Consider the following 576,716-nt stretch of genomic DNA (forward strand, 5'->3'; position numbering starts at 1 on the left):
GTTTTGCCTAATTTCTGATAACTTTGTCTTTCCCTCCCTTTTTAAATTGCTGGAGTGCCATTTTGCTCCCACTTCATTTTGTGAGCTTAACTTGTCTGGAATTTAAGAGAAGTGGTGTGGTGTATTTATTATTGTGATTTTGACCTTGCTTAGAATAGTGAAATGTTATACAACTGTTAAGTAAATAAATATATATTCTTTTACTTAGAAACCTTGAGTCAGTGTTTGCCTGAATCATAGTAATTGCTGTCCTTTGTGTAACTATTTGTACTGCTCACTTACTCTTGAGATAAGTCTGGCTGCTCCACTACTGCTACCACAATAACTGTGTAGTACAGGCTTGTACCAAAGGTGAAATTGCACTGTCACTTGTAGTCTTTATTGTGTATAGTGTTCCCAAAGGGCACTGCATATAATTCTGCCTAACTGTCATGGATGAAGTGATAGGAGTTTGCTGAGGCAGAAAGTGACCTTCTAATTTCCTCAACCTCTGAGAACCTTGGACTGGGCTTCTCTCAAGGTTTAGCACATAATTGCCGTAAAGGTGCAAATACAGAGCTGCCAAGGGGGGCGGGGGGGTGCACTAATCAGTTGCAGGGATGATGGGTAAGGGGAGGGGACATCCCTAAAGGGGGGAACATCATTCACAGTTGCACCATGCACCTTATGTACCGTGTGCGCATGCACAACTTGAGGAGTTTGCAGGATAAGGTTGGGGTGGGGGCACCCATGGGGAGCTGGGGGATAGAGACCCTGGCACAGGGGTAACGGCAGCAGGGGTAGTATAGTATAATGTGAACCATATAACAGCCATAATGACATATAGGCTGCAGGTAAATTAGTCTCTTATATTTTCACACTGACGGACCCTGAATCTTGGGGCAGACATGATCTTCTCGAGCACTCAGCCAGAGCAGTGCGCTAGAGAAATGTTGCAAACCGACCAGATGGGTGCAGACAATACTTTCAAGGTCAGTGAGCCAGGCTCCGGAGCACTTGCTGGGAAAGGAAGAGCTTTTTAATTAATAAACACTGGTAAATGGAAGGAGCATCATGGAGGGGTTAGCAGTTTCAAATCGCCCTTTGGCAGATGGGCCTGGGAAGGGGGCTGTGGAGCTCGGGGGTGAGCCAGGAGGGGACCAATCAGGTGGAGAATTCCGGTCTCCCGAGGGTGCAACAGTGTTTTGTGTCCTTGCCGATGTTAGCAGGGCACCTCATTGGCTAGATGCTGTGTGAATCTCTCTTCATAGCCAACCCCAGGTTGAATCGTGTTTCTCATGAGAACTGGCCACTGGCAGACAAGTAAAGTTATGGTGGTCAGCACAATTTTGTCATGAAGTGTTTGTCATTGTGGGGTAGTGTGGGAAGGTTTGTGACGTCACGTGGGAGGTGTTGGTCAGAGGGGATTAAGATTGCTTGCACCTATCGTGAACTAGTAACGTATAGAGAACCATAAGGGACTGACGCATTCCCGCAAATGAGCTTCATAGGATGACTTAACATTGTCTTAAGCTAGTAATGTTTAACCTGAAGCTAGTAATGTTTAAATGCATAAAAAGATTGGCCATGGTAGTCGGCACCGACTGCTCCCTTCTCTCAGTCCTATTCCACTGTGCTGATTGAATTGTGCTCTCCCAGCTGCGTCTAGACCTGCAATAAACTGTGTTACTTCTTGCTTTGTGTATGCTCCTTTTTAGACTACTTTGGTATTTTTGACATTACCTGCCTTGAGAGGACCCCTGATACAGAGTCATACCCAAGTCCTGCCGCAGGCATTACATTTATTCACTCCCACTGCTCACTCTTACAGGCAGATCGCAGCAGAAAGTAGGACCTGATCAGCACCACCTATGACCCCTGATACAGAGTCATACCCATGACCTGCCGCAGGCATTCATTGCATGTATTCACTCCCACTGCTCACTCTTACAGGCAGATTGCAGTAGAAAGTAGGACCTGATCACCACCACCTATGACCCCTGATACAAAGCCGCACCCAAGACCTGCCACAGGCATTGCATTTCTTCACGCCCACTGCTCACTCTTAAGGGCAGATCGCAGTAGAAAGTAGGACCTGATCAGCACCACCTATGACCCCTAATACAGAGTCATACCCAAGACCTGCCACAGGCATTGCATTTATTCACTCCCACTGCTCACTCTTACAGGCAGATCGCAACAGAAAGTAGGACCTGATCAGCACCACCTACGATCCCTGATACAGAGTAATACCCAAGACCTGCCACAGGTATTGCATTTATTCACTCCCACTGTTCACTCTTACAGGCAGATCGCAGCAGAAAGTAGGACCTGATCAGCACCACCTATGCAGTAAAAACATGTAGGACATATTATACAAGTTTCCGCAGAACCCACAAACAGAGCTTTAAAGTGAATAATGGAGCCCAGAATACAAAATGCTAAAATAAATGATTGATTACTGTAGTAGTTAAAGGTCATAACATGTTATTTTGTCAGTTTACTGTTGCTTTCATGTGTATTGATTTACTTAACATATTTGTCAGCTTTCAAAAGAGATGGCTCCCACTTTTCATGACCATCTGAAGCTCATCGTTGTGACACATATTCCTTGGTGTTCATGTCTGGCCTGAGAAGAATCACATAGCATTTGGGTAGGAATATACATCCCAGGAGCCCCGCACCGGAGGCCAGGATGGCAAAGACCTCCACGGCCACCATGTACTTGCCCTTGGAGCTCAGGTAGGTTGGGATGAAGGCGACCCACACACTGCAGAACACCAGCATGCTGAACGTGATGAACTTGGCCTCGTTGAAACTGTCCGGTAAGTTCCTTGCTAGGAAGGCAATGATGAAGCAGAAGCAGGCCAGGAATGCCAGGTACCCAAGAACACAGTAGAATGCAATGTTTGACCCCTCGTTACATTCCAGTATTATCTGACCAATCACAGACTGTGTGTCATATGATGGGAAAGGGGGAGCTAGCCCCAGCCAGACGATACAGATAACGACTTGGATACCGGAACACAAAGTGACTAGATAGTTGGAGAACCCAAATCTCATCCAGCGTCTCATCCCACTTCCTGGTTTGGTGGCTTGGAATGCCATAACTACAGTCAGGGTTTTACCTAATATCGAAGACACCGAAAGAGTAAAAGTGACACCAAACACAGCCTGTCGGAGAAGACAGGTGACCATCTGAGGTTGACCAATGAAAATCAAGGAACAGAGGAAGCAGAGCGTCAGTGAGAGCAGGAGGACATAGCTGAGGTTACGGTTATTGGCCTTCACTATCGGAGTGTCTCTGAAATGTATAAAGATCCCCAGAACTAGAGTTGCGATTAAAGAGAAGGCCACAGCAATGACAGCCAACATGGCACCCAACGGCTCCTCGTAGGACAGAAATGCAAACTCCTTTGGGATGCATCCATCTCTTCTTGTATTTGGCCACATATTTTCCGGGCACATAACACAATGATCAGCATCTGAGAGAGAGAGAGAGCGCGGTGTCATTAGCTCAGAAGGTCAATGTGTGGAAGAGAATACCTTTTATTTAAGAGATTCAACCTAGTGCCTAATATGTCAGGTGTGAAAGTGGAAAATTGCATTCACAGTATTTTTATTTGAAAGTATGTTTCTGGAAAAACACTATCACAACTGCTTATCGTCAAATCATTGGAGTGCTAAGAATCAGGTTCCACCCTAATCCACTAGTAATCCATTCTATGTTAAAAGCAAGACATTTACATCTGAGAATTAATATGTTATCAAAAGTGATACTTTTTATTTATCAACCAGCTCACTCATTGAGCTCATCAAACTCCCACCCCCGTATTACTAATCTTTTTTTTCTAAAATCGAGAGGTTAAGGGCAGTTTCGCTTGTAAAACCAATAATGTTGGGGCAAACGTCTTTGGACTGTGAGCAGTCTCGAGAGGCAGCTGCTGAGAAAGTAAGATACCAAAGAGATTGTATTGCCCTTATTGCATGAGCCATCAGCAATCTGCCCCATGTGTCCAAACACAAGTTATATCACTTCATGCAGGCACCTGAACCGTGTGGCTTACTAAGCACTCGCTAGAGGCATGTGATAAGACAGCAAGCTCCCCAAAGACATGATATTGCCCTCCATACACTAGCCATGGGAGGCCAGGTTAGGGTGACCCAACACAAGTTATATTACTTCATGCTTCACACAGATAATAATGTGGGACAGAACATGATACATGTATCTGTTACATTGACTTTCACACAATGGAAGTTGGCCTAAAAACTGTTATGATCCAGTGGATGGAAATGGCATTCGCCTCATTGGCCAACTTCTGGGCCATATGTTGTTATTGTGATTTCTACTGTACACTGCTGCCATGTTCATGGTCTCCGGGTGCCCAGCAGGATCTGAAAAGGAAGGGGATTGGGATGGGTTAGTTAGAGGGCTTGAGATGGAAAGGTGCAAGAGAGCTTTGATGTGTTCGGCGGCTTCAGTTTGGAAAAACCGCTCACTGTGTCCTGGTTTGTTTTAGTTGATAGACGTTGTGTGTTGTTTGGTGGGTGATTGAATATGGTGGGTTGTGTGTGTCTTGGGTGTTGTGGAGTGCAGGTAGCGTGCTTGTAGTTTGCAGTATTTTTGTTTTTTGTGGCTGAGATACGTGTCTGGTTTCTTCAGTGTTGGAGGGTGGCTATGAAGAGTACTAGAGTGTTCTAGCAGGGTTAGTCGGCTGTCGTACCAGTCTTTCTTTTTCTGTGTGTTGGATTGATCTGTTGGGTTAATCTTATTCTGTGGTGTTTGGGTTGAGTGCTTTATTTCTCTGGGTGATCCAGTTCCAGAGTTTCTTATTGTGTTGTATTGGCAGTGTTCCTTCGTCAGTGTTCCCTCTTTAGTTTCCCAAAGTCTCACTGCTATGCAGGAGAATGCTGATCCTCCGAATTTGTGTTTTGCGTATTGTTCTGGTTCGAAGCAAATGTCGTTGCTGGAGGTTAGTGTTTGTTTGTAGATGGAGATTTTTCCCTGTATGAATTCCGCTCCTTGGCCGTGTATTGCTCTCTGTATTATGCAGAGCATTTTGAAGAAGATACATTTTTTGATTGGTAGCCAATGTAGTGTTCTGAATGCTTGTGTAATGTGTTCTCTCTTGTTGAGTCTAAGGAGTAGTCTTGCTAATGCGTTCTGTATTTGTTGTTGTTTTCTCATAAGGTATTCTGGCATTCTGCGATAGATGCTGTTGGCATAGTCTATTCTTGACATGACGAGAGAGATGACAGCGAGTGTTCTGTCTGGGAAGGTGAAGAAGGGGCATATCCTCTTGATTCTGTGTGAGTGGAAGAAGCATTTATTAACTACTGTGTTGACTTGTGGTTCTAGTGTTAGTTTGTTGTCCATTAGTATTCTGTGATTTCTGACCTCTTTGGATGGTTCTGTTGTTTTTCCCAGTTCGGCAGGGCATGGAATGTCACGATTGTTCGGTGGGTCGTTGAGTATAATCATGATTTCTGTTTTGTCCGGTTTGAGTTTAAGGCTGTTGGTTCTCATCCACTGGTTTAATTCATTGAGGCAGTTGGTAAGGGTTGTGTTTAGCTCTTTGCTGCCATTGATTTTGTAGATGATTTGAGTGTCATCTGCATAGTTGTAGCAGGTGGGCCCATGTTTTTTAATGAGGTTAATCAGGGGGTCATGAAAATGTTGAAGAGTAGTGGTGATAGCGATGAGCACTGTTGGACTCCACATGTTGTTTTACGGTGTGCTGACTTGAGTGGTGCTATCCAAGTTGTTTCCGTTCTTTCAGTCAGTAAGGATTTTAACCAGAGGAGTGCTGTTCTGAGGATTCCAGGCCTTTGAGTCATTTGATGAACTGATTTGGTTAGCAAATCACATAAAAAGCCTGGAAATTAGCCAATAAGGGGAGGCCTTGTGAGTACCGTGGTGTCCGCCGCATGGCAGGGCTCTTAGCGTGGTGTTCCCTCCCATCACAGGAAAGCTGCTGGAGAGCTTGATAGACACAGCCCCAGCACTCCGAATTGCTGACCTTCTCCCCCGCTCCTTACTTCAAACCTGGGTCGCTTCTGGTAAATGTGACCCGGGTTCATGGCTCTGCATCGAGCCACTGCAGGCAATCCATGCCAGATAGCACCCGGCAAATGCGGCCCTGCTCGGTTTACCAAGCCCTGCTCCTACCTCCTCCATAATCACGTTTCTACAGCTCTATGTGAAAGTGTCGCCAGCAAAATGTAGTCATGTGAAAAACTAGTCAGGAGAAATAGGTTTTCAAAATATAGTCATTCGATACAAGCAATATAATGTGTGAAAATGTTGCTAGTGATAAGGTCGCCAACAAAGCTGTTTTTAAAAGTACAAAGCTGTAACCCTAATAATGACCCCTACATCTAAGAAAACTGGCCAATCACCAACCCTCCCAAACATCCTATCCCTAATTCGTCCCCTAAGTGCAGACTTTCTTCTAACCCTTAGGCTTTCCTTAACCTTAACACTTCAACCGCACAAAGCATCTAATTTGCATGTGATGTGATGCAAAACACCAAATAAACAAATGTAAACACTAACCGCAACCTCATCACTAGCCTTACACAAATTCCATAGCCCTTACCTTAGACCATACACTTCCTGTAACGCTAACCATGGCCTTATCCCAACCCAAACTATTACTCTAACCCTAACCCTTACTCTACTGTAACTCCTAGGTTTATCCTAACCCCTGTCCCACCACAACAGTGCCAGCCCTCACCACCTCGCTAGCCCTTTCTTTAACTCTAACCCAACCTCTTACTTTGTTAACGCTAGCATTACCTTAACCCCTACCCTAGCACTCACCCTGACCCTTACTCTACCCCACCAAATCCCAACAGCATCTGGATTCAACAACCACCCTCAACCTAACCCTTACCCTAATTCTAACCAAAATCTTTAATCCTAACACCTATACTAGCCATGAACAAAGCAATAACAAGTCCTCCACAAACTCCATTAACCCTAATGCATCCCCTAACAGCACTACAGTTTTGGCTACTTTCCATCTGCATGCCTCACTCACCCCTATGTTGCCAAGTTAAATCACAACATTTTTCTTGGTCACTTTTTCACTGAAAAGGTATTTTCAGATATTAATCAATGACTTCTTTTTATTTGGCAACATTACTTGTATTGTCATAATCATTAGGGTATTTATTGAGCGAGTACCTAATGTGAACGTACAGAGTTATGACTCGGACGCAAGGATTGTGTACTGACTGATAAAGACTTGTATTAAGTTTGGGAGAAAAAGGCCTAACTTTCCCTAACCTAGGAGGGGTTTCCCTGCCTCAACAAAACAAATTAGTGCCTCTGTCAGAAAGTCCAAATAAAAGTTCTCTGTCATGTGTCCAAAACCTAATCTATCGCTCACACTCTAAACTCTACAAAAAGTGCAAAAGGGGAAACATTTCTCCTGGCTGGCCCTCTGCTGCCTTATAATTCCAAATAAAAGTTCCAAAAGAAAGTTCCCACGAAAACCACAGTGTTCCAACGAAACAGTTCAATGAACAATTTGTGTGTTGCACAATTACTCTTTCATACGGTTCTAAGGGGGTAACAACCTCATGGGTATTGGCTCTTCCTTTTACGTAGCTTTAGGCTAGTTTTACAGTCTTGGTTTCCTCTCCTGCAAGCTCCGTCTGAACCTATTATTTGCATAGGTTTGTTTGTCTACCTGGGTTCTTTCTGATTCACAGCCTTGGTATACTCTCCTGCCAAGGTATGCATTTCTTTTTCATCAGTCAATTGGACTTGTTTTACTAGCCTACCAAGTATGTTTGGCTGTTGTAATGTAAGTCTAGTCTTGTCCTGCCCTGCTGGCCATGAATGCATGCTAGTAGAATGTTGTTGGGGAGTGTTATGATTGGCAGCTCAGGAGAATGTTGAGTGAGTGTTGTAACTGAGTGTTCCATGTGTGTCAGTTGGGGGCCTGAGCTTGTGATGTCAGGATGACCGGCGGGTGTCTGCGTGACTACATGTCCTGTAATATACTTACAAGTAACTGTACACGTGTCCCCTTTTGGTACCTTATAGCATTACTCCACAACACTATTTGCCACCACGCTGCTTATTGCTCTTTCAGTGTGTTTTCTGAGATGTTGTTGCTCTCTCCTCCGCTCGGCGCTGTCGACACCAGCCACCAAAGTCCTGGTTCTCCGTGTTCTTTAGCCAAGCTTGGAAGAGACTGCGGATTGCCTGCAGCATGCGGGCTGTTAGGTCTTCCCTGCTGCAGGTACTTTGTCTCCTCTGTTGCTGCAGAGGGTGCCTCGGTAAGATAATGACAGTGCCTGCAGCACCCGGCAAAGCCCTCCCTGTGACTGTCTCTTGGGTGCTCGTTCTGGACTTCCTTTGCCTTTGTCTGTCGTGCGTCAGTCTTCACTCTATCTCATCTGCCTACTTCCACCACATTCTCGACTTCCACTACTACTCCCACAACAACCAATGTCTTGTCCTTCTTCCTTTTCATGGTTCCAATTGTTTTTAGCGATTGGAAAACAACTAGAGCATTCACCACAGTTCTCATGTTTGACTTTTGCATTTCCAGGGCGCTGTCTCGTCTCAGTGTTTCACATATACAAAAACTGATTTTACTTTGCACAAGTACATTGATTTAGATAAGGTATAAGGGTTTAGAATGGGTAGTGTAGTGGAACTTTTAAGGAAACTTCTAGGTTTCCGTATAGGTGTTGGATTCCCTCCCCTAACAGAAATGAAGAGAGGTTGTGATTCGTATCACTTGCTTTGGAAAGCAACAGAGCACTTTACAATCATAGGGGGAAGAACAAGGTTAGGGAGCAGAAAAACAAGGGAGTGGGGATCTAACAACAGGGGAGGGATGGCAATTGTCAGAAATTGATCTTCAGGTCACAAGGGGAGGAACGAGTGGTGATCAAATCACCCAGTCTCAGGTATGGTGGAGAATGGACTGTGTATGGAGCTAGGTGTTGGGGAAGAGCCATTCCTTGAATAGGAGGGTCTTGAGCTCCTTCCTGAACTTAGAGGAGAGGGTTCGAATCGGATGTTGATGGGGAGGAGGATCCAGAGTGTTAGGGCATATACAGATAAGGCCTGTCTTCTGGTTTTTTCCTTCCTGCACCGGCGGAGTTCAATTCTGCAGATGTCCTTACTGCTGGTGGATCGTAGGCCTCCGGAGATGCATTCCATAATAGCTTTCTAGAAGCTCCAGACGCCCCACCATGAGTTATAGGCCCTAAATTGTCAGATTTCTGCGCAGTGGCACGGTCCAATCTTCTAAAGTAAACTGTAGTGTTAGGATATTTACATGTAGCCTTTGCCACAGGTGCATACCTGCCCAAGACACAACCACCTTAGACCCGCATTCTGGGGCATGACTGCAGCGAGCTTGGGGAACAGAACAATAGTCCTTCGATTTGATCCAAGCAAGGATTTAATGTTTCCCTGCGAGTGATGTGGGGACTCAAATGAATGTATATTCACATATTCAGACATATGACATGTCACCATACGTGATGCACTATTCATGGGGGATGTGATATTGTACATTTGGAAGCCTGCCTAGATGGCGTGTGAACAGTGATATTGGGATGTGAGCTGCAGGTGGATTATTGGGTTGCTTGCAGTTTGGTGGCAGAAAGTGTATGAGCACTTATAATTACATGAATGGCACAGGGATATCAAGGTAGAACTCCCTAAAATAATTATGTCTTCTCCCTCATAGATCCTGTGAGTGGCAACACAGAATGTGAAACTTGAGTAAAATTGAACATTAACATAAAGATAAATAACTGAAATGGATTTCGGCCGACCGGATACCGTGTACGGTCAGCAGGCTCTTTTGTTCTGTCTTGTTTGGTCGTAATAGCATCAATTTCCATTTCATTAGGAAGGGGAGTGCGATGAGGATGTCATGTTCGATGTTGTTTGCTTCTACTTTGACTAAGGGGCTATGCTGTCAAAGATATATTGGCAACTGCTCATTGGCTGGTTCGAGGTTTTGAATGATTGTGAATTGCTCTGTATTCTACCAAGAATTGAGTACACCCGAAGAGAAGATGTTTGGTAAATTTACCTCCCTATCAATTTTCGTGATTTGATCCGTCTTTTGTCCCGAACTAATAAGGAAGCCTTTCTTGAAAGCTGTTGTCTTTGCAAATACATCCCACTAATTTGCAATTTAAGTGAGGTGTCATATATTTACACAGATTCAATTATTTATTTGGTGGCATTTCAAATGTTTAGAAATCAAGGAACTAATTGTTTTAAAGATAAGGAAAGAGGTTGACATTGGTTATCAAATCTACAACAAAACATCAGATTGACTGATGTCCTGATGAAAGCTGTGATAAACTGAATTAATTAGCTGCACGCATAAAAAAGCTTGCTGTTACAATAAGAATATGTTGTTTTCCTGTTGTTTTACGTACACATATTTATATATAGAAATGTTTCTCCTTGTTTGCCCATAGGGATATTTAGCAAAGTTCAAGTGCACTCTTTGGTTATAAGGTTTACGATTTGAAATAGTTTGAATTGGTTTGAATGATTGTGGAAGGTGTGTGAGAATGTTTCTTTTTGATGAATGAGTTTGGGTATTTTAGAAACACATGCATATTGCGAAACATTTGCTATATTTTGTGTGAAATTATGTATTTGTATTTATAACCACTAAACAATGTTATATTTGTTGTATCTGTAGGGGCATATATTCGTTTGAATAGTTTCCCAGTAGGAACTATTATTGGAAGATGAAAGCATGTCATTAGGGCATGCCAAGGGCTGCACAGAGCCATATGAAGCAGCCATGCCTGGTGCCACGTTGCCCACAGCCACGCCTTCGACCCTGCCTCGTACACCCCAGTGGCCTTGGTGGGACTGCAAACTACTACTACGTGGGGTTTAAACATACCAGCCTCCATTCCCTGTGCCAAACTCAGAACATGGCAGCCTCCATTACCTGTCTGATGGGACACCTCACCCTCTGGGCACGGGATACAGCCGTAGCAGCAGACCTGTTTACCTGGTAACATTAGTTTCTGATATCCAGGCAGGCACGGCTCACTGCACCTGGACTGCGGTGGTGTCTGTCAGGTAAGAGATGAAACAGTTAAATAAAGCTATGAAAAGCAACTTTTCTGGAAATAAGCAGTATAAAATACCACTTTATAAACATCAGCAACATCTTTCTCAATCACTTTGGAAAGGTATGGTAAGACAATCCAATTTATCATCGTGATGCTGTTCTAAGCATCATGATGGTGACTTCATTTAGAAGTATCTGGATCTTTATTTAATATGGGGCCATTGTGGTTCATTGAATTATAATGAGCATTGTTTTATGCTTACCCCTTCTAGAATCTAACAGCACGTGATTTTGAGTCTGCAAGTGCCTAGACGTTTTGACTGGAACACTGGTGTCATCCAATTATGACGAGTCGAATTATCTTTGCCAATTAGTTGGGAGTTACTGTATGTTCAACAGATACTTTACTGAGTTAAGGGTGGTCCATAGCGAGATATCGATACGCTCATTTAGATTAATTTCATCACTAACTGTGAGTGTTTACATTCAGTTAGGACTTCTGCCAGCCTTAGGATACTTAGATTATATCTAAAACGAAGATTGTACAACCTGGTTGTTTTTCCAACTTAAGTTTCATTGGGAATTATTCTCTATCTTCCAAACCTTTGGGTAAGTACTTGGGTCTTTATTTATTTATTTATTTTTGATTTACACATCTTTGGTTGACGATTAGTTGAATCAGAACTTGATGTTCGGATTTTTTGATTAGTGAGTATGACCTCCTGTCTAAATTAGATATCCTTGATGGATTCCCCATAGATTAGAGACAGCTGTGGATATTCTTGACTTACATAATATTCATTCAGTGTGGTAGACTACACATAAAGACACAGTAGAGGTAACTTTTTACACTATTGCTTTTTTAGTCCTTTTCTTTTGGAGTCATACCGGTGTTAGAATTATGGTTCACCTGCGAAAACAGAAATAAAATATCGAGGCTAAGTACCCCAAAAGGAAATACACTGAACACGGGTTACAAAGGAACATACAAAGTATTTTATTTTATACTGAATCCAGTTACAAAAACACAGCAAAATCAGATAGCTATCGGCCCTCAGTACAACACAACGAACTCCAGCGTGGTTCAGTGTGTTCAGTGAGAGACCCTGTACATTAGAATGCATTCACTTTTTATACATTTGGTGGGCGCGATGTCCAGCCCCACTTCGGGTTAATATTCCTTTTAATACATCACCGATCTAGGGTTCGTGCCAAGTCTCAAATAACCGCATATAACTGGTTTGCCTTTAATACATGTATCAACAAGCGTATGCATTAACTGTATATTCTAAAGGTTTCCATGCAGGCCTTCTTAAACCTTAATACAATGTAGTTAAACAGATGTTCTTCGTTCAGTATTTGAATACATTGTCTCAACATATGCTCGTGGATTAGTTTCATTGCACGAATAATCCTTGTACACATAGGACAACGAAGGACAAGGTCTCAGTTCACGACCTCAACAAGTGGCCTGCAGGCAAATTACACATTAGCTATGTACAGAGGTCAAGACGGCCATGTTGTATTCTGCAATGACATCGTCCACCATTTTAGCTCACAGGGTGAGTTTTACACAACGAATCCTAAAATGGCGGTTTGACCTAAAATGGCGGCTTACATGGATTTAAGGTCAGGACTTTGCAACACAGATTTCTTTCGCAAGAGACTTTCGAGCAGCTTGGCGTAGGCCAATATTAATATATTTATTACAATAGGAGGCACGATATACTTTCTATTTTGACAAACCCTCCTTTTGGCCTATGCCAAGTGCCAAAAACTACTTTGGATCTCCTTGCAAATAACTCCATGCATCATTGTCCATGCACCCTGAATCACTATCGGAAATATCTATTGCCATTAGGTCTTTTGCTAAAATTTCCTTCAATACTTATTCTTTGGAAGTCTTATCTGGGGCATACACTTTGGGCCTCATTACAACCCTGGCGTTAAGGGTTAACGGCGCCGTAAAAGGCTGCGGTGCCGTTAAACCCTTAACGCCAGATTCCCACTTTAACGCCTGCTTTTTTTAGATTGTTGCATCGTTCCATTTCAATTAAATCAAAGTGAATAACTTCGAAGGGGACAGAAGGTGGCCCAAAACATCCCCTTGCAGTTGATGTCCCCTTTCCCACATTGTGTTGTAGGCAAATCATGCAGTTCTGGACATAGCACTGGGCAATTTTCAAAATCTTGTCATTTGCCCAAACTTTTTCTAACATTTTCATAACCTGCTGGGCACAAACATGTGTAGGGCTGTGTGCCATGACAACCATCATCATGACATAGGCGTCAGGTAACAGCAATTTCCCTTCGACCATGTCCACCCAACACCCATCATCATCAAGTTTCCCCAAGCCTTCAGCCCACCTCTTAGACTCTTCCATTGTGGCATCAGCGTGGATATCCCGTACAGACCCAACACCCTCATCCATTACATAAGCATCTACAGTCTCCCTTGAAACATACATCTCTGTGACGAGATCTGTGGCAGTTTGTCTAGCTATCTGATCAGCGAAAGTATTCCCTTTTCCAATATCATCTGCAATCTTTCGATGTGCTGCACATTTCATAACTGCTAACTGAGTAGGGAGCGCAAGTGCTGAGAGTAGTTGTATTATTAGGGAGCCATGTTGAATTTTGGTGCAATGCGAAGTTAGGAACCCTCTCTCTGACCAAATTCTCCCAAAGTTGTGAACCACCCCAAAGGCATACTGACTATCAGTATATAGCTTTACTGCAAGCCCTTCGGAAAGTTCACAAGCTCGGGTCAATGCTATAATCTCTGCGGCCTGCGCAGAATTATGCGTGATTCTCTTAGTTTCCACAACCGTGCTCAATGTAGTGATTGCATAAGCGGCTGTGGATGTACCATCCGGAAGTTTAAAGCAGGAGCCGTCACAAAACAGCTCTCCTTGCAGATTATCCAAAGGAGTATCTTTCAAATCAATTCTACCCTTTGTTTCTTGTTCTGTCGTATACAAACAATCATGTGGTACTTCATCGCCGCAAGTAGTATCTTGCAGAAAAGGTAGGAGTTCAGCCGGATTAAGGACACAACACCTCTTAATTTGAATGTGAGGAGCAAACAAGATCAATTCATATCTTGTCAACCGTGCAGAAGTGAGGTGTTGCGTTTGAGTTCGGTTCAATAGAACATCTACAGAATGAGGCACCATCAGGGTTAGATCATGGCCTAGGACCATTCCCTCACTCTGTTTTACAGACGCGGCAGCAGCAGCGACAGCGCGCAAACATCTTGGCAAAGCGCATGATACAGGATCAAGGGCGGAAGAATAGTAACCGCACGGCCTATTCTTCCCTCCATGTTCCTGCATTAATACAGCCAAAGCACATCCATCACATTCATGCACAAACAACACAAAGGCCTTTTCATAGTTTGGTGTGCCCAAAACTGGTGCAGAGCATAATGCAGACTTAAGCAAGTCAAATGACTGCTGGTGTACCGCGTTCCATGTCAATGCGAAGAAATGCCCTTCTTCGTCAAAGCCAACATCGGTTTGATTACTAATGAAAAATTCGGGATCCACAACCTACAGTAAGAAGCCATACCTATCAAGGCCCTAACTTCCTTCTGTGTATTTGGGACAGACATGCCAGAAATGTGTTTTATTCTTTCAGGTGTCAATCTTGTTCCCTCCTTTGATAGGAGATAGCCTAAATAGGCGACCTCCTGACAACAATATTGACATTTTTTAAGCGAAGCTTTGTGACCATGCTTAGCTAGATGAATAAGTAATAACACAGTGCCCTCCTAACAGGCACTGACTGCACTCTCAGAGTCAGCAGCTAGAAGCAAATCGTCAACGTACTGAAGCAAAGTACAGGTAGAGGGCAATTCAAGGGTATCAAGTTGTTCTTTCAAAGCCCTACTATAAATACTAGGACTCTCTGTGTACACTTGAGGTGCACGAGTAAATGTAAACGAGCGGCCCCCTAAGGTGAACGCGAACAAATATCTACTATCCTTGTGTATAGGAATACTAAAGAACGCATTCTTTAAGTCCACAACACTAAAGTAAGTAGCTGGAATCATGGTTAGGATTGTCATTACATCAGGCACAATTAGAAATTGTGGTGCCACAACTTTATTAATGGCACGTAAATCAATTATAAAATGGAATGCAATTACATTATCACCTTTCATGTACACAGGTAAAATCCGGCTATTACACAAACTTCCTGAAATTTCCTCAATCACCCCGCGATGCACAAAATCAGAAACAATACATTTCAAAGCTTGCTCGCCCCCCACCGAAATCTTATACTCCGCAATCCGAAGTCAACAGAAATGGACACTGGTCCGTAAAGGGACCCAAAGAAGTTGGCAACGGCATAGAAACCGGACAAACAACTGGTGTACCAGAAAACCCTACAGAAACATTGGTTTGCCCTGACAGTGGAATGTTTGGAACCCGCGAATGATCAATGGAACACTTCTGTGCTCCAGTGTCTATCAAAAACGGATGTTTCCTATTTCCCACCACCATTTCAACGTAGGGACCTTTCTGATTGATGGGAATAGGTGTAGGTTCCAATCCCTGCTTCGGGCAATCCTAACGAAACAGAATATCATCAAAAGGAAGCTCTTCAGATAAATATGCAGCGGAAGGATGATCAAATATGTTCCTGGTGTCCACACTCAGAGTCTGATTGTCCTGCGAAAAAGGTTGCTGAGGGTCCTGTGTAAACTGACCTCTAGCAGGGCCCCCTACGCCCGCGCGACCTCTGGATCGCCTACCCATATTACCAAATGTATTATTCGACCTTTGTTGAAGGACGGGGCATTGTGCTCGCCAATGACCATCTCAACCACAATAAGCGCACTGGTCAATGTTCACAGGACCTAAGGGCACATTCCCCTGCGGGACATACTGACCTCTAACCTGAGCACTACCTCCTCTGGGGCCCCTAACAATTTGCTGCAATAGCACTTTAGTTTTTAAATCGCCTTTCCGTTTTTCAATCCTATCTTTTTCATTATTGACACGGTTCTCATAGTACTGAGCCATGTGCAGTACGTCTGATTGTGATTTCGCCTGCCAAGTGCTCTCAGAAGACATAATTTGTGACTGCATGTCAGGCAGCAATCCACGTTTAAATTTGTCCACAAATAATTTTTTCCCAGACTCTGTGCCTAAGTCTTGTCCACTGAAATCCGAGATTATGTGTTCGAACCGATTAAAGAACTCGGTAGCACCTTCAGACTTTCCTTGGACACAGGCCGTAAGCTTGTCCCAAATAATTATCTTTTCGGGAATTATGGTTTTTAATTCAGCAACGATTCTATCAGGCAGAGTTAATATCATCTGTTGTGGTCTTTCGCCAGCTGGCCTTTCCCCATCGAGTCTAGTTATATTCGCCCATGTATCTCCCAACCCCGGTACATCGTCAATAGTTCTAACTTGTTTCCATAAATCTACGGGCAGGAGTACAGGAAACAACAAATCAATGTCACCTAAGGTGAACACTGAGGATTGCAAAACGGATTCTATCTCTTTATAGAACCCTGTTGGATTTTTCCTAATATCAGGAATAGATTGCCTAATAGTATTCCCTTCCTGTCTTGAGAACGGGACGTGAGCGAACTGCGTTACATAATGAGCAGGAATGTTCACAGCGACTATGTTATTTACAGCATCGGCCGCAACCTCAACCTTCGGGACAAATGTCGGAGGAACCTCTCTCATAGGCAACTGAGAACTAGGTGACTCCAAACGCTTACTAAGCAACAGAGCCAAGTCGAGCGCTAAAGCAGTCAAAGAAGTGTCAAGTGAAAAAGCTCTCTTATAAATGCTCAATAACTCTGTGGGACAACTAATCTTTCTTTTTACACATTCATCCTGCAGGTATTCTACCATTACCTGTATCACTTTCCTCTGCATTTCTAACGTATATTGACTATATGTGTCATATACCTTAACTGGAGTTATCGATATGTCTGAAATCCATCTAATCGCGTCTTTCTTACAAATTCGCATTTTCTCCGATATCGGTTTACGACACGGAAGGAACCGTTTCTGTACATACATATTTTCCTCTTCATCATCCTCATTCTGTACATTTTCTAACTCCTTTCTATACCCAAATAACCTCTCGACATGCTCATTTACCTTCTCCACAGTGTCTCTAGAAAGCGCTAGAGTGTTTAGATCCCTCAACCCTTGCGGAACATCTGCATTATTTAATCTTCCCCACATTATATATAACTGAATCCCTAAACCATCAATAAAAACATTTTTCTCAGGAAAATTATCCGTATTACAAAGTGTGACAAAAAAGCTAGCTTGATCATCCTTCTCCATGCAATGCTTAGCCCAGGCAATTAACTCACGTTTCTTCTCCGGCGGTACAGTATTGCGAGTGACAACTTTTGTTCCTGTACCTCGATCGATTACAAGCGGTTCAGGACCACTTGGAAGAGAGGGAGCAGGCAAATTCGATGGAGGTACTATAACTGGTGCGATAAAAAGAGGCGGAGGAGCAGGTGGAGGGACAAAAACCAGAGGAATAGGAACAGCAGGTTGAGCAGGAAGAGCAGGAATAACAGCAGGAAGAGGTACAGCAGTGGGAAGAGGAACACACGGAGGTGGCGCAGAGGCACCAGGCCTTCGTTCATTTAATATTTTGTCAATAAACTCATCAGAAATATGAAGATCTTTAGAAGGATAGATTTTCTGGATTCCAAGTGAGAAAGCCCTTCCCATATTTTTAGTCGCCTCAGACTGTTTGTCTTGGTCATATAATAACGCTTTTTCAGAGTTCGTTTTATGACGACGTGCATGTTTCTCTCTACCTTTAAGTTGTTGCAACGCTTCTTTTTTGCAATTGTGCAAAACATCAAATGCTGCAGGTCTAGCCTTTTTCTTTAACAAGACTGACTCCAAATATTCAATACGAGGGATCTCAAAACTACCATTGATTGGCCACTGAAGTTCGGAGGCATGTCTGGTTTGTCCGTGCCAAATATCATTAAATACTATACTTCCAATGCCATGCTTACAGTACATAGTACATGCCGGCGACCCCTCCTGTGGTGCGGGACGGCTAAATTCCAAAGATTGTCTATCACTGCGGAATAATGCCCTAAAGCAGGTAGACAATTTCCCAGGCATATCTCAAATTCTTGGTGTTACCTAGTCCATAATTGTGTCTGCAGATACAATACGCCAAAATTCAAATTGTTAGGGTTAAATTAAGAATCGGGATCGGTACTTCTAAGAATCTTACCTAACTAATCTTACCTCGTGTATGGTGATTTCGACAAATCTGCCCGCCTCGATAAGTGGACCCTCGTCAAGATGCCGTCTCGGACCACACGCTTATCGTCCAAGGATCGGGTCGTGAAGCGCTGCTGAGGTGTCGTGTCTCGTTCAGGGGGCCCCTTACGTCACACCGTCCGATCCCGGTCCGATAGCGTGCGTCAACCTTCAACAATCCGGCATCAATCTTGAGGGTCCCTATTCGGGCGCCAACTGTGAAAACAGAAATAAAATATCGAGGCTAAGTACCCCAAAAGGAAATACACCGAGCACGGGTTACACAGGAACATACAAAGTACTTTATTTTATACTGAATCCAGTTACAAAAACAGAGCAAAATCAGATAGCTATTGGCCCTCAGTACAACACAACGAACTCCAGCGTGGTTCAGTGTGTTCAGTGAGAGACCCTGTACATTAGAATGCATTCGCTTTTTATACATTTGGTGGGCGCGACGTCCAGCCCCACTTCGGGTTAATATTCCTTTTAATACATCACCGATCTAGGATTTGTGCAAAGTCTCAAATAACCGCATATAACTGGTTTGCCTTTAATACATGTATCAACAAGTGTATGCATTAACTGTATATTCTAAAGGCTTCCATGCAGGCCTTCTTAAACCTTAATACAATGTAGTTAAACGGATGTTCTTCGTTCAGTATTTGATTACATTGTCTCAACATATGCTCGTGGATTAGTTTCATTGCACGAGTAATCCTTCTGCACATAGGTCAACGAAGGACAAGGTCTCAGTTCACGACCTCAACAAGTAGCCTGCAGGCAAATTACACATTAGCTATGTACAGAGGTCAAGACGGCCATGTTGTATTCTGCAATGACATCGTCCACCATTTTAGCTCACAGGGTGAGTTTTACACAACGAATCCTAAAATGACGGTTTGACCTAAAATGGCGGCTTACATGGATTTAAGGTCAGGACCTTGCAACACAGATTTTTTTCGCAAGAGACTTTCGAGCAGCTTGGCGTAGGCCAATATTAATATATTTATTACAATAGGAGGCACGATATACTTTCTATTTCGACACACCAACCATCAAGTAAAACATATAGGGAATGAGCTATTTCTCTTTCTGCATTTAGTTAGAAATGAATAATGTGAATGCTTTGTCTAATGGATTTTGAGGTTTCATTTATTGAGAAGGTGATTAATAATTGTATGTATATATGTAATTGCAGATTTCTATTGCTCCTGAAGAAGGGGACGTAGAGTTGGAAATCACACCTGAACATAAGAACATATTGTTTGGTTTTTTCCTTTGCATTTTATGATGGCCTTATGTGTAAATTACTATTGTTTGTACGAATTAATTTGCTAAACCAAAGGTATATATATTTTTACCTTGAGTTGATTTCTCTGAATTACATATTTTTGAAAATATAAATACTGTATTGACTGATTTATTTCAGCTTTAATAGTGTGCAGGGGATGGGAGTGTCTTTAAATTTAGACACTTTTTATTAGTTCATGTTTTACACAGGCTCCAGTGTCAGGGTCTGTATTCCTCCCCAGCACCAGGAATTCTGTAAAATGTTTATCTAACTACTCTTCACAGTGACAGATAATTAGGTGTGCACCTATTGATAACCATTTTTTTTTCAATTTATCAACTTGCCCTGATAGAATTTGTCACGGCCAGCACTGTTTCAGGTTCTTGAACATATGCAGACCTTTCAATGTAATGAAAGCAGACAATGATCATTCATGTGGGTCTTGCTGTTCAGAGTTGGTGGAATTTTGCTGGTTTGGTTGATGATTGGTGGCATGAACTGAATATGCGCCTTGGCATTTAGAGTTCCTGCCGGACCCACCAGCTACCAATATGGGGTCCAAACTCGTCCCATCGGTTCTAATAGATGGTGTCCGTTTGGCCTATCTGAATCCCTGAATCGTCTGGCAAGATGCGGTATGCTCTCAGAGGCTCACAATGCCTGTAAAAGCACCACATCACTTTAGCTTCCTCTTAGACTGGAGGAGATGGTGCTTACATTGCAAGCCCACAATTTGTGTTTATGGGGCATTTTGCTCAATTTTAGAGGAGTTTAGCAATCTTTCTTGACGGTGCAATAGATGCTTGTGTTCTCAATTTGCCCCTTTTGCCTGTGTGCTTATTCTACCCCATGTGTCATCCTTCCTTTTTACCAATTCCAGCCATTTCCCCTGTTCCTTTTCCACTTTTTTACCCCAAAAGTTCAAAAGATAACAAGCAACTTCCCCTTTCATATTCCTAATTCCATTTGTATTTGTGTTTGTCCTATTAAACCTTGTGTGACCTGTATTACTATTTGTTTTCCTTACCTAGACTTCAACCCCCACCCCAAAATATATATAACAAAATAATAAACAACTGTTCTTTTATTTGTTTGTGAAACCTAAAACGTTCCCATTTGTGTGTGAACAGATTTTACTTCTTGTCTGAGTACCCTTCTTTGCCCTACTCTGTCACTTGTCTTTGTTGTTATTTTATTTGTGTTATTATTATTACTTGTGTCAACTGTGTTAAAATGTTTACAAGTCACTTTCATCAAATCAAGGTTAAAGGAAGAGTATCCCATCTCTTGCTTTAGCCTCCTAACATGCTGAGCAAAAAGGAATAGACGAAGGAAGATGAGGCAGGTAAGAAGAAAGAAAAGAAAGAGGAAGAGAAGTCTGTAGGACTTTAACTTCGTTGCTATTTCCTTTATTACTCCTACGTCCCGTCCCCTTTCCTCCATACTTATGGGACATTCTTCCGTCTTGTGGACGGGACCGGAGCGCTTTGCAAAAAGTATCCCAAAAAAAAAATGTTTTTGGTCCTTACTCTCTTTCTTCGTGGGCCCGGCACGCGGCCGTAACCCCGCCCATCTCGGCTCCGCCCCGCGCATCGCCCATCAGTCCTTTTCTCTGCACGTTCGGGACTGGATGCGCTTGCATCTGTGAACGTTTTTATTCCTTTTTCCTCCTCTCTGGCTCTCGCTAGCGATCGCATAGTAGTCTGTCTATGTCGTTCAAACTAGACTTTCCAGATTGTAACTCGTGTAAGCGACGCTTTGCGAGGGCGGACCCCCATCCTCTTTGTTTAGAGTGCTTGGGTCCCGATCACCGTTGGGACTCCTATTTCTATTGTGATTCCCTTTCGGTCCGGGCACTTCAACGTCGGTTAGAACGGTGGGAGGAGATTTTCCAGCGCACTCCTCCTACGCATTGTTAGGCAGAATCCTGTGCAGTTCCCTTAGGGAGCACTACACAAGATTAGGACTGCAGGTGAGAGAAATAAATCCCCTTTGGTATCAGTCTGTACCACAAAGTTTTAGTTGGTAGCTGTGGCTGAGCAGTCAGACTTATCTCAAGAGGGAGCTGAGCAGTATTCAGGGTTTACACATTAAGCACACTAGACTATGGAACAAGAAAACACTGACCAAAGCTATGTAGTTAAAAAGTAAATATATATTTATTTTATACACCTCTAATCAAAACACATATATCACAAGTATCAAGCAAGTTAATTTAAGTCAAGGAAAAATATACACACTCCCTATATGAATTGTAGACCAAGTGAACCAGAGTGAAAACTGAGCAAAACGGCACAGTGACAACTACACACAAGGGATCCTCTAACAATTCCTCACAAGGGAGGGAAAGCACAAATTATTTAGAAATAGGTCATTATACACCCTAGCAACACTCCCCAACAGTCGTGAACAAGTTCGGTAAGCCAGTGAATCAATATAAGCAATTCTTAGAATGAAAACGGAGCAAAATGGCACTTCACAATGATTACACAGTGGGAAGGAAGAGTAGTTATAAGAAAGGAGTGCACCACACAGTTCGAATGGAGAATCAATCTCGAGAAAGCAGGTCTAACAAATGTGACGAGAGTCAATAGGCCTGTGCCAAAGTTAGTGGTACAGGGCAAGGGCCCAGGAGCAAAAATGTTCTCGTAGCTGCAGTCAAGTCTTTGGTTAACGATATTTGAAATGGTTGTTGCAAAAGTTTGAACAGATAGCGTTAAGAGAGGAGGCGGCCAACCCAACAGGTAGGTAAAGGATTTAAAACACCTTTAGAGCTACTGCGAAGAAAGGGCGGCCTGGCGGAACAGTGTACCTTAAACGTGAAGAAGTGGCTCCTGCGGTGGCGGTTCTTCCTGGTAGTTCCTGCAGTTTGAGGGGTCCAGCAGAGGAAGAGAGGCTCTCGTTGTGGAGGAAAATTCGAGATACTTCACTACCCAGGGATGAAACCAGCCACGGTGCTGCCAAAGGAAGTTTAAAAGGTACGCTCCTTTTAATCGCGGTCCGGTTCGATAGCTGCCTGGCTATCCGGTCTCCAAGTGCAGGGCACTGGCGATTCGACCACAGCAGGTTTGGGAAGGCGATTGACAAACTGGTTGGCCCCACCATCTCAACGGAAGAAGGCTCTTTCAGGGGAAGACCTCCTCTCGTCGTGTGGAGAAAAGTGGTGAGGCGCTGCAGCAGGGCTTCACCAGTGGTTCAGTCATTGCAGATATCTTTGGCTTCTCTCCTCTTTGGCTTCTTAGTTCCAGTGGCGACGTCTTGCTCTTCCAGTCCTCAGGACCCTGCTTTTATGCAAAAAGAACCCCATTCATACAGCCTAGCTGTCACTCACACAGTGGAGTGGTCATTTTGGCGGGAGACCCTCCGACCTATCAGGATAGAGTGTGACATGGGTTTGCGGAGGCAACCCTGCCAGGGGTCCTACTCCCCCTCCCACACAATGGACCCACCCCAGACTCAGTGGCGCCGGAAGGAGGGCTTCTGGGCAGAAGCCTGTCAAACGGACGAACAAAGGATCCCCGACCTGGGTTAGGATTGTAGAGAAAGACACGAGAAAGAAGTTATATTAAAGTTCTGGCAAAAATAACCCACCGGAGCAAAGTTAATATTAAAGTGCACCGGCGGCATGTTAGAGGCTGTCAGAAAAAGTGGTAGCCTCGAACAATGGGAAAATCCCATAGAGAAATATTTGCGATCGAATATTTATGATAGTAACCACTGCCACCAGCCAGAAACTTTTGAGAGTGGTACTGTACGGTACCCTCTCGAAAATGAACATAGGGGAAAAACTATTAACCCCTTCCAGTACCTCCATAGTAAGATGGGTTGTACTGGTTTAGTTCATAGAAATTGACTAGTAAAGTCAATGCCCTGGGAGACAGTAGTCAGTCCCAGGGTATGGAGTCTATGTTTGGGGGTCGCTGCAACAGCCCTGTGTCACTGCACTGAGGGTGCTGTGTAACACATGTGAATAAAGATGGTTCCTATGGGGGAGAGAAGATCCCATAGGCATTAAACACAAAAATAGCCTAGAACACACATAGCAAAAATGCCTAAGAGTGGGAAAAAAGAGTGTCACTCTTAGCAGGTAAAAAGAAACAAACCCTTCAAATCCAGCAAAGCTGCTGGGGGACTCAATAGATAAGGGAAATTAGCCATGAAATGAGAATTCTCCCTTACACACATTTTCAATCCTTTATCGACGAAAAGAAGAAACGCCTGGTAAGTTCTTTACTTTTTAGAGCACCCCGGCTGGGAGACTCTTTCCCGGGGTCTTCCCGGTCCGGGAGGAGCGTCGACCGCTCTGTCACCAGGGCTTGCCCTGAGGTGCCTTCTGGGCCTAAAAAATCTACTGCCGTTTTCTCCGAGGGTCTCCGTAAGGGGCCTGTGGACACCGGAGTACATTCCGAGGCCCCTCCTGTGGGGGCTACTTGTGGTACCGGAGCTTGCTCCGAGGCCTCTTTATCAGCTTTCCTCAAAAGTACTGGGGTGCGCCCCGAGGCCTCAGCTGGGTGTGGTAACACTGAACGCATGTTCGAGGCCCGCTGCGGAAAGGCTTCTACCGGACTCGGGTCCGAGGTCCCTCTTTCAGAGGCTAATGCAACCAACAGTTCTGAGAGGCCTGAGGAGGCCTTATCGGTGAAAGGTCTTCACCGTTCCAGCTCTTGTGGCGATGCCAGAACCGTTGAGGGGGCAAGGAGTAAATCCTCCTTTACCAGCAGTGCTGAGGTCCTTCCTGTGAAGGCTAGTTTGGCTAGTGGTATGTCGCAGAAACGTCCCAGGCCGCATAGTACCGGCTCGGCCGAGGTTCCTTGTATAAAGGCTAAAATGAAGACCCCTGATCCATCGGGGGGGACCCCTGCCTCAATTCCACACGTGCCGCAGTTCCCCTCAGGTGATGACAAAATGGCGCCCGTTCCCACCACAACCACGGCGGCCATTTTGGGTGCTTCCCCTACAACTACGCCATCGGCCTCAGGTGTAGGGATGGGTTTTTTGGATAAGGTTCCCTATGCGCATCCCTTTCGTCTGGTTTACGATGGAATGCTCAGATGCCTCTTCCTCACAACGTTCCGCTGCCTGTCGGTTCGGCACCCTTGATCTATGTGGACCTCTGGGGATGGGCCTGTTTGGCAACCCTCCCCTCTGCGTCCCTGGAATGATCCTCCTCATGAGAGGCCTCCTCCACCTGTCGGAATAAAAAGTATATTGTGCCTCCTATTGTAATAAATATATTAATATTGGCCTACGCCAAGCTGCTCGAAAGTCACTTGCGAGATCTCTGTTACAAGGTCCTGACCTTTAAATCCGTGTAGACCACTATATTTAGGTCAAACCGCCATTTTAGGATTTATGTGGAAAAGTCACCCTGTGAGCTAAAATGGTGGACGATGTCATTGCAAAATACAACATGGCCGTCTTGACCTCTGTACATCGCTAATGTATAATTTGCCTGCGGGCTACTTGTTGAGGTCATGAACTGAGACCTCGTCCTACGTTGACCCATGTGTAAAAGGATTACTCGCGCAATGAAACCAATCCACGAGTATATATAATGATAATGTATTCTGTATTGAACAAAGAACATCTGTTTTACTACATTGTATTAATGTTTAAGAAGACCTGCAATACGAAACTTATAATACACAGTCAATGCATGTAATAAAGAACAAACCAGTTAGATGCGGTTATTTGAGACTCGGCAACGAACCCTAGAATTAGTGATGTATAAAGTAGAATATTAACCCGAAGAGGGGTTGCCCATAAGCGCTCACAAAATGTATAAAAAGCAAATGCATTCTAATGTACAGTCTCTCACTGAACACACTGAACCACGCTGGAGTTCGTGGTGTTGTACTGAGGGCCGATAGCTATCTGACTTTGCACTGTTTGTAATTGTATTCGATAGAGAATAAAGTACTTTGTATGTTCCTTTGTAACCTGCGTTTGGTGTATTTCCTTTTGGGGTACTCAGCCTCGATATTTTGTTTCTGTTTTCACAGTTGGCGCCCGAATAGGGACCTTCCAGATTGATGCTGGATTGTTGAAGGTTGACACTTGCTATCGGACCGGGATCGGACGGTGTAAAAAGTAAGGGGCCCCTGGATGAGACGCGACACCTCAGCAGCGCTGCACGATCTGTTCCCTGGACGACTAGCCTGTGGTCTGAGACGGCATCTTGACGAGGGTCCACTTATCGAGGCGGGCAGATTTGCCGAAATCACCATACACGAAGTAAGATTAGTTAGGTAAGATTCTTAGAAGTACCGATCAGTCCTCCTTAGGTTTGGCCAGGTGAGTCGTGACCCGATTCTTAATTTAACCCTGGCAATTTGAATTTTGGCGCATTGTATCTGCAGACACAATTATTGAGCAGGTAACACCAAGAATTTGAGATATGCCTGGGAAATTGTCTACCTGCTTTAGGGCATTATTCAGCAGTTATAGACAATCTTTGGAATTTAGCCGTCCCGCACCACAGGAGGGGTTGCCGGCATGTACTATGTACTGTAAGCATGGCATTGGAATTATAGTATTTAATGATATTTGGCACAGACAAACGAGACATGCCTCCGAACTTCAGTGGCCAATCAATGGTAGTTTCGAGATCCCTCGCATTGAATATTTGGAGTCAGTATTGTTAAAGAAAAAGACTAGACCTGCAGCATTTGATGTTTTACAGAATTGGAAAAAAGAAGTGTTACAACAGCTTAAGAGTAGAGAGAAACATGCGCGCCGTCATAAGACGGTTGCCTAAAAAACGTTATTATATGATCAGGATAAACAGGCTGAGTCGGCTAAAAATATGGAAAGGGCTTTTTCACTTGGTATTCAGAAAATCTATCCTTCCAAAGATCTTCAAGATTCTGATGAGTTTTTTGAGAAAATATTAAATGAACGAAGGCCTGGTGTCTCTGCGCCACCTCCGTATGTTCCTCTTCCCACTGCTGTACCTTTTCCTGCTGTTATTCCTACTCTTCCTGCTGAACCTGTTGTTCCTATTCCTCCGACTGTTGTCCCTCCACCTGCTCCTCCGCCTCTTCCTGTCGCACCAGTTATAGCTCCTCCATCGAATTTGCCTATCCCCTCTCTTCCAAGTGGTCTTGGGCCGCTTGTAATCGATCATGGTGCAGGCTCGAAGGTTGTCACTCGCAGTACTGTACCACCGGAGAAGAAACGTGAGTTAGTTGCATGGGCTAAACATTGTATGGAGAAGGATGATCAGGCTAGTGTTTTTTCCACACTTTTTAATACGGATATTTTTTCTGAGAAAAAATGTTTTTATTGAAGGTTTTAGAATAATAACATGGGTAGGCGATCTAGAGGTCGCCCGGGCGTAGGGGGCCCTGGTAGAGGTCAGTTTACACAGGGCCCTCAACAGCCTTTTTCACAGGACAATCAGACTCCGAGTGTAGACACTAGGAACATATTCGATCATCCTTCCGCTGCATATTTATCCGAAGAGCTTCCTTTTGACAATATTCTGTTCTGTTAGGATTGCCCGAAGCAGGGTTTGGAACCTACACCTATTCCCGTCAATCAGAAAGGTCCCTACGTTGAAATGATAGTGGGAAATAGGAAACATCAGTTTTTGATAGACACTGGAGCGCAAAAGTGTTCCATTGATCGTTCACGGGTTCCAAACGTTCCACTGTCAGGGCCAACCAATGTTTCTGTAGGGTTTTCCGGTACTCCAGTTATTTGTCCAGTCTCTATACCAGTACCTATTTCTTTGGGTCCCTTTACGGACCAGTGTCCTTTTCTATTGACCTCGGATTGCGGGGAAAACTTGCTGGGATTTAACTTGTTAAAAGAATTAAATGCAGTGATTTATTGTTCTTCTGATGGAGTACGCTTGACAATTTCACCGCAGCAATCTTCCGCCTCGCAATTTCTGACTAGACCTTTGCCTCCAGAATTCATTGATGTAGCAGAGACCTTACGGGCTGTTGACGACAATGATGTCCAAGTTTTGCAGATTGAGCCTGTTACGATAGTTTGGAAACATGGAATTGAGCTGCCACGCATTCCCCAATATAAGATTTCGGTTGAGGGCGAGCGAGCTTTGAAATGTATTGTTTCCGATTTTGTGCACCGTGGTGTGATTGAAGAGATTTCAGGATGTTTGTGTAATAGTCCGATTTTACCCGTGCACAAGAAAGGCGATAATGTAATTCCGTTACGTTTTATAATTGATTTACGCGCCATTAATAAAGTTGTGGCACCGCAATTTCCAATTGTGCCTGATGTGACAACGATTTCAACCATGATTCCAGCTACAGCTACTTACTTTAGTGTTGTGGACCTATAGAATGCGTTCTTTAGTATTCCTATACACAAGGATAGTAGATATTTGTTTGCGTTCACCTTAGGGGGACGCTCGTTTATATTTACTCATGCACCTCGAGGGTACACAGAGAGCCCTAGTATTTATAGTAGGGCTTTGAAAGAACAACTCAATGCCCTTGAATTGCCCTCTACTTGCACTTTGCTTCAGTACGTTGACAATTTGCTTCTGGCTGCAAACTCTGAGAGTGCCTGTAAGGAGGGCACTGTGTTACTACTTATTCATCTAGCTAAGCATGGTCACAAAGCTTCGCTTAAGAAATGTCAATATTGTTGCCAGGAGGTCACCTATTTAGGCTATCTCCTGTCAAAGGAGGGAAGAAGATTGACACCTGAAAGAAAAAAACACATTTCTGGCATGTCTGTCACAAATACGCAGAAGGAAGTTAGGGCCTTGATAGGTATGGCTTCTTACTGTAGGTTGTGGATCCCAAACTTTTCACTAGTGATAAAACCGATGTTGGCCTTGACGAAGAAGGGCATTTCTTTGCTGTTGCCATGGACTTCGGAACACCAGCAATCGTTTGACTTGCTTAAGACTGCATTATGCTCTGTACCAGTTTTGGGCACACCAAACTATGAAAAGGCCTTCGTATTGTTTGTGCATGAATGTGATGGATGTGTTTTGGCTGTATTAACGCAGGAGCATGGAGGGAAGAATAGGCCGTGCGGTTACTATTCCTCCGCCCTTGATCCTGTAGCATGCGCTTTGCCAAGATGTTTGCACGCTGTCACTGCTGCTGCTGCGTCTGTAAAGCAGAGTGAGGGAATGGTCCTAGGCCATGATTTGACCCTGATGGTGCCTCACTCTGTAGATGTTTTATTGAACCGAACTCAAACGCAACACCTCACTTCTGCACGGTTGACGAGATATGAATTGATCTTGTTTGCCCCTCACATTCAAATTAAGAGGTGTTGTGTTCTTAATCCGGCTGAACTCCTACCTTTCCCGCAAGAGATTACTTGCGGCGATGAAGACTCACATGATTGTTTGTATACGACCGAGCAAGAAACAAAGGGCAGGATTGATTTGAAAGATACCCCTTTGCATAATCCACAAGGAGAGCTGTTTTGTGATGGCTCTTGCTTTAAACTTCCGGATGGTACATCCACAGCCGCTTATGCAATCACTACCTTGAGCACGGTTGTGGAAACTAAGAGAATTACGCATAATTCTGCGCAGGCCGCAGAGATTACAGCACTAACCCGAGCTTGTGAACTTTCCAAAGGGCTAGCAGTAAATATATATACTGATAGTCAGTATGCCTTTGGGGTGGTTCACAACTTTGGGAGACTTTGGTCAGAGAGAGGATTCCTAACCTCGCATGGTACCAAGATCCAACATGGCACCCTAATAGTGCAACTACTCTCAGCACTTGCGCTCCCTACCCAGTTAGCAGTTGTAAAATTTGCAGCACATCGCAAGATTGTAGATAACATTGGAAAAGGGAATGCTTTCGCTGATCAAATAGCTAGACAAACTGCCACTGATCTCTTTACGGAGATATATGTTTCCAGGGAGACTGAAAATGCTAATGTGATGGATGAGGGAGTGGGGTCTGTATGGGATATCCAAGCCGATGCCACAGTAGAAGAAGCCAAGAGGTGGGCTGAAGGCTTGTGAAAACTTGTTTACGACGGGTGTTTGGTGGACACGGCGGATGGGAAATGGTTACTCCCCGATGCGTACGTGACAATGATGGTTGTAATGGCACACGGTCCTACGCATGTGTGTGCTCAACAGATGACGAAAATATTAGAAAGAGTATGGGTAAACAACAACATTTCAAAAATTGCTCATACCTATGTCCAGAATTGTATGATTTGCCTACAACATATGTGGGAAAGGGGACAGCAACCCTGAGGGGAAGTTTTGGGCCACCATTTGTCCCATTTGAAGTAATTCACTTTGATTTCAATGAAATGGAGCGATGCAATACTTTAAAATATGTATTGGTAGTCATTTGTGCCATTAGTAAGTGGGTTGAGGCTTTCCCTGTTAAAGATGCCACAGCTATGACCACTGCGAAAACTATGTTAAAAGAGTACTTTCCCCAGTTCGGTTTGCCGAGAGTTGTCTGGTCGGACAATGGTCCACACTTTGTCACTGCTGTAATCTGACAGATATGTACAGTGTTACAAATTGACAAACGGTTCCATTCGGCCAGACATCCTCAGAGCGCCGGACTAGTAGAAAGACACAACGGTATCATCAAGAACAAACTCGCTAAGACGTGTGCCAGCACCAAACTAAAATGGCCGGACGCCTTACCGATCGTGTTACTAGCCATGCATACAACCCCTCAAACTAAGACTGGGCTCTCTCCATTTGAGGTGGTAATGGGGAGACCTGCCAATATCTGGAATTTGCCAAAATGTCGAAAGTTGAGAGATATCGAAAATGTATTACTTTCAGACTATTGTAGCCAATTGACTAAAAACCTGTATTTGATTTACCACCAGGTACGAGAGGCCTTACCTGTGCGGTACGAAGGCCCGGGCCACGGCATACGACCTGAAAGCTGGGTGCTCACTAAGTCATTTGAGCGCACCTCCTGCCTCGTGCCTCGCTGGCGTGGGCCGTTCCAGGTCTTGTTGGTCACCCAAACAGCGGTGCGGGTAGCTGGCCGAAAGAATTGGATCCACGCGTCACACATCAAGAAACTTCCTCACCCTGTACCACACATTACAGAAGAAGCAGAAACCCTTGCTGATACTGTAACCGACGATCCTAAGGCAGTAAACAGCACCCAGAGTGTGTCGGAGAATATCTCTAAGCCCGAGAGGCTTGGGGAAGCTGCCATTTTGTTTCCACACTCTCCACCAATTTTGCACCGGGGAACGGCTGTTTCAAACGCAGCCCCTTCGTTTGTCCCGGATACGTTGCTTCCAACGGGAAGTGACGACACATTGCTTCTGGATCAATCAGTGCCAGGAACAACCAGATATCACTTGAGTCCAAGGAAATAGACATACGGCACGGTTCGACTGTGCATTCAAGGAAGGAAAAGAATCACCGAGGGCTTACTTTTGCCCAAATTTGAGAAAGGGGATTCTGTTGGCTAGGGTTTTGGAAAGGACACAGAAATCGCGCGACTGGGGTCGCCAGCAACGAACATTGGGGTTTCCATTTGAAGACTGCAATGCCTGCTACTGCCGCCGCTCGTACTGGACTTGTAAATAAGGGGGTGACCAACTGGGACAATGGACAAAATGCCTGGGCCCCGAAAACGTACTGCTGTATTTTTGTAATTATATTTGGTTTTATAATAGGCACTGGTATTTAGAAGAAGCTTATCCTTTAGAGTTTTCGCTACCGACTGTAAATGTACCCACTGTTCATACACCTTTTGTGCATTTGCATACTTTGTCCCCTAGAGATTCCCAGCACCGACAATACTCTGTTACTTATTATGAACGCTACGCATGCCATATTTAATAGGTCCAATTGCTGGGTCTGTTCACATTTACCGCAACACGGGGACAAGGGGTTAGGTTGGTATATTCATCCTTTACCGTTGACAACTGCTTGCTATGCTTCTCTTAGAGCACTGTTCTTTGGCCGATGGAATGATAGCGTCTCAGGGAACTTTGATGGCACCAATTTGAATAGTTTTGAGAAACGTGTTTTGACTCCCATGGGATGCTCTCTTTTTGCAAATAGGAGTAGACCGAATGTTGCTTCTATTAGTCCTTCTGATAGACTGTCTCGTACCTTTCAATCTTTGATTTCCTTTAAAATGGCTCCGACAGGCAATAAGGATGCCATGCCTCCTTCTTACACTGTTAACCATAGCCCCGATTCAGTTTCTTTCTGCATACAGAGGAATGGCACTCAGTCAATGGGAGATTTTAAAGGTTGTGCCAACGTTGCAAATTTGACTGGGGAAGACAGACCTTTGTATGTAGGCGAACCTGTCTATTTTGTTTGCGGTAATATAGCGTTTCCATGGTTGCCCAGGGTTTGGCAGGGAACCTGTTATTTAGGGATCCTGTTACCTGGGGTGTTCATAGCGAGTACTAAAGAAGTTTCGAAGGCTCGTCCACGGCGGGATGAGAATGGTGATACCCCGGCACAAGTATTGGGAGACATAGCAAAATCAGTTGTGCCATTTTGGGGGCAGATAGCGAATTCAGAAGATATTAGAAAACTAGCGAGAGTACTGGAGAGAACCATCAACCGGACCACAGATATACTCTACAATATGACATTAGAGCAGAAACAATAAGATTAGTAGCACTCCAGAATCGAATGGCATTAGATGTCATTCTAGCTGAGAGCGGTGGAGTATGCAAATTAGTGGGGTCCGCTTGCTGTGTTTTCGTACCAGATTCCTCCCCAACTATCTTCAAGGCAATACAACATGTGCACGTCCTTGGTTCTGAAGTGCATGTTCCCGAGGGAAACTGGGATCTAAGCGCTTGGTTCTGGGACTTCTTGCGATCTTGGGGTTGGAAGGTACTTTCAGTCTTATTAACTATTTTAGGAGTTCTGTTGTTCCTTTGTTGCTGTATTCAATGTCTGCCTGGTATTTGTTTGATGCTAAGGGGATGTTGTGCACAAGCGATAGATTCGATGGGACATGAGGTGTATGCCTCAGATAAAACTTCCACAGAATATGTGTTAAAAGATATATAGGTAAAAGACCTAATGGCAATAGATATTTCAGATAGGGATTCAGGGTACATGGATATTGATGCATGGAGTTATTCGTAAGGAGACCCAAAATAGTTTTTAGCACTTGGCATAGGCCAAAAGCAGGGTTTGTCGGAATAAAAGTATATCGTGCCTCCTATTGTAATAAATATATTAATATTGGCCTACGCCAAGCTGCTCGAAAGTCACTTGCGAGATCTGTGTTACAAGGTCCTGACCTTTAAATCCATGTAGGCCGCCATCTTTAGGTCAAACCGCCATTTTAGGATTTATGTGGAAAAGTCACCCTGTGAGCTAAAATGGTGGATGATGTCATTGCAAAATACAACATGGCCGTCTTGACCTCTATACATCGCTAATGTATAATTTGCCTGCAGGCTACTTGTTGAGGTCATGAACTGAGACCTCGTCCTACGTTGACCCATGTGTAAAAGGATTACTTGTGCAATGAAACCAATCCACGAGTATATATAATGATAATGTATTCTATATTGAACAAAGAACATCTGTTTTACTACATTGTATTAATGTTTAAGAAGGCCTGCAATACGAAACTTATAATACACAGTTAATGCATACGCTTATTGTTACATGTAATAAAGAACAAACCAGTTAGATGCGGTTATATGAGACTCGCCAACGAACCCTAGAATTAGTGATGTATAAAGTAGAATATTAACCCGAAGAGGGGTTGGCCATAAGCGCTCACAAAATGTATAAAAAGCGAATGCATTCTAATGTACAGTCTCTCACTGAACACACTGAACCACGCTGGAGTTCGTTGTGTTGTACTGAGGGCCGATAGCTATCTGACTTTGCACTGTTTGTAATTGTATTCGATAGAGAATAAAGTACTTTGTATGTTCCTTTGTAACCTGTGTTTGGTGTATTTCCTTTTGGGGTACTCAGCCTTGATATTTTGTTTCTGTTTTCACACGCCAGCTCCAAAACCTTCTTCGGAGGACGCCTTTTTCGGCAAGTTTCAAGCGCTCATGCGTTCCGACCCCATGAGAGAGTATTTCAAGGGTCTGTTTAGGGAAATATGCCCGCGTGTGCCTCCGGCTCCACCCGCGCCTCCGGTGGTTCTGCCGGTGCCGCTTTTGCGTGCACTGCCTTCCCCTACCCTTCCGCCCTTGCCCCCATTGTCCCCGGTGGACAAGTCGGTGCCCGGCGTAGTTCATCAAGATCCTGCATTGTCGGATGATGCGCAGGGCGATCAGGACAGCGAAGACCAGCCCCGCTCTATTCGAGCTTTTCACTACCGGGTGCTGGACATGATGAGTCTATTGGACGTTCCAGTGCCCGAGGCACCAGCTCCGCAGGAGGGTGTGCTTTCGGGGGCGTTGATCTTATCTCCTTCAGAGCGTACCGGCCTGTTCTTGCAGAAGCCACACTCTGGACTTTCCGTCAATAAGAAAATTGTTACATCCAGGCTGCATCCTTCGGAAGAGGTGGCCTTAGCTTCTTGCCCGCCCCCCTCCTCCACGGTGGTGGCTGCGGCCACGTTAGAGTCCAGGCCTGCAGCGTCCTCTTCTACGACAGCTTCTCAGGGCCTGGGGAAAGAGGACAAGCTCCTCAACTCCCTTGGGAGGAAGGTTTTCGTTAACTCAGCCCTGCAGCTCTGGCAGGCTAATGCAGAACTGGTGTTAGCGGGGGCGAATATGAAATTATGGAAAGGTCTGTCAGAATTCGAGGAATACATTCCAGTCGAGAAGCTGGAGGACTTTAAGGCGGGATTGTCCGATGCCAGGGTCTTGTCCCAGGATCTACTGGAGGCTGCGTCCCATCACGTCGACACTTCGGCTCGGGGCCTTATGCTGGGTGTTGATACCTCTCGACAAATATGGTTGCATGCCACCAAGTTTTCAAAGGAGGTGCAGGAAAAGGTGTTGGATCTGCCGTTTGACGGTAAGGAGCTTTTCCATTCCACAATGGACGTGGAACTGACCAAGACGAAGGACAGCACCCAGACAGCTAAATCCTTGTCCGTCCTGGTTAAACCTCCTTTTAGATCCCAGAGACCGTTGTCGCAGAGTCGGCCCGCCGCTGGCTTCAGAGGTTTTCTAGACCGGAAAAACCGCAGAACGGATACCCCTTCGGGTAATAACCGCCGGAGGCAACAACGGACTCGGTTTTTCTCCCGCTCCTCAGCCTCCCCCTCAGGTTCAGGTGGTAACACCACTGAAAAGCCTGCCAAATGAGGGTTCTCCGCGCTCGCACGAGACCCCAGTGGGAGGATGCATTGCGTCTCATTGGGAGGCGTGGCAGACCATCACCGAGGACCGGTGGGTCTTGTCAGTCGCTCGGATGGGCTTCCGCTTACACCCTACCCCGCCCGTCAATCCTGCCTTCCAGCAGTCGGGGTCATCCTCCCTAAAAGCCGAGGTTCAGAAACTGTTGGACCTCAGAGCTGTGGAACCCGTTCCCCTTGGGGAACGAGGGGAGGGCTTCTACTCCCGGCTGTTTACAGTGCCCAAACCCAACCAGGCTGGCCTGCACAGCATCCTAGACTTTTCCCAGTTAAATCTGTGTTTACCCCAAGAGAAATTCAAGATGATCACGCCTGGCCAGATACAGTCCTCTTTGCAGATGAACGAATGGCTCAGCGTGGTGGATCTTCAGGATGCGTACATGCACATTCTGATCTGGAATCCACACAGGAGGTATCTCTGTTTCTCTATGGGGGAGGAGCACTTCCAGTTTGGAGTGCTTCCTTTTGGCCTCAGCTCGGCGCCACGTGTTTTCACGAAGATGATGGCAGTGATTGCGGCCTATCTTCGTCTGCAGGTTATCCATGTGTATCCGTATTTGGACGACTGGCTCTTACGCAGCCCTTGCCCGCTGAAAGTCGCTTGCAATCTTCAGTCCCTCCTTCAGCTCCTGTTCCATCTTGGGCTGACGGTGAACTGGCGGAAATCTTCCATGACGGTCTCTCAGGACTTGATTTTCCTGGGTTTCCGCTGGAACACGATCGACTGTAGAGTGTACCTGACCGGGGACAGAATGGCGGATCTGTTGGCCACGTGTTAGATGTTTGCGCAGTCGGAGAGCATGTCGGCCTGGTGGTTCTAGAGGCTTCTGGGCCTCATGGCCTCGTGCGTGTTGGCTCTTCCTCTTGCTCGTCTCAAGTTGAGGCGCACTCAGATGGCTCTTCGGAGTTCTTGGTGTCAGGCTGTGGATCCGGATTCCAAGGCGATATTGATTCCGGCTTCCATGAGAGCGGACCTGGACTGGTGGTCATCTCTCGGCACCCTGTCAGTGGGAGCGGGTTTTCAGGATCCAACCCCGATGGTAACGGTCACGACGGACTCCTCCCTTCTGGGGTGGGGTGTGACGTTGGATCTTCTTCAGGTCTCGGATCTTTGGTCGCTTCAGGACAAGTTCCTCCACATAAATCATCTGGAGCTTGGGGCGATTTTCCTAGTGCTCAAGGCGTTCAGACCGATCATTGCAAACAAAGTAGTCCGGATCCGCACGGACAATGCGGTGTCAATGTACATCAACAAGCAACGGGGTACAAAGTCTCCCCCTCTTGTGGACCTATCCATCCGGATCTGGGAGTGGGCGGTTCTTCATGGTGTTTGGCTTGTGGCAGTACACATTCCTGGCCAGCTGAATGTCATTGCAGATGCCCTCAGTCGGCGGACGATGGTCAGTTACGAGTGGGAATTGAAGGCGGAGATCCTCTCAGGGATTTTCCTGCATTGGGGCACTCCAGAAGTGGACCTCTTTGCGACAGCTGCAAACAAGAAACTTCCTCTGTATGCCTCCAGAAACGGGCTGGGGGCCTCCTCTCTGGCGGATGCTCTGGAGATTCCATGGCACAACATGAGAGCCTATGCTTTCCCGCCTCTGCCTCTGATTCATCGGACGATTTGCAAACTGATGAACACGGTGAACTGTTCCCTTCTGCTCATAGCCCTGTGGTGGCCGGCCAGGTTTTGGTTCTCAGAACTCCAACACCTGTCGGTGTATCCACCGATCAGGCTTCCGGTGAGGCACGACCTGCTTCACCAGGATCAGCAGCTGTGGCATCCCTCCCCACAATCTTTCAGCTTGGCGGCATGGTGCCTGAGTTCAAGTCTTTAGAACATCTCAACCTTTTTGCTGATAACATGCGCATTATTAAGGCAGCAGGAAACCCTCTACAAGGTCTCAGTACAGAAGCAAATGGCTTAGGTTCTGTCATTGGTGCTTAGACAAACAGCTGGATCCAAGGGTGGCTACGATTGACACTGTTCTATCCTTCATATCCTACCTAGCTGAGTCAGGAATTCATGTTCTGTCATGCAGAACATATCTTTCGGCGGTCTCTGCCTACTTATCTACAGATCAATGATCTTACTCCCTGTCTAATCCAGTGATTAAGAGACATTTCGCAGGTTTGATACGCCTTTATCCCCCGGTTCGCAAGCCGCACCTGGCATGGGATTTGAATATAGTCCTTACGGCATTGTGCCATAAACTGTTCAAACCAATGGCCACGGTGGACCTTAAGTAAATTTCGTGGAAAGTGTCTTTTTTGATTGGTGTTACTTCAGCAAGGCGGGTGAGTGAGCTCCAGGCCTTGTCGGTGGAGCATCCCTTCTTGGTTTTCCACAAGGATAAGGTGGTCCTACAGACAAATCCTTCTTTCCTACCAAAGGTGGTGTCTGATTTCCATCGGATCCAGTCAATCTCCCTGCCGGTCTTTTTTCCAAACCCTGCTTCAGAAGCAGAAAGGGTTCTGCATTGTTTGGATGTTAGAAGGGCTCTTAAGTTCTATCTAGATAGAACATCCGAATTTAGGAGCTCTTCTCAACTGTTGGTAACCTTTGATAATCCACAAGGTAAACAGGCCTCTAAGGTGACTATTTCCAGATGGATCGCTGCCTGCATTACAGAGTCTTACACAGTTCAAGGACTGCAGCCTCCTAAAGGTATTCATGCACACCTGGTGCGGGGCAAGGCAGCCTCAGTTGCCTTTCAAAAATATGTCCCCTGGGAGACCATCGCAAAAGCAGCTACTTGGGCCTCCCCTTCAGCTTTTTGTAAACATTATTGTCTAGACTTGAGCTCCAGATCTGATGCTCAGTTTGGCTAGGCTGTGCTGAATAACCTTTTTCAATAGGAGTTTTTTCCATCCACCCGTAATTCCTGTAAGGAGTGCTTGGGAATCTCCAATAAGTATGGAGGAAAGGGGACGGGACGTAGGAGTATAACCAGGTTACTCACCGTAGTGAACACCTTACTCCTAGTCCATAGTCCCCTTTCCTCCATACGCACGCCCGCCGTCCCCTCTAATAAGGTTCCTCTGTTATTGCTAAGAGGTCTTTGACCTGGCGATAGAAAAGGACTGATGGGCGATTCGCAGGGCGGAGCCGAGATGGGCGGGGTTACGGCCACGTGCCGGGCCAGCGCAGAAAGAGAGGAAGGACCAAAGAATGTTTGGGGTTTTTTGGATGCTTTTTGCAAAGCGCTCGGTCCCGTCCACAGGACGGAGGAATGTCCCATAAGTATGGAGGAAAGGGGACTATGGACTAGGAGTAAGGTGATCACTACAGTGAGTAACCTGGTTAAATTCTTCCATCCTCCCGTTCGTTCAGACCCTTTAGTTCATTATTTATGTCTCTCTTTCATTTTGTTTCTCTAGTGCAATATTCTTAAAAAATTGCGCTATTGCAATCACGAAAGAGGTTTTTTCCCCACTTATTAGGCGCGTCCACCATTCCTCCTCTTTGTAAACTCGCAAATTTAGGAGGAGGTGACGCAAATAAGTAATCCTGGCTTTGTTCAGTCCTATGCAGGATAGTAGCAGGTGTCTTGTTGTTTCCACCTGCTCAGCGTTTCCGCAGTACCGGCACTTATTTGAGGTTGACATTCCTCTTATGGCCCTGATTTCGTTGTTTGGGAGTAGATTCAGACGTATCCTTAAGAAAGTATTTCGTAGGATTTTGTTTGGACATGTCTCTATATATGCCGGGAGTTGATTTAACCTCTTCACATTCGTCAGTAGATTGGACGTCAGTTTGTTTCTAGATGCAGATTCAATCGCCTGCATCCAGTCCCAGTTTTCCAACTTGTTCTTTATCTTTGCTGGATTTTGCTTGAGGTCTTCTTCCGTGCAGCATAACTCCTCTAATTTGCGTTTGTTTTTTTCTGACCATTCTGTCAACGTTTTGTTTCCCATTCTTTCAATTTCATTGTTAATGATGTTGAAGATTTTTGGGCGTATTGGTAGGATAATTTTTCTGTACAGCATCAGACTGTTACAATATATCATTGCCTGTAATGAGAATAGGCTCAACTCTCGACTTATTGACGCCATTGGGGTAGATGTTGGAAGCCCCAACACTCGTCGCCAGAAATAACTTTCAAATCTCAGCCACATTTTTTGCGGGATCTTTGGTATTGCCTCCGATCCGTATGTCAATACAGGGACGACCTTAGCCTTATAGAAATGTATAGTTGGTATCACGGAGAAGAGTCCACATTTATTATCAATCGCATTTGCATGGGCTGCCAATTTCTTTGTCCTCCTCACTGTGCTCAGAGAGGCACAGCCTCACCTCACTGATGAGGCCCAACAAAGCTGAAACACGTGTATGGGGTTGTTGTTGGTACTCTTGTTCAGAGAGGAATTGCCATAGCATTTCAGTGCTGGACTGCCCATGTGGCAGGACAAAGACTGATATGCAAATGGATATTTCACATCTGTGAAAGGTACAGTGAGCAAAAAGCGTGTGCTGCAAACTCTCATCTGAGAACCGGTTATAATGCCATGTTCTTTCTGGAGAGGAGCGCCTAACCGTTTTTTGAAATATTGCAAGGAACTTGGGGTTGGTCACCCTAGGTTACCTGGGGGCAACCAGACATGGACCCCCTGCTCACTGTGCTCAGAGAGGCACAGCTTCACCTCACTGATGAGGCCCAACAAGGCTGAAACACGTGTATGGCGTTGCTGTTGATACTCTTGTTCAGAGAGGAATTGCCATAGCATTTCGGTGCTGGACTGCCCATGTGGCAGGACAAAGACTGATATGCAAATGGATATTTCCCATCTGTGAAAGGTACAGTGAGCAAAAAGCGTGTGCTGCAAACTCTCATCTCAGAACAGGTTATCATGCCATGTTCTTTCTGGAGAGGAGCGCCTGCTACCTTTTTTTGCTATTTCTTTGTCTTCTCAAAAAGGAACACTTGCATCTGAAGTTCGACTGAGCTGTTATTCAATGTTATTCCTAGGTATTTAAATTCTCTAACTTGCTCAATTTTTGATCCCTCCAAATACCATTGCTGTTTTTCGGTTTTTCTGACAGATTTTTCAAACGTCATAATTTGTGTTTTATTTTTGTTGATCTCCAAGTTGTTTTGTGCGATTTATTTTGCCAGGTTGTCTAGTTGTCTCTGGAGACCAACTGGTGTTTAATCTAATACGATCAAATCATCTGCATACAGGAGGCATGTAACTTTCCTGCCTCCTATTGCCGGAGGGAAAGATCTTATATCATCTTCAGAATACTGGAAATCTCCTAAGTACGAGTTGAAAAGGTCTGGGGCAAGCGGGCATCCCTGCTTTACCCCTCTTGAAGTTTGAATTTCTTTAGATAGTAACCCAGCTTGGTTTAGCTGCACTCTCATGGTTGTATTTCTATGGAGGGCTTGTATCGGTTCCAGGATTTCCGATGGGCACTTCCAATCTCACAGTTTTTTCCACAGGATTTCTCTTTTGACCTAGTTGAAAGCCTGGACCAGGACCAGGTCAACGAAAGCCACACAAATTCTTGGGCTGCCTTCCATTGATTCTTCCCTTCAGGGCACTCAAAAGGAGGATGTTTGCCATTGTTCCTATATCTTTTACAAAGCCTGTTTGGAAAGGATCAGCACGTCCAGCTGATCTAACCCATGATTGGAAGCGGTCTAATACCAACAAACCAAAGACCTTGCTGATGACATCTAATAAGGCGATTGGGCTGTAGTTTCTTGTATTTTCTTTTGGGCCGTTTTTGTAAATTGGTACCACCGTTGAAGTCCTCCATGATGCTGGGATTGTTCTTGTTGAGTTAAATCTTTTAATAACCTCATGACTAAAGATGGCCATTCACTTGGGTACTCTTTAAGGTCTGCATTGGTGATCCCATCTGGACCTGGCGCCCTTAAGGTATTTAATTTAGATATTTTCTCTCTGATTGATTCTACATCATAAGGTACGTCCCAAGTTGTTAGAGTCGTATCTCATTGATGATATTGTTCTAAGGCTGGCTTTTGGAAGAGAGCAGGAAACTGGCTATCTACACTTTTTCTCCTACGTTGTTCTGTAGTGGGTCGTTTGTGTCTTTCGTTGTTGTTTTTATTAAGGACCAGAATTCCCTCGACTTCCTGCTGCAGACCACTCGCAGCATTTCTTCCGAGTCTGCTTGGTACATTTTTAGTCGATGGGCTTGTAGCCAAGTTTTGTATGATTTCATGACTCCCTTGGCACTGTCTATATATTCAGCCTCCTTGGTTTTTTTTGCCAGGTGATTGGCCGCTCTTAGGATTCTTTTTTTAGCTACCAATACTTTGTCGTATGTGTGATGGTTTCGTTTTTATGTATCTTTATTTCCTTTTTTTTCTTCATATGGTAGGCAATTAAGAGCGGCTGGTACTTAATGATTGCAGCATCTATTTCATCTTTGTTAAAGCTAGTAACTGTCGTATAACTTTTTGGAGTTTGCAGTTAGTCTTAAACGGGTGCCGCCATTACAACCCTCTACTTCTGTCGCCATGTTAATTATTTTCTCTTGCCTGCTCTTCCACTTCATCATTAGCAGATTTTGGTTGCTTTGTTTTGTACAAATTATTTCGAAAGTTGTAATGAAGGGTAGGAAATCTCTAGACACAAAGACGTGGTCTACAGCTGCTCTTTGACCATCTCTCTCCCAAGTTGGAACTTGTTTTGAGTCTTGCTCCGACATCATATGTAAATTGCATAGATCTCGGGAATCCATCAATGATGACAATAGGATACCCCTCTCTTCTCTTAGCGTTTTATTTTTACGTTGGATTTTTTCTCTAGATGTTTTTGGACAGATCGCATTCATGTCATCACATATGATGATGTACGTCACACTGTATTCTGTGTATATCTCATCTATTAAGCTCTCTGTCATTTCCAGGTATTTTTTGTCGCTCATGGCCAGAGGGTTCCAGTATATATCAATCACTATCATACTGTCACCCAAATCGACGTCTTCTCGTTTTTCCACATCTCTCCAATTTAACAATAGTGCTTGGAAAAACAAGTTTGAGGTTAATGTCTTGATGAAATGGAATTCACTCCCTGATCGTATCGCAGTAATTAGTCCAGAAGTAGGTCACCCTTTAGGGCCCTTTAGAGCTGGTGAAATGAAGATTTCATAGCCATCCAAGTTAGGTTTTTCTGTTAACCATGTCTCTTGAAGACATAGAATGTCGAAATCCCCTAAATTGACATTGCTGGGCTCTAGACGATGGCTAAAGCCTATCGTGTTCCATGATCCCATGGTTGCTGAGCGTGATTCGAGAGAAAGGTCGTCCAAGTCCACCCTTTGTGCCCAGTGGTTTTTGTAGTCCAAGGGTGGCTATCTTCGAGTTTGGATCAGTAAGGCGTCAGGTATCCACAACCATTTTTGATGGTCTTGGAATTTTTGCTCTTTTTCAGGGCTGTTACTTTGTTCTTGTTGGTGAGTGGTTGGTAAATCTGGTTTAAAGGTCACTGTTAAATTCGGTTGAGGTCCTCTTGGTTCATGACCTATGTTCAGCAGATCTTCATAGGCCACTAGCCCTCCTCTCTTTGGACACCAAGGTTCATCCTTGGGTTTCCCCTGGTTTTTATTGCTAGGGGTTGCGACTTTCTCTTCAGACACCTTTCCATTAGATCTAATTTCCTACTGGGAAGAAAGGAATTAACATCAGGAAGAGGGGCAAAGGTTTGGAGGAGGGTAGTTGGAGGATGAACAGTTGTGGAGTGTGTTGTTAATTGCCAGGAGGTGGACTTGGAGTTTGTACCCACCATGGGATTTATTTGGGATTGGATCAGGATGAGGAGAGGATTTAGGAGTGACAGAGCCTTTGCACGGGCACAAGGAAGAGGGAGGGGTGATGGAGGAGGAGACAGGTCTGACAACACCGGAGGGTTTTCAACTTCCACAGGAGGAGAAATCAGAGAGGAAAGTGGAAGCGGCAGGGCCAGAGGGGGCACTGCTTATGCCAGAGGTATTGATTATGACTGGGGAGGACTGGCAGGCAATACTTGAGTTCATATGGATGAGGGGCATTGTAGTCCCATATTTATTTGACTGGTTGGGGGTGTCATGGCCGGGGGATAAACAGGCAAATTAAAGTCAAGGTTGTCAGGTTCAAGAGTCTTTATTTTTAACAACAAAAATGCTAAGAGATTAGGGAGACCAGGATTATGTCTGATAAAGTGATAAAGCAAAATAAAGAGGTGATAGCTGGAAGTTTAGAATTCATCTCTGATATTGCTCTGGGCAACTCTCCAGAACATCATTCTTTACCTGCCAAGCCATTACAAAAAGGGGGAAGACCATATGCAAATCATGCTTGGTCCCACCCCAAAAGGGCAGTCCATCCCGAACTGCTTGTTCACATCCCTTCTGCATGAGACCTGACATGTTTCGGCCTAATTGTGCATCATCAGTGAGGAGTAGCTTGGGTCTCTAGTCCCAGCGACCCACATCTGGGCATACCCGTCCCACTCGAGGTGACAAAGCAAAACAAGGAGGTGATTGCTGGAAGGTTTAGCATGAATTCATCTTAACCTCTGGAAATTGTGCTGGGCAACCCTTCAGACCATCGCTCTTCGCCTGCCAAGCCATTACAGAAATGGGAAAGACCATATGCAAAACTGGTGTGGTCCCACCCTCAAAGGGGCAGTCCATTCCCAATGACTAGGTCACATCCCTTCTGCATGAGGCTACAAGCATCCCCAGACATGTTTCGGCCTCATTGGGAAGCAACAGTGAGGAGTAGTTAAGGTCTCTAGACCCAGCAGGCACGGGACCCATGTCTGGGCATAACCGTCTCACTCGGGGTGATTATAGCACAACAAAAGAGGTGATGGCTGGAAGGTTTAGACAGAATCCTAACCTCTGACATTGCTTTAGGCAACCCTCCAGACATGTCACAAATCATCTTTCACACTACAAACCTTTAATTGCCCTGACATTGAGGGATATGACGGACTAAGTGTCAAATTGAGCTACCTTTAGTCTATTGTCCTCATCAGAAATCCAAAGTTCTGAACAACACCATTCTTGATTTTATATTGCCCTTTTTAAGGCCAAAAAACCAAATGCACTGCTTGGAGATTTTACCTCGGACTATAATGACCCACTCGTTCAGGTTTATTCCTGTGCCTAAGTGATCTTGGGTTTGCACACCATGTCACTTTTCCTGCCCATATTAGGGGTTCCACGATCGACTGGATTTTAGACCATAACATGACCATAACTGAGGTCAGAGATAAAACCATTGATTGGTCAGATCATCTCTGTATCTCATTGAACACATCCAGTAAAACTACTTCACCTGAACTACCCACGGTTCCACTTCCTATTAGCTATCAAAGGAAATCAGATATGTGCTCCTGTCTAGACTTTAGATAGATAAAAGCGTAGCTGACATCAGTAGTCCTATGCACATGGAGGACCTAGTCAAGAGCGTGTTCTCCTCTATTACGACAGTTCTGAAATCTAGGTATCACATATGAACAAGGAATGTATAATAAATGTGCAGTAAGACCATAGACCCATGGTTCCACTTCCTATTAGCTATCAAAGGAAATCAGATATGTGCTCCTGTCTAGACTTTAGATAGATAAAAGCGTAGCTGACATCAGTAGTCCTATGCACATGGAGGACCTAGTCAAGAGCGTGTTCTCCTCTATTACGACAGTTCTGAAATCTAGGTATCACATATGAACAAGGACAGGTGCAGGTCATTTTTTTAAAATCAAATCACAAAGCAATCAATGTGTTCCCTAGCACTTTCCCTAACCAGAAGCACACCCTATCCCTATATGGCGTGCTATCCCTAGAAGCGGGGTGGTGTACCACCTATCTAAAAGGATAGGAGAGAGGAAAACTATCCCTACAACTACAATGAGTGTTTCTAGATCACTAAAACCAACCAGGGAACCAGTCCCATAGTTCAGCACACGGTTGGACAGTTTGTGTGGGAATATTCAATGATTGGTACTTAGCCATCATTTATTCCCCCTCCGCGAGGTGTGTTCAACCTGAGCGTGAGAACATGTTCCTCTAAAAGAATGTATAATAAATGTGCAGTAAAACCATAGACCCATGGTTCCACTTCCTATTAGCTATCAAAGGAAATCAGATATGTGCTCCTGTCTAGATTTTAGATAGCTGAAAGCGTAGCTGACATCAGTAGTCCTATGCACATGGAGGACATAGTCAAGAGCGTGTTCTCCAGTGTTGAACACTCTGGCTCAGCTGAAATGCATCCATACACCTCGCCATGAACAAAATAAGGCGTGGTTCACATCAGAGAGATCCGCTCACAAAACCAAAGTTCCAGCTGCAGAGAGGAAATGTTATAAAGATCGCCATATTTATGTGAAAGACATTTTTAAAGCAAAGCAAACTTAATTTAACTCGAAAATTGAGACAGCTGCTAGCTCCTCGAGAATGCAATTCAAGATAGTCTCGCAATTAAGCACTCCCAGTCGTGCCTATCAAATAACTTGTGTCATTATTTACAAACATACTTTATTGACAAACTGACTGACATTGAAAAAAATATCTATAGCCAAAAAGCCACCACAGCTTTCAACAGATCCTGAGGTTACTGAATCCACCGTTTGGGGTACTCATTCAGAAAGGTTTCCATTGCAACCTGTCGCAAAGAACGACCCTTGTGACATTGTTAAAACCCTTACACACACATCTGATCCAGGTGATCTTTGCCCTGCAGAGTTAATTAAACATCTTCTTAAAAGCTGGACACCAATTTTGACTACCATTGTCAATGTTTCCTTTTTAGAAGGTTCCATTCCTACTTCTTTAAAAAGAAGTTGTATTACGCTGCTGCTCAAAAAGTCCTTCTTAGATCCGTTCACCTGCACATATTATCGACCTATTGCAAATAGTAATTTTCTGCTTAAAATCCTGGACAGGTTTGCTTACGTTTAGCTACGAGATTTCTTAGAGAAGTAGATGCTTTTGGGTAAGTACCAGTCAGGTTTTAGAACTGGAGATAGTAACGAAAAGGCCCTAATACAGTGATGAACAACTTTTGTTGGAGGGTCTGACCCCGGAAGAGGGGGACCCAGAGGTGAGATGCCATCACCCCACCGACACGTGAAGTAAAACAGAGAAATCTTTTGAATACTAGCTAGTGTGAACATGACGCAGGGAGGCTGAAATTCAAGAGTGGTCTGAGCCCGGAAGAGAGGGATCCAGGGGTGAAGGTTATCAGTGGAAAGGAACATTTTGTTTATTATTTTGAAGACATCAGGTCCTCGGAGGCAAGAGACTTTTTGTAGAAAAGAGACTTAACCACCGAAGGCCCTGGTAGCTGAGAGTGGAACTGTTAGCTTGTGCTGGGGAAGCTCGAGCGTGTGCTGTGCTCAGTAAGCCCGCCTTGTCCCGTGCTCAAAACGTGGGGAAGGGAGACCCCAACTACCGCATCATAACTTATTTTTTGTGAACATTTCTTTCTTATGAACCTTATCCCACACTCTTTGTTTGTATTTAACGTAAGGATTGGCAATAGGTTTTTCTTAATATAGGTCCTCTTATTTCACAAGACGGCACTAGGACTGCCTTTTTATTATTTGATGGTTGTAGTTTGCTCGCATCTTAGATTTAGGTTTAGATTAGGCATTTTTCCACCCTTCCTGTACAGTTTAATAAACACACTTGAACTGTGTTCACTTGTGTCTGTCTTTACTGTTGCCACCATGAGTTCCTTACATTTGCCCCACATGTATTACGTGTTCAATTCTGCTCTACAGTACATCTCATACATTGAATGCATTTCACCCATCACTGCTCTGTCCTAGACAATCTATCATATCCTCCATTCGCTACATGCAGTTCACCTGCCACCACTGTTCACCGTATTTATTGCATACATTCCATCCTACACTGATGAATGCAGCATTAATGTCATGCATTACATGCTTCACAGCTGTGCTACACATTTATTGTTTGCATACCATCTATCACTGCTGTTTGCCATATCCATTATGTGCATTCCATCCTACAAGGAAGTACACAACATTGTATGCATTCCATCCTTTACTGCTCCACTTCACATTCACAGTAGGTGTTCCTTCTATCACTCCTGTCCACCACATTTAATACATACATTCCACACCTCACAGTGGTGCACCATATCCATTTCCTGCATTCCACCCCTCAGGCGGTGCACCATATTCATTGCCTGTATTCGACACCTCAGGGCGATGCACCATATCCATTGCCTGCATTCCACACCTAAGGGCTGTCCACCAAACTATTGCCTGCATTCCACACCTCATGGTGGGGCACTATATCCATTTCCTGCATTCCACACTTAAGGGCAGTCCACCAAACCATTGCCTGCATTCCACACCTGAAGGTGGTACACCGTATCCATTTCCTGCATTCCACACCTCAGGACGGTGAACCATATCCATTGCCTGCATTCGACACCTAAGGGCAGTCCACCAAACCATTGCCTGCATTCCATACCTGAAGGTGGTGCACCATATCCATTTCCTGCATTCCACACCTCAGGATGGCGCACCATATCCATTGGATGCATTCCACATCTCAGGGTGGAGCACCACATTCACTGCCTACATCCATACTGTCGACCCTGATCACAACATCCATTGCGTTAATGTCACTCTTCAGTTTTACTTCCTATTTGCTGCATGTATAATATCTGACCCTCCTGCACCCATTCATTTAGTGCATTTCATGCTTCATAGCTATGTACACACACATCAAATCGAATCAATTACTTTAATAATGCTCACTTTCTACTGATACAAATCAAAAATATCCCCTTAACTCACAGTGTTGAAGGCGCTGTTCCATACGATTTGGCTCTCGTTGATGGACAGTTGCTCTCCAGCATTCCCCAGTGGGTTAAACTGCCCAACATGAACGGCCCTGTGGCTCTTGCGTCCAGAAGACACCCAGTTAAGAATGTCGAACCCGGGCATGGAGTCGCCGTTCTCGTCAAAGAACACTTCCTCACCAGCAGTGTTCCTGAAATGGACTTTCTTCAGATAATAATGAAGCTAAGAGAGGGATGACAGTATGGTTCATTAGCACTTTTACTGCTTTGCCAAATTAAAGGGAACCAAAAATGGGAGGGAATTCCCTGATGCTAATTTTGCCAGAGGGATTAGTGTGGAATTGCCAGAGCTAATTTTGCTGGCGGAATTAGTTGCCGAGAATGATCGACTGGTAGACAACAGACACTTGTACTAGGTAAGTAGAAACACTACCTAACAGCTCATACATGGGCCACAAGGGAGAAGGATAGAAATGACTGGGAGGCGGGTACACCTGTATAGTGACTCCAGCTATTTCCAGGTACTGTGGCTGATGACACCTGTTCGGAACCCACAGATGGAACAGGATGTGGCATAAAATGAGGCACACATTAGGATCAGCTCTGTATTGAGCGTACCTTTGACCTGCTGAAGGGCTATTTCATCAAAGAGGGGGCGCACTAATTTGCAGGCCACACAAGGTGGGGTAAATATTTGTAGCGTGTGCCATGTTTGCGCAATATGTGCATTAGGAAACATGTTTCCAAGTCAAGGAGGATGGAGACACATATGCCAGGGACCGCTGTCCTCCATGTATCAATCAATGTATCCATCAATGTATCCATCAAAATTCCAGTATCTGAGTCAGTGAAAACCCTAGGCGTCTACCTGGACTCAAGTCTGTCCATGACCAGACAGGTGAACGCCATTGCCTCTTCGGCTGCCTACCAATGCAGTCAGACCCTACCTCTCCAGCGACACCTGCACAAACATAGCTAGGGCTATCACGGGATCACGGCTGGACTACTTCAATGTCATCTTCCTAGGGACCTCCACAAAAAACCTCGAGAAACTGCAAGTTACTCAAAACAACGCTCTGCGCACAGCACAAGGCATTTCCAAACGAGAGCACATTTCTTCTGCTAGAAGAGCCTATAAAAGAGAGGATCATCTTCAAAACCCTGACCCTCACACACAAATGTATTCACTCCGCAGCACCAGCCTACCTATCGCAAAGGACCCACCCCGCCCTGTCCTCAAGACCAACTAGGACCCCCTGTGCCAACCTAATCACCGTACCCGTGGTAAAAAGAGCAAGAGCAGGTGGTGCCAGCTTCCCCTACCTAGCTGCCCTGCACTGGAATGCCCTCCCCACTACCCTGCGAGCTGAACCTTTACTCACTGCCTTCCGTAAAACCTTGAAAACCACCCTATTTGCCTGATTTTCTACCCCGTTCATTACGTTCATCCCCTATATGAATATTTGAACTGTGTACGTTTCTATGCATAACATGTATTACATCTATGCACCCAATGCTGTAACTTATGCAAAATGTAACTAAGCCTGCTGCAAGTAACAGCGCTACAATGCCCCTGGGCTGTCTGTGCGCTATACAAATGTAAAAAATAAAATGAAATAAATGTACTGACCATAAAGAAGGTAAGGACGGACGTCTAGGGAATCAGGAACTGATCAGTAGATGACACAAGGAAAAACTGGTGTACAGGCGCGTTATAAATGCCACATCATATCACATACCTCACACGGTTGCATATAGACACATAGTAAATCTTCAACTCAAAGATGACGTCACACTCCCCATTTCATGGCCATATGTGACTTTATTTACAGACCATACTACCCCCTTGCCCTCCCTCGACCCTTATCCGCAACACTGTTGTCCTCAGTCCACGCCTAAATGCAACATGTGAGTCTTATGAACTGAGGTCTTATTTAAGTGATTTCTCAGTTTCTGTGTGTTCAGAAGAGTGTTGGGAATGGAGACAGGAGCTCCCTGCCAGCCAGCCTTCTGTGGGGGTGGCAGAAGTGGAACTTCCTGACTCCTGCGCTTGGATATGCTACAATGTCAGGAGCAGTATCCTCTGCCTGTTCTCCGCACCTGATGATATAGCCTGGCCTGCTCGCTTAGCCCCTGGACTGCCAAAGCATTGGATGCTGTCACTACTGTAGAGGAAATTGAACTCAGGCCTTGAATCTTTGGGGAAGTTAGTTTGGTAAAGATTTACTCCTTCCAAAAACATTTGGGGACAGATGAGCCGTGGTCTTCCAGGGTCACTCCTGCTGTCTTTAAGGGATACCAATTCAGATGTGTGTGCATTAGCCAATTAAGAATCACATTGCCTAATGGACACTTCATTTGAAGGAAGGACAACTAGTACCTGAAAAAGCGTTCAGTGTGTGTGAGGTTACAGGTGTGTGTGTGTCGAAGCAGTGATAAGCTACTGTGCAAGTAAAACACTGCTTCTGTGAGCCCCATTTTGAAGCCCCATTCTATCAACAAGCACATATGTAATTTAAAACAGAGTCTCTCTCATTATATCAGGCAGGTGCAGTGAATATAAGGCATAGGTCTCTTAAATCAGTACACTTTCTCTTTTCCATTTGAAATATCTTAAAATTGTATTTCAGTCTCCTGTCTTTTAAACCTGCGTCACATACAACTGCACCTTTCCTCTTCGCTACTGTGAGGTGGCCTCGCTGCCTGTTCATCACTCTAGCAAAACAAAAGGAGTGATGAGTGGAAGGTTTAGAATTAATCTTAACCTACAGTATTGCTCTTGGCAACCTTCCACTTCTTCAGCCTGCCAAGCGATTACAGTTAGAACAATGGTCTTTGAGGGTTGTCCCAAGAGCAATGCCAGTGGTTACGTTTAATTCTTAACCTTACAGCCATCACCTCTTTTGTTTAATGCAACCCGAGTAGAATGTGTATTCCGAGACGTGGGTCCTGAGCCAGCTGGGCCTCTAGACCCAAGCTACAGCTCATTGATGACGCCCAATAAGGCTGAAACATGTCTGGAGTTGCTTGTGGTCTTGTACAGAAGGGATGTGCCAAGCAGTTTGGGCTGGACTCCCCCTTTTGAAGTGGGACAAGTCTGACTTGCATATGGTCTTTCCCCTTAATGTGATCTAAACTTTCCAGACATCACCTCTTTGGTATGTTTAAGTCACACAGACTAGGAACGGGTATGCCCAGACGTGGGCCCCAAGTCTGCTGGGCATGCAGACCCAAGCTACAACCTCACTGGTGATGCCCAATGAGGTCAAAACATGTCTGGGGTAACTTGTGGTCTCATGCAGAAAGGATGAGACCAAGCAGTTCAGGCTGGACTACCTTTTTGGTGCCCTTTTTGGAGTGGGATGAAGCCTGATATGCATATTGACTTTCCCCTTTCTGTAATAGCTTGGCAGGTGAAACACAATGGTCTGGAGGTTTGCCTAGAGTAATGCCAGTGGTTAAGCTTAATTCTAAATTACCAGCCATGTATGATTATGTCCAGCAGCCTAAGCATGAGTTGGGATATGATAGGTTATTTATAACACGCTTAATACCCAGAGGTTTCTAAGCGCGGACCCGGGGATCGAACCTGCATTGCTCCGTGTCATCTTGCTTCCAAGGAGAGCATGCTGCCACTGAGCTATCCTCCCGAGGGATGAGGCCTGCACAGCTCCCATACTGGACTGCAGGTATTTCAGCTGCTGCTCCGCTTGTTTTCAGTGCAATCCTGGTTTTGCCCAGTGTTGCTCAGTAAGCTATAGGTCCCTTCAAGTTTGTACTAGAGCAAACTGTCACAGGTGCGGACAGGGCCGGGGGTGTCACACAGGTACGTGTCTTCCAACCCATTAGCATCATCAGCTCCTGTCTCAGTGTCCTGATGTTGCTTTCACTGTATGCATCCTTTGTATGTAACCTAAGCTCAAGTATTCTTGTAACTGCTGCGCCCGGCTACCCCTGGGTTGGGAGCGCAATATCAAATAATAAACTAAACTAAACTAAACTAAACTGAATCAGTCAAACTGGTTTGAAGAGGGAAGGAGGGGCCTGCAGACCTTTTGGCAGAGTAAGCGATGGGTGGCAGCTGGAGTGTCCTACAGGTCACTGGTCTCCATGGGGACCTGCAGGGTGGTAGTGCAGGTGGCAAGTAGAGCTGCTGTATCAGGAGTGCCATCGGTAGGGGTGGGGTCTGTAGCCACAACTGATGGGATAGAGGAAGTCTGGCTGGTGCAGTGTAATCACTGGTGGCAGATGTGTTCTTGGCAGAGGTCTCCGGGGGGGGGGGGCCTGGGTGGTGGCCAGGTCCCGGGTGTCGGTTGATTTGACGCTGGAGTACTGGACTCATGCTTCTCTGTCTGGGTGGCCTGTGAACCTGTTGTGGGATGAATGGAATACGGCCCCTCATAAAGCTGACAGCTATATTGCAAATCAAGAAGTTCATGCATTTTGGAGACTGATGACCAAAGACAAAGGGAAAGGTGTGGGTTCACGTGCCGTCGAATGTCAACTCAACCATTTATATGTGTAACCTCTGATGTTCACACGCCTTGCTGCGTGTGACAATGGAATTTTGAGTGTCATGGTTTTTGTTGTCGTGCACCTTGTGGTTCACGCAGAGGAGTCAGCATGGGACTGTACCATCATGGACAGGGAATTTTTCAAACACACCTCACCACTTGCACTAATATTGTTTCTTTAGAATCTGGACCATCCTTTCCACATGAATTTTAAACAGTGTTCATCCCAATTTGAGCCAGAGTGAACTCTGGCTCAAATTGGGTTGAACCAAACTGCACGGAATCAAACATTTACGGACTCAGCTCAATTCGTTCTTGAGCCGATTCAGACCTTTCCTTCAAAGTATAGAACCACCATTCATGCTGGGCACATAAGACATACCGATCCGATCCGTACTCTGCACCAATGAATGGACTTGCCCAGAGCAGGATTCAAGGTCAGGAGCTGGCATGGACCTGCTCTTTCCTCTCTAAATGGTATCCAGTCAATATATCTAAAACATTACAGAGTGGTACATTTCAGAGTGGACCATAACACCGAAAAACACAGCAAACATTAATTAAATAAATAAAGAGTAATGGGGTAAAAGGGTTAAAATGGGCCGGGATGGCGTTATAAGGGTAGAAAAACGGGGGGCTTGGGAGGCACCCCCAAATTAAAAGAATTTAAAATAATTTGTTGTTTTTGTCCGCGATGAAATTTACCACTCTGTAATTGTGGTCTGTAAGATCAAATATAACCCTTTAAATATGGACAATGTCATCTGGCTACCTCATTTTCTTTCCACCCCAGAACTATCACCTCAGGGGTCTACAGGGTTTCCAGGGCCCTACACTATCTCCGCTTCTGTGCACCCTTGGCCTCCATTATACATCTATGCTTACAGCACAACAATCATCCGCAAACTTCATAACGCACTGTTGCTGTAATAGGTTAATTTACGAGGCTTCCATAAAACGAAGCTACCTCATAAAACTGTCTCAATACTCCAGTTAAAATGAACACGCAATTAACTAATTAATTAACTAATTCGAGATCGTCACTGTAGGTTCTTGAAGCAATAATAAAAGACCAATTCACATTGCAATCCTGGAAAAACAATACATGAAATAGTGCTGGTCTGCACGAGACAACACCACTCTGATTTATATTTGTATATATATAGAAACTAGAAGGTTTTGGCTTCTTTGGAATACATGCTATCAGTAATCCAGTAAGGGGTGGAAATCAGGAACTCTTATTGAGACAAACAGAAACCAGATATATTTTGGACTACGAAACAAAAAAACCATATGGCCATAATCTGGATGAAGAATTATATACATTCCTTGGCACTTGACTGATGTAATGAAATTTGTAATAACTTAGATGCATGATAAGATTTTAACAAACCCCTGACTCTAATATGGTTGACCTAGGCCTTACATTCTCAAATAGACATGGTCTTTAGTATTAATCTCATGTTCATTTCAACTAATAACCTCATGACATTGCAAATGTGGATTGTATTAGGTTGCTTGCATCTTATCTGGTAATTATGCAGTTCACAAGTTCAAGGGTGCTATGGTCTCTCAACAGATTATGTTTTACATCATTTGATAATCTTATACATAATGAATTTTCTGAGACCTAGACACCCTTTATTTTAAAGTATTTTAACAATTATCTTCACATTATTCTTTCTCTTTCTTTATCAGGGCTAGCATTTTATTCTTTTGTTTAAACTTGTATGGACATAGGAATTTTACCATATACACGCTCATTTCTCTTATCAAAAGGACAAATTAGAAACTCTATATTTATGTAGTAAAATATGACACATGTAACACATGTAACCTTTAATGTACCAAAGGGAAGCTTCGTTTGCACTAAGCACTTTATCCCATATTGAAATGAAAGGAGAGGGAAAAAAAATTTCTTAATGAAAGTTTTTTAGATGCACTAAGCACTTTACTATCCGGAGCTATATTCCGTGGAGGCTGCTAGCACATAGCACTTTACTATCCGGAGCTATATTCCGTGGAGGCTGCTAGCACATTGCACTTTAAAAGCATTAAGCTGTATAGAGCATATTTTGCACAACAACCCCATAAAGGTACTACAGCATACGAACTTGTAAATTAAAATATACTTGTGTCTCAAAAATGTAGAGTTTGTGTGCACTATGCACTTTAGTGCTCTCTTGCTGTTATCAAACGGGTAAAATTACCGTATTGATTTAACTACGTTAAAAACTAAAAAATGAACAAGTTTTTAACTTCCTTACCGTTTTTTCGAACCCAATGCAAAATGGTGGAAATGTGAAATGAACGAATGGAGAATGAGCGGGACTTTCTACATTGTAATCATAGAGTTTCAACGTGGATAAATTGTCCTTCCTTAGTGTTCATTGCCTTGAACGTGAGCAAGCGGCCAGTTGCCGCGAAACGCGTCGTTTTCTGTGTGTTTTCTTTTTTCTGTCCTGGACATATGTCCTAATAAAGTACAATTTTTTGACTGAACTCAATGGATTGCTGCCTCAATGTTTTGCTGTAACTGCTACAAGCAGAACTCGCTTCCTGGAGTGCCTTCCGCTTTCCCTGCACTCGCGTACAGGGTTGATTACATTTATATATATATATATATATATATATATATATATATATATATATATATATATATATATATATATATATATATAAGACATACAACCCACTAACCAACACCTCAAATTTCTGCTTACTTAATTCACACAAAACCCACACAACCACCTCTCTCACAGCAAACCACACAGACTTCACCGCAACAACAAACAACCAACACATAGATCGCAACAACAGCACGCAAGGACCCACTTCGATCCTATTTACACACCCACGCTCAGCACACGGTGAAAACTGAACTGAAGCTGCCAACAGTACACCACCTCTAACTTTCCTACGCCCTCTTCACACACTAACCCACTCGCCCACCTTTTGTTTACAGATCTGCCTGTGCGCCTGGAGACCAACTCCGTTGGTGACGGATATACTTAACATAAGATAAGATAAGATAATACCTTTAACATTAGCATATATATATATTTGTATATCAGGGCACGGGTCTGCAACACTTGGCTCTCCAGATGCTTTACACTAAAACTCCCATCAGCACCAAGAAGGATAGCTCAGGGGCAACACGTTTGTCTTGGAAGCAAGACAACGTATCGCAACACAGGTTCAAATCCCAATCCCACACTGAGGGAGTTGGAGTCCAAAAGATCTGGCAGAGCCCCAGGTTGCAAAATCTTTATATGATGCATAGGCCATCAGCCGGTCATTCTCAGGGTAATTGGTTAAAGGGTAATGGCCTCAAAACAGATGTAAGGGGTCACTTTTATATCAAGACTTGATAGTCCTCTTATTTGGTAGCTGATGTAATGTTGTGGGGAAGATTCATTATTTTTTGCTCATGTGACAAGGTCAGTTTACTTACCTTGTCAAGAAGCGATTGTGACCCCTCTCAGCCTGAGGTGGGAGGGCTACGAGGATGGAAACTAGACAATTCCTATTCCAGGGGGGAAGGTGGCAGAGGGCTGAAGATCTTATTGTCTCCCTAAGAGCTAATATGTGCATGGGCAGTACCCACTCGTTATCACCCCCTGCCTCTGTACGGAGATTGTGGCCAGTCACTTTGTTCTAAGCATTCTCGGTAGATCACACGCCACATGGCAGCCCACCAACGCCTCCCGCCAGAAATTTCCTGTCAAGCAACCACGACCGGGGAGAGGGAGAACATCTATGCAGCATGGCACGGGCTCGAGGAACACTATGTTCTGCCAGCAGACATCAATGGCGACTATAGCTGTGATGCAGCGACCTGACATGGACTCAAGCAGGACTCAATCACTTACCAATAATTCAGCCACGGCGCAGCTCCTTAACATGAACTGGAACATTACTGAACGCGGGCCACCATTGACCCAGCTCGGCGGACCCGTGAGGAATAAAGGGGCTTGGCATAGGCGCATTATCTGTTCTCCTATCTGTAATATCTACTGAGTGGAAAGGAGCAGGAAAGAGTGGGAGAGAACCATTGGAAGAAGTAGGCAGGAAGATAAAGCCAGGGACAGGAAACAGGAAGGTGTGGGTTGTTCTGTTGAGGTCAGAGGAGGAAGTGTCAGACAAAGAAACCAAGAAGGAAGAAGGATAGTGTGCAGGTGTGTGCGGGTGATTTTCAGAAAAGGCGAGGTATATGTTTGGGACAGAGAGTGGCGCTGTGTTGTTGGTGTGTGGGTGTGAGGTGTTTTAGTGAAAGTAGTGGTGAAAGAGTAGGGAGTGAGTGGAAGGTGACTGAGTGAATGAAAGGAGTGTGACTGAGAAGGAGGTGAGGTGGAGTAGTAGTGGAGAGGGCAGTGTCACAGATTCAGTAGAATTACAGGCCTAGGCTAAACATTCTGTCCCTAATGGGGAGAAAGCACCCCCCCCACCCCACCTCTGCTGGCAATAAGGGCCTTGCACTCTTTTCTCGCGACACAGTAGTAAAAAGGTCGCTGGACCAGAGCTCAGAAAACATCTTTTCTCGTCCGATTACGACACCATATTGTGCTCCGCTACAATGGAAGAAGCATGAGTTGGTGTAGGTTAATGTGTTCACCTCATAGGAACTCAAAGCCTGTGTCCACCCCCAACCCTCATGCATAAGCGTCACACAGGGTATAATTCATACTTCTATCAAACCGCATTCATGAGCAGGGTAGGCAAAACCAACCCTAAAAACTGCTCAGATCATTCCCACATTGGAATGTCACAATTCTCATGTAGAAAAGCCAAAATCTAAAAGCAAAAAGCTTCAACACCAACCAAACTCAAAGAAACATGTTCAGCTCCACTTTTTAAAATACAAGCCTGTATCATAGAAACCACATGTAATGAAATGCAAGAATAAAAACACATTCTCTGGTGCATTCATTCGTTCTCATCTCTACCAGAGAAAGACTAGCATTTTAGCATCATTGCAAGAATGACCAGTGTATTAAACACCTAGAAAAACTTACATTTTAGCATCATTGAAAGGAAATACAGCAATGAAAATGGAAACACATTATATAATTTTATTAAGCACCTATCTGAAAAGAAATACATAAATGACCAATAGTTAGCACAGTCCCAATTCACTTATACCCAGCAAATAAGATGCACACTTCAAAAGAAAGCAACCACCTTCTGTCATGTGTCTGTCGTGACAGTTCTGACTGACAGCCATCCTCAGCTTTCCCCATCTGATTGTGCCAGCCCTCCCCTGTTGTTCCAAAGCACTACATTCTACTAACAGACCTTGTTTTAGTCTAAGCTAGGTTACATATATGTGGGAAATTCTACATGTCATGGTATCTTATATGTAGCTTTTCTACCCCATGGGGAAAGAATGTGTGCCTACACAAGGCAAATCAAACAAGGGCAAACAAAATATACCCCTAATATTCACTATCTCTACCTTTAGGGAGTATCACAATATATTTAAACAAAGAGATAGGACACAACACTACTAAAGTACAGGTGTAATACTGAGACCCTACCAGTATTCCAGAGTGGAACACGAGTACTTATATCTTGAAAGAATAGATAAAGTACAACTAAGTACAAAAATATATGAATGTATTTTTTTTTATTTTTATTTATTTGTCATAGCTGGAAAACCAACTTTTCAAATGTTTTGTATACACTGTTATACATACATTATTCCTCATCTTGAAAAGAATAAAAGAAGAATAATTAAAACAATATTTACAACCCATCAAAGTCAGGACAAATGTGAAACACATGAAAGAGTTAAATAACACATTTTTAAACACTATAACTAAACAAAATGCCACAAAGTAATTAAATTGCCAACGGATAAGATCCTCCATGTTCTTATTTTTGAGTCAACACTCACCGTTCACTTTAAATTAGTGTGAGCAGTGTTTGAGGTTGAATTCGGATCGGGGAAGATTAGATTTAGAAATTGCACAATTGCAAGCTGTATAGTCAGTCTTGGATTAGAAAACAAACAATTCCATATTTGCGCAGAACTGGTGCCATTTTGTACCAACAATATATCCCCAAAGCATTTCACTCTAATATCATTTAATATTGGGCATTCAATTATAAGGTGTTGTAGTGATTCACATTGTCCATCAACTTTACAGTAACGGCAATAATTCTGCTCCTTTGATATTACCTTTCTTCTGAACAAGATCTCGTTTGTTTCATATTGGTTAAATCTAAATTTTAAATATTTCCGTCTGCATGCATGCGACGGGAATTTAAGCAGATATTCTGCTATTACCCCATACCTTTTGTGGCCAAAAGCCTCAGGATTGAAGTCTTTGAGATTGTTACAAAGTTCCAGGTTTGAGATCCAATCTGCCTGATGAATTTTATTTTTAGCATGATCAGGGTTATTCAACAGAAGCTCTATTGACACAGAAGCATCAGCAGCTGCATTCAATGTATGATTTTTCCACAACCTTGACATACCAGTTTTAGCAGTTAATAGGTTTTGAGCTAATGCATTTATAAAGGTCGGTTTCCCTAGGCCATCTAGCATTTTCTGTAGAAGGGCACACTGCTTCCATACTACATGGGCATATAGGGAAACCAAACCTAATTCAAATCTCAGCATCGCAAGTGGAGTTCCTGGGGAAAGTGATAGAACTTTTTTCCAAAACCTAGCTTCTATGCTATCCCAGAATTTGCGATTTTGTGGCACCAAGGCCTCAACTCCATAGAGCAAAATTGGGATTACTTTGGTCTTGTAGAATAGCACTATATGTTTAACTGTAAACTTCCCATACCTTCTTAACATAATTTTGGATTGAGATATCAGGGAGCTTAGTTTCACCCGAATTTCAGATGTCAGAGTACTCAAGGTTTTCTTATGCTCAATATAAACTCCAAGATATTTATATCTAGGAACTCTGTTTAGTATACAGTTTTGCAAAGACCATTCCAAGTGATATTTTTTAGTGAACTTATTGTGACAAACCAAAATTTGAGATTTGGTCGTATTGATCACAAGGTTATTTGATGTTGCATATGACCCTAATTGAATTAGCATGTTCTGTAGACCTATGGGAGTGCGGGACAATAGTACCAAATCATCTGCGTATAATAAATAAGCAACCTTTTGAGATCCTATGCGAGGCGCATCTACTACGCAGTTCATTAGTACAGGGCCCAGATCGAAGATAAAGAAGTTAAATAAAAATGAAGCCAGAGCACAACCCTGCTTCACTCCTCTATATGTATGAATGGCTGGTGATAATTTGCCATTCATATTTAGTTTTACACGCATCGTAGTAGTGGAGTGTAGCAGTGACACTAGATTTACAAGGGATACCGGGCACCGATGTAATCTAAGCTTAGTTATAAGCATATGTCTATCAATGTAATCAAAGGCAGATTTAAAATCAATGAACCCCAAATATAAGGGGAGTCCACCATCAACCTGCTCTGATTGTATCATTGAGAGTGCTAAGATGTTTGGTATTGTGCCCATGCCCTTTACAAATCCTGACTGGAATCGATCTCTTAGACCCTTTTGGTCTACCCACTCATTGAGCTCCTTTAATATTATTCTACAAAATATTTTCGCAGGGGCATCCAACAAAGAAATTGGGCGATAGCTCGTTGGTGATTGGCGATCACCCTTTTTGTAAATTGGAACTGTAATAGCTTCCGTCCATGTTTTAGGTAGTCTTTGATGTTTGTTTATTGCAGAAAATATTTTGTAGAGAATTGAGCTCCAAACTTCAGGGTGTTTTTTCATTAAAGAGTTCGATATCCCATCCGGGCCCACTGCACATGAATTACTTGAGGTCATAATTAGATGTTTTATTTCCTTGTGATCAGTGTGTAGCCAAAACCTCAGTGCCTCACGTGTCTCTAATATCGAAATCGCATTTGGCGGTAAAGCATATACAGATTGGAAGTAATCTACCCATTGATGTGCCTCGACTATCGATGTCTGGAGATCTAATTGTTGGGCATTATTGGTTTGATTAATTATCGCCCACATTTTTGTGATGTTTTTATTCGCTAGAGTCGACAGCATAATTGCTGCGTCTTTTTGATAGAGACTGGCTCTATAGCTTTTAACCCAGTTATTATAATGTAGGCAAACTTTTTTAATAAGGGGCAATCTAATGGGCAGAGGAAGTTTTGCCAAACTTCGTACTTCTGCACAATAAGTTCTCTTCTGAGTAAATACGGTGGTATCAAAGACATGGATATGCCTTTCTTTTTTGGTATTCGCAGTGTTTTGTTGACTATACAATTGCATTGCATTGCTATATGTGAGGCCTATGTCTGAAGCTTGCCAGTTGGATGAGGCATTAGAATCATATAAAATTTGATTAAAATGCCACAAGGCATTCTCGGACCATCATAGGCGGTTTTTACGGCTATTTACCACAAGGCAACCACCTTCCAATGACCTGTGTTTCACATCAATAGCATTTACCATGGTTTGCCAAGTGGCACACAACATATTATGATCACTTGTTACAGATGGAGACACACAAAAGGAGCACATTGATGACCATAAAGCACCGTTCACATAGATGAAGTCAATTATTGATGTAGAGTTTCCTCTTTTCCATGTTGGTGCAGGTGGAATGTCTTCTTTAAAGGCTCCATTCAACATATGCAAATTTCTGTAGGAAATCATTGTGTTCCATTGTTGTAGCTTTCTACTCTTTTGCGCCCCATTTGTTGCAAGACAATTCATATTCAGATCACCCGCCAGGATAAAATACAAAATCTTGTCATCTGCAGCTACTATGTCGAATAGTTTGTTCAGATCATTAAAGAAGGACTCAGTTGTGACTGCTACTGGATTCCAGTAAATGTTAAGGATGGCATAGATGTCATCATTGATTACTGCCCTTACAAGCAGCATATGTGCATTTGGCATAGCCCACAGCCTTGACGATGATCCCGGTTCATCTTTTAACGCCACCAATAGTCCGGCAGAAGGTCTGCCTATTATGGGCTTCCGTGCCGGATTCAGGTGTATTTGATAGCCTGCCCAGACAATGGGACTTAGCAACCAGGTCTCTTGCAACAGAATGATGTGAAATTTACCTAGGCCACTCGTATCGTTGTTTAGCAAATGTTTAAAACCCCTTGAGTTCCAGCTGACCAAGGTAGTGGGAAGCAGTTTTTTCATCTTGGTCAGCTAATTCGAATTACTACTGCAATTGCAAGAACACAGAGATCTATCCTTCGAAGGATATTTTAAATCTTGGCCATTCGCTGTAACAATATTCTCTCTCGGCATAGATACCAGGTTGCTTGCCATCTCCGGCTCAGATTCATTGTCCATTTCTAATTCGAGCAGAAAATCTAAATCAAATAGTGAGTTTTTTGCTTGCCAAACCAGATTACGAATTACTCTGGATTGCATCCATACCCGTACTGTGTTTAGGTTGTGATTGGATGTAAATTCCACTAGAGTCAGATCAGCTGAAGTTATGTCTTCCAGCAATGGTATGTCCGAGAAGATCGCTAAAATAGCACTTCGATTCAGGTTGTATTGTATGCAGGGGGTAGGTCGACATTTCAAAATCATGGAGCACAGTGCAACTCGGGGGGTAACCTTCCCCGTGCCCAGGCTTCCTTGTGTTTTGTTGTCCTTAATGGAGGTCACGTTATTTCTTTTCTCTTTTAGATTGGGGACTAAATCCCCTAAGGCATCTTGGATCAAGGCCAATACGCCTTTTGTAAAGTCACTGGGTAAGCTCAATTGTGATGGTGCGACTAATTTATTTATTTATTTATTTATTTATTTATTAAATTTATATAGCGCGCAGGCAGCCCAGGGGCATTGTGGCACTGTTACTTGCAAGGAAGACTTAGTTACAATGTGTGCAGGTTGTGCCTTGGGTTACAGTGAGGCAGTGACCTGTGATCAGATATACCACATAATACATCATACAATACAATTATGAGGGCTAGGCCATGTAATTGTTAGATGAACAGGGTCGTTTTCAGGGTTTTCCGAAAGGCGGTCAGTGAGGGTTCAGAGCGCAGGGAGCTAGGGAGGGTGTTCCAGTGTACGGCAGCGAGGTACGGGAAACTGGAGCCCCCTGCTCTGGTCCTTTTTACCCTGGGTACTGAGAGCATGCTGGCATAGGGTGATCTAGTGGGTCTTGTGGAGGAGACCAGGTGGATCCTCTGGGAAAGGTACATTGGGGCGGCAAGATGGACACATTTGTGGGTGATGCTTAGAGCCTTGAATAAGATCCTCTCCTTTATGGGGAGCCAGTGGGAAGCTTTTCTGGCAGCGGTGATGTGCTCTCTCTTGGCAATGCCTTGTGCAGCGCGTAGGGCACTGTTCTGTATTACTTGGAGCTTCTCAAGATTTTTGTTGGAGGTCCCAAGGAAAAGAATATTGCAGTAATCAAGTCGCGAGACGGTTATGGCCCTGGCTATGTTAGTGCAATTGTCTTTTGACAGATAAGGTCTGATTGCGTTAAGGAGTTTTGCATGGTAAGCGGCCGAGGAGGCAATGGCGTTTACTTGTCTGGTCATGGATAGATTGGAGTCTAAATAGACGCCTAGTGTTTTTACCGTGTCAAGTACTGGGATCGTGATTGAGTCAATGGTGAAATGGCTGAACTGAGCGTCAAGTTTCTTGATGGTGTCAGGGGAGCCTACGAGTAGGAGCTCAGTTTTGTCGGAGTTAAGGCAGAGGCCGTTGATAGCCATCCACTTTTGAATTGTGTTGTAGATGTTGTTGAGGGTAGCAGAGTCCGTGTCATAGTCGCCTGTCAGAGTGAGAAGGATCTGTGTGTCGTCGGCGTAGTTGGTGTAAGAGATGCCCATGGCGTCAAGGATGAGGAAGAGGGGGCGGGTGAAGATGTTGTAGAGGGTGGGGGAGAGGAAGGAGCCTTGGGGCACCCCACATAGCATGATAGAGGGTGATGCAGTGGCTAGGTCAGAGAAGACCTGCATGGTCCTGCCTTGGAGGAAGGAGGTGATCCATGTAATGGCGTCTTGAGAGAAGTTGGCTGTGGAGGAGAGGTGGTGGCAGAGGATGTCGTGGTCTACAAGATCAAAAGCTGCCGACAGATCCAGGAGAAGGAGCAAGACAGGTTTGCCTTGGTCCCTTGCGTCGTCCATTTGGTTTTTTAGGTCGAGTAGGGCGGTCTCTGTCCCATGTCTAGGGCGGAAGCCGGATTTTCTCAGTCAAAGGAGGTTCTGTTCTTCGAGGAAGTGCTGGACCTGCAGGTAGGCTGCTTTGTCTAGAATCTTGAGGAGGAAAGGGACAGTGGTGATGGGGCGGTAGTTATTAGGAGAGGTGGGGTCAAGTGTGGGTTTCTTTATGAGGGGTCGGACCCATGCTTCCTTTAGGCAGGCGGGGACTCTCCCTGTGGTGAAAGAGGCGTTGGCGAAGGCTGTTAGAAAAGGGGCCAAGGTGTCTGCGCAGTCTTTGATGATGGAGGCAGGACAGGGGTCGCCTTTGCAATTGGAGGGTTTTATGTTTTTCATAATGTTGATCATGTCGTTTTCTTGGATGGTTTTAAACGAGAAGGTGGGTGGGGCTTCAGTGGGTGATGGGGGCAGTGGTGGTGGGGAGGGTGTAGTGTGGGTGGAGAGTGTTAGTTTGGTGTTCAAGATTTTGGCTTTGAGAGAGCTGATCTTATTGCGCATGGCTGTTTGGATGTTGTCACACCATTCTTTGTCCTTAGTGAAGTTTTGGGGGGTGGGTGTGGGGTTCTCAAGTTCCCTGAGAATGGCGAACATTTCCTTGGTGTTCGACTTGGCCTCAGTAATTCTCTCTTCGAAGGATTTAGCTTTGGCTTTAATGATGGCTTTCTTGTAATTAATTGCAAGGGATTTGAAGTTGAGTTTGTCTTTCTCATCCCGTGATGTTTGCCAAAGAGCTAATGCTGCCCGTTTGTCAGAGCGTAGTTTTAGAAGGTCTTGGGTGAACCACGCATTAGCGTGTCTAGTGGGTTTGGTTTTCCGAGTGGGGCGATGGTATTGATTGCTGCTGTGATGGCCGTATCATCATTTTTTGCCAGAGTTTCTGGGTCGTTGGAGAATGGTGCTGTGAAGGAAGGTCCCTGTAAGAAGGGTAGGAGTCTTTCTTTGGTTAGTTGACGGGCACTCCTTGTAAGGGCAGGAGGCAAGGGAGGAGGGGGGTGGGATGTGGTTGTAGTGGTGGGGATGTTAAAGGTGATGGTGTGGTGGTCGGCCCATGGGGTGGGGGTGTTGCCCGTGACTGTGATGGGGCAATTGTGGTGGGCGATCCAGTCTAGTGATCTGCCTAGGGCGTGTGTAGGGTTATTGATGGTGTTGACGAATCCTAGGGTGGCTAGAGCTGTGTCAAGTGCTTTGGCTGTAGGGTCTTTGGCGTCATTCAGGCCAAGGTTGATGTCTCCAAGGAGAATGGCTTTGGATGACTTTTTGAGGTTGTCCGCCAGGAGGTGGGTGATGGAGGCCTGGAAGTCTCCTAGGGGGCCTGGTGGTCGATAGATGAGGTGTAGGGTGATGGTGCATTGGTGCGAGATGGTAAGTTTTAATTGAAGGTAGTCGCTGTTATAGTTGATAGTTTTGTCAGCCTTTCTGATGGTGATTGAGTCTTTGGCTATGAGTGCGACACCGCCTCCAGTGGTCATGCGATCTTGTCTCGTGATGGCATAGCCAGGTGGGAGAGCGAGGGATAGGGCGGGGCCTGAGGCTTCATGTAACCAAGTTTCGGTGACCATTAGAAGATCTAGATCTAGGGTGGTAATAAGGTTGTGGATGTCTAGTGCATGCGCATTGATGGAGCGGGCGTTGATGAGGGCACATTTGAGGTGCGGTTCAGGGGTGACATTGATGGTTGAGGGTGGCATATCCGAACGGGTGGGAGGCATGTTTTCTGGGGTCATAGACACTGATAAAGTGGCATTTGCATCATTAGGTAGCAAGGCAGTGGTAGAAGAATTGCAAATAGCGGTAATTTCATTCAAACCAGTGGGGGGCATGTTTTCTGGGGTCATAGACACAGATAAAGTGGCATTTGCATCATTAGGTAGCAAGGCAGGGGTAGAAGAATTGCAAATAGCGGTAATTTCATTCAAACCAGTGGGGGGCATGTTTTCTGGGGTCATAGACACAGATAAAGTGGCATTTGCATCATTAGGTAGCAAGGCAGTGGTAGAAGAATTGCAAATAGCGGTAATTTCATTCAAACCAGTGGGAGGCATGTTTTCTGGGGTCATAGACACAGATAAAGTGGCATTTGCATCATTAGGTAGCAAGGCAGTGGTAGAAGAATTGCAAATAGCGGTAATTTCATTCAAACCAATGGGGAGCATGTTTTCTGGGGTCATAGACACAGATAAAGTGGCATTTGCATCATTAGGTAGCAAGGCAGTGGTAGAAGAATTGCAGATTGCGGTAATTTCATTCATACGTGTGAGTGACACATTGACAAGAGTCTTAGACATTGTATCCAATGCAAATGGCTCACGGTGGTGCTTGATAAGTGGGGTCAGCTTCGTTGTGTGGCTTAGTTTGTGGTATAGATGCAGTACTGGGGAGGTGGCCTTTCGGTTAGTTGTAGCTAAGGTTCTCGACTGTAGTCGTGCATTGGGTGCACTTGTGGGGATGGGCAGAGTGACCAATACGCTAGGTAGAGTACGTGTGCGTAGACGGTCTCGCCTATTTGCGAGTGTGAGGGTTAGTTCCGGAGTGCAGGACTCCTTACCTTGTGATTCCAGCAAGTGTCCGCGGTAAACGGCAGACTTCGGCAGACTAAATCAGAGTGAGCCACAGAGGAGGACACCCTTTGGGTATTTGCATCAACATCTGCGGCGGGAACCAATGGTGCTGCTAATCCTTGGATTACGGGGAGAGACCCTCCAATATTGGGCTTCTTCTGGGCTTGTTTTACATTCTCCGCAGCCTTATCACACCATCAAGTGTATTATAGATGGCGGATGCGGGCGCCGAGGCTATGAGTGGAGGAATTACAAGGCCTTGCATATAAGCATCTACTGCACTCCTAATTTCAGATCTCTGGGCTTTTACATCTTCCCCACTGTTCCGGTTCACATCAATGGTTCCAGAAATGTTGCTTTTTTAGGAGGCAAATTTGTTCCCAAACACTGTGATTTCTGTAGCTCACTATGTGAGATTTCTTTTATCAGTGCATCCAATGGTGAATGTGGGTGGACTCTAATTCGCTTGTTTGTATTTGTGCTATCAATTGACTCATGATCGCTGGGTGCCACGAAGTGCTGTTGGGCACTACTTGACTTTTTCAAGAAGATAGGCGCGATCTTCAAATTAGAGTTCCTCGCCACTTTGGAAACACCATCATCTAGCAATACATTGAATTTCTTCTTTTGTTTACCTATCAGAAAGATGGGGGCCAGAGGGATGGACTTCCTTGGTCTAGACGAAGCTTGGGCCATCTGCGAACTCTCAAAAAGCATTTCAGTTTGTGATGCCTTTGTGTGCATGCTTTGTTCGACCATCTTTTTATTGGTGCCAGCTTTTTTAATGCATTCATCAATAGGTTGAATGGCTTTGGCCTGCTTGCAATTCATTTGTGGATCCCCCTTCTTAACTGGTGTGCTAATGGGGGTCATTACTTCCACAATCTCATTGACATCCTCCTTCAGTGCCAATTGCTTATTTCCAACTTTCTTTATGAATAAGTTAGTGGCTGAATTATTTTGTTTTGTTCTACTCTGATTTTTTGTCTTTTTTTCCAAATTTGCCCTTTTCCTTTGAGATTTAATTTCTTTAATTCTTTTTGCCCGTCTTGCTGCTCTCTTTCTCAATTTCTTCCTGCTTTGTTGGGGGCTTATGGTTCCCACATCTTCTACTGCAGCCTCTTGTGAGTCCAGCTGGCTGCTAATGTTTTTTGCTGCGGACTTCTCCATTACGCTTCCAGGGAAAAGCTCCACATTCACATTTGCCAATCTCATGAATTCTTCCAGAATTGAGGCTGAAAAAGATGATTCACAGTCAATTGTAGGATCAGCCTCTTCAGGCTCTTTTTTCTTCTGTTCCTGTACGTTTTGATTGTACAGTTGCAATTGAGTAAGAAGATCCTGTTTAAGGGATCTATCAGCCTGTTCAGAATTGTGAATGTCCGCCATGGCTCTCTGTATTGCAGAGATGTCTAAACCTTGTTTTGTGCATTCCAGTTGCATCAACTGCAATTTTGGTAACACACATGCATTAACAGCGTTGCAACAGCCTGCCACTGAGCTGTCCAACGCTGCTACTTCCTTTGTGAGTTCCATCATGGATCCAGATTGAACTTGGACTTCAGTTTTTAGTAGTTCAAAAACAGAGACCAGCGAATTCAGCACATAACTAAGTGCGGTTAGTGTGTTGACATTCAAGTCAGGCCCCTCAGCCAGAGTTTCTTCCTGTGCTGCGTTTGTGTCCATGACAGCAGATGTCTCAACCGGTTGATTGGCCTGCATTGGACTTCTCAGTTCTTGATTATCCTCCATGTTTGTAGGACTCGGATGACTCGTGGTTAGGTCACCAGTGCTCACAACTAAATGGCAGTTATCACGTTTATCTGATTGATCACCATCTTCTAAGGAGCTTGATGACATATTGCCTGGTCCATGTGTTAATTTGTCATGTAGAATTTTGTTTGCCCCAAAATGCTCCTCTATTCTCTTCTGAATTTTTATTGTTGTTGTGGTATATTCTAGTCCTTTTTTCCACCTGTCGGCTAGGGTGGGTGCTGAGTTTAGGGCCCCTCCATGTCTAACAGGCGTGGAGACGAGAGGAATACATGAGTTTATATGCACCATTGCTTGAGCATCAATCTGCAAACCCCCCACCTCCATCACTTTGCTACTATTATGCTCATCTGCAATACATGTAGAGCCACTAATCAATTGGCTACTATTCGGTTCGGAGTCCTCCCATTCAGGGGCTCTTGGATCATCCTGTAATGGGGTGCTCCTCAATTTCATAATTCCCTTGACGTGAAAGTGTAATTTGAAAAGAAGGCACTCGTGTGATGCGCTGCTTAAACGTGCCCTCAAGACTTCAACCCGTATTGCAACAGAAAGACAATTCCCAATGGGTTCAACTAGTGCAGTTGCTGCAAATTACAATAAGCTCCGTGCAACGCCCATTCAGTAGGGTGCACGAAGATGTACAGCAATATTGTAATTGAGCGGCTCAAAGGCTATGAAGCCCGCAGTCACCACTCAGTTTTCCTCTTGCATTCCACGGCGGGTTGATTTTCCAGTAGAATTAGAGCGGCTCAAACGTTACGATGCTTGCAGTTGCCGTTCTACCTTCCTCCTGCTTCCCACGCCGGGTTGACGAGTTCTCAAAGTCTGCGAAACCCACAGTCGCTGCTCCGCTCTTGTCAGCCTTGCTATGGAAGGCACAACGTTCGAAAAACTTTTTGTTCTTTACACCCGGCTATTCACTCAACAGAGGTTAGTGTGAAACGGCGGCACTAAAGTAAATAGAAAATTAAAGCCTGCTCCAACTGTTGTAAACAATGACGGCTCGCAATCGGTCTGTTACGCTTCACTTGCTCCAGTCGTAAAAGTTAATAATGCAGACACAGTTAGATTCAGAAGGGGGTTACCTGATAAGACAGCAGGGTGATATAACAGGGATCCTCGCCTTGCCTCTGCTGCCTGCGCAGACTGCAATGACTGCTCCACTTGCACACCACTTCGCTCCGCTTCGCGGTTCTGGGAGTTTTTAACCCCTGCACAGCCAGCCAGAAGTAGTAGACAGTGAAGTAGGACTCCAAACCAAATTGCTTCACAAATTCGGTCCAAAAGACTGGGGACTGCAATGACTGCTCCACTTGCACACCACTTCGCTCCGCTTTGCGGTTCTGGGAGTTTTTAACCCCTGCACAGCCAGCCAGAAGTAGTAGACAGTGAAGTAGGACTCCAAACCAAATTGCTTCACAAATTCGGTCCAAAAGACTGGGGACTGCAATGACTGCTCCACTTGCACACCACTTCACTCCGCTTCGCGGTTTTGGGGTTTTTAACCCCTGCACAGCCAGCCAGAAGTAGTAGACAGTGAAGTAGGACTCCAAACCAAATTGCTTCACAAATTCGGTCCAAAAGACTGGGGACTGCAATGACTGCTCCACTTGCACACCACTTCGCTCCGCGGTTCTGGGAGTTTTTAACCCCTGCACAGCCAGCCAGAAGTAGTAGACAGTGAAGTAGGACTCCAAACCAAATTGCTTCACAAATTCGGTCCAAAAGACTGGGGACTGCAATGACTGCTCCACTTGCACACCACTTCGCTCCGCTTTGCGGTTCTGGGAGTTTTTAACCCCTGCACAGCCAGCCAGAAGTAGTAGACAGTGAAGTAGGACTCCAAACCAAATTGCTTCACAAATTCGGTCCAAAAGACTGGGGACTGCAATGACTGCTCCACTTGCACACCACTTCCACATATGAATGTATTTATACATCACAATTCGAAAAATACGAACAATTAGAAAAATAGACCCTTTTATTTCAGCACAACAACTGATCATAAAAATACAGTTCAAATATTCAATTTGGACCATTCATCATAAAACATTTATAAAACATACGCAAACACAATCTTAGCAGCAAATCACAATATCCTAAAACAAATGTGTTCTCAACAATGTATATAATCCCAACATGTAACATGTTTCAGTTCTTGTTGCCATACAATGGCTGAACTCTCTTCAGGGGAAAACCGACACTCTTTTCTTATAGTATTAAAATTCTTTCAATGTTGTGCAATAGGGGTCCTAAGCACATCCACCAACAGATGTGGTACACACCAGCTGCAAGATAAAAGGGACACAAAGAACCTAAGGACTCAGTATTCACCAAACGTTAACTCAACACCATTCACCATCTTAATCAACAACGAGGCACAAAGGCCTTGAAAGTGTAAAGAGAGGTTGAGAAAAACAGTCACCATGACCATATTACCAAGGGCCTAAAACAATCACGCTAGGCGTGAAACCTAATTCACAGTATTCAAAAATAGGACTGCCAATAGTCACTATCCGGGCGGCAAAATATTATATATTATATTCGTTTTCCAAACCACTGTAAATGTGGTCAAATTAGCATGAGAGGTGAAAGAATCACCAAAGGTAAGCGGAGTACACCATCACCCAAAGTGTACGAGAAAGAGCGAAACCAATGTGGAACAACCTGTATGTGAAATACCAGGCATACCAGAGTGGCAAACCACAACTACACATTACCTGGCCGTGTAAACAGAGTGATCCAACAATGGGATACACCCAAAAGAAACAACACGACGAGTTGTCATTCACTGTCCCAAAAATGTGTAAGGATGCAGTCCAATCATTTAACTCATAGATTTTAAAGGTCTTTCATATAAATCTGTAAACACAGAAAAAAAGAGAAACACAGAAAAAACCCTGTTAGTCTAGTATCCCCCACAGTGGGGACCTAAAAACATTCATTATATGCTGACACAATTAGAACACCCCAGCGTGCTTAGGCAAACCAGGACACCAAGTCTATCCGACTGCAGATAAAAATAAAATATCACCAATGTCGCCCGTGCGTGAATGAAAATGTAAACAGGAGTTTAACACATGGCAGCGTATACTCGCTACATCAGTGAAAGCCGGGGAATAAGCCGGCGGACAGAAAAGTAACATGCTGCAAAGCTCCACTCTTACTCAAAACGCCTATGTCCATGTCCGACGTACGACCACCAAACAGCCGCTTCCTCGTATCAGCGAAGCCGTGGCAACTCTTTCCGAATTCTACACGGGAAACAAGGAAAGTGAAGAGGGACTTAAACTAGACGCCCTATATATGCTCATTTGCATGAGTGGCGCCATTTTAGAGTGATACAGAGAGGAATAGACTCCCTATGGGGCACAAGATTGAATGAATGTAACAAAGCAAGGTAGTTTACACACAGCAAAAAATCATGTGTAAAACTTGACTGCACAAAACCAGAATTAGTACAATGGCACAAAATTATTAAACCACAGTAAATATTTGAATGCAGTTGAAACTTCCGTGTGGAGGCACATATGATTATAAAATGCAGTGGGTGCACAACAACTGCATTCAATGACTTGCATGATTCCTCTAGAATTATACATGTTTTCATGGAAACTTGCCGTACCTCAATATTGATTCACAGACACTATAGTCAGCACATTTGTTTTTCCTAATAGATCAACAGATATCTCATAGATGAACTTGGTGCCAATCCACATTATCATTTAAACCCACCACATGGCTTTGCAATTTAAATATTATTTTTTGTTCAAAATTCAGTAGTTTTTGGTCAATTACCTCTTTGTTAATGCCTTCAATTTTTTTCAAAATCACCCATTCAAAATTGGTATAATCATGTTTCATGTCTACAAAGTGCTTGACCATAGGAGCTGTGAGGACTTTGTTTTTAATACAACTGCGATGTTCAATAAGTCTTGTGCGGCATTTCCTATTAGTTTTACCGATATAATGAAGGCCACAAGGACATGTAATCATATAAATCACATTGTGTTTATTGCAATTTGTCATGCTACTCATTGTCCAAAGTAGATCTGGATTAATCTGGACAGATTTGGTAGTTCTGGTGAACTTTCACATGACACAATGACCACAGGAAAAATGGCCCAAAACAGGGGGAAGGCCCCACAGAGTAGTTTGTTTCACAGGCATGAAAGGTTTGATGGTAACATCATTCCTAATTGGTATATTTCTCAAGTTCTGGCTCTTTTTGTAAGATACTAAAGACGGGGGTGATTCTTTATTATTGTAGACTTTTTTCCATGTTTTGCCAATGACATTTTTTATCTTATACGACAGATTAGAGAAGGTGTTGACAAATACAGGGCCCACTTCTCTCCGTTCTTTATTAGTTTTTTCCAAAATTGCCTCTCTGTTGTTGTTATAAGCCCTTTTAGAGGAGGTCTTAACCAATTTAGCCAGGTACCCTTTATCCAACAATTTGCGAGACAAAGTGTTCGCACTCGCAACAAAGTCTTCTTTCAGGCTACTGTTACGTTTAACCCTAAGAAATTGTCCGTAAGGCAAATTGGATTTCAAATGATTTGCATGATGGCTATTGTAATGCAACAGTGCATTCTTATCAGTCTCTTTGCTGTAGGGTCTCACTTTGAGGACCCCCAAATGGCTAAAAATGGTAATGTCCAAAAAATCCATTTGATGTTCCTGTATGGTACCAGTAAATTTCAAAAACCTATTTTGTCGGTTAATCCAGATGATAAATTCATTAGCTAAGCTCATGGAACCATCCCAGACAATACAAATTTTGTCTATATACCTCAGCCACCTTCTCACAAACCGTAGATACGGGTTGTTGTTGGCATAGATCACACTCTTCTCGAAAAACTCAACATACAGGTTGGCTAAATTTGGGGCCATAGCTGCACCCATTGCCGTGCCCTCTGTTTGTTGATAAAAGGAGCCTTGGAACTGGAAAAAATTCTTTGTTAAGTCAAATTCTGTGCACCACATGATGAAACTGTTACTAACTGGATGACCATCCTCTCTATTCAAAAGGATTTCCTCAATCACTTCCAGAGTTGCTAACTGTGGAATCATGGTGTACAGAGACTGAATGTCTAAACAAATAAGAAGTGTCTTACCAGTTTCAAAGGGCAGATTTTTTATCTTGTTTATGGCATCTGTGGTATCTTTCAAATAGCTCGCCATTTTAATTACAGACGGTCTAAGGTAGAAGTCTGCAAATTTAGACAATGGTTCAAGAATCAAATTTACCCCCGAAACAATGGGTCTACCCGGAGGCATGGTAGGGTGTTTATGAACTTTGGGAAGTATATAAAACACTGGTACTCGACCAGTGTCACAAATCAAAAAATCACATTCTTGTTTGGAAATCATTTCTGTTTCAAAGGCTCTTGTGACCTTTTCTCTGATGATAGAAGACAACTCTGGGGAAGAATCACACGTAAGGCGAGTATAACTTTTGCCATCAGACAATAGTCTCTCACATTCGTTCACATAATCAGTACGATTCAACAGGACGATGTCTCCCCCCTTATCAGCTTGTCTGATAATCACATCTTTGTCTTGAGCCAATTTGGAAATTAAAGTGCATTGGGATTTGCTAAAGTTAGAATTGAAAGACTTCTCTTTACTTTCTAGGTTCAATACCTCCCTCAGTACCTGTCTTTCAAAAACTAAAGATTCAGGGCTGTAAGAATGAGTAGGGGCACAAAATGTGGAAGGATTGCGTAAACCACTCAGATTCTTGTTGACATATTCATTACCATCTTTGAAAAATTCATTTAGACGGACCTTACGCATAAAAGCGTAAAACTCAGTTCTGATTTTGAACGGATCATGGCCCTCATTACAACTCAGGCGTTAAGGGTTTAACAGCGCCGTCGGCGCCATTAACCCTTAACGCCTGATTACAAGTGTCCCTTTGCGGGTGGTGTTTAACGCCTGCTTTTAGCAAGCGTTAAAAATTCAACCCGCAAAGGGACTTTGGAGCTAATTACGGCACCGTAATTTACAGTGCCGTAATTAGCGCCTTCCCCATTCCCATTATGCCCTATGGGGCAAAAATGGGAATGGGGAAGGGCAAATGGTGAATGGGGAATTACTGCCCCACTCACCTTGGAATGGGGCGGTAATTCCGCCATCCACCATGGCGGAATCGTAACCTTAGCGGCATGGACCATGGTGCTAATAGCACCATGGTCCTCCGCCAAGGTTGTAATGAGGGCCCATGTCTTTTAGTAATCACATAGTTCAACCCATTGTTCAGAATCACTTCTTCTGCCGTAGTCAAAATATAGGTGGATAAATTCATTACCATAGATTTCTTGACATGCTCCGTGTCCGAACCTGGTTGTCCCAATTCCCTCGGTTCGGGCCTTGCCCTAAAAAAGGCGTTTGTCGTCTCTGACGGTTGGCACCTCTTTGGCCTCTACCTCTACCCCGAGTCATATTGGGGTGATTTTCTCCACCGTCACCTGTGGTACTTTCATCACTCAAGCTATAAGATGTGTCCCGAAATCTGACCCTTCTGGTGTTACTAGGGGTCTGGTTATATGTGTCAAATTTATGCCCCTCCACTACATATGGAAAAGCTTTTTCACGGGTAAAGTTAGATATGTCCTTCTTCATTCTCTTAACCCTTAAGAGTAGTGTCATTCTTAAAGTCTATCAAACCCTTAAGATGTTGTTCTAGTTTGGTTTTAAAGGCTTCCAAATCCATGTCTTTTTTTATTTCTTCCTGAATTTTATTGATGTCTATTTCTATTTTTTTGGAGATTTCATTGGCTGTATCTATAATTAATACGAGCCAGTCTCGCCCGCATTTGTTAGAGATTTAACTCCATTTGATTTGGAACTCTTTATTGTCAAGGAACAAACGTGGTTCGTTCCTCACAATCAAACCTTGGGGGAGTGTTTGAGTCTTGAGATATTCTAACATTATGGCACCGTGAAGCTCAGTGTGTATTAAACGCTTCCTAAACTGAACAGATTCATCCCATTGGTCACGACTAGTAGTGCTGCCTTCTATGGTAGACAAAACTGAAAGGGAATCTAAAAGTTTCTTTACATAATCTTAACTGTAAGCCAAACACTTCTCTGATGGGATGGTCATTTTATCATCACTTCAAGGACAGGTACTCTACACTTACCATATATACTTCAAAAAACAACCTTCGAGACCACACTGAGCCTCATAAACTAGTAAATCAAACAAGGGCAAACAAAATATTCCCCTAATATTCACTATCTCTACCTTTAGGGGGTATCACAATATATTTAAACAAAGAGATAGGACACAACACTACTAAAGTACAGGTGTAATACTGAGACCCTACCAGTATTCCAGAGTGGAACACGAGTACTTATATCTTGAAAGAATAGATAAAGTACAACTAAGTACAAAAATATATGAATTGATTTATACATCACAATTCGAAAAATACGAACAATTAGAAAAATAGACCCATATTTCAGCACAACAACTGATCATAAAAATACAGTTCAAATATTCAATTTGGACCATTCATCATAAAACATTTATACCACATACGCAAACACAATCTTAGCAGCAAATCACAATATCATAAAACAAATGTGTTCTCAACAATGTATATAATCCCGACATGTGACATGTTTCAGTTCTTGTTGCCATACAATGGCTGAACTCTCTTCAGGGGAAAACAAACACTCTTTTCTTGTAGTATTAAAATTCTTTCAATGTTGTGCAATAGGGGTCCTAAGCACATCCACCAACAGATGTGGTACACACCGGCTGCAAGATAAAAGGGACACAAAGAACCTAAGGACTCAGTATTCACCAAACGTTAACTCAACACCATTCACCATCTTAATCAACAACGAGGCACAAAGGCCTTGAAAGTGAAAAGAGAGGTTGAGAAAAACAGTCACCATGACCATATTACCAAGGGCCTAAAACAATCACGCTAGGCGTGAAACCTAATTCACAGTATTCAAAAATAGGACTGCCAATAGTCACTATCCGGGAGGCAAAATATTATATATTATATTAGTTTGCCAAACCACTGTAAATGTGGTCAAATTAGTATGAGAGGTGAAAGAATCACCAAAGGTAAGCGGAGTACACCATCACCCAAAGTGTACGAGAAAGAGCGAAACCAATGTGGAACAACCTGTATGTGAAATAGTAGGCATACCAGAGTGGCAAACCACAACTACACATTACCTGGCCGTGTAAACAGAGTGATCCAACAATGGGATACACCCAAAAGAAACAACACGACGAGTTGTCATTCACTGTCCCGCAAATGTGTAAGGATGCAGTCCAATCATTTAACTCATAGATTTTAAAGGTGTTTCATATAAATCTGTAAACACAGAAAAAAAGAGAAACACAGAAAAAAACCTGTTAGTCTAGTATCCCCCACAGTGGGGACCTAAAAACATTCATTATATGCTGACACAATTAGAACACCCCAGCGTGCTTAGGCAAACCAGGGCACAAAGTCTATCCGACTGCAGATAAACATAAAATATCACCAATGTCGCCCGTGCGTGAATGAAAATGCAAACGGGAGTTTAACACATGGCAGCGTATACTCGCTACATAAGTGAAAGCTGTGGAATAAGCCAGCGGACAGAAAAGTAACATGCTGCAAAGCTCCACTCTTACTTAAAACGCCTATGTCCATGTCCGATGTACGACCACCAAACAGCCGCTTCCTCGTATCAGCGAAGCCGTGGCAACTCTTTCCGAATTCTACACGGGAAACAAGGAAAGTGAAGAGGGACTTAAACCCTGCCCCCCCCTTTCCGACACAAACACTTTCTTACACCATGAGAGACAACAAACTAACACCAGAGCCGTTTACCTGACATGTCCCAACACAAAGGTCAGGCAGAGTCAGGCATTTGATAATAACCACACACACCTGACGGCCCTTTCCCTTCCCCAAAGGGATAAAAGGTGGACTATGAGAGCACACTACGAGTAAGTCAAAACGCACAAGGAGGTGGCTGTCCCAGGATGGCAGTTCAAGAGAAGGAGAAAGGCGGCGAGAATGGAGAGGACAACAAGGAAGGAAGTGTCCTTGGCCCTTTCAACCCCGGGCCGTGAAACCTCAGTGAAAGTAATCGTAAGACCGGGAACTACAGCTGGTGTGTGGTGTGACAGATGTCAAAGGTGCACAAAGTCCTCCTACACTGATAACCAAGGAGGAGAGAGGTGCTTGCTACTGTGGTACCGTCCTTGACTCCAGAGACAAGAAACGCCAAGAAGTTCAACCCAGCCGGTGAGTCGGAGTGAGAACCGATAGTGGACCGAGCTGTGTTGGGCGAAAGTTGCAAGTGGCAACCTGATATAAGATGAAAGAACCTATGAACAAAGAAATTGTGTGGTAATGAACTTTTAAAGCCAGGGAAAGACCGCTGCAGAGTGGTCCGGCACCACGTGGGTGCTTATTCGAAAGACTTTGCTTGGTCCCCTTTTGTTAAAACTACAGATACTCGAAGACCCTAGGAGAGCCTGTTGTAAGAGGTCAAAGTGGTCATACAATCGATGAGTAAAAGAACCCTTGCACAGTCGAAAGTCTTTGACCCATAACCAAGAGGAAGGCAAATGTGAACCCGACTGAGGGATGCCTACAAGGCAGTGGTGAAGCACAATAACCCTGTGAAGGAAAGCTAAGGCAAATGTGAACCCGGCTGAGGGATGTCCACAGGGAAAGGTTGTCTAAAGGGAAGTGAATCACGCATTTGTGATAAAGCAATGTGATTTGGGTAACTGGCAAAAGTTAACCCGGCTGAGGGATGCTTGCAGGGCAGGCTGAAAACCAATAACCCGTGAACATTGTGTTGACAAGAGTGAACCTGGTTGAAGGATGTCCACCGTGAAAGATTGTTTAAAAATGCATTAAGACTCCTGAATTCTACAGGTGAAAATATTAGGGGTAAAAAGGCCGTCGTGAACCCGATCGAGGGAGGCTGATAGTCAAGAAGGATCGAAGCTCGGTTGAGGGGGGTCACAGGGTGACAAGTCATCACCCAACCAACAAGATTATGAGAAGGAACTTTTTGTTTTGTTATTTTGATTCATCAGGCCATCAGGGGCAAGATACTTTGTTTAGGAGAGACTTGACCACCAAAGTTCATGATACCGCTGGGAAAAACTGTAGCCTCGTGGTGGAGAAGCCCAGTTGTGTGCTGTGATCAAGAGGCCCACCTTGTCCCCTGCTAAAACGTGGGGAAATGAGACCTTTCTATACCATCCTGACATCATTTTTGTGAACACTTCTTTCTTTTCTGGTATCCCACACAATTTTTTTTTTGTGTAACTTAGCTGTAAGGATTGGCAATCGTTCTTTTTTTAGTATATGCCCTTTTTATTTGACAAGATGCCACTAGGACTGACTTTTTATGATTTGATGGTCGTAGCTTGCTCCCATCTTAGAGGTAGGTTCAGATTAGGCGTTTCTCTCACCCATTTATACAGTTCTATTAACACCATTGAACTGTGATCACTTGTGTCTGTCTTTACTGTTGCCACCACGAGTTCCTTACATAACTCAGAAGTAGAGTAGGTCAGACCTTGGAATCTCGGAGGGAGTTAAATGGATGAGGAAGTTGCCTTTATGCCCTCTCGATCAGGCAGTTAGAACCTAGATAGTAGGGGTTACCAATCAGTAGATACCAACATGAGGAACAGGGATGCCCGATTAAGGGAGGACCTTGCTATCTCTAGATGAGAGCGAGAGCCACGTCCCTCAGAGCCGCTTTCAAGAAAATCTGTGACAGTCATCGATGTTCACTCTTGATATTACCAGTGCAGATTCTAGATCCATTTTGCAACTCCATTCCTAGATAACTACACTCCTTCTCTCAAAACCCTACTAGAGATGGAAATGCCACAATGGTCAAATGTGCAGTACTGTGGTGATTCTTTCTCAATACAGACCGCCAAACGCTGGGATTTACTACCCTTCCAGATCCGGAAGCTCAAGGATGACATTTAAGTTCAGGCAAGGCCAGAAAGTATGGATGTTTCCTTCCAATGGGACATGATAACTGCATGAATCTTATGACGGCCTGGACACCTTTTATCCATTCATGGCTGACCCACCATTCCCATTCCTCCAAATCTGCTTATCCAATATCTTTATAGACCAAGCCCGATAGCCGTACTGGGAGTTATGGGGCCTAAAGACTGTGTTAAAGGCCAGAGCGCAGCAAGGGCATGTAACAAGGTTTACTGTGCCATAACTCTTGATATGGCCGGAAGGCGTGGTCTATAGCACTATTATAAACTGTTGGGGGGACGGTTGGAACCACACTGAAGAGAAACGAGGCTCCGTCTGCCAGGTATACGCAGATGGTTGGGGGCTACACAAGCAGTCACAAGATGGCACAAAGTTTCAGTTTTACCTGGCGAGCCACAGTATCTACAATGTGATTGCGCTAGCGTTATTTGTTTCCTGGCTAATTGCACCCCTCCAGTAGCCAGTAAGTTTAAACGCACTCTCATCAACATGTCCCTGTAATGATACGAGGGAAATTGCATTAAGTAATGTGGTGGTTTGTTTAAGCCCTTTTGTTCTAATTCTAGACAAGCTCTTATCATGTCTAGGTTTCTTTTCCAAATGGTTTCGATCTAATCACTCTCTTGAATATATGTTTATAGTGTGATGAACAGACACCCCATTATTTTTGGGGGGGGGCCTTATTTTTCGCATCATGTCCTTCATTCCAAACAATCTTCTGCAAACAGACACATGCCCAAGTTTTAGAACACGTCTCTCACACAGATTGTTTTCAGACCACGTCCATGATGAAGGGAGACTACATGTCAAGTTCCAGCTGCAGGCGAAGGCTACTGTCAGGGAGAGACATGGTAACATAAGAGCTCTAATTGCCTCCAGAAAGACAGAATGCTCAAATACAACACAAGAGAAAGGAGATGAAAGACAGTGGGACTAAGTAGCAGGGCTACGATGCCACCAGCCATGATTTACATAGCACACATCCCAAGCACACACCCTTACATATCTGCACCCATGATGCACCCAGACACCTCCACCAAAGCCTGCAGGGCTCCCATGCCACTCAGCATGATTTACATAGCACACATTCCAAGCACACACCTTTACACCTCTGCACCCATGATGCAGTCAAAGAGCTCCAGCCAAGCCTGCAGGGCTCCCATGCCACTCAGCATGATTTACATAGCACACATTCCAAGCACACACCCTTACATATCTGCACCCATGATGCACCCAAACACCTCCACCCAAGCCTGCAGGGCTCCCATGCCACTCAGCATGATTTACATAGCACACATTCCAGGCACACACCCTTACATCTCTGCACCCATGGTGCATCCAAACACCTCCACCCAAGCCTGCAGGGTTCCCATGCCACCCAGCCATGATTCACATAGCACGCATTCCAAGCACACACCCTTACATCTCTGCACCCATGATGCAGAAAAACACCTACACCCAAGCCTACAGGGCTCCCATGCCACTCAGCATGATTTACATAGCACACATTCCAAGCACACACCCTTACATCTCTGCACCCATGATGCAGTCAAAGAGCTCCAGCCAAGCCTGCAGGGCTCCCATGCCACTCAGCATGATTTACATAGCACACATTCCAAGCACACACCCTTACATATCTGCACCCATGATGCAGAAAAACACCTACACCCAAGCCTGCAGGGCTCCCATGCCACTCAGCATGATTCACATAGCACACATTCCAAGCACACACCCTTACGTTTCTGCACCTATGGTGCAGTCAAAGAGCTCCAGCCAACCCTGCAGGGCTCCCATGCCACTCAGCATGATTCACATAGCACACATTCCAAACACACACCCTTATGTATCTGCACCTATGGTGCAGTCAAAGAGCTCCAGCCAAGCCTGCAGGGCTCCCATTCCACTCAGCATGATTCACATAGCACACATTCCAAGCACACACCCTTACGTTTCTGCACCTATGGTGCAGTCAAAGAGCTCCAGCCAAGCCTGCAGGGCTCCCATGCCACTCAGCATGATTCACATAGCACACATTCCAAGCACACACCCTTACGTTTCTGCACCTATGGTGCAGTCAAAGAGATCCAGCCAAGCCTGCAGGGCTCCCATGCCACCCAGCATGATTCACATAGCACACATTCCAAGCACACACCCTTACGTTTCTGCACCTATGGTGCAGTCAAAGAGCTCCAGCCAAGCCTGCAGGGCTCCCATGCCACCCAGCATGATTCACATAGCACACATTCCAAGCACGCACCCTTACGTTTCTGCACCTATGGTGCAGTCAAAGAGCTCCAGCCAAGCCTGCAGGGCTCCCATGCCACCCAGCATGATTCATATAGCACACATTCCAAGCACGCACCCTTACGTTTCTGCACCTATGGTGCAGTCAAAGAGCTCCAGCCAAGCCTGCAGGGCTCCCATGCCACCCAGCATGATTCACATAGCACACATTCCAAGCACACACCCTTACGTTTCTGCACCTATGGTGCAGTCAAAGAGCTCCAGCCAAGCCTGCAGGGCTCCCATGCCACTCAGCATGATTCACATAGCACACATTCCAAGCACACACCCTTACGTTTCTGCACCTATGGTGCAGTCAAAGAGCTCCAGCCAAGCCTGCAGGGCTCCCATGCCACCCAGCATGATTCACATAGCACACATTCCAAGCACACACCCTTACGTTTCTGCACCTATGGTGCAGTCAAAGAGCTCCAGCCAAGCCTGCAGGGCTCCCATGCCACTCAGCATGATTTACATAGCACACATTCCAGGCACACACCCTTACATCTCTGCACCCATGGTGCATCCAAACACCTCCACCCAAGCCTGCAGGGTTCCCATGCCACCCAGCCATGATTCACATAGCACGCATTCCAAGCACACACCCTTACATCTCTGCACCCATGATGCAGAAAAACACCTACACCCAAGCCTGCAGGGCTCCCATGCCACTCAGCATGATTTACATAGCACACATTCCAAGAACACACCCTTACATCTCTGCACCCATGATGCAGTCAAAGTGCTCCAGCCAAGCCTGCAGGGCTCCCATGCCACTCAGCATGATTTACATAGCACACATTCCAAGCACACACCCTTACATATCTGCACCCATGGTGCATCCAAACACCTCCACCCAAGCCTGCAGGGCTCCCATGCCACTCAGCATGATTCACATAGCACATCATTCCAAGCACACACCCTTACATATCTGCACCCATGATGCAGAAAAACACCTACACCCAAGCCTGCAGGGCTCCCATGCCACTCAGCATGATTCACATAGCACACATTCCAAGCACACACCCTTATGTTTCTGCGCCTATGGTGCAGTCAAAGAGCTCCAGCCAAGCCTGCAGGGCTCCCATGCCACTCAGCATGATTCACATAGCACACATTCCAAGCACACACCCTTACGTTTCTGCACCTATGGTGCAGTCAAAGAGCTCCAGCCAAGCCTGCAGGGCTCCCATGCCACTCAGCATGATTCACATAGCACACATTCCAAGCACACACCCTTACGTTTCTGCACCTATGGTGCAGTCAAAGAGCTCCAGCCAAGCCTGCAGGGCTCCCATGCCACTCAGCATGATTCACATAGCACACATTCCAAGCACACACCCTTACGTTTCTGCACCTATGGTGCAGTCAAAGAGCTCCAGCCAAGCCTGCAGGGCTCCCATGCTACTCAGCATGATTCACATAGCACACATTCCAAGCACACACCCTTACGTTTCTGCACCTATGGTGCAGTCAAAGAGCTCCAGCCAAGCCTGCAGGGCTCCCATGCCACCCAGCATGATTCACATAGCACACATTCCAAGCACACACCCTTAAGTTTCTGCACCTATGGTGCAGTCAAAGAGCTCCAGCCAAGCCTGCAGGGCTCCCATGCCACTCAGCATGATTCACATAGCACACATTCCAAGCACACACCCTTACGTTTCTGCACCTATGGTGCAGTCAAAGAGCTCCAGCCAAGACTGCAGGGCTCCCATGCCACACAGCATGATTCACATAGCACACATTCCAAGCACACACCCTTACGTTTCTGCACCTATGGTGCAGTCAAAGAGCTCCAGCCAAGCCTGCAGGGCTCCCATGCCACCCAGCATGATTCACATAGCACACATTCCAAGCACACACCCTTACGTTTCTGCACCTATGGTGCAGTCAAAGAGCTCCAGCCAAGCCTGCAGGGCTCCCATGCCACTCAGCATGATTTACATAGCACACATTCCAAGCACACACCCTTACATATCTGCACCCATGGTGCATCCAAACACCTCCACCCAAGCCTGCCACACATTCCAAGCACACACCCTTACGTTTCTGCACCTATGGTGCAGTCAAAGAGCTCCAGCCAAGCCTGCAGGGCTCCCATGCCACTCAGCATGATTTACATAGCACACATTCCAAGCACACACCCTTACATATCTGCACCCATGGTGCATCCAAACACCTCCACCCAAGCCTACAGGGCTCCCATGCCACTCAGCATGATTCACATAGCACACATTCCAAGCACACACCCTTACATATCTGCACCCATGATGCAGAAAAACACCTACACCCAAGCCTGCAGGGCTCCCATGCCACTCAGCATGATTCACATAGCACACATTCCAAGCACACACCCTTACGTTTCTGCACCTATGGTGCAGTCAAAGAGCTCCAGCCAAGCATGCAGGGCTCCCATGCCACTCAGCATGATTCACATAGCACACATTCCAAGCACACACCCTTACGTTTCTGCACCTATGGTGCAGTCAAAGAGCTCCAGCCAAGCCTGCAGGGCTCCCATGCCACTCAGCATTCACAGAGCACACATTCCAAGCACACACCCTTACGTTTCTGCACCTATGGTGCAGTCAAAGAGCTCCAGCCAAGCCTGCAGGGCTCCCATGCCACTCAGCATGATTCACATAGCACACATTCCTAGCACACACCCTTACGTTTCTGCACCTATGGTGCAGTCAAAGAGCTCCAGCCAAGCCTGCAGGGCTCCCATGCCACTCAGCATGATTCACAGAGCACACATTCCAAGCACACACCCTTACGTTTCTGCACCTACCACCCAGCATCATTCACATAGCACACATTCCAAGCACACACCCTTACGTTTCTGCACCTATGGTGCAGTCAAAGAGCTCCAGCCAAGCCTGCAGGGCTCCCATGCCACTCAGCATGATTCACATAGCACACATTCCAAGCACACACCCTTACGTTTCTGCACCTATGGTGCAGTCAAAGAGCTCCAGCCAAGCCTGCAGGGCTCCCATGCCACCCAGCATGATTCACATAGCACACATTCCAAGCACACACCCTTACGATTCTGCACCTATGGTGCAGTCAAAGAGCTCCAGCCAAGCCTGCAGGGCTCCCATGCCACCCAGCATGATTCACATAGCACACATTCCAAGCACACACCCTTACGTTTCTGCACCTATGGTGCAGTCAAAGAGCTCCAGCCAAGCCTGCAGGGCTCCCATGCCACTCAGCATGATTCACATAGCACACATTCCAAGCACACACCCTTACGTTTCTGCACCTATGGTGCAGTCAAAGAGCTCCAGCCAAGCCTGCAGGGCTCCCATGCCACTCAGCATGATTCACATAGCACACATTCCAAGCACACACCCTTACGTTTCTGCACCTATGGTGCAGTCAAAGAGCTCCAGCCAAGCCTGCAGGGCTCCCATGCCACTCAGCATGATTCACATAGCACACATTCCAAGCACACACATTTACCTTTCTGCACCTATGGTGCAGTCAAAGAGCTCCAGCCAAGCCTGCAGGGCTCCCATGCCACTCAGCATGATTCACATAGCACACATTCCAAGCACACACCTTTACCTTTCTGCACCTATGGTGCAGTCAAAGAGCTCCAGCCAAGCCTGCAGGGCTCCCATGCCACTCAGCATGATTCACATAGCACACTTTCCAAACACACACCCTTACGTTTCTGCACCTATGGTGCAGTCAAAGAGCTCCAGCCAAGCCTGCAGGGCTCCCATGCCACCCAGCATGATTCACATAGCACATATTCCAAGCACACACCTTTACCTTTCTGCACCTATGGTGCAGTCAAAGAGCTCCAGCCAAGCCTGCAGGGCTCCCATGCCACTCAGCATGATTCACATAGCACACATTCCAAGCACACACCCTTACGTTTCTGCACCTATGGTGCAGTCAAAGAGCTCCAGCCAAGCCTGCAGGGCTCCCATGCCACCCAGCATGATTCACATAGCACACATTCCAAGCACACACCCTTACGATTCTGCACCTATGGTGCAGTCAAAGAGCTCCAGCCAAGCCTGCAGGGCTCCCATGCCACCCAGCATGATTCACATAGCACACATTCCAAGCACAGACCCTTACGTTTCTGCACCTATGGTGCAGTCAAAGAGCTCCAGCCAAGCCTGCAGGGCTCCCATGCCACTCAGCATGATTCACATAGCACACATTCCAAGCACACACCCTTACGTTTCTGCACCTATGGTGCAGTCAAAGAGCTCCAGCCAAGCCTGCAGGGCTCCCATGCCACTCAGCATGATTCACATAGCACACATTCCAAGCACACACCTTTACCTTTCTGCACCTATGGTGCAGTCAAAGAGCTCCAGCCAAGCCTGCAGGGCTCCCATGCCACTCAGCATGATTCACATAGCACACATTCCAAGCACACACCTTTACCTTTCTGCACCTATGGTGCAGTCAAAGAGCTCCAGCCAAGCCTGCAGGGCTCCCATGCCACTCAGCATGATTCACATAGCACACATTCCAAACACACACCCTTACGTTTCTGCACCTATGGTGCAGTCAAAGAGCTCCAGCCAAGCCTGCAGGGCTCCCATGCCACCCAGCATGATTCACATAGCACACATTCCAAGCACACACCTTTACCTTTCTGCACCTATGGTGCAGTCAAAGAGCTCCAGCCAAGCCTGCAGGGCTCCCATGCCACTCAGCATGATTCACATAGCACACATTCCAAGCACACACCCTTACGTTTCTGCACCTATGGTGCAGTCAAAGAGCTCCAGCCAAGCCTGCAGGGCTCCCATGCCACTCAGCATGATTCACATAGCACACATTCCAAACACACACCCTTACGTTTCTGCACCTATGGTGCAGTCAAAGAGCTCCAGCCAAGCCTGCAGGGCTCCCATGCCACCCAGCATGATTCACATAGCACACATTCCAAGCACACACCTTTACCTTTCTGCACCTATGGTGCAGTCAAAGAGCTCCAGCCAAGCCTGCAGGGCTCCCATGCCACTCAGCATGATTCACATAGCACACATTCCAAGCACACACCTTTACGTTTCTGCACCTATGGTGCAGTTAAAGAGCTCCAGCCAAGCCTGCAGGGCTCCCATGCCACTCAGCATGATTCACATAGCACACATTCCAAGCACACACCTTTACCTTTCTGCACCTATGGTGCAGTCAAAGAGCTCCAGCCAAGCCTGCAGGGCTCCCATGCCACTCAGCATGATTCACATAGCACACATTCCAAGCACACACCCTTACGTTTCTGCACCTATGGTGCAGTCAAAGAGCTCCAGCCAAGCCTGCAGGGCTCCCATGCCACTCAGCATGATTCACAGAGCACACATTCCAAGCACACACCTTTACCTTTCTGCACCTATGGTGCAGTCAAAGAGCTCCAGCCAAGCCTGCAGGGCTCCCATGCCACTCAGCATGATTCACATAGCACACATTCCAAGCACACACCCTTACGTTTCTGCACCTATGGTGCAGTCAAAGAGCTCCAGCCAAGCCTGCAGGGCTCCCATGCCAGATTCCTCACATCACCAGTACATATTCACTCCACCTGTATATATTCCTTCCTTATCCTCATCCTTGTCTATCTGTGTTTATCACTTCCTGAACATTATTATTTGTATTTCATTCTCCATTTCATCATTACTACCTGTACATTATATTCTACTGTCATTGTATATGTATTCTACCTATAGATGTGCATTATTTTTTGTAGCATCGCCTGTATGTTATCTTCTGCAACCATGTAACCTAAGCTTCGCATATTGAATACTGCTGCACCCTTATATCCTCGGGTCTGGTGAGCATTAGAAATGAATAAAACAAACAAACAAACAAACAAACATAGCACACATTCCGAGCACACACCCTTACATCTCTGCACCCAGGATGCAGCCAGACACCTCCACCCAAGCCTGCAGGGCTACAATGCCACACAGTACATGTGTGCTATGCAAATGCCTACATAAATTACAAAACATAACTTCCTTTCATTTTTCTTGCAGAATGTGGGGCACACTCAGGGCTGCGCTAGGATGATCATTATCATTAAAGGGGGCCCTAGCCAGCGTGAGCCCCTGTACTCAAGGTGGCCATGCTGGAACCAGCACGAGTGACAAGTTAACACCAGGCTAAGGGTAAGGTGGAACACCATTGCACATTGTGACCAGCCTTGGGTCATAGGTCATGCCATAGTCATCAAGGCATTGCTTCAGCGAGCCATGGTACCATAACACATTCTGAACAGGCTGGGGGCACATGGTTGCCATGACTCATTGTAAGTAGGCAGAGGGCAAAAGGGGTGCCATTGGGCACCATGACCAGGCTCAGGGCATAACACAATGAAGCCTGGTGCCCGAGGTTGTGTGGGTAAGTGTGCTAGCTGGGGTCTTTAGCGTGTGATGTAAGTGGGATTCATTATAATAGTAATCATTTTGTGATTTACATAAACCTGTCTGACAGACTCCTCCAGCTTCTAAGCACTTTAGTAATCAATGCCATTATTGTTACCGCTCCTGGTACTCAATTTGGAAACTTGGGGGGGGGGGGCGTGAATGCCCAAGTAAGCCGGACTGGGGTATCAAACCCATGGCATCAACTTGATCGCAAGGCCAGCAACTTGCGCTTGAGCCTTCCTCCCTGCTATTATGGTGACCATGGAAACCTGGGCCTGGTGTATCAATGCGTTGCTGCCCGCATAGCATCAAACCCATGGCGTCACCTTGTTGCACTTCAGCCTCTCTTCCGGCTGTTATGGTGGCCATGGAAGCCTGGGCCTGTACTCAAATAGGCACCCAGCCTCGGAAGAAGCTCCGCGTTGAGAGGCGGCAAAGGAAGAAATTGAATTTGAGCCACAACAGAAAGGAAAGAGAAATAACTATCCATAAGTGGCAATTGAAGAGCCTATGGGGAGAATTTGGAAGAACTAACCGCAAATCCCTTGAAAAACACCAGAACTTTGACGGCTAAAAATAGAAGAAGAAAAATGCCTTCTTACCCACACAGAGGAGGAGCATGGCTATCCTTTGTATTTCATGAAGACAAAACTGAAGGTTGTGATCTGGTCCTGAAGAAAGCCGTTAGACATGACAAAATCCGCTGAAACCGGTAGACCAATACTAAGTGTTCAGGATAATCCCCTGAACCCCAGGACTCTCAGACTATTCGAGCGCGTGGGTTGTTAAAACTGATTTTTTTATCTGCACAGCAGTACTGCCTGCATCATTTCATACACTCAAGAGGGTGAGATTAAAAGAAAAAAACACTCACTCGAGTGCCTGGGTTTTAACTAGCAGCTAAGACAGGAAAGTAGTGAGTTAGGCTAGGGCCAGCCCATCTTCTAGCCCCTTTCCTAGATAGGCGTCAGATGAACAACCAAATGAGAGCTATTTAGACTTTCCGGAGATTTAGTGAGCCATAGGCACTGACACACCAGGCCCAGGCTTCCATGCTCGCCATAATAGCCGGGAGGAAGTTTTGAATAGAGGCTTCTGTTTGTTATGTGTGATAATATTGTGAGCCTCGGGTGGAAGCTGCCGCTCAAGAGCCCCCCACAGTGTTTTATCAAACTCATGGTATCACTTGATCGCAAGGCGAGCATGTTGTGCTTGAGTCTTCCTCCCGGCTATTATGGCTAGCATGGAAGCCTGGGCCTGGTGTGTCAGTGCGCTGCTGCACGCGTGGCATCACACCCATGGCATCACCTTGATCCCAAGGCGAGCATGTTGCTCTTGTGCCTTCCTCCCGCTATTATGGCGAGCATGGAAGCCTGGGCCTGGTGTGTCAGTGCGCTGCTGCACGCGTGGCATCATACCCATGCCATCACCTTGATCCGAAGGCGAGCATGTTGCTCTTCTGCCTTCCTCCCGGCTATTATGGCGAGCATGGAAGCCTGGGCCTGGTGTGTCAGTGCGTTGCTGCACGTGTGGCATGAAACCTATGACATCACCTTGATCCCAAGGTGAGCATTTTGTGCTAGAGTCTTCCTCCCGGCTATTATGGCGAGCATGGAAGCCTGGGCATGGTTTGTTAGTGTGCAGCTGCACGTGTGGCATGAAACCCATGGCATCACCTTGATCGCAAGGCGAGCATGTTGTGCTTGAGTCTTCCTCCCGGCTATTATGGCGAGCATGGAAGCCTGGGCCTGGTGTGTCAGTGCGCTGCTGCACGCGTGGCATCACACCCATGGCATCACCTTGATCCCAAGGCGAGCATGTTGCTCTTGTGCCTTCCTCCCGCTATTATGGCGAGCATGGAAGCCTGGGCCTGGTGTGTCAGTGCGCTGCTGCACGCGTGGCATCATACCCATGCCATCACCTTGATCCGAAGGCGAGCATGTTGCTCTTCTGCCTTCCTCCCGGCTATTATGGCGACCATGGAAGCCTGGGCCTGGTGTGTCAGTGCGTTGCTGCACGTGTGGCATGAAACCTATGACATCACCTTGATCCCAAGGTGAGCATTTTGTGCTAGAGTCTTCCTCCCGGCTATTATGGCGAGCATGGAAGCCTGGGCATGGTTTGTTAGTGTGCAGCTGCACGTGTGGCATGAAACCCATGGCATCACCTTGATCCCAAGGTGAGCATGTTGCGCTTGAGTCTTCCTCCCGGCTATTATGGCGAGCATGGAAGCCTGGGCCTGGTGTGTCAGTGCGTTGCTGCACGTGTGGCATGAAACCTATGACATCACCTTGATCCCAAGGTGAGCATGTTGCGCTTGAGCTTTCCTCCCAGCTATTATGGTGACCATGGATGCTTGGGCCTGGTGTGTCAGTGCATTGCATGCTATTTATTTTATTTGTTTATTGTGTTTCAGTATAAAACTTTACACATAATATCAGAAACATATATAAAAAAATTCTAAAGATATCAAATGTCATATTAAAAGTTTCATAAAATGTCATAAAATTATCTATAAATCGTACATAAAATCACAAGTAAATACCATGAGAAGCATTAAACATTGCTTATTTGATTAGTTAGTGCTTTGCCATTCTTTGCCCTCCTCGGCCTCATTGATCCATACTTCCAGCAACACTGATATACTGCTTTCATACCTATAGCATCGCACTAATTCCACTTTAACCTCATGGCTCGATGCATTCGGCAACACTAGTGCACCACTTTCGTACCTATAACATCATACTAATACAGATGCGATGCAAACCTCTCCCGGTTCCACCAGCGATTCGTTGTCTAATAGTTTGGAGGCAAACAACCACAGTCTGTATAAGTCAGTCTGCAGCTTTTTATTTTGCGTATTACAGCATCTTCTCCAGAAGTCATCCGTAGTAATGGTACGAAGCTCAGACACGTACTCACCCAAGTATTTTGTATAGTACAGGTCCATTGCCGGGCACTCGGTTAGAACATGTTGTTCTGTTTGTAAGCCGGCAGGTACGTTGGTCCCTCTGGATATTCATAGGCCTTCCCAGCATCTCCACAACAGGTAACCTATTCAGGCGGAGTAAAAGTAAGAACCTACGGAGGTGCTTAGAGGGGCAGATCGTATGATGCCTCTCAGCAATGAAACTGTAGGACCTCAGTGTAGATAAATGGGTAAAATTCCTCCCCGTGCCAAAGTTCAATTTTCCTATAAACCGCTTTAACTAGCTCGTTCAGGCCCTTTCCCCAGTCAGGAGACCATCCAAGCAACTCAAATAGTTCCAGAATGTTTTGTCTGTAATTGGACAGATCCAGGGGTGAGCCCATTTTTAGAACTGGGATAAAAATAGAGGTTTGCCTGGACATAGGGATTCGAGCTTCACATAATATTTGATCCCAAGGTGAGCATGTTGCTCTTGTGCCTTCCTCCCGGTTATTATGGCGAGCATGGAAGCCTGGGCATGGTGTGTCAGTGCGCTGATGCCCGCGTTGCTTCAAACCTATGGCATCACCTTGATCCCAAGGCGAGCATGTTGCTCTTGAGCCTTCCTGCCGGCTATTATGGTGAGCAGGAAGCCTGGCCTGGAGTGTCAGTGTGCTGCTGCCCACATGGCATGAAACCCATGGCATCACCTTGATTTCACAGCAAGCATTTTGCGCTTGAGGCTTCCTCTCGGCTATTATGGAGAGCATGGAAGCCTGGGGATGGTGTGTCAGTGCTTTGCTGCCCGCATGGCATCAAACCCATGGCATCACCTTGATCCCAAGGCGAGCATGTTGCGCTTGAGCCTTCCTCTCGGCTATTATGGTGAGCTTGTAAGCCTGGGCATGCTGTGTCAGTGTGTTGCTGTCCGCATGGTCTGCGGAGCTCTTCATGGCTCAGCTTCACAGTGTGGGGGGTTGCCATTGTCCCCCAGCTTTATTGGTTGGAGTGTGGTCTGTCCGAGACTCTTGGTGTGACGAAACTACCCGGTGATGTTGGTATTTGGGGTGTGTGTGGTGTTCCCGCTTCTCCCCTCGGAGGCGTTGGATGTTCTTCCCACAGTTCCGGGGGTACTTTCCTTAAGTGTGATATGTTTCTTGTTACTGTCTCTCCCCCTCGGGTAGCGGTGACCATGCTGTGGTTGGTGGTACTAACTGTCCATGGTTGAAGCTCGAAATTGAAGGACATTTTCTTAGGCGGTGCTCGGTTTCTGACGATGACAGTGTCCCCCGGGGTCAGTTCCCTGTGGCAAGCTCGTCTGGCAACGCTTTCCTGTTCTTTTCGCCTCAGCCGCGTGGCATCTATTGCTGGGATGTCCGGTTCTGGGGCTGTCCACTGGGGGTGTATAGGAAGTTCTGCTTGTATGGGTACCCTGAGCATGAGAGCAGCTGGGCTGATTCCCGTGTCAGAGTGCGGGGTTTGCCTGTGTGTTCTCAAAAACCGATATACCGCTTTCAACCAAGGGCGTCCTTGCTCCTTGGCGATCCTGATGACTTTATTGAGTGACCCCATGAATCGTTCAGCATCTCCATTTGCTTGGGGCCATCTTGGGGTAATTCGCTGGTGTTTGACGTTCACTTCCTTGAAATATTCGCGTAGTTCCTGACTGGTGAATGATGGTCCGTTGTCGCTCTTCACCTTTCTCGGAATTCCACGTGTGGCGAATATCTTCTCTAGCGTGAGGATAGTGGTTTCGGCGTTAGTGGATGCTACGTGTTCTACTTCTGGATATCTGCTAAACTCGTCGATCACCACGATTAGGTATCCTTCGCCGGCGATTGTGCAGTGGTCCATGCTGACTGCGTCCCAGCGTCTGCAGCTTCTAGGGACACTGCTAATCGGTTCAGGGTTTTCTGGTCTTCTGGATGCTTGACAGGCCGCGCAGGACTCCACTAGCTCCACTACCCTTTGCTGCATGTTCGGCATCCACATCCTGGACTTAAGGTACGCGGTAGTCTTGACGATGCCTTGGTGTCCACTGTGAGCTAGTCGGAGGGCTCTCTCCTCAAGAGACTCTGGTAATATGATTCAGTGTCCTTTTAGCAGTAGCCCATCCGGGGCCACCGAGAGTTCATGCCTGATCCCGAACAGAGCTCTGAGTTTGACCTGTGCCGGTGTTGTGCGTTGGGCTATCGACGTGAGGTAGTTCTTCCAATTCCCGGATTGGACAGCGGCAGTGGTGTGCTGTAGGATGGTGTCCGCCTCTGTCTCACACGCCACTTCGTGCAGGGTCAGGGCTCGCGGTCTCGCACTGGCAACTACCTGACAGACATGCTCCTCAGTTTCCTTCGCATGGCGTTGTTCATTGTCTGTAGCGGGCCTCGGGTGGCGGGACAGGTATTCCGCCGGGTTGTCTGATCCTGGGCGATATTCAACTTCGATATTGTAGGGCTGTAGTTGCAGCATCCATTTTTCTATGCGTGCAGGCGGATGAGGGGCAGAGCCTCGGAAGATCGGTATCAGAGGTTTGTGATCTGAAAAAACTTTCGCCTGCTTGCCTAGCAGGTACACTTTGAAGTGACGGCACCCCCACAAGATGGCTAGGGCTTCCTTCTCTATGTGTGCATAGTTCTGTTCGGGTTTTGTGAGTGCTCGACTGGCAAACGCGATGGGGAACACCTTCCCTTCATTGTCAGTTTGGGTTAACACTGCTCCCAGGCCAACCGGGCTGGCATCAACGAGGAGTTCAGTCTGCCTTTCTACGTTGAAGAAAGCCATGGTGGTGGAGGCGGACAGAGTGTCTTTAATTTGTTGGAACGCTTGTTGATGAGTCGCGGTCCATTCCCACTTCTGGTCTTTCTTTGTTAATTCTCTGAGTGGCAATGCTGGCAAGGTCAGGAATGAAACGTGCGCAGTAAGTCGCCATCCCCATGAAGCTCCTCACCTCTGAGGCTGATTGTGGTGCCTTGGTGTCTTTTATGTCTCGTACTTTGGACGGGTCAGGGGCCACACCTTCTGCGCTGAAAATGTAGCCAAAGAAGCATAGTTCATCTTTGTCGAATTCGCACTTTTCTGCGTTGAGGGTTAGGCCTGCTTCTTCTAGTCTCTTCAGGACTGCCGCTAGTCGTCTGTAGTGTTCTTTCTTGTTCGGTGCGTATACAAGGATATCATCACTGATGTTGGTGGTGCCTTCTAATCCTGCAATGACTTTGCGGATTTCGTGCTGGAACACCTCTGCAGCAGATGATTTCCCAAAATTGAGTCGTTTGTACCTCATTAGGCCGAGGTGAGAGGAAAAAGTAGTAATGTACCTTGATTCTCTGGATAATCTTAGCTGGTGATAGCCTGATCTGAGGTCAAGCTTACTAAAGACTGTTGCCCCGGTGAGGTCTACGATGAGCTTGTCTATTGTGGGGGTTACGTGGCGTTCTCTTCCGATGGCTACGTTAGGAAGCCTCATATCTATGCATATTCTTACCGCGTTTGGCTGTTTGGGTTTCTGGGCTACTACCATGGGCGAAACCCACGGGGTCGGTCCAGATGTTCTATCTATGATTCCTGCTTCCTCGAGCTTGGCTAGTTCTTTCTCCACAGCGCCTCTCAGGTGAAATGGAATCCATCGGTGTTGCACTGCCTTCGGTTCAATGGTGGGGTCTATGTGGAGCTTGATGGTTCTCCCCTTTAGGCCTCCAATGCTCTGGAATAGTTTTCTGTGTCGTTGTAGTAGGTTGCTGAGTTTGTTGTGTTTGAGGTCGAAAGCGAAGTGTATTAGTTTCAACTTCTCCACTGTTTTGCAGCTCAATAGCGTCTCGCATCCGGCATCCACTACGTAGATGCGTGCACGGCAGTTGATGTTCTTGTGGGTAAAGTCTGACTTGAAAGATCCTTGCACGGGCAGGGGTCTCTTACATCCGTAGGTATACAGCCTGACTTTTTTCTCGTGGAGATTGGGCTTCGGGTGAAGTCTGTTGAATGCTACTACGGGCATGACGTTCACAGTTGATCCAGTGTCGATGACTACTTTTAGCGGTTCCCCGTTGGAGAGGACTGTGCATGATGGTCTCTTCCTCCGTCGAGACCGATGTGGTTCAACAGCTGATATTAGGTGTACACGATGTACTTGTCTACTTCCTTTTTTCCGTCTTCCCTTGTCTCTCCTTTCGGGGGATGTGCTACTATCGCTGTCGTCACTGTCGCTCGTGTCTGGGGACCTTTGGGAATCATCAACGGCTCTGGCTTTCCCTTTTCGTGCTTGTTGGGAAGAAGATTCTCTGGGTGCGAACTTCTTCCGGCGCTCTTGTGTTGGTCGTGGGGCCGTGTCTTTGTCGCTCCGGTTCGGCGGGTTTAGGCAGACTGCGGCGTAGTGGTTGAGGCGATTGCATTTTCTGCACGTGGATCCCCATGCGGGGCAGGATTCGCCTCTGTGCCATGGACCTCTGCACCATTTGCAGGTCCTGTCTCTCCCCTGTGATGGGTGGGGTTTCTGACCTTGTTTCGTGCGATTGCTCTGGTGTCTGGAGATGGCTGCAACATCTTCTGTGGGTCCGGGGCTGTCCATTGGCAGTGTTTGGATCGCTGATTCCATTATCGCTACCTGGTCTTCTGTTTGTTCGCAGAGGCGCGCCATCTCGAGGATACGGGACAGGCGTATGTTTCTCTCAGATAGTATGGCCCTTCATAGTTTTTCAGAGGATATCCCATTGATGATCTGGAGACGGATCGCAAATTCTTCGTCCGGGAATTTACAGCCTACCGCCATTTCATGAAGGCGAGCGTGAAATTTGTCTACTGTTTCTTTCTCCCGTTGCCTTGCCATGCAGAAATGGAAGCGCTCGTAGTCTGGGTTGAGATCGGGTTTGAACATATTAGTGAGCATGGTTTTGGCTGCGTCATAGTTGTCGTACTTTCCGCGGTTCGGGGTAGCATTTAATAGGCGCAGGGCAGCTGCTCCGATGTTGAGTAGGAGGAAAGTGCGCTTCTTTTTCGCCACGGTAATGTCTCTGGCGTCGAGATGCATTTCGAATTGTTGAAGCCAGATTTCCCATCTGATAGCAGCTCCTGTGGTGAATGGGTCAAATGGTGGCATAAATGTTGTCTGTGTTGGGTCAGGGTGATCTGTGGTGAGACTCCTGGAGGATGAACTTGTGCTGGCCCTCACGGGGCTGGTACTTGGGCTGGACATGTTCTTAGCAGCTTCCGGGCGCAGTCTTTAGGTGGCGGTGCCAGAAGTGTCTCCTCAAGACAGTTGGGGCAATGCTAATGGCACGTGTTAGATAGGGTGCCTGCGCTGTACCTGCACTGTCTTCTCTGGGAGATGCATGCGAGGAGTTGCGGTCGATGGTTACCCTCGCGGTGTGTAGCCCCATAGAGTGAAGATTCAGACATGTGGATGTGGCTGCAATCGACGCGTGGTGGGGGTCGACACTCCGCGTAATACGCGGTTCTCCTGGACTTTTGGTCGAGGTGCCGGCGGGCCGTGGGGCTGTCACGTGGTTTTGCGGGGTTAAACGTTGGAGGCGTGTGCGGAGGAGGCGCGGTCCAGTATAGATTCTTCTACCGGCCTCGTCGCCAGTGTGATGTTGCGTGCGGCGGTTCCCCCGCTTGGCGCTGAAGCTTGGGCAGGCCTGCCCGACAACGCTGCGCAGGGGCGGGCCGCAGCACAGAAAGGACACAACTCATTCGGGGGGTGCTTAAACCCGGACTGGCGTCCTCCCGCCAGTTCCGGTGATTCCTTTATTTTTACCGCGTGTCACGTGACCTTGCCGTAACAGGGCACGTGACACCACACTGTTAACGCACAGGCCCGGGTAACAGTTGCAGGGAGGGGCAACGCGGCTACTCATATGTGCTGCGGGAGCACCCGCTTGGAAAAGATACAACCAGCACGCATTTGGTCCTGGCACTGGGCTGAGAGAGTACCTACGCCGCATTCGAGGGCGGAAAGTGCCCCACTCCCCCTCTTCAGACTAGAAAACGGGTCCGCGCCGGCCGGGAACACAGGGGTCGGCGGTTAAGGAGAGCATCCATCATCACGGGGGCTCCCCACCCGCCGTCTAACTATCAAAGGAGCGAATCCACTTTGCATTGCATCAGACCCGAAACGTTAGTGTGGAGATCACAGGCATCCCCCAATACCATAGGGGTTGCAAGGGGACACACAGGAGGTTTGAAGGCGCCTACATTGGGCCGGCCCCACATGCCAAGAACACGTGATCCTGGTGTTGGGCCTGCCTCAGAGTCACTGGACACACCTAGGTAAAGCAGGGCAGGAATCGCACCCTGAGGCCACCACCCCAGGATAAGAGCCTCTGGACCTCACCCCCCAGCAGTGGCTGGTGACAAAGGGGATTTTGGCGGGCATAAATCAGACACCACAGAATTGGGCAAGACTCGGATCCAAACTCAGGCCCAAACTTGGCGACAAGTGGGGGAGGGATTGAGGGCGCCATTAAGCCCGAACTCTAGGAAGAGAGGATATTCACCCACAATGTCAGGAATCAGGGGCAAGGCTGGCGGACACAAAAAGCCCCCATCTAATACCCCCAGAGAGGGTCCCCTGCAATGCTGCTGGTGTAAGGAAACTGACGAAGAGGACCCCCCCCCTTGACACAAGAGGAGCATACACAGCAGGAGGCCCCAACCCTGAATGCAGCCACAGAGAAGGGCCGGTATTACCCAAATTGACCTTTTACAATTGACCTTTTGCACAATTGACCTAATTATAGGGGTCCTAATTGACCTTCTGCACATTTGACCTTTATATTATTTTAGTTTGTTTATATATGTATTGGGTTCGTTTTGGATTATAAATAATATAAGGGGATTGGGTGGAGGGTTGCAGGGGGTTTTGGATTGGGTGAGGGGTTGTGGGGGGTTTCCCGCCACCGCAGCAGCCCAGGAAGCCGCCCAGGGGGCAAAACATTTAACTGTAAGCTAACAATATACAATATACCATCGCAAGGATCGAGGAAGTGTTACATTTTTGCCATGAAGGATGGAGGATGGGAGAGCACGGACCGCTCTCTTGAATATCCACCGGGGGTATAGGACACCCCCCACAAAGGCCCTGGGAATCCAGGTGGGTCTCGCCCCTTCTCAAGACGGAGGGGGGCTTGCATAGGTGCACAGACCCGCCACTGGGCACGGGGTGGTTGGGGAGGGATATGGAGAAGTTGGGTACTGTTGGGGGGAGGTGGGTTGAGGCTCAAGTTGGGGTAGAGCCCAAGGGAACACTGATCCAGGGAGCCTTGCATACACGCACAAGATCTCACATGCAGGGATGATTAAACTCCTCTTGATGAACATTAGGGGGCTAAACACCTCGGTGAAACACAAAAAGCTGAAAAGATTTGTAGCTCAACATGCACCGGACATAATCACATTGCAGGAAACGCACATCAGGAAAGCGGATGCTAACTGTCTCAGGTTGGGCGAGTTTCGTATTGTAGTCCAGGTGAATGCAGAGTCTAAAGCAAGAGGGGTACTAGTGGGGATTAGATTAGAAAGGGGCTAACAGCGCAAAATATGGCAACAAAAGCAGATAAGGAAGGCAGATGCGCTTTTGTTACGCTGACGGTAGCCAATCTCCTACTCACACTGGCCTCGGTCTCCGCCCAAAACTCCGGGCAAGATGGGTTCTTCCGAGCAGCCTTAGCAGACTTTGAGTGCTTTGCACAGGGGGAGATTATTCTGGCGGGGGATTTCAATTTGGCCTGGGACTCCAAAGGGATAGGACCAATGCCCCCCACCACCCGCAGGCACCTCCAACACTGGCCCTAAGGACGAAGATGGAACACCTACCGCTTTCAGACCAATGACTAGCACTGAAGGGGGCCGATTCAGATTACACGTTTTACTCTCACGTACACCAAAGCTTCTCCCTTATAGATTGCATATGGGGATCCACCACTCTAGTAGGTAGGACCCACTCCATTCACACATTATCGATCACTCTTTCAGATCATGCACCTCTTTTAGTGGCATTAAAGTGTAGCGCACCCCGACAGGGTCTCCGCCGGTGGACATTTGCGAGGGTCGCTCTCTCTGACGTTGCTATTCGGGCGGATGTAGAAACAAAGATCAGGGAATTCTTCGATATGAATGGGGATACGGGATTGTCGGATGCTATGGTATGGGATGCCTTCAAGGGGATCTCATTGCTCGGCACGCTCAGTGACAATACCAGAAGCACGCAGTGGAGACCCAGCTAGAAAAAGAGCTCCAAGACACTATGGGGAGGATGACTAGTTATCCCACAAGAGCTTTATGCAGAGAATTCCAGCAGGTACGCAGTAATAAAATTGCGGCAAAAAAGTCATCTGCACAAAAAATCGTGGAAAAAATACTGTGATTTGACCCGGTAAAGGTGTACCCCATTATACCATTTAAGGGGAGGAGGAGTTGCAGGGGTGTCCCCCGCTCCCCTTAAATTGTATAATGGGTCCAGTGGTTGCGGGGGTGTCCCCTGCATCCATTACATGGATTGCGGCCGCAAAACCACTGCCTTTTTGACAGATTTCTTGTGTAAACAGCAATGATTGCTGCGATTTTAACACATGGAACCCTCCAGCATATCAGGGGCAGTTGAACATGCTTCAGACAGAAAAAGTTGAATGGGGTCTCTTGGCACTCAAACATAAATACTAGGTACATGCTAACAAGGCGGACCGGGTGTTAGCTAGACAACTGAAGCAGAAAGCCACCGTTCACACAATTACAGGGATTATATCCCCCCCAAGGCGAGACACTTCACGCTACCCAAGATATTGCGGCCCAACTCGCCACATACTACGAGAACCTATATAGATCCGATGGTCCAGATGAGGGCGACCAAAAGGACTATCTCAGATCAGTCCCTCTTCCCCAAATCTCGATCATAGACAGCAAGGTCCTGGAGGCGGATATCACTCAGGAGGAAGTTCTCCTATCAGCAGATTTTAGCCCCCTAGATGACAAATCTCTTTAACACCTTTGCAGGGAAGATTACCCGACAATGGAAGAGACAGAAATCCTCTTATTCCCAAAGCCAAACAAAGATCCCTCACAATGCGGCTTGTACAGACCAATTGCATTAATCAACATAGATGCAAAAACCTATACGCGAGTTCTGGCCATTAGACTGCAGAGACTTTTACCAAAACTCATACATCCCGACCAGTCCGGGTTTATCAGGCAGCGACAGACGCACAACATCAGCAGAAGGGTCTGCCACATTTTAGAAAAGACGCAGAAAAAGGGAACCCCAGCGGTCCAACTATCCTTAGACGCTAAAAAAGTGTTTGACCAGGTGGAGTGGTCATTCTTGTTTAACACTATGCGGAAACAGGGCGTGGGGCCGAAGTTCATAGCGTTGGCTAGAGCGAATAATTGTAACCCTTAGGCCCGCATCCTTGTGAATGAGGAACTGTAGTCGCAGATAAAACTGTCTATGGCTACTAAACAGGGGTGCCCACTGTCACCCCTTCTATTTGCACTCTATTTAGAAGCACTTTTAGCAACCATACGATTAAACAAGGACATTAAGGGCATACCATTTGGGTGAGCGGAGTATAAGGTATGGGCGTACGCCGATGATATGCTGCTGACCCTGGGTACGCCGGGAACCTCACTGCCAGCGGTGATTAAAGACAAACAGAGGTTTGGGGAAGTGGCAGGATTGAAGGTGAATCTGGCCAAATCCGAGATACTGAACCCAACACTGAAGGGGGACGAGATCACACAAACCAGAGAATCCTTCCAATTTAGATGGGTGCAATCAAGCCTAAAGGTATTGGGGATCCAAATAAAACCTGCGATCAGGGGCCTCTACAATGCATTAAAATGATGGTTCTCCCAAAGATTCTCTACCCCTTTCGAGCCCTCCCATAGGCAGTCCCAGAATCATACTTCTGCACCTTATACAAATATATCAGCGCGTACATTTGGAATAAGAAACCCCAACGGGTGGCGATGAATACACTGCTCCTGCCGACCAAGAAAGGTGGGTTAGGCTTCCCAGATCTTCGGGCGTATTACAAAACGGCCCAAATCAGAGTAATGAAAGACTGGTTCGCCGCCGACTCGGGGAAGGTGTGGTGACAGATGGATCAAGCAGTGGTTGGCGCCGCACTGGGGGAAGTCCTTTGGTTACATTAGGACCGTCGGTCACCCAATATGCACAAATCCGAGATCACTGCATTAGTGGAGCAGCACTGGGATTGGCTAGCAAGGGAAAACAGTTTACCACCTTTCCCTCCACGTACGCTCCGATATGGGGAAACCCAGACTTCACTCCAGGGATCCCAGAGGGTGGGTTTAAGAAATGAAAGGAAGCAGGTTACACCAAAATACGGGACATGTTCGAAGGCCAGGACATAAAATCCTTCACTCAATGTAAGGAGGAACTGGGGTTAGCAGAAGTAGATAGAATGCAATATCTTCAACTATGTAATTGGCTCATGGACCCAAAGATAAGGGTGGGGGCAACTAGACCCTTAACACCTTTTGAGAAGTTTCTTATAACGGACCCCAGATATAAACACCACACTTCCAATATACACAAGCTCTACCAAACAGCGAACCACACCGTGACCATCGGGCGCCCCAACTACATGCGGGCCTGGGAGGAGACACTAGGGGAAACGATCCAAGAGGAAACTTGGGAGGAACTATGGCAACATATCCCGAAACTCACACAAGCTATTCAGAAAAGGGAGTTTTGGTACAAACTGATGACACAATGGCACTACACACCGTTGAAATTGAAAAAAGCTATACCCTAACACAGGGGGGAGATGTTGGAGGAATTGTGTAGGGGAGGGGGACTGGCAACATATATAATTATTATTTTTTTTCTTTTTTTTTATATATATGGCGAGGATGAGGCGAATTGCAAACCTACTGGAATCCAATTGATCACCATATGCATGAGATGTTTCGAAGCAACCCTCAGAGGGGCCTGGGGGAAGGAATCTTAGGCCTACACATACCTGGTTGGAACCAGTGGGCAAAACCCACTAAGAAAGCGCATATGATTCTATCCCTCTCCGCACTACTGGTCATCGCCCAAAAATGGAAGATGAAGGATCCGCCCACGGTGCACGACTGGTTCTCGAATATCTGGCACTTCACAGCTCCTGAATGGATGTCGTATACTTTGCAAGGTGCACAAGCGAAATTTTCAAAAGACTGGGTTTTAGTTATGGAGTTTTTGAACGAGGACTTCAGGAAAGGATTTTGTCCACACACTCTGCGCATACTGGAAATCGGGTGAATCAAGGTCTGCGGCCGCCCTGGATCGGAGGGTGCGAGGGGGGTTGACGGGAGGGACCGGGTTATTTAGTTCATTGTAATGTTGATGTGCTTGTTTATGCATAAGAAAATCAATAAAAAGAATAGAATATTTTTTTTTAAAAAAATGCGAAGAAAAGGAGACTAGAGAAAAGCTGTCAATGGAAGACAATGAAGTGTGACCAAGGAAGGGGCAATGTGTGGGTGAGGTGAGGAGGAAGTACAAAAAGCACAAGAATGGCGACAATAAAATACAGATTGCAGTGAAGCAGGAGCACAGGCAGGCACCCCGACACAAGACAACAATGGGAGTGAAGATGACAACAGGCAGGGGTCAGAGTAAGTATCTTGGCAGCCCAGGAGGTAAGAAGTGGCAGAATGTGTGACTATTGTAAACTTGGTAATGGCAGCCCGAGGAAGAGTAGAAATGTGATGAGAGGCAGCGAGAGACAAGTCAAAGGTAAAGCAGAAGAAGGGGATCCAGGATAGAAAGACATGGCAGATGGAGGAGGACAAGCATTGATAGAAGGGAAGGACAGAAGAGGATCTCAGTTTAGCAAGTGTTAAGGTAATGAGAATGTAACACACGCAAGCATTCTGTTATCCAAATCAGCTGGCTATATGTGTTCTTAATTAGATGGGTCCAGCAGGGTTAGAAGTAGACAGGTTACTGTTGCAGTGAGAAGCCCATACGTGTGAAACCAGATTGTGGCCCAGGCAGCTCCAGTAGCGATGGTGATTCTTAAGTCCTTCCCTTTCGAACAGAGGGTCACTCACGCTACTTAGGTGGCAGCTAGAGGATATCTGGGTAGAGTCCCCTTCACCAGATCAACTGTCTCTCTTCCCTACTTCTCCACTTGATTCCTCTTTTCCTCCTCCATTACCCGTCTCTCACTTCTTCTCTCCTCTTTCTGACTGTCTTTCCTCCATTCTATGTCAAGACTGGAGGTGAGAATTATGCTTCAACTTATTATTTATTCCTGTCTCCAGCAGTTTCAACAAACTCAACATTTTCCATATTGAAGCACATTTTTTTTAAACTACATTTCCCTTCAAATCTAGTCCTTTCTGTAGTCCTTTCCGAGCCCTGTCACATGCTCATAGTCCTTCCTGAGGTATCAGGTAATAATATCGCCATATATATGGTCGCCGTAAATAATATCGCCGGGAAAATGTTGTGGCGATAAAAAAAAAAAAAAAGTTTGGTGGTTGCGGGGTTGTCCCCCGCATGGTCCATGCAATAATGTCGCCACAAAAAACAGCAATTTTTCGGCGATATTTTTGCATGGTGAGATTTTTGTGGCAACATTATTACATGGAACCCTTCCTGATCCCTCCGTCCTCCTCGTTTCCTGCTCTTCAAGCAGATAAGTACCTTTACATTATAACTGCGATATGCACGAAAGATAGAGAGTTTAATTACACAGTATTCAGAGCTAGCACGCGCAGCATGTATATTTATGAGAGAGCGCTGAGGTGTTAATAGAGCTATTGCTACAGAGCAACATTCGGAGAGCGTAAGTAGAATTTTTCACAGGCGACAGATAGCTGGAGGTAGCATGGCCCTCGGGGGCTCAGCAACCTCTGCGAAATACAGAGCGAAGGCCCCCTCTGATGAGAAGGCGCAGCCTGAGGAGAGCGGCGCCCCCCACCCTTGGAGCAGCCGAGCACTCGCGTACAGAGCCCGCCAATAGGCACAGAGAACACTCCCTAGTCCCAACAGAGTTCATTGGCAGAACGAGGGAGCATAGCGGCCCCCACCCTTGAGGGGGCAGAGCCACACAATTAGCACAGTGACAAATGAACTGAATCTCTGGCGAAATTTACAGGCAACCGAAAACAGCAACTCGCACACGCCAGAACACCTTATTAACCCCCGAGAAGGTGGAGAAAGAACGCATAACATGACAGAGCTCAGGCTGGACTCCAACAAGGCAGGTCAGAGGTCGCACGTTAACCAGCAAGCTAAATTAGGTTAGCAGAGTCGCGGCCAGGCCGCCCAAGAACACAGCAGGGCAAGCTGCATCTCAATAACTCGCACAGCGAGATTACAGCTCAGCAATATGGAGCAACAGGTGCAAGCCACGTACAATTACCCACAGCGCAGAGTGGACGTGCCACATACACCTGAGAACAGGTAGCTAAGGCAAAAGCACCCCAGGAGCAATGGCAGAATTTGACTGGAGCAAAGAGGAACAGGCGGAAGACCTGGCTCACAGCTTCAGGGAGGTGCTAGGAAACTCGCTGATGGAAGCAGTGACGCAAGGGGTGAGACCCCTACAAGACAGACTGGCTACGATTGAGTCCTTTTTAAGCCAGAAAACAAGCACTGAGGAACAAAAGAGTGCGTCCACAAAGGCCACACCAGATGGCCCACAGGGGTGTAACGGGACCCGGAAGAGGAAGGCCTCTTCTGACCCCTCGGGTCAACTTGACGGGGCAGACTCAGAGGCCCCAGAGGCTCCCGTTGCTTTCAAGAATCTCAAAGACGCATTTATTTGCAGGTCGGTGGTGCCAAGCCTCACAACAACCGACCCAGAGTAAGACAGTATGGGAAATGAAGGGCGAGACTCAGAAGAAGAGCCACCAGAGTCACCACGTTCGTCCGAGGCAGAGGAAGACGGAGAGGAGGAGGATGACCCACAGCCCCCCACGAGGAAGAGATTGAGGAAAGAGAAGAACATTGAGGACTCTGATGAGATATCCCGATATGTTCGAGCCCGAATAAATTAAGAACCCCAAGTCTTCGGACTGTCAGCCATCACCAGGGGTGACCAAATGTATGACCCAGAGACTACGTAAGGCACTCGAGAAGGAAGCGAGACAACGTATGAGGATGCCCCAGACCAGTATTTCCTGGAAAGGTAGCGGAAGCGCCAGAACTGGATTTCAAGATGCTAGCCTTTGTATCGAAAACATCCAGAGATCCCAGGAAAGGTACAAATAGGTCCTGAAGAAGTTGTCAGGAGAAGGTCCTCGACCAAGCAGGGCCACTGGCCAAGATCATGGACCTGGTAGAACGGTCCCGGAATACAGGGGAAGAAGTAGACCCAGAGATATTATCGAACTGGGCGCAGAGAGCAGTGTGCCTACTATGCAACGCCAACTGCGCTATCTCCTCAGAGAGGAGAGGAGGGCTCCGTTTGAAGATTTATCTCAAGTTAGGAGACCTAGCCTCATACGAAGCAGGTGAGGCAGCCCAAGGGCTCTTATTTGGTGAAACATTTGGAAAGGAAATGGTAAAATTCATGGGGACATATACCTTAATGGAGAAAAGCCCAAGCATCCATCCGGAAAATATTCCCAGGCACGGTTTTCACCGGGACCGGGCACTATAGGGGTTGAGTGCCCGGTCGCTTTCAGGGTACAAGAAGACCTCAAACGAACAGTGCCCACTACTGGGACAATAGACAACAAGATACCGTCTTCCCCGCAAGAGGCCGATGAGGTAGAGGACCGGGAAGAGGACACAACTTCCCCACAGGTGAGGCATACTGCATACCCACCAGTAGGAGGGAGGACGTGAGAATGTTGACTAAACTGGCATGTGCTTTCCAGCAACGCCTGGGTACTACAGACAGTCAAAGGACTACAGCTGGAATTTATACAGGAGCCACACCAAGCGCGAATTCACCCGCCGATATATATGGCCCAAACGGAGAGAATAAGCCTACACAGCGATCTTCAGCGCCTAGCGCAGAAGAAGGCTATCGAGCCGTGCACCGGCACACAGAGATTCGTCAGCAACATGTTCCTGGTACACAGCAAGGAGAAGATCAGGCCCGTGATAAATTTAAGGGAATTGAACAGCTGGGTGGTTTATCACCACTTCAAGATGGAGGGGATCCAGCAGCTGCGGGACACGCTAAGTCAGGCAGATTGGCTCACACGAATAGACTTGAAAGATGCATATCTCGGGATCCCAGTTCAAGAACAATACCATCCTTTCCTAGCATTCGTTTGGGACAAACGATATTTGCAATTCACGACAATGACGTTTGGTCTAGCATCAGCCCCGTGGGCCTTCACGAAACTCATGAGACTGATAGCAGCAGCGATTAGGGAGAAAGAGATTTGTATGATTATTTACCTAGACGATATCCTACTCATGGCTGACAACAGAGAAACGCTGCTTTATCAGACGAGATGGGTGAAGAACCTCCTCTCGTCCCTAGAAGAAGTCAGACACGATCCCGACAATGCAGATAGACTTTCTCGGGCTTTGGCACAGACACCAAGACAGCTTCACTGGAACTACCAGCCAGGAAAGTTAGAGACATCAAGAGAGAGATCAGGAGTTGTCTGGACAAGAGTACCGTATCACTGAGGATGATAGCGAGGATCGTGGAGCTACTAGCAGCACCGATACAAGCGATCTTTCCAGGGCCCCTAAATTATCGGGCCTTACAAAGACCAAAGATAAAACACCTACAACAAGGATTAAAATATAAGCAGACATTACCCCTAGACGCAGAATCCAGAACAGAGTGAACCGTTTTAAGTCCTTTAAGTTTAGTTTAGTTTAGTTTATTTATTTGTAGAGCGCGCTAAACCCTGAGGTATCTAGGTGCTTTAATCTTGAGTACAAAGTTACAAAATAATTACAAACAATGGTAGAAATGAAAATTACAAAGTAGTTGACTTAGGTTACAGAACAAGTGAGGAATCCTAAAGTTACAACAGTGGCATATACAAAATTACATAGTAATTGACTTGGGTTACATACCCAGTCTGGAGAACGTTATAAGATAGTTTATGTGTAGTTTGGCAGAATGGATAATAGGTTAATTTTGCTGAGTGAATAGCCAGGTTTTTACGTTGTTTCTGAAAGCCTAGAAGGAGGGTTCTGCTCTGAGAGTGTTGGGCAAAGCTTTCCAGAGCTTGGCCACAAGGACAGGGAAGCTGGAGCTGCCTGCTTTTTGTAATTTGTAAAATGGGATGTTGAGGCGATGTCAGGTATTTGACTCATGTGGGTCTAGAAGAGTGGCTCCTATTGAATTTATCTGAAAGGTATTTTGGGGCCGAGTTGGACAGGCATTTATGGGTAATCACTAGAGTTTGCAGAGCAATTCTGTCTCGCGCTGGTAGCCAGTGTAGGTCACGCCTGAAAGCTGAGATATGGCTACATCTAGGGATATTTAGGGATGATCTGAGCGTGTTGTTCTGCAGCACTTGGAGCTTGTTTAGGTTGCGTTCATTGGTACCTAGGTAAAGAGTGTTGCAATAATCAATCTTGGATAAAATCAAAGCTCTAGCAAGCGTGATGCACCTGTTGGTGGAGAGGTACGGTTTGCAGGCATTGATCAACTTAGTATATGTAGTTGATGAGGCGGTTACATTAATTTGCCTGTAAAAAGATAGAGTGGAATCTACGTACATTTTAACCTCACTGGAGACCTTAATGCAGTTCCCATCAATGTTAAATGATTTGTAGAGCAAATCTAACTTGTTTAGTCGTGGTTGAGAGTCTATGATTAACAGCTCTGTCTTGTTGCCATTTAAGTAAATGCCGTTGGTGGCCATCCACGGAGATAGGAACTGGGTCTGCTGTAGGAGAGAAGACCCTCATGTTCCTGTTGGCTAGAAAGGATTGGATCCAGGTAGCGGCATTCATAGAGAAAGCGGCTGCAGAGGTCAAGTGTTTGGTTAGGATCTGGTGGTCGATCAGATCGAAAGCTGCTGAGAGGTCAAGCAGCCGTAGGATGGCGATATTGCCTTTATCCTTTAACTCATCCATTTGGATTTTTAAATCAAGGAGGGCAGTTTCAGTACCATGTCTAGCTCTGAATCCAGATTGATGCAAGCCTTAAAGGTTGTTGTCTTCCAAGTGCTTTTGTATCTGGAGGTAAGCCGCTCTATCAATGATTTTCAAGATGAATGGAACTATGGTAATGGGCCTATAGTTGTCGGGGTATTAGGATCTAGGTTGGGTTTTTTGAGCAGAGGCATGACCCAGGCCTCCTTAAGATTGTCCGGGACTGAGCTAGATTCAAATGAAGCATTAATCAAAGAGGTTATGAATGGCGCAAGCTCTTTTGTTCCTTCCTTTATAGCCGTGGCTGGGCATATATCCAAAGGCACCTAGAAGGTTTTAAACTGGCTATGATGTCTTCCACTTCTTGAGTAGTGACTGGTGTGAATTGGAAAGGCTGACATGGTATAGGCTGTGAGTTCTGGGGGTTGTTGATGTTAGTGATCAGATTCAGACTGTGCTTTTTAGCCTCTATTTTGGTTTGTAACAAAGCTATTTTGTCCAGTAGGGCTTTTTGGATCTTTTCACACCAAGATGCGTCTTCGGTACAAGATTCTGAAGGTGGCACTGGGGTCTCCAATTCCCTGAGGATAGTGAAGAGCTCTTTTGAGTCCAATTTGACATTTTGTATTCTTGCGTTCTAAGTCTCCCTTTTAGTATTTAGTATGGCCGTTCTGTAGTTGGCGGCGTCCAAAGTGAACTTTTATTTATTGGTGGCAAAGGACGTTTTTTTTCCAGTTGTTTTCTGAAGTTCTTATGGTTCAGCGCAGGGCTTTTAAGTCAGCAGTAAACCACTTGTTTAGATGGGCTAATGGTTTAGCTTTTCTTAATTTTAAAGGGGCAATTTTGTTTAGGGCTTCCAAGTGTGTTAGTAATTGGCTGTAATATGGGTCGGAGATTATCGGCAGTAATGTTGCAGATATTTCTCATAGAGTCATGTGGTGCTAGGACGGTTTTAGGGGTCAGGCACGGACTGACCTGCATGGTGAAGGAGATACAGTGGTGGTCAGACCACGGGCACAGAGAATTGGCAAGCAAGGTGGTGGAGCAGTTCAGATCTGCTATCTAATCCAAAGTTCTTCCTTTGTTGTGTGTTGGAACGCTAACACAGTGTTCAAAGCCTAGTTGAGTGATTGTGTTTTGTACTGCAGTTGCATTGATATCAATCACGTCATGTAGTCCTAAGTTGAAGTTACGCAGCAGTAGAATTTGGGAGCTTACTTTGGTGTTGCGTGTGAGGAGGAATGTGATGTCTTCCTCGAAGGAGGAAATAGGTCACGGGGGCCAGTAAATGAGATGAACCAGAAGAGTCCTAGAGGCTGACAGAGGGATTTTAACTGAGAGAAGTTTGCCGGAGGGGAACCATTCTTTAGAGATTCTCTGATGCCTAATTTGGTTTTTGAGATGATGGCCAGTCCGCCGCTCCTGGCAGAATCTCTATCTGCTCTAATAATGGTACAGTCTTCCGGGATTGCTAGGGGCAGGGAAGGCCCTGATGCTGAGTGTAGCCAGGTTTCGGATATGGCAAGGAAGTCAAGATGGTTAGTGGATATGAAATCCGAGATGTCGAGCGCGTGAGTGATCAAAGATCTAGAGTTTATGAGATCCCCTTTAATAGGGGGTGTGGCAGCATTGGGAAAAGCAGTAACTGGAGTACTTCTTACAAGTGCAGTGGTTTTGTGGTAGGGGTTAGTCAGCGCGTGTTAGGGAGAATTCTCTGTTTAGGCTGAATTTCCTAACCTAGTGAGTCCCCCAGCAGCTTTGCTGGATTTCTGGAGTTTGTTTTTTCCCATCCTGCCAAGAGTGTGACCCTTTTCCTCTCACTCTTGGACATGAATGTGTGTAATTCCTTTGAATGCCAATGTGTTCGATGGGCTATGGGGTCTTTTACTCCATAGGGTCTCATATGTTTTTCTATGTGTGTCACACTGCACCCTACGTGTCGTGACACGGGAGCACCCTAGCAGGTCCCCCCACCATAGACTCCATACTCGGGGACTGACTACTGTCTCCCCGGGCATGTAAAGTCACCATTGGCTTTACTAGACCTAAATTTGCTAACAGAACTAGTACCAACCATCTTATTGTGGACGTACTGGTAGGAGTAATTCGATTACTCCTGGATCTGTTACTCGAGGGGGCACTGTCCCGTCCCCCCTCGTCGAGTTTTGGCTGGTGGCAGTGGAAACTACTTGTTATGTTCGACCCCGATCATAACCCTATGGGATTCGTCCCATTGTTGGAGATTGATACTTTTTCTCGTTAATCTCCGACGTACCACCGATCTACTTATCTTAAATAAGTTTAGCGAGTGGTATTTTCTGCCAGAACTCGGTTTGTAAAATGGCGTCTGTGTTCGTCTCTGTGACTCCTAAACCAAAGGTTGAGCCCTTTGTTCCACTTTTGGCGGGCCTCTGGACAGAGACCCTCCAAAGTGGTGCCATTCTGTCTGGGTTACCTCAGGGGAGTGGGAGGGGGTTTAGACACCCTGGACCGAGTTGCCTTGCCAACTCAGGTCGCACTCTGGAGTGATTGGCCCAGGTGGTGAGCCTTCCCGCTCACCACTTAGCATGTGTTGATTGACAGCTAGGCTGAATGAATGGGGGCGTCTGCATAAAAGCAGGGCTTTTGGGACTGGATCTTCAGAAGTCGCCACAGGACCTAAAGAATCCGACGAGGGTAACGCTGAGCCGACCTGCACGACGACACCTCCGGTGGAGCCCTGCAGAATCGTCTCACAATCTCCCGACGACAGAGGAGATCTCCCTGCCAGAGAGTCTCTTCCCCTGGCTGGTGGGAACAACCAGTCTTCTTCTTCTTTGTGCTTTTTGTTCGCCCAGGACGCAGTGGTCGAATTGCCCGTGCAGAGCACCCGGCAACCGGATAGCCACTACCCCTGTCCCGCGACCAAAAGGTGGTGCCTTGTGACGGAGCACTCCGCGGCTGGTTTCTTCCCTGGTGGTGCACCGGACATCTTTCCTTCGACGACGAGATCATCTCTACTCTTGGCCAAGACCTAGCGTGCATCCACCACCAGGAACAACTGCCCCCGCCGGAGCTGCCCTCCACAACAAGGTACCGTAACCGCCTGGCTTCCCTTTTCGATCGGTTCGAGTGAGGTATCTGATTCCTCTCCGTTCCGTTGGGTTGCCTCCAAGCTTTATTCACTCTTTGTTCTGAACTGGTTCCACCTGTCGCTAACATTTTGCTAACAAAGACTTGAGCGCATCTTCAGTAGAGACTTTCCAGGACATCGTACCTTGCCTCTCACCGAGTGGGCCTGGCCGCTGAACTTTATGACCTATTGTGATTATTGCCTTCCTGCCTTGCATTTTACCCGCTTCAGTACGAACCGTGTTGACTTCATTACCTGCCTATCTCTTTTCTCCCTTTCTCACGAAAAATATTCGAATGTCATCTAGGTTGAGGTATACACCTCTGTCTGAAAATAAGTGGTGCCGTTAGAACCTAGAGTTGTCGATATTGTGTTTCAGGAGATTGAGCTTTATTCCATTCCGCAGAGTAATTGCATTTTGATTTGTTTGGCGTGATTTGCCTTAGTATTTTTCGTAGAAGTTCTGTTATAAATAAATAACTTACTATCTTTATACTAAGCCTTATTGCGTGCTTACTTGTTGTGCTGTGAAGAATTGCCCTATCTTGTATACTCCCTATACTGACCAACTTTTCTTGAGAGAAGTCTGACTGCTCAGCCACAGCTACCAATTGAATCTGTGTGGTACAGACTGCTACCAAGTGGGTTCATCGCAACACCTGTAGTCCTAAATCTTTTGCAGTGGTCCCAGAGGGAACTGCACAGGTTTCCGCCTAACAGCGCGTCTGCACCAGCGACAGTTGCGGGGAGAGGTGTGGAGAATGATACAAGCTATTTACTTGTTTGAAGCGAGAGCCCAGTCTGGTATTCCTAGCACTGAGTGTGCACGGTAAATTGGGTGAAGGGGGGGATGCGAAGCGAGCAATCCATTGTGCTGGCGTCAAGGGACTGAAGTCTGTGTTGGCTGTGGTAGTTTTAAGGATAGTCGAGGGTGTGTAAATTATGAGAGGGGGCAAGAACCTTGTGCGTGGTATAGATTTGAAGAGGGGTAGGAGAGCAGCCATAGTTAGGGTTACTTTTCTTAGTGTAGCCATGAGCGGCAACATCAAATAGGCACGGCTCAGATCTTTGATGCTAAGTCTATAAAGTGAGGTAGTGACGCTCCACAAGCTGTTCCCCAGGGAAGATCTAGGATGGATGGTGGGCAGATTAATGCTACTAGACAAAAGGTATAGGTGGACGGCTAGGGCAAGGCTGCAGGGCTAAGGAGAAGTTTGACAACGGGGTCCCTAAGAGTTTGGAAAGCTTTGAAATGAACTGTAACATAGCGTAGGGTAGGGAGAGTCAGTAGATAGCAAATGACTAAACTGAGAGACACCTACGGGTGCACGCCAAGCTCTGGAGTGGGTGGAATGAGATACAGCTAGATAAGGAAGCTGCCTATGTAAGCCGAGGGCACATTTAAAGTGGAGCAGCAGGTACAATAAGTAGAAGCAAAACGAGGCAGGCACAACAATACGTAATGCTGCTAGGTGAGGTGACTACGAGTGCATGCAAGAGGCGCAGTTAAGTTGGTGCAGCAGGTACACAAAGTAAAAGTAAAATGAGGCAGGCACAACAATTCGTAATGCAGCTATGTGAGGTGACTATGAGTGCATGCAGGAGGCACAGTTAAGGTGGTGCAACAGGTACAATACGTAAAAACAAAATGAGGCAGGTACAATAATTCGTAATGCTGCCAGGTGAGGTGACTACGTGTGCATGCAGGAGGCACAGTTAAGGTGGTGCAGCAGGTACAATAAGTAAAAACAAAATGAGGCAGACACAACAATTCGTAATACTGCTAGATGAAAAGGCTATATGTACAAGTCATGAACGAGTCATCATAATACATGACACAGTGAGTAGCATCTGCATGAAAAAGGCACAGTGACCAGTAATATGTAGCGAGGGTACAGACCTTGGCAATAGGCAATTGTATCGCTCAATAATGCAGGTTATTGGGTAAAAGTATCAAGTGGCGTTAGGTTAACAGCTTACCGCATAGAAAGAAAGTCATGTATCGGGGGTTGCCGAGCACCATCAGAATGCTCAGGGTGTCAGTATTGTTCTTGTATAGGGAATTGTCACGGCTCGTAATTCTGTTGTTGAAGTTTAAATACCAGCGTTCGCCCTGTGTAATAGCAGGTATGGCAGTGGCCAGAGATACGTGGCCCGCGGCCCTCGCAACACGGACAGGCACAGATAGGATTCTGGCCTTGTACTAGGGGCCTTAGGCGTAGGGGCCAGCTAACGCCTTCCGGCTCCCCTAATGACCTATGAGAGCATCGGAGGTTGCTAGGCAACCAAATGTAAATCAGAGTTGCACCTCGGTATGGCGGCGGCCATCTTAGGGCAGCCTTTGCAAACTCACTTGTGGAATACAGAGTTCAGGTGCCACGTGGTGCAGGTTGGCTGCAGTAGATGGGGCAAGAGTCTCTCAGTAAAGTATCCCGTTTCAGGAGACTTGCGTGCTAGATGGTGTCAACTGATTGTGGGTCATCAACGGCGTAGATAGATTCTAGCTACTCCTGCAGCTTGACGCGGCTTGTCGAAGGTATGCAAGAGCTGCTCCTGCAGCTGCTGAGTGGATGGGGCCCCAGCCCTTGGGAGAAGGTGGCATAATGAGGTAACACTCTACAGGGTGGATGGGGATGGAGAAATTACTGTAACATCAATAATAAAACCGAGTCAGGAAGTTAGCAAACAATTTGTCTGTTTTAATAGCAAGTATCTAAAACGGGGAGTACAATGGACATCATCTGATATCAGCAGTAAGGTCTCCTCGCATTTCATAAAAAACATGATTATATAGTAAGAATTTGTCATCAGTGACGTCATCCTACGTGGCAAACTAAGACACTTATGTTGAAATGCAATTGGGTAACGGAAAATATCTAGGTATACTTTTTATGAGGGTTGGTGTTGTGATTGGGTCTCTTACTGCCAGGTGGACAACTCTTCCCACCCCTAGTGCAAGTCATTGTGAGCGTCATAAAATACACGTCTCATTGGGTCTCTAAACTATAGGGCTCTTTGGTACGTGGCCCTTTATAATTGGTTGGCACGCTTGTACCCTTCTGGAATATTCCACTCGTTAGCAGCATGCATGCTGGTACCGCAGGCGCTGGTGGGTCGGACTTGACCATGCCTGCCCACCCAATTAGCCCATCATCACTCAAGCTGTCTGCCATGAAAATAGTCTTTGTACTTGGCCTTGCAAAGTATCACTGCTCCTGGGAATAAAAGGGAGTGTGAGCATGACTTTATCTTCTGGTCTCTGTGTAGCTTGCCCAAAAGTCTATTTTCATCTGACCATGTGACTAGAGAACACGTTTTGAGCTACTTCGTTATATTTAATGGTATTAAATGGATACAACTTGGCATTCATGGGCCTCATTACAAGTACACCGGTCCGGATTTAACTCTGCCGGTATAACCATACCGGCACCGTTTCCGCGTCCGCCTTATCATGACCTGCGGACCTGGAAATAGCACCACCTTCAACCGCCACCGCGGAGTTTAAGCTCCCGTAAACTCTGCCTGCACGGAAACCCCTCCGTTACCGGCAATACTAAACACCGCGAGCATCACAAGTAGCGCAGACTTGGAAACACCGCCAGAAAAATGGTGTTAAAACCGTGATCACGGTGCGCCGCCACCGCGAACATGACGTTAAACAGTGCCTGGTGACCTGAATCAGGGCACAGGTGCACCACATCAGCCCAGCTGGACCCAGGAGGCCACTGGGAGCCTACAAAAGGGCCACACCCAGGCCAACTCAAAACAGAACCATGCAGGCAGCAGCTCTAGTAGCATTGGGACTGGGCCTACTCAACCAACAGCCAGCACTGCACATGATGGCAGTAATGTTGCAGAGGATGAGGCGGAGGCGTAGGAGGCGCAGGCGGCAACCAGCTAACCCTGTACCCATGGCAAACCCCATTGTCCAGCCGGCACCACCCCGCAGGCAGCCTGCAATACCACGCATCAGGGTCTCACCCTGGAACCTTACCCCAGGACAGATCCACACATTATACCGGCTGGACCGTCCAACAATCCTGTACATCACCGCCATGATAGAGGACGACATCAGCAACCACATAGACATCCCCACTGCCATCCCCCCTCCTGAAGGTTGTGTCTGCACTGCATTTTCTTGGCACCGGTACCTATCAACACACAGTTGGTGAGCTGCACGGCCTATCACAACCCTGTTTCTCCAAAATCCTGGTACAGGTACTGGATGCCCTGTTGCACCATGTGTCTGAACAGATTGCCCTACCCCGTACCCTCCCCCAGGTAATTGCCACCAAGTTGGCCTTCCATGCCATTGCCGGTATGCCAAATTGCATAGGTGCAGTCGATTGAGCTGACAGTACCACGTGCAATCGAGATGGTGTTCCGCAATAGGAAACAGTACCACTCACTGAACGTACAGATGGTATGTGATGCCACACAATTGATAACACATTGCTGCGCATGTTTCCTGGGCTCAACACATGACTCAATGGTACTGCGGAATTCCACATTGCCACGGTACATGGAACGCTATGCTGGACAAAGCACATGGCTATTGGGTGAGTATAGCTGCCAATGCACCGGCCCTGTGGAAATGGTGTGTGTGTGCCCAGGGCAATGAGCAATGTGAGTCAACAGAATAGACAGCAGAACTCAAACATCACAAAGCAACACATGACAGGTTGCCACAGTGTCCCCGTACACACCCTGCCACATGACACGCACAGCCTGAACTGCCGCTGGCACATACACCTGGAGCCACTGCAAACCCCCACCCACAATATGCAACACTGCCCTCCCAATGCACATGATGCCTGTACATGAGACGTCCTGCATCGACTACATCATCACAGTGGACTGACTCTGCCATGTGTGCACATCACTGCACAATGGCATACTTACAAGCCAATGTCACCCGCAGGGCAGAGTACACATGCACACCAATGCATTGGTCAATGTCCAGTTGCCAACGTCCTCTACGATGACCAAAGAACAGAACCACCCACCGTTCCAACCACTGCATGCCACATATGCATGAATGAACAATAACACAAGATTGCACTGCATCTGATGAAGACATGATACTACAAACACTGACATGTCCCCCACATCTACATCCCATGTAGGTGATGCTGGATATGCACTCACGCCATGGCTGATGACGCCTGTACAGAGGCCAAGGAACAGGCATGAAGAGGCGTACAACAGGGCACATGTCCGCACACGTGGCATGATTGAGAGGACATTTGGACTGCTGAAGGCCCGGTTCCGCTGTTTGAGCAGATCTGGCAGATCACTGCTGTACAGCCCAGTGAAGACGGGTAACATTACGCTCGTTTGTGCCATGCTGCACAATCTGTGCCTGCTCAGGAACATTCCGCCCCCAGACACAGATGATGAAGATGGGGATGGAGACGGAGACGGAGATGGGGATGTGATGGCTCAACCTCCTCCTGGGGGTCCACTAGATGGATAACGAGCACGGGATGCACTGATTCGCATTTACTTTTGAGATACTGCACATTCACAGCATTGCATGGATATGGTTATGCCAGTAAATGATTTGTTGTACTGCCAATGAAATGATGGATGTCCACTCATGTATGTTTTTTTTTTCAAATGATGATATATTAATAAAATCACAACAGCGAAGGAGGTGCAATGGTTAGGTAAGCTGTACACCTGTGCCCACCCACCACCCAAACGTACCCACCCCCAACCAGGCCCCAATACACAAACCCCCTAATGGACCTCCACCACCACCACAACGTACCCACCCCCAACCAGGCCCCAATACACAAACCCCCTAATGGACCTCCCCCACCACCCAAACGTACCCACCCCCTCAGACCCTTCTAGTCCCCATGTGTCCTGCAGTGCCCGACACACATGCCATCATTTCCGTGTGCGCTTCTGCACTTGTGCATCCTTGCCGGAGAGCCCTGTTAGCCGGCTCGAGCGCCTCCGTGGACTGGCAGTGGTGGAGCTGGATGGGGTGGTAGTAGTGGATGGCACAGAATCTGGAATAGGTGGCAAATGTGCAAGATTTGCCTGTTGGCCAATCAACATGGACTCAAGAATCCTTGAAGTGTTGTCATTGCCCTCCCGCACATGGCGTGCCAGGGTCATTATAGTGCTGGCAAAGCGTCCAATGGACCTTGAGAGGTGACGTACAGGTGTGCTGTAGCACTCCCTCTGCAGCCTGGATTCCTCGAGCTGCCTTTCCACCAGTTGGGTGAGGGTAGCCTGCTGCTCTTCCATCCGCTGCATGCGTGAATTTAGCTCATTGAGGGGGTAGGTGACCTCATAGGACTGTGGAGTTATGTGGGGCTGAACTCCACTCCCCCTGTGGCCCTGTGTCAAACTGCACTGCCGGGGCACTGTTGTCGCTACATGCTGCCTCCTCTGCAGTGCAGATGCTTTCTGTGGTGGGTTGTATTGGCATGATGGGTTCCCGTGGCACCTGTGTTGCATCAGGCAGCGTGGAGATGGTGGAGATGTTGATGATGGGGCCGGCACATGTGTTTCAGATGCTACTGGGGGCAGAGATGCTGAACTGCTGGCAGCATCCTCCTGGGCAGGGGCGCTGGCTTGCACACGTGCAGAAGCTGATTGCCTGGGTTGTTGTGCAGTATCACTGTCACTTGATACGGCTGTGGGGACACAGAGGGCATGCAATTAGTTGTGTGGTGGTGCCTGATGGGTGCATCACATGTATCATACAGGTTGATCAGTTAAAAGTAGCATTTACATGCATATGCCTGTCGTCGGACATGTATTGTAGTGATATGGTTCATCATCTGGATCATGATTGTGTCCTTTGGGCCACTCATGCACTGGCTGGCGTGGGGGGTTGTTATTGGGTCCTTTGGGCCACTCATGCACTGGCTGGGGGGGGATTGTTATTGGGTCCTTTGGGCCACTCATGCACTGGCTGGGGGGGGGATTGTTATTGGGTCCTTTGGGCCACTCATGCACTGGCTGGGGGGGGTTGTTATTGGGTCCTTTGGGCCACTCATGCACTGGCTGGGGGGCGGGGGTTGTTATTGGGTCCTTTGGGCCACTCATGCACTGGCTGGGGGGATAAATGGGGATGTTAATGGGTCCTTTGGCCCACTCCTGGCCTCAACATGTCCTCATATGGCATTCATATTTGTGCGCACTTACCAGCATCTGCAGGTGGGCTCACTCCTGCCTCAGCATCCCCGATCTCATGGATGCCCTCAAGGTGGAGGACACTGCTGCAGCGCTCCTCCCATGTTTGCAGCCTCAGTGGTGAAGGGGGCCCTCCACCTGTCCCACTGCTCCGTTGGCGGTGTGTGGAGATCAGGTTCCGCACCCTCAGCCTGAGGTTGTCCCACCTCTTGTGGCAGTCTTTTACACTCCTCACAGTCACGCCCACAGCGGTGCACTTGCATGCTGCTTCCGCCCACAATTCCTTCCTGCGCTGCTGTGTAGCACGCCGTTGATCGGCACTGAACAGCATCTCAGCATGCTCCACTATGTGTTCAACCAAAACAGTTAGCTCTGCCTCACTGAAGCGCTGTTTCCGTTGCCTCTGTGCTGGAATCCTGGCAGACATGCTGGTGGTCCTTTTGGGCTTCTCACAGTGTGGATCCTGCTTGTGCTGACTCTGGATGGCAATGGATTGTGCTTTATATGATGGCCGCCTCTCTGTTTCCTGTTTTGGCGATCATGGTATTTCCGGTTCCGTGTCCGTGGCGACGGTGACGGACACGGTTTTTACGCTACTTGTGGCGTTGCTATGTCCATTTCCGTGGGTGTTTCTGTGGCGGCGGTTACACCATTTCCGCGTCCGTGTGGTGCGCACGACCGACAGCACGTAATCTGCCGTTCTTTCCGCAACCTTGCGGACGCAGAATCACCGCAGTTCGGACCGGAATAGTTGTAACAGGAGCTCGGCTCTCGCCTTCTCGTTCATTGTATCATTACATGATAATTAACTAGTTTCTTGGCTGCTTAACCCCTTGACACTGGGCCAAGCAGGCCTCTTTGTTTCTTCTTCCATCTTCAGCTGGGATCATTCTGCTGTGCCACACTTTTCCAGCCCTTCTATTCACGGGGTACCAGTTTGCTCAAATACGATGTGGAACTTCCAGATTCCTATGCATATATATACCTTTGGCGGCACCGCCTGCACTATTCACTACCTATAGCCAGCCTTATGATTACTTTGTCTACTTGCGTTACTGCATCTGTACAATTTTAAAATGGTTGTCATTTTCTTTCGTGCTTTTCACACATGCAACCTTTACTCCGCATGTAAAAGTTTGCTCAATTTTTACGTCGTCATCAGATTCTATATGGTCTACTCATCTTCTCTACGTACGTTGTAATTGAGTAAAGGCGGAGAACGGTGAGGACGGGACGATCGAGCCGGGATCAAGAGGTGTTTGGGGTGCCCTGTAGAAGTGATGAGAGATTCCTTTGCAGATCTGCACACATCTGATCCCTGATCGACGTATCCGGCTAGAGAACAAGGAGGCGAGGGTCCCGAAACGAGGCAGAAGCCAAGAAACGCAGACACAACGTCAATGGTTGCGTCAGTATTCAGACGATTTGTGTCCTGGAGGACAATTTGATTTATCAGGTGAGTCATTCCCCGATTCGAAATAACCCTGATATTGGTTGAGAATTGACTTTGCAAAATCAAACGCCCAGGGTAAGGTTGGTTAGCCAAGGGGAAGGTTAAAACATGCCTGGGGTACTGTCACTCTAGCAGGTTTTTTTCCGCTGCGGTAGACAATCTTTGGAATATGGCCAAGTTGCACCACCTGGGGGAACGCCGGCTTATGAAATGTATGCGAAATATGGTGTGGGAGCGATAATATTCTGTGAGACTTGGCATAGGCAAACTAGAAAGCAACAAGACCATCAATGGCCGATGAATGGTAGTTTTGAAATAGCGAGAATAGAGAACCTGGAAAGGGTGCTGATAAGAAAGAGAGCGCGTCCTGCAGCATTTGATATTCTTAAAGACTGGAGGAGGGAAGCAATGCTTCGATTGAGAAGTAGAGCGAAGCATGCGCGCAGACATAAATCGAAAGATGAGGTAGCGGAAGAGAAGGAGGAGGAGTGGACGGAGAGTCTAAGGAGGTCAGGTAGACGCGACCAGTTGAATATAGAAAAAATATACCCACAACGAGAGTTGCATGCAGCAGATGATTTGATAGAACACATGTTAAATAATACGAAGCGAGGCCCAAGACCAGAAATGAGCACAGACATGCCAGTAACTAATGCTCAGGCCCCTCCCGCAGTTCAAACCCTTCCTCCTGTAACCCAAGCCCCGGCCCCTGTAACTCAAGCCCTCCCACAGCCACAGACCGCGCACGTAGCACTTCCTAGTAGCCAGCCAGGCCCACAACAAACCCTCCTCCCGCAACAGACACTTCCCGGTCCTGTTGTCCCATCCGCACCTCCCGCTATAGATACAGATTCGGTACCGTCCGTCCCTCCTGGGGGTGAAGTTGAAACCGCGGGGGCGAGAGGCGGGACTGGACAAAGTGGATGCACAAGGGTAACTCGCAGCGCGATCAGCAAGGAAAGGAAGGTGGAGTTGCAGCAAGAGGCAGAGACGTATATAAACGGGATTGATGGGACGGCAGCATTGGCCTCGATGTATGGTTTCCGAAGAAATAACAAAAGACAGGTAGTGTTGGAATGCATGGGTGAATATTTGGTGGGGAAATGGAAACAGTTAATTGGGAAACTACCGCCACAGCGATTGTTAGATTTGAATGCATTAGCACGCTGTAGAGAAAAAGATGAAGAAGTAAGGGAACATGTATATGGACTTTTTGAGCTTAAAGATGAATTAGATAATGACTATGCTGAAATGTTCGCTGCACCTGGGTATAGGAGTAAGGATATCAGGAGGGATAGGAAGGAAGCGGTAGAGCCATATATACAATGACGACATTCAGGGGCCGATTCATGGAACAAACGTGCGCCGAAAATCCATGCGCAAGCAGGCGCAAGGGAGCGCAAGCGTGAGCAAATCCATGCGCAAGCGTGCGATTCAAGGAAGACGCTGCGCGTGTTTCCCGCTGTCCGTGCGCCCAATCCAGCCATGGCGCACGCAGGCATACACGGCGTGCGCTACGCGCACAGCAAAAGCGCATATAGCGCGGCGCACACAACCAAAGTGGGCGGAACAGTGGGCGTAACACGCGGAATGGGGAACAACGCGTGAAAAAGAAGGCGTAACTGGGGAAGTACTGCAGGGAACTACACGGAACGCCCACACGCACGCGAACAACCCGTATTCATGGATCCGAATACGGGAAACCCACGCACGGCAAAAGACGCACACAGGCATCAACGCGTCCGCCACACGAAGGCAGGCGGAAGCGTCCCCGCGCACAGTATAAAAGTGCGCGCAAACAACAAACGCGTATATACAGCTACGATGAATGCCCCATTTGTCGCAGCACTGATCGTGGGACACCGCAGGAGGAGGAGAATAGCCAGGGCACGCATTTTCGCACCATGGACAAGCCTTTTTGGGATGCCTGACGACCAGGTCTATGGCAGATATAGGTTTCCACCCCATATCATCCTAGACCTGGTCAGGGAGTGGGAAGATGACCTTAACCCTACATCCCCCACCCTTTGCTCCCAAGCATTGAGCCCCTTGGAGAAGCTGCTCAATGTCCTGCATTTTTTGGCCACTGGGTCATTTCAGCGGACCACTGCCATAGTGGGGGGGGGTCTCACAGGCCACGCAGTCACGCTGCCTACACCAGGTACTGGCAATCATGACAGCGCGCCCCTCAGTCCGCAGGCACATATACATGCCCAGAACACCCGCAGAAAGGCAGGCCGTTGTCCTGGATTTTTTCAGGGTGGCACACTTCCCCAAAGTGCTCGGTGCCATAGATTGCACCCATGTGGCCCTACGTCCACCTAGGGCCACTGAGCACATCTACCGAAACCGCAAGCACTGGCATTCCATCAATGTACAGGTGGTATGCGATGCAAAGTGAATCATCACCTCTGTCTATGCAAACTACCCTGGTTCCACCCATGACAGTTTCATATACAGAATGTCCGCCCTGAGCCGGGCCCTGGAAGCTGGTCCGCATGGCGACACATGGCTCCTAGGTCAGTACAAATGCCCTTGCACATGCATGCAAGTCACACACAGACAAATATCCAAACCCTAATAATCTCAACTATTATCACCCCCCCAGGTGACAGTGCCTACCCTCTAAGCAACCACATGATGACGCCAATCCGGAACCCCACCACACCACCCCAGGTAAGATACAACGCCGCCCATATTGCAACCAGGGCCATAGTGGAGCGCACATTCGGAGTGCTCAAGTCACGTTTCCGCTCCCTGGCGGGCAACTACTCTATGCACCACCAGTAGTGTGCAGGATCATTGTGGCAGCATGTGTCCTGCACAATGTTGCAACACGGCAGGGCGTTCCGGTGGACATGGTGGTGCCCCCACATCCCCAACCACAGGCACAGGCGCTGCCCATGGGAGGGGACAGGGCACGTGGCGAGGAAGCCCGGACCCAGCTTGTGGCCACATTTTTCACCTAAACTCCCACCCCTGCGGAGTGCACACAGGCCTGGCACATACCAGGTGACAATCGATGATGACAAAGAGACAGTCAACTGTCACAACCCTACCACCCTGAGATAGTTGCCATGGAAGTGCCACATCGTCTGCATTCCTAGCTACTTAAACACAAGCTATCCCGTGTGACCAAAAGGCACACATATGACATATGACATGAAATGGCCTATACACAAGTATTTCAAGGTGCCATGAGGCAGGGAGGGGGGAACAAGGGAAGACAGACAACAGTACTACTAGGCCAGGTGTCATTTAGATTGTGCAAGTGCAGGGGTAGGGGGAAGGGAAAAGTGCAAGGGAAAGGGGAGGGGGGAGTGCAGTACAGGGTAAGTTGACCCAAAAACAAATACATAGGCCAGCTGATGGCAACTGCAAAGGTAAGTGCAGACAAGTGCTGGGAAGGGGGGGCTGTAGGGATAGAGAGACAGTACCGCAGTGCAGGGGTTGCCAGGGAGGCAGTGCAAGTGGAGAGTGGCTGGGCCAGGGACCGAGGTCGGTGAGAGTGGCCCAGTTGCAGATCCAGTGCAGTTCCAGTGAAGAATTTTGCAAGGGAGAGGCAGAGAGAAAGCAGAAGCAAGGAGGAAGGTCTTGAGGTGCTTCCCGAACCGGAGATGGTTCTCCTCAAGTTCCAGTGAGGCAGGCAGGCTGTTCCAGAGGGAGGGCCCTGCCACGGAGAGAGATCTACCCCCAGCTAGTTGCTTTGAGAAGCGGATGACCCTGACATGCAAGGTGTGAATCACACACACCTGCAAAACAGGCCATGGCCATCACTGTTATGTCACTCAAACCCTCCCAAACCACAACATGACATGGCAAGCAGTACCCATACACCAACACAGTAACAATAAGGTACACATTGCCATGTCCAAAATGTACAGTGGCATCAGACAATGATGCCTGACCTGGAATCAGATGAAATGATTGACCAACAACCTCCCACCCAAAATAAGTCATTTCCAAAAGCATTACAAGAGTTGTAGACGTAACATAACAATGAATGCCTGTCTACATGCACATTGTGCATTGCAAAATCAACACTGCAGCTTCTGTGTGCTGTGTCCTACTCCTGCAACACACTGCTCAGCGCACAGCACAGTGAACAGCCATTTTGTGTGATGCACACCCTGAGCATCACATCTAAGCGACAGACCACATCAAAAAGCAAATTAGGCATGTACAGGATCCATAATTGGTCACAGAACATGTGCTGCAGGGACACAGTGGGCACCAGAAGGCAAACAGTGTACACGTGGATATGCAAGGGTGGTAGTACATGTAGTGCATCAGAGTGCTAGTTTGTGGGTCAGCAAGGACATGCACTCAACATATGCATGTGCAATCAAGTGACCATCAGTGTTCTCTACACATCACATGTGGACATTCACCATGTGTACACCCCAGCATGTCAAACCACAACTATGCCCTCGCACCTGAAAGGTAAACACAACACATGAACAGGCATTGATCAGCAGAACACAACATGTGCATAGGATACCACCATTACAATGTCAGGGTTCCCATCACACTGCAGGGCAAGGCAACTATCAACAAACCCCCCCCCTCCCTCACAAATGACCATGACCCACTGAACAACTGCACCTGAGTCATGGAGCCCTCCACCCTCAATTCCACCTGGCCACAGGATCACCTTTACCCTTCGTCACCATCTCCCACCTTGTGTGTAAAAAGGTGCCTGCACCCTCAGAATCCACACTCATTTCCAAAATCACAAAATCCAAGGCATAAAAACGAACCAGAACACCCTCCAGTAGATGACTTGACGTAGCAGTACCTCACAAAGGCCAAGTACTACCACAATGATGCAACAACCAAGGTAGCACAGTAAAACAATGTCACAACAGGATGTGAACCATGTGTGGTACATAACATAGAATGATGCACCATGAAGGGATGTGTACCGTCACAGGTCCCGTGTACAGATGCGGGAGTGTCACGAAACAACCACCCCCACCGTGTCCTGGGTGCCTGCAAGGTCAAACTCACACAGGCCCCTGAGACCCTGGTGGGGAAGGAGGTTCAGGGATATGCAGTCGGGACAGGTGTTGGCACACTGGATAACTGGAATGAGTGGCAGGAGAGGGGAGGAGGAATGACACATGAAAGTAGGGAATGCACGAAAATGTACTACCTGCATGAACACATACACAATCCAAACAAACTTGGACATCATTGTCATGGCCATCTGTAGTCCAGGCTCAGGAGTGGTACGAACCAACCACCCCCTCTAGGGTTTTGGCGCCTGCAAGTTCGGGGCTTACACAGGCATCCGCAACCCCACCGGGGAAAGAGGGTCAGGGAACGTTGCTTGGATAGGTACGGGAAGCAGGAACACCGGGTAGAGGGTACAGGGTTCAAAATTGCATAGGATTACAGGTGATTAGGGAGAAAAAACATACCAAATTGAACCACACATACATCCATGCATTAGTACACTCCCCAGCAAGCCTATGCAGAGCAGTTTGAAAGAAAAACAACAAGACACTTAGCTCTGGTTTTGAGTGCTGGCCTCCTGCCTGTGCACTCTCAGGTCCGGTTACAGGAGCACGGTATTGCTGCAAAGAGAGCCACAGCCAACAACCTGTACGTGCCAATTACACAAAAACACAACACCAAACATGCCCCATAGCAACAAACTACTCTACAAACAGACAATCTGGTGTAGATGCTTCGTACCCATATATAACATCACCCCTGTGATGGGTCATACACAGTCAATGCAGTAAGTCAGCCGCCGGTGGGTGCGTGGCAAATGGAACACCAATGTGTCACAATTCACACAACATGCAATGTTCCCTGGGTAAGCAGACAGACCCATATAGCAAGCCATGACTTCTGAGCAAGTTGCGTACCACCATGACCGAAACAAAGTTGGCAGTGCATTTATCATAAAGTACATGGAAAAGACATGCACTGCACCCGAGTATGTCCCTTGCTGTATGTCCCTGTGAGCTGCCCCTTTCCATGTCTCGGAAGGCTACATGGTTGATACAAGTGCCTCAATGGACCTTGGTGTACCGGAGGGTATGTGCCACTGCCCCTGCATGTGTCCCAGACAACCTTACAATCAACAGCCATCAGTCCACCAACACATCTGAGCTGCATTGTGTGCTTCAACACCAATATTCGTCTAAGCTCACCCTCAGTGCTGTGACTAAGCCTGCATGTGCAATTCGCCTGGTGCAAGCTTTGCTGTGTCGTGGCCCCCCTGTGCTGCTCACCTTGCCTGGAGTTCCCTGGAACATGTCAGCAGTTCTAGGATGTGGGTCTGCAATCCCTGTGCCTCTGCTTGTGCACACATGTGCATGTGGGCACCAACAAACGTGTCCAGAATTCCGTCGTCCAATGGGCCATGTCTGCTGGTAAAGGTGCTCTGGAGGCTCATCCCCCTGCAGAAAGGGCATGAAACACATGATTAATGCTTCAAAGTCATCTGTGTGTGTCTCTTCAGGCATCTCATTACTTGACCATGTCAGAGAGTCACATCACAAATCACACCATCAGTCCGTCTTTCACATCCAAAGTGTGGAACACTATCTACAGCATGAATTGCAACAAGCACGTGTACAGTAAAGATATGAAACATACTACACAATGCATAGCAATTAATGTACACATTAATCATGACACACCCCATCTAGCAAAAGCTGAACAGTGGACAATAACACCAAAATCATCCCCACTAGGGGTGTCAACACAAGTCACACAGCACCAGACATGCCACAGATATGACAGTCCAAAGCCCTTGTGTAAAATTCTGTAACACCGAACCATCCTTGCGAGCCCATGGATAAGGGAGGCAGGAGTGGCATATGTGAGTCAAGGACCCCAAGCAGCAAACACATACACAAGACAAGCCTGAAGGGCCCAGCTGGAACAGACAGTGGATGCCTTCAAAAGCCACAATGCACCGCACCGTCACATGAAAGCACAATAGACTAGCAATTTTAAACTAAATCAACTATTAACTAATTACACTAACAATGGAAAACCTACATTACCTAATTAAACTAACTATCAAACAGAAACTTAACTAACTAAACTAAAGGAAAAATCTAAAATGGCCACATACGACCCGGGGGGAGGGGAGGCACCCAGGAGGGGGGAGGTACAGGGTGCTGCTCAACATCCACATGCGATGATGCTGAGCCAAAAAAAAAACTCCATGGGCTCAACGCCTGCACAGCCGACCTATGTGGGAGATAGATGGTCGTCCCAGTCTGGCTCATCCTGTAAAGGAGGACGTGGCACAGTAGCCTGGCCACGCCTAGCCGCAGCTTGCCCCTCATCGGCAGCAAGTCTGCCGGACGGGTGAGCCTGGTTCTGTGTGGCGATGTGACGTAGGTCTGCATGCAGAACCTCACGTGATACACGTGCTTCCTCTTGCAAGGTAGCACGTGTAACACAGAGTTCCTCCTGCAAGGCCTGGCTGGACAACCGCTGCACCTCCCGGCAAGCCTGTAGCTCAGCCGAGATGGTACGCTCAAGCTGTGCAAACCTCTCCTCTGCCTGCTGCCTCTGGGACATCATAAGGACACCCAGAGTGGATCTGAGGGAAGCATACTCCTCCCTCAGGGCATCCATGTGCGCCTCTGCGTGAGCAGCAATTGCTTGATGCAGAGATGACATTTCAGCCTGGAGTGCCCTGTCTGAGGCCGCCATGCCCAGCATGAGCGAGCGGGCCGTGGACCGTGCCGCCTGCTGCTGGAGAAGCACCTGCCTAGCAGGGGGGAGCACAGATCGGGCCACACGCTCCATGCTCTCAGCGATGTTCTCCATTGCTGCCCCCTGCCGTTCGGAATTGGCAGTCATGTCTTGCTCCCACTCAGTATACTGCGGTTGCGCGCGGCGACCGCGTTGCTGGGCTTGACCCCTGCGGGACCCAAGGACCGGGGGTCCTCGCTGTGTTGGCACCGCCCGCGGCTGCACGACTACATGCCCCCGTCGACGTGATGTCCCAGGCACATCAGTGACTGGTGTGGAGGGTGACCCTGTGTCCCGATCCACCACGGGCGGAGGAACCAAGACTGTCTGATGCCTCAGTGCAGGGGTCGCAGACAGAGGAGTGTCCACATCAGAATCACTCACCCCTGACACATGGACTTGATGCTCATCCAACTCAACATGGACGTCAGAGTCGTCATCAAGGCTGGACTCATAGGCAGCCAGAGACAAGATGGACTGCAGCACTTGGGGGTTTTTGTGGCCTACCACCCCACGACCCCCACTAGTGCCGGGTTGATGTGGTGTTACCAACCCTGTGTCTGGCATGACAACACCATCCTCCGCCTCCATTGCGTCATCACCTGAAAAATAGAGAGAAAAAAGGTCACTACACATGTCAGAAGCACACAACACACACACACACACACCGACAGCAAACGCATCCGGCAGACATGTGACACACAACATATAACCTGGCATGCATGCTGGGTCAACTTTGAATAGCTTCTGTGATCAGTCCTGTTGAAAGGTGGCAGTTTCCATGGAAGTGGGTCTATGCAGTGCAGAAAATGTGTACGCCACTCACTACCTACATGTACAAGGACTCCATGGTGTGTGCCAGTAAATGTGAAGGCAGTGCAATGTCAAATTTAGACATCACGTGCATTGTGCATTCAATGTGTACCATATCTAGAAGCCAAGCACCCCTCCACCCCAGTACCAAAGCAGGGATGCCTAGCATGGTATCAAAAGGCTGACCATACACCTGTGTATTGACAGGCAGTGTTGACTGGCATCAACAGCTTAATGTGATTCAAGTGACAACACTGCAAATGATGCTGGGACAGTAGGCAGGACACATGATGAAAACTCTGGAGGCCGCCCACGTGTGAAGAAGACACAACAAGAGTTGGACAGAGTCATTGGCCATTGAACAGGCTGAGGCCTGTGAGCCACACAGATTGTCAGACCCTAAACATGTGTGCAACGCAGGACTGAGCCACAGTTGACATGGGAAGGCTGATGAGATGGCAGGCAATGTATGTAACCAAGGACTTGTATTACAGTGATCATCCAGTCAAGGACACATAGGGGCATGCGTGCAATGCACATGGAGCATGAATGGGCACTCATGTCCCTGCGGGACATCTGACCCATGCACAGTACAAGTGAGATACCCTGCATCGAGTACTAAGGCTGTACCACAGGCATATGTCTGGCAGATTCTACGCTGGAAGTTAGCATCTACACAGGACACATGAACAAGAAAGTACACATTGGCAAGATTGAAGCAGACCAGTGCAAAGGTTGAACTGGGGTGCAGAGTGGCGGAGGAGGGGCAAGGGAGCATGCCTACATGGAGTCCCGCATGCAGGCAGAGGAGACATGCATGACGGAAGCATTGCATTACTTACACATCAGAACCATGTACACGTCACATGTAGCAGCAATCATGCACAACACATCCCACAAGTGAAACACACACGTCCTCAACAAACACGCATCAACACTCACTGGACTGCGCATCAAAGTCCAGCATCTCTCCCACTCCTTCGACCAATTCAGCTGGTATGAACTCCGCAACGAGAGCCTCATGCGGAGTGAGCTCTTCCTCCTCTGGTGCAGGCCCACCGCCAGTCACCAGAGTCAAGTTGTAATTAGAGGCACGCTTAGCCTTAGTGCTGCGCTTGATGTCATTCCAACGCTTTTTGCACTCTTGCACCGTGCGCACCTCATGGCCGAATGAACTGACATGTTCCGCAACATGCTTCCAGTGGGTGTCACGTTGGGCAGCCGTAGTCTGACTATTGGCACCCACTAGCATGTCACGGCTGTGGCCCCGCACGTAGTCCACGAGGAAGTCCAGTTCCTGCTTACAGAAAGGCTTCTTCCTCGACGTGCAGGAGGTCGTGGCTGTGTGTGGGGTCCCAGCCTGTGCTGCAGGTGCAACCTTCCTCCAGTATGGCCAGTGGGTTTGGTGGATTGAGCCAAGGGAGTGGCAGGTGGAGGGATGACCAAAGGCCTGACTTGTGTCAGTGGTAGCTGGGTGCCCACTAATGGACCCTGCGCAGCAACATCAGCTGTGCCAGGGTCATTGACCGCAACGGTCCTGATTGGCAGACTCACAACCGGGGTGCTGTTGGGTGCATCTGCCCCAGCACTTGCCAACACCCGGCTGTTTGGGGCAGCAGATGACATGACTGCCCCACGGACACGTGTCTTGGTCTGAGCAGCCCGGCCTGCCCCTATGGTTTCCCCCCTGGCCTGTTGGAGATCTACCAAGGGCTCTTCAAGTGCCAACGCAGCCTGCGCTGGCAGACCCTGAGCCTGGGTGGCAGTGTCCACAGCTGCACCTGCAGCTACCACTACCCTTGGGCCCATGGCAGTCGATGGAACGGACTGCCGGGTCAAACGGGTGCCAGTGCCAGATGCAGGAGCTGCATCCCCCGGAACCACAGGGGGTGGTGGCATGACTGCACCGACACATGGCACAATATTGTGCTCAAGTGGCGCACCCCTGCCTCTTCCCCCTCTGTAGCCGCCCTGGACACCCTGGAGTCCCCCTACTCCCTGGTCACCACGGCCACGTCCCCGACCACGCCTGCCACGAGGAGGACGCCCAGCTGAGGCGCCCCTCACCTTTGGTGTCCTCCCAACCATGGCACTGATGTAGTAGTGCTGGCACAGATGGAGTGGTGCCAATGGGAGGTGTACACCACAATTGACCTGGGCAATTGCGGTGAAGGGGGTGGGAAGCAAGATGTTAACAGCCCCCCTGCACCTGCAAGGCTGTATGTGACCCCGGTGATGTGGTGATGGGTCACGCAACGCTCAGGCACCCCAAAACTGCAGTAAAACCGTGCACGCAACCCTGCAGCCTACATGCGTGGATTCAACCTCCCGCAGTACGCGGTGGCACCCAGTAACACGAATAACGCGTACACGTGGGACACGCAGGCTACTATGACATCGAAAATGGGTGCGATACACAAGTGACGCGATGCAGAAAAACACGCGTAGCCAATACCCCCGCCAAAAGAAGAGATACGTCCTTGATAGCTGTGAAGTTGTGATGGCGCGAAACAACAGGAAGTAGCAACACACGTCGGTCTCCATTAAAGGCACGTACAGCGAACTGCTGGGCCCGCTCACCTTTAACCTGTGCTGAGGGAAACGCACGCGCGCATCACGTCACTTACGCGCATGGGTCCTTTCCTTGATTTGCACGCGGACATGCAGTTTTTCACGCGGCGCTGAAATGTCCATGCACGCCTGTACACGTCACGTCACAGGGGCGCTTGCGCTTCAGGGGCCTTCTGTCCAATGAAACTGCATATGCGTGCAGACGCGCTTACGCGCTAAGGGCCTTTCCTCGAATTACACGCCGACGTGCTGAATTTTCACGTGCCAAATCACTCCGTATCAAGCTGGCCACGCGTAAGCACATGGAAGACCACGCTCCTGCCCAGAAGGCTGAACTACTGCCCCCCAGACCTCCGAGCACGCTCCCACCTGCCATCTGCTGCTGCCTGACTGCCTCCTGCCCACGTGCTCTGCCATTTGCTGCCTGCACATCAGCCAGGGGTGCTGTTGCTGTGACCACCCCTGCTGGAACCGAAGACTCCCGACTGGGATTCCATCGCTCCACAGCCCAGCCCCAGGACCCAGTTGCCCACCCACTCCTGCCTCTGGGGTTGTCATGTCGGGGCAAACACCATCTGAGACCACTGACAACCCCGGCCAGAGAGGCAGAGGGGCACCAGCTTCAGTGCCACCGAAGTTGGTGTCCTGGTGGAGCAAGTCCTGGGGCAGTATGATGCCCTCTTCGGAAGTTCCCGCGCCGACAAGGAAGGACGGACTCGGCTCTGGACTGACATCATGACTGCCATCAATGCGGAGGGGGTGGCAGTCCGCGACTTCCAACATGTCAAGAAGTGCTGGGAGGACTTCAGGTCCAGGACCGTGAAACAAGGCCCGGCGCCTCTTGAAGGCAGCAGATGCCAAGGGGCGCCAGGGCCACTTGTCGGAAGAACAGATGAGGGTCCTGGAACGCATATCCCCAGCGCTCCACGTCCAGGTCCTTAAGAGGCAGACCCGTCTGGAGTCGAGCAGTAAGTGTACATGCATCCTGATTGTGAGCGTGTGGTGATTTTTCAGTAGTGTGCAGGTTGCACATCTGTTTGTATGGGGTCGAGTATGGGTGGGGGTGTACAGGGCCGTGGGGCTAACACATGCAAGGGCTGGAATGTGTGAGACATGGATGGTGCTTGTGTATGTAGGCTTGCATGCCAAATGCAGTTGTGTGGGCACACATGTTTGGATGAATGTGTATGTAAGTAGACATGTCTGTGATGTCACGCATGTATGTTGTTTTCAGCTGCATGTATCAGCACTGTGTACATGTGCATCTGTGTGTATTTGACAAGGGTGCAACAGTGATGCAACATGGATGCATGTGACAGCGGTATGTGGAAGCCTGATTGGCAGATGTGACATGGATGCCCATCTGAACACTGCGACACTTGGCAGAGGTGTACACATGCATGCAAGTGTGGTGGTGTGTGTACATGTGTGGTGCACTTCCTGTGTTGCATGTGATGTCTGGCTCACCTTTGCCTGCTCATGCTGTTGTATGTGTATGGATGGTGCTGGCAGTTGCGATATGGCTGTGGTATGGCTCATGTGTGCGAGTTGAAATGACATGTGTGTTGGGGATTGGGATGGCATGTCTGAGGTTTGCCAATGCCACTCATGTAGAACTGTCATGTGTGTATGTGTCCATTGTACAGTGCCCTGATGCCTGTGTTTTATTTCTCCCTGTCTGCAGCGTCAACTGATGAAGAGGGCGGAGAAGGTGCTGTGGAGCAGAGCAGCGGGGATCCCACCGCCAGCCGGAGACGCAAGGCCCGGCTCCCCTCCCATGTTGTCATCTCTTCGGGGAGTGAGGAGTCCGGTGCCGCGTCCCAGGCCGCAGCTGCGGAGGGGGAGGTCGAAGAGGCGGAGGTTGGAGTTGGACTCCTCGGCAGCAGAAGGGGCAGCTGGGACCCCACAGGGCCCAATGGGGGAAGATGGCACAGAGTCATCCAGGTTGGTGGGGGTTTGGTGGAGGAGGAGGCCGTGCAAGCAACAGAGACGGGGTCTGGAGGTGGGGATCCCACTGGTGCTAGTGGTGCAGTGCAGGACCAGGGACAGGAGGCAGCACAGGCCGCCGCGGAGGTGCCTGTGTGCAATCCTGTCCCTGATCCTGTCCCTGCATCATCTTGCACCAGCAGGGATGCCTACGTCCAGACCCGTTTTCAGGCAGGGGATGAGCTCACGACAACTGGCCTTCCTCTGCCTGGTCCGGGTCCGGGTTGAGCCTGTTCTGACTGGTGTGGCTTTGCGTCAACGGGCCATGCGAGGTGACCTGCAGTTTTTTCATGAGGAGACTGCACGTCATCTCGAATGGCTCGTTGACCACGTCAGCCTGCTGGGACAGGTCACCCAGGCTGGATTCCTCCGTATGATGGGGCTTGCTACGACCCCCTCCTCAACTGAACCCCCTACACGCCAGTCGTCCTCCGTGCCATCTTCCCACCCATCAGTCACCTGGGTGCCCTGTGGAGCTGCCTCTGACGGTGCAGCCAGGCTGGTGGAGGAGGCATCCCTGCCACAGTCGGGAGTCAGACGTCCAGCAGGGGTGGCCACATCAACGACTGCACCCCAGGCGGCGGAGGATGTGCAGGTAGCAGGAGGCAGTGCACGGGCAGAGGCACAGCAGCAGCAGCAACGTGGTGGGAGCCATGAAGGCTCGGGGCCTTCAACATCGGAGGGGCAGGCATCGGCCGGAGGGCAGGAGGACCCAGGACAGAGAGTGTCTTCCGTGTGGCAGCGGTTGGGCCACGCCATAGATGCGGAGCGGCAGCGGGCGGAAGAGGCACGGCTCACAATGGTCAGGGCGGAGAACTCCATGCGGAGGGCCCTGAAGCGAGCCAAGTGCCTCGAGGCAATCCGCAGGGGTTTGGAGGTGGACACGTCGACGGCCCTGGGGACCCTCGGGGCCATGGAGGAGGACCGCCTCCGGGACATTGAGCAGGAGTTCGATGATGCCTTGGCCCGGGACATCCAAAAGTGAGCCGTCAAACTAGCCCGCTGCCCTTGTACATAGTTATGTAGGTAGTGTTAGGTTTCCTTTTTTTGGGGATTTATTTTGGACCTTTTGGACATTGGCCACATTTTTGTATATAGTTTATTTTATTAGTTAGTGTAGTTAGATAGGTTTCCTTTCTTTTGTTGGGATAATGGACCCTGGCTTGTTCGTATGTACATAGTTCACTGTTGGATTGTATTTTTCTTTCACATTTTAACCATGGAGCAATGGCTTTCAATTTTATTTCCCATTGGATTTTGTTTTTTGGACAGTGACTTTGGACACCATTACTTTGGATTATGATATTTGGTTTTGCTTTTTTTCACGGACATGCTTCTTTTCATTTTTGTACATTCCCATTTCTGTTTCTTTATTTTTGATTCTATTTATGTTTCCTTTAATACATATTTTTTTATCGAACTTCAATGTGTAGTATCTCATTGGTTTCATGCATATCATGATATGGGTTTTGAGATTCACTGACACCCATTGGGTGTATGTGAGGGAAATGTGTTTGTTTCGGAACTTGCAATTGGTGTTCGGTCATGTAATTGCCAATTATGAGTGGGTGGATGCAATACTCGGGTGGGTGTTTTGCATTTGGAGGCTGACCATAGGGACCAGGGATCTACATTGTGATGACATGTTGGCTGGGGAACATGAGTTGGGCATGGGTGGGGGCCTGCTGGCAGGTGCCCCACAGTGCTGGGGGGTGGGGGTGGTGGGAGACATGGGTGGGGGCCTGGTGGAGGCTGCCCCTGGTGGCTGGGGGGTGGGGGGGTGGGAGACATGAGTGGGGGCCTGGTGGAGGCTGCCCCTGGTGGCTGGGGGGTGGGGGTGGTGGTAGACATGGGTGGGGGCCTGGTGGAGGGTGACCCTGCACTGCTGGGGGGTGGGGGTGGTGGGAGACATGAGTGGGGGCCTGCTGGCGGGTGCCCCACAGTGCTGGGGGGTAGGGGTGGTGGGAGACATGGGTGGGGGCCTGGTGGAGGGTGACCCTGCACTGCTGGGGGGTGGGCGTGGTGGGAGACATGGGTGGGGGCCTGCTGGCAGGTGCCCCACAGTGCTGGGGGGTGGTGGCAGACATGAGTGGGGGCCTGGTGGAGGCTGCCCCTGGTGGCTGGGGGTGGTGGTAGACATGGGTGGGGGCCTGCTGGTAGGTGCCCCACAGTGCTGGGGGGTGGGGGTGCAGGGAGACATGGGTGGGGGGCTGGTGGAGGCTGCCCCTGCACTGCTGGGGGGTGGGGGTGATAGGGGACATGAGTGTGGGCCTGGTGGAGGCTGCCCCTGGTGGGTGGGGGTGGGGGTGGTGGGAAACATGGGTGGGGGCCTGGTGGAGGGTGACCCTGCACTGCTGGGGGGTGGGGGTAGTGGGAGACATGGGTGGGGGCCTGCTGGCAGGTACCCCACAGTGCTGGGGTGTGGGGGTGGTGGGAGACATGGGTGGGGGCCTGCTGGCAGGTGCCCCACAGTGCTGGGGGGTGGGCGTGGTGGGAGACATGGGTGGGACCTAGTGGAGGGTGACCCTGCACTGCTGGGGGGGTGGGGGTGGTGGGGAATATGAGTTGGACATGGGTGGGGGCCTGCTGGCAGGTGCCCCACAGTGCTGGGGGGTGGGGGTGGTGGGAGACATGGGTGGGGGCCTGCTGGCAGGTGCCCCACAGTGCTGGGGGGTGAGGGTGGTGGGAGACATGGGTGGGGGCCTGCTGGCAGGTGCCCCACAGTGCTGGGGGGTGGGGGTGGTGGGAGACATGGGTGGGGGCCTGCTGTTAGGTGCCCCACAGTGCTGGGGGGTGGGGGTGGTGGGAGACATGAGTGGGGGTCTGGTGGAGGCTGCCCCTGGTGGCTGGGGGTGGGGGTGGTGGTAGACATGGGTGGGGGCCTGGTGGAGGGTGACCCTGCACTGCTGGGGGGTGGGGGTGGTGGGAGACATGGGTGGGGGCCTGCTGGCAGGTGCCCCACAGTGCTGGGGGTGGGGGTGGTGGGAGACATTGGTGGGGGCCTGGTGGAGGGTGACCCTGCACTGCTGGGGGGTGGGGGTGGTGGGAGACATGGGTGGGGGCCTGGTGGAGGGTGACCCTGCACTGCTGGGGGGTGGGGGTGGTGGGAGACATGGGTGGGGGCCTGGTGGAGGGTGACCCTGCACTGCTGGGGGGTGGGGGTGGTGGCAGACATGGGTGGTGGCCTGCTGGCAGGTGCCCCACAGTGCTGGGGGGTGGGGGTGGTGGGAGACATGAGTGGGGTCCTGGTGGAGGCTGCCCCTGGTGGCTGGGGGTTGGGGTGGTGGTAGACATGGGTGGGGGCCTGGTGGAGGGTGACCCTGCACTGCTGGGGGGTGGGGGTGGTGGGAGACATGGGTGGGGGCCTGCTGGCAGGTGCCCCACAGTGCTGGGGGGTGGGGGTGGTGGGAGACATGAGTGGGGGCCTGGTGGAGGGTGACCCTGCACTGCTGGGGGGTGGGGGTGGTGGGAGACATGGGTGGGGGCCTGCTGGCAGGTGCCCCACAGTGCTGGGGGGTGGGGGTGGTGGGAGACATGGGTGGGGGCCTGGTGGAGGGTGACCCTGCACTGCTGGGGGGTGGGGGTGGTGGGAGACATGGGTGTTGGCCTGCTGGCAGGTGCCCCACAGTGCTGGGGGGTGGGGGTGGTGGGAGACATGGGTGGGGGCCTGGTGGAGGGTGACCCTACACTGCTGGGGGGTGGGAGTGGTGGGAGACATGGGTGGGGGCCTGGTGGAGGGTGACCCTGCACTGCTGGGGGGCAGGGGGGTGGGAGTGGTGGGAGACATGGGTGGGGGCCTGGTGGAGGGTGACCCTACACTGCTGGGGGGTGGGATTGGTGGGAGACATGGGTGGGGGCCTGGTGGAGGGTGACCCTGCACTGCTGGGGGGTGGGGGTGGTAGGAGACATGGGTGGGGGCCTGCTGGCAGGTGCCCCACAGTGCTGGGGGGTGGGGGTGGTGGGAGACATGGGCGGGGGCCTGGTGGAGGGTGACCCTGCACTGCTGGGGGGTGGGGGTGGTAGGAGACATGGGTGGGGCCTGCTGGCAGGTGTCCCCACATTGCTGGGGTGTGGGGGTGGTGGTAGACATGGGTGGGGGCCTGGTGGAGGGTGACCCTGCACTGCTGGGGGGTGGGGGTGGTGGGAGACATGGGTGGGGGCCTGCTGGCAGGTGGCCCACAGTGCTGGGGGGTGGGGGTGGTGGGAGACATGGGTGGGGGCCTGGTGGAGGGTGACCCTGCACTGCTGGGGGGTGGGGGTGGTGGGAGACAAGGGTGGGTTCCTGCTGGCAGGTGCCCCACAGTGCTGGGGGGTGGGGGTGGTGGTAGACATGGGTGGGGGCCTGGTGGAGTGTGACCCTGCACTGCTGGGGGGTGGGGTGGTGGGGAACATGAGTTGGACATGGGTGGGGGCCTGCTGGCAGGTGCCCCACAGTGCTGGGGGGTGGTGGGAGACATGGGTGGGGGCCTGGTGGAGGGTGCCCCACAGTGCTGGGGGTGGGGGTGGTGGGAGACATGGGTGGGGGCCTGCTGGCAGGTGCCCCACAGTGCTGGGGGTGGGGGTGGTGGGAGACATGGGTGGGGTCCCGCTGGCAGGTGCCCAACAGTGCTGGGGGGTGGGGGTGGTGGGAGACATGGGTGGGGGCCTGGTGGAGGGTGACCCTGCACTGCTGGGGGGTGGGGGTGGTGGGAGACATGGGTGGGGGCCTGCTGGCAGGTGCCCCACAGTGCTGGGGGGTGGGGGTGGTGGGAGACATGGGTGGGGGCCTGGTGGAGGCAGCCCCTGGTGGCTGGGGGTGCAGGGGGACATGCGTTGGTGGGCAGTAGTGCAAGTTGACATGTGGGTTGGCTGGGGGGCATGGCCATGGTGGATGGGGTGCCTGCAGGACATGTGCAGGGTAGGCCCCTGGGGTGTGAGCCACCTGCAGGGGCCGTGGAGGGTGTAGAGGGAACACCTGGGAGGACCCACACGTGCAATTCACGTGTGGTGCTCCCCGCGCACCCCTGTAATACACGTACCCTGATGGAATCGCATGTGGAACTTCCCGCGCACCCCTGGAATACACGTACCCTGCTGATGTTGCGTGTGAAACTTCCCCCGCACCCCGAAATACACGTACCCTGATGAAATCGCGTGTGGAACTTCCCACGCACCCCTGTAATACACGTACCCTGATGGAATCGCGTGTGGAATTTCCCGCGCACCCCTGAAATACACGTACCCTGCTGAAATCGCGTGTGGAACTTCCCGCGCACCCCTGAAATACACGTACCCTGCGGAAATCACGTGTGGAACTTCCTGCGCACCCCTGAAATACACGTACCCTGCTGATGTCGCGTGTGAAACTTCCCCCGCACCCCGAAATACACGTACCCTGATGAAATCGCATGTGGAACTTCCCGCGCACCCCTGTAATACACATACCCTGATGGAATCACGTGTGGAACTTCCTGCGCACCCCTTTAATACACGTACCCTGATGGACTCGCGTGTGGAACTTCCCGCGCACCCTTAAAATACAAGTACCCTGCTGAAATCGCGTGTGGAACTTCCCACGCATCCCTGAAATACATGTACCCTGCGGAAATCGCGTGTGGAACTTCCGCGCACCCCTGTAATACACGTACCCTGATGGAATCGCGTGTCGAACTTCCCGCGCACCCCTGTAATACACGTACCCTGATGGAATCGCGTGTGGAACTTCCCGCGCACCCCTGAAATACACGTACCCTGCTGAAATCACGTGTGGAACTTCCCGCGCACCCCTGAAATACACGTACCCTGCGGAAATCACGTGTGGAACTTCCCGCGTACCCCTGAAATCCACGTACCCTGCTGATGTCGCGTGTGCAACTTCCCCCGCACCCTGAAATACACGTACCCTGCTGTAATCGCGTGTGGAACTTCCCGCGTACCCTGCGGAAATCGTGTGTGGAACTTCCCAGGCACCCCTGAAATACGCATACCCTGCTCGCACGGGGCCAATCGCGTGTGGAACTTCCCGCGCACCCCTGAAATACACGTACCCTGCTGAAATCGCGTCTGGAACTTCCCACGCACCCCTGAAATACACGTACCCTGCGGAAATCGCGTGTGGAACTTCACGCGCACCCCTGAAATACACGTACCCTGCTCGCATGGTGCCAATCGCGTGAGGTACTTCCCGCGCACCCCAGTGATACACGTAGCCCGCTTGCCGTGCTGGTACAGGGTTAGCGCAGCCCTTTGCGCTGGATTGGGGATTTTGATGGCTTTTCCCTGCGCGAGAGGCGTTCTTGGGGGCGTAACTGGCGCTGCTGCAGGGTCGCTGCGCCACTGTGCGCCACGGCTGGTTTTGGTGGCTAGAATCCATGAATACGCTGTGCGCGGAAATGGATATAGCGCATGCGGCTGGTGCAGGGATTCGCACGCGCACACTGTGCGCCAGCCGCGTGCGCCACTTGTGCACTGAATTCTATGAATTACCCCCTCAATGTCATCAGTACAGAGAGGCGACAAATTGAAAGTATGTATGCGAGAGGCGTTAAAATGGATGTCGAATCCCAGTATCCCCACAATGGACATACATGAGATATTTGATGAATATTCCATGTCTATGAAAAGGAAAGCATTGCAGACGATGGCTGAACATTTAATAGATAAGGATATAAAAAACGACAAGGCTAGCCCAGCGAAATAATGGCAGTATATAGAAGAGCATTTGAGCGAGGGACAGGAGAAACAGCCCTATCGCTTGATCTGGGAATATTGTTACACATGAGAGAAGGGGGAGGGACAGTGAGTGGGGCATTTCCTATGAGAGAGGTCCCGCCTACGTTCGTACCAAAAGTAGAGATCCCTGTGACAGCCACCGCAGGGCCGCAGGTAACGCCAGCCCATTACACCGCCCAATATGTGCATGTCCCCTTTTCCAGACAGGAGGTGAACAACATAAACAGACGATTCCCGATATAAGGAAGAACTCGGCAGGGTTTTACAAAGAAGTAGAGTCCTGCCTGCAATCATCTGTGCTTACCATGGGTGATATAGATCTAATATTCCCAGTGATCCTGCCAGCAGACATATGGAAGCAAATAAGGAAGGTGGTTGACGCAGCGGCCTTTGGCGCCACATGGGCGGATTTGGTAACAGAGGACAGGAATAAAGCGGTTGGGGGGACACCGGGAGCACACATGGTAGAAATAATTCCAGAGAAAAGAATCCAGTGGGACAAATTGACTGCATGTGTGCAGGGCAAGGATGAGATAGCAACAGACTATTTTAATAGGTTCAAGGGAATTATTTACAGACTTTAGTGAGCAGGATGTGAGCTCAGAAGCGGGGAAAAGGTTATTTGTTGATAAATATGTGAGGGGGTTAATACTTCCAATTCAAAATATGATATTGACGTCAGAAAGTGCATGGCAAGCAAAAACGCTGGGCGGGGTATTACACATGGCCCAGCATTATGAGAACAGGGTGAACGTGGAGAAAGAGAAAGAGGTGAAAGATAGGGTAAATTTGAAAACAAGGGTGCTACTGCAGCAAGTGGCCGGACACAATAGAGGGAGAGGGAACCCACAAGGAAGGAGCAATTCGAATAATATGCATTGGGGGTCATTGGGACCAAATCAGTGTGCGTACTGCAAGGAGGAAGGACACTGGCGAGCACAATGTCCACATCTGCAGAATAGAAATGGATTTGGCCAGAGAAGACAGCACAGAGGGCACCAAGGATCGAATGGCCTGAATAGAAATAGTATGCAGCAGCACCATAATAATGAAGGTAATCAAAACCAAGCTCAACACCAAAGTGCTCCTAACCGGAATCAGGGCCAGCAAAACCAACAGAACAGTGATCAGGGTGGAGGAAACAGAGGGAGAAATGGGAATATTTTTGATACACAGCCAAACACGTATTACAGTAATAGCAGCGACTACACATCAGATGATGTGTTATTTCCCCAATAGGACAGCCCAGGGCAGGGGTCGGAACCAGTGTCTATTCCCGTGAATCAGAGAGGACCCTACGTAGAAATGCGAGTCGGGAATAACGAGCACCGCTTCCTTGTAGATACAGGAGCGCAAAAGTGTTCAATAGACCATCACTTGGTTCCGGAGATACCACTGTCAGGGCAAAAGAATGTTTCCGTAGGGTTTGCAGGTACATCGGTCATTAACCCCGTGTCCCAACCAGTCCCAGTTACCATAGGACCATTCACTGAGCATTGTCCATTTCTCCTGACAGAAAATTGTGGTGAGAACCTGTTGGGATTAAATTTGTTGAAAATATTAGGTGCAGTTATACATTGTACGGCAGACGGTGTGTTCCTGACGATTTGGCCACAAGATGCCCCTGTGTCAGAATGTATGTCTGAAGCGTTACCAGGAGAGTTAAGTAAAGTGCCAACCTGTATATGGGCGATGCATGATAACGATGTAGGATGCTTGAAAATAGAGCCGGTAAAGATCATTTTGAAAGAAGGTGTTACACTGCCGCGAATTCCTCAGTACAACATTTTGGCTGATGGTGAGAAAGGATTGAAGAGTATTGTTACAGATTTGGTGAAATTAGGGGTGATTGAAGAAATTACAGGCAGTACATGCAACAGCCCGATTCTTCCAATTTATAAGAAGGGAGGCAATGAAGTACCATACCGTTGTATAATTGATCTGCACGCGTTGAATAAAGTAGTAGATCCACAATTTCCTTTGGTCCCTGATGTAACTACAATATTGACAATGATACCTGCCTCTGCGGAATACTTTAGTGTAATTGATCTAAAGAATGCTTTCTTTACTATTCCGGTGGACAAGGACAGTAGATATTTGTTCGCGTTCACATTAGGAGGACGATCATTCACATTCACGCGCATTCCACAAGGATACACGGAAAGTCTGAGTATTTACAGTAGAGCATTAAAAGAGCAGCTAGACATGCTAGAATTACCAGTGGGTTCCGTACTCTTGCAATACATAGACAATCTGTTGTTAGCTGCTGACAGAGGAGATTTGCAAAGAAATCACTGTATTACTATTGTCACATTTAGCGGCACATGGCCATAAAGCTAGTTTGAAGAAATTTCAATATAATCGAAAGGAGGTGGCTTATTTGGGCTACCTACTTTCGAAAGAGGGGAGAAGGCTAACGCCAGAGCGTATAGAAAGTATTTCTTGTATGCCTATTCCAAAGACACAGAAAGGAGTTAGAGCCATAATAGGCATGGCTTTGTATTGCCGACAATGGATTGGTAATTTTGCGTTGATTGTGAAGCCAATGGTGAATTTGACCAGAAAGGATGCGGTTATGCCTTTACAGTGGGTTGAAGAATGTCAGAGAGCGTTTGAGGAATTGAAGAGTGCGCTGTGTTCTGCTCCTGTTTTAGGCACGCCAAATTATGAAAAGATTTTTAGACTGTTTGTATGCAAAAGTGAAGTATGTGCATTGGCGGTTTTGACACAGGAACAAGGTGGAAGAAATAGGCCGTGCGGCTATTTTTCTTCTGCGCTGGACCCTGTAGCGCACGCACTGCCACGATGTTTGCGATCTGTTGCAGCGGCTGCTGTGTCAGTGAAACAAACGGAAGGAATGGTATTGGGGCATACTTTAATTCTGATGGTGCCACATGCCATAGACGTTCTATTAAATAGGACACAGACGCAACACCTCACCTCTGCTAGACTGACAAGATATGAGATAATCCTATTTGCGCCCCATATTCAAATTATGAGGTGTAGTGCTTTGAATCCTGCAGAATTAATGCCACTACCCACAGAAGAAATTGGTGACAAAGATTCACCCCCCCCATGATTGTTTAATGGTTACTGAGGAAGAAACGAAGTGGAGGGTTGATTTGACAGACACCCCACAGAAAGAGCCGGATGGAGAGGTATTTTGTGACGGCTCTTGTTTCAAATTACCTGATGGCACGTCTATCACTACCCTAGAGAGCGTTGTAGAAAGCAAAAGAATCCCCTACAATTCGGCACAAGCCGCAGAAATAATAGCAGCATTGACCAGAGCCTGCGAGATTTCTGAAAATTTGAATGTGAATATATATACTGATAGTTAGTATGCTTTTGGGGTGGTTCATAACTTTGGTCGACTCTGGGCAGAGAGGGGTTTCTTGACATCATATGGGGCCAGGATTCAACATGGCCCTTTCATTGTACGATTACTGTCTGCACTTATGTTTCCGAAGCGCCTAGCAATAGTGAAATGTGAGGCACATAAAAAGATAACATGTAAAGTAGGAGAGGGAAACGCATTTGCAGACAGAATTGCAAAACAAACTGCCACTGATTTGAGTAATAAAATGATGACAGTCCAGACAGAGGAAGTACGCTTTATAATAGAGGATGGAATTGCCACTGTCAAAGAAATGCAAGCCAAAGCCACGGCCGATGAAATACAAGGGTGGGCTAAGGGCTCTGCTGAATTAGATCTGGAAGGTTGTTGGGTGGACAAGAAAACTAAAAACTGGATGTTGCCAAAATCCTATGTAAATGCGATGGTCACAATGGCCCACAGCCCTACCCACATATGTGCCAGGAAGATAGTTAAGCATCTAGCCACGGTATGGGAGAATGGAAATAATAAAAAGAACGCATAGAGGTTGATCCAGAACTGCATCACGTGCTTACAGCACAATGTGGGAAAAGGAACGGTCACTCCAACAGGAAGTTTCGGACCTCCCTCTATGCCATTCGAGGTGATTCACTTTGACTTCATAGAAATGGAAAGATGCCAAAATTTGAAATACGTTCTGGTGATCATATGTGCATTCAGCAAATGGGTGGAAGTAATGCTAAAGGAGTATTTCTCTCGCTTTGGTCTGCCCCGTGTCATATGGTCGGACAATGGTCCGCATTTTGTAGCTGCAGTAATACTACAGATTTGAGCAGGATTGCAGATCGATAAAAAATTCCACAGTTCAAGGCAGCCAAGTAAAATATGCGCGGTTAGCAAGTTGAGTTGGGTGGATGCATTACCGATAGCATTATTGTGCATGTGTACATCTGTACAGGCTAGAACTGGGCTCTCCCCGTACGAGATCGTGATGGGGAGGCCGGCAAATGTTTGGTGCGCACCTCAGCCAAAGCGACTTAGTGAGGTAGAACATCCTGTGCTTAGTACTTATTGTGCCCTTTTAATGCAGAAATTGTGTTTGATTCATCAGCAGGTGCAGGAGGCTCTACCAGTGAGATATGCTGGTCCTGGGCACGCGCTGGAGCCAGGAGACTGGGTGCTGTTGAAGAACTTTGAAAGGAAATCATCGTTAGCACCCAGGTGGCGCGGCCCCTATTAAGTACTCTTGGCAACGCAGACAGTGATACGGGTGGTTGGACGGAAGGCGAGGATCCATGCGACCCATGCCAAAAAGATCCCATCTTCGCTGAAAGACTTGCCTGATCCAGACGACCGGAAAGAGACAGCAGTCCCAGAAACGAAAGAAACTGCTGCCAGTACACTGCCACAAAATCTGCCTGAGCAAGAAGTGAAACTCAAAAACAAAGCCTGAAGAGATTGCCAAAAAAGGGAAAGGGCAAAACGGGCCCCAACGTTGTCCAGCAGAACCCACATCACTGTTGGCCGACACAAAATCTGCATCACCAAGTCTGGTAGACACGAAACCTGTACCCCTTTGGCACCCACCAGCTCTTGCAATCGCACCAGAGGCAAAGACAGAATCTGCACCATTGCCGCGGTGCTCATCGCCATCTGTCATTGCGCCTCAGGCTGACACTGAGCCTGATTCTGAAAGTGCATTGGCACTGTTTACGGATCACACGATATCAGGAGTGAGGCGGTATAATTTGCGGCCTCGAAAGACAAAGTGATCCACAGATCTTTGGTGCTTTTGCCTCTGGTTCCACTCACGGACGGAGAAGGAATCAGAGGTGTAGAGGAGAGAAGCGTGAGAGTTGTGCAAGTCGGACAATTCAAGACTCGCTGTCATGCGCAGTTGGAAGGTCAGGCACACCAGGCACACCGCCTTACAGAACACTCAGACCCACGCTGATTCTCTGACACATAACACAGCGAGAATCTCCAAGTCACAGTCAGACCTTCACATGATCACGCTACCTGTGGTGCGAGGGAAGCGTCACCAACTTCAAGGCTCTGTCAGAGGGCGATACTATTTGTTCCCTCGTTTCCGCTGGCAACTGCCATGGAGATTGCAAGAGGGCTGGAGCAAGAGTAATCGACGACAACTACTTCCTGGCTCCAGGCTGAACTCTCGGTCACGTGCCCTGAGCTCCGCTCACGTGACCAGGAGTCGGCAGGTATAAAAGCGACGCACTTTGGATCACTCGCTGCTTCACAGCTGCTTCGCGACACTGTTTGGCGTTTTCGATTCACGTTGGATTCATTTGGTTACAGATCTCAAGCTTACGGATTACGGACTGGGTTTTCTTGTTCCTTGGATTTGGCGTTTGGTTTCTGCTTGGATTTACGGACCCTTTGACTTTATCTCACGTCTCACGGATTGATTTGGATTACCCTTATCTGTTTTGTCAAGTATTCTACGCTCAAGAGTTCCTCGAACTGTTACTTTACCACAGTTTTCAGAATACTTCCAAGAATCCTCAGGTGGTAGCCAGCGCTGAGTTTCTAGCGTCTTGGCTTTGAAGGATTACCAACGCTTCCCTGCACCACAGCCTCAGAGTTACTGGCAGTTAGAACATAACCCTTGGGTAAGACCTATTTTCAATAACAGTTACTTTGTTGACAGTACTGTGTTTTTTTGTACTAATACCTAATTTATTCCACAGCTCTGGGGTCCTCGGCGGCGTCTTTTCCTGTGAAACAACAACAACCACCTGTGGCCTCAAGGCTTGCACGGGGAGCGATTTTTCTTCTCTCCGCGTGGAACTTGGGGACAGAGGCCCATATATTCTTCACAACGAGTCAAGTTACGACACTTCACGGCTCCTCAGTGCGATCATCAAGCGTACATGTGTCCTGAACCAGAGCGGACAAGCTGGGCGCACATGGTACGAAGGCAATAGATAACTGATCGAGCATAAATGATCTTGCCTAAAATGAGTAAGCAGGTTGTGAAGGGCTGGCAGACAAAACTATTACCATTCTCCTGAACAATTGACATTTCAAATGAGTGAAACATAGAGGGATATTCACGATGAACGTTGAACGGAAGAAGAAGGACGGTGAGAAAATGCCGGGACCGGTTCCAACCTCCTCCTGCACCACTGCTGAGAACAAGTTAGTTATAAAGACTGTAAAATTAGGGAAAACACTTGATAAAAAGAATTGTATGTTGATCCTGACAATAGTTATGTGCTCCATGAGTGTGCTGGCACCAAAAACAACAGGACTGATATTATGGTATATGGAGTCTGTACACCCATTGGGAATGCTCTTACCAATAGTTAATATATCCACTACTGAAAGCCTGGTTCATGTGATCACTGGTACCTTGTCCCCAATGGAAGAGAGACAAAGAGAAGGGTATGGAAACAATACGTTGTTATTAATCATGAATATGACCCATGCAATTCTAAAGAAAAAGAATTGCTGGGTATGTGCACATTTACCGCAACATGCTGGGAAAGGGATAGACTGGTATGTACAACCGTTACCATTGAGTTCTGCATGTAGTGCATCCTTAAGTGCATTGTTTTATGGGAAGTGGAACAGGAGCAGTACGGGTCAATTAGATAGGACAAACATGAATGAATTTGAGGAAATAATTATGAGACCTGTGGGTTGTTCCATATTCCATAAAGCACGGGTAATGGTCCCAGATCCCACGCCCAAAAGTACACGAAAAATAACAAGACAAAATAGGCAGGATAGTTTGTCCCCGCCAGTCAAAACATCTGTGATGACGTTTTGCATTAGGGAAGAAGGGAACAAAGATACAGTGCCCCCTTCTTACACGGTGAATTACAACCCGAGAACTGTCCCTTTCTGTCTAAAGAAAAAAGGCTCCTATTCAGTAGGAACATTTACCGGATGCATGAATACGGTGGTTCTGAAATATGAAATAGAACCAGTATATGTAGGTGACCCTGTCTATTTCATATGTGGAGAAAATGCATATCCTTGGTTGCCCAGAAACTGGGGAGGTACATGTTATCTAGGTCTACTGTTTCCGGGAGTGTTCCTCTTAGAAACAGCAGATGTAGCCAGGCGATCCAGATGGGTGGGGGCCTGGTGGAGGGTGACCCTACACTGCTGGGGGGTGGGATTGGTGGGAGACATGGGTGGGGGCCTGGTGGAGGGTGACCCTGCACTGCTGGGGGGTGGGGGTGGTAGGAGACATGGGTGGGGGCCTGCTGGCAGGTGCCCCACAGTGCTGGGGGGTGGGGGTGGTGGGAGACATGGGTGGGGGCCTGGTGGAGGGTGACCCTACACTGCCGGGGGGTGGGAGTGGTGGGAGACATGGGCGGGGGCCTGGTGGAGGGTGACCCTGCACTGCTGGGGGGTGGGGGTGGTAGGAGACATGGGTGGGGCCTGCTGGCAGGTGTCCCCACATTGCTGGGGTGTGGGGGTGGTGGTAGACATGGGTGGGGGCCTGGTGGAGGGTGACCCTGCACTGCTGGGGGGTGGGGGTGGTGGGAGACATGGGTGGGGGCCTGCTGGCAGGTGGCCCACAGTGCTGGGGGGTGGGGGTGGTGGGAGACATGGGTGGGGGCCTGGTGGAGGGTGACCCTGCACTGCTGGGGGGTGGGGGTGGTGGGAGACAAGGGTGGGTTCCTGCTGGCAGGTGCCCCACAGTGCTGGGGGGTGGGGGTGGTGGTAGACATGGGTGGGGGCCTGGTGGAGTGTGACCCTGCACTGCTGGGGGGTGGGGGTGGTGGGGAACATGAGTTGGACATGGGTGGGGGCCTGCTGGCAGGTGCCCCACAGTGCTGGGGGGTGGTGGGAGACATGGGTGGGGGCCTGGTGGAGGGTGCCCCACAGTGCTGGGGGTGGGGGTGGTGGGAGACATGGGTGGGGGCCTGCTGGCAGGTGCCCCACAGTGCTGGGGGTGGGGGTGGTGGGAGACATGGGTGGGGTCCTGCTGGCAGGTGCCCAACAGTGCTGGGGGGTGGGGGTGGTGGGAGACATGGGTGGGGGCCTGGTGGAGGGTGACCCTGCACTGCTGGGGGGTGGGGGTGGTGGGAGACATGGGTGGGGGCCTGCTGGCAGGTGCCCCACAGTGCTGGGGGGTGGGGGTGGTGGGAGACATGGGTGGGGGCCTGGTGGAGGCAGCCCCTGGTGGCTGGGGGTGCAGGGGGACATGCGTTGGTGGGCAGTAGTGCAAGTTGACATGTGGGTTGGCTGGGGGGCATGGCCATGGTGGATGGGGTGCCTGCAGGACATGTGCAGGGTAGGCCCCTGGGGTGTGAGCCACCTGCAGGGGCCGTGGAGGGTGTAGAGGGAACACCTGGGAGGACCCACACGTGCAATTCACGTGTGGTGCTCCCCGCGCACCCCTGTAATACACGTACCCTGATGGAATCGCATGTGGAACTTCCCGCGCACCCCTGGAATACACGTACCCTGCTGATGTTGCGTGTGAAACTTCCCCCGCACCCCGAAATACACGTACCCTGATGAAATCGCGTGTGGAACTTCCCACGCACCCCTGTAATACACGTACCCTGATGGAATCGCGTGTGGAATTTCCCGCGCACCCCTGAAATACACGTACCCTGCTGAAATCGCGTGTGGAACTTCCCGCGCACCCCTGAAATACACGTACCCTGCGGAAATCACGTGTGGAACTTCCTGCGCACCCCTGAAATACACGTACCCTGCTGATGTCGCGTGTGAAACTTCCCCCGCACCCCGAAATACACGTACCCTGATGAAATCGCATGTGGAACTTCCCGCGCACCCCTGTAATACACATACCCTGATGGAATCACGTGTGGAACTTCCTGCGCACCCCTTTAATACACGTACCCTGATGGACTCGCGTGTGGAACTTCCCGCGCACCCTTAAAATACAAGTACCCTGCTGAAATCGCGTGTGGAACTTCCCACGCATCCCTGAAATACATGTACCCTGCGGAAATCGCGTGTGGAACTTCCGCGCACCCCTGTAATACACGTACCCTGATGGAATCGCGTGTGGAACTTCCCGCGCACCCCTGTAATACACGTACCCTGATGGAATCGCGTGTGGAACTTCCCGCGCACCCCTGAAATACACGTACCCTGCTGAAATCACGTGTGGAACTTCCCGCGCACCCCTGAAATACACGTACCCTGCGGAAATCACGTGTGGAACTTCCCGCGTACCCCTGAAATCCACGTACCCTGCTGATGTCGCGTGTGCAACTTCCCCCGCACCCTGAAATACACGTACCCTGCTGTAATCGCGTGTGGAACTTCCCGCGTACCCTGCGGAAATCGTGTGTGGAACTTCCCAGGCACCCCTGAAATACGCATACCCTGCTCGCACGGGGCCAATCGCGTGTGGAACTTCCCGCGCACCCCTGAAATACACGTACCCTGCTGAAATCGCGTCTGGAACTTCCCACGCACCCCTGAAATACACGTACCCTGCGGAAATCGCGTGTGGAACTTCACGCGCACCCCTGAAATACACGTACCCTGCTCGCATGGTGCCAATCGCGTGAGGTACTTCCCGCGCACCCCAGTGATACACGTAGCCCGCTTGCCGTGCTGGTACAGGGTTAGCGCAGCCCTTTGCGCTGGATTGGGGATTTTGATGGCTTTTCCCTGCGCGAGAGGCGTTCTTGGGGGCGTAACTGGCGCTGCTGCAGGGTCGCTGCGCCACTGTGCGCCACGGCTGGTTTTGGTGGCTAGAATCCATGAATACGCTGTGCGCGGAAATGGATATAGCGCATGCGGCTGGTGCAGGGATTCGCACGCGCACACTGTGCGCCAGCCGCGTGCGCCACTTGTGCACTGAATTCTATGAATTACCCCCTCAATGTCATCAGTACAGAGAGGCGACAAATTGAAAGTATGTATACGAGAGGCGTTAAAATGGATGTCGAATCCCAGTATCCCCACAATGGACATACATGAGATATTTGATGAATATTCCATGTCTATGAAAAGGAAAGCATTGCAGACGATGGCTGAACATTTAATAGATAAGGATATAAAAAACGACAAGGCTAGCCCAGCGAAATAATGGCAGTATATAGAAGAGCATTTGAGCGAGGGACAGGAGAAACAGCCCTATCGCTTGATCTGGGAATATTGTTACACATGAGAGAAGGGGGAGGGACAGTGAGTGGGGCATTTCCTATGAGAGAGGTCCCGCCTACGTTCGTACCAAAAGTAGAGATCCCTGTGACAGCCACCGCAGGGCCGCAGGTAACGCCAGCCCATTACACCGCCCAATATGTGCATGTCCCCTTTTCCAGACAGGAGGTGAACAACATAAACAGACGATTCCCGATATAAGGAAGAACTCGGCAGGGTTTTACAAAGAAGTAGAGTCCTGCCTGCAATCATCTGTGCTTACCATCGGTGATATAGATCTAATATTCCCAGTGATCCTGCCAGCAGACATATGGAAGCAAATAAGGAAGGTGGTTGACGCAGCGGCCTTTGGCGCCACATGGGCGGATTTGGTAACAGAGGACAGGAATAAAGCGGTTGGGGGGACACCGGGAGCACACATGGTAGAAATAATTCCAGAGAAAAGAATCCAGTGGGACAAATTGACTGCATGTGTGCAGGGCAAGGATGAGATAGCAACAGACTATTTTAATAGGTTCAAGGGAATTATTTACAGACTTTAGTGAGCAGGATGTGAGCTCAGAAGCGGGGAAAAGGTTATTTGTTGATAAATATGTGAGGGGGTTAATACTTCCAATTCAAAATATGATATTGACGTCAGAAAGTGCATGGCAAGCAAAAACGCTGGGCGGGGTATTACACATGGCCCAGCATTATGAGAACAGGGTGAACGTGGAGAAAGAGAAAGAGGTGAAAGATAGGGTAAATTTGAAAACAAGGGTGCTACTGCAGCAAGTGGCCGGACACAATAGAGGGAGAGGGAACCCACAAGGAAGGAGCAATTCGAATAATATGCATTGGGGGTCATTGGGACCAAATCAGTGTGCGTACTGCAAGGAGGAAGGACACTGGCGAGCACAATGTCCACATCTGCAGAATAGAAATGGATTTGGCCAGAGAAGACAGCACAGAGGGCACCAAGGATCGAATGGCCTGAATAGAAATAGTATGCAGCAGCACCATAATAATGAAGGTAATCAAAACCAAGCTCAACACCAAAGTGCTCCTAACCGGAATCAGGGCCAGCAAAACCAACAGAACAGTGATCAGGGTGGAGGAAACAGAGGGAGAAATGGGAATATTTTTGATACACAGCCAAACACGTATTACAGTAATAGCAGCGACTACACATCAGATGATGTGTTATTTCCCCAATAGGACAGCCCAGGGCAGGGGTCGGAACCAGTGTCTATTCCCGTGAATCAGAGAGGACCCTACGTAGAAATGCGAGTCGGGAATAACGAGCACCGCTTCCTTGTAGATACAGGAGCGCAAAAGTGTTCAATAGACCATCACTTGGTTCCGGAGATACCACTGTCAGGGCAAAAGAATGTTTCCGTAGGGTTTGCAGGTACATCGGTCATTAACCCCGTGTCCCAACCAGTCCCAGTTACCATAGGACCATTCACTGAGCATTGTCCATTTCTCCTGACAGAAAATTGTGGTGAGAACCTGTTGGGATTAAATTTGTTGAAAATATTAGGTGCAGTTATACATTGTACGGCAGACGGTGTGTTCCTGACGATTTGGCCACAAGATGCCCCTGTGTCAGAATGTATGTCTGAAGCGTTACCAGGAGAGTTAAGTAAAGTGCCAACCTGTATATGGGCGATGCATGATAACGATGTAGGATGCTTGAAAATAGAGCCGGTAAAGATCATTTTGAAAGAAGGTGTTACACTGCCGCGAATTCCTCAGTACAACATTTTGGCTGATGGTGAGAAAGGATTGAAGAGTATTGTTACAGATTTGGTGAAATTAGGGGTGATTGAAGAAATTACAGGCAGTACATGCAACAGCCCGATTCTTCCAATTTATAAGAAGGGAGGCAATGAAGTACCATACCGTTTCATAATTGATCTGCACGCGTTGAATAAAGTAGTAGATCCACAATTTCCTTTGGTCCCTGATGTAACTACAATATTGACAATGATACCTGCCTCTGCGGAATACTTTAGTGTAATTGATCTAAAGAATGCTTTCTTTACTATTCCGGTGGACAAGGACAGTAGATATTTGTTCGCGTTCACATTAGGAGGACGATCATTCACATTCACGCGCATTCCACAAGGATACACGGAAAGTCTGAGTATTTACAGTAGAGCATTAAAAGAGCAGCTAGACATGCTAGAATTACCAGTGGGTTCCGTACTCTTGCAATACATAGACGATCTGTTGTTAGCTGCTGACAGAGGAGATTTGCAAAGAAATCACTGTATTACTATTGTCACATTTAGCGGCACATGGCCATAAAGCTAGTTTGAAGAAATTTCAATATAATCGAAAGGAGGTGGCTTATTTGGGCTACCTACTTTCGAAAGAGGGGAGAAGGCTAACGCCAGAGCGTATAGAAAGTATTTCTTGTATGCCTATTCCAAAGACACAGAAAGGAGTTAGAGCCATAATAGGCATGGCTTTGTATTGCCGACAATGGATTGGTAATTTTGCGTTGATTGTGAAGCCAATGGTGAATTTGACCAGAAAGGATGCGGTTATGCCTTTACAGTGGGTTGAAGAATGTCAGAGAGCGTTTGAGGAATTGAAGAGTGCGCTGTGTTCTGCTCCTGTTTTAGGCACGCCAAATTATGAAAAGATTTTTAGACTGTTTGTATGCAAAAGTGAAGTATGTGCATTGGCGGTTTTGACACAGGAACAAGGTGGAAGAAATAGGCCGTGCGGCTATTTTTCTTCTGCGCTGGACCCTGTAGCGCACGCACTGCCACGATGTTTGCGATCTGTTGCAGCGGCTGCTGTGTCAGTGAAACAAACGGAAGGAATGGTATTGGGGCATACTTTAATTCTGATGGTGCCACATGCCATAGACGTTCTATTAAATAGGACACAGACGCAACACCTCACCTCTGCTAGACTGACAAGATATGAGATAATCCTATTTGCGCCCCATATTCAAATTATGAGGTGTAGTGCTTTGAATCCTGCAGAATTAATGCCACTACCCACAGAAGAAATTGGTGACAACGATTCACCCCCCCCATGATTGTTTAATGGTTACTGAGGAAGAAACGAAGTGGAGGGTTGATTTGACAGACACCCCACAGAAAGAGCCGGATGGAGAGGTATTTTGTGACGGCTCTTGTTTCAAATTACCTGATGGCACGTCTATCACTACCCTAGAGAGCGTTGTAGAAAGCAAAAGAATCCCCTACAATTCGGCACAAGCCGCAGAAATAATAGCAGCATTGACCAGAGCCTGCGAGATTTCTGAAAATTTGAATGTGAATATATATACTGATAGTTAGTATGCTTTTGGGGTGGTTCATAACTTTGGTCGACTCTGGGCAGAGAGGGGTTTCTTGACATCATATGGGGCCAGGATTCAACATGGCCCTTTCATTGTACGATTACTGTCTGCACTTATGTTTCCGAAGCGCCTAGCAATAGTGAAATGTGAGGCACATAAAAAGATAACATGTAAAGTAGGAGAGGGAAACGCATTTGCAGACAGAATTGCAAAACAAACTGCCACTGATTTGAGTAATAAAATGATGACAGTCCAGACAGAGGAAGTACGCTTTATAATAGAGGATGGAATTGCCACTGTCAAAGAAATGCAAGCCAAAGCCACGGCCGATGAAATACAAGGGTGGGCTAAGGGCTCTGCTGAATTAGATCTGGAAGGTTGTTGGGTGGACAAGAAAACTAAAAACTGGATGTTGCCAAAATCCTATGTAAATGCGATGGTCACAATGGCCCACAGCCCTACCCACATATGTGCCAGGAAGATAGTTAAGCATCTAGCCACGGTATGGGAGAATGGAAATAATAAAAAGAACGCATAGAGGTTGATCCAGAACTGCATCACGTGCTTACAGCACAATGTGGGAAAAGGAACGGTCACTCCAACAGGAAGTTTCGGACCTCCCTCTATGCCATTCGAGGTGATTCACTTTGACTTCATAGAAATGGAAAGATGCCAAAATTTGAAATACGTTCTGGTGATCATATGTGCATTCAGCAAATGGGTGGAAGTAATGCTAAAGGAGTATTTCTCTCGCTTTGGTCTGCCCCGTGTCATATGGTCGGACAATGGTCCGCATTTTGTAGCTGCAGTAATACTACAGATTTGAGCAGGATTGCAGATTGATAAAAAATTCCACAGTTCAAGGCAGCCAAGTAAAATATGCGCGGTTAGCAAGTTGAGTTGGGTGGATGCATTACCGATAGCATTATTGTGCATGTGTACATCTGTACAGGCTAGAACTGGGCTCTCCCCGTACGAGATCGTGATGGGGAGGCCGGCAAATGTTTGGTGCGCACCTCAGCCAAAGCGACTTAGTGAGGTAGAACATCCTGTGCTTAGTACTTATTGTGCCCTTTTAATGCAGAAATTGTGTTTGATTCATCAGCAGGTGCAGGAGGCTCTACCAGTGAGATATGCTGGTCCTGGGCACGCGCTGGAGCCAGGAGACTGGGTGCTGTTGAAGAACTTTGAAAGGAAATCATCGTTAGCACCCAGGTGGCGCGGCCCCTATTAAGTACTCTTGGCAACGCAGACAGTGATACGGGTGGTTGGACGGAAGGCGAGGATCCATGCGACCCATGCCAAAAAGATCCCATCTTCGCTGAAAGACTTGCCTGATCCAGACGACCGGAAAGAGACAGCAGTCCCAGAAACGAAAGAAACTGCTGCCAGTACACTGCCACAAAATCTGCCTGAGCAAGAAGTGAAACTCAAAAACAAAGCCTGAAGAGATTGCCAAAAAAGGGAAAGGGCAAAACGGGCCCCAACGTTGTCCAGCAGAACCCACATCACTGTTGGCCGACACAAAATCTGCATCACCAAGTCTGGTAGACACGAAACCTGTACCCCTTTGGCACCCACCAGCTCTTGCAATCGCACCAGAGGCAAAGACAGAATCTGCACCATTGCCGCGGTGCTCATCGCCATCTGTCATTGCGCCTCAGGCTGACACTGAGCCTGATTCTGAAAGTGCATTGGCACTGTTTACGGATCACACGATATCAGGAGTGAGGCGGTATAATTTGCGGCCTCGAAAGACAAAGTGATCCACAGATCTTTGGTGCTTTTGCCTCTGGTTCCACTCACGGACGGAGAAGGAATCAGAGGTGTAGAGGAGAGAAGCGTGAGAGTTGTGCAAGTCGGACAATTCAAGACTCGCTGTCATGCGCAGTTGGAAGGTCAGGCACACCAGGCACACCGCCTTACAGAACACTCAGACCCACGCTGATTCTCTGACACATAACACAGCGAGAATCTCCAAGTCACAGTCAGACCTTCACATGATCACGCTACCTGTGGTGCGAGGGAAGCGTCACCAACTTCAAGGCTCTGTCAGAGGGCGATACTATTTGTTCCCTCGTTTCCGCTGGCAACTGCCATGGAGATTGCAAGAGGGCTGGAGCAAGAGTAATCGACGACAACTACTTCCTGGCTCCAGGCTGAACTCTCGGTCACGTGCCCTGAGCTCCGCTCACGTGACCAGGAGTCGGCAGGTATAAAAGCGACGCACTTTGGATCACTCGCTGCTTCACAGCTGCTTCGCGACACTGTTTGGCGTTTTCGATTCACGTTGGATTCATTTGGTTACAGATCTCAAGCTTACGGATTACGGACTGGGTTTTCTTGTTCCTTGGATTTGGCGTTTGGTTTCTGCTTGGATTTACGGACCCTTTGACTTTAGCTCACGTCTCACGGATTGATTTGGATTACCCTTATCTGTTTTGTCAAGTATTCTACGCTCAAGAGTTCCTCGAACTGTTACTTTACCACAGTTTTCAGAATACTTCCAAGAATCCTCAGGTGGTAGCCAGCGCTGAGTTTCTAGCGTCTTGGCTTTGAAGGATTACCAACGCTTCCCTGCACCACAGCCTCAGAGTTACTGGCAGTTAGAACATAACCCTTGGGTAAGACCTATTTTCAATAACAGTTACTTTGTTGACAGTACTGTGTTTTTTTGTACTAATACCTAATTTATTCCACAGCTCTGGGGTCCTCGGCGGCGTCTTTTCCTGTGAAACAACAACAACCACCTGTGGCCTCAAGGCTTGCACGGGGAGCGATTTTTCTTCTCTCCGCGTGGAACTTGGGGACAGAGGCCCATATATTCTTCACAACGAGTCAAGTTACGACACTTCACGGCTCCTCAGTGCGATCATCAAGCGTACATGTGTCCTGAACCAGAGCGGACAAGCTGGGCGCACATGGTACGAAGGCAATAGATAACTGATCGAGCATAAATGATCTTGCCTAAAATGAGTAAGCAGGTTGTGAAGGGCTGGCAGACAAAACTATTACCATTCTCCTGAACAATTGACATTTCAAATGAGTGAAACATAGAGGGATATTCACGATGAACGTTGAACGGAAGAAGAAGGACGGTGAGAAAATGCCGGGACCGGTTCCAGCCTCCTCCTGCACCACTGCTGAGAACAAGTTAGTTATAAAGACTGTAAAATTAGGGAAAACACTTGATAAAAAGAATTGTATGTTGATCCTGACAATAGTTATGTGCTCCATGAGTGTGCTGGCACCAAAAACAACAGGACTGATATTATGGTATATGGAGTCTGTACACCCATTGGGAATGCTCTTACCAATAGTTAATATATCCACTACTGAAAGCCTGGTTCATGTGATCACTGGTACCTTGTCCCCAATGGAAGAGAGACAAAGAGAAGGGTATGGAAACAATACGTTGTTATTAATCATGAATATGACCCATGCAATTCTAAAGAAAAAGAATTGCTGGGTATGTGCACATTTACCGCAACATGCTGGGAAAGGGATAGACTGGTATGTACAACCGTTACCATTGAGTTCTGCATGTAGTGCATCCTTAAGTGCATTGTTTTATGGGAAGTGGAACAGGAGCAGTACGGGTCAATTAGATAGGACAAACATGAATGAATTTGAGGAAATAATTATGAGACCTGTGGGTTGTTCCATATTCCATAAAGCACGGGTAATGGTCCCAGATCCCACGCCCAAAAGTACACGAAAAATAACAAGACAAAATAGGCAGGATAGTTTGTCCCTGCCAGTCAAAACATCTGTGATGACGTTTTGCATTAGGGAAGAAGGGAACAAAGATACAGTGCCCCCTTCTTACACGGTGAATTACAACCCGAGAACTGTCCCTTTCTGTCTAAAGAAAAAAGGCTCCTATTCAGTAGGAACATTTACCGGATGCATGAATACGGTGGTTCTGAAATATGAAATAGAACCAGTATATGTAGGTGACCCTGTCTATTTCATATGTGGAGAAAATGCATATCCTTGGTTGCCCAGAAACTGGGGAGGTACATGTTATCTAGGTCTACTGTTTCCGGGAGTGTTCCTCTTAGAAACAGCAGATGTAGCCAGGCGATCCAGATCTAGGACCCAAAGGAGCAGCGGAGGCGAATTTATAGCAATGGATGTAGCAAAATCTTTCGTACCATTCTTGTCCCAGATAGTAAATTCCTATAACATAAGACAACTGTCCAGAATACTAAGAAATACGATAGACACAACGACAGATATACTATTCAACATGATGTTGGAAGAAAAAGGAATTAGGTTAATGATGCTGCAAAACAGAATGGCTCTTGATATAATCTTAGTTGATCGTGGGGGAGTTTGCAAAATTGTGAGAGCAGCGTGCTGTGTATTCGTAGATGACTACTCCCCTACAATTTTTAAAGCAATAAAGAAATTGCATGTCCTAAGTTCCAAACTCTCTGCTGGAGAAGGGGGTTGGGGAATAGGGTCCTGGTTTTGGGGCCTATTGCGTTCTTGGGGATGGAAGTTAATTGCAATATTAGTAGTAGTGTTTGGAATATTCATGGCGTGCTGTTGTTGAATACAATGCCTACCGATAATTTGTACTGAGGTAACTGAGGGATGTACTAAGGGATGTATGCATATGATAACGAAAAGAAAACAAACTGATGGCCGGAATGATAGCGATACCAATGAAATGAGAACAGTGAAAGAACTGATGGCTATAGATATTACTGACGATGATGATGCATATAGTAGCATGAAAAATTCAGACTCAGGTACTTCAGACACATCATCAGAGGATGATGAATGAATGAGACGCTTGGCATACGGCCAAAAGGAGGGTTTGTCGGTCTAGAAAAATTAACACCTCTCACGATTAATGGCAAACCGTATTTTGGTGGCTGAAGACCAACCGTCTCATGTACAGAACGGTAGAACTATGGGCATCTGCGCTTGACCAATGAGCGGCCATTTTGATGTAACAAGAATCGCCATTTTGCTCTCTAACAATTTGTAACGCTCACCTGATTCCCGCAGAGGCGCCGGTCTTGACTGGGCGAATACCGTATCTTCAAAGGTGATGTGTAACACACGGTTGGCTCTTTGGGCTGGACCTCTGTGCACTGTATGTCTGACTCGAAGAGTAAGATGTCTGCAGATAGAAAATATGGGATTAATGAACTGGGGTTATTGGGTGTCTCTCTCTTCTTCCCTTTCTCTTCTCCTGTAGAACCCCAAAGGTTAACCCTCTCACCTTAGGTAAGTGAACGCCGAGCTCTCCATTTGCCTCGGGGCAGGGTGCCGTAACCAGTTTCTTCACTGGATAACGGTGCAGGCCTCTTGACCTCAGAGGACTGCTGTCCGTCGTTTACTGCACGAATGGTAAGTTCTGGGTACTTCAAATGTCTTTAAAAGTCTTTTGTAATGATGTCTCTTGTTTTGCAGGGTTCCGGCGATGGCGGATGGCAGGCTGAAGAGAGTTGAGGATCAAACTCGTGTGAGGAATAGAAGCGCCTGGAAGCACGTAAGTAAGCGCTTGTTGCCTGCTTCACGATGCGCACTAACTGTCCCTTTATCTTGCAGGTACAAGTTCGGAGCTGCTGAAGGGTGCCGGAGTACCCACTGGATTCGGCGTGGGAAGGAGTAATGGCACGTGAGTAATAAAGTTGCTCAATGTCTTTAAACGCACCTTCTTTTGTCTTTCAGATGCGGGATGCAGCGCCGAAGGCCTCCGGAGCGTGCAAAGAGTTGGTAAGCTTTTGTCTTTCAGATGCCGGAATGCCGTGCGAAGACCTCCGGAGCATGCGATGAGTAGGTAAGCCTTTGTCTTTCAGATGCCGGAATGCAGCGCGAGGCGTTGGTGACAGCCGATGGACCAGGTAAGAGATGCGCTGTCACTGAAGACCGTAGTGCTAACCTGTTCTTTCTTGTCTTTATAGGTGTTGCTGAAGACTGGATTCCAGGATGGTAAGCCTTTTTCCCAGGATCAGATGCAGAAGACACGATGAGCGTTCTGCTGCAGAGGATGCAGAATAACGCAAAGCAAGATTCATCCATCGGGTGTGGTTTAAATAGCCTCCTGTAGTGCCAAGGTGTCTCCTTCAACAGCCTCGCCTAGGTAAGAAAAGAGTTCCTGCTTTCCAGAAGAGTTCCAGTGTTCTGAACCTAGGGAGTGGCTCCTGCCCCACCCAACAGGAAAAGTAGTCCCAAACAAAAGAGGATCAGGGACTCAACTGGCAGGTAAGTAAGCAGCATGGTCTGCTGCAGGTAAGTCCACCCAAGCATTATGAGCCCGGCGCTTCCAGCGCTGGGACTGGGCATATTTATGAGCCTGGTGCCACTGGCGCCAGGACAGGGTCCAAAAGGTCCCAATTGGGACTGGTTGGCACTCGGAACCTGGGTTATGGGTCTGCTTCCAAGGGAGTTGGGTAAGTCCTGACCTTTTGGAAGCAGAGATCATGACAGCACCCCCCCTCAAGGCCCCTCCCAAACCGGGCTTCTCCGGGGGTTTGGGCTTGTCAGGAAATGTTCGATGAAATTATTTGATTAGACGAGGAGCGTGGACATATTCTGCAGGTTCCCAGGATCTTTCTTGGGGGCCGTAGCCTTTCCAGTCAATTAGGTAAAATAGTTTAGATTTGGAAATCTTGGAGTCCAGGATGCTTTTGACTTCAAACTCGAGTTCTCCATCAACTAGGATAGGTTTTGGAGATTTAGTTAGTCGGGTTTGAGGTTGCACGGGTTTTAATAGAGAGACGTGGAAGACCGGATGTATCTTCATGTGAGGGGGCAAGTCCAACTTGACCGCTACTGGGTTTACTATGGTAGTGATGGAATAGGGACCAAGGTATCTTGGGTTGAATGTGCGTGGTCCTTTTAGAGGTAGATATTTGGTGGATAACCAGACTTGATCTCCAACTTGATATTGGGGGGCTTCCTTCCGATGTTGATCTGCTCCTTTCTTGTATTGTTCTTTAGCCCTTTGAAGGTGAGAAACGGCTTCCTTAAAGGCTTGGGTGATTGTAGAATGCAGGTGGTCTACTGCTGGTGTTCCAAGATCTTGGAGTGGATCCAACTCCGAGGTTCGAGGGTGACTGTCGTATAAAAGAAAAAACGGGGTCTTCCCAGTTCCCGAGTGGACAGAGTTATTGTAGGCATATTCGGCTATCCAAAGGATATCTTTCCAAGTTTTTTCAGTTTGTTGCAGCATGCAGCGTAAATACTGTTCCAGAGTTTGATTGGTCCTCTCGGTTTGTCTGTCGGTTTGAGGGTGGTGACTGGTCGAAAGTCTCACATCAATTTGAGCCGACCGACAGCAACTTCGCCAAAAATGAGAAATAAATTGACTACCTCGATCCGAAATCAGAACTGAAGGAAACCCGTGCAGTCGGACGATGTTTTCGAGAAATTCTCGGGCCAGTGTTGTTTCTGTTGGTAAACCTTTGAGTGGAATGAAATGCGCCATCTTGGAGAATAGGTCCACGATTACTAGGATCGTATTGTATCCGGAGCATGGAGGTAGATCGGTGATGAAGTCCATAGAAAGCGTATGCCAAGGGCGAGGTGGGATGTCAATAGGGCGTAAGAGGCCGGCTGGTTTTTCCTTTTGACTCTTGTTTTGGGCGCTTTCTCCACAGGACATTATAAAGTCTCTGATATCTTTTTTGCAAGACGGCCACCAGAAGTAGCGCTTGATCTTTTCTGAGGTTTTGGCCATACCGGGATGTCCTTCCATTAAAGAATCATGATAACAAGAGATTACCTTTTTCTGTAAATCTGTGCTGGGCAGGTATAATCGTTCTTGGAAATACAATAAGTTGTCCTTCACTGCAAAGTCCTTTCCCTGCAGATGCCAATTCTGTATGTCTGCTGGAGTTACAAGTTGCCTGGCTTTATCCTTAACTTCCTCTATGGATTGTGTGGCGATTACACCCAGAATTCTTTGTTCGGGAATGATAGGTACAGGTTTAGGGTTGATCAAGTGTTCTTCCACTCCCATCCGAGAAAGGGCATCAGCTTTACCGTTTTTTGTACCAGGTCGATAGGTAATTATGAAGTCAAACTCGGCAAAGAATAGTGCCCAACGGAGTTGTCTAGAGGATTGGGCTTTTGCGGCTTTCAAATATTGCAGGTTTTGGTGATCTGTAATCACAGTAACGGTGTGTCGGGCCCCCAGAAGATAATGCCGCCAAGCCTTAAAGGCGGACTTGATAGCCAGAAGTTCCTTATCAGTAATGGTGTAATTGATTTCAGGAGGCGAGAATTTGCGGGACCAAAATGCCACGGGATGCAACTGATTGGTTACTGGGTCCTTTTGTGATAGAACTGCCCCCATGGCAAGGCTCGAAGCATCAGTTTCAACGTTGTAGGGGAGTTCTGGGCGAGGATGTTTTAAGATTGTTGCAGAGATAAATTTAGTCTTCAAATTCTGGAAAGCTTGTTCCGCCTCGGTAGTCCATTCAAAACGTTTGTTTTTCTTTAACAAGGCGGTGATGGGCTGGACTATTCGAGAGAATTCGGGGATAAACCTGCGGTAAAAGTTAGCGAAGCCTAACATGCTTTGAACACCTTTTACTGAGGATGGTGATGGCCATTTGAGAATTGCTTCGACCTTCTTTGAATCCATACGCACTCCGCTAGGTGATAATATGAATCCCAAGAATTCAACTTCAGTCACGTTGAAAACACATTTTTCCAACTTAGCGAAAAGTTTGTGTTGACGCAATCTCTCGAGGACCATTTTCACGTGTTTCCGATGTTCAGATTCCGATGAAGAATAAACGAGGATGTCGTCAATGTAAACAACAACACACACATCTATGAGCTCTCTGAGGACATCGTTCATAAAATATTGAAAGGCGGCCGGGGCATTGCAAAGTCCGAAGGGCATGACCTGATATTCAAATAGCCCATACTTGGTGCGGAAGGCCGTCTTCCATTCATCGCCCTCTTTTACTCGTACCAAGTGGTAGGCTCCTCTAAGATCCAGCTTTGTATATATGCATGCTTTTCTGACTTGGTCCAGGAGTTCAGGGATCAAAGGTAACGGATATCTATTCTTAACGGTGATCTGGTTCAGGGCGCGATAATCTATACAAGTTCTAAGGTCCCCTTCTTTTTTTGGAACGAAGAACAAAGCTGAGGAAGCAGGGGACTTGGAAGGACGAATAAACCCATTCGCTAGGTATTGATCCAGGTATTGTCGGAGGTGAAGGTTCTCAGGCTCGGTGAGGGCATAAATTCTACTACAAGGAGGAGTAGATCCAGGTATCAGGTCTATCTGGCAGTCATAAGACCTATGAGGAGGTAGAGAGTTAGCCTGATCCTTCCGGAAAACATCTTGGAATTCTAGGTATTCGGGAGGTAACTGGGGAGTCTCCGAAGAAATTGCTGCCAGTGCAACACCAGGTTGAGGGTGACAAGTAGAGACACATTCTGGAAACCGAACCGTTCTTGCTCGCCAATCGATCTGCTTCTCTAACCAAGGTATTCCTAGAATAATCTGGAACTGAGGGGCCTTGATCACATCGAACACGATCTTCTCATGGTGTCCATCTTGACTTACTAGCGTCACTTCTTGGGTGGTATGCGTTACTGGTCCGGAGGCTATCTCCGTACCATCCACCGTAGTAATGACGTCCTTTACAGCCTTGGGACAAAGAGTCAGATTCATCCTCAAAACCATTTCATGATCCACATAATTGCCGATGGCACCGCTGTCGACGTAAGCTTCAATCGCATGTAATCGATCCGGATGATCAGGGCTAATGAGGACCATAGGTATCACGAAATGCGAGGTCACGGAACTGGTTTTAACGCTCGGCAAGAGGACCTCTATTCTTGTCGGGCGAGGTTGTTTCCCTGCTCAGAGTTTGTGACCTTGGTAACTGCAGCTCCTACTGCCTTCTTGGCTGGTTTCACCGGACAGTCTCGAAGAAAGTGCCCTGAGTTTCCGCAATAGAGGCATAATTGCAGCTGTTTTCTCCTCTCCCGCTCCTTTTGTGTTAGTGGTCCTTTCAGGCCCCCTATTGGCATGGGTTCCCCGGAGTCTACCCCTTTGAAAGGAGTTGGAGGTTTGGAAAATACTCGAGCATCAAACTTGGAACGATCGGCCTTCCTGTTCTGCAGTCTGTGATCTATTTGAACGACTAAGTCTATATAGTCCGAACAGTCTTGCGGGGGATTCACTACTTGGGCTAAAACATCTTTGAGCTCTCCACGTAGACCTCTATAAAACAGCGTAATCCTTTTGTCCTCAGGCCATTGAGTTTCCACTATCAGTCTGTTGAAAGACGCAATATAAGCCAAAAGGTCTTGATTACCCTGTCGCAATGAAAGAAGCTCATTGTCCAAGGCCTGCCCCTGTGAATGTCTTGCGAACAGTTTTTCCATACTGAGCTGAAAAGCTTGAAAATCATGGAGAACCGGATCATCTTGATTAACTAGAGGGATCGACCAGTCTGCCGCATTGCCACTAAGGTACGAAAGCACGAAAGCTACTTTAGCTTGATCAGTTGGAAAGGCTGCAGGCCGGCATAAGAAATGCAACCGGCACTGATTAATAAATACTGCAAACCTCTTTGGGTCACCAGAAAATTGTACAGGCGGAGCCAGAGGTACATTCCCAGATAGGTTGATCTGCACTGGATTCATAGAGGATGTTGAAGGAAGATTTGCCCCTGATGCGGGTAACGGAGTCTGTCCGGCTTGTGACTGTAGCAATTGTCTAGCGAGATCGTCTTATCGCTCCTTGGAAATAATCGGTTCCCTTCTTAGAGCGTTCGTTTCCTGACGGGCTGCATGCACTTCTGCTCTTAGTTCCCCAAGTAACTGGGCTAGCTGGTCGGTATCCGAGGTTTCCATAGCGCCTGGGTGGGAGTTTTGCGGTAGGCTTTGCGTTCTCTAACGCTCACCTGATTCCCGCAGAGGCGCCGGTCTTGACTGGGCGAATACCGTATCTTCAAAGGTGATGTGTAACACACGGTTGGCTCTTTGGGCTGGACCTCTGTGCACTGTATGTCTGACTTGAAGAGTAAGATGTCTGCAAATAGAAAATATGGGATTAATGAACTGGGGGTATTGGGTGTCTCTCTCTTCTTCCCTTTCTCTTCTCCTGTAGAACCCCAAAGGTTAACGCTCTCACCTTAGGTAAGTGAACGCCGAGCTCTCCATCTGCCTCGGGGCAGGGTGCCGTAACCAGTTTCTTCACTGGATAAGGGTGCAGGCCTCTTGACCTCAGAGGACTGCTGTCCGTCGTTTACTGCACGAACGGTAAGTTCTGGGTACTTCAAATGTCTTTAAAAGTATTTTGTTTTGCAGGGTTCCGGCGATGGCGGATGGCGGGCTGAAGAGAGTTGAGGATCAAACCCGTGTGAGGAATAGAAGCGCCTGGAAGCACGTAAGTAAGTGCTTGTTGCCTGCTTCACGATGCGTACTAACTGTCCCTTTGTCTTGCAGGTACAAGTTCGGAGCTGCTGAAGGGTGCCGGAGTACCCACTGGATTCGGCGTGGGAAGGAGTAATGGCACGTGAGTAATAAAGTTGCCCAATGTCTTTAAACGCACCTTCTTTTGTCTTTCAGATGCGGGATGCAGCGCCGAAGGCCTCCGGAGCGTGCGAAGAGTTGGTAAGCTTTTGTCTTTCAGATGCCGGAATGCCGTGCGAAGACCTCCGGAGCATGCGATGAGTAGGTAAGCCTTTGTCCTTCAGATGCCGGAATGCAGCGCGAGGCGTTGGTGACAGCCGATGGACCAGGTAAGAGATGCGCTGTCACTGAAGACCGTAGTGCTAACCTGTTCTTTCTTGTCTTTATAGGTGTTGCTGAAGACTGGATTCCAGGATGGTAAGCCTTTTTCCCAGGATCAGATGCAGAAGACACGATGAGCGTTCTGCTGCAGAGGATGCAAAATAACGCAAAGCAAGATTCATCCATCGGGTGTGGTTTAAATAGCCTCCTGTAGTGCTTAGGTGTCTCCTTCCACAGCCTCGCCTAGGTAAGAAAAGAGTTCCTGCTTTCCAGAAGAGTTCCAGTGTTCTGAACCTAGGGAGTGGCTCCTGCCCCACCCAACAGGAAAAGAAGTCCCAAACAAAAGAGGATCAGGCACTCAACTGGCAGGTAAGTAAGCAGCATGGTCTGCTGCAGGTAAGTCCACCCAAGCATTATGAGCCTGGCGCTTCCAGCGCTGGGACTGGGCATATTTATGAGCCTGGTGCCACTGGCGCCAGGACAGGGTCCAAAAGGTCCCAATTGGGACTGGTTGGCACTCGGAACCTGGGTTATGGGTCTGCTTCCAAGGGAGTTGGGTAAGTCCTGACCTTTTGGAAGCAGAGATCATGACACAATTGCTCATTGCTTTCTGTTCAAACTGCTTCCCAGCTTCGTTTTGCAAATTTCTGCTTATTCTGCTGACTGTTAACATTGTTGTCTAAACGTGAAAGGGCAAGGCTCCCAGGACACGAATAGCAACTCAAAGATAGAAGGTCTGGAATGTGACTCTTCCCCCGTATGAAGCTCGCTTGCAAGAACAGAAGCACGATGTTCTGTTCAACAAAGAAGTCTGTCTCTACACTTGCAAAATTTCATATTGTTGCATATTGTTGCTAGAATAGATGTTTGAAGGTGCCATATTCGTCGAAATTGTCCATCATCAAACTGAGTTCAAAGAAACCCAATAAAGGGCGGTGTTAACATGTCATAGCTGATTGTAAGATGTGCAGTTTGTATATATGTAACTGATGACCATTATTTGCCCTCTTGCATCCCTCGAGGTCTAGAGATACACGTTGCGGTGCGTGAGACCAAGTTGGCCAACTGAGACTATTTTGCTTTGCAATAAACCCTAGCTTTTGGGAATTCAGCCTTGTGTCTGGTGTATCTATCGTGTGTGGTGATTTGCCTTGTTTCCATAACGCAAGGGACCTCTAGGGGCCCATTATCACATGATCCTGTGTGTGTGGTCTTGCTCTTGTTTTCAAATCTTAAACATAATCATCTTCTTCTGGTGCTGACCATTCTGTCACCCATACCAGGGATGCTGTACGACCCTGGAATTGACCTCTCGTATGGCAAAGTGCAAGGTGCGTTAAGCAATCTGCTGTCTGGACATCTATTTCTATAGCTATGAATATCTTAGAGTTCCCCAATGCATAGGGTAGGAGAGCACAAACATAGCAACTCTCCCCAGAGGTTATTTTTCCTACTTCTTTCATGTGCTGATACCACGTGTTATTCCCCAAATGTGCTTTACTGTCTACATAATTATTTAACTCATAATCATCTTCTCTTACACCTCTCTTGGGTCTCTTTTTACAATAAGAATACGTGCAAGCAACTCATGAAATACATCAGTATACATCCTTCTCATAGGGGGAACCACTGGAACACTTGTCAGAGAGATAGGTGACTTTGCACGTGTCATTGGTGTTAGGACAATCACATATGTTCTTTGCCTTCGTGTAACAGATATATCTGTAAGGGTCACTGGTGTGGGAATGATCAAGGGGGCTGCTGCTTTCTTCGGACCAGCAAGATAAGCAGCATGCATTAGTAGAAACGGGAAAACAATAATAGATGCTGTGCAGACAATTATCAGGCACCAATACATTAGTCCCCACCAGTGTTGATTCCTCATACGTCGCTGAGCTTGCTCATTCCCCACTGCTGTATCACTTTCAGGATCCCACATTATGCCTGTGTACTATTTTTTAAGGAAGGAAAATACCTTTTTAATTGGTCAATTCGTCAAGTGCTCAGGTAGTTGCAAAATTGGCTTAATGCTTGCTGAAAACAGTCTCCTTATCATTGGACCATTTTTTAGGCTTGTGCAAGAACACACAAATGTTAGTACTTCTCCCCAAAAGTGCAGGATATGTCCAAAGAATAAAAATGAAGACAATAAGCAAGAGCCGGTTAATGTCGACTTCAGACAGGACCATTTAGGTGTCCAAAGAGAAATTCAGTAAGGAAGGAATCGGGAACTGCTCCCTCTTCCAGTCACTGAACAAGAAAACCAAATTTGGCATTTTTTGCAATATTACAACACGTTCTTTTTCGTTCAGTTCAAAGATTCCTGTGGCTCAAGCAACAAGTTTGCACACCTTCTATAATATCTATTAAGAGTGTCCATGGTAAGCCACAGTCCAAATGCACACTTGCATTTATTTACTCAGCACTTTCTGCGTCCTTCTTCCTCGTCATCGATCGAGTCTGCAAGTGCTGAACAACTTCATATTGACTTGCTTCCGAATCGGGTGGGGGTGTTCCGATCTCACACAGCATACGGCTTGTTGCCACCCACCTGAATCCATGCATGTCGTACTTGGACCTTTACTGCTGAGGGAGTGATGCTTTCCTCAATGTAGGGTCAACTGAAATGGGGCTTGTGCCACTTCCTAGTGAAGTTGCGTATTAACACGGCATCTCCCTCGAAAATTCCTGGTACTGGTAAAAGTTCTTTAGATTCGGTTGCTGAATGCTCTTCATCTGTATCCTGAGACCGACACCCCTTGCGCTTGAATATCTGAAATGACAGTGATACTGGCGGTCATACATGTCAAATACGCAAGAAACACATTTCCTAACATTTCTGCTGTCTTCTGGGCATCACTTCTAATCCTCGATGGAGGAGTCAGAGGCATTCTCACCCACCTCCCCGTTACTAGTTCATGGGGTGTGAGGTGGTGGTCCGACTTGGGCTGATTCCTTAATGCATATAATGCCAAGGGTAGGCAATAGAGCCATCCCTTCTTCAATGACAACTTTAATTTAGCAATTATTTCCTTGAGAAGACTGTTGAATCTCTCACATATCCCGTTTGCTTGCTGGTGATAAGCAGATGAAAACTTGTGTTTTATATTCATTAACAATCTAATCTGTTCAAATAATGTGTTGACAAAATGTGGGCCATTGTCGGATCTCAGCACCTTACATACTTCCCATCTTGGAAATATCTCTCGTACTAAAAACTTTGCTGTGCAAGTGGCATCAGGATGTGTACATGGACCTGATTCGATCCATCTCGAAAAGGGACACACCACCACTATCATATACCTGTATCCACTACATACTTGCAGCATGTCAACATAATCTATATGTATATGCTGAAAGGAACCATTCGGTCGAGGAATCAGTCCTCTCATTGTTCGCAATGTGTGCTCAGCAGTAAACTTTTTACATACGATGCAATTTACTACATAAAATGCAACGTGTTCTAACAAATTTGGTATGAACCAATCTTCCGCAATTGCTGCTGCAAGGCTTTCCCTAGTTACATGCGTGGGGTAGTGCAGCTGTTCAAGCGCTACCCTTAATAATGCTACTGGCATTACTGGCTTCCCAGTGCTATCTTGCCGCCATAATGCTTCGAAGGGGGATAAAGAACACCCCCTGCTGCGGTGCACTGCCTTGAATTTCCATTAACTGTGTTTTTGGCAAATGATTAAAACCTTGCTGCATTATCACAGCCATAATTTCTCTCTTTCTTATATAAGGGGAATCAAAACTTGAGTTGTTTGAAGAAGTTACAACCCTTTTGGCTTCTTCGTCCGCGGCTTCGTTTCCACGTGAAATAAAATCAGTTCTCTTAGTATGTGCTGCACATTTAACTATTGCAATGATGGCTGGGAGCCTTAATAAGCATGTCCAATAATGCTGCATGTTGCACTGGAGTGCCGTCCGCTCGCAGGCAGCCACTCCTTTTCCAACATGCTAGTCTTGCGTGTACGGTTGATGTCACATAGGCAGTGTCACTGTACACCGTCACTTCCTCTCCTTTGTATTTCTCAAGCGCGATAATAAGCGCTACCAATTCTGCTGCTTGTGCCGAAATGTGAGATGGCAGTCTTATGCTTGCCACAATTACTAATTCCCCATTTTCTCTACGCCTCACTACAGCTGACGCAGTCAATCTTTCTCCATTATTTTTCATCGATTTTCAATGACCCATCAATAAACAGAATCTCGCCTCGTGATAGCATGTTTTCTTTTGCACGTGGTATGTCATCATATGACTTTTCATAACTAGCGCAGTCATGCAAATGCTCATGCTCTGCCACAGGTTCAGCTTCGAATGTGGCAGGGTTCACTATTCGGCACCTGACTATCTTAATCGCAGGATTAGATATCACAACTTCATATGCAGATGCTCTCTGAGATGACAACGTACCCTTAGGTTTTTCCAAAATGGCAAACAAAGCATGCTCAACAGATAATGTCATGGAACACTGCATTACTATGGTTGTAGACTTCTCAATGGCAAACGCGGCTGCTGCCAGCAATTGTTCGCAAGGAAAGTGTCCTCTCATAACTGGATCTAAAATCCCACTGTAATATGCCAGAGGTGTGTGGCCCAGTGTAGTCCTCTGTGTAAACACTGCTGTCATAACTGCCCCATTCTTGTGTGAAAACAGGTAGAATTCCTCAGAATAATTGGGAATTCCTAAAACTGGAACTCTACAAATTGCTTTCTTTAATTCTTCAAACCCCTCCTCCATTTCCTCAGTCCATTCTATTTTATCCTTGCTTACCTGTGCCTTTTTTACAGCCTGCAAAAGTAGTCTTGTGTGTCAGAGACGTGTTGCACACGTAGTCTAGGTGATGAATTCTTCATGCAAATGTACCCGTCTGATTGGTAAATGAATACAACCAGATCGGACAATGTTAGGGAGAATTCTGAAAATGGCTGATTTCCCTTACCTAATGAGTCCTTCAGCAGCTTTGCTGGATTTCTAGGATTTATTTTTTTCACCTGGTAAGAGTGTGAGCCTTTTTCCCACTCTTACATGTGTTTTGCTGAGTGTATTTCTACTTTTTGTGTGATCTTGGGCAATGGAGCCTCACCTACTCCATGGCACCATTTTCTTCATGTGTGTTACAAAGCACCTTCAGTGCAGTGACACAGGGTTGTCATTGAGACTTCCCACTGACTCCATTTTCTGGGGCTGACTACTGTCCCCCAGAAAAGGTAAAGTTGCCATTAACTTTACTTAGTCACTTTTAAACCACAGACCCAGTACACCCCATCTTACATGGAGTATTGGAAAGGGTTAATTCCTATCCCTTTTTGTCTGTGCCTCTTGGAGCATTGTTTCACTCCCTTTACACTAAGACTTGGCTGGTGGCAGTGGTATCTACCCTCTTTTTTATACCGCGGTAATCCTAAATAACCATGGTATTGTTTTAGGCTATTATATTAGCCTCAAACATAAACCCGCTTGACCATATATGTTTTATTAAGGTTCCGGCTGGGTTTATTCGCCATTTCTTTTTGTAAATGTCTTTCTCATGTTTTACTCTGTGCGCCAAACCAGGTTTGGTCACGTTGTTCATCGCCTTTTCGCGGACTTCTACACAGACGCCCTCCTTTAGGCACCTGAAAGTCTGGGTAGGCAGGATGTGAGGGAGGGTTTTAGGACCCCTGCCATGGGTTCCCTTGGTAACCCAAGTCGCACTCCTGTTTGATTGGCTGGGTGACTGTGTGATTGACAGCCAGGCTGTATGAATGGGGGAAAGCTGTATAAAAAGCATGTCTCTGGGGCGGGAAAGGCAGAGTCGCCACTGGAGCACAAGAACCAACGAGGAACTGACGGAAGAGGACCCCTACCATGACTGAACCGCCCGGTGAAGCCCTGCTGCAGGTCCGAATCTTCAGAATCCGACGACAGAGAAGATCCTCCAGGAAACTTCTTCCCTTGAGCTGGTGGGACCAACCAGTTCGCCCAAACTGCAAGCCAGGACCCCTCCTCTGGTCGCATTCGCCGTACAGAGCTACAGTGGGCCGGATAGCCAGGAAGGTCGGACCCTGCTTGGGTTTTAAGGAGAGCACCTTTTATTCTTTGCTTTGCTCTGCTGCTGGTTTCTTCCCTGGTTAGTGCAGGACCCTCCAGTCTTCCTACTTCTGATCAGTCCAACAGTCGCTTCAGGAACCGTGAGCCTACCAGGAACTTCTGCCTTAGCTACAGCTTCCTCTCCGTTTTAAGGTACTGTGCAAATCCGGTTGTTCGTTTCGTTCAGCCGCGGTGAAAGTGTTTGAAATCTTTCTCCAATCCGAGTGCTTGTCCTTCTCTTCTCTTTGAACTAACTTTCCTACCAACCAACCTCGTCCGGAATCCGTGGCACAAACTTTACCGCAAACTACACTGAACTGTATTATCTTGAGTAAAAGACTTTTGAACCATTGACTTTGGCTTTAAGCCTTTTCTATCTGATTTATTTCTGTTAACTTCTGTCTTTCCCTCCCTTTTAAATTGCTGGAGTGCCATTTTGCTCCCACTTCATTCTGGGAGATTAACTTGTCTGGAATTTAAGGGAAGTGGTGTGGTGTATTAAGAGTGTGATTTGTAAACTGCTTACAAGAGTGAACTGTTATATAGCTGAAGAGTTAAATAAATATATATTCTTTTACTTTTACTAAAACCTTGAGTCAGTGTTTGCCTGAATCATAGTAATTGCTGTCCTTTGTGTAACTATCTGATACTGCTCACTTACTCTTGAGATAAGTCTGGCTGCTCAACCACAGCTACCACTTTAACTGTGTAGTACACGCTTGTACCAAAGGTGAATTTGTACTGTTACTTGTAGTCTTAATTGTGTGTGGTGTTCCCAAAGGGTACTGCATATAATTCTGCCTAACAGACAATTAGCGGAAAGATAGGATGCTAGACGAGGAACCAAGAATTGCAGGAGGCAAGACAGATGCTGCAGGCGGAGACGCAGGATGCACAGGAGGATGCAGTGATGACTGCAAGGAAAGCAAGTGGTAAATACAATGCAATCCGTAGCAGAGCGTAGACCATAGGCGGACTAGCAATACCCACTAACCCGAGGTCACAGAACAAAGAAGCAATCAAGGTGGTATGTGAGATAAGATGCATGCACCTGAGGTCTTCTTTGTAACGAGAAACCCAAGAAAGTCAACAAAGTTCCTAGCAGTTCATTGTGTGCAAGAATTCAAAGGGTAGAGAGGCTTACCGTACAGGTATCCTATCAGAGGACAAGGGATGAGATCCAGGAGTTCATAGAAAGTTGGACTTCAGTTCAATCACAAGAAACAGCAGGAAAGTCCACAACAACCTACCAGACGACACGAGGACGCCTCAAACTAGTACACAACGGCAGTCTCTAGTCCGTGTACTTTCCGTAGATAAACTCCAAAAGAACCCCAACAGGTCCACGAGAGAAGTTCAGGTTCACTAGTCCAAAAACAATCCGGGTCAAAAACACAGCGAGCACAGAAGAAACAAAATGGCAGTCAATCAGATCCAAGAGCAGTCCGTGGTCGGACACGGGGCGTGTGGCGAGGTACCAAACGTAGGCAAGGCAGGTCAAAATACAGTTTGTGGTCAAATCAAGGAACGGGCGATGTGTCAGCAGAATGTAGGCAGAAGCGGGTCCAATAAACAGTCCGGGTCGCAGGCTCAATGTAACAAGAAGCAGAAAGGGTCCAGGCGAGGGCAAGGTTCAAGGAAGTGGGTAACAGGAGTTAGGAAGGACAGCAAGGATACAGAGGATTTCCAAAACGCCACTGGAATCAAAATCAGAAACACCGGTGTACTGAGGGGAAGGTGCAAGTCACATGATGGATCTGTGCATTGTTCTGCGCAGAAGGTGGGATAATAAGGTGTGCGCGGGACACCAGCGTTGCCATGCCAACTTCCAGGCACCTTGCTGCAACCAGCTTAAAGGGCCAGGAGCATGCTGTCTGCTACGAGCACCGCTAATGGGAGACAGGCGCTCGTGACGCAAGCAGCAGTTCCTGAGTCCTGGTGATGCGGGACGCCGAAATCTGACAGTATCCTCTCTCAAAGAGGCCCTCACATTCGAGAGGACCAGAAGCGAGACAAAAGAACAGGGGCATGAATGTTCCCAGCAGATTCCCAGGTGCGATCCTCATGACCATAGTCATTCCAGTCTACATAGTAGAATCGCCTGCCCCTTCTAACCTTGGTATCCAAAATTGCACCTACCTTGTATTCATCAGAACCCCAAATCTTTACGGGGGGGACGAGATTGGAGTCTGGTAGATGGATGGTAAGGCTTTACCAGAGACACGTGGAATGCCGGATGCACTTTCCAAGCAGGCGGGAGAGCCAAGAAGATAGCTGCGAGATTGATGACATTCAACACCTTGTAAGGACCCACAAACCGAGGAAGCAAGGTTTTCCGACCAGGCAAGTGCAAGCTCCGTGTTGACAACCAAACCCTCATGCCAGTGTGATAAACAGGGTCCAGCGCATTGTGTGCATCAGCGCAAGCCTTGGTCCATATTTGGGCCTCCAACAGGTGTTCTGTCACCTGGCTATGGGTTTCTGAGAGGGTCCTGATGCAAGCAAGAGTAACAGGGTTATGCAAAGGCAGGTCAGGGGAAAGAGACAAACAACGAGGGTGTTGACCATAGAGGGCATAGAATGGAGATAAACGGGTCGCAGTGTGGAGCGAGTTGTTATATGCAAATTCTGTCATGGCCAGAACCGAAATCCAAGTAACTTGACGTTGGAAGGTGAGACAATGCAGATATTGCTCCATCGTGGCGTTCAATTGCTCGGTTTGTCAGTCTGTCTGAGGATGATAGACACTGGAGTACCTACCATCGATACCTAGAGCTATGGTCAATGCCCTCCAGAAGCGGGAGGTAAATTGTGGTCCACGATCGGTGACCACGATAGAGGGAAGGCCAAATAACCTAAACACGTTCTTCAAGAACAGATCTGCCAACACAGGAGCAGTGGGGATACCTCGACACAGTATGAACATGGCCATTTTCGTGAAGTATTCTATGACGACCCTTATTGTATCAAAACCATCCACCATGGCAGCTCTACGACAAAATCCATAGATATAATCGTCCATGGACGTTCCGGTATTGGCATGGGTTGCAGCAGACCTACAGGCTAGCCATGAAGATTTTTGCACTGGGCCCAAACAGCACAGGTAGCCAAATACTATGTAACATCCATGTCCATGCAGGGCCACCAACACCACTGTTTCAAAAGGTCCACTGTTTTTCTGATACCAGGGTGTGCAGCCAGAGATGAGTCATGGCGCCATTGCATGGCTGTGCGTCGTGTGGCCGAGTCAGGTAAAAAGATTTCCCCCCGCTTACAGGGCAGCAAACTTATGACCTCCAAATCATGTTTGGTTAGATCAGAAGGTGCGGTTTTCACCCACTTCTGGATCAGTGCCTTTAGTGAAGGACGCAGGGTACAGCCACACACCACCTGGTTAGGCAACAAAGGAGCACCATGGAGGTTGGGTGAATCAGGAACCCCATGTATGCAGGAGAGAGCATCAGCCTTTGAATTCAATGAACCAGGGCCATAGGTGATGGTAAAATTAAACATTGAGAAAACTCATGCCATCGAGCATGACATGCAGTGGTACATTTCACTGCCTGAAGGGCCAATAGGTTTCTATGATCAGTGAAAACCTGGAACGGTTCTGAAGTATCCAGCAAATAGTGCCTACAAACCAAAAAAGCATCCCTGACTGCCAGCAATTCCTGTCCGGTAATCGTATAGTTTCTTTCGAAGGGGGTGAGTTTCCTTGAATGGTAGGCAACAGGATGTAACCCACTAGCATCCGGACAGTTTTGAGACAGGATCGACCCTAAGGCAACGTCAGAAGCGTTGACTTCCACAACATAGGGCAAAGCAGGATCCAGATGTTGAAGCACAATACAATACAATCCGTAGCAGAACGTAGACAATAGGCAGACTAGCAATCGCCACTAACCTGAGGTCACAGACAAAGAAGCAATCAAGGCGGTATGTGAGACAAGATGCAGGCACCTGAGGTTTTCTGTGTAACGAGAAACCCAAGAAAGTCAACAAAATTCCTAGCAGTTCACTGTATGCAAGAATTCAAAGGGTAGAGAGGCTTTCCGTACAGGTATCCTATCGGAGGACAAGGGAGGCGATACAGGAGTTCATAGAAAGTTGGACTTCAGTTCAATCCACAAGAAACAGCAGGAAAGTCCACAACAACCTACCCCGATGGCACGAGGAAGCCTCCAACTAGTACACAACGGCAGTCTCTAGTCCGTGTACTTTCCGTAGATAAGTTCCAAAAGAACCCCAACAGGTACACGAGAGAAGTTCAGGTTCACTAGTCCAAAAACAATCTGGGACAAAAACAGAGTGAGCACAGAAGAAACAAAATGGCAGGCAATCAGATCCAGGAGCAGTCCATGGTCGGAAACAGGGCGGGGGGTGAGGTACCAAACGTAGGCAAGGCAGGTCAAAATACAGTCCGTGGTGAAATCAAGGAACGGCGGTGTGTCAGCAGAACGTAGGCAGAAGCGGGTCCAATAAATAGTCCGGGTTGCAGGCTCAAGGTAACAAGAAGCAGAAAGGGGCAAGGGCAAGGATCAAGGAAGTGGGTAACAGGAGTTAGGAAGGACAGCAAGGATACAAAGGATTTTCAAAATGCCACTGGAATCAAAATCAGAAGCACCGGTGTACTGAGGGGAAGGTGCTTTTGAATGCAAGTCACATGATGGATCCGCGCATTGTTGTGTGTCGGAGGTGGGACAATAAGGTGTGCGCCGGACGCCAGCGTTGCCATGCCAACTTCCAGACACCTGGCTGCAACCACCTTAAAGGGCCAGGAGCATGCTGTCTGCTACGAGCACCGCTAATGGGAGACAGGCGCTTGTTACGCGAGCAGCAGTTCCTGAGTCCTAGTGATGCGGGCCACCAAAACGTGACAGTGTGTATGAACTATAATCAAATACCCATGCTCTAACATAGTTGCACAGTCCTAGGAACTGCTGCGTTTGCTTTATCTTGTGCGGTTTTGCTGTTTTCATAATTGCCTCAGCTATTTCAGGTGTGACCATTTTCCCCTCATGCAAAATCAATTGGCCTATGTATAACACCTCTTCTTGACAATACTGCAGCTTCTCTTTATCCACTTGTCATATCCCTTGTCTGCTAGGATAATCATTAACTGAATTGAGTCTTGCCTGCACTCATCTTCTGTCATGCTACAAATCAAAATATCATCCACATACTGCAGTACAGCACTTTTCAAATCAATGTTGCCTAGGTCCATCTGAAGGACCCTATTAAAGATCGATGGATACTCACAGTACCCCTGAGGTAAATGTGTGATTTTCAGCTTTGTCTGATGGAAAGTAAATGACGTCAGATCTTGAGAATCCTTATGCAACAGGATTGAGAAAAACACATTTTTCAAGTCAATCACCATGAAATATCATGCCTCAACAGGGATATAGTATCGTTGCAGGATTTGGAACAAGAGAAAACTCTGCCTCTACAATCTGGTTAATTGGCCTCATGTCCTGAATTAAATGTCATGAACCCCCTTCGATTTGTTTCACAGGGTACACAGCAGTGTTGCACGGTGACTCTGACGTCACTAAGATACCCTGTTCCATTAGTGCGTAAATAGTTTTAAAAATACCATCATCTGCCTCTCGAGACATGGGATATGGGCCCTCATTATGACTATGCCAGTCCGGAAACAACGGTAAGCTTACCAGCACCGTTGTTTCCAGACTGGCATATCACAGGTCTGCATGCCGGAGCCACTGTGCCCGACAGGTAGGACCCTGCCTCACACAGCGGCCACGGTAAGCAGACTGTCACGGAAGCACCGGCACCGTTACGAACGGTGCCGGTGCTTCCGTGGTCCCCACTCCCATAGAGTCCTGTGGAACTCTATGGGAATGGGCAACAACATAATTACTGGTGCCTGACTTACCGGCATCCAGGGTTGTAATACCCCGGTGTTGCTGGCAAGCCAGCTGCTGGTAATTGTTTACGGGTCCGGCGGCTGCCTGCTGGTTGTACCGGCACGGTTACCACCGGACCCGTAATGAGGGCCAATGTCTTGCTTGAGGTAAAATTGCTCTTGGCTTTAATTTAACTTCTCCTACCTCCTTCAATAGGCCTAGGTCATAGGGGCCTGTAGTCCATAACGAGGCTGGCACTTTTTCTAAGTCCTTGTCAAAATATGCTGGACGCTGTCGCACTATCATCATTCGCTGTGGGACCTCTCTTTTCTCTATTTTAATCCAATAGGTAATATTCATTTCAAATATTACTTCATCGTCTGCTGGATCGTCTTTAAACATATCAGCATCTGTGACGTCAGTCAATCTATACCCTTCCCAAATATCAATCACTGTCCTCCATGGCCTGCCTTCATCAAATCCTTCGAGCATGGCCAGTTCTCCTCGTACTATGGCTGCAACTAGTTCTACAGGAATAGTTTGTCCCCCCTCTTCGTCCAAAGGTATCTGTGGCCTCAATAAAAACTCATCAGGTATTCCCATAGTCTTTCCCACAAAACCGGGTAACCATGTTAACAGAGTGCGTATCCCATAAAGGAAGACATCAAGTTCCATTGGCACTCCCCGCAGGGCCATGTGCCCTGTAAATGCCATAATAAATGTGCACAAGTGTAAATACACACTATGCCATCATCAGTGAAAGAAATTGTCATATTCAGCTTCGTCATTAAATCTCGTCCCAGAATATTAATTGGTGTCTGCCGTGAATACAATAATGGAACAGACATGTCACATTCTCCTATTAAGACTGGTAATTCATCAGTAAAAGGAACTGTGCTAGTAGCTCCAGAGAAGCCTTGAGCATTCATGGCATTTCCCGATAACTGACATTTTCCCTCTTGTATACATGAGCGAGTTGCACCCGTGTCTACTAAAAAAAAAAAAGATTTGCCTACTATTGATACAAAAACCCTTGGTTCCTCCTGAGAGTCTGGTGTTATCGATAGTACTGAACACATCAAGTCGCCCTGTGAGCTGTCCTATTGTGGATATATGCTCATCCCTGTACACGTGAAAGGAATTCCTCCCACGACAGAGGCATCCCCTATTCTAGTAGTTAATAACTGCCCTGTGTTTGCATTCTGTTGTACCTGCATGGGAGCGTGCTGTGACTGTCCTTGCGGTGGATTCAATGGTGCTTGTTGTGGTTGTTGTATCTGTGGAGCTTGCTGCATTTGTGACGCTTGTGCTTGATACACCGTCTGATCTTGGGCAAACCCATTCCTAGCTTGTGGGCTATATGCAGGAGGATATGCTGTACCCCCTCTTGAGAATTGGACATTCTGTACATACCCTTGGCTTCCACACATGTGTGCAACGTGCCCTGCCATGCTACATGTCCAACATATAGGAGGTGCTCTTCTAACTTGCCCTCCTTGATTAAACCCTCCTTACTTATTCCGATTATCATTCTGCATAGTCTGAAAGCCACTCTGATTATTTTGAAAATTACCTCTCCCTCTAAAGCCCATTCCTCGACCTCTCGGCATGAACCCATTTCCTCCTTGGCGCATCTGGCATTAATTATTTGCCTGTGATGCACCTGCTACTTGTTGCTGCATCCCCAGCCCTTCTCCGCTTGACAATACCGCACCTTCTATAGCGTATTTTGACCGTTTTTTCTGAACTAATTTAGCTTCCTCAAGCTTCCTAGCTTTTTCCTTCTTATTTTTATCTTGCAATAGTCGACAGTGGTGCACTGTGGTCAACTGTATTTCTGCCCAAGCCCTTACTTCCATTCCCACTCATTTCTTGAGGTGTCTCTGTACTTGCTCCGGTAGTCCCTGACATAAAATGTGGTAAATATCGCCACTGATTTCCCCCAAGGCTCACGGGTTTCCAAGGTCCACTGCTCCTGAATATTGTGAATGTAAGCAAGCAGTTCTTTGCCTTATTGCATCTTACGTGCCATAATTATTCCCATATCTGACATTTTGGGATACCCAAGAGCTCTCAACATGTCTGCCCTACAATTATTGAATGGCACTCCATCATGGGCTGTATTCTGCGCCGTGACACTTGAGTAGCCTGCTCGTCTCCAAATGTCATCAGCCCTTTCCCCAAGAATGGCTGCTAGGAGACCCTCAGTGTCCCCTATGGCTAGTGTATTTCCTACTGACATTTTTTCTAGTTCATAAATCCATTTTCCCACACCCGCAGTTAAACTGGGGAGTTTACATCTTAAATTATCCTTGTCCATCTGGGGCCATGGGATATACTGTGGCCTAGCTCTTCCCTTCTCCAATAACAGGAATTGCGTAAACCCAGTTTCGCAAATCAGCTCCCATTTTTTGCCTATCTAGAGCAGGGACAATTATTCTGCATTGCCTTCCACCTGGCAATGACCTTAAGTTGCTCACATATGGTGTGGATTCTCCTCTCTCACTATGTGACCATCCTTTAGGGCATTCAGGATATGCTATGGGATCTGGCGTCCTATCCTTAGGTTGTTCCAGATCAGACCATCTTACTTCCTTGTCTGACAGCATACATCCTTCGGGACCATATACACTTTCTCCCTCCTCCCCACGGAAGGTTTCTCTGTCTTTGTCTGACATATCTATCCCCCAACTAGTATGGCTGTCGTCCCTGTCATCCTTATTTAACGTCAGCCTGTCTAACGACAAGGCTCTATGATTGAGACTGAACGGGCTTCCTTCTTTGCTTCGCAACTGGGAAATTATACATCGATCTTCTTTTTCCCGGCTTCCCAATTCACCTTGTGCCCTAATCTCTTGATAAGCTTTATGAATCCTACTCCTAATGCTTCCTATCTCAAAATTCTCATGTAGGTTTACCCTAGATGGTCCTGGCATTACTTCTTGCGACAGGAGAAACTCCTCTATATTGTCTCATGATATTGATGGACCTGGTTCCAACAACCCCTTTCGAATATGCTCAATGTCGCGTTCACTTTGTCTCATTTTTCGCTCCATTTCTACGTCTAACTCCCTTCGTTTCTTCGCTTCCCATCTAACCCTTTTCCTCTTCTTTTCTTTTCTCTTCCCTTCTTTCGTTTGCTCTACGCACTTCCTCATCTCTTCGTCTTTGCATTCTTTTATCTCGTAATTTCTGTTCTTCTTCCTCTTCTCTCTTCTTTTCTGACCTGTCTTGTTCTTCGAGTGCTCTCTGCCTGTTGTCTTACTTTCTTTGTTCTTCTGCCCTGTCTTCCTTTCTCATCTGCTCCTCCTGATACATCTGCTCTTGTCTTTGTCTATTCTTTCTCTTGTTCTCATCTTCATTCAGTCTCCTTTCTCGTTCCCTGTCTTTTTCATTTTGTTGGTCTTCCCTTTCCCTTACCTCCTCTAAACTTTTCCCATCAAGTTTAAGCAATATCTGTCCACCCATCCATTTGTTCTGTACGAGCGTAATCTCGTCAGCTTTCTCCTTTTCTCCTTTCCATCTCTTAATCTCCTGTTCTATATCTAACAATACATTTGGTCGTTAATTTTTCTCTACCTTGCGCTGCAAGACCTTAAAGATTTCTTCCTTTCTTTTAGTCTCTTCTTGACTATCGTCACTACCATAAGCAGGCGGTTCATGTATCGGGTTACTATACTGTTTCGCCAATTTCAGTTCCTTTAACGGCTATCCTGCATCTTCTGTACTATCACCATTTACTTTCGGCGGAGTAAGGGGAGCAGACGGCTCATTAACTTCCTCCCTGCTCTAAACAAGCATCCATCCCTCAGGGGGCAGATCTTCCAGCTCCTCCTTGTACATTTTCCAGAGCTCTAAAATAGCTAACCTTTTCTCAAATTTCTTTCCCGTGTACGATGCGTGCAAGTATGTGCTCATGTGTTGTAACACTGTCTTTGCCAGTGATCCCCCTTGTGGCCATGGCACGAACATTTTGTACCCATTCTGCACTATACTGTTTGATCTTGGGCATATGCTTTGGTAGTGTTTTTTACACATGTGCATCAGTGGTGTAACTTCTCCCATTATGAGAAGTCTCAATTGACTGTCTATACTTACCAGTGATTTTACACAAAATACGTTTCAGAAAAATAAATAATATGAGCGCGTCCCAACAGTGCTGCTCAAAGCCTCTACTTCTCAATTATTTAAATCTATTCTATGGTCGGCACTGCCAATAACCTAGGATAAATAATGATCTTTTGTCTCTGCTTAGCACAGCCTATCTTTGTCGCTCTTCGAAACTTCTTAAATGCAAAAAAAATAAAGACAACACAAACAAACTAGTCGACCCTTTACACGCACACCATGGTATATACTCCTCTTCTCTCAGCCCCTAAAATAATCCGATAGGAGTGTAAATCGTCTCCTCTCACAGATCTATCTGTGTGCAGCCTAGTTTGCCCACTTGGGTTTTGAGACGACTCCTTCTAAAATTCCTTGAATTTAGGACTCTGTACTCTGGGCTTCTTATTAGACGCTCCTCGTCCAGAACACTTTTAGAAGCTCCTCGTCTTATCACAACCAATCCTTTGTTTATTTATGTATGTGGTACCGCAACCCCTTTCCCACAGCTTGCGAGTTCCCTCAATCTATTCACCATTCGCCTTTCGGCTACGAATACTCGGGATCGCCCCTTCCTCCAATTGACAACCGTCAACTTTGGTCCACTCAGCACCTGTGGAAACCAGGAGGGATTTTGTCAAAGATGGGCCCGTCCCACATGTATCTTCTTTACTTGCAAGTTGTCTATATCAGCCGTCCTGCAAGGAAACTATGCGTTCTTCCGGCTGGATGACGGAAGGGTGTCCGATGTTCTGACTACTCCAAAGATCTACTTATCGATGGGCATTTCTAAGCATCACCTTTCTGCTTCCAAGATAACCGTTTTAGGTCCTTTAAGACAAGGAAACACTCTAAAGGGTGGATGGGCATGGAGAAATTACTCTAACATCAATCATAAAACTGACTCAGGAAGTTGGCAAAGACTTTGTCTATTTTAATAGCAATTATCTAAAACCGGGAGTACAACGATCACCATCCGATGTCTGGCAGTAAGGTCTCCTCGCATTTCTTAAAAAACATGATTACATAGTAAAAAGTCATCACGTCATCCTACGTGGCAAACTAAGAAACTTATGTGGAATTGCAATTGGGTAATGTCAAACATCTAGTTATACTTTCTATGAGGGTTGGTGTTGTGATTGGGTCTCTTACTGTCAGGTGAACAACTCTGCCCACCCCTAGTGCAAGTCATTGTGAGAGTCATACAGTACACAACGTCTCATTGGGTCTCTAAACTATAGGGTTCTTTGGTACATGGCCCTTTATAATTGGTTGGCACGCTTGTACCCTTCTGGAATATTCCACTTGTTAGCAGCACACATGCTGGTACCCCAGGTGCTGGTGGGTCGGACTTGACCATGCCTCCCCACACAATTAGCCCATCATCCATCATCACTCAAGCTGTCTGCCATAAGAATAATCTTTGTCCTTGGTCTTGCAAAGTATCACTGGTCCTGGGAATAAAAGGGAGTGTGAGCATGACTTTATCTTCTGGTCTCGGTTTAGCTTGCCCAAACGTCTATTTTCATTTAACCATGTGACCAGAGACCATGTTTTGAGCTCCTTCGTTATATTTAATGGTATTAAATGGATACAACTTGGCACTCATTGTCCTTCCGCCGTACCTTAACAGGAGCTTGTCTTCTCGTTCATTGTATCATTCCATGATAATTAACTAGTTTCTTGGCTGCTTCACCCCTTGACACTGGGCCAAGCAGGCCTCTTTGATTCTTCTTCCATCCTCAGCTGGGCTTATTCTGCTGCGCCACACTTTTCCAGCCCTTCTATTCACGGGTCCAGTTTGCTCAAATATGATGTGGAACTTCCAGATTCCTATGCATATATACCTTTGGCGGCACCACATGCCCTATTCAGTACGTATAGCCAGCCTTATGATGACTTTGTCTATTTGTGTTATTGCATCTGTACAATTATAAAATGGTTGTCATTTTCATCCGTACTCTTCACACATGTAACCTTTACTCTGCATGTAAACGTTTGCTCGATTCTTACTTCATCAGATTCTACATGGTCTACTCATCTTCTCTCTTGTCATCTCTTCTGAGGTGTGTCTCTTTCTTCATTTGACGTCACCAGTCTCTTCTTTCATCCTTCTTCACATGCTCTTCAGGGATCTTTCCCAAGAGGCTGTCAGTTCTTCGTAGATACATACAAAATATTCTTCTTAATGGATACTTTGCTTTGAAGGCTGCTCGTGTTATAGGCATCATTACAGGTGTCGCCGTCGTCATTATCTCTGGTTCCCGACATATAGGCAAGTTAGGGGCGTGACTTCCAGCAGAGGCTTTTGGCTCCTCCTCTACAAGAGCTTGTATGGTGGTTGCAGAATATGGACGCCTGGAACGGGAAAGCCATATTTGGAGATCGGCCCAACCTTATAATAGAGGCAGATGCCAGAAGATCAGGCTGGCTGGGGAACCTGTTGCAGGGAACTGGAAACAGGAGGCAGATTGAGTGCGGAGGAACTTCAACTTCACATAAACTGTCAAGAGCGGCTGGCGGGATCCTTCGAGATCAAGGCATCCACGAAGGACAGGGTGAACTCATGTATCTTACTGAAGATGGACCACATCTCAGCGGTCGGATATATCAACCACCTAGGTGGAACAAAGTCCAGACTCCTAGCTGAGTAGCCTACAATCAGGGACTTCAGTGACAGCAGAATATCTCCCAAGATCGTTCAATTTATTGGCGGACTGGAACTGGTGTGCAAGGTGATGCAATTAGCAGGAACAAATATGTCTAATTTTGGAGCACATTCTGTGAGAGGAGCAATGCTGCAGGACATCATGCAAGCAGCCAACTGGGCCAGCGATAATACCTTTAGAACGTTTTATTTCAAGTCTGTACAGTCAATGGAAGCAACAGTGATGAGAAGCTTTGAACAAGCATAATGCTCGCCTCCAGTCTTGACATAGAATGAAGATTACCCCTGCTAATAGTGCAGGGAGCCTTGATTCTATTAAAGACAAGGAGGCAAGCATTACTTTCCCGCCCAGCATACACGGGAGAGAGTGGAAATGTTATAAAAGTGTAATCACTTTTTATTCCAATGTCCAATAGGGCAATGTAACCCCCTCCCTAATGCATTCTTTGCATCTTGATAGATGACCAGAAGAACAATTGAGCCATCATAGCAAGGGCACAGTTTGAGGAGAGATCGACAAGGTCAACCAATAATGAACAGAGAAAAGAGGAAGAGCAGACCAGAAGGAAAGGTCGAGACTCCGTAGTTCTACGAGTTGAAAGTTCAGTTACAGATCAGAGCGCAGTTCAGAGCACTCAAAGAAGAGGAGGAACGAGGGAACAGGAAGGACTATAAGCATGTTACAGGGCTCAAAAAGGACTACAGAAAGGACTAGCTTTGAAAGGGAATGTAGTTTAAAAACAAAAGAATTTTGTTTGAATATGGAAAATGTTGAGTGTATTGAAATTGCTGGAGACAGGAATAAATGAGAAGTTGAAGCATAATGCTTGCCTCCTTGTCTTATAATAAAGGCTCCGTGCACTATTAGCAGGGGTAATCTTCATTCTCCTTGACTCTTGACTATTGAACCAATTTTTTCTTTGAACCTTTTCCTATAATCCACCCTTTTTCTCTGCACCATCTCCTTTGTGGCCTTCTGTATTTCTGGTGCATTTTATCTCTACCACCCTTCTCTTAAGGGTTGTTATGGTCACTTAGCCACTTCTGTTGTTCCTCAAGATTTTCCTCCATTTCTCAGTAATCGCTGCTTTTGTATTCCTGTCTTCTCCTTTCTTCACTTCATGTCTCTTCTTTCTTTCTCCCCCCTTTCGATAATGCCCCTTTTACCACTCATCTCCATAGTCATAGTCATTATTATTTGATGGTCGTAGCTTGCTCCAATCTTAAATTTAGTCTTAGATTAGATGCTTATCTCACCCATTTTACAGTTCAATACAACACTTGTGTCTGTCTTTTTTTAACGTGGGAGCTCAGCACATGCAATCCCCAACCTTGCCATATGCCCCAGGCTGTGCAGTTGCAGCAGGGAAATGTTGAACAGAACCCAGCGACTGAGGCTGCACAGACCTATGAGATCCCACCGACCATGCCAGCACAGGCACCAGTACAGATGTGGGAGAAAATTCATTTACCCCAAGGAACGGTCACTCATTACACTGAAGCAAGTGTTTTTGGTGGGAGTCCTTTTTCACTCCCCGGTGCTAATGTGTACCAAGAGTAGGACAGTCAACCGGGATGTGTCCAGTCCTGTCGGTTACCATGGGTGTGCAGGTAGGTGATGAAAGCAGACTAAATAAACGGTTGCTTTTACATTACTCCGTGCAAGCCGCAGAATTATTGGCACTTACAGAGGGGCTAGAAAAGAGTAAGGGGAAATCAGCCACCATTTATTCTGACTCTGCGTATGTGGCCATCACTGTGCATTCAGGTTTATCAAAGTGGCAGAGAAGAGGGTTTAGGAGATCTGACAGCACCCCTGTCCAGCATGCTGCACTGCTGTCCTGACTAATTGAAGCGTAAACCCTGTCTACAGAAGTAGGTATTGTAAAGTGCGCTCTACATACTGATCATACTAGCCCCATAGCACTTGGAAATTATGCCACATACAGGGCGGAAAAGGAAGCCACTTATATGCCTGTTACAGATTCCCAGAAAATGGAAGCCGTGTCCCAGCAGGTACAGTTGCCAGCCCCATATACTGCAGTACTGGTGCTTCCGATCATAGAAATGCAAGGAAAAGCGCCTAGAGAAGAGCAGGCTAGAGAAGAGCAGGAGCTCTGGAAAAAGAGAGGATGTGTTCTCTCACCCACGGATTTGCTGCGGATACAGAAGCTGACTGGGAGGGCAGTAATGTCCACAGAACTGCTCCTTTTAGCTCTAGAGCAACAACATTATGTTATGTTGATAGCACTTTTCGAGCATGCGTTTGCCTAAGGGCATCATGGCGCTAGAGAGAGGACGAAGCAGTATCCGGAAGCAGAGATTACCCAAACAGATGCATTTTCAGTGATTTTTCTAAAAGCAAAATTATTAGAGAGAGTTTTCAAGGCCAGCGGAAGACTGTTCCATAACTGCGCCGAAGCGATAGAAAAAGCCTGACCTCTGATACGAGCATGCCAGAAGGACGGAACTACAAGAAAATGAGCAGCTGCCGAACGTAAAGGCTGTGTAGGGCAATAGCGGCTGAACTTGGCACAGAGATAGTTGGCTCCTTGGTCATGTAGGGCGCGATGCACCGGGCAGAGGTCCTTGAAAGCAATGCGCTATTTAACAGGCAGCCAATGGAATGAGCAGAGACCCGGGGAAATATGAGCTCCATAAGGGGAGCCGGTTACCACCCGGGCAGCCATATTCTGGGGTCACAGAAGCCGCTGGACAAGGCCCTTGGATTGGGACATGTATAAGGAGTTACAGTAGTCCAGTCGACTAAGCACTACATTACCTGTTGCACACCTCTCTATGACAACTTGCAACAGAGCTCCAGAAGGAATGGTTCATACCAAACCTCCAGGAACAGGTAAGTAGGTTAATAGGAAACGGCGTAGTTTGCAAAGAATTCAATCCCGGAAACACCATTAGGTCAGTAAAGGGAGTCTTGTTTAGGCCCACTGGCTCATTTAGGAAGCTCATTATAGATTTTGTGGACATGCTCATGAGATGCAACAATTACCTGTATCTTATTGTGATTGTTTCTCCATTCTCCCAGTGGCTTGAGGTTTGTCCCTGCATACATCCTGATGCTAAGTCTGCAGAAACATTTCTGGTGAGTGAGGTATTTGTGCGGTTTTGAAATCCGGCAATAGAACCCACTTTTTTAATGCCTTGTTTGCAGAAATTCCTTCGCTTTTGGGAATCAAGCACAGGTTGTGCTCTGTGTACCCCACAGAGGCCAACAGGATCGTGGAAAGGTTAAATGGGGTCCTTCAGACCCGGCTTGCCAAGATGTGTAAAGATTTGAGAAAATCATGGCTACACTGTCTGCCTTTGGTGATGTTTCATTTGAGAAATCCGCCAGGGAAAGAGCACGACCTCAGCCCTCACAGATCATGACTGGGCATAGATTTCGCACACCTCTCTCACCTGCATGCACTGCATCAGACACACATAAAACCGCAGAGGTCCTAGGAGAGGAGTTTAGGGTGTACCTTAGAGCTTTACCAAAAGTGTTAAGATTATATCTTCACAGGTTGAGTCTTCTCACCAACAGTCTACAGGAGAAAGTGAGAAGGAAACTGATGATCAGCACAAGCAACAACTGCTCCCGGGAGACCGGATGTTGGAATGAGCAGCGTTTCCATGGGCCACAACAGGTTATTTACACAACTGTGACTGTTGTGAAGGTGGAAGGCAACAAGAGCTGGATCCATGTCAGCGATACACAAAGGGATACCGGTACTCCTATACCGGCACAGGCTCAAAGTTAAGTATGCCTAAAATCATTCCTGTTACGCTCACCTGGTCTCTGCGGAGGCGTTGGTGCATGGTTGCAGCCCTCCCTGAACTTGAATCACCCCCTTCAGGCCTCTCCCTCAGTAGAAAAGCTGTGAGTGGTGGTACGTGGTGATACTGCTCCTGCGTGGAGATAAGAGTGTGTGAGTGTGCCAATCTGTGATTGTTGTACCTCTCGAACTTTTCACCCTAAAGTACGGTTTCTGTGAGCATACGCCGGCCCATAAAGCTCACCTGTGAATTATGGAAGATAAGCTTTCCGTCCTGCTACTTCTGGCAGGGGTGCGTCGAATGGGATCTAGTTCCTTCACTGATCCCTGATAAGGATTAGTCCAGTCCAGCTGCGACTATGCTTCTCCTTATGATTGGTAAGCCTTTCTTGAGCTCTTGTGATGCTGTTCATTCTGTTTAATGTCTTTATATGTTGCTCCTATTTATGCCCGCAATAATGTATCTCTTCTGTTTTCTTCCCTTAGATGGAAATGCGGCCTCAATGCAGCTAAGAGATGCGAGACGCGGCCGGATGGAAGATGGATGCTACCGCAATGTTTGACAGCAGGTAAGTGATGGTTTAAGGAAAGCGCGAAGTATGGCGAAGCGCAACCTTAAACTGAGTGCTTTTTCGATGTCCAACCTTGTCTTCTGTTTTTCCTTGCAGGCGATGAAGATTTCGGCGTTCCGGAAAGTGTAAATATGAATACTTGATTCGCCCAAGAGATGTACAGGTAAGAACAGCTTCCCCCAGTTGGTAAGTATGCTGGCAGGAAGCAGGATGTCCAGGAAGCAGGATCTTCAAAGGTAAGTCTGACCTCAGGCGACGGTGAGCGTTACGCTGCTTGCAAGTGCAGAATACCGCAAAGCGTCTGTCTTGAGGATCGGGGCAGCTTATATAGCTGAGATCGTGGCCATGCCCATTAAGGCCGGCTTACCAGTCACAACCTGCCACTCTTAGAGAGTGAGCATGTACGAAGGCAATCCATTAGCAGCCACACCCAAGAATACACTTGGGGCTGCTTAATGGATGGAATGTTCAAGGTTAATGCATCCTGCTTAATGGATGGAATGTTCAAGGTTAATGCATCTGAAGTGCTATGTCCATAATAAAAGCTTTTTGGTGTTAAATGGATGTTCTTGTTTACTTTTGTTCATGAGCCTGGTGCCAAAGGCGCCAGGACAGTGTCCACCCAGGTCTCCTGTGCATGCGACCCCTGCATGCCTGTGCCCCTGACTTCATGACCATGACAGCACTCCCCCTCAAGGCCCCTCTCAAGGGTGGTTCTCCTCACGCTCCTAGTTTGGTGGTATTATTGCGATGGAACTGTCTGATTAAACGCAGAGCATGGACGTGTTCACTGGGTTCCCAAGTTCGGTCTTGAGGTCCGTAACCTTTCCAGTCAATTAGGTAATACAATTTTGATCGAAACACCTTGGAGTCCAGGATGGATTTGACTTCATATTCTGGTTCTTCAACTATTACTTCGGGCTCTGGCGGAGAACTAATCCGTGTGTTGGACTTCATTGGTTTGAGGAGAGAGACATGAAATACGGGGTGAATTTTCATGTGAGATGGTAACTCCAATTTCATGGCGACAGGATTGATTATGGACTTTATAGTATAGGTATCTTGGGCGGAAAGCTCTTTGCCACTTCAAGGGAATATATTTGGATGCTAACCACACCTTTTCTCCAATCTGGTAGACGGGAGCTTCCTTCCGATGTCGATCAGCAAACAGTTTTTGTCTTTCCTTAGCCTTGGTCAGATGCTCTGTCGCATCCTTAAGAACCTGAGTGATGGTTTTATGCAAGTTTTTTATGGCTGGCATTTCCAGGGTATCGGGTGGATCAAATACTGATGTCCTCGGATGTCTTCCGTGCACAGTGTAGAACTTGTGTGAACTGAGCTGTTGTATGCATACTCAGCTATCCAGAGTATATTTTTCCAAGAATCCTCGGACTGTTGCAACATACACCTGAAATATTGCTCTAAAGTTTGGTTGGTTGTTCAGTTTGCCCATCAGTTTGAGGGTGATGGCTTGTGGACAACCGGAGATCGATTTTGGCAATCGTACAACACTTTCTCCAAAAGATTGCGTTCTGCGATCAGATACTAATATTGATGGAAATCCATGCAATCGAACAATTTGCTCTAGGAACACACAAGCGAGATTTGACGCAGTTGGGAGTCCCTTCAGAGGGATGAAATGGGCCATTTTGGAGAATAAATCCACAACAACTAATATGGTGTTGTATCCATTGCAGCGTGGAAGATCCGTGATGAAGTCCATCGACAGGGTATGCCAAGTGGCTGGCGGTACTGTTAGGGGATGTAGTAAACCAGCAGGGTTCTGTTTCTGAGACTTGTGTTGTGTACAGACACCGCAGGTTTCAATAAATTGGGCAATGTCTTTTCGCCATGTTGGCCACCAGTAGTTTTGTTTTACCGTAGCCTGAGTTTTGACTATTCCTGGGTGTCCTTCCACTAATGAATCGTGGTAATTTGTGATGATTTGCTTTTGCAGTTCATGGTCTTGGACATATAATCGTCCTTGGAAATACGGTATGTCTTCGATGGTGCACTGGTCACCTTTTAACAGCCATTCCTGTTGTGTTGATTGATCCATCGGCGATTGCAAACTGGTTATTTGGTCATCCACACAGGTGGTGGCTGCTCTTCTGGTTTGAATCCTTTCCTCAGGAATTATGGCCACGGGGTTGGATGCTGTAAAAGCCTCTTTTTCTTCACTCATGTGTGATAGAGCGTCTGCTTTCCCATTGCGTACTCCATGTCTATAAGTGATAATAAAATCATATTCCTCGAAAAAGAGAGCCCAACGAAGTTGACGCGAGGATTGTGCTTTGGCGTTTTTCAAGTATTGCGAGTTACGGTGGTCCGTGATGACAGTGACCGTATGTCTCGCCCCAAGAAGGTAATGTCTCCAGACCTTGAATGCTGCTTTAATCGCCAGTAATTCCTTATCTGTGATTGCGTAGTTCAACTCGGGGGGCTGAAAATTTGCAGGACCAGAATGCGACGGGTGTAGTTGTCCTGTTTCAGGGTCTCGTTGTGACAATACTGCTCCCATGGCTATTTTTGAAGCATCTGTCTCAACTATGTAAGGTAGGTCTGGTCGTGGGTGTCGAAGGACTGGTGCTGTAGTGAATGCTAGTTTCAACTTCTGGAAGGCTTCTTCAGCTTCTTTCGACCAATGGAACTTTTGATTTTTCTTTAACAAGGAGGTAATTGGATGTACAATTTGTGAAAACCCAGGTATAAACCGACGGTAAAACCTGGCGAATCCGAGCACACTTTGCACTCCTTTCGTGGATGTTGGTGCGGGCCATTGGAGGATTGCATCCACCTTTCGTGTATCCATATGTACGCCTTGTGGTGTGAGCATGAAAGCGAGAAACTAATCTGTGTATTGGACTTCATTGGTTTGAGGAGAGAGACATGAAATACGGGGTGAATTTTCATGTGAGATGGTAACTCCAATTTCATGGCGACAGGATTGATTATGGACTTTATAGTATAGGTATCTTGGGCGGAAAGCTCTTGGCCCCTTCAGGGGAATATATTTGGATGCTAACCACACCTTTTCTCCAATCTGGTAGACGGGAGCTTCCTTCCGATGTCGATCAGCAAACAGTTTTTGTCTTTCCTTAGTCTTGGTCAGATGCTCTGTCGCCTCCTTAAGAACCTGAGTGATGGTTTTATGCAAGTTTTTTATGGCTGGCATTTCCAGGGTATCGGGTGGATCAAATACTGATGTCCTCGGATGTCTTCCGTGCACAGTGTAGAACTTGTGTGAACTGAGCTGTTGTATGCATACTCAGCTATCCAGAGTATATTTTTCCAAGAATCCTCGGACTGTTGCAACATACACCTGAAATATTGCTCTAAAGTTTGGTTGGTTGTTCAGTTTGCCCATCAGTTTGAGGGTGATGGCTTGTGGGCAACCGGAGATCGATTTTGGCAATCGTACAACACTTTCTCCAAAAGGCAGAAACAAATTGCGTTCCGCGATCAGATACTAATATTGATGGAAATCCATGCAATCGAACAATTTGCTCTAGGAACACACAAGCGAGAGTTGACGCAGTTGGGAGTCCCTTCAGAGGGATGAAATGGGCAATTTTGGAGAATAAATCCACAACAACTAATATGGTGTTGTATCCATTGCAGGGTGGAAGATCCGTGATGAAGTCCATCGACAGGGTATGCCAAGTGGCTGGTGGTACTGTTAGGGGATGTAGTAAACCAGCAGGGTTCTGTTTCTGAGACTTGTGTTGTGTACAGACACCGCAGGTTTCAATAAATTGGACGATGTCTTTTCGCCATGTTGGCCACCAGTAGTTTTGTTTTACCTTAGCCTGAGTTTTGGCTATTCCTGGGTGTCCTTCCACTAATGAATCGTGGTAATTTGTGATGATTTGCTTTTGCAGTTCTTGGTCTTGGACATATAATCGTCCTTGGAAATACGGTATGTCTTCGATGGTGTACTGGTCACCTTTTAACAGCCATTCCAGTTGTGTTGATTGATCCATCGGCGATTGCAAACTGGTTGTTTGGTCATTCACACACGTGGTGGCAGCTCTTCTGGTTTGAATCCTTTCCTCAGGAATTATGGCCACGGGGTTGGATGCTGTAAAAGCCTCTTTTTCTTCACTCATGTGTGATAGAGCGTCTGCTTTCCCATTGCGTACTCCATGTCTGTAAGTGATAATAAAATCGTATTCCGCAAAAAAGAGAGTCCAACGAAGTTGACGCGAGGATTGTGCTTTGGCGTTTTTCAAGTATTGCAAGTTACAGTGGTCCGTGATGACAGTGACCGTATGTCTCGCCCCAAGAAGGTAATGTCTCCAGGCCTTGAATGCTGCTTTAATCGCCAGTAATTCCTTATCTGTGATTGCGTAGTTCAACTCGGGGGGCTGAAAATTTGCAGGACCAGAATGCGACGGGTGTAGTTGTCCTGTTTCAGGGTCTCGTTGTGACAATACTGCTCCCATGGCTATTTTTGAAGCATCTGTCTCAACTATGTAAGGTAGGTCTGGTCATGGGTGTCGAAGGACTGGTGCTGTAGTGAATGCTAGTTTCAACTTCTGGAAGGCTTCTTCAGCTTCTGTCGACCAATGGAACTTTTGATTTTTCTTTAACAAGGAGGTACAATTTGTGAAAACCCAGGTATAAACTGACGGTAAAACTTGGCGAATCCGAGCACGCTTTGCACTCCTTTCGTGGATGTTGGTGCGGGCCATTGGAGGATTGCATCCACCTTTCGTGTATCCATATGTACGCCTTGTGGTGTGAGCATGAAACCGAGAAACTCGACCTCGGTTACATGGAAAAAACATTTTTCCAACTTGGCATACAATTGGTGTTGTCAAAGCTTCTCTAAGACTGCCCAGACATGGCCTAAATGTTCTTCCATGGAATTTGAGTAGATAAGAATGTCGTCAATGTAAACAAGAGCGCAAACATCCAGTAGTTCACAGAGTACATCATTCATAAAGAATTGGAACGCCACGGGGGCATTGCATAGCCCGAAGGGCATGACCTGGTATTCAAAGAGGCCGTACTTCGTGCGGAAGGCCATTTTCCACTCGTCTCCCTCTTTTACTCTTACAAGATGGTATGCTCCTCTTAAATCCAGTTTTGTGTAGATTTGAGCATGTTTCACTTGGGCCAGGAGCTCTGGTATAAGTGGTAAAGGCTATCGATTTTTTTATACTGTGATCTGATTGATGGCTCTATAGTCGATGCAAGTTCTTAAGTCCCCCTCCTTTTTAGGCACGAAGAATAAGGGCGAGGAGGCAGGTGACTTGGACGGGCGAATGAAACCGTTCGCCAGGTACTGATCCAGGTAAGTTCTAAGATGCTGATTTTCCTCTTCTGTCAGAGCATAAATTCGGCTGCAAGGGATTTGGGCTCCGGGTACAAGATCTATTTGACAATCGTAGGGTCTGTGCGGGGGCAGAATGTTGGCTTGCTCTTTTTTGAAGACATCCTGGTAATCTTGGTATTCCAGCGGTAAGGAGCTGATGAGGCCCAACACGATTCCTTTCTTCGTTTTCAGATTGGTGTAATCTTTTTTGTAACATGTGTCGGCACAATCATGAGCAAATGTCAGAACTCATTTTCACCAGTTGATCCTAGGATTGTGGGTCTCCAGCCAGGGCATTCCCAATATCATCTGGAACTGAGGAGCAACGATGAGATCGAAAGTAATGTCCTCTTGATGCCCGTCCTGACACAGAAGCTTGACTTTCTCGGTGTATTGTGTCACCAGGCCGGATGATAGCTGAGAACCATCCACAGCAGTGACGTTTTCCGATTTCTGCTTCTGTGGGAGAGGAAGGCCTATTCGGAGAGCCAAATCTTGGTCAATGTAGTTACCCACAACTCCACAATCAATAAATGCCTCCAAGGCATGTATTTTTGATGGTTGCTTGTGATTCACCAAAAGCACTGCAAAGACTAGATGTGAGGTCTGTACAGTTTCCTTTTTCATGCTCGACAAGCGGACCCCTACACTTGGCGGGCATTGGCGTTTCCCGAGTTCGGTTCTTCTTCTTCATCAGTTTTGTCTGTTGCCCCAACCGTTTTCTTGGGTGGTTTTACCGGGCAGTCACGGAGGAAGTGACCTGCTTGTCCACAATATAAGCAAAGCTGTTGTTGTCTTCTTTTTTCCCTTTCTGCTTTGGTAAGGGGACTAGGAAGGTAACAATTTGCATTGGCTCAGACTGTTCATGTGGTTTAGTCGGATTCTCACGAGGTTGTACGTAAACTGACCGTCCCTCTGATCTAGCTCGATCCATTTTCCGATTCTGCAACCTATGATCGAGTTGCACCGTCAGGTGTATGTAGTCCGCACACCTCTCAGGGGGATTCACCGCTTGCGCCAACACATCCTTAAGTTCTCCACGTAACCCTCAGTAAAAGAGTGTAGTCCTCTTCTCTTCTGGCCAGTTGGTCTGGGCTATGAGACGATTGAAGGTTGAAATATAGGTTAATAGATCTTGACTCCCTTGTCTGAGTGACAACAACTCGTTGTCCAGGGCTTGTCCTTGAGTATGACGGGCAGACAATTTCTCCATCTCATGTTGGAAATTCCCAAAGTTCCGGAGTAAAGGGTCATCTTGATTTACCAAAGGTATAGACCAGTCCGCTGCACTACCTCCTAAATACGAGAGTACAAACACCACTTTGGCTTGGTCATTAGGAAAGGCTCCTGGTCTGCACAAGAAATGAAGGCGACATTGGTTCATAAATACAGCAAACTTGTTTGGGTCGCCGATGAAGTGTTCAGGAGGGGCTAGAGGCACTGCTCCTGGAAGAACCACCTGAACCAGTGTTGATGGTTGTGGTGTGGAAGAATGAGAAGAATGGGTCACTCCAGGCAGTGGAACCTGTCCTGCTTGTTCTTGTAGCATTTGTCTTGCCAATTTGTCAGTTCTTTCTCAAGTTACAATAAGATCCCTCCGTAACGCATTGGTTTCCTGTCTTGAAGCATGTACTTCAGCCCGTAATTCCCCTAGTAAGAGGGCTAACTGATCTGTTTCTGAAGTTTCCATAACGCCCAGACAGAGAGTATTAGAGGCTTCACATTCTGTTATGCTCACCTGGTCTCTGCGGAGGCATTGGGGCACGGTTGCAGCCCTCCCTGAACTTGAATCACCCCCTTCAGGCCTCTCCCTCAGTAGAAAAGCTGTGAGCGGTGGTACGTGGTGATACTGCTCCTGCGTAGAGATAAGAGTGTGTGAGTGTGCCAATCTGTGATTGTTGTACCTCTCGAACCCTTCACCCCAAAGTACGGTTTCTGTGAGCATTCGCCGGCCCATAAAGCTCACCTGTGAATTATGGAAGATAAGCTCTCCGTCCTGCTACTTCTGTCAGGGGCGTGTTGAATGGGATCTAGTTCCTTCACTGATCCCTGATAAGGATTAGTCCAGTCCAGCTGCAACTATGCTTCTCCTTATGATTGGTAAGCCTTTCTTGAGCTCTTGTGATGCTGTTCGTTCTGTTTAATGTCTTTATACGTTGCTCCTATTTATGCCCGCAATAATGTCTCTCTTCTGTTTTCTTCCCTTGGATGGAAATGCAGCCTCAATGCAGCTGTGAGACGCGAGACGCGGCCGGATGGAAGATGGATGCTACCGCAATGTTCGACAGCAGGTAAGTGATGGTTTAAGGAAAAGCGCAAAGTATGGCGAAGCACAACCTTAAACTGACTGTTTTTTCGATGTCTAACCTTGTCTTCTGTTTTTCCTTGCAGGCGATGAAGATTTCGGCGTTCCGGAAAGTGTAAATATGAATACTTGGTTCTCCCAAGAGATGTACAGGTTAGAACAGCTTCCCCCAGTTGGTAATTATGCTGGCAGGAAGCAGGATGTCCAGGAAGCAGGATCTTCAAAGGTAAATCTGACCTCAGGCGACGGTGAGCGTTACGCTGCTTGCAAGTGCAGAGTAACACGAAGCGTCTGTCGTGAGGATCGGGGCAGCTTATATAGCTGAGATCGTGGCCACGCCCATTAGGGCCGGTTTACCAGCCACACCCTGCCACTCCTAGAGAGTGAGCATGTGCAAAGGCAATCCATTAGCAGCCACACCCACGAATACACTTGGGGCTGCTTAATGGATGGAATTTTCAAGGTTAATGCATCCTGCTTAATGGATGGAATGTTGAAGGTTAATGGATCTGAAGTGCTATGTCCATAATAAAAGCTTTTTGGTGTTAAATGGATGTTCTTGTTTACTTTTGTTCATGAGCCTGGTGCCAAAGGCGCCAGGACAGTGTCCACCCAGGCATCCTGTGCATGCGACCCCTGCATGCCTGTGCCCCTGACTTCATGACCATGACATTCCAGTGGAAAGGCGGGGTGCGAATGGAAATCTGGGAATTGAATCTCTTTTTTCAGAAAAGGTAGACAATATTCGAGTAATATATATTGAGTTGAGTGTTCATATGTTCTTTGTGTTTCTTTGTTATCATGTTCGAAGATGGCAATGAGTGTAAATGTAAATTGTTTAAATGTATCTAGTTTTACAGAATCTCAGGATATATTGCTATGGTCCAGAAGAAATATTGATGTTGATTTTTTTTAACAATGAGCATGATGAAATAGATCCAACAGTAGATGCACATGGTTTCGCAAAAGATAATGGGCCTCATTACGAGCATGGCAGTAGCCATGACTGTATGGCAGGCACAGCTACCGCCATGCTCGCTACCGGACCCGCCACCCGTGATTGGGCAATAACCGGCCCATTACGAGTTTAATGGCCGGTAATTGCCCATTCGCGGGTGGCAGTAATGCCGGGCTCCCAATCCCCATTCTGCCCCTGGCGGGCTGTCAGGAACTGACGACCAGAACTCGTGAAGCGGCGGGACGGTATGAAATGTGCCGGTGCCTTACCGGCACCCTTCATACCGTCACCGCCAGGGTCCTAATGAGGCCCAATGTGTGGTACAACCATATGAGGAAAGTTGGGAGGGAGATCTGTAGGATTTTGCTACATTTGCTCTCTCGTCCCCCATGCTTCTGGTGTCCCTAGGGTGTTAATCCCTAGTGAAGTAGAGGTAGCAGACACATAGGGCCTGATTCACAGAATAGTTTTATAATGGCGCAATCCCATAGGAAAACGTTCTGTGAATCAGGCCAATTGTGTCTAGTGCACCTTACATTGTACAGGGTCTGAGGGCAGTTCAAAGGGCAGTTCAAAGGGCAATCAGTCACAGCATCTATTTCACTTGTTGACGAAGAATGTTCAGCTACAGATCGTAAAGAGCAGAAGAATGTTCGGTGTACACAAATAGTCTGAGTCGTAAAGGGCTGTTAACATCAATAAACGTTTAGAGCAAGGGGTGGAGAGTTGTAGAGCTGGAGGAATGAGGAGATTTTCAGAAGAAAGGTTGAAGCGGGTGAATCAAGAATGTGGGAATGTGTGGCAAAGTTACCTGCAACATCTGACGTGGCTGAAGGAGCCAGATAAACCTGTTAAGATACAGATACTTAACTATTTTTCTCTATACTTTAAGGGTGATGGCACAGTGTCTGTTGGCACAAATTGAAACTGCAGCTGCACACTTTGCATCGCTGACCTGGCTGGAGCAACAGCTGTGCTTTAGGAGATTTTTTGGACATGTGGATCATACGCCTACAGCCAGCTGCCTCCAGCCTGGTGAGGTGTGTGCTGCTTCACCACATTGCACGTGCCCCTCCTTGTTATTCTAGAGGAACATTTAGTTGTGGCCCGCCCGATGCCCAACTTCGCACAAATGTTGTGGGCCTGCTTGGTTAAGGTGATTAGGGGCCCATCCATACACTACATTTCCCTTCTCTTCCCCCACCCTCCCACGCTACACCTCCTGCATATGTTCCCCTTTGTGCTCTTAGTTCATACCACTGAGGGCTTCATGTCTTGATAATGCACTTCTCTGGCAGTATTTCCATACGTTGATGTAATGGCATCGTGTAAAGCGTGTGCCAGGGCATAGACTGCGTTGTAAAGGTTGTACCCACTGGAGGGCCCTCTAAAATTGGATTGGAAATGATTGTCATCATTCAGACTCTCTTTCCCAGAACAGTTAGGGCCATGATAAGGTGATTTCACTTCACAAACAAAAGTATCTTCCCAAAGGTCTGGCAGAAAGGGGTCATCTGGATACCTTTCCAGGGTCAGCATTGACAAAAATTCTCTGAATCCTGGAATGTGTGCTCTGTGGTTCACAAAAGCCAGGCTGCCCTGGAGACGAAATGTGGGGAACTCGTACAATTCCCTCAGATCAAGTTCTCCTGTGAGGATCCACACCTTCCCCGGTAGCCAGATTCCACCTTGGTTTAACATTCTACTGAGGTCTACATGGTCCTGTGTGCTGCCATAAAAAACAATCACGTTGGCCGTGCTTTTCCTTACAGCAGCCTGCACAATAAGTCTCTTTGTAAAGATATATGTCCATGAGGGCATCGTGAAAAGGAACTCAACGCACCCGCCGTTTCTCTCAATCTCATCTTTTAGACTCCGAATGATCTTTTCACTGTTTCCCTCCTGAAAGGTCATTATCCCAATCCAGTTCCATCCAAAGTGCTTCAGTAGCCTGCCGATGGCCACCTGGAGGTAGGCTTCCCTTGTGACAGTGCGGTACACGGAAGGAAACTGGGCTTTGTCACTCAGAAGGTCATCTTGTGACTCAGCGCTGATCTGTGGGCAAAAAAAGAGTGCTATTTTTAAAGAGCAAGTCCAATAATCATGTTTTACTGTCAGTATTCATTGTGAGGTCCATGCATTATCACAACATACAACATGAAGATCATAATACAAAGTGATGCAGCACCATCCAATCGGATGCTTGGAACCTTCTTTTACCCAATGGCACAGTCCTGGTGGGGCTAAAGCTCACAGTTGTCACCCCTTTGCTGAATAAGTCTACTTTGAACCTAGCTGGTCCATCTAAATTTAGTCCAAGTTTAAACGTGCCATAAATTCAAAAACTTTGAGGAAAGCATTACTGTTTGTAATCTTGTCTTGTTCTCCTTGTATAATAGTAATATTGCTGAAAGGAGGGCGTGCAGAGTGCCAAACTCACTGAAAACTTCCCACAGTTTTGTGTGTGGTGCCGTTTCAAACGCTGTACGTAACTCAACAAAAAGCACAAATACATTAATGTTTCTTAGCTTGACATATTTCTCAATCAAGCCAAAAACACTGGTCTATGGTGCTTACTCCTTCTCTAAAACCTGCCTGTTGATGAGTGATCAAAGCAGATTTGTCAACCCAAATATTCAGGTGCCCAAGTACCGTTCTAGCGAAGATTTTCCCTCCTGAGTTAAGAAGTGAAATAGGGCTGTAGTTACTCTGGGACTCTTGTCCTCCCTTTTTATACAAGGGGACAATTACCGCAGATGACCATGACTTGGGTGTCATATTAGAGCTAGTTATAGCATTAAAGAGGCGATGTAGGTAAGAGGCCCATATTTTTACTTCAGACTTAAATAGGTCACCCAGGATCCTGTCAGGCCCTGGAGCTTTGCTCAATTTTTTGTGCCATTATGTCCTCCAAAATCTCATTGAGTGTAAATACCAAGGGATTAATGGCTGGTGATTCAACCTAAGGAGTGTAGTCAGGGGTCCACCAATTAGAGCATAATAAAAAAAAAACATACTCAAAAGGTGGAGCAAACATCAGGCAAGAAGCAACACTGTTTATTACAGCTGGGTGAGCACAAACCAAACAGAACAGTGGAAGGGATCTGATTGAAAGGCTGACATCTGAATGGAATGCGAACAGTAGTTTTAAAGCAAGAAATACAATGGTTGGAAATATCGAAACACTTGCAAGTTGTATTGAATATGCTATTTTAATAGATTTTTAAGTTGTTTAGTGTATTTGTTATTCTGTTATGTTTGCTAACCTATATATTTGCAATGATTGCATGGGCTTGATTAAGTGATATTATTTGTATATGTAAAGTGTGATATGACATGTTTATGTATATTGTATTATTGTAAATGTATAATGAATGTACTTTTATTATTTAAAACATGTTTTCAGTTTTTAATTTTTTGTAATTTCACCTTTTGGAGGAATTATGTTCCTATTTATTATTATAAAGTCATTTTGGTTGTATAAAAAACATTTTACACTTTGTTTTTAAATGCATTGTAAGTGTACGTGTAATCTATTTTTTTTATAGTTTTAGATTTTATACAATTACTTGTTTTTATGCTAGCTTCTCAGTTCTGGCAGCCAAACTGTGGAACACTGTGCCTCTTACTATCAGACATTTTCCCTACTTGAACCTATTCAAACACAAAGCCAAGCTTTGGCTAGTCACCTCTGACGTCCAATCGACACTCTCAAAACCTGATTACTGACGTATTGTTTGATTACTTACATATTGTCTGTCTAACCTGTAATGTGATTGTATTCCTCTGTCAATTTAAATGTTCCTTGCAAATGTCATACAGTTATGTAACCACTTCCCTAAGATATGCGCCCGGTAGCCTCCAGACCTGGTTTGCGCTATACAAATAAAACAAATACAAATACAAATATAATTTTGATAATGTTATGATAATATTGTATGCTTTTAAATTTTTGGGCGAGTTAAGGTTGTCATGGTTTTTGATTTTAATATAATATATTTTTAATGTATTTGTAAACATATAAAGGCTGAAACAGGGACTGAATGGAGTGCTGGCCGCGAGGCTATGCAGAACGCCGGCCGTGAGAAAGATGCCGCTGAACCTGGGGCTGAATGGAGTGCTGGCAGCAGCCGCGAGGCTGTGCGGAACGCCGGCTGTGAGGACGGTGCGGCGTCCAGTAACAGCCGCGAGGCCGCCCGCAAGGCCGACAGCAACGGTCATGAGCTGAATGCAAAAATAGATGCCAGCCACGAGCCGGAGCCCAAATTTCGTGTTGACAGCCCGGACAAGGCTGACAGCCCGGACAAGGCTAAAACAAATAGCAGCAATGTGAAAAGACAGGCCCCGACCACAAATCAAGCAGAACACCCAGGGGTCAAACGCAGTAGGGAGGGGGTTGGAAAGGCAGCATCTGGGAAACAATACCACGTGGAAAACAACCTGCGTTTATGGCGTCCGTTTATTACCAACACTGAAGAGATAGGAACGGATTCAGAGAAAACACGGACTTAATACCCGCTCCCCGCTTATACATGCAAACATTAAACTTACCTGAGATTCGGGACGCTAAAGTGGTCGGAGCAGGGAAGGAGACATCTTTGCAGTCTTCGTTCGGAGAGGAAGGGGGCGGGGCTTATGGGGATATTTATAGACTTAACTTCCATGTCCCTTCTGTTTGGTCAAGAACCTTTTGCCCCTTATTTAAGGAAGAAACTGACAAGGGACTAAGTGTGTTACATCTGATTTCTGTCAGAACACCCAAGCTGAGAGAGAGAGAACCACACTGGGAAGTCTCTGAGCCTATGAGGATTAAAGCAAGGAGGCTGCCAGAGCATCCCTACAGAGGAAATACAAAAAGACTGAACTGAAGACCTGTTATTTTTTTTTACTTCCTGAATAAAGGCTATTTTTATTTCTGAATTCCTCCTCCTGCCTCATCCTTACAAATTTGGTGGCAGCGGTGGGATAAGGCAGCACACAAATGGAGGCCATCATAAAAGCCCTGGCTGAAGGACAACAGCAGCTTCAACAAGCAATACAGGTGCAGTCTCACCAGGCTCAGACGGATTGCCAAACCCTGAACAGGCCTTACAATTGCAGGCCGCCGGTCAAGATGCTTTGAAGAAAGTGACTCAGGCTGTGGTAACTGGCTCCAACGGCAGTCCTACAGAAATTCCAACCCGGAGAGGATCCATGCTATTTTTTTACCAATTTTGAAAGAGTAGCACAAACCGCCCAGTGGCCAGTGGAAAAATGGGGCCACTTCATAGCCCCACTATTAACAGGAAGCATGCAGGGGGCTGGTGATACAGCGTATGCAGACATTAAACGGACCATACTAGAACGTATGGGTATGGATGAGGAAGCTTACAGAATAAGACTTCGAGAGACCAAGTTAAAGCCAGGGGAAACAACCTGACAGTTGTATTATCGCATCCGGGACATTACAGACAAGTGGTTAAAACCAGCCAATAGTACCGTTCAAGATGTGGTAGATAAAATCAAACTGGAGCAATTCACTCAGGCCCTAACCCCACCCATGCAAAGGTGGCTAAGACAGCACCACCGACCTACCTTGGCAGAAGCCATAGACATTGCTTCAGCCTACCAGAAGGCGGGTTCTGTATGGGGTACTACCACCGAGTTACCAAGAACCAATAGCCTGAAGGGCCCAGGAGCAGCGGAGCCCAGAGCCCCACGGGTCGAGACAAAGATTGCAACCTGGCCAAGTATAAGCCGACAACCACAATGTTTCGATTGCCAAGCCAGCAGAACCAATGGAAATTGGGTACGTTCAAGGAAAAGAATTCAGACGAAGCAGAGCACCCTACTTCTTGAACGTAAGAGTGAACGGGACACCCAGCTAAGCCCTGCTTGATAGCGGAAGTGAACAGACAGCAATCAGACCGGAAGAAAGTGGAAATGGGGGTGGGACGATGACTCTAATACCTATCAAATGTGTACATGGTGATACTAAGACCTACCCCTCCAGGGAAGTGGCCATAGAGGTTAAAGGGGTTGAATCTATAATGAAGGTAGCCATCATGCCTCACTTGCCCACACTGGTGTTGTTAGGAACAGACCTACCATCCTTCCAAGAGTGTGTAAAAGACGTTGAGTGGCTACAAACCACCCCGTTTTCCCAAGTAGAAATAGGGAGAACGGCCTTAAAATGGCATAAGAAAAGCAGGAATGAAGTCGGAAAAGGAAAAAAGGAGTGGACCGAAGAGAATACATTTTCAGGTCTGATAGACTGGATACCCGACGCTAAGCTTCCTTCATATCGCAGTGAATTAAGGTCGGACCCTACCCTGAAAACAGCATGGGAACAGTCTATTGTTGATCCTGAGAAAGGATAGACTTTTCCATGGTTAAAATTATCAAAGGGACTTCTGTATAGAGTAACAAACGGTCCAACAGAAGACATTGAACAATTGTTAGTACCCTTAAGTTACAGAACGACCGTGATAAAACTAGCTCACGACAGTACCACGGAGGGCCACCTGGCCAGGGAAAAAACTCAAGATACGGTACTCAAAAGGTTTTATTGGCCTGGGGTGGGTCGATATTGTGAAGAGCGTGTGGTGTGCCAGAAAACAAATCCCTGTATACCCCCGAGGACGCCGTTACAACTAATGCCACTAATAAAAGAACCTTTTCTTAGGATAGGAATGGATATAGTGGGTCCTCTGGAACCTAACAGTCACGGCCACCAGTATATCCTGGTCATTGTGGACTATGCCACCAGATACCCTGAGGCCTTTCCTATGAGGGGAATAAGTGCGGCTAATGTATGCAACCACTTGGTACCTTTCTTTGCCCGGGTGGGTATACCGAGCGAAATAATCACAGACCAAGGAAGGAATTTCGTCTCATTGGTCATGCAGAATGTGTGCCAGCAATAAAAGATTAAGCAACTCAGGACGTCGGTTTATCATCCACAGACTGATGGCCTGGTGGAAAGGTATAATAAGACTATTAAACAGATGTTAAAAAAAGTAACTGAGCCATCAGGAGCAAACTGGGACCGAGCCTTACCCTGGGTACTTATGATATTGCGAGATACCCCTCAGTCCTCTACGGGATTCTCACCGTTCAAACCATTATTTGGACACAAACCAAGAACAGTCCTTGACATTGCAAAAAGTGAATGGGAAGAACAGGAAGAGGAGACCCAGTAAACAGACTATGTTATAGAATTATGAGGGAACCTAACAAAATTAAGCACAGGAGAACCTTGGCAGAGCCCAGACAATGCAAGAGAAATATTACAATCGTAATTCCAGGGTACGGTCTTTTCAGAAGGGAGATAAGGTATTGGTGTTGTTGCCTACCTCCTACAACAAAATGTTGGCCCAATGGAGGGGCCCATATAAGGCTTTAGATGTACTAGGACCCGTCAACTACTTAATAGAACAACCCGACAGGAAAGACAAAACCAAGATCTATCACATAAATCTATTTAAAGAATGGAAAGAACCCGTGGTAGTCCAGACCATGTACTTATCCGCTACCTAAGAAGATTCAGAAACAACCGCACTTCAGTCAGTTCAATGGGGATCTGAGTTAACCAAGGAGGAAAAGACAGAACTATTGAGGTTTCTTTCACCATTAAAACATGTGTTTTCCTTCCTGCCTGGCAGAACCAACCTTATGGAACACAAAATAGAGACCCCTCCAAATCAGTTTGTTAGAACAAGACCATATAGATTGCCTGAAAGTAAACGGGCTGCAGTTCAGCATGAGGTAGAGGAAATTTTAAAACTGGGTGTCATCGAACGTTCTACCAGCCATTGGTCATCCCCAATTGTGCTAGTTCCAAAACCGGACGGTTCCACCCGGTTTTGTATGGATTATAGAAAACTGAATGACATTTCAACATACCAGGCCTATCCTATGCCTCGCATAGATGAGTTATTGGAGAAGCTGGGGGCGGCCAAATATTTGACAACCATAGACCTTACTAAAGTTTACTGGCAAATCCCTTTGAGACAAGAAGACAAAGTCAAGACAGCCTTCGTGACTCCATCTGGATTGTATCAGTTCACAGTATTACCGTTTGGCCTGCATGGAGCCCCATCTACTTTCCAGTCCCTAATGAACCATATATTAACGCCTCATGGATACTATTGTTCAGCGTATTTAGATGATATCATAGTATTTAGCAACTGTTGGAAAGATCATCTCATACATCTGCAAAGAGTGATAACGGAGCTAGACAAAGCCGGTCTGAAAATCAACCCAAAGAAGACCACAATAGGAGCACAACAGACCAGATATTTGGGTTATCTGGTGGGTGGAGGGAAAATCCGACCTCAGTTGGACAAAGTTGATGCCATACTACGTCTCCCTATGCCGAGTAACCGCAAACAGATCAGAGCCTTTTTGGGTTTTGTGGGTTACTATAGGAGGTTCATTCCTTTATTTTCCTCCATAGCAGCTCTGTTGACAGAGGCCCTGAAGTCTACCTACACGAAATCTTTACATTCTGACCCTTAGGTTCTTCAAGCTTTCAATCAGTTAAAGAAGGCCATCTCGGCACTCCCGGTTTTACAGTGTCCGGATTTTAAAAAGGAGTTCTTTTTGCAGACAGATGCATCCGGTTCCGGGCTAGGCGCAGTGCTCTCACAAGGGGCAGAGGATGACTTATACCCTGTTGCTTTTATCAGTCGAAAACTCCTGAGACATCAAGAGGCATATTCGACTATTGAAAAGGAGTGCCTTGCGATCAAATGGGCTGTGGAGACTCTGAGATATTACCTCTTGGGACGGATGTTTACCGTGTTCACGGACCACGCGCCGTTGCAATGGCTTGCAATACATAAAGATTCCAATCAAAGGATACTGCGTTGGTTCCTTACCCTACAGGCCTTTTGTTTCAGAACCCTACACAGACCTGCAGCATTCCAGGTGGTGCCCGATTACTTGTCCAGAAGTGTTGATCGACCCGAACGGCTCGATCCTTCGGGGAGGGTTTGTAAACATATAAAGACTGAAACAGGGACTGAATGGAGTGCTGGCCGCGAGGCTATGCGGCACGCCGGCCGTGAGAAAGACGGCACTGAACCTGGGGCTGAATGGAGTGCTGGCAGCGGCCGCGAGGCTGTGCGGAATGCCGGCTGTGAGGACGGCGCAGCATCCAGTAACAGCCGTGAGGCCGCCCGCAAGGCCGACAGCAACGGTCATGAGCTGAATGCAAAAATAGATGCCAGCCGCGAGCCGGAGCCCAAATTTCGTGTTGACAGCCAGGACAAGGCTGACAGCCCGGACAAGGCTAAAACAAATAGCGGCAATGTGAAAAGACAGGCCCCGGCCACAAATCAAGCAGAACACCCAGGTGTCAAACGCAGTAGGGAGGGGGTTGGAAAGGCAGCATCTGGGAAACAATACCACGTGGAAAACACCTGCGTTTATGGCATCCGTTTATTACCAACACTGAAAAGATAGGAACGGATGCAGGAGAAAACACAGACTTAATACCCGCTTCCCACTTATACATGCAAACATTAAACTTACCTGAGATTCGGGACGCTAGCAGCCAGGAGGAAGGGAAAGTGGTCGGAGCAGGGAAGGAGGCATCTTGGCAGTCTTCGTTCAGAGAGGAAGGGGGCGGGGCTTATGGGGATATTTATAGACTTAACTTCCATGTCCCTTCTGATTGGTCAAGAACCTTTTGCCCCCTATTTAAGGAAGAAACAGACAAGGGACTAAGTGTGTTACATCTGATTTCTTTCAGAACATCCAAGCTGAGAGAGAGAGAGCCACACCGGAAAGTCTCAGGGCCTATGAGGATTAAAGCAAGGAGGCTGCCAGAGCATGCCTACAGAGGAAATACAAAAAGACTGAACTGAAGACCTGTTATTTTTTTTTTTTCCTTCCTGAATAAAGTATTGATAACGTTTATATTGTTATCTTAACATTATTATTTAAAATGTTTGTAGACTTCACTTATTTGTTGGTGTAACCTTAACTCTTTTGCAAAAAAATATTTCAAATAGTTAGCATTTTTTTTTTATAGTTAAATGATTGTTTTTGTTTTGTAGTGGTATGGAGTGAGGGTTTATACTTCCAGTCTCATGGTTGAATGTGCAGTGATATACAGTGAGTGTTGGTGTGTTAACATCATTCTCACTCTTTGTGCACTTCAATTTTTGTTAGATTAAATTTAACTTTTTAGTCCCACTATTACTGCACTCTACCTTTTGTTAGATTGACCTTAACTCTTGATTAAAAAGGGTTTGTTTTATTTATAATGTATGTGTTGTTTGTGGGGAGTACAGTGTAAAGTGTGTGACTGTGTGTCATATGAGTGTTTGCAGGTATGACTGTTTTAACGTATGGCATATGAGTCATATGCTTAACATTTACAACATGTACGCAATAGTTTTCATATGTATGGTAGCGTACATGTACGAAATGTATATCTTCTCCATGTACATGTACATTTTGGATAGAAGGTGTTGATTGATTCTGAGGGTTTGTTGTAATATCATAACAGCACGTGGAGTAAGTGTTAAACAAGCATGCAATGTAAGAGGGTGTGTGATCTGTGTTGTAGAATTTTGTGTTGTAGGAGTGTGTTATTAGAAGCGTGTGTCAGAAGAGTGTGTGTCATAGTAGTGTGGGTCATAGGAGCACGTGTCGGAGGAGCAGTAGTAAGAATGCGTGTTAATAGAAATGTTCATCTCACACAAGTACTTGCATGGTTTTAATATCAGTCAGTCAAAATACTTTATTTTGGCTGAACTCCATAAAAGAGTACAGAAAGAGACAATAAGCATACACAACACGTTAGCAAAGTTAAAAACAATTTACACTAAAAACATTATTTAAACAATTCATAAAAACAATATGAAGTGCAATATTTATAGCAAAAACGATTCTGCTTCTTATGGCCCAGCAAGTGGGTCATTTGAACAAAAATGTGCCTACAGCTGGACTATAAAAACCTAGAAGACATGTATAAGACACTGAAGCTACACTGGTGTTGACATATTTGTTAAAAAAGATACCATTACATAGGTCATGGTACACAAAGAAGACAGAAAGGCAACATGTTAACACGAAGGGCAGCCGGTTACTCCATTAGTTACACTGTTATATTCCTAGACCTCGTTAATGCCATTCTTTTCAGCCATGATCTATGTAAACATTTCGCAACAGCAAAAACATGTGCAGCATCATTAGACCTTCTACAAAAGATCATAGCCCCATTAGTGGTGGTCATTCTAATAGCAAAAACCTAGGTATCAAGTACATCCTCCTGAAGTTAATGTACAGTGGACAGGCTAAGAAGAAATGTTATTTTGTTTCGATCTTGTTCATGTAGAGAGAGCACTTGTTGGATTCCCTAGCATCCCACTTCTATGGGTGACTTGCAAAATGCTAAACCTCAGTTTAATGTACAGAGACCGTAGGAATCTAGGTTTCATAACGTCCAAATATATTTCATAGCCCAGAGTAAGTATGTTCTCCCAATAAGTACTCAATGACACTGAGGTAGATATCATTCTGATCTGATTTTGTTGGCATTTATGGTGAAAATTAGCCTCAACTATCTCTTTGCATGGTGGTAATATTATCAGTATTTAGCCATAGGTTGACATGTCATATTTCATACAACATTTTCTTGACATGCACACACCAATGCAAAAACAGCCCACCGACTACTCAAGAACATCCCTAGTTGCCTCTCTGTACTTGGGGAGTTCTGCTCTGCTCCGCTCCATTGCCTAATCCAGTATAACACTAGACTTAGCGCAACCATCCAGTTTCCTCATGTATCAATAATGTAGATGCACAGGTTGGCAGGCCTAGGTTGTTCTTTAGGAAGCCATTCTCATTCGCACACAGCTTGCTACAATTAGTATGACCCAAATGTCAACCCCATGCATTGCCTGTAGTTTGTACACCTCTAGGAGGGGGCCCATTGCTCCATCCCTGTAGTCATATGCAAATTTAGAGATTGTCGCACAGTACCTTGATAGTGCAACCCCTGCTCTGTGCAGCTGTAAACCCCATATACATGAGCTGGCAAATCTTACACTTAGATGATCATATGAGCATACATGCTCAATTGCATCATTGTTCTGTGTTAGGCGTCAAGTTGGCTTTTCCCTCTTCTTAGAGAAGACCATGCATTTTGTTTTGCTGACATTAATGGCTTAGTCCCTATCGGTGCAAAACTGTTGAAATAGCTGGGGCTGTTTTCCAGCCGAGATAGTGTTAAGGAAATGAGAATCGCATCATATGCGAATAATAATACTGGGTATTTTTCCCTGACTAAACATGGAGCATTGTTAGGGATTGCTAGGATGTTGTTGATTAAGCTATTTATGTAAAGCAAAGACAGAGTAGGGGCTAACACGTAACCTTGACGCACACCTTTTTGCGCTTTGATGGGTGCAGTAATTTTCCCTCACAGGCCCCACCTCACTACAGTCTTGTTCTCCTTGTATAATAGTAATTTTGCTGAAAGGAGGGCGTGCAGAGTGCCAAACTCACTGAAAACTTCCCACAGTTTTGTGTGTGGTGCTGTTTCAAACGCTGTACGTAAGTCAACAAAAAGCACAAATACATTAATGTTTCTTAGCTTGACATATTTCTCAATCAAGCCAAAAACACTGGTCTATGGTGCTTACTCCTTCTCTAAAACCTGCCTGTTGATGAGTGATCAAAGCAGATTTGTCAACCCAAATATTCAGGTGCCCAAGTACTGTTCTAGCGAAGATTTTCCCTCCTGAGTTAAGAAGTGAAATAGGGATGTAGTTACTCGGGACACTTGTCCTCCCTTTTTACACAGGGGGACAATTTCCGCTGATGACCATGACTTGGGTGTCATATTAGAACTAGTTATAGCATTAAAGAGGCGATGTAGGTAAGAGGCCCATATTTTTACTTCGGACTTAAATAGGTCACCCGGGATCCTGTCAGGCCCTGGAGCTTTGCTCAAATTTTTGTGCCATTATGTCCTCCAAAATCCCATTGAGTGTAAATACCAAGGGATTAATGGCTGGTGATTCAACCTAAGGAGTGTAGTCAGGGGTCCACCAATTAGAGCATAATAAAAGAAACACATACTCAAAAGGTGGAGCAAACACCGGGCAAGAAGCAACACTGTTTATTACAGCTGGGTGAGCACAAACCAAACAGAACAGTGGAAGGGATCTGATTGAAAGGCTGACATCTGAATGGAATTCGAACAGTAGTTTTATAGCAAGAAATACAATGGTTGGAAATATCGAAACACTTGCAAGTTGGAGAGTTCACTTTTTCGATGTTTCCCATGGATCTGATTGGTTCGTAGACATCGCCTCCTCGAAGTTTACATTGGTTAGTGAAGCGTAATTGAAGCAAACAGTTTCCCATTACACTACATCCCCATGTGGTACCACATTTATTTACATCCCACCCCAGAACAACTTGTTATTAATGTAATGTTTGTGCTGACCGCCCAAACTTTAATATACTGCCATTGGTAAGCACCATTGAGAACGGAACGCAAGACACCCTGCAGCTGGTGGAAAAGGGGACATTCACACGATACCTGTTGGATGATGACCTTTGCAAACTCTGTAGTAGATACGTAAATACTTTGGTGGCTGGCCACCTCCGCAGAGCTCAAGAACTTACTTCCTGATTGGTCCTCCCAGGAACGCCACTCCGTCCAGTGTTCCCTTCCCACAGCCGCCTGCCAATAGGCATTGGCGGTCATGTGACCGGCACACTGGAACAGAGCCATTTTTCCCTGCTATCGTGCTCGGTGGCTGGTTTGGCTAACCGCCTGTAATCACATCACCTAGTTCTAGTTAGGTTGTTTTTCTCCTGATGAGTAGCTTAAGCCCCACCCCCCTGTGCAGATCCCTGTCATACTAGTCACATGTTTTAGGTCGAGGTTTCCCAAGTCCAGCCTTCACCAAGGATTTTGCCTCTACGTGTGTTTCTAATGGCGCTATTTTTGGCCTTCCCCTTCTTTAGCCAATCATAGTATTGTATCTTAGACTATGTGTACATCCAAGGCATCATTACCCCCTACCGTTCCTGGTGAAGCCCTTTGTATGGGGCGTCTGTGGCTTAGAATACTTGTGTCATTCCCTGTGTAGCTGCCCCCACCGTCCCCCTTCTTTACTCTCACAGTTAGTAGGTGCGTCCCTCTGCCTGCCACTGAATTAGCACCTTTAATACATTCCCCCTTTTGATCGATCTTTTGATCAACACTTTTGTCCCTTTTTATCTCATTTCCCTTTTCCTTGCACACCCACACCCTTGTTACCCTGGCCATATCCCCTTCCTCCTCATACCCATCCAATTCTTCCCCAAAAATCAAGATCTTTGTTCCGTCAGGTGAACACTCTCCCCAAAATGCTTTGTAATTTTCCAAATCTGGTGGGTGTGTAAATTATTTCTACTTCATTCTCTCTTTCTTGTTCTTCACCTAATACCTCCCAAGCTAAATTTTCTGTAATGCCATTATATAATTGTTCTTTTGCTGGTGGCATTTACTCCACCGCATGATCAGAGGGCAGATGCAGGTGGTGATGAGGATCATGGTGAGCACAGGGACAGTTATCTTAAACGCTGTTATCAGTCAGTTGGGTGCCTAGGTGAATTAGGAATTGGTCATCTCAATTAAATAGTCTTTCATTTAATTGCCAAGGATTTCTGAGCTCCTCTTTTTATCCACACATCTTTTGGTACCTCTCCTTGTAATTCTATTATGTGTACTATGAGGGCCGTGTTAAAGTTTTCCTCCCTTTCTTCCTCCCCACGCTTCTTCCTTTCTGCAGCAATGAGTGGCACCTTTTCCCCTTCTCCGAGGTATCCCTGAACTCCCCCTCCCTCTGGTAAATATGCTGCTGCTTTTACCGCTCTATCAGCCATTTCAACCCCCAATGATATCCTGTCTTGTTTCCCTGTGTGTGCGGCGCATCTTATTATCGCCACCTCTACTGGAAGTTTTAGGGCCTCAATTCATTCTTTTAGATGTTCTGCATGTTGTACAGGGGATCCAGCACTTCTTTTGAATCCCCTCCTTTCCCACCATGCCAGTCCTAAATGCATAGTTGACGTGACATAGGCTGAGTCGGAAAATATGTTTGTTACATGCCCTTCCATCATTTCCAATGCTCTTATCATTGCAACTAATTCTGCTGCTTGTGCTGAGTAATGTGAAGGTAGTCGCTGCTGAGATGCTATGACATACTCTGCGTTCATGCAACACACTACTGCCACACCAGTATGCCTCCTTCCTGTCTCTGGGTCAATATTTGATGACCCGTCAATGTATACCATGTCTGCTCCTATTTCTTCCTTTTTTACTGGTACATTCCCTTCCATCCTGTCCACGTGTGCTGCACAATCATGTATGTAATCCCCTTTCTGAATTGGTTCTGCTAGGTAGATTGCTGGGTTTACACTTCGGCACCTTACCACCTCTATGGCTGTGTTGGTTAATATGTTATGGTATGTTATGTTAATGGTACTTATAAAGCGCATGGTCACCTGGGGGTATCATGGCGCTAGGGGAAGAAGGCTGCAGCAAGTCACTGCACCTATCAGCCTAAAATAGCTGAGTTTTCACAACCTTTCTGAAGGCTAAGTAATTAGATATTTTCTTGATAGCAGGAGGTTGTTCCATAGAGCCGCAGCGGCTACAGAAAACACCCGACCGCCAATCCGAGTCCGTTTGTACATCGGAACCACCAATCGATCAGCTGAAGCAGAACGAAGGTTACGACTGGGGTGGTAGCGGGTGAACTAAGATTGGAGGTATTCAACACCTTGATCGTGGAGGGCGCGATGAACTATGCATAGCGCCTTGAAATTAACCCGCTGGATCACCGGGAGACAATGAAGGATTCGAAGCACAGGGGAAATGTGTGCTCCAAAAGGCATGCCAGTTGCCACACGTGCCGCTAGATTCTCCAATCGCTGTAACCGTTGAATCAGGCCCTTTGGTTGAGCCAGGTACAGGAAGTTGCAGGAATCTAGCCGCAATATCACCATGGCTGCCACTACTGGAGGACGAAGCGAGATAGGGATCAGGGGCAACACCTTCTTTAAAATTTTCAGCTGGAATTGGCTAACCTGACACACCGCAGTTACCTGTTTGTCCATAGATAGTGATGCTGACAGGATCACCCCCCCCGATTTTACACTTAACCGACCGGCCCAGGGAGGGGGCCCAAAGATGAGGGCCAGAAGGAGGACACCCAAAGCGTGGGGTTAGGAGGACAGCCCACCACCATCACCTCTGTTTTTTTCTCCATTCAATTTGAGCCAATTACAGTTCATCCACTCTCCTACGGCCGCCAGACACTCCCGCAGGTGCGACAACACCTCAGCCTGATCGAGATCTAATCGAATCAGGATCTGAGTATCATCGGTGTACGAGTAGCATCTGACTGACGCCGAAGCAGCAGATTAAACAGACAAGGGCCCAAATATAGATGTTAAACAAAATAGGAAATAGGGAGGAGCCTTGTGGCACTCCACAGCTGAGGTGACAAGAAGCAGAAAGAAAGGGGGGCATGGAGAGAGTCTGAGTCCGATCTGCCAGGAATGACGTGAACCAGGCTAGTACTTGTCCTGATATGCCTAACTGGGTCAGGCGGGATAGCAGAATGGAGTGGTCGACCGTGTCGAATGCCGCTGAGAGATCTAATAGAATCAGAGCTCCCACTCCACCTGCATCCACCAGTCTGGCTATGTCATCCTGGACAGCTACCAGTACGCTCTCAGTGCACCTACCTGGTCGAAAACCAGACTGAGCGGGATCCAGAAGATTGGAGGATTCAAGAAAAGTAGAAAGAAGAGGGGACACCAGTGACTCTAGAAGTTTAGATAGGAAAGGAAGAGGTGAGATTGGATGGAAGTTAGATAGAACTGTGGGGTCCAAGGATGGCTTCTTCAAGTGGGTGATGACCCTGGCTGCTTTTAATTCCAGTGGAGCCACTCCAGACTGACATGAGTCATTGATGGCTGCCGTAATTTCTAGCAGGAGGCTCAGAGCGATGTCTTTCATAACCCGTAGAGGTATGGCATCAGACAGGGACCATGATTTAATTTTTTGAATAGCAGCCAGCACTGTATCTTCCGAGAATTTAGGGAAGGTTGACCAGCTCTTCGTAACAAAATGAGTAGGAGTTACAGGGTAGGGGGAGTTATTTACGGGCGATGGAACCGCGGTCACTCTCGTATAGATGTTTTGTCGAATGGTGTCAATCTTCGTGACAAAGTATTGCGATAAAGTGTCGTATAGCTCTTGGATATGTCCTCATATCCTTATGCCCGTTGGGTTGTTAGTGTACTTTTTTATTTCTCAAGAATGGCGAATACTCAGTGTTCCACATACAATACTACAGGACTCCTGTTAGGGAGAATTCTCATAAATGGTTGATTTCCCTTACCTAAAGAGTCCCCAGCAGCTTTGCTGGATTTCTAGGATTTATTTTCTTCACCTGGTAAGAATGTGAGCCTTTTTTCCCATTCTTATATGTGTTTTGCTATGTGTATTTCTACTTTATGTGTGATCTTGGGCACTGGAGCCTCACCTACTCCATGTGCACCACTTTTTGTGTTTGTTACACAGCACCTTCAGTGCAGTGACACAGGGTTGTCTTTGAGACTTTCCACTGACTCCATTTTCTGGGGCTGACTACTGTCCCCCAGAAACAGGTAAAGTTGCCATTTACTTTATATAGTCACTGAAAACCACAGACCCAGTACACACCATCTTACATGGAGTATTGGAAAGGGTTAACTCCTACCCCTTTTTGTCTGTACCTCTTGGAGCCTTGTTTCGCTCCCTTAACATTAAGACTTGGCTGGTGGCAGTGGTATCTAGCCTAACTTTTCTACCACGGTTATCTTACATAACGCGGTAATGTTTAGGCTATTATATTAGCCTCGAACATAAAACCCGCTTGACCATATATGTTTTATTTTGGCTCTGGCTGGGTTTAGTCGCCATTTCTTTTTGTTAAAGTCTTTCTCGTGTTTTTCTCTGCGCGCCAAACTGGGGATGACTCCTTTGTTCGCTGTCTTTTCGCGGGCTTCTGCACAGAAGCCCTCCTTAAGGCGCCTGATTGTCTAGGTAGGCAGGATGTGAGGGAGGGATCTTCGGACCCCTGCCATGGGTTACCTTGGTAACCCAAGTCGCACTCTTGTCTGATTGGCTAAGGGGACTGGCCTTGTCAGGCCAGCCACCCTGCTGTGTGATCGACAGCCAGGCTGTATGAATTGGGGAAAACTGCATAAAAAGCAGGTCTCTGGGACTGGAAAGACAGAGTCGCCACTGGAACAAAAGAACCAACGAGGAACTGGAAGAAGAGGACCCCTACAACGACTGAACTGCCCGGTGAAGCCCTGCTACAGGTCCAAATCTCCAAATCCGACAACAGAGAAGATCCTCCAGGAAACTTCTTCCCTTGAGCTGGTGGGACCAGCCAGTTTGCCCAAACTACAAGCCAGGACCCCTCCTCTGGTCGAATTCGGTGTACAGAGCTGCAGTGGGCCAGATAGCCACGAAGGTCGGACCCTGCTTGGGTTTTAAGGAGCGCACCTTTTATGCGTTGTTTGGCGCTGCTAATGGTTTCGTCCCTGGTTAGTGCAGGACCCTCCAGTCTTCCTACTTCTGATCAGTCCGACAGTCGCTTCAGGAACCGTGAGCCTGCAGGAACTATCAGGAACGTCTGCCTCAGCTACAGCCCCCTCTCCGTTTTAAGGTACTGTGCAAATCCGGTTGTGCGTTTCGTTCCGCCGCGGTGAAAGTGTTTGAAATCTTTCTCCAATCCGAGGGCTTGTCCTTCTCTTCTCTTTGAACTAACTTTTTTACCAACCAACCTCATCCGGAATCTGTGCCACGAACTTTACCGCGAACTACCCTGAACTGTGTGATCTTGAGCAAAAGACTTTTGACCTATTGACTTTGGCCCTAAGCCTTTTCTAGCTGATCTCCTCACTGTAGTATCTCTTGTTCAACTGCTCAGAATACATACCTGTTGGTTTTGCCTAATTTCTGATAACTTTGTCTTTCCCTCCCTTTTTAAATTGCTGGAGTGCCATTTTGCTCCCACTTCATTTTGTGAGCTTAACTTGTCTGGAATTTAAGGGAAGTGGTGTGGTGTATTTATTATTGTGATTTTGACCTTGCTTAGAATAGTGAAATATTATACAACTGTTGAGTAAGACAATGCATTACTTATCATAAAATCATTTCTGATGGTTGTATCTGCTTAGATTCACATGCTGTGCATAGTCCGACATCCAGTGGTCACTGCGGAGTATTGCATTTTGTTTTTCGTAGTCGAAAAGGGGACGTCGACAAGGCGTGTCTGTAACACTATCCCTATAGTGACGTGCGTTGTACCCACAATCCCGCACGCGTCGAGGTCCATCTGTTTGTATTTTTTCTGCCCTGAGGGAGCCTTCTATACGTGAGTGAGTACAGAAAAGAGAGAGAGATGTAGAAAGGTGTCTATGTTCCTTCCATCCGAGCGGGGAGGAAGGGTGGGCGCATGTGAATCTAAGCAGATACAACCATCAGAAATGCTTTTACAGTAAGTAATGCATTGTCTTCTGATGTTTGTTAATCTGCAGATGGACTCAAGGGGAACATTTGCAATGAATGCTATGGATGCCCCAGTGCCTCGAGTAGAATGTGCTCTTGGCTTGAAGGGTAGTTCTCTCTTAGCAAGAGTGTAACAGAGAGTGATGCATTGAAAAAGGCATCTCCTTCTCTTCCTGCTGCCACCGAGACAAAGAACTGATTAATCTTTCTCAGTGGTCTGGTTCTTTCCATGTAGAACATGACAGCTCTGCGCACATCAAGTGTATGCAGACTTTTTTCTCCCGAATTGGAAGGGTTTTGAAAGAACGTTGGTAGTTCTATTGACTGGTTTACATGGAATTTTGAGATGAATTTCGGTGCAAACCTTGGGTGCGTGCGTAGAACCACTTTCTCTTTGTGAACTGCTACAAAGGGGTCTAAAACAGAAAGAGCCTGTAGTTCACTTACTCTCCTAATGGAGGTGATAGCTATTAGGAAAGCGGTCTTAAGAGTGAGGTCTTTAAGAGTTGCTTTGTGCATGGGTTCAAATGGTGAGCGCATGAGTCTGGTAAGTACCACATTCAGGTCCCAGCCGGGAGCTGGGTTTGCTATCGGAGGGTGTATTCTCTTTACTCCCTCCATGAAGGCTTTGATAACTGGGACTTTCCACCACAACACTTTAAGCTGGGAAGTGGTGTATGTAGAAAGTGCCGCTAGGTGGACTTTAATGGAATTGAACACTAGACCTGAGTCCAGTAAATGGGTCAGGTATAGGACAATGTGCGTGGGGGAGCAGTCAACTGGGTCAATGCTTCTTCCTCTACACCAGATGACAAATCTCTTCCATTTGCTAGAATAACAGTGACGAGTGTTAGGCTTTCTAGCCTCCCTGAGGATGTCCATGCATCTCTGCGGGAGTTGTAAGTGTCCAAATTCTACGATCTCAGGAGCCAGGCTGCTAAATTCATGGTCTGAGGGCATGGATGCAGTGTCCTGCCCTTGTCCTGTGACAGCATTTGTGCGGGCAGGGAAGTCTCACTGGGGGAGATAGAGACATCTCCATCAAGTGAGCGAACCATGGCTGCCAGGCCCACATAGGGGCCACTAGTATCATGGTAACTTGTTCCTGGTGCATCTTGTGCACAATCTTGTTGAGGAGGGGAGTCGGGGGAAAGGCGTAAGCAAATTTCCCTGACCATGGAATCGATAGACCGTTCCCCTTGGATTGGTTCTGGGGGTACCTGGAGGCGTAATCTTGGCATTGTGAGTTCTCCAGAGTTGCGAACAGGTCTATTTCTGGGAATCCCCATTGTGTGAAGACATCGAAGACGATGTCTTCGTGCAACTGCCATTCGTACTCTGAGGGCAGAGGGAAGTCTCTGCTGAGTTTGTCTGCTAGCAGATTGAGTTCCCCTGGTACATGTTGCAACAGTAGGAACATGTTGTGTTTGAGAGCCCACTTCCAGATATTCTGGGACAGCTTGGACAGTCCTGGAGAGTGGGTGCCCCCTTGCTTGTTGAGGTAGTACAAGGCTGTGGTGCTGTCCGTAAGGACCATCAATGTCTTCCCTTGTAGGTGTTCCTGGAAGGCTTTTAGTGCCTTCAACACGGCCAGTAGCTCCAGTAGGTTTATGTGCTTGGATGCTACGCTCGGAGTCCACACTCCGTGAGCAGTCTGACGGGATAGGTGATCCCCCCATCCTGTTAGGGATGCGTCTGTGGTTAGAGTGGCTTCCACTGTGGGTGTGTAAATGAAGAGATGTACCCTTTCTAGTGGACAAAGCTCGAGGCAATTATGCTATACAGATACAGGGTTTATGGGCCTTTCCGTGAATTAATGTGAGGGTTGGTCAGCTGAGTAGCGAATCCCAACCTAAAGTCAAGGGTGTGTTAACCGCTCACTGAGTAACAAATACAATTTATAGCAAACAAAGATTTATTTGCTAAACATACAAACAGATGCTTCATTTATAAAAACTTAAGAAATAATGTTGAAAAGTGTAACATACATAAACAGAGAATAATTAACAATGACTGATACCAACGATTTGGCAATGAAAGGTGCATTAATTACAACAAAAGTGAACAAAAAAATGCTGTATTTTCAATATACTTGGACACATATGAATTCTTTGTGAATGAATCCCAAGGTCATGGAATAGAGGCGAAAAAGACTATATAATTGCCCAATTTAGTATGGGTGTCCTAATTAGTGGAAAGTTTCCTAGTCAGTTTCCTGATTTCCTTTCAGTATTGCTTTTTGGTTATAACAATGAATGTTCCAGGGTCTTTATGAGATATCTTTGAAAAGCAAACGTGACAGAGATTGAATAAACAGAATCTGGTTAAAACCGGAACCACTGGATGCAGGTGTTCCCGAATTGACACGTTTCGGCGGATGTGCATTGATGTGGCGTCCGCCTTCATCAGGGCTCTGTGGGGGCGACCCTGCAATATGTATAGAGAACTCCAGTGAGTAATTTAAATGAATGCCAATGGTATTGGGCATGCATGACAGTGTACATATTTTTCTCAAACACTGTGCTGGCGGCTTACCTGCCGGTGCTGTAATCCCAAAAGACTTGGTTCTCAATCACCGAAGGGCATGGGGCTGAGCAAAGAGGGTCCTCAAAAGGGTCCTGCTGGAGAAAATGCAGGCCCAGGACAGTAGTCGTGTTATGCAGCGTGATTCTGCGTTGGGGACGAAAAGAAAAGGGGGGAAAATATTGCAGCGGTACAATGAGGACTGTTGTATGAGACTAGCTGCTAACTACAGTATCTTGCGGGCAAAAACCATTGGGCAGTGTATTCTGGTAAGTAAGGAAATTACCTGCAGGTAGAGAAATGGTGATTCACTGAATGATGGATACATAGAGATTGAAGCGTAGACTGTATTCATTCACATATGGCATATTTGCCGAAAAGTAGTCCTAGAAGAACTGGGACAGAGATGAAAAAGAAAAACCCAAAATGAGATGGGAAACCAGGGCTGGTTTACACACTAATTGGTTAATGTGTGAATTGCATGTGCTGTCCATGCTGTGTGAAGAAGACATAAAAGACACGGTAAGAGAAAAACCACCACGGTTATCCATGTCAGTGAATGGCTATTCACAGGCACTAGTGGTTTTGGTGTCATGATGTGAAGAGAGGGGAATTAAAACTGTCCTCTTGGGTGCTTATGGTGCTTGCATGCCAAACGTGCTTTACCCTGTGCTCAAAAGTGCAGATTTAAACTGCAAGAAACAGTGCTGTCAATGCATTTAAAATAGACGATGTGTGTTAATGCACAGACAAGTAGACCGGAGCTGCGCTCAGGGGTAAAAATATTTGGATCTGTTGCTGAGTCGTCCCAGCCGTCAGCGCGGATGATTACTCTCAGGCTGGCGGAGGCCGCGAGTGCGAGTTGCTCATGGTGGTGCCGGCACCGACTGCCATTTGTAAAGAAGACGGCGTCCTTAGCAACCGCGCGTGCGGGGAGCTCGAGGTTGCATGACGCTAGCCAATCCCCTGCAGACACGGAAACTGTGTCGTACGGGGAGAGGAGGCGCGTTCTTGTTTGTTGCCGGATGGTAACCATAGGAACCCAGGGACTGCGCAAGAACTGCAGCCGCTGGGCAGCTGGGTGTAAGAGGGAAGGTGTTGAGAAGGGATAAGGGAAGGGTGGGGTGCGGGGGGGGTGTTGGGCCGGGGGGGGCTTTGGGGGTGAAGGGTGGGGCGCCGAAGGGGGGAAAGGTCCAGTTTTTATTGAAGGTTCCCACCAAAAATGAGTGTGACCTGAGAAAGTCGTGAGTTGTGGCAGGGCACACTAGGACCTCATGTATGGGGTATCCAAGCCCCAAGGAGGGGTGTGGCTGATGGGTTGAAGGGCCACGGTGGCTGAAGGAGCACGTTGGTAGCAAAGTGCAGTATGATGCTGCACAAGCTCCCGGTGTGGGCCGGGAGGGAGGGAGGTTTTTTTGGTTGTTTGGGGGGAGGTGTTTAGTCTTTTGTTGGGTGGTTGTGCCAAGCAAGTGCATAATTAGTTGTAGTGCAGCAGATACCTCACAGATGATATTGCTCACATGAGGGGCTGAAAAATCTCATTCAGGCCATGGTGGTACGTGTCTAGGCGGTGGATCCATCTGGATTCTTTTTTTAGAAGACTGTGTTGGATATCTGCCCCGCCTTTCACTTTTTCCACCACCCACCAGAGAATGTCGTTGGGGGTGCGATTCATAGTCAAATAATGCTCCACTAGGGGGGCTGTCAGATTCTTGCATCGGATTTTAGAGCGATGCTCCGAAATGCGGATATTGACAACCCGGGTGGTCTGGCCTATGTATCTCAGGCCGCACCGGCACTCAATACAATAAATCACATTATTTCTCTTACAGTTGGACAAATCTTTTAAGGTCTATTGTCGTGCACCGATTGCAAAAAATTTCATCTTTTTTGTAAATTTGCACGCAACACAACTGCCGCATGGGTGGTGACCTTGTAGCGGACGAAGTGTGCGGGTACTGCCGCATATAGTATCTGGTTGGTACAGGGAATGTACCAGATGTTCCTTAATAGTTTTAGCCCGTTTGAAAGCGAACCTTGGGAGTGGTTCATCTGGTAGGTTCAAACGTTCTAAGTGCCAGTGTTTCTTCAGGATTTTCTTCAGTTGTGCCGTGTGTGCGCCAAAAGTAACGACACATGTCATGCGAGTCTCAGTGGACTGGCGATCTTCCGGAATCGGGTGGATAAGGATGTCTCGATTTGTATGCCGGGCTCGTTTCCTGTCCTGTGCAAGTTGTTTCTTTGGGTAGCCTCTTGCTCGTAAGCGAGCAGACAGGTCTTCTGAATGGTGTTTGTAGTTCACAATCGAGATACAGTTTCTCCGGATACGGAGGAATTGTCCGTAAGGTAGATTGTCTCTTGTATGGGATGGGTGGTTGCTAGTGTAATACAGGAGAGTATTTCTGTTAGTGGGCTTGCGGTAGAGGTCGCATTGTAAGGATCCCTCCTCGTGTCTAATAGTTAAATCCAGAAAATTAATCTCCAAGTTGCTTTTGTCAATAGTGAATTGAATATCCCTATTACAGGTGTTAAGCCATGACCAGAAAGCTGTTAGTTCAATGTCATTGCCCGTCCAGATGAATATGACGTCATCAATGTAGCGATGCCAATTAATGATCTGGGCCTGCCATTGGTTCTGGTCTGAGAAGATTTAATAATTCTCAAATTTGGCCATGTACAGTATTGCCAGGCTTGCGGCGAATGCCGCACCCATAGCCGTACCTTTAGTCTGTAGGTATATTACACCATCGAAAGTAAAAAAGTTTTTACATAACGCAATCTCCATCAATTCCAATACAAAATTGGTCGGGGTGTTATGAGGAGAAGGGTCAGTGGACAGCCATTCCCGGGCACACTCAATCGCATCCGCTTGGGGGATGTTCGTGTACAGGGACTTGATGTCCATTGTCACCAGAAGTTGACCTGTGGGCTCAAACACGGAGATGGTGTGCGTAGTGTCCTTAAGGTATGTGCGTGTTTGTGTACTAATAGGTTGAAGAAAATGGTCTACGAATTTGCACAGGGGCTCCAGGATCGAGCCACAGCCAGATACAATCGAACGGCCTGGTGGGTTCAGGGGGTCCTTATGGATTTTTGGGAGGGCATAAAAACAAGGGGTTCTCCCCGAGGGTCTGGTAAGGAATGCTGCCTCCTTCTCAGAGATCCAATCTCTTTCTTGTGCGTATGCTACTGCGCTGCTTATTTCATGACAAAGGTCCTTAGTAGGGTCTTTTCGGAGGATACTGCCGGTGTGGCAAAGGGTTTCCCTCTTACCAGGTTTTCCTTTGTCCACCACCGTAGCGAGAGAACCAAGGCCTGCGAGACCACCACTAGATCTAGATCGTCCCATTGTCTGCTGGCCTGACACCACTGGCTGTTGAGCCACTCTTGCATTGGGTGCATGCGCAGGCGCGCGTGAGGTACCAAATAAATACATGACGCCATCATTCCTAGCAAGCGCATCGCTTTGCGCACCGTCACCTCTCGACCTGCCACATATTGGGGGATCTGAAACAGCATGTTTTGGACCCTCTCGTTGGAGGGGAAGACGAGGCCGTCCTTTGTTCGAATTAGAGCCCCTAGGAATTTTTTGACTTGGCTGGGGTCTAAGCTGGACTTCTTATCGTTGATGGAGAAGCCCAGTTGGAACAAAAGGTCTACAGTCTTTTGGGTGTTTGAGAAGCATGTCTCGTAAGAATCCCCTGTTATGAGCCAGTCGTCGAGGTAAGGGTATACTGGGATGGATAACCTGCGCAGGTGGGCCACTGCCAGTACTTTCGTGAATACCCTTGGTGCAGATGCTATGACGAAGGGTAGCACTCTGAACTGGTTGTGTATGCCCCCTATCATGAACCTGAGGTATTTTCTTTGCGCTGGCAACATTAAAATATGAAAGTATGCATCTTTCATGTCCAGTGTTGTCATGTAATCTTCCTGTGATAGCAGTTGGATCACTTCCTGTAAGGTCACCATACGAAACTTTTGGGGTTTGACAAACTTGTTCGCTGGGCGCAGATCTAATACAGGGCGCATGGTTAGATCTTTTTTGGGTACAAGGAAGTACACTGCATAAATACCTTCCGTTACCTGAGATAGAGGCACGACCTCTATAGCTCCTTTTTCCAGTAGCTGGTCCACTTCTTGGAGAAGGATGGCGAGGTGTTCTGGTGTCATGCATCGTCCCCTCGGGGGTCTGTATGTTGGGGAACTGTTGAACTCTATATAGTAGCCGCGGGCTACGGTGGATAGTACCCAGCGGTCTGATGTTATTCCCTCCCATGCTGGAAGAAATGATGTTAACCGGCCCCCGACCGGCGATGCATGGGAGGGGACCCGAATCTTCGCGCCACTTGGTGTTGTTGGTGGCTTGGGAGCCTCTAGGGGTGGAACCCCGGCCTCTCCCCTTGCCACGGCGTTGACCTCTCTGATTGTACTGGCCACTATTACTTTGGTAGTTGTTGGCAGAATATTGAAGTTGTTGATTCTGTTGCTGGCGTTGGCCACGAAAAGAACACTTGTTGCCAAATCCCCTCCTGTTAGGGGGCTTTGAGATTTGGTCCAAGGTCTTTATGGTATCAAATTCTTTTTTCGCATTTTCCAGTGCGTCGTCCACTGCCTTTCTAAAGAGGTTAGACTCTTCAATAGGCTTGTTAATGAGCGCCGCTTGCGTTTCCGCCTTACACCCAGAATTGCAAAGCCAGACGTGGCGCTTCAGCAGAATTCCCTGTACCAAAGAGCGGCTAGCTGTTTCCGCTGCATCGAGGGTATTCTTAACGATGCATTGGTTGACCAGAGACCCTTCATTAACTGTAGCCAGCAATCTAGTTTTTAGGGGTTCAGGGACTTCCTCGATGTCCTGCTTAAGCTTTCCCCATTGCGCATCAGCGTAGCTTGCCAGCAATGTGTTATTATTGGCAATTCTAGTTGAGAACGCTGCCGAGGTGGTAATTCTTTTGGCTAGGGCATAAAGCTTTTTCCCCTCTTTATCCGGGGGTGCCTCGCTGATAGACAGTGGAACCCCAGCCCTTTTCCTAGTGTTAGTCACCACTAAGGAGTCCGGGATTGAGTGACCCTTAATATATAGTGGGTCTGATTGAGAGGGTGAGAACAATTTTTCGATTCTTGGATTAACCCCTCTTACTAGTGCAGGGGTGGCCAGTGAAGGGTTGATTTGTCTCTTAACAGAGGCGAGTATTGGAATTGTTTGGCTGGTGGGGGGGTTTTCTTTGATAATCCTTTCCATGAAGTCAGTGTCTGGGGTGACCTCCCCAGTTTCGACCTCAAAATGTGCTGCTGCCTTCCTCAGCAGCTCATTAAAGGTGGGCTGATCGTCAACAGGCGAAGGGTTCCTGACTGGTGTGGTCTGAGGAGACCTGATGTCTATAATGTCTGGCTCTGTAGACCCTGATGGTGACTGCCAGGGATTTGGGTCACCCTCACCTGGGTCTTCCTCGTACCCTTCCTCACTTATGTTAGTGTCCTCATGGAAGCCTTCTCCCTCTTGTTGGTTTTCATCATTAATGAACTCCTCTCCTTCCTGGAAGTGAGTGTCCTCTTCGGTGAGGTCGTAAGAGTTCATAGCCTCCTGAAACGGGTTATAGAACAACTTTGGGTATTTAGCCCTTGGTCTTTCTAGGAGTACCTCCCTAGGTCTTTTAGGTGTCCTATTTTCTGGAATGGCCATGAATCTGTCTAACTTGTCCATACAGGACTGGAACTTCTCTAAGGTCCACTGAGGTAGGCCAGAGCGGTGTGGGAGTGAAAAAGGAGTTTCTTCTCCTTGTAAGTGCTTAGATCTGTCCCATAGTGTCGAAGATAAGGTGCCTTCGCCTTCTAAGAAGTGTTCTGGCAGGCTAGGGCTTTCCGTCGACGGTGGGAGCTGTCCCAGCCTACTTTCCGGCGCCTTCGGCGTTTCTTTGGCCTTGTGCGCGGTTTTCGGCATGTCACTTGTCGTCCGTCTCTGGCCGTCCTTAGAAGATATACGCGCGAGGCTTTCGGCAATCATTCTCTCTGCCGAGGGATCGCTCGCCGTCGCGCTAGGCACCGTCGAGTCTTTACTGGAAACGTGCGCACTCTTACGAGGCGCGTCGCCGCCTGAGGGTTTGGGGTTAACGCCCTTATTTCCAGAGTGCCCGGTCGCCTGTCGCGGGAGCGGTGGCGGGAGGGCTGGCGACCCTTACGGTCGGCGGAAGACGCCGGTGGGCCCGGCGCCTCCGTTGGCGCAATGGCTGCCTTCGTCTTCGACGAATGCGTGCCGTGGGGTATGTGTTTATGAGATTTCTTGTGTGCGTCCTTGTCAAGGGGGTGTTCATCCCCATAACCTGGGCGTGAGCCGGGCTTGTCGGGGCCGGGGACGGACGAAGAGGAGCGAGAACGCTCCCTCGAGAGGTCTACAACCTCCACTACGGGGGCCGTGTAATCACTGTCCTCGTCACAATCGGCGGCGGCGGCAGCGGGCGAGGAATCTGACCTAGACATGGCATAGGCCACCCACCTTTTGACCCTGTGGTACTTTATCGTTTTGGGCTTAAGTAACTTACAGGCCGCACAGCCGTCGTCCTTGTGATCGAGGGGCAAGCAACGGTTACACCGTTTGTGCTTGTCCTTCCAGGTATATTTGCCTTTGCAAAGTGGGCAAAACCTAAAGGGCGTCCTCTCCATAGCTGAGGTCAAGAAGTGTGATTACGACCTCGAAAGAGAGGGAGGGGAAAGAGAAAGGCATTCTCGGAGTGAAAAGAAAAGATCACACAACCCCACTCTCCCTACTGTGTAAGGCCAGCGAGGCCAGGCCACGTGTTCGGCGACGCCGAAGGATCTCCTCTGCTTGTCCTTCCGTCGAAGATCTTGCTCGGCAGAGAAACAGCTTGCAGCTTCGTCGAGGGAGGGATCTATGTGTTAGATATTAATAATAATAAACGACTTTGCTATGTCTCTCGAGGAGCTCCGCATAGAGGCGACCAATAACTGGGCAGAAAAAAACAATCTGAGGGACCTCGATGCGTGAGGGATTGTGGGTACAACGCACGTCACTATAGGGATAGTGTTACAGACACGCCTTGTCGACGTCCCCTTTTCGACTACGAAAAACAAAATGCAATACTCCGCAGTGACCACTGGATGTGGGACTATTTTATTTTTTTTATTTATTTTACATTTATAAAGCGCTCACACAGCCCGCAGGCATCGAGGCGCTGTTACAGGAATTGTTTTTTTTTTTTTCTTAGTTGCGGAATTGTGTTTTTGTCTTAGTTACGTATTTATAACGCGCTTAAACACCCAGAGGTTTTTAAGCGCGGACCCGGGGATCGAACCTGTTGTTGCTTCGTGTCGTCTTGCTTCCAAGACACGCACGCTGCCGCTGAGCTATCCTCCCTATCCTATGCACAGCAAGTGATTCTAAGCAGATTAACAAACATCAGAAATAAATATATATTCTTTTACTTAGAAACCTTGAGTCAGTGTTTGCCTGAATTATAGTAATTGCTGTCCTTTGTGTAACTATTTGTACTGCGCACTTACTCTTGAGATAAGTCTGGCTGCTCCGCTACTGCTACCACTATAACTGTGTAGTACAGGCTTGCACCAAAGGTGAAATTGTACTGTCACTTGTAGTCTTAATTGTGTGTGGTGTTCCCAAAGGGTATTGCATATAATTCTGCCTAACAACACCCCATGATAATTGGTAGTGCCTTCTCAATTACAAACTCTGCAGCCAAACATGATTGTTTGTAAGGGAAGTTTCCTTGCATTACTGGGTCTAGGCTTCCACTGTAGTAAGCTAGTGACTGGTGTCCCTGCAGCTTCTTTTGTGTGAGGACAACCGTTATCACTGAGCCATCTGAATGTGAGAACAGATAGAATTTCCCTGTGGTGGTATTCCCCATTGTGGTCCATACTCCTGCTGCATGTGTCCTCATTGTTGTGGTGTGTGTGCTACGGGAAACCATCCCTGTGGTGCTGGCACCATGGCAGCAGCGTCTGGCACTAACGGTGCTCCTTCCATGGTGTATTGACCAGTTTCTTCTGTACTCATTTGTTTTCTGCCATAGCGGCATTCTCTGCCACCTGCCTCACTTTGCTGCTTCCTCTTACAGTAATGTACTATGGTTGCTTGTATTTCGGGCCAGCCCTTGGCTTCTTTACCCACTATCTTATCCAAGGATGCCTGTACTTCTGTTGGCAGTCCTTTCACTAGTATGTGATAGAACAATGGTATGCATTCGTCCCAGGACCTTCACGTCTCTTGGGTCCATAAATCCTGAACCCGCTTTATATATTCAGCTCCACCACGTGCTCAACCTTATACTGATCATGGGGCAGCGCTCGGGACCTGGTAGACATTTGCAAACTCTGCATCTGCAGGGACAACTCGGTGATGTGCAGCAAACAGGTCAGCGGTTGCCAGATCCATGCCCCCAGGTGGCCTGGATACACTCAGCAGTCCGGGGTGGACTGAGAGGTCTCGCTTGGGTCTCCAAAAATGTAGTCATGGGTCCACCAATTAGAGCATAATTTAAAAAGAACCACATACTCAAAAAGTGGAGCAAACACTGGGCAAGAATCAACGCTGTTTATTACATCTGGGTGAGCACAAATCAAACAGAACAGTGGAAAGGCTCTGATCATAAAATTAACATCTGAATGAAAAAGGAACAGTAGTATATCCAAAGAAATACAATGCTCGGAAATCCATATAAACACTTGCAAGTTGGGGAGTGCACTTTTTTCGATGTTTCCCAGGGATCTGATTGGTTCGTAGACATCGCCTCCTCGAAATTTACGTGGTTAGTGAAGCGTAATTGAAGCAAACAGTTTAACAATTTCCCTTTACACTACATCCCCATGTGGTACCACATTTATTCACTTCCACCTTGGAACAACTTGTTATTAATGTAGTAACATTTGTGCTGACTGCCGGAACTTTAATATACTGCCATTGGTCAGCACCATTGAGAACGGAACACGAGACACCCTGCAGCTGGTGGGAAAGGGCCATTCACATGATACCTGTTGGATGATGACATTTGCAAACACTGTAGTGTATACTTTGGAGGCTGGACACCTCCCCAGAGCTCAAGAACTTACCATCTGATTGATCCTCACAGGAACGCCAGTCCGTCCGGTGCTCTCTTCCCACAGCTGCCTGCTGATGGGCATCGGCGGTCAGGTGACTGGCACACCGCACAGAGACGTTGTCCCCTGCTATCATGCTGGTCAGCTGGTTTGGCTGACACCCCTGTAATTACATCACCTAGTTCTAGTTAGGTTGTTTTTCTCATGATGAGTAGCTTAAGTCCCACCCCCTTTGCAGATCCCTGTCATACTGGTCACATGTTTCAGGTCGAGGTTTCCCAGGTCCAGCCCGCCCAAGGGTTTTCCCACTATGTGTGTTTATGATGGCGCTATGTTTGTCCTTCCCCTTCTTTTGCTAATCATAGGATTGTATCTTGCATTGTGTGTACACCCAATGCATCACTACCCCTACCGTTCCTGGTGAAGCCCTTTGAACGGGGCATCTGTGGCTTAGAATACTTGTGTCATTCTCTGTGTAGCTGCCCCCACCGTCCCCCTTCTTTACTCTCGCAGTTGGTAGGTGCGTCCCCTTGTCTGGCGCTGAATGAACACCTTTAATACAGAAGCATGATTAGCTTGAAGTGCAAAGACTCTGGTTTCTCTTTAGAGATCACTGAAATAATCATGCCAGCATTTTTCAGTAATATACCACTGGATTTTTCTGTCTGCGTCTGAGTGAGGTGCAGAGATGAGTTTCCATAATTTAGCTGAATCTTTTTTGTTTATGGCTTCAAGGATATTTTCTGAGATGCGGGCCGCATGGGCATTTTTTTTAGCTATGGTGCTTTTGTGGTTGTACCTTGGCTGAAAAAGCATGCTTCTCCCTACGCTGTTCACAATATTAGTGCAGCTTAATAGTTTTTTTTTGCCTACCTGCACTCCTCATCAAACCAAGAGGGTTTTGCTATGGTTGAGTCCTGAATAGCCTTACTAGGTCTAGTGGCTAATTATCTGGTCTTGTTGCCAATCGCCTGGTGTTAGGGAGAATTCTCATTGAATGGCTAATTTCCCTTACCTAGTGAGTCCCCCAGCAGCTTTGCTGGATTTCTGGAGTTTATTTTTTTCACTTGGTAAGAGTGTGAGCTTTTCCCCCACTCTTACCTGTATTTTGCCATGTGTATTTCATCTGTTTTTGTGATTGTGGACTCTGAAGTACACCACTTCAGTAGCCCCACTCCTTTGTGTGTTACACAGCACCTTCAGTGCAGTGACACAGCACCTTCAGGCAGACTAGCCACCGACTCCATTTCTGGGCTGACTACTGTCCCCCAGAAAAGGGTAAAGTTGCTATTAACTTTACATAGTCATTTAACCACAGATCCAGTACACCCCATCTTACATGGAGGATTGGAAAGGGTTAATCCTTAGCCCTTTTTATCTGTACCTCCTAGAGCGTTGTTTTGCTCTTTTAACATTTAGACTTGGCTGGTGACAGTGGTATCTACCCTAACTGTTCTACCGCGATTATACTATGTAAACGTGGTACTGTTATGGCTATTATATTAGCCTCGAACATAAACCCGCCTGACCAAATACTCTTTCTTTTGGCCCTGGTCGGGTTATTTCGCCATTTCTTTTTGTTAAAGTCCTTCTTGTGTTTTACTTTTTTTTACGATATGGAGCTCTTGGAGATCAGCCTACACTATTATCAATCAGGGAGAATCCACCCAGATCAACAGCCCTCCACTGGGTCTTCCAGCTTTTCTTTTAGTGGCAAGGACATTAAATGAGGCATAACCCTGGAGGGAGCAATTTGTAGATGCGCAGGGCTCCTGAAGGCAGATCATTTGGTGCAACCTAATCAAGAGGCACCAGTCATCGTCTGCCAGGTTTTTAGTCATGCCAGCAATTTTCCATGATTGTAAGTACCCCAGGTGCACCACGGGAGAGTCCCCCACCCCGTACGTAAGGGTCCTTCCGGTTGGCGAGAAACACGCAATAGGTCATTCCACGCCATCGAGATTGGATGCTGTTTTTTCTTCAGTTGTTATGACCTGTTTATTCCTGCCGGCGAATGAAACTCTTACTTCAATATTCACTCCAATTGGGGGTAATGTTCTAAATTCAAAGAGGCCTTCTGCCAGATAGCTGTGTAGAAATGTAATGCTAATCACAACTTTAGAGGGGTTTTTGGGAAAGGGAAGAAGAGTGCAATCTTTTATGTCCTCCCTAATAATTGAGCAACAGCCCCTTCGGCATCTGATCCAGTGAATGACCTTGTTCTTTAGAGCTTCATTAATTTCCCTTTTATCCAGGCTCAGTTTGGTGCATTCATCAGGCAAATGCTGTGCATCTGGGATTTCATCTGTGCTTCGACAAGGACTGCTTTGGGCTGATTCCCTCTGGGGGTGTTGTCTAGACTCCCTGGTACTGATACTTGTCCACTGTCTTGTCTACCCCACAGGTTAACACCCCTCTTCTTTAGGTGCCTTGTCTCTGAGCTCTAAGTAGATCTTTTTGCTTTGTGTTCCTCTATAGCCTTACTGCCTCTACTAATCAGGGATCTATCAACAAGAGTAGTTTTATTATTCATCTATTTAGTCCCTGCGATGTTGACCTGTGATGGTTTTGTGCTATAAGTGCAGCAGGAGGATGATTTATAGGCCCCCCTCCTTCCCAAGCCTTTTCTCTAGTATAAAGGCGAGCTTCCTTGCAGAGCTCTGCACTGGTGCCTTTATTACTAAATCTGTCATCAGGGGTGTCTGGGTCTCTCTTGCTAGGATAGAGAGATTGTCCTTAATAATTGCTAAATCCACCTGTACGTTCTTAAGTGATAGCATCCGTTGGTTTACGAGTGGACCAGCGCCACAAGAGCAGATACAACTGCTCAATGCATGGCTTGGCGACTTGGTGGTACAGTCGTCTATTCTCAGACTCACAAAATGATAATACTGGGTTAATAGTGGAAGATTAAACTAAGATTACTAAATGTATAATGCAAACAAGAAGACGAAACGACTCGACACCTAATCATGTTTTGCCATGAACTCACAACCGAAAGGGGATGCCTATTACAACCAACATTGCCTCCAGCATGCGATCTAGATTCTGACCTATGGTGGTCAGCCCTATACGACAATCCAAATAGGAAAACTACTAAAGCCTTAGGGGTTTTTCTTGAATCAATGCTAAAGAGACTTGAAATGGTGCAAAAACACAATGGAAAAAATTTGGTTAACACACAGCCAAACCTGGATCAAATTTGATGTAGATCTAAGAAAGAAAGAAAATAATAGGTTTGGCTTGTGTATGTGGATGAGGGAAACATTTGTTTATAAACAAAAGTTTGTATTTTTTTATGCTGAAAGCTTTAAAAAAAAATGTATAATAAGTGCTAAAGTGCAACACTTGTTTGTTTGTTTGTTTATTTATTTGTTAATGCGCGCCAAACCCATTGGTAGCCGGGCGCAACAGTTTACATGAAGACTTAAGCTTGTTACAGTATTTTGCATGAGTGTATACAACACAGTGGCAAAAAAGAGAAAAAATATGTGAGACTATATACAAGCATATGCGTATAACTACTTCATCACAATAAATAAAACAGTTTCTTATTACAGTACAATGTGCAATCTAAAAACAATACATTTTTTAAAAGCTAAAGTGCTATGGTGCCTAAAAGCTATCTCCAAATATATAGACGCAGCATATATTCATATAAACTAAAAGTGTGTTGCTGCTACCAATCCAGCAAAGATAGTGCTGGGAAGCCCAGAAGTAGAGGAGGAGATGGAGTTTATAGCACACAAGGGGCAAGAGGGGTGTTGAACAGGGGAAATAAAGCTTTAGAATATTGTGGGTAACACCCAAAATAGTAGACAACAAAGTAACCACACAAGGTGAGCTCACGCCAGGGCAGCAGATACTCGACTGCTAAGTAGTCACCCTTAGTACGACTCCCCAAACCTGCACCTGGCGCGTCCTGATTGGCTCACAGTTTTGGGCTGAGTGTTTGCAATTATAGGGTGATTTAAATGCTACAGGGGCAGCCACATTTGGACACTTCATAGTAAGGATGCATCCTCCTTAGACCTTCATAAAGCAAATGTGCATGTGAGAGAAGCAGTCGGCTCACTCTTCATAGCCCCCTCATGAACATCAATGGAGAAATGTTTTCTAAGTGGTGTAGATTCGCAAGGTGGTGGGATGTGGGTGAGGTGCAGAATAGACAGAGCCAAATTATCAGATTGGTATTATTTGAATGTGGCATAATTGTTTGCGGCAGATTTGACCGTAGTCAATTTTGCCGAGAACCCAATTTTGCAGCGGGCACAATCATACCAATCCATCCCCCCTCCGTCACTTATACATTCCCACCTCCCTCCCCCAACTCATTCAAAAATACATCCCCACCCCCCCCCCCACCCCAACTTACCTTTCACCGTCCGCTTTACATCTGACCCTGCGGCGTAATTTCCGTCTCTGCAACGTGGGTTGGAATTGAAGGGCGCAGGGTCCCTTAATCTGTTTTCTTTTTTTTTAATGCCCCCCGCTTCCAATGTCCCAGTAGCGGGGGACACCCCTGCAACCCCCCTTCCCCTTGTTCACTATAATGGAACCGTATGGCCCATTTGACCGAATTTTTGGTTGTACGATCATTTCGTACAGCCTAAATTCGGTCAAATGGGCCATACGGTCAAAAATATTCGGTCAAATTGGCCAATACCAAGTTATCGAGAGTCAAATTAGAAGGGCTTACCCAAGTGGTAAGCCCAGTCATAAGGCACAGTGTTATAGAACAGCGCCCACCGCCCCACCAGCTGCAAAACAGCCCAACAACAGCAGGGCCCTTCAGCTGCGGCGGGCTTACGCTGCAAGGGCTCCTCAGCCTTCTTTTTCACCTTCCTCAACGGGTGCATCGCCTCTCACAACTCACTGAGTTGGACGCATTATCCAACAACAGCAGCGCCCTTCAACTGCAGCAGGCCTAATATACGTTTAGTCTGCTCATGCATTGTATAGTTTATGATGTATGAAAGCTCACATTAAAGTCGAATGCAACTTTGATGTGTGTTTTGAATACGCAAAAGTGGCGTACATGACTTAAAGTTCATACTTGCAATGTACATCTCCTATAACTTTGACATTAAAGTCAGCCCTGATTTAAATTGCACTACCGGCAGGCCTGCTGGTAGTTCACTGCCCCTACCGACGGACTCAGAGTACGCCGGTGTGGAAAAGGTGCCGGTAACCGTTGTTACCAGCACCTTTTTCCGGGCAGGCATGGCCGTAATGAGGCTCAGTATCTGCAATTGTCATATTCTAAATGTACATGTACATTTCGTGTAGAAGTTGTTCCCAGTGCAACTATGTATGGACCAGGACACCTTTGGATATTCCTGCTGCTGAGCAGGCCAGAGATAAAGTAAGATTCCACAGTTCAAGCAATACACAATGTATGTATCTTTACACAGATTTTTTGTTTTTGTGAGTGTGTGTCGTAGGAGTGTGTTGTAGCAGTGTGTGTCGTTGGATATGAGTTTTACAGTGCATACTTAAATTAGTGTGTACAAAGAGGCGTATGAGTTTTACAGTTTGTATATTACGCAATGTAAATCTCCTGAAAACTGACATGAAAGTCAACTCTGATTTTGGCATGAGTTTTCAGGAGATTTCAATTGTGTAATCTACACAATGTAAAAGTCATATGCATGTCTGTACAGTTTGTGCACATTAATTACATCTGAGAAATGACATCAAAGTCAGCCTTGACTTTCATGCGTGTTTTCATCAGATATAAGGGTGTGAACTGTGAAACTCATACGCCTCTTACTACACTTCATATGAAAGATGCACATTCATTCTGGCCATTCGCCAAATATAGATACACCTAGAAGGTGAACATTGGCCAGGTACATTTTCAGAATGTTCTTCAGTGCACAAATTCCTAATCAAATCGAGGTGCATGCCAAACATTGGGATACTTGAAATGGACAATTTAAAGATATTAGGGCTGAAAAAACCTCATGATAAATGCTGTTCAAAATGCGATCAATGTAACACTATGAAGCTGTTCTTGACAAATTCTGAAATGAGGTTTGCACGGGTGGCCACCTCTAAATTTTACTGTGGAATGTTTTCAGATTTTTCCATGCAAGCATTCGAAAGTTATTAAGAAAAGTTATCTTCTGAAGCTTGTTGCGATGCACGTTCAGTTCCCAGCCCCTCCCAAATGATTTAGATTGCAGCAAATATACTAACACATGGGGAACGTGTGGAGGGCGGCATAAGGGGGAGGGGAGGACTCCTATGGTTAGAGGTAGCTGGCGGGAGACACATGAATTGTGGGAGTTCATATATTTCTTCAAAGGGGACTAACCATTTGTTTTGTGACAGTGTTATGTAGAATACAATGTTTGCGCACAATATCTATAACATGAATTAACACTGTATTCGAGAGTAGGAATGAATCCTTGCAGGCCGTGTTTGAAACACAGAACAACAAGGCCTTTTTTCTGGCTTTACCACTACATTCCAATTCCCAGGCACAGCAAAGAACAAGCACGCACACACACACATATACATGTACCCAGTTAGTCCTTTATACAATTCGGAAGGAATGCGAGCAGCCAAATGTGAGTAGGGCTGCGGCCCAGTTTGAAGGTCATACTCGTGGGCAGAGGTCCAGAGCTACCAAAACACGAGCTGAGATTTAGGACACCTGCACCCCTCAGATAAATGGTCATTTCATTTGAACTACCAGATGCTCAGGAAGAAGACTCCTAACTCCTTCACGAACTTGATGGATTGGTGGGAAATGAGGGGATTCCAGGCCTACCTCTTGGGAGGAGTAGCTGATAAAGGGGGGAGCAGAGAACAAAGTCTGTGATTTGTACCAGGGAGAGCAAAGGGTGATGCCAACGTTCATAAGACTGAAGCAGGGAGGCATGTTGGGGCGCCTGCGTGTCTGGGATGAGAAAAGAGTTACTTTGTTTGCAAGGACCAGACTGACCTCGAAGTTATCTTCCGATCTCATGTAGACAACCAGGTGCACATTGCGTGGTTATGTCTGAGGACAGGGTTGTGCTTTTTAAAGTTTAACAAATCATCTCATAGTAACCCGAGGTGAAGAGGCCATTGTCCAAGTGTGAAGATGGAGGAGAAGATGATATGGCCAATGGGAGAAGGGTCTATACGAGATTATTAGCATGTAAATAGGCGGTAGCCAATGAGGGTGAGAGTTGGACATTGTATATCGAATGTGTCATGGATGACAATGTTTGTGTTTATAATGAGGCCTTTGCTTTGATGAAGGAAGAGAGTTCCGTAGACGTGGACTAATAACCTGCTGCCAGTTCCTTTTTGTATACAAAAAAAAACTCTTTTTCATCTTGAAAAAGGGTGCACCAAGCCCTTTTCCCTAGTGGATTGTTTTTTCTATTTCTGGTTGCTGTGAGGTTACCATACAAGCTCCATAGAGACTTTGTCTTAGCCTTTAAGTATTCCATGCGCTAGCACAATGGCATTCTATATATAGCCATATATTATAGTGTGGCGGTCGCCACACTATAGTTAAGGTGTGCAGTGAGTTCCATAGGAAATAAAAAAAATGCCTTGCTAATAACTTTTGACTCGTACAATGAATTTGCTGAAATGAAAAAGCAGTTTTGGCCTTGTCCCCATTCATTCTCCCACAGACAAAAAAAGGTCAATTTGTGCCAGACTACACAACGAAAACCACTGGATGGATTTGGACCAGGTCTGAAACAACTTGGGCACGAAGCATTTACTGCTATCCGTTTGTGGTTTGCGGCCATTGTGTCCAGTACTTTTGCCCCCTTCATAGCTGTATCTCCCATGGTGCATTGCAAGATGAGGCTTTAATTTTTTATTTTTATTATGTTTATGGTTAGCAAATTAAAACCTTTTACATAGCTGATCATATATCCACATTCTTTTCCCCACATTGCAGAATACAAATCCTATATCCAAGATATCAAATTTCATATCCGTATACATAGATTATTCACCCTCCTTTAAAATCTGTTCCACAAATTTCATTATTGCTAAAATCAGGCTTATTTTCTCACCAAATAAAAATCTTTCCCAGCATTCAATTGCTGTTAGTAAGAGCGTCTTCTCTAAGTGCCCCTCAAAATAGTATGTTCTCATTTCGGTCAGTGTTTTTACGGGTGGTTACTAAATGAAACAGGGACTCCGCAGACGTGGCATCCCCACAATATCTGCAATGCGAAACTCCCTCCGAGATCTGTTTCCTCGTTAGTTGCACTTCTCTTGTAGGGAGAATATTTAGGCAGCAGCGCATAAACCGATCTCTATAATGGGCTGATGGGAATTTGTGTAGGTTCCCCAACTGCTATAAATGTCAGTCTATTTTTGCTTTCTCGCCTCCACAGTAGCGATCGAGTCTAGGTACTGCAGTTATTTTTTAACCCTAACTAGATTTGCAATGAGGAGGTCAGATGGAATGTCGCACAATCTCAAATAATTTCCACATTTGTCGATCCATGCCATCAAACCCTTCTCTGGGCACTTTGCCTTGTTGTGTTGGTTAAGAATGTTAAAAGGAGGTGGGCTGTCCAGGGCAATACATTTCCTATATAAGGATATAGTTTTCCACGCAACCATTGAATATAAGGATTGTAGCCCCAGCTCAAATCGAATGGCTGCTATCGGTAGTGAGTTTGAGAGTCTAAGAATCTTCCTCCAAAAGAGCCCCTCTAGCCTTCCCCATGCTTTCCATGATAGGTTCAGTATGGTTTCAGCTCCATAGGTTATAATTTGTACCACCTTCTGTTTGTAGAAGGTGAGTAGAGGGATAGCTGAATACGTCCCATACCTCCTATGTAGGACCGCGCCCTGGGATGCTAGTCGTCCTACTTTCACTCTCATCAAAGGAAAGTACGCACTCTCATTCTAATTCTCATTAACTGTCGCTCCCAAGTAGGTCATAGATTCCACCATCTCCAATCTTTCCCCATTCACCGTTCATGAATATATTCCTTCATGCTTCCTGCGCGCCGATGACATGACCAGGACTTTAGAATTTTTTCCCATTGACCCTCATGCCATTATCCTTATATACAAGTATAGCATGAAGGCATTTAGCCTACGCTGAAGACCAATCGTGTTTGGTCAATAAAGACCAAGTCATCGGCGTACAGGTCCCAGAGCATGTCAAAGGAATTTATTTTGGGTAGAAAAGCCCAAATATTTACTTGGGAGTCCCTTAAAACAGACATGTAAAGATTAAAAAATATCGGGTATGGGAGCAACTCTGCTTCAGCCCCCGATAGGTGAAAATGTTCCTAGAGAGTGCTCCATTTGATGTTAATCGCACCTGGATCGATGTATCTGTATATAATGCTCGTATTTCCTCAATCAAGGCAGGAGGACAGCTGCAGTCCGCCAGTTTATTCCACAACCGCTCCTGGCTGACTCCATCAAAGGCCTGCTCCAAGTCCATGAAAGCCAGATAGGTGTTTACCCCGGATTCCAAGGACCTCAACTTCAAGAGATTCAGCAGGAAGAGGTTAAGTGAAGTACCAATTCCCTTAACAAAACACCTCTGGCAGGGGTCAAGCCGTCCCGAGTCCACTGCCCATACATTTAGGTCTCTTAGTAAGATTGAAGCAAAGAGCTTGCCCATGGTATTAAGAAGGGCGATCGGGCGATAGTTCTTTGGCTCGCTTCGATCACCCTTCTTGAAAATTGCCACCACGACCTGCCTCCCTCCATGTTGAAGGTATCTGTTTAGTCGTCATAATCTATTTAAAAAGCTTGACTACAAAATCCGTCCAGGCATCCGGATTCCCTTTGAGCACAAGGTTTGCTATACCATCTGGGCCTGCTGCCCTGGACGAGCTCAGCCTAGTAATCATCCCTACAATTTCCTGTTTATCGAAAGCAAATAAGCATTTGTTCTCCTTTTTCGACCTAGTCCTCTCAATCACCTCTCCAACATGTGCAACTAGGCAAGTGTAGTGATTCACCCAATTTTCCTCCGACACTTGGTTAATTGTCAGCGCAGATTGGAAGGGGTCTGCATTATTAATGAGTTCCCAAAGGTTCCTTGTGTTATTTTTGCAGACCACCCTCAACATCAGCTCCGCGTCTTGCTGCAGCCTTTTTGCTTTAGATGCTCGGAGCCAGTTGAGGTAAGCCTGCTTCCTTTTTCTTATTTTTGTGTTAGTCAAATCGTCTTTGCATCTTTTAAGTTTCCTTATCTCCATCGCAGCCATTTCTTAGCTTGCACAATATCATGATTATATGCGTGTACAGGTTTAAAGTTAACTTTTCCACTCTGCTCACCCACCTAGCCATGTGCTTGGAAAATCCAGGCATACTCTGTGTTGTCTAGATTTCCTGCTATACATTGCTCAAATTGGGCAGAAACCTGTGTAATTATGGTTGGTTTTATTCTTATTCTTTTTGTTCCCCCCATGATACTTCTACCGGGGGCGGTGTGACCATATTTCTCGCCTGCTGCCTTACTAGCCATCATATTGCTAGCAGGTTATGATCCCTCATAGGCATCTCTCTAATTTCAAACTGCAACTACAACATTTTCTGATACAAATCAGTAATCTAGACATGCCCTCTGCACCCCTCTCTGCCAGGTGCAGGCACCAGGGATGTCCCCCCTTGTCTGACCATTTAACATTTCCAAATCTCAGGCTCTTGTCTCATTTACCCAAGTCAGAGCTTTGTTATCCATCAACAAATCACTTAACACAATTCCCTCAGCATTCAATAAGTGCATATTGAGATCTCCACACAAAACAATGTGGGGGTTTACCACTGCAATAAGGACTTCACCCAACAATGCCCTAACAGAAACGATCAAATCACATCACGGGCACATATTCAAACTCCAGTACAAATTCATTAGGATAATTGTCATCTTCTCCCTACCATTCAGACTCTTACACCCCATCCCCACCATCTAGACAAAAGGGGTTTGGCTGAAACACTCTTTCCACAAAAAACTCTCTATCTATTTTAATCAGTGCGAGAAGCCCCGAATAAGGCCTCCCCTGCAGACCGTTTAGCGCTGGGTTTAAATCCCTTGCATATTGGTTGTAGACGGAGCCAAGTCTCTTGTAAACACTTTATGTCAAATCGCTCCAGTGCCAAGTTTTCATTCGAAAAAAGCTCCACATAGCCTCTTGTATTCCAAGAGGCTATGTGAAGAGCCTCCATCGAATTTTCATTCTGGCTCTAGGGTTGGCGAAGTTCCACCAAAGTCTCTGCCAGCCATGAACAGCAATGAGGCTGGGGCTTATGGATACTTGTTATACTCTGTTTGTTTCATGTGGAGTTGCTAATCATAATCGATAGTGGTTTATAGGTATTCCCCTACATCAATACCTGCTTCTTCATGGGTGGGTCTTCACAGGTTGGCACCAAGCTCCTATTTTTCTCCATATTTGCCTTTTCAGCTTGGCTCCCAACATCTCTAGGTTCGGGTGATACCTCACAACTCTCCCCAGTTTGTTTGTTTGTTTGTTTGTTTATTCATTTATATTGCACACTGGACCCGGGATCTCAGAGCACAGAAGTTACAGGAAGATTCACAGCTTGGTTCCACAGGCAAAAGTACAATAGACAAAATACAATACAAAAAAGTGCAGATTATAAAGTGAGCGCAAGCAAAGAAGAATACATTGCAAGACGTGCTAGTGAGGGCAGTCAAGAGCTGGGGACTGTGGGGACTTTGTATCAGGCTTAACTGGTCAAGGCCTTTTAAATAACTGATAAGTTTCTGTCTAAACTAAAGATATGGTTGGTCTGCTCGTATCGTAGGGGGTAGGGAATTCCAAAGCTGGGCAGATTTTAAAGGAAAGCTACAACCCCCCCATCTTGGAGAGTTTGGTTGTAGGGACAGTAAGGCAGTTCGCATTGGCTGATCTAGTGGGCTTAGTTGAGGATTTCCTGCAGAATCTTTCGCTACGTTATTAAGACAAGCGAGGATAAGCCCTGGTGAGGAAAAGGGCTGGTGCTGGTTGGCTGTGTAAGCATTCTTGTTACTGCTTACAACACAAGCAGAATTGAACTTAATCTGCATTTTTTCTTGTTTTCACGGAAGCCGCTGCAGGAGCACACGGCACCTTTAAGGAAATCCAATATCCCCTGGATCAGCTGTCTGAGCACGTTCGTAGCATGCTACTTCAAAGGGGACAGCTCACAGCCCTTGCGGCAATAAGCCCTGGTGAGGAAAAGGGCTGGTGCGGTTTGGCTGTTCGGCGTGGACGGATGCCGGGTGGTGTGACACAGTAAGTTTATTAACTAACGGATAAAAGGTCTGCTCAATCTCTACACTATACGCTAGACCAAGTGACTGTTTAGAACACAGCCACTATACACATTGAAACTACGACTCATACTCGTGAGGCTCACTTACATCATGCTCGTTCAAACAAGAGCACAGGAAAAAAAATTCAGGAGAAAACAGGGACGGAGAGTGTTTGTTTGTTTGTTTGTTTTGTTTTATTACTTATATTGCGCACCAGACCCAAGGGTAACCGGGCGCATTTTATACGACAGCTCAAAACTTTGTTACAAGATCACATGGCAAAAATAGCAAAAATAGATCAACAAGAATAATATACAACAAAATATACAGGAGTATACACAAAATATACAGGAATATACAGCATGTGGAGTGTAAAAGCGTGTGTTTACCGTCCTAGGCAGAGATTCCTAGGCTTGAATATGTTCAGGCAGTAGATGATCTAAAGTGTATCTGCATTTTTGATCCACGTTATAAGGTTGTGTCGGAAGGTGGGGTAGGGTTGGTCAGTCTTCAAGGTGGATGGTAGGGCATTCCAGAGTTGAGCTGCTTTCACCTGAAAGCTGCAGCCGCCGACTTTAGTCAGTTTGACTCTAGGTATGGATAGGTTATTGGAGTTAGCAGATCTAGTAAGTCGTGTTGGTTTTAGTTTGGTGAATCTGGCAGAGAGGTACTGCGGTGTGGCGTTGTTAAGGCATTTGTGGACCAAAGAGGCAACTTTTAGTTGGATTTTCTCCTGAGTAGAGAGCCAGTTGTTAGCTCGTCTGAGTGCGGAGATGTGGGCTCTCCTGGGAATGCAAAGTGCTGCTCTAAGCGCGTTGTTTTGCAGAATTTGAATTCTTTTGATGACTTCCTTGTTAGCCCCAATATAGAGCGAGTTGCAGTAGTCCAGTTTTGATAACACGAGCGCTCTAGCGAGTGTGATGCAGCTATCGTTTGATAGGAAGGGTTTGCCTGCTCTTATCAATTTGCAGGTATAGGCGGTTGCTGAAGCCATCGCATTGACCTGCTTGTTGAAAGAAAGGGTGGAGTCCCGGTAGAAACCCAGAGTTTTAACCGCGTGGGCGGTGGTGATTTGGTTGTTGTCGATATTGAAGGAGGAGTAGTTGGGGCCCAGTTTTTTGAGGGTGGGTGGTGTGCCCAGGATGATGATTTCAGTTTTGTCATCATTCAGGGATAGACCGTGTGTGGCCATCCTTGCCTGGATGATGAGATACACTCTGTTCACCAAGGCCAAATCCTTGTCGTAATCACCGGTAAGTGGTAGGAGAATCTGGGTATCATCTGCATAATTAGTGTAGGTGATACCAAGAAGGTCCAGATTATCGAAAAGGGGCTTAGTGAAGATGTTATAGAGTGTAGGTGAAACACAGGATCCTTGGGGCACACCGCATGTAATGGGGATGGAGTCTGCTGCCGCAGTGGTGGAGAAGACTCTCATTGTCCTGTTATTGAGGAAGGATTGGATCCATTTTGTGGCTTCTTCTGAGAAGTGCGCGGCTGTATTCAGGTGCCTGCAGAGGACCTTGTGGTCAACAAGGTCAAATGCGGCAGATAAATCCAGGAGGAGGAGTAAGGCTGGTTTGCCTTGATCCCTTAGCTCGTCAATTTGCACCTTTAGGTCTAAGAGGGCAGTTTCGGTTCCATGCTGGGGACAGAATCCAGACTGCCGTACCCCTAGTAAATTGTTGTTTTCAAGGTGTTTCTGTATTTGTGAGTACGCCACTTTGTCTATGATTTTTAAGAGGAATGGCACAGTGGTGATTGGGCGGTAGTTTGTGGGTATGGCAGGGTCTAGTGTCTGTTTTTTGAGCAAAGGGAGTACCCAAGATTCTTTTAGGTTGCTTGGTATGGACCCTGTAGCGAATCAGGCGTTAATGAGTTTTGAGATAAATGGAGCCAGGTCTCTAGCTGCGTCCTTTATCAGTTGAGGAGGACATTGATCCCCCTGGCAATTAGATGGTTTGAGTGACAGTATGATTTTTTCAGTCTCAATAGTAGATACTTTTGAGAATTTGAAGCGAGGGTAGTTGGTGCTATTTTTAGGAGGGGTGATATCTGTTTTGGGTTTAGTGTCGAGACTGAGCGAGGATTTTTTCGTGGCAATTTTAGATTGGAGAGATGTTACTTTATTAGCTAGGGCTTGCTGAATGTTGGTGCACCATGTTTTATCTTTGACACAGTTGTCAGGCACTGGGATGGGGGATTCTATTTCCTTTAGGATAATGAAGAGTTCTTTCATGCTGGAGTTGGCTTGGGCTATTCTATTTTTGTAGGTTTCCCGTTTGGCTGCTATTATTTCCTTTTTGTAGAGGGTAGATATATCACTCAGGGTGCTTTTATTTTCTTCCGATGGTTGTAATTTCCATGCGACCTCGCATTGTCTTTTTATGGTACGAAGAGTTTTTAGATAGGGGGTGTACCAGGAGTTGAGGTGGGCTTTAGGTTTGCTGCGTCTCACTTTGAATGGTGCAATTATGTCCAAGGCAGAGGACATGACTTTGTTGTACTCGTACACTAGTGTTTCAGGGTCCAGGTTGTCTGGTAGTGAATTAAGTGTGGGGAGGATGAGCGGGAGTAGGTTGTTTGGGGTGATGTTTTTCTTATTTCTGGTTGGGATGGATGGTGCTGGCTGGACTAAGGCAGTAGTGGGTCTGATCGTTTCTAGAGAAAAAGTTATAAGGAGATGGTCTGTCCAAATTAGTGGGGAGATAGAAAGGATGGAGTTATTGCAGTTGTGGTCTGCCACCCAATCGAGTATTCTACCCTTGTTGTGGGTGGGGTGAAGTACTTTTTGTGAGAAGCCTAGTTCAGAGAGTAGGTTGGCTATTCCAGTTGCCTGTGGGACATTTTGGTCATTGAAGCCTAGGTTAAGATCCCCTAGCAGGATGACTTGTGATGATTGTTTTAGGTTGTGCGATAGGATGGTAGAAATGTCCTCCTCAAAGGTTCCAATAGGGCCTGGAGGTCTATAGATAAGGTGGATAGTGAGGGTTTGGGAGTTGTTAAGAGCTAGTTTAGCTGTTAGGCTTTCGCATGAATTAGTGTTGTTTGAGGGCAGTAGCCTGATGGATAGGTTAGATTTAATAATAAGGGCTATGCCCCCTCCGCGGGCTTCGCTTCTGTCTGCTCTTAGGATGGTGTAGTCATTGGGGGTTGCTAGCATAATGGCTGGTCCTGCGGCGGCATGTAGCCAGGATTCTGTGATGGCCAGGAAGTCAAAGTTTTCGGTCTGGATAAGATCAGTAATCTCAAAGGCATGAGCAATCAAGGACCTAGCATTAACTAGTGCACCTTTTAGAAGTGGGCTGGTGGATAGGGGTGTGCATGTCTTTTCCTGGGTTGTGTCAGGAGTGTGCATACATGCATTTTGTGTCTTTGGGTGTAGGCTGTGTGGTTTTTCTATGCCCCTATTATGTGAGGGTTTGCTACGGTTCGATGTGGTCAGTGTTCTGGCGCATGGTTCATATAGTTTTGCAAGTCTGGCTCGGAGTCTAGCATTTCTAGATATGGTATTGCATGGTTTGGATTCAAAGGTTTTAAGTTGTTGAGGTTCTTCAGTTAGGTCATTCCGACTTAATAATGGTTGAGGTAGAGTCTGTGTCATGGCAGGGGAGTGAGCTGAGCGTTGGGGGGTAGTGTATTCAATGGTGGGAGTGAGTCTGGGTATGTGGACTAGGAATGTTGTTAAAGTGAGAAGGGCTAATGTGGCTTGTAAGGTTTGCATCTTGTGACGTCACTGTGGAGGGTGGCAGAATGAACTAGAGTAGGCTGTGTAGTCCGGCCTGATCAGGGTTAGGGTCTGTGCGGATGAAGCAGTTAACTCAGGTATAGTAGATGGCGACTAAGTTTGGGATGGTGGCAAATTACTAGAGTACAATCGGCAGTACAGTTGACAAGTATCTCTTTCAATAGGCAGGCTAAATGTAGCTAACATAGGCGGGCTGAATACAGCATATTATCATAGGTAGGCTAAGTTCAGCATTCAGTGGGCAGGCTAAATGTAGCTATCATAGGCGGTACATGTACAGGTAGTGGCAGACAAAGCAGGTAAAGATAAGCTAACTATGGCAGTGTATCACCTAAACGCAAGAGTCTACTTTGGGATACATGAAGTAACTGGTTTCACCTATTGACGACCGTAAGGCATAGCACAGGTCAGCAGGCACAGCACTGAATGGTACCACCTAAGTTCAAAATAGCACAATTTGGCAAATATGCAGTGGGGTAGCACCTAAGTTCAAAATAGCACAATTTGGCAAATATGCAGTGGGGTAGCACCTATGCTGGGGTATAATCCCCTTTGATCCCCCCTGTACTAGTTGACCATTTGGTTGGCCTTTCCTTAAAACACCATCTGAACTACGTTACACGGTGGCTAGGGAATTTAATTACTAAGTAAGAAACACTTTGAACGGACTACACAGTGGAATTGTTAGCCTTAGAGTCAAGATGTCAATTCGCTATAATCTGAGGAGTGGTCCATCAACAGAAGACACCTCAACACAATGCTTGAACGATCTGCAGGATGAGCAACCCGCAGGTACCCGGGAGACTCTCTCAGAACCAGCAAATAATAACACATTGCACGTAAATACTGTAGAAGCCACTGCACAAATACACTGCAAAGCCACTAGCGCAATGCCCTTATGACGCCATCCAAATGGAACAAACAGCTCTTCTTCCTCTGACAAATATTCATGACTTTACACTATCAGCAACCAATATGAAAGTAACAATAGATCGCTTCTTTCAGAGACAGAGATATAAAAGTAGGGCAGAGGCTAGCTCTTGTGCTTACCAGCTTAACTCTGAAGTTTCAAACACTACTGCAGAGTCTAACCACTCACGAAATCTAAGGCAAGGGCTGTACCTTTCACAAACCTCCAACTATTCACCTACTGACATACAGAACCCTGTTTCCCAAAGGAATGTGCTAAATTCTACAGAGGAATCAAGGAGGGAATCAGTGGTATCTCAAGAACTGAAGCAGAATCAATCAATGACTACTACTAACAATACTGTCCCACAGACCTTAAACTCAAATCACATGGGGGTCCAAGTTACACTTTCAGTTTTGAATTTTGTCCTAAATTCTCTGGTTAAAGTTTTTGAACTCCTTAAGGGAGATGTACAAACCCACACTGGAATTCTAATGGAAATGACTAAAGATATAGAACAATTCGAGTTTGCTGTGCTGGGTCAAAACAACGCTATTAATTGCTCAATGATCCCTGCTCTGATAAAACTGGAAGAGGGATTCAAGAAGCAAAGTGGAAAACTAACTGAGATAAAGGATCTTATGACCAAGCTGCTTGGAGAGTAAAAAAATACAAAAAGGCTCCTGATAGAGCACATCCAACAGCAATCAATAGAGCAACATCAATAATCTAAAAGAGACCCTTTAATGGAGGAAATGTATACAAAGTCCTCTGATATGGCAGATGACACACCGCTATCAGACTCGGTGATGGAAGAATTCTGCCGTCTGGCACAGGCAGCTGATTCAACAACTGGACAGCCAACAAAAACCTCTGATGAAACAGCAGATATTCCTGCAAAAGAAAATATCTGTAACAGTAATTCATGGAAAGAAAGTTCACAACAGACTTATTCCAGAAGAAGAGAAAGATGAAAGAAACTAAAATCCACTCGGGGAAAAAAACGAAAAATTACAACATAAACAACTTTGTGAAAGGATTGAGTGGACGTGGAAAACAGCCCAAGGAAATATCGGAAGTACAAATGAAAGAAGTCCAGGTGGAATTACTGGATGCAACAATTGTTCCAATACTCAATCCAAATAGAAATGGAAAGCAAAGTGTCCTTCCAGAAATAGATCTGACAAAGTCTATGAAAACGACTCTAGGAGTTCAGACAGAAGACGCATGGTGTAAGGAAAAGACAAAATCTAACCTTAAAACACAAGAAGGAGTTAGATCTACTACACCGGGGAAACTTCTGAAATGGGCCCCTATTTTCCTCCCAGAAGTCATCACTAAGGATGACACAACAACATGAAATTGGAATAAAAATAGCTCCAATCTTTGACTTGGCACGGAAAAGTGTACTCAAAACGCAAGAAGTAGATGGAAAACAGCAGAAACAATCTAATTGCAAAATTAATGTATTATTATCACCAGCGGAAATAGAACATCAAAACCCATCGAAAAGTAGTTCTGGGGTGGTTAACATTATAGACAATTCAGCACAACCAATCTCTGGGAACCTTACACTGGACATGGTCCAATCAGAAAACGGAGAAGGAAATAGTCAAAAGGAATTTGGCACCCTATGCATACCAAGACTATGGTTCACATATGAAGAATGTCGGCAAAAGAAACAACCACTGAATCAGGGGACTCTACTCTCCATTTTCAAAAGGATACCAGACTCGTACCTTTTCTCAACTAAAGATATAGAATACGTACAATTTCCGGATTGGAGTAGGACATGCTTCGTAGAAGTTGGGTTTGCTTCATAAATTGGAGCTCAAGCGATTATAAATGCAGCAGACAAGCTGCGCTTCCAAGAGTTGGATATTTCAGAATCCACACCTCGGCTAGAAGCTATGTCTGTGGGTCTGGTCGCCAAAGTAGGTTTGAAAAACTCAGTAGTACTCACACCAGAAAAAACAGGGAAACATGAAGTGAAGGACGTAGCTGAACCCATTTCATGGCCAATGCTGCCAGAGATAATACTTCTGGTCTGCCAGAAGTTGGGGGTGGTACAGTCATCTCTTTAGTAGGGAGAAACTTAGAATTGTCAGTTGGAATACACAGGGTTCCAGTTCATTTAGGAGTCACAAGATGAGATCATTGTTATTTGGGGGAAGTGACTTAATATTGCTCCAGGAAACCTGGTTGATCAATGCCCCAGAAATGGAGGGGTTTACTTTGATAGTCCACCAGCTAAGGCGGGAGTAAAAGGAAAACCAACGGGGGGCTTATTAATAGCCTGTAGAAGTAGTCTCTTTGGAGAAATAACAAAGATTACCTGTGTTCCGGAAGGAATCCTGGTGGTAAGATTGGTCACACCTTCCAAAACTGGTCTCAATATAATCATTGTTATAAATTTGTACTGGAACCCTGCCAGAGAAAAACTGATGGACTTCCTGGAATCTCTTTTAATTATTTTGACTGATATTAAAATGTCCTGCCCTAACGCATTTGTAATGGTAGCTGGAGATTTGAATTCTCAATGTGTTCCAACAAGACCTTGTGGGTTAAATAAAATCAACAAAGGAAGTCACAATGAACGGTGAAAGATGGTTGAACTTCTTTGAAGACTGGGACTTTAAGATTCTAAACGGCACACTGAAAGGAGATATCCCGCCCTCCTCAACATGGAGTAGGGGGGAAGCAGAATCAACATTAGACTACATCTTTCTATCTGGTAATCTATTTGGAAGGTGCGAATGCTTCATGGTTAAGAAGGGGGGTACAGGTGACCATATGCGGTTAGAAGCAATAATCGCTTGGAATACTATTAGAAAAGTTGAACAATGGCAAAACAAGGTAGTGGTTAATTCTCAGGGAAACCGCCTGGTAAAATATCATAAAGAAGGCAGACGCTTGAATGAGGGTCTAAACCAACTCTGTAATGAGATGGCACCAAATGACCTTACGACAGAAATGAAACCCTTACTCTTTCACGAGTTCCTATGGTCAATAGACCCCCCTCGAGCCATGAACCAGGCTCATCAACGCACACATAAACATGCGTTTGACGAAGCAATATGGTTAAAAAAGAAAGAAACTCAAATGTTAGTAAGAAAGGCAAAGAAAGAGGGTTTGAATACGTTTAAATTGGCTGAAAAAATAAAAGCAATTAAAAATCATTACAGAAGTTGGTCTCGACATCAGGAAGTGTCTTGCCTTCAAAACGATGGTGAATTAATGCTGCGGACATTGAAAAATGACTCCAGTCGTAACTTTTGGGCACTAATATGTAAACTCAATAATGACCAGAAGAGTGTACAAATCAATGGTGTAACAGAGGTAGATTGGATAAATCATTTTGCAGCCAAATATCTAAAACCAGTGGGGTCTTTCACTTATAAACTGGACAAATGCAATTGGAAACTAAGCTCTTGCCACAAAGACGTCCTAGATCTTATAAAAAAAGCGTCATCATCAAGGTCGGCCTGTCCAAATGGCCTTACGTATCAAGTCTTTAAAAAGGATGCAGAATTATGGTCCCATGTGTTGGTTACTCTTTTTAGAAGCATTATGACCACACAATCAATACCACCATCTTGGAAACGTGCTATAATAGTGCCTATATATAAAAAGGGTGAGCGTAAAAACCCAGCTAGGTATCGCCCATTACATTGTTGGATGTCGAAAGTAAACTTTTTGCAAATCTAGTCTTGAAGGAGCTTGAAAGTTGGGCCAGAGAAGAAAACATACTACCACGGCAACAGACGTGATTTCGACGTGGCCATTCAACATCAATAAATGGTATAATTATGGCCGCGTTAAGGAATATTAAGGAAGGAATAAATTCAGGTAGTCTGTAAGGAGCCTTTATAGATTTATCTAATGCATTTGACCTGGTTAATCGTGATCGACTCTGGTACAAATTAATTTAGCGAGGAGCCCCAAAGTCATTGATAGAGATTCTGGTAACTCTTCATGAAGAAAATACAGTGAGAGTAAGACTGGACTTAGAAGGCCAACTTTCTGAGCATATTAAAGTTCAAAGAGGGGTAAGACAAGGCTGTATGGCAGCACCTTTTCTCTTCAATTTTTACCTAACAGATTTTGGTGAAGAGATGGATTCCTCTGCCCTGGTGAGCCCAAGATTGGGCTTGGCATCCATTAAGTGGCTCATGTATGCAGATGACATAGTCTTGTTAGACCAGACTCTGGTCGGTCTGCAGAGACTCCTCAGAACATTAGAACAATATATGGGCAAAAATGACTTAGTTATCAATCTGAGAAGTCAAAAATGGTGGTCTTTGGAGACAATAGAGTACGAGGAGATCAATTCTCATGGGTAATTGGAGGTCGGCTAATCCCCGTAGTAAAGGAAATAGTATATTTGGGTTACACATTACATGCTGTTCCGACTATTGGACAAAGACAGAGACTCTAGCTAAAAGTTCACAATTGACAGCGCAAATGAACAAAATGAACAAAAAAAATTTGAATGTATTGCAAATTTTCAGTCGTACCATTAATTAAGTTTTATTTGGCTAAAGTCGTACCAGTTCTACTCTATGGAATCGAGGCAAAACCTTTACTTTGGCATAGAGACTGGCAATAAATTGAAGCAGTGATCTGGAGACAGGTGTTGGTCCTGCCCAAAAATTCGCCTATGGCCATATTAAGATACAAACTGGGCCTGACTTAATTGAAAACTTAAATGGACTGGAAGCTTCTGTCTCTGTTTAGGTCATTAAAAGACCCAATTCAAAATTCGTTATACGACGATCTCAAGGCCCACCTACATTTTGGTTACTCAAGTACTCTTAGCCTCCTCAGGGACAGAGTAGACCATCTCCTCTTATACTGTAACCAGGACGAACACACACTGATTAGCAATCCTTTAAAAGTTAAAAAAGCCTTATTGCAAATGGATTGGATTGAGACAGGAGAAAATGCCAGATCATCGCCGACTTTAGCTTCGTTTTTTAGATATGGCAAAAAGCGAGGCTATTTGCCCAGGTATTTGACTAAGTTCCCCAACGTAAAAATGGCAGAAGTTAACTTGGTAAAGACTGGTTCAGTCCTGGAAAAATGGGGACAAGGAGCAGCTGCAAAAACCTTGTGTCCAGAATGTATAAATGCTAGGGAGCAAACATTTGAACACATATTGAGGTTTTGTAAGGGTACTTGGAAGGTTAGGCAAAAACTTCTGACAACATTTGTAATTTCAAGCGACTGTTTATCATCAAGCAGTTTCTGGGAAAGAATGATATTGGGTCATGAAATCAGACTGACCCTAAATGTGGTAAGAGTAGTACAAGAGACTGGATTTATTACACATAATGTCAGGTAGATTTTGTTTTATTTTAGTATTGTTTTAATTGCGACATAAGAGAATGAGAAAAATTAATTTGATGTTTTTACTTTTGTATTATGTATTGCATTTGGTTTTCGTTTGTAATTTAATTCAAAGTATGATATGTATGACGATATGAATTGATCCAATGAATTTCTTACATTTTGCAAAAATGTGTATAAAACCTAACGTTGGTTAAAGAACAAAAAAATAAAAAAATACAAAAATAATAAAATTAAGACATTTGTGCATGAGGGAGGCAGTCTTAAACTGGATTTTGTTGCTCGTCGAGAGCCTATGTGATCTCTCTTAGAGATGCCTAGGGCAGCTCTAAGGGCATTGTTCTGAAGAGTTTGAATTCTCCTCACTAGTATTTATTAGAACCAATGTAAAGGGCATTGCAGTAGTCTAGTTTAGACAATATCAGGGCTCTTGCGAGGGTGGTACAGCTATCTGTAGAGAGAAAAGCTTTGCCTGCTCTGATGAGTTTGCAGGTGTATTCAGTCATCGATGCCATGGAATTAACTTGTTTAGTGAGTGAAAGGGTGGAGTTGAGGTAGAAACCTAAAGTTTTTACCTCTTTAGCGACTTTGATATAACTGCCGTCAATGGTAAAGGAGGTGTAGTCAGGTCCTAGTTTTTTATGATTGAGAGTCGTACCCAGGATGATGAGTTCAGTCTTGTCGTCATTCAGGCATAGACCGTGTGTTTCCATCCATGCCTGGATGACGAGGTAGACCCTATTCACCAAGGCCAAATCCTTATCGTAGACTCCGGAAAGAGGAAGGAGAATCTGGGTATCATCTGCATCGTTGGTGTAGGTGATACTGAGATGGTCCAGATCGTCGAAAAGGGACTTGGTGAATATGTTGTACAGGGTAGGCGAGACACAGGATCCCTGGGGTACTCCGCAGGTGATGGAAGTCTGTGGCAGCTGAAGGTGAGAAGACTCTCATAGTCCTGTTACTGAGAAATGATTCGATCCAAGTAATGGCTTCCATGGAGAAATGTGCAGCTGATTTCAGGTGGCTGCAAAGGGCCTTGTGATCAACAAGGTCAAATGCGGCTGAGAGATCTAAAAGGAGAAGAAGTGCTGATTTTCCTTTGTCCCTGAGTTCGTCTATTTGAGCCTTGAGATCGATTAGGGCAGTTTCGGTTCCATGTTGGGGGCACAAGCCTGATTGTCGCACTCCTAGTAGGTGGTTCTGTTCAAGGAATTTTTGGATTTGTAAATATGCTACCTTGTCTATTATTATAAGGAGTAAAGGCACTGTGGTAATGGGTCAATAGTTGGTCAGGATGGATGGTCTAGTGTTTAGTGTTTGTTTTTTCAAAAATGGGAGTACCCAGGACTTGGTTGTTTGGGATAGAGCCGGATGTGAAGGAGGCATTGATGAGCTTCGAAATGAATTGTGCCAAATCTCTAGCTGCGTCTTTGATGAGTTGAGCAGGGCATTGGTCGCCCTGGCAATTCGATGGTTTAAGTGACAGTATTACTTTTTCTGTCTCAAGAATGGAGACTTTTGCGAAGCTGAAGCGAGTTAGAGGGTTGGGGGGTGTGGAGCGGTATGGGAGGTGTGGTGGTTAGTGACACTTTTTTTTGTTGCTATTTTGTCTTGGAGGGAAGTTATTTTGTTGGCTAAGGCAGACTGGATGTTGGTGCACCATGTTTTATCCTTCGTACAGGTGTCTTGTACTATATGGGAGTTTCTAATTCTTTGAGAATTATGAAGAGTTCCTTTGTACTGGATTTAGCTTGTGATATACGGTTGTTGTAAGAATCTCGTTTAGCCAGTGTTTTGTCAGTAGTCACTGAGTAATCCCTCAGTTTGTAGCCAGGGGTAGACGTTGTTCACTCAATTCCAGCAGGGTAGAATTTATCAGCTCTGAGCCCAGATGAAGGATTACCCAGTCCATACATTCTTCGGGATGTGCTAGAATAGTTTCAGCACATTTTGCATGTTCAAAATCAGGTTATCCCTTGCTGGCAATAATCTTTCTAGGCAAACTCTGGTCTCTTTCCTTAAGTCTCCAGAGACTGTTTTGGCCATTGCAGAAAGCCGCTCACTTGTATTCCGATAAGCATTATTTTTTAGAGCGGTTGCCAAGGCATCTACTTTGGGCCTCTGATCCACCAACCAAGCCTCCTCATAGGTTTTCCTTTTTTCTTCCAATGTTCTAAATGGGGCAATATTTGTCACTTTATCTATGGACTTTGCCTTGAGCTCTGAATTCCATTTGTATAGGGGTAGAGCAGCCATTGTTGTTTTAAATACTTGGCGATCTATTTTGACCAGCTCCGAGCCACATAGATTATTCCAGTCATCCTCTTCCTCATCCCTGGCCATTGTTTATACTAGGTCACTCGGGCACGACTCCGAGATCAGCTCAGTAGCATTGTTGTATAACTCAGTTTCTTCAGGAGCCCCTGTCATCTGTTTAGAAAACCTTGGTGCTACAACAGTTTCAAATGTTTTTTTCTCAATCGTGTAGGTGTTTAGGAGGAGTCAGGGAGGAGTCACGGGCTGTAGGGGTCCTCACATTTCTCAAAAAGGCTCTCAACACATTTGGTCAGACCTTTATTCTCTCCCACGAAGCATTTCATAGATTGGAAAATTGAAAACATATTCGTCTCTCGGGCAGTTGTCTGACTGCCTTTGTTAATTACAATCCCTGATTCAGCTCATTTCCGGGGATAGTAAGCTTGCTGCATTTCCCACCTCCAATGGTGGCTGACCCTGCATCAGGGTTTCCAGAGCTGCCGTATTTTTGGGGGCGAGTTTCCCTTTTTCCACTTGGTGTACTTCCTTAGAGCGCCTAGCCTGCTTTCCTCTCTCCCTCGTATTAACAGTTCCAAGTTCTGAGATCTCCTTTTGATCCGGGACCTTGTCATAGGATTTTTTGTAGTGGGTGCTCATCCACTTACAGTCCTCTAAAAAGGGAAAGAAGGGGCAAACAGAAGGAGGGAACTAACCCATGGTGAGTCTGGCAGTCCAGTTTCATAGCTGAGTGAGATAGCAGCCACAGGGAGGGTCAGGTTGTGGCAGTAGTTTCATGTGGCATCCTGGTAGCAAACAGGGGCCTTAGAAGTGGGCCTTTGCTGAGGGGGCCGGCTAAAGCCTGCAGGTCCCTCACTGGTACTAAAAAGCAGCTCCCCTGCCAATCGCTGCGCAGGTTGTAGAAAGGCAGGAAGCAAACACTGCATCAGATATTGCAGAGGCCCGGGCGACCATGTTTAAACCACTGCATGGTGCCTATTTGTGCAGACCCAAATAACCCAACACAGAATAACGTTGTGCAAGGAAGCAGGGACACAAAACAAAAGTGCCCAGAAGCGCGATGATGAAGCGCTGTAAATTTAGCCTTAATTGCACCAACTTAATTAAAGATATATTTTTTGCAGGTTTTTCAAAGAAAGTGCCTAATAGTCATTCGAGGAGCAGGAGTGCATCAAACAATTGCTCCTACCTCAGCCGGGTGGCCAGAAAGCAGCGCTGCTCACGCGTGGCTCCAGGGAAACAGGCAGGCTGGTGATGAGATTGCAGAGAGTTCAGTTCAAAAGTACAAAAAGAAAACAAAAAGCAATCCAGGGCGTAGAAACAAGAATCCACAGGGAAACCAGGAGGAGGATCTGACGAACTAACCAGAAAAGTCACAGCCAGCAAGGATTAGGAATGAGCAGTCTGGGAAATGGAACCCGAGTTTCAAGGGGAGCCAAAAGATCCGTCAACAAGGGAAAGTAGCGCCAGAACAGACAAGGGTAAGGCACAATCAGGGTCCAAAACGAGAGACAAAAGGGTCTGGAAGCCAGGAGGAAATCAAGAAGGCCAGGATACACAAAAAGCTGTTTGCCGGGCTGAACGTGGCGGTTAAGGAGCGCCGCCTGGTAATTTCCAAATGCTTAAATACAAGCATCTTCTGGGTTGCTTCGGAGAGCAGAACACATGCCACGTCACGTGCACGGATTCCCGGGTTTCCTGGGAAACATAGTCCATGGTGATCGGCGCAATGTGTACTGCCCCAAGCGCCACGGCAGTCACCACAGTTGGTGTTGCCTGCCATGGAAAGAGTGGGAGGACATCGGGAGCGGGCGGACCATGACAAATGCACAGCAATAATATCTGGACATTGAAAGTGAGCCATAGTCTTACAAAATAATAGTAAACTTACCCAGTTTAGCCTAGACAATATACACCACCAAACCTCCACTTCCCCCAATCCTATAGTACCAGAGATGCCACGCATTTCAGTGTGCTTTTTCAAATTATTCATCCAACCATCTCCCAACATCCAAACAGTGAGCTTTTTCATAGCAATAGCCACAACCATCTTCCCTACAAACAACAATCAAAACACCTGCTACCCTCTCTTCCTGAACACCACAACCAGAACACCTCATTGGCTAATCCCCACAGTCATCTTTTCATGCCAGGCATCCTTAAAAGACCCAGATGTCACACGTGCCGTCCACGGACTGCGCGGTGTGCCCAGACCTTCTACCCTTTCCACTTTCATGTTTATAACACTCCCTCATTGGCTGCTTTCAAACAGTCACACACCCATCCACCAATCACATCCAACAACTCTATAACTAACCCTGTCATCTCAGTTCAACACTTCAGATGTACACTCTGAACTCTGAGAATACTTATCCCCTGTTAATCACAGCCATCCGCATCAAAAACTACAGTGAAACTCTCCAAGATTTCTATTTCCAGATTCAACAACATGTGCACCTTACAGGTATGCTTATATTTTTTAAAGTATTTTCTTCAACTCTTTTACATATATATATATATCACTGACAAAAAACGTTGTTAAAAGGACATTATGGTTAAGTTGCCGTAAGAAAAACCTATCAAAGTCAGTACAACAACTATTTGCAAGGGACATTATAATTACTTTGGACTAATAACAACATAGCCATATTATGGTTACAAGTACAACCGAAACCCCCAGAAATTCGCCAGTTATGGTATGCTAAGCAACCATAACGTGTGCCACCACCGTGCTAAGACTAACACCCATGCCTTCAAAAATGACATCACAAATGTCATTGATGACATCACTGATGGCATCAGATCTGCATTTAGTTTTCATGAAAATCATCCACAAGGGATTGTCATTATAATGTTGGCAGCAAACTATCACAGGTCATTGGGAGAACTATCATGAGATACATAGTTCATTAAGCAATGCATAGCTATAAACACCATTGCATTGCACAGTTCTTTCCAGTACATGCACCTACTCATGAAGCAATGTAGGCATTGTCTGCAGCATGCACCATAGTGGTGCAATATTCAACATCTTGCCATGTTGGATAGTAAAATGATCATTGCTGTCGTTTTACAGTTTTGCGTGCTGTGCAACATGTCATAAGTAGCTACCAATGCCTCACTTACTACGTAATTGTACTACTACACATAAAACATAAAGAGACCACAACACATACAAATATGAGCATATACAGGGAAAGTAAAGGAAACAAAAAAGCAGCAGTATTACCAGAAAATGTTAATAATCTAACTGATTATCTTCATACACAGACATGATTGCTGTGTTTCAGCATTGCTTCTTCCCCTATGTATATGTATCATATGATGGGCTGAACCCTAAGGAAAGTAGTGTAAAACCATATGAAAAGGGTAACGTCTACAAATATGGTACCTTTTCAATTTTTAGTTCCTGACTGTAGGTGTAGAACATCTCTTGACCTAGATATGCCAGTGAACAAAAAAGGAGGGAACCAGACATGTGATGTCATCAGTGATGTCATTTTTGAAGGCATGGGTGTTAGTCTAAGCAGTGCACAGTGGTGGCACAAGTTATGGTTGCTTAGCTTACCATAACTGGCTAACTGGCGTATTTCTGGGGGTTTTCGGTTGTACTTGTAACCATAATATGGATAGGTTGTTATTAGTGCAAAGTAACTATAATGTTCCTTGCAAATAGTTCTTGTACCGAATTTTATAGGTTTTTCTTACAGAAACTTAACCATAACGTCTAACAATGTTTTTTGTCAGTGAATTTCATATGTTTTTAGTAGGGCACTTTAACCATAACGTTCCTTTAACATAGTTTTTTCAGTAAAGGGGATAGGTTGGTAGTAGCGCAACTTAACCATAACGTCCCTTTAACAACATTTTTTGTTAGTGAATTTCATAGGTTTTTAGTAGGGCACTGTAATCATAACATCCCATAATCATAGTTTTTTCAGTAAAGGTGATAGGGTTTTAGTAGCGCAACTTAACCATAACGTCTCTTTAATAATGTTTTTTTCACTGAATTCCATAGGTTTTTAACAGGATACTCTTAGTTTGTATAGATGTACTGTACAGCATATTGAAGCCGGTGGCTCTATACTAATAGCCACAGTGGTTGCAAACAGCGCGTCTGTGCGCGGACATCGGGTAGAGTCCAAGCTGGCGAGAAAGGGAGGGGTGGTCGTACAAAGTGATACCTTGCAGCAAAGACAAGAAATCTATATAAACAGCAACAAGTGCGGGAATGGGAAGGAAAATGCAGTAGCTGCACAAAGTCTGTACTGGCGAAACAAACAGCGCAAAGGCAAAGGTCATGCAGCATAATGGAATGCACCAACAAGAGAAGTAACGTTAGTGTTCAACAAACTTACTGCACACCTGGTTCACATTGCAACAAAGGACGAAGAGGCAGAGTTAGGGATGCCAACTACTGAGAGCAGACTTTCACAGCAACGTGGAAAGTGCACTAAAGTTTATGGTATAATTGCACAGGTCCTGTAGTGTACAATAGTAGGAAAGCATGATGTTTTCTGTTTGTGCGCAGCAATGCCAAGCACCCTAGAGTGGCTGGAGGAGAATTTTCCGCATGAAGACATGAGTGAGCACGATAACCCCATTTCTACCCGCCGCAGTGTGAAAAGGGAAAGAGGTACTGCAAGGGAAAGCACCCTAGAATGGCTGGAGGAGAATTTCCCACATGAAAAAATGTGTGACCATAGTAACCCCATAGGTAGGGAATGCACTGTGAAAAGTAACACAATTACAATACATTTCTATATGTATACTAAAGACATTTGTTTTTCTTTAACAGAACATACGGGAATAGAAAGGAGTACACCAGAAGCAGCACCTTTTCCACAGCAACATACGGCCACAGAAACTGAAGGAAATGCTGTAAATATAAAACTAGACTGCCTGGATGCCAAAATAGATGAATTGATGAACAATTTTGCCGTCTTGAAATTATACATTGTAGATCAGAAGACTAATTTTAATAGGTGGAAAAAAAATATCAACTCCACTGACAAATGTCACACTGGAAGCACTAAGGTTGTCATGCGCACAGAAGAACACCCTACCATGGAACAGAAAAGCAGACATACACCTGATTCGATAATCTGTAGTCCCATTTCCATGGCAAGCATATTAAGAAGGACAGCATGTAGCATGTGCGCTTTCCACAACTACCGCGAGGGCCACGCCCCAGTACAGCAGGGCCAGGCCTTCTTCCCTTTCCAGTAGTCTTTTCCCAGCACTACCTCATTGGCTACTGTTAAACGGTCATAAACGCATCCACCAATTACATCCAGGAATTCTGCATCTAACGCTATCACCTCTGTTCAACAGTCCATACCAACCGTTAAACACGCAGAGGTCAAGTGTCCTGTAAATCAAAAGCACCTGTGGGGAAAATACTGTAAAACGATCTACGAGTTCTGCATCTACATATATCGGCATCCTTACCCCTCACCACACCTTGTAGGTATTACTACTTTTTGTACAGTACATTTGCAACTGTGTTATACATTCGTAGCAATAGGGTACCTGCCACTGAATCTCCATAAAGTACTCGACATTCATACTGTTATTTCTCCCATCACCTACCATTAAATGGCTCCTACAGTGGTAGGTGGTTGCAAAGTTGGCGTTTGCCCATAGCAGCCATTGTTATATGCAAACGGCTACTCTGTTATTTTGGTTCATCATTTTTACAATGCTTTCCCCCATTAACGCACCTACTATCAAATATATAAAAATTGCACACAAAAGCATCAGGCAGCGTATCCCACCAAAGTAAGTCAAGAGCATACATTGCATTCATAACAACAGTTTCCTGCCACTTACCTTTCACACTTCATAGATTACAACATTACTTAAAAAAGAAAAAAATTGTATGTGTGCATTGACAGCAGTAACATTCATAAATGCGCTTAAGGAAATTAAAGAGTGGAAACAATGGCTCCACTCATGTAGCAAGCATATGTATGCAGCGAAGTACATGCAAATGCACACACAAAAACATTCCACTTTGCACTCTGTACATTTTTCTGCACCTTTTTGTCATTCTGCCACAATGCGCAGTACTCCATTTTGAAAGCAAATACTCCATCACTAATACACACACGTGTTCAATAAGACGTCATACAATACACTCCCAAATAACCCACCTACCGCCTTCACAAACATGCTTATGCTCCTAAGTCCCCAGTCATATCATAAGCCATCCATTTATACACACACACTTGCTCTTCCTGCCAAGCCATCCCCCTAGAGTTTTAAACAATGTATTGTACAAATGTAAGCACTATGCCATTGGCCAACATATTTTCTTACCATCTTCTTATACATGTGCAGTACCCACCTATCTCCGGAAATTTGAAAATCTGCACACCCACACTTCCCTTTCTTCACCAACAGCTACTACACAATGCCTACCAAACTGCAACTCTGTATAAAGCGACGCAGAATTGGAGCCACGGAACCTAAAAACATAGAAAGTAGCCATCCACACTGCAAGCAGAACTTCTACAGAAAGTTGAAAGAGAAGAGCTAATCCAGTCATTAAGGAAAACGGATGCATATACCAGTAAAGCCAGTGTAGTTCATCTGTCAAAAAGTGAGAATGAAAACAAAAGCACTCAAAACAGTGCAACGTGCACTACTGCTAACAGAGCATGTACAAATGGTAATGTAACCACAAGCAAGCATTCCAAAATAAATTTTACAAAAAAAGTTCCACCACATAGTCCTTCAGAACCTTATAAATAGAGGGCAGAAATCACGTTCAACCCTCAAAACCTACTGCAGAAAAGTCATCCTGGAAGCTCTTGTAGACAGTGAAATGATCGTGAAACGGAAATTGTGTATAGTAATTTTGAACAGAATGAAACCACTAACAAGATTAATTGATAAATTGCAAGCATTACTACACAACAAACGCAATATCAGCATAGAAACCTTTGGCCACATCTGTACAGGTGAGTGGAGTCACACCACCAACACAGAGCCATACTTCAATGAAGAATCATACAAACAAGAACAAACAAACCAAATTGCCTTACATCGTAGTGGACAAGGGTGTGAAAAGATACAAAATACCATAATGGAAGACGAAACACTGCTTTCAGAAATATCCCCATGAAAACTTAGATGTGCCTCTCCATTCCACCAAACCAACACACCTCACCTACAAATGGCCTTGCACATCAATGTGTAATGTTCACCAATGCCTAATCAAATCTTTGCAGCAATTCCTCAATCAGTATGTCAAAGGCAACGAGAAAATAAAAATAAAAATACTACAAACTATGGACTCCTGTCCAGTGCACAACTACACAGGAATACGAGGACATTCCTTAGACTGTATTTCTGTAACTGCTTGCAAAAGCACCTTCCACAGTATCAAAATGTTAACAACCCACCATTCAACAGTCAGAAATCTAGTTTACAAACTGTACTATGCAAAAAGTCCAGCTTTAGCACTGCAACATTTAAATGACATTTTCCTACACAGTACAGCCAAACAAGTGCTCGAGGAAAATAGAGCACATCCAAAGGAAATATTGTGGAACTGAAGAGCACTTACAAACTCCAGCATTTTTAGACAACAGTACTGACAACAGTGCAGCTGTCAACTTTTTATGTCACACATACAGAAAAGAAATACAAAAGTTCAAAAGCACATCTGCTGAAATGCCAAACCAAGTATGTGTGCGTTGTCATTGAACTTTCTATAGAAAGAGCACCAAAACTGTCGATATAATGCTGAAAATATTAGGCAATGGGAAATCCAAATGGTTTCAATTAGCTCTGTACCTTATAGCTGAAAACAAATACGAAATTACGAACACCTCCATACTGTGCACATACTGCACTGCAAAACTTGCAATAACCAAAGGCCTTCACGGGCAATCAGCAATAATTTGGAAGTATTTCCACTGCCAAACGCACTGCAGCAGCTTAATTTGTATGAGAGCATTATAATCCAAACAGTGCACCCATTTCAAGCAATAATACGACTTCACCTGAAAACTGCAAAATTGCCTCCCACTGAATTACTGAGAGGCATTTGTGGGAAAGTAGTTTATTTACCATTAGATCTCAAGAAAATGTAGACACTCTATGAGTGCAACGGCCAATAGAAGAATCTTTCATTATCCTGGTAAATGCTGTACCTACAAAAGACAAAAAGAATTGGCAGCAACTAGTGGACTTAAGCAAAGTTAGGGAAGCCTTGCAATACCTTAAACAAAACAATAAATACTACAAGGAAATAAACGTTGAAGAAAACCTGAGAGAAATAACCGGAATAATTCAGGACTCCTCAACAACTGGCCAATTTGAATGTCTAGATCCTAGTGCTGCCTCCAATATTTTAGACCACTATACAATTCACCCACTGCATTCCAAAGACACCATAGACGATGCACTAGAAACATATCAAATGAGGCAAACCAAAGGAACGCTAATCAGTATATGGAAAAAAAGTGTAGGAGCCTGAGCCTTTCCTCTACTCTTCCCGACAGGAAAAGGTGGAAGATATGATGAAAGATGCACACAAATAACAGCATCAGAATACTGCTGTTTACGAATGTATTCTGAAGACCCTAGATTTAGACAGAACGTGGAGTACATATTCCACCTCCTCTTTGAAAGTGAACTGGCAACGCTATGCTATGGAGTTGCCCACATATTAAAAACAGGTTCCCATTTACAAAACATGTCTGCTACACAGCTACTTCAAAAGGTGCAAGAGAAGGGCAAAGTTTTACAGTCAAGTATTACAAATCTCTTGGCAAGCATGCGTGGTACGAAAGAGTATGGGTTCTGACGGCACGTAGATGTACGGTGCATGCTACACAATTTTGGGCCACCCACATGGTTTGTCACTTTACATTGTGCAGAGTATGCATGGGAAGACTTGCACACTTTCCTGCGCATAGCAAACAAAAACAAAACAGGTGTAGACATGAAAATACCAGGAGAACTTTGCTCTCTTGATCCAGTAAATGTTTCAGAGTACTTCCATCATCGCTTCCTCGCCATGCTGCACTTCATTTGCAATAAAGCACTTCCTCCACTCGAAAAGAATATCAAGCCAGAGGACCACTACACACCCACATGCTTTTGTGGATTAAAAATTCTCCTAAATTTGGTGAGGAGAGTGATGAAACTGTTTTGCAGTTCATTCACAAATATGTCAATTGCGAAATCCCTTTGGAAAGTACACATAGTGACCTACACGCACACATTTTGCAATTCCAAACACACAAGTGTGGAAAGTATTGTCGACGCAAATATAAGAACAGAGGCAAATACTACACCAAATCCCGCTTTAGGTTCCCTAGAACAGTTTCAACAACAGGGCAAGTAAACAGCTTCATGTCTTCGGTTCGACACAGTGTGAAAGGGAAATCTCCTAAGAACACATACTGCATAAAAAGGAGCGAAGCATCACAGTACATCAATGATTACAATGCAATAATTGCCCTCCTATGGAATGCTAATGTTTATGTACAGTACATTGCAGACAATTCCACTGCAGTTGCACGATATGTCACAGCTTACTTAACCAAAGCAGAGAAGACGGAGCTCAAAGACCATCTGATAAAACACTTGCACAAAAATTGTACAGCTTTGGCATAAAAATGCTGTCCCACAGAGAATGCGGCTGCTACGAAGCCACAGACCATTAAACCGGCACCACCTTATATGGAAAATCTGAAAACATAGTGTGGCTAAGTCTTGGTCCTAATGCATCCAGAAAAAGAGTACTTAAATCATACAAAGACATACAAACAATAGCCAAAAGCGATCCCAACAGCCAGGACATTTTGAACAACAACTTATTGGACACATACTACCCGAACAGGAGTATTACTTTAGAAGCCTTGTGCCTGTACCAGATAGCCCAAACTTTGCATACAAAAATAACATTAAACCACGTGAGAAAAAAGGTAGACACAGAGTGGAAAGTTGTGAAGGCAGCCTGGTGAAACTTACCAAACACAGCCTAATTAATCATATGAAATTGTCATTAAAAACTCCTCAACACAAAGAACGGTACTACATGGCTCTACAGCAACTTTTCAAACCATGGAGAAAACAAGAAGATTTGTTAGGCACCCAGGCCTCTTATGAAGCTGCTTTCAATACAAGTGAAAGTACAATTACAGATGAAAACTTTCCACGGTACAAAAGCATATTGGACAATGAACGCCAACAAGAAGAAGAACTTCAAGCACAACTAAATGTAGACACTTCTGAGAGCAGTGAACTTTCTGTACCAGGCAGCTAAGAACCACTTGGACAGCCACTCATAGGAAATGAGGCAGAATTAGCCATGACGGAAGTAACCACCACCATGTTTCGGTATGAGCAATCTGCATAAAAGTTCCAACTTAACAATGAGAAGCGTACCATTTTTCTAGGAGTAAGTGAACAAATTGAACATGGTGTACAGCACGAAAGTAAAACTTGCACTTGTGACAACTACAAACCTGTACTGCTGTATGTAAGTGGTGAAGCTGGGTCAGGGAAAACATTCTTGATAAAAATTATCAGTAAATACCTCCAACAATTAATAAACAACAACGTTTGGCTGCCTACAACATAGGTGGAGTCACTGTACACCGATTACTACTCCTTCCAGTAGAACACCAAAACAAATTAGAGTACTATAAACTTTCAGCATAATCTGCTATGGAGCTACGCAGAGTTTTGAAACAAATGAAAATGCTCCTAATGGATGAGGTGAGCATGGTCTCCAACCTAATGTTGGCTTTGAATCACCTCAGATTGCAAGAGATCCGCAAAACAGACTACGAAGAACTCTTTGGAGGAAAACATATAATTGTTTTTGGAGATCTTCTTCAATTAACACCAGTGAAAGGTGAACATATCTTCAAAACCTTAGGACACAAAGTGTGCCGTAAAAGTCTTGGAAGCATCGGGAATGTAAATCTCTGGCAACATTTCCAATACAGAGAACTAACTCAAAAGATGTGTCAGTCTGCAGACCTCACCTACGCCAACATTTAAAAAAACATACAGATTGGTGTGCTAACAAAGGAGGCACAGTCTACCCTCAATACTAGACGCATCCATGAGCTGTATGGGCGTAACACATGTGCCACTGGTGTCAAGGAAGAATTAGCTCACAAAAATGGCACATGTATGTCCTTAATGCCAACTCTAGCAAGCTGTGCACAATTCAATGCAACAATGCTGAAAAAAGAACAACTACTCCTAGTGGAAATTCATGCCACAGACAAACTGGACGTACACGGTATGCCAACACCTATGTGTCAACAAGGCATAGCATGACTATATTCCTTAGAAAGCTCTATCTCCAACACAGAAGGTTTGGAGAAAATCTTAACATTATGTGTCAACTGTAGAGTAATGCTGAAGCGTAACCTTGATGTAGAGCAAGGGTTAGTTAATGGAGCACTTGGTACAGTTGTTGGCTTCCAGACATACCCACGGGACAACATCATTCAGTTTGTGAACATCCAATTTGACAAACTTTCAGAAGTTAAAAAGATAGGACGCACAACGGTGCGATTCCTTCTTTTCAAAGACATGTATGTACGCAGAGAACAGTTTTCTCTGTCGCTAGCTTAAGCGGTAACGATTCATAAATCGCAAGGTCTAATCTTAGATCAAGCATTGATTGATATTGGCACCACAGTCTTCAAAGAAGGCATGATTCACGTAGCACTGTCACGGCTACGTACACTGGAAGGACTGTATCTAGTGAATTTTGATGCAACTTCAGTCAGCGTAGACATTTCTTGCATCATAGAGTACAATAAACTACGTGCACTTTACACACCCCATCTGAACATGTACCCTGTTCCTCAGAAACCCAAAGGTTCAAAAAGAAGGCTCATTCAATCAGAAGTTGTAAAAGATTTGGCAACTCTACCACCAAAGAAATTGAAATTAACTCATACTACATCAACTACCAAAAACACAGACAAAAGGAGTACACAAGACAAGACATACCCAACTCCAAACACAAAATAAAGTGCATCTTCAAAGAAACCACATACCCTTCCATCAAAGTACTCAGACAGAGAAGTACCTGGTCCATTCAAATTTTCCAATACAACAGGTGTTAATTGCTATGCAAATATAACAATGAATGTTTTATTCCAAATGCAACAATTGTTGAACATATTTATTTAAATGGCGCAGACCAGTTGTGTTTGCAAATGCTCATCCTTCACAGAAATGCAGTAAGTAATCTTGACAATATTTACAGTCTCAGGAATAAGACAAGAATTGGACTACTGTGCTGGAATGGTGAAACTCAATTTTAACCACCGACAAGAGGATCCACAGGAATTTCTAAAGTACTTACTACAAATACTGGAAAGGAAAAACATACTCTTCAATGAAACCTTTCACATTTCCTACATGTGGAAACATACATGCAGTCTCTGCAACCATGTCATTCAGGAACAAGTCCCTAACGAATGCTTCGTGTATGTAGCAATACCTAACTGTGACTCCATTCCATTTCAGCAACTGGTGCAAAATGCAAACCATAGCATATTGTGTACGTCGTGCAATGCTGATAATCGTTCGAAGCTACATATACACTCACATAGTCAATATGTAATATTAATGATCTTAAGATACAATGCCGATGGAACCAAAACAACTGCAAACTTACTGCCTTCACACACGGACAGGTCTCACTTGGCAAGAAAACCTTCACAACAGTAGCCATAATCTACCACACAGGCGACACAACCAGTGGAGGCCACTATACTGCATACATTAGTAAGCAATGCTCATGGTGGGAATGCAATGATACTTCCATCATTCCAAAGCAGAGATTACCTGCAAATCTTGCAAATGCCTACTTAATATTCTTGAAGCCAAAATGTAGTAATTGATGTACAAACCTACTATACCTTACTCCCCAGCACCAACCAGTACCTTCGTAAGTGCACTAAAAAATAAATGTCCTTCCACACTGTCGACCTAAAGCAATTTAGCATACAGCAAGCATTGAAGAAATGCATTACAGTGTGTGTTGGACAATTTCAACCCAAATGAACCCAATGAGTACACTCACACAAACAGTACATGTACACAAATCACAGTCGCAGTATTTTCCACCGGATAAGTAAAAGGGAAAGTACTAAGTGTGAGCGTTCAAAACTATCCTCAGTAACCTCTGAAACCACCAAGTACGCAAATGAGTCACCTGCTCTCTAAGAATACTCATACAACTGCAAGACATATGCAACCAGCACTACGTAAACCCATAATGGGAGACTACCACTTCAGAATGTACACAGATGTTAAGTAGCAATAGGAATGTACAAGCTTGTAAACTTATCTTTTAGGAATGGGACACTGTAAACAGTTAGAATACGCCACCTGGTATCTAACTGCAACCAGAATGTTGCTACTACAATACTACAATGTTATTTGCAGCATCAAAACAACCCAACTCAACCTTCAACAACGACTATGCTACAAACATATCCTGAAAAACGTCCAAAGTATGAGCAGTTACAGTACGCCAGCAGGTACGCAACTACTGTCAGAATTCTGCAGTAGCACAGTAAATGACACAATACGTGCAAAACACCAGCAGCAACCAAACGCATAAAGAAACAGTGCTACCAAAAAGGAACCAAGTAAACATTTACAAAACACCAACTGCTATACAACGCCACCCACCCTAAAAACATGTATAGGGCAGAAAGCGTAAACCATTATATTTCCTCCTACTTCAAGAGTACACCTTAAAAAGTGCTATAACCACTCCAAACGTTACTGTGTTTCATTGTGCACCATAGCAGCAAAGAAATGTGTACATTTTATTTTTAATCCAGCATGGATTTTTTTTCCCCACAGGCCCAATGATTATGGAAAGAAACACAGGAACTGCACACATTGCACAGTACACAGGTTTAAAGCATAGTACTTATAAAGTACTCGTTATGAGGGTCCACAAAGTCAATAAATATATGCAATGTATTGGACTACAAAGTAACAAAATACCTGCTCTAACATGTTCTGTTCTCTTTTCCCACAGATATTGGAGCAACGATGACTACATGTCACATTCCATACAGAAAAAACAGCACAGGCCCTCCCCAATCCAAACAGTTAGTATGCAATTATTGGTATCATACTTCTCTACAATGTCCACAGTGCAATGGGTGCACTTTTTTCTGCCATGCACATAACAATGCCACAATTTGCAATGCACACCTACATTACACTACGCAGCTTGTGCATACGCCCTGCACGCTTCACTACACCCACTACAGTGTAAGGGCTCCAGCCATGCATTCAATATTGCAGACCTTGCCCAAAACTGCTGCTGCACTGTACAACTATGCATACAAACATCTATCCACGTACCAGAAACTCCACACATAACACAGCCACCTACCCTTTATCCACTGCAGTTCACATTGCCTGTCATGTCTGCCACACAATAGATAACCTGTTTCCTACATACACTGTTCACCTAAGCCTATAATAAGTGGACACACTGAATGCACTACACTACGGTAACCTACCCGATAATCTGCACAATCACAACAATGCAAATTGATCAATGCATTCATTCATCTTATGTAACGGTCCTACCTTCTGCAACATTTGGCTCCTTGCATTCCACTGGCACCGTTTAGGTCATTAGGTCATCTTCATTGTTATGTAAACCATTTCAAAATAAGGTATACACCACAGATTTCACGGCAGCACATGGTACATAGCTCAGCAGCCATATTTCAAGCACTACGTTACTCCTTACATTTTTTTACTTCTGTTTCCCTTTCTTATTGTATAATGTAAACACCGTTTGCACACCATAACCCCCTTACAATGTTTGAAGGACGTACGCAGTAATTCCTTTTCTTTCATCAATGACAGCCCCAAACATGTTCACGCTGCAACACACCAAACTTCGTACCATGGTCCAGCCACCCACGTATGCTGAGGCAGCGCACACACAGTGTGCCATCCTCCACCATAGGTTTGTAACACACTGCACATATAAATGTTCCTTAGGGACTGTAAAAGCACATTTTCTGTATCTTTTCACCTGTGCATTTACGGCAGCATGTGTACAGCACCATCATCTCTACTTATACGTCGTACTAACTTCACCGTAATGACACCACCAACATTCGGAATTGCATGGTACAATCGAAACACGTTGCCGGCTGAATCCTTTTTTTTTCATCTCCGGAAAGCAAAACCTAACATAGCTCTCCTTCAACAGGACAAATGCGCATTGTAAAGCAGCCTTGAGTGGAAAGCATAATTAGCTCCAAGGGCAGACATTGTATGGAGTTCTAGAAAAAAAGGATCCATAACTTACACTGCAGTTGCTCTGCCCATGTGCCCCAAAGGCAGTCTGTAAGGATTGCATACGCCGTACACTGCAATTTTTCCCCCACCCAACACAAGCATGGAATTTGCTTAAGTTATGGAAGTACAACTTTACATCTAATGTGTATTACGCCTAAAATGTATTAAGCTGCAGTTCTGTATGCATAATTATAAATTTACTGTACAGCACACTTTCTCTGTGTGCATTCTACGAATGTTTGTGATGGCAGTAATCACGTGCCGTTACAGTGGCATGTCTCCACCATTCCCCGTAAATTACACTGTGATTGTAATTCATTTTGTTGCCATACTTACCCAGCCCCTGCAAATCCAGACATAAAGTACAAGACGAAAAGGGAAGGCAAATCGTGCAGTGAAACAGCACACCTTATGCTCACTCGTGCAGTGCTATATTCCCTGTTTTGCCCTTAATATGCCCTTCCAAACAATTACCAGTTCTACGCACCCTCGATGTATTGAAAGTAATAACGGCCACAGGTTCACGCAGCGGTCAACTGGCACACAAACATCGACATCTCACATTTCAATGTTGCATTTTTAAGCAAACCAGCTCCTGCATTCTCCTGCAATCTGAGGGGAACCCCATGACGGTTGTTTTTTTGTTTTTTTCTTTGGACACACACATTATGCTGTGGGTCTAACAACACTCGATAGCACTGTCATTTTTTGTAAAAAGAAAACACATGAAAGGAGTGTCTGGTGGCAACATTTCAAAGACATTTTGCTTGTGTGGAACCATACAAGGACAGTATCACCTACAAAACAGAGAGCAAAGCAGTGGGTTAACATATGACGCTACTCAATAACACACACTACATGGTCCATGAGGCAGCCACCTACTACGACATCCTTTCCGCAAACTCTTGTCCTGTACGCTTTCACTAATAACGGCTACTTACATCTATTCTTATTCCTCTTTCTTCTCAGATACCTGGCACCTTTCTGTGCGTGCCACAGCTTCCACCTTCCAACAGACGGGTGGTGTACCAAGCATTACAAGATTGCCATAAGCGAGGTATTTTCCGTCGTTGTTATCTGGGCCGACCGTTATGGGCTGGTTTGTCCATTTGCAGTACCGGCAATACAAACCAACCTGCAAACGTTATTATTATAATGTGAACATTCTGTAGCACTTGCAACAATTCACAGTGTTGTTGATAAAGTATGGGAATTTTCTGGAACCGTACGCTCTGTATGCGCATGTCTGCTTTTGCTTTTGTTTATGTTGTTCCTTTCCAGATCTAGGTGCTCACATGACAGAGTGCGCTACACTTGGCATGCATGTAACAAAAATACCTGGAGTGCACGCCGTGAGCAACAACTCTCCACAACTAAAGTCAGCTATACCAGTGACTGTTGCAATGGTGTATGCCGCCCACACGTACAGGTAAAGGAAGCGATGCACACATTACAATTGCACACAATAGGAACACCAACCGCATTCGTTGCCCATCTCAACAAGTATGCAAAAGAAAGCTAACAGTCAGATGGCCTGCCATCCTGTATATTGTGGGACGTAACAGCGTTGATGGTTTTCGTCGGTGCAAATGTATGTGGCTCGGTCTGTACATTAACCATACTTTAAATGTGTACTGCTTAGTAACTCGTGTCATCTCGCAATATCTTCCTTCACTCTCAAAGCACAGGGTACTGTCAGGGGCACACCATACCAAACACAAATGGTGGCATGTCAGTCCGTGAATAGCAACAAGTCCAATGATGTGCGCCATATGCAAGTGCAGGCACTTCACACCACCTCTAGTGGCGTGCCAACTGCAAAATGCCCTCCACAACCATTCTGTAATGGTGAGCACCCACAGGAGACATGCATTTTTCCAAGAGTGTACACTGGAGTTTATATCAGTATAGGAACGGATCCAAAGAAGGCAACATTCTGAAACCTACTTCCAACCAGTGTCCACACTGTTAGTTGAAAGGGCCCTAGCCATGCACACAAGGCAGTAGGGGCTTGCCACTCCCAACACAAAATAGTACACTGGATGGAAATATCCCGATATCATTTACAATCCTCTCCCCATCCCCAATGGGCTTGGAAAGTTGCCTGTGCAGCTACCCTCCAATGAAGGATATGTGCGTAGCTGTGCAAATGGTGGCATATCTCACCTATGCTGCTGTAGCAAGTCTAACAGGTCCTCCACAATGATTCTACAAAGGCGCGTGCCTTAGGACATTCACATATTGCAAAGTGTGTGGGATGGAACAAAGTATGGTTATAATACCTTTTCGAAGTTACCAAAGGCAAATGACATGCACTCTGTTTACATACGTGTGCACTCGATTTACCATTATGACAGTGATCCCATGCATGTTCCAATGTCTTCCTGCACTCCCTGAAGCAAGGCTCTGTTCACGGCCACACCATTCCAATGGCAAATGGTGGCATGTCTCACCACTGCTGCTGTAAGACCTCTAACATGTCCTCCACAATGATTATACAAACGTGAGTACGTTAGGACACTTACATATTTAAAAGTCTGTGGGATGTCAGAACGTATTGGTTATAATAACTTATCCAAATGAGCTAAGGCAAAGAGCATGCACTCTTTATACAGATGTGTGCAATCCACATACCAATTTCACAGTGGTCGCATACATGGCTGCATTGCGTTCCAGGGATTGTGCTCAGGGCTAGGCTCTTGGGTACATGCAGAGGCCTACGGCCTCCACGTATGCACCCAAGAGCCTAGTCCATGGACACACCCACTAGAAGGCAATAAAGCCATGCATGGCAACATGTGGCCACGTAGCTTTCCTGACTACAGGTAGGGGCTTTGCAGGGACAAGACAACATAGTACACCAACTGCAAATATCCTAATATTGTCTCCAATTCACTCCCCTTCCCCAAAGGAGTCAGCCTGCACTCACCTAAAAATGATAGTCACCTGTGCAGCTACCCGCCAATAAAGTATATGTGAGTAGCTGCATAAAAGGTGCATATCGCAAAACTGTGATGGCAAAAAAATCCTTGTGGCAATGTCTTACTGCCCTCCCTGAAGCAAGGCTGTAGACAAGGCCTAGACTCTTGGGTACATGCACCCAAAACCCTAGGCCTTGCCCACATCCACTACAAGGCAATGGAGGCATGCAGGGGAGCATGGCACCACATACCATACTTGACAAACGTACCACTACCTGCACCACACCTACCCATGGCCACAACACAAAGGGAACCCACACCGTCCTACGGCCTGCGCCCATGCCCCCAAGAGGCTAGTCCATGCACACACCCACTAGAAGACAATAGAGCAATGCATGGTAACATGTGGCCACGTAGCTTTCCTGCCTACAGGTACGTATGGGTATACTAATGGACCCAAACAAGGCACCATTCTCAAACCTACTTCCCATATTGTCTCCAATGCACTCTGCATCCCCAATGGAGTCTGCCTGCACTCACCAAAGAATGATAGTCGCCTTTGCAGCTACCCGCCAATGAAGGATTTGTGAGTAGCTGCATGAATGGTCCATATTGCAAAACGGTGATGGTAGAAAATCCTTCCATGTGGCAATGTCACGCATTCTCACTTTCTTTACATCATCTGCAATGCAGTCCCCACTCCCAAGGGAGCGTCCACGCAGTCGCCACAGAAGGTAGTCCCTGATGAGCTACCCGTAAAATGCCTCACTTCTCTCCCATTCATGGAGGCATTGCATTGCAGGGGTAGTGGCCAAGCCTTAGGCCCATGCACCCAAAAGCCTAGGCCTTGCCCACAACCACTACAAGGCAATACAGGCATGCATGGCAACATTTGGGCATGTACCATACTTCACAAACGTCCCACTACCACCGACAGCCCAACCCACCGCCATACCGCAAGGGAAACCCACAAAGTAAACAGAAGCACCGGCACCCCTAGGCAGCAGCACAACATATTGTCACTTTCTGTGCATCATCTGCAATGCAGTCCGCATTCCCAATGGAGCGTCCATGCAGTCGCCACAGAAGGTTCTCCCCTAAGTGGCTACCCGCAAATTGCTGCATGGCTCGCGTACACCACTCGCACTCCACCGTCTTCTTCATCCTGAACAAATGTATCATATGTTCCACTTTTCCCTCCCCCAAAATGTTCACCCCCTCCTTCACCCACCCAATCCTGCAAACCATGTGTTCCTACCCCTTCCGGCGCGGCCAAATTGGCGCAGTGCTCGCGTACACCACTCGCACACCACCGTCTTCTTTGACCTGAACAAATATATCATATGTTCCGCTCTCCTCCACCCTTTTCATCCCCTCTACCCACCACCACATGCCGTACATTATGTATGTCAGTCCCTTTCGGTGCCGCACTTCTCCTCTGATACACCATGGCAGCGTTTCCCAAAGCTTTGACGCACAGCATGCTTCCCTCCAGCCAACCACCAGCCGCGTCCAATGTTCGCTGACAGCACAGCCTACTGCAAGCCAATGAGCCTTCTGTCCATGGATCGAACAGGGAAATGGGTCAGCGGAGCAGAGCCAGATGTCACTAATTGTTAGAGACATACATTTTAGTTCTTTGCAAAAAAAGTACTGATCGGATTTCCACCAAACACACAAACATCCTTTCTGACCCAAGCCCCTGCCGCAAATTTGGTGCAAATCCGTCCAGCCGGACCTACAGATTAGAATGGATCATGTTGGCAAGTATGCATGTACTCCCAACATATGAAACTTCCACACACCAAGTGCCATTTAAAAATGTTCTACAAATCTTTCCCATCTACTTTTCTTCTCATTTACAAAAACAGTTACACACAGAACTGCACATATGCATTTCTTAACTTTTATGAAAATGCACCTAAAAACAAACATATTTAAATGGTCAGCATTTTCAATTTTTCATTCAATATAAATGGCTCACTTGCCAACCTCACTCGTTACATCCCTTACACTGCCACCATTCTCCAACTGCTCACACATATCTGTATACCGCCAAAGTATCTATATACGACACTTCACCTTACATATAAAGTACTCTTCTTTCTCAACCTCTACTATAAGAGACCAAGCACAGCTGAAACAACAATCCGCCATTACATTTCCACTAGGCCACAGTTCCCCATGTCTTTAAAAACACTGCAACACAGTACGAATACATTACACCACAAACAGAGCACTTATTTTATTAAAGTGTGCACCACAACAAATAACCAAGATATGCACCTTTTTCTCACACTAATGTTTGCCCTGTTCCTTCTAATGTGTGAAACAGAACTCTAATTCATTGAACAACTTACTTAACACACTTTAGTACACCACCCAAGACACAACTTCATTAACTCTTGTTCCCAACAACTCCTCCTACCTTTGTAAATAACAAGCTCGCTTAGTAAAAGTACTTCACTATTACCACATATCCCACCTAACTTTCTTTTACAATTACAGGAAGGAAGATCATTGCCGAAGACAGCTACAGAAAAAAGATTACCCTTCACATCCTACAAAGTAAGTACATTAATGTAGCATGTATATGTTTCTAATTGTAACAATATATGTCTGCGATATATTAGCCTACGATATTCTTTTCCAATCAATATTTATTTCACTCTTACTCATTATATTGCAGCACACTCTATCTATTCCCATCTAAACACCACCATTAAAACACCCACTGTTTTCCTGAAAACATCATAATGTCCCTACTGATTCAATCACATCACTATTCCCTTTTTCACTAACCCAACGTCTTTACACCTCTACAGACTCTTACTCTCACAACCTTTCCAACCAAACTGTAATGATGAGCCGATGCGGTGAGTTCAGGTAAAACTCCAGGTTTATTTATGCGGGCCCGCAGGCAAAACCTCCCACAGCCACATTGCCAACCGACACTGTGTCACGCGAACCAAGCTCTTGTGAAAGTAAACAAAGAGCAGGGTCGCGCGACACAGCGTTCGAAACACGTAATCACTACATATCTCTCTCCTTAAGGAAACAGCAAATATACAGTCATAGAAAAAGAAAGATAAAAAAAAACAATCAAATTAACATAACAGAAAAACAACCACATAATCCTACAATCACACCCGAGGATGTGATACGCAGAGATAAATTACTTCCACTAAATTTAAGACACATAGGGCCTCATTACGACCTTGGCGGGGATCATGGTGCAATTTGCACCATGGTCCATGGCGCTAAGCTGCCAATACCGCCATGGAGGTTGGCGGATTTACCGCCCCATTCCGACCCAGGCGGAGCGGTAAATCCCCAATCCCCATTTTACCCTTCCCCATTCCCATTCTTGCCCCATAGGGTATAATGGGAGTGGGGAAGGCGTTAATTACGCCACCGTAGATTACGGTGGCGTAATTAACGACAAGGTCCCTTACCGCCATGGATTTTACTGCCTGCAAAAAGCAGGCGTAAAACTCTCCATGGCGGTAAGGAATCTCGTAGTAGGGCGGAGAGGTACGCCATGCACTACGCTGGCGTAATACCCTCTCCGCCAGGGTCGTAATGAGGCCCATAGTCTTTCATCCAGACTGGTTTGGATCTGGACCTCTGAAAACAACTCAAACTGTTTTGAATTCTCTCATTCTCCTCCCTCCTTACCTCACCTTCGTCATCATCCTCCTCCCTCCTTACCACACTTTGACTGTCCTGGCCTCCTGCTTCCATACCACTTCTCACTCCATGTGCTCTAGCAATCTTCCCTTTCGACCATACTTCTCCCCCCTCCAGGATGTCTACCCCCTTCCTAACAGCAGAAATTCTGCAAGGACCAATGTACTTGCTGTCCAAACATTTGTTGACCAGTCTTGGATTCCTCACATACACCAACTCTCCCACTTTCCACTCGCGATCTTTTACCTTCTCACGAGAATCAAAACTAGACTTATTCTTGTCCTGGCTCTCCTTGATATATTTCATAACTTGTTCTCTGTCCACTTGAACCACTTTGGCCATTCCCAACCATCCCGGACACAGTCTCGTTCCTGGCTCCCTACCTTTAAGAGATACAAAAGGTGAAATTCTAGTCACTGAGTGTGGTGTGGTCACATAATTCCACGTCATGAAATTCAGCAACTCTCTCCACGGCTGTTTCACCCTCATGGCCAACTGCAAACCCTCTTTCAAAAAACGATTAACTCGCTCCACCAGGCCATTGGCCCTGGGGTGGTACAGTGCTGTCTTGATATGCCTAATACCGTAGCTGCTGAGAAATGTCTTCATTGCCAATGAGACAAACTGAACCCCATTATCCGAAACAAGTTCAGTGGGCACACCCTCTCTAAAGAAAATTTTCTCTGAAAATGCAATGAGTTCCCTAGCTGTGACCTCTCTTACCGCTTCCCATTCAATCCATTTTGTGTGAAAATCCACCAGCACAAACAAAAACCTCAATCCATCTCCCAAACCCATAATGGGTCCCACAATATCCACAGCAACTTTAGACCACGGCTGCTCTGGCACTGTGTTAGGAACTAAAGGAGTTTCCCTTGTCACTTTAGTTTTGTCACTCATTTGACACTCCATGCAGTGCTTCACCCACCTTTCCGCCATCTTGTCTATGCGCGGCCACCAGAAATTCTGGCGTAGTTTTCTCTTCATCGCTCCTTCCCCTGGGTGACCCTCATGAGCCAGCTCCAAAAGAGTCTGCCTGATAGACAACGGAGGTACAACACATCGTCCTCTCCTCAGTCTGCCCTCATGTATGTTCAACTTCTCCTTGACTTCCCACCATATGTCAAATCTCCTATCCAAACTATTCTTATGGGGCCATCCCTTCACCGTCCATTCCTTGATCAACTTGAGCTCTTCATCAGAATCTTCCCCCTGCAACCACTTCTCTTGCCAACTGCCTCATTCACTTCAGCTACCACCGCTTCTTCCACTGTCTCATCCTCCACCATCTCAGTTTTACTTAAGGGCATCCTTGATAGGCAATCTGCAACAACATTTTTCTTCCCAGGCATAAAACTCAGGTCGAAATTATACCCTTGAAGACCTAAGCCCCACCTGCCTATCCTTGCCGAACCCAGAGCCCACCTTCCAGTCTCTAACAACTGCACTAATGGCTTGATGGCTTGTGATCAGAGCGAACTACAAATCGTCTGCCCCACAAGAAAAACTGCCCAAAACATGGCTAGTGTCTCTCTCTCGATCACTGAATATTTGGACTCCGCCCCTCACAACGCTATTGAAGCAAAGGCAATAACTCTCTCCTTATTCTCCTTATCCAGTTGTACCAACGTGGCTCCCAAACCCATCAGACTAGCATCTACAATCAAAACAGTTTTGTCCAAAGGATTGAACCTCCCAATAGACGGTGCCTTACTGATTGCTTCCTTGATACTTTCAAATGCCGTACCACACTCTGGAGACCACTCAAACCTCGACCCTTTTTTATAGTATCATTCTTATGGGAGCCGACACTATCGCAAAATCTTTCACAAATCTATGGTAATATTCCGCAAGGCCTAAAAGAGACCTCACTTGGTCTTTGTCAGTCGGCACAGGGGCTTTTTCCACAGCCTCCACCAGACACCTTTTTGGTCTCACACCCAATTCATCGATCTCATGTCCAAGACACTCCACCTTCCCCACCGCAATCTTACACTTGTCCCTTCTCACAGTCATACCAGCTTTTAACAATCTTCCCAACACTTGCCTCAAAACCTCATCATGTTCAGACTTAGAACTCGCAAACACAAGCATGTCATCGTGGAACACCACAATGTTCTTCACACCCTCCATAACTTTGTCCATCACTCTCTGAAACACGGCAGCTGCCGAGGCAAGGCCGAATGGCATTCTCCGATACTTGAAAGTTGCAAGAATTGTAATAAATGCCGTCAAATGCTGGCACTCTTCCTTCAAGGGAATCTGATGATAAGCCTGAGAAAGGTCAATCACAGAGAATACTCTGGCCTTATCGAGAGTCGATAACCTGTCACTGATTATCGGCAAAGGGTGCCTGTCCACAAGAATATTCCTGTTGATGTTTCTCATATCTACATAAAGTCTTATATCGCCATTTGCCTTGGCAGCTATGACGACTGGTGATAGCCATTCTGAACTCTCACTTTCTTCAATAATCCCTTTCTGCAATAAGGACTCAATCTCAGTCTTTAGTCTCTCTCTCAGGTTATGAGGTATCGGCATCACTTTATGCACTTTGGGGACTGCTCCTGCCTTCAAGCGAATCTCATGTTCAAAATCTCTAACCATCCCCAATTCTCCCTTAAAAACCGTCGGGAACTCTTCTTCCCACTTGTCCCGAATCTCAGCTACTGAAACTGGCTCTTCGGCACTTGCTTGTATTCTGATCCCAAGTTTGCGCTGTTCCTCCCAGCCTAACAAGGACGAGCCTTCCTGTGTGACGTACACCTCTGAATCACAACTCCTGCCCTTATACTTAATCACAGCTTGGAATTTGCCCAATACGTCTATTTTGACATTGCCATAGGCATATGGCTCTATGCTGTGCTCCAGCAGTTCGCCCACACTTCTTTGCAAACAAACCGCATGTGTCTTCCTTGAAATCAGAGTCCAGGGAGAGCAACTATCCACTTTTAAAGCCACCACCCTTCCGTTCATCATAAATACATCGGTCGGTGCACTATGCTTGCTGGACACTTCCGAGACCTCCAGTACATGTTTGGCCTGAGGTAGTTGAATAACATCTGCATTTTCTTCCTGCTCCGAGATCCTTGCACCTGACCCAATGTATTGCACTTTCCCTGATTCTCTACACACTCTGGCGAAATGCCCTTTCTTCTTGCACTTCAAGCAGAAAATGTTCTTTGCAGGACAAAACGTGCTTGTAGAGATATGGCGATTGCTGCCACATTTGTACCATTTGACTTCTTTACTCAAATTCATTTTCTTGAATGCTCTCACAGCCGCTACCTCAGCCTCTGCTTTATCACTCTTCATCGTGGACATGTATTTGTGGGTCTGTTCCATGCCTCGGGCAATCTCAATTGCTACTTTCAGTGACAAATCCTTGGTCAACAACCTCTCCTGTATCTTCATGTTGTTAGTACAACGTACTAACTGATCCCGGATCAGTGAGTCAGTCAGCACTCCGAATTCACAAGTGTGACTTAAGGATCTTAACACTGCTACAAGGTTTTCCACTGGCTCCTGTGGTTCCTGAACTCTCTGAAAGAATTTGTGTCTTTCAAATGTTGTGTTCTTCTTTGCCTCAAAGTGAATTTCTAGTTTTCTTTCAGCTATTGTTTACTGGTCCACATCTCCTTGACCATCTAGTGGGGGCTGAGGCAAACCATCATAGACACTGCGACCCTTAGTGCCCAGGTTGTGCAGGAGAATCACTTCTTTCTTTCCCGCAGCAAATTTATCGCCCCCAATTGCAACCAGGTAGGTATAAAAAATCTTCTTCCACCTGTCCCACCTTATGGGTGGTGCTCCCGGCTCAGATAAAAAAGGCAGAGGCGGGGCCATGCTGGCTGCAACCATGATAGATTAGCACTGTCCTGCCAACAACAGCAGTAATGTTCCTTGCTTTAAACTTTTAAACTTTGCTTCCAACTTCCCTACTCACAATGGATGCGTGTTATCCTTTCAATCTTTCTCACTTTGATAACAGAAGAGGAATTCTAAATTTGCAACATCCAACAATGTGATATCAGTTTGCTTGAATATCACAGACACAGCATGTTCAGCTGCACACTAGCAGTCTTTCTACTTCCACTGCAGGTTGGGCTCGTATATGTAATAGCTGCCGTTGGCTTGTGGGCGGTTCAGGGAACTGGGCTGTAGCCACGCCCAAAATGAGTGGGCCGCCCCCCTCCCACGTCGCACGTCCGCTTCTTACTACCTCCCACTGCCCCTGCTTACCTCGTACGCTGCGACGAGGCAAGGCCGCTGGAGTACGCTGCCACTCCCTCTGCTGGCCTGCTCGGAGCGATCAGCAGTCTGCTGGGAGCGCTCCCCTGCGACGCGCTTCTCCGCCGTCGAGCCTGGGGATACAGAGGACTTCTCAGGACTTCCGTGTGCGACGGCGAGGCGCTCCGCCACGCAGTCTTCAGCCGTGCGGGCCCGCTTCCGGCAAGCTCGTCGCCAATGTAATGATGGGCCGACGCAGTGAGTTCAGGTAAAACTCCAGGTTTATTTATGCGGGCCCGCAAGCAAAACCTCCCACAGCCACATCGCCAAACGACACTGTGTCACGTGAACCAAGCTCTCATGAAAGTAAACAACGAGCAGGGTCGCGTGACACAGCGTTCGAAACACATAATCACTACACACACCTATTATGCCACTTCACAATCAAACAGCAATGTATTCATCTCTACAATCACACCCACGCACAATACATGCATATACATTCCACAACTTTCAAACCAAAACTTTCTCTTTTCCTAATCGACACAACAAAATGTCTACTAAAAAGCAACTCCATAGAAAAGAAAGACAAAATAAAGGACATAAGAATAAAAGCAAGCCATATAGTCATCTACCTCTAAAACAACTTATAGAAAACATTAAAACAAAAGAGCTAGTAACCTCACTCAACAAAACTAAATCAGCCACGACTAAAAAAAGGCCCCTCTTGCAAAAACTAAAAGTAAAAAAAAGATGTACAAAGAAAAGCAGACCTACTAATGAACCGAACACTATGTCTACCAGTGTTAGCGTAGCCACTGTAAAGCAATCAAAAAAAGTAATGTTACAAAAATGTTTCCACCGTAGCGTTCTTCACAATCTTATAAAAAAAGCTGAAACGTCACAATTTACAATTGATAGTGCATTTCTACTAAAGAGAAAATGGATTTTTATTGATTTTAAACAGAAAGAAACCACTAACTAAATGAATCAATAAATTACAAAAAGTGCTTCTAAACATGCGCAATGTCAGTATAGATGCATCTTCAAAATTCTGTGAAAGTGAATGGATTCACACAAGCAGCACAGAACCATATTTCAATGAAGAGGCTTATAGACAAGAACAAAAAAAAACAATTGCCATAGACAGTGATGGCCGAGGGTATGAAATGGTAGGAGACCCCATTATGGCAAAAGAAACCCTTATAGAAAAAACTTCCCCAACAAACTTTCAATCAAATGTACCTTTCATCAAAACAGACTGTCCAGTGTACAAATGGACATGCAACTCAATGTGTAACATACAACAACAATCCTTTAAATCATTATGACGATTCCTCAATCACTAGCTGACACTAACAGGCAAATATAAAATGAAAACTTTACAAACTATGGACTCTTGTCCAGTGTGCAGCCACACTGGACTTCGAGGACATTCATTAGCTTACAGTTTAGGAACTGCTGCAAAAGCACCTTCCACCACATCAAAATGTTAGCAACAGACCGTTCTGCTATACTGAATCTTGTGCATTGACTATACTACGCAAAAGGTCCTGCTCTAGAGCTGCACATTTAAATAACATTCTCCTACATGCAACAGCCAAAGAACTCCTTCAAGAAAGAGAGCACATCCAAAGCAAATACTTTGGAACTGAAGTTGACTTAAAAAATTCAGTAACTTCAGAAAACATTACCAAACACCTCACAAACACCAACCTCCTAACAAACACACACAAAAGAAATAGCTAAGCTGAAAATCTGCTGAAATACCAGACCAAGTATGTGTCTGTTGTCGTAGAATGTTTTATAAAAAGAACACAAAAATAGTACATATGGCCTACAAAATAGAGGACTATGAGGAATCCCAATGGTGCCAATTAGCTTTATATATATCAGCAGAAAATAAATACAAAATAACTGACCCCTCAATACTTTGCACGTACTGCAACACAACGCTTCACAATAACCAAACACTAGAAATATTTCCACTTCCAAAGGCTCTCCAACAACTTAACTTGGCTGAGAGCATTATAATCCAAACAGTACACCCATTTCAAGCTATAATACGCCTTCAACCGAAAACAGCCAAGTTACCTCCATCTGAGTTACTAAAGGGCATCCGTGGCAAAGAAATATATTTGCCATTAGATCTTAAAGAACATGTAGAAACTCTAGGAGTACAATGGCCAAAAGATCAATCTTTGAATGTTCTAGTTAATGGTTTACCAACAAAGGACAAAGAAATGTGGCAACAACTAGTCAACTTAAACAAAAAAAATAAGCCTTACAATATCTGAAAGAAAACAATGAATACTACAAATATTTAAACATAAAGGAAAACTTGAGAGAAACCACCCAAATAATTCAGGATTCACAAGCAACTGGCCAATTTGAACACGCAGATCATGTTACTGCAGCCAACATTTTATACCAGTATACAATTCACCCACTACACTCCCAAGACACCATTGGCAATGCATTAGAAACATATCAAATGCATCAAGCCAAAGGATCCCCAATGAGCATTTGGGAAAAAAGTATAGAAGCACGTTCTTTTCCTCTACTCTTTCCTACAGAAGGAGGAAGATATGATGAAAGGTACATGCAAATTAGTGCATCAGAATATCGCTCTATAAAAATGTATTCTGAAGACCCCAGATTCAGACAAAATGTTGAATACATTTTCCACCTCCTCTTCGAAAGTGAACTAGCAACTCTATGTAATGGAGTTGCACACACATTAAAAACAGGCACTAACTTTGTAAACATATCCGCTACCCAACTGTTTAAAAAAATAAAAGGCAAAGATGAAGTTTTGCAGCCAAATATCACAAATCTCTTGGCAAACATGAGTAGTACAAAAGAATACTGGTTCCGATGGCACACTGATGTACGTTGTATTCTAAGGAACCTAGGCCCACCCACATGGTTTTGTAACTTTAAGTTGAGCAGAGTATGCATGGGATGACTTGCACAACTTTTTATGCACTGCAAATCAAAATAAATATGGAATAGATACAAAAACACCAGGAGAACTCTGTTCTCTTGACCCTGTTAATGTATCAAGGTAGTTGATATGATATGATATGGCATTTATAACGCACCTATACACAAGTGCTTCAAGGCACGAAACCATTGCTTCATTGCCATGCTGCACTTCATCTGTAATAAAACTACCCCTCCGCTCGGAGAAGTGAAAGACTTCTTTTGAAGAAAAGAATATCAATCCAGAGGAGCACCACACATCCACAGGCTTTTGTGGATAAAAGATGCTCCCGAATTTGGCCATGACAGTGTTGTCACTGTTTTACAGTTTATTAAAAAATACATTACCTGCGACATCCCTTCAGATACCAGAGATCGTGACCTATTTACACAAATCTTACACTTCCAAAAACATAAGTGTGGCAAATACTGCTGGCGTAGATATAAAAATAAAGGTAAATACTATATCAAATGTCGCTTTGGCGTCCCTAGACCAGTTTGCGAAAAAGGATAAGTAAATAGCTTGATGTCTTCTGTTAGACACAGGGCCTCATTACGAGTATGGAGGCAGCCATGCCCTTAATAAGGGCATGGCTGCCTCCATACCGGGTTCCTCCAATGGGGAATTACCGGGTCATTCCTACCTTGGAGGACCCAGTAATTCCTCTTTAGAGGAATCCATCCCCATTTAAGCCCCCATAGGGCTCAATGGGAATGGGGAGGGAGCTAATAATGGGCCCGTTAATAACGGGCCCGTTATTAGCTCCATGGTCCCCTCGCGGGACCCAAAAAGGACGTCTGACGCAAAGGACCGTTCGTAATGAACGGTGCCAGTCCCGTACTGGCACCCATCATTACGGGAGTGCTTACTTTGTAATGAGGCCCACAGTGTTAAAGCCAAATCCTCCAAAAACACATACAACATTATAAGAAATGAAGCATCCAAGTATATCAATGATTACAATTGCCTTCTTGTGGAATACAAACATAGACATACAATACATTGCAGACAATTCCACTGCAGTTGCAAGATGTGACACAGCCTATCTCACCAAAGCTGAGAAAACAGAGCTAAAAGACCTCTGGGGGTGACATATCATCTGACAAAACACTATCTCAATAATTGTACAGCTTCGGTATAAAAATGCTCTCCCATAGAGAATATGGTGCTACAAAGCTGCAGACCGTTTGAACAGGTACAGCCTTATATGACAAATCTGAACTCATTGTCTAGCTAAACCTTAGTCCGCGGGTGTCCTCTTTTGGGAAATGCATGGGGTTCCCTGTTTTCCTTGCTGGCTTCGACACCCTAGGCCCAAATCTGTAGGTTGCCCACATGAACAAATTGTGCTGTGGCGAAAGGCTTGGGGTTACCAGCGGGTTACCCTTTTCCTTTTGCGCCCCCGGTAGGTGCACCCACACATGCGAGGTATTTTTTCGTCGGGACACCTGTGGGAACACGAGAAGGTATGACATCTGCTGTTGGCGACGTGTTTCGGTGAGTGGACACAGGGAAATGTCTCTGAAATTGGCCAGAAATGAAGACAATTCTCAGACATTTCGCTCTGGCCACCCACCGAAACACACCGCCAACAACACGTGGCCTACCTTCCCGCGTCCCCACACGTGTCCCGATGAAAACGGTACCTCACATTTGTGGGTGCACCTACCGGGGGCGCAAAAGAAAAAGGGTAACCGACTGAGAACCGCAAGCCATTCGCCACTGCCCATTTTGTTCATGTGGGCAACCTACAGATTTGGGCCTAGGGTGTCGCAGCCAGCAAGGGAAACAGGGAACCCCATGCATTTCCCAAAAGAGGACACCCGTGGGAATCCACAGAGGTCTGACTTACGCAAATCGGCCCAGAATGTAATACCCAGAACCACCAGCAAAGACCCACATGGGAGAAGGGTGCCCAAGGCCAGGGATATTACCGTCGACTTTGCTGGAGCCCTGGCTGCCCTGCGTTACAGCTTCTCCCCACCAAGGAGTCTCGGCAGTGTGCCAATACCTCCCCGAAGGGAAAAGCTGTAATGCAGCCCAGCCGCAACTCCAGGACAGTTGGAGGTGATCTGCCCAGACGGGCCATTCCCACCCACACCACCAACAATCCAGCCTCAGTCTCACCCACCCCACTGACAGTGGGCCCTAACCATAGAATAATAAAAAACAGTACTCACATAACGTTGCAGCTGCTCGGGTAGAAAAAGCTGTAAACAAAACAAAGAACATGTGTTACCTACGGTCACACCAGCAAAATGTAGCCCTCCCCGGGGGCAGACAAGGGGGGGGGCTGTCCTGCACTCCTCCCTGGGCTCAGGCGTCCAGTCCTAGGAGCAGATATCTGGTCCCAGGAAGGGCTGCATGACTTGGCACCCACTCCATTGCGGGTGGGGGGGAGGGGCTCAACGCCTCATCCCGTTAGAAAATTCCGTGACCCTTTGGGGTGCCCCACCGCCCCCCCCCCCCTAAAAAAGCGTTCCACCATTTTCATTTTTTTCCTTTGGTAACCCAACTCCCCTTGGTGCAGAGGGTCACATTGGTGTGCCAATCTGGCGCCGGGGTGCCCAAACCTTACTGCCCCACCCACTGGGGGGGCCTGTCCCACCATTTTTGGGGGCCCTCCCCCCCCTCACCCCAAATGGCAGGGGGACACACCTCATGCAGGCCTCCCTGGGCCTCCTCCAAACGGCTGCGTGAGGTACACCCCACCTCCATTTGGTGTGAGGGGGGAGAGGGCCACCCCAAAAGGTGGGGCAGGACCCCCAATAGATGGGGCAGTAGGGTTTGGGCACCCTGGGGGCAGATAGCCACACTAATGTGGCCATCTGCACCAAGCAAAGTTGGGTAAACAAAAAACAACCCTCAACCCCCCTCACCCCAAATGGAGGGCCCCACCTCATGCAACCCTCCCTGGGGGCAGATATCTGCTCCTAGGAAGGGGCATCTGACCCCAGGGAGGGATGCATGAGGTGGGGCCCCTCCTATCTGCCCCCAAGGAGGGTTGCATGAGGTGGGGCCCTCCATTTGGGGTGGGGGGGGGTTGCGGGCCACCCCCCGTTGCGGTACATCATTCGCTGCCAATTTAGGGTGGCCCTCAGCCCCCCCTAAAAAGCAGCCTGTGATTTTGTATATTTTTCTTTGTTTACCCAACTTCGCTTGGTGCAGATGGGCACATTAGTGTGGCTATCTGCCCCCAGGGTGCCCAAACCCTACTGCCCCATCTATTGGGGGTCCTGCCCCACCTTTTGGGGTGCCCCCCCACCCCACCCCCAATGGCTGGGGGACACACCTCATGCAGGCCTCCCTGGGCCTCCTCCAAACGGCTGCGTGAGGTACACCCCACCTCCATTTGGTGTGAGGGGGGAGAGGGCCACCCCAAAAGGTGGGGCAGGACCCCCAATAGATGGGGCAGTAGGGTTTGGGCACCCTGGGGGCAGATAGCCACACTTATGTGGCCTTCTGCACCAAGCAAAGTAGGATAAACAAAAAACAAAATACAAATTCACAGGCTGCTTTTTAGGGGGGGCTGAGGGCCACCCTAAATTAGCAGCGAATGATGTACCGCAACGGGGGGTGGCCCTCAAACCCCCCCCACCCCAAATGGAGGGCTCCAACTCATGCAACCCACCCTGGGGGCAGATAGGGGGGGCCCCACTTCATGCATCCCTCCCTGGGGTCAGATGCCCCTTCCTAGGAGCAGATATCTGCCCCCAGGGAGGGTTGCATGAGGTGGGGCCCTCCATTTGGGGTGGGGGGGGTTGAAGGCCACCCCCCATTGCTGTACATCATTCGCTGCCAATTTAGGGTGGCCCTCAGCCCCCCCTAAAAAGCAGCCTGTGATTTTGTATATTTTTTTTTGTTTACCCAACTTCGCTTGGTGCAGATGGGCACATTAGTGTGGCTATCTGCCCCCAGGGTGCCCAAACCCTACTGCCCCATCTATTGGGGGTCCTGCCCCACCTTTTGGGGTGCCCCCCCCACCCCCAATGGCAGGGGGACACACCTCATGCAGGCCCCCCTGGGCCTCCTCCAAACGGCTGCGTGAGGTACACCCCACCTCCATTTGATGTGAGGGGGGAGAGGGCCACCCCAAAAGGTGGGGCAGGACTCCCAATAGATGGGGCAGTAGGGTTTGGGCACCCTGGAGGCAGATAGCCACACTAATGTGGCCATCTGCACCAAGCAAAGTAGGGTAAACAAAAAACAAAATACAAATTCACAGGCTGCTTTTTAGGGGGGGCTGAGGGCCACCCTAAATTGGCAGCGAATTATGTACCGCAACGGGGGGTGGCCCTCAACCCCCCCCCCACCCCAAATGGAGGGCCCCAACTCATGCAACCCACCCTGGGGGCAGATAGGGGGGGCCCCACCTCATGCATCCCTCCCTGGGGTCAGATGCCCCTTCCTAGGAGCAGATATCTGCCCCCAGGGAGGGTTGCATGAGGTGGGGCCCTCCATTTGGGGTGAGGGGGGGTTGAGGGCCACCCCCCGTTGCGGTACATCATTCGCTGCCAATTTAGGGTGGCCCTCAGCCCCCCCTAAAAAGCAGCCTGTGATTTTGTATATTTTTTTTTGTTTACCCAACTTCGCTTGGTGCAGATGGGCACATTAGTGTGGCTATCTGCCCCCAGGGTGCCCAAACCCTACTGCCCCATATATTGGGGGTCCTGCCCCACCTTTTGGGGTGCCTCCCCCACCCCACCCCCAATGGCTGGGGGACACACCTCATGCAGGCCTCCCTGGGCCTCCTCCAAACGGCTGCGTGAGGTACACCCCACCTCCATTTGGGGTGAGGGGGGAGAGGGCCACCCCAAAAGGTGGGGCAGGTCCCCCAATAGATGGGGCAGTAGGGTTGGGGCACCCTGGGGGCGGATAGCCACACTAATGTGGCCATCTGCACCAAGCACAGTAGGGTAAACAAAAAACAAAATACAAATTCACAGGCTGCTTTTTAGGGGGGCTGAGGGCCACCCTAAATTGGCAGCGAATGATGTACCGCAACGGGGGTGGCCCTCAACCCCCCCCACCCCAAATGGAGGGCCCCACCTCATGCAACCCACCCTGGGGGCAGATAGGGGGGGCCCCACCTCATGCATCCCTCCCTGGGGTCAGATGCCCCTTCCTAGGAGCAGATATCTGCCCCCAGGGAGGGTTGCATGAGGTGGGGCCCTCCATTTGGGGTGGGGGGGGGTTGAGGGCCACCCCCCGTTGCGGTACATCATTCGCTGCCAATTTAGGGTGGCCCTCAGCCCCCCCTAAAAAGCAGCCTGTGATTTTGTATATTTTTTTTTGTTTACCCAACTTCGCTTGGTGCAGATGGCCACATTAGTGTGGCTATCTGCCCCCAGGGTGCCCAAACCCTACTGCCCCATCTATTGGGGGTCCTGCCCCACCTTTTGGGGTGGCCCTCTCCCCCCTCACCCCAAATGGAGGTGGGGTGTACCTCACGCAGCCGTTTGGAGGAGGCCCAGGGAGGCCTGCATGAGGTGTGTCCCCCAGCCATTGGGGGTGGGGGGGGCACCCCAAAAGGTGGGGCAGGACCCCCAATAGATGGGGCAGTAGGGTTTGGGCACCCTGGGGGCAGATAGCCACACTAATGTGGCCATCTGCACCAAGCGAAGTTGGGTAAACAAAAAAAAAATACAAATTCATAGCCTGCTTTTTAGGGGGGCTGAGGGGCACCCTAAATTGGCAGCGAATGATGTACTGCAACGGAGGGTGGCCCTCAGACCCCCCCACCCCGAATGGAGGGCCCCAGCTCATGCAACCCTCCCTGGGGGCCCCCCTTCCTGGCGGCAGATAGGGGGGCCCCACCTCTTGGATCCCTCCCTGGGGTCAGATGCCCCTTCCTAGGATTGTGCGCCCTGCGCCCGATCCGTGACCAGCAATGCCTCATATGTGGTGTCCTTGGAAAAGGGAGAAAGTCCCCTTTCCAGGGACACCACTTTTTGATCAATCCCTGGTGGTCCAGTGGGCCCCAGGGCCCCAAACCCCCTCCCACCTCTCACCTCCCCTCGATTTTTTTTTTGCTTTTATTTATTTTTATTTTCACCCCTGGGGGCAGTGATTATCTGCCCCCAGGGGTCTCTGGCGCTGTGGCCCCATGCCTTTGGGCCACAGGGGGAGGGGGGCCGCTTACCTAGTAAGCAGCCCACCCTCCCCCTGCGTCACAAATGGATCTTCATTGATCCACTGTCATTGCTGCCCGCGGATCGCACGCCCTGTGCCCGATCCACGGGCAGCAATGCCTCATATGTGGTGTCCTTGGAAAAGGGAGAAAGTCCCCTTTCCAGGGACACCAGTTTTGTTCCATCCCTGGTGGTCCAGTGGGCCCCAGGGCCCCAAAACCCCTCCCACCTCCCTCCATCCCTCGATTTTTTTTTTTTTTTTTTTTCACCCCTGGGGGCCGTGATCATCTGCCCCCAGGGGTCTCTGCCACTGTGGCACCATGCCTTGGGGCCACGGGGGAGGGGGAGCGCTTACCTAGTAAGCAGCCCCCTCCTCCCCCTGTGTCACAAACGGATCTGTATTGATCCGGTGGCATTGCTGCCCGTGGATCGCGCGCCCTGTGCCCGATCCGCGGGCAGCAATGCCACACAATGAGTATCGTTGGAAAGGGGAGAATCTCCCCTTTCCAACGATACCCACCTCGATCTCCGGCTTGAAATACAGCCAGAGATCGAGGCGGACAAAGAAGGTCTCTTACCTTCTCTCTTCCCCGCAGCAGCCGAAAATGGCTGCTGCGGGGAATTTACTTTCAGTTTCACGCCGACGTGCGTTACGCACGCCGACGTGAAAGTGAAGGTAATCCAGCGCCCTGGCAGTGAGGGGGGACCTCGCCCTCACATAGCCCGGGGGTTGGATTACAGTTTTGAGCGATCCCTAGCTTTGCAGGGATCGCTCAAAACAAGGTGCGAAAAGGACGAGCTATCTCGTCCTTGGCACTGCGTATGCACTTCCAAGGACGAGATACCTCATCCTTGGCACTTAAAGGGTTAAAGATGCAAAATCCATCTTAAATAGTAGACTAATCCATGAGCTATATGGGTGAAATATAACTGCTCCTGATGTCATGGAACAATTAACTCAACAAAATATAAAATGTATGTCCTTAATGCCAACCCTTGCATGCTGTAGTCAATTCAACAAGACAATGTTAAAAAAGAAATGTAACCCATACTGCATATCAGCTCCAGGGACAAACTGGAAGTGCATGTCATGACACTCCTTATGTGTCAACAAGGAGCAGCACCCCTAAATTGCTTAGAAAAATGTATCTCCAACACAGCTGAATTGGAAAAAAAATGTTAACTTTGTGTCTAAACTGCAGAGTAATGCTAAAATGTAATCCTGATGTAGAACAAGGTTTAGGGCCTTATCACGGGTTGGGCAGTATCCTGACTGGGATACCGCGCAACCTGATTTGTGTTAGCGCCCACCCGTCCGGCAGTATTACCACTGGATCACAGGTTGGGCACTAAACATTACTCCCCATTCCCCATTGGGTCCATTGGATCCAATGGGGAATTTTCAGGCGCAATTACCACCGGCAGTATTACCGTAAAGTAATTGCACCAAAAATTGGCATTTCTCTGGCGTGTTTACCCCCAGCTCTGAGCTGGGGGTAAACACGCCGGACTCGAGATTGGGCAGAGCAGTAAATGCAGCGGTTACCCCAGTACCGCCGCATTTAAGGGCTACCGCCCAACTAGTGATGAGGCCCACAGTCAATGAGGCAATTGGCACAGTTGTTGGCTTCCAAATATATCCACATGACAACTTTCAGTTTGTCAACATCTACTTTGACAAACTTGCAGAAGTTAAAAAATGTGGCCGCACAATAGCACGTTTCCTTCTTTTCAAAGACATGTATGTACGCAGAGAAAAATTCTCTCTGTCTCTTGCAAATGCTGTCACTATTCACAAATTGCAAGGTCTAACCCCAGATCATGCATTGATTGTTATTGGCAGCACAGTCTTTAAAGAATGTACGTGTTACGTAGCACTTTGACGTCTCCGTACTCTCAATGGTCTATTCGTAGTTAACTTTGATGTAAACAAAGTCAATGCTGACATTCCTTGCATACTAGAATACAACAGGCTACGTGCACTGTACATCCCCCATCGAGATATGTACTCTGTACTTCAAAAAAGAAAACAATTAAAAAGAAAATGAATACAAACAGAACCTATAACAGATCTCCCAACAATACCGCTAAAGAAACAACGACCAACTGCTTCTCCATCAAATAATACATTCAGAAAACTGTCTACTTCAAACTCAACTGCACGTCCATCAGAAGACAAAGAGACAAATATATCTTCTACAAGACAATCTGCGGGCTCATTAAACAATGCAGAGTCATAACTCTCTGGTCCATTTAAATTCAGCAACACAACTGGAGTAAATTGCTATGCAAATGTAACAATCAATTTTCTCTTCCAATTGCCACCAATTGTTCAAAACATTTACTTAAACGGCTCAGACCAGTTGTGTTTGCAAATGCTCGTCCTTCATAGAAATGCCGCAAATAATCCTGACAGCACTTACATTGTCTCAGGTATAAGGCAAGAATTGGACTACCGTGCAGGAATGGTAAAATTTACCATAAACACACAACACGATCCTCAAGAATTCCTAATGTACTTACTACAAGTAGTATAAACCAAAAACATCCCTATTAAAGAAATCTCCCAGATTTCATACACGTGGAAACATACATGCACTCTCTGCAACCATGTTTCACAAGATCACATCCCTAATGAACGATCTGTATATGTATCCATACCAAATTGTGAATCCATTTCATTTCACCAGCTTCTGCAGAATGCAACTCATGGCATATTATGCCCTTTTTGCAATTCAGACAATCGTTCCAGCATACAAATAAACTCACAAAGCCAATATGTCATACTAATGCTTCTAAGGTACAGTGCAGATGATAATGAACATAACTGTAAACTCACTAGCTTTACACAAGGTCAAGTATCTCTTGGCAAGGAAACCTTCACAACAGTAGGCATAATATTAGAGGGGGGGTCTTAACATTTTTGATGGCTTATAACTTTGTTGCCGTTTGATGAAACTGCACCAAAGATTTCAGAAAGATTATAGACCCATCCTTGAATGTTTGTGCAAAGTCTGAATTGTTTTTGTCAAGTGCGGGCTAAGTTATATGACTATTTTATGTACTTACATTTTGACAATTTTCAAAAAATAAAACATGGATGGATTTGCAGCAAACTCGTGCAAGGTGCATTGGCAAGGACCTGAAAGCATGTTTTTACAAATGTGTCAGTATTTAATTTTTTTGAAAAGTGTCATAATGTAGGTACAAAAAATAGAGGTATACCTTTGTTGACTGAGGTATAGACTGTGGCCATGGGCCGTGGCTCGATTGTCTGAGTCATGGCAAAAGGCCATGACTCGGCCAATCTGGCTACTGGCCATGGCCTCGAGGGACCGGAAATGGGGTTGATGTGGACATGTACACCAGGGACCGGCTATGTGGTAAAGTTTTTCAAAATCTGGATAGGTTTGAATGGGAAAATAAATTCTGCCCATGGGTACATCCCGAAGTGCTGGACAGGATTGCATCAACAGATCGCCCTGACTACCGCTGCATACACTGCAAGCCCCAACGTGCTCCCAGACAATGCTAATCAGCAGATAACTACTTAGCATGCCGAACCAGGCGACCACATGGTCAATAGGCCACCCCTCCAAATCATCAACAATCCTTATTTGCGACCATACCGAGACAAGATATTGGAATTGCATCCCAGACTCATTTCCACAACCTTGCAGCAACAACTGGCTCACAATCCACACGCCTTGAGAAAGATCCTAGATGTCCGAAACACGTGTCGGCTGACTTCAAACAATACATACAGCACCTCCAATGGTTTTCAAGACTGCTTTATTAGGACAAGAGTTACTTATTGAATAACTCAGCGCTCAGATGAACAGGGCTCACTCTCCTAATCGAAACCTAACACTTGAAGAAGGAAGGGCACCTTCACAAAAGAACCCCATCACCAGCAACAGGGTAATCTGTTTAAAATACTAGATCAAGCGCAGTGATCTTCCCATTCTACCGCCCTGCAATTACTTAATAATTGTGTATTTTGATTTGCTTATTGGGGTATGCGGCATGGCCGAAGCTCTAGGTTTAAAGGGGAAAAAAATTCCACTTGTGGCTGCAGCCCGAAGTGCTGGACGGATTTTCAGCAGACTCGTGCAAGGAGCATTAGCAAGGACCTGAAAGCATGCTTTTGCAAATGTGTCTGTGTTTTATTTTTTGAAAAGTGTCATAATGTAAGTACAAAACATAGTAATATATCTTTGGTCATTGAGGCATAGCCTGTGGCCATGGCCAGTGGACAGAGTGTTCGAGTCATGGCCAAAGGCGATGACCCGGACAACTTGGCTACGGGGCATGACCACGAGGGACCGGCAATGGGGTTAAAGTGGGCATGGCTACCAGGGAACGGCTATGTGGTAACGTTTTTCCAAATCGGGATAGGTTTGAATGGGAAATAAATTCTGCTCACGGCTACAGCCTACTCTGATTTGCCTATTGGGGAATGCGGCATGGCAGAAGCCCATGCCCATGGATTGTGTAGACTGGCCATGTCTGCAAGCCATGAGCACTGGCCATTGGTCACATTATGAGGGTATAGTGGCCACTGAACTAGGACGCAGGGTAGGTGCAGTGGATAACGGGGGTGCTTTCGTGGGGCTGGGGTCATGGTCGAGCCTCATACCCTAGGCAATCCAATCATGACTTGAATCCGCAGCATGCGCTGCCGATAACGAAACACATCAGTATGTGTTGCAAAAAATATTTTGTTAAAGGTGGTTTACAGTTCTTTCATATATGTTAAAAGAGGAATCATTAATACTTTATATACAGTGATGTAACATCATGAAACATTTTTACTCATAAAAACCTATGAAATTCACAGAAAAAACGTTGTTAAAGGGATGTTATGGTTCAGTTGCAGTAATAAAAACCTATGAAATTCAGTGAAAAAAACTTTGTTAAAGGGACGTTATAGTTACAAGTAAAACCAAAAAAACGCATTTATGGTAAGCTAAGCAACCATAACTCACGCCACCACCGTGCACTGCTAAGACTAACAGATGTTACTACATACGTGTGTTAGTACAAACAATACATATGAAGGTCACAATGCATACAAATCAGAGACACATACAGGGAAACTAAAATAAGGAAGAAAGAAACAACATCACCAGAAAATGTCAATAACAGTAAAGTTCATCATCATGTATACAAATGAATTGTGTGTTTGAGGCCTGCTTAATGCCCAATATATGTGCACATTGAGCTAAGACCAAACCCTAAGGAAAGTACTTTACGAACATACAGAATGGTTAACGTCTAGATATATAACACATTTTCAAGGGCAGTCTCGAACACGCAAGGCTTTTCCCATCTCCTTACCTCTAAAGCCAAAATTCGAAGCTCATACGACATCATTCTTCTCCAAGAAACCTGATCACTATTCAACCTACATGGACAGGTTTCCAAGTTGCAAGGACCCCCGCGATCAAATCTGCCAGAGGTCGTCCAGCTGCTGGACTCCTTATCGCAGTCAAACTTCACTCGCAAATCCACCTGAAAAACGGAGCCGCCCCCCACCCGGGAATACAGTTAGTAAAAATATCCCTGACAAATCCATATCACCCTCTCTATCCTCATGCAGCAATCATTAACATATCCTGGAACCCAATAGCCATTAATGAGGACCAATTTCTAAATCATATTGAATCTATGTTAGAACTCATTCTCCTAGAAAAATCTGAACCACCATGATAGCAGGGGACTTCAATACCAACTGCATTGTAGCAAACACCAAGCACTGTCCAAATCGAGCCGATAAGTGGCAAATGCTAATGAAAATGAGAGACTTCGTCACCAAACCCATCATCACAGCCACCCATGCCAAACATACCGGAGCTACCACACGCCCTAGATTAATCAGCACTATGAACAAACTACTAGGTCTCCGCTCCAGACACCCGCTCACCACACCACAGGTCAGCTCAGACACAACCACAGACACACACATGCTCATGAAAAAACAAGCCCCAACCAGAACACCCCTTATACCCCGATCTCTCTCTCACCCAAACAGATCTATCAATAACACTAAACCACCACCTACCACTACTGATCTACAATGCGCACTAATCAATGCAAGATCCATTCCAGCACATGCCACCGAAATCTACGACCTCATCTCCGTCACCGAGACTTGGTTACATAGTGCAGCCGGGCCAACCCTCACCTTATCCATCCCACCAGGATATTCTATCATCAGGCAGGACCGACTCACCACCATAGGAGGAGGTGTAGCACTTATAGTGAAGGACCACCTAGAGGCTAGACAAACCCCTTCTAATCTGGGAGGGAACACCAACACCCTTTCAGTAAAGATCTCTCTCTCCCCCAACTCCACTATCACCCTCAACCTTGCCTACCGCCCCAGGCCCACTACTAGACTTTCATGAAAACCTCACACACCTCCTAGCGGAGAACCTAAAAACCACATCTAAATCAATCCTCTTAGGTGATTTTAACCTCGGCCTAAACGATAAGAATGACAAACCATCCAAAGCCCTAACCCTAGCCTTACAGGAACTGGGTTTTGTACAAAACATTCTCGTGCCCACGCAACAAAAAGGGCATACCCTTGATTGGATATCAGACCATAACTATGACACTGACATCAGCTCCATCACCCCCACCCCATGGTCGGATCACTTTCTTATACACTTCCTCATACCTACCACTACCACCTTTACTAAAAAACACGACCCGATCCCCCCAGCACTGGCAAGATGTGCAAAAAACATCACCAAAGAAAGGATCTTACCCCACTTAGCTATTCTGACTTCCAACCTTCCTGTACCCTCAGACCGATCGGTACTGGCGGACATCTATAAATCCATGATTAGCACAATGATTGATATTATTTCTCCTCTTCAGAAGAAAAAAAACAAAAATGTGAAACATTCCAACTCCTGGTTCACTACTGAATTGAAAGAACTCCGCTCCCAAAAACGTAAAGCGCTGAATAAATGGCAAAACTCCCCTAATGGAGCAACGCTGTCAGCATACAAAACACTTGCCAAACAATACAATAAGGCAATAATTACTGCCAAATCTGCATCCTACAACGCTAGAATCTCTAACGCAACTCAGAATCTAAAGAACTCTTTGCAATTTTCAAAGAATTGTCCATGTTAGGCAGAATCCTGTGCAGTTCCCTTAGGGAGCACTACAGAAGATTAAGACTACAGGTGAGAGCAATAAATCCCCTTTGGTATAAGTCCGCACCACAAAGACTTAGTTGGTAGCTGTGGCTGAGCAGTCAGACTTATCTCAAGAAGGAGATGAGCAGTATTCAGGGTTTACACAATAGGCCTACAGAACTATGGCACAAGGAAACACTGACCAAAGCTTTGTATTAAAAAGTAGTTATATATTTATTTTATACACTTCTAATAAAACACATTTATCACAGTCATCAAGCAAGTTAAATCAAGTCAAGGATAAATATACACACTCCCAAGTTAAATTGTAGACCAAGTGAACCAGAGTGAAAACTGAGCAAAACGGCACAGTGAAAACCACACACAAGGGATACTCTAGCATTTTCTCACAGGGGAGGGAAAACACAAGTTATCTAGAAATAGTTTCTTATACACCCTAGCAACACTTCACATAAGTTTGCAAACCAGATTTAGGCTGACAGTACATCAGTATCAACAATACTTAAATGAAAACTGAGCAAAATGGCATTTCACAAGTTTAGAAAAAGGGAAGGAAAAGATAGTTATAAGAAACAGGTGCACCAACACAGTTCTATATGAAAACCAATCTAAAGAAGGCAGTTCTAACAAATGTAGCCAGAGTCAGTAGGCCTGTGCCAAAGTCAGTGGAACAGGGTGTTAGGGAGAATTCTCTATAGAGGCTAATTTCCCGAAACTAGTGAGTCCCCCAGCAGCTTTGCTGGATTTTTGGGGTTTATGTTTTTCTCCTGCCAAGAATGAGACTCTTTTCCTCCCACTCTTGGACATGATTTGAGGTGTTCCTTTAACTATCTATGGCCCTCATTACGACCCTGGCGGAAATCGCAAAACAATGGCAGAAATGCAATACCGCCATCGAATACCGCTCGTTGCGATTATGACCCGTCACCGTAAAGTACGATGCCATTAGCGACACCGTAGTGAACGCCAACGCTAAGTGCACCAAGTACGCGCACGCGTGCCTTGCAAAACCGTAATAACCGCCATGGCGCAACGGTACGCGAATTATGACCCTAGCGGACATTTACTTAACGCCATCAAGCATGGCGGAAAGTACCATACCGCCATGGTGAGAATTACGGCATCCTGAACCAACCGTAAATGGCCCTACTGAGTGCCTGTACTCCACTCCCTGCCCACATTGCACGACTCCTCGTAGGCGCAATGTAGTCACACCATGCAACCAGTGAAATGTACAAGTCACCCATGCATGGCAACGAGCAAATGCATGCAGGGGCTCCAAGTGCCTTGTGAGTGGCCATCCATATACGGCATGTCACCATTGCCGTACTGATGCAGCACAGGCATGTGAAGGTGCAAGTACCCCAAAATGATCTTAAATATTCCATGACCCAAAACAACAATAGTCCCCCTTCGGCTGCCAACAGTGTAAGGCAACATCCAAAGCAGTATCCTGATGGAGACTGCACCAGCCCTGCACTCTTGGCAGTAAACAAACCAACCATCAAAATAAGCATGTACCACACAAGTAGGCAGAGTGACTGAGCAGCCAGGCCCATCTAAAGAGGGGCCAATGGGAGCTGCAGGGCACAGATGGCACGAATACAGAAGCAATTCCAATGGACATGACCCCAGTCTCCCTCCAAGAAACGCACGCAAACACAGGCACCTGTGACCAGCCATATACTGAAAATCCCATCATTCCACCAATCGACCTGTCTGACCGGCATCTGTTGCACAAAAGCCAATCCCCCGCCCATGAGCATCACATCATCAAAACAGTCATAATGGCAGCCCCTATCCGTGACCTCACTGTGCTTCGTAGGCAAACGCGGCCAGTACAGTACCACGCAACTGAACTCAGAAGGCGGAACACAATGCAGATCATCTCACAATACATAGCGCCACAAATCGGAATATGCTACATTACTATCAAAGAATAACGCTACACGTTTAATATCGCATTAAAAATTTAATGCACATCAAAATCACAAAGGCCATACAGCTAATTGCTCATGAACTCCATAATAATTCACATCACTGTGGGCTGCATCCGCAATAAATGACCAGCTTCATCTTGTGTGACGCCCTGTTCCTTCATGGTACACAGGGGCTACATTCACGTTCAAAAAGGCAACATGGAAGCGCCTACAACCGCAGGTCCGTCCCATTAGGTAGGCACTAGTCCAGCTGAAAGGTCGCAATGTTGCTCCTAGCCACTAGTACTGCGTAAGGGCATGTGGCCCATTGTCGATCGTCCCATAATATCGTAATGGTGCTCCACTGATTTACTCGCAGCTGCAGGGGTCGAGAGTAAAATCCATCTGCAGGAGTGGCGTACTGATGGCAGCGGCAAAAGGGCACCAGATACCTGACACCCAAATGAAACAAAAAGAATAGATTGGGCATCAGAACCACAGATGTATCACTCACTTCATTCCACACACTAAATCTACAACCATATGCATGCTAGTCCGCTCAAAAGGATCATTTACACCCAAAAATCACTTGTGAATCATAACTAAATGAATCGAGGTGAATACACTATTGAAAACGTCTGTTTGTGTGCATGCATCCGTCAAAACAGAATCCATCACATGGGATCAGTAACGTGCATAGACACAAGTGTTTGAAGGCGCGTCGAGACAGGGAGGATCCAACAAGGGCAGACACACGATGGTCCCACTATGGCAGCTTAGCATCACACAGCACAGGGGAAGGGGATAGATCCCTAAAAGCCATGTACATGGCAAACTCACTATGAAATCATCTGTCCATGCATCCATTCATCATTCCCTCTTCCCGGCATGAAAACGCCAGATTGTTAACTCACATGACATTAGAAATTTCCATTGCGTCTGTGCGTAATGCAGTCTGCAAAATCCACTGTGCTCCTGGCCGGATTAGTAGTGTTGTGAAGTAACATGTATTTGGGAACGTCCTGCCTTATCATCCACTACGCTATTGCGCATCCCATTCAATTCATTTCTATCATCACTTCCTCGTCAAGGGCCCCGTCCCAAGGACATTCAACAATGGAATGTTATATTTCCAGGCAGACCTGTGGGCGTCTCCTCGCCGCTAGTTCAAAACCAAAATCGCTGTCCTTCGAATTCCACATTTGCAACATCACGTCGTAAAGGCATCTGTGAACGCTTGCATACACCAATACAACTATGTGGTGTGGCTGTGTGTGAAAATGCTAACTAGCTCCTATCACAAATGGGACGCCACGCCCGTCGTTGCACGCCGGTACAGTGCTGCATGAGGGTCCACCGTAGATCGAGTACTACATTCCACAGACCGTTAACAAGTCATTTCGCAAATGCAAATATCGTATGTGAAACAATGGAACCATAGGAGATTTGGCTTGTAAAGCGACATTTCACTGCCATCGGGATTGAATACATGATTGTAATTGCAAGATGCCATGCGTCAAATAGCAGCGTTGTGTGCGGGACTCGCTCAGCCATAAGTGATTGCATCTGGCATAGGTGGAATGAATCACCACAGGTGGAGCCTATACAGGCTGGAAACACATAAATTGCACGGCCGACCCCCTCCCACAACCACACCCACTCCAAAATGCTACCGGCAGGACTAGCGATGTTGGCCATGGGGGACCTGTTAGCACTGCAAGTACTACAACTCCTAGAAGAGGACGAACACCAACTGATACAACAACCGGCCGCACAGAGGAGACGCAGGAGGAGGCGGAGGCCACGGCAGGTGCAGCAAGGGCCACCAGCACTGCCACTACCACCACGCAGGCGTGCCGCGATCCCACGCATCCGAGCTGATCCGTTCAACCTCACTGCTGAGCAGGTCCACACCCTCTACCGTTTGGACCGGGAAACCATAATCGCCATTGTGGACATGACACACGCTGACCTTGTCAGCATGATAGATAGCCCTACCGCCATCCCACCCCTACTGAAGGTGGTGTCTGTACTCCACTTCCTGGCCACAGGCACCTACCAGCACACAGTTGCATGGCATTTCACAGCCACTGTTTTCACGGACACTATTCCAAGTGCTCGATGCCCTCCTGAAGCACGCAGACGACTACATCTGTTTACCACGCTCTGCCCAGGAGATTACCAATACAAAAGTCGGATTCCATGCACTTGCCGGCATACCGGGTTGCATTGGTGCCATCGACTGCACCCATGTGGAATTGGTCGTCCCACATGCCATGGAGGTCCAGTACCGCAACCGGAAACAATACCATTCCATCAATGTGCAGATGGTGTGTGACTCCAACAGGATCTTTACCCATTGTTGTGCACGATTTCCTGGATCAACCCATGATTCAATGATTTTGAGGAACACTAGAATACCACGCTACATGGAGCGACACGCAGGGCACAGATCCTGGCTACTCGGTGAGTCTCATTTCATGCATGAGAATGTGGCCCATGTGATGCGACTATGATCTTGCAGGAAGGGGGGGGGTGCGTACATAGCAAACTCATTCCACTAACATACTTTATTGGCCACATACAGGTGATGCCGGGTATCCACTGAAGAGATGGCTGCTTACACCACTCCGGAACCCACAGAACCAGCAAGAGGAGGACTACAACCATGCCCACTCACGTACCCGTGTAGTTATAGAACAGGCATTTGGCCTACTGAAGGCTCGTTTCCGCTGCATCAGCAGGTCTGGCGGTGCACTCATGTACAGCCATGATAAGGTAGCAAAGATGGTTATGGCATGTGTCATGCTACACAACATGTGCGTACGGAGAAATGTGCCCATGCCCCCTGACGCAGAACTGCAGGCACCTGAAGATGGTGATGATGAGGGTGGGGTTGTGGCAGCACCTCAAGGAGGCCGCGAGGCACAGGAGGCACGTGTAATCCGTCAAAATCTCATTGATACTTGCTTCTAGCACTCACGCCTGGTGGGTGTTACATGGACACGGGACTTTGGGCACTGTGTGTGTGTATGGAACATGCACAATGTGGACTGTACGCCTATGAATGCCTCGTACAATTAAATCAATGTCCACACATCTCTTTGGGTGAATTAACAAAATGTATTGCAAATGTTAAATAATATTACTCACACAATTGACCCGCCACCCAGAATAGCCCAACACACCCCCTCCACCCTCCTACCTCCCCCCGAACACCAGTGTCCAAAGATGCATATTGTCCGTGGGCAGACGCTATTGCAAGCCCCCTCTCCGGGTATCAGGGCCACCCCTGCGTGTGGAGCGCAGGTTCCTGCCAGATCTACGTTGTGGGCTGCCCTGGACGGAACTTCCAACGGATGATGTCTCTGCCTGCTCACGTCCATGCATGTCCCTAAGGGTTTGTGAGAGCTCAGTGAGCACACGGCGCACGGTGGCAAGTTCACCACATACGTCTTTGGACGTCGCATGCAGTTCCCCCCTCAGGCTCTCAGTGCTTCTCTCCATTTGTTCCATCAGGCTATCAGTGGTTCTCTCCATTTGTTCCCTCAGGCTATCAGTGGTTCTCTCCATTTGTTCCCTCAGGCTCTCTGTACTTCGCTCCATTTGTGCCCTGAGTGTCTCAGTAGATTTTTCAATGGCTGCCTCAGAACCCCCACATTCATCAGCATGCTCCTTGAGGAGCGCGGCCAGTTGCTGCTGTTGCTTAATCATCTGGTCGAGGGACTGTTGCCTCTGCTGGGCCATGGCCATTTGCGGTGGTGTCACAGAGGGGCTGCTCACCACATGTTGCCTTGTCACAGGGCTTGTGTGGCTTGGCCAGTCGTCGTCTTGTGGGTGCCCCTGCGTGGTTTCCTCATGGTGTACGGGATGCAACAAACAGGGGGATTGAGACAGGTCATGGATGGGTACTACATCGACAGCACCGTTTTCTGTGTCGGAGCATGCTGGCATGTAAGCGGTGTCACCTATGGTGCTGCTGCCACCAGAAGCATTGGCATCTGTGGCATCCATTAGGGGGACCTGTGGTGCTGCTGTTTTGGACATGCTGGCTGCTGGGGTGCCTGTTGGAGTCCCCTCCAGTGTGCTGCCACTTGATTTGTGATGCTGCCGTGTCTTGCTCCGTGCAGCTGAGGTGGAGGCTCTTTGGCCGTTGGTCTTGGCCCTCTTTGCAGGTGTGCTGGTAGGGGTGTCCTGACGGTCGTCGTTTGAATCGGACCCTGTGGTGGAGTAAAGGAGGGAGAGCGTTATTTATGGGTCTGTGGAAATTTGAATCGCAATGTATCACATGCATTGGGCTAGTACCTCTGGGTGATTTGGGTCAGGGCCTTGGAGGTGGTCTCATTTTCGGGTGGATTGAGGATGCATTTATTTATCAGCCTGCAGTTAGGGGGTGCATGCTGCACGTGTAGGGGCTGTTTTTAGGATTCTGACTTATTTGTGTATTCATTGGGACTTTCGAAGGGCACTATCAGGCAAAGGTATGTGGACGTTCTCCTGGACATGTGTTTCTATTGCACTATGGGGACACATGGTACATCACATAATTGTACATTGTGGGTTTGGCATTGTTTTATTTGGCCCACCTACCTGAATCTTCGGATGTAGGCACTCCTTTCTCCATCCCTCCGACTCCCTCTATGCTCTCCATTCCAATGGTGGAGGCACAGATTTCTTCCCAGGGGGTCAACTTGATGGGTGATTCCGATCCTCCACCGGTAGCTGTGGCAATGTTTCTGTTGGCAGAAAGTATGCTCCGGACGCGTATCCGCAAGTCGTCCCATCGCTTTCTGCATTGCTGTGCGTTGCGGGGTGCGGTCCCCACCGCACTGACCCGCTGTGCCACCAGGGCCCATATGGCCTTCTTGTTCGCAAGTGCCGTCCTGGTCATTTGCGTCGAGAAGACGACGGCAGCATTGTCCTGGAGGGTCTCTGTGAGCACGGTGAGTTCCTCATGGGAGAAGTGTACCTGCCGCTTGCGGTCGCACGCTTTTTTAGCTACTTTTCCCATATTTATTTGTTTTAACTGTGCTGGCTAACGGGTTGTGATGTGTTACAGGGTCGTGATTTTAATGGTTGTGGTGGTAATCTGTTTTTATGGGTGTACGGCGTGCTGTTTCCCTTTCCGGCACCATGTTTTTACTTCCGTTTCCGTACATTTACGGTGGCCGTAATTTGCGCTGACCGCTCAATACGGTGGCCGCTGAGATGGGTGGTGGAATGGCACCTAGGGCGGAGTTCGACGGTGCTAAGGGGCTTTTTGGGGTCATTTCCGCCATCGCAGTCTTTCAATTTCCGCCATGGCCTGATGCTCGTGCCCGATGGGTCGTAATTAGCCGCACTTTACTCCTTCGTGCAATGGCGGAAACGCTATTTCCGCTATGGCGGCCAGGTCAGTTACTTTCCGCCAGGGTCGTAATGAGGCCCTATGTGTTTTATGGGCTATGGGGGTCTTTCACCCCATAAGGTTTCATGTGTTTTTTCTATGTGTGTTACAAAGCACCCTCCGTGCCGTAACACAGGGATGTCATAGGACTCCCAAACATAGACTCCATACCCTGGGACTGACTACTGTCTCTCAGGGCATGCAAAGTCACCATTGGCTTTACTGGTCCCAAATTATTAACAGAACCAGTACAAACCATCCTATTGTGGACGTACTGGTAGGGGCAATTCGATTGCCCCTGGGTCTGTTGTTCGAGGTGGCACTGTCCCGTCCCCCCTGAGCTGGTTTTGACTGGTGGCAGTGGATACTACGTTTTATATTCGACCGCGAATATATTCCTATGGGATTTTCCCATTGTTCGAGGCTAATACTTTTTTAACATAGCCTCAGACATACCGCCAGTTTATTAAATTAATATTAATTCACCGGTTGGACTTTTTTGCCAGAACTCGATTCTAAAATGGCGATGGTGTTCGCCTCTGTAATTCTAACCCAAGGTTGAGCCCTTTGTTCCACTTTTGGCGGGCTTCTGCACAGAAGCCCTCCAAAGTGGTGCCACTCCGTCTGGGTACCACAGGAGGTGTTGGAGGGGGTTTAGGCACCCTAGACTGAGTTGCCTCGGCAACTCATGTCGCACTCTTGTGTGATTGGCCCAAGTGGTGAGCCGGCCGGCTCACCACTTAGCATGTTTGATTGACAGCTAGACTGTGTGAATGGGGGTGTGCTGCATAAAAGCAAGGCCTTTGGGGACTGGAACTTCAGAAGTCGCCACAGGACCTAAGAATCTGAAGAGGGAGAAGCTGAGCCGACCTGCAACTACGACAAAACTGGTGGAGCCCTGCTTAACCGACTCACCACTTCCCAACGACAGAGGAGATCTCTCTACTGGAGAGTCTTCTTCCCTTGACTGGTGGGAACAACCAGTTTTTGCCTTTCTTTTCATCACCCCTGACGTCGTGTGGTCGAATTGCCCGTGCCAAGCACCCCGGCAACCGGATAGCCACACTTACCACGGAACCGCGAACTAAAGGTGGTGCCTTGTGACCGAGAACTCCGCGGCTGGTCTCTTCCCTGGCAGCGCAACGATCTTCAGCTTTCCTCCACGTCGAGATCTTCTCTTCCTCCAGGCAAAGCCTGGACTTGCAATCTCTGCCAGGAACAACTGCTCCCGCTGGAGCCGTCTCACCACTTTCAAGGTACTGTGTCCGCCTGACTTCCCTTACAACGGTTAGAGTGGGGTGTCTCGTAAATCCTCATCTTTTCACTGGGTTGTCCTCCAGACTTTCTTAACTTTCTTTTCAAAACTGGTCCAACCTTTCTGGGACATTTTTCTGCGAAGACTTGAAGTGCTTTTCTACTGTGGTGTTTGGGACATTCAGCCTTGCTCCCTCCAAGAGTGCGCCTGGCCTTTGACTTTGTGCTATACAGTAGATTCTCCTTGCCTGACTGGCAGTTGCCTCTTAAAAGTGTTGCTACTGAGTTGGTTTCATACCCTGCCTTTTTCCCTCCCTTTTTAACAAAATATTTGAGTGCCATCTAGGTCAAGCGCTCACCTCTGTCTGAAAATAAGTGGTGTTTTGAACCTAGACTTGTCGAATATTTATAAGGAGGTTGTACATACATATAGTGACTGTGTTTGAACTAGCGTGCCATATTAGTGTTAGTGTATTTTTACAAAGTGTGTCTTAAATAAAGAACTCCATACTTTTTAATACCAAAGCTCTGGTCAGTGTTTGCTTATTCTACGGTATTATTCGCCCTATTGTGTATACTCTATATACTGCCTAACTCTTCTTGAGAGAAGTCTGACTGCTCAGCCACAGCTACCAGGTAAAACTGGGTGGTGCAGACTGCTACCAATTGGGTTTACTGCCAACACCTGTGGTCTTAAACTTTTTGCAGTGGTCCCAGAGGGAACAGCCCAGGTTTCTGCCTAACACAGGGCAAGGGCCCAGGAGCGAAATGTTCTTGTAGCTGCAGTCAGGTCTTTGATTAACGATTTTTAAAAGGTCGATGCAGAAGGTAACAGACAATGTTAAGAGAGAGGGGAGGCCAACCCAACAGGTAGATAAAGGATTTAAAACACCTTTAGGGCTACCGCAGACAAAGGGTGGCCTGGCGGAACAATGTACCTTTAAAGTGAAGAAGTGGCGCCTGCGGCGGCGGTTGTTGCTGGTAGTTCCTGCAGTTCAGGGGATCCAACACAGGAAGAGAGGCTCTCGTCGTGGAGGAAGGTTCGAGTTACTGCACTACCCAGGGATGAAACCAGCCGCGGTGCTGCCCGACGAATAAAAAGGTACGCGGTTCGGGTGGATGGCTGCCTGGCTATCCGGCCTCCAGTGCAGGGCACTGTCGATTCGACTGAGGCAGGTCCGAGGAAGCGATTGACGAACTGATTAGCCCCACCAGCTCAAGGGAAGAAGGCTCTTACAGATGAAGATCTCCTCTCATCGTGTGGAAGAAAAGTGGTGAAATGCTGCAGCAGGGCTTCACCGGTGGTGCAGGTGCTGAAGATGTCCGTGGCTTCTCTCCCCTTCGGTTCCGTAGTTCCAGTGGCAACGTCTTGCTCTTCCAGTCCTCAGGACCCTGCTTTTATGCAAAAGGAGCCCCATTCATACAGCCTAGATGTCACTCACACAGTGGAGTGGTCATCTTGGCGGGAGACCCTCCAGCCTATCAGGTTAGAGTGCGACTTGAGTTGCTGCGGCAACTCTGTCCAGGGGTCCTGCTCCCCCTCCCACACAATGGACCCACCCCAGACTCAGTGGCGCTGAAAGGAGGGCTTCTTGGCAGAAGCCTGCCAAAAGGACGAACAAAGGATCCCCGACCTGGGTTAGGAGTTTAGAGAAAGACACGAGAAAGAGGTTATATTAAAGTTCTGGCAAATAAAACCTACCGGAGTAAAGTTAATATTAAAATACACCAGCGGTATAAAAGAGGCTGTCAGAAAAAGTGGTAGCCTCGAACAATGGGAAAATCCCATAGGGAAACATTTGCGGTCGAATATTTACAGTAGTAACCACTGCCACCAGCCAGAAACTTTAGAGAGAGGGACTTTATGGTACCCCCTCGAAAATGAACATAAGGGAAAAACTATTAACCCTTTCCAGTACCTCCATAGTAAGATGGGTTGGACTGGTTTAGTTCATAAGGATTGACTAGTAAATTCAATGCCCAGGGAGACAGTAGTCAGTCCCAGGGTATGGAGTCTATGTTTGGGGGTCGCTACGACACCCCTGTGTCACTGCACGGAGGGTGCTGTGTAACACAAGTGAATAAAGATGGTTCCTATGGGGGTGAGAAAATCCCATAGACATTAAACACAAAAATAGCCTAGAACACACATAGCAAAAATGCCTAAGAGTGGGAAAAAGAGTCTCACTCTTAGCAGGTAATAAGAAACAAACCCTTCAAATCCAGCAAAGCTGCTGGGGGACTCTATAGGTAAGGGAAATTAGCCATAGAATGAGAATTCTCCCTAACACTCGCCCCCCACCCCCCAGACTAAGGGACAGGAGGATCTAATCCACTCCTGGATGAGTCTCTTACCTCTAGTTGGTTATAAACATCCTAGAGAGACCATCAGCATTTTGGTGGTGACATCCTGACCTGTGCTCAATGGTAAAATCAAACCCTTGGAGGCAGATTGACCATTTTAGCAGTTTTGGGTTTTCCCCTTTCATTTGCATCAACCATATCAAGGGTTGGTGGTCTGTTTGAATGATGAAAGTAGATCCATACAAGTATGGTCTAAACGTCTTCAAAGCCCACACAATGGCAAAACATTCTCTCTCAATAGTTGCCCACCTTGTTTCAGGTTCCTTCAGTTTCCTACTGATGAAGCAAATGGGGTGTTCCCTACCTTTCTCATCCAGTTGACAGAGTACTGCACCTATACCTATATTGGAAGCATGTGTTTGTACAATGAAGGGTTGGTGGTAGTCAGCAGCTCTGAGAACAGGAGCTTGACAAAGGGCTTTCTTCAGGCTTTCAAAGGCTTGATTGCACTCCTCATTCCATTTGATCTTTTTAGGGAATTTAGGAGAGGAGATCACATTCAGTGGAGAAGCTATGGATCCATAGTTCTCAATGAAATTCCTGTTGTACCCAGTGAGGCCTAGGAAGGCTCTCACCTGGGTTTGAGTAGAAGGGGTTGTCCAATTTTGCACAGCTTCAATCTTGCTGAGCAAAGGCCTTATTTCACCACCTCCTACCTCATGTCCAAGGTAGACCCCTTTATTCTGACCAATTTGGCATTTGCTTGCCTTTATGGTCAGATGGGTCTGTTCAAGAGCCTGCAAAACATATCCTAGGTGGTCACCATGTTCTTTCCAAGTAGGGCGGAACACTGCAATGTCATCCAAGTATGCCATGCAGAAGTCCTCCATCCCATTCAGAACCTGATTAACCATCCTTTGGAATGTAGCAGGTGCCTTCTTTAGTCCAAAAGGCATAACCTTAAACTGGTATAAGCCTACTGGGGTGGAGAATGCAGTTTTTTCCTTGGCATGGTCAGTCAGGGCTATTTGCCAATAGCCTGACGTGAGATCAAATGTGCTGAGGAACTTGGCTGCACCAAGTCTATCCACCAACTCATCTGTCCTTGGCAAAGGATGGGCATCAGTCTTAGTGACTGCATTTAGGGCTCTATAGTCCACACAGAATCTCAACTCCTTGGATCCTGCCTTTGGTACTAACACAACTGGGCTAGACCATGGACTAGTAGAGGGCTCTATTACCCCGAGATCAAGCATCTTGTTGACCTCTCCTTTGATGTGTGTTCTTCCATTTTCTGATATTCTGTAACTCCTGCTTTTGACAGGTAAACAGTCACCAGTTTGGATATCATGCTCGCCCCAAAGGGTCAAGCCTGGTGCTAGAGAAAACAGAGGGGAACATTGATTTAACAAAACTTTGCACTCCTCCTGTTGCTCAGGTGTCAGATTAGAAGAGAGATTAACTCCTTCTATTTTCTCATCTAAAGGTTTGCCTCTGAGGAGGTCAGGTAGTGGTTCACTCTCCTCCTCCTCTTGAGCTGAAGCTAGAAGCAAAGCTCCCAGTTCTGGTCTCGAGACATAAGCTTTTAGACGGTTGGTGTGAAAGACTCTAGGAGCCTCCTTAGGATTGCCTAAGTCCACCAGATAGTTCACCTCTCCAAGTTTTCCCACAGCCTTGAAGGGTCTCATCCATTTGTCCTGCAAGGCCGTCTGCCTTGTTGGGACCATAACAAGAACTAACTGGTCTTGAGCGAACTCAACCGTGTTGGCCTTCTGGTCATGCCAATGCTTGACCAGAGCCTGACCTGCTTTCAAGTTATCACTTGCTTCAGCCATCATGTGTGACATTCTCCTCCGGAGTCCTATCACATAGTCAGTGACTCTGACTGGTGTGGGGGAAGGAGCACTCTCCAACCCCTCCTTGATCAGGGCTAATGGACCTCTGACCGGATGGCCATAGAGAAGTTCAAAGGAACTGTAACCCACTCCCTCCTGAGGGACTTCTCTATATGCAAAGAGAAGGCATGGGAGTAGAAGATCCCACTTTTTCTCAAGGGGGTCTTCTAAAGCACCTATCATGCTCTTCATGGTTCTGTTGAACCTTTCTACCTTTTGGGCCAGTTACTGACTAACGCGACGCGACGACGAGACCCAGACCTAATCGGGCTGCATTTTACTAGAGGCCACACTAGCAGCTGATTTATTGTGCTGCATTGATGTCGACTTCTCAACGACATATCTGACTGGGCAGTACAACACGGCAACTGTTTAGCCAATTGTATAAGCGTATTAGAGCGTCACACAACGCCTTTAATTTAAGAGAGGCGATAGAGGACTTTTGAATTTGCACAGATATTCACCCCATATTGTTGTCGGTTGAAGTCTTTTGCAAGCAACCGTAAGGTGTCACGCGTCCGTTCCTTACGGGAGGACAGTCCGAACTCTACTCTAACCTCAAGAAATTAAATGTTTTTGTAACGGACAAACTTTTACAGTTTATTTGCAAAGTGCATGGATCCAGGTGCTGTCGCTTAAGCCAGTTTTCCACGTAATTTCTAAAACGCAGAATTTGGCTTAATATGTGTGATACATTAAATGTCCACCTTGAACCATTTAGGTTGTGAGGCGTTAACTACAGCTCTGCCGCATAAAACGACCAATTGAGACACATCGTGCTTTTTTAAGTATATACCCCTGATGAATTTCCCCTGACTGCGTGTGTATGAAATGAGTGAGGAATGAAACATGTCGGGTTAAATGGGAGAGAAGCTGTGTGGTAGTTATTAGTTATTCCAGTTGTGTGATATATAATTTCTTTTCCCCAACCTTATTATTGTGGTTAGGCTTATTAGCAACATATTAATTTAGACTTTTTGTGCTTTTTGTATTCCTTGACTGTGTGGTTTTTTAGGTTTACACGTACACCTCTGTCTCCCGGTGTACTTATATTGTCACTGATGCGATATGGTTGTTTTTCTTGCTCTTTAGTTCATTTTGTACTAAAAGTTTTTAAGGATTATGCTATTTTTGTATTAAATAATGTATTATGCCATGTTGGCATTTTTACGATGTATTCTTCCCATTGAAGGTTAATAAAATTAAAAATTGTATACTCTGTTCTATTTTCCTTGCGTAGTACTAATAACGACAAATACCAATGTATAAAGTTATGTTAAGTGGGCATTATTTACCCCTATCCCTGCCTTCCTATCAGTGAGGTTGGACACGTGACACCGTGACACTATACTGTGGACCATTCTTTAGTTTATATTTTTTAGGTGTTCCTAAAGTTAGGGGGCGTTTTGGTCCATAGTTTAATCCCCCCACCTCTTTAGTGTACAGTGCGAACCTTTCTACCAACCCAGGTTGAGGGTGTTACGCTGTTGAGAACTTGTAGGTAACTCCACAGTTTTTCCACATGGCCTTCATGTAGTGGGACATTAAATTTGACCCCCTGTCGGATATTACCTCCTTAGGAAACCCAACCCTGGTTAACATACCAAGGAGGGCCTTAGCCACAGCCTGAGCTGTAACAGTCCTCATAGGAATTGCTTCAGGGTACCTAGTAGCATAGTCTACTACAACAAGGATAAACCTGTTGCCTGAAGAAGTTGGAGGATCAAGGGGACCAACAATGTCGATTCCTACCCTCTCAAATGGTACTCCCACCACAGGGAGAGGCACTGAAGGTGCCACGTTCTTGGAGCCACTTTTACCAGAGGTTTGGCAAGTGTGGCAAGTCTTGCAGTACTTATCTACCTCAGCCCCCATTTTAGGCCACAAAAAGTAGAGAGAGAGACTTTCCTTGGTCTTCTTGAAGCTCAAGTGACCAGCCAAAGGTATCTCATGGGCTAGTTGCAAGAATTGGAGTCTGTCTGCTTGTGGCACTACCAGTCTTTTGTAGTCCCCAGGGGTTGACTCTGTCGGTTCACTATAGAAGAGGCCATCTTCCCAGTGTAACCTGTACTACCCAGGCTCTTGCCCTCCAAGCTGAGAAGCTGCCTGGTGGCGAAGACCTTCAAGAGTTGGACATTCTCTTTGTCCCTTACTGAAGTCTGCCCTGTTAGGGCCACCTTCTGCCCTGTTGGGGCCACCAGACTGCAGCTCAGGATGGTCCACAGGGTCAAGATCTCCAATGAGTTCCTGGCTTCCTACTAGGTCTGAATCTTCAGGCTCTAGTCCAACCACACAGGGTTGTACCTCACTCTCAGCCTCAGCTGGAGGAGGAATCACAGGTGTGATTTTTGATAACCTAGGAGAATTCCTAGTTGGTAGCACTGAAGTGCTTTCTGCTGGTTTCTTCTTTGAAGTCTTGGGTTTCCCCTTTGCTTCCGGTTGCTTGGAAATAGCAGTTAGTAACTCCAGTGGAGTAGGAGTGATGTATTTTTCTATCATATCTCCTCAGGAGAGCCCCTCAAGGTCCTCTCCCTTGCAGGTCTGGTAAACTCCTGTAATCTCTTACTAGGAGGTCTGGGAGTACTTGACACAACTCCCAGGTCTTTCAGATCATTGCCCAACAGCACCCTTCCTGGTACTTCAGATTGTACACTCACAGGTATCCTGACAGTCATTCCATTGCACTGGATGAGACCTGGTAATTAAGGAAGCATCTGCACAGGCCCTCCAGCTAACTTGGTGAGGCATTTGGGTGCCTTAGCAACATCCTCCACCTTGAAAAATGATTAATCTACCACAGTTATGCTGGCCCCAGTGTCTGTAATGGCAGGAGTCTCCTAACCATTGACTAGGACACTGTCTTTGTAATACTCTTTAGTATTAGGAGGGATATAATTATACACATCTAAATTGTGTTGTTCCCACAACCCAAGAGATATTAAAGATACACTAGCTGAGACTCCAATGGGGTCTTCAGCTAGTAACTGAACGTTTCCACTGGCCATATGTACTTCCTCCTCTGGAGCGAAGGCTAAGGAGACAGTGTGGATCCATGAAGGTTTACCCTTACATCTGGGATCCCCTTTCACATAGTCAGTAGAGCCACAAACATAACATTTTCCAAATGTCTTCATGAATGGAGGCTTGTTCTGACCTCCTTTTGGTCTGGGACCAGAAGGTACACTAGCCTGATTAGGTTTCCCTTGTGGCTTACCCTTAGAATTTTGTTTGGGGCCCTCTTTGGAATTGGAATTATTTTAATTCTCTTTGTTGTCTTTCTTTGGCTGCTTTCCCTCATCCTTTTTCTGAGTGACCCCTGAATCCTTGTGAGTAGCCATGTTGGCCACCCACAAGTCAGCAGCCTTAGCCAGCTTCTTAGAATCTAATTCTTTTGAATCAACCAAGTGCTGTCTGAGCTCAGGAGAGCAGGCATCATAGATAGACTCCATCATTACATGATTTCTCATTCCTTCAAAAGTGTTAACTCTATAACCCTTAATCCATCCCTCTAAGTTTTTCAAACACTCATTCACCCAAGTAGCCCAAGGGGTACTATCATGCCTTTTGAGGCTCCTAAACCTCTTAAGGTACTGGGAAGGAGTCTTCCCAAATCTAGCTATCAAAGCTAGCTTTACACATTCATAATCCGTCCTATCCACCTCCCCCAACTCCATTACCACATCAGATGCAACAGGGGGAAGCCTAGAGAATAACCAGGGGATCAACTGATTCCTTGTGATTTCCTGGAGCCCATGATTGTATTCAAACATAGCTATCCAATCTAATACATCCAACTTAGGTTCATACATACCCACAATCTCTTTAGGCATCCGGGGTCTTTTTGGACTGGAAGATCTAGAGGATTCAGGGAGAGAATCATTTTCCAAAGACAGTTTCTTCATCTCAAGCTCATGATTGAGCTCCATTTCTTTGAGCCTTAGTTCTTGATGTCTCTGTTCAGTTTGGGCACTAATTGGTTTGAATTTTAGTTCAAGTCTCATTTTTTCTAGTGATATAAATTCAGGACTTAATGTGGGACCTGGTAAGGGTCCAGTAGCCACAGGATGAGGCCTTTGAGCAGGTAGAGGGTCAGAGGGGGTGACACTGTTATCCTCCTCTTCCTCATCTGATTCAACAATAACATCATCAACATTATCATCCTCAATGTTTGCTACATTTGCTGGGGTAGTGGGCACTACAGCACCACTATCCAGACTTTGTTTCTCTAACAGTCTATCAATCATTTCAGATTTCCTGCCTTTGACAGTGTGATGCTGGAAATGCATCAGAGGGACAGGGCCTCTGAATCCTTGTCCTTTTCTGCCTTTTTATCGTGTGTTCTGTCGTGTTTTCTGCCCAGGAGTCCATGTGGGACTCCTGGCAGTGCAGCTCTCTCTTTTGGTTTGGTGAACAGACCCATGGGATACCCTTATGGCACCCATGGGTAGGGGTACCACCCTGTGCCCCTAGTGTATGTTTTTGGGCACCTGTGGGTGACCCACAGAGCAGGGTATGGGCTGGTGGCAGCACCATGCTGAATCTGACAGGTGCTCTGGGTGTCCTCCATTTTGGGATACCCAGGCCCTGCCATTGGAATCAGTTGATTCCTGATAGAAAACAAGATGGCCCCTGCGGCCTCTTGCTTTCTATTGCCTCTTACCTTGTTTTCCCAAAGTCCTGGGATGCCCTGACTCTGTCCCTTCCCCCTGACTGGCTGTTGGGTGGAAGTTCCATATATGGTGTTGTTGTGAAGGCCCAGCTAGACTGACTGGAGCCTTCCCTTTGACTGTATGTTGTGGGTACCTCCTGTGGGTGGGACCTGGGTGAAAGGAGTGGGTGACCAATATGCACTCCTTGTTGTGGTTGTCTGGTTTCTGGCATGTGAGACAAAGACTGAGACAGCCCTGCCCGAAACTGGCCTGAATGCAGTGTGTAGTGTTGAATGGCTGGGTACTTGTCCCAATCCACATTCCTTGTTGTGAGTGTCTGAAAGGGAGGAGTGTGGCCTGAATGCACTGTGTGCCTGATTGGCTGACTGACTGCATGAATGCCCTTCTGTGTGATTGGCTGCTGTATGTGTGCCAGCAGTGTAGATGAGAGACAGAATAGTATATCTGGGGACCTCTCACCACTGGAAATTGTTCAGAAGCGTTCAGAAGCTGAGTCTCCACTCAAGAGTAACTGGATTTGCTGACCCTCGACGCCCAGCTGGAAGAAGAAGACTTGCTGCTGTATTTGCTTCGACCGATCCGAAGGCTGCCGTGTTCGTCGAGGACTGACCCGAGAGAGGACCTGGCTAGGCGCCCTCTTCCCGTGCTCCGAGGGACCATCGAGCACCGCTGAATCTTCGCCGAAGCGCCCTGGAAGTCAGACCCTCGAAAGGCTGCCGACCCGAGACGGGACCGCCGAGGAGATCGAAGTGAAGCACCCGGACATCGATGCTGTCGAAGTCCATTGCCGTCGACCAGGGTTCGCAGGTCTGTGTAACCGCTGGAGGCCCGTCGAAGTTGTGTTGCCCAGCCGTGGGAACCACTTGACGCCGTGCCGCCGACGACCGGAGCCGTCCGCTCCTTGCCTAAGAACATTTGAATCAAAGGACTCCCTCACCCGCATCGTCGACCGCTTTGTCCCGCCGGAGAAAGTCGAGGACGACCAACGCGCCGAGGAGAATCCGCCGGTGGGTTTCCCGCCACCTCACGACCCCAAAGACTCGAGCGACTCGACGCCCTTGTTGGGCCACCGTCATTCACAATCTTTGCGGTCCAGAACTAGTGTCACCGAGGTGCCCCGCACGCCTCTTCCTCGCAGGACGCCGACGTCTCGACGCCGACGAGCACCGCTCGGATCGAAGCCTGCCGCCTCATCAACACCGTTCTACCCCGTTTGTTGTCGGACGTTCGACGCCCCATGCCTCCCGCTTGAAAGGGAAGGCATTCAAGAAGGGCCGTCGATTCCCCGACCCGAACACCGAGTTCCTCGACGCTTCTCGACGCCTCTCGACGATCCGTGACTCCTGCTTTAAAGGGGGTCACTCAAGAAGGATCTGTCGACGCCTCTTCGAAGAACTCGACTCCACCAGGTACATTGGGGGGGTTAAACATTACAGGAGAGAATAAGACTATTGAACAATATATGGACTGGGCTTGTGTTATATCTCTTTATTTTGCAGGTTGCCCAGGTGGGGGGATCTCCACACAGAACTGTGTCCAGTGGTAGGGGCCAGTATTCTGCCTATTGTTTCAACCATCTGTTATCTCTCCTCTCTCTATTGCTGGTTTCCTTCTTATAGATCTGTGTGCCATTTTGACAGTATTGTGAATGCACTTTAATGAGGTCTAATATTAGTGGTACCACTTTAGAATTGTAGATATTTACCATTATTGATTTTCCTGAGCACAAAGTGCGTTATTGTGATAAGTGTACATAACCCTTGAATATTAATTATATAAAGACTGTGTTTTCAGTAATACAGTGTGTGGACATTCCTTTGTGGGGGCTTGGGGATACACTGTACTTAAGAACCAGCCTGCATCACCTCCTGAGAAGCTAGGCCTTGATTGCTCGTCCATCGTTACCATATTAGAGAATCTTGCTGGGGTTCACTGTGCCTCTCCTATACCATATAGAGAGCGGAAGTACAGACCCCCCACCGGTCTTTACAAAGCTGGTGGCAGCGGTGGGATGCTTATGGTTTTAAGACTCAGTGTATAACCGTGCCACTTACAAAATATCCGCACTTTTATTAGATTAAGGTTTGGGTGTGTTCCAAATAACTGCATTACAAGCAATGAAGTCCATTGCGAATGGTAAATTGACTAGGATGAGCTTAGAGGCTCTCCAGAGTGCTTGTGAAGCCAGGGAATTAGACTTTGTGGATAAGTCTAGGGCTGAGCTGATAGCTGCCCTGGTGGACTACCAGACTGATGGTGAAACTCTTGATGAAGGGGGGGATGCAACCAGTGAGGACTCTGCCCCTGGGGTTGTCGCTGAATCTGTTTTTGGGAATGCCGCCATTCCTGCTGCCTCTGTTACGAACCCCAGCAATTCCATAGAACTTGAGTTATTAAGGATGAAGTTAGCCTTTGAATACCGCAAGTTGGAAATAGAAGCTGAGCTTAAGAAAGAGGAGCTGGCACAGCAAGTGGAACGCAAGAATAGGGATCTTGTGCTCAAAGACAAGGACACTGAATGTCAGAGAATCCAGTTAGAGAAAGCTTGAGTGGAGCAGCTAGACCAGTTGAGAGTGGCAGGTCCCCAGCCACCAAGTTTATGAAAGATTTGGTTGGTGTGTTTTTGGAGGGTTCAGATATCCTCCAATGGATTGAAGCGTTTGAAATGGCTTGTGCAATTCATGATGTGGATAAAAGAGATTGGGCTAAGTGTTTGTTAAGCAGAGTGCCTCAAACTGGATATGACTGTATTCTGAAGCTGAGTGTGGAAGAAAGGGGTCAGTATGAGTGTATGAAATCTGCTTTAATTGCCAAGTTTGGCAAGACACCTACCCAATACCTTAAAAGGTTCAGGGATTTTAAGAAAAGAGAGAATACGTCTTGGGTTGACTGGGTGAGTGCTGCGCACATGAACATGATGGGGTGGATTGACGGGTACAAGGTGAAAACTTTTGCTGAATTATCCCACCTGTTGTTTTTTGAGCATTTTTCTGAAGCCTGTTCACCAGAGCTGCGTCAGTATGTGGCTGACCAGAACATTTTGGACCCCTTTAAGCTGGCTAGGTTGGCTGACAAGTGGGTCTCCCACCGGGTGTCCCCTAAGGACTCCAGTGGGAAGGACAAGGACAAAGAAAAGGGGACCTCTCAGAAAGCTGAGGAGTCCCAAAAGCAATCACAGTCGGGTAAACCAAAACCTTCCTCTCCTAAGACCCAAAAACCTAGTGGGGATAAGTCATCTGTGGGTGGGAATAAGAGTAGTGGTCCACCTGCTGCAAAGCAGGCTCCCAGTGGTTCCAGTACCGTACCCCGCACTCCTGGCACTTGTTGGGATTGTGGGGCTCTGGACCACAGAAGGGGTGACTCCAAGTGTAAAGGTAAGGCACTTGGAGTACAGGCTTACCCCACGTCTGAGGTGGAGGCCACTGTCCTCCCCTCCTCTACAGGAATCACCTTTGGTGCTCCTGTAGAGATTTCCTTAGTGTCCCTTGGGGCCTGGGACCAGTACGCAGAAGTACTGGCGACTATCCCACAGAACACCCGTAGGTTTTTGAGAAGTGTCCTCTTGAATGGCCAGCCTTCTACTGGCTTGAGAGACACTGGGGCAAGCATGACAGTGGTGGACAGGACCCTGCTCAAGCCAGAGGACTATGTAGGTGCTCCTCTGAGAACCCCCAGGTTAGCTGGTGGGCCTCCCAAATTATCGCCTGTAGCCTTAGTCACACTCATGATTGGAGACAAGACAGCAAAGCTTCCTGTCCTGGTTCAGGACAATGTCCCTGCTAACATTCTGTTAGGAAATGATCTAGTAGAGTTGGGGTTGATCTCGGATGGTCTTCCCCTGACTGCTGCTGCGGTCACTAGGTCACAGGTGACACCGGGTCTGGCTGTGAGTCAGGTACCCGAGCCAAAGGCGAGGCCTAAGGCAAGACGAAGGAAGACCAAGAAGGCCACCTCTGTGGGGGGAACACCTTCTCTTCCGGCTGTTCCGACAGCACCCATTGGGATCCATGCTCCGGACGGGCTGGGTCCAGTGGAAAACCCAAACTCAACTCCTGTGGGAGAAGAGACAGAAGACTCTCCTGTGGGAGAGGTTCTCAACCCGGAGGATCATCCCGACCTTCAATGCTTGTTAGCTGAAGGGGGACCCTCCCGGGCAGACTTCTGTAAAGGACAGAGAGAGCGCCACTCTCTCGAGGGTCTGAGGAAACAGGCCCTGTCCCAGGCACAAGGTGAAGTGCCTAGGACATTCAAGATTTATTGGGAGGGTGAGCTCCTTGTTAGTGAGCCCACTAAGCCTGAACCTGGTGCCCTCAAGAGGTTGGTGGTACCCCAGCTTTACAGGCCCTTCCTGCTGCAGTTGGCGCATGAGGTGCCCTTGGCTGGTCATCTTGGTACCAAGAAGACTAAGCAGAGGCTCTCTGCCCACTTCTACTGGCCCCGGATGGGAGTAGAAGTGGAGTCCCACTGCAGGACCTGCCCAACTTGTCAGTTGTCTGGCAAGACTGGAGGCAGAGTCATTGCCACACTGCAGCCATTGCCAGTGGTTGGCACACCGTTCGAGAGGGTGGGCATCGACATTGTCGGTCCCCTGGACCCTCCCACCTCCGGTGGACATCGGTTCATCCTGGTCTTGGTTGATCATGCCACCAGGTACCCTGAGGCTATACCCCTTCGGACTATTACTGCCAAGGTGGTTGCCAGGGCTCTCCTGGGCATTTTTACCCGTGTTGGATTCCCCAAGGAGGTTGTCTCTGACAGAGGATCCAACTTCATGTCTAGTTACATGAAGACCATGTGGAAAGAGTGCGGGGTAACCTACAAGTTCTCCACCTCTTACCACCCCCAGACCAATGGTCTGGTGGAGAGATTTAACAAAACTCTCAAGGGCATGCTAGGTGCTTTGGAAGAGCCCCTACGGAGGAAATGGGATCTCCTCCTGCCATGCCTGCTGTTTGCTTACAGAGAGGTACCTCAAGAGGGTGTTGGTTTCAGCCCCTTTGAGTTACTCTTTGGACATCCCGTGAGGGGGCCCCTCGCCTTGATCCGAGAAGGCTTGGAAGCCACCCCTCCAGGTCCCGCCAAGCAAGTGGGGGACTATGTGTTAGGCCTCAGACGGAGGATGACACAGATGATGGGTCAGGCAACAGCAAATCTCAAGGCCAGCCAGGAATTGAATAAGTACTGGCATGACCTTAAAGCTTCGCAAGTGGATTGGACTCCGGGACAGGACATCCTTGTGATGGAGCCTACCAAGCCTAGAGCTTTGGCAGACAAGTGGACTGGACCCTTCAGGATAATCTCCAAGATGGGCGAAGTCAATTATCTGGTTGACATGGGTGCCTCTGGGGTAGCCCCTCAGGTATTCCATGTCAACAGGCTCAAGCCTTTCCATAGGCGAGCAGAGGTCTCATGTCTCTTGCTAGCTTCAGGGCAAGAAGAAGATGAGAGTGAGCCCCTTCCTGATTTGCTGCATAGCAACCCTCAGGATGGCTCAGTGGAGGGAGTACATCTCTCTCCAGATTTGACAACAGAGCAGCAGAGGGCCTGCAGGGCTTTGCTCCAGCAGTATGCCTCTCTGTTTTCACTGACACCGGGCCTTACACCGTGGTGTAAGCACGAAATTGACACTGGTGACAGTGTGCCTGTCAAAAGCAGGTGCTACCGTATGTCAGATACCGTCAAGAACCACATCCAGGCTGAGGTCGCCAAGATGTTGGATCTGGGTGTTATTGAACCCTCAACCAGTCCCTGGTCCAGTCCAGTGGTCCTTGTCCCCAAGGCAAGTTCCCAGGCGGGTACCAAGGATTGGAGGTTCTGTGTGGACTACCGAGGAGTCAATGCCGTCACCAAAACTGACGCGCACCCATTGCCCAGGGCTGATGAGCTCGTGGACACCATAGGTGCTGCCAAATTTGTGAGCACCTTTGACCTTACCTCAGGCTATTGGCAAATAGCTCTGACGGACCATGCCAAGGAAAAGACGGCATTCTCCACACCTGAGGGACTCTACCAGTTTAGGGTCATGCCTTTTGGGTTGAAGAATGCCCCTGCCACCTTCCAGAGATTGGTCAACCATGCGCTCAGTGGGCTGGAAGCCTTTTGTGTGGCTTACTTAGACGACATTGCCGTCTACAGTTCCACCTGGGAAGAGCATTTGACACATCTGGATAAGGTGCTGCAGGCCTTGAAAAGGGCTAACCTCACTATCAAGGCCACCAAGTGCCAGATAGCTCAGGGGAAAGTTACCTATCTTGGTCATGAGGTAGGAGGGGGTCAAATCCAGCCTCTTTCCAGTAAGGTACAGGACGTAGAGAACTGGGAGTCTCCCACTACTCAAACCCAGGTGAGAGCCTTTTTGGGCCTCACTGGGTACTATTGCAATTTCATGGCAGACTATGGAACCATAGCTGCACCCCTGACAGCTCTGACTTCGCCCAAACAGCCTAGGAAGGTTAATTGGACCGAAGACTGTCAGAGGGCCTTTGATGGCTTGAAAGAAAGTCTGTGTAGGGCACCTGTGTTGTGTGCGCCTGACTACAGCCGACCCTTTATCGTCCAGACGGATGCCTGCGACACCGGAATTGGAGCTGTCTTGTCCCAGTTAGATGACAAAGGGAGAGAACATCCTATCATATTCATCAGTAGACAACTCAAGGGTAGAGAACTTAGGTGGGCTACTGTTGAAAAGGAGTGTTTTAGCATAGTTTGGAGCCTTAGGCGTTTTAGGCCCTACCTTACGGGGTCCACCTTCAAGGTCCAAACAGATCATAAGCCCCTGAAGTGGCTTATGCAGATGAAGGGTGAAAATCCGAAATTGCTCAGGTGGTCCATTAGCCTGCAAGGGCTAGACTTCACCATAGAGCACAGACCAGGGAAGAGTCACGATAATGCAGATGGCCTTTCCAGAAGGTATGTTGACCGTCTGGATGAGGGTGTCTATCCCGTGGGAGATTAGACACCCTCCACCTCAGTCTGGGGGGGGCGACTGTGATGCTGGAAATGCATCAGAGGGACAGGGCCTCTGAATCCTTGTCCTTTTCTGCCTTTTTATCGTGTGTTCTGTCGTGTTTTCTGCCCAGGAGTCCATGTGGGACTCCTGGCAGTGCAGCTCTCTCTTTTGGTTTGGTGAACAGACCCATGGGATACCCTTATGGCACCCATGGGTAGGGGTACCACCCTGTGCCCCTAGTGTATGTTTTTGGGCACCTGTGGGTGACCCACAGAGCAGGGTATGGGCTGGTGGCAGCACCATGCTGAATCTGACAGGTGCTCTGGGTGTCCTCCATTTTGGGATACCCAGGCCCTGCCATTGGAATCAGTTGATTCCTGATAGAAAACAAGATGGCCCCTGTGGCCTCTTGCTTTCTATTGCCTCTTACCTTGTTTTCCCAAAGTCCTGGGATGCCCTGACTCTGTCCCTTCCCCCTGACTGGCTGTTGGGTGGAAGTTCCATATATGGTGTTGTTGTGAAGGCCCAGCTAGACTGACTGGAGCCTTCCCTTTGACTGTATGTTGTGGGTACCTCCTGTGGGTGGGACCTGGGTGAAAGGAGTGGGTGACCAATATGCACTCCTTGTTGTGGTTGTCTGGTTTCTGGCATGTGAGACAAAGACTGAGACAGCCCTGCCTGAAACTGGCCTGAATGCAGTGTGTAGTGTTGAATGGCTGGGTACTTGTCCCAATCCACATTCCTTGTTGTGAGTGTCTGAAAGGGAGGAGTGTGGCCTGAATGCACTGTGTGCCTGATTGGCTGACTGACTGCATGAATGCCCTTCTGTGTGATTGGCTGCTGTGTGTGTGCCAGCAGTGTGGATGAGAGACAGAATAGTATATCTGGGGACCTCTCACCACTGGAAATTGTTCAGAAGCGTTCAGAAGCTGAGTCTCCACTCAAGAGTAACTGGATTTGCTGACCCTCGACGCCCAGCTGGAAGAAGAAGACTTGCTGCTGTATTTGCTTCGACCGATCCGAAGGCTGCCGTGTTCGTCGAGGACTGACCCGAGAGAGGACCTGGCTAGGCGCCCTCTTCCCGTGCTCCGAGGGACCATCGAGCACCGCTGAATCTTCGCCGAAGCGCCCTGGAAGTCAGACCCTCGAAAGGCTGCCGACCCGAGACGGGACCGCCGAGGAGATCGAAGTGAAGCACCCGGACATCGACGCTGTCGAAGTCCATTGCCGACGACCAGGGTTCGCAGGTCTGTGTAACCGCTGGAGGCCCGTCGAAGTTGTGTTGCCCAGCCGTGGGAACCACTTGACGCCGTGCCGCCGACGACCGGAGCCGTCCGCTCCTTGCCTAAGAACATTTGAATCAAAGGACTCCCTCACCCGCATCGTCGACCGCTTTGTCCCGCCGGAGAAAGTCGAGGACGACCAACGCGCCGAGGAGAATCCGCCGGTGGGTTTCCCGCCACCTCACGACCCCAAAGACTCGAGCGACTCGACGCCCTTGTTGGGGCACCGTCATTCACAATCTTTGCGGTCCAGAATTAGTGTCACCGAGGTGCCCCGCACGCCTCTTCCTCGCAGGACGCCGACGTCTCGACGCCGACGAGCACCGCTCGGATCGAAGCCTGCCGCCTCATCGACACCGTTCTACCCCGTTTGTTGTCGGACGTTCGACGCCCCGTGCCTCCCGCTTGAAAGGGAAGGCATTCAAGAAGGGCCGTCGATTCCCCGACCCGAACACCGAGTTCCTCGACGCTTCTCGATGCCTCTCGACGATCCGTGACTCCTGCTTTAAAGGGGGTCACTCAAGAAGGATCTGTCGACGCCTCTTCGAAGAACTCGACTCCACCAGGTACATTGGGGGGGTAAAACATTATAGGAGAGAATAAGACTATTGAACAATATATGGACTGGGCTTGTGTTATATCTCTTTATTTTGCAGGTTGCCCAGGTGGGGGGATCTCCACACAGAACTGTGTCCAGTGGTAGGGGCCAGTATTCTGCCTATTGTTTCAACCATCTGTTATCTCTCCTCTCTCTATTGCTGGTTTCCTTCTTATAGATCTGTGTGCCATTTTGACAGTATTGTGAATGCACTTTAATGAGGTCTAATATTAGTGGTACCACTTTAGAATTGTAGATATTTACCATTATTGATTTTCCTGAGCACAAAGTGCGTTATTGTGATAAGTGTACATAACCCTTGAATATTAATTATATAAAGACTGTGTTTTCAGTAATACAGTGTGTGGACATTCCTTTGTGGGGGCTTGGGGATACACTGTACTTAAGAACCAGCCTGCATCACCTCCTGAGAAGCTAGGCCTTGATTGCTCGTCCATCGTTACCATATTAGAGAATCTTGGCTGGGGTCCACTGTGCCTCTCCTCTACCATATAGAGAGCGGAAGTACAGACCCCCCGCCGGTCTTTACAGACAGGGAGACCTTTCTGTCTACACAGATCCCTTAAATAATCAGCAGTATTAGTAAGGAGGGTCTCCTGGCTGTAACGTTCCATAATTTTGACTTTGTTTTTAAAATAAACTTTGTGTGATAGTTAGCCTTATGGTTATTTGAACCAATGTACTAGCAGAACTCTAAAATGTAAATCCAATACTTTTATCCTCACCGCTGTACACCAATGTTAGGCAGAATCCTGTGCAATTCCCTTAGGAAGCACTATAGAAGATTAGGACTGCGGGTGAGAGCAATAAAACCCCTTTGGTATCAGTCTGTACCACAAAGATTTAGTTGGTAGCTGTGGCTGAGCAGTCAGACTTATCTCAAGAGGGAGATGAGCAGTATTCAGGGTTTACACAATAGGCCTACAGAACTATGGCACAAGGAAACACTGACCAAAGCTTTGTATTGAAAATTTGTAAAAGTAGTTATATATTTATTTTATACACTTCTAATAAAACACATTTACCACAGTCATCAAGCAAGTTAAATAAAGTCAAGGAAAACTATACACACTCCCAAGTTAAATTGTAGACCAAGTGAACCAGAGTGAATACTGAGCAAAGCGGCACTGTAAAAACCACACACAAGGGATACTCTAGCAATTTCTCACAGGGGAGGGAAAACACAAGTTATCTAGAAATAGTTTCTTATACACCCTAACAACACTTCCCATAAGTTTTGCGAACCAGATTTAGGCAGACAGTACATCAGTATCAACAATACTTAAATGAAAACTGAGCAAAATTGCATTCCACAAGTTTAGAAAAAGGGAAGGAAAAGGTAGTTATAAGAAACAGGTGCACCAACACAGTTCTATATGAAAACCAATCTAAAGAAGGCAGTTCTAACAAATGTAACCCAAGTCAATAGGCCTGTGCCAGAGTCAGTGGAACAGGGCAAGGGCCCAGGAGCGAAATGTTCTTGTAGCTGCAGTCAGGTCTTTGATTAACGATTTTTAAAAGGTCGATGCAGAAGGTAACAGACAATGTTAAGAGAGAGGGGTGGCCAACCCAACAGGTAGATAAAGGATTGAAAACACCTTTAGGGCTACTGCGGAGAAAGGGTGGCCTGGCGGAACAATGTACCTTTAAAGTGAAGAAGTGGCTCCTGCGGTGGCGGTTGTTCCTGGTAGTTCCTGCAATTTGGGGGATCCAGCAGAGGAAGAGAGGCTCTCGTCGTGGAGGAAGGTTCGAGTTACTGCACTACCCAGGGATGAAACCAGCCGCGGTGCTGCCCGATCAATAAAAAGGTACGCTCCTTTAAATCGCGTTTCGGGTGGATGGCTGCCTGGCTATCCGGCCTCCAGTGCAGGGCACTGTCGATTCGACCGAGGCAGGTCCGAGGAAGCGATTGACGAACTGGTTGGCCCCACCAGCTCAAGGGAAGAAGTCTCTTACAGATGAAGATCTCCTCTCGTCGTGTGGAAGAAAAGTGGTAAGACGCTGCAGCAGGGCTTCACCGGTGTCTTGCTCTTCCAGTCCTCAGGACCCTGCCTTTATGCAAAAGGAGCCCCATTCATACAGCCTAGCTGTCACTCACACAGTGGAGTGGTCATCTTGGCGGGAGACCCTCCAGCCTATCAGGTTAGAGTGCGATTTCAGTTGCTGCGGCAACTCTGTCCACGGGTCCTGCTCCCCCTCCCAAACAACAGACCCACCCCAGACTCAGTGGCGCCAAAAGGAGGGCTTCTTGGCAGAATGACGAACAAAGGATCCCCGACCTGGGTTAGGAGTTTAGAGAAAGACACGAGAAAGAAGTTATATTAAAGTTCTGGCAAATAAAACCTACCGGAGTAAAGTTAATATTAAAATACACCGGCGGTATGATAGAGGCTGTCAGAAAAAGTGGTAGCCTCGAACAATGGGAAAATCCCATAGGGAAACATTTGCGGTTGAATATTTACGGTAGTAACCACTGCCACCAGCCAGAAACTTTAGAGAGAGGGACTGTACGGTACCCCCTCGAAAATGATACTGGTTCAGTTCATAAAGATTGACTAGTAAAGTCAATTTGGACTTTACATGCCCAGGGAGACAGTAGTCAGTCCCAGGGCATGGAGTCTATGTTTTGGGGGTCGCTATGACACCCCTGTGTCACTGCACAGAGGGTGCTGTGTAACACAAGTGAATAAAGATGGTTCCTATGGGGGTGAGAAAATCCCATAGACATTAAACACAAAAATAGCCTAGAACACACATAGCAAAAATGCCTAAGAGTGGGAAAAAGAGTCTCACTCTTAGCAGGTAAAAAGAAACAAACCCTTAAAATCCAGCAAAGCTGCTGGGGGACTCTATAGGTAAGGGAAATTAGCCATAGAATGAGAATTATCCCTAACAGTCCACCCCAGCCACTAAATCCCAGGACATAGTCAATGACCAAAACTGGTGCAATTCAATACAAACTGCTCTATTAAACAAAATTGAACTCCTGCAAAAGAAATTTCAGGAGCATCACAAGAATATCAGGCAACACATCAGAAACACCTCCATCTTAGAGCATGAGATCACCTCCAGTTCTAGGCGCACTGACGCCAAAAACCACCTTTTAAATTTAGGGAAATCACTAAAAGTGAAGTCATAGAGATTGTTAACAAAATTAGGCCATCCAACTGTAAAGGAGATGCCTGCCCAGCCAAACTAGTCAAAGACTGTGCAGAAGCACTCGCCCCGTTTCTCAAGTCCTTCATTAACGCATCTTTCAACTCTAAACACTGTCCCAGACAGCCTAAAAGAAGCGTGGGTGCGCCCCCTTCTAAAAAAAACAACCCAGGATCCAGAAGTTGCCAACAACTACAGGGCCATCACCACTGTCCCTTTTCTGCTTAAGATACTGGACAAAGTGGCCTACACCCAAATCCAGCAATATCTTGAAGAAAACCACATCCTAGGCAAAAGACAGTCAGTCTTCCGTCCTGGACACGGAACAGAGTCCACACTGCTCGATCTCAAAATGCAACTCAGTGACATCATTTGACAAAGGAAAACCGACACTCATCCTCCTTTTAGATCTGTCCGCCGCGTTCGATCTTGTCAACCATGATATCCTAGGTATGCACATAAAAAATGAAGCCCATTTCTCACCTGAAGCCATAGCTTGGGTGGCCTCATTCCTAAACGGAAGACTCATGAAAGTCTTCTCAGACTCGGCCTGGGCCTCCCCCACCACAATCAACTGCAGAGTCCCTCAGGGCTCGTGCACTGCCCCCACGCTATACAATATTTTCACCCTCCCGCTCTTCAATGATCTTGACTGTCGTGACATAGCGTATACCAACTACGCTGAGGACACTCAGGTACTACTCCCTCTTACCGGCATATACGAACAAGACACCGCAGCACTAACCAAAATCCACTCGGCTATCCAAACATGGATGGTGGCCAACGGCCTTTGCCTAAATGGGGATAAAACGGAGATCCTCATAGTAGGCACCAGGGAAACACTCAACAAGCTCCCCCCCATTTACAAAACCTTCACCATAGACAACTCTACCATCACAGTCTCAGCAGCAGTCAAAACCCTTGGAGTATACCTTGACACATCTCTGTCCATGAACAGGTCAATGCTATAGCCTCCTCGTCTGCACTCACCACCAAGGTGATCAATGCTGTTAAGCCTTTCCTCTCCACCAAAAACTGCCTATCCATTGCCAGAGCCACAGTAGGTACCAAACTGGACTACTGCAATGCCTGACTCCTGGGCACTTCGGCTAAAAACCTTAACAAACTGCAGGTCACGCAGAACAATGCCCTCAGGGCAGCCCTGAGCATCCCCAAAAGGGATCACATCACTCGGGTTAGGAAAGAAGCACACTGGCTACCGGTAAAAGAACGCATACTCTTTAAAACACTGGCCATCACGCACAGGTGCCTCTCCACCAATGCCCCACCTTACTTATCAGAAAGAATCACCATCAACCCATCTAATAGACCCAATAGATCACACTTGACCAACCAGATCTACGTACCACCTTCAAAAGAACCAAAGCTGGAGGGTCCAGCTTTCAACACCTGGCTCCCCAAAAATTGGAACGCCCTACCCACTACACTTAGAAACGAAAGATCCTACACTGCATTCCGCAAAATGTTGAAAACCACACTTTTCTGCTAGAACAAACCAATATGCATGGATACGCTGCTCAACTGTAAGCTTAGTGACAGCTCAATATGCCTTGCTCTGTACTTATTATACCTGACCTCCGTACCGCCTAATGTTTGTGATATGCCAGCGTGCCAAGTGAATAAGCTGTAACAGCGCCACGATGCCCCAGGGCAGATATGCGCTTTATAAATGCAAATAAATAAAATAAATAAATAATTAAATGCTCAGTGGCACAAATGATCAGGACATTCCAGGATCTGCGCATTTAACCCTAGATTACGTCTTTATCTCCTCCAATGCCGTTAGTCAAATCTCAACATTCAAAGTGATCCCCAACGCAGCAAGTGACCATCAAATTTTAGAAATAAAGTGGGTTCCTCATATGATATCACTGCCTGAATACTGTAAACTCCCAATAGCCCTGAATCAAGGCAGAAACCGCCTGATCTGGAACTGCATAAGCTAGAGTCATTGACACGGCAGCTCTCTTAATTCATTGAACGGAAATTTCTTGAGGTCGTGGATGCGAGAGTCATAAGTGTATTTTTGTTTGAAAACCGGGCGACTTGAGTGTTGGGACAGTTTTTCTGAAGTCCAACTAAGGGCTTAGTAAAACCATTCAACCGAGGCAGTACAAGACTCCACTATTAGTGTAAGGCTGTACCACCTGAGTTCATGGTAGCGTAGACAGAGCAGCCAGGCTTATCTTAGGAGGGAGAGAGGGCTGTAGAATCAGTACAAGTGAAATTGTCATAAAAATGATCCAAAGAAACACTGAAACACTATGGGCCTCATTATGACACTGCCTGTTGGTCACTAGTCCTAGTTAACCCCCATCTGCCAATGAGAACACTCCACACATTTGGGAAAGACTGTAAAGGGACTGGGACTTCTGCCTAGAAAAAAAAGAAGTGTTTTAAAAGGTACTTACTTGTAAAGAGTTGGTTGGTAACTGTAATTCTAAGAGTGAACAGTTACAAAAGTTCTTAATGATCTTGAATGTGTGACACACTATTCTTAAAAGTATGGTTAGCATCTTTCCTTCCTTAGCCACTGTTTTGCCAGTCTAATAGAAAGTAGATGTGCAGGTATTTTACTCTCCTGTGATTAGGTTGTGCCTTTTCCCAAATGTAAAGTGTTGGTTTCACCAGATTATTCCTGCAGGGTAATTTTAAGAGTGTCCGCCAATGGTTGGTATGACCAGATTAGTCCCTTGAGGATAATTGTATGAGTGTCCCCCAACTGGGTCTGGCTTCCCTTGACTTTTTGCTAGACTGTTCTTAAGGAGTCTGCATTAGGTTGTACCTACCTAGAATAACTATTCAGTAGTTTAACATTGAGTTTTACTTTCCCCCTCCATTGTGAGGTTAAACAAAGTATGTTGGTTTTACTTACCTTGTGTACCCATGACACTTTTCGCTAGTTTTAAGCTATAATGATGTATTCAGGAACAACCTATGTAAAATGTCAATGTTTATCAACAGTATAATCTATCCTAAAATGTATTCAATCATCTCTATTGAAAATGTTGTACTTACAACTAAAACAATACATTAATAAAAAATAAAAATATTTTCAATTTTCATATTCTGACTGTCAGTGAACAAAACCCCCTGGCCTAGATATGCCAGTGAACAAAAAACAAGTGGCCCAGATATGTGATGTCATCAATGATGTCATCAATGACATGTGTGATGTCATCTTTGATGTCCTGGGTGTTAGTCTTAGCAGTGCACGGTGATGATGCAAGTTATGGTTGCTTAGCTTACTGGGGAACTTCTGTGGGTTTTACTTGTAACCATAACGTCCCAATAAGAAAGAATTTTCACTGAATTTCATAGGTTTTTATTAGTGCACCTTAACCATAACGTCCTTTAACAACGTTTTTTCACTGAATATATGTACATATATATATAAAAATCTAGGGTGGAAATGGTACTTTATCTGGATAAAGATCGCTGTGGGCTAACGTGGAGGCTCTGCCCATCTCCACAGTCCAGCCATTCACTGTGTGAAGTGAAAATCTAAACTGCATGTGGAATGGTACAGATGTCTCCTGTCATAAGACACATGAGAGAAAAAAGAAAGGAAAGTAGTAGTTTGGCGTCTCTAGGTATAAAGAGAGGTGTAAGAACCCATTTTGCATGTGAAACATTCGTCAGACAGACTGGCCTTATTTCGTCATCTATTTGCACATTGGCTCTCACAGTCTCACTTTAACAGTTGTGCAATGCCAAACTCATACATACATACATACATACATATAACTAGGGCAGAATTGGTACTTTATCAGATGAAGATCTCCGTGGGCAAACGTAGAGGCTCCACCCATCTCCACAGTCCCCCCATCTGCATAGACTCACGCACTGCATACACCCATTAAGAATTAACAGAGATATTATGGAGGACAGTGAACAGATAATGCCTTCCCTCAGTATTTAGTTGCAGTGAAATGAAAGGGCAAAATCTAAACTGCACCTGGAATGGTACAGAAGTCTCCTGCCTTAGGTGGCTCTCCCCATTGTAATTCCAACGCCACCACATTACAGCGCAGTCATACTATGAGTGTTGGCGGTAAAGTGGCTGGAGGTAAATCCTCCACCTTACCACCAGAAATGTGCAGATTTATCCCTCGGTAATTACTGCTTGGGTACATCTGCCAAACATTCCCATGGAGTCTTATGAAATAAAAATAAGCACTGATCCCATGGTAATGGCACAGGGCACAGTGGCAACAGTGACACATGATTTTGGTGGTAAATCAGCGGATTACCCACCGATTTACCAGCAAACTCATAATGAGGACCATTGTATTTAGTGCTGAAGGTGTATTTTGGCATAGTTGATTTTATAATCCTGACATGTAAATGTAACACATTGCTCACATGAGTCCCTTTTTATTTAGTGTGGTTGCCGAGGACGGGAGGGAGCTGCAGGATCAGAGCACACAGCTCTGGTTCAGCAGGTGAGTGGGGAGGGAGGCAAGGAGGTGGGGGAAGGATACAGGATGTCCTTGGAGGTTGGGGAGCAGAGTGGCGGAATGGAGAGGCAAAAGGGAGGGGATCCCTGTTGACTCCCCACAATCAAGATGGCGGCGCCCGGGACAGAGTGTTGGTTGGCTGGAGAAATGTGGCGGTACACTGTGTTCTCGCCCGCATTTCCAGCAACCTGATTGGTTGAGCACCTTTTTGTGGGTGCGAATATACTATACACAATGTAATGGCCACTTGTAGTTCTATTGCTATGCTGCTATAAAAATAGCTAGAAAAGTACAGGTTTTTTCCTGATCTAGAAATACAACTATGAGTATAGTTAGTAATTAATGTGAGTCATTTTAAACCATTTGATTGGTATCTAACTAGAATCAATATTAAGTAATCTTGTGAAGAATTAATGTTAGTTGCTCGTTTAAATTGCCTTAATGCAATGTTGCCAGATTCCATGAAAATGCATTCATTGTATTTTAGTAGTCCTTTATATAGCACCTTTTTGCACTACTATGGTCTCAACGAGCTTGTGGTGGAAGCGCCCTCTGGGACCTCAGTCCAGAGTATGGGAAATTCTCAGAAAAGGCTTCAAATGCATGTGCACATTTTGGCCAAGATAAAGAATTAGGTGGCCTGGCTGGGCTCCAGTAAGCAACCCAAGAGATCAGGCAAGTGGACGGGGTGCTGTGGGAGGCCAGGAGAGTGTTAGGGTGTAAGAGACTCTTTGTGTGTCCATCTGGACCAAATTTTAGTCGCAGGTCATCGCGGTATTCGGATGGCAGAGGTGTTGAGGCTTAATCTGGTGTAAGGAGGCGAAGGTTATGTGCCCAGCTGGACCGAATTTGTCATAGGTCATTTCTGCATACTCCTACGTCCCGTCCCCTTTCCTCCATACTTGTGGGACATTCTGTCCATCGGGACTGGACTGCAGCACTTTTTAAAAGTATTAAAAAATTAACTTGTTTGTGCTGCTTTTATTTTTACACAGGGCCACCGCATGTGACCGTAGACCATAGCCCTGATTTCCTGAGCTCCCCGCGCGCATCACCCTTCAGTCCTTTTCTCCGCGCTGTCCCTGTCTGCATCACAGGGAATATTTTTCTTTTTGTTCCCTTGTCCTTCATTCCAGCTCCGGTTCCACGGTCATCTTTTCCTCCGTCTATGGTGGAGCGTCTGGGATTCGTGTCCTGTTCATCGTGCGAACGTAGTTTCACGAGGGTGGATCCCCACTCTCTTTGCCTGGAGTGTTTGGACCCAGAACACCATCGGGACTCGTGCTTCTACTGCGACTCCCTCTCTGTCCGGGCACACTAGCGTCAGCTTGTCAGGTGGGAGGTGGTGTTTCAACGCGTTCCTCCACCACATTTACAGCAGTTCATTCAAGAAAAAAGGAAATGGCCAGTAAGTTCGTTCCTTTTCAGGGCACCCCGGCCAGGGGACTCCTTCCCGGGGTCTTCTGGGTCCGGGAGGGCCTCAAGCGGCCCTATTACCAGGGTTTCCCTGAGGTGTCCCGAAAGTGATCTAACTGGTGCTCCAGAGTTTCCTCCGATAACCCCTGCAAGGGGCTGTCAAACCGGATCTTCTTCTGAGTTTCCCCTTTTAGGGGCTAAAACTAGGCCCAGTACTTCTGGGGTTGTTGCCACCGGGGTCAGCCCGAGGTTTCCACATCTGGATCCAAGTTTACCGAGTCTCGGTACGAGGTCCCTCTCAAGGTGACTAAACATACCAGGGTTACCCAGAGGTTCCCCTTCTTGGGGCTGTATCTAAGACCAGCAAGCTTGAGGGGCCCCTTTGAGGGTTCTGTCTTCAGGGGGTGACTCTAAGCCTTCCCACACTCAGACCTGTGGTGGAACCAATCCTGCTGAGGGGGCAAAGAAGTCAGTCAAGCACCATATGTCTTCTAGTACCGGCTCTGCTGAGGTTCCCTCACTTGGGTTAATTCATCAGCAGTCCCTAAGGTATCTCAGAAACACTCTAGATCTGCTAGCACCGGCTCTGCCGAGGTTCCTTGTCACAAGGCTAAAATGGATCATAAGACCCCTGACTCCCCTGTGGTGACCACAGCCTCACTTACACCTGTGACGCAGTTCGCCTCAGGCATTGACAAAATGGCGGTCCAACCCCCGCGGTCAACGGTGGCCATTTTGACTACCTCTCTTACGCCAACGTTTCACCACGGCTGGTGCTGAGAGACATGTTTTGGGGCAGAGCAGCCTTTTCCACGTTTTGTGGATTATAAGAACCCATCCTGCCCTCCAATGGATTGGCGTGCTCGGACTCAGCTGCCCCCACACAGTCTTGCTCCCTCCTACGTCTGTTCCTTTGGCGTGGATCCAGTTAGTGGAGGGCCTCTTTACGATCTTGGGGGTATTCACCTTCTGAGCGGCCTCTACCCACTCCAGTGCCTCGACTTTCTTCTGAGGATGCTTTTTTTGGCAAGTTTCAGATGCTTATGCATTCTGATCCCATGAAGCCGTATTTTAGGGATTTATTTAAGGAAATGTATCCTAAGCTGCCTGAACCGGCCCCTGCTCCAGCAATCCCTCTGCAGGTCCCGGTAGTGCCACCTCCTCCACCACTTCCTGTGGGGCTTCCCCCTCCACTGCCTCCTCCGCCTCCATTTTCTCCTGTGGAAAAGACTCCTGTTGTACAGTCATCCCTGCCCTTGGGGCCTGAGGCACCACATGCTGTGGATCAGTTTTCTGCTCCCGCCTCACTGGATGAGGAGCAAGCGGACCAGGAGAGCGATGACCCGCCCTGCTCTATTAGAGCCTTTCACGACCGGGTTGTAGATATGATGGCATTGCTAGACATCCCAATAACCGAACCTCTGGCTCCACAAGAAGGGGTACTTTCTGGAGCCTTTACTCTGTCAACACAGGAGCGCACTGGCCTGTTCCTTCAAAGGGATGTCCTGGACGAAGCCAGCATGGTCTGGGAAAACCCTCACTCCTGGCAACACCTAAACAAGAAAATTGACGCTCGCTACAAGTTAAAGCCAGCGTCTACATACTCCTCTGCAGCATCCCAGATCCTTTCCAAGGAGGGTAAGCTTCTTGATGCCATTGGGAAAAAGGTATTTTCCAATTTGGCTCTTCATCTGCGCCAGGCTATTACCAAGCTTATCCTGGCGGCTACTATTGTCAAGCTGGGGAAGGAGCTTGCTGAGTTCCAGGAATGTATTCCTCCTGATAGGCTGGACGACTTTAAGGGAAGCTTATCTGATGCCAGAGCTCTGGCACAGGATCTAGTGGAGGCTGCGGTCCATTATGTAGACACTACCGCTCCAGGTCATATAGTCGGAGTAGACATTTCACACCAGGCGTAACTAGGGGGTATATTTAAAACTGCCAAGATCAAGGGGCCTCCTCCAAGGGCTCTGGCTACAGGGGGTGACCCTAAGCCTCCCCACAAACAGTCCTGTGGCTCAACCGATCCTGCTGAGGGGGCAAAGAGGATGGCAAAGGCCCTATTTCTTTTATTTATTTATTTATTTATTTATTTACTGTGCATTATAAAATAAAATATAATCAACAACAGAAAAATGAAACAATGCATCTCCATATCATAATATAAACTGTAATTGCCCATTTGCGGGCGCCGGAAAAAAGATGCTCCCCATTCCCATTCGGCCCCATAGGGCCGAATGGGAATGCGGAGGTCGGATGCACCGGCACCGTTTGTAACGGTGCCGGGGCATCCGACATGCTGTGCTTGTGGGTGCCTTTCTGCCCGCCAGGTCTGACCTGGCGGGCAGAAAGGCACCTGCGAGCACAACTCGTAGTTTGCCGGTCCGGGAACTACGGTACCAGCATGCTTACCAGCACCGTAGTTCCCGGACCGGCAAATTATAATGAGGCCCTATGGCTCAAAATAAGACATGATCTAAGATATATAAGTCACGACAAAAGCAACAAAAAGGAGAACAAATTAATGCAAATGTTTGAAAAGCATGTGCAAAATTAATAGTTTTTCTCTTAAGAATTAGAAATATGAACTCAAACATATGTAAATTGATACATCTCATAATGATCATAAAGAAATGAGTATAAAATGTAATTCATTTAAGAATTTTAACAAGGCAATTTTAACAAGGAAATCTCGTCTGGGATTTCTTTCCCAGACGAGATCCTATGCAAGAAATCGCGGGTAAGAAGTCAATCTGGATCGTGAACAAAGTGTGCAAAATGTTTTACTCGCAGCAAAAAAGTGGCAGAGCAGGATATAAGTAAATGGATGAGTCTTGAATAAGACCTTCGCCACAGAGGTTACAATGGGAAGCTGCCGGATCAAGTTTTTTCCAAATACATTCCATTTAATTCGTTTTCAGCCAGTTCAGGCAAAAGTGTAACAATTCAGCGTGCCATGATGGATTGGGAAAGCGCCGAATGTACGGAAGAACATACTGACTTGGTTTTTTCGCATGGAGTATAGCTTTTTCTGTGCTTCAAACTTCTTATAGAGGCTCTTGTCTGAATCCAGTCCACGCGCAACAATGCACGCTTGACCTTATCGGGATCGGCTTTTAAGATGTCATCAGTGCAGTCGCAGTTCAGTAGAATTAAAGCAGATTCTGTGTATAAACTTGACAGATAAGGATTCCGATGTATGGTACGATCGAAGGCCCTAAGACTTCAAGTACCGGCCATGCAGAGGTTCCTTCACGAGGGCTAATTCTTTTAGAGAATCCAAAGGAGCTCAAAAGTGCCCTACATCTGCCAGTACCAGCTCTGCCGAGGTTCCCTCACCGAGGGCTAATTCTTCTACAGAATGCAAAGGAGCTCAAAAGCACTCTAGATCTGCCAGTACTGGCTCTGCCGAGGTTCCCTCACTGAGGGCTAATTCTTCTACAGAATGCAAACGAGCTCAAACGCGCTCTAGATCCGCCAGTACCATCTCTGCCGAGGTTCGCTGTCACAAGGCTAAAATATATTAAAAAGCCCTTGAAACTCCTGTGGCGACAATGGCCTCACTGATACCTGTGACGCAATTCACCTCGGGCAGTGACAAAATACCGGTTCAACCCACGCGGTCTGAGGCGGCCATTTTGATGTACTCTTTCGCACCAACATTCTCAATAGCTGGTGCAGAAAGGCCTATATTTGGGGCCGAGCAGCATTTTCCACAGAATGTGGACAAAAGGAATCCTTTCCGCCCTCCAATGGATTGGCGTGCTCGGTTTCCGCTGCCACACAGTCTCGCTCTTTCCTGCGTGTCATCCTTGCAGCGGCAAATCTCAAGCTGTGGAAGGAGCTGCCGAATTTCAGGAATGTATCCCTCAAGACAGGCTGCAAGATTTTAAAGAGGGCCTATCCAATGCCAGAGTTCTGGCTCAGGACCTGCTGGAGGCTGCGGCCCATCATGTAGACATTCTGTTTGGGGCCTTATGGTTGGAGGAGACATCTCCCGCCAAGGGTGGTTGCATGCTACAAAGTTCTCGAAGGAGGTCCGGGATAAAGTATTTGATTTTCCCTTCGAAGGTGAAGAGCTGTTCCACTCCTCCACCAATGAGGAACTCAATAAAACAAGGGCAAGCACGCAAACGACTAAATCTTTGTCGGTCCTTGCCAAACACCCAGCTAAAGTGGCCTATACGCAGAGGTCGGGGACCCAGACCAGGTCCTTCTCAGGTTTCAGAGGGTCCCAGGAGCATCAAGCACGCCAGTCAGGAGGCTCCTCTGGTGCACCTCTGCGCAAGCAGCAAGGGCAAAATGGCAGTTTTTTCTCTCGGCCATCAGCCTCCTCTGCGTCAACAGCTGGTCCCGCCCCCCGATAAGTCATCCTAATTATGTTTTCCATCTGTCATACAAGACTCCGGTGGGAGGACATATATCGGCTCATCTGGAGGCGTGGCGGACCATCAGAGAAGATCAAATGGTGCCACAAACACCGGATTTTCCTCTGAGGTTCCCCGTCTGGGGGCTAAGACTAAGCCCAACGCTTCTGCGACTGCTTCAACCTGGGTGATTCCCAAGGTTTCTCAGTCTGGGACTAAACATACCTAGCCTAGTTTTGAGGTTTCCTGTCAAGTGGCTAAAGTACCGGGGTAAAACCCAGAGGATCCCCAATCAGGGACTCTTTCAAAGACCAGTGAGATCGAGGAGCTCCATTTAGGAGCTCTGGCTACCGGGTGTGCGCCTAAGCTTTACCACAAAAAATCTTGTGGTCGTACCGGTCCTGCTGAGGGGGCAAAGAAAGGTGGCACAGTCCCTAAGTCTTCCTGCCGAAGTTCCTTCACTGAGGACTAATTCTTCTGCAGAAACCAAAACGGCTGAAAAGTGCTCCAGGTCTGCTAGTAGCGGTTCTGCCGAGGTTCCCTGCCAAAGGGCTAAAACTGATCCAAAAGCCCCTACGATCCCTGTAGAGACAACGGCCTCACTAAAACCTGTGACCCAGATCACTTCAGGCAGTGACAAAATGGCATTTCAACCCACGCAGTCTGATGCTGCCATTTTGACAAGCTCGTCTACACCAATGAATCTGAGAGGGTTTTACACAATCTAGACGGCAGACGTGCTCTGAAGTTTTACCTCGACAGAGCAAGCGAACTTAGAGTTTCTCCACAACTCTTTGTTATGTTTGGTGACCCAGATGGGAAACCAGCCTCGAAAGTGTCCATCTCCCGTTGGATAGCTTCATGTATTTCTGAGGCCTACAAAATTCAAGGCCTACAGCCACCAAAGGGCATTCTTGCACATCTGGTCCGTGGCAAAGCGGCTGCAGTTGCCTTCCAAAAATACGTCCCTTGGGAGTCCATAGCTGAGGCTGCTACATGGGCCTCCCCATTGGCTTTTTTGCAGACATTATTGTCTTGACCTGAGCTCCTGGGCTGATGCCCGATTTGGCCAGGCAGTTCTTAAGAATTTGCTCCAATAAGGGATTTTCCATCCACCCACATTTCCTATAATCAGTGCTTGGGAATCTCCCACAAGTATGGAGGAAAAGGGATGGGACGTAGGAGTATGACAAAGTTACTCACTGTAGTGATTACCTTACTCCTAGTCTATAGTCCCCTTTCCTCCCCTTTCCTCCATATACCTGCCCGTTGTCCCCTCTAATAAGTATCCTCCATTGTTGCTAAATGGTCCTGGACCTGGCGATAGAAAAGGACCGAAGGGCAATGTGTGCGGCAGAGCTCAGGAAGGCGGGGCTACAGTCACGTGCGGTGGCCCCACGTAAAAATGAAAGAAGGACAAAAAAGTAAATTTTGTGATGCTTTTAAAAAGTGCTCTGAAACTGTCCCGATGGACGGAATGTCTCACAAGTATGGAGGAAAGGGGACAATGGACTAGGAGTAAGGTAGTCACTATGGTGAGTAACTTTGTCATTCTGATGCATGCGTGTGGGTAGCTATGCCTGTGGCAGATGCCCACCGAAGTGGTCCGTTTGTACGTACCTTGAGGCTCGGATGGAGCTTTGTTATTGATGCCACTGATTGATCAGGTTGTCCGTGTGAGATTCCTGCCCCCAAAATCCATCTAAATCCAACACCTTTCCTGCCGCCCAGAATACATCTAAGTGCAACACATTTCCTGCCCCCAAAATACATCTAAGTGCACCAAATGTCCTGCCCCAAATACGTCTACATCCATCACATTTCCTGCCCCCAAAATACATCTAAGTGCAACACCTTTCCTGCCCCCCAAAATACATCTAATTGCAACACAATTCCTGCCTTCAAATGCATTAAAGGCCAACACATTGTCTGCCCCTTGAATAAATGTAAGTGCAACCCACTGCCCGCCCCCAAAACCCTTAAATGTCTCAAGTACAACACATCTGCTGTCCAAAATACATGTATCCAGCTATCTAAGGAGTGCAGCAAGTAGCCTACACAATGTTCCGATTTGAAGGTAGTAATAAGAAGTGGCAGTGTTTTGAGAACAGTAATGGTTGTGCTCACCACCCATACCACCTTACCATAGTTGTTGCTTTAGGGTCAACAGGGGCAAACAAGGAGCGGGAGCTGCTCAACGGAGATGTCCTTTGCCATGGCCCTTTGGAGGATGCCCGGGCACGGCTGCCCTGGGAGGGTCAATGAAGAGGAGAGGTTCTGGTCCAGGGACCTCATCATCGACCAATGGCGAGCAGGGAGGCTGGCAGGGGGAGGGGGGAAGTCACTCAGACGGCCAGGTGCAGGTAGAGGCCGGGCAGGGGAAGTTAACAAACAGCCCCAAATCAAATGGAATGCCAAATACAGAGAACAGGAAATAGATGCAGAGAAAAGGCAGAACAGGCCATAGCAAAATGGATAAAAAACGAGTGCAGAAAGTAGGAAACAGATGCAGCAAGTCAAGGAAAGACAGATCACGTTATAGCAAAAAGGAGAAAAAAAGTGTAATATGGCGGAGGGAGAAGGAACAGGAAATAGGGGGTCACCAGTATGGTGACCCCCCCCCGCCAAGAAGGGGAAATAGGACAATAAACTGTTGATGGGGCAGGATGGGGAGGAAAACACTTGTGTATGAGCGCGATACAAATAAAATATCATATCATGCTGCAGCTCCAGGATAGGCGGGCGAAGGGTTCTTTGCACCTTTGTCCATTACATCAGAGTAGGGCTTGTGCAGGGGGAGTGGTCTATTTACATGCTCGCTCAATTGTGGCCTTGTTGTCCCATATTAAGAAGAGCTGGTCTGGCCTCAGTTATTTAGCCAAAGTGGGCCACAGTGGGAGCGTATATACCTTTGTGGGTGGTGGGCGAACAATACCCGACAGCCTATGCTATAGATGCAGCAAGGCAAGGAAAGCCAGAACATGTCATCGAAAAATTGCAATAAATCAATGCAGAAAGCAGAAACAAATGCAGCAAGGCGTGAAAAGACAGAACAGGTCACAGCAAAATGACAAAAAGGGGTTAGGAACAAGAATCCCCTGCTGGATTCAGCCATGCAGCCTCCTTTCTTCTCTCCTAACTGCTGCTCTCCGCTCTGCTGAGGGCTCCACCTTTTATACACCTGCACCCTGCCTCCCTTGCCTGACTCCAATTAGGCCAATTAATGGGAAATGCCTGACTCTTAGGTTTCTATTGCTTCATCCATCCAAGTACTAGAGTGGTAGGTAATACAGTGCAGGTGTGTATAGCTGCTGTCAGGTGCCTGACTTTGCCTGACCTCGTTAGAGGGACATTTTGGTAGTGTGGTGTAATAGGCCTCTCAATTCATCTTCCTCCTCACAGTACTGTAGGGACTTTTCCCATTGGTAATCTTTCTTACTCTCGGATGCCTCTTCCTCGTCTCAGTATGTGTTGGAATTGGGGAGGGGGGAACAGAATGGGACTTAGCCCATAAAGGCTGAGGGAGAGTAGGGTGATGGATAATTGGGAAAGGGGGTATACCGTGTCTCACCCTCAGGCATCCTCTTCCCACTCTCCAAAGACCCCCTACTCAGGTGACCCTCTCTCGCTTGTACACCCCCAGGGACGGGATCAAACAGTGATGGCCCTTCCCTGGCCACCTGAGGGAAGGATCTGAGGGGAGAAAATGTGAGGATGACCTCAGGTTTCTCACATAGGCCATAGCAAAATGAAGAAAAAAACAAGCGCAGAAAGCAGGAAAAAGAGGAAGCAAGCAAAGAAGGGCAGAACACACCACAGCAAAAAGGAGAAGAAACGAGCGCAGAAAGCAGGAAACAGAGGAAGCAAGGCAGGAAAGGCAGAACAGGGCATAGAAAAATGGAGAGAGAACAAGCGCAGAAAGTAGGAAACAGATGCAGGGAGGCAAGGAAAGGCAGAACAGGACATGGCAAAAAGAAGAATAAACAAGTCCAGAAAGCAGGAGACAGAGGAAGCAAGGCCAGGAAAGACAGATCATGGCATGGAAAAATGAAGGAAAAAACTAGTGATGAAAGCAGGAAACAGATGCAGCAAGCAAAGAAAGGCAGAACAGGACAAAGCAAAATGGAGAAAAAACAAGTACAGAGGCAGGAAAGAGAGACAGAAGGTGACGAAAAGCAGAACAGGGCATAGAAAAATAAAGAAAAAAACTAGTGATGAAAGCAGGAAACAGATGCAGCAAGCAAAGAAAGGCAGAACAGGACAAGGCAAAATGGAGAAAAAACGAGTGCAGAAATCAGGAAACAGATGCAGCAAGGCGAGGAAAGGCAGAACAGGGCATAGAAAAATAAAGAAAAAAACTAGTGATGAAAGCAGGAAACAGATGCAGCAAGCAAAGAAAGGCAGAACAGGACAAAGCAAAATGGAGAAAAAACGAGTGCAGAAAGCAGGAAACAGATGCAGCAAGGCGAGGATAGGCAGAACAGGACAAAACAAAATGGAGAAAAAACGAGTGCAGAATGCAAGGAACAGATGCAGCAAGGTGAGGAAAGACAGATCAGGGCATGGCAAAATGGAGAGAGAACAAGCACAGAAAGTAGGAAACAGATGCAGGGAGGCAAGGAAAGACAGAACAGGACATGGCAAAATGAAGAAGAAACAAGTCCAGAAAGCAGGAAACGGATGCAGCAAGGCGAGGAAAGACAGATCAGGGCATAGAAAAATGGAGAAAAAACGAGTGCAGAAAGCAAGGAACAGATGCAGCAAGGCGAGGGGAGCTCACCACAATGATCCTGTTCCTCGTGCGCAGGCAGTAGGAACTCATGAAGATCTTGTTAGTCTTTTAGCGAGGATGTACGATAGACATATTAGCCTCTAAAATAATACTCCTTCAAAAGAAAATCGACAGCAAAAAATCACTCCTTGCTGAAAAAACTTCTCCCTCCTTTGACACCATCCCTACTAACACCCAATCATGTACCCCTTTTCAGTTCACCGCAGTCTCTAATAAAGAAGTACTAGATACAATAGTTAAACTCAAAGCCTCTAATTGCAAAGAAGACAAATTCCCATCTCACCTAGTTAAACTATGTGCCCCTACCCTATCTCCCATTATCACTGAATTTGCCAACGCCTCCTTTAGTACTAATATAGTCCCTACCAGTATCAAAAAAGCGTGGGTAACACCCCTCCTAAAAAAACAAACTTTGGACCCCACAATCCCCACTAACTACCGACCCATAACCACCGTACCATTTCTCCTGAAAATTATCGATATAATAACTTACTCTCAGATTCAAAACCACCTGGAACACAACAAACTACTGGGGGACCGACAGTCAGGATTCTGCCCTAACCACAGTACGGAAACTGCCCTACTCGATCTGAAGATCCAAATGGATGCATCCAGAGAATGAGGCAAACTCTGCCTACTCATGCTACTAGACCTATCAGCGGCCTTTGATTTGGTCGATCACGACAAATTTTGTGCCACCTTAGCTAATAATTTCAACCTCTCAAACAATGCCACAAACTGGATCAAATATTTCCTCGCAGATAGGACCTCAAGAGTGGGCATAGGTAAAGAAGCAGCCGATCCTCTTCCAGTCCCTTTAGGTGTCCCTCAAGGCTCTTGCCTTTCCCCCACTCTGTACAATGCCGACACCAAGCTACTCTTCGCAGCACTGGACGCTATGGGGGTTATCTACACCAATTTCGCAGATGAAATGCAGATCCTTATCCCCCTAACAGGGAATCACGATCAGGACACACTCCTCATTAAAATCTAATCAATAATACAAAACTGGATGGCCAACAAAAGCCTTTGTCTCAACGATGACAAAACAGAGCTACTCATATGAGGTTCTGCATCCAAAATCGCCTCCCTACAGCATGTCTACTCATCCTTCATCATTGATGGCACCACAATCCCAGTACTCAAACAAGTGAAGACACTCAGTGTATACCTAGGCGGCACCTTAACCATGACCAAACAAATCAACACTCTAGCCTCCTCCACCTCATACACAGCCAAACTCATCTCCCTCAGCCGTAAATTCCTCTCTGCAAATAACTGTGTTAGGTGTCTAGTCATAGGATCGAATCCAAAGGGTCGACAGGTCAAACGATCGACACCAAAGGGTCGACAGGTCAAAGGATTGAATTTTTTTTTTTAATTATATATTTTTTTTAGGTTTTCGTTTAAGGAAAAAAGGTGGTTTTTAGCAAAAAAAAGGGGGTTGGGGATAGGACCCCTGCCCAAAAAAAAAAAGTGAACAAAACAATAAACAAAAATTCGATCCTTTGACATGTCGACGCTTTTGTGTCGCTCCTTTGACCTGTCGACCCTTTAACTGTGAATCCTTTCACTGGCAACCACTGTGTTACACTAGCAAGAGCTCTCATACCCTCGAAGCTTGACTATTGTAACATCCTCTTCCTAGGCACATCCAATACCAATCTAGCCAAACTCCAACTTATGCAGAACAAAGCCCTTCGAGCGACATTAGGCATAAAAAATTCTGATCATATTACTAAAATCAGGAGAACTAATCATTGGCTCCCCATTCAAGCCAGAATATTGTTCAAAACCCTTACTATCACCCACAAATGTATCACCAACAAAGCACCAAAATATCTCCTTAATGCAGTTACCAAGAAACACCAGACCAGACTCCTCAGATCGAACTACAGCGAAAATCTTGACATCCCACGATACAAAAGAGAAAAAGCAGGTGGAATCAGCTTCAAAGTTGTCGCCCCCAGGCCCTGGAATGCCCTTCCCACTAATATCAAGAATGAAACCTCCTACCCACTATTTTAAAAGTCACTAAAAACCTGGCTTTTCTATCAATTCTAACATGAATACAGAACCTAGCTAGCGTATACCTAACCTACATGCCATGTGTATATAACTGTCATAAAAGTGTTACTGTATTATTTCCTGTATTTCCGTACTCTATTCTAAGATTGTATATTGCCATTGTCTGTAACTACGCCGTGATACCTCAGGGTCTGGGCGTATAACAAATGTAATAAATAAATAAATAAATAATGTGTCTTATTAACACATGAGAATCTGGGATTTGCGTGCCATTCTGCGCCCAAATCCCCATTCATCGATACATGGAATCCACTGTGCAGGACTTTTCCTGGACTTGCGTGGAGTTCGCGCAGGGTTGGCACTTCTCTGGGAGCCCTCAAGCGCCTTGCCCCATACACCATGCAGAGCATGAACGTGGCTTGCGCAGAGGGCTGAGAAGGGGGCGGAACATAGAAAATGGGGAAGAACATGCAAAGAAGTGGGCTTTCCGAGGGACGGGCCACGGCAATCCCTCAAACACCCACAATTGGGCCAAACGACATGCATTCATGGAACCACCCGCGCAGCCTCTTGGCATAGTAATGGCCACGCAAATCCCTCGATCTCTGCGCCACTGTTCGTTTCTGCATAAACATGAGGGTCAGGATTTAATAACTGGTTCTGAAATATTTTGTCTACAGGATACTTGGTTGTCAAGCCCCTGTTACATAGATGGCTATACCCTCATGCAGAGAATAGCTATTAAAGGCTCCAAAGGGAGACCTTTGGGTGGTCTGTTAATAGGTGTTAGGACTGGCCTCCAAGTCAAAGAATGTTTCCCTCAATGGCGAGATAATAACGCAATTGCAGTGATTATCTCTGGGCTTTTTGAGAAACAGCTATTTATTGATTAATCTTTATAACCCTCCCGGTAGTATAAGAACCAAAGTTCTGCAAAAGTATTTAGACTTTGTATTAAATTCTTGGATTAATAAAGAGAGAGAATTGTTTTATATGATTACCAGGGACTTTTTTAACGCTGTTGGATGTGAGATTAATGGACATTATTCTGCTGTACCTACTGGTGGGTTTGGTGCTAAGAATAGTCCATCTTCCTGGCATCTGGCATATGTAATGTCTGAACCCTAGAGCAGATCTTGGGGATGACTGTACATTCACCTGGAGCAGGAACGATCAAAAATCACGGATCCATGATATCTTTGTTGTCTCTCACTCCTTTAAACATATTCTGAAAGATGATATCCCTCTATACTCGAGCCTTAGTGGCCATGTTATGCTTACAGGATTTTAAATGTCAATTATGACCATAGAGAGAATTTAACAATGAGAATTGCTGATTGGAATTTGCAAATGAATCGATTAAGTTGGTCAGGTAAAAATGTGGATCTATGTATTGATTTATTGTTTCAATATTGTGCTGAGAACTGCCAATATTGTGAAGATCGGACTTATCAGGGTATATCATTTCTCACATTGATTTTTCCTTTCCTTTTAAGGACTAGAGCCCTCTCCACTCCTGGCGTGTGACTGGACGCCGGTTTGTGCAATTCTATTTTTGCCCACTTTTATAGTTTAATTCCTTTCCGTTGCCTTAATTCTTTTAATTATATGTAATTTCCTTGTAGCCGAATTTTCGGCAGAGGGTGCCTGGCCTCATCCGCTCGTTGGTAAGGAACACTCCTGGGGGCTTGTCTCTCTGACTAGTACGCTCAAAATCTTCCGGAAAGAAAAAGATCCGGCTTTAGAATTGGTCAGGCGGCCCAGCACAGGCTCTATATCATATAATAAAGAGGCGATTTCATTAATCATACCATTAGCTTCCTCAATATGCGTAGACGAAACAACCAGTCTTTTCCCAAGCTGGGCATTTAGCGGGGACTTAGTTATAACACAGCCCCACTCTGGAGGGAAACCTCTTCCTTCAGTTACTCACAAATATAAAAATACAAGAACCTAAAATCCAGAGCACCTTGAACAAAAACTAAAAACCCATGCCAGGCATAACTTGTCTATGTCTATGCCTAACATGCCTATGCCACATTCAATTAAAACACAATAAAAGTACAACACTGCTACTCAGAACGACAGAGATAAAAACAATCAAAGAAAAATGCAGTTGTCCCAGGGATATTTGGAATGAATACACTCCAGTGTTCCACCTCCAGCAGTCCGGACGAGGCTCGCTCGATCGCTCGAGGGGCTGCCAGTGTACGCCTCCCCCACTCCTCTCAAATCCGTAGAGTCCTTCAGTCTAAGAATGTGCTCCAGTCCGGGAATGGGTACTACAGTGGCTGTGTATTTATTTATTTATTTATTTGACATTTGTAGAGCGCACGTGGCCCTCAGGCAGGTAGGCGCCTGAATTAAGGTTAAGGTTACAGAATTAGGTGAGATTGCTTAGTTACAATTCCAGTTACACTTAAGGTTGCCGTTACAAATATTGCGCTAGTTGCATAGAAAAACGCGAATAATAACGCTGTTAGATGTCAGTCGCTAGCAAGCTAAAAAGAGAGAACAAATACGCCACCCAGCACCTTGTAGAGCACAATACACAGTGCATAGAAATATGCAGCCATCGGGCATCAGTCAATCTTTGATCGTTTTTTCTCAAACCTTCCCAAACCTCAAAGTCCCCTGGAAGTGCCCCTCCCAGCAAAACCTTGGCGAGACTAGCCCCTGTGCTGGAGATTGCGGCCATGACAGTCGAAAGCGCGTGGCCCTCGCAGCCCGCACGATGGGGCAGTAACACAGGCATAAGCACAGGCTCGAGCACAAGGAAAGGAATTTGCTGGTCGCATGGACACAATCAATCACTGGGGGGTGTAGGTCACATAAAGCGTAAGGGAGGAGTGCTTCCAACAAAGGGACAGTAAAGCAACAGCCCCAAATAACCCCAAATAGTCTCTGAAGGTCTCATGGTATACAGAATTCAGGCATTACCAGCACGAGTATCACTGGGACCAATATGTAGAAAAATGCTCACAATAGATGACTCACAGTGGAGTGAGGCTCTTTACATCCCTGGGCTAATAGCCTCCGGCTCCCAGTAGCCGAACGCCCTTTTCTGAACAGGCTTCGCTGGCAAGGGCCCCAGCTGACTTTAACTAGCCTGGAGGTCTGTCACTGGCAAGTCGGGTGCCTCCTCTCTGGGAATCCTTGCTGTGGCTCTCAACAGCCGAATGCCCTTTTCCGCACAGGCTTCGCTGGCAAGGGCCCCAGCTGACTTTAACTAGCCTGGAGGTCTGTCACTGGCAAGTCGGGTGCCTCCTCTCTGGGAATCCTTGCTGTGGCTCTCAACAGCCGAATGCCCTTTTCCGCACAGGCTTCGCTGGCAAGGGCCCCAGCTGACTTTAACTTGCTGGGAGGTGTGTCACTGGCAAGTCGGGTGCCTCCTCTCTGGGAATCCTTGCTGTGGCTCTCAACAGCCGAATGCCCTTTTCCGCACAGGCTTCACTGGCAAGGGCCCCAGCTGACTTTAACTTGCTGGGAGATGCTGGAAGTGTGTTGCTGCGGGTCTCAACAGCCTACATCTTTTTCTGAACAATGGCTCACATCGGGCTGTGGTGTGCCCACGTTGCAGGGTGCAGTTTTCATTGGTTTTGAAACTGTCACAAAGCATCATGGCGGCTTGTGTTTACAGGAGTTCCAGAGTGAATGTTCAGCAGTGGGCCAATTGGATTACTTGTTGGGGTGCTTTCAGAGTGTGGGGGGGTGTAAAACCCTGAACATGCCGGAATGGGCCGGAACGGTACCCTTATATATGGAAAGGCAGCGAAACTCAACTGAAAATGATGCAAACACACATGAAGAACATTTTGAAATGAGGAAGGTGAAACAATGTGCTGTCATTAACCCATTACTGCCACCAAATCTACATGTTATCACACTAGCATGTATATGCATCCCCATGGCTTTATAAACACCTTTAAGCATCTGAAACACTTTATATGAATACAACATAAAACATATCCGCCATATTGCTCTAGCATGATAATGCGGGAGTAAACACTCATGAGCATCCTGCTCTGGGTCTCCGTATTTATGTCCGTAGCACCACCGGTAATAGTCATGCTTCAAACATATTTTCACAACACACGCCGCAAAAGCCTGAACCGTTACACTCCAAAAGGGTGTCATCTTCTCCTTCTTCATCAGAACTTTCAAAGCGTTTCAAACCGTCACATTTCTTACACGTATTACAACCATGGGTTGCTGTACTTTCGATCATTTTTGAACAGCACATACAGTAAAAATTGACGGTATTGAAAGAAGAGCTCTGACTCTCAGCTCCGTCAAGTTTATCTGGTGCTTTCTGCAATTCAAAAAAAGAAAGAAGTTTAACTCTTGAACATGTGTTTTTACAGTTTATTTTTCACACACACACAAACACACCCACACACACCCACACACCCAGACATACTTTATTACATACCATATTGCACATTTCAGAACCAGCATCTTCCATTTCACAGGTGCTAGCAACGTCCATAAACAACTTGTCTTCATCGGAAGATGGTAATAAAGGTGGTTTCCCTCACCTACCGCGCTCACAACCTAATATTCAGTTATTTTTTTTTATTTTTTTTATTTTTTTTTATTTTGATATAGCTGATTACATCAACTTTTCAAAATCACCAGTCATTATATATCATAACAGAGTAAATACATTAAGATCAAAGAGGATGCAAAAGGAGAAGAATTACAACTTTAAGCATATGGACCAAAATGATAAAAGTAATATTTGAAGCAGTTAGGTGTCTGAATACATTAAAACAAATATGAGTAACTAAAATAACCAGCATTTAAGAAAGAAGACCAATTGTTACTATACAGTTCTAAATTTAGCGACATTTATCTTGTTAAAGTGTCCATTCAACATACTTATAACAGTATCTCATCAGATAGAACATTTTCTAGAAACTGAACAATGGCCTTCATAACTGAAAATCTGGTACTCCTAAATAAAATACTCCAAATCTCATTTTCATCCTTCTCCATGTACAAACTCAAAAGGTTTTTGCAATGTTTCTCACGGATAGCATTCAGGTATGGACATGACACAATTAAGTGTTGGAGGGTTTCCTTTGCACATTGATTTTTACAAAAACGGCAAAAGTTAAGATCCGCATGAATAATTTTGCGCCTGACCAAAACCTCTCTCGTCAACCACAGGTTCAACCTCATTGGTAGTAATTTATTACGAATGTTTGCCGATGGGCATTTCAGGAGGTAGCCAGCCGCTTGTCCTAGGCGTTTGGACCCAAAGAGGTTAGGATCGAAGTCTTTGTAGTTTTCGCACAACTCATGATTTATGATCCAATCCCAATAAAGGAATTTTTTCTTTGCACGAGTGGGGTTATCAATAAGGAATTGCAAGGAGATGTTAGCTCCAACTAATGTGTCTAATACAAAATTTCGCCATTTCATGGGAAAAGGCGCAGAGGACCCAGATAACTGTCGAGCAACTGTACTCAGGATGTTATTATTGGTGATTCCAAGCAGGCTTTTCCGAAAAAAGGCGCACATTCTCCATTTCACTCTGCTATGCAGAGAGTTCAAACCCAATTCAAATCTTAATATGGGTAGAGGTACGCAATTTGGGAGTCGCAACACCCTTTTCCAGAAAGTAGCCTCAAGTCTATTCCATGAGTTATCATTAGAGTATAATTTTGATTCAGCGCCATAGAGCAAAATAGGAACCACCTTTTGTTCATAGAACATCAGAATATGTTTCAGCGTGAATTTCCCCTATTTATATACAAGAATTTTGGCTTGCGATATCAGACTCAACAATTTTGTGTCTAGGATGTGTGTAAATGCGTCATCAGTGGCAGTGTTTTGAATAACAACGGCCAAATACTTATATTCTGAAACAATTTCCATGGTTTGTTGTTGCAAGAACCACGACCCCTTATAAGTTTTACATCTTCCATGATGCCTACAAACCATAATCTGAGATTTGGTCAGATTAATTGTAAAATGGTTTGACTCTGCATAGTGTGAAAGGGCAGTCAGCAAATTTTGCAAACCCTTCAGAGTCTGGGAGACCAAAACCAGGTCGTCTGCATAAAGCATCCACGGGATGCGTTGGCCACCCAACTCCGGAGCGTCGGCAGTAATGCTAAAAAAAGATAGGCCCAAATCAAAAATGAAAAGATTAAACAATGTGGATGCCAATATACATCCCTGCTTGAGTCCCACAAACGTCGGAAAAGGTGCAGATAAAAGGCCTTCACGTGTAAGTCGGACTTGCATAGAAGTGTTCGTGTGAAGTTGTATAATTAGGGCCACAAGAGAACTAGGGCAGCCAAACGCTTTTAATTTATTAAAAAGGAGGTTCCGATCTATAGAGTCAAAAGCTGACCGGAAATCTATGAATGCAAAATATAGAGTTTGTTTCCTGGTTACATATTGGGATTTCAGCATGTTGATGGTAATGATATTAGGAATTGTCCCCAAACCACTGACAAAGCCCGATTGAAGAGGGTCCTGTCTAAAATGATTCTTTGTCCACTCATTTAATTCTCGCAAAATGAGTCGGCAAAAAATCTTTCCAGAAACATCCAATAATGAGACGGGTCTGTAGCTTGCCGGACATGCACGATCACCCTTTTTGTACATCGGAATGAGAATTGACTGCCCCCAGGATATGGGAATTTTTTGGGAGTTATTAACCGCTTCAAACATAAGAGATAATATGTCAGCCCAGATATCCAGGAATTGCTTTAGGTGCATGTTAGATAGGCCATCCGGGCCAGGAGCCCTGGAATTACTGGCTCGTTTAATTAGATGCACGATATCTTCTTTAACAAAGCATAGATTAAATGCAGTATCAAACTTTGTAAGCGAAGCAGATGAAAATGCTTGAGAGCTAGCAAATAAGTCAGAGTAATAACGTACCCACGCATCCTCTGAGACATCATTTGTCTGAATAGCGACCTGGCGGCCTGATGTTGTTTGATTTATAATCTGCCACGATCGGGACAAATTTTTAGATGCCAAGGATACTAGCATACTTTCCCCATCATTTTGATACAGTTTGGTTTTCATACCTCTTGCCCAATTTCTATAGCTCGTTTGTATCCGCAAGAGAGCAGCCTGACTTAATTCTGGAGAAAGTTTGCAAGCCTTCTTTTTCTCAGCCCGAACTATAGATTTTTTTAGTCTAATTTCATGATTGGGAATGTGCAAGTGCAGTGTTTGTTTTTGTTTGTGCATGGTGGAACATGGTTCAAAGAGCTGCATTACGTCATAATAGACACCATCAGATAAAGAATCACTCACAACATTACTTGTTAGTTGGGCATGATAACATGATCTAAAAGCTTTTAAGGAGTGTTCCGACCACATTAGACGATTTCTAGCCGGATTCACTTCATAGGTCCCTTTAAGATAGACCGATTGCGACTTAGTGATTATTTTATTAGTACAACAAGTTGTGTGCAGAATGTTATGATCACTTGTATTCGATTCTATTATACGAAAATCTAGGACCATGTTTAACATCTGCGCATTGACATAGGTAAAATCAATAATCCCGAAACTACATGCCCGATGCCATGTAGGTCTTGGTGGAATATCTTGAGGAAAGGCCCCATTTAACATGTAAAGATTACGTGATTTAATAAACATTAGCCACATGTCAAGGCGTTTTTGTTCGGATTTAGAGTGAGGCCCCAAACAATGTAGATTTAAATCACCTGCTAAATAGATCATGTCAACAAGCCCATCCAACATGATTAAATCAAAAGCATGTGCCAGTGACTCAATGAAACTATCATCAGAAATACCCACAGGGTTCCAATAGATGTTAATAACGGCACATGCAAAGCTCTCTCCCTTCATTCTAGACATTTGTATGAACTCATTCGGACAAAACCACGGGGTTATTTTTAAACCAGAGGATTGTTTGACAGCGGTTAGTAGACCAGAAGTTGGACGGCCCACACAATGTTTTACTGCAGGAGCCAAACAGACATCATAGTTGTTCCAGGACTGGACGCTGGTCAGCCAAGATTCTTGAAGCAGAATTACATCACAGTTCAGCACATGCTGCGTATGGTTATTGATTAAATGTCGATTCCCTCTGGAATTCCAACTGACAAAGGAGAGATTAGATGGAGCGAGAATCGAATGCTAACCTTGCTTGATCTGACATTGACCGCTACATGACTGTGCTGGCCGATCTTGGAGTCTACTTCTTTGTTGGCTTAGAAGTGGCTCAACACGCGTAGAAGAACTATCTAATATGTCTGGGGTTGGAAGCACATTGAAGCCAAGATCATTAATTTGGGATTTCACAGCCCAAATAGCATTGACCACCACCCTTGAATTAATCCACAGATTTACCGAGGATTGATTGGAGGGATCTGTAAATTCAACAAGTTCGATATCTATGGTTCCTATGTCATCAAGGTCTGGGATTTCACGAAAAATCGACAGCACAGACGCCCGATTTAAGTTATACTGTTTAGCAGGTAGAGGCTGACAGCTAAGAGTCAAGGAGTGGATCGCCGGACGTTTAAAACGGGCAGCGGTAGGTTTTTGTTTGACTGATGGTGGAAGTTCATTAGACCTTTTACACGCTCCTTTGTCTGTATTTGAACTGGAGACTGTTTGAGAGGCAGTGGAGACCTCCAAGAACTTAGTAAAGGTTTCCTGTAGAAGGCGTTCCATATCACCAGAAAAAACTGGGTTAGGACCAGGTAACTCTGAGCTGGTAGCATTTGCAGGATTCGCCTTCCCTAAGGATTGCAAAGAATTAGTGTTGAGTGCCTCCGACACTGCCGGCAAACTTGATCTTTTTAATATCGAAACTACTGCAGGCACAGGCACCTGCTCGACTGCAGGTGCAGCCTGCGGAAAAGTTAATTTTTTTGTGACAGATTTCGAAGCCAAATATTCGTCAACGGCCCTATGTATTTCTTTACGACGCTGTTCGTCGACCCCTAAGTTCTGAGTCGAGGGGGGTTTAAAGGTAGAGCCAGTTGCTATTGGGCTAGGCCTGCCAAGAACATCACTAGTCAACGTGCTCAAACTTGGTTTGGTAGAAATGTTTTGAGAGAGCTGATTAGCCGCAGTAATCAGTTCATTTAGGGGACTGTATGCCAGGGCTGGATCAGAAGGAGCCGGCTGTATTTTTTCTTTTTTTATCTGATTTTGTAAATCATATTTTCTTGCAATAGCTTTAGATGCCTATATTGTGGGAGTAGCTCAAACTGACAGCTTGCTAATAAAAGCTTTGACTTGCGAGGATTGGCGAGAGCCCGCTTTGATATTTTTCGTTTTCTTTGTCTGTTTTTGCAAAGAAGAGTTTTTAGGGATGGAATTCCTAAAGTCAGACACAGGGTTTTTAGTCCCAAATAAAGCATACGTGGGAATCTTATGTGGATCAATTTTTGGCTCATGTTCAATTTCCACAATGTCCACTATAGGCTCAAGTATAAAAGGTATGGGCTGAAACTCCTGGACAGTAGGTTCAATTACCAATTAAGTCTGTGTAAACACAGAATGTTTAACAGTTGATGGTACATTCAAATTACTCAAGTTTTCTAACCTATTGGAAATTACATGTTGGTTCATGAATAACTGGTCAAACTGATTCGAATGAGCCTCCGCCTTTAAAACCAGGACTTTGAACAGTTTGGCCAGGGCTAAAATAGCATTGTTCATAGATGTAAGTGCAATGCTCGTGTTTACAGTTCGGGAATCATTGCCACCCATGTCAAGGGGGGCTTTTCCAGCTACCTTTCTAGGAGTGGGGACAGTAAAAGAAGGATTCGCAACTGAATCAACAGCACTCACGTTCGTAAAAAGTGCAGGAGACTTGGATAGATTTTTTGAGTTCGTGTGAGGGAATAAAACAGAGGAATTAATATCCAAGTCAATAACAGGAATATCCTGAGACACAGAATTCACAGATGAAATAGAAATTGATGTATCACTTACAGCTATAACAGACGCATTACAGGCCTCGAGAGGCGGCGCCACAACACCAATTAGTACATTTGTGAGTATAACACTATCAGTAAGCGAAACATTTTCTTTAGCAAAAGTAACAGATGGGCCAGACAATGCCATTGATTTGCAGGTCTCACCAGTTCGCCCTTCCCCCACATGATCCGAAGACATTTCATTGTCAGTTGGATTTTTTTCAAATGTGTTGGTACTCACAGGGAGGCCGTGCGAAAAGATTTTTGTATCCATACGCTCTATTGCAGGCTGTTGCAAAGAGATTACTACGGGATTTCCAGTTGGTAATATTGCGTGTCCAACACGACTTGAGTCCTTGCAAAAAGGGCGAATGTCCATTCCAAGAAGAAGCTCAGCACCACTCTGTGTCGCGCCTCTGGCGCTTGTACGCGGAGTGGAGCTGAGACGAGGTCTTTTTGTGTTGACAGAATAAGAAGATTTAGAACAACTGGGGCCATTAGTGCTATGTAATGTAGTTACCATTGGCATACCAGTCTTTAAAGAGTTTAAATTTCGTTTCATAGTTGGGGAAGTATGTATTTAAAGAGTAAGTAGCACAAAGCAAAAGATCAGTATTGATGATTGGCAATAAAAAAGAACTTTCACCGCTTGCCGCGGTGAACGCGGCGAAGCGTCAAAGCGGGACTTAGGCCGGGACTTCGCTGGTGCGCGCGCGCGGTGCGCGTGCGAATCTCGTTATAAAGATCCGCCCACCAAGGTAAGCGAAGCAGTGCCTACAAAAAAAAAGGCGTATTAGGTAAAAGTCCATCAAGTCCAGCAATGTCCAATATGCTGAATAGCGCTGTATGTAGTCACCTTCTGGTTGCCGTAGTGCTGAATCCAAGTTTCAGCGAGCACGGGTAGCTCACGAGTGAAGTAAGGCACAGAGAGCAGTAGAAGCAGTAGCAGCGTCCACCAGCGGCAAAGCGGGACTTAGGCCGGGACTTCGCCGGTGCGCGTGCGAATCTCGTTATAAAGATCCGCCCACCAAGGTAAGCGAAGCAGTGCCTTCTGGTTGCCGTGGTGCTGAATCCAAGTTTCAGCGAGCACGGGTAGCTCACGAGTGAAGTAAGGCACAGAGAGCAGTAGCAGCAGTAGCAGTACTATACTAATGTATATTCAGTTATACATTAGTATAGTAAAGACATTACTCAAATACATATTGGACCATGTGCAAATATCTTGTATTATTATGTATTATTTATTCCAGCATCACAAGCCCTGGAATAAATAATAAATAATAATAAAAGATATTTGCACATGGTCCAATATGTATTTGAGTAATGTCTTTACTATAGAATGTATAACTGAATATTAGGTTGTGAGCGCGATAGGTGAGGGGAACCCACCTTTATTACAATATATTTGTTCAGTTGTTAGTGAGAAACTAACTTCTCCCCACTTCTGCTGCTCCTGGTGAGATATATTAATTATTCCCAAAAAACAAACAGGCCATTTGCGCACATTCCAAACAAGGTTTCTCACACACCCAATTTCCATTAATCGGAAGATGGTTGTAACTCTGGCGTCATGGCGGCCTCTGGAAACAGCTCATCCTCATACAGGGGCTCTTTAAGAGACTTCATAGACTCATCCATATCTACGTAGTCTGCATCTGTGTAGTCGGCATCCACTATAGCTGCATCTACACCAGCCCTGCATTCATCAGAAGCCTTGATAGGGGAAACAGCCTGTGACATGTCATCAAAAGTCATCACATCAAGGCGTTCACACAGCTTATCCATAGCCATGGCATAATCAAGCTCCCCATCAGCGGTTGTAGTTGTTGCCGGCTGACTTTCAGGGCTGTTGTAGTTTTGAATGATGCTCAAATCATCGGCCCCTGGAATATTCTTAGACTAGTAGCTGTAGCGCTTCATGATTCCGGGTATCGCGGACGCTGCGCAAGCAGGTTTTTCCAGGGCTTCAGGAGCGGTGTGTACCTCCCTCCCAAACGTCCACTGTATATATAGGCCCTTCACGCCACACCCCTAAAGATGGCCCCGCGCAGACATCATCTCCAGGTGCCCCATAGTGCAAAAACTGGGAACACTTCCGGGTCTTTGGGGGGACATCAGGGGCAGAATGGTCAAGACACATACCCATAGTATGGGTATCAGGCAAAACACACTAGGCCACTTCCGGAATAGGTCACCAATCATGTTTGGACTTCCAGGGGAACCCGGGTGGGGGCCCTGGGGATTACAGACTTTGTGGGGGCCTTGCAGCTAGCACCTATGATGTCACATCTGGGGTAACACATCTGCTAGGGGCTAAATTCCGGTTAACCACCACTACATTACTTATGGGACAGGCTTTCCGCTAGGGCGGGACTTCCGGGTCACCCGCATGATGTCACATCCGGAACCGGACTTCCGCTAGGGAGGGACTTCCGGGGTTACAGGGCGTGCCCACCTGTCAAGCGTTAATGAATTGCTGATGAAAGGTATAATCGTATTCTACTGTTGGCTCTATTGATCATTAGGCGAACAACACCATCGCTTTTATTGAAATGGGAGAGTATAAGAAGGAAGCAGTGGCCATGTGGTGGGACAATAAAGTGGCAGCATTGCAGGGGGGCTGGAGGGAGTTGTGAGGCATTCCAGATTTCAGTGATTCTCATGACTATGATGTTGGGACTGAGGGAATTAAAGTATTCAAAAGAAAGTATGTTTTGTTGCTAATTGATTTGGCATTACTGAACTGAAGGGTGAAGGTAAAAGGGGGGCCATAGGTAAGATGGGGGCTCTGGGGCAGTATAGCTGAAACTGGTGCCTGTTGTTGTTGGTGTGTGGCATAGGAATAGGGTGCACCATGGGAGGAGGGGTTGGGGAGGGTTGTGGAACGTGAGGAGTCCTGGGATAGAGCTTGAGAAGGGAGTATGCAGGATAGGAATAGGCGTGAGGAATCGAGTCGATGTAAGGTGGGTGAGGTATAGGTTACAGGCAGCGGTAGAGGCCAACAGATGTCAGGTTTTACTGCACCCCACTTTACCTCAGATGACCCGGTGTGGAGGATCCCCGGGAAAACTCAAAAAGAGGCCCTAAATGGCAGTTATCGGGTGGTGCTGGTACCACTAGAGGTATGTGTGGCAGGTGTGGTTTGGCAATGGCTGCTGCCCTCACATGGCTTCTGAAATCGAGTGTTGATGTTTCACGATTCCGGGAGTCCTTGGAGAGAAAGGAAGATCGCTCCAGGCTACCAAAGGTCTCAAAAGAGAGAATGCATTCAACATTGGCTCCACAATGTGCATGTTAAGGATAATTATATGATTAAGAAGAAAGACCAATACGATTTCAAAACTTCTACGTGAAATAATGTGAACATTATTTGACAATCCTATCAGTTGGTAGAATCAATTTATGCATCATCATAGACCACGCTACCCACTCATGCACCAATTACTCTTACCATACAGTCCAGGAATTCCTAAAGGGCATTCTCAGAGTGTGGCTGAGGCTACATCGTATGCCACAGGACAGCCAGTGTTTGCTTCACACCCGTGGATTTGTTATGGGCATTATTTGGGATGAACACAGAGTTCTTGGTTTGCGGTTCTGTAATACTATGAGAGTATGCTCACCTGTGGGTACGTGTAAATACGCAGTATCCGGGCCATTTCTACTGACAGTGTGGACGGGAAATCATCGATGATCGATATCACAGGCTTGCGATGTCCACGTTTAAAATTCACAGCTGATCCCACTCCTCCAGAGAGTATCCCAAAGGCTCCGCGTGTTGACGATATTCCACGTTGGCAGGAGTCGTACACATGAAATCCCAGAGACACATTAGGTAGCAGTGTAGGGTTCTGGTTGATCTCCTCCACGGCGTAAACAAACGCCAACATGTTAATGTATGACTGGAGGTGGGTTCTGAAAAAAGAGTTCAAGAAACAGTGTGAATTGGAGAATTAGTCCTGGACTGCGAACAACAAAAAGCAATGAGCTTTATAGATGCACAAGTTGTGAGTGAGTATGGACAAGGATAACACTGCTTGGTAAAGCACTTTCAGTATTACTGTGTGCTTGAGTGTGTTCATGGACCTGGGTCAGAAACAACATCATTTCACAGACTCTGTGCTTGCTTGTCCGGAAGCACAATAGTTCCTTTGTTTGATAGCATTACATTATACAGTCCCTGTGCTTGAGTGTGGCGCAACTGTGTACACAACCTGCATGCACCACACATTGAGTGCAGTAGAAGTGGGTAAACTCCCCAAAGATGGCCTGTGAGGTGTTGTCGGTCACAGTTACTGGTATGATCAAGCCTCCCTCTCCCCTACAATGCTCACCAGGCCTCCCCATTCCAAGCAATGCCCAGGCACCCCTAGAAAGGTGCACACCTTATTTCTACCTCTTTATTGACAGTGCAAGAGCCCCAGCATAGCAGGGGGACATGTTCTAATCCCTTTGAGGCTTGGCTGTCTGACACAGGACCTTCATTTTGGAAGACCTGGAACATGTCTGCGTGAATTTCTGGAACAGTTTTAAAGGTTGGTGGGATACAAACTACCCAAATTTAGGGTGGTATGAGTTTTGCCCAAACTGATCCGCCCAAATCGAGAACATCCCCTCCAGCTGCAGAATATGTTTCACATATGAGTCAAAAGACAGCTTGTGTATTCTATAAGGGAAAAGATGCTGTAACATTTGGCTTTTATCATTTGTTAAGTACATTTGAGTGCTTCACACATTGCGTGACATGGTGTAGGGTGTTGTAGTGCACCATAGTATAGTTTGCTTACGAAAAATGTATGCAGACATCTTTTAGCTTCACACCGCATTCAGTATTTTTGCATGCATAGTGTAAGTAAGGCATGGTATCAAAGCAAGACAGACACAAGTGATCACAGTTCAAGGGTGTTCATTGAACTTTCAAAGAGGAGTGATAAACGCCTAATCTAAACCTACATCTAAGATGGGAGCAAGCTACGACCATCAAATAATAATAATACAGTCCTTGTGAAGTGTAGTCAAATAGTCTATACAAAAAAAAAATGCCAATACTTACCGCTATGCTACAAAAATAGTGTGGGATAAAGTTCACAAGAAAAGAAGGAAGTGTTCACAAAATGATAAGTCAGGATGTTATGGCCAGGGTCTCCCTTCCCCACATTTTTATCACGGTACATTGTGGGACACGTGAGCACAGCACACTCCTGTGCTCCTCCAGCGATTGGTTACAGTTCTGCTCAATGATATCAGGACCTTCTTTGTCTAAGTCTCTTTCCTGCAAAGTCTCTTGCTTCAGAGGGCCTGATATCACAAACGATAAAAGAAAAGTTCCTTTTGTGTATCTTGTTGTCAGGTGATCACCATTCACCCTTGGATCCCCCTCAGTCGGGCTCCGATCCTTCACTCAAAATTAGCCTCCCTCAGTCGGGCTCATACCAGCCACTCATTGTAGACAACCCTCAGCCGGGATCACGTTTGTCACAATGTTCACGTGTGTGTTATTTTCCACTCTTGCTCGTAGGCATCCCTCAGTCGGGATTCAGCTGCCTTTGTTTTCCCTTGGCATCCCTCGGTCGGGTTTATATTTTCCACTATATTATAGTTCATAAGAAAGTCATTCTAGACCCCTTAGGTTCTTCCCTTACCCAAGACTGGGTCTCAGCACCCAGCCAGGCTTTCCCTTAAGCCCCCAGTCAGGCTTCACACACTTCTATCATCACAATGTTTTCGGGTGTGTTACTGTTCACCCAAATTCGCAGGTATTTGCATTCACCATGCGTCAAAGATTTTCGACTGTACATGGGTGTGTGTCTTGACCCTCGTATGACCACTTTGACATCTTACGCCGACCTCCCCTGAGGCCTCCTGGTACTTGTATTTCAAACACTAAACGAAGACTTTTGAATATGCTCAGGATTTGACACAACCCATTTGCAGGACCACTTCGATTCCCCAGTACAACTATATTTGGTACCAGTTTAGTTCACAGTTCATAATTCACAAAAGACCTCTGCCTATTGTTGTTGTTCTTTTCATGTAATGTTGCCACTGCAACCTGGAGTCTAACACAGTCCGGTCTCCTATCAATTTCCTCCGACTGCTCGACTTTGCTGAACTCGTTGGCTTTTCTTTTTCCACTGGAGTCAAGGACAGTACCACACTAGCAACCGCTTCTCCCCACCCTGACTATCAGTGCGGAAGGGCCCCATGTAACATTGATAACCGTCACACTACTCGCCATCTGTGATTCTCGGTTTTACGCTTCCTTTCTGGGAGGCTTTGCCGGTCTGGGTTGAAAAGGGCAAGGGCAATTCCCTCCTCGTCGTCCTTTCTTCTCTCGCCGCCTGTCTCCTCCGTTTGAACTGCTGTTTTAGAAGAACTGCTTCCTCTTGCGTTTGGCCTTGCCCAGAGTATGATTTCGTGCCCTGCCTTTAATCTGTGTGGGGAAGATTGATGGAAGTCAGGTGTATGTAATTGTCGGCAATTGCCTGACTCTGCCTGACCCTGGTGTTGGGACATGTCAGGTATACGGCTCTTGTATCAGTCTGTCGTTGCTCACGGTGAAATGTCTGTGAGAAAATATTTGTGTCAGAAAAGGGGGGTGGAGCTTCCAAGTATCCTACTGGGTAGGATGGTGAAGAGGTATCATAAGGGAGTGGATACAGCGTCTCACCCTTCGGTGTCTCACTTCCACTTCCAGAAGACGCCCCATCCAGGTGATCCTCCTGCCCTGGTCTACCCCCAGGAACTGGATCCAATAGCAATGGCCATGTCCTGGCCACCTGGATGACAGATCTCTGGGGACCAGCGGGTGAGACACATTCAGGTTTCTCACAATACACTCCCATCAAAAGGCATATAGAATATCCACTTGTGTTTATAGATTTATTTTCAGTATTTTATTGGTTTGGTAAAGCACTTTGTGAAGAGAACCATCTGCTTCAGTGCGCTCTCTAATGTGGGATACAGTGAGGGACGGACACAGGGAAAGGATTTCAGGTTGGTTTGTCTGGAAAGTATTGGATGGTGGGGGTTTCATCTCGTACCTTGGAGAATAAGCCCAATAAAGAGATATGCTAGTGTGCCGGGAAGGAGGGAGATGCATTATTGCTCATCAAGGCAATACCCAATGCAGAGATATGCTGATGTGCCAGGAAGGAGGGAGATACATTATCAATAATCAAGGAAATACCCAATGCAGAGATATGCTGATGTGTCTGGAATGAGGGTGATGCAATACTGCTCCTCAAGGCAATAACCAATGCAGAGGTTTTTTAAAAAAAAATAATTTTATTGGTTTTTACTGATACATAAGTAGTAGCATTTCACAGCACTGTCCTCAGCAATGTCTACAGCCATCACTTTATAGCGTATCATAATCTCTTCCCCAACATCCGCCTTCCCTTGCCCTCCTTCCCACGCAACTCCCACCCCTCAACCTTGCCAAATGCACAATTGTACTATCAACTCACAAATCTTACATAATTTGGAACACCTCACACCCTTGTTTGGGTTACTCCGCCCCCTCTGCTTCTGCGGCTTCCTTAGTGAACAGGGTTTGCAACAAGACCTCCCATACCACAATACCCAACGTGGCCTCCCCATGGCTGCCCCATACCGCCCTCTTCCATGGCACAGTTTCCGCCATCGCCAACCGTTTCAGGTCCCGCCACCATTCCTCTACTTCTGGGCTTTTGGGGGATTTCCATGACATTGCTATTCTGCGTTTGGCGAGGACGCACGCCAAGTCCTTAATTTTATGCACGTTTCATACCCTTGGGACGCGGAAAACGGGCCTGCAGGAAACTTCCCCGGGAAAGCGCATCAAATTTCAACCCCTCCTTGTGTAATCTACTTGCCACACTCTTCCAGTATAGCCCCATAACTGGACATGCCCAGAACACATGCAATATCCCTGCTTCGTCGCTTTACACCTGGGGCACGCCTGTACCATCGCGCCCGGAAACCTTGAGATCCTCTGAGGCGTCATATATGCCCTGTGTGTTATCAGCAGTTGTATAAGCTGCTGTCTCGCATTCCGTGACACCCTCTTATGGTATCCCAGTACCCCAGCCCATTGTGCATCTGTGAATATTGCTCCAGGATGTTCTTCCCATTTGCCACTTACAACTAGAGGGGAGGGAGGCCCATTAGACAGCAAAAGGTCATATATCCGCGATATGGTGTGCCCCCCCTCTGCTATGTCATATAGGACGTCCACTACCGAATGTTTCTCCATTAATTTGCTGTATGTGGGCCATCTACGCGTGATCTCCCTCTTGATACTCCCATGTAGCAAGTATTGGCCTGTATGCATGCCTGTGTGTCTCACCAACTCTAAGAAGGGTATGAAAGTAGTATCTTGCAGTAAGTCCCCTATTGTGCCCATCCTGCAGGTTTCCCAACTTGTTCCAATTCCCATTCTTCCCTGCCTTGAAGATGCTACTACTGCAACCAAAGGAATCTGCGCTGAAATTGGGTCTGTGAGCCCCATCGCTGCCAGAGCTCTATCCCACATTTTCACCCCTAGGGACACTAGGTGTGACCATCGGCCGCCTCTAGGCTTCTTGATCCACACTAATTCTTTCAGGTAATAACGCGGCCCGGTGGGTTGCAACATCAATGTGTCCGTGGTAGGGTCGTCTGCCAGCCAATCTACTACAAATTGTACCTGCCCTGCTATGTAATATAGTACAAAATGTGGGACCCTAATGCCCCCTTCCGCATACGGCCAGTGTAGCGACGATAACGCTATTCTATTCTGCCCATCTTGCCGCAGGAATCCTCTACAAATGCTATCCAGAGCCTTAAAGAAAGGTCTCGGTATGTAAAACGGGACATTTACAAAGAAGTGAAGCAGTCTAGGGAGCACCATTTTCAACACGGCTGCCCTTCCCATCAGAGAAAGGGGCAGTCTGGCACAGAACTTTATGGAGCGATTGATGCCCTCTAGGACACGTAGCTTGTTATGTATGTGTTCCTCTGCTGCGTCATGGTACACGTTGACCCCCAAATATCTAAATGTGGGCATTTTCCATGGTAAGGCGAGTGTTAAGGTTTCGATTTACAGACTGTAATAGAATTTGAATGACACCAAATAAAAGGATACTGATGTAAAGGATACAAGGTGAATTCCTGGGATTTCTTCCTTTTCCTATTCAGAGTATCTTCTAAAAGGGTTTGATGATTGAAAACCTTCCAACCAATGTCACTCTCAGACTGTAGCAAAAAAACAGCCTGAGAGAGTAATTAATGGAAAGGTCCGTATTGATGGATACCAGTCTGTAGAATAAGAATGTTAAGTTTTAGTCACTATTCAATTAAACTAAAGAAATGTATGTGTAGCTAAGGATATTCACTAACCTGTGTTTGTGTGGACAGGAGGGAGAATTGGAGTTCCAGGTAAGTTCCAGGTAAAAGGTCCAATTAACAAAACAACGAAAGGAAAGGAGAGGTTAGTAAGGAGACTAACCCGAACGGAACGAGGGCCGCACTAGGGACGAGTCGGTGCACACCGGATAGCGTCCATAAAGTTCAGTGCACTTTTCTTGAAGTAGAAATGAATTGCAGCTTAGGATGGAAAACCTAGAACATGAATGTCCAAAATGAGTGGGACTGGCTGGGACCTTGGAATGATCAGGAGACAGAAGAACAAATGGTGCAGATCCGCTGGCAGACAGGAAGCCAGTTTAAGAACCGCCAAAAATTAGCAGAGCTGATCCGGCTAGTAGAGGGTAGGCAGGTTGAAACTGCTAGAAGCAAAGCAGAAACAGGCTCCAGAACGGGGATCAAAGAACAACGATCAGAAGCACCGAATAGCGGGAGACTTCTGTTTAAATAGGTATCAGCTGACGTACAATGCGTGAGTGACGTTGTGACGTAACATGCGTGAGTAGCGCTGTGACGTCCAGTCATGTGATACTCACGCATACTTGTCGAGTGGAACGATAATGTGTGCAGCGTGTTAAATCCGCCATGATTTAGCGGAAGTGAAGACGTTTACCAGGAATTCTTCCCCAAAGTCGCCACCGAGTATAGAATGGTCTGGCAGATCTCCGAGCTGTAGATGTATAATGCTGGACTCGGGGACGAGAAGGCCTAGCAGGCATGACAGTGCCATCCCCCAAAGGGCACGCCACCCCCCTGGAAGCGTGGAACCGGCGTAGAAGAGCGGGTGCATGGATATTACCGATAGGTTCCCAAGAACGGTCCTCCGGGCCGTAGCCCTTCCAATCAATGAGGTAATGTGGAACCCCCGCAAGCATCTTCATATCCAATATAGCCTGTACTTCGTACTCCTCAGAACCCTTTACAGAAAGAGCAACAGGCCGAACAGGTAACCGGGTTCCGGCCACGAAAGGTTTCACTAAGGACACATGAAACACAGGGTGTACTCTCCAATGTGAGGGTAATTTCAAACGGATTGCCACCGGATTCAATACTTTGAGGATTTCATAAGGCCCAACAAAACGTGGCAAAAGCTTTCTTTTTCCCGGCATTCTCAGGTTCTTGGTGGATAACCACACCAACATGCCAACTCTGTACAGTGGAGATGGACGCCTGTTTTGGTCTGCATATAGTTTGGAACGAGCCTGTGCCTTCTCCAGATTCTTTTTAATGGAAGAATGCAAAGACGACAACTCCTTCAATTTATCGTCAGCTTTAGGAACAAGGCCGAAAGACTCTATGTCCGCAGGAATGGACCTGGGATGCTGACCGTATAAGGCGTAGAATGGAGAAGACCCTGTTGAGGAATGTACCGAATTATTGTAGGCAAATTCGGCTGCGGGCAGGACTTCCAGCCATGAAGATTGGTACTGTAAGGTCAAACACCGTAAGAACTGTTCCATAGTACCATTAACCCGTTCAGTCTGACCGTCTGTCTGAGGGTGGTAGGAACTAGACATGCGCTCATCCATTAGGTGAGCTGTTGATAATGCTTTCCTGAAGCGAGACGCAAACTGTGATCCTCTATCGGTGATAACCACAGAGGGTAAACCAAAAAATCGGAACACATGTTTCAAAAATAGATCTGCTAGAATGGCCGCAGAAGGTATACCCTGACAAGGCAAAAACAAGGCCATTTTCGTGAAATAGTCCACCACGACCCATATCGTGTCAAACCCTTGGATAGGAGGCAATTCTACCACGAAATCCATGGATATCATGAACCAGGGTTTATGGGGTACTGGTAAAGGATGTAAGAGCCCCATTGGTTTCTGAAGCGATCCCTTACTTTGGATACAAATTGAGCATGAATTGACATAATCAATGACATTTTTGGACATGTCCGGCCACCAAGCCCACCTCCGGATTAATTCCAGTGTTTTCTTCTGACCAGGATGGGCAGCGATCAAAGAATCATGACCCCAGTTTAATGCCTTGGCCCGGGTCTTTTCCGAAGGTAGATACAAAAGACCATTATAATATGGGAGTCCGCCCCGAATATCTAGATTCAGACGTTGTACCTCTTGAGGATTTTGAGATACCCAATCTATAATTTCTTGTTTCAGAGAGGGTTGAACGAAGCAACTACATATCACTTTATCAGCCAATAAAGTTGGTTTGCTTGACTCTGTGGTTACAACCGTATGGAGTCGGGATAAAGCATCGGCTTTAGTGTGTTCTCTGGCAGGACGATATGAGATCCGAAAATCGAATTGGGCAAAGAATGAATGCCATCGGGCCTGCCGTGCAGTCAAACACTTCATTGTTTTAATGGCTTGAAGGTTCCTGTGATCTGAATAAACACAGACCGGATATTTAGCCCCGAGTAGATGATGCCGCCATGTCAGGAAAGCATCTTTGATGGCCAAAAGTTCTTTCTCCGTGACTGTATAGTTTCGTTCATAAGGAGCCAATTTACGGGAGAAGAAAGCTACCGGATGTTCTGCTCCAGTGGATTCACAAACTTGAGAAAGAATAGCACCAATGGCCAAGTTGGAGGCATCTGCTTCTACTATAAAAGGCAAGTCAGGATCTGGATGCAGCAAAACCGGTGCAGTGGTGAAGGATTCTTTTAGCATGTCAAAAGCCTTTTGAGCCCCTTTCGTCCAACGAAACTCCACCTTGGAACTAGTTAGAGCAGTGAGAGGTGCTACAGTTTTGGAAAAATCATGTATAAACCGCCTATAAAAATTCGCAAAACCCAGAAATGACTGTAAGGATTTGACAGAGGCGGGTACAGGCCAGTCCAAAATAGCCCTAACTTTGGATTTGCTCATTCTGACTCCCTGGCTGGTGATATCGTAACCCAGGAACTCAACCTCAGAAGTGTGAAAAATGCATTTTTCAGTTTTTACAAATAGATGATTTTCTCTCAGTCTTTGAAGAACCTTGATGACATGTGAAATGTGATCCTGAATAGAGGTTGAATATATCAGTATGTCGTCAAGATAAATAACTACAAACTGATCGATATAATCACTGAAAATGTCATTCATGAAATATTGAAATGTTGCGGGGGCGTTGCATAGACCAAATGGCATAACGAGGTATTCGAAAAGACCGTACCGAGTCTTAAAGGCGGTCTTCCATTCATCGCCTTGTCGAATACGCACGAGATTGTATGCCCCCCGCAAATCCAGCTTGGTAAAGATAACTGAAGCACCCAATTGATCCAGAAGGACGTTGATTAGAGGCAAAGTGTATTGGTTTTTAATGGTTATGGCATTGAGGGCCCTGTAATCAATGCAAGGCCTGAGGTCCCCCTCCTTCTTTGGAACAAAGAACAAAGGGGAGGCCGCCGGAGATTGAGAAGGGCGGATAAATCCATTGGCGAGAGCATTGTCAATGTATTCTTTCAGGACTGCATCTTCCTTTGGAGTGAGTGAATAAACCCGTCCAGTTGGTATCTTGGCTCCCTCCACTAAATCAATGGGACAGTCGTATTGTCGATGCGGTGGTAATACCTCAGCTTTACCCTTATCAAAAACATCAGAATATGCATTGTATTCAGAAGGCACTAGGACTGTGGTAGGTCGGAGTGCTCCAATACTGGGAGAATTGTCAAGAAAAGCCAACACAGGAGTGGACATCACATTCGACTCCAAAAAACAATTCTTATTGCAATAGGCCGATGGATACTGAATGTGACCGGTTACCCAATCCACATGAGGATTATGTAATCTGAGCCAGGATAAACCCAAAATCAATGGAAACTGAGGAGCAGCTATCACATCGAAGACCAAGTATTCAGTGTGACCATCAGGCAGAGTTGCTTTAATAGGAATTGTTTCTTCCGTGACCAACCCAGAAGACAACGCTGAACCGTCAACTGTATTAACAGCTTCAGGTACCTTTTTTGTAACAATGGGAATGCCTGATTGTGTGGCGAACTTGTTGTCAATATACTTGTTTGAAGCACCTGAGTCTAACATTGCTTTAGAGCTGATAATGCTTCCGTTGAATTCCAAAGAAACTGCTACCTCAATGGAGGAGGCTACGGTTAAAGCGGGGTCCTGTTTGGTACTCGGCAAAGGAACCCCTACTATTGCCGAGCTCTGGCGTTTCCCGATTTCTTGAATGGTTTTTTAGGGCAAGAGGCCAATAGATGCTCAGCTGAACCGCAATACATACATAAGTTGTTCTTACGGCGGTTTTCGCGTTCCGTGGATGACAAAGGTCCACGTATAACGCCAATCTGCATGGGTTCAGGTTCACTGGAAATGTTTTGAGACACACCAGATTGACCAGGAATTGATGTAAATGATTTTTTCTCCCCTTTTCTTGCAGATCGTCGTGCATCGATCTGGAGGACTAAATCCAAAAACTCTGAATAGCCTGCAGGAACCACAGGAACTGTTGACAAAGCGTCTTTTAGTTCTTCTGATAGACCTTTATAAAACACTGCCGTTTTCTTATCTTCAGGCCATTGGGTCTCTGCTGTTAATTGATTGAAACGGGCAAGATAGGACAAGAGTGTCTGACTACCTTGTTGTAAATTCAGAAGTTCCAAATCAGTCGCCTGATGAGCATAGCGCATATCAAATACTTTACTCATGGCAGATAGTAGTGCATCACAGTCATATAGTAGAGGACTATTTGACTCTAATAACGGATTTGCCCAGGCTGCAGCAGAGCCACCTAAATGAGACAATACAAAAGCTGCTTTAGTAGTTAAATCCGGAAAAGAGCTGGGTCTACAGAGAAAATGCAGACGACATTGATTAATAAAGGTACAATAACATTTAGGATCTCCCATGAACCTTTCAGGTGGAGCCAAAGGAAACTGTGTAGGCTTCAAAACCTGCACTTCCCTGGAGGGAGGTGGAAAGCCCGAACCGGAAGCCACTGGTTCACCGCCTGTCGCTCCCTGTGGTGCGGATCGTATGGCGTCCTGCATAACGTCCATGCGATGACGGAGAGTATCCTGAGCGGATATCAACTCATGTCTTAAATCAGCTATGAGTTGCGTGAGGACTTGTAAGGGATCGGTACTCTCCATTTTCTTTTATTTAACCGCTTCTGATTCTGTTAAGGTTTCGATTTACAGACTGTAATAGAATTTGAATGACACCAAATAAAAGGATACTGATGTAAAGGATACAAGGTGAATTCCTGGGATTTCTTCCTTTTCCTATTCAGAGTATCTTCTAAAAGGGTTTGATGATTGAAAACCTTCCAACCAATGTCACTCTCAGACTGTAGCAAAAAAACAGCCTGAGAGAGTAATTAATGGAAAGGTCCGTATTGATGGATACCAGTCTGTAGAATAAGAATGTTAAGTTTTAGTCACTATTCAATTAAACTAAAGAAATGTATGTGTAGCTAAGGATATTCACTAACCTGTGTTTGTGTGGACAGGAGGGAGAACTGGAGTTCCAGGTAAGTTCCAGGTAAAAGGTCCAATTAACAAAACAACGAAAGGAAAGGAGAGGTTAGTAAGGAGACTAACCCGAACGGAACGAATAATGTGTGCAGCGTGTTAAATCCGCCATGATTTAGCGGAAGTGAAGACGTTTACCAGGAATTCTTCCCCAAAGTCGCCACCGAGTATAGAATGGTCTGGCAGATCTCCGAGCTGTAGATGTATAATGCTGGACTCGGGGACGAGAAGGCCTAGCAGGCATGACAGTGAGAATGCGAAGTGCTCTTGGGTCTATTTTACGCAATCCCGCTAGGGGAAACAAGGCTGATTTGTCCATACTGATTGTGATCCCTGACACATTTGGCAAAGAGCGCCATGGCTTCTAGTAACAGCTCCAAGTTGTCTTCCGGATTCTGAATGTATAACGGCGGGTCGTCTGCATACAGGGATATCAGATGTCTGGCCCCATCTATTTCAATGCCTGCCTCTATGTATTCTGTTTTGAGATACTGAGCAAAAGATTCCATGGCTACGACATAAAGCAATGGTGATAATGGGCAACCTTGTCTTGTCCCTTTCTCTAATTCCCATGCTTCCGAAATGCATCTTCCCGTTCTGACCCTTGCAATCAGTCTGGTATACACTAACTGCACCCGCTTGATATATGTCTGCCCAAAGCCAAACCTGCGCAGTGTTGCATGAAGCCAGTTCCATCTTACTGAATCAAACGCGTTGACCGCGTCTAGTGTGGCTATGGCGCACAGAGTATCCCAGGATGCTGTGCTATCCATCACATGGTGTAATCGTCTCAGATTCCAGGACATGTTGCGGCCTGGCACATAACCGTTTGGTCCGGCTGCACTAAATCATGTATCACTTTTTTCATCCTATTTGCAGGTATGGCTGTGAGTATCTTATTATCCTGGTTAAGCATCTAGAGGGGCCTATAAGAGCTTCACTCCGTCAGAGGTTGGTGGGGCTTAAGAAGTGGTATAATGAAGGATTCTCTTAGACTAAGTCGGAGGACCACCGTCTCATAGGAATCATTGAAGGTGCTAAGCAGATGACGGGCCAATTTGTGGGCGTATTCCTTATAGAATTCACTAGGTAGCCCATCTGATCCTGGTGTCTTGGCTGTTGGCAAAGCTATGATCATCCTTTGTATGTCTTCCAGGGAGATGGGCGCTTCAAGGCTGTTTCTCGCTTCTTGACTCAACTCTGGGAGTGCTATCTCAGCCAACACCTCCTCTAAGTGTGTCCCTGATATTGGGGTTCCCTCCTGGTACAGATTTTGATAGAATTATTGAAATGCGCTGTTGACTCCCCTCTGGGTATGACACAGGTCCCTATGTTTTCTATATAACATGTGTATAGTGCCCTGTTTCTCCTCATTTCTATATAGCCATGCCAGCAATCGGCCGGGTTTATCCCCCTCCATGTGCTGCTTCTCAGTGTATTTAGCGAAGCTATGTTTGCCCAGCCTCTCCCAGCATTCCCTACATTTCTGCTTTAGTTCCATAACCCTTACCTGTGTATCCGGTGGTTGCACCCGAGACTGCTCCAGCTTTCTCAAGCTTTCCACTGCGGAGAACAATTCCCTATTAATGTCTGCTTGGACACTGCTTGACTTTGCTATGGCAGTTCCCTGACCACTACCTTCAGCGCCTCCCAAAAGGTTCCTGCACTGGATACACTGCCCACATTATGCAAGATGTAATCTGTGATGTTGTCTCTAATGCAGTCTCGAAATGTGGGGTCTTTCAACGCCTCACTTCTCAGCTGCCACCTAGGTATCGGAGCTCTAGGGGGCACATATTGCTATTACAGCCTGAGCGGGTGTGGTCCGATAAGACCCTGCCTTTGTACTGGGCGTGCGTTATGAGATGTGCTAGTTCGCTCCCCACAAAGAAGTAATCTATTCTCGTATTTACTGCATTGGAGCTGAGTGTTCCGAGTAGTCTCTGGCGTCTGGGTGGAGAACACTCCAGGCATCCACCAGGGCAAAGGAGTCTAGCAGCTTCTGTAGCGTCTTGGCAGGTGGAGCCCGTATGGTGTATTTGGTATCTGATCTATCCAGAAGTGGGTTTAGCGTACAATTAAAGTCAACCCCCCATATCATGTTGCTAGTCCTGTAAGGGCCCAACCGGGAGTATAGGGTTTGAAAGAACGTGGCAGCGCTGTGTTTGGGGGCATATGTGTTGATCAAAGACATGTCCACTTGCTCAAGGAGGCCCTGTACCAACACCATTCGGCCCTCATTGTCTGTTTCGATGTGAGTGACCTTAAAAGGCACTGAGGGCGCTATCCATATCGGAACTCCTCGAGCATAGGGAACCAAATACCCGCCCCTTCCATTTACTTGCTAACAATGTTTGCTTTGCGGCCATAAGGTGTGTTTCCTGCAACATGGCTATGTCCGCTTTGCATCTCTTACCCTCACATTCCAAGTAAGGACATTTACCGTACCAGCCATTAGCTTTCATCCCCTTCTGGTGGGTCAACCCCTACTGACACGGCGCCTGACGCCTCCCTCTCCTCTTGAGGTGATCCGATCAACGATATTGTGTTACTAGTCCTCTTTAACATATATGCAGGCCAGCCCCTCCTCAACAGAACATCCCAAACATCCCCAACTATGAACAACAGCCCGGGGGCGTGGCTACGAGAGCCTTGTGAGGAGTCGAGCTTTGGGAGAGCTCCCATGATCCGGCACCTGATCCTGCTAAGAAGTGCACAAATGCATGTATTTTTGCCCTGAAACTCTGTGTGTTCGCCCATGAAGGTGGTGTACACGTATGCTGCGAAGCTGGAGCCTGGAGTATGAAAGGAGAAGGCCCTGCGACATTGTTGTTCCCACGAGCCCTGGGGCGGAGACCCCCAAAATGGCGGCCGTGAAGACTGAACAAAGGCGCTAGCCTGTAGGGCAGAGACGGCGGCGGCACTGCGGGGAACAATGGACGGACGCGGCGGTGGTGCACCGCTGCCCCAGTGATATTCGCTCAGGCACCAAAGCGCGGCGCCCGGAGGCCGGAAAGCGCCTGCAGCAGCATAGACCTCCATACCGGACTGCGCCGAGGATGGCGGCAGCGGGGCACGGCCGACCCTGACGCCGTGGCGGGTGCAAGACCAGCTGCGCCGGTCGGAGGGGAACCCATCGTCGGACCAAACCTCCACAAAAGCTCCTAAGGAGCAGTAAAAGCGGTCCGGGGGACGCGGACGCACTTGGAATGCACGGGAGCCCTGCGGTCCGAACACCAGATCGTTCCTCAGAGCGAGGAAACAAAGACAGCCCGAGCGCTCCTTCATATGCAGGAGTTGCTGCAGGTGCAACGGAGAAGGGGGCCCGCGGCAAAACTACCGGGCCAGGGTGCAGGAACGTTAAGCAGAACGCGGGACCCCCACAGCCTAAATTGGCACACGCCCCACCCAAAGGCAACGTACAGCTCGGAGGGAACTAGTTTGACAATCAAGCCCCGAGCTGTGGCCGCTTAGGTGGACACAAGTGTAGCGCCCGAATGAGGTAGGTGGTCACAGAGGCCACCAAGGAATTACAAAGTGCCCCACATGACCTGGAGCCACGAACAACCGTAACAGGGGCAGAGATAACAGGCACATCCCCTGGCCTATGTTTGAAACGAACGTGGGGGCACAGAGAAGCGCGCCTGGTGGGAAGCCCCACAAACATCACTGCTGTGTGGGAAGAGGCAGCCATTTAGCGCGGCTCACGGTAGACACACGTGGGGCCAGCGCACACACCTGGGGCGCCCCATAAGTACTGGAGGGTGCGCCCATGGACCTAGATCAACAAGGGCTGGGGCTCCAGTTTTGAGCAGAACGAATAGCCCAAACAACCATGTGAGAGGACACAGCCCACGCCAGGGGCTGAACTGGGAGCTCGTGGGCACTCTCAACACAGCCTGCCTGTGAAGCGTGCCTGGTGTGAAGCTCCACAAATACCACCGTCAGGTGGGAAGGGACAGTAATTTGTCGGGGCTCATGGATGATGCATGTTGGGCCAGCAAATATGCCCGAGGGGCTCCATAAGCACTGGGGAGTGCGCCCGAGGACCCGGACCAACTGGGGCTGGGGCTCGGGGTTTGAGCGGATTGAATGAACCCACATAATCACGTGGGAGGAAACAGCCCACTTCAGGAGCAGAACAGGCAGCTTGAGGACACCCCTGACACGGCCTGGCCGGGCCCTGACCCTAATGGCAGTCTAACTCTGCTAAGGCCGGGGGCCACAAGCTGTGGGGCTCGCCCATACGTCTCTGACACACCACAATGACTAACAAACTCCTAAGAACAAAGGGCAAGCAACCTACGCTCTACGAATACACCAGAACATCGCCGGGCACAGGAGGGGCCAGGAGCAAAGAGAAAACCTCAGTTGGGGCACGGACACTATGGGCACAGACCAGGAGATCCTTGCTGGGATTGCGGATTTGAAAGTGGCTTGGGAAACCAAACTGGGACTGGCCATGAGCGAATTGAAAGCGGCACTAGAGCTCAAAGTCGGAGCAGTACAAGAGGAGGTGCACCTTCTCCGGCAGGATGTCAGGTCACTGGCAGAACGCACGGGTGACCTAGAAAAAGAGGTGGCCCCGAACACAGCGGACTGCACAGTCCATAAATCGGAACTCCACGCCCTAGTACAACGCATGGGTAACCTGGGAAGCAGGGCGGAGGAGGTGGAAGCACGCGCCCGAAGGAACAATATTCGTATTGTTGGATTGCCGGAAGGAGCTGAGGGATCCAACCCCACGGAGTACATTGAATCAATGCTGCTGCAGGAGATAACCGGGGGAGTGTTGACCCAGGGGTTTGCTGTGGAAAGGGCGCACAGAGCCCTGATGAGGAGGCCACCGCCGGGAACCCCCCCTGGGCCGCTAATAGCCAAGATCCTGAATTACCGGCATCGGGAAAAAATTCTTGAACACTTTCGGAAGGGTGGAACAATAGAAAGGGGGTCGGCAAACATAACTGCATACCCGGATTACACCTTGCAGGTGCAGCGCCGACGCATGAACTTTGGGACTGTTAAAAGAAGATTGCGTGAAGCAGTCCACAAGTATATGCTGATCTACCCAGCAAAACTGAAGGTGTTCCACAAGAGCAGAACCTTGTTTTTTGAAACCCCGGAGGACGCTATGGGATGGTTGGACACGCAGAGCTGCCCCCAAGAATCGGGTATCCAGACAGGAGAAGACGAAGATAAGTAACATGTGTCTGTAGCACCTATGGTGTCACAGCCTAAGACAATGGGACTTGAATATAGCACAGGACATAGCCTGTGGGAGGGTGCGACTAGGGCTATACATGTACGCATGATCCGTTAGCTCGAGAAACCTTGATATTAGCGTGGGAGCCTTACAGAGCCAGCCCTCATATCCCCACAACGAGAAGTTTAGTTAGGTCACCGGCAGTCCGGTGACACCCTGCTGGGTTCCTGACCTTGGCATTCTGAGACAGGACCAAACGCGGGGGGGCCTAAGATCCAGGGATGGAGCTGGGCACTTGTTGGGGTTGGGTGGGGTGGGGGGAGGGAAGGGGTTATGTGCAGTGGTTTAGAGTTGGGAAAGGAGGTGAGGGGGAGTTTGTTGGAAGTGGGAGGGGAATGAGCCAAATTTTGTGTCAAATCAGGCAGGAGGGGAAACTGGGAGGGGAGCGGGATATCCTATAGATGGCGTTGGGCAGCCTTAGAGTGGTGACCTGGAACGTGAGGGGCCTCAATAGCTATTTGAAGCGTAATAAAGTAATGATGTACCTGAGATGGATGAGGATTGACATAGCATTATTACAGGAAACCCACCTCACCAGGGAGAAACTGGAGGTGGTCAAGAGAAAGTGGAAAGGGAGCATCACGGGAGCCACATACTCAGTTTACGCGAGGGGAGTTATCACATGGGTGGCACCGCATGTACCATTTCAGCTGATTCAGTCTACAATGGACCCGGAAGGCAGAATGATAGTAGTGCGGGGGATGCTGGAAAACCGGGAAGTGAGCATTATAAACTTATACACCCCTAACCAAGATACAGTAGCTTATTGTAGGACTCTATACGGCAAAATTAGCCCCCTACTGGGTGGCGCGATCCTATGGGAAGGGGACTTCAATTGTACATTAAATCCTAAACTGGACAGATCAGATGGTAAACCAGACAAACCCACCCCGGCTGCAAAGGCGTTACAGGCCCTGCTGACAGATTTTGAACTCGAAGATGTCTGGAGACAGCTACACCCAGCAGACAGGCAATACTCACATTACGCGGCCCCACATAACCTGCACACAAGGCTAGATTATACGTTCGCTGCTGCTGAGTTAGTAGGAGAAATGACGGGCGCAGAGTATAAGGCCAGAGTTCTTTCGGACCACTCCCCCTTGGTCCTGGAGTGGCGACACCAACCCCCTAGAGCGCTGGCCAGGAAAGCTGCCCCTGCTGAGGACTTTGTGGGACAGTTGCGCCTTCACTTAAATGTGACTTTTTCTCTGGGAACTACAACGGTGACTCCGCCCCTTTTACCCAGAAGCCCTTATTTACTGATGCCTGCGTGCATCTGCGTGCACATCAAGTACGCGCTCTAAGTAGCGCTGTTTGCTGGCCAGGAAAGCTGCCCCTGCTAAGGACTTTGTGGGACAGTTGCACCTTCACTTAAATGTGGACTTTTTCTCTGGGAACTACAATGGTGACTCCACCCCTTTTACCCAGAAGCCCTTATTTACTGATGCCTGCGCGCATCTGCGCGTGCGCATCAAGTACGCGCTCTAAGTAGCGCTGTTTGCTGGCCAGGAAAGCTGCCCCTGCTGAGGACTTTGTGGGACAGTTGCAACCTTCACTTAAATGTGGACTTTTTCTCTGGGAACTACAACGGTATTTACTTACTGCACCCCAATAGAATATCCCTTATCATATATACTCTAATATATATTATACATACTCTGCATACTTATCTATCTTTACCTTTGTTATAGGTGACTCCGCCCCTTTTACCCAGAAGCCCTTATGTACTGACACCTGCGCGCATCTGCGCGTGCGCATCAAGTACGCGCTCTAAATAGCGCTGTTTGCTGGTCAGGAAAGCTGCCCCTGCTGAGGACTTCGTGGGACAGTTGCGCCTTCACTTAAATGTGGACTTTTTCTCTGGGAACTACAACGGTATTTACTTACTGCACCCCAATAGAATATCCCATATCATATATACTCTAATATATATTATACATAATCTGCATACTTATCTATCTTTACCTTTGTTGTAGGTGACTCCGCCCCTTTTACCCAGAAGCCCTTATTTACTGACGCCTGCGCGCAACTGCGCGCGCGCATCAAGTACGCGCTGTAAGTAGTGCTGTTTGCTGTTCGCTGGTCGCTAGTTGCTACCAACCCCCTAAAAATCGTGCATTATGAAGGGAACTCGGTAAGGGAGCGTCTAACCGTTGTTCATTGCCTGTTTGCCTGGTTCCATACACATCCAGCTATTTGTTTGTAGACTCTGCCACTTATATATGTGTTGTGGAACTGGTTAGCATGCACATCGCTTCCACCTAATTACTGTCAATACGTGCATAACCTAATTTCAAACGCCATTAACCATTACTATCTCCTCCCTGAATCCATTACGCTGAGCTGCTGTTGATGTAACTATGGCAGGCGGATTGAGAAGTGTTAAGGGAAAACTACTCACTTCTCTTCCGCTTTCAGCCAGTAATATAGACTCGCTTGTATGCATTGGCAAAACCGCATACATCGAACCAGCAGCTTTAGAAGCTCATGCGGTGACACTCCTTAAAGAAGAGTATCCCAGCCTTGTCCTGCTGCACATTTTGCTCAAATACATGCGCACGAAAACTTACCGATCTCCACACTACCTTTGTCTCACGCATCAGTTGAACCTCCTATTTCTCCTCCCTCCATTAGTCCTGAAGTACGCCAAGCCATTGATGATTTCAGAAGTTGTTCTGAATCACCCCTGGCACTCGAGACTGATAAAAGGCAATTTGATCTAACAATGGAGAAAATGGAGGCGTTAGACAAAGCTGTTTGTCGTTCCATCAGTACTTTGACACCAATAGTATTCAACTCAGTAAAAAAGCGCATGGCTTTTCAATCACATTCACTGCGGCGCTCTAAAAGTCTCCTGGACACAAGCATTGAACTTGTTGATGACATAAACAAAGAGCAACTTCCACCGCAAATTACCTTTTCTCCTGAACCAGTGTTAACATATGATAAAACTGCTCACCCATCACCATCTCCCGATGAGAGTCAAATTCAACATTCCTCTGGTTCCTTTCCCGTGATTATTTGAATCTTAGACTTACTCGATAAAGGTCATGACTGGACTCATCTTGAACTAAAGGACATTAAATTAATGCTCTTACTTATGTCCTCAAAGATGGATCGTATCGAAGGGTTTATCATGGCAGCTGAAACATTAAAAAATCTCAATTTAGAACCTACCTCCAATCATTCACCTGTGACTAATATGATCATGAAAAATAAAAACATCCAGTGCTGTCTTGAACAAACTTCTATATCTCCCCCACCATCCATAGAAGTATCGTTAAATCCTGTTGCATGCAAATGTCCAAATTTTCAAAGCGAGTTAACAACAGCCATAGAAAAAATGAATACTATCATAGCACTATGCATTCCAACAGCTACTGGTCCCAAAGATGGCTCTGATAGTCCAACTGCTCTGCTTAAAGTACTTGACCAAATGCAGTCAGATCCACAGGAACCCCCTCCAACCGAGAAGACCTCCGGTTTCATGACTCGAAGAGCAAAAAAACTCCACCAGAGGGCCATCAAAAGGAATGCGAAAAGAAGAAATGTTGCACAAACGAAAATCTCCGAACCACAAACTGATCTAAGTAATCAGCTTCCATCTATCGTTGCTGAAACAGCAACAGACGAGGACCACATAGATCTTCAACAACTTTCAAAAGAAAGCCAAGAAGCCTTGATCCCTTCCACAACACCCAGACTGAAATCAACTGACGAACCAACAAATACTTGGAAAACGCCTGTGCTATCTGCCAAATCAAACTCTCTTAAAGAAAACAAGCTGGTTGATTCCGACAATAAAGAAATGGAAACAAATCCTAATGAGTTCAACGACGCACCAATATCACCCAAACGAAGAAATAATAAAAAAAATAATGTGACAATAAAAAACCTACCTGTGTGCTTGGAACCCACCAATGAGCAGAGCTCGGCCCATCTGATGGGAGTCAAACCGACTCTGGTTAACTATTTTCCAATATGTGGGAGAATTCGCACTACCCGCCATGACGATCTTCTGCCTTTAGATCTTCCAATTACTGCAAAGACAAAAACTTACAGTGAAGCTTGTTCAAATAACTCTAATTCCGCTCCAATCTCCACAGGAAACATTGACCTTCGTAACATAATTGCTCTCACGACCGGAGCAAACGGGCGAGATAATGAGATATCTATACCGACACTGTTACCAGTACAAACACCATCCTCATATCTGAGTAATGCAAATCCGATTGGCAACAAGTTACCATCATCTGTTCCTCCTGTGCCCACAATTGAATCCAACTGCTCTACTATCAGGTCTGCTAAAATAGACCTCTCCAGTATAGCCCGACCTGAGATAGTAGTCAATGGCCTAGGAAAGGTAACATTACTCACATCATTACCTCCTATGAATTTATCGCCTCCGATTACAAATAACCTAGACCAAAACAAAGTACTCCTAACCTCTGCTCAGAACTGCACATTGGTGCATGGCCCCTCAATACATAAATATATCTCAGAACCTCAAACTGCTACAACGTTGACTCATCATGATATCCGTGATATTCTGAGGAAAGAACTCTATGAGAGATCCATGACAGTCAATCCTGATAATGACACATCAAGTGGAAATGTGATCAGTGCGACCAATTACGTCCCTTCCTCTGACAATGCCTCCGACCCTCACATAAAATCATTCGATCGCCCACCTGAGAAGACAGAAGGCACTATCACAGAAAAACATCATCTTATAGGATTCGAAGGAAAGTGTGACTTACTTGGTACAAATCGTATCAATCGAGCCTTCCTTTTGACACTCTTCAGTCGAATCCCCCAACTATGGATGTTTAAATCAGAGGACATCCTGAGAGTATCATTATTTACGGAAAACAACTACCGTGCCGTGTGCTACTTGTCCTCTGAGGCAGCCAAGAAATATCTATGGTTTAACAGGGAAGGCATCAATGAAGAAGGCCTTGCTCTAACCTCAATAGAAAATGAACAGGAAGCAATGAAATTCATTCAATATAAATCTCCACAGGCTTTTACTCTCGACCTACAACCTATCCTGCGATCCAAAACCAACGAGACTGGAAATGAAGCTATTAATAAACTTCTACTTAAAGAAGGCATCTCACATGACCTTCCGTGGCTTGCTCCAATGCTTAATTCTTTTTTCAAATCTAAGGATCTATCTTCTACATCGTAGCTCCCCTTAAAAACGTCCTTATCTTTTCAATCTTGGAACTCGTGTGGATATCTTAACCTTATGAAATGGCATTCAATGCTGGGCTACCTTAATCGTCCATCAATAATAATGATCCAAGAAACCATGAAAACCATTGCCTTTTCTATACCTGATTACACAAGGTATTGCATCCCTGCCACACGTACTTCCGTTGGTCGCAACTCCGGGGGCATCTTGATAGCAGTAGATAACTCCTTAATGTTCAACTCGAAAATTGTTTGGAAGGCTAACAATCTGCTTGCGATACTGCTAAAGACAAACATCCAAGGGTATTGCCACTTAATTATTATCACAATTTATTGGAATCCAGTGCATACTTCCATTGAAGGGATGATTGAAATAGTGGAGAACTGTTTGGAATTCGTAACTCATGAATATCAACATATTGCAATAATATTAGGTGGAGACTTTAATTGCGATTGCAGGACTAATGATGAGCTTAATAGCTCTACAAGTAACTCATTATTGAAACGTAGAGGCACAACATGGAGGAACTTTTTAAAAGATTGGGATCTAGATATTATCCCACCTGACCAAAAATCAAATTGGACCACATGGTCAAGAGACGCCAAATCTTCCACGATTGACTTTATATTTGTCAGTCACAACTTACTTATAACATCACTACCTCTAAAAATTATTAAGATGCCATTTGGAGATCACGCACAGCTATTGGGTAACCTAAAATCCAACTTCTCCATCACAGCTGTCGATCTTTCTACTACGCTGTGCAAAATAGATTGTCCGCAAATTTCTCTTAGATGGACCCAAGCCTTATGCAAACAATTCATACAATATGTAAAGTTGGCTATTGCCAACCGCCACACCATCGAAGTAACTTCTGTGAGCGCCATCGAGCAACATTATGCTGAAATAATCCATGCGGCCTTACTAAACTTTAGCAAAAAAAAAAGTACTGCCACCAAAAATCGGCCTCCATTCGACCCTCTCTGCAAGACACAGAAGCGGGAAAAAAACAAGGCTCTAAGAGCTTTAAAAAAAAGCAATACACTCGCCAGTGAAATGTATTTAACGCAGCGAAATCGGATTGTGGCCTCATATAAACAAAATCTAAAACATATAAGGATTCTAAGAAATAATGAACTTAACTGTAATCTGATTAGAGCTATAACAGCTCATGATACGCAAACAATTTGGAGAACAATTAAAAACAATAATGATCAAGTGTCACTGTCAACACCCAATGCCATATCAGAATCCACTTGGCATTCCTATATCACGAATACATTTCGGCTTCCAGATCAATTTGTGAATACTTCCGCTACTCTGTTAATATATATAGATCTCCCACGCTTAAACTGGACCATCGCCGATATCAAGTGGGCTATATCCAAACTTAACTATTCCCGATCGGCTGGTCCTGATGGCTTCCCTCCATGCCTGTAGAAAGCAGATCCAGATCTTTGGGCAACGATTATAAACACCAAATTCCAGGCCATTCTCAATTCAGGAATCATTCCTGCCTCATGGCTATCGGCTAACATTATACCGATATTCAAAAAGGGAGACGCTGCTCTGCCACAGAATTACCGGCCTATTGCCCTAATTGATACTGTAGCGAAACTATTTGCAATTCTTCTACTTTACGATCTTGAAAAACATATCGAAAAGCACGAACTATACTCCAAATACCAAACTGGGTTCAGGAAAGGAATCCGCACGTCGCTCAATGCCATGATAATGGCATTTACCATCGCAGAAGCAAAAAAAACATCATCAAATCCTGTCTATATTGCGCTCATCGATATGTCTTCAGCCTTTGACACTGTGATACGGAACCTACTGTGGGCAAAATTAACTGAAATGGGAATTCCTCCGGTGTTAATTTATTGGTTCACAGCCCTCCACACTAATACGTCTTCCAAAATGAAGCTTACCTCGGAAGGGCGCACAACCAAACCTATCACCACAGAAATAGGCCTAAAGCAAGGTTGCAACTTAGCCGCTACCTTTTTCAATCTATACCTTGCAGATCTCGACAAAGGATGGGATGCAAAAAATATGTTTTCGGTAAAAGTTGGCCTTATTCGTCTAAAATGGCTCGTCTTTGCTGATGATATCATAATATTTGATCCGACTCCGGCAGGCCTTCAATTCAAACTACAGTTATTTGAAGAATTTGCAAAAGCACACAACTTAACGCCCAATCCTGCTAAAACAGCAGTAATGAAATTTGGTGTTCAGAAGTGAACTGGAAAATTCCAATGGCATATTATGCTAACTACCATTCCCTATATTGTACAAACGATCTACCTAGGGTATTATCTATCAGAGAAGAATTCCATCAAACTGTGGACTGACCTTCTTAACAATAAAATCAGACCACTTATATCGCAGTTAAAAATAATATATGCAAAATATTGCAAGTTCTCGCTAACTCCTCTCATTGAGTTTTTTACGTTGAAATTTGAAAGCGTTATTCTTTACTCGCTTGATATATGTCTGGGTGAAATGGGAATGATCCTGGATCAACTGCAAGGAACATCTTTGAAACGTGCTATTTCCCTTCCTATGTCACTACCCAATGCAGTTCTAAGGCATGAGCTGGGCCTAGTAGCGCTATCCACTCGTTGGAAATGGAGACTCTTAACAAACTTTGCCAAAATAAGCTATCCTAGGACGAATTCCCTATATGTTGATATGAAGCAAACAATTGAGCTAATGCCAACAACCTCGATGGTCCAATATCTGAAAAGAGTACACGTCATCCTCAATGAAATCAATATCACAGTGGATGACGTTTACACTAGACCTGCATATGCTAAGAAAAAGCTGTTCGAATTTGATTGGTGCATAACCATCAATCAAATAGGAACATACAAACTTTATAAAGAATATCACCTATTCACACGAAAACGCATACCGAGATACGATCATATTGTGTTATTTCCTTGTAACTATACCCGCAAGACTTTTCTATGGTTCAAATTCAATCTGTTACATACCAAGGAAAGAATCTCAAATTGGGCTGGTTACAAGATGAATGTTGTAAATAAGCATTGCAGAATTCCCATGTGTACTGAAACTACTGAAACACTAAAGCATTTGATTTTATATTGTCCTCATTTTAAACGTCAGAGAACTGTTTTACTGATGAAATTTGTAAACATGAATCACACTGATTGTTTAGTATTCCTCTGGGCCAGAATGATGCAGGGCAATCATAAACCTCTCATATATGCCCTAACAAGTCTATGTAAATCGATAGAAAAAGAATTAGACAACTATGCCAACATCATTGCTTGAGAAGTCAAAAAGGCTAATTCATAAATTCAGGTGAAGTGATATACCATCGATGTTACATCTCAAACCTGTGTATGTTTGTGTCTATATTTCTTTCTTCTGTATGAAGATTTTACATTTTAAACTTAGGAGTTAATCATATTGCAATGCTTGTTTAATACCCTGATTTTTACCTAAACATCTCTATTTTGTAAAGATTTTGTTACTTTGTAATAGAATCATACACAAATAAAACATTTTTTTTAAAAGAGCGTGAATCACGACGTGGAAGCTGATAGCTGAGGCCCTGCAGGACTCAGGATTCCGGGAGGCCCTGAGGGAGGCGATCACTGAGTATTTCGACACTAACATTGGAAGCGTTGAATCCATGGGAACTGTATGGGAGGCATTCAAATTAGTAGTGCGAGGGGTAGCCATATCAAAATCCAGAGGGCTCCAAGGGGGCATAGAACGGGAGTTGCAAGAAACGGAGAGGGAGTTGGAAGACATAATGCGTAAGGGGGGCACCTCTCAGGAGGATGAGGTAAGGATGAAGCTGCCACAACAAGCCAGCAGTGAGCACTGGGATAGATTATGTAAGTTGAGCTACAAGAAATATGTCGAAAGGCAGCATGCGGGAGGAGACAAGCCGGGCAGATTGCTGGCCTGGTTATATAAAAATGAAACATCACAAACAGTGATCAGGGAAATCAGAGGGGACGAGGGCCAGACCTGGGATACCCAGGAGGGAGTAAACAAAGAGTTCCTTAGATACTATAAACGTCTTTATGAGGACGCAGGGGAAGAAAGGGATCAAGAGAGCCAGGAAACATTAGAAGACATAGGCCTGCCCACATTAGACGATCTGGAATGGGCAGACCTGGACGCCCCAATCACCTCAGAAGAATTAGAGACAGTGATTCAGCACCTGCCCACATGCAAAGCCCCGAGGTCGGATGGGCTTCCCAGTGAATTCTATAAAACATACAAGAGCTGCTCCCCCTGCTGCTGGCCATGCCTAATGAGGTGTTTGAGCACGGTAGGTTGCCGGAGTCCCTGCGGGAGGCGGTGATCATCCCGCTCTTAAAACCAGGTAAACCAAGCACAGACTGTGGGTCATACAGACCCCTATCGATGCTCAATCAGGACAGCAAAATCCTCACATCAGTGCTGGCAAATAGGCTTAATAGTGCCGGTGCCATTTTTTCAATACATAAACAGCCGGGGCTACCAGCAACGCGTATCTACGCGAGCGAGGTGCCCTGCGGCTGCAATACTGCCCAATCACAGGTAAGAATCCCCTCACGGGGAGACAAAGCTCAAATAGTTAGAATATTGACTTAACATCCATTTAATAACAATTCCCCTTTAGACCTTATATTTACATTTGTTACAACTTAGATTGCCAGAACACACAGGAAGACTTTGAGAGGTTTTACACCAGCAAAACCCAGACAAGAACGCTCAGGTGGAGCAGGAATTGGAATATATCCAAAAAGAAAGTTAAACATAAACAAGGCTCAAGTTATTAAGCAACATGGTACAGGTACATTTATTCATATTGTATAATGTCATGGTTTTAAAACAAAAGTATATAAAACGTTATAGCATTGAAGTGAAAATACACAAGATAAAATGCATATAATTTAGAATGATCAGACTTATGAATATTTTAGTTATTTACCATTCTCTATTGTTTTCTTTATTGTTATCAGTCCCTGAAGAAGGTCTAGGATAGACCGAAATGCATTGGACAGTAAAATAGTTGCAAACGGCCTTACAAAGATGATGTATCAACAATAAATACATATATATATCACTTCATCGAATCCAAGAACTTTTTTCAACATACTTTGATAACTCACGGATATTTTTAAGATAACGCAGTGGGTTTCCCACATAGGTCCTTCCAGCAGACCGGCAATACTAATCCGGTCAACATCGTATCATTATATCTTCACCACCCCTGGCAACGGGGAGGAATCTGGCGACAGGACCAAATACCATATTGAATATTGATTACCTTAAAGTAACTACGTAGTGCCCACTCATCTTTCCTTCTTTGACTATCGTAATTTCAGTTTGCACACCGAGTGTGAGGCACACCGAACGTTTCCAGTACATGAACTATGTCATATGAAGAATTAAGCAGTCTAACTAACAAAAAAGCGGAAACGCTGGGATTTACTCCCGAAGAGGCCAATGCAATACTAGACTCCATAAAAGACACTGGAACAAACCCTACTATTACTGATCCTAACATTAGAATCAAAACATTGGAACGTCTTATCCGTAAGGAGATTAACAGAAAATTACACGCTGTCACTCTTACTAAATATTATAAAGCACAAAGAATCCCAAGAGGACTAAGGATTCCATTGCGACTGACCCTATCCAAAGAGAGTCATGAGTTTGTAAAAAAATGGGAACAAATTTTGAACAAATGTTCTTTAGATTTAATACTACTAACAGTCCAGGAACCTGCTAAAGAGTTGGATAAGCTTACGGCAGAAATAGCACAGATACAAGCAGAGCTAACCGAAGCTCTAAGAGCATCTGACCTAGAAAAGATGTTAGAAGATATCAACAATAATTTGACAGAATATAGAACAGAATTAGAAAACAAGAAATTGCGAAAATTTCGGAGAGATACGTATGATTACCTCAACGATGAAGTCTACAGCTGGATGAACAAATACAATCCAAGGTCAACTCCAAGGAACTCAACAAGCTCATCGGACCCGGATACGAGTGGACCAGAGTCGTCTAGTACCGAACAACCAAACGCAGGAGAAGGCACAAGTACCAGCTACAAACGCCCCACAGGAAGAGGATCTAGTTCAAATATCTCTTTTTAGACATAGGCCAATGAGGAAGAGGACAAGGAGGGGATGCAGACAGAAATCAACAACGCCCACATACTCCACTGAACCCCAGGAAAACCTAGTAGTTAATTTGTCTAAATACCAGTTGACTACAGAAGAGAATGATCTGTTGCAGAAGGGATTACATTTTGTTCAAGGGCACCGTCCCCTGCCACAATTGCCAGCACTGTGGCAATATACTGAAAGGCAACACCATCAGCCACCCATACACAGGAAAACCTAATCCCCTGAAACACACTCATGCACATGCGATGCAGCAAATGTCGTCTATGGACTCAAATGCCCCTGTGGCCTATTCTATGTAGGCATGACCACGCGAAAAGCGAAAACCAGATGGTCAAAGCATAAATCCAACATCAGAACTAAAAGTCAAAAATCTCCCGTTACATTACATTTCCTACAATCTAGACACTCGGTAGCTCAAATGAAATGTGTTATACTGGAACATGTAATTCTAGGCCCTAGAGGTGGAGACATTTCAAGAACTCTCCATCAGAGGGAGATAGTATGGATTGACACCCTTGACTGCCTTAGCCCCAGAGGCATGAACGTAGAGTTTGACTTGATGTGTTATGTTTGAACTTATGTACATGCAAACCATACGGAAAAACGAAATTGGGATCAATAATGTACAAGTGGGGTCGTTTTCAGATCCAGATGTAGATCCTAGCACCTGACATGGGAAATGGCAATACTATTAGATATACTTACGCCCCACTAGCCTGAAGCTATATGTTGAAAAATTGATGCATTCTTTTAAAATGCTTTGTTACGAATTGCAATGCACTTTCTTTGTGTAGAGGTAACATAACATGTAACTGTGACACACCTACTGCCACTTTAGAGTGTGAGCCATATAAGTGGCAGAGATATACTCACTTAAGCGTTAAATAATAGACCTTTCATGGAGTATAGATGCAGGAACTAGAGCTGATGAATTTCATGCTACAGGATAGCACGCATTAAACCATGTATCACATCAGGCAATACTCAATGGAACTAATCATGCCAATTTGTATAGAACCACTTGTCAAGTGGTACCACGTATACAGTAAACAGTTTCAAGCCACAGCATGGAGGTTATGGGGACCTAAGCAGATCACAGATCTGCGCTACCCCCCACTCACACATGCTGAGCTTCCATAATACATTTCCTTATTTGGATTTGCCCGCAATATTCATAGTTACAGTTTCCAGCCACAGCAGGGAATTCATGGGGACCCAAGCAGATCACGATCTGCGCTACTCCCCACTCACCCACGCTGGGCTACCACCAGATATCCCTTATTAAGATTTTTTTGTAATTTTTATAGTTTCGAGCCAACAGTTCTCACCAACAAGACAGACCTTCTTACTGGTATTGGAACCGACAGGTCACCATTCGTGGCTCTGATCAACCCTTACCTATAATACACAGTCCGCTCCCGAGGCACTGTTGGAAACGTATCTGCGCATGCACGAAGAAACAGTGTACCAGCAGTTTTTGCTGCGCACTGCACACCCGCGCATGCCTGACAAGAGTCCTACCAATCCCCACGTTTACATGCACGCGAGTGATTAGCGGTCCAACCCACTCACGCGCATGCGCATACACGTAGGATAGAGATCACTGCGATGCGCATGCGCTATGGATTAGTGGTGCAGCCCGCGGTTGAACATGTGCAATAACCCCTGGGACAAACACATAAAACCACAATCAGTAAGTACGCTAGGGACCGGAGCACCGCACCCGATGCTCCGTGGACCTCCGTGGATACATGCACGCCGGATGTGTGGGTAAGAGACTAGATTCAGTCTGACCAGCACCCTACAACTATCTATATAAAATGCATGATTCAGCAAGGCTTATTGGGCAGTAGCTTTAGATTGAGAATAACCGCACTACAGTAACCGTTTTGAAATTTTAAGAGATTAGACTGGTTCTAGCCTGACTAGAATACTACAACCAGACCATTTACCTGGTTGGGATAATACAGCCAGATCCACCATAGGGGGGAGTGGCATTTCCTTTCTGCACACCCCCAGTTATAGTGGTGTAACCTGTAAATCTTGAAACACCTTCCAGTGACACATACACTAAGCAAACCACTATTCCTTCCCGTTTTCTCTAGAAACTGTTTTGATGAAGAATAAATTCCATGAAGTACGAGTGTCCTTACACAGAACAGATTAGGTGCAGCCATACCTATCTACAAGAGGTTGTCCAAAAATCAGAAAGCAGGTGCCAGTGGCATCAGAAAAAGGTGCGTTAAGAGTAAACCTGTTTCATGGTATCAGAAATGTAATATTACAAATTACAATCCCGTGTTGTTAAGCTGTCTTATCTTGAACAAGTGTTGAAACACTTAGAATGTAACACTATGTATATGTTTTTATCGTAGGAATTGAATTTTGGAAGAAGTAGTATCCTTTAGCCCTGAAGATGGACTGTCAGAAAAGTCCGAAACGCGTTGGCAAAACATTGATAAATCTTGATACTATTTTGTTTTGGTGACTTTAACTAGGAAATCTGTTTGACTACATTTCTTGTTGCTACTCTAAAAATGTTAATTTTTTTTTTGTTGTTACCCTAAAGGGTCTTTGTGAATTCATGTATATAAAGAAACAAACCTTATGTATTTATGAATAAGATGTCGTAAACTGTACAAATTATGGATCTTGACGGATTTTGAAAGTGAAAAAATTGTTTTGGTTTGATTAAAAATAACCCATGAAGGGTCTTTTTACTTTCCCAAAAGTTGTATTGCTTTACATCAAAGAATTAATATACTTATTGCAAAGCTCTGTGAAGTGAATTTAGAAAGGAAAACACAACTGCTTGGCAACCTTACCGGGTAGCAGCGATCACACATCTGACCATTTTATTTACCCTACCAACTGTGAACCCTAGATAAAAGAGATCGATACCTTTAGCTAAACTCAGAATCGCAAGCAGTGGGAGCTTTATCGGAGCTCACGTGCCTGCCACATTGACATGTTTTGGGATCATATTCCCTTGGGAGTGCACTAAGGGTTGGCAGGTAGTAATACATGCCTCTCTCTCTCCAATTACATTTTGTTCCAACCTATCACTCCAATTTATTTGAAAAGAAAATAGAACTTTTCAAGTTCACAAGGAAACTCAAACTAAAGGCATTTTTCGACACAATAGAGGAGACTACAACAGATAACTCAGCATCTGGAACTGAGTATAAGGAATTCAAACCTAAGAGCAACTTTATACCACCAGTCAATTATCCTATAATTGATCTATTCCAAAGGATGGTCACCACTGATCTTAAGAAACTGTCGTACAAATCACCACGCCACAGTAATTTCAACAAACATGAGTTGAACATTATTCAAAAACTATTTTCCAACAAAGATATCACATTTAAACCTGCGGATAAAGGGGGAGCAATGGTAATACAAGATACCATTGACTATCATCAAGAATGTACCCAGCAACTGTCAGACAGATTAGTTTATAATCCTATCGACAGAGATCCCACTAATGAAATTCAACAGAATTTGGAACATATATTAGATGTAGCAGAAGAAAATGAATGGATTTCTGAAAAAACTCGACGTTTTCTAACCACCACAAATCCAAGAATACCGGTTTTTATACCATTCCCAAAATTCATAAGACATTAATTAAACCACCTGGCAGACCCATTGTGTCCACCACAAACAGCATCTTACAACCCTTGGGAATATACTTGGACTATTTTCGTCAACCCATTAGACAAAATACCAAGACCTATATCAAGGACACCAGTAATTTTCTCAATATTTTGGCTGGTATATCTATCAATGAAGAAATTATTTTGTTTACAGCAGATGTACGGAGTTTATAAACCTCAATTCCACATAACGAAGGACAAGAATCAGTGGAATGGCTACTAGAGAAGTGGAAGCATCAAAAGAATTCCTAATGATTCTTTTAGAATTTATTGCTCAAAATTTATATTTTAGGTACAAGGAACAATATTACTTGCAAACAAGCGGTACCTCAATGGGGGCTACAATGGCACCGAGCTATGCTAACAGCTTTATGTACAGGTTTGAAACAGAGAATATCATAGAACATGAGACCTGGAAACAATACTTCCGATACTGGGGCAGATACATCGACGATGTATTTGGGATTTGGCAAGGAACAGAGGAACAATTCATACAATTTGCAGAATTCCTTAACACCATCAATGTACATATACAATTCACAACTACTTACAGCAAGAAAGAGGTCAATTTTTTGGACGTTACTGTGATGCAAAAAAATGTGAAGCTTGTTACAACCTTGTATCGCAAACCTAGTGATCGAAATAACCTTTAACATCGTCTAAGTTTTCATCCTCAAAACACTCTTAGAAGTCTCCCTTATAGTCAGCTCTTAAGGGTTAAAAAAATAGTGCAAGAAGAAGCTGAATGTCAAAAACAGACACAAGAAATGGCCACGAGATTTGCACAAAGAGGGTACTCGACACAAGAAATTGAAGATTCAATTGCTAAGTGGCTACGATGGATAGACAAGTGATATTGACTAAATCTAAGGACACTAAAGAAATTCCATTTATCTATGTGACCAAATATTCAACACAAAGCAACAAGATTAAAAAAATTGTTTTGAAACATTGGCACTTCTTGGCAGAAGACAGGATACTGGGACATCTCTATACCATTCCACCAATGTTTGCCTACACAAGAAGTAGGAATATCAAGGACATGCTAATACAGTGATACTCAAGTACAGAAACCAAGACCAAAAAGAAAGGGAACTTACCCATGTTTGAACTGTTCGAATTGTAATATGGTTCAAAACGGAGACATTGTGTTCCCTCCAAACTCAGGTCAAAAAATCTACTTGAAGAAATTTGCTACTTGCGACACCATGAATGTTATATATAGCATCAAGTGCCCATGCGGCAGATATTACGTGGGCCAAACTACTTGCAAAGCAAAAGTGAGATGGAACGAACATCGATCCAATATCCGGACAGGCAATGTGAAATCGCCTGTGTCAAACATTTCAAGGAAGCTCAACACCAAATGGCACAGATGAAATTCCAAATCCTTGACGTACTGGAAGTTACCTGTGGCACTAATGTGGACATTAACAGACTGTTAAATCAGAAAGAAACGTATTGGATTGAAAAGCTCAACTCTATGCAGCCAGGTGGTCTCAATGAAGAGTGTAATTTTGCATGTTTTCTTTAATCTCTATTGTATTATTTCATGAGTATAAAAAGCTTAAACCAAAGAGAAAAAAATTGTTGGTAAGTATTTGTGAAACGACTTACCATATGAATAACAGGTCGATGTTTATGAAAGAAATGCACTTAGAGTGTATTATGAGATCCATCAGTACACAATGGAGCGTTCAACATGTCTTCATTATCTAATATGTACATTATGTAATTTTCAATGAGAGTTGTTTCATTTGTGTATGTACCTTTGACGACTAACAATATCAACAAGTGAAGTATTTTAGCAGAACCACCTTAGTATAAAAGATTGTATTATAATATATACAGGTTTAGTTGAACAACACGTTTTGTTGAGCACGAGTCATATAAGGTTGACCCAGTGTATGGGCACTTATTGTCTGAGAAATACAAATGGTGTGCTTAGAATTATGAGTTTGGTATTATTACAAAGGTTACACATTACCAACAATACCCGAACACCGCAGCAACAATGAACACCACTTCAAAATGGCCGCCATTTTTTCAATACATAAACAGCCGGGGCTACCAGCAACGCGTATCTACGCGAGCGAGGTGCCCTGCGGCTGCAATACTGCCCAATCCCAGGTAAGAATCCCCTCACGGGGAGACAAAGCTCAAATAGTTAGAATATTGACTTAACATCCATTTAATAACAATTCCCCTTTAGACCTTATATTTAAATTTGTTACAACTTAGATTGCCAGAACACACAGGAAGACTATGAGAGGTTTTACACCAGCAAAACCCAGATAAGAACGCTCAGGTGGAGCAGGAATTGGAATATATCCAAAAAGAAAGTTAAACATAAACAAGGCTCAAGTTATTAAGTAAAATGGTACAGGTACATTTATTCATATTGTATAATGTCATGGTTTTAAAACAAAAGTATATAAAAGGTTATGGCAGTGAAGTGAAAATACACAAGATAAAATGAATGTCATTTGGAATGATCAGACTTATGAATATTTTAGTTATTTACCATTCTCTATTGTTTTCTTTATTGTTATCAGTCCCTGAAGAAGGTCTAGGATAGACCGAAATGCATTGGACAGTAAAATAGTTGCAAACGGCCTTACAAAGATGATGTATCAACAATAAATACATATATATTTTACTTCATTGAATCCAAGAACTTTTTTCAACATACTTTGATAACTCACAGATATTTTTAAGATAACGCAGTGGGTTTCCCACATAGGTCCTTCCAGCAGACCGGCAATACTAATCCGGTCAACATCATATCAAATAGGCTTAAGCGAGCCATCGGCAAACTGATACACCCTGACCAAACAGGCTACAGCCCTGGCAGGAACATAACTGACAATCATAGGGGACTTCACCACATTATCGACCAAACAGAGAAGGACCCCGGCGAACTGGTGATCCTCTCGCTGGATGCAATTAAGGCCTTCGACTCAGTGAGATGGCCTTGGTTGCTAGCGACTCTGAGAGAATATGGGATGGGGCTGGGGTATCTGAGGTGGGTCAAAATGCTATACAGTTCCCCAATTGCAAGGGTCAAAACGGGTGCTACAATCTCAGAAAAATGGCAACTCAGCAGGGGCACTAGACAGGGTTGCCCCTGGTCGCCTATGCTATATATTCTTGCGTTGGAGACATTGGCAGTCTGCCTCAGACAATATGGGGAGATAGGGATTCACACGGCGGGAGGTTCGCATCCCATATCATTGTATGCCGATGATATACTTTTATATCTGCGCTTCCCAGAGGAAAACCTACAATATGTCCTGGAGGTGATGGAACGATACGCTACCCTCTCGGGCATAGCAGTAAATCCTAGGAAATCCAGCATGTTCCCCCTGGGGAGGTACAGACGCGCCCTACCGAGGAGCCTACTGGTTTTGCCAATACCCTGGCGAACCGAGACGTTTAGATACCTAGGTATTGATATATACCACACGACAGGAGAAGAACACAAACACAATACGGAAAAGGCAGTTGAATGTATTAAGAATAGCATGACATTTTGGTCCAGACTACCCCTGGACATGATGGGTAGAGCGGCTCTGATTAAGATGGTAGTCCTGCCCAGACTGTTACACTTTTTTGTAAACATCCCGTATGTGATCCCTAAGCGCTTTTTTTGCCAAACTCCACAGCTTGTGCAGGGGTTTCATATGGCACAACTCCAGGAACAGGGTGGTCCTCTGGAAACTACAAAACTTGTGTGATAAGGGGGGTATAAACCTGCCGAATTTGGAGTTATATTACTTGGCGGGACAGCTGCAATATGTGGCCAGGTGGTTGTCTGAAGAAGAAACGGCTGAAGCCAGGCTGTTGTGTAAGGATCGTGCTCCCTACTTCCTTAGAGAGACAGTGTGGTTGCCTAAACCAAAGGTACTAGAAATGGCGAGACTGTTGGTGCTTGGCTGGGAAATGTGGCGTAGAGCATGGCAAATTGTGGGAAACCCAGCCCCATTCTCCCTGCAGGTGCCGTCAGTGGCGCTATGCGGGGAGGACTCCCAAATGATAAAAGGGGTCCGTAGATACTGGGAACCGATGGGCCTGGCTACCCTTGGAGACATATGGCAGGAGGGGGTGGCATTGGACTTTCAGAGGCTAATGGAGGACACCGGGGTGCATAAAGGCCAAAGCATTACTTATTCCAGAATTATTAAGCGGGTGCGAGAAAAGTGGCCTGAGGCAGTGCTTGCGGAACAACCGGATGCAACCATCGAGACGATGTATGATATCTCGGAGGGTGGGCATGAAATATCTCGCATATATGAGCTACTGGGGACTAGGGTGGGGAAGGAGCTCCTCCAACTGAGGCGAGACTGGGAAGAGGAGGTGGGAGAACCCACGTCGGATGGGCAATGGGATAGAGCCCAAAGATATCAAGAAGGTGTCCCGAAACGCGAGGCTTCAGCAGATTCAATTATATGTCACTCATAGAGCATATATGACCCCCAGTAAAATTGCCAGGTTTGGTGGCCCGGTGATGCAGAAATGCCCTAGGTGCGGGGAGGAGGAAGCTGGGATGCTACACATGTTTTGGGCTTGCCCGGAGGTGGGAAGGTTTTGGACAGAGCTGAAGATACGCTTAGCAGGAAAAGGGATTACGCTGGATGTGGAGTCAGCTTGGGCATGCATGCTTGAGGGTTTTACCACACCACGCAACCTGAGGCATATCAGTAAGATGAAAGACCTGGCCTACATCCTGGCCAAACGGAGAATTGCAATGTGCTGGAAAGCAGCCCATTGGCCTAGAATCGAGATGTGGTGGGCAGACCTCATGAAGTGGGCAGAGGCAGAAACGGCTGCCTGGTATGAAGCAGTCAGCAGGGGGGGGGGAGGTGGGACCCCTAATAGCATGGAGACAATTGGTGGCTTCAATGGTGGGACCCTCCCAGGCCGACAATAGTGATAATGATACGGAAGAGATAATGGCAGTAGATACGCCTGAAGATAAGCAGGACAATGACATGGATACAGGGGCTCGAGTTAAAGGAGTGGGAGGGGGGAGGACCGAAAAGCGTATTTTGTAATGTAATGTTGTGAAGCCTAAACACAGAAGTCCTCGTTGTTTGTAATGTTTGGAGTGTTGTTTATAAAATAGTAAAACAATTTAAAAAAGAAAAAAAAACTATGAACAACAGCCCAGCAACAAGTCCCTTGCTCAGGCCTGTCCGCTTCTTGCATTTACACCAAGCAGTCATACTTGAGGTTAGTGCACAGTGAGTGGGCACCCAGATGAGTGCCCTCAAAAAATGGAACTTTGAGGGTGTGGCAACAACAGCCGCAAGTACGGTCTCCTCTGTCATAATGTAAGACGCTGGCCAATAGTGTGCCCCGCCTTATAGAAATATACCAAAATAAGTAAGTATCAAAATCCTGTTCCTGGAAGAATTATTCTCCTAGTGAAAGTCATTTTTCTTAAGGTGTCTGCCCAACTGTAGAGTCGCCAAAGCGCTGTGCTGTGTTACACGCATACTGTCCGAGGTTCGCTAGATGCTCCTGACTGTCGGTTGTGTAGAACCTCCTTTGAGTCTCCCTCCGTCGTCATCTCCGTCCTTTTTGCAAGGGTTTATCTTCTCCCTGTCCATCCATGCCTGTACCTCCTCCGGGAGGTCAAAGAACCAGGTTTTGTTTTTATGTATGATTTTAAGGCGTGCTGGGTAGATCAACATGTATTTCAAACCCGCAGCCCATAGCCTAGTTTTGGCTGTTGCGAATTGTGCCTGGGTCTTTTTCACTTGGAAAGTGTAATCGGGATAGACTGCCAGGTCTGCTGAAGCTCTTCTCAGTCCCCCCCCCCCTGCCTGGAGTAGGTCAGTATTTTCTCTCTGTCCTTATAATTCAGGACCTTGGCTATAATCGGTCTTGAGGACGCTCCTGGGTGGGGGGTGCCTGGTTAGCACTATGTGTGCCCTTTCAATTGTAAAGCCCTGTGTGAGGTTTCCGGGCCCGATTTCCTGGAGTAGCATGTTCTCTATATATGTTGTGGGGTTCGCGCCTCCTTCTCTTTCCGGCAGGCCTACTATGCAGATATTATTTCTCCTGGCTCGACCTTCCGCTTCTTTGACTTTTGTTTCTAGCAGGCTGACCTTCTGCTGCTTCACATGAACATCTGCATGCGTCTCCCGGAGCGCTCCTACATTCTCCTTCACTAGGGTCTCCAAAGTGGCAGTGTACTCCTCCAAGCTTCGCACATCCTGGCACAACAGTCCCACATCTATTTGCACTGCTTCAATCTGTGACCCCCAATGAGGCCTTTAAGTGCACTATTGCTAGCATCACCTGGTTGTGCAGTTCCATGACCTCTCCCCCTTACCCCTGCACTGGTGCCATGTCACTCACAGGAACCTGTTAGTTTGTTCTAGCAAAGCTGTCTAATGTGGACTGGTTTGGTTTCATTTTAGCTACCTTGGAAGGCGTCCGACCTGCTTGGTCTGCTGGCAGTTGGCCGCAATCGTTTTCTGCCTCAAGCCCTTCTGTGGGATCTTGGGCGTAATTATATGTGTCTTGCTGGTGACTGTTCAATAGCGTGGGCTTGTTATGTGTGTTTCAAACGTAAGAGATGTCGCAGCCCTCCAGGGGTAATAAATTGTCATAAACTCCCAAGTAGCCTTCAGCGCCTCACTGTTACTCTGCACTTAATCTCTCTCCCTTGGTCTTTTGTTGGGATCTCTCCCTTAGAGCTTTACTGAGGATGGTTGCTAGCCACGAGTTGTCTGCTGCGGCATATTCTTGGCCTCACAGTACGCGGGGACAGCAAGAGCTGCTTCCCTGGTTTCACCGCTCTGCCCGGGTCTTCAAAATAAAGCCGTTATTCGGCTCCTCTGTTTATGAGTTTCTGCAGGTGCAGAGCTCCCCCGGCTCCTTTGTTTACCCCTGGAGCTACTACTCTTAGCTCCTCATCATCACATCGCTGCCCGGGTTAGGCGGCACATGGCCTTGCCTCTTGCTTTCACTCTCGGGGGTCAGGCACCACTGGGGGGGTTTTGCGCAACACTTGCCTTGTGTTCATTGTATTTTCCCCAATGCAGAGTTATGCTTGTGTGCTGGGAGGAAGGGGGATGCATAATTGCTCTTCAAGGTAATACCCAATGCAGAGAAATGCTGATGTGCCAGGAAGGAGATGGATGCATTATTGCTCATCAAGGCAATACCCAATGCAGAGATATGCTGATGCACCGGAAAGGAGGGAGATACATTATTGCTCATCAAGGCAATACCCAATGGAGAGATATGCTGATGTGCTGGGAAGGAGGGCAATGCATTACTGCTCCTTAAGGCAATACCCAATGGAGAGATATGCTGATGTGCTGGGAAGGAGGGCAATGCATTACTGCTCCTTAAGGCAATACCCAATGCAGATATATGCGGATGTGCTGGAAAGGAGGGAGATGCATTATTGCTCATCAAGGCAATACCCAGTGCAGAGATATGCTGATGTGCCCGGAAGGAGGGAGATGCATTACTGCTCATCAAGGCCATACCCAATGTAGAAGTATACTGAATTGCCATGAATGAGGGGGATGGATTATTGATCATCAAGACAATGCCCAATGCAGAGATATGCTGGTGCACAGGGAAGGGAGGAGATGCATTATTGCTCATCAAAGCAATGCCTAATGCAGAGAAATGCTGATGCGCTGGAAAGTAGCGAGGTGCATTACTGCTCATCAAGACAATACCCAATAAAGAGATATGCCGATTGTCCCAGTGGGGGGAGATGCATTATTGCTCATCAAGGCAATACCCAATGCAGAGATATGCTGATGTGCTGGGAAGGACGGAGATGTATTATTGCGAATCAAGGAAAGACCCAATGCAGAGATATGCTAATGCGCCGGGAAGGAGGGGGGGCTGCATTATTGCTCATCAAGGTGTGAGGGAGGCATGGTATCACAATTAGACACTGACACAAGAGCTGCATGTTTCAAAACCTTTATTAATAGTTTAAAAGGGGTTGGAAAACTCCTATCTTGCCCTATAACTAAGATGGGAGTATTTTCGAACATCAAACACATGGAAAATACAGTCCTAGTCAGTCAAAATAAAACGGTCTATACTAATACACCTAATGCCTGCCCTCTTTCTAATACAATACATGTATAATGGGAATGTCTAAATGCAAAAAGGAAAATCAGTGTTCAAAAGAAATGTCAGTATGGCTGGGTAAACTCCCTTCCCCATGTTTTGTAGCATCTGGTAAGGTGGCACACTTGCACCTTTGCGACACACTCTGGTTTCAGACACAAAGATGCAGTTCATTTCGTGGACCAGGGCCCATTTGGCCTTCCACGAAAAGTCACTAGTTTATGGGCTGGACCTCTCAGCTTTCTCTAACTCCAGCCCAGGTCACCTTTTAAATTGTAATACAGTTCAACAAAAGTTTGTTTCCTTCTGGTTACCTCAAATCAGTAAATGTTTCCCTCCGCCTGGCTCAAACCTTTCACTCACAATTTGTGCGGGTTCCCTTCCCCAAGCTTCAATCACTCCTTCATAGGCTTCCCTCCGTCGGGCTCAAGCCTCCTTTCACTTTCATTCCGCTGTCAAGGACTTTAGAAACAGCAAGGCTTTTGCTCTCATCTCCGCATGACCACTTCGACCTTCTTTCCTCAAACTTCACTTTTCCTCTCCTACACCAATGCCTCTTGGTAAATGTAGTTTTGAGCAAATTACTTATTTCAAAGTTCAAAGACATCTCTCACATCCAGGTTTCGCTCTGCTGGAATCAAACCTAACAACAGGTCAAATCTTGCCTCTCAGTTTCTTTCTCTTCCCGACGCTTCTGCGGCATCAGACATTTCACAGAGTCTTTCGATTGGGCAATCTTCTTTTTCCAGACCACTCTGTTACTTTGTATCTTTCATTTTTTTTTCAAAAACATATTTTTATTGAAATCTCGATTAACATGAGGTACATATCACTTCATACAGTAATCCATTGAAAAACATCATGACATCGAAATCTCATTTTTATAAACATGTAACTGTGTAACTGTTTTGCTTAACGCAGCTGTTAGATCGAAAGATGCCAGTTAAGGATTAGAAGAGGATAAGAGAATGAAAGAAGGGAAAAAAAGGGGTGGGGAGGAGATAACACAGTGCCAATCGCCATGGTTTCATAAGGTGGCCCCCATATGCGTGAGAACTTAGGCAATTTCGCCTTTGCCGTTGCTGTGAGCTTCTCCATCCCCAACAACTCCCAAACCTTCCCCCACCAGTAGGACATGTGTGGTCAATTTACATTTTTCCAGAAGCATGCTCGAGTAGTTCAAGCTGCTGTAAGCAATTGAGAGATCAGTTCGGCTCTGGTACCTGTCATCGGGAATGATCCGTCATCCGGGACATCCCCCCAGTAGTAAGACCTGTGTGTCCATGGGGAGCAAGGCGCCGGTGACTTCTTTAATTTTGGAGTGAACCTCCAACCAGAATAATTGTATGGCCGGGCAGTGCCACCACATATGTGCTAAGTCGCCTCGCTCCCCACACCCATGCCAACATGTATCAGGGTAGGCGGGATTCATCACATGTAGTCGTTGTGGGGACAGATACCAACGGAAACAGAGTTGCAATGCTCCCTGCTTTACAGTGGTGCACCAAGAGCTTTTCTGGGCTCTGATTCATATCTTCTGCCAAGACTCCAGGGAGATAGATCTCCAAACCCAATTCCCTCTCCCATGCCACCAGATAGGGGAGTTTCTCTTCCAACGAGGCACTTTTCAGGTGCCTGTAACATGTGGCCAGTCTATGGGTCTGTTGTCCTTCTAGAACTTTGAGTTCAATTCCCTGTTGTGGCTCTGGAGGCTGCTTGTCCTATGACTGTGTTGGTCAGCCAGTGGTGGAGCTGTATGTATCTGAATCATTCGGATTCAGGCAGCTTGAATTTCTCTTTGCATTTTACAAAAGTCAGGGGTTCTCGGTCCTCCTATAGGTCTCGCAGATTCAGGAGTTCGTCCGACGTCCAGAGCTGAAACGATCTAGCCTGAAGGCCCCGGGTAAAGGCCGGATTTTGGGTAATAGGCGAGATTGGCCTCAGGCCCGATTTGAATCCCATCTGCGCGTAGGCTTTATCCCAGCTCTGAAGCGTTGTTAAGGTAGTGGGTAGCATGGTGCCTCGTTGCCGACGAGCCTCCCTAGGGAGGAATGGGAGGTGACCCAGGGGAAAGGGGGTTACGGTTTGCTCGATGCATCGCCATTTGGGAACTTCAATTGTTCCCGTCCAACCCAGCACTGCAGTGACTTGGGCCGCTCGGTAGTACTGTGGGATCGAGGGGAGCCCCAGACCACCCAGCATTTTCCCTCTTGTAAGAAGCCTGTGGGGGATTCGCGTTTTTTTGCCCTACTATAGGAATTGACACACTGCCTTCTGTAGAGTGAGGAGATCCCATTTTGGAATCATCACTGGTAAGGTGCGGAAGGTGTACAGAAGCTTCGGAAGGAGAGTCATCTTGACTGCGCTGATGCGTCCCAACCATGACATTTCCTTGGAGTCCCACCGTTGTAGCCATTCCTTGGCTTCTTTCAAGAGATTAGGGATATTAGCCTTCGATAGCCCGGGGTATGTAGGGGTCAGCCGTATTCCGAGATAGGGGATATCCGTAGTCGACCAGCGAAAAGGGAATGTTCCCTGAAGAGTTGCCAGGGCAGAGGGGGATTCCGTCAGGCCCATGCCCACAGATTTTGCTGGATTCACCGCAAATCCTGAGATGCTGTAAATTGGGTTAATAAGTCGTATAGGGTTGGGAGAGAGCTAAGTGCATTACTTAAAAAGCATAGCACATCGTCTGCGTATAGCGCAACTTTATGGCATTGACCCCTGTATTCAAAGATTTGGATATTTGGATTAAGGCGGATCCTTTGGGCTAGGGGCTCCATTGCCAAAGTGAATATCAGAGGGGATAGGGGGTAACCCTGTCTAGTCCCATTGCCCAGAGCTATAGGATGAGACCATTGCGAATTAACCGTGACACGGGTAGATGGGATTTGGAAATTTGAGAGGATTAACTTAGAGAACCGCAGGCCAAAGCCGAATCCCTTTGGGACTAGTTTCAGGTATCCCCAAAACATGCTATCAAAGGCAATGTGGGTGTCTAGAGATAGTAGTGATAACTTGCCCAGGATTTGGGGGCCAGGGAGACCAGGTCAATGGCGCAGCGAATATTGTCATGTGCTGAGCGGTTTTGAATAAAGCATGTCTGCTACTTATCTATTAGTGTCAGGTGGACGTCCCCAAGAGTTGCGCGTCTGTGTTAAGCAGCGCAATAGGGCAATAAGACATACATTCTGTGGGTTCCTTGCCTGGCTTCAGAATTAGCATAGTGGCAGATTCTGCCATGGATTGCGTGACAGACCCAGCGAGCCAAGAGGAATGAAACAGTTTTGTCAGGAGAGGAATCAATTCCGAGCTAAAGGTTTTATAGAATTTATTCATGAAACCATCAGGGCCAGGGACTTTCCTGAGAGGGAGGGATCGAATTGCAAATTCGACCTCTTGGTCGGAGATGGGCTCTTCCAAAAGGTCCCGATGTTCCTTGTCGATGTGAGGTAGGTGCGCGTTAAGTATACATTCTTGAGTAGCTTGCAGGTCGGCGTGGTGGGGGAGGCGTTTTCCCTGAAGAAACCTTCCATGATTCGGAGTGTATCTATAATTTACAGTTCTTTACAATGCTTTACTTTCTTTCACGTCTTATCAGCACATGTGCAATCTTCATTCGTCGGCTACTGTTGCCATCAAGTTTAATTTAACACAGACCAGACTTTCATTGATTTTATCAACTTACCGGCTGTGTTAATTCTTTTTCGTCTTTTGAGGCTTTGATCCTGAAGTCAAGGCTGATACCACAACTGCTGCTGCACCTCTCCAACTCTGCCATTCAGCTGGGAGGGTGGCTGGTATCCTTGAAATACAAAAGAGGTTTGTCTTTTCTCTCTAGCTGGGCTTCCTTGTGCAACCTTCAAGGCCCTTCGGAGGTAATGATCTCTTGCCGGGGTGACCAAGGTTTCTCCGTACCTTGTTTCCATCTCTCAGCCTGTCACTCTGCTCCTCCTGGTTCACCGTCGCCCTGTAAGAACTGCTCCTTCTTGTGTATCGCCTTGCTCACCTTGCTCAGAGTGTGTCTCAGTGTTCCACCTTTTAACCATGTGGGGAGAGCTAATAGGTAACATGTATTTAATTAAGATAAAGTGCCTGATCCTGCCTGATCTTATTAGTAGGACATGCCCAATTTATTGCATGGGTGGTACTCCTTTTAGCCTCAGACATCCTCTTCCTCGGCTCAGTGTTTGTGTAGGAAAGGGGAGGATCTCGGAAGTTGGAATATCCAATAAAATAGGATGGGACAGGACAGGATTGGAAAGGGGGATACCATGTCTCGCCATTGGGCATTCCTTCCCCACTTCCCAAGGACCCCTCACCCTGGTGATCCTCCCGCACTTCTCCACCCCCAGGGTCTGGATACAAAGGCAATGGCTGTACACTGGCCACCTGAGTAAGGGATCCCTGGGGTCTAGGCATTGAAACACCCTCTGGTTTTTCCCATACCCTTGCCCTATGCGGTGTGGACGGATATGTTTCGTGGGGGAACCGGGAAAGGAAGTCAATGTCCCCCTGGTCTTTACCCTTTTGATGTTCTACCGTGAAACAGTGTGGTTACAAGTCCAGGAACTAACGCATGACTCAAGGGTTAGATTCTTTCGTATTTGTATTTTGTATTTTGTTTATTTGTATAGCACAGAAGGCCCGAGGGCACCTGGGAGCATTTTTTTAGTTACAGGCAGGATACATATACAATATTTAACTTAAAAATATACAGAATATACATGGTTAGAGACACACAATAATTAACTTGAACAAGTATATACAGAATGTACAAGTTACATACAGGAGGGTGTACAGGATACACAGTCTGAGCAAGATATAAGGTCAAGATATGATGCCAGAGCAGCCTAAAATGCTGAGATGAAGGTTCCAGTCAAGGTCAGGCCTAGTCAAGGGTGGACAACCAGGCTTTGGCCTTACGCTTGAAGGCATGGAACGAAGGTTCTGCTCTGAGTGGGTTGGGTAGAGTGTTCCACAGCGTAGCCGCGAGGACTGGGAAGCTACGACCGCCAGATTTTTGGAGGTTGAAACGTGGGATGACAAGGCAATTAGCATGTGTGCCTCTGAGGGGTCTCGCAGCTGAATGAGTTGTGAACCTATTGGAGAGGTAGCTAGGGGCTTGGTTCACGATGCTTTTGTGTGTAAGTGTCAGAGATTTAAAGGATATTCTTTGGGTAACTGAGAGCCAGCGGAGGATACGCCTGTGTTCTGAGATGTGTGAAGTCATAGGGATGTCGAGGGCCGCTCTAATAGCATTATTTTGGATAATTTGGAGTTTTCTGATATTGCTTTGGTTGGTGCCTAAGTAGAGGGCATTGCAGTAGTCTATTTTGGATAGGACCAAGGTCCTGGCTAGGGTAGTACAGTTGGCTGGTGACAGGAAGGGGTGGCAGGCCGTGATGAGCTTACAAGTGTAAGATGCAGCTGAGGAGACTGCATTGGTTTGTCTGGTTAAGGATAGTGTGGAGGTACATGCCTAATGTCTTAGTGTCCTTGGTCACTTTGATGGAGTTATCATCAATGGTAAAGGATTTGAATGAGGGGTCAAGTTTACTGAGTTTATGGGGTGAACCTAGGATGAGGAGCTCAGTTTTCTCGTCGTTTAGGCACAATTCGTTCTGCGCCATCCAGGCCTGGATAACTTGATAAATGGCGTTGATGGCTAAGGAGTCAGTTTTGTAATCACCTGTAATGGGAATAAGAATTGGGGTGTCGTCAGCGTAATTAGTGTAAGTGACGCCCATGCGGTCCAGTATGTCAAATAAAGGTTTTGTGAAGACATTGTAAAGTGTCGGGGGCACACATGAGCCTTGGGGGACTCCGCATGTGATATGGGAGGGTTCTGCAGCGGCGGTAGGGGAGAAGACTCTCATGGATCTGTTGTCCAAGAAGGAAGTAATCCAGTCTGTAGCTTTCTCAGAGAAGTTGGCTGCAGTTTTGAGATGGTGACAGAGGATTTGATGGTTGACTAGGTCAAATGCTGCGGAGAGGTCTAATAAGAGTAAGAGAGCTAATTTTCCCTTGTCTTTTAAGTCTTCTATTTGTGTTTTTAAGTCTAGCAGTGCAGTTTCTGTACCGTGGCAGGGGCGGGGGCGGAAGCCTGATTGCCTTAGACCCAGGAGGTTGTTAGTTTCGAGACAATCTTGCAGGTATGCCGCTCGATCAAGAATTTTTAAGAGGAAAGGCATAGTGGTGATTGGCCTATAATTAGTAGGAATGTTAGCGTCCAAGGTTGGTTTTTTCAGAAGAGGAATGACCCAGGCATCCTTGAGGTTGTCCGGGACGGTCCCCGTTCTGAAGGAGGAGTTTATAAGTGTGGTGATGAAAGGCGCCAAGTGACTTTCCTCTGACTTATCCAAACTATCCAAACTAAGGGGAAATGATCAGTAATAAGGGTAAATTCCCTTCCCAATAGGTAGTACCTAAGATGGAGGAGCGCCCAATTGATGGCAAGGGCTTCTAGTTCTAACACAGAGTAATTTTTCTCTCTGGGAAATAGTTTGTGACTGGTAAATGATATAGGATGTCAAAGCCATCATGTATTTGAGACTGTACGGCTCCTGGTCTACTCTGGGAGGCATCAGTCTGTAAAACAAACTCTTTCGAGAAGTCTGCCACTTTCAATATGCAGTTCTGAGGTTCGAGGTTGTTCTAACAAACATCATCCTCATTGGTCCAACACATTTTCTGGAGTTCTGCATTTCCTAATTTATCTGTCAACCATTATGTTTTGTCTGAAAATGTTGGGATACACCTGCGATAATACCCAATCAAGCCCAAGAATGCTGTAAGATCTCTTTTGGTCTTGGGTGGGGGGGGCATCTGAAATGGCTTTTACCTTTTGTTGCTGAGGCTGTACACTCCCATTCCCCACAAAGAAGCCCAGATATTTCACAGCTCATTGAGCCAGCTTACACTTCCTAGGGTTGGCAGTCAATCCGGCCTCTCAGAGAGCTCTCATAATAGTGTAAAGATGGGAAAGATGGTCCTCCCACGTTTTACTGTAGATAACTATATTGCAATTTAGGCCCCACAGAAATCAGAATAGGGTAGTAGTATTCTGTCCATAAGTCGTTGAAATGTCGCTGGGGCCCCATACAGACCAAAAGGGAGAACCTTAAATTGGAATAGCCCTATGAGTGTCAAGAAGGCTGTTGTTTCCTTTTCTGGTCTGTGTACAGGGATCTGCCAATTCCCTTTAGTGAAATCTAGAGTAGACAAGAACACTGCATTTCCTAGTTTATCTATCAAGTCATCAATGTTTGCTATAGGATATGCATCAAAGGTGGAGATGGCGTCCACTTGCCTAAAATCTATGCAAAATCTCCAAGACTGGTCTGGTTTAGTTACCAACACAATAGGGGAGGACCATGGGCTTTAAGAAGGCTCGATAATATTTGCCTTCAGCACATTCTCAACCTCATTAATGACTATTTTCATTTACGCCACTGGGAGTCTGTATGGTTTTAGATGAACCACTTTTCCTTTTGGGATTCTGATGTAATGATAGGTTCCATGTACTCTCCCTGTTTGTTCACAAAAAACGTCGGGGAAATCGGAAACAAGGTTATTTAAATTATTTTGTTTGTCTTTAGGTAGTTCTTGGGAAATTAGTTTTAGGTTATCACTCTCCTGGGGTACCAAACAGGATAACATGGAAGAGTTAGAGGCAGAAGTGTTCTCTTTCCAATCTTTCAGGAGATTTACGTGGCAGAGGTGGGTATTTTGTCTTCTATCAGGTTGGGCTACCCTATAAGTACATGTTCCAGTTTGCTGTAGTATTTTATAGGGCCCATGCCATTTTGAAACAAGCTTATTTCAGAGGTAGGTAAAAGACTAAGAACTTTTTGACTACTGAAAATGATCTAAGATTTATCTTTTTTTCATAGGAAAGCTTCTGTTGTTTTTGAGCATTTTCCACATGAGTATGAACTGGAGTTCTGACTAGATTCATGTGCTCTCGTAACCGGGTGGCTGTCTGTGAAAGAGGTATTGGTGCTTCTTCCCTTTATTCCCAGGCTTCAATGAGCATGTCTAAGACATCTCTTGGTTCTCTACCACACAATAATTCAAAGTGGGAGAATCCAGTAGATGCTTGAGGGGTCTTTCTCCCCGCAAGCAGGGTCCAGGGGATCATGCGATCCCACTCTTTCCCATCCTCGTCTACTAACTTTCTTAAAATCATCTTGAGGGTCTTATTAAATCTTTCTACCAATCCATCAGTTTGGGGATGGTACACTGAGGTTCTCAAGGTTGTAATATGAGCAATTCCTTCATTTCACCCATAAGCTTACTCATAAAATGTGTCCCCTGGTCAGTTGAATTTCTTTGGTGAATCCAACTCTAGAAAATAATGGTGGTAAATGCTTTAAGATTTGCTGGGTGGTGTTATTTCTCATGGGAAAGGCTTCTGGGTACCTGGTGGCATAATCAACTATCAAAAGAACAAATGTGTTGCCCAACTTAGAAGTTACTAATAGTCCGATAATATCCATCCCGGTTCGGAAGAATGGAACTTCGATTATCGGTAGTGGATTTAAAGGGGCATGTAGATGAATATGTGAGCTGGTCTTTTGACATATCTCACATGTCTGAACAAAGTTTTTTATATCAGCATGTATCCCCGGCCAACAGAATTTTCCACTAACGTGAGCTTGGGTCTTAGACTGTCCTAAGTGTCCCCCTGTCAAGTGAGAGTGTGCAATTTCTAACACAATTTTCCGATGGGTTTTGGGTATTAATAATTGGGTTTTACATATGCCTTCCCCTGAGGTTTCTCTATGATATAGTAGCCCCTGTTTCAGAAAGAAAAAAGGATTTCATTTTTCTCTGCATTCTCACTCAGGAATTATTTGCAAGAAACGCTCTGTCAGCATTGGGTTGTTTTGTTGGGCGAAGGCTAAGTTTCGAAGGATGGTGGGTTCATCTTCCACTATGGCTCAGATTTTAAGTTTCTCATCGGCTGCCCCAACACCTGTTAGGCAGAATTATATGCAGTACTCTTTGGGAACACTACACACAATTAAGACTACAAGTGACAGTACAATTTCACCTTTGGTACAAGCCTGTACTACACAGTTATAGTGGTAGCAGTAGCGGAGCAGCCAGACTTATCGTAAGCGTAAGTGAGCAGTACAAATAGTAACACAAAGGACAGCAATTACTATGATTCAGGCAAACACTGACTCAAGGTAAAAGAGTATATATTTATTTACTCAACAGTTGTATAACATTTCACTATTCTATGCAAAGTCAAAATCACACTCATAAATACACCACACCACTTCCCTTAAATTCCAGACAAGTTAAGCTCACAAAATGAAGTGGGAGCAAAATGGCACTCCAGCAATTTAAAAGGGAGGGAAAGACAAAGTTATCAGAAATTAGGCAACACCAACAGGTAAATATTCTGAGCAGTTGAAAAAGAGAGACTACAGTGAGGAGATCAGCTAGAAAAGGCTTAGCGCCAAAGTCAATAGGTCAAAAGTATTTTGCTCAAGATCACACAGCTCCGGGTAGTTTGCAGTAAAGTTTGTGGCACAGATTCCAGGCGAGGTAGGTTGGTAGAAAAGTTAGTTCAAAGAGAAGAGAAGGACAAGCCCTCGGATTAGAGAAAGATTTCAAACACTTTCACCGCGGCTGAACGAAATGCACAACCGGATTTGCACAGTACCTTAAAACGGAGAGGGGGCTGTAGCTGAGATAGACGTTCCTGGTAGTTCCGGCAGGCTCACGGTTCCTGAAGCGACTGTCGGACTGATCAGAAGTAGGAAGACTGGAGGGTCCTGCACTACCCAGGGAAGAAACAAGCAGCAGAGCCAAACAACGAATAAAAGGTGCGCTCCTTAAAACTCAAGCCGGGTCTGACCTTCCTGGCTATCCGGCCCACTGTAGCTCTGTACAGCGAATTCGACCAGAGGAGGGGTCCTGGCTTGTAGTTTGGGTGAACTGGTTGGTCCCACCAGCTCAAGGGAAGAAGTTTCCTGGAGGATCTTCACTGTTGTCGGATTTGGAGATTCAGACCTGCAGCAGGGCTTCACCGGGCGGTTCAGTCGTTGAAGGGGTCCTCTTCTTCCAGTTCCTCGTTGGTTCTTTTGTTCCAGTGGCGACTCTGCCTTTCCAGTCCCAGAAACCTGCTTTTTATGCAGTTTACCCCCATTCATACAGCCTGGCTCTCAATCACACAGCAGGGTGGCTGGCCTGGCAAGGCCAGTCCCCTTAGCCAATCAGACGAGAGTGCGACTTGGGTTTCCAAGGGAACCCATGGCAGGGTTCCGAAGATCCCTCCCTCACATCCTGCCTACCTAGACTATCAGGCGCCTTAAGGAGGGCTTCTGTGCAGAAGCCTGCGAAAAAGACAGCAAACAAAGGAGTCATCCCCAGTTTGGCGTGCAGAGAAAAACACGAGAAAGACTTTAACAAAAAGAAATGGCGACTAAACCCAGCAGGAGCCAAAATAAAACATATATGGTCAAGCGGGTTTAATGTTTGAGGCTAATATAATAGCCTAAAACATTACCACGTTATGTAAGATAACTGTGGTAGAAATGTTGGGGTATATACCACTGCCACCAGCCAAGTCTTAATGTTAAGGGAGCGAAACAATGCTCCAAGAGGTACAGATAAAAGGGATAAGAACTAACCCTTTCCAATACTCCATGTAAGATGGGGTGTACTGTATCTGTGGTAAAAGTGACTATTGTAAAGTTAATGGCAACTTTACCTGTTTCTTGGGGACTGTAGTCAGCCCCAGAAAAATTTAGTCATTGGGAAGTCTCAAAGACAACCCTGTGCACAGGGAGTAGGTGAGGCTCCAGTGCCCAAGATCACACATAAAGTAGAAATACACATAGCAAAACACATGTAAGAGTGAGAAAGAAGGCTCACAATCTTACCATGTGAAAAAAATAAATCCTAGAAATCCAGCAAAGCTGCTGGGGGACTCTCTAGGTAAGGGAAATCAACCATTTATGAGAATTCTCCCAACAACACCTAAGTTACCTCTCTCAGTTTCCTCATACTCTAGCTATTCCTCAATATAGGGAAATAAACCTTTCTCAATAATTTGTTGTGCAATCTTGTCCCCAGGACGTATCTCAAAAGGGTTGATTGATCAGTGTTTGGAGAAACGCTTTGTCAGCAACACGTGTATTGTACCGGCAACAACTTTTTCACAGCATTGCGAGCAGACCTGAGCTCTTGCTGTGCGAGGATCAGACGAATCGCTTCCTGGAAGAAGCGGGCTCAACGCTTCCCACGTGACTGATCACGTGACCACCTGGGAGCTTAAACTCCCGGCCCAACCGCCCGAGTGGCGGATTGATCAGTGTTTGGAGAAACGCTTTGTCAGCAACATGTGTATTGTACCGGCTACAACTTTTTCACAGCATTGCGAGCAGACCTGAGCTCTTGCTGTGCGAGGATCAGACAAATCGCTTTCTGGAGGAGGCGGGCTCAACGCTTCCCACATGACTGATCACGTGACCACCCGGGAGCTTAAACTCCTGGCCCAACCGCCCGAGTGGCAGATTGATCAGTGTTTGGAGAAACGCTTTGTCAGCAACACGTGTATTGTACTGGCAACAACTTTTTCACAGCATTGCGAGCAGACCTGAGCTCTTGCTGTGCGAGGATCAGACAAATCGCTTCCTGGAGGAGTCAGGCTCAACGCTTCCCAAGTGACTGATCACGTGACCACCTGGGAGCTTCAACTCCTGGCCCAACCACCCTCGCGGCGCTAAGCCCGCATCGGGGACAAGGGCACAGCATTTGCAGTACTGTTCATCTGCTGTTCGGCTCTGAAAGGCGAGAGGTGCTCCCGAGTGCATTCCTGGTGCAGTGGCAATTTACCATACTTATTGAAATCTTCCTTTTAGATTCCTGCAAATTACATCTATCAGGCAGGACACCGGGAGACTGCAAAGGTTTCCTCTTTGATCCCAGGTTCTGTCCTACAACTATTGCCATTGCAGGTTTCTATTTCGTATGGTTGCAAATTTGGAACTTTTTATGTTTATTTACACTCCTAAAGGAAGGGCTATTTTAGGGTCATTGCTTTGTTTAGTTGGACATTGGGGAGGAGAGACGGACTAAGGTTGCTCCTCAAGCCATCGGGCGTTCCCAAGGCTGTGTAAATACAAATATCTATATTTTTAAATTGACGTTATATTGAATTTGCTATTTATTCAATGCTGTATATTTTATAATATTTGGGCAAGTGCCTCGGGCCGTTGTGCCGTTGTTACTAGTTGTGCTTGTGCGGGGCTGCATAGTGAAGACAAGTGATATTTATTGAAAAGGGTTTTAGTGTTGAGTCTTGAACAAAAATCTCACACCTATATATATTCTTTATCTATTTATTTGCTGTATAGCTTGGCCTAATATGCAGTCTTGAAAACGGGGATGCCTCTATCCCTTCAACCTGTCCGTTCTAAACTATCTGGCAACTCTGCAATCACAGTCCAAAAGAAACCAGCACTTACTTTGTGCTCAAGCCCAGTTTCAGGTCGTTACCACAATGGTAAGAAAGCGCCCTTTAAAGGGCCTCCATTGCCTGATATTCGGCAATTTTGCAAAGAAACAAATAAGGTTACCAAGTCTGTTACTTTGAGTGACACCCGTCTCTCGCAACCCGAGTGTCGGAATCAGGTAGTGCATCGTAATTATATGCCACATTGTCACCCTAAAGTCAGACCCCTTCCACCAACCTTGCCTGTGTCGTGTATCTCTCTGTCTGACAGTGTGCTTTTGCATAATTTGCCGCCCTCAGCTCCTGTTTTGCCCGAGGCTACTCCAGCTGTTTGTGGGCCTCCTGATGTTGCGGTCATCAATTTGGATCTGAATGCATCAGAGTTTTCCCAAAATCTTTTACCTGAGGGATCTCCCTTGAATTTGTCACATTCTCCAGTTGTTTTCAGAGATTGATCTTAACTGTTCTGCTAATGAAGCATCATACCTTCTCCCCACACCACGACGTGGTGTAGAGCCGATGATGTTGCCGTCTAAGGTGGATTCGGAAGTAGCAACCCAGAATATGATCAATCTCACTTTGTCTGCCATGCATGTGTCATTACAAACTTTGTCCAAACGTTTTGACTCTGTAGTTAATAATATGTGCGATCATTCTCAAAAATTGGACAACATTTTAGCATGGCAAGAGAACACTACATCTCTACTTCAAACAAAAAACATTCCTGTTTTTATTCCTGATGAACCTAATGATTGCCCGTTGGCAATAATTGCCTCGCTGGGTACTCAAACCTCTTTTGAGATTCCGGTATCTGCTTGCTCTAAAAGTGCTCCAGCGACTATGACTAAGGTTCCCCTAACTTTGGCAGTGCCACTTATTGAAGGCATCATATTGAACACTATGGATTCTGCCACTTTACCTTCAGTAACCTCTGCTACCTCTTTGTCAAGTGTTGGAACTAGTTCATCAGGGAGCGTGCCTTATACAATATTTACTCCTAAGGCTCTATCTGACGTTACTAAACCTCCATCAAAACCCCTGTGTAAAAAAACTAAAAATCAAGCAGCAGTTAAAAGGAACAATTCATCTAAAACCAAGAGATTTCTTCGTAATGTTTTTGCTCCTCAAAAAAGCGCTGTTATTGCTTCTTCAGCAGTCTCCAAAAAGTATCATCAATTAGCCGTAGCACATCTATCTGCCCCCATTTCTGTAGGTTCACACAGTATTTCCTCCTATGCTCCGCTAGATGCATTGGTAGAAGCAGTAGTGGCAGCAGATGAACCCCCTATTACTACACTAGTGCCGGCTAAAGTTTTTCCTACTGGCCCTCCCTCTGTAAATGATCGAGGTATGTCCTTGCCTCTGGACTTCCATCAACAAGAAATTCGCTGTGCGGTTGATACATATATGTCTGAATTTGCTTTGCCTGCTCAAAACCTGCAGCCGTGTCCACTTTTGTCTTTACCAACTTGTCCGTTCAAAGCCAGTGATATTGTCAACCCCTTCAGTGACAACTGTCTGCCCTACTGTGCCACTTGACAAGCCTACAGCAGCTACTGTATCTCCACCTGTATCTCAGGAGCTTGACAAGCCTACAGCAGCTACTTCATTTCCTCCAGCATCTCAGGAGCTATCTGTTCCATCTAAACGATCCCTATTAGCGGAACTTGCTCCTGATCTCCTCGAATTCTTGCAGGTAGCTTTTCAAAAAGAAATTAAATCATTTTCTCCTAATGTCTCTGCTCCCCCAGTAATTGGAAAAGGACCACCACAAAAACGACCAGTCAATTTTTGCCTGGTCTTAAAATGTAAACCACTCCCATGTCCACAATATATTCTCAACCGTAAATCCATCTTGAGTATTTTTGCTGATGTATTAGCACTAGAAGATATCAGCTCATACAATCTCACCTTGGTAGACTTTTTTGATCAATGCAATCCGCATGCAGTACGCATTTGGATGCAGTCACGAGTTATTCAGAACGCTATATGGTCTGCCAGAAGTCATTTGTATGAACTGGGCTTTGTTCTCTCTCTGGAGCCTGATGACAGTGCTCAACCTCTCAAGCTGCAACAACCCTCCATTACTTCGCATTCCACTAATTATGAAAGTTGTTTCTAGGAGCCAAGAGGTCCTAGATTTCTGTCTGAGACTCACTCTCAGCATTAACTAGTCCAAGTACTGGAAGCCAACAAATTTTCCGTTATTATTTGGAATTCTAAGGGTTGTTCTAAGCTTGTGAATAATGATAGTAGTTCTTTGGGTAAATACAAGTTAATATTGCTCCAAGAAACTTGGCTCACTTCTGTCCCTATTTGGGAGGCTCATGATGTGCTTACAATTGCGGCGGGTAAAGGCCTATGTGGTAGACCATTTGGCGGGCTACTTACCGCAATTAAAGCCGACATTAATTCTAGCATCACCCCTTGGGCTTCACCGAACGCCTTCATTCAGATGACCCGGTTGAAATTGGTTCAAACATCATATGCCATCATAAATGTATACTGGAATTCAGCTGGGATCTCAGACGAATGTTTCCTTAAAGCTTTAAACGTTATGTTGAATTTAGTCATTTTGGACGGCTCAGTCCATAAGTTACTAATTGCTGGCGATTTTAATTTCGATTGTATTGGCTCTAACAACAAGAACAAATCGATTCGTATTAAAAAATGGTCTCAATTTGTAAATCATTATAATCTCATCAGGCTTAATGGAACATTCAGTTCTGATATCCCCCCGGTCCCCACTTGGTCGAGAGGTGTTTCCTCATCCATCATTGATTATATGTACACAAATGTGTGTCTATTTACGGATATTCTGGATTTTGAAATCGTGAAGTCCACTATGAGCGATCATAATCAATTAACCACCCATTGGCAGTATCATGCTGATCCCAATTTGCATAGAGACAGAATTGTCCAAGGTTGGTGTAGTGTTAACAACGCAGGTAACACACTTTGATGGACGGAAAAAGCTCTAGATTCCTTTTATGATTGTTTGTCTCAGAAGATAGTAAGCCATCAGGCAAACTATAATTCCCCAAATGTTTGCTATGCTGACATGATCCAGGCTTTTCTGTCCTCAGCGTCTAACTCCCCAAGTTCTGCTTATCGTCGCCCTACATTACATGTCTCTGATAATGAAATTAGAGAGCGTAAATGTATGTTTAGGCTTCAGAAAAGAGAAGCAGAAAATCTGCCAGTTCAAATCCGTTATAAATATCTCATAACTCTGAGAACGAAGTATAAGAATTGGATCATAGCTAGGCATGCCCATCTATATAATAGTGATAGTCAACAACTTCTGGCTGCATTACAAAGTAAGAACGCTGCCAAAACCTGGGCCCTCCTTAATCAAGCTCCGGTTGGTCCCCAAGCTATCATGCAAGCCAATGAAGTTTCAGAATCCGCCTGGCTCGCGCATTTCTCTGGCTTATATAAAGTTCCAGATGGCGGCATATCCTTAGAATCTTTATGCCCCCCGTCCACCTTTCATTTAAATTTTGATCTGGATGATATTCTTTTCTTCATCAAAAAGGCCATTCGGTCCGGTGCTCGTGGTCCGGATGGACTCTCCAATAATATGTTAAAAGCTCATCCAGAAATCTGGGGTCGCATCTTGTTTCAAATTTTCACTTTTATCATCATGACTCAAAAACTTCCACCTACTTGGACACACTCCATAATTGTACCCATTTTTAAAAAAGGGGACAGGACCGCCCCATCCAGTCACAGACCGATAGCGTTATTAGACGCTCCAGGAAAGATTTTCTCTCGTTTAATCTTGAGAGACCTACATCAGTGGATTGCGCAGGCCAAGCTTAATGACCCTTTCCAATCAGGTTTTGTGGCTGGGTTGGGCACCATACCCAATATCATTACATTACATATGCTTTTGTCGAACTATGCTGCCTGTAAACAGACACTGTTTCTTGCCTTTGTTGATTTTAAGGTCGCATTCGACTCTATCGATCGCACGCTTCTTTATCACAAATGAGTTAATCTTAATTGCCCACCCTCCCTGCTAGCTTTGATAACACTGTTACACACCAACACTTCTATGCAGGTTAGATTAGATCTGGGGGGCAATATGACCTCAACATTTCATACATATAGAGGGGCTGAGGCAAGGGTGTATTTTGGCTTCATCCATTTTTAATTTGTTCATACATGATCTGGGTGTAAACCTCCTCCCAACTTAGGCACTTATAAGATATCATACCTTTTTTACGTGGATGATCTAATTCTTATTTCTAAAACTCATACTGGACTACAGAAACTTTTAGATGCCCTTGATTCCTATGTAGACCTAAATCACCTAAAGATTAACATCAATAAAACTCAGACAAGGGTTTGTAAATGGCGCCAGGGTTGTAAAGTTAAACCTTTTAGGTGGTGTTTGCATAATGTTCCTCTTGAACGAGTGTCCAGCTATAAATATTTGGGAACACTCATGACAGACAATCACTCCAGCCCTGAAGCTGACTTTGAAATTACTGGCAAGTTGCGGTCTTTAGTTGCCCTAGCAAGAGCCCTCATGGGTAAATTTGGAAAATTCACAATTAGACATGTGCTAACTTTTTACCTCCAGAAGGTTCTTCCAATCCTTACCTGTCGGTCTGAATCTCTTGCTCCTAAACCGGCAGTATGGTGGGACAAATTAGAATTGTCCTTTTGGAAGCAAGTTCTAGATCTCCCCAGGTGTACACCTTTACCTCTTATTCGTTTGAAGTAGGTTCATTATCTATGGTTTCCTTAGTCATCTGGAAATATTGTGCTTTCTTTCGAAAATGCTTGCTATCTTTGGAGTGTCCAGACATATTGGGTAAAGTGGCAATTCATTTACTTACGCAAAATCAAACATTCTCTCGGAGGTGGTGGGTATTCACCATGAATGCCTTATCTGATGCTTCTGTTGATCTAGATTTACTTTTATCTAATGAAGCTCGAGCAAAGCTGAAAATTCATCAATATGACTGGTGTATGACACAAAATCAATGCTTAAAATATAAGGATTTTGATCGAAGCTTATTTGGTCACAAACGCTTCAGAATTATGGCCGATTATTTAGTCAAAGCTCCAAGCTCAAAACTGCGACAAAAGTTTCTTCGCTTCAGCTTGATTCTTTGGCCAACCTTAGATGTATTGGCTCGTAGGAAACAAATTCCAACTGTTGAAAATCAATGTCGGTTTTGTAAAAATCCTATCCAAAGGGAAACATTGGAACATTGCCTAATCTATTGCCCACTAATATCCACTATTCGCAAGAAGTGTTTCAAAGACTTCTTTGAGAATCAGAATGTGCATATCCAGAAAAACATGTGGCAATGTATCTTCACAACTTCTTCTCTCTCTGTAAAGATAGCTACTGTACAATTTCTGGATGCAATCTTCCCAGAAACGCAATAACATTGTATTTTACTTTTCAATATCACTTGCCATTATCATTATATTTGGCTGTAGAAGGGAGTAATTTTAGAGGTGAAATGAGTTGTGTTGAATTATCATGTTGTTACTTTCTCCTCTGTTGTCTTGTCATGATACTCATGTAATTAGTATGCAAGATGTCTTTCTCCTTCTCTTTTTTCTAAACAGATTATATCGCATTGTCTAATTTTGTACTTGCTGTAAAATTTGAAAGGTTGATTTCATCAACCAAACAAAGAAAAAAAAAGAAAAAAAAATGAAAAAAAGGGTTTTCTCCATGATTTAAAAGGGTCTGGAAATATTCTTGACCATCAAAAAGAAAATACAGTCCTAGTCAGTCCTTAGTAAAAATAAAATGGCCTATACTATTAAACCTAACACCTTCTCTCTTTCTAATACAATAAATGTGTAAAGGGAATGTTTAAATGCAAAAAGGAAAATCAATGGTCAAAAGAAATGTCAGTATGGCTGAGTAGACTCCCTTCCCCACGGCGTAAGGTGGCACACTTGGACCTTGCGACACACTCTGTCGTCGGACACAAAGATTCATTTCATTTCATGGACCAGAGCGCACTTGGCCTTCCACAAAAAGTCACTAGTTTATGGGCTGGACCTCTCGGCTTTCTCTAACTCCAGCCCAGTTCACCTTTTAATTGTAATACAGTTCAACATTAGTTTGTTTCCTTCTAGTTACCACAATTCAGTATAGGTTTTCCTCTGCCGGGCTCAAACCTTTCAATCACAATTTGTGGGGGTTACCTTCCCCAAGCTTCAATCACTCCTTCATAGGCTTCCCTCCGTCGGGCTCAAGCCTCCTTTCACTTTCCTTCCGATTTCGAAGACTTTCGAAACTGCAAGGCTTTTGCTCTTACCACAGCATGACCACTTTGACCTTCTTTCCTCAAACTTCACCTTTTTCTCTCCTACCCCAAGGCTTCTTGGTAAATGTAGTTTTGAGCACAGTAATTATTTCAAAGTTCAAAGACATCTCTCACATCCAGGTTTCGCTCTGCCGGGATTAAACCTAACAACAGTTCAAATCTTGCCTCTCAGTTTCTTATCTTCCTGCTGCTTCTACGGCATCAGACATTTCACAGAGACTTTCGATAGGGGAATGTCCTTTTACCGGACCACTCTGTTACTTTGTATCTTTAATTTACAGTTCTTCACAATGCTTTGCTTTCTCTCGCATCTTAGAGCCACACACGTAACTTTAATTCGTCAGATATCGTTGCCATCAAGTTTCATTTAACACAGACCAGACTTTCATTGCTTTCATCAACTCACCGGCTGTGTCAATTCTTTTTTGTCTTTCGGGGCCTTGATCCTGAAGTCAAGGCTGATACCACAACTGTTGCTGTACCTCCCCAACTCTGCCGTTCAGCCGGGAGGGCGGCTGATATCCTTGAAACACAAAAGAGGTTTGTCTTTTCTCTCTAGCTGGGCTTCCTTGCGCAACCTTCAAGTCCCTTCGGAGGTAACGATCTCTCGCCGGGGTGACCACGGTTTCTCTCTACCTTGTTTCCGTCCCTCAGCCTGTTGCTCTGCTCCGCCTGTTTCGCCATCACCCTGTAAGAACTGCTCCTTCTCGTGCATCGCCTTGCTCAGAGTTTGTCTCAGTGTTTGTAATGCGTGTGCGAAAATGAGCGAAAACAACATGGTGCCGGTGGGTGGACATTCACTTCCAAACCGCAATGAAAGTCTTCATTTCTGTGGGCTCAGTAAGAAGCCGTGAATTCTGCAACGGTTGCGATATTATATTATGAAGCAGATGAGCTCACCGTGGAAGATAGTTGTTGTATTGTTCGCTCTAGGACGAGCAAAGAAGGGAGTCAGAGCTATGTAGGTGCAGTGATAAGGGGTACTGCGAACGAGCGCGAGGGAGATGAGCTGGGTTTTTCCACTTCTGGCTGGATTTGTCCACTCTTTGCTCAAACGTGTTGGAGATGAGCAGGGTTTTTCCACTTCTGGATGGATTTTTCCACTCTTTGCTCCCCATGCTTGCTGTCTGTCCTTCGGCCGGGGGCAGTTTGTAACCATAAGAGGAGAGGTATTCCTAATGAAAGATCATAGAACTGGAACGCTGGTTGATGAAGTCTCGCTGAGAGGGAGCATGCTCCGCTCCAGACCCCGTTAGCATGTGTGATCTCTCTGCCTACCTGCCTTGGGACTGGGTGGTGTCGTAGTCGCTGAGATTAAGTTTTCTCCTGCAACTGCACTAACGGTGATGTAGATTCTGTGTGACTATCCTCGTCTGTCTGTGTCTGTGTATAACCAATTATATTCTACTTTCTGGTTATTTGTGCGCATATAACGATTGTGAATAAAGGGCCTGTAAAGATCCATCTATATCCTAACTATTGGTCTAAGTGTCATTTATTGCCTCCATGAGTCCAAGAACCTTTGGTTCTGTGTAATAGGGCAAGTGATTCTGAGGTCATTACACGTGTCTGAAAAGCAAAACATAGTGGCGATGTGAGCAGGGTCTTTGTGCTGATATTGATGCCAAAGAACCCGACGAATCTGAAGCTTTGGACTCTGAAAGGCAATTTTCTTTTTGCATTTGGGGGAGATAGTGGGTGTGTTTTAAGGTATTGTTGATAGGGACGTGAAATATTAATCAACACTATGAGTTCCCTGGTTAGTAAAAAAGGAAGCTCCGCAGGCGGAGACTCTCCTGAAGTGATGATCCCAGGGTGGTCAAATGGTCCATATGACAAATTGGCACAGACCTGGGCGTGTGCTGCAGGTTTGAGTGAGACCTGGGATACGAGTATAGGAGAGGTGAATCCCGCCGAGGTGGCGGGTCGCCTGCAACAGGTGCCGTTGGAAAAAGTAAAGAGTGTTTAGCCTTAGGTAGATGAGGTTAGTTTTTGTTACATGCGTTCAGAAGGGTGCATCTGCAGAATGTAGAATTGTAGGCAAACATCCTGAGATTGGAAAAGGAGCTGGCTGCGGAACAACAAATTGTGTTAATGCAGCAGCTTCAAATGAAGTTATATCATGACAAGGTGGATAAATATCAAGCAGTAGCTGAGCGAGCTACTGTAAGAGTCACCCGATATGAATATTGAAAGAGAAGGGGGACCATGAATACCTATAAGGTAGCAACAGTGATTGCCTCTGCAGAGGTTGATTGGGACCCCGACCAATGGGATGGAGATGTATTCGATAGTACCAGTTCAGAGAGTGGTTCGGGAAAAGGAAGTACTGTCCAAACCAGAGCCTGGTCAGAAGGAGTTGACAGTTAAACCAGTTATGCGCAGGCGAGCTGGGCCAAATCCAAATAATCCCGGAGGTGGGTTAGTGGACTTGACCACGTTAGAGGATTATTCCCAGCAGGAGGTCAGGGAGATAATTAACATATTGAAACAGAGGGCTGGTGAGCCTCTGTTAACCTGGATGGTTTGTTTATTTGACAGAGGTGCGGCGGGTCTTCGGGTAGACGCAACGGATGATGCCAGGTTCCTGCCATTGTCGCAGGAAACACATATTCAGGAGGTATTATGTGTAGGGCCTCCTCATGATTCCGACGGGAGTGTCATTTTTACAGTTAGCGGCCCAATGGTGTAATCGCAAGTATCTGATTACATCGGACTGGCCTAGCGAGGAGAAGAAATGGAATACATTGAGAGCGGCCATTCAAAGGCTGATGGAGCATGGGGGCACTGTTGAGCGCAGAGCCGCATGCAGGACTCGACGTGAGCTCCATGGGCAACCGTCTGGGTCCGGCTTAAGTTCTCCTTGTAGCCGACCCGGTTCACCGCCAAGAGCAGCATGAACCTTTGGTCCACGAGGTGCTCAAAGATCAGAAAGATTTATGCTACAAAGCTGGAGTAACACGATGTCGCAGCTTGCTACCCATTTAGCCCATGCTGGAGATTCCCGGAAGTGGGTGGGTTTCGGTGCATCAGCAGAGAGGAGCTGCGTGCCATGTCCGCACCGAACAAAAGTCACTGAGCCGTAAACCCTGATCCGACAATGCTACGGTGAGGCTGAGGACACCGTGGGACGAGCCCTGTGCGGCCCCGTCCACATTCCCCATTACCGTGGGTGAGGAGGTGCGGTCCTCGGAGTCACGGTCGGGGCAGGCTGCCCCCACCAGAGGCACATCGCTGCGTAGCTTTCCTGGACCGCCCGCTCCTGTTCCCACGATTCAAACGCAGGACCAGAGCAACACACTGCTACGAGAGCGTGGGGACGCTGTAACGAGCTGCCGGGCTCTCTTGCATGGGATTGCGGGGTGCCTGGAAGTGTCCCACTGTGGCACTGTGACTCACCAGAGCAGAGGAGGAATTCACAACAGGCCGCGAGGCTCACTGGACCGGAGCCACAGGGTGCCTGGAAGCGCCCTGCTGAAACGACAGATTCCCCAGGCAGAGGAGAAGCCTGTGAAGGTGGGGATCTCCTGACGCGGCTTGCCCAGCACAGCAGGCTACATTTGAATGGGGACTGGGCACCGCGGCCCTGTTGCCTTGACATCACGCTGCTAGACACTGCGTGCTGCGGGGCCCCCTGCTCCCTCCCAGCTGAAGCCCGCACATGAGTTAAGGGGACTCCTCCCCAGGTCAGGACACTTGCCCCTCACAGTGTTGAGGAAAGCTAGCGCAGCATTGCATCCTGTGAGGGCAGGGTGACGGTGGGGGAAGCAGGACTGTGCGCTGATGGCCCCTCTCACTGGGGTGTAAAACGCCATCCTGCAAGTTACTACGGGACGCCCAGCACAGCATTAGCAGCGTCACGTCAGGGCACAGCACATGTGGCCTCATCCCATAGACTGGTATAAGCATAACTACTGCTGTATGATGTTACTACGCTTGAAGTGAGATCCCTTAGCACAGCACACTCACGTGCTTGCCGAAGAGAGAGACCCCAAGGAAGGAACAAATTAACAGTCCTCTGTGTGTGTGAGTCTAGCTAAAACTGCTACAGTGACATTGTTGGTTACAGATGTAGGTCAGACCATAGAGCGGGCATTACCCACACACTCAACTAGAACCAGTCCCACTTTGACCGGAAGGACTACATAACCTGCTTGGCTGACCCTCGGTCTGGGGCCTTTATCTGCTGGAGCTGGCTGCTGGGCCCTCAGACATATAGTGCCGATCACGGCTCCTGGTGAATAGCATACTGCCCGCATAAGACACGCAGGAGCACACTGTGGAATTGTAGGTGCCCTCCATGTCACCTGTGACAATAAGTGGATACCTCTCCCTGCAACAGCGATTCTATTCCACTCGCCCCAACGAACAGGATAATGGCCAAGAGGGCGCCCAACAAAAAAAGTGGCATGATTGTAAGATTTACAACACCTGCTCCAAAGCTAACGTGCACACCAGCCGCACCTGCGACCAGCCTGGACATGGCGGGATCACCTCCAACCATGGACCTGCAGGAGGTCATCACCACAATGCAACAGGGTTTCGCGGCAATGAACGACAAGTTGAACGGCATTAACATAAACATTAATATAATGCAAACGCAGATGGAAAAAACAACGCAATGCATCACAGAAGCTGAGTCGCGGATTGGCACAGTGGAAGATACGGTGGAAAACCTTCAAAGTACTGTGACAGCCATGGAAAAAGACTTGGGCACAGTCAAGTTGAAGTGTGAGGATGTAGAAGCGAGGTCTAGGAGGAACAATATATGCATAATAGGGGTACCCGAGGATGCCCTGAGAGGGCCCATAGAGCAAGCGGTGGAGGACATCCTGAAAACCACGATTGGTGGTCCCAGATGTTTACAGTCGAGCGAGCACACAGATCGCTGGCTGCGAAGCCTAGGCGTGGTGCCTCTCCCCAACCTATTATTGCTCACTTGATGAACTACAGGGATAGGGACTTGGTACTAAGAGCGGCCAGGGACAAGAAGGAGATCCAACTGGGTAACGATGTGATAAGAATGTTCCGGACTATACTTTGACGGTCCAACAAGAGAGGAGAACATTCCTAGGAGTGAGGAAAATACTTAGGGAACGCCAGGTCCCGTATGCTATGCTGTACCCCGCAAGAGATTCCAGTTCAACTATTTCTTCACATTTCCGGAGGAGGCAGCATCGTTTGTGGAAGCTAATATCTCCTTACCCGGGGAGCAGTCTGAGGTCGTACCGGATTGACATTCAGACAGGCTGTATCTTCACAGAATGCTATCCCTGCCAGCACTATATTCATGCCTTTGAGATATACGAGTGACCAGTAGTCAGTTTGTTAAGCATGTAGAGGTTGCTGAAGACATAATATAAAAGTTGCTGACCATAATCATATATGATGCAAACTGTAACCCATAGCACCAGACGGTATTCATAAGGTGTGATAGAAATATAAGGGAACACTGTGACAGCGGTGAGCCGTGGTATTATTCATGTGTAACAAATAGCCGGTACTCCCGGTCGCCTAGGAAACAGTAGTCCCCAATGCGAGTGCATAGTTTAGTTAACTTAGTTGAAGGGGTCGAGGGGCTAGCTGGGTTTGGGGGCAACATCGTCGAAGTTTGGGGTACTATGAGGGTGGAGGAGGAGGGTATGGTTTTAAGTCGGGGTGAAAATGTTAAAAAACTGCACAGACAAACTGATACAGGTAATGGTCACAGCATACACAGACACGAATTGACGACTCACGCATCCCGTTACATAAAGGGCGATGGCTGAGGGCAGACACACTGGTATTAAGCTAATGAGCTGGAACGTCCGGGGTCTTGGGCACCCAATGAAAGCGCGTAAGGTGGCTTCATACGCAAATCGACAGGGGGTACAGATTCTCTATCTGCAGGAAACACATTTTCAAGAGTAGCAAGCGTGTAAATTCTCCCCGGCTGGGTTGACTACTGCTATTATACCTCATACTCCACCAAGGCTAGAGGGGTCATGATCTTAATCCATAAGACACTCCCTTTCACGCACTATACACCTCAAATCGATGAACATGGTAGCTATGTACTGGTGCATGGGTACTGGGGACGGTGGAAGTGTGACTAATAAATGTCTATGGTCCAAATATAGATGACACCCACATTTACAACAAGCTATTTCAGAGATGTGCTGCATATCCTACGGCACATATACTTTGCGGGGGAGATTTTAACACAATACTTGACACTGATCTCGATCATACGTCGTCCACTCCCAGACCCCTGTCTGGTGCGGCTCGCATGCTGCACATACATATAACTGATCTGGCCCTGAGGAACGCTTGGCGCACACTGCATGGGACACGTTAGTCCTTCCCGTTTTACTCCTCCGTGCATGATATGCATTCCCGCACAGACCTGTGGTTACTGTCTGACACTGTTATGGCCTGGGTGACTGGGGCCCAGATCCTCCCCAGGACATTGTCGGACCACTCCCCTGTGACACTTAATATAGACATGTCCGAGGGTGTGCCTAGAAGGGCGCAATGGCGCTACAAGCCGATTCGCTCCAGGACCCTGTGTTCAAAATGAATATGGCACAACATATCTCGGATTTCTTTTGACATTACCGACAGCTCAGTTGCCGAGCAAAATACCCGATGGCAAACATTTAAAGTCTATATAAGAGGCATAGCAATGTCCACTGAATTTGGAGTGATGCAGGATATTAGGCGGGAACTCAAGAGAAACTAAGAGACTATAGCCCGTTTAAAGGCAGAATATGTGGCCACCCCATCCCCCCAGGTCACTGCTGAGATCCAAACACAGCTAGAACGTTTCTGCGACGCTGCAGACAGAGAGCTTCGTTACTTTGACAGACCTATGGCTGCTCGCAGGTACGGTGAACAGGAAAGGCCGGGCAAACTCCTGGTACGACTGGTGCGCACCGAAAAGGGCAATTTATCCATCCAACGCATTGCCAGGCGAGACGGTCTGGTGGTCACTAAGGCTGATGAGGTCAGTGGGGTGTTCTATGAATTCTACAGCAGCCTATACTGACCCCATAGTGAAGCTACTGAGAACGAGATTGACGACTACCTGTCCGCGATACGTACGACATTACTGTCGGAAGAAACACGCAATATAAAGACCTCCCTGGGGGGAAAGCACCGGGATCCGACGGGCTCGGAGCTGAACTCTACAAGGAGTTTGAGGAAGTACTGGCACCCGGCCTCCTGGCAGTATGGACTGAAGCCCTGGACACTGGCATTCTCCCTGAATCCATGCGCAAAGCCATCTTAACCCTGCTCCTGAAGCCCGGGAAGCCCCCGGAGGACTGCAAATCCTATCGACCGCTATCCCTCATAAACACTGATGTGAACATTTTCGCCAAAGCTCTAGCTTCCCGACTCAACTCGGTGATGCCATACATGGTCTACGAGGATCAAGCAGGGTTTGTACTAGGGAGATCGACAACCTCCAACATACGCAGGTTCTATGGTGTACTAGCTGGGGTCCCCACAAATTGTAAGGCAGTCGTCATATCCCTGGACATGAGGAAAGCCTTTGACACAGTGTACTGGCTGTTTCTATTTAGGGTGCTCCACAATTACGGGTTTGGTCCCAACTTTATTAAGTGGGTGCGACTCTTATACATACAGCCGCATGCTAGGGTACTGGTGAATGGCACGCTGTCTGAGGTGTTCAGGCTTGCAGGGAGAACTAGACAAGGATCAAGGATGCCCGCTCTCCCAGTTGTTATTCGCTCTTGTAATCAAACCATTAGCTGACTTCATGAGGATTCAGCATGCCAGAGCGGGTATCCCCATAGCTGGGCATGCGGAACTGATCACCCTATACTCCGATGACATTCTGTTATTTGTCAGAGACCCAGAGACATACCTCTGCAGAGTGCTGGAGGTGGTCCAGGAGTTTGGTAGGTATTCTGGCCTGAGATTTAATATATCTAAGTCAGATATATTCCCACTGACAGACGGCATGCCCCCCCCCCCCCAAGGGACCTATTTGGTCTATGCTGGACTCCACAACAGATTAAATACCTGGGGGTGGAACTGGCATGTCCGGCTAGCTTAGTTCGCACCTTCAATTAAGAAGCACTGACCACGGCACTATGCGCTAAACCAGACCGGTAGAACCATCTCCCTATCTCACTCATGGGCCGGGTAACGCTGGTTAAAATGGCAATACTACCCAAGGTATGCTATCTTTGCGGTACAATACCGCTGTGGCCAGGCAGATCCTTGTTCAAGAAGATATCTGCGGCCTGCTCAGCCTTCGTGTGGAAGGGTGATGTGCAGGCCAACTGGCGTCGTCTTACACAGACATATGAGAGAAGGGGGCTTGCTGCGCCAGATTTGAGGTATACTACCTATCAGCCTAAGCACAATATGCCATGCACTGGATCACAGAGGCGCTGCATACCCCTTTTTCTGAGCTAGAGACACAGGGGAGACACAAGGCCACATTACTACACGGGATAGCAGCAGGAACGTGGGGGAATAGTGACCACCTGAACCCTAGACTGGCTACTCAGCAGGCCTGGGCGAAACTGACACACCACCCTCGTGGTGCAGTATTGTATAGCCCCCTCATGCCGATCTGGGACGCGCCCTACTTGACTCATTCAACAGACATTGCACTTTCCAAAAATTGCGGGAGGCAGGTGTTATGCGATTTGGGGACTTGTACCATAATGGCATATTCAGGTCATGGGAGGAGATTATATCGCAGGTCGCTGACTCTCCACTCCGAAAGTTACAATATCTTAGACTTAGGTCTGCTGTGGCGGTGACGTGGGAGGGATTCCTGCATGAGCCGGAGTAAAACCCCTGTCTCAACTATACAGCCGCCACCGGAACATCCAAGAAAACTGCCTCTGGGCTCTATAAAATAGCAATGGAAACATGAAGGGTGCTACTGCCTGACATTAAAGGGGAGTGGGAAAGAGACCTGGAGGTCGAGTTCTCAGACTCTCATTGGTCTCATCTATGCAATCTTACCAAACAGGTGTCACTCAACTCCAGATTCAGGTTAATACACTTTAAAATACTGAACAGGATACACTCCAGCCAGCACGTTTGAAGAGAATGTACCCAACACATACAAGCAGATGCCCTAGGTACCATAGCACGGAGGAAGATTTGTCACATATGTTGTGTCATGTGGGACACTTTCTGAATATTGGTGTGGGATCTGTAAGGCACTAGAAGATATGGTGGATCAACCTGTAAATTGGGACCAATCTGTGTGTATATTGGGATGTGTACTCAAAATGAATGCAGTTTATCGCAGGCTTATAAATATTGGGCTGCTTCTGGCCAAGCGTACCATCTTGATGAGATGGAAGAGGGAGACACCCCCACAATAGAGGAATGGATACAGGACATGGTGTGGGCAAAGGACCAAGGGGAAGTATACCGTGGCCTACTCCTCAGCTCTAATAAACCAAGAGATATATGGGGGGGGGTTCCGTCGATACCTGAGTGACAGAGCCGAAACTGGTAGCAGCGATGATGAAATGTTGTGAGTATTTCTTGTATGGTGTCTGTAACTAGCATGTATTACACTATCTGCACTAATGTGAAATCATTATGTCTTGTTTAACATTGTCTACTGTGCAACGTAAATCAAATATCTTTTTAAAAAAGGCTGTGGGAGCATGCCATGAAAGAAGCCATCCATGTTGAGACTCCTCAGCATATGGGGGTAGTAGCATTATCAGTCTCTTCCCGGAATGCCATAATTCGGACTGCTCCTACAGCATACAAAAATGTAATTCTGACTCTGTTGGTGGGGATGACTGATAAGATAACGGATGAGGTGGTAGATGCAATCAGACATATGGCAGACTGTAGAGAATAGCATTGCTTGGGAGCGCGTGCCGTCAAGCGAGCCTCTGTCTCCTTGTTATGATTCCAGGCAGAGGGGTTCGCGTGATGGCAGCGACGGTTAGAGGAAGGCAGCTGAAGGAGTGGTTGTTCCGGCGGGCTTGCCGTATTAAACTATAAGAAGTTATCCACACTTACCGCCTCGCATCTTCTTTACATTTGGCAACAAGGATTTCAGGCAAACCCGCGGCAGGAAGCAACCCCGCAGCAAGACACACATGTCCGTTGGTGTGCTCCGGCGCCTCCTGCCCCCCCCCCGGATCAAGGGGGAGAGCGCAGTGAGAGGCACCGCCGGGGCCTGCTGCCGACTCCTTGTACTGGCGAAGGCTCACCGAGGGATCGAGTAGTGCAGCGAACACACACCGGCCCCGCTTCCCGTCAAAGAATAATCCTTCCAGGTGAGGAGGGGCACTGGGAGAGCAGAGAGGAGTTTGCATCAAGAAAGGGGCGGTCTCTCTCATCATAGGGCAGCGCAGAGTACAGCGGAGCATTCACGGACCCACGTCCCCTCGGCACGCCCATAGCTGCAGAGGAAACAGGAAAACAGGCCCAACCGCCCCACAGACTTAAATGTAAGCAAACACGCCCATAGCTGCAAGGAAAACAGGGAAACAAGCCCAACCACCTCACAGACTCAAATGTAAACAAACTAATGTTTCACAGAACAGAGGTGTGCTGAAAAAGAGCAGTACAAGATAGAGAGTGGAATACCTGGAACATGAAATTGATGAGTTTGATGTGAAACCAAAGAAAAGCTTGGTGGAAGCAGTAAAGAGTGCACCAGTACCGTCTAACAAGGATCAAGTGAGATCCTTTTTGGGTCTTGCTGAATACTATCATAGGTTTGTCAAAGATTTTGCTATAGTCTCTACTCCCATAAGGATGATACTCAAAAAGGGAGTCAAGTTTGAATGGTCTCCAGAGTGTGATGCAGCATTTGAAAACATTAAGGAAGCGATTAGCGAAGCTCCCTCAATTGGAAGGTTCGATCCATATGATAAAACAGTGTTGGTAGTAGACGCAAGTATACTGGGTCCTGGAGCAACCTTAGTACAATATGACAATGATAAAAGGGAAAGAGTCATTGCATTTGCATCAAGGGCATTGAAGGGGGCGGAGTCTAAATATTCTGTTATCGAAAGAGAGACCTTGGCTATGTTCTGGGCCATTATGCACTTTAAGTACTTTTTGTGGGGCAGGCAGTTCATTGTTAGATCTGACCACAAACCGCTAGTGCAATTATTTGAAAGTGGGAGGTGGGCTTTAGGTTCACCCAGGATAAATAGGTGGGGTCTAGGCCTACATGCATATAACTTTGAGGTGAGTTTTCTGCCTGGAAAAAAAAATGTAGTGGCGGACTGCCTATCCAGGATGCCGATTGAGGACACTGAAGTTGAGGTTGGTGATGGTGGAATGGAGGAAGCAGTAGTAGCAGAGGTCATGGGCGCGATCAGTCAGGAGATATGGTCGCAGGGAGAAGTTTCTGATCAAGAACTTAAGTTACTCAAGGAGTGGACAGTGAAGGGATGGTCCCAAAAGAAAACTTTGGAAAGAAAATTTGATGTATGGTGGGAGCTCAAGGAAGAATTAAATATTTTTGAGGATAAACTAAGTAGGGGGAGGTGTATTGTTCCTCCTGAGTCTGTCAGGTCAAGGTTGCTAGAACTTGCTCATGAGGGTCACCCAGGGGAAGGAGCTATGAAAAGAAAACTTCGTCAGAATTATTGGTGGCCACGGATTGACAAGATGACTGAGAAGTGGGTGAAAGACTGCCTGATTTGCCAGACGAGTGACAAAACTAAAGTTGTGCGTGAGACTCCTATGATTCCAAATCCTGTTCCTATTCAACCTTGGTCCAAAGTTGCAGTGGATATCATGGGTCCAATAAGGGGTTTAGGAGGAGGTCTAAGGTTTTTGTTTGTGCTAATTGATTTTCATTCAAAATTGGTTGAATGGGAGGCGGTCAAAGAAGTCACAGCTAGAGAATTGATTCTTGGAGAAAGTATTTTTTAGAGCAGGGGTGCCAACGGAACTTGTTTCAGACAACAGGGTTCAGTTTGTGTCAGAAGCAATGAAGAAGTTTCTCAGTAGTTATGGTATAAGACACATCAAAACTGCGTTGTATGACCCAATGGCGAATGGTCTTGTGGAGAGGGTCAACCGATGGCTGAAAGAAGGGTTGCAATTAGCTATGAGAGGGGGGCAACCATGGAGAGAGGTTTTGAATTTGTTGACGTGGAGTTATGGAACCACCCCACATTCAGTGAGAGGAGTGTCACCTTTCGTGTCTCTGAAGAGTAGGGAACCAGGGACCAAATTGTTTCCGGCTTGGTTAGGGATAGCCAAAGTGGTTCATGTGGATAGAGAACAAATAATGAGACTCATCCATGCCAGCCAAGAACAAAGTACAGCTGATTTCAATGCTTGTGAAAGAGTAAAGGAACGTGAGTGGAATGTGGGAGAGAGGGTGTACGTAAAGAATCCCAGATTGGTAAACAAATGTTTTGAAAGTAAATATTTGGGGCCAAAGAAGATATCGGCAGTCAAAAAGTTGTGGTAATTTTGGAGGGAGGACAAGTGTGGTCAAAAGGAAGAATTGTGAAAGCATATGGAAATGAATGAAAGAGTGGAGGATGCAGGGCAGCCAAATAGGAAAGGAAGTGTGAATGAAGAAATGAGTGGTGGGAATAAATTCAGTGTTACTTGTAGGCTAAGGTTCAAACCAGCATGGATGAAAGACTATATGTCGTGAATTACAAAAGTTTTGTGTTATGATAAATATGATATTTCCATACATGTTTTGGTACCTTAAATGGTTTTACATTCTGTTGTATATGTTTTTACCTAATATTTGCTATTTTATGCATTGTTTAATAAATTAAATGTTTGGAGTTAATTTGTCCTCCTAAGGGGGAAGATATGTAGGGAATAGCATTGCTTGAGAGCACGTGCCGTCATGCAAGCCTCTGTCTCCTTGTTATGATTCCAGGCAGAGGGGTTCGCGTGACTGCAGCGACGGTTAGAGGAAGGCAGCTGAAGGAGTGGTTGTTCCGGCGGGCTTGCCGTATTAAACTATAAGAAGTTATCCACACTTACCGCCTCGCATCTTCTTTACACAGACCTAGGGGAATGTGAAAAGGCAGAAGAGAGACCCAGGGAGAGAAAGAGAGAGAGAGAGAGATAGAGAGAGAGAGAGAGAGAGAGAGAGAGAGACAGCGAGAGAGAGAGGCCAAGTGAAAGACATACCCCTGGGAAGAGGTTTGATAGGCAAGAAACTTTGCCATCCAGAAAGGATACGTTTTTGGCGCTACTAAAAGATGGAGTGCCACGAGTAGACATTGATGGAATTGAAACCCAAGAAATGTATCAGCTATATAAGAAGCGAGGACTAGAAGGAAAGGAGCAGTACAAACAGGTGAAAAGGCAGGATGTAAATAAGCTGAGTAGGGACAAGGTCCCTTCTGCGCCGCCTGAGGAAGAGGCGGATGAAGAGTCCATGGGACGTCTTCACCATACCAGCCGACCTAGGCTGATTTACAAAAAGTGGTGATTGTGATGTTGGAGACAGAGAACAAATACGGGCATTAGAAATAGGAATAGGATTGTGGTCAAACTCCAGTAGCGGCTGCCCGAATTAAGGTAGACAGACGGCCTCATGTGAATGTGAAGCTATTACTACAACCAGGAAATACGCAAGAGGTTCACGCCTTAATTGTTATCTGGGCGAAGCCATGTGATTTCAGCAGGAGAGCATCAGGTGGTTCTTGTGATGGAACCAGGAAAGAATAAATTGAATCATGCTCCTGCTGACAAATGTTATTTATGTGAGTGATATCCTTCACTGATATCTTGTTTTTTGGAATTCTGATTTTCCAAACCCTATGCGTGCTGTTTGCGCTTGTGGAACGGTGTGCAGTGCATTCGGGAGTATCCGCGGACATGAGAGAAGACGTGGCAAATGTCTCCAACCTGCAACTGGATTCGATGATCTGGATGAGGACTAACGGCTTTGACGTCACCAAATCGACTGGGACCACATTGATTGCATTAGATCGAGGCTTCTTCAGGAAACGTTGTGGACATGGGCATGATTTTTTTAAAAAATGTATTTATTTGCATTTATAAAGCACACAGAGCTGCCCTGAGGTATCGTGGCGCTGTTACAAAAGACTTGAGCTTAACATAACATAGGATGTAACAGTGGGTAGCAGTGGTACAATGACAGGTGGTAGGAGACAAAGAGGATCCGCTAAAGTTATACTTTGCTATGGTTACAGTGCAAGCATAACTATGCAAGTTGGTTCTGAAACATTAGCGGAATAGGAAGGTTTTTAGATGTTTTCGAAAGGTGGTGTATGATTTTTCATTCCTTAGTGAAGTAGGTAGGGCATTCCAATTTTTGGGTGCGAGGTGTTGGAAGCTAGACCCTCCAGCTCTAGTTCTTTTGAACGTGGGAACAAAAATCTGGTTGGCGCGGTGTGCTCTGGTAGGTCTGTTCGAGGTGTTGAGGGAGATTCTTTCTGAGGGATAGGGTGCGGCGTCAGATGTAATGCACCTATGTGTGATGGCCATGACTTTGAAGAGTATGCGTTCCTTTACCGGTAGCCAATGGGCGTCTTTCCTTGCTTGCAAGATGTGTTCCCTTTTGGGAATGGTCAGCACTGCCCGGAGCGCATTATTTTGCGTGATTTGGAGTTTTTTTTAGGTTGTTTATAGAGGTGCATAGGAAAAGGGCATTACAGTAGTCCAGTTTGGTACCTATTGTGGCCCTCGCAATGGATAGGCAGTTTTTGGTGGAGAGGAAAGGCTTGACTGCGTTGATCACCTTCGTGGTGAGCGCTGAAGCGGAAGCTATGGCGTTGACATGGTGGGACATGGTTAGTGAGGCATCTAGGTGAACACCTAGGGTTTTGACAGTCTTGGAGACTGTGATGATGGAGTTATCGATGTTAAAGGATTTATATTGAGGGGGGAGTTTGTTGAGAGTTTCGCTGGTCCCTACTATGAGGATCTCGGTTTTATCCCCATTTAAGCAGAGGCCGTTTTCAGCCATCCACTTTTGGATGGCTGCGTAGATTTTGTTTAGGGCTGTCACATCTTCTTCATAGGTCCCAGTTAGTGGGAGTAGTACCTGCGTGTCGTCCGCGTAGTTGGTGTACGCTATGTTGCGACAGTCGAGGTCATTGAAGAGTAGAAGGGTAAATATGTTGTAGAGTGTCGGGGCGGTGTAGGAGCCCTGAGGGACGCCGCAGTGGATGATAGTGGGGGTAGCCGAGGCAGTGTCTGAGAAGACCTTCATGAGTCTACCATTTAAAAACAAGGCCACCCAAGTGATAGCTTCTGGTGAGAAGTGTGCTTCATTTTTTAAGTGCATGCCTAGAATATCATGGTTGACAAGGTCAAAGGCGGCGGACAGATCCAGTAAGAGAAGGAGTGCCGGTTTGCCTTTGTCCATGATGTCCCCAAGTTGTATTTTTAGGTCGAGTAGGGCCGACTCTGTCCCGTGACCTGGTCGGAATCCTGAGTGTCTTTTACCTAGGATATTGTTGGTTTCAAGATATTCCTGGATTTGCGTGTAGGCAACTTTATCCAGAATCTTGAGCAGGAAAGGCATGGTTGTGATGGGCCTATAGTTATTAGCAATTTCTGGGTCAAGCGTAGTGTTTTAGAAGGGGGCGTACCCAAGCTTCTTTTAAACTGTCTGGAACTGTGTTGGCATTGAAGGAGGTGTTGATGAAGGATTTGAGAAAGGGGGCGAGTGTTTTGGTGCAGTCTTTAATGATACTGGCTGGACAGGGGTCTCCTTTGCAGTCGGATGGTTTAATCTTGTTCATTATCTCAATGACTTCCGGTTCTGTTGCTTCCCTGAATTTGAAAGGGGTTATGGGGACTTTAGCGGGAGGGGGCACTGGACTGGGGTTGGGCTGGTGGTCAGACGTGGTGGTTAGTTCGAGGTGCTGTGATAGGTTTTTGTGGTGCTCCTTGATTTTATCTTGTAGGAGTTCGATTTTGTTCAATAGGGCAGATTGTATGGAGTTACACCAAGTTTGGTCTTTGACTATATCTTGTGATTTGGTAGCTGGTGTGGTGAGTTCTTTGAAAATGACGAAGAGTTCTTTGGATTCGGAACTTGCGTTAGCAATTCTTTCATTGTAGGAAGCTGACTTGGTTATGATTATGACTTTCTTGTATTGCGAGGTGATTTTTTTGTAGCAGGATAGGGTGGCTGGGGATGGTGTTTTCTGCCAGGTGTTCAGTGCTTTTCTTTTCTGAGAGCGGAGTTCTTTAAGTTCAGAGGAGAACCAGGTGTTTGAGTGTTTCACTTTTCTGGATTTTTTATTCTGTAATGGGGCAATGGTGTCTATGGCTGTGCTTATGGTGCTCTTATAGATTTCAGCTAACACTGACGGGTCGGAGGACTTAAGGTCCGATGTGAGTGCGCTGAGGTGTGGTATGATCTTATCTTTGGTAAGATTTTTAGTGCATCTTGCCAGAGCTGGAGGAATAGGGTTAGGCTTTTTGGTCTTAGACACTGCTGGGATGAGGAAGTGAATGATGTGGTGGTCTGACCAGGGGGTCGGGGTGATGGAGCTAATGTCGATGTGGCAGTTGTGGTCTGCTACCCAGTCAAGGATGCAGCCTTTGTTATGTGTGGGTGAGGTTATCTTTTGGTCAAAGCCTAGTTCATTTAGGGCTGATGCGAGAGATTTGATGATGTGTTTCCCCCTCCTGCGACGGCTGCGTCTTTTGTGCGGCATGGCTATGCTGCGATTGTTGATCAGCCTGATAACAAATGGGTCTTCCTGGCCCGTCATGTATTAAACATCTCACACTGTTGCTTGGCTCACGTGCATAATGCTGCAAACTTATTATCCGGACCTAAAGTATTGGCATTTGCTTTTTCTTTCCTGGGTGTTTGGGGTTTAGCAGCTGGGCGTATAAATCCTTGATTACACTAGCCTGTCTGGTGGTTAAAGGGCTTAATGAAACTTCTCAAGCTTTCACAGAGCTGTTGTTAGATAAACAATTTAGAAAGGCTAGTCTGCAGAACAAGGCTGCTATTGATAATTTATTTTTGAAACATAACTTGGGTTGCCATGCGGTGGAAGGGATGTGCTGTTTTGATTTGGATGATCATTCCCGTTCTATTGAGAAACACATTGGCGGGTTAAGGGACCTCATTTCTCAAGTTACCCAAGATCAGGGTGGGAGCTGGTGGGATCAAGTATTTTCATGGATTTCAGGTGCATTGCGTTACATTTTCGTTTGGCTTTTTGCTGTGTTTGTTGTTTTGATTATTTGCTGTTGTTGCATTTCTTGCATCCCGAATTTACTGGGAATGTTTTGTCGGTTTCAGAAACCGTCTTTTGTTTCATTGGGATATGGCAGTTGATTGTCCAAAGGGTGGAGTGTAGTGCGTGTGCGAAAATGAGCTAAAACAACATGGCACCGGTGCGCGTCCATTTTGGACATTCACTTCCAAATCGCAATGAAAGCCTACGTTTCTGTGGGCTCAGTAAGCAGACGTGATTTCTGCAACGGTTGCAATATTATATTATGTAGCAGTTGAGCTCACTGTGGAAGAAAGGTGTTGTATTGTTCGCTCAAGGATGAGCCAAGAAGGGAGTCAGAGCTATGCAGGTGCAGTGAGAGGGGTGCGGCGAACGAGCACGAGGGAGATGAGCTAGGTTTTTCCACTTCTGGCTGGATTATTCCACTCTTTGCTCCCCATGCGTGCTGTCTGTCCTTCGGCCGGGGGCAGTTTGTAACCATGAAGGGGCGGGGATTTGTTCCCCATAAGAGGAGAGGTATTCCTAATGAAAGATCAGAGAACTGGAACACTGGGTGGTGAAATCTCGCTGAGAAGGAGAAGGCTCCGCTCCAGTCCCCATTAGCATGTGTGATCTCTCTGCCTACCTGCCTTGGGACTGGGTGGTGTCGTAGCGGCCGAGATGAAGGTTTCTCCTGCAACTGCACTAACAGTGATGTAGATTCTGTGTGACTATCCTCGTCTGTCTGTGTGTCTATGTATAACCAATTATATTCTACTTTCTAGTCATTTGTGTGCTTATAACGATTGTGAACAAAGGGCCTGTAAAGAGCCATCTATATCATAACTATTGTTCTAAGTGTATTTTATTGCCTCCCTGAGTCCAAGAACATTTGGTCCGTGTAATAGGGTAAGTGATTCCGAGATCATTACACGTGTCCGAAAAACAAAACAGTGTTCCACCTTTTAACCATGTGGGGAGAGCTAATAGGTACCAGGTGTACGTAATTAAGATAAAGTGCCTGACCTTGCCTGATCTTATTAGTGGGACATGTCCAATGTATTGCATAGGTGGTACCCCTTTAAGCCTCAGACCTCCTCTTCCTCGGCTCAGTGTTTGTGTAGGAAAGGGGGGGATCTGGGAAGTTGGAATATCCAATAAAATAGGATGGGACAGGACAGGATTGGAAAGGGGGATACCGTATCTTGCCATTGGGTGTTCCTCCCCCACCCCGAGGACCCCTCACTGAGGTGATCCTCCCGCACTAGTCCACCCCCAGGGTCTGGATCCAAAGGCAATGGCTGTGCCCTGGCCACCTGAGTAAGGGATCCCCGGAGTCTAGGCAGTGAAACACCCTCTGGTTTTTCACATACCCTTCCCCTATGCGGTGTAGATGTATATGTTTCACAGGGGAACCAGGAAAGGAAGTCAACGTCCCCCTGGTCTTTACCCTTTCGATGTTCCACCGTGAAATAGTATGGTTCCAAGTCCATGTACCAACGCATGACTCAAGGGTTAAATTCTTTCCTCTGACTTATTCAAACTAAGGGTGAATGATCAGTAATAATGGTTCATTTCCTTCCCAATGGGTAGTACCTGAGATGGAGGATCACCCATTTGATGGCAAGGGTTTATAGTACTAACACAGAGTAGTTTTACTCCTACGTCCCATTCCACTTTCCTCCATTCTTGTCTGACATCCCATCCCTTGGGACGGGCCCGGAGCACTTTTTTCAAAAGCATCAAAAAAGTAACCTTTTAGTCCTTCTTTTTCTTCATCGCCCTTCAGTCCTTTTCTCTGCGCGGTCGGGCTTGGACATACTTGCATCACAGGGAATATTTTTCTTTTTGTTCCCTTGTCCTTCATTCCTGCTCCAGTTCCACGGTCATCTTGTCCTCCATCTATGCCGGAGCGTCTGGGATTCATGTCCTGTTCATCGTGCAAACGTCGTTTCCCGAGGGTGGATCCCCACTCTCTTTGCCTGGAGTGCTTAGGCCCTGAACACTTTTGGGACTTATGCTTTTACTGCGATTCCCTCTCCGTCCGGGCACTCCAGCGTCCGCTTGTCAGGTGGGAGGAGGTGTTTCAACTTGTTCCTCCACCACATTTACAGCAGTTCATTGAAGAGAAAAGGAAACGGCCGATAAGTTTGTTCCTTTTCAAGGCACCCCAGCCAGGGGACTCCTTCCCGGGGTCTTCTGGGTCTGGGAGAGGCTCAAGTAGTCCTATTACCAGGGATCTCCCTGAGGTGTCCTGAAAGAGATCTAAAAGGCTCATCAGAGCTTCCTCCGAGGTCCTCCGCAAAGCGGCTGCCAAAACCTGTACTTCTTCCGAAGTTCCCCTTTTAGTGGCTAAAGCTGGGCCCAGTCCTTCTGGGGCTTTTGTCACCAGTGTCAGCCCTGAGGTCTCCATATCTGGAACTAAGTCCACCGAGTTGCGGCTCGAGGTCCCTCTCAAGGTGACTAAAGGTACCGGGGTTACTCGCAAGGTTCCCCTCAGCGGGGCTATTTCTAAGACCAGCAGGATTGAGGGGCCACCTTTGGGGGTGCTGGCTTCAGGGCGTGACTCTAAGCCTTCCCACACTCATACCTGTGGTGAAACCAATCCTGCTGAGGGGGCAAAGAAGCAAGTCAAGCACCATAAGTCTTCTACTACCGGCATCACTGAGGTTCCCTCTCTTGGAGCTAATTGGCCTGAAGTCTCTAAGGTGTCTCAGAAACACTCTAGATCTGCTAGCACTGGCTCTGCCAAGGTTCCTTGTCACAAGGCTAAAATGGAACATAAGACCCCTGACTCCCCTGTGGTGACCACGGCCTCACCTACACCTGTGTGGCAGTTCGTCTCAGGCATTGACAAAATGGCGGTCCAACTCCCGCGGTCCACGGGGGCCATTTTGACTATCTCTCTTACACCAACGTTCCCCCCGCCTGGTTCTGAGGCCCTGTTTTCGGGCACAGCAGCCTTTTCCACGTTTCGTGGATAATAAAAACCTGTTCCGCCCTCCAATGGATTGGCGTGCTTGGACTCCACTGCCGCCTACAGTCTCACTCCTTCCTGCATCCCTGCCTATGATCTACGTAGATCCAGTTGGTGGGGGACCATCCTGGCAACCATCCTTTTTGTGATCCTGGGGGTATGCCTCTTCTGAGTGGCCTGTGCCTACTCCAGCGCCTAGACCCTCGTCTGAGGATGCCCTTTTTGGCAAGTTTCAGAAGCTTATGCGTTCTGATCCCATGAAGGCGTACTTTAAGGACTTATTTAAGGAAATATATCCTAAGCCGCCTGAACCGGCCCCTGCTCCGGCAATCCCTATGCAGGTCCCAGTAATGGCACCCCCCCCCGCCCCTCCTGGTGGGGCCTCCTCCCCCACTGCCTCCTCTGCCTCCACTTTCCCCTATGGAAAAGACTCTGGCTGCTCTGTCAGCCACGCCTTCAGGCCCTGAGGCACCACGTGCGGCGGATCAGACCTCTGCTCCCGCCTCACTGGATGAGGACCAGGTGGACCAGGACGGCGATGACCTGCTCCACTCTATTAGATCTTTTCACGACCAGGTGCTGGATATGATGGCTCTGCTAGACATTCCAATACCCGAGCACCATGCTCCACAAGAGGGGCTAATTTCGGGAGCCTTCACACTGTCGATACAGGAGCGTACTGGCCTGTTGGCGGCTTCCAATGTCAAACTGTGGAGAGAGTTAGCCGAGTTTCAGGATTGTATTCCTCCTGATAAGCTCGAAGACTTCAAGGTCGGTTTATCTGATGCCAGGGTTCTGGTGCAAGATCTACTTGAGGCTGCGGCCCATCACGTTGACACTTCCACTTGAGGCCTGATTGTCGGAGTAGACATTTCCCGCCAAGTGTGGCTGCATGCTACAAAGTTTTCGAAGGAAGTTCAGGACAGGGTGCTTGATCTCCCCTTCAAGGGTGAATAACTGTTCCACTCCACCACGGATGAGGAACTCAAGAATACCAAGGCAAGCACTCAAACTGCCAAGTCATTGTCGGTCCTTGCAAAAACACCAGCAAAGGCACCTTATACTCAGAGGTCGGGGTCTCAAACGAGGTCCTTCTATGGTTTCAGAGGCTTTCAGGACCGCTGTGCGTGCCGATCAGAGGCTTCAGCTGGCGGGCCCGCTGTAAACAGCAACGGCAAGGTGGTCGGTTTTTCTCTCGTCCACCAGCCTCCTCTTTAGGAACGGGTGGTCTCTCCGCTCATAAAACATCTAAATGATATTTTCCATCGGTCGCACGAGACTCTGGTGGGAAGATGTATTTCGTCTCATCTGGAGGCGTGGCAGTCCATCATAGAAGACTGATGGGTTTTATCAGTTGCTGAGGTGGTCTTCCGCTTGCCCCTCCCCTCTACCCCACCCTCTCACCCTCCTCTCCAGCAGTCTGGGTCGCCCTCCCTCAGAGCCGAGGTTCAGAAACTTCTAGACCTCCGTGCAGTGGAACCTGTTCCCTTGAGGTATACCGCCAGTACCAGAGTGTTCCTGACGGAGGACAGGATAGCAGACCTTTCGGCCATGTGCCAGCTCTTCCTGCAGTCCTCCCACATGTCGGCTTGGTGTTTACAGAGACTCCTAGACCTCATAGCCTCTTGACTCTCGCTCTTGCATGCCTGAAAATGTGGCGCACACAGCTTGCTCTTCGGAGCTGCTGGTCCCAGGCTACGGACCCGCATTTCAAGATTATTCCAGTCCCATCCTGCATTACGGCGGATCTTCAATGGTGGTCATCCGCCAGCAACCTTTCTGTGGGGACCTCTTTCCAGGAGTCCTGCCCACAAGTAACAATTACTAAAGACTCCTCCCTTCTGGGGTGGGGAGCGAGACTGCGTCACCTGGAGATGTATGATTTGTGGATGCCTCAGGACAGGCGGTTCCATATCAATTACCTGAAGCTCCTGGCAGTTTTTCTGGCACTCAAGGCTTTTCGACCCTCTATCACCAACAGTGTGGTTCGAATTTGCACAGACAATTCCATAGCAATGTTCTATATCAACAAACAGGGGGGCACCAAGTCTCCTTGCTATTAAAAATTTGAATTGGGCTATCCAACAGAATGTCTGGCTCCAAGCTGTGCACATTCCAGCTCACATCAATGTGGCTGCAGACTCCCTCTGCCGCCTGTCTGCGGCGAGTTACGAGTGGGAGATAAACAACGATGTTCTCACCAAGATTATTCAGCAATGGGATACTCCAGAGGTGGAACTCTTTGCGACATCATCGAACAGGAAATGTTCTCTTTATACGTCCAGGGATGGGCTCAGAGTGTCTTCCTTGGGGGGACGCCCTCAAGATCCCGTGGGACAACATGAAAGCTTATGCCTTTCCTCCATTACCGCTTATTCCTCTGTCACTTTGCAAACTCAGGAGTGCATTGAACTGCACTCTCCTCTTCATGGCTCCGTGGTGGCCAGCCAGGTTCTGGTTTTCGGAGCTGCAGCACCTGTCGGTGTCCCCTCCGATCAGGTTGCCGCAGATTCCTAACCTCCATTACCAGAGCAATCACCAGTTGTGGCACCCCTCCCCAGAACCGTTCTGCTTGGCGGCCTGGTGCCTGAGTTCCGATCATTAGCGCAGTTGACCTCCTCTAAGGGCAACATGTGTATAATTCAAGCAGCAGGAAAGCCCTCTCCGAGAGCTCAATACAAGAACAAATGGCTCTGTTTCTGTCATTGGTGTCTGGCCAAAGAACTTGATCCCAGGCATGCTTCTATTCACAATGTTTTGTCTTTTGTATCTGACCTTGCAGCCTCTGGCATACATGTCTTATCATGCAGGACGTATTTGTCCGCCATTGCGGCTTACCTGTCTACAGACAATTGCTCCTTTTCACTGGCTAATCCAGTCGTAAAAAGACACTTTGACGGTCTTCTTCATCTCTTTCCGCTGGTTCAGGCTCTCATCCCAAATGGTATTGAATGTAGTCCTCACTGCCTTATGTCATAAGTCTTTTCAACCCATGGCCACTACTGACCACAAGTACCTGTCTTAGAAGTTGGCCATTTTGATTGCAGTAACATCTGCAAGACGAATAAGTGAACTTCAGGCTCTTTCTGTGGAGCATCCGTTCCTAATTTTCCATAAGGATAAGGTTGTGCTTCACACTTACCCTTCCTTCCGTCCTAAGGTGGTGTCTGAATTCCATTGGATCCAGTCAATATCTTGACTGGTCTTCTTCCCGAACCCGAACCGAAGAGGGTTCTGCACCACCTAGACGTCAGACTGAAGTTCTACCTTGGTAGAAGGAGCAAACTCAGAAGCTCCTCATAACTCTTTGTTACGTTTGGGGACCCAAAAAGAAAACCAGCCTCAAAAGTATCCATCTCCCGCTGGATAGCTTAATGTATTTCTGAGGCCCACAAGACTCAAGGCCTTCAACCACCAAAGGGCATCCATGCACATCTGGTCCATGGCAAAGCGGCTGCTGTTGCCTTCAAAAAGTATGTCCCTTGGGAGTCCATTGCCAAGGCGGCTACATGGGCCTCCCCATCGTTTATTTTAAAACATTACTGTCTCGACCTGAGTTCCCGGGCTCATGTCCAATTTGGCCAGGCAGTTCTTAAGAATTTGTTCCAATAAGGGAATTTTCCATCCACCTGTAATACCTATGGTCAGTGCTTGGGAATCTCCCACAAGTATGGAGGAAAGGGGACGAGACGTAGGAGTATGACAAAGTTACACACCGTAGTGACTACCTTACTCCTATTCCATAGTCCCCTTTCCTCCATACGCCCGCCGTCCCCTCTAAAAAGTATCCTCTATTATTGTTAAATGGTCCTCGATCTGGTGATAGAAAAGGACTAAATGGTGATGCGCGGGGCAGAACTCAGGAAGGCGGGGCTACAGTCACGTGCGGTGGCCCCGCGTAAAAATAAAAAAAAGGACAACAAAGTAAATTTTTATATGCTTTTAAAAAAGTGCTCCGGTCTCATCCCGAAAGACGGAATGTCCCACACGCATGGAGGAAAGAGGACAATAGACTAGGAGTAAGGTAGTCCCTACAGTGAGTAACTTTGTCATTCTCTCTGGGAAATAGTTTGCGACTGGTAAATAATATAGGATGTTCCAAGCCATCTATTCAGGGAGGCATCAGTCTGTAAAACAGTCTGCCACTTTAAATATGGGGTTCTGACACAATGTTTGTTTGAGGTTGTTATAACAAACATCATCCTCATCGGTCTAACACATTTTCTGGGGTTCTGCATTTCGTAATTTATCTGTCAACCGTTATGTTTTGTCTGAAAATGTTGAGATAAACCTGCGATAATACCCAATCAAGCCCAAGAATACTTTAAGATCTCTTTTGGTCTTGAGTGTGGGAGCATCTAAAACAGATTTTACCTTTTCTTGCTGAGGCTGTACACTCCCATTCCCCACAAAGAAGCCCAGATATTTCACGGCTCATTGAGCCAGCTTACACTTCCTAGGGTTGGCAGTCAATCCGGCCTCTTAGAGAGCTCTCATAATAGTGTGAAGATGGTCCTCTCACGTTTTACTGTAGATAACTATATTGTCAATGTAGGCCCCACTGAAATCGGAATAAGGTTGTAGTATCTGTCCATAAGTCGTTGAAATGTCACTGGGGCCCCATGCAGACCAAAAGGGAGAACTTTAAATTGTAATAGCCCTGTGAGTGTCGAGAAGGCTGTTTTTTCCTTATCTGGCCCGTGTACAGGGACCTGCCAATATCCTTTGGTTAAATCTAGAGTAGACAAGAACACTGCATTTGCTAGTTTATCTATCAAGTCATCGATGCGTGACATAGGATATGCATCAAAGGTGGAGATGGCGTTGACTTGCCTAATATCTATGCAAAATCTCCAAGACTGGTCTGGTTTAGTTACCAACAAGATAGGGGAGGACTATGGGATTGAAGAAGGCTCGATAATATTTACCTTCAGCATATTCTCAACCTCATTAATAACTATTTTCTTTCGCGTCGGTGGGAATCTGTATGGTTTTAGATGAACCACCTTTCCTTTTAGGGTTCTGATCTAATGATAAGTTCCATGTACTCTCCCTAGTTTTTCACAAAAATGTCAGGGAAATTGGTAACAAGGTCATTTGAATTATTTTGTTTGTCTTTGGGTAGTTCTTGGGGAATGAGTTCTAGGTTATCACTCACCTGTGGTACCAAACAGGATAACATGGAAGAGTTACAGGCAGAAGGGTTCTCTTTCCATTCTTTCAGGGGATTTACGTGGTAGAGGTGGGTCTTTTGTCTTATATCAGGTTGAGCTACCCTATAAGTACATGGTCCAGTTTGCTCTAGTATTGCATAGGGGCCATGCCATTTTGAAACAAGCTTATTTTCAGAGGTAGGTAAAAGAGCCAGAACTTTCTGACCTACTGAAAATGATCTAAGATGTATCTTCTTTTCATAGGAAAGCTTCTGTTGTTTTTGAGCTTTTTCCATATGAGTATGAACTAGAGTTCTCACTAGATTCATGTGCTCTCGTAACTGGCGTGTGAAAGAGGTATTGGTGCTTCTTCCCTTTCTTCACAGGTTTCCCTGAGCATGTCTAAGACATCCCTTGGTTCTCTACCATACAATAATTCAAAGGGGGAAGAATCCAGTAGATGATTGAGGGGTCTTTCGCACTGCAAACAGGGCCCAGGCAATCATGCAATCCCAATCTTTCCAATCTTTCCAATCCTCGTCTACTAACTTTCTTAAAACCGTCTTGACGGTCTTTTTAATTCTTTCTACCAATCCATCCGTTTTGGGGATGGTACACTGAGGTTCTTAAGGTTGTAATATGAACAATTCCTTCATTACACCTCCCTGGTCATTTAGAATTTCATTGGGGAATCCATTGGGGAATCCAACTCTAGAAAAGAAGGTAGCAAATGCTTTAAGATTTGCTGGGTGGTGTTATCTCTCATGGGAAAGGCTTCTGGGTACCTGGTGGTGTAATCAACTATCACAAGAACAAATGTGTTGCCCAACTTAGAGGTTTCTAATGGTCCGATAATATTCATCCCGATTTAGGAGAAGGGAACTTCTATTATCGGTAGTGGATTTAAAGAGGCAGGTAGATGAATATGTGAGTTGGTCTTTTGACATATCTCACATGTCTGAACAAAGTTTTTTATATCAGCATGTATCCCCGGCCAATAGAATTTTCCACTAATGTGAGCTTCGGTCTTAGACTGTCTTAAGTGTCCCCCTGTGAAGTGAGAGTGTGCAATTTCTAACACAATTCTCCGATGGGTTTTGGGTATTACCAATTGGGTTTTACTTATGCCTTCCACTGAGGTTTCTCGATGATATAGTAGTCCCTGTTTCAGAAAGAAAAAAGTATTTCATTTTACTTGGCCTTCTGACCCAGCCTCTGCCAGCATTGGGTCGTTTCGTTGGGCGAAGGCTACGTTTGGAAGGATGGTGGGTTCATATTCCACTTTGGCTCAGATGTTAAGTTACTCATTGGCCTCCCCAACACCTAAGTTACCTCTCTCAGTTTCCTCAGCCTCTATCTCTTCCTCAATATGGGTAAAATAAAGCTTTCTCAAGAATTCCCTGTGCAATCTTGTCCCCAGGACGTATCTCAAAAGGGTTTTCTCCATGATTTTGCAAGAGTACTTTTATGTCTCCCCTAAATTCCAGATCTATAACTCCTGCAAGTACATCCAGACCAAATTTCCAGGCTAAACCAGATTTTGCTACCAGCCTAACGTAACAACCAGAGGGGGGTATTAGAACTTAGCCAGTAGGAATCAGTACTTATTTCCCCAGAGGTATGGTAGGCTCTCTACTGCTGCACATATCAAAGCCGTTAGATTCTTTTGTGGCAGTAGTGGGGTCTGATGCTCGGTTACTAAGTTTCAGAACTTGTAGGGTTCCCCAACTTGTTTCAATTGAGTCGTATCCCAATCTGACACCATATGTGAAAGAGGCATGGTATCACAAGTAGACACTGACACAAGAGCTGGAAGTTTCAAAACCGTTATTGATGGTTTAAAAAAGGTTTGAAAACTCCTATTTTGACCTATGTATAAGATGAACAAGTCGAAAGAACTTTACCAGGGGTAAGTAACTTGTTCTTCGAATGGATTGTGTCCTCCCATGTATTCCTTATCTTATGATAGAGTCCCAAAGCAGTTGTAGTATTTCTGGATGATGGATTCAGAATTTATCAATACAATTTAGCAGTTCTCATGGGTCTGTGTGCACAGAATGCAACACTGCCTTACCAAATATGCCTTCCCGGCCTGAAGAAGAATCCAAACTGTAATGTTTGGTGAAAGTATCTACGGACGACCATGTGGCAGCTGCATGCATTTCGGTAACTGGTACTCCACTCGGTAAGGCAGAGGAAGTCGCCATGCCCCTGGTCGAATGACCCCAAAGGCCTTCTGGAGGATCTTTTCCCACCAGTCTGTAGCATTCAGATACTGCCAGTATTATCCATCTGGATAACGTCTGTTTAGTGATTGCCATACCCAACTTGTGGCCTGAGTAGCCAACAAACAGTTGGTCATCTTGTCTTAGTTTTGCCATTCTGGTGAAATAGAAACTTAGTGCACATTTAGGATCAAGCCTGTGTAGCCTCTCCTCTTCCTTCCCAGGGTGCGGAGGAGGGTAAAATAAAGGTAATGTTATTTTCAGAGTCAGGTGGAATTCAGATACAATCTTGGGTAAAAAGGTGGGTTTCACCTTAAGGACCAGCTTGTCCTCATAGAAAATAGTGTATGGAGGCTTGGAGGATAAAGCCTGCAGTTCACTCACCCTTCGGGCAGATGTAATGGCCACTAAGAAGATGGTTTTTAAGGTTAGCAGCCTCAAAGGATAGAATTGTATAGGCTCGAAAGGAGCCCACATCAAAAATGTCAACACCATGTTGAGATCCCAAACCGGTACTTTAAAAGGGATCGGAGGGAAAACGTTTGTCAATCCTTTTAGGAATTGTATTATTAGAGGAATTTTGAAATAAGATAATTCCTCCGAAGTGCGCATCAATATAGAAAGCGCTGCAAGATATCGTTTAATAGTACCAAGCAGGAGCCCCAGATTAGATAGGTGTAACAAAAAGGATAACACCATAGGTGTATTACATGTAAATGGATCAACATTCTTATCTGTACACCAGCTGCAGAATTTGTTCCAACAGCAGCGGTACAAAGATTTAGTTGCTGCCTCTCTGTCCAAAAGCAAAATCTACATTACGTCATCCGGGAGGTCCCAATCCTTGCACATTAGCCTCTCAGAAACCATGCGTGAAGAATGAGTGTCTTCACCTCTGGATGGAGAACCCGACCTTCCTCTTGCGAGAGAAGAACCTCTCTTTGTGGGATACGTATTGGAGGGCAGATGGACATGTCCAGAAGGTCCTGGTAGCATGTCCTCCTGGCCCAATCCGGAGCAATGAGGATCATGGACTTCCTGAAATTTCTCAACCTCCTGATCACGTGAGTAATGACGGGGACTGGAGGAAACGTGTACAGGAGAGGAAATTCCCAGTCCACCACAAACGCGTCTCCTAGAGCTCCTATTGGGGGAAATTCCCTGGAGCAGAACCGTTTGCACTTCCGGTTTACACTGGTCGCGAACAAATCCACTTGAGGAGTTCCCCAGAGGGTGAAGATCTCTTGAAGGATTTCCTGAGCTTGTTCCCACTTGTGTGAGCCTGTGCTCTGCCTGCTCAGAGCGTCCGCCGCCATATTCTCCACTCTGGCTTGGTGAGCTGCCGATAGGGAGATCCCTTCTCAGATTGCCCAGTACCAGAGCTGCATTGCCTCCCTGCTCATTATCAGGGCGTTCTTTCCCCGTACAGAGGGCAGAAAGGCATTCAGCGCTAGTCTGATTGCCCTCAGCTCCAAAAGGTTGATGTATCGATGGAGATCAACGACTGCTGCTTGTCAGATTGTTGGCGTGGGCTCCCCAACCCGTGAGTGAGGCATCCGTCACTACTGTTATCTGCTGCCATGGTTGCCAAAAAGGTTCTCCTTTCAGAATGTTCTCCTGGCAGGCCCACCTCTGAAGATCATGTGAGACTCTGCTCAGAATCTGTAGGAGGTCTGACATCCTTCCTGAGAATTGGGACCACTGTGTTCTGAGAGCCCATTGGAGAAATCTCATTCTCAGGCGAGCCTCTGGCACCAGAAAAATGCAGGATGTCATGAGACCGAGCAACCTCAGAAAGTCAAAGGCTGGGAGATGCTGGACATTCTGGAATTTGGTGACCATTGGCAGAATGTCTTGAGCCCTCACCTCTGGTGGCGAGGCTTTTCCCAGGGATTCATCCAGGACTGCTCCAATATAGCCTTTGAGATAGTATCATGTGAGACTTCTTGAAGTTGAGGGAGAACCCAGTCTGTGAAGGGAGTGAAAGGTGGAGCTAAGATGTTCCAGGGCCTGTTTGGAGGATGATCAGCCAATCATCCAGGTAGGGGTAGATCTGAATCCCCCTTCTCCTGAGATTCGCTGTCATCACCGCCATTAACTTGGTGAAAACCCTCGGGTGAAGGTCAGCCCAAATGGCAGAACTCAAAGCTGATAATGCGAACCGTCAACAGAGAACCTCATGTACTTCCTGTGCTTTTGATGGATAGGCACATGAAAGTAAGCATCCTGAAGGTCCAATGATACCATCCAGTCCTGAAGCTGGAGGGCATAAAGGTCTGAGAAAGGGTAACCATCTTGAACTCATCCTTCCTCAGGAACCTGTTCAAGTCTCTTAAGTCCAAGACGGGTCTCAGTCCTCTGTCCTTTTTTGAAATTAGAAAGTACAAGGAGTACCAACCCTTGTTTCTCTCTGCTACAAGTACTGGTTCTATAGCACCTTTCTCTAGCAGGGCTAATATTTCCTGCATAAGGAGCCAATCTGGAACTTTGAAAGAGCTGTTCCCCAGTGGATGACTCCAAGGCTTTTTTCAGAAAGGGAAGGCAGTAGCCCTGGGCAATTGTTTCTAATGCCCATGCATCTGAAATAATAGCCTGCCATTCCTTCAGATACTGTGAGTCTGCCTCCCACTGTAGTCTTGTGAACTAAATCCTCAGAGAGGTTTTGGGGCAGCTGACGCAATAGCTGATGACAATTTAGCCGATGCTGAGGCGGTCTTAGTAATTCTTCCATGTCCACCACAGGGGAATCTTTTTTGGCCTCTTTGAACTGACTGCCCTCTGCCTCTTCCAAATGTGGAGTAGTGACAAAAGGACCTACCCCTCCGCGGCATACCCGTGAGGTGATTTGAAGGTTGTCTAATCGCAGCACCAAGGGATTCGGCTGCTGTCTTTGAAGTTTGCAGTTTCTCCCGACTCTCATCAGCCTTGCTACCGAACAAACGTGTGCCATCAAAGGGCATGTTAAGCAGTCTGGATTGTACATCTGGAGAAAATTCTGACTTCCTTAACCAGGCAAACCTGCGCATAACTGTACTAGCCACCATTGCTCTTCTGGTACTGTCAGCAGAGTCGAGACCAGTCTGGAAGGATTCACACAGAGTGTCCTTTCCATATTTGACTATGTTAAAAAATCTGTCTCGTACTTCCCCTTCGGGGATATGGTCAGCCGTCATGGATATACACTCCCAAAGGGTATGAGTGAACCTAGCCAATGTGCATGTGGCATTTGCTGACTTCAGGGCCATACTTCCAGCTGAAAAAACCTTCTTGGCTAGAGCATCGTAATGCTTATCGTCCCTATCAGGAGGGATAGTAGGGTAGGCATTTTGCCTTGTGGTTGAGGTGGCAACCTGTACCACCAGACTCTCCAGAGTTGGGTGCTTTGACAAATAATAGGGATCACTGCTTGACACCCTGTATTTAGAAGTCAGTTTCTTGTTGACCACCGGATTCAAATCAGGTGCCTCCCAATGGATAGTTGCGTGCTTTTGTAAAGCTGCATGAAATGGAACAATTGTGTCTTCCTGAGGTCCCCTGTCCAGAATATCTGTCAGGTCATCTTGTTGGATAACTGGGCTTGGTCTACTCCATCCCATGTACTCAAAAACCCTCGACATTAACTGCCTATAGGTTACTTCTGTGTGATCAGATGGATCTGATCTGCCAAACTCTAGTTCATGTGAGGTGTCCAAACCACTGGCATCATGTAGGCACTCTTGAAAGTCTTTTATTCTGGATTCTTCAGATATTACGGCCTCAGGAACTGATGGCGTACCATATTGGAGGCCAAAAGGTCTTGATTCATCAGATGATGGCTCTGCGTCCTCATAAATCGAGGAAAGAGATTTGAAAAAGTCAGCCCTAGGTAAAGGGGTATATGTTTTTTCAATGATACCCAATAGTGTTGTGATATTCGCTGACGAGAATGTCGATACTGTCGACGTCGACGGCTTCGATACCTGCGCGGACGACTTTGACGCCTGTAGCGTTGATGACTTTTGATGGGTTTTGCCACTGTCTTTCGGCACAGATGGCCTCGATGAAGAGTCTCTCAGCACAGATGGCGTCGAGGACTCAGTCCGCGAAGGGACTTTTTCTCGACTCGAGGGATTCTTAGAATGCTCACGAGGAGTTTTGCTTGCCGGGCCCGACGGTTATCTGGTCTTTCGACCTGAAATTGGCTTTTGACAGTAAACGAGGGGGTCAAGGCCGCATTCTCAAATACTTTCATCATCTTGAGCCTAAACTCTTCCCACTCAGCTCGGGAGGTTGTTTTTGTTGGGCATATGACCTGTTCATGAGAGAAACTCGAAGACGTCGAAGATGGCGACCTAATGCGCCATTTATTGGAGTGTCTTGACGATGATGAATGCTGGGAGCCACTTCGTGATTGGGATCGTTTACTTTTTTTACGGCGAGGAGAAACAGTTCTCGACTCGTCCCATGTCTGTCTTTTCGACGGAGTCGATGGGGATTTATAGGTCCTACCTACCGTAAGCTTTCCTCTGGCTCTCTCTCAGGGCTTTCGATGTCATGGACAGGCAGTCTTCACATTCAGACAAAGGATGAACGGATCCCAGACACCACAAGCATATTCTGTGGGTGTCAATAACGGGTATATTCGACCCGCAGTCACAGCGTTTCTTAAATGCCGATTTCGGAGTAGAAGACGCTGATGATGAAGCCATTTTTGAAGATTTCTCTCAAAGATTTTTACAAAGGAACTGAGGCATACAGTATACGAAGCGTTAGCACGAAAAAACAGAACTGAAGCCAACAGACGCTGCGTATGCCTTCGGTGACGTTGACATCGAGACAGAGGCCTCCGAGGGACATCGAGTTGACAGGCATCGACGCGCAGTACCCTCTGCTGAAAAAATAATTCCAAAGCAGCTAAACTGGATATTGGAAATATCATAAGATAAGGAATACGTGGGAGGACACAATCCATTCAAAGGGAGTATTCCCGACCATCAAAAAGAAAATACAATCCTAGTCAGTCCTCAGTCAAAATAAAATGACCTATACTAATAAACCTAATGCCTGCCCTCTTTCTAATACTATAAATGTATAAAGGGAGTGTGTTAATGCAAAAATGAAAATCAATGTTCAAAAGAAATGTCAGTATGGCTGAGTAAACTCCCTTCCCCATGTTTTGTAACACGGGGTAAGGTGGCACACTTGGACCTTGTGACACACTCTGGCTTTGGACTCAAGGATGCAGTCATTTCGTGGACCAGGGCCCACTTGGCCTTCCAGGAAAGGTCACTAGTTTATGGGCTGGATCTCTCAGTTTTCTCTAACTCCAGCCCAGGTCACCTTTTAACTTGTAATACAGTTCAACAAAAGTTTGTTTCCTTCTGGTTACCACAATTCACTAAAGGTTTCCCTCCGCCAGGCTCAAAACTTTCAATCGCAATTTGTGGGGGTTCCCTTCCCCAAGCTTCAATCACTCCTTCATAGGCTTCCCTCTGTCGGGCTCAAGCCTCTTTTCACTTTCCTTCCACTGTCAAAGACTTTCGAAACTGCAAGGCATTTGCTCTTACCTCGGCATGACCACTTCAACCTTCTTTCTTCAAACGTCACGTTTCTCTCCTACACCAAGGCCTCTTGATAAATGTAGTTTCGAGCACAGTACTTATTTCAAAGTTCAAAGATATCTCTCACATCCAGGTTTCCCTATGCCGGGGTCAAACCTCACAGTTCAAAGTCATCTCTCACATCAAGGATTCCCTCTGCCAGAATCAAACCTAACAACAGTTCAAATCTTGCCTCTCAGTTTCTTTCTCTTACCTACGCTTCTATGGTATCAGACATTTCACAGAGACTTTCAATTGGGCAATCTTCTATCGTCAGACCACTCTGATACTTTGTATATTTATAGTTATTTACAATGCTTTGCTTTCTTTCACATCTTATTGGCGCATGCGCAACCTTCATTTGTGGGAAACTGTTGCCATCAAGTTTCATTTAACAATTTAACACAGACCAGACTTTCATTGCTTTCATTAACTCACCAGCGTTTTTTATTCATTTTCGTCTTTCGTGGCTTTGATCCTGAAGTCAAGGCTGATACCAAAACTGCTGCTGCACCTCCCAATTTCTGCCATTCACCCGGGAGGGTGGCTAGTATCCTTGAAACACAGAAGAGGTTTGTCTCTTCTCTCTAGCTGGGCTTCCTTGCACAACCTTCAAGGCCCTTTGGAGGTAATGATCTCTCGCCGGTGTCTAAGGTTTCTCCGTACCTCAGTTCTGTCCCTCAGCCTGTCGCTCTTCTCCACCTGGTTCGCCTTTGCCCTGGAATAACCGCTCCTTCTTGTGCATCGCCTTGCTCGCCTTGCTCAGAGTGCGTCTCATTTTTCCACCTTTTAACCATGTGGGGAGAGCTAATAGGTACCAGGTGTATGTAATTAAGATCAAGTGCCTGACCGTGCTTCATCTCATTGGTGGGACATGTCCAATGTATTGCATGGGTGGTACTCCTTTTAGCCTCAGACCTCGGATCAGTGTTTGTGTAGGAATAGGGGGGACCTGGGAAGTTGGAATATCCTATAAAATAGGATGGGACACGGGTATTTGGGAAAGGGGGGATACCATGTCTCACCCTCAGGCGTTCCACCCTCACTCCCCGAGGACCCCTCACCCAGGTGATCCCCCCAGACTTTTGCACCCCCTGGGTCTGGATGCAAAGGCAACGGCTGTGCCCTGGCCACCTGAGTAAGGGATTCCCAGGGTCTAGGCAGTGAAACACCCTCTGGTTTTTTACAAAGGCAAAACCCAATGCAGAGATATGCTATTGCTCTGTGAAGGAGATGGATGGATTATTCATCATCAAGTCGATACCCAGTGCAGAGATATGCTGATGCACTGGGAAGGAGGGGGAAGCAATATTGCTCAAGGCACTACTCAATGCAGAGATATGCTGGTGAACCAGGAAGGAGATGGATGGACTATTGATCATCAAGGCAATGCCCAATGCAGAGATATGCTGAAGAGTCGTGAAGGAGGGAGATGCATTATTGCTCATCAAGGCAATACCCAATAAAGAGATATGCTGATGTGACGGGAACAAGGGAGATGCAGTACTGCTCATCAAGGCAATACCCAATGCAGAGATATGCTGATGTGGCAGGAAGGAGGTAGATGCATTATTGTTCTTCAACCAATATTTAATGCTGAGATATGCTGATGTTCTGGGAAGCAGGGAGATGCATTTTAGCGGATCAAGGTAACACCCAATGCAGAGATATGCTGAGATGCTGTGAAGGAGTGAGTTGCATTGCTGCTCATCAAGGCAATGCCTAATGCAAATCTATGCTGATTTGCCAGGAAGGGGAGAGATGCTTTGAATCACATAGTGTTTAGGCGCTATATAAATAAACTATCATATCATAGCATATCATTGTTCATCCAGTGTCACACCCCTGGAGTAAACACAACTCCTTCCTAATCACGGAAGCCAAATGTTGTGACCCCTCCACCCTTGGTTGGCACGGCTTCCTGACTGTGATAGTTTTGGGAGGGTTTGTGGATAGGACGGGGGTGTTTGGGGACACCGAAAAAGGGGAAGTGGATAACGTACAAGACATACACATATAGCAAGCTTTATCTTGTTTTCTGAACTCTTACAGAATATTCTTCTTATTCAGAATATCTTTTCTCCACCTGTGATGTGAAGATTCCTGAAGTAGCCACAAACGTAAGCACAAGTAACATGCATGAAAATACACATAACACAGAACACCACTCCTGTCCCCAAAAGGCTTATCTCTGGCCAAATACTTCTTGCTTAGTAATGCCCACACTCTGCGCCTTCACATGTTTTCTTCAATACAAACATCATATTCACAATTCATATGACTTAACATGACATGAAATTAAACATGTTTGCCACAAACAGCATAGCGTTATTATCCTACTGCAAGGTAACCCCTCAAGAGGGTTTCATTGTTCCTGAAAGTACCCGCGTATCACACGAGTTCTAAATCAAAAGGAACCGCGCAGAATCTGCCCGCACCGTCGCCATCACGCTCGTGCCGTTAGTTCATCCAAAATGACTGGTAATATGCAAGTTTGCACACTTATTGCACCGTAGTGTGAGCGTTCTATATTTAGCTGACACAGCAGAGATTCTCCAGATTAGTTTCTTCCGAGAGCCGCCGGGTCAACTTACACCCATACATGCAAACACTTAAGTGAGGCCTGGGGGGGGGGCTCGCCGGCACCTCCCCAGGCAGTGATTCTCCTGCTGTACGGACTCCTGCCGTGATGAGCGCTGTCTCATGAAGGCGCTGCTCGCCTCACCGCGTTCACCGCCGGGCCCGGGTCATCTGCATACATGCCCAGACTGCTCCTGCATCAACAAGTCCTCCCTCCGTGCTCAGACCTCACATCTGCTCCTTCCGGCCCGTGACACACCAACAATCACCAACAGGCAGCACGGGCCGAAGGAGCTCTTAAATAGCAGTTGGCTGAACCTGCCTCTAGCAGCCAACTGCCATCAGACGATCATGGAAATTGTAGTATTTTCCCTCTTTCAGCACCAAACACCCCCAATTGCGGCCTTTTCTAGCCCCACAGTCCCATTTTCCTCACATTACCCCCTCCTCTAGGGCCCCTGCCTGGACCGGCCTTTTTCGGGTGCAACCGATGAAATTGTCTTACCAACCTATCTCCATGAACCCCCACAGCTGGCTCCCAAGAGTCATCTTCAGGCCCACACCCTACCCAGGTTATGAGATACCACAGACATCCACCTAGTTTCCTTAGAGTCCAAAGTTTTGCGCACTTCAAATTCCTCCTGACCATCCTTCATTACGCATGCAACTTTTCTTGTCACCACACCAGGAGCTGCGGGTTTAATCAGGGAAACGTTGAACACTGGACTTCATATGCATAGGCATTCTTAATTGTACTGCCGTATCAGAGACAATCTTCACCACAGTGTAAGGCCCTATAAATCGGGGCAACAATTTCCGTGACCCAAACTATTTGATATTCTGAGTAGACAACCATAATTGGTCTCCAACCACATATTTAGGACTACAGTGGGCCTCATTACAAGAAAGGAGGTAACCATGCCACTTTTTGCAGCATGGCTACCTCCATTCCGGGTACCGGGTCCGGGTTCCCTGAATGGGGAAATACCGGGCCATTCCAACCTTCGAGGGCCCGGTATTTCCCCATTCAGGGACCCGGTAAATCCCCATTCCCATTTCAGCCCCCATAGGGCTCAATGGGAATGGGGATGATGCTAACAACGGGCCCGTTAATGACGGGCCCGTTGTTAGCATCCTGGTCTCGTCGCGGGACCCGCGTGTCCCGCGAGGTGACCTCGTAATGAGGCGATAGGGGGTTAACAGCTCCGGCACCTTTACCGGCACCGTTAACCCCTTACGGCCTTCCTCGTAATGAGGCCCAGTGTCTCTTGCGATCAGCTTGTTTCTTATAGTTCACTTTAGCTGTATCCAAATTTTGGCGTGCCTGCTCTTGTATCTCAAGAATATCTTGCGTGCGTTCTGTTACTGCCAGAATCTTATCAAATCTAGGCACTTCTTCTGGTAACATTTGACAGTCCTGGCCATACAAACAGAAATGAGGGGACATTCCTAAAGAGTCATGGTTAGCATTATTGTAGCAGAATTCTGCTAACAATAGTGACCGCACCCATGAAGACCTGCCCTCTGCCAAAAAACATTGCAAATATTGCTCCATTGTTTGGTTCACGCTCTCTGTTTGTCCGTCAGTTTGTGGATATCAACTAGTGGACAATGCGCAAGAGATTACAAGCAATTTGCAGAAGGCCGAGATGTGAATTGAGACCCCCGATCATACACAATTGTCCTTGGTAATCCATGCAGTCTCACTATGTGCTGCAGAAATAACTAAGCCAACACTCTAGCATTTGGTATTCCTTAGCATGGTTTAAAATGAGCCTGTTTGGTTAGATAGTCCACCACCACTAAAATAGTATGGCAATTATTATCCTTGGGCAATTCTGTTACAAAGTCCATAGATACACATATCCATGGTTTCACTGGGGTGGCTAACCGTTGCAATAGTCCTACCTTCTTCACATGATCTGCCTTGGACCGTACACAAATTTCACATTTTGTCACATACTCTTGTAATTGGGAAGCCAATCCCTCCCACCAAAAATATCTTTGTACCATCTCCTGTGTCTTCCTCACACCCCATGTCCTGCCATAGGCGAATCAAGACACCAAAACAAAGCCTTCTTTCTTAATCTCTCATTTGGTAGAAACAACTTTCCCTCCTGATAGGGTAGACCCTCTCGTACCACTCTGGCCTTTCCCTTCTGTACCCACTCGGTTCACACCTCCTTGGGAAACCCCTGACGCACTTCCTTCAACACCACCTGCGTAACTGCACCCACAATTTTTTCTGCTGGAATGATGCTCCTTGATACCTGATCTTGCCCACCTACATTCTCTTGCCTTGAGAGAGTGTGAGCCTTGCCATTACTCCGCCTCGGTCTGTATGTTACCGTAAAATCAAATTCTTCAAAGAATTGGGCCCATCTCAGTTGCCGCAAACTCAATGTCCGGGCTGACCTTAAATATTGTAAGTTCTTGTGGTCAGTAATGACCAATACTGGATGTCAAGCCCCCATAAGATAATGACGCCACTTCCGAAAAGCTTCCCTGATGGCCAAAAGCTCTTTATCGATAATGGCATAGGTTTGTACACATGCTGTTAATTTGCGAGAAAAATATGCCACAGGATGTAACACACCCTCCTCATCCTTAAGTGGTGCTCCTGTAATCTGTGTTTATAGTCTTTGCCAGTATACTTCCTTTTTTGTGTTACCAATGAGGTACACTGAAATGGCAACACGAAAGACATATATGCTATGAGGGCTACCACCCATATGAAAGGTTTAGAGTTTCCATGGTTCCCCAAGCAAGGCATAAAGTCGCTTACCTATTTGGGTCTTGCGACGTTAGTATTAGATCTGCGATATTTCTTCAGTGATTTTTACATTCCCTGGTCACGTTCCTGTAATTGTTGTACCAGAGGATTATTTTTAAGTAAAGTACTTACACTCGCCCTAGTTAGGCACTATGCTGCACATGTTATTTGTAAAAATAACAATAGCACTGATTCATTTAAGTATTTCCCAGGGAGTAGGTTAGTGTTCCTCCAACCTTACCTTGTTAGGCATATAAATACATTGGGAAAAAGCCATGCCTCGCGTCCGTGTTCCGCACGGGGCACCATTTTGAATAACTTTTTTATTTATGTGAATTGCGTACGTGTGATACGTCACTGTTTAATGTCACGAGTCAGTTGAGTTTGTTGGGGTCGAGGGATCTAGTCTCTCTAAAGATACCCCATAGTTTGTTCGAAAGTCCATGAATGTTCCAATGTTTTTGTATTATCTTGTACAATATGTGCGCATCTTTGGAGTATTTTGTGATGTTATCTATGTTGCTCTGTTCCTTAGTCAATTTCACCTTGGCTTGCAACATATCCACTCTTTCCAGTTCTCGGATTTTAGTTTGTGCTTTACTAATTACATCATTCCGGTATCCCCTTTCCTGAAATCTTCTGGTCAGTAAATCACATTCCTGGCTGAAGGTGTGTTCCTTGCTACAATTGCGACGTGCTCTGTAGAACTCACCCATTGGTATGTTGTTAACAGTAGCCCTGCGGTGGCAGCTGCCTGCATGCAAGGTTGAGTTAACCTCAGTCTTTATTCAAAATGTTTTTAGTCTGTATTTTCCCTTCCGATAGGTAAATGTGAAAATCAAGGAAGTCAATCTGGGATTTGCCACAGTCGCCAGCCAATTTGATACCGAAGCTGTTGTCTTTTGTTTCGCCATGCCATATTTATTAAAATATCATCAATATAGGAATCTATGTGATCACCTTATGTGAGTAATTTTTGTGTTGAGGGACTCGATGTTCATTGTCACCAACCACTCAGTGTCTCTATTGTATTCCAGTGTATTCGAGAGAACAAGCATAGCTGTTGAATCTTTTATGTAGGATTGCATTTTTGGAAGTTTGTTTTTTATGAACAAATCCACAAATTGTGATAATGGTTCCAATATAGAATTGATGCCAGACACTATCGGACGGCCAGGTGGAGGAGTAAGGCCTTTTTGGATCTTTGGTAGGTCATAGAGTGCTGGTAGACGTGGATGTGGGAACGTTAGCAATGCTGCCTCTCTCAGGCTAATGTATCCCTCAGCTTCGGCTTCGTCAACCAGAGGGCAAATAAGAGCCCTCAGATTGTTGGTAGGGTCCATTGGGAGCACTGAATAGCTCTTTCGTTCTTGTAGTAAAACATCAATGTTTTACTACAAGACCTAAAGACCATTGGCCATGGTACAGAGGTTGCTACAATAAGGCATTGACCTGAATGGAGTTCCTGCTACATTCATTACGGAACTAGCAGAAATAGCGCTGACCCGGAATTATTTCATCTTTAGATATATTTTCTACCAACAGATCTCGGGGACGGCTATGGGGGCTATATTTGCCCCCAGCTTGGCCAACCTTTATGTGGATCAGTTTGAAAGGAGCTATATACATGTAGCCACTAATCCCTTCTCGGGCAAGATGAATGTATGGCGTCACTATATTGATGACATTTTCATGATTTTTGAGGGCACCATGAATGAATTAAAATTATTCCATCAATGACTCAACACTTGCAATCCCCATTTGCAATTACTTTAGAACCCGAAAAAGACGAGATACACTTTCTCGATCTACAGATTATATCAAGCGAGGGACACCTGATATCAAAGGTATACAGGAAAACAACTGACCACAATTCTCTATTGTCCTATTCTAGCTACCATCCTTGGGCAGTCAAAGACAACCTCCCTTTCGGGCAGTTTTTGCGATATCAGCGCCTATTCACAAACACCACGGATTACATTTCCCAAGCGAACACACTCAAAAGACAACTAGTGGATCGTGGATATCCGACTAGAATAGTCAACAACACATATAAACAAGCTAAAAACATTCCAAGGGCAGCCACCCTTCAACAACACACAAAACCACTGGCGAATGACAACATTACAGCTGTTTTCAGCTACTCCCCATTGTTTAATATAATAAAAAGGGAAATAAAAAAAGTTGTGGCCGATTTTGAATACTGGAACCAATACTCTTCCACTCCCATTTTTTGCCCTGATAAGGAGGCACAATTTGAGGGACAAGTTGGACCAGCTGCTACCACATCAGAATGAGGTACAGGAACAGATTAAGCCAACATTGTGGAAAAGTGGACCGCCGTTAGGCCATTCCCCATGCAGGAGATGCTCCATGTGTGCTCCAACCAAATGGAGCACACAAATTGACATTGGGTGGAAGACCCCTTGGATCCAGAAAACATTCACCAACTGCAACAGCACCAGGGTGATCTATTTGATCACATGCCCATACAATCACGCCAGGTCATGGAAAGAATGATTGAACACAAGTCCTGTCTCCAGACGGCGAATGTTTTGGCACCCTTAGTACCCCATTTCTTGGCAGAGGGCCACGGCCCTGACAAATTCAACTGGACAGTAATTGAGAAGATACAGTTGTCTAGACGAGGTGGCAACTTTAACAACATCATACTGCAGAGGGAACAACAATGGATCTATAGATTGGACACATGCAATCAAGGGCTCAATGAGGCAGTCAAATGGCATGATTTAGCAGTGCTACCATGTTGAACAACATTCTACCAAGAGATACATCTCTTGGTTATTAGTTGGTGTTGATCTGTCAGCTCTTATCTGCCACTGCAGTAGACAGTGCCCTGATGTACATGCAAACAGTTATTACATGACAGGCCAAACAACTATTTGTTAGCCATCAGAGAATAGGCCACATGACCACACGAGTGTCCCTTTACTTGGCTAACATGTACCAGGCAACACGCATTCACCACTTTGCCAGGTTATGGACTTATATGATTTTAACTTTGGATTTAACTGTATTGGAATTTCGATTCCCAAAAAAAAGTGCTAATTGGCACTGTCAATTCGAGGTTACCTCACATTTCTGATTCTAAACACATATCACTGCGCTCTAAGCAGCCTGCATACAACATGCGAGCATCTGCTTTCGCCTTATGCAGCAGTGCCACAGCCGTGTGCAAGAAGCTGAGAGGCACTGCCCTGACACGCTGGCTGCAGCCGCGTAATCAAACGATGGGCAAGGCAAGTAGGACACGCCACCTGATGACGCCGTTCCAATGCCCCAGCTACGTATGCAGAACCATTCCGGTCCCGCTGCACAATACACAGCTATCTCTCCCAGTTACGAGCAGAGACGCCAGTGAGGCAAAGCAGTTCTACACAGAGGTAAGTGGCCGGGGAGGGGAGACGATAGCACACACTAACACTCTTTTATAACAGCAGCCCTTGTTGCCAACCGACTGTGAGTTGAATAATATGGCCAGCCACAAGGCACCTATGTCTGTGTCTTTTTGCCTTTCTAGATCATGAGAATCACTAACCAATATATGTGAAGCACGAATCAGACATGCATCCTCATCCATTAGCACCACCTACCCTCAAGGCAGCTACCAGTGACTGGTTAGGTAGGTGCTACATAAAATACCATCATATTGGAATTCATTCACCAATACCCCACAAGGGCACGCAGAAACACCAATGTTGAATTCAGTAGTGCATGCGCACACAACTGGACACTGGACGTCTCACCCCCCTTCCCTTCACAACCCAATTGTCCTTCCCCCTCACACCAATTCCCTTTCCCTCTCCTGTTTTGAAGTATGGGCCTCTGTAATGCTGCAGGCACCATACGATTGTGTCAGAAAGCCACAAGCATATATTTGCATTTGCAATAAGCATGGCAAACACTACAATGATAACAGCACTTGGGAGTAACCCATTGCTTTTTTCATTCTGTCTGCTTGCAGGGGACGGAGGTGTCCACCGTATCCGCATGTGCAGATATCTCTTGGAGTAACTCCATATATCCAGAAGTAATCGGTCCTGACGAAGATGACAGTATCCACAATTAGTCATCGAAACGGGTCGACCACATAGATCGAGAGCTTGTATCACGAATTTTACGATGTCCACAGAATAGGTCTGGGACACGCCAACAATCAGATCACTCACTGGTTGTGAGAAATCTTTCTAGGTTATCCCCACATAGAGGGACTTTTTCAAACCCAAGAGTACCATTTGTTTGTGTCGAAGCCTTCAGGCTAGAGGGTGAGTAAAATCAGAAAATCCCCTTTCAGTTGTGTTCTCACAGACATAGAAGATACATGATTTAATCACAAGTCCAGTCTCACTTTCTCGTTGGTAGATTATTGGGTTTTTAGTATAAAGCACGATTGAATGAATGTGAAAAATGGTGATGAGGGACAGATCCTCTCCCGCTATCCCTATTAGATAGGCCGCACACCACAGACGACCCAGGGAAAGTACCCCCCACGACAGGGACAGGGTGTTCTTCTTTTTGGGACAGTCTGAATGTTCACCTGTTTTTGCCTGCATGTACGAGAATGCTATGTTGATGTGAAATAGGTGCTCCCATAACCGTTCTTTTTTTATATTGGGTCTACCCATTCAGAACACCTGCAGGCAATCTGTGAATGCCAGCAAGGGGCTACCCGCAGGATTGTGCGGGACATCCCAAGAAAACATGTGGAGGCAGCTGCCAGAACTGCCCCCCTAACAGTGTATGGGCAGAGCGTCAGGGAGATGACCGAATGGGTCTCGACACTTGCAGAGGCCATCGTCCAGAGCACGGAGTGCACACTACATCATATCCGACGGCCAGGATCCATAGCTTCCAGGTCTATGACTCCCACTGAGGAGTAGCAGCATGGTATGCCCAGGCGCCGGTCCCAACACCATTTGGGCTCAAGATCACCGGGGGCTGACATGGGGCGAAAGAGGCCACAGATGTAAATAACATTGAGACTCTTTTTGTCCTGATGACCGTGCTGGGGAGTTGGTGATGGGTGGTGGGAGGGGGGATAGTGTGCTGGGGAGTTGGTGGTGGGCAGTGGGAGGGGGAAAAGTCTGCTGGGTAGTTGGTGGTGGGTGGTGAGAGAGGGGATAGTGTGCTGGGGAGTTGGTGGTAGGTATAGTGGGCTGGGGCGTCGGTGGTGGGTGGTGGTAGGGGGATAAGTTAGCGCACATCATTTCAGTAAAACAGTTGAAATTCATCAATGCGTGGACATTCCTGATTGTGCCATTGTCTTGTTTATTGATTTACATGAGTGTCTCACAGTGGTGCATGGCATGTGCCATGTGAATGTATCAAAAGAAATTATCTATCAGTCCCTGGGGAGCCAGTCTCCCATCCCTCACGTCATCTTTGTAAAAGCGTCCATTTGTCTCTGCCACAGGCACTACATCCTCACCCTCAGGGGGAGGCATTTATTTATTTATTTATTTATTTATTCATATTTTTAAAGCGCACGCTCAGCCCGTGGGCATCGTGGCGCTGTTACATATAAGCAATTGGCTGGTTACAGAAGGAAGGTTGTTAAAGTTTACAGGCATTTTGAGTTACGGTATATGTTTTAGAAATATACGTTTACAGGGCATTAGATTTACAGTAACATGTTTTAGTTACAAACTTAGCAGTGCAGACATCATGGGGTTTAAAAATATGTCATTCATGTCGGAGGGGAGGGTAGGAGGTGATTATGTGAAGAGCAGGGTTTTGAGGGATTTCCGAAAGGAAAGCAGTGATGGTTCCGCTCTAAGAGAGTTAGGGAGGTTGTTCCAGAGCTTAGGTGCTATGTGTGGGAAGCCAATGCCTCCAGCTTTAGCTCTTCTTATGGTGGGGACTCGGAGTTGGTTGTCATGGGGGGTTCTTATAGGACGAAGGGAGGATTTCCTGGTGATGGTTTCTGCTAGGTAGGAGGGAGCGGTATGATTGATACATTTGTGTGTGAGGGAGAGTACTTTGAAGTTAATTCTTTCTTTAACTGGGAGCCAGTGAGCATTTCTTCTGGCCTGCGACACATGGTCCGATTTGGGGATGTGCAGGGCAGCGCGGAGCGCATTGTTTTGCACTGTTTGGAGTTTATTTAGGTTTTTGGTTGAAGTGCCAGCTAAGAGGGCGTTGCAATAGTCTAGCCTGGCTCCTATGGTGGCTCTAGCAATGGAGAGGCAGTTGGGAGTGGTAAGATAGGGTTTTATTGCGAAGATGAGTTTGGTGGTCAGTGCGGAGGAGGAGGAGATGGCGTTGACCTGTCTTGTCATGGAGAGAGTAGCGTCTAAATATACTCCTAGAGTCTTCACAGCAGTGGAGACAGGTATGTTGGTGTTGTCGATGGTTATGTGTGAATAGTCTTGGCTGAGCTTGGAGAGGATTTCGCTGGGGGCCAGGATGATGATCTCTGTTTTGTCTCCGTTAAGACAGAGGCCGTTGATCGCCATCCATGCCTGGATCATGGAGTAAATGGTACGGAGGGCTTCTGTGTCTTGGGCATAGTCTCCAGTGAGGGGGAGGAGGACTTGTGTGTCATCGGCATAGTTGGTATAAGCTATGTCGAGAGAGTCCAGTAGGTCGAAGAGGGGTTTAGTGAAGAGGTTGTATAGGGTCGGTGCGGTGCATGACCCTTGTGGGACTCCACAATTTATGGTAGTCGGAGGAGCATTGGCCTGGTCAGAGTACACCTTCATGGCTCGGCCTTCTAGAAAGGAGGTGATCCAAGAGGTTGCTTTAAGGGAGAAGTGGGCTGCATTAAATAGGTGAGATGTGAGGATGTCATGGTCCACTAAGTCAAATGCCGCGGAGAGGTCGAGTAGCAGGAGGAGAGCAGGTTTGCCTGTGTCCATTATTTTGGTGATTTGATTTTTTAGATCTAGTAGGGCAGTTTCGGTCCCATGGCCTTTGCGAAAGCCCGATTGTCTTCTGCCTAGGATAGAGTGGGTCTCTATGTATTGCTGAATTTGGTTGTGGGCTGCTTTATCAAGGATTTTGAGGAGGAAGGGGACGGTGGTGATGGGGCGATAGTTGCTGGGGGAGGTGGGATCTAAGGAGGGTTTTTTTAAGAGTGGGCGAACCCAAGCCTCTTTCAGGCAATGAGGTACGGTTCCTGAGGAGAAGGAGGCATTGATGAAAGCTGTGATGATGGGGGTGAGGGCGTCTGAGCACTCTTTGATGATAGTGGGGGGCATATGTCTCCCTTGCAAATGGAAGGTTTGATGTTTTTGAGTAGAGCAGAGGTTTCTAGTTCTGTAACTTCTCTGAAGGTAAAGAGGGGTGTTTGCGGGTGAGTGTTGTGAGGGGGGAGAGAAGGAGTCGTGGCAGAGGTATTGAGTGCTTTACGTTGGGAAGCAATTTTGTCTTGAAGCGTTTTGACTTTATTTAGGAGGGCTGTCTGGATGCCTGTGCACCAAGCTTCATCCTTGATGATTTCGTCTGGGCTGGACTCGGGAGTGGTAAGTTCTTTGAAAATAGAGAATATTTCTCTGGTTTTGGAACTGGATTTGGTTATTCTTTGATTGTATGATTCAGATTTAGCTTCGAAGATGGCCATTTTGTAGGTCCGTGAGATTTCTTTGAACTCATTGAGAGAGGATTGGTTGGGCGTAGACTGCCAGTTGGATAAGGCTTTGCGCTTCATGGTGCGCAGGACAGATAGTTCTTCTGAGAACCAAGAGTTGGAGTGCATGGATTTTTTTCCTTTTTTGTCTTCCAGTGGGGCAATAGAGTCAATGGCTTGGGTGAGGGCGTTGTTATAGATGTTAGCAAGAGAGGTGGGATCTTGGATAAAGGGATGCTTGAGTTCAGGGATATCAAGAAGAGGAGCGAGATTGGTCGCTGTGAGCTTTTTGGAGCTTCTGACTTTGGCGGGGGGTGCATGAGTAAGGATTTTGCGAGTGGGTGTGGTGGGGATGGAGAATTGGATGAGATGGTGATCTGTCCAGGGGAGGGCTGAGATGGAGGTGATGGATGATGAGCAGTTATGATCTGCTACCCAGTCGATGGACCGGCCTTTGCAGTGAGTAGGTTTGGTGATTTTGTGGATGAACCCCATGTTGGAGAGATCGTTGGCCAGGTGTGTGGCAGATTTGTCCTTGGGGTCATCTAAGCCAAGGTTAAGGTCACCAAGTAGAATGGTTTTGGTGGAGCTTTTCAGGTTGTTGCTAATGATTTGGAGGAGATGCTTTTGGACGTCCGGAGGGGAGCCTGGAGGTCTGTATGTGACTAAGAGGTTGATGGTGCAATTAGGGGAGAGAGCTAGTTTGGCGTGGAGAAGGTCAGCGTTGTTGTCCCAGTGTTGGTTACACTGCCTAATGGCAAGTGAGTTTCTATAGATGAGGGCAACGCCCCCACCTTTAGAGGTTTTGCGGTCCTGCCTGAGGATGGTGTAGTCCTGTGGGAGGGCAAGGTGTAGGGATGGGTTGGATGCCTCGTGGAGCCAGGTTTCGGATACTGCTAACATGTCTAGTTTGTGGGTGGTGATGAGGTCATTGATCTCTATGGCATGGGCATGGATGGAGCGTGCATTAATGAGGGCGCATTTAAGGAAGCGGTTGGTAGGTGGTGGGTCCTGAGCGCTGGTGTTCGGTGAGAGCGAGGTGGTGGGAGCACTTGTGAGTGAAGGAGGGAGGGGTGCATGTATGAGCGCATGGGGGTGGAGGGTATGTGCATGGGATGGAGGGTGTGAGCGTGAAAATGTTGTGTGGGTGCGATAGCTGAGCTTTTGGTTCCTACTGAAGGTAGGTGGTGGAGAGCTGTGGAACACAAATGAGGGTTTGGTACGGGTTCTTAGTCTGTAGCGCCTAAGAAGGTGTTCAGGAGGGTTGATAATGCAGTGGTTGAGAGTGGTGTGTGGTGATGCGGGTGGGGAGGAGTGAGGCATGATGGAGGGCGGTGGAGGGAGGTCTGGGTATGCAGGGAGCAAGCTGCAGATGGCCCAAAGAGAGAGAGTAATGAGCGAGATAGAGGAGAAGGAGAGGAGGGGTGTGGGCGCTGTGAGGTGGGTGGCAGGGGGATGCATTAGAGCACTGAGCTGGGTGGTATTGTGCGATACAGGGCTGGCACTAGGGGTAGGTCGAGGCCTGTGCAGAGGCAGTTGTAGGTCTGGCAGGGCAGCTAGGGGCTAGTGGTAGCGCTTGTAGTGGCAGGGCCGGTAAAAAGCTGGCATGGCAACACAGTGGCAGGGCCCCTATAGGCTGGCAGAGGAACACAATGGTAACACAGTGGCAGGGCCCCTATAGGCTGGCAGAGGAACACAATGGTAACACAATGGCAGGGCCCCTATAGGCTGGCAGAGGATCACAATGGTAACACAGTGGCAGGGCCCCTATAGGCTGGCAGAGGAACACAATGGTAACACAGTGGCAGGGCCCCTATAGGCTGGCAGAGGAACACAATGGTAACACAGTGGCAGGGCCCCTATAGGCTGGCAGAGGAACACAATGGTAACACAGTGGCAGGGCCCCTATAGGCTGGCAGAGGAACACAATGGTAACACAATGGCAGGGCCCCTATAGGCTGGCAGAGGAACACAATGGTAACACAGTGGCAGGGCCCCTATAGGCTGGCAGAGGAACACAATGGTAACACAGTGGCAGGGCCCCTATAGGCTGGCAGAGGAACACAATGGTAACACAGTGGCAGGGCCCCTATAGGCTGGCAGAGGAACACAATGGTAACACAGTGGCAGGGCCCCTATAGGCTGGCAGAGGAACACAGTTAGTGTGAGTGCGGGCAGGCGTTAAGGCAGCGAAAAGTTGCACAAAGATAAGTCAGGGGGACACACTTACGGGCTAGTGTACAGTAGTTGTTTTGGGCAGCGTTTCTGGCCGACGGCCCGTACGGCAGCGGACAGGCACAGGACAGGCGCCTTAGTGTGCGCCTTGTTTTGGGCCGGCTCACGCCTGCCGGTGCCCCAGGATCGCTGTAGTGGATAGGCTGGGCGGGGTGGGCCAATCAGATTGGCTTTAGTATCCGGGCCAAGGGTGCAATCAGGCGGCCATCTTTTGGTTGTGTACTCTTCGTACACACCAAGCGGCAGAAAAATGCTCAGCCGTGCAGGCAGAGGGGAATCATGCACTCAGCAGTGCGGATGGCAAAGGATTGAAGAGTGGGGGCCACCCTCGTGTCAACATCAGGGGGTAGGAGAACATTTCTCTTCAGGCAGAGATTGTGCAGCATGGCAGACACAAGCACAATTTTACCCACTTTCTCTGGAGTGTACATCAGGGCTCCACGGGTACGGTCGAGGCAGCAGAAAGGTGCCTTCATGAGGCCGAAGGTACGCTCAATGCGCACACGGGTCCCGCTGTGGGCATGGTTGTAGGCAATATCCTGCTGTATTTGTGGATCACACACAGGGGTTATTAGCCGGGGTAGCTGTGGGTATCCAGAGTCACCTGCATGAGGGGAGGCACAGACATTAGTCACAGTGCAATTTTACTCACCCGCTATCCACATCCATTGTCCTTTGTGCCTCTCCATGTATCCGGGCAGTGTGCTGTTCCGTAGGACCATGGAATCGTGGGTGGAACCAGGGAAGCGGGCACAGCAGTGGGTGACGTACAGGTTAGGGTTGCAGGTCACCTTCACATTCAGGGAGTGGTAGTGCTTGCAGTTACGGTACACTGCTTTGTGGGCCTTGGGGGCCACCAACAAAAGAGGGGTAGAGTCCAGGGCTGCTATCACTTTTGGCATTTGGGCAACAGCATAGAACTGTGCCTTCATGGCTTTGTCCTGGGCTGGGGTGGTAGGGAGTGAAATGTGGCGTTGCACTTGACGTAGGAGGGCTTCAAGCACCTGGGCCAACACTGCACATAATGTGGATTGTGCCATGCCATGCATCAGGGCCACCGAGTGCTGGAAGGTGCCAGTTCCAAAGAATTGCAGGATGGACACTAGCTTCAGCAGTGGGGGCACAGCTGTCCGGATGTTGATCCTGCTCCCTATGTCGTTCTGTATTGTGGTGATATGATATGATATGGCATTTATAACGCGCCTATACACAAGTGTTTCAAGGCGCGACAAGGCAAGGGGGGTAACAAAGGGAGGACAGACAACGATCCTACTACTACTACGCGATCGCGCAAGTGCATGGGAAGGGGAAGGGACAGTGCAGTACATGGGTATAGATAATAACAATAAGTAAGTAACGGCCAGCCAGTGGCAAGTGCAAGGGTAAGTGCAGACATCAGGTGTCAAGTGCAGGTACACAGACTGTAGGGCTACAGAGACAGTCCCGGTGAACAGCTTCGTTATGGTCTCCCTGTTGAGGTAGTACAGGGTGACCAACTGGCAGTCAGTAAGCCTCCAGGGTGAGGGCCTGACCCTGGGGATTGGTACACCCTTTGCTTAGGCTCTCCTCCTCCTCCTGCTCCCACCTGTACTCCCTATGCCCTGGCCTGATTGTCCTGCCGCTCTACATCCAGCCTCAGCATGAGCAGCTGCCTGTCCCAGCTCACAGTGGCAGCATGGTGTTGGAAACAGTTTGAGCTAGGGGTGTGCCTTATGTAGTCGTCTGGAGTTGATTGCGATCACCTGTGGTTTCATTTATGACACCTGTGTTCATTTACCTCCAGCAGGAGGCTGGAGGTAATTGCGCCGTGTTTTCAGTGCTAATACCATTGTACATGGACTTGTGATGAGGCTGTGATTGGGCTTCGTGTTGCCGGTGCAGATACCGCCGACTGTAATAGCGCTGGCTGATTTTACATTCGGCGATTTTGGCGTATTGGTGGCGTTAATTTTGTTACCGCCACTTTTAGGGCTTGCCTCCCAAATTGTGAGGAGGCCCATAGCTTGAAGGAGGCGAGTTTCCATTTGTAAGTACACCCATTCATCAACTCTGCCATACCCTGATTAGAGCGGCCGATAGGTCCCTCCCTCCATTCAGTCTTATTCTGCCAGAATTAATTCCCAGGTTTACAGGGGCAACGCACCCCCATTAGTTGAAAAGTCAACGCACAGCATGTCAAGGTCACTCAAAGTTGTAGGTTCAATGTTAAGATTAACAAAGTGATCATACAAAAATACGTCAGTGAATATATAATCAAAAGGGAATTACTATGGCCATGGTGCCAAGTGGTTTGTGGGGGATATCACCAGGAATGGGACTGTATTATCAGACCCATTGAGGACAAACACGAAAGCTATTTCCCGCCATTCACCGCCTTTAATAGATGATTCTCATACAAAGTTGGGTAACCGAAGTCCTCGCCCTCCACAGATATTGAAAAACATTGGCAGTTAAAGTCACCAGCGACCAAAATGTAACCTTCTACATGATTATGGACCCAGGAGCCCAAATAGCCAGAGAGAGCCTCCAAAGAATGATCCGGATGGATGTAGACCTTCGTGCCTGTAAATGTCTATTAATAAAACAAGTCTCTCAGAGCCTTTTACCTTCAATCTAGCCTCAACACCCAAAGCTCCAAAAACAGAATCCCAAACACTGAACACTTTTAGGTCCTTTTCTGACTTAACTGCGCTTAGCAGGCCTCCGGAAGGGTGCCCTCTAGCCCCCTTCCATGAAGCTTGTGCACAGACAAGAAACCAATCCAAATCAGGGCAACTCATTATCCATGTTTCTTGAAGCATCATCACTTTAAAGGATTGTATCTTTGATGCTAATTCTGGGTTGGTAACCAGGTGTATGTTACCTCTTGTGTTCCAAGATAACAGTTTTGGGCTCGGAAAGTTGCTAAAGGTTTGGTTGTACATTCGAAACTTGCTGATTGCTGTATAGTGCAAAGCTAAGGACCCCTATGACCAGTCTTTCTGACCCAAGTTTAAGACCTTTACCTCTTTTACAAACTTAACTTCCCTGCCATTTTCATTGCCATTATGAACTAAGACTGTGACGTTGCGTTTCTCGATCAGCGGATCACAGTTATAATGGGGCAAGGGGAATGAATATTCAACAGTGTCATAACCCAACTGCCTAAACACCTTCATTTAATAATGTCTCCTATACCAGATGAGATCTTATGTCCAAAAATACACCGTCTGTACGTACTAGAGCTGGAAAACCAACCCTATCAATATCCATAGAGCTGACAAGTCTCAGATTTGGCACCTCCTTAAAAGGTGCCGATATATTGAATCTATTCAAGCAGACTCCACTGTCTTCTCTACACAGGCCTTCAACAACCAACCTGTTAACCACAGCCTTGTGTCTTGAATGATCCATGATATTTACTTTTCCATCTAAAACGTGCTTATAAATCTCCTTAGGTTCAAAGCGACTTCCAGCAACACGATCATTACCATACACCATAAATACAGGTTGTTGGCCAGTACCTGGCGCTATAGGCCTGTATTTGGGGAGGGACAGTTGTCGGTAACGGTACTTGATGTATTTGCTGACTCCCTAAGTGAATTGAGACTATTTGACCCTCCATTATGGCTAAGTAAGTTGTTAGCTGAAGTTGACACAAGTCGCTGCCCCCAATAGCACCTCTCAAAACACTGTACACCTTGGGATGCCGTCTCATATTCAATGGACGAATAGCACCACCACCCTCAGTCAGCAAAAGCCAAAGTCAAACATTCTGTTTCCCAGAGTTCACCTTGCCCAATAGTCAGCTGTTAAAAAAGATTTTGTCCGGGCTCGATTACCTGAGAGGAACCTGGGAAGAACCAACCAGAGCAAGAGGGCTAGAAGACTTTACTGAGCTTTACTTCTGTGCCTATCTCACAGTCTGCTTGAACTGCCATATTAGCATTCCTGGATATCATCAAGATCAGTATTATGAATCTGATCGTCCATTAGCAAAGATGTTTGAACTGATTGGATGGCTGTATACAGAGGCGTTGCTATGGGGGGGCTGAGGGGGCTATAGCCCCGGGTCTTTTGGTTGTAGCCCCGGATAGAAGCTCAGGGGTTACAACCAAAAAGGCTCGCTAGCCCCCAGCCTCACAGTCCCAAAATGAGCATAGCCCCAGATCTTTTCCAGACCTAGCAACAACCCTGACTGTATATCTTTTCCAGCCCAAGTTTTGCTCTTCCTGCAAGTTTATGGATTCTGGTATTGTGAGATTCCGTCGGAATTTCCTAGATGACTTCCCTCTTCCCTTTTTGCTCTTTGCATTCTTAGTTTTATTTGCCAGGGTTACATACTGTGACTTTTTGGGCTTGTTAGTCAGAACGCCTGAAGCGTGCAGTATATTAGGAGCACCTTCCCCAGGGCCTGTAGTTGGGTTAGTGTTGTGCATACCTTCAGGCGGACTGTTGGGGGTAGGAAATGTACCACCCTTAGATGAATTGCTGGGAACATTAAGATGTCACACTTAGATGTAGGGTTGGGGGTAGGAAATGCATTGCTACTAACCATACTAAAAACTCACCATTCTGCATACTCACCCTCAATCTCTTAACTAAACACAACCATATCTCTAATGCACCACAAACCGCACGCACTTCACAACACCCAACATGAAACCAAACCATACTCAACCAGTCCTCAACACCACATGAAGGCTACCGACCGAAACTGCATCAACGCTCAGTGACCGGTTTCTCAGAACTGAAGCTGCCAACAGCACATCAAAGCTCTCTTGCTCTTTTTCCTCTAAACTCCACTAACAAACCACCAAGCCCCTCCCCATTGGAGATATGCCAGAGCGCTAAGAGGCCACACAGAACAGTGCACGGTATAAGTACCTTTGACATAGCATAACATCATTAGGGCAACTAATAAACCTCCCCTAAAATAGCTGCCCAGAATCCCTGGCACACTCATCAATAATCTTGTCCCCCACCAGAAAACTGTTACCTTGCATGTGATTGGGCGCTGTTGCAGCTCCACCAGTAGAACTAGATTACACATGAGAGGAAACTGCTATTGTAATGTAATTGTAATGGGTTATTTATAATGCGATTAATACCCAGAGGTTTCTAAGCACGGGCCCGGTGTTCCGCGCTGTCTTTCTTCCAAGACAAACGTGTTGCCCCTGAGCTATCCCCTCAAGGCCTGAGGTATTCCCACCTATGCCTTCTATCGTAGGCCCCATATGGGGCTGTTATAAACCAGTATTTGTAGAAATAGCTTTACTACCATAGGTTTTCAACTTTACATTAATTTCAGATAAAATGAATGTATGTGCCCGGACCTCGCCCCTTACATTATTGTAGGGATCAGCAAAATCCCTGAGGATGGAATTCAATGTTGGGAGACGTGAGCCGAATTCTCACGTCCATTTCCTGTAATGTGTGATGAGGATAAACAGGACTCTGGTCTTTTGGGCTATTTGAACTATTAGGCGAGTTCATACTGTGCCTTGATAATACATGCAGTCAGAGTACCTGGGGAGGAAACGTTGATAACAGAAGGCTCCTTACGAATCGGAGAGACAGGAGTGTCCATCACTTGACATAAACTGCCTCCCAACCCTTCTCCAGGCCCACGTCTGATCGCTGCAGCAACATCTGCAGACAATGCATTAACATCCACGCTGCAGCAACATCTGCAGACAATGCATTAACATCCACGTCCATCAGGCTTTGATCGCTGCAGCAACATCTGCAGACAATGCATTAACATCCACGTCCATCAGACTTTGATCGCTGCAGCAACATCTGCAGACAATGCATTAACATCCACGTCCATCACGCTTTGATCGCTGCAGCAACATCTGCTGACAATGCATTAACATCCACGTCCAACAGGCTTTGATCGCTGCAGCAACATCTGCTGACAATGCATTAACATCCACGTCCATCAGGCTTTGATCGCTGCAGCAACATCTGCAGACAATGCATTAACATCCACGTCCAACAGGCTTTGATCGCTGCAGCAACATCTGCTGACAATGCATTAACATCCACGTCCATCAGGCTTTGATCGCTGCAGCAACATCTGCAGACAATGCATTAACATCCACGTCCAACAGGCTTTGATCGCTGCAGCAACATCTGCTGACAATGCATTAACATCCACGTCCATCAGGCTTTGATCGCTGCAGCAACATCTGCAGACAATGCATTAACATCCACGTCCATCAGGCTTTGATCGCTGCAGCAACATCTGCAGACAATGCATTAACATCCACGTCCAACAGGCTTTGATCGCTGCAGCAACATCTGCAGACAATGCATTAACATCCACGTCCATCAGGCTTTGATCGCTGCAGCAACATCTGCAGACAATGCATTAACATCCACGTCCATCAGGCTTTGATCGCTGCAGCAACATCTGCAGACAATGCATTAACATCCACGTACAACAGACTTTGATCGCTGCAGCAACATCTGCTGACAATGCATTAACATCCACGTCCATCAGGCTTTGATCGCTGCAGCAACATCTGCTGACAATGCATTAACATCCACGTCCAACAGGCTTTGATCGCTGCAGCAACATCTGCTGACAATGCATTAACATCCACGTCCATCAGGCTTTGATCGCTGCAGCAACATCTGCAGACAATGCATTAACATCCACGTCCAACAGGCTTTGATCGCTGCAGCAACATCTGCAGACAATGCATTAACATCCACGTCCATCAGGCTTTGATCGCTGCAGCAACATCTGCAGACAATGCATTAACATCCACGTCCATCAGGCTTTGATCGCTGCAGCAACATCTGCAGACAATGCATTAACATCCACGTCCATCAGGCTTTGATCGCTGCAGCAACATCTGCAGACAATGCATTAACATCCACGTCCATCAGGCTTTGATCGCTGCAGAAACATCTGCTGACAATGCATTAACATCCACGTCCATCAGGCTTTGATCGCTGCAGCAACATCTGCAGACAATGCATTAACATCCACGTCCATCAGGCTTTGATCGCTGCAGCAACATCTGCAGACAATGCATTAACATCCACGTCCATCAGGCTTTGATCATTAATATTCAAAAAGTTCACCAGAGCAGGAGCATTGCACACATCACCCCAACAAGCTTCTTGCAGCAATTATTTTGCTGAACTTTCCCACGTATTTACAGTAAAAGTCCCTTACAGGTGACCTTTGCACTATAAGCGTCAGTACGCCACCAGAAACAGTTCTAACTGAACAAGCTGTAAAGTCCTATGCGGGAGGTAAGATGGTGCTGGACTAACAATAGCAGCAGCTCACTGCCTCTCCTTCACTTTTACTTTATGACACGTGTATAGCGCAACCATAAACCCTGAGGCGAGAGGGCGGAAAACATTACAGGACCTTAAACGCAACGCAGGTGCCGGGTCTTCTAGTTGCCACCCATGATATGATTGGTTATTTATAACGCGCTTAATACCCAGAGGTTTCTAAGCGCGGATCCGGGGATCGAACCCGAGTTGGTCCGCGTCGTCTTGCTTCCAAGGCGAGCATGTTGCCCCTGAGCTATTCTCCCGAGACCACAGCAGCACTCAGAGGCACTCTGCAGGGCTCTGCACCACACAGAGGTTCGTAAGGCCTCGGGTGCAATGCTGTCAGCTGTCTGGGGTCCAACAGCAATTGGAGAGGAAACGGTTCTGCTGTGAAATGAGCTCGGCAGTAGGTCCCAGCCCCAAGCCACCGCAGCACTCAGAACTACTCCGTCAGATGCCATTACGTGTTCCTGACGTCAGGGGCCGCATTAACACAGGTATTCTGATTGAATGAGCTTATAGATTGCTATGGAAAGTGTAGGCAAAAGGCAGAAGAAAGAAAAAGTGACTGCATGGTTATTTAAAAAACAGTAGAAGAGAGGGAAGGAAAAGAGAGCAGACATGTTGCTGTTTATTTCTGGGGCATTTCTGACTGCTTTATCAACTGCAGATGGACATCTCTCTCCGTGCAAAGAGGGGCCTGCATTTGTGCTCAGAGAAATACAAGCTGTCCTGCACCTCTGAACATGTGACAAAGGAAAGGAGAGCTGAGATCAGCCTGAGAGAGTTCACGAATACGGCTGGTTTCCATGTCACTGTGAAGGAGAGGGGTGGGAGTAGTGAGGCTAAAGAGTGCAGATGTTCCCGGCTGCTGTAGGTCTGCTGGCGAGAACTTTATTCAGCCTTGACAGCCCAGACACAATCAGAACAGCTTGCAGGCATTATTTAATTGAACACAGGGGGAAAACATTATATTTTACATATTTGCAGGGAAGAGAGTGCATGTTTGGCACTGTGACTAAAAGGGGTGTGTTGTAACTTAAAATACTCTTGTGACAAGTGTCTTGAAGAATTTAGACGAAAAAGATCGAATGCAGAGTTTGATATTTTTCTCTAGGAGTATTATATGCATTTTCGTTCTTGGGTCTAATGTGACAGATTTCATTTTTATTTGAGTGATTGATGGTTCACTGACCAGTTGCACATTTAGAGCTGAAATACTGTATTTTTAATTTTTAATGAAGTGTGATTCTCTGTTTTAATAATTATATGCTTTCATAAATACAGGTTTAGCTGTGAGATTACATTTATATAACAACCCCAGGGACTGGAACCAAGATATTGCACTTGAACCTAGTAGGACCCGTCTACGAATGAATAATCAAGACATAATGTCCTTAGCTGATCAAATAAGACCTCAGCTGGGAAGTGCCATTGTTCCGGTGGCGGAATACAAAGATTTCATGGAGATTTTCAGGATTAAGGGAGCCGGCCAGGGCAAACCGCTATACAGGAAACATATATTTAACGATCAAGTGGCTCAAAAGAAACGGGAAGTACGAAAAAATTGCAGGAAAATAAAAACGGAGACTAGAGAAAACAAAAATCAATGCATAAAGTCCCTCAAAAACACTTACAAAAATTGGTTAAAATCACACAGATCCATAATGGAACAAACTGAGGCTGAATGCATCTTAAAGGCACTAACACAAAAGAACGCCAGAAGCTTCAGGTCTATAATTAATGAACTTGAAAATCCAACGCGAGCTGTGATGAAGAACATGGTCAATGAAACTCAGTGGATCGATCATTATAACCAACTTTTCGAGAAGAAAACATTGTTTGGCAACCCACACCTCCCTACTGAACAATCATGGGACTTAAATTTTGAATTAGAGGAGATCAAAAAATGCATTCAAAATTGTAGTTCTTCGCGAGCCGCAGGGCCCGATGGCCTGTCAAATTAGATGCTGAAGAGCAACCTAGATGAATGGTCGGAGTTCTGTTACATTCTGTTCCAGAACATAAAACAAGAGGCTAGAATTCCCACCACGTGGAAGGAAGGGATCATAGTCCCAATATTTAAAAAAGGGTGCCGAACTGAGCCATCTAACTATCGGCCGATCGCCTTGCTAGACGTGGTGGGAAAAATCTTTGCCTGTTTGCTCCTGAAGAAACTATCTAACTGGGTAAACTTAGAAAAGGCCATGAACGAAAGACAAACAGGCTTTGTTAAAGGAGTGGGGTGTAGCTTGAACATGTTCGTGCTGAACATGATAAAAATAGAAACCATTAGTAATGGCCGAAAAACCTACCTAGCTTTCATTGATCTAACCCACGCCTTTGACAACGTGGATCGAGAAATCCTATGGGCAAAGCTATTAAAAAGGGGCTGTCCTGTAAATTTAATCCTGGCCATCAAAGAACTATTCTCCGAAACAAAAGTGAAGATCCGCCTAGACAACGATGGTCATCTCACGAAGGCAATTGCAACGGCCCGTGGCGTAAAACAAGGGTGCTCCTCAGGTGCCACGCTGTTCAACTTCTATATTTCAGAGGTTGGAGACGCGATAGAGTGAGATCAGTACCACCAAAGTTGAACGGCAAGCACATAAATTAGATACTCTATGCGGATGACATAGTTTTACTGGACTTGACCCCGATAGGGTTGCAACATAAAATAAATGCCCTCAAAACATACATCGACGAAATAGGGCTAGAAATCAACACAGAGAAATCGAAAATCTTGATCCTCGAAAATCTGAAGGGCAGATCCTCAAAAAAGAAGAAATTTAACTGGACCCTGGGAGGCCACAGCCTAAGGCAAGCAGACTCTTGCAAATACTTGGGAACATACATCAGCCCAAGTATAAGAGACGAGCCCATGGTAACGTTTATCCTAAGCAAGTGTAAACAACTAACATCCCAAGCGACCCTTATACAGAGAAGATATGGAAAATTCTCGTATAAAGCCGTGATAAACTTGTACAAAAGTAAGGTAATTCCAGCATTAATCTTCGTGGCAAAATGCATGTTTGGCTGCTCTAGTAAGACCTGGCCCGGTGCGAAGGATCATTTTGGAGCAAATACTTCAAATCCCCCAAAGCTGCCCCACTGCCTGTGTCCTACACAGAGTCAGCATGTCGTCCTTGAATGCGAGAATAACATGGAATATGCTGACCCTGTATGGCAAAACACTTGGAAAGTGCATTCCACAATTCAACATAATAACTGAGAATGGTGCAAAGGGAAACCAACTCCCATTGCAAAAATGGAGACAAACATGCAGGGAAATTTTGGTCCATATAGGATCTGACGAAAAAATGCTATTAACTAATCCGAATCTGGTGAAAAGAAAAGTGCTGGAATTAGATTGGATTGAGACCTACAAGAAGAGAAGATCCCAGAAATGCATGAGAAACTCTCCCCTGAAGCAAAGCAACTTAACGGAGTACCACACTATATGGAAATGTTTCCATGTAAACACTTAAGGCGAAACTACCTGAAATTCAGGCTGAATCTTTATGAGTCGAGAGAAATCCAAGGCTACAGAAGAAAGCTGCTGGGAAGAGACTTCAAATGTCGGTTTTGTAATACAGAAGAGGAAACCTTGAAACACTTAGTTTTGTTTTTCCATGACTTAAAAACACAAAGATCTAAATATCTCGATCAAGAACTAAGCATGGCATCGACATTAAGGGCCGATGAATGGTGGGCAAAAATGCATTGTAGTTCAAACAAAAAATTGATAATTGCACTTAGGCAATTCCTGAAACATCTCGAAAGCAGACTGGTGGAAGTCCATAACGAATATCGAGAATGAAATGTTAAGTATGAACATTGCCACCATTATCAGAGATGAAACTATAGTTTGAGAACTCAGAAGGAGGTGCCACTACTTGGTGTCTGTAGCACAGTAGCAGGTGGCAGTGATAGGCCGCTGTGCATTAGAGTGAAGTTTGCCTTTGTTTTTATATTGTAGGTGTGCTGTTCTCTTTTTCAAAAGTTTTTAATAAACTAAATGAAAATAAAAAAATAAAAATAAAAAATAAAAGTTGGACAGTATACCTGCAAAATTGGAGGAATGTGAGACGGAATGACAGCAGACCCATATCTTTAGGGCATAGAATGACCCCAGGTGAAAGCGTCACGGTACCATCACTTACACAAGTTAATCATACAACTTAATCAGTCAATATCAGTTAAGGCACTTCAAGTGCCTTTGGAATTGTAGATTTGGACAGGACAACATCAAAGAAGGGTGCATGTGGGACGGAATGACACCAGACTCACATGAAACGCTACACGAAATCGTCACTTATACACAACTTCATCAGTGAATAAACTCCAGTGAATGGACTTCAAACACCTCAGGAATTGCAGTTTGTACAGTATACCATCAAAGTGGGCAAAAAGTAGAACGGAATGATACCAGACCCATGTCTGTAGGATGTATAATGACCCCAATTTCAATCGTTACAAAAAACATTACAAAAATGTTACAGAAAAACGTTACACAAAACCGTCACTTATGATTTTATATTATAGGGTAGAATCAGGTCTAGATATTAGTTCATAGAATTATAAAAGCCATGGCAAGTGCAACAAAAGTGGGAGTGTTAGACCTCCATTTACATGGCTGGAGGATCCTGACTGAATGCAAAGAGACACTAGGGCTTTCTATCACATGGAAGCAAACCATTCTACTTAAAAATCCCTGCAGCACACACTGCATGTAGGGCGCTTCATCTCACAATAAGACCCAACTGCAGTTAAGGGGAGCATGCTATTTAGCATTTTGACACAGCATGTCACATGCTGCTTATAAGCGATGCATTCCATCTCACATTATGACACAGTAACTTATACAGTGCATCAAGGGTATCTGGGGGTGCATTCTATCTAAAGGTTCCACATGCTGAATTTAGGGGATGCAGTCCATCTGACATTATGACACCGTAACTCATACAGTGCATCAAGGGTATCTGGGGGTGCATTCTATCTAAAAGTTCCACATTTGAATTTGGGGGGAGGCAGTCCATCCCATATTATGGCACAGTAAATCATTCAGCACATCAAGGGCATCTGGGGGCATTCTATCTAAGAATTCTACACAGCATCTCACACGCTGCTTACAAGCGATGCAGTCCATCTTACATTATGACACAGTAACTCATACAGTGCATAAAGGGTATCTGGGGGCATTCTATCCAACAATTCTACACAGCATCTCACACGCTGCTTATAAGCGATGCAGTCCATCTCACATTATGACACAGTAGCTCATACAGTGCATCAAGGGCATCTGGGGGCATTCTATCTAACAATTCTACACGGCATCTCACACGCTGCTTATAAGCGATGCAGTCCATCTCATATTATGACACAGGAACTGATACAGTGCATCGAGGGCATCTAGCGAGGGAATTCTATCCAAACATTCTACACAGCATCTCACACGCTGCTTATAAGCGATGCAGTCCATCTCACATTATGACACAGTAGCTCATACAGTGCATCAAGGGCATCTGGGGGTGCATTCTATCTAAATGTTCCACATGCTGAATTTAGGGGGTGCAGTCCATCTCACATTGTGACACAGTAAATCATTCAGCGCATCAAGGGCATCTGGGGGCATTCTATCCATACATTCTACACAGCATCTCACACGCTGCTTATAAGCGATGCAGTCCATCTCACATTATGACACAGGAACTGTTACAGTGCATCGAGGGCATCTAGCGAGGGAATTCTATCCAAACATTCTACACAGTATTTCACACGCTGCTTATGAGCAATTCAGTCTCCTACCATTTCTGATACTGCACTTTCTTTTGGTTTCTTTGAGATACATCAGTTGCAAAGGGACTGGCCTACAGACTTGCCTAAGAGACTGGCCTAATAGCTGAACTCCCTTGCCAAGCGATGTCGCGCAGCACAGCTAAGCTGTGGAATGATGTGATGCCTCAGACTGCCGGGCATGAAGAGCCACTTCTGAGAACGTACACAGTGATGAAGCTGCTGGCGCAAATCTCAAGGCTGCAAGAGCCTGCCTCGAAGAAAACAGCCTACAGTTGCGAAAGGTACATTTTTCCCCCTGTTCTGCGAAATGACCTGTTTTTATCATACATGCATTATACGTGCTGGTTTACGGGTGGAGAATAGATTTAGCTACTCCATTGTACAAAAGGATGAGCCAGGCCTGGGAGGTGCAAAGCAGTGAGCACCCTCCCTTGCACTGGTGTGTGTTTGCAACACAGCCCATTTCTCGCTACTTCGGGTCTCCTGTGTATTATTTGTGGCCAAGTGCCGAGTGCCTGCGGTGTCTGAGGTGTCTGAGGTGTCATGCAGGAGCTGGATGAGCAATTGCGTTGTGGTCCCCCAGTTGGTACAAAGGAATAAGGAGGTGGAGGTCTTCTAGGAACCGCAGTTACAAAGGGTACCACAGGGAAGGGACAGGGTGAGATAATGCTGAACTACAAGCAAAGCACAAAGATACCACCAAGGTGATTTAGATCGGGAGGGATCAGAGACCCTCAGATTTTGCAGTAATGCTTACACAAACCGTCATAATGATATGATATGATATGATACAGCATTTATAATGCGCCTATACACAAGAGTTTCAAGGTGCAACGAGGCAAGGGAGGGGGAACAGAGGGAAGACAAAGACAACAATCTTACTAGGCCCTGTGACATTGAGATCGCACAAGTGCAGGGGAGGGGGGAAAGGGAAAGTGCAGGGGGTAATGGGGGAGGGGGCAGTGCAATACATAGGATCAACAGTAAAAAATAAATAAATAAAAACAATAGGTAAAAAGTGCGGCAAGCTTGTGGCAAGTGAAGGGTTAAGTGCAGACATTAAGTGTCAAGAGCTGGTAGGGAACTGTAGGGATACAGAAACAGCCCCCAAGTGCAGGGGTTCTCCGGGAGGCAGTGCAGGTGTGCAATTGGCAGGGAGGGGACCTGGGCCTGAGATCAGAGGGTAGCCAGGTGACCAGTGCAGTTTCAGTCAGGGGTTCAGCAGGGGAGAGGAGGAGAGAATGCAGATGCAAAGAGGAAGGTCTTGAGGTGCTTCCGGAACCAGAGAAGGCCCCAGCCGAAGAAAGAGCTCTATCACCAACTCGTTGCTTGGAGAAGTGACTGACCTTGAGGGAGTTGGAGGCAAATGAGCGAAGAGCTCGAGAAGGAAGATATTTAGGAAGAGAGAGTTGAAGCTATTGAGGCCCCAGGCCCCGAAGGCCTTGGGGACAATGCAGATGGTTTTGAACTGAGTCCGCGCAGCCCCTGGGAGCCAGTGCAGAGATTTCAGTCCTGGAGAGATACGATCTCTGGGCTTGAGATCAAGGACAAGTCTCACAGTCCTGTTCTGGATGAGTTGCAGAGGATGGAGAGTAGAAGCAGGCAGATTTAGAAAGAGGCTGTTGCATTACTCCAACCTAGAGAGAACCAGAGCTCTGGAGACAGTGAGCTTCTTTTGGAAGGAGAGGAAAGGAAGAATACCTCTGAGGAGGTGCAGCTGGTAATGTGACTTCTCAGAGACGCCAGAGATAGGGGCGCTGTTGTGCAGCTAACCGAGATGGCCGCCGCCTGAAAGAACTCTAGCAACAGCGTATTAATAATTGCTAAATATCCTGTACTCATCGATCATCTGCCTCCCAGGACTGAAGGAAATGCGAGGTGATGAGTGGGGGAGGGGCGGGCCTCCCGGGACAACACGGCTGCACTGCGGTGCAGGCACGATCCGCATGGAATAACTTGAGAAGCAGGAGCCCAACACAGCCAAGACACCACATTGGGATGGCACACTAGGAGAGCAGAGCAGAGAAACACTCCGGGGCTCAGCGAATAGCTGCGACTACACTGCGACCTCAATCATCACACCACACGTCTCTTGACCCGGTTGCTGACTGGACCACAGTCAAAGAGCGGGTGGCCCCGAACTACGCCTATACAGCGGAGGAGCCCTGGACCCACTTCCGGAGGGATCCCCCCTGCTCACTGGGAGAGACTTGTGTCCCAGAGAGGAGCCAGACCTTGTCAGAGGCGAGGCACAATCTCCGCAAGGGGGTGCAACTACAACAAAGCCTTCCATCGGAGGACTGGGAAAGATATTGCATTGCATGCCCTGCTGGCCCGGTAGGTGGGCATCGGCACACGAAGGCGCTGCTGAAGGGTGCAGGTGAGACCTCAGGTCAGCCCCTCCACAGTGGAACGGGGTCTCCTGACAGTGCAGTTAACAGCACCGGTCAGCGCCGGTGCGGGTGACGGTCCTGCCGGCGGCTCACTGTGATCTGTCCACATGGCACCCACCCACCGAGCTGCAGGATCAAGTAGAGTTGTCCCCCTTCCTCCCTGACCCCCCCTCCCCAGGGGCATTCTGTATCGGGGACTGGATCGGCCCGAGCCTGCTGTCTCCCTCTGACCTGGCCCCTGAGAACCTACCCAGACGTGGGAAACCTGCATTCCAAATACGCAACCTTCAGGGCTCCAGCACACACACCTTGAACAGGGAGAACTGCGGCTGTCACAGACAAACAAAATTATGTCTCCCATGGCCATCCGTGACACTGAACTGTGGGAGGGGGGATGTGGGCTGGCACTGGGCCCGACACAGAAGTACTAAACTAGCAGAAGATCAGCCTCACAGACTCTTATCTCTGGTGGCTTAAACTGTTAACACATTGAGAATATACACATAGATTGGCACAGTATTATCCCAGCTACTCAACATACGGCCTGCTTGATCTCTGGGAAGGGGGCTCTCCTACCGGACCCCATAGTAGAGGGGCAGTGCCGCTTACCCACCCACTGTCGAGGGACCACTGCTGACCAGAACCCTAACACTCGCAAGCATACACAGCGGAGCGAACTGGAGGACACAACCCCTTCCCACCAGAACCGGACCCACCCTCTAGACAACCCTCCTGGGACTGCTGGGCGAAGCCTAGTTATGACCAACTGCTGATATAGTGGGGGTGCATATGGGAGGATCGGCATCAGTGATATACAGAGTAACTCATGCAGAGTGAGACACCGCACTAATCAATGACTTACTCAAGCCCTAACCCAGAGTGACTTCCCAGAGACGCTGGGAGCACAGCAGAGGAACTGAGACTCCCTGGCACCACAGCCCCATCCAGGGCCGGGGGTTGACTGAAGAACTGGTAGGAAATCTCCCCTGCCCCATCAACACAAGCGTGCAAGCACCTGCCATACACCATAGCGCTCTGGCAGAGTGCGCAGGCTGGAACAGGGCGCTGCGGACTCATGCAGAATCACCCCGACACCCCGATTGTGCGGACACCAACACCCCACTAACCAACGGTGAGAGGGGACGACCAACAATTGTGGTGAAGGTCCAGCAACAATTGCGCACTGCTCCCTTGACGGACATAGCTTCGTGCCCCCGGCAAGGTAAGACAGCAGATTACATGATCTGCAGATCCCTATACTGGTATGGTCAACCCTAAAAGAAAACAAGCAAAAACGGATCAGTTCATGCGAGCAGAGCAGGCTCGGGCAGCCTCCCCCCTCCAGCAAACTCAAACAATGGAACAAGTGGACGTGTCTGCCCTGAATCAGACCCTCCTGGCTCTGAAGGGAAGCACCGACAGTCTTGGAGTCAAGATAGATGCTCTCACATGCAAGGTGGACGAGTCTGCAATACAAATTGAAAAGCTCTGTGGACACATGGAGGAGTCGGAGCAGAGGATTGGGGATAATGAAGATAAAGTAACCTTGCTGCAGTGCAAGGTGGCCACCCTCCAGCAAGCTGTGAAGAAAGTGGCCGCTAAAAACGAGGACCTGGAGGGACGCTCAAGAAGGAATAATAATTGTATCATGGGGGTCCGAAGTCCACACACATAGCCCACATGGAAAAGTTTGTGGAACAACTACTGGTTGACATCCTTGATAACCCCCCGCTGTCAAATATTTATATGGTGGACCGGGCGCACTGCTCCCTAGCGACGAAACCACCACCTGGAGCACCGGAATGCCCCATAATAGCTAGGATCTTCTGCTATTGCGATAGGGATGCCATTCTCAGAGCAGCACAGGAAAAGGAAAAACTGAAGTGGGGCAGCTCCATTTTACGGCTATTCCCAGATTTTAGCCCTACAGTTTAGGAACAGCAAAAAACCTTCAAGACTGCAAAGAAACATCCTGCAAGGCAAGGGCATAAGATATTCAAGGATGTTTCCTCACCAAACTACGTGTGCAATATAACGGATCAACCACGTTTTTCACCACGCCAGAAGTGGCGGAGCGGTTCGCCAAGAACCGACAGGACGCGGGCGGCTCGCCGAGACACCCGCCCTGACTTCACCGAGATATCCTTTATCCGGGCTGGATGAATAACGGGCCACAGGGCGCTTTGAGATGGGTATCATATATTAATTGTTGGCCGTTGCCACATGGAGCCCGCAGGCTGCCCATGGTGCACCGCTTACCGCAGGCACTGCGGCTTAGTTTCTCTGTTATATTTGAGAAGGGGGAATTGTTGGGGGGGAAGGGGGCTAGTAAGTTATAGTTTCTAGCGTGGGTGGGTTTTGGGAGGGAAAGGGATAGGACATGAATCGATGTGCCCACGGACTACAGTTATCCCCATTACCAGTAGCAACACAACGATTTGCACAAACCATACTAGGAACACAGACCGCGGCAGGGCCGACACCATGAAGCCTGAACACATCTTACACATCGTGCTATTAGCCACTGGATGACCACGCACAATATGATTACTCCTGAGACAGGAGGAACACGGGGGGAGCCCCTCACCATAATGACCTGATCAGAAACCAGAAAAACACTGGCCTCCTTGCAAACGTTTGTAGAAACCACAAGGTCAACATGTTGTGGTTGCAGGAGACACACTTGGCACATAACACGCCCCTTCCAAGACTAGGGGGATGGGGCAAACATAGATATTACCCATCCTACTCCTCACATTGCAGGGGGGTAGCAACTTACATTCAAGGATCTTTACAATTCAGACTACACGAGCAAATCAAGGACAAGGAAGGCCGATACATAATTCTAGCGGGGAAGCTGGCCGGCACAAAACTTTTAATCATAAATATATATGCCCCCAATGTGGACGCCCCGGAATTCCTCCACAAATGCGCCAAACACATGCATTGATTCACTGATTTACAAGATTATCTGGGTGGGAGATTTTAACTTAGCACTCACTCTAGAACTAGACAGGTCTACTAAAACACAACAAGCCCTCCCCCAGGCAGCGAGGGCATGGGCCACCATCTCCGGATATCATGATCTCCACGACATATGACGGAACGAACATCCCAACACCAGAGAATACTCCTTTTTCTCTGGAGTGCACTACATCTCATCAAGGATTGATTATATCATGGCAACCACCTCCATTGTACGGAAAGTCACATAATCCAGTAAACTCCCCTATACCCTCTCTGACCATTCGCCTGTACTAGTCCACATCCTGGACCTCTCCGGCCCACCCATTCAACTCCGATGGTGGTTCAAAGCCACGGCCCTAGAGGATGTGACCTTCTGAGCCAAAATAGGCCAAGATATAAGGACCTTCTTCCAAACTAATGAAGGCTCAGATCCTGACCAGGGCATAATATGGGAGGCCTTCAAAGTTTATGTCAGGTGGGGCTGCATCTCTAAGGAGGGAGGAGTCTTAAAGGCTATTAGAGGCTCCCTTAGGAGGCTAGAACATACTATTAGAGAGCTCGAGAATAAGCAGGGTGACTCAGACTCCCCCGAGATCCGACGAGAGCTTAGGATACGCTGGGATAAATACCGACAATTGGTAGACAGCGAGGAAACATTTCTGGGTGACCCAATCCTAGCGGTAAAGTATCGCGAGGGTGACCACCCAAGTAGGACCCTGGCCTGAAATCCCAATAGCGATAGCGGCCTTTGACGCAGAGAAGGCCTTTGATTCTGTCGAGTGGCCGTTTCTCTTCAAGGTTCTGCGACGGTCTGGCTTTGGCCTCACGTATATTTGCTGGATCAAAATACTCTATACAGCGTCTAGGGCTGCAATATATACACAAATGGGATGATGTCAGAATATATCTTCCCCTCACGGGGCACCCGTCAAGGCTGCCTCATTTCACCACTCCTATTTGCGCTAGCCATAGAACCCCCCGTATGTCATATCCGGAAACTGCATATGCACCACAGGATCTGTGTAAATTCAAATAGCACTATCATATCCTTATGCGTGGATGATATCTTACTTTATATTAAAGATCCTAGACGAAACCTAGCCCCCTTAACACGAGAAGTGGTTAGATTCGGTGAAGTATCAGGCCTTATGATTAATTGGACTAAGTCCCAAGTCCTACCCCTAAATCCAGGAGTGCGGCAAACATACATAGGCACTATACAAGGCTAATTACAATCCTGGAACAAAAAGTAGAGTCATGGATCCTGCTCCCAATATCCCAAGCTGCCTGCATAGCCCTCGCCAAGATGGTTATACTGCCTAAAATGTTATACATATTTAACAATGTACCACTATGGCACCCTACCCAATACTGGGCTCGCACTAGGAAAATGATGATAAGACTAGTGTGGGCCGGAAGACAACCCCGGATAGTGTATGATACCCTAGCTGCAACATTTCAACAAGGCGGATTAGAATACTCTGACATGCAACTGTCCTACCTTGCAGTTCAGCTGTAATACATAGCGGGTTGGAACGCCGCCAATCCAACCTCGCCACATAACACGGCTGCAAAGGCAGTGACTGACCCGGGTGACCTAATGAGAATGCTCTGAGGGAGCAGGGGGGTCATCCCGAAGGGCGAGGTTCAGCCCATAGATGTGGCGTATATCACCCGGACTTACCAGTATATGACATCATTGGTATACGGCTTACTCACGAAAAGTCATTTAAATCACACTTCCGAAAACAAGGAATTCATCATCTGGTAGACCTTGTACAGGATGGGCAGATGGTTCAATGGGATGTATTACGACAAAGGGGGGAGCATAATGTAGTGACCCTACCCCAGTATTATAGACTCTGTGGGACACTAAGAACTAAGTGGCCCAACTTTCCGAGCGCCCCACCCCCTCACCCAGCCCAACAATATATAATTAAACCCCTGAGTGCTAGTAAGCTAGTCTCCACCATTTATAAAATGATCAGAAGAGGGAGAGTGCGAAAGCAACAAACACACAAGACCACATGGGAGGCACCATTAGATATAGTGCTAAGTGAGGAACATTGGAAACACATCTGTAGGCAATCCCGTCAACTCTCTTTAAACACCCAATGATATGATATGGCATTTATAACGCGCCTATACACAAGTGTTTCAAGGCGCGACGAGGCAAGGGAGGGGGAACAAAGGGAAGACAGACAGCGATCATACTAGGCCAGGTGTCATTCAGATCGCGCAAGTGCATGGGAAGGGGGAGAGGGAAAAGTGCGAGGGGGAAAGGGAGAGGGGAAAGTGCAGTATATGGGATAGTAGAATAAATACGATAATAAACATGGCCAGATGGTGGCAAGTGCAAGGTAAGTGCAGACTTATGTGCTGGTAGGGGGACTGTAGGGATACAGAAAACAGTCCCCAGGTGCAGGGGTTGCCAGGTAGGCAGTGCAGGTGTGCAACTGGCGGATCCTGGGCCCAAGATCAGAAAGGGTGGCCAGGTAACCATTGCAATATCAGCCAGGAATCCATTTTAAAATTCCTCCATCAAACCTATTACTCCCCCTTAAAACTAAGCAGGTTCTACCCAGAAAGTTCCCCAGTATGTAAGAGATGCAGCAAAGAACTAGCAGACTTTTATCATGTGGCTTGGGACTGCCCCAGTGTTAGACTCTTTTGGGATAATGTTGAGAGCGCAATGGTGTCAATGCTTCCCTCATGGCGGAATTACTCACCTGCAGTGTGGCTCCTAGCCTTGATAGAGGATGGGTCTCGAGGTGAAAAAAGACTGCTGGGAATGGCTTTGGGAGTCGCTAGGTATCTGGTGGCCAGAACTTGGGGTAAGAGCAGGCCCCTTACATTTGCAATGTGGCTGGAAAATATGACAATGTGTGAACTTAGAGAAACTAGATATGCAGCGACACTGCCAATCACCAGCCGCCCAATCGACTAATGACCCTTTTTCACTAGTACCAGACAGATATCACCCAGCCAGCACAATCCCCGGAAGTAAACATATGATGTTGTATGTGGAATGGATACACGGCCATCTGAGGTGATGAGACACAGACAGTCAGACACTAAAATATGGTGTAACGGTACCGGCAGGCCGTGCCACGACCAATAGCTGCAGAAAAACTATGGTTCCTGAACTTGATCAATGGCGAGTTGCGTAGAGGGAGGGAGTGCAGGGTGGGGGGGACAAAGGGGTACGGGGAAGTATTGTTTGGTTGTTGGTTGTAACATGAAAATCAAGAAAGAAAGTTTTTTTTTTTTAAAGAGACACCAGAGATGTGAGGAGAGATGGAGAGTGTGGAGTCGAAGATGACCCAGAGGTTTTTAGCCTCACAGGTGGGAGCAGGAAGAGGGCCAAGAGAGGCCGGCCAGAGAGCGACAGGAAAGGAGGGAGCAGGTGTGCCGATGAGAATCTCAGTCTTACTGGATTAAGGCATAGAACATTAGCGGCACACCACTCCTGGATAGCGGACAGACAGTGAGAGATAACAGAAGAAGAGGTGGAGGAAGGGAGCCTGAAAATGAGCTGAGTGTCATCCGCATAGCACTGAAAGTTGGGGCAGAGAGCAGCAATGCAGTGGGCTAGAAGTGCCAAGTATTGGTTGAACAGCCAGGGAGAGAGGTTAGACCCCTGAGGAACCCCACAGGTAGAGATAGAGACAGAGGAGATGACGGACCCACGTTGGACCTGGGAGGGTCGATCGGAGAGAAAAGAGGCCAGCCAAGCCAGGGCCTGATCGGTGATACCCAGTTTATCACGGAGACGATTGTGCAGGATGGCATGGTTGACCGTGTCAAAGGCAGAAGAGAGATCAAGTAAGATGAGGACAGAGGGTGTTTTGGAATCAAGGTTGGAGAGCAGATCTTCACGGATGTTCAGGAGAGCAGTTTCCATGCTTCTGGCAGGTCTGAAGCCAGACTGATGGTCATCGAGACAACCAACCGATTCAGTGTGAAGATTAAGCTGGGAGATGGCCAGCATTTACAGGAGTTTGCCCAGGAAAGGATTGATGGAGATTGGGTGGTAGTTAGCCGGGCAGGAGGGGTCGGCTGAGGGTTTCTTAAGAAGAGGGTGCACAAGAGAGTGCTTCGGGGGGAAGGGAAGACTATAGTGGCAAAGGAATGGTTGCAGAAGTCAGCCAAAGCAGGAGCCAGGGTGTCAATGTGGTCCTTGATGATTTTAGACGAACAGGGGAGAACTAGTTTTGGCAAGAGTTTCATAGATCGGACCTGTCTAGAAACCTTGTCTGGGGAGAACAGGGGAAAGGTAGAGAAGGAGGGAGGAGAGGTGGCCACAGAAGAGCTGGATGAAGAGCAGGGAGTAGAGGGAGGAGGAGGAGAGGAAGAGAGAGAGGACAGGATGTCCTGAGTTTTAGAGTTGAAATGAGAAGCCAGGTTCATGCAGAGGGCCTGGGAGGGGACAGGAGAGGTAGAGACTGCAGCAGGATTGGCCAGTTCCTTGCAGATTTTAAAGGGTTCTGCCGAGTTGTTGGATGCCTCAGAGACGCCGGCTTGGGTGAGGGTTCTCTTCTTGGTGCGGACAGAGAGCCCCAATTGCATTTGGAGCAGGCGGCAGGCCAGTTTGTCGTATGATGTACAGGAAGCATGCCATTTCCTCTCCGCCACCCTGCTCTTGTGTGTAAGGGTGACGAGGTCTGAGTCATACCAGGAGTTCCACTTGGCTTTGTGCTTCAAGCCGATCCTCATGACAGGGCCAAGAACATCAAGAGTATCAGGTATAGCAGAGTGGAGCAGAAAGTGGCGCCAAAAGCCTCATCTGACACACGCTTCATGGGTCGAATAACCGAGAAAGTAGGTGGCAGTGCTGGATTTAGCTTGGCCTGAGGGGTGGAGAGAGTGAGCTGGCAGGAAAGGAGAAAATGATCACACCAGGAGAGAGGAGTGGTGAGAGGGATAGAAAGGGGAAGGTCTGTAGAGATCAGAACTTCCAGAGTGTGACCTGCAGAGTGAGTCGGCCCAGAGGGGAGGATAGAGAGTGAGGAGAGTTGCAGCGTCGTAAAAGAATCCAGAGGAAGGACAGGAAGCATCCAGGTGGATGTTAAAGTCTCCAAGAAGGAGGAGTTGAGTGGTCGAGACCAGGAGGGAAGAGGAGAAGTCCACCCACTCAGAGAGGAAGGAGGAGATCTGACCAGGTGGCCGATAGATGGTAGCCACAGTAAGGGAATGGCTAGGAGAGAGAGAGAGCCTGCAGATGAGGCATTCGAAAAAGGAGTAGGCCTGCGTAGGAATGACAGAGGCAGGAATACACTCAGTGAAGATCAGGGCTACACCCCTTCCAGAACGATTGGACCTGGGCGCGGAGAGGATCTTGTAGCCGTCAGGGAGGAGAGTGTCAAAGCTCGTGACAGAGCTTCAGTGAACCATGTCTTGGTGAGAGAGAGGACATTGAGGTGAAGTTCTTCAAGGAGGTGGCAGATGTCAGAGGAGTGTTTGACAGCTGAGCGAGAGTTGAGAGTGGCAATATGGAGAAAGTTGCCGTCCTTGAAAGACTTCCGGGGAGGGGTACAAATCAGAGGTACAACCTGCGGAGGTGTAGACGAAGCCCGAGGGGGGCCAGAAGAGGAAGGAGGAGAGGACAAGGTAGCCAAGGAGGAGACAGCAGGGAGAGGAAAGAAAGCCATGGAGGGAAGAGCGGGGACAGCAGGAGAAGAAAGGAAATTGATGAGGCGTGGGAAGCGTCTATCAAAGAGGAGAAGGTTGGCCTGAGGGCCTTGGACCAAGATGGTACCATTCAGGTAAACATTAATGATGACCTTACAGGAGTGGAAGGAGGCCAATAGGGCCTACCATTAATGGGAGAAGAGAAAGGAGAAAACACAGAGACCATATGGAGAGTCCATAGCTCTGGCGAGGGTATGATAAAGAGGATGTTGTGAATGTTTGCCTGGAGGAAGCACTGGTATAGGTGTCAGAGATTGGGAGGCCTGGGTTGGAGACCAGGATGTCTTTTTTAAAATGCTTCCTACCAGATTTAATGAGGAGAGCAGAATAGTCGATATAGAAGCAGTTAGAAAATATAGGAGAACAGAGAGCACCATAGAGTAGGTAGGGATAGGGGAGAAGAGGAAAGGGGGTGGAGGGGTTAAGAACATTATGGAAGGACACTGGGAGGGGCACAAGCAGACGAGACAAATAGAGACGAGACAATAGGAGACAATTGAACAAAACAACAAGAGCTCAGACAATAGTAGAACAGTTTGCTAGATGAACGCTTTGCTAAGAAGGCAAAACCAAAGACAGCACTACTTTCACAATGCAGTTTAAATACCAGAGAAAACACACCTAGATCTGAGAGTCCTGTATAGTAGGAGAGAGGCCTAGGTTTCACAATGCAGTTTAAATACTTTCACAATGCAGTTTAAATACTTTCACAATGCAGTTTAAATACGTTCACAATGCAGTTTAAATACCGGAGAAAACACACCTAGGTCTGAGAGTCCTGTATAGTGGGAGAGAGGCCTAGGTTTCATAATTCAGTTTGAATACTTTCACAATGCAGTTTAAATACTTTCACAATGCAGTTTAAATACGTTCACAATGCAGTTTAAATACCGGAGAAAACACACCTAGGTCTGAGAGTCCTGTATAGTGGGAGAGAGGCCTAGGTTTCACAGTGCGGCTTACATACGGCCAATATCCATAGTGTTATCTCCGTGAGGCACAGCGTACAAATCAGCAGTACTATCCAAGTGTGGCACTCTCTAGATGCGACTCACGGCTCTGTCACCAAGTCTCTCTGGGTGCGATGCACGCCAATAATCAAAGCACTGTTCAAGCGTGGCACAGGCTAATAATGACAGTGCTATTCTAGTATAAGGGCCACAATATGGCAGCCGTTGCCAGACGACATAATGAGGGTGGTGGAAGGGAAGTAGGATGTGGAGGAAAAGTTAAGGTCCCCCCAGGGGTGGGTGCACATTTTGAATGCAGCTGATGACGTATGAATGATAGTGAGAAAAACAGTGCCGGTGAAGGAGTGCAAGGAGTGGGCAGAAGGAAATTCACACTGAAGGGCAGGATTGTGAGGTGCTAGCACCAGTGCCTGTGCAGATTGGGGTGGGTGACGCAGATGCAGTGGGGGTGGTTCTACATATTTCCGAGAAAGGGGAGTAAGAGAGGGGAGACACCGGCTAGCTGGGAACCGTAGGTGGCAACTGTGTGCAACAGAGGGGCAGGAGGACATTATGGAAAAAGGGGTGCAATGACGGATTTGGCAAATAGGGGATTGCAGGGGGAGGGAGGCAGGTTACCGGTAGTCACAATGGTTGTGGTGATGGCAGCTACTAAGTGCACCACCCACATTCTGATACACAGAAACAGGGTCCTGACATACCAGGACAGAAGGGCAAGAAATAAAATGGATTTCGGAAGGAGGGGTGACTGTGCAGTGTGCAACTTAGATGGAGCAGTGAACCAAATGCCAGTGGAGGGGGTAGTGTCAAGCGAATGCATGCCAGAGATTATCAAAACACAACAGGACGCTTTCAGGGCATGTGCACCAGAGATGGACATTGACAGGCCCACATATAAAGAAGGTGGTCAGTGTGAGCATGACTCTAGTGTTTGGGGAGGAAAGAGCACAGTATGGCGAATTACAATTGGTGGTGTTGGCTCTGGAGAGAAAGAAGATAACTGCATCTGAGCGAGAGTGGCCCATGACACCTGACAATGACCTACAGCCACAGCTAATGGCATCCATAGAAGAATAGGAGCGGCAATTGGCGGAGATAAGGAGTGGCATTTTGCGGAGGGCCCACAGCTTGAAGTGGAGTAGATTATCCTGCAGAAGAGCAAGAAGGAGGGTCAAAGGAAATGTGAGCGGCTCCTGGTCGATCGGAAAGGGGAGGATGAACATATGATGCCATATATCAATGCAGAGAAAGAGCAAGACAATGCATTTCAGTGCCCGACAGAGATGGCCTGGTGGCCCACGGCCAACAAGGGCTGGCAGGAGCATGTGGACATGTGTGTGGCTCATTGGTAGACAAAACAGAAAGAGGAGCCAAGGAAGGAGCAGTTCAAGCAGATGGATGTGAAAGGCCCACAGTGGGAAGACTGGCTGTCATTTCTTCTCCATGGCCTACAAGTGAGAGAGTGGTCAGCGACCAGGTATTCACCATGCAAGATGCTATTTGGGAAACATATGACAAGCACTGACAAGTTGTTGCTGACACTGCCTGCGGGTGCACCTAGGGACTGGGAGGTACTAGACGCTGACAATCTACTGGAAAGTAAGAGAAACATTGACATTGATTTGGACAGTGCACACAAACATGACAGGCACATGAAGAAGGTGGTGCTGGATGTTAGAGTGACAGGGATGCTCAGAGCTAGAAAGGGAGGGATGACTGTTTTTTTTGTTTTATATGCACCCTGGATAATGGCTGATGATGGCGGGGGTGTGTATGCAATACAGTACAGTGAATGAATGGCGTTAGAGGAGTTAACACATAAACATTTTTCTTTTTTGATAATGTTTTTTATTGTTTGCTTCCTTATTGAGTATGTATATCTCAGAATAGTTCTATGGCATTGTGCTTTATGTAGAGGTAGTGCAAGATTTTGGACAGCTATTATAGTGGTTCATAGATAAAATAAGAACAATTGGGCACATGTTACCATTTCTGATACTGTACTTTCTTTTGGTTTCTTTGTGATACATCGGATGCAAAGGGACTGGCCTACAGACTTGCCTAATACACTGGCCTAGCAGCTGAACACCCATGCCAAGCGATGTCACAGAGCACAGCTGAGCTGTGGAATTCTGTGATGCATCAGACTGCGGTGTCTGAGGTGGTGTGGGGGAGTTGGATGAGCACTGGCATCGTGGAGAGCAGGACGAGCTTGGAACACAGTCCATCTCACATTATGACACAGTAGCTCATACAGTGCATCAAGGGCATCTGGGGCATTCTATCTAACAATTCGACACGTCATCTCATGCACTGCTTATAAGCAATGCAGTCCATCTCACATTATCGCACAGTAACTCATACAGTGCATCAAGGGCATCTGGGGCATTCTATCCAAACATTCTACACAGCATCTCACACGCTGCTTATAAGCGATGCTGTCCATCTCACATTATCGCACAGTAACTCATACAGTGCATCAAGGGCATCTGGGGGCATTCTATCCAAACATTCTACACAGCATCTCACACGCTGCTTATAAGCGATGCTGTCAATATCACATTATGGCACAGTAACTCATACAGTGCATCAAGGGCTTCTAACGGGGGTATTCTATCCAAACATTCTACATAGCATCTCACACGCTGCTTATAAGCGATGCTGTCCATCTCACATTATGGCACAGTAACTCATACAGTGCATCAAGGTCTTCTAACGGGGGCATTCTATCCAAACATTCTACACAGCATCTCACACGCTGCTTATAAGCGATGCTGTCCATCTCACATTATGGCACAGTAACTCATACAGTGCATCAAGGGCATCTAGCGGGGGGCATTCTATCTAAAGGTTCCACATGCTGAATTTAGGGGATGGCATCCATCTCACATTAGGACAGGCAACTCATGCTGTGGATGTAGCAGGCATTGCATCTCACAATATGGCACCGTTCTTCTTACAGTTGGTGTAAAGATCAGTCTCATTGACAGGGACTGTTAACACATTTTCAGTTAAGAGTGTTCATAGTCAAAATATCTGAGATGGTGATTAGAGAAGTCATCAGCATTCTACTCACAAAGAACATGTTTCAAAAGTTGGCTTCCTTTGATATTGTTCCCCGTATAGGTTCATTTCAGTATTAAGAGCGATGAGCCCGCCAATGATGAAGTCCCCTTCTCGGTAATATCCATCTATAAACTGAGTCATTAATACACACCCATGATCCTGGGCACTGACATCAACAACAGGGAACCTCAGAGAGTTAAAGCACTGGATCAACAACAGAATCATATGAAGAATTGACAAACTTATGACGGGAAATATAAGGGGAACATGCTTAATTCTTGTCCTTGCATGAAGATCCATGTATGCCGCAAAGAAGACCTCAGTTTACTGCCAATCACCAAGGCGGCCACTACCTGTAGCTTGCTCACTCAAGTCTACCCAAGCTAGTGCTCGTCAAGGGTTCAAGATGCCGGAGCAGTTTGAAGTGAAGCTGTCGTTGCTGCTCCTGATGGCAGGAGTGTCTATTTGTAAGAGTCTTCAGCCAATAGTGGATCCCAAAAGGTATCTCTTCTCTCCCATAGCAGCAGTCTGCAGAATTACATACCTTTTTGTTGTGTTGTCTGGTCTTTCAGAAAACAGACGGTCAACCTGTCAAGGCATGTTCTTGTTTTCCAGCCATGTCCCAGAGCAGGGCCTCTGAAAATAGATCCAGATGGTGCACATGTGCATTAGAGACTGTGAATCCTTAAGGATTTGGCTCAGAAGCATTACCTAAGCTCTTCTCAAAATACCTATAGCCAGACCACTCTCCATGGAGGGCGTTTGAAGCCTCAGCTGCATCCTTGGAGGCAGGCCAAGACTGCAACATGCGTAGTGTAGAATTCAGTGTAGCGGATAAAGGATACTACAGTTAAAAATATATATTTTGAATTATATTGCTTCAAGTTACTTTGAAATGTGTCTTTACATTTGTAAACTCACCTCTCCCCTAATAATCTCCTACATTGATATCACACAGGTGCATGTCCATGGTGTGGACACAGATGATGCCGGAGGCATGCATGGTGCTAGACTTCCTCCTTGAGATTGCACAGGCGCATGACTCCAATGTGGAGTTTGATGCCAGAAGCATTCTGGGTTAATGTGGTAACTGTCTGTGTCTCCTCCTTAATATCAAGCTGGTGCTCATCGTTGGTGTGGACATGAATGATACCGGAAGCATGCTGGGTGCTGTTCCGCCTACTTGATAGTCAGCTGGATGTTGTCCCTGGTGTGGAGGTGGATGATGGTAGAAGCCTCTCAGGGGCTAGAGTTGACCGGCTGCTCTTATGCATTGATAATTAGCTGGTGGCTGTCACTGATGATGAGGTGGTGGACGATGATGAAAGTATGCTCTTTGAGGAATTTGACTGCCTGATACTCGTCCTTGATATTCATGTGGTGGTTGTCACTGGTGTGAGGGCGGATGGTGCCCAAAGCATTATGGGTGCTGTCCATCCATCTTGATGTTGAACTGTTGGTTTTCCCTAATTTCGTGGTGGATGGTTCTGGAAGCTGACTGGGTGCTGGTGTTGGTAGTCTGCTCTTCCACATTGATATCGGGCTGGTGGCCGTCCCTGGTGTGGTGGCAGATGATGCCAGAAGACTGCAGGGTCCTGGAGTTGACTCTATGCTCTTCCTCATTGATATCAGGCGGTTGGTTGTCCCTGGTGTGGTGGTGGATGATGTCAGGAGAATGCAGGGTGCTGGAGTTGACTGTCTGCTTTTCCTCATTGATATCAGGCTGGTGGCTGTACCTGGTGTGGTGGTGGGTGATGCTGGAAGCCTGCTGGGTGCTGGAGTTGACTGTCTGCTTATCCTCATTTATATCAGGCTAGTGGTTGTCCCTGGTGTGGTGGCAGAAGATGCCAGAAGACTGCAGGGTCCTGGAGTTGACTGTATGCTCTTCCTCATTTATATCAGGCTAGTGGTTGTCCCTGGTGTGGTGGCAGATGATGCCAGAAGACTGCAGGGTGCTGGAGTTGACTGTATGCTCTTCCTCATTGATATCAGAATGTTGGTTGTCCCTAGTGTGGTGGTGGATTATGCTGGAAGCCTGCTGGGTGCTGGAGTTGACTGTCTGATGGTCCAAATTGATATCAGGCGGGTGGTTGTCTCGGTGTGGTGGTGGATGATTCCAAAAGACTGCAGGATGCTGGAGTTGAAGGTCTGCTTTTCCTCATAGATATCAGGCTTGTGGTTGTACCTGGTGTGGTGGTGGGTGATGCTGGAAGCCTGCTGGGTGCTGGAGTTGACTGTCTGATGTTTCTCATTGATATCAGGCTTGTGGTTGTACCTGGTGTGGTGGTGGGTGATGCTGGAAGCCTGCTGGGTGCTGGAGTTGACTGTCTGATGTTCCTCATTGATAACAGGCTGGTGGCTGTACCTGGTGTGGTGCTGGGTGATGCAGGAAGCCTGCTGGGTGCTGGAGTTGACTGTATGCTCTTCCTCATTTATATCAGGCTAGTGGTTGTCCCTGGTGTGGTGGCAGATGATGCCAGAAGACTGCAGGGTGCTGGAGTTGACTGTATGCTCTTCCTCATTGATATCAGAATGTTGGTTGTTCCTAGTGTGGTGGTGAATTATGCTGGAAGCCTGCTGGGTGCTGGAGTTGACTGTCTAATGGTCCAAATTGATATCAGGCGGGTGGTTGTCTCGGTGTGGTGGTGGATGATTCCAGAAGACTGCAGGATGCTGGAGTTGAAGGTCTGCTTTTCCTCATAGATATCAGGCTTGTGGTTGTACCTGGTGTGGTGGTGGGTGATGCTGGAAGCCTGCTGGGTGCTGGAGTTGACTGTCTGATGTTCCTCATTGATATCAGGCTTGTGGTTGTACCTGGTGTGGTGGTGGGTGATGCTGGAAGCCTGCTGGGTGCTGGAGTTGACTGTCTGATGTTCCTCATTTATATCAGGCTAGTGGTTGTCCCTGGTGTGGTGGCAGATGATGCCAGAAGACTGCATGGTCCTGGAGTTGACTGTATGCTCTTCCTCATTGATATCAGGTGGTTGGTTGTCCCTGATGTGGTAGTGGATGATGTCAGGAGAATGCAGGGTGCTGGAGTTGACTGTCTGCTTTTCCTCATTGATATCAGGCTTGTGGTTGTAGCTGGTGTGGTGGTGGGCGATGCTGGAAGCCTGCTGGGTGCTGGAGTTGACTGTCTGATGTTCCTCATTGATAACAGGCTGGTGGCTGTACCTGGTGTGGTGCTGGGTGATGCAGGAAGCCTGCTGGGTGCTGGAGTTGACTGTATGCTCTTCCTCATTGATATCAGAATGTTGGTTGTCCCTAGTGTGGTGGTGGATTATGCTGGAAGCCTGTTGGGTGCTGGAGTTGACTGCCTGATGGTCCAAATTGATATCAGGCGGGTGGTTGTCTCGGTGTGGTGGTGGATGATTCCAGAAGACTGCAGGATGCTGGAGTTGAAGGTCTGCTTTTCCTCATAGATATCAGGCTTGTGGTTGTACCTGGTGTGGTGGTGGGTGATGCTGGAAGCCTGCTGGGTGCTGGAGTTGACTGTCTGATGTTCCTCATTGATATCTGGCTTGTGGTTGTACCTGGTGTGGTGGTGGGTGATGCTGGAAGCCTGCTGGGTGCTGGAGTTGACTGTCTGATGTTCCTCATTGATAACAGGTTGGTGGCTGTACCTGGTGTGGTGGTGGGTGATGCTGGAAGCCTGCTGGGTGCTGGAGTTGACTGTCTGCTTTTCCTCATTTATATCAGGCTAGTGGTTGTCCCTGGTGTGGTGGCAGATGATGCCAGAAGACTGCATGGTCCTGGAGTTGACTGTATGCTCTTCCTCATTGATATCAGGTGGTTGGTTGTCCCTGATGTGGTAGTGGATGATGTCAGGAGAATGCAGGGTGCTGGAGTTGACTGTCTGCTTTTCCTCATTGATATCAGGCTTGTGGTTGTATCTGGTGTGGTGGTGGGTGATGCTGGAAGCCTGCTGGGTGCTGGAGTTGACTGTCTGATGTTCCTCATTGATAACAGGCTGGTGGCTGTACCTGGTGTGGTGCTGGGTGATGCTGGAAGCCTGCTGGGTGCTGGAGTTGACTGTCTGCTTTTCCTCATTTATATCAGGCTAGTGGTCGTCCCTGGTGTGGTGGCAGATGATGCCAGAAGACTGCAAGGTCCTGGAGTTGACTGTATGCTCTTCCTCATTGATATCAGGTGGTTGGTTGTCCCTGATGTGGTAGTGGATGATGTCAGGAGAATGCAGGGTGCTGGAGTTGACTGTCTGCTTTTCCTCATTGATATCAGGCTTGTGGTTGTACCTGGTGTGGTGGTGGGTGATGTTGGAAGCCTGCTGGGTGCTGGAGTTGACTGTCTGCTTTTCCTCATTTATATCAGGCTATTGGTTGTCCCTGGTGTGGTGGCAGATGATGCCAGAAGACTGCAGGGTGCTGGAGTTGACTGTATGCTCTTCCTCATTGATATCAGAATGTTGGTTGTCCCTAGTGTGGTGGTGGATTATGCTGGAAGCCTGCTGGGTGCTGGAGTTGACTCTCTGATGGTCCAAATTGATATCAGGCGGGTGGTTGTCTCAGTGTGGTGGCAGATGATTCCAGAAGACTGCAGGATGCTGGAGTTGAAGGTCTGCTTTTCCTCATTGATATCAGGCTTGTGGTTGTACCTGGTGTGGTGGTGGGTGATCCTGGAAGCCTGCTGGGTGCTGGAGTTGACTGTCTGATGTTCCTCATTGATATCAGGCTTGTGGTTGTACCTGGTGTGGTGGTGGGTGATGCTGGAAGCCTGCTGGGTGCTGGAGTTGACAGTTTGATGTTCCTCATTAATATCTGGCTGGTGGCTGTACCTGGTGTGGTGGTGGGTGATGCTGGAAGCCTGCTGGGTGCTGGAGTTGACTGTCTGCTTTTCCTCATTTATATCAAGCTAGTGATTGTCCCTGGTGTGGTGGCAGATGATGCCAGAAGCCTGCAGGGTCCTGGAGTTGACTGTATGCTCTTCCTCATTGATATCAGGCGGTTGGTTGTCCCTGGTGTGGTAGTGGATGATGTCAGGAGAATGCAGTGTGCTGGAGTTGACTGTCTGCTTTTCCTCATTGATATCATGCTTGTGGTTGTACCTGGTGTGGTGGTGGGTGATGCTGGAAGCCTGCTCGGTGTTGGAGTTGACTGTCTGCTTTTCCTCATTTATATCAGGCTAGTTGTTGTCCCTCGTGTGGTGGCAGATGATGCCAGAAGACTGCAGGGTCCTGGACTTGACTGTATGCTCTTCCTCATTGATATCAGGCGGTTGGTTGTCCCTGGTGTGGTGGTGGATGATGTCAGGAGAATGCAGGGTGCTGGAGTTGACTGTCTGCTTTTCCTCATTGATATCTGGCTTGTGGTTGTACCTGGTGTGGTGGCAGTTGATGCCAGAAGACTGCTGGGTGCTTGATTTGACTGTCTGCTCTTCCTCATTGATATCAGGCGGGTGGTTGTCCGTGGTGTGGTGGTGGGTGATGCTGGAAGCCTGCTGGGAGCTGGAGTTCACTGTCTGATGGTCCAAATTGATATCGGGCTGGTGGTTGACCCTGGTGTGGTGGTGGATGATTCCAGAAGACTGCAGGATGCTGGAGTTGAAGGTCTGATTTTCCTCATTGATATCAGGCTTGTGGTTGTACCTGGTGGGGTGGTGGGTGATGCTGGAAGCCTGCTGGGTGCTGGAGTTGACTGTCTGCTTTTCCTCATTTATATCAGGCTAGTGTTTGTCCCTGGTGTGGTGGCAGGTGATGCCAGAAGAATGCAGGGTCCTTGAGTTGACTGTATGCTCTTCCTCATTGATATCAGGCGGTTGGTTGTCCCTGGTGGGGTGGTGGATGATGTCAGGAGAATGCAGGGTGCTGGAGTTGCGTGTCTGCTTTTCCTCATTGATATCAGGCTGGTGGTTGTCCCTGGTGTGGTGGCGGATGATGCTGGAAGCCTGCTGGGTGCTTGAGTTGACTGTCTGCTCTTCCTCTTTAATATCAGGCTGGTAGTTGTACCTGGTGTGGTGGTGGATGATCCTGGAAGCCTGATGGGTGCTGGAGTTGACTGTCTGATGTTCCTCATTGATATCAGGCTTGTGGTTGTCCCTGGCGTGGTGGCAGATGATGCCAGGAGATTGCAGCGTCATGGGGTTGACTGTCTGCTCCTCCTCCTTGATATCAAATTGATTGTGGTCAATGATATATGGGTGAATGATGTTGGAATCATGCTCTGTGCTGCTGCTTCAGCATGAAATCGAGGTGGGGGTCGTCCCTGGTGTGTAGGTGAACGATAGTGCATGTCTGCTGGGACGTGGAAGTGACTGTCTTTTCCCTTTTTTCTCAGTGGCAACTCCCATTTTAGTTATGGGATGCATTTATTTTTCTTCCATTTGAAAGGCTGTCTCAACCTTTTATTTTGAGGTGGACTTCCTGGGTTCAGATACGAATATAACCAAATCTGGCCACATGCCATGTGGTGTAGAAACCAATTGGTACTATCTATTCTCCTGGTATGTAATCGTTACTTGTAGTTTCTGATAGAAGGGTTGGAGGGTACAAGCATTATCAGTTATTAGTGCATTTCTTTACATTTGGAAAACATCGGGCCTCTCTCAAGTGGAATTTCAAGAAAGGTGATTGTTACGCTTGCTGTGCCTCTTTAAGAGACAGGGACTGTGTCACGTGGTTCCAACACGTGACACGTGACGTCAGGGGGAGGGATCGTTGTGGGCAGTTTGTAATGAGCACGGAAAAATAAAGATGTGTTGGAATCCCTCGGCGTGTCTGTCCTTATTGAAAGGGCCCCCTTCGAGCCTAACAACTGGCTACGAGGTGTTTCCTCAGACCTCCTCCTCCTCCTCCTTACCACCTCCGGCGGCGATCCCGCTCCACGGCGCATGTCGGGCACTGTGAGCCCGCGAGCGTCCGCATCCTCCTTCACTCCAGCTTCCACGCGCCGATCCCAGCCCAACTCGCAAAACGCTCCACGGCTGCTCCTATGACACGTGGAAATAACGCGTGTGTTAACGGAAGCCTGCCATCCTGAAGGCCTCCCTCCTCCTCCTCCTGCAACACGTGCAGTCCACGTGTGCTCCAGCACGCCTGATCCCAGGCCCAGATCCCAGTAGCAGGCCTGATCCGGGCCCTTACCAGCACGCCTGATCCCAGGCCCAGTCTCCAACAGCAAGACTCCAGCAGCAGGCCTGATCCCAGGCCCACACCAGCAAGTCTGTTCCCAGGCCCACTTTGCCCAGACCTGAGCAGACGCCTCATCCAGAGTGCACGACAACCCACCGGCTACACCATCCAAGCTCTAGCGGTCACCAGCAGATCCCGGTGAAGCAGCATCCGAAGCCCAGCAGACACCAGTGGACCCCGGTGTAGGTGGGTGACACCCAGCGCCGCCCACTAGCCCGCGTCGCCCGCCACCACTGCAAAGGGCCCAGTTATAGACGTCCAAAAGTGAAGCACACCACTAACCGCCACCATGAGCGCGCCCCAAGACCAGCAGGCTCCGGCTCCCCCTACTCCAGCAGGGAGCACAGCGACCACAGCATGGCACATTTGCCCCCCCCCTTCTCCATGATGCCACAAGCAGACAAAGGCCCATGGTGGGTCGAGTGGTTGGACGACTTCAACACTTTCATCGACGCTGCAGGAGAAGAGAAATCACCAAGACTACGCAGCATGTTTCTAAACCTGGTGGGTAACGACATCAAAGTATTATTGAAAACTATTCCACCAGCGGAACAAGCTGACTTCCCAGCACTAATTGCGGCACTGAACAGACGGTTTGTGATTGAACCCAACAGGGACTACGAAAGATACATTTTCAATCAGTGCACGCAGAGGATCGACGAAACGGTCGATGAATTCATCACCCGCCTACGTATAAAAGGCGCGAATTGCCAGTTCCAAGCTTTCTCCCTAGATGAGGCCATACGATTGAGAGTGATTGAGGGATGCGTATACCAGACTCTAAAGAAACAACTTCTCAAAAAACCCATCACTATTGAAGAAGTTAGTCAGATGGCAAGAATTCTGGAGCGAGTCAAAAAGCAAGTGACACAGATAACTGGCACCGCCTCCTCCAAACAAGACAAGAACGAGACAATTGCAGCAATGCAGGCCAGTGGTGCCAGAACAACAGATAGAGGACCAAATCTCAACTACTCGATGACGCCAAGAACTCAACGCCAGTGCTACCGCTGTGGAATGGCGTTTCCCCATGCAGGGATGTGCCCCGCATTGTCCCAGAAATGCGGCAACTGCGGGAGAGAGGGGCATTTCCAATCGGTTTGCAGGGAAGGCAAACCATTCCCGACCCAACAACCACCAGTCGCCCCACAGTTTAAAATACCCAACAGAAACCCGCAAGGCCAAGGCTACCAAACACGCCCATATCAACAGAACCCGAGAAGATACGTCAGAGTAGTTGAAGATGTCTACCCATCTGAGGAAGCCCAAGATAGTGAAGGGTACGAGCAAATATCCCTCATAAGAGATGAATACGACGGGCCCCCAGCGCCACTCTCACACTACGAGGTGGACCAACAACGCCTCGAATATGAAAGCAATCAATACGATCATTACCAGCATGATGAGTATGTCAACCTCATCATGGATGAAGGACAAGCATGTGAAGCACCCAAGATACCAATGGAGATAGGAGGCCAGCAATTCTGTTTCCTGGTTGACTCGGGAGCTACGGTCAACATAATGGGTGAAAATGAGTTCCATCAAATTCCCAAGAAACCAGCCTTGTTGCCATCTGATTCCAAAATATACCAATGGGACGCCGCCACACCACTACAATCAATCGGCTCGTTTGCTCATCGCCTCATCCACGGCAACCACGCCACAATGACAAGAATCACGTAATTCGCAGTCCACCTAAAGGGAAGATGCCTCCTCAGTTACAGGACGGCCTCTTCCCTGGGACTCATAGACATACACGTCCAAGACGGCGACAAGATCTACTCATCAGAGCCAACGCAAGAAGCGAAAGAGAGCGTGTAAAACGTCCAAGCTGAACCCAAGGATACAGACATGATATCAAAAGACACCATCGTGAAAGAATTCCCCCTCATCTGCAAAGGCTTAGGAAAACTAAAAGGACCCCCAGTAAAACTACATATTGATCCCACGGTTCGACCCGTCCCCCAACACCCAAGGAGAGTCGGTTTCCATCTCCAAGCTGCAGTGTCAGCCGAACTCGGACAACTTCTGGAAGATGGTATAATAGAACCAGCGACAGGCCCGACACCATGGGTCTCCCCATTGGTTATCGTGCCAAAAGACGGAGGACGACTCAGACTCTGCGTGGACATGCGCGTCACCAACACCGCAATCCAGCACGAACAACACCCCGGCCCCAGAATCGAGGACATGATCGTTCAGATAAACAAGTCCATCCTCTTCTCAAAACTGGACCTAAATCAGGGTTACCACCAGTTGGTGCTCCATCCAGAATCCAGGGGCATTACCACCTTCGCCACGCATGATGGACTATTCCGCTATAAGCGTCTCAATTTTGGTATTTCGTCAGCCGCGGAAATTTTTCATGAGACCAACAGACAAGTCATTCGGCCAATTAGAGGTGCGTGGAATTACAGTGACGACATTCTAGTATTTGGGAAGTCGAAGGAAGAACATGATGTCGCTCTCTGGGCCACCTGCAAGGCCATCCAAGACGCTGGCCTCACCCTAAATGTTGACAAGTGTCGGTTCAGCAAGACCAAGCTGAAGTTTTTTGGACACATATTTTCCGCAGATGGAATAACTCCAGATCCTGACAAAGTTGCAATGATCTTCAGCCTACAAGAACCAAGGCAAATAGCAGACATGCAATCTTTCCTGGGGATGGCAGGGTCCTGCGCGAGATATATACCACACTGCGCCACAATCACGAAACCGCTCAGAAAACTCCTTCAGAAAGACATGCTTTTCATCTGGACGGCAGAATGCCAAGACGTGTTTGACTCCATCAAGCAATACCTAGCGGAGGCCAGAAAACTTGCCTATTTTGACCCGAACTGGCACACTGAAATAGTGGTTGATGCAAGTCCAGTCGGGCTGGGAGCCATCCTTGCCCAAACCAATGGAGTGGACACCCACCCGAGACATGTGGTGGCCTACGCCAGCAAAGCTCTATCACCCCTCGAGTCCGTGTACTCTCAGGCGGAAAAAGAAAGCCTAGCGGCAGTCTGGGCATGTGAACATTTTCACAATTTCGTCATAGGGAAGAAATTTACCCTAATCACGGACCATCAAGCCCTACTTTCACTTTTCGGCAACCTACGAACCAAGATGCCCCCAAGAATCGAACGATGGGGCATTCGCCTCCAAGAATACGACTACCAAATAATACATCATCCGGGGGGTGAACACAACCCAGCGGACTACCTGTCGAGACACCCTACAGGAAAACCTACACCAAGACAAGGAGACATGGAATACATTAGTTACGTCACCACGAACGCACTGCCTCCTGCAATATCACTAGACGCCGTCGCATTGGGGTCAGCAGCCGATCCAACCATGGTGTTGGCAATCAACCTCACGGAGCACAACAGGTGGAAGAACTACAGGAGGTTTCTGACGGAAACTCCAGATGCAAATCGAGATGAACTGGAAAGACTGGCAAAAGTTCATAAGGAGCTAGTCGTCAAGGACAAAACCATACTCCTCCGAGGGTGCAGACTAGTAATCCCAGCAGCCCTGCGGTCGGACATAATAAAGACGGCACACGAGGGTCACCGAGGAGCGGACAACACCAAACGACAACTTCGTTCCCACGTATGGTTCCCATTCCTCGACGCTCTAGTAGACCATTGGGTACGAAACTGCATGGCATGTCAATGCACGGCCAGAGCTGAAGCTCCATTGCTGCTACAACCAACTCAGATGCCTGAACACCCATGAGAAAGAGTGGCAGTAGATTTTTATGGACCCCTAGAATCCGGGGAATACCTACTCTTGTTCATTGACGAACACTCACCTTTCCCAATCGTGAAGAAGTCTATATCGACAGCCTTCGCCCACATTGCAGCTGTGTTCGACAAAGTCGTCAGTGAGTGGGGCATACCTGAAGTCATCAAGTCGGACAACGGTCCGCCGTTCTGTGGCCATGACTTTGCAACCTTCGCCAAGCATCTGGGTTTCAAACACCAAAATTAACACCCAGATGGCCACAAGCCAACGGAATGGCCGAGAGGTTCTTGTCATCTATCAAAAAGACTCTACAAAGAGCCAGACTAGAAAACGTTGACCCTCATCAGGCCCTGTGCAGGATGCTTCGTGATTATCGAAATACACCACATGAGGCCACGAACAGGACACCGGCCGAACTGATGGCGAAATACCAGGTTCGCACACGGATCATACGACACCCCACCAACAAGCCGGAAATAGACCCAGAAGTCCTAGAGAGGGATGCGGAACAGAAGGAACGAGCCCGCACCCAGACAGATGAAAAAAGAGGTGCACGCCCAAAAGATATCCAAGTGGGAGACGATTACTGGTACAACAGGCTGTTTGGTTAAAAAGACTGACTCAAGATTCGCCCCACAGCCGCTACAGGTTACAGCCATAAAAGGAACCATGGTGACAGCCGAAAACGAAGAGCGAGAAATAACCTGGAACTGCTCACAATTCAAACTCACTGCCACCCAGGGAAATGAGAGGCTGGAACCCCCTGATCCAGAACCCATGCCACTGGACCCGCAAGACTCCCTGTGGTCACCACTGAGATTTTCACCTAGTCCAGGAATGAAGAGAACGCAAAGGCCGGAAGAGGATCCGGGCGAAGTCACCAACGGTCGGCCCCAACGTGTTCTGAAAAAACCTTCACGCCTAGTTGAAGAATGTTAATGTTGTTGTAAGGACATTTGTCCGGGGGTGTTGTTACGCTTGCTGTGCCTCTTTAAGAGACACGGGACTGTGTCACGTGGTTCCAACACGTGACACGTGACGTCAGGGGGAGGGATCGTTGTGGGCAGTTTGTAATGAGCACAGAAAAATAAAGACGTGTTCGAATCCCTCGGCGTGTCTGTCCTTATTGAAAGGGCCCCCTCCGGGCCTTACAGTGATCACCCGGACATTTGATAAAACAGCACCCGAATCTGCACACAACAGACAAGTACTGAACACCCATAACCCACAATCCACATCAAACAACAATGATAGATCAGTGTCCATGATAAGCCCTGAATTCTTTACATTCTTAACAAGGCTGAAATGTCTCCATATGTTTTGGCCAGATTTCTTGGGGGCTAGGTAAAGGAGTATTCCCCCCCAGAATGACTTTAGTTGTGTCACGGTTCAACCGTGTAAACGTATAAAGAGGCATTTGTGAATTTGGCATAATTTTCAAATAGACTTGCACATCATCCACACCATTGGATACGTGGATACCAAGAGATTGTGGCAAAGCCATTGGTGGGATTATGTAAATACCAAATAAGAGGAGACAAGACGGAGCCTGCAGAACTCCACATGTTATGATCTCTTTGGCGGAGAACTCCACATGTTATGATCTCTTTGGGGGAGAACTCCACATGTTATGATCTCTTTGGGGGAGAACTGCACATGTTATGATCTCTTTGGGGGAGAACTCCACATGTTATGATCTCTTTGGGGGACTCAAATGAACGCAGGATGATTTTTTTGTGTATGAGTTCTACTTTGCCTCTAATTCCTATGTTTGAGGATTTAGATATTAAAATGGTGTTTTCTTCAATATCAAATGCAGCAGAGAGGTCCAAAGGGACCGATATCCTTGTTTCATTTGAGTAAATCTCCATCTTGAGGTCATGGTATGGTCTCAACCAAGTACAGGGACACGGGGAGGGCCGCATCCTATCCATCCCAGACACATGCACACAGGCATTGCTGAGCAGTGATTGCAAGACCCAGCACATGCTGGCAGATCTCAAAGTCAAACTCTTGCTTCCACCTACTCCAAATACTGGCCAAAGCTGGGGCTACTGTGAAAGGTTTCCTGTGACATGTTCTGGAAACCCACCTGTGCCAACACACCAGCTCACTGAGAAATGTCATTTGAGGTGACCTGCCACTTTCAGATTAATCTCTACAGCAAGGCCCCAAGGCATGCTGAGCAGGACAGGGAAGCAACTACTAGACAATGTTGCACTGCATAAGTGCATCAGCCTTGTGCCTAGTAGCAGATTTGGAATATTGTAGTGCTGCCTTATGGTGACGGAAAATCACTTTGCTGACTCTCCTCCAGTACAATGCGTAGGTGCATCATTGCAGACTCACCTCCAGTGAAGTGCTACAGTGTATACATTGTTGACTCGCCTCCAGTGAAGTGCTTCAGTGTGCACATTACTGCCTCTCCTCCAGTGAAGTGCTTCAGTGTATACATTGCTGACTCACCTCCATTGAGTGTTTCAGGGTATACATTGCTGACTTTCCTCCAGTGTAGTGCTTCAGTGTATACATTGCTGACTTTCCTTCAGTACAGTGCTTCAATGTACTGTATACAATGTATACATTGTTCATTCTCCTGCAGTTCAGAACTTCATTGTGTACATTGCTGACACTCCTCCTGCAGTACTAAAGTGTATACATTTCAGACTCTTTGCCAGTGCAGTGCTTCAGTGTATATATTGCTGACTCACCTCCAGTGCCGTGCTTCAGTGTACACATCACTGCCTCTCCCCCAGTGAAGTGCTTCAGTGTACACATTACTGCCTCTCTTCCAGTGAAGTGAATCAGTGTATGCATTGCTGACTCACCTCCATTGAGTGCTTCAGGGAATACATTGCTGACTCACCTCCAGTGCCGTGCTTCAGTGTATATATTGCTGACTCTCCTCCAGTACAGTGCTTAAGTGCATACATTGTTGACTCAACTCCAGTGACGTGCTACAGTGTACACATCACTGCCTCTCCCCCAGTGAAGTGCTTCAGTGTACATATTACTGCCTCTCTTCCAGTGAAGTGAATCAGTGTATGCATTGCTGACTCACCTCCATTGAGTGCTTCAGGGAATACATTGCTGACTCACCTCCAGTGCCGTGCTTCAGTGTATACATTGCTGACTCTCCTCCAGTGCAGTGCTTCAGTGTACACATAAACTCAGGGGCAACACGTCAACTCCTACTGCCTACAGGTACCTAAATTTAGACAAAAACACACAGGCGGCAGCAGGTTCCCAGTCAAGGCAGCCCAATACTGGAATGCTCTCCCACTTAACATCAGAATAGACCAATCCGACTATAGCTTTTATGCGGAATACTCTCACTTGGCTACGCTCTAACGACCCCCAATATTAACCTTGCCTCTATCACACCAACAGATCCTACTCAATCTGACTGTATATATGTATATTCTTAAACTGATTTGCCGAAATGTAATGTTTTATATTTATATTGTACCTTACCTTGAAACCAAGCTTTTAAGTACTCATATTTTCCAGTTCTCTGTTGCGCCCTGTTACCTTTGGGTTTGGCGCGCCATACAAAATCAATAAACAAACAAACAAACAAACATGCTCGCCTTGGAAGCAAGACGACGTGGAGCAACACAGGGGTCCACGCTTAGAAACCTCTGGGTATTAAACGTGTTATAAATAACCAATTACAATTACATTACTGCCTCTCCTCCAATACAGTACTTTAGTGCATCCACTGCAGACTCTCCTCACCTACAGTGCTTCAGTGTATACATTGCTGACTCTGGTCTAGTGTGGTACTTTAGTGTATACAATGCTGACAATCCTCCAGTGTAGTGCTTTAGTGTGTACATTGCTGGCTCCCCTACATTGCTGTGATTCAGTGTATACATTGCTGACTCTGGTCTAGTGTGGTACTTTAGTGTATACAATGCTGACAATCCTCCAGTGTAGTGCTTCAGTGTATACATTGCTTGCTCTCCTACATTGCTGTGATTCAGTGAATACATTGCTGACTTGCTGCCGGTTCTTGGTTAACACTTATTACACCTTTCTTTATAAGATTAGGAGTCACAGTAAGTATCTTTGTCAGGGGGACTTCACAGCACTTCTACTTCCACTTCAGCAACTTTCAACTCTGAGCAACTTCTACCAGAGTTCACCATGAAGGTCTCCTCCCCTGACTTATAGTATTCCAACGTCAGTTGTGCTACTGAATCATCACATCTAATGACAACCAAGGGTCTCCTCCCCTGACTTACAGTATTCCAACGTCAGTTGTGCTACTGAATCATCACATCTAATGACAACCAAGGGTCTCCTACCCTGATTTATAGTATTCCAACGTCAGTTGTGCTACTGAATCATCACGTCTAATGACAACCAAGGGTCTCCTTCCCTGACTTATAGTATTCCAACGTCAGTTGTGCTACTGAATCATCACGTCTAATGACAACCAAGGGTCTCCTCCGCTGATTTATAGTATTCCAACGTCAGTTGTGCTACTGAATCATCACGTCTAATGACAACCAAGGGTCTCCTCCCCTGATTTATAGTATTCCAACGTCAGTTGTGCTACTGAATCATCACATCTAATGACAACCAAGGGTCTCCTCCCCTGACCTATAGTATTCCAACGTCAGTTGTGCTACTGAATCATCACATCTAATGACAACCAAGGGTCTCCTCCCCTGACTTATAGTATTCCAACGTCAGTTGTGCTACTGAATCATCACATCTAATGACAACCAAGGGTCTCCTCCCCTGACTTATAGTATTCCAACGTCAGTTGTGCTACTGAATCATCACATCTAATGACAACCAAGGGTCTCCTCCCCTGACTTATAGTATTCCAACGTCAGTTGTGCTACTGAATCATCACATCTAATGACAACCAAGGGTCTCCTCCCCTGATTTATAGTATTCCAACGTCAGTTGTGCTACTGAATCATCACATCTAATGACAACCAAGGGTCTCCTCCCCTGACTTATAGTATTCCAACGTCAGTTGTGCTACTGAATCATCACATCTAATGACAACCAAGGGTCTCCTCCCCTGACCTATAGTATTCCAACGTCAGTTGTGCTACTGAATCATCACATCTAATGACAACCAAAAATACCACCACAGCTTCAGTACTTTGTGACTCTAAACAGTTTTCTGTTATGACAATATTCACTTTCGGTTAATTCAACACCTTCAAGTAAGCAAGGCACTTTTCCTCTGAATATTCCTTTTCCAGAGGGGCAGCCTCTTTGCCACTTGTGTCTATCTACAACAAAGAAAACCCAGAATTGCCTTTAGGACACACTTCTCTCTTATTCCTATTGGCTTTGGCAATGTAGGCTGTATCAACTTCAAAGAACAATCACAAGTAGCAAGCTTCCCTTCCCCAACCTTGTCTTTATCCCTCTGTCTTCTGTTAGCCAGTATAATTACCCAGAAGCTCTGTTTCAACTCTCCTGGCTTTAGGCAATGCGTGCACACTTTTGTCTTAGGCAATGCTGGTATTCTATTTGGCTCATAGTAATAATTAAACCGTTCTTTGGCTTTGGGAAAGGCTGGTTTCAGTCTTAATTGGGGAAATACCTTATTCACTCTTGGCTTGGGCAATGCTTGCACTTTCCAACTTCTAATAACAATCTTTAAACACTAGACTTCTCTTGTTATAATTGTTCAACTGGTTTAGTAAAGGATTCAGAGGTCACTCTTCCTCCTGGAACCTTTATTAGGTACATGCCACCACTTCTTTCTGTGCTTCTACAAGTTTAGGTTCAACAATTGAGTTTCACTTTGTTTCCTTTTAACGTGAGTGAAAGAGAATACCTGATCACATGCGAGTGCTACAATTCAAGTGTTCCATTGTTAAATGCTCAACAATCAACTTCGCATCACTTCTACTCATAAGCAAGTGATTATTTTTCTGGATACTGTTGCCAACAGTGTTCGCGCATGGAATCAGAATGCCCGGTTAAACTCACCGGCTTCTGTGTTCCTTTCTCCACAGGCTGCACAACTTCTACGACTTCTGGCTTCAATTTGGACACACACCCTCAGTCAAGGTGTCTCCAGTCTGGGCATGCAATTAAGGGGCCTCTCTTGCTCCTGAGTCTCTTGGCTTCACAGCAACTTCTGGCCACGATCTGCGACACGCTTCCTGCTGCGCAATCTCTGCAATTAGGATCAAATGGGGAGAGGCAGTCTTCCTTCACGCCTTCCGCTGCACAACCTCTGCACATCAGAGTTTGATTGAACAGGACCCTCACAGGACAAGCAGGTGGAATCTGCTGTATCAAAGTCCTGGTGTCCCTCTGGTTCTCCCACTTCTGCCTGAATTGCCAACACTGTGCCTACTTCCTTCTGCTACTGCCGCATACACTCCAGCCCCAGTTCCAGCTCCTTCTAATGGTCTGCACCTGAGGGGGCTTTTTATGCCTCTCAGCTTCCCTCAGGTGTGGGCTACTAGGCCTAATTGCCTGGCTACTGCTGCAACATGCCTATTCAGCCCTCTTACTCGTCTCAGTACCTATAGGATTGTGGAACTTGTAGTCCTCAACAACACAATCAGGTATTTTTGATAACTTCTTGGTTTTAAGGGAATTTGTATTTCCATTAAAGGTAGTTAGGGATGCATCATTGGAATGGTAGATTAGCTATTTGCAGTGTTTCCTTCTCTTCTCCTCCTCTCGCCTGCCCTTTCTCTTCCCTCTATCACATCCACTATGGTGCTCTCAATTTCCCCCATCTTCTCTAACTGCTTTTCTATCTCCTATCCTACTCTTCTCACTAAGACTGGAAAGAAGAATCTCAAGAAGGACACCCTGGTCTCCACTCCAGGCCTCCCCATTTCTAACACCTATGTCAGTGCTTCCTCCAGACAGACTCTCACCGACATCCTGTTTGTCGTTCCTTTCGCCCCAACTATGGACCCTTCATATGGTCGCACTTCTCTCTCCTTCCTCCTCATCTACCATTAATGGTGGCACCCGGTCGGAGGTCCTCTTGGCCTCCTTCCAGTCCTCTAGAGTCATCATTAATGTCTATCTAAATGACATTGTCATGGTCCAGGGCCCTCAGCCCAATCTCTTACTATTTGATAAGCGCCTCCCTAACCACGTCAACTTCCTTCCTTCTCTTGCTATTCCTTCTACCACTTCTATGGCTCCTCTGCCACCTCCTTCTTCTACTGGTCTGGCTCCTATGCCATCTACTACCGCTCTGGCTCCTCGGCCACATCCGTCCACCACCTCTCTAACTCACTTACCATCCACTTCGACTCTGGCTTCTCTGCTACCTCCTCTTTCCACCTCTCTGGCTCCTCTTCCACTTCCAATGGGAACTCCTCTCCCCTGTAACCCCCACAGAATTCTTTCAAAAGTTGCAACCTGCTCCATGTGGCTACTCTTAACTCTCACTCTGCTGTCAAACACTCCTCTGGCATCTGCCATCTCCTTGAACAGCTGGACCTGGATGTTCTCACTGTTAATGAGACAGGGTTCAAGGCCAGCTATGTCACGAGTTTGACACACTCCTTCCCCAATGCTACACAATCCTCTTCGAGCCCAGGCCCAAAAGGCCCAGAGGCGGAGTGGCCCTTATCTTTAATGAGTGGATCCCGGCTTCCATCATCCCCACTTCAACCTATTCCTCCTTTTAATGACTGGTTTGCAGGCCCACTGTCTCTCCTAGCATATCTCTGACCATGGCCCCCATCTACAGGCCATCTGGTCAGGTCACCCTCTTCCTCTCTGAATGGGCTGACCTCACTTCCTTTCCTCTACCTCCCAGCTTCTCCTCCTTGGGGATCTCAACCTCCACCTGGACTCCCCAGACTCCTCTGGGCTTTTTCACAACCTATGTGACTCTCTTTCCCTCTCAATTCTGCCTTCTTGTCTGACTCACTCTGCCGGCCACACCTAGGATGTTCTCATCTCTTCAGACATCCCCCTCTCTAATCCTCTCAATACTCCTCTCTCCTGGACTGACCAGTTTCTTCTTTCTTCTCACTTGCAGCTACCTGTTCCCTTGACAAAGGCCCGCCCAGTACTGCCACCTTCCTTCGTGGTCATTCGACCTATGAGGCAAGTGTCAGTGGGCACCTTTGCCTCCACTTTCTCTCCCCCACCTACTACTGTGGCTGACTCCCATCCTGACATCCGTGCCCCTATTATGAGGATCTGCCTGAAGCCTGCCACCAAGTGCAATTCTTGGTATGACTCTGATCTGGCCACTCTGAAACACAATTGCAGAGTAGCTGAACAGAAGCAGTGAGCTTTGGGTGCAAACTGGCCTGTCGCCTGCTCCAAAGCAATACAGACTCTCCAACTTCTCTAAGAAGAGGGTCCATATGCAAGCCCACATCTCTGTGGCCTCTATCAACACGGCCTAACTTTTCAAAATCTGCAAAGAGCTGGCCAATCCTACTGCAGAATCTACCTCTTCTCGACCTATCCAGGACCTCTGCATAGCTCTGGCTTCTCATTTCACCACTGAAACCCAGGACATCCTGTATGCACTTTCCTCCTCTTCTCTCTCCCTCCACATCTCGCAGGCCCTCCTTGGCCGCCCCCCCCCCACCTTTCCTTCTCTCATCGCTCACTCCTGTAACACCTGAAGATGTTTTCAGACAAGTCTGGTCTATGAAAGGCTCATCCAAACAGGTGACGCCCTGTTTCTCCAGAACCATTAAGGACAACATTGGTTATCTCGCTCCAGCCTTGGCCGATTTCTTTAATCACTCCTTTGCCACTGGATCTATCCCCTCTCTTCTCAAGTGCACCCTTGTGCCCCCCCTACTAAAAAATCCTTCTGCCGACCCCTCCATTCCGGCAAACTATTGCTCGATCTCTATCACTCCTTTCTTGGGCAAACTCCTGGAGGATTTGGCTATCTCCCAGCTAACCCTCCACACTGAATCTGTTGTCTCCATGACCATCAGTCTTCCTTCCGAGCAGCCAGAGGAACAGAAACTGCACTCCTGAACACCTGTTAAGATCTGCTCTCTAATCTTGACTCTAGCTCTCCCTTTGTACTCATTCTCCTCTACCTTTCCTCTGAATCTGACATGATCAACCACAACATCTTGATTACTCATCTCCGCAAGACCCTTGGCATCACGGATTAGGCTCTGGCGTGGCTGACCTCCTTCCTCCTGGACCAAGGTTCGGCTTGGGTCCTTTCTCTGACCACATCTCTCTCCACATATGGTGTTCCCCAGGGCTCTGTCCTCTCCCCCTGGGCCTTCAATGTCTATCTGGCCCGTTTGGCCCTCCTGCTACCCTCCTCCTCCTCCTCTCTCATCCCTGACTGTCTATCCGCTATTCAGGCATGGTGCACCTCTTTACGATCTCTGCCTTAACGCCAGTAAGACTGAGATCCTTCTCATTGGGACACCTGCTCCAGCATTTCCTCTCTCTCTGGCATCCCGCCTTGGCCTCTCTGTTTCACCCTCTTATGAGGCAAAAAACCTTGGGGTCATCATCAACTCCACTTTCTCCTTCTCCTCACACATCACAGACCTTGCCAAGAAGGCCCATTTTCAGCTGTTCCTCCTCAGAGGTATTCTCCCTTTTCTCACCTTCCCCCAGCAGCTCATTGTATCCAGAGCCCTGGTTCTCGCTAGGCTGGATTAATGCAAAAGCCTCTTTCTCAATCTGCCCATCTCTCCTCTTGCCCTCTTTAACTCATCCAGTACAGGACCGCAAGACTTATCCTTGGCCTCAAGCCCAGGGACTGCATCTCTCCGGCCCTGAAATCCCTCCACTGGCTCCTCAGTGGCTGCAAGGATCAAGCTTCCTCCTAGAGCCCTTTGCTAGTCTACTTCTAACTCTCTGATTCGCTTCTCCAAACATAGAATAGGAGGTAGATCTCTCTCCTCTGCAGGGGCCTCCCTCTGGAATGACCTCCCTGCCTCTCTTTGCCTTGAGCCGGATCTCCTTAAGTTCTGGAAGCTCCTCAAGACCTCCCTTTTCTCTTCTGATTTCTTGCTCCCTCTCTACTGCTAACCTTGTATTGCTCCTGCTCTGTCTGCTGACTGGCTGTTTGGTGTCCTCTGATTCTTACAGGACACAAGGCCCCCCCCTGATCAGTCTCCCTGCACTTGCCGTCTGGCCACTTGCACTGCCACCTGACTACCCTTGCACTAGTGGGCTGGAATTTCCCCCTGTAGTCCCAGCCTTCCTTGCACTTAACTCAGGGCCCTGCTGCTATGGGTGCACTTCTCCCTGTACCCTGCCCTCTTGCACATCTTGTTGGGCACTTGCATGATCTCAATGACATGAGGCCTAATACGATCATTGTCTTGTCCTCCCTTTGTTCCCCCTCCCTTGCCTTGTTGCGCCTTGAAACACTTGTGTATAGACGCATAATGAATAACAAATCAATCAATTAATCAATTAGGAGGGATATCCTACGAATGTCAGAAGCGGCTGACGATTTCATGCTGTTGTTGGGTCCTTTCCTCAGTGTCCAGTTCTTCGCTCAAGTCGGCTCAGTTGTTCTCGGTGGTCGGAGTTGCCCCGTTCTTGGTGCTGTGTCGTCCTGTGTACTCTGGGTGTTTTTTGACTCAGTGTGCCAAGCGAATATACTGTTCGGACGGTGGAATCGTTGTATTGAAGGACCTCTATGCACGGTTAGTCTTATTCCTCTCCTCCAACTTCGGTAAGTCAGGACTGATGTTGGTGTGGGGGAGGAGGCTGGAATTATATGTTGGTGATCGTTTTGCCTCGGTCTAGTCTTTCTTGGACAAGGGTTCCTCTAACTTTAACCTGACTGTGCCCACGAAAGGTGTTATCCTTTGAGAAACAGAGTGCTTCTCTTGTACATTTTTTACGTTAAAAGCACGCATATGCCTGTAATGAGAAAGCATGCCCTGATTAAGCCTTCTATTCAGTCGCCAAATGATATGTCCATCTTGACACCTGCAAAGAATGGTATTATGGCCACTCCCTCCACACCTAATGGAGATCGTGTGTCTGAGTTTATGTCACTAAGTGCACGTAGGAGACAGAGACTCCGGGTTAGGGGAGCAGACATGTCCCCTGACACTAATGACGCTTTGGGTTTGGTTACTGATACTCATAAAGTAATTAAGGTACTAGCTTACCAGGTAAATAACCTGGAAACCGTTGCTGCAATCATTGCTGAAATTCAACCAAAAAACAGTAATGATTTAAAGGTGTCGCCTTCTAGAGCAACAGTGATGAAGGAGAATTATGAGTCAACGATACATCCTATTGTACAGCCTTTGTTGGGATCTCAGTGTATGATATGATATGATATGATATGATATGATATGATATGGCATTTGTAACGCGCCTATACACAAGTGTTTCAAGGCACGACGAGGCAGGGAGGGGGGAACAAGGGGAAGACAGACAACGATCCTACTAGGCCAGGTGTCATTCAGTCCGCGCAAGTGCAGGGGTAGGGGGAAGGGAAAAAGTGCAAGGGGAAGGGGGAGGGGGGGAGTGCAGTACAAATAAGTAGAATAGAAATAAAATAATAAATAGATAGGGCCAGCTGGTGGCAAGTGCAAGGTAAGTGCAGACAAGTGCTGGGGGGGGGGGGGCTGTAGTGATACAGAGACAGTCCCGCAGTGCAGGGGTTGCCAGGGAGGCAGTGCTAGTGAAGAGTGTCTGGGCCCAGGACCGAGGTCGGTGAGAGTGGCCCAGTTGCAGAATCAGTGCAGTTTTGGTGAAGAATTTAGCAGGGGAGAGGGAGAGAGAACGCAGAAGTGAAGAGGAAGGTTTTGAGGTGCTTCCGGAACCGGAGATGGTTCTCCTCAGGAGCACATTATGTAGAATGTTCGCAAGTTAAGGCCAATATAGACAATGAGGTTAATATGTGCAATAGTTTTTCAGACCTTTGCACATGGGTGGATCAGCTGGATAAATGCGCTGAAAAGTATCACTTGGTTAAAAGAGATAACTCCTGCCAAACAGATCATACCCTTTACTAGAGGTAGAACAGCATTTTGATAAAATGGATAATGTTTGTCAGATAGACCTACAACCTGAAAGGTCGGATCAGCAGTCACAAATGATAGAGAAGGTAATTGACTGCACGGGTCCTGAAGTAGCAGCTTATTCGTCTGCAGTGATGTTGGGCTACATTACAAGTTTGCCGCCCCGGTTTCTGGACCGGCAAACTACGGGTTTGCCTGCCAGAGCCGATGTGCCCGGGCAAAGCGGTCACGGCAGGCAAAGCCATCACGAAAGCACCGGCATCATTAACAGCGGTGCCGGTTCTTCACTGTCCCCACTCCCATAGGACTCTATGGGAATGGGGATTAACGAAATTACTGGTGCCTGACTTCCCGGCCGCCGGACTGGAATAGCCCAGTGGCACCGGGAAGTCAGGCGCTGGTCATCTTTTACGAGTCTGGCGGCAACCGGACAGTAGCACTGGCACGGTTACCGCCGGATTCGTAATGAGGTCCATTGTCATCATCACTGGCAGCCAGTGAGTGTTCTCAGGCTGCGAATGGTATCCTTTCTGTTCCTGCAAGTAAACCTATATCAGGATCCTGTTGTTGTACTCGCCTTGTGAATGCTAAAACTAATCCAACCACTTTTCGAAGCCTGCAAGTTGGAAAACTTTGAATGCCCGTGATAATGGGTAAGACAGTAACAGACTTTGTTATGGATTGCAGAAATTTCATCATTACGAATATAGAGAAAACACGAGGGAAAGAACCCAGGGAGGCTCTACGTAATAAAGTATTGGCCTGGCTACACCAGAGAACGGGGCCAGGGCCGTTAGACATTTGGATCTGAAGGTCCTACGTAGGTTTGAGACAGACGACTGGAGTACCCAGAAGAATAGGGATTGTGTCTTGGTGGGATGTGGGTTGAGTAATTTGTCGCTTTTTTAAGCAAATGCCAATATTTACTGAAGGGATACTCAAACTTGAGTTTGGTAGTTGACTTAAAAGAGGCCTAATTTGTCTGGTCAGAAATACTCCCTTTTATATGATTTTTTGCTATTTTTGGATGCTTTCAGCTCCCTGTACGCTATGATTATTGCTTGATTTTTACTTCTTGTTTGTTTCTGATAGTTTTTCATTTTGTTTAAGTGCCTTCATGCTTCAGGACTTTTTGTTTTGTGCCATATAAATATATAAATACATAATTGTAAAAATTGTTTAAGAGGAAGACAATTTATATAAGGTGAAATGTTTCAATTCCCTTCCATTATACCTTTTGGAGTAAGGAGGATTTTTATCCTTAAGTGCCTCAAATGGTCTTTGTGTTCTTAGGGTTTGTTCAGGTTTTATGTCCCTTGTGCCCATAGCCACAGATTTTATATGTGGTTCAGTCACATCATAACGACACTAGGCCATTACATGCTTTGGCAACTTGAAAAGGTTCTTGCTTTTGAAGGATAAATACTGTGGGCCTCATTACGCCCCTGCCGGTCCGGAAAGAACGGTGGTAGTAAAACCGCCGTCACTGTTCTTTCCGGACCGGCTGGTTAAGAGTCATGCAGGCGGGAGGTGTCACTCCCGCCAGGTCTGACCTGGCGGGTTTAACACCACCCGCCTGCAGTCGGACATGGAAACACTGGCTCTGTCATAGACGGAACCAGTGTTTCCATTGTCTCCATCCCCATGGAATCCTATGGGGCTTCATGGGAATGGGGACTTACACAATTCCGTCTTCCGGGAATCACGGAGGCTCATACAGGTCTGGCGGTAACCTGCCGGTTTGTCCAGCTCGGTTACCGGTGGACTCGTAATGAGGCCCTGTGTCTCATCTCACCGGATCTCCTCACCACCCTGGGCCTTGCCTCCTATCAGGTGATCCTGCCGCAGTACACCACCCACAAGGTCAGGATCAGGAACGTCTGCCTTTCCCTGTCTACCTGGGAGGAGACTTTAGGCAGGGTTTTAGTGAGGGATCTGTAGGATTCATCAACATATATTGCTGACTCTCCTCCGGTGCAGTACTTCAGTGTACACATTACTTCCTCTCCTCTAATGCAGTGCTTCAGTGCATACACTGCAGACTCTACTCAAGTACATTGCTTCAGTGCATACATTGCTGACTCTGAGCTGGTGCAGTACTTTAGTCTATACGTTGCTGACAATCATCTGGTGTAGTGCTGCAGTGTATACATGGCTGGCTCTCCTGCAGTGCTGTGCTTCAGTGTATACATTGCTGACTCTCCTCTACTGCAGTGCTTCAGTGTATACATTTGATCTTTGTTGTTTTGTTTATTATTAACACACTCAGGACAGACTAAACCGTATAGCGGCGCAGCTGGTATCAAAAGACAAATAACGGATAAGTGGTGACCCCATAAGTTCCCAGTTAATAGATGAGAACTAATCCCCCCCACACCAGAACACCCCTTCCCACTATTTGAAGAGAAAGGTCTTGAGGACTTTACGGAACTGATAGAGCGTCTCATGGGCCCTAATCTCTCTAGGGATGCTGTTCCATAGCCTAGGGCCGGAGAGGTCAAACCTCCTGTCTCCTCTTGAAACACATGTCGACAGGGGAGCGATCAGCAACAGCTGATCTGTAGATCATAACATCCCGGTTGGCTGTTAACGGCAAATTCTATCACTCAAATATTCAGGGGTCAGTCTGTTTACACATTTTAAAATCAGATACGCTACCTTGAATTTAATACGGTCTTCCACTGCCATTACTGCCTCTCCTGGAATGCAGTGCTTCAGTGCATACACTGCAGACTCTACTCAAGTATATGGCTTCAGTTTATACAGTGCTGACTCTGGTCTGGTGCAGTACTTTAGCGTATACATTGCTGACTCCCTCAGCAGAGTGCGTAAGTGTATACATTGCTGACTCTCCTCCGGTGCAGTGCTTCAGTGCATACACTGCAGACTCTACTCAAGTATATGGCTTCAGTTTATACAGTGCTGACTCTGGTCTGGTGCAGTACTTTAGCGTATACATTGCTGACTCCCTCAGCAGAGTGCGTAAGTGTATACATTGCTGACTCTCCTCCGGTGCAATGCTTCAGTATACACATTACTGCCTCTCCTGGAATGCAGTGCTTCAGTGCATACACTGCAGACTCTACTCAAGTATATGGCTTCAGTTTATACAGTGCTGACTCTGGTCTGGTGCAGTACTTTAGCGTATACATTGCTGACTCCTCCAGCAGAGTGCGTAAGTGTATACATTGCTGACTCTCCTCCGGTGCAGTGCTTCAGTATACACATTACTGCCTCTCCTGGAATGCAGTGCTTCAGTGCATACACTGCAGACTCTACTCAAGTATATGGCTTCAGTTTATACAGTGCTGACTCTGGTCTGGTGCAGTACTTTAGCGTATACATTGCTGACTCCTCCAGCAGAGTGCGTAAGTGTATACATTGCTGACTCTCCTCCGGTGCAGTGCTTCAGTGCATACACTGCAGACTCTACTCAAGTATATGGCTTCAGTTTATACAGTGCTGACTCTGGTCTGGTGCAGTACTTTAGCGTATACATTGCTGACTCCTCCAGCAGAGTGCGTAAGTGTATACATTGCTGACTCTCCTCCGGTGCAGTGCTTCAGTATATACATTACTGCCTCTCCTGGAATGCAGTGCTTCAGTGCATACACTGCAGACTCTACTCAAGTATATGGCTTCAGTTTATACAGTGCTGACTCTGGTCTGGTGCAGTACTTTAGCGTATACATTGCTGACTCCTCCAGCAGAGTGCGTAAGTGTATACATTGCTGACTCTCCTCCGGTGCAGTGCTTCAGTGCATACACTGCAGACTCTACTCAAGTATATGGCTTCAGTTTATACAGTGCTGACTCTGGTCTGGTGCAGTACTTTAGCGTATACATTGCTGACTCCCTCAGCAGAGTGCGTAAGTTTATACAGTGCTGACTCTGGTCTGGTGCAGTGCTTCAGTATACACATTACTGCCTCTCCTCCAATACAGTGCTTCAGTGCACACTGTAAGGTTATCAAAGACGGAAGCTGGCACAAAGGTGGTATGGTTTTGTTATAGACATTCATTTGTGTAGAACAAGTCCCTTGTAAAGAAAATAGCAGCCCAAAAACATTGCTCATTCTCCTGCAGTTCAGAACTTCGTTGTGTACATTGATGACACTCCTGTGGTGCAGTGCTAAAGTGTATACATTGCAGACTCTCCACTAGTCCAGGGCTTCAGTGTATATATTGCTGACTCCCTTCAAGTTCAGAACTTCAGTGTGTGCATTGCTGATTCTCAAAATCTCCTCCAGTACAGTGCTTCGGTGAATATATTTTAGACTCCCCTCAAGCTCAGACCACGTTCAGAACCCACAGGGGAGGGGGGTGTTGACCCCGAACCAATGCAAGTTGGAGCTATCTGGGGCACTCTGTCTTCCGCAGAACGAGAGAACCGCAAGAAGAACAACTTGTGTTTCTACTGCGGATCCTGGGATCATTACATACGTTCTAGTCCCAAGCGGCCAACGACTTAGCCGGGAAACGCCAGAGCTCGACATTAGACGGGACCCTTTCACCTATCCCGTCGTCTTGTCCTACCCTGATGTTAATTCATGGGCTTCCCTGGCGGTCATCGACTCAGGGGCAATGGGCAATTACATCAACGTACAGTATGCCCGTGATTCAGGCATTCCCACGGTTCCCGAGGAAAGGCCAGAGGTGGTGAATGCGGTAGATGGCACGACTTTGGTTTTGGGGTTAGTGACTAACTGTACACCCGACCTGGTCATGACAACAGAATCCAGACACACGGAAACCATCACATTCGATATGTTTGCCGCCCCGCAGTTCAAGATCATTCTCGGTCTTCCTTGGCTCACAAAACATAATCATAGCGTTGATTGGCAACAACATGAGGTCTGCTTTGTGACAGAGTACTGTGAAAACCACTGTTTGGGCCATGCTAGCTGTGTCACACCTAAGCCGTGTCACTCGCTCCTGGATACAGCCTAGATAGTAAGGTCAGTTACCAACGCACCAGTCCCTAGTGAATACCATGCTTTCTTGGATGTATTTGTCAAGAAATCCGTGGATCAACTACCGCCTCTGTTAGCCAGAATTACATGCAGTACCCTTTGGGAACACTACACACAATTAAGACTACAGGTGTAAGCACAATCTCACCTTTGGTACAAGCCTGTACTACACAGTTATGTGGTAGCAGTGGCTGAGCAGCCATACTTATCTCAAGAGTAATGTGAGCAGTACAAGATGTTACAGAAAGGACTTGCAATCACAGTAGTTCAAACAAACACTATTCAAGGATTCTTGGTAAAAGAATATACATTTATTTACACAGTTAGTTGGAAAACATTCCACTAGTAAGAAGCAGCTCAATATCACAATATTAATACACTACAGTACACAACCAATACGTGTCTGAACAAGTTAGGCTCCCCTGAAGTGGGAGCAAAATGGCACTTCAGTAACTTTGAAAAGGGGTAGAAAGACAAAGGTTAGAAGAATTAAAGCACAATTACTTTCATAGGCAGGGCAAATAGTTTCAGTTACTACAACTGGCAATTCAATTCAATAGGCCTAGGCCAAAGTCAATGGTTCAGAGTCTTGGATAGGATAGCACAGTTCTGGTAGTAAACGGTTAAGTCTTTGCCAATGTTCGAAGAAATAGTTTTCCAGAAAAAGGGTTATATGTCGGTTTAGGAGAAAACAAAAATCCAAAGTTGGGAAAGTTTCACAAACTTTCACTGCGGCAGAAAGAATTTCCACACCGCGTTTGCACAGTACCTTATTGATGAAGAAAAGCTGTAGCTGAGGCAGTTGTTCCTGGCAGTTCCTGCAGATCTCACTGTTCCTGAGCTTCAGTCGTGGGAACAAGAAGGAGGATGTCGGGAGGTTCCTGCACTGCCCAGGGAAGAGGCCACAAGCTTGGCTAAGCATCGGTTTTAAGGTGTGAGTGCCTGAAAGTCCACAAACTGGTATCCTTCTCGCTGGCTATCCGGTTTTCAACAGCACTCTGATGAAAATTCGACCAGTATGGAGACGGTGTCCAGGTGGCTTACGAGGTGGTTGTTCCCACCAGCTCAAGCGAAGAAGTCATCCTTGAAGGGCTTCTCTGTCGAGGGAGTTTCAGGCAATTCGGAGCTGCAGCAGCGCTTCACAGGACAAACCAACGGTCCCGAAGTTGCAGCAGTCGTCTTTCTTCAGCTCCTCTTTAGTTCTTTCGTTCCAGTGGTCGACTCTGCCTTTTAAACAGTTTTCTCCCATTCATCCCATCCTAGCTGTCACTCATCCAGCAGGGTGGCTGTCCTTGCTGTACAGTCAGCCAGCCAATCACGCCAGAGTGCATTCAGGTCTCCTAGGAGACTAAGAACAGGGAGTTTCGGGCACCTCCCTCACATCCTGTCCACCCCAGACACTCAGGCACCAGAGGGGGGCTTCAGCACTGAAGCCCGCCAAAGGGAATCGAACAAAGGGACCAAAACTGGTTTGGCACGCTGAGTTAAACACAAGAAGGACCTTTGCTAAAAGAAACCGCAAAAAAAGATGACCGGAGTCTGTTTTTACAGAGGGGTTATGGGCACCATATTGAAAAACATGGCTGACCCGATTTTTAGCTACCGGTGTTCGTGGTCAGGAAATATCATGGTAGTTTGTTCTAAAACCACTGCCAAGAGCCATTTCAAGAGGAAAGTGTAACATTTGACTGTAACATGAGTGTTTAGACACAGGGGATGCTAGGCAACCCTTCCAGCACTCTATAGTAAGATAGTGAGAGCTGGGTCTATGAATTTAAAAGGACTAGCAAAATCAATTTAACTTCACATGCTCTGGGAGACGGTAGTTAGTCCCAGAGAAGGTATTTAAACCTTGGGGAGCCTGAAAGACACCCCTGTGCCCCTGCACTGAAGGTGCGGTGTGACACACAAGAAAAAGATGATTTCTATGGAGTTGTTTAAAACCCCATATCCAAAGAACACAAAAGCAAAACACACATCAAAATACATGAAAGATTGGGAAAAAAAGGCTCATACTCTTTCCAGGTAAAAATTAAAATCCTAGAAATCCAGCAAAGTTGCTGGGGGTCTCAAAAGGTAAGGGAAATTAGCACATTCTTGAGAATTCTCCCTAACACTCGTCCCCCCCAGACTAAGGGACAGGAGGATTTAATCCACTCCTGGATGAATCTCCTTACTCCAGTCGGTCAAACATCCTTGAGAGACCATCAGCATTTTGGTGGTGACACCCAGACCTGTGTTCAATGGTAAAATCAAACCCTTGCAGGCTGATTGTCCATCTCAGTAGTTATGGGTTTTCCCCTTTCATTTGCATCAACCATCTCAAGGGTTGGTGGTCAGTCTGAATCACAAAAGTAGATCCATACAAGTATTGTCTAAACTTCTTCAGTGACCACACAATAGCAAAACATTCTCTTTCAATGGTTGCCCACCTTGATTTAGGTTCCTTCAGCTTCCTGCTGATGAAGCAAATGGGGTGCTCCCTACATTTCTCATCCAGCTGACTCAGAACTGCACCTATACCTGTATTGGAAGAATCTGTTTGCACGATGAAGGTTTGGTTGTAGTCGGGAGCTCTTAAGACTGGAGCTTGACAAAGGGCTTTCTTAAATCCTTAAGTCCTTCAAATGCTTGAGTGCACTCCTCATTCCACCTGACCTTTTTAGGACATTTGGGTGAGGAGATCACGTTCAAGGGAGAAGCTATGGTCCCATAGTTCTCTATGAAGTTCCTATAGTAACCAGTGAGGCCTAGAAAGGCTGTCACTTGGGTTTGAGTAGTAGGGGTGGCACAGTTTTGTACAGCTTGTACTTTGCTAGGCAATGGCCTGATTTCACCTCCTCCTACCTCATGTCCAAGGTAGACCACTTTACTCTGACCAATTTGACACTTACTCGCCTTTATGGTCAAATGGGCCTGCTCAAGAGCCTTCAAAACATATCCTAAGTGGTCAACATGTTCTTTCCAAGTAGGGCTGAACACTGCAGTATGCCATGCAGAAGTCCTCCATCCCATTCAGAACCTGGTTAACCATCCTTTGGAATGTTGCAGGTGCATTCTTTTCTCCAAAAGGCATTACCTTAAACTGGTAGAGGCGTGCTGGGGTTGAGAATGCAGTTTTCTCCCTGGCATGGTCTGTCAGTGCTATTTGTCAATAGCCTGAAGTGAGATCAAATGTACTGAGCTACTTGGCTGAACCAAGTTTGTTCACCAGTTCATCTGTCCTTGGTAAAGGATGGGCATCAGTCTTTGTGACTGCATTAAGAGCTCTATAGTCCACACAGAGTCTAAACTCCTCGGATCCTGCCTTTGGCACTAGTACAACTAGACTAGACCATGGACCTGTATAAGGCTCTATTACCCCGAGATCAAGCATCTTGTTAACCTCCTACTTTATGTGGGTTCTTACATGATCTGACATCCTGTAACCTCTGCTTTTAACAGGTAAACAGTCACCAGTGAGAATATCAGGCTGGCCCCAAGGGGTCAAGCCTGGTGATAGTGAAAACAGGGAGGCAAGCTGATTTAGCACTCCTCCTGTTGTTCCAGTATCAGATTAGAAGAAAGATTGACTCTTTCTATCTTCTCATCTAAAGGCTGTCCTCTGAGTAGGTCAGCTAGAGGCTCACTCTCCTTCTCCTCTTGAGCGGAGGCTAGAAGCAAAGCTCCCACTTCTGGTCTTGAGACATAAGCTTTTAGACGGTTGGTGTGAAAGACTCTGGGAGCCTACTTAGGATTGCCTAAATCATCCAGATAGTTGACCTCTCCAAGTTTGCCCACAACCTTGAAGGGTCCTATCCACTTGTCCTGTAAGGCCCTCTGCCTTGTAGGTACCATAACTAGAACTTGCTGGTCTTGAGTAAACTCAACCATGTTGGCCTTCTGGTCATGCCAAGGCTTCACAAGAGCATGACCTTCTTTCACGTTATCTGATGCTTCTGCCATCATGTGTGACATTCTCCTCCAGAGACCTATCACATAGTCAGTGACTCTCACTGGCTTGGGGGAAGGAGCACTCTCCAACCCCTCCTTAATTAGGGCCAAGGGACCTCTAACTGGATGGCAATAGAGAAGCTCAAATGCACTAAATCCAACTCCCTCCTGAGTTACTTCTCTATAAGCGAGTAGAAGGCATGGCAGTAGAAGATCCCACTTTCTTCTAAGGGGTTCCTCTAAAGCACCTATCATGCTCTTCATTGTACGATTACACCTCTCTACCAATCAATTTGTCTGTGGATGGTAGGCAGTTGAGAACTTGTAAGTCACTCCACAGTTCTTCCATATGGCCTGCATGTAGTGGGACATACAATTGGATCCCCTGTCAGAGATGACTTCCTTAGGAAAACCTACCCTGGTAGAAATACCAAGTAGGGCCTTAGCAATAGCCTGAGCTGTAACAGTCCTCATAGGTATTGCTTCGGGATACCTAGTAGCATGGTCTACTACAACCAGGATAACCCTGTTGCCTGAAGAAGTTGGAGGGTGTAAGGGACCAACAATGTTGATTCCTACCCTCACAAAAGGGACTCCCCTTCACTGGAAGAGGCATCAAGGGAGCCACATTCTTGACTCCCCTCTTGCCAGATATCTGACAAGTGTGACAGCTCCTACAGAATTTATCTACATCAGACCACAACTAAGGCCAGTAGAAATACAGATAAAGCCTTTCCTTAGTCTTCTTGAAACTCAAGTGACCAAGCAAAGGAATCTCATGGGCTAACTATAGGAACTGTTGTCTGCTTTCCATAGGCATTACAAGTCTTCTGTAGTCCCCTGGAATAGACTCAGTCGGTTCACTGTAGAAGAGGCCATCCTCCCAGTATAACCTATGCTTCCCTGGCTCTTACCCTTCCAGCTGGGAAGCTGCCTGTTGGCGAAGACCTTCAAGAGTAGGACACTCTCTTTGACCTCTGCTGAAGTCTGCCCTGCAGGGTCCACCTTCTGCCAGTAAAGACTGCAGCTCAGGGTGGTCTGCAGGATCCAGATCTCCAACAGGAGCAAGGTCCTCTTCCAGCTCTGATTCCTCAGCAGCTGATTCAACCACAATAGGTTGTTCCTCACACTCAGGCTCTGCTGGTGGAGAAGTCACAGGTGTGACTTTTGACAGTCCTCTCGGGGATGTCCTTGTTGGTAGCACAGGAGTGCTAGCTGGCTTTTTCCTTGAGGTCTTAGGTTTACCTTTTTCCTCTTTCTTCTTAGAAATTGCAGTCAGTAAGTCCTGTGGATTGGGGGTTATAGTTTCCTCTATACGTTCCCCTGGAGAGCCCCTTAAGGTACTCTCTCTGGCCTTCCTTATCTGTTCTTGTTTCCTTTTGCTGGGAGGCCGGGGGGGAGTTTTTAAGTCATTCCCTAACAGGACTCTCCCAGGTACTTCACTCTACACACTTACAGGTATCTTGACAGTCATGTCATTGCACTGGACGAGAGCTGGTAACTGTGGAAGCATTTGGACATGGCCTCCAGCAAGCTTAGTGAGGTATTTGAGTGCCTTAGCAACATCCTCTACCTTGAAAAAAGATTAATCCACTACAGTAATGCTGGCCCAAGTGTCTCTGATGGCAGGGGTCTCCTGATCATTCACAAGAACACTGTCTTTCTAATCCTCTTTAGTATTGTCTGGAATGGAATTGTAGACATCTAAGTGCCGCTGTTCCCACAGACCCAGGGATACTAAAGAAACACTGGCTGAGACTTTCATGGGTTCCTCAGCCAGTAGGTGAAAGTTTCCACTTGCCATTTGAACTTCTTCCTCTGGGGAGAAGGCTAATGAGACAGTGTGGACCCCTGAAGGTTTACCCTTACATCTGAGATCACCTTTCACATGGTCAGTTGCCCCACAAGCATAACATTTTCCAAATGTCTTTATGAATGGGGGTTTGGCCTGACCCATCTCTGGTTTAGCACCAGGGGTTACACTAGCCTGGTTCAGTTTCCCTTGTGGCTTACCCTTGTTATGTTTGTGGCCCTCTTTTGGAATGGAGGTATTAGAATTTTCTTTGTTATCCTTCTTATGCTGCTTTCCCTCATCCTTCTTCTGAGTTGCCCCAGAATCCTTGTGAGTAGCGCTGTTGGTAACCCACAAGTCAGCAGCCCTTGCTAACTTCTTTGGATCGATTTCCTTAGAGTCAGCCAAGTGCTGTCTCAGCTCAGGAGAGCAGGCATCATAAATAGATTCCAACATAAACAGATTTCTCATACCTTCATATGTGTTAACTCTGTAACCCTTAACCCAACCATGTAAGTTTTTCAAACATTCACACACCCAGGTAGGCCAAGGGGCACCATCATATGTTTTGAGGGTTCTAAACCTCTTAAGATACTGGGAAGTAGTTTCCCCAAACCTAGCTATCAAAGCTAGTTTCACACTTTCATACTCCATTCTATCTACTTCTCCCATCACCATTGCAACATCAGATGCAACTGGTGGTAGCCTAGAAATAATCCAATGAATCAGATCTTTCCCTGTAATGTTCTGAATCCCATGGTTATATTCAAAAGTTGCCAACCAATCCAAAATATCAAGCTTAACCTCATACATACTTACTGCATCATTGGGCATGCAAGGCCTCTTAGGACTGGAAGACCTAGAAGACTCTGGGAGAGAACCATTCTCAAGAGACAATTTCTTCATTTCAAGAGCATGTTGTAATTCCATTTCCCTTAGTTTAAGTTCTTGATATTTACTTTCCGTTTGTGCTTGGATTCTTTTGAATTCTAACTCAAGTCTCATCTTCTCAAGAGAGACAAACTCTGGACTTGTCATTGGACCTGGTAGGGCCCCTGTGGCAAAAGATTGAGGCCTAAGAGCAGGTAGAGGTAAAGTGAGGCCTACATCTTGAGACTCATCTGCCTCATCTAACTCATCAATAACATTTGAGTGTGACCCTGAAACATTAGCATCCTCATCATCATTTTCCACATTTTCATCAGATGTAGGTACAGCAGACCTATTTCTTTGACTTTGACATTCCAACAACTTTTCTATCAATTAATTCTTTTTGCCTTTAACAATGAGGTTCCTACCTTTACACATTTCCCTCAGCTGATCAACTGTTAAAATGACTAGGGTCTCCTGTCTGTAGCTATCCATATCAGACATGATAAAACAATTGCTTTTCAAGTGGTGCTTAGCCTTGTGGGGGTTATTTGAACAAAGGTAAGAGCAGCACTCTCAATGTAACAACTATACTTTATCCTCACCACTGTACACCAGTGTTAGGCAGACTTACATGCAGTACCCTTTGGGAACACTACAAACAAATAAGACTACAGGTGTAAGCACAATCTCACCTTTGGTACAAGCCTGTCCTACACAGTTATGTGGTAGCAGTGGCTGAGCAGCCAGACGTATCTCAAGAGTAATGTGAGTAGTAAAAGATGTTATACAAAGGACTTGCAATCACAGTAGTTCAAACAAACACTATTCAAGGTTTCCTGGTAAAAGAATATACATTTATTTACACAGTCAGATGGAACACATTCCACTAGTAAGAAGCAGCTCAAAATCACAATCTTAATACACTACAGTACACAACCAATACTTTTCTGAACAAGTTAGGCTTCCCTGAAGTGGGATCAAAATGGCACTTCAGTAACTTTCAAAAGGGGTAGAAAGACAAAGGTTAGAAGAATTAATTACTTTCATAGGCAGGGCAAATAGTTTCAGTTCACTACAACTAGCAATTCAATTCAATAGGCCTAGGCCAAAGTCAATGGGCCTCATTACGAGGTGGGCGCAAAGGGATACCGGGCACGGTTAAGGACATCAGTGCCGGTAATCCCTTTGCGCCCATTCCCAGGTCCCTTAGCGGGTCCCTTCCTTAACACCTGGTTTTACCAGGCGTTATGGACGGGGCCCGTTAAGGGACTTCAGAGCTAATAACGGTACCGCAATTTGCGGTACTGTTATTAGCGTCTTCCCCCTTCCCATTGAGCCCTATTGGGGCTGAAATGGCAATGGGGAATGGATTTTTCAATGGGGAATTACCGGTCCCGCAAAGGTTGGACTACACCGGTAAGTCCCCATTGCATGAGGGCGGACGCGGTACCGGTATTGGAGGTAGTCATGGCGCTAATAGCGCCATGACTACCTCCAACCTCGGAATGAGGCCCAATGGTTCAGAGTCTTGGATAGGATAGTACAGTTCTGGTAGTAAACGGTTAAGTCTTTGCCAATGTTCGAAGAATCAGTTTGCCAGAAAAAGGGTTATATATCGATTTAGGAGGGAACAAGACTCCAAAGTTGGGAAAGTTTCACAAACTTTCACTGCGGCAGAAAGGATTTCCACACCGCGTTTGCACAGTACCTTATTGATGAAGAAAAGCTGTAGCCGAGGCAGTTGTTCCTGGCAGTTCCTGCAGATCTCACTGTTCCTGAGCTTCAGTCGTGGGGACAAGAAGGAGGATGTCGGGAGGTTCCTGCACTGCCCAGGAAGAGGCCACAAGCTTGGCTAAGCGTCGGTTTTAAGGTGTGAATGCCTTAAAGTCCACAAACTGGTATCCTTCTCACTGGCTATGCGGTTTTCAACAGCACTCTGATGAAAATTCGACCAGTATGGGGACGGTGTCCAGGTGGCTTACGAGTTGGTTGTTCCCACCAGCTCAAGGGAAGAAGTCGTCCTTGAAGGGCTTCTCTGTCGAGGGAGTTTCAGGCCATTCGGAGCTGCAGCAGGGCTTCACCGGGAAAACCAACGGTCCTGGAGTTGCAGCAGTCGTCTTCCTTTAGCTCGTCTTCGGTTCTTTCGTTCCAGTGGTCGACTCTGCCTTCCAGTCCTGGAGACTCACCTTTTAAACAATTGCCTCCCATTCATCCCAGCCTAGCTGTCACTCACCCAGCAGGGTGGCTGTCCTTGCCGGACAGTCAGCCAGCCAATAATGCCAGAGTGCATTCAGGTCTCCTAGGAGACTAAGCACAGGGCGCTTCGGGCACCTCCCTCACATCCTGTCCAACCCAGATACTCAGGCGCCAGAGGGGGGCTTCAGCACTGAAGCCTGCCAAAGGGCATCGAACAAAGGGACCAAACCTGGTTTGGCACGCAGAGTTAAACACAAGAAGGACCTTTGCTAAAAGAAACCGCAAAAAAAGATGACCAGAGTCTGTTTTTACAGAGGGGTTATGGGCACCATATTGAAAAACATGGCTGACCTGATTTTTAGCTACCGGTGTTCGTGGTCAGGAAATATCATGGTAGTTTGTTCTAAAACCACTGCCAAGAGCCATTTCAAGAGGAAAGGGTAACATTTGACTGTAACATGAGTGTTTAGACACAGGGGATGCTAGGCAACCCCTCCAGCACTCTATAGGAAGATAGTGTGTGCTGGGTCTATGAATTTAAAAGGACTAGCAAAATCAATTTAACTTCACATGCTCTGGGAGACGGTAGTTAGTCCCAGAGAAGGTATTTAAACCTTGGGGAGCCTGAAAGACACCCCTGTGCCCCTGCACTGAAGGTGCGGTGTGACACACAAGAAAAAGATGATGCCTATGGAGTTGTTTAAAACCCCATCTCCAAAGAACACAAAAGCAAAACACACATCAAAATACATGAAAGAGTGGGAAACAAGGTTCACACTCTTTCCATGTAAAAATGAAAATCCTAGAAATTCATCAAAGTTGCTGGCGGTCTCAAAAGGTAAGGGAAATTAGCACATTCTTGAGAATTCTCCCTAACAGCCTCACAGGCCATATGATTGTTCAATTGACCTAATACCAGGAAAGAGTGTACCCAACGGCCGTATTTACTCTCTCACGCAGAAAGAGAACCTTGTCTTGAAGGACTACATCACGAAGTCCCTGCTCACAGGGTTCATTCGTCCTTCTAATTCCCTCATAGCCTCTCCTTTGTTCTTTGTCCCTAGAAAGGAAGGAGACTTGAGGCCATGTGTTGATTATAGGGCTCTGAACGCCGCTACCGTCCGAAATCAATATCCTCTTCCATTGATCTCGGTCCTCTTGGACCAGATGGATACTTCTGTCATCTTCACGAAGCTCGACCTATGAGGAGCCTACACCCTCGTTAGGATCTGAGAAGGGGATGAGTGGAAGACGGCGTTCAAAACACGCTATGGACTCTACGAATACTGTGTCATGCCGTTTGGGCTGTGTAACGCCCCAGGAACCTTTCAGAATTTTATGAATGACACATTTCGGGACATGCTGGATCAATAAGTGGTGGTGTATCTAGATGACATTCTGAAATACTCAACCAACTATCACGAGCACGTGAAACACCTAACGTTGGTACTCCAATGTTTACATGACAATCATTTGTTTGCCAAAGCCGAAAAATGTGTATTTCATGTTCAGGAGGTTGAATTTTTGGGTTATGACTTGACTAGTAAGGGAGTCAAGATGAGTCAAGCCAAGGTCCAGGCCGTCCTTGTCTGGCCCAGTCCTTCCACTGTGAAGGAACCCCAGTCTTTCTGGGTTTCGCCAACTTTTATAGGCGGTTTGTAAAGTCCTTCTCCCAGGTGGTAGCACCAATGATGGCCCTAACTAGTAGCATGCGCCCGTTCTCGTGGTCTGACGAGGCTCAGCAGGCTTTTGAAACACTGAAATCAGCGTTCACCACTGCTCTAATCCTGCAACATCCAAATCCAGCATTACCTTTTCATGTCGAAGCTGATGCTTCTGGAATTGCGGTAGGCGCTATCTTGTCCCAGCAGTGCACCGACACAGGTGTTCTCCATCCTGTAGCCTACTTCTCTAGAAAGCTCACCCCGTATGAACAGATTTACACTGTCACAGAACGTGAACTGCTTGCTATACGCGACGCGTTCAAGGAATGGAGACATCATTTGTTGGGTGCTTCCCATCCAATCCAAGTATATACAGATCACAGAAACCTTCTAGCCATGATGTCAGTTAGGTGTTCTACTACTCGGCTTGCTCGTTAGCATAGGTTTTTTTCCATGCTCGATTTCATGAGTACTTACCGTCCTGGACGTTTACACTCTAAAGCTGATGCATTGTCGCGTCTGCATGGAGTATCCCCCATGGTTAAGTCAGAAGGGAATCTCTTGCTCCCATATCAGGTGGCATGTGCATGTACTTCTCAACCCTCATTACCTACCAGTCTCCAGGGGTGGGTATCTGGTCGTCCTGCAGAGATCCAGGAATTCAACTTGGACATCGTTCATGACCTGCTTTATATCCAGGGTTGCATATACATGCCAGACACCACGTCCCGTCACAAAGCCTTATGTTGGTGCCATGATTCTCTGTTTTCAGCCCACTGAGGCACGAGGAGGACTATGGATTTACTACGGAGATGGTGCTGGTGGCCCTCCATGCATCATGACATAGCGGAATACGTTTCCTCCTGTGCTGTTTGTGCCCAGTGTAAGGTCACCCATTCTAAACCCATGCGTCTACTCTGCCTTTACCCATTCCTTCCCGTCCATGGACGATGATATCCATGGATTTCATTGTGCAATTACCCACGATTCAGGAATATAACACAATCTGGGTGGTTATCGACTTTTTTACGAAGATGGCGCTATTCATTCCATGTAGAGGTCTTCCATCCGCACCAGTTTTGGCCGACCTATTCTCAAGCCATGTATTCCATTTCTTTGGCCTTCCCTCGATTATTGTGTCTGACAGGGGCTCGCAGTTTACTTCTAATTTTTGGAAGGCTCTCACTGCCTCCTTTGGGATTGAGGATCGCTATTCCAGTGCTTATCACCCACAAATTGATGGACAGACAAAGAGACTCAACGCCACCCTGGAACAGTACCTGCGCTGCCTAATCCTTCAACACCAGGAGACATGGTTGTCGGTACTGGGTGCAGCAGAGTTTGCGTATAACAACTCAACGCACCCGTCCACAGGGTCTTCTCCTTTCTTTACCCTTTATGGCCAACAACCTCGAGCCCTGCCTCTAGATCCCGCTTTTTCTCAACAGAACCCTGTGGCCGTTGATTGTGTCAGAGAACTTACTGACGTCCATAGGAACGTCGAGCGGCGTTTGCACCAGGCCCAGGATAATGCTAAGGCTTTTGCCGATCGACATCGCCTACTGGCGCCAGACTACCAGGCATGCATGCAGATGTGGTTGTCAGCCAAGAACCTCCGGATACCTGGCCGTAGGGCTCTGCTGCCTCGTTATTTGGGTCTCTATGAGATTACTGAGGTTATCAACCCATTGGGAGTGAAATTGCCGTTCCTGTTGGCATGGCAGGTTCACCCTGTCTTTCATGTTTCGCTCTTGAAGCCGTTTGTTCCAGCCACTCGTATCTCGGCCCCTTCACCCTCACCTCCTGTCCTGGGTTCGGATGAACATGAGGTTGCGGGCCATTCTTGATTCTAGGGTCAGTCGGCCGCTCGGTATTTCTTGGTGGATTGGAAAGGGTATGGTCCTGAAGACCGGACTTGGGAACCTGAGTCTCATATCCACGCTCCTCGTCTGCTTTCAAGTTTCCTTGCCTCTCGGGGGGCGGGTGCGTTTTTGGGTGAGGAAACTGTCAGGAATAGAATGCTTATCAAGCGCTCTGGGTCTCATAGGTTGTCTTACCATAATAAGTCTATCCGCCCCCGGACTCAAGGAGCTGCCAGGCAAGGGGCACGTTCCGCATACACGCCATTGATAACACGCTGCCGGCTGCCCTGGAGACGCTTTGCTCCATTCAGGAATCATTGCCAAGGTAACAGAAGGAAACTATCACTCGGTTCACGTGACACACAGTCACGTGCTTCCAAGTAAATAAGCACCGCCTCCACTTCAGCTCGGTGCTTCTGATTGAAGTTGCTTCGCGCTTCGCATCGCTTTGTATCTGTCTTCTTGGATTTATTGTTTTTTTAATCTCTGAATTTTGTATCACAGACTCTGCCTGCCTCGCCCCCTTTGTCCCTCATAGCCCGCTCTGTTGCCAGGACTCTTCGGCTTGTGTCACTGACTCTGCTTGCCTCGCCTCCCTTGTCCCGCTTTGCCCGCTCTGTTGCCAGGACTTTTTGACTTGTGTCACGGACTCTGCTTGTCTTGCCTCCCTTGTCCCGCTTTGCCCGCTTGGTTGCCAGGACTCTTCGGCTTGTGTCACAGACTCCGTTTGCCTCGCCCCTCTTGCCCCGTACAGCCTACTCTGTTGCCAGGACCCTTGTTTGCATTACGGATTCCAACGACCTGCCTTTTGGTACAGCTCTGCTCACTTTACTAACTGCAAATTCAATCTGTGCTACGAACTTCATCTGCTGCATTTCACCGTTCTACACCTCTCGTTCAGCTCTGGGGATTTCAGCCTGCTTCACAAATTGCCTCTTCCATACACCAACAACCTTACAGAGGATTCCTCCACAACAGCACTCGGACTAGAGACGCTATGCAGTAATAGTGCTGTAGGCGTCTGACTGCCATCAGGAATAGGCAACAGCTGTGTTTGAACTTTAGACTTCTTGGACTCTCTTCCACTATTTATTTATTTATTTATTTATTCACATTTGTTAAGCGTGCAGCAGCCCAGAGGCATCATGGCACTGGTTACAGACAGTTTACTTAGTTACAGAAGTGATGAACAATTGCAATCATATATACAAGCATGTAATGAAGCATACATAGAGTCAGATGAAGAGGAGGGTCTTGAGTTATTTTGCGGAAGGTGAGTAGAGAGTTTTCTGTTCTGATGTCTGTGTGTAGGGTGTTCCAGAGCTTAGTGGCTATGTATGGGAAACCTATTCCCCCGCTTTGGACCTGTTGATGTGGGGAGTGTGTAAGAGATTAGTGTAGTGTGTCCTGATAGGTCTGGAGTGAGCGGGTTTGGATAAGGTTTGTGCAAGATATGTCGGTGCTGAGAAGGAGAGGCATTTGTGAGGGTGAGGATTTTGAAACTGATGCGTTCTTTAACAGGGAGCCAGTGGGCAGCCTGTCTAGCCTGGGAAATGTGTTCCCTTTTGGGAAGGCTTAATGCTGCTCTGAGGGCATTATTTTGTGTGATTTGAAGTCTATTCAGATTATTTTTGGAGGTACCTGCTAAGAGTGCGTTGCAGTAGTCCAGTTTGGCACCAATAGTAGCTCTGGCTATTGCGAGACAGTTGGGCTTGGATAAGTATGGTTTTACTGCATTTATGAGTTTAGTAGTGTGTGCTGAGGCGGAGGTAATAGCGCTAACCTGTCTGGACATGGATAGCGTGGAATCTAAGTAGACGCCTAGGGTCTTTACCGAGGTGGAAACAGGAATGATGGTGTTGTCAATGGTAAAGTTGGAGTACAGATGATCTAGTTTGGCTGGTGTGGTTCTTAGGCCTAGAATGATGATTTTGGTCTTTTCTCCATTGAGACAGAGGCCATTGGCTGCCATCCAAGCCTGGATGGTGGTGTATATTGAGTGAAGTGCTTGAGCATCTCTAATGTAGGAGCCCGTGAGAGGTAAGAGTACTTGAGTATCATCAGCGTAGTTGGTATACGCGATACTCAGGGCGTCAAGCATGTCAAAAGAGGCTTCATGAACAAGTTGTATAGAGTGGGTGCAATGCACGAGCCCTGTGGGACTCCACAGTAGAAGGGGGCGTACCCACGCTTCTTTGAGGCTGGCAGGGATGATTCTGGTTCTGAATGAGGCATTAATGAACACTGTTATAAGTGGGACAAGGAAGTCTGCGCAGACCTTGATAAGTTTGGGAGGACAGATGTCTCCTTTACACATAGAGGGTTTTACATTTTGAGGATGTTGGTGTCTTCCAAATCAGAGATATCTTTAAAGGTGAAAAGTGGTTTGGAATTAGTTGAAGGGGAGAGAGGTCAGATTGTATGGGCCCAGGCGTGTGGGCTAGGGCTTTGTGATGACCCTTAATTTTGTTCTGGAAGAGCTCTATTTTATTTAGCATGGCGGCTTGAATAGTAGAGCACCAGGCTTCGTCTTTGGTAATCTCGTCTGGTGTGTTGGAGGGAGAGATGAGTTCATTGAAGATGGCAAAGATTTCTTTAGATTGCGATTTGGTATTAGTGATACAGACTTTGAAGGAATTAGCTTTAGCGTTGGTGATGGCATCTTTGTATTGTCGGGAGATTCGGTTAAAATAGGTTTTAGTATCCTCGCTTGGGTGTGCTAGCCAGTTGTTTTTAGATTCCATTTTACGGGAGCGTAGGGACTAGATTTCTTTTACTGTTTTTGCATTCGAGTGGAGCTATGGCTTTAATGGCTCTAGATAGAGCATCTATATAAATTTCAGCTACGGCGGTAGGGTCGTTATAGAAAGGGGGGGCTAGTGCTGGGATGCTAAGGTGTGAGAAAAGGCTGTCCTCTTTGAGTTTTTCAAAGCGGCTCACTAGTGTTGGGGGGGCTGGGTGAGGATTTTGGTGTTTGAGGGGGTGGGTAGGGTGACCTTGATGCAATTGTGATCAGTCCAGGGTAGTGCTAAATTGGTGATGACAGAGGTGTGGCAGTTATGGTCAGCGACCCAATCGAGGGTGCGGCCTTTGGTGTGTGTGGGTCCAGAGTCTTTTTGTGTAAATCCTAGTTTGCTAAGTTCCTTGGTGAGGGAGGTGGCGGCTTTGTCTTTAGGGTCGTTAAAACCGAGGTTTCGGTCAACGAGAAGTAGGGTCTTAGTGGAGCCTTTGATGTTACTCTACAAGGGTAAGGAAACTGACATTTCTGATTACACTTTGGTATCACTTGTTTTGCTCTGCACTCAAAGTGGGGGTTCTTGTTGTTTCAGGGTTGTCCTCTCATGCTGTACCATCGGGGCACTATTCATCCTACTTGTTAGGCAGAATCCTATGCAGTTCCCTTAGGGAGCACTACAGAAGATTACGACTACAGGTATATGCAATAAATCCCCTTTGGTATCAGTCTGTACCAAACAGATTTAGTTGGTAGCTGTGGCTGAACAGTCAGACTTATCTCAAGAGGGAGATGAACAGTATTCAGGGTTAACGCATTAGGACTGCAATACTTATGGGATAACGAAACACTGACCAAAGCTTTGTATCAAAAAGAATATATATATTTATTTTACACACTCTTAGCTCAACACACAAATCACTATTACTAAAGCAAATTAAAACAGTCAAGAAAAGTATACACAACTCCCTATTTAAATTGTAGACAAGTTTGAGCAAGAGTGAAAACTGAGCAAAACGGCACAGTGTAAACCAAGCAGAAATGGCACTCTAACAATTTCTTCGGAGGGAGGAAAGATCAAGTTATACAGGGTTGGACTCCTAAACACACCAGCAACACTTCTCAATTAGATTATGAACAAGTTAGGCAAGGCAGTACTTTAGCATCAGCAGTACTTAGGTGAAAACCGAGCAAAATGGCACTTCAACAATATTTAAAAGGGAAGGAAAGGTGGTTATAAAAGTTTAGGTGCACCAACACATTTCTTGATGAGAAGCAATCAAGAGAAGGCAGTTTTAACAGAATTGGCCAGAGTCAACAGGCCTGTGCTAGAGTCAGTGACACGAGGAACAGTGCCCAGGTTCAAACGGTTCTAGTAGCTGCAATCAAGTCTTTGTTTAACGGCTGAAAAGGAGGGTGCAGAAGGTAAAAAGATAATATTAGACGATAGGGACGGCCAGCCTAGAAGGTAAGTAAAGGATTTAAAACACCTTTAGCAGTACCCAACAAAACGGGAGGCCTGACGGAACAATGTACCTTAAAAGTGGAAGAGGCTCCAGAGGTGGCGGTATTTACTGGCAGTTCTTGCAGTTCGGAAGATCCAGCAGAGGAAGAGAGGCTCTCGTGGTGGAGGAAGGATCGAGTTACTGCACTGTTTGTTTGTTTGTTTATTTGATATAGCTCGCAAAACCCAGAGGTAACAGGGCGCAACAGAGAACAGAAGAGTAAGTATACATAAAGACTTGGTTACAGGGTAGGAAGCAGTTGAATGGTGAGCAGAGCATTACATTTCTTACAGGGTCTGTTAAGTAGGCATATATACAAATATACATACAGTATTATACATTTCAGCAGTTCAGTTTATGTACATATATACATGAGGTTGGCTAAGGGTGCAGGGGCACTGTTCAGTCATGGGGATCGTTGGAGCGTAACCAGGTGAGGGTGTTGGGAGTTGGCTTCATCCCTGGGAGCACTGCCCAGAGATGAAGCCAGCCGCAGGGAAGCCACAACGGAATAAAAGGTACACTCCTTTAAATCGCGGTTGTGGTGGACGGGTGCCTGGTTATCCGGTCTCCTAGTGCTTGGCACTGTCAATTCAACCAAGGCAGGTCCTGGAAGGCAATTGGCGAACTGGTTGGTCCCACCAGCTCAAGGGAAGAAGGCTCTTGCACGGAAAATCTTCTCTTGTCGTTGGAGAAAAGTGGTGAGAATCTGCAGCAGGGCTTCATCGGTGGTTCAGTCGTTGCAGTTGTCTTTGGCTTCTCGCCTCTTCGGATTTCTCAGGTCCTGTGGCGACGTCTATCTTACAGTCCGCAGGTCCCTGCTTTTATGCAGAAAAACCCCCATTCATACAGGCTAGCTGTCACTCACACAGTGGGGTGGCTATCCTGGCGGGATTACCCCCCAGCCTATCAGGGCAGAGTGCGACTTGGGAGCTCCCACACATCCTGTCTACCCCAGACTCAATGGCGCCTAAAGGAGGGCTTCTGTCCGGAAGCCTGACAAAAGGACGAACAAAGGGCCCCGACCTCGGTTAGGATTACAGAGAGCGACACGAGAAAGAAACATGATTAAAGATCTGGCCAAAAAAAAACACCGGAGTAAAGTTAATATAAAAATAACCCGGCGGTACGTTAGAGGCTGTCAGTAAAAGTGGTAGCCTCGAACAATGGGAAAATCCCATAGGAAAATATTTGCGGTCGAATATTTATGGTAGTAACCACTGCCACCAGCCAGAAACTTAGGAGAGAGGGACTGGACAGTTCCCTCTCGAAAATTAACACCAGGGAAAAACTATTAACCCTTCCCAGTACCTCCATAGTAAGATGGTTTGTACTGGTTTTGTTCATAACTATTGACTAGCAAAGTCAATGGTAACTTTGCATGCCCTGGGAGACAGTAGTCAGCCCCAGGGTATGGAGTCTATGTTTGGGGATCACTATGACACCCCTGTGTTAATGCACTGAGGGTGCTGTGTAACACACATGTAAAAAGATGATACCTAGGGAGTGAGAGAAACTCCATAGCCCATGAGTACAAAAACAGACTGAAACATACATCAAAACACAGCCAAGAGTTTGAAAAAGTGTCTCACTCTTAGCAGGAATCAAAAATCAAACCCCTGAAATCCAGCAAAGCTGCTGGGGGACTCTATAGGTAAGGTAAATTCGCCTTATAAGAGAATTCTCCCTAACACTACCCACGCTATCCAGTTTTCCTTCAGGAGATCAATACTTCCTCTATTAAGAGGTGGGTTAGTTAGCCACAGCCCTTGGTGCTAGTCTACTGAGGAAGAGTGAACTAATTATTGTTTACTTTTCCCATACAGGTGTTTTGTGGGTGTGTCTGTCCTACCTTCCGACTTTTTGACCCCTCTGTCTGTTGTTTCCTTAACAGCAGAGGGTTACAACAGTAGGAAGAATTCGTCGACTACTGTCTCCACATCTTGAAACTGAGCTTGCTTCCCCGGAACACCTCTGGATAAGAGGTGAGCCTAACACAGGCTGGCTCGGACCTCTCAAGGCATCAATAGTTCACGTAGGTCTCCCTCAGTCAGGTTCGGACCTCGCAATCACAGTGCTTGCAGGGGTTCCCTTCCCCAAGCTTCATTCACATTCTTTAGGGGTTCCCGTCCTCTAACTTATTTCATGTTTCCGGTCTCCCGAAGTCAGGCTCGGACCTTTCACTGATGTTGAAGACTTTCGAATGTGCAAGGCTGTTACCATAGACCTCTGCATGACCACTTTGACATTCAGTTCAGCTCTCCCTTAATGTTATTTGCCCCAATGTCTCTTGGTGTTGGTAGTTTCATACCACAATCAGAAAAGTTCAAAGAAATCTTCCTCTTAAAGCACTCCCATTTTTACTTCCCCTTTCATCTAGGCTAATCTTGACCATTGAACATTTCAAAGTTTGTTCACTTCACCGCTATATAACAAGACATCAAACATTTTGTGAAGACTTTCAAGTGGGCTATTTCCTTTCGTCGGACCACTCTGCTACTCTGTATCACCGGCTTCACAGTTATCAGTAACTTAAAAGTTCATTACTGGTTTGCTTTCTTTCGCGTCTCATCAGCATGCATGCAACCTTCACATTGTGAGATACACTTTTGCGGCTCCAATCTTTCCTTGACACAAACCGGCCTTTCGTGTCTTTCGCTAACTCACTGCTTGTGTGCATTCCTTTCTTGTTTTTGCGGCTTTGATTCACGAATCAAGATTGATACCACAGGCTTGGGCTCGCCTCCCCAACTCTGTCGTTCACCCGAGAGAGTCGCTGGCATCCTTGAAACACAATGCAGGCTTCTTCTTGTCTGGGATTTGGCTTTCTACGCGTTTCCTTCATGGTTTCCCGGAGGCAACAACCTCCTGCAAGGAACTTCAGGGTTTCCCTACCCTTTTCTCTGGTACCTCAATCGGTTGTCTTGCTCCAGTGGGTTTGTCTTCGCCCGTAGGATCTGCTCCTTCTCATGCTTCACCCTCTTCAGAGTGTGCCTCTATGTTCTGATCACTGGCCTCGTTGCACTCAGCGCTCCCAGTGGTCCCTGAAGAATGTTTCATAGTGGGACCAGAGGGTTTGTCAGTTCCAACAACTACACCAGGGTCCGGCATCCCTACCACAGTGTTACGACCGAAGCCTATATTCTGCATCCTGTCACAGAAGGAGAAAAAAGATAAATTGTGGAGAAGTAGAAGGTAGAACAACCCATCGCAGAACTCTTTGACATTGCTCAAAGAAATACCAGATCAATATAGCAAAGAAGAAAAATTATTTGCCTCATTACTGTTTCCAGGAGTGCAGACCGCCACAAATGCTAAATGGCTACAAATTGTGCGGTCGGAAGTGATCCAGCTGGCCAATGACACTGAACAGGGCCTCAATGCAATCAAAATGGAAATGCCCGCAATCCGGCTGATGACGTTGCAGAATCATTATGTGCTGAACCTCCTTACGGCCATGGTAGGAGTGGGTTACAAAAAGATTGGTGATTCATGTTGCACCTAGGCACCTCCTAACGACACAGAAAATGGGTCCCTTACCAACATGATAGGGACCCTGCACATCCTCGGCACTCACATGCAAAAAGAAGCAGGCATTAAAGAGACTGACTGGATTGAGGGCCTTTTTGGACAGGGGCTATAGTGAAGATGCTGGTTCCTGTGATCGTTTTCATGTTGGTGATCTTCTGCACTTGCCAGCTGAGGCTTCGATGCTGCACAAAAGCAGTGACTAGCAGCGCCATGATGATGGGGTATCAATTGGGCTACAGGGGACGCCTCGTGGTACAAAACATAGCGCAGTAGAACTTATGATCCCGACAAGCAATGCATGGTTTCCATAGAGCAACGCATTCATCCCTCAGGCACCACCACAGTTCCCCCGCCAGACCCCAAGAATTATATAGAACACTGGGTAGATTTAGCAGGGGATGGAGGCTGTATATATATATATATATATATATATATATATATATATATATATATATATATATATATATATATATATATATATATATATATAACATATACTCCTGAGCAATATGCCCAGGCGGGGTAAAGTTGAGCCTGGGTACCAAAGGAAGGGTCTCCACCATAATTAGAAGCTGAAAGATTGGAAGAAAAAAGAATGATAAAGGATGACAAGCAGCTGACACAGGATTTCGTTAATGTAGTATTAACGAAAGGGGGGAATCTTGGGAAGGAGGGCCAGCTGTCCCAATCTCCCAAGCGCTTTCAGATGCGGCAGAGGCCTAGAAGTGTTCAGTAAGGGTGCGGGGAGGTTACAGGGGTAGGTGGTGTTGTAAGGAAGACATGGTATCAACAGTAAGACAGACACAAGTGACCACAGTTCAAGGGTGTCTATTGAACTTCAACAATGGTGTGATAAACGCCTATCTAACCCTAAATCTACAAATTTAAAGATGGGAGCACACTACGACCATCAAATAATAATAAAGCAGTCCTAGTGCAGTCTTGTCACATTAAAAAGGCCTATACTAAAAAACCTATTGCCAATCTTTACAGCTAAATACAAATAGTGTGGGGTAGTGTTCATGAAAAAGAAGTGTTCACAAAATGATATGTCAGGATGTTGGCCTCCCTTCCCCACATTTTCAGCATGGGACAAGGCGGTTCACTCGAGCAAAGCACACACTCTGGCTTTTTCGGCATGAGGATACAGTTCCATTACCAGCATCAGGGCCCTCTGTACCCAAGTCTCTTTACTTCAAAGTCTCTTGATTCAGAGGGCCTGATGTGCCAAAACAAAACACAAAGTTCCTTTCCTCTTATACATACTCAATTCTTGTGATTCACCCTGGATCCCCCTCGGCCGGGCTCAGATCCCCTTTTCACAATGTTCAGAGAATATTCTTTCTCGGATGACTCACGGTTCACCCCGGAACCCTCTCAGCCGGCCTCAGATCCTTCCTCTTGCACAATTAGTCTCTCTCAGCTGGGCTCGGACCAATTTCAGTTTGCATTAAACTATCGAAGACCTTTGAATGTGCACAGGGTTTAGCTTGACCTGTTGCAGGACCACTTCAATCTCCAATTTCCCTTTTCACAGTTGCCAACCAATTGGATATCCAACAGAGACCTTCGGATGAGCACTCACGTGGTGCCGGACCACTCTGTCTACGGTATCTTTCTTGGCTTCCAAAAGTTCAGTCACTCCTTTGGTTTTCAATTATATTTCTGTCGCTCATTACATACTTTTCACATACTGTTCTCTTTAGATTTCTTCATACAATGTTGCTGCTTGCAACCTTGGTTCTAACACAGGCTGGTCTGGTATCAGTCTCTCCAACTCAATGGCTTTGCTGTCTTTTCTGGTGTTCCTTTGTTGTAGGAGCCAAGGACAGTACCATGACGGCAACCGTTCCTCCCTGCCTTGGTTATCAACGCAGGAGAGCCCTGGGCCCCTCCAACACACAATGCAGGTTTCTTTAGCTTTACTCCCCGGCCTTAGGTTTCTTATTTTCCAAGGTGCACGAAAGAAACGGTCTGAAAAGGTCAAGGGCACTTCCCTCCTTGCAACCCTCTCTGGTGTCGCCGTCTTTCTCCTTGTATTAAAATGCCATCTTGGAACTGCGGCTTCCTTGTGTGCTTTGGCTTGCTCAGAGTGTGCTTTTGTGCTCCGCCTTTAATCTGTGTGGGGAAGTGTGATGGAAGTCATGTGTGCGAAATGATCAGTAATTGCCTGACCTTTGCTGACCATTGTATTAGGACATGTCAGGTATGTGGCTCTGGTGTTGATCCATTTTCGCTCACGGTGAGCTATCCATTAGAAAGTGTTTGTATCAGGCAAGGGGGGTGGGGTGTTTAGTTCCTAAGTATTCTTCCTGGTAGGATGGGGAAAAGTGTTACAGGGAAGGGCATACCGCATCTCACTATCCGGTGTCCCACTCTCACTCCCGGAATACTCACCCATCGAGGTGATCCTCCTGCACTGGTCCCCCCCGCAGGATCTTGATCCAAAAGCGATGGCCGTGTCCTGGCCACCTGGATCACAGATCCCCGGGGACTAGTGGGCGAAACATCTTCAGGTTTGCGCCATCAGCTGGGCATCTTCTCAGGTTTTTGTAGCAAAAACTGCCTTGTAATAAACACTGGTAATACCAAGATAATGGTTTTTAGTGGACGCCGGGGTAAAAAGCGCCCCAGACTGAATCTGGTCCTTGATGTGTACCGAATTGAGCAGGTTAAAATGTATGACTACCTGGGTATAAGAACACATGAAGATTGTTCTTGGGGTCAACAAACCAAAAAGGCGGGGTTGACTGTCCAGATACAGTGGCTCAATAGCTAATTTTGCTAAATCCTATGGAGGTGGTGCAGTGCATTAGAGGCCTACAAGGCCCAAGTAAGGCAAGCTGCTGTTTACGGCGCAGAGCTATAGGGGTGGTGTAACGCCACACATTTGTCTGTTGGTCAGAACGTCTTTCTTAAAAATGTACTGGGGCTTCCAACTAGTGCCCCGACTTTTCAAATCCTTTTGGAATTAGACCTAGAGTCCATCAAACAGTTAGTTAGAGCTAAACCGCTCCTATATTGGATCAGGTTGTGGAAAAATGAGAATCTTGTGAAATATCGGAGAGCTCTGAAAGATGTAATGGCCCAGGAGGGTAATGTAGCCCTTCCTTGGCTTCTAAATGTAAAGACTGAATTCCTAGCCCTGGGTCTTTTGGATCTTTGGGCCCACCCTATGACTATTGATGTAAACTTAAAAGTCAAACTTCAACATGCCCTTAAGCTGGAAAGAGCAGAAGAAATAGCTAGGAGAATGGAAATATCATCCCAGTTGAGTACCTATTGGGCTCTTAAGCAGGTCCAGGGCTACGAAGACTATCTGGATGTTATGAGCCCCAAAGCATTGTGCTCTTCGTTCCTCAAGCTTCGTTTGAGCATCCTACCTCTGGCACCTGTAAAGTCAAGATGGAATGCCAACACCAGCCCGTATTGTCCATTTTGCCCATGGGTTAGAGAAGATCGAGTTCACTTTTTGCTTCTTTGCCCCATCTACAGGGACCTTAGAAGAATGTCCTTAAAACATCTTTTCTTGCAGAGTCAACTGTTACTGAGGCCATTAGACTCTGTTTGGGAACCGTGGTACCCATGGCCACGTTGGTTACTGAAACCCACCTGGTATAGAAGAGCTAAACTAACTAATCTTCTTCCATAAACTGTAATTATATTCTTTCATCTGTCTCTCTGCCCATGTTAGTCTATGAACAGGACGACTGCCCGACCTGAGGTCCTGAACAGATGTATGGACTTTCACATCTGACTCATGTCAGAACCCTGAATAAAATGTAATACACTGCGTGCACATGGACACTTTTCTCTTCTGATTGGCGCTGATCAACAAGTGTTTTTATATTAGTATTGATAATTTGTAGTTTATTGTATTAATTGGCCAAAATGCATAGCTTTTGCTGTTATTAACTGTGATTGTGTTTCCATTTGTTTATGTACATGTTGGCTTTTATGGTAAATTCTTTTTATCGAAATGAAATGAAATTAATGTATTGTTTTTATTTCCTAATAAACAATTATTGTAACCTTATGCTCGCTGACTTGTGAGGAGGAGCCCACATGGAATAAAAATGGACAGAAGAGGCTGGGACCAATGGCCTGGCATCCCTTATGGAGCAGGTAGCCTATGTATAGGGTGGCACCAACCAGCCACTCGGAATTGTAACCTATGTAATTTACATCACTGATGATACATCACTGATGATGCTGTGAGCCTTTTTAAAGTGTTGCTTGTGCTGATTTTGGCAGAACGTTGCGTGGCAGCAGAGTGCTTTGCGGGCGCATTTCTATTTTTGGGGAAATAAAGCGTTGCTCTCCTTGCAAGAGGTGTGCTGGGCCTTTTTCCCTAGTGTGCTGTATTTTTTCTGGTGTGAGCGTTGAGGGTTGAGGGGCTTCTCTACACCTTGCATAGTGTAAGGGTGCAGAAGTATGGCTCGGACACAATGGTGGCATATTTTGGGGTATAAACATTTATTTATTAATAAGGAGTAGACAAATGCCTCTCTGTCCCTAAACCTAAGAGGGTTTTCTCTACCAAATGAGGGAAATTGTCAGGAAGTCCAAACCTAAAAAGTCAGTCAGTGTCGTGTGTCAAACCTACCCCTGTCACTAACACTAATAATCTAAAGTAAGTGTGCAAGGATGTTCTCTTCCCAAAGTAAAAAGTGTTCTATGTCTTTTCAGCCAACAGAAGAGTTCCCAGTAGAAAGAAGTGCTACAAGAAAATATTCCAAATTCGAAGTTAGGGCTGTGCTCCTTTCCCCTAGACGTCTTCTTATCTCCACAGTTCTTTTATCCTACCAGCTTGGCATGCTCCATTACCAAGCCTAGTATTCCCTTTTCAGTCCTAGGGCTCTTGATTCTCATTATTCTGAACCTCTCATGTGGGTGCGAGTCCCAGACTCGCAATATTTTATGCAGCTTGCTTTACTCCCCTGTTCAACATATAACTCTTCTTGCTTTTCTTTATTACTATTCTGGGTCCCAGACCCTCCTATTCGCGACCTTTGGTTCTGGTGCGGTTACCAGACTTGCACGGCTGAGTTACCTCCACCTGGTTCCCTCTCCTGACAAGTATGCAATGTGTTCAGGGTCCCAGGCCCTCCGCTTTCCGTTCTCTTATTTGTGTGTGTGTCCTAAACTTGCTCTTCCTCATTGTACAGGCTTGTTTTACTCTACTGCCAAGGGTTCAAGTCACTCAGTGTCCCAGACCCTCTCATTCCAGCTTCATATCGCTTCCTCGGACCTCGTCCGTCTCCCAGGCATCCCACGAATGTGTTCTCTTCCTTCTGACAGGTTTCCACTGTTAACGGGCAACTGGGTCTCTCTGCGAGGCTTCAGCAGCGTTCAGAGTCCCAATGTGGTCTGCAGCGGCTCTGCAGTCTCACAGCACTGTGAGAAACTCATGGTGACAACAGTAAGACAGACCCAAGTGAACACGGTTCAAGTGTGTTTGTTGAAAAATGAAAAGGTATATGCAGGTTGGAAAAACGCCTAAGCTAAACCTAAATCTACGATGGGGACAGGTGTCGACCATCAAATGAAAGTAAGGCAGTCCTAGTGGTGTTGTACCAAACAAAAAGGGCCTATACTAAGAAATCTATTGCCAAACCTTACAACTACTACAAAAGGAGGTGTGCGATAGTTCTCAAGATAGAAAGAAGTGTTCTCAAATGATAAGTCAGGGTGCAGTGGTTTGGATCTCCTTTCCCCATGTTTTTAGCACGGGATAGGATGGAAGCTTGGAGCACAGTAGTGTCTCTGCATTCTCCAGCACGGGATGACAGTTCCAAAGGCAGTTCTCAAGATGATCGATGGCCAAGTCTCGTTTCCTCTGAAAGTCTCTTGCCTTCGGGCCTGGGATGTTTAAACAACAAAACAAACAAAAGTACCTTTAACAAATGATAAGTTTGTTCCCAATATTCGCTGGGTGATGGGCTCACCCCTGGGTCCCCCTCTTCTGGGCTGACCCTTCTCAATCATATTTCAAAGTTCAGATAGGGTGAGGATTTCACCCCTGGGTCCCCCTCTTCTGGGCTGACCCTTCACGTATCGTTTTCCACAAATTCGAATAGGGTGACTGCCAGTTCCGAGTTTAGATTCACCCCAGATCTCCGTCTGCCGGGCTCGGTCCCTCGTCTGTGTTTTCTACTAGTTCCAAATGTTATCGGGATTCACGTCCCTTTTCCTTCTTGCCAATCCTTGAATCAAAGTCTTTCAAATGTACAGGGCTTTTGCTCGACCCTCTCGTATGACCACTTTGCATTCCTTTGGCGGGCTTCCTATGGCCTTCTGGTTTCTGTAGTTTCTCAATATGGTGCTCGACCAGAGTCTCTTGAATTGACACCCAGGTGGTGTTGGTTTCCCTCTGTCGCTGATCTTCCCTTCTACTTCACAGTTCACTTAAAGTTCATTACTTTAGTTTCAAAACTTGACACTTTGCGATTCTCATTAAACACCTCCCGGCCTCTCTCAATTCTCCCCTCGACTCACCGGGTGTGCTTAATCGCCTTGCGTTCTGTTTCTTTGTGGAGTCAAGTCCGGAACCACGGGTGCAGGACATTCCCTCGCTCCTGCTTATCACCATAAACTCACCCTGTGTACCGCTCACATCTGCTGCAGGACACTTGTGCTATTGTTCATGGTCTTAGGCTCCCCTCAACAAAGGTGCAGCGGACCTGGGATGAAAAGGGCAAGGTTCTTTCTCTCCTCGCCTCCTTCTCGCTTCCCGCCGTCTTTCTCCTTCGTCTGAACTGCTGCCTTGGTTTAGCTGCCTCATTGTGTAGTACTTCGTATTCACCATTCTTGCCCTGCTCGTGCTCTGCTTTCTGGCTCCACCTTTTATCGTTGTGGGAAAGAGGAAAGGCCGTCGTGTGTGTGATTAGATTTAATTGCCTGACTTTGCCTGACCTTCGTGTCGGGACATGTCAGGTAAACAGCTTCATTACAAGTCTGTAAAACAGAGTTCACATCGAATTGTCCTACGGGATAAGATGGGGAAACAGGGCTATTGAAAAGAGGGGGTTGATTGGTTGATTGAGAAGAACGGAATGGATAAGGTTTGTGAAATGGACGATAATGACCAGGGTGTAGAACATAACATAGGGGTTTGTGGAAATTATAACGTTCTGTCCCAATAGATTAGGGTTTCGGAAAATGATAATTAGAAGGACGGGTTTGGTGGGATTTGCGGGGTAAACAGGAATAGCTGGGATTGAGAGATTGTGGGAATCGTAGTGACCAAAGGGCCGTGGAAAATATCTCTGCGGGAAAGAATAATCAAAAGGATAGGAAGAGGAATGCTTGGGTGTATTGGAATAGTGAACCAGGTGACAGTGGTTCTGGGGGAGACGGTTTCTGAACCTGACAGTGTTTGGGATCCTAGGAGATTGTTTCTGCCTGGAAGGTTTAGTGGGTTTGGGTAGGAGAGGTTTACTGGGAGGAGGTGAGGCAGGTGTAGAGCAGCCTATAAAAGCCTTGGAGAACCCATACACCTCTCCTTCCTCGGCATAATACCACTTCTCACCTGGGGCATTCCCCTGAACATAACCCCGGAGCCCCTCACCCAGGTGATCCTCCCTGGCTCGTCCACCCCCAGGGTTGGGATCTGAGAGCGCCAGCCCTCCCCTGGCCTCCCGAATAAGGGTTTTCTGAGGTCTACCTGGGAGAATACTGTTAGGGAGAATTCTCCAGAATGGCTAATTTCCCTTACCTACTGAGTCCCTCAGCAGCTTTGCTGGATTTCTAGGATTTATTTTTTTCAGCTGGTAAGAGTGTGAGCCTTTTCCCCCACTCTTACATGTGTTTTGCTGTGTGTGTTTTACCTTTTTGTGTGATCTTGGGCTATGGAGCCTCACCTACTCCATAGGCATCATCTTTTTAATGTGTGTTACACAACACCTTCAGTGTAGTGACACAGGGTTGTCTTTCAGACTTCCCACTGACTCCATTTGTCTGGGACTGACTACTGTCTCCCAGAAACATGTAAAGTTACCATTAACTTTATTTAGTCTCTTTAAACCACAGACCGAGTACACCCCATCATACATGGAGTATTTAAAAGGGTTAATACTTATCCCTTTTTGTCTGTTTCTCTTGGAGCATTGTTTCGCTCCCTTTTCATCAAGACTTGCCTGGTGGCAGTGGTAACTACCCTATTTTTCATACCGCGGTTATCTTATATAACCATGGTATTGTTTTAGGCTATCTTGGTAGACTCAAACTTAAATCTGCTTGACCATAAACGTTTTTATACGGCTCCGGCTGGGTTTTATCGCCATTTCTTTTTGTAAAAGTCTTTCTTGTGTTTTACTCTGCGCACCAAACCAGGTTTGGTCCCTTTGTTCGCTGTCTTTTCGTGGGCTTCTACACAGAAGCCCTCCTTAAGGCGCCTGAAAGTCTGGGTAGGCAGGATGTGAGGGAGGGGTTTTAGGACCCCTGCCATGGCTTCCCTTGGTAACCCAAGTCACACTCCTGTTTGATTGGCTAGGTGACTGTCCAGCCAGGACAGTCACCCTGCTGTGTGATTGACAGCCAGGCTGTGTGAATGGGGGAAAACTGCATAAAAAGCAGGTCTTTGGGTTGGAAAGGCAGATTCGCCACTGGAACGAAAGAACCGATGAGGAGCTGACAGAAGAGGACCCCTACAATGACTGAACCGCCCGGTGAAGCCCTGCTGCAGGTCTGAATCTTCAGAATCCAACGACAGAGAAGATCCTCCAGAAATCTTCTTCTCTTGAGCTGGTGGGACCAACCAGTTTGCCCAAACTGCAAACCAGGACTCCCTCCTCGGGTTGAATTCGCTGTACAGAGTTTCAGTGGGCCGGGTCCCCAGGAAGGTTGGACCCTGCTTGGGTTTTAAGGAGCGCACCTTTTATTCACTGCTTTGCTCTGCTGCTGGCTTCTTCCCTGGGTAGTGCAGGACCCTCCAGTCTTCCTACTTTGTGTCAGTCCAACAGTCGCTTCAGGAACTGTGAGCCTGCAGGAACGTCCGCCTCAGCTACAGCTTCTTCTCCATTTAAAGGTACTGTGCAAATCCGGTTGTTCGTTTCGTTCAGCCGCGGTGAAGGTGCTTGAAACCTTTCACTAATCCGATGGCTTGTCCTTCTCTTCTCTTTAAACTAACTTTTCTGCCGACCAACTTCGTCCGGAACTCTTGGCAAAGACTTAACCGCAAACTCCCCTGAACCGTGTGATCTTGAGCAAAAGACTTTTGCCCTATTGACTTTGGCCGTAAGCCTATTTTGTTTGATCCTATCACTGGAGTTCCTCTTTCTAGATTGCCCTGCTTACTTACCTGATGGTGCTGCTCAATTTGTACCTAACTTTGTCTTTCCCTCCCTTTTAAATTTCTGGAGTGCCATTTTGCTCCCACTTCATTTGTGAGGTTAACTTGTCTGGAACCTATTGGGAGTGGTGTGGTGTATTAAGAGTGTGATTTTTAAACTGCTTTACTTTAGTGAAATGTTATACAACTGATGTGTAAATAAATGTATATTCTTTTACTCAGAAACCTTGAGTCAGTGTTTGTTTGAATCATAGTAATTGCTGTCCTTTGTGTAACTATTGATACTGCTCACTTGCTCTTGAGATAAGTCTGGCTGCTAGCCATCGCTACCACTTTACTGTGTAGTACAGGCTTGTACCAAAGGTGAATTTGTACTGTCATTTGTAGTCTTAATTTTGTGTGCTGTTCTCAAAGGGTACTGCATATAATTTTGCCCAACACTGGTGTACAGCGGTGAGGATCAAGTATAGTAATTACACTTAGAGTGCTGCTATTACCTTGGATCAACTAACCACAAACTAACATCACTAAAAAGCAATATTGATCATGTCTGATATGGAAAGCTACAGTCAGGAGACCCTCCTTAGTTACACTGTGGATTATCTAAAAAATCTGTGCAGAGAAAGGAACCTCTCTGCCAAAGGCAAAACGTCTGAATTGATTGAAAAGTTGTTAAAGAACTAAAGTCTGGGGAGTGGGTCTGAAATACCTGAGCCCTCAGCAAATGTAGAAAATAATGAGGATGATAATGTGTCTGTCATTGATGAGTTAGAGGAAGAAGATGTGTCTCCTAATGTAGGCCTCACTGCTCCCTTGCCTGCTCATCAAACTCAACCTTTGTCCACTGGGACCCCACCAGGTCCTACAACCCGTCCTGAATTCATTGCTCTAGAGAAAATGAGGCTGGAATTGGAATTGAAACATTTAAATGCTCAAACTGAACCCAAAAACCAAGAACTCAAGCTCAGAGAAATGGAGTTGAATCATGAACTAGAAAGGAAAAGGTTACCTCCCAGCTCAATCTCCATACCAAATCTGTTGGTACTCTTCATGACCATCAGTCGGGCTTCAGAGCTGCCAGAAGCACGCAAACTGCTCTACTGAACATCCGTGAGGACCTGCTCTCGAACCTTAACTCTAACACTCCATGTGTTCTCATTCTGCTTGATCTCTCTTCTGCCTTTGATACTGTCAACCATACCATCCTGCTCAACCGTCTCCGTGATAACCTGGGTATCACTGGTCAGGCTCTGTCGTGGCTGACCTCTTTCCTCTGTGATCGACCCTCCCAGGTCCAACTCGGGTCCTTCCTCTCTGACATTTTTTTCTCTACCCGTGGTGTCCTCCAGGGATCTAACCTCTCTCCCTGGCTGTTCAACCAGTGTCTGGCACTTCTTGCCCACCGCATCGTCGCTCTCTGCCCCAACTTTCAGTGCTATGTGGATGATACCCAGCTCATTTTCAGGCTACCCTCGGCCTCCTCTTCTCATTCCCTCATCTCTGACTGTCTTTCTGCTATCCAGGAATGGTGTGCCGCAAATGACCTCTGCCTTAATGCCAGTAAGACTGAGATTCTACTCATCGGCACACCCACTCCCTCCTTTCCTGCAGCTCTCTGGCTGGCCTCTCTTGGCCCTCTTCCTGCTCCTACCTGAAAAGCAAAAAACCTCGGGGTCATCTTCGACTCCACACTCTCTTTCTCTCCTCACATTTCTGACGTCTCTAAGAAGTCACACTACCAGCTACACCTCCTCAGAGGTATCCTTCCTTTCCTCTCCTTCCCCCAGAAGCTCACTGTCTCTAAATCCCTGCTTCTCTCAAAGCTGGACTACTGTAACAGCCTCTATCTAAATCTGCCTGCCTCTACTCTCCGCCCTTTGCAACCCATCCAGAACAGGACTGCAAGACTTGTCCTTGGCCTCAAGCCCAGGGACCGTATCTCTCCAGGACTGCAATCGCTACACTGGTTCCCAGTGGCTGCGAGGATTAAGTTCAAAACCCTCTGCATTGTCCACAAGGCCGTCTGGGGCCTTGGGCCAAAATACCTTCAACTCTCTCTTCCTAAATATCTTCCTTCTCGAGCTCTTCGCTTATCCGCCTCCAACTCCTTCAGGGTCCGACGCTTCTCCAAGCAACGAGTTGGGGGTAGATCTCTCTCCGCAGCAGGGGCCTCCCTCTGGAACAGCCTTCCTTCCTCCCTGAAACTTGAGGAGAACCATCTCCGGTTCCGGAAGCACCTCAAAACCTTCCTCTTTGCCTCCGCTTTCTCTCCCCCTCTCCCCAGCTAAAACTACTGAAACTGCACTGCATCTGCAACTGGGCCACTCACAGATCTCGGTCCTTGGCCCAGCCACTCTCCCCTGCACTGCCTCCCTGGCAATCCCTGCACTTCGGGACTGTCTCTGTATCCCTACAGCCCCCCCCTTCCCAGCACTTGTCTGCACTTACCTTGCACTTGCCACCAGCTGGCCCTTAGTATTTATCTTGTTATTCTACTAACCCTGTACGGCACTTTCCCCTCTCCCTTCCCCCTTGCACTTTTCCCTTCCCCTCTACCCTTGCACTTGCGCGATCTGCATGACACCTGGCCTAGTAGGATCGTTGTCTTGTCTCCCCTTTGTCCTCCCCCGCCTCGTCGCGCCTTGAAACACTTGTGTATAGGCACGTTACAAATGCCATATCATATCATATCATATCTCTTGAAAATGCTTCTCTCCCAGAGTCTTCTAGGTCTTCCAGTCCTAAGAGACCCCGTATGTCTAAAGAAATTGTGGGTATGTTTGAATATAACCATGGTATTCAAGGTCTTACAAGGAATCTGTTGCTTCCCTGGGTCTTCTCTAGGCTACCCACTGTTGCATCTGATGTTGTGATGGAGTTGGGGGAGGTGGATAGTATGGATTATGAGTGTGTGAAGCTAGTTTTAATCGCTAGATTTGGGAAAACCCCTTCCCAGTACCTTAAGAAGTTTAGGACCCTCAAAAAGCATGATGGTACCCCTTGGGCTACCTGGGTATGTGAATGTTTGAAAAACTTAGATGGTTGAGTTAAGGGTTACAGAGTAAACACTTATGAAGATGAGGAATCTTGTTATGTTGGAGTCTATTTATGATGCCTGCTCTCCTAAGCTCAGACAGCACTTGGCTGATTCTAAGGAGATAGATCCAAAGAAGTTAGCTAAGGCTGCTGACTTGTCGGTTGCCAACAGGGCTACTCACAAGGATTCTGGGGCTACTCAGAAGAAGCATGATGGAACGCAGCCAAAGAAAGATAACAAGGAGAATTCTAATACCTCCCATCCAAAAGAGGGCCACAAACAGCAACATAAGGGTAAACCACATGGAAAACTAATCAGGGTAGTGCACCATCTGGACGCAAACCAGATGGAGGTCAGAACAGACCCCCATGCATCAAGACATTTGGGAAATGTTATGTTTGTGGGTCAACTGACCATGTGAAAGGGGATCCCAGATGCAAGGGTAAACCTTCAGGGGTCCACACTCTCTCCTTAGCCTTCTCCCCAGAGGAGGAAGTAACTATGGCAAGTGGAAACTTTCACCCACTGGCTGATGAACCCATGAGAGTCTCAGCTTGTGTTTCTTTAGTGTCCCTGGGCTTGTGGGAACAACAGAATTTAGATGTCTATAATTCCATCGCAGATAATACTTGTCATGATCTCTGCTTCCAAAAGGTCAGGGTTTTCCCAACTCCCTTGGAAGCAGATCCATAACCCAGGTTCCGAGTGCCAACCAGTCCCAATTGGGACCTTTTGGACCCAGTCCTGGTGCCAGTGGCACCAGGCTCATAAATATGCCCAGTCCCAGCGCTGGAAGCGCCGGGCTCATAATGCTTGGGTGGACTTACCTGCAGCAGACCATGCTGCTTACTTGCCTGCCAGTTGAGCCTCTGATCCTCTTCTGTTTGGAACTACTTTTCCTGTTGGGTGGGGCTGGAGCCCCTCCCTAGATTCAGAACACTGGAACTCTTCTGGAAGGCAGGAACTCTTTTCTTACCAGGAACTCTTTTCTTACTTAGGCGTGGCTGTGGAAGGAGACACCTAAGCACTACAGGAGGCTATTTAAACCACACCCGGTGGATGAATCTTGCTTTGCGTTATTCTGCACCCTCTGCAGCAGAACGCTCATCGTGTCTTCTGCATCCGGGCCTGGGCCTAAGGAAAAAGGCTTACCATCCTGAATCCAGTCTTCAGCAACACCTATAAAGACAAGAAAGAACAGGTTAGCATTCCGGCATCTGAAAGGAAAAAGGCTTACCATCCTGAATCCAGTCTTCAGCAACACCTATAAAGACAAGAAAGAACAGGTTAGCATTCCGGCATCTGAAAGGCAAAGGCTTACCTACTCTTCGTGCGCTCCGGAGGTCTTCACACTGCATTCCGGCATCTGAAAGACAAAACAAGGTGCGTTTAAAGACATTGGGGAACGTTAATACTCACGTGCCATTACTCCTTTCCACATCTAACCCAGTGGGTATCCCGGCACCCTGCAGCCGCTCGAAACTTGTACCTGCAAAATAAAAAGACAGTTAGAGCGCATCGTGAAGCTGGCAACAAGCGCTTACTTACGTGCTTCCAGGCGCTTCTATTCATCACACGGGCTCCATCTTCAACTCACTTCAGCCCATCATCCGCCATCGCCGGAACCCTGCAAAACAAGAGACATCATTATTAAAGACTTTAAAGACATTTGAGTTACTCGAAACTTACCGTTCGTGCAGTAAACGACGGACAGCAGTCCTCTGGAGTCAAGAGGCCTGCGCTACCTATCCAGTGAGGAAACTGGTTACAGCACCCTGCCCCGAGGCAGATGGAGAGCTCGGCATTCACTTACCTAAGGTGAGAGCGTTAACCTGTGGGGGTCTACAGGAGAGGAGAAGAGGAAAGAGATAGGGACACCCCAATAACCCCAGTTCATTAACCCCGTATTTTCTATCTGCAGACATCTTACTCTGCACGTCAGGCATACAGGGCACAGAGGTCCAGCCCAAAGAGCCAACCGGGTGCTGCACATCACCTTTGAAGATACGGTAGTCGCCCAGTCAAGACCGGCGCCTCTGCGAGAATCAGGTGAGCGTTACAGAACGCAAAGCCTACCGCAAAACTCTCGCCCAGGCGCTATGGAAACCTCGGATACTGACCACCTAGCCCGGTTACTTGGGGAACTAAGGGCAGAAGTGCATGCAGCTCGTCAGGAAACGAACGCTCTAAGAAGGGAACTAATTATTTCCAAGGAGAGAACAGATGATCTTGCTAGACAATTGCTACAGTCACAAGCCGGACAGACCCCGCTACCCGCATCAGGGGCAAATCTTCCTTCAACATCCTCTATGAATCCAGTGCAGATCAACCTACCTGGGAATGTACCTCTGGCTCCGCCCGAACGATTTTCTGGTGACCCAAAGAGGTTTGCAGTATTTATCAATCAGTGCCGGTTGCACTTCTTATGCCGGCCAGCAGCCTTTCCAACTGATCAAGCTAAAGTAGCTTTTGTACTTTCGTACCTTAGTGGCAATGCGGCAGACTGGTCGATCCCTCTAGTTAATCAAGATGATCCGGTTCTCCATGATTTTCAAGCCTTTCAGCTTAGTATGGAAAAACTGTTCGCAAGACATGCACAGGGGCAGGCCTTGGACAATGAGCTTCTTTCGTTGCGACAGGGTAATCAAGACCTTTTGGCTTATATTGCATCTTTCAATGGACTAATAGTGGAAACTCAATGGCCTGAGGACAAAAGGATTACGCTGTTTTATAGAGGTCTACGTGGAGAGCTCAAAGACGTTTTAGCCCAAGTAGTGAATCCCCCACAAGACTGTTCGGATTATATAGACTTGGTCGTTCAAATAGATCACAGACTGCAGAACAGGAAGGCCGATCGTTCCAAGTTTGATGCTCGAGTATTTTCCAAACCGCCAACTCCTTCCAAAGGAGTAGACTCCGGGGAACCCATGCAAATAGGGGGTCTGAAAGGTCCTCTAACACAAAGGGAGCGGGAAAGGAGAAAACAGTTGCAATTATGCCTATATTGCGGAAACTCAGGGCACTTTCTTCGAGACTGTCCGGTGAAACCTGCCAAGAAGGCAGTAGGAGCTGCAGTTACCACAGTTACAAACTCTGAGCAGGGAAACGACCTCGCCCGTCAAGAATAGAGGTCCTCTTGCCGAGCGTGAAAACCAGTTCCGTGACCTCGCATTTCGTGATACCTATGGTCCCCATTAGCCCTGATAATCCGGATCGATTACATGCAATTGAAGCTTACGTCGACAGCGGTGCCATCGGCAATTATGTGGATCATGAAATGGTTTTGAGGATGAATCTAACTCTTTGTCCCAAGGCTGTAAAGGACGTCATTACTACGGTGGATGGTACGGAGATAGCCTCCGGGCCAGTAACGCATACCACTCAAGAGGTGACGCTAGTAAGTCAAGATGGACACCATGAGAAGATCGTGTTCGATGTGATCAAGGCCCCTCAGTTCCAGATTATTCTAGGAATACCTTGGTTAGAGAAACACAATCCTCTGATCGATTGGCGAGCAAGAACGGTCCAGTTTCCAGAATGTGTCTCTACTTGTCACCCTCCACCTGGTGTTGCACTGGCAGCAATTTCTTCAGAGACTCCCCAGTTACCTCCCGAATACCTAGAATACCAAGATGTTTTCCGGAAGGAGCAGGCTAACTCTCTACCTCCTCATAGGTCTTATGACTGCCAGATAGACCTGATACCTGGATCTACTCCTCCTTGTAGTAGAATTTATGCCCTCACCGAGCCTGAGAACCTTCACCTTCGACAATACCTGGATCAATACCTGGCAAATGGGTTTATTCGTCCTTCCAAGTCCCCTGCCTCTTCAGCTTTGTTCTTCGTTCCAAAAAAGGAAGGAGACCTTAGAACTTGTATCGATTATCGCTCCCTGAACCAGATCACCGTTAAGAATAGATATCCGTTACCTTTGATCCCTGAACTCCTGGACCAAGTCAGAAAAGCATGCATATATACAAAGCTGGATCTTAGAGGAGCTTACCACTTGGTACGAGTAAAAGAGGGCGATGAATGGAAGACGGCCTTCCGCACCAAGTATGGGCTATTTGAATATCAGGTCATGCCCTTCGGACTTTGCAATGCCCCGGCCGCCTTTCAATATTTTATGAACGATGTCCTCAGAGAGCTCATAGATGTGTGTGTTGTTGTTTACATCGACGACATTCTCGTTTATTCTTCATCGGAATCTGAACATCGGAAACACGTGAAAATGGTCCTCGAAAGATTGCGTCAACACAAACTTTTCGCTAAGTTGGAAAAATGTGTTTTCAACGTGACTGAAGTTGAATTCTTGGGATTCATATTATCACCTGGCGGAGTGCGTATGGATTCAAAGAAGGTCGATGCAGTTCTCAAATGGCCATCACCATCCTCCGTAAAAGGTGTGCAAAGCATGTTAGGCTTCGCTAACTTTTACCGCAGGTTTATCCCCGAGTTCTCTCGAATAGTCCAGCCCATCACTGCCTTGTTAAAGAAAAACAAACGTTTTGAATGGTCTACCGAGGCGGAACAAGCTTTCCAGGATTTGAAGACTAAATTTATCTCTGCACCAATCTTAAAACACCCTCGCCCCGAACTCCCCTACATCGTGGAAACTGATGCTTCAAGCCTTGCCATGGGGGCAGTTCTATCACAAAAGGACCCGGTAACCAATCAGTTGCATCCCGTGGCATTTTGGTCCCGCAAATTCTCGCCTCCTGAAGTCAATTACACGATTACTGACAAGGAACTTCTGGCTATCAAGTCTGCCTTTAAGGCTTGGCGGCATTATCTGCTGGGGGCCCGACACACCGTTACTGTGATTACGGATCACCGAAACCTGCAATATTTGAAAACCGCAAAAGCCCAATCCTCTAGACAACTCCGTTGGGCATTATTCTTTGCCGAGTTTGACTTCATAATTACCTATCGACCTGGTACAAAGAACGGTAAAGCCGATGCCCTTTCTCGGATGGGAGTGGAAGAACACTTGATCAACCCTAAACCTGTACCAATCATTCCTGAACAAAGAATTCTGGGTGTAATCGCCACAGAATCCATAGAGGAAGTTAAGGATAAAGCCAGGCAACTTGTAACTCCAGCAGACATACAGAATTGGCATCTGCAGGGAAAGGACTTTGCAGTAAAGGACAACTTATTGTATTTCCAAGAACGATTATACCTACCCAGCACAGATTTACAGAAAAAAGTAATCTCTTGTTATCACGACTCTTTAATGGAAGGTCATCCCGGTATAGCCAAGACCTCAGAAAAGATCAAGCGCTACTTCTGGTGGCCGTCTTGGAAAAGAGATATCAGAGACTTTATAATGTCCTGTGGAGTATGCGCCCAAAACAAGAGTCAAAAGGAAAGACCAGCAGGCCTCTTACGCCCTATTGACATCCCACCTCGCCCTTGGCATACGCTTTCTATGGACTTCATCACCGATCTACCTCCTTGCTCCGGATACAATACGATTCTAGTAATCGTGGACTTATTCTCCAAGATGGCGCATTTCATTCCGCTCAAAGGCTTGCCAACAGCAGCAACTCTGGCCCGAGAATTTCTCGAAAACATCGTCCGACTGCACGGTTTTCCTTCGGTTCTAATTTCGGATCGAGGTAGTCAATTTATTTCTCATTTTTGGCGAAGTTGCTGTCGGTCGGCTCAAATTGATGTGAGACTATCGACCAGTCACCACCCTCAGACGGACGGACAAACCGAGAGGACCAATCAAACTCTGGAACAGTATTTACGCTGCATGCTGCAACAAACTGAAAAAACTTGGAAAGATATCCTTTGGATAGCCGAGTATGCCTACAATAACTCTGTCCATTCGGGAACTGGGAAAACCCCGTTTTTTCTTTTGTACAGCAGTCACCCTCGAACCTCGGAGTTGGATCCCCTCCAAGATCTTGAAACACCAGCAGTAGACTACCTGCATTCTACAATCACCCAAGCCTTTAAGGAAGCTGTTTCTCACCTTCAAAGGGCTAAAGAACAATACAAGAAAGGAGCAGATCAACATCGGAAGGAAGCCCCTCACTATCAAGTAGGGGATCAAGTCTGGTTATCCACCAAATATCTATCTCTAAAAGGGCCACGCACATTCAACCCAAGATACCTTGGTCCCTATTCCATCACTACCATAGTAAACCCAGTAGCGGTCAAGTTGGACTTGCCCCCGCACATGAAGATACATCCGGTCTTCCACGTCTCTCTATTAAAACCTGTGCAACCTCAAACCCGACTAACCAAATCTCCAAAACCTATCCTAGTTGATGGAGAACTCGAGTTTGAAGTCAAAAGCATTCTGGACTCCAAGATCTCCAAATCTAAACTATTCTACCTAATTGACTGGAAAGGCTACGGCCCCCAAGAGAGATCCTGGGAACCTGCTGAATATGTCCACGCTCCTCGCCTAATCAAAAGATTTCACCGAACATTTCCTGACAAGCCAAAACCCCCGGAGAAGCCCGGTTTGGGAGGGGCCTTGAGGGGGGGTACTGTCATGATCTCTGCTTCCAAAAGGTCAGGGTTTTCCCAACTCCCTTGGAAGCAGATCCATAACCCAGGTTCCGAGTGCCAACCAGTCCCAATTGGGACCTTTTGGACCCAGTCCTGGCGCCAGTGGCACCAGGCTCATAAATATGCCCAGTCCCAGCGCTGGAAGCGCCGGGCTCATAATGCTTGGGTGGACTTACCTGCAGCAGACCATGCTGCTTACTTGCCTGCCAGTTGAGCCTCTGATCCTCTTCTGTTTGGAACTACTTTTCCTGTTGGGTGGGGCTGGAGCCCCTCCCTAGATTCAGAACACTGGAACTCTTCTGGAAGGCAGGAACTCTTTTCTTACCAGGAACTCTTTTCTTACTTAGGCGTGGCTGTGGAAGGAGACACCTAAGCACTACAGGAGGCTATTTAAACCACACCCGGTGGATGAATCTTGCTTTGCGTTATTCTGCACCCTCTGCAGCAGAACGCTCATCGTGTCTTCTGCATCCGGGCCTGGGCCTAAGGAAAAAGGCTTACCATCCTGAATCCAGTCTTCAGCAACACCTATAAAGACAAGAAAGAACAGGTTAGCATTCCGGCATCTGAAAGGCAAAGGCTTACCTACTCTTCGTGCGCTCCGGAGGTCTTCACACTGCATTCCGGCATCTGAAAGACAAAACAAGGTGCGTTTAAAGACATTGGGGAACGTTAATACTCACGTGCCATTACTCCTTTCCACATCTAACCCAGTGGGTATCCCGGCACCCTGCAGCCGCTCGAAACTTGTACCTGCAAAATAAAAAGACAGTTAGAGCGCATCGTGAAGCTGGCAACAAGCGCTTACTTACGTGCTTCCAGGCGCTTCTATTCATCACACGGGCTCCATCTTCAACTCACTTCAGCCCATCATCCGCCATCGCCGGAACCCTGCAAAACAAGAGACATCATTATTAAAGACTTTAAAGACATTTGAGTTACTCGAAACTTACCGTTCGTGCAGTAAACGACGGACAGCAGTCCTCTGGAGTCAAGAGGCCTGCGCTACCTATCCAGTGAGGAAACTGGTTACAGCACCCTGCCCCGAGGCAGATGGAGAGCTCGGCATTCACTTACCTAAGGTGAGAGCGTTAACCTGTGGGGGTCTACAGGAGAGGAGAAGAGGAAAGAGATAGGGACACCCCAATAACCCCAGTTCATTAACCCCGTATTTTCTATCTGCAGACATCTTACTCTGCACGTCAGGCATACAGGGCACAGAGGTCCAGCCCAAAGAGCCAACCGGGTGCTGCACATCACCTTTGAAGATACGGTAGTCGCCCAGTCAAGACCGGCGCCTCTGCGAGAATCAGGTGAGCGTTACAATACTAAAGAGTAGTATAAATATAGTGTTCTTGTGAATGGCCAGGAGACCCCTGCCATCAGAGACACTGGAGCCAGGATAACTGTGGTGGATGAATCATTTTTCAAGGTGGAGGATGTTGCTAAGGCACCCAAACGCCTGACCAAGTTAGCTGGATGCCCTGTGCAAATGCTACCCCAGTTACCAGCTCTCATCCAGTGTAATGATATGACTGTCAAAATACCTGTTAGTGTGCAGAGTGAAGTGCCTGGGAGAGTCCTGTTGGGTATTGACCTGAACACTCTTGGAGTTGTGTCAAGCACCCCCAGGCCTCCCAGTAAGAGGAGACAGGAGCTCAATAGGCCTGCAAGGGAGAGGACCTTGAGAGGCTCTCCAGAGGAGTTGATAGAGGAAACTATCACTCCCACCCCACAGGAGTTGCTCACTGCTATTTCTAGGAAGACAGAGGCAGAGGGGAAAACCAAGACCTCTAGGAAAAAGTCAGACAGCACCCCTGTGCTACCAACAAGGACAACCCCAAGATTGTCCAAGATCACACCTGTGATCTCTCTACCTGCTGAGGCAGAGTGTGAGGTGCAACCTTGTGTGGTTGAGCCAGTTTCTGAAGAGTCAGATCTAGAAGAAGACATTGTTTTAGTTGGAGATCTTGACCCTGTTGACCATCCTGAGCTGCAGTCTTTACTGGCAGAAGGTGGGCCCAACAGGGCAGACTTCAGCAGAGGACAAAGAGAGTGTCCTACTCTCGAGGGTCTTCGACAACAGGCTGCTAACCAACTTGATGGGCAAGAAGTTGGAAAGCACAGGTTAAGCTGGGAAGATGGCCTCTTCTACAGTGAACCGACTGAGTCTATCCCTGGGGACTGCAAAAGAATTGTAGTCCCCTTGCTAACAAACTCCAGTTCCTACAGTTAGCCCATGAGATACCTTTGGCTGGTCATTTGTGTTTCAAAAAGACCAAGAAAAGGCTCTCCTTATACTTCTACTCGCCTAAAATGGGTTCAGAAGTTGACAAATTCTGTAGGAGCTGTCATACTTGCCAAACCTCTGGCAAGAGTGGAGACAAGAATGTGGCACCCTGGTGCCTCTCCCAGTGGTGGGAGTTCCTTTTGAGAGGGTGGCCATCGACATTGTTGGTCCCCTTGACCCTCCCACATCTTCAGGGAACAGGTTTATCCTGGTTGTAGTAGACCATGCTACAAGATACCCAGAAGTTATACCTATGAGAACTGTTACGGCTCAGGCTGTGGCTAAGGCTCTACTTGGTATTTTTACCAGAGTAGGGTTTCCTAAGGAAGTGATATCTGACAGGGGATCCAATTCTATGTCCCACTACATGCAAGCCACGTGGAAAAACAGTGGTGTCACTTACAAGTTCTCTACAGCCTACCATCCACAGATAAATGGACTGGTAGAGAGGTGTAATCATACTATGAAGAGCATGATAGGTGCGTTAGAAGGACCCCTTAAAAGAATGTGGGACCTTCTATTGCCATGCCTTCTCTTTGCATATAGAGAAGTCTTTCAGGAGGGAGTGGGTTACAGTCCCTTTGAACTTCTCTATGGCCATCCAGTCGGAGGCTCCTTGGCCCTGATTAAGGAGGGGTTAGAGAGTGCTCCATTCCTCAAGACAGTCAGAGTGACTGACTATGTGATAGGTCTCCGGAGGAGAATGTCACATATAATGGCAGAAGCAAGTGATAACTTAAAAGCAGGTCAGGCTCTGGTCAAACATTGGCATGACCAGAAAGCCAGCATGGTTGAGTTTACTCAAGACCAGCTTGTATTAGTTATGGTGCCAACAAGGCAGAGGGCCTTGCAGGACAAATGGATAGGACCCTTCAAGGTTGTGGGCAAACTTGGAGAGGTGAACTATTTGTTGGATTTAGGCAGACCTAAGGAGGCTCCCAGAGTCTTTCACACCAACCGTTTAAAGGCATATGTCTCGAGACCAGAAGTAGGAGCTTTGCTTCTGGCTTCAGCTCAAGAGGAGGAGTGAACCTCTACCTGACCTCCTCAGAGACCAACCTTTGGATGAGAAAATCGAAGGAATCAATCTCTCTGCTCAACTGACTTCTGAACAACAGGAGGAGTGCAAAGTTCCGTTAAACCAGTTTGTCTCCCTGTTTTCACTATCACCAGGCTTGACCCCTTGGGGCCAGCATGATATTCTCACTGGTGACTGTTTACCTGTGAAAAGACGAGGTTACAGAATGTCAGAACATGTGAGATCCCACATCAAAGGAGAGGTCAACAAGATGCTTGATCTTGGGGTTATAGAGCCATCTACAAGTCCTTGGTCTAGTCCAGTTGTTCTAGTACCAAAGGCAGGATCCAAGGAGTTGAGATTCTGTGTGGACTATAGAGCTCTAAATGCAGTCACTAAGACTGATGCCCATCCTTTGCCAAGGACAGATAAACTGGTGGATATACTTGGCTCATTTGATCTGACATCAAGCTATTGGCAAATAGCCCTGACAGACCATGCCAAGGAGAAAACGTCATTCCAACCCCAGCAGGCCTCTACCAATTCAAGGTTATGCCTTTTGGACTAAAGAATGCATCTGCTACATTCCAAAGGATGGTCAATCAAGTTCTGAATGGGATGGAGGACTTCTGCATGGCATACTTGGATGACATTTCAGTGTTCAGCCCTACATGGAAAGAACATATTGACCACTTAGGATATGTTTTGTAGGCTCTTGAACAGGCCCATCTGACCATAAAGGCAAGAAAATGTCAAATTGGTAAGAGCAAAGTGGTCTACCTTGGTCATGAGGTAGTAGGGGGTAAAATAAGGCCATTGCCTAGCAAAGTACTTGCTGTACAAAACTGGGCCACCCCTACTACTCAAACCCAAGTGAGAGCTTTCCCAGGTCTCACTGGCTATTACAGGAATTTCATAGAGAACTATGGGACCATATGTTCTCCCTTGAATGTGATCTCCTCTCCAAAACTCCCTAAAAAGGTTAGATGGAATGAGGAGTGCACTCAAGTCTTTGAAAACCTGAAGAAAGCCCTTTGTCAAGATCCAGTCCTAAGAGCTCCTGATTATCACCAACCCTTCATTGTGCAGACAGATGCATCCAATACAGGTATAGGTGCAGTCCTTAGTCAACTGGATGAGAAAGGTAGGGAGCACCCCATTTGCTTCATCAGTTGGAAACTGAAGGTGGGCAACCATAGAGCGTGAATGTTGTGCCATTGTGTGGTCTTTGAAGAAGTTTAGACCATACTTGTATGGATCTACTTTTGTGATTCAAACTGACCTCCAACCCTTGAGATGGTTAATGCAAATGAAAGGGGAAAACCCAAAACTTCTGAGATGGTCAATCTGCCTGCAAGGGTTTGATTTCACCATTGAGCACAGAACAGGATATCACCACCAAAATGCTCATGGTCTCTCTAGGATGTTTTTAACCGACTAGAGGTAGAGATTCATCCAGGAGTGGATTAAATCCTCATGTCCCTTAGTCTGGGGCGGGGGGAGTGTTAGGGAGAATTCTCCAGAATGGCTAATTCCCCTTACCTACTGAGTCCCTCAGCAGCTTTGCTGGATTTCTAGGATTTATTTTTTTCACCTGGTAAGAGTGTGATCCTTTTTCCCCACTCTCACATGTGTTTTGCTGTGTGTGTTTTACCTTTTTGTGTGATCTTGGGCTATGGAGCCTCACCTACTCCATAGGTATCACCTTTTTAATGTGTGTTACACAGCACCTTCAGTGCAGTGACACAGGGTTGTCTTTCAGAGTACCCACTGACTCCATTTTTATGGGACTGACTACTGTCTCCCAGAAACATGTAAAGTTACCATTAACTTTATTAAGACTCTTTAAACCACAGACCCAGTACACCCCATCTTACATGGAGTATTGGAAAGGGTTAATACTTATCCCTTTTTGTCTGTTTCTCTTGGAGCATTGTTTCGCTCCATTTTCATCAAGACTTGGCTGGTGGCAGTGTTAACTACCCGATTTTTCATACCGCGGTTATCTTAAATAACCATGGTATTGTTTTAGGCTATCTTGGCAGCCTCAAACTTAAATCCGCTTGACCATATACGTTTTGACACAGCTCCGGCTGGGTTTATTCGCCATTTCTTTTTGTAAAAGTCTTTCTCGTGTTTTACTCTGCACGCCAAGCCAGGTTTGGTCCCTTTGTTTGCCGTCTTTTCGCGGGCTTCTACACAGAAGCCCTCCTTAAGGCGCCTGAAAGTCTGGGTAGGCAGGATGTGAGGGAGGGGTCTTAGGACCCCTGCCATGGGTTCCCTTGGTAACCCAAGTCACACTCCTGTTTGATTGGCTAGGTGACTGTCCGGCCAGGACAGCCACCCTGCTGTGTGATTGACAGCCAGGCTGTATGAATGGGGGAAAATTGCATAAAAAGCAGGTCTCTGGGATTGGAAAGGCAGAGTCGCAACTGGAACGAAAGAACCAATGAGGAGCTGACAGAAGAGGACCACTACAATGACTGAACCGCCCGGTTAAGCCCTGCTGCAGCTCTGAATCTTCAGAATCCAACGACAGAGAAGATCCTCCAGGAATCCTCTTCCCTTGAGCTGGTGGGACCAACTAGTTTGCCCAAACTGCAAGCCAGGACTCCCTCCTCTGGTCGAATTCGTTGTACAGAGCTACAGTGGGCTGGATAGCCAGGAAGGTCAGACCTTGCTTGGGTTTTAAGAGGCACACCTTTTATTCGTTGTTTTGCTCTGCTGCTGTTTTTTTCCCTGAGTAGTGCAGGACCCTCCAGTCTTCCTACTTTGTGTCAGTCCAACAGTCGCGTCAGGAACCGTGAGCCTGCAGGAACGACCAGGAACGTCCGCCTCAGCTACAGCTTCTTCTCCATTTAAAGGTACTGTGCAAATCCGGTTGTTCGTTTCGTTCAGCCATGGTGAAGGTGCTTGAAACCTTTCGCTAATCCGAGGGCTTGTCCTTCTCTTCTCTTTAAACTAACTTTTCTGCCGACCAACTTCGTCCGGAACTCTTGGCAAAGACTTAACCGCAAACTCCCCTGAACCGTGTGATCTTGAGCAAAAGACTTTTGTCCTAGTGACTTTGGCCCTAAGCCTATTTTGTTTGATCCTATCACTGGAGTTCCTCTTTCTAGATTGCCCTGCTTACTCACCTGATGGTGCTGCCCAATTTCTGCCTAACTTTGTCTTTCCCTCCCTTTTAAATTTCTGGAGTGCCATTTTGCTCCCACTTCATTTGTGAACTTAACTTGTCTGGAACCTATTGGGAGTGGTGTGGTGTATTAAGAGTGTGATTTTTAAACTGCTTTACTTCAGTGAAATGTTATACAACTGATGTGTAAATAAATGTATATTATTTTACTCAGAAACCTTGAGTCAGTGCTTGTTTGAATCATAGTAATTGCTGTTCTTTGTGTAACTATTTGATACTGCTCACTTACTCTTGAGATAAGCCTGGCTGCTCAGCCATCGCTACCACTTCACTGTTTAGTACAGGCTTGTACCAAAGGTGAATTTGTATTGTCACTTGTAGTCTTAATTGTGTGTGGTTTTCCCAAAGGGTACTGCATATAATTCTGCCTAACAAATACCCTCAGGTTTCTCACTGTGCCTCCTGGCTTCGCATTCTCCTTCTCCCGTTCTTTGCCAGTGCTTGGGCCAACTAAAGGATTCTATTCCTTTTCTCTTTGTACGGCTCCTCCTGCTGCTTCTGACGGCTGTTTTTCTACATGCCCCCCCCGCTGTTCCACCAATGAGGCCCGCTCTCGCTTGTCGGCTCCCCAGCTGAACTCCTTTGGAATTCCTGTGTAGGTCAGTTGCACTTCATTGAGCCAATCACCTACGTAAGAAGCTAGACTGCTCACTCTGCTTCTCGTGGGTAATCCCCGTCCTCCCGGTGATGATCTTCTTCCCAGTACCAGTTTCTAGATTATGTGTGAAACACTTTGTGTATTTTGTTCTGTCAGTCTTGTGATGTTTTTTGGTTTGACTGATTTGGCAACACAATACATTAACCCTATCTAGAGAGGGGGACGGAGTATTTAGGGTTGAGTGTATAAGAGTGAAATCATACCGTGTTCTCTGATAATGGTCGTCCCTAATCCCATAGAAGGATTCTTACCCCATGTGATTCTCCCTCTGTGCACCACCCCTAATGAGGCTATTTTACTGTTGATACCGCTCTGGCCCCATGAGAAAGGTCTCCGCATAGGGGAGAAGGGACGACATCCCCAGATTCGTCACAATAACCATAAGCCATTTCAGAGGTTTGTGGTCTGTCTGGATGGTAAATGAGACCCAAATATATAGGCGTTCAGTTTATGCACCACCCAAACTACCACAAACACCTCCTATTCAAATATGGCAATCTCGCTTATTCAAGTGCCTAAAAGAATACACACACGGTTGCCCTACCCCCTCAGAGTTTAGCCACGCTAACACTGCACCAATTCCAAACCCACAAGCATCTGTCTGTATGATGAACTCTAGCCCATAACCCGGGAGCTTAAAAACTGGGGCCTGGCACAAGCCATCCTTCAACCTCTTGAAGCAATTGTGGCAGGCAGAAGTGCAAGTATCTTCTTTGGCATCCTCTTAGATGTCATTGAGGGGAAGGGCAAGTGTCTCATACCCCTTGATGAAAGGCCTGTAGTAACTGGTGAGGAAGAATAAGGCCCTCAACTGTGTTTGGATAGCAGGGATATCCCAGTCCATCACTGCCTGGACTTTGGTCTGGGAAGGCTGTTTCTTACCACCACTAACTTGGTGTCCTAGGTAAGTAACAGTACCCTGGCACTTGGATGCCTTGATAGTGAAGATAGCCTTCTGCATGGCTTAAAGCACCGGTTTCAGGTTAGTTAGGTGGTCTTCCCAGGTATGGCCGAAGACAGCAATGTCATCTAGATAGGCAAAGCCTATCTAGTGGGGTGTGCATTTATCTTGGAGACAGAATTGAGCCCGCTGTAGTCAACACAAAAGCAGACTTTTGTTTTCCAATCACTGGACTTTTTAGGGACCAGTAATACAGGTCTAGCCCATGGGCTGTGGGAAGAATCAATCACTTTCAAGTGCATCATCTTGGAGACCCCCTCCTTGATGGTGTGTTTGACCATGGCAGACTTCCAGTAAATTCTGCTCTTCACTGGCTTACTGTCTCCAGTGTCAATATCATTGATTAACCAGTCCATTTTACCTGACGTCTTGTGTACTGGCCCAGCAGCTGTTGGCAGTTCTGCAGTTACTATTCTCTTATGTCTGGGGATATCTAGACTCCTTCCGGAGACCCATCAGTGGACTCTGTGTGCAACAAGTCTGAGCGGGGATCTGTCTCCTTCTCTGTCTCTTAGTCAATCACGAGAACCATCACCAAGTTGTCCGGGCTGTATGAAGGCTTCAGGCGGTTAACATGAAAGACCCTGTGCGTCTGCCTTCGGGTCTTTGTATCAATGAGGTAGCTAAACTCACTAATCTGTTCAAGCACCACACAGGGCCCAGTCCACTTGTCATGAAGGGTGCCAAATTTGACAGGCTTTATATTCCAGACCATCTGTCTGAGTGTTTACTGTCACTGTGGGCATCGTGTCATACCAGTGATGTATGACCTCATGAATGGTCTTCAGATTTTATATGCTCTGTTCTCTGTACTTGGCCATCTTGCATCTGAGGGCAAGGGCATAATCCACTATGTCGTGGGAAGGAGTTCGGGGATTGCCAGCCAATCTCCTATTCTCCCACCTCACCCTCCCTACCCCGCAGGTCAAGCCACCTCCGTCACTGCCACCCACCTTCTCGTTCACCCGACCCATGAAGCGCGTGTCAGTTGAGGCTTTCGCTGCCACCTTCTCACCCCCTCCTCCCCCTCCTGGCTGACTCTCACCCTGACACAGCCCTCTCCACACTCCACTCTTCTATATCTGATACTCTGGATATCCTTGCCCCTGTCATGATAATCCGCTTGAAACCCAAAGCCAAAACCCAAAGCCAAAGCCAAAAACCTTGGGGTCATCTTCGACTCTGCACTCTCCTTCTCCCCTCACATCTCTGACGTCTCTAAGAAGTCACACTACCAGCTGCACCTCCTTAGAGGTATTCTTCCTTTTCTCTCCTTCCCCCAGAAGCTCACTGTCTCCAGAGCCCTGGTCCTCTCTAAGCTGGACTACTGTAACAGCCTCTATTTAAATCTGCCTGCCTCCACTCTCCGCCCTCTGCAACTTATCCAGAACAGGACTGCGAGACTTGTCCTTGGCCTAAAGCCCACGGATCGGATCTCTCCAGGACTGAAATCTCTGCATTGGCTCCCAGTGGCTGTGAGGATTAAGTTCAAAACCCTCTGCATTGTACACAAGGCCTTCTGGGGTCTGGGGCCGCAATACCTTTAACTCTCTCTTCCTAAATATCTTCCTTTTAGAGCTCTTCGCTCATCTGCCTCCAACTCCCTCAGGGCCAATCTCTTCTCCAAGCAACGAGTTGGTGGCAGATCACTTTCTTTGGCAGGGGCCTCTCTCTGGAACAGCCTTCCTGCCTCCCTGAAACTCGAGGAGAACAATCTCTGGTTCCGGAAACACCTCAAAACCTTCCTCTTTGCTTCTGCTTTCTCTCCTCCCCTCCCTTGCTGAATTCCTGACTGAAATTGCACTGGTTACCCGGCCACCCTTTCTGATCTCTGGCCCAGGCCCCATCAATTGCCCACCTGCACTGCCTCCCTGGCAACCCCTGCACTTGGGGACCGTTTTTCTGTATCCCTTCAGTCCCCCTACCAGCACTTATGTCTGCACTTCCTTGCACTTGCCACTAGCTGGCTGTTTTATTTGTCTTATTTTATCTTATTTATTCCACTTTCCCATGTACTGCACTTTTCCCTCTCCCTTCCCCCCATGCACTTTTCCTTTTCCCCCCTTCCCATCCACTTGCGCGATCTGAATGACACCTGGCCTAGTAGGATCGTTGTCTGTCCTCCCTTTGTTCCCCCCTTGCCTCGTCGCGCCTTGAAACACTTGTGTATAGGCACGTTATAAATGCCATATCATATCATATGATATCATCCTTTCTGCACCAGGCTTAGATGACCCCTAGCAGGATGACCAAACAGAAGCTCAATGGGGATGAACGCTGCAAAGCTTGGTGGCACCTTCCGGCAGACAAGCAGAAGGCATGGCAGGAGATTATCCCATTTTCTCCTCAGATGCTCTTCCAAGCTACATGTCATTTTGAACTGCTCAACAAACCCATTTGACTGTGGGTGAACAGCTGTGGATAACTTGTAAGTAACCCCACACTGATTCCCCCCACAGCCTTCATATATGTGGATATGGAATTTGATTCACTGCCAGAAATGACTTCTTTGGGGAATTCTACAGAAGAGGATATCCCTATTAAAGCCTTCACCACCACTGGTGCTTTGAGGCTTCTCAAGGGTACACCCTCTAGCTACTGGGTGGCGTTGTCTACCACAACCAAGATGTCCTGGTTACTTGATGAGGAGGTCTGAGGATCCAAAGGGCCCACAATGTCCATACCTATTCCCTCGAGAGCCCGCCCATCCACTGGTCCTGGAATTAAGGGGGCCTTTTCTGCCCTGCCAGACTTACTGGATGATTGGCAAGTCTGGCAGGACCTTAATAACCCCTTGATTTCTAAATCCTTCTGGCGCCAGTAAAAATGGGTGGACGATCTGTCAGCTATATTGGCCACTCCTAAGTGGCCTGTCGAAAGAACGTCATGAGCCAAGCCAATAAGAACCTCCTGTGACATTGGGGCACCAATAACCTCTGGTTGGCCCCTGCCACGGGATTCTTAAGCTCAGTGTACCATTCTCCCAGTACACCTTGACACCCCCTGAGCCTGTTTTTCTGCCTGCTCACATAGATCTGCCAGAGTGGGAGTGTTGCGCTCAGTGCTTAATTCGTAAAAAAAAGAAGTGCCAGTGCCCAAAAAATATTGGCTCCATAATGCGGGCGCGCTGCCTGGGCCAGTTCAGTGCTAGACCTAGATCGGCCCACCACCAGCCCATCACACTGCTGCTGCTCCATGTCACATGTTTGGCGCTGCAGCAACTGCTGGCACAGGCTAGTAGTGGGATGGATGGGGAAGGGCAAGGGCACACATGGGTTGAGAAAGTATAATGCTTTAAAGTTGGAAAACACTTGTTGTGGTAGGTGTAGTGGTTCCAGCATTCCGGCAACCCCAGAGGCAAAAGAGTGCATTTGAACACACTTCTAAGTTCTAGACCACACTAGTTAGACGTCTGGACCATACTTGCTGTCCTTGAAGTGATAATGCATTGCCTGCCCGTGGCCATGCTAATCCCTATGGCCATTCCCACTCATTCCTGCCTCTGTCCGCCCAATACACCTCCTCATGGGAACTCTTTGAGCTCTCATTACCATTAAACTTTGCACTGGAATTGCCTGCAAGTGTTTGTTTAAAGCAGTCTTCTGAGAGTTAATGACTTAAAATTGGAGTTGTAAACACGACAGTAAAAATGTCTTACCATGCAGTTCCTTCAGCCATTCAGTTTATAAACACACTGCATGTCTTTCACTGAAGTCCTGTTTAAAACAAACATTGGCAAAGCCAACATTTCTGGCTTGTGCATAGGTTTTAAGCTTTTGCCAGTCAGTGCTATTGGATACCAAGGTACCATTTTGCACAGAAGCCTGTGGCGCAAGGACGGCAAGCAAGAATTCCAAACACATGCCACACCAAGACCGTATATGTGGGAAGTTGATAGCGTTAGTGTGAAGAGTCCCAGGGAAACATGGCCCTGTGACAGCGAGGGACGCGTGTAAAGATGCGTATCAATGGGGCAGCCTGTGTGGGGAAAGAGACACACACGGACAGCACTCGAGCAGCATTTGATACAATCAGAAACCTCACTGGGTAGGTATGCGTGACACCCATAGAAGCGACGGTGTGTGGTTAGCCAAGGAACCGGCCGTCAGGGAGACTTAGAGTTTAGCAGAACATGGGGAGACTGCCAGTGCTATGGTAGGTGTATTTGCATAGCGCTCATATGGCAAGCTTATGCCTTCTAGTGCTTCTAGCAGTCTGGGACGCCATCATATAGAGTGCAGTTTTTCAGGCGCATGAAGTTGGACATTGTTAACAAATGGCATGATGACGTTGCACACTGGCACACATTTGGCAGGTGTTATCTTTTGAACATGGGATCAACCCAACACAGCAGGCGCAGCAGAATAGCTTAACATCCACAGGCGTGCAGATCCAGGGTGCCCTCCCCTGCACTTTGTTTGCCAGCTAAATCAGTGAAAGGCACATGACTCAAACTTTTCTCGGGTACCCATGCCCTTTACCACTCCAGCTATGAACACAATCTATGATCGCCACCTTGCACGCCTGGCATGGAAAGTGGCTTCCACACACACACAGGGCGGCCGTAATTGCAACAACACCCCGTGGATTCAGGGGTGAACTGGCCTATGGGGAACTCTGGAGATTTCCTGGGAGGCCTCTGCAGCCTCGGCCTCTTTTGTGTGGTATTTTAAATGTTCCCATGGGATTTGTTGGCCTGAGCAGGGGGATGCACGGAAGAAACTATTTACAGTTTGGACAACTCTGAATAGTTTCAGGTGATGTCCAAAGCCGTGCCCGTGTGTATGTGCGAGTGCGCGCGTGCATGTGAGACTGTTTTCTGTTTATTGTGTCCATAGGAGGCCTCCTGTGCTTGAATTGGAGACTTCACCTTGGCCAGAATATATATCTTGGACTGCAGAGTCTCGCTTTGGCTGTGGGGTGCTAATCTTGCCCAATCTGCTTTACTCCAGTATGAACTGCTCTTGAAATAAATTTAACCAAACTGGTGCCACTCCTTTTTTGATATATTGCATATGGGATGGCAGAGATGCGGTGTCCAGCGGCCAATCAGAGGTGCCTGAAAGCTGAAAGGGCCCAGTCTGTACATGCAGGTCTATACAGAGCAAGAGAGCACCCGAGGACCCTACCCAAGAGAATACAGATGTAGGGCTAGCCTTTGATTAAAAGAGGGGACCCGACCCAGCATTCTATCAGTGCAGGTTAGTGATAGTGCTGCTATCATTACTGCAGTGTCGTCATTATTGGACACTTTGGTCATTCAATTAAGTGTTCTCCAAATCTTAGTTCTCATCTTAATTGAACACGTCTTGTCCTTGTTGGCACGCACAGGCGGTGCATGGACACACAGGTTTAAAAAACAGGTGGGGTGACCCGGCGGTGACCTGACCTTCTGCAGTGAGCACAGCACGTGGACACTGCAGGCCAGGCCAGGCAAAAAGAATAATACACTGGTAACCGTGCGCAGGCAGGCTAGCAGCAGAGTTTTGAATGAGTGCCTGCCAGTGCCCAAAAAAGAGTGTTGGCTGCACGTTCTCTTTTCTCTTACACTCCAAAAACGTTTGCTCTGCTGCAGTGACATAGCAAAAGGTGACACCTTCTCACACTAACCAACACAGGAAGGGCCAGGTGGTCTTCTACAATTGAAGACAAATGCTACATTCCTGCTTCAGTTCCCACAGCATAGGTGTCGGAATTGATCTGCATTCGAACATCTCATACCCATTAGACACCCGCCTTGTTTCCCCCAGGCACACCACGTCTATAATACCTAATCCCCCACACTAGCGTGAGATGGGGGTTTAGATTCTATTAAAGACAAGGAGGCGAATATTATGCATTAGCTTTCTTTACTCTGACATACACAGCAGCAAAGAAAATAAAATTTGTATAAACTTTTTCTAAAATTTTGTAACACAACATCAACACATTACATTTATAAATGTCCCATTTCAAGATGGTGGACAGGTCATGTCCCCCTGGGAGCCAATGGGCATGCAGCCAAGTCCATAAATGTCTCTGTCAACAATAACAAATCCTCTTTCTGAAGCTGTTCTTTCAAATATGTTACTGCAGCCATCCTTAACACGATTCCATGAACGACGATTCCATGCACCAGGCAAACTTGAAACTCCTCAACAGAAGCAGAACCAATCTCCTTAAAGCCGGACCTCTCAACCGAAATATGAAACAATCAGAACACAATTAGGGTGGGTGGTACAATAATATTCGCCTCCTTGTCTTTAATAGAATCTAAACCCCCATCTCACGCTAGTGTGGGGGATTAGGTATTCTATGGCAAGACAGGAGGCTCCTATTATGCAAGTTCAAAGCCCTTGCAGAACATTAACCGCTACGTGAGCAATGCGTTTATGATAAAACGTTTTGACAGTTGACTCTCTTCACCAATCAGCTGCTTTAAGGATCTGTTCTAAGCTGCCGCCCAAAAAGGCGGCTTTAGAGGCCATAGCACCCCTAACAGAATGGTGCCCGAACGAGGAAGTGTCAACTCCTGCCTCCCACATAACCCATTTAACCCATCTGGCCAAAGTGGAAGGGGATACCGCTTTATGGGGCTTTCTATAGGAAATCAACAGCTGAGAGGTATTAGGATGTCGCAGACTTTCAGTTTTTAACTCAAAACATTTCAAACATGCTATAACACACAATTTATTGTTTTCAGGGAAGGCCGGATAAGATATGGAGGAAGTCATGTACTTAGTTCTTCGTGAAACAAAAAAGGTAACACCCTGAGGGGTAAACATTTTATTATCCACATCTAAAGCTCTGATATCGGATACTCTTTTAATAGACACTAGGCACAACAACATTGCTAACTTGAAAAAAAGTTGTTGCAAAAACCGATCTTCATTAGGAGGCCAGGCTCCAGAGAGATCCAATGCTAAGTTAACATCCCAAAGAACTGAATACTTAGGCTTTAGAGGGATTTTAATACGAATAGACTTGAGAGCCCTACGTACCAAGAAATGTCTACCCACTGGTTCCCTTTTCACCAACAGGTGACCTGCAGAGATAACCGACCTGAAGCCATAAATGGTCCTGTAAGCTTTGCCCTCTTTAAACAAACCCACTAAGAAATTAACCACCTCTACAGGAGGGGCAGTAATAGGATTGATGTGCCTACCCACACACCAGCTAGTCCAGCGGTTCCACGCTGAAGAGTATCCCAATTTGGGAGAGGGGGCCCAAGAGTCTCTGATGACTGACATAGAGTCCTGCGAAAGGCCTCGGAAGCACCAGGAAGCGCTGAAATCTTCCATGCCATAAGGGAGAGGTGCCCCTGAAGGACCAACTCGTGAGGAAATCCTCCTGGGTTCGTTAGTAACTGAGGATGAAAGGGAAGAAGACGAGGAATGTCTACTGAGAGCTCTAGGAGAGCCGGAAACCATGTCTGGGAAGGCCAAAAGGGGTTTAGAATCATTAACGTGACCTCCTGCCGGCGTACTTGAACCAAAACTCTTGCTATCATTGCAAAGGGAGGGAAGGCGTATAGCCTCTGACCTGACCAATCCTGAAGAAAGGCATCGGTAGCTAGAGCGCCAGGATCCGGTCTCCAACTGAAGAACCTGGGCACCTGACAATTTAGCCTCGAGGCAAACAGATCTACCGTAAATGGACCCCAAAGGGAGTCTATCTTGCAAAGAGGTTCCTGTCTAACATCCAGTCGCTCTTGTCTTGGAGGTGTCTGGAGTTCCAATCCGCTACCTCGTTTCTGATGCCCGGAAGGTATTCTGCCCTTAAGACAATATTGCGGTCCAGACAGAAATGCCAAAATTGCTTCGCCAGATCCGCTAGGACCTTGGACCTGGTTCCTCCCAGATGATTGACATATCTCACTGCTGAGACATTGTCCATACGCAGGAGCACACAACAATTCCCCTGATCTTCGAGAAAACTGCGGACTGCAAAAGATCCCGCTAACAATTCCAGAGAATTGATATGGAGTTCCCTCTCTTCCTCCGACCATTTACCCCCCGGGGAGACCTGGCCTAGCCTGGCTCCCCAACCTGCTCTGCTGGCATCGGACTCCAGAACTACATCCGGGGAGGGACCAAAAATTGCTTTCCCATTCCAGGCCTCCATGTGTTGGAGTCACCAAAGGAGTTCCAATCTGGCCTCTGGGGACAGTTCCACCATCTGAGAGTAAGAGAGACATCTGCGCAGATGCCGAGCTTTCAGGCACTGCAGCGCTCTGTAATGAAGAGGGGCTGGGAAAATTGCTTGGATGGACGCAGACAACATCCCCACTATCCTTGCTAATATCCTCAGGGAGATTTTGTCTCTTTTGAGAATACCCCTGATCTCCTTCTTTATCTTGGATAGCCTGCTGACTGGGAGGAGCAGGATGCATTCTTTTGAATCTATATCGAAGCCTAGAAACTGGATACATTGCGTAGGCTGCAATATGGATTTTTTGGCATTTATCACAAACCCCAGGCTCTGAAGAAGAGTTATCGTGAACTTCAGATGAGAGAGCAAAACCTGAGTGTCCTGGGCTAACAGGAGCATGTCCTCTAGATAAATAATTATCCTTATCCCCTTGGACCTGAGGAGAGCCATCACAGGCCTCATCAACTTGGTGAAGCACCATGGGGCCGAGGACAGACCGAAATGGAGGGATGCAAATTGCCAAACCCGACCCCCCACTGAAACTGGAGGAACTCCTGGTGTGGAGGAAACACGGGAACCACTAAGTAAGCATCCTTGAGGTCCAACTTGACCATCCAATCTGCCGGAAGGAGGGTGTCCCTGAGGAGGTGAATTCCCTCCATCTTGAAGTGGTGGTAAATTACAAAGGAATTGAGGGCTTTTAAATGTATCACTGGGCGGAACCCCGATCCGGTTTTTGGACTAGAAATATGGTACTCAGAAACTGGGATGCCCTGTAAGAGGCTGGTACCGCCGCTCCCTTGGAGATGAGGTCCTTGACCTCCACATCTATCAGTGACTGCTTTATTTTGTCCAGAACCAAAGGGGCGGGAACTAACAGCTGGCAAGGAGGGGGTAAAACTCTATGCGATAACCTTGGACTGTCTGCAACACCCAGGGGTCCGATGTGAGGGATTCCCACTGTGGGAGAAACCTGGCCAACCTGCCTCCCATACCTTTGAGGGAAAAAACATTTAACACTCGGGAAAATACCTGATGCTCCTCTGGACCTCCTGGTACTTCTGCCACCACGTCCTCTCCAACCCGAATTTTGTTGCGGGAAGAATTGGGTGTATGCACCTCGAGCAGAGGATGGATTCTGGGTGCCTCGTGAGGCAAACTGACGGGGGCAGGAATGGCCCTGGGAAAAGCGGCTGGAAGAGCAGGCTCTACCTTATCCGGCCCTGGGGAAAACCTTTTGCGTGAAGACCTTTTTTATATTGGTCTGGGCCTTATCCAAGGCCGTGAATGTATGGACATACGCAGAGAGATCCTTAAGAAAACTCTCACCAAACAAATTCCCCTGAGCGGAAGGGCCTGCTTCCCTCTCTGACATATCCGCCAGCTTTGAGTCCAGTCTCATTAGTAGAGACTTGCGCCTTTCCTTTGATATAGCCGCATTGGCGTTGCCGAGCAGGCATACAGTCCTTTGTATCCAACCCCTTAACATGTTTACATCGACAGGGGAGTTGGAGGCCGCCGCCTCCTCAGCCATCTCAAAAATCTGAGTGACAGGACCCAGAACATATAAGAGCTTGTCCTGACAGCTGTGCCAGGCCTTGTCCACCCCCTTCCTGGGGTCTTTGCCTTTCTGAGTCAAGAACACAGCCATGGGCTGATCAATATCAGGAGTACACGCCACCTTGTCCTGCAGGACTGGCCTAGGGCATTCTGATCGTAACTTGCTCCTGTCCCCTTTAGGTAGCGGGCGCCTAACCCAATACTCTAGGAACAAGGCAATCTCTTGAGAGGGTTGCCACTCTGCTGATCTGGGATGCAAAATGAGGGCCAGGTCAAAAAAGGGGACCCCATTAATGTCTAATACAGGACCTTGCTGTGTGGGAACGGGAGCCACCTTCCTCTTATGCCTCTTAGGGGGCGAATCAGAGTCCTCAGAAGAATCCGAGGAAGAAACAGGTATAGGGCATATCTGTGCGGGGAGCTGGGCATAAGAAGGCCAAGGGGTTGAGGAAAGGGGCTAAGACTCATCCCTCTTGCGCTTTTGGGCTCTACCAGGGGAAGAGTCAGGGGAAGAGACTGGGCGAGGACTGAGTTGTCCTGAAATATGGTTTGTTTTTCCAGTACACTTTTTTGGGGCTTGGGGCTGTACAGAGGGGCCAGCACTCTGGGGAGGGTGAAAATCCGCTATGCGGTTTATTAGCCTGTCAAATGCCGAAGCCAGTGTATTATTAAGGCCAGACAAGGATGAATCAATGGATGACTGGATAGCCTGCTCCACTGTAGGCTGTCGATTCGCCTGCCCCCCCCCATTATCTGTTTTCTTGGAAGAGCGCACCTGAGTACAGGCATCCGCTGAAGCAGGGGCAACATTATTATTTCCCATGCCAGACTTATCCATCATTGGTCACCACAGAAGTGTAAAAACTTCCAATCAATGCAGCCGAGCAGGCTGTGTGCTAAAAAGCACCAAAATTAGCCGAGCAGGCTTAAACAAAGGAAACAAACACCACAACTGAGTGAAAAACTGGTGACAGCCGAGCAGGCTAAATACACACCCGAGCAGGGTGAAAGGAGGGGGAGCAGCCGAGCAGGCTGAGCACAAAAGGAGCACAGAATGAAATAAGGGAAGCAGAAAAAAATGAAATCTAAACCACTCCTTTTACGGTGCAATGAATTAATGAAATGCTCCTGCACCGTGACACAACCCAGGCACAACCAGGCAGGCCTAGCCTGAGTGTCTCCTCTGATACGTGAGCAGCGTATATAAACAAACACGCACTGCGTGTGAAACAAAAGCCAGTAATCTGAAATGCAGTGAACCGTGTCAGGAAGAGGCCAAGCTTCTTTAAACAAACAGTATGAGTCACGGGCCGGCTGCCAGAAAGAGCGCGAACTCTGTGAAAGGCCCGGCTATTGAAAGAAACACCCTCTCATGAGGGAGAATTTCACACACGTGTCGCTGCCTGGCTTGGAAGGCACGCGCGTAACAAATGGCAAGAAATAGCAACAAATTGAAAGGGGCGCGAACGCCCTGCTAAAGCAAAGGAACAATGAACAGTTTAATTAGCAGGCGCCCGCTCCACACGGAGCGGCGTCACAAAGTAACACCTTCACAATGAAACACTCCTGACCACAGGAAGGCGTTCGAACGAACGCAAACTTTAAAGAAAATGAAATGACAATTTCTATCCTAATGGTTTACAAAAGCACTCAATATGAAATGAAATACCACCATGAACACTCAATATAAATGTACAATAAGGCACGAGCTAGAGAGAGTAACTTAGCTGTGTCAATCAGCAGCAAAGAAAGAGGATTTGTTATTGTTGACAGAGACATTTATGGACTTGGCTGCATGCCCATTGGCTCCCAGGGGGGCATGACCTGTCCACCATCTTGGAATGGGACATTTATAAATGTAATGTGTTGATGTTGTGTTATAAAATTTTAGAAAAAGTTTATACAAATTTTCTTTTCTTTGCTGCTGTGTATGTCAGAGTAAAGAAAGCTAATGCATAATAGGAGCCTCCTGTCTTGCCATAGAATCCCCCAGTGCCAGACTGCAAATAACTCAGCTCCGCGTACCCCAGCTCTGCTTCTATCGTTCATGGGCTTCTCCGTTGGGTGAGCAGAACAGGTAAACCTTGTAAAATAAACGAGAATTATACTGTAATAAAACACGCAGGAATTATAAAGTAAAGCTTCTTGCACACTGTTGGTACGTTAGTCAACTTGGTGACACGTAGCGCTGTTTAAAATTCAAATACGTTAAATGTAGGTTGCCTCCAGGAGTCTGTGCAAAGAAGACACCGTTTCTTCCCGTCTAGAACTTTCCTTGTACACATTTTTCGCATGAAATGTATTGTGAGTCCTATTGAAGTTAACAAAACACAACTCCCAGAATGCACCCGTTTGTTAAATGAAAGCCCAGCTCCATCCCCATGTCATATCGTCACCCTAGTTTACATTTTAACAAACACTAGATAACAGACTTATCCGACCTCCATTCTAAACAGCAGGCAGAGAATAAACATTCAGCGTGGAAAGGTTGTGTGGCCATCGGTCAGTGAAGGGGAAGACGGGCAGTTTATGTACTCACTGGAATGAGAACGCAGCACAGCTCCTGCCGACACACTTACCACCAGACTCCTCAAGGGCGGCAGGGCTTCGAGGAATAACAAAGTACGCTGAAATTCCTTCCAAGTTTCAGGTCATCGAACGTGAACCGAAAACGGGTCCAAAGCACACTTGCCAGTCTTCCAGAAGTTGCTTTAAATACTGCCTCTCAAATCCCAGTTGTTCGGGTTCAAGCTGCTCCGTGATTCACACAGGGCTATGTGGGCTGCAGTTCCTGGTAACCGGGGGGTTTAGTCAGGGGGAGGGCAGGGCTGTCATAACCCAGCCGAGTTTTGTGAGCACACACAGCGGAATCCCACAGAGCTGGGCGCTGTGTGTGCGAGCCCTAAGAGGAGCCAATAGTTCCGGGCCTGGAATGCTGCATCCCGTAAGTGCGTCGTCGCCCTTCATGGGAAAGTGAAAGACCGAAGGGAATTATTCCCCGGCCTGGCAGGGTGTGAACCAAGCCACAGTGGGGATAATGCACTGTAATACATACTTAAAAAGGTGCCCTTAAAACCCAGGCTTGA

The 576,716-nt window shown here is 46.7% G+C and overlaps 1 protein-coding gene across 1 annotated transcript; it reads right to left on the reverse strand.

Moving 5' to 3' along the window:
- Positions 1 to 2,568: 2,568 nt before the first annotated feature.
- Positions 2,569 to 355,139, reverse strand: LOC138453828 (vomeronasal type-2 receptor 26-like). Its single transcript, XM_069606993.1, has 8 exons — positions 355,021 to 355,139; positions 354,259 to 354,550; positions 197,295 to 198,062; positions 106,645 to 106,658; positions 77,086 to 77,107; positions 47,687 to 47,914; positions 10,941 to 11,067; positions 2,569 to 3,464 (listed from the first exon to the last, which is right to left on the reverse strand). Exons 1-8 carry the CDS (start codon positions 355,137 to 355,139, stop codon positions 2,569 to 2,571), a joined length of 2,466 nt encoding a protein of 821 aa, XP_069463094.1.
- Positions 355,140 to 576,716: the final 221,577 nt, after the last annotated feature.

The sequence above is a fragment of the Ambystoma mexicanum genome, chromosome 4p (genome assembly GCF_040938575.1).
Source record: "Ambystoma mexicanum isolate Mex_15411 chromosome 4p, UKY_AmexF1_1, whole genome shotgun sequence".
Classification (NCBI taxonomy): Eukaryota; Metazoa; Chordata; class Amphibia; order Caudata; family Ambystomatidae; genus Ambystoma; species Ambystoma mexicanum.

Coding starts and splice junctions, on each gene's coding strand:
- LOC138453828 (XM_069606993.1), bottom strand. CDS start 355,139: ATGTTCCAGGTCTTCCAAAATGAAGGTCCTGTGTCAGACAGCCAAGCC. Junction 354,551..355,020: donor AATAAAGAGGTAGAAATAAG/GTGTGCACCTTT, acceptor CTCTTTTTTCAG/AACCCACCTCCAGTCATACA. Junction 198,063..354,258: donor GTATTTACACGTACCCACAG/GTGAGCATACTC, acceptor TTTTGCCCACAG/ATCAGCGCTGAGTCACAAGA.